General features: G+C 35.9%; 38 protein-coding genes, 1 non-coding gene and 1 pseudogene across 55 annotated transcripts in view; 15 read left to right on the forward strand and 25 right to left on the reverse strand.

Annotated features, from left to right (window-relative positions):
• Nucleotides 1-4,067, reverse strand: part of LOC123312034 (glycosyltransferase 25 family member) — a 4,417-nt gene extending 350 nt beyond the window's left edge. Inside the window, exons 1-7 of the mRNA XM_044896211.1 lie at nucleotides 3,726-4,067; nucleotides 3,441-3,669; nucleotides 2,015-2,667; nucleotides 1,655-1,723; nucleotides 929-986; nucleotides 749-873; nucleotides 1-591 (exon numbers count right to left, since the gene is read on the reverse strand). The exon at nucleotides 1-591 is cut by the window's left edge and continues 350 nt beyond it. Coding sequence (XP_044752146.1) covers nucleotides 231-591; nucleotides 749-873; nucleotides 929-986; nucleotides 1,655-1,723; nucleotides 2,015-2,667; nucleotides 3,441-3,669; nucleotides 3,726-3,898 — 1,668 coding nt within the window. The 5' untranslated portion in view covers nucleotides 3,899-4,067 and the 3' untranslated portion in view covers nucleotides 1-230. The remainder of the gene's footprint in view (nucleotides 592-748; nucleotides 874-928; nucleotides 987-1,654; nucleotides 1,724-2,014; nucleotides 2,668-3,440; nucleotides 3,670-3,725) is intronic.
• A 190-nt stretch (nucleotides 4,068-4,257) lies between these two features.
• Nucleotides 4,258-21,127, reverse strand: LOC123312023 (unconventional myosin-IXa). Its single transcript, XM_044896200.1, has 6 exons — nucleotides 20,895-21,127; nucleotides 9,247-9,575; nucleotides 8,443-8,614; nucleotides 8,089-8,261; nucleotides 6,962-7,212; nucleotides 4,258-6,904 (listed from the first exon to the last, which is right to left on the reverse strand). Exons 1-6 carry the CDS (start codon nucleotides 20,983-20,985, stop codon nucleotides 4,870-4,872), a joined length of 3,051 nt encoding a protein of 1,016 aa, XP_044752135.1. The 5' UTR covers nucleotides 20,986-21,127; the 3' UTR covers nucleotides 4,258-4,869.
• A 4,030-nt stretch (nucleotides 21,128-25,157) lies between these two features.
• On the reverse strand, nucleotides 25,158-37,329 carry LOC123313912 (transcription initiation factor TFIID subunit 4). 3 transcript variants are annotated; one of them, XM_044899029.1, is made up of 10 exons: nucleotides 36,654-37,329; nucleotides 36,504-36,605; nucleotides 34,342-34,527; nucleotides 33,717-33,812; nucleotides 33,442-33,654; nucleotides 31,082-31,469; nucleotides 30,694-30,909; nucleotides 30,282-30,542; nucleotides 26,480-26,745; nucleotides 25,158-26,192 (listed from the first exon to the last, which is right to left on the reverse strand). In XM_044899029.1, the coding sequence occupies exons 1-10, from the start codon at nucleotides 37,302-37,304 to the stop codon at nucleotides 26,043-26,045; spliced, it is 2,529 nt and encodes an 842-aa protein (XP_044754964.1). In that variant the 5' UTR covers nucleotides 37,305-37,329; the 3' UTR covers nucleotides 25,158-26,042. The 3 variants fall into 3 exon arrangements, with proteins under 3 accessions (XP_044754964.1, XP_044754967.1, XP_044754956.1); XM_044899032.1 differs by lacking the exon at nucleotides 36,504-36,605; XM_044899021.1 differs by having other exon boundaries at nucleotides 36,504-37,329.
• A 2,064-nt stretch (nucleotides 37,330-39,393) lies between these two features.
• On the forward strand, nucleotides 39,394-53,009 carry LOC123309896 (JNK-interacting protein 3). 2 transcript variants are annotated; one of them, XM_044893199.1, is made up of 17 exons: nucleotides 39,394-39,922; nucleotides 40,189-40,315; nucleotides 40,705-41,089; nucleotides 41,144-41,354; nucleotides 41,413-41,446; nucleotides 42,050-42,085; nucleotides 42,172-42,189; nucleotides 43,733-43,790; nucleotides 43,848-44,127; nucleotides 44,367-44,604; nucleotides 47,160-47,839; nucleotides 47,891-48,198; nucleotides 49,316-49,568; nucleotides 49,627-49,762; nucleotides 49,828-50,124; nucleotides 50,199-50,312; nucleotides 51,246-53,009. In XM_044893199.1, the coding sequence occupies exons 1-17, from the start codon at nucleotides 39,701-39,703 to the stop codon at nucleotides 51,353-51,355; spliced, it is 3,507 nt and encodes a 1,168-aa protein (XP_044749134.1). In that variant the 5' UTR covers nucleotides 39,394-39,700; the 3' UTR covers nucleotides 51,356-53,009. The 2 variants fall into 2 exon arrangements, with proteins under 2 accessions (XP_044749134.1, XP_044749141.1); XM_044893206.1 differs by lacking the exon at nucleotides 42,172-42,189.
• LOC123309911 (phospholipase A2-like) lies at nucleotides 52,723-54,336 on the reverse strand. Its single transcript, XM_044893219.1, has 4 exons — nucleotides 54,176-54,336; nucleotides 53,915-54,074; nucleotides 53,286-53,444; nucleotides 52,723-53,187 (listed from the first exon to the last, which is right to left on the reverse strand). The coding sequence occupies exons 1-4, from the start codon at nucleotides 54,306-54,308 to the stop codon at nucleotides 53,109-53,111; spliced, it is 531 nt and encodes a 176-aa protein (XP_044749154.1). The 5' UTR covers nucleotides 54,309-54,336; the 3' UTR covers nucleotides 52,723-53,108.
• A 1,176-nt stretch (nucleotides 54,337-55,512) lies between these two features.
• On the reverse strand, nucleotides 55,513-55,584 carry Trnaa-ugc. Its single transcript has one exon. It is a non-coding gene; the product is annotated as a tRNA-Ala (tRNA).
• A 3,586-nt stretch (nucleotides 55,585-59,170) lies between these two features.
• On the forward strand, nucleotides 59,171-72,517 carry LOC123313333 (circadian locomoter output cycles protein kaput). Of its 3 annotated transcripts, none has more exons than XM_044898184.1 (10): nucleotides 59,171-59,558; nucleotides 64,367-64,408; nucleotides 64,469-64,614; nucleotides 64,835-65,016; nucleotides 67,863-68,046; nucleotides 68,915-68,981; nucleotides 69,044-69,430; nucleotides 69,579-69,765; nucleotides 71,162-71,383; nucleotides 72,218-72,517. In XM_044898184.1, the coding sequence occupies exons 1-10, from the start codon at nucleotides 59,506-59,508 to the stop codon at nucleotides 72,407-72,409; spliced, it is 1,662 nt and encodes a 553-aa protein (XP_044754119.1). In that variant the 5' UTR covers nucleotides 59,171-59,505; the 3' UTR covers nucleotides 72,410-72,517. The 3 variants fall into 3 exon arrangements, with proteins under 3 accessions (XP_044754119.1, XP_044754128.1, XP_044754134.1); XM_044898193.1 differs by lacking the exon at nucleotides 59,171-59,558 and adding an exon at nucleotides 62,309-62,379; XM_044898199.1 differs by lacking the exon at nucleotides 59,171-59,558 and adding an exon at nucleotides 62,839-62,949.
• Nucleotides 72,518-76,207: 3,690 nt separating this feature from the next.
• On the reverse strand, nucleotides 76,208-87,424 carry LOC123319749 (insulin-like growth factor-binding protein complex acid labile subunit). Its single transcript, XM_044906665.1, has 2 exons — nucleotides 87,215-87,424; nucleotides 76,208-77,826 (listed from the first exon to the last, which is right to left on the reverse strand). Exons 1-2 carry the CDS (start codon nucleotides 87,221-87,223, stop codon nucleotides 76,300-76,302), a joined length of 1,536 nt encoding a protein of 511 aa, XP_044762600.1. The 5' UTR covers nucleotides 87,224-87,424; the 3' UTR covers nucleotides 76,208-76,299.
• Nucleotides 87,425-88,954: 1,530 nt separating this feature from the next.
• LOC123315377 (E3 ubiquitin-protein ligase CBL) lies at nucleotides 88,955-93,737 on the forward strand. Its single transcript, XM_044901045.1, has 5 exons — nucleotides 88,955-89,739; nucleotides 89,823-89,969; nucleotides 90,089-90,358; nucleotides 90,447-90,669; nucleotides 91,358-93,737. Exons 1-5 carry the CDS (start codon nucleotides 89,195-89,197, stop codon nucleotides 91,568-91,570), a joined length of 1,398 nt encoding a protein of 465 aa, XP_044756980.1. The 5' UTR covers nucleotides 88,955-89,194; the 3' UTR covers nucleotides 91,571-93,737.
• Nucleotides 93,738-96,318: 2,581 nt separating this feature from the next.
• LOC123319277 (low-density lipoprotein receptor-related protein 2) lies at nucleotides 96,319-158,889 on the forward strand. Its single transcript, XM_044906153.1, has 36 exons — nucleotides 96,319-96,737; nucleotides 126,034-126,165; nucleotides 127,096-127,227; nucleotides 130,403-130,648; nucleotides 132,228-132,482; nucleotides 133,874-134,274; nucleotides 134,368-134,881; nucleotides 136,623-136,920; nucleotides 136,979-137,723; nucleotides 138,819-139,137; nucleotides 139,221-139,442; nucleotides 140,059-140,310; nucleotides 140,368-140,561; nucleotides 140,623-140,883; nucleotides 140,939-141,125; nucleotides 141,187-141,574; nucleotides 141,646-141,971; nucleotides 142,027-142,415; nucleotides 142,772-145,565; nucleotides 145,627-145,808; nucleotides 148,828-149,084; nucleotides 149,246-149,436; nucleotides 149,512-149,723; nucleotides 149,779-149,962; nucleotides 150,049-150,274; nucleotides 150,326-150,873; nucleotides 151,022-151,673; nucleotides 151,732-151,962; nucleotides 152,022-152,230; nucleotides 152,291-152,558; nucleotides 153,608-154,009; nucleotides 156,049-157,034; nucleotides 157,218-157,502; nucleotides 157,568-157,985; nucleotides 158,149-158,366; nucleotides 158,485-158,889. The coding sequence occupies exons 1-36, from the start codon at nucleotides 96,611-96,613 to the stop codon at nucleotides 158,676-158,678; spliced, it is 13,845 nt and encodes a 4,614-aa protein (XP_044762088.1). The 5' UTR covers nucleotides 96,319-96,610; the 3' UTR covers nucleotides 158,679-158,889.
• Nucleotides 158,890-159,774: 885 nt separating this feature from the next.
• LOC123313062 (plastin-2) lies at nucleotides 159,775-184,262 on the reverse strand. Its single transcript, XM_044897759.1, has 6 exons — nucleotides 183,885-184,262; nucleotides 167,539-167,969; nucleotides 164,359-164,827; nucleotides 161,755-161,965; nucleotides 161,157-161,692; nucleotides 159,775-161,084 (listed from the first exon to the last, which is right to left on the reverse strand). The coding sequence occupies exons 1-6, from the start codon at nucleotides 183,936-183,938 to the stop codon at nucleotides 160,905-160,907; spliced, it is 1,881 nt and encodes a 626-aa protein (XP_044753694.1). The 5' UTR covers nucleotides 183,939-184,262; the 3' UTR covers nucleotides 159,775-160,904.
• Nucleotides 184,263-184,926: 664 nt separating this feature from the next.
• On the forward strand, nucleotides 184,927-189,922 carry LOC123313051 (protein disulfide-isomerase). Its single transcript, XM_044897747.1, has 6 exons — nucleotides 184,927-185,249; nucleotides 187,571-187,768; nucleotides 187,827-188,098; nucleotides 188,435-188,726; nucleotides 188,839-189,149; nucleotides 189,372-189,922. The coding sequence occupies exons 1-6, from the start codon at nucleotides 185,096-185,098 to the stop codon at nucleotides 189,639-189,641; spliced, it is 1,497 nt and encodes a 498-aa protein (XP_044753682.1). The 5' UTR covers nucleotides 184,927-185,095; the 3' UTR covers nucleotides 189,642-189,922.
• A 1,192-nt stretch (nucleotides 189,923-191,114) lies between these two features.
• LOC123322661 (transcriptional regulator ERG homolog) lies at nucleotides 191,115-283,228 on the reverse strand. Its single transcript, XM_044910636.1, has 6 exons — nucleotides 283,016-283,228; nucleotides 270,226-270,297; nucleotides 264,912-264,959; nucleotides 261,130-261,319; nucleotides 200,314-200,525; nucleotides 191,115-191,874 (listed from the first exon to the last, which is right to left on the reverse strand). The coding sequence occupies exons 1-6, from the start codon at nucleotides 283,089-283,091 to the stop codon at nucleotides 191,729-191,731; spliced, it is 744 nt and encodes a 247-aa protein (XP_044766571.1). The 5' UTR covers nucleotides 283,092-283,228; the 3' UTR covers nucleotides 191,115-191,728.
• A 14,725-nt stretch (nucleotides 283,229-297,953) lies between these two features.
• LOC123307460 (protein cycle) lies at nucleotides 297,954-308,998 on the reverse strand. Its single transcript, XM_044889790.1, has 11 exons — nucleotides 308,955-308,998; nucleotides 308,092-308,301; nucleotides 305,960-306,088; nucleotides 304,072-304,309; nucleotides 301,960-302,052; nucleotides 301,781-301,898; nucleotides 301,557-301,679; nucleotides 301,143-301,392; nucleotides 300,817-301,071; nucleotides 300,627-300,700; nucleotides 297,954-298,208 (listed from the first exon to the last, which is right to left on the reverse strand). Exons 1-11 carry the CDS (start codon nucleotides 308,996-308,998, stop codon nucleotides 298,006-298,008), a joined length of 1,737 nt encoding a protein of 578 aa, XP_044745725.1. The 3' UTR covers nucleotides 297,954-298,005.
• A 4,177-nt stretch (nucleotides 308,999-313,175) lies between these two features.
• On the reverse strand, nucleotides 313,176-334,976 carry LOC123308581 (fatty acid synthase-like). The gene is made up of 8 exons (XM_044891311.1): nucleotides 334,896-334,976; nucleotides 324,743-326,540; nucleotides 321,137-322,044; nucleotides 319,295-320,895; nucleotides 318,856-319,150; nucleotides 314,120-316,279; nucleotides 313,696-313,935; nucleotides 313,176-313,641 (listed from the first exon to the last, which is right to left on the reverse strand). Exons 2-8 carry the CDS (start codon nucleotides 326,538-326,540, stop codon nucleotides 313,537-313,539), a joined length of 7,107 nt encoding a protein of 2,368 aa, XP_044747246.1. The 5' UTR covers nucleotides 334,896-334,976; the 3' UTR covers nucleotides 313,176-313,536.
• A 4,200-nt stretch (nucleotides 334,977-339,176) lies between these two features.
• On the reverse strand, nucleotides 339,177-360,206 carry LOC123322789 (fatty acid synthase-like). Its single transcript, XM_044910807.1, has 8 exons — nucleotides 360,027-360,206; nucleotides 345,585-347,394; nucleotides 344,616-345,523; nucleotides 342,923-344,559; nucleotides 342,571-342,868; nucleotides 340,333-342,486; nucleotides 339,633-339,872; nucleotides 339,177-339,574 (listed from the first exon to the last, which is right to left on the reverse strand). Exons 2-8 carry the CDS (start codon nucleotides 347,380-347,382, stop codon nucleotides 339,467-339,469), a joined length of 7,143 nt encoding a protein of 2,380 aa, XP_044766742.1. The 5' UTR covers nucleotides 347,383-347,394; nucleotides 360,027-360,206; the 3' UTR covers nucleotides 339,177-339,466.
• Nucleotides 360,207-371,000: 10,794 nt separating this feature from the next.
• LOC123315383 (keratin, type I cytoskeletal 10-like) lies at nucleotides 371,001-376,081 on the reverse strand. Of its 2 annotated transcripts, XM_044901056.1 has the most exons (3): nucleotides 375,808-376,081; nucleotides 371,357-372,110; nucleotides 371,001-371,326 (listed from the first exon to the last, which is right to left on the reverse strand). In XM_044901056.1, exons 1-3 carry the CDS (start codon nucleotides 375,823-375,825, stop codon nucleotides 371,127-371,129), a joined length of 972 nt encoding a protein of 323 aa, XP_044756991.1. In that variant the 5' UTR covers nucleotides 375,826-376,081; the 3' UTR covers nucleotides 371,001-371,126. The 2 variants fall into 2 exon arrangements, with proteins under 2 accessions (XP_044756991.1, XP_044756988.1); XM_044901053.1 differs by having other exon boundaries at nucleotides 371,001-372,110.
• Nucleotides 376,082-384,007: 7,926 nt separating this feature from the next.
• On the reverse strand, nucleotides 384,008-401,099 carry LOC123314709 (tryptophan 5-hydroxylase 1). The gene is made up of 8 exons (XM_044900021.1): nucleotides 400,844-401,099; nucleotides 396,097-396,430; nucleotides 393,941-394,106; nucleotides 393,480-393,530; nucleotides 391,364-391,645; nucleotides 391,180-391,306; nucleotides 388,726-388,955; nucleotides 384,008-384,270 (listed from the first exon to the last, which is right to left on the reverse strand). The coding sequence occupies exons 1-8, from the start codon at nucleotides 400,943-400,945 to the stop codon at nucleotides 384,021-384,023; spliced, it is 1,542 nt and encodes a 513-aa protein (XP_044755956.1). The 5' UTR covers nucleotides 400,946-401,099; the 3' UTR covers nucleotides 384,008-384,020.
• Nucleotides 401,100-404,079: 2,980 nt separating this feature from the next.
• On the reverse strand, nucleotides 404,080-416,081 carry LOC123315116 (JNK-interacting protein 1). Its single transcript, XM_044900691.1, has 6 exons — nucleotides 415,965-416,081; nucleotides 414,492-414,691; nucleotides 410,642-411,052; nucleotides 407,554-407,834; nucleotides 405,468-405,643; nucleotides 404,080-404,597 (listed from the first exon to the last, which is right to left on the reverse strand). The coding sequence occupies exons 1-6, from the start codon at nucleotides 416,045-416,047 to the stop codon at nucleotides 404,525-404,527; spliced, it is 1,224 nt and encodes a 407-aa protein (XP_044756626.1). The 5' UTR covers nucleotides 416,048-416,081; the 3' UTR covers nucleotides 404,080-404,524.
• Nucleotides 416,082-417,211: 1,130 nt separating this feature from the next.
• On the reverse strand, nucleotides 417,212-430,407 carry LOC123307471 (serine/threonine-protein kinase dyf-5-like). The gene is made up of 7 exons (XM_044889800.1): nucleotides 430,164-430,407; nucleotides 425,593-425,760; nucleotides 423,623-423,961; nucleotides 421,254-421,445; nucleotides 420,126-420,643; nucleotides 418,155-418,372; nucleotides 417,212-417,351 (listed from the first exon to the last, which is right to left on the reverse strand). Exons 1-7 carry the CDS (start codon nucleotides 430,317-430,319, stop codon nucleotides 417,338-417,340), a joined length of 1,605 nt encoding a protein of 534 aa, XP_044745735.1. The 5' UTR covers nucleotides 430,320-430,407; the 3' UTR covers nucleotides 417,212-417,337.
• A 2,926-nt stretch (nucleotides 430,408-433,333) lies between these two features.
• LOC123322818 (RNA-binding region-containing protein 3) lies at nucleotides 433,334-435,135 on the reverse strand. The gene has a single exon (XM_044910844.1). The coding sequence runs from the start codon at nucleotides 434,834-434,836 to the stop codon at nucleotides 433,556-433,558; it is 1,281 nt and encodes a 426-aa protein (XP_044766779.1). The 5' UTR covers nucleotides 434,837-435,135; the 3' UTR covers nucleotides 433,334-433,555.
• A 136-nt stretch (nucleotides 435,136-435,271) lies between these two features.
• On the forward strand, nucleotides 435,272-436,740 carry LOC123322819 (mitochondrial thiamine pyrophosphate carrier). The gene is made up of 2 exons (XM_044910845.1): nucleotides 435,272-435,868; nucleotides 435,936-436,740. The coding sequence occupies exons 1-2, from the start codon at nucleotides 435,490-435,492 to the stop codon at nucleotides 436,493-436,495; spliced, it is 939 nt and encodes a 312-aa protein (XP_044766780.1). The 5' UTR covers nucleotides 435,272-435,489; the 3' UTR covers nucleotides 436,496-436,740.
• Nucleotides 436,741-436,862: 122 nt separating this feature from the next.
• LOC123322820 lies at nucleotides 436,863-453,830 on the reverse strand. Of its 3 annotated transcripts, XM_044910847.1 has the most exons (5): nucleotides 451,148-451,681; nucleotides 445,140-445,392; nucleotides 441,056-441,268; nucleotides 437,278-437,616; nucleotides 436,863-437,219 (listed from the first exon to the last, which is right to left on the reverse strand). In XM_044910847.1, the coding sequence occupies exons 1-4, from the start codon at nucleotides 451,254-451,256 to the stop codon at nucleotides 437,322-437,324; spliced, it is 870 nt and encodes a 289-aa protein (XP_044766782.1). In that variant the 5' UTR covers nucleotides 451,257-451,681; the 3' UTR covers nucleotides 436,863-437,219; nucleotides 437,278-437,321. The 3 variants fall into 3 exon arrangements, with proteins under 3 accessions (XP_044766782.1, XP_044766783.1, XP_044766781.1); XM_044910848.1 differs by lacking the exon at nucleotides 451,148-451,681 and adding an exon at nucleotides 453,694-453,830 and having other exon boundaries at nucleotides 436,863-437,616; XM_044910846.1 differs by having other exon boundaries at nucleotides 436,863-437,616; nucleotides 451,148-451,680.
• Nucleotides 453,831-454,001: 171 nt separating this feature from the next.
• Nucleotides 454,002-459,285, forward strand: LOC123322821 (COP9 signalosome complex subunit 9). The gene is made up of 2 exons (XM_044910849.1): nucleotides 454,002-454,141; nucleotides 458,859-459,285. Exon 2 carries the CDS (start codon nucleotides 458,970-458,972, stop codon nucleotides 459,147-459,149), a length of 180 nt encoding a protein of 59 aa, XP_044766784.1. The 5' UTR covers nucleotides 454,002-454,141; nucleotides 458,859-458,969; the 3' UTR covers nucleotides 459,150-459,285.
• A 190-nt stretch (nucleotides 459,286-459,475) lies between these two features.
• On the reverse strand, nucleotides 459,476-471,370 carry LOC123322817 (zinc finger protein ubi-d4 B). 2 transcript variants are annotated; one of them, XM_044910841.1, is made up of 8 exons: nucleotides 471,230-471,370; nucleotides 470,741-471,116; nucleotides 470,561-470,683; nucleotides 470,341-470,473; nucleotides 467,461-467,796; nucleotides 464,328-464,711; nucleotides 459,977-460,089; nucleotides 459,476-459,883 (listed from the first exon to the last, which is right to left on the reverse strand). In XM_044910841.1, exons 1-8 carry the CDS (start codon nucleotides 471,313-471,315, stop codon nucleotides 459,758-459,760), a joined length of 1,677 nt encoding a protein of 558 aa, XP_044766776.1. In that variant the 5' UTR covers nucleotides 471,316-471,370; the 3' UTR covers nucleotides 459,476-459,757. The 2 variants fall into 2 exon arrangements, with proteins under 2 accessions (XP_044766776.1, XP_044766778.1); XM_044910843.1 differs by lacking the exon at nucleotides 467,461-467,796.
• A 235-nt stretch (nucleotides 471,371-471,605) lies between these two features.
• Nucleotides 471,606-473,893, forward strand: LOC123308251. The gene has a single exon (XM_044890842.1). It carries the CDS (start codon nucleotides 471,699-471,701, stop codon nucleotides 473,331-473,333), a length of 1,635 nt encoding a protein of 544 aa, XP_044746777.1. The 5' UTR covers nucleotides 471,606-471,698; the 3' UTR covers nucleotides 473,334-473,893.
• LOC123308245 (exosome complex exonuclease RRP44) lies at nucleotides 473,884-478,518 on the reverse strand. The gene is made up of 13 exons (XM_044890834.1): nucleotides 478,385-478,518; nucleotides 478,172-478,336; nucleotides 477,748-477,905; nucleotides 477,520-477,695; nucleotides 477,211-477,434; nucleotides 476,431-476,844; nucleotides 476,120-476,266; nucleotides 475,826-476,056; nucleotides 475,490-475,755; nucleotides 475,190-475,433; nucleotides 474,440-474,829; nucleotides 474,229-474,381; nucleotides 473,884-474,174 (listed from the first exon to the last, which is right to left on the reverse strand). Exons 1-13 carry the CDS (start codon nucleotides 478,436-478,438, stop codon nucleotides 473,917-473,919), a joined length of 2,880 nt encoding a protein of 959 aa, XP_044746769.1. The 5' UTR covers nucleotides 478,439-478,518; the 3' UTR covers nucleotides 473,884-473,916.
• Nucleotides 478,519-478,609: 91 nt separating this feature from the next.
• Nucleotides 478,610-480,198, forward strand: LOC123308269 (transcription initiation protein SPT3 homolog). The gene has a single exon (XM_044890861.1). The coding sequence runs from the start codon at nucleotides 478,875-478,877 to the stop codon at nucleotides 479,766-479,768; it is 894 nt and encodes a 297-aa protein (XP_044746796.1). The 5' UTR covers nucleotides 478,610-478,874; the 3' UTR covers nucleotides 479,769-480,198.
• LOC123308261 (zinc transporter ZIP1) lies at nucleotides 480,137-482,746 on the reverse strand. The gene is made up of 4 exons (XM_044890850.1): nucleotides 481,921-482,746; nucleotides 480,551-480,757; nucleotides 480,310-480,472; nucleotides 480,137-480,255 (listed from the first exon to the last, which is right to left on the reverse strand). Exons 1-4 carry the CDS (start codon nucleotides 482,563-482,565, stop codon nucleotides 480,245-480,247), a joined length of 1,026 nt encoding a protein of 341 aa, XP_044746785.1. The 5' UTR covers nucleotides 482,566-482,746; the 3' UTR covers nucleotides 480,137-480,244.
• Nucleotides 482,747-483,530: 784 nt separating this feature from the next.
• On the reverse strand, nucleotides 483,531-485,160 carry LOC123312506 (methylosome protein 50-like). The gene is made up of 5 exons (XM_044896972.1): nucleotides 484,950-485,160; nucleotides 484,714-484,868; nucleotides 484,435-484,634; nucleotides 484,254-484,378; nucleotides 483,531-483,992 (listed from the first exon to the last, which is right to left on the reverse strand). The coding sequence occupies exons 1-5, from the start codon at nucleotides 485,074-485,076 to the stop codon at nucleotides 483,625-483,627; spliced, it is 975 nt and encodes a 324-aa protein (XP_044752907.1). The 5' UTR covers nucleotides 485,077-485,160; the 3' UTR covers nucleotides 483,531-483,624.
• Nucleotides 485,161-486,892: 1,732 nt separating this feature from the next.
• On the forward strand, nucleotides 486,893-496,508 carry LOC123314149 (F-box/WD repeat-containing protein 7). Its single transcript, XM_044899272.1, has 11 exons — nucleotides 486,893-487,136; nucleotides 487,835-487,974; nucleotides 488,083-488,255; nucleotides 488,363-488,467; nucleotides 488,696-489,015; nucleotides 491,360-491,633; nucleotides 491,728-491,907; nucleotides 492,059-492,240; nucleotides 492,320-492,545; nucleotides 494,036-494,246; nucleotides 494,937-496,508. The coding sequence occupies exons 2-11, from the start codon at nucleotides 487,851-487,853 to the stop codon at nucleotides 495,239-495,241; spliced, it is 2,100 nt and encodes a 699-aa protein (XP_044755207.1). The 5' UTR covers nucleotides 486,893-487,136; nucleotides 487,835-487,850; the 3' UTR covers nucleotides 495,242-496,508.
• A 386-nt stretch (nucleotides 496,509-496,894) lies between these two features.
• On the reverse strand, nucleotides 496,895-501,867 carry LOC123313300 (ribose-phosphate pyrophosphokinase 1). 2 transcript variants are annotated; one of them, XM_044898129.1, is made up of 6 exons: nucleotides 501,603-501,867; nucleotides 501,284-501,467; nucleotides 500,900-500,959; nucleotides 499,079-499,457; nucleotides 497,310-497,488; nucleotides 496,895-497,251 (listed from the first exon to the last, which is right to left on the reverse strand). In XM_044898129.1, the coding sequence occupies exons 1-6, from the start codon at nucleotides 501,848-501,850 to the stop codon at nucleotides 497,159-497,161; spliced, it is 1,143 nt and encodes a 380-aa protein (XP_044754064.1). In that variant the 5' UTR covers nucleotides 501,851-501,867; the 3' UTR covers nucleotides 496,895-497,158. The 2 variants fall into 2 exon arrangements, with proteins under 2 accessions (XP_044754064.1, XP_044754072.1); XM_044898137.1 differs by lacking the exon at nucleotides 500,900-500,959.
• Nucleotides 501,868-502,019: 152 nt separating this feature from the next.
• LOC123313313 (ubiquitin-conjugating enzyme E2-22 kDa) lies at nucleotides 502,020-503,587 on the forward strand. Its single transcript, XM_044898150.1, has 5 exons — nucleotides 502,020-502,343; nucleotides 502,527-502,679; nucleotides 502,739-502,821; nucleotides 502,914-503,077; nucleotides 503,244-503,587. The coding sequence occupies exons 1-5, from the start codon at nucleotides 502,275-502,277 to the stop codon at nucleotides 503,378-503,380; spliced, it is 606 nt and encodes a 201-aa protein (XP_044754085.1). The 5' UTR covers nucleotides 502,020-502,274; the 3' UTR covers nucleotides 503,381-503,587.
• Nucleotides 503,588-503,764: 177 nt separating this feature from the next.
• LOC123321052 (E3 ubiquitin-protein ligase RFWD3-like) lies at nucleotides 503,765-505,808 on the reverse strand. The gene is made up of 2 exons (XM_044908560.1): nucleotides 505,638-505,808; nucleotides 503,765-505,565 (listed from the first exon to the last, which is right to left on the reverse strand). Exons 1-2 carry the CDS (start codon nucleotides 505,663-505,665, stop codon nucleotides 503,830-503,832), a joined length of 1,764 nt encoding a protein of 587 aa, XP_044764495.1. The 5' UTR covers nucleotides 505,666-505,808; the 3' UTR covers nucleotides 503,765-503,829.
• A 285-nt stretch (nucleotides 505,809-506,093) lies between these two features.
• LOC123318587 (endoplasmic reticulum mannosyl-oligosaccharide 1,2-alpha-mannosidase) lies at nucleotides 506,094-510,435 on the forward strand. Its single transcript, XM_044905261.1, has 9 exons — nucleotides 506,094-506,313; nucleotides 506,370-506,661; nucleotides 506,715-506,900; nucleotides 507,224-507,372; nucleotides 507,463-507,651; nucleotides 507,747-507,934; nucleotides 508,603-508,894; nucleotides 508,950-509,090; nucleotides 510,057-510,435. The coding sequence occupies exons 1-9, from the start codon at nucleotides 506,227-506,229 to the stop codon at nucleotides 510,273-510,275; spliced, it is 1,743 nt and encodes a 580-aa protein (XP_044761196.1). The 5' UTR covers nucleotides 506,094-506,226; the 3' UTR covers nucleotides 510,276-510,435.
• A 965-nt stretch (nucleotides 510,436-511,400) lies between these two features.
• On the reverse strand, nucleotides 511,401-520,194 carry LOC123318000. 7 transcript variants are annotated; one of them, XM_044904650.1, is made up of 4 exons: nucleotides 514,307-514,646; nucleotides 512,906-513,138; nucleotides 512,269-512,549; nucleotides 511,401-512,125 (listed from the first exon to the last, which is right to left on the reverse strand). In XM_044904650.1, exons 2-4 carry the CDS (start codon nucleotides 513,037-513,039, stop codon nucleotides 511,962-511,964), a joined length of 579 nt encoding a protein of 192 aa, XP_044760585.1. In that variant the 5' UTR covers nucleotides 513,040-513,138; nucleotides 514,307-514,646; the 3' UTR covers nucleotides 511,401-511,961. The 7 variants fall into 7 exon arrangements, with proteins under 7 accessions (XP_044760585.1, XP_044760631.1, XP_044760622.1 ...); XM_044904696.1 differs by lacking the exons at nucleotides 512,906-513,138; nucleotides 514,307-514,646 and adding an exon at nucleotides 519,672-520,194; XM_044904687.1 differs by lacking the exons at nucleotides 512,906-513,138; nucleotides 514,307-514,646 and adding an exon at nucleotides 517,824-517,965.
• An 868-nt stretch (nucleotides 520,195-521,062) lies between these two features.
• On the forward strand, nucleotides 521,063-527,713 carry LOC123322550 (juvenile hormone epoxide hydrolase 1-like). The gene is made up of 5 exons (XM_044910495.1): nucleotides 521,063-521,278; nucleotides 521,381-521,756; nucleotides 521,814-522,179; nucleotides 524,526-524,760; nucleotides 527,486-527,713. Exons 1-5 carry the CDS (start codon nucleotides 521,093-521,095, stop codon nucleotides 527,694-527,696), a joined length of 1,374 nt encoding a protein of 457 aa, XP_044766430.1. The 5' UTR covers nucleotides 521,063-521,092; the 3' UTR covers nucleotides 527,697-527,713.
• A 3,676-nt stretch (nucleotides 527,714-531,389) lies between these two features.
• Nucleotides 531,390-534,614, forward strand: LOC123311081 (annotated as a pseudogene).
• A 4,424-nt stretch (nucleotides 534,615-539,038) lies between these two features.
• LOC123311078 (juvenile hormone epoxide hydrolase 2-like) lies at nucleotides 539,039-548,084 on the forward strand. Its single transcript, XM_044894847.1, has 5 exons — nucleotides 539,039-539,347; nucleotides 541,160-541,535; nucleotides 544,641-545,006; nucleotides 546,661-546,895; nucleotides 547,346-548,084. Exons 1-5 carry the CDS (start codon nucleotides 539,159-539,161, stop codon nucleotides 547,557-547,559), a joined length of 1,380 nt encoding a protein of 459 aa, XP_044750782.1. The 5' UTR covers nucleotides 539,039-539,158; the 3' UTR covers nucleotides 547,560-548,084.
• Nucleotides 548,085-553,595: 5,511 nt separating this feature from the next.
• LOC123322571 (juvenile hormone epoxide hydrolase 1-like) lies at nucleotides 553,596-561,618 on the reverse strand. The gene is made up of 5 exons (XM_044910515.1): nucleotides 561,383-561,618; nucleotides 560,798-561,173; nucleotides 558,428-558,793; nucleotides 555,721-555,955; nucleotides 553,596-553,851 (listed from the first exon to the last, which is right to left on the reverse strand). The coding sequence occupies exons 1-5, from the start codon at nucleotides 561,566-561,568 to the stop codon at nucleotides 553,632-553,634; spliced, it is 1,383 nt and encodes a 460-aa protein (XP_044766450.1). The 5' UTR covers nucleotides 561,569-561,618; the 3' UTR covers nucleotides 553,596-553,631.
• Between the last annotated feature and the right edge of the window lie 15,098 nt (nucleotides 561,619-576,716).

Genomic DNA, 576,716 nt, shown 5'->3' on the forward strand with positions numbered 1-576,716 from the left:
TTCAATAGGTATATAGCTTCCTCATTGATGTAAAAAACGAACTAGAAATATTGCAAAAGGAATTCTACCTACAGAGTACAGAATTATAAAAAAGAATTGTACAGTGAAACTCACATAGTAATTGCACACTAAGAAATTCTTATCCAGAAAGAATTTCAAGTTAAAATCAGATTCAAATTTGTAAAGCGTATAGTTTTCGTTCAGAAGTACCAATTAAAATGAGAACGACTCTATAATTCCTCTCTCCCTGGCCTCTTGATGATTTTCGAATCTTCTGTATCGCTTATATAGCCATCTTCCCCAGTGTAGTGGGTTGGATACAGCAACAATGGAGCTACAGAAAATGCAACAAGATTTCTCTGTGGAAAATATTTTTTATAGTTTGTTTGTGGGTGCTTATCGAACAAAATGGGAAGGTACTCATCAACTGGTACCAATCGCGACAAAGGGTCTGCATCCAGCAGTTTTTTAGCTCCCCTCAAGCTCAGGGCATATCCTAGGGTCCAATAGGAGTATCCAGCTTGAACTAGAAAATATGAACCTTCCACCCAAGGTTCGTCGTTTTCTTGCAGACGTTTTCTCCCAAAGTAGCTGTGAATTTGAAATAAAAATCATCATCAGACCACAAAACAGCTTCCCAAGTACCTATTTAGTTCCCAAAATAAGATTTCGTTTTGGACATTCAGAAATCACTGATAATTTGTAACCGCTTTGTTTAATAATTAAAAAAAAACATGAATATACTTACATCAAATCCCAATCAGGTCTAACATTTATTTCATTCATGAGATTCCTCACTTTCAATCGAAAATATGGCTCAAATCTAATATCATCCTCTAACACTAATGTCTTTTCATATTTGTTAGCTACAATCTAAAATCGATTCGGTGATATTAAATTGATTTTTAAACATAAATGTCCATTTTACCTCTTTCCAAATATTGAAATGACTCAAAAAGCATCCTATTTCCCCTAAGGTCATTGGTCTGAAAAATTCATGAATTTAGGCTTTAAACTTTTCAATATTGCGATGATTTATTAATACAAGGATTTAGAAATCTTTTATTGATGATGTTTAACCACTCACAATAAGTCTAGTTTAACTCAATACAAACAGGTTTGTTTTTATTCTATTTGAGAAAAGGTACAGACTTGAGACTAGTATGCAAATATAAAAAATATGGAAACTGTAAATGGGATTGAACATTGGATGGACCCAACCTTAATAAAAAAAAAAAATAGGCTGATGATAACCCCTAAGACCTAGAGGCCAAAAAGTATGTAAATGTGTAATTCATTGAGAAATTGGCTTTCAATATGAAGCTAGGAAAAAAATTAAATATAAGTATGGAAAATAACCAAGTTTTCTAAACATTATATTGTAAGAGATATATATTATAGTGGAATAAAAAACTATTTCTTTCGTGATTTTTTGTTCGATGATCTCAACTTGTAGAGATAAATTCAAAATGTAAGATAATTTTCATTGATTTTGTATGTGAAAATTCTAGAAAGTCCCCATCAGAATTGAACCACCTCAACAAATAATGAAAAATTTGAGCGTCTTGATCTTGAAATCGGTTTGTTTTCAATGGCAAAAAGTTCCATTTCATTTATGGCGATTGGTATAAGTAGACATACTAATGTAACTCACCTTTTATGATAAGGATCTATAAAATCAGGCATAAATGAAATGCTCTTCAATGTGGTGTCATTCAGTTCCCTGGAAAAATGTAAAATATAATGGTTTTCGTATTTATTACAAGGGGAATGCTTCTCCTTCAAGCCTTGATTTTGATCAAAACCGTCAAGACCGAAAAAACTTCCAATGAATGATTTCAGACTAATGCAATAACTAAAAACTCCCAAGTTTGAGTTACCTATTGTATTCTCTAAATGGAAAGCGAATATAGTAATGAAAATCACTTGAATGCACTTAATGAATTTATCATTCTCATTTACAATATGATATTAAATCATTATCAAGTACTGACTGGTAAATTTTTCACCTCACCTTCCATCAACTGCATCAATAATAGTCACATCCAACCCTAACTCATTGAAACACTTCATCATTCTTCTCCTCCTCTCAGGCCTCCTCAGCAAATTTATCATGAATATTCTGTCAAATCCCATTAAATCCTTCTTAGGATCTCTAATAAACTTTTTCAGTACTTCTGACACAATTAGATTTTCCTCATATATTAGTATTTCTAACTTTATATTAGTTACTTGTTCTCTATCAACATTAACATCATCCTCCTTCTCTATGGGAGTTGTAATGAAACCAAAAATCTCTTCATTACATAATTTTAAAGGTATATTACTGCGATTCGCACTAATTGCAAACGCTATTATATCATCAGTGGGCCCATCAAATCTAGGAACTTTGCTTGGTACATAGGTTAAATAGTCCGATTTTGTTTTTTTCAAATTGATAAGGACACAAGAATGTACCATGGGAACATCAAAACAACCTTTGTTTTCTCTGTATAGGATGGGTTTGTACTCTTCGGTTCTATAATAGTAATAATCGCTCGTCATACCATGCCAGAAGTTTGAATATAATTCCGCAGATCTTAACATAGGTGCGGCAACTATGAATTCTTTCGAGATAAGGTAATTCAAAGTCTCAGGATTGGTCAAAAACACATCGCAATCTAATGTCTGAAAAAAATCATATATTCTCGAAACATTTCAGATTTCATTTTGTGTTCAAAACATAATTTTTACATCAATTAAAAATATGTAGTAATTATAAATTAAGATGCATGTGTAGAAGGAATTCGTAACGGCAAAAGCTTATGTTTACTTTCTCCTGAGAATATCAATATTTTATAGTGAATGACTATAATTGTACATTTGTAAGCTTCGTTCCATTTGAAAATTCGAACATTTGAACGTTTGTTGCGCCATCTATTTGTTTGCTGTCATACTAACAAGAATTTTATAGGTATCTGTACTCTGTCTAACCATTCTAACCAAATCACAATTTTTTTACTCAGAGCTACAGTGACTGTATAAAACAGTTTGATACAGTTGTACTTAAAGCGACCCTAAATTAATTACTATTATAACTTTCAACAATTAATTCATGTAATGAGCAAACCTCAAAATCTCAGACAAACCCTTTATGATAAATAATAGTGGAACAAGTTTAATTGTATTTCCATATGCAAACCATACTATGTAATGGCATCGAGTAGATATATGCTCATATGGATTAATACTCTTTAATTATAGTAAGTTATTATAAGAGGGAGGTAATATTCATAGTAGGTAACACTATGCGATTGCTCTGATGGTCAGAGCTATGTGAGCAACTCTTGAAAGAATTATATTGATCAGGAGAAACTTGAGAACCTATTCAGAAAACCAGAACTAATTTGAGAAGCAACATGCACAAAATACATGCCTAGAAGTTGTTCACAACAGCTCACCAAATAATAATCAGCCCAAATATTTCTAGCATACTGTAGTGCAGATTCCCTCAAAGAAATTATATGCTGAAACCGTTCCTCAGTCCAATGAGCAAAACCTATCTCCCCCTCATAGCGGTTAGGACTTGCGACAAAATCTTTTTTTATCAAGTGATAACTGTTTTCGACAGATGAAATCCAAGTTTCCAATATCTCAATTGTTTCATCATTATTATGATCGCTCTGAATCCTTGAAAGACAAGTTCATCAATAGTTCAAAATGCTCATATCATCTCCACAACTTACCACAGTGATAACCGATCTTTTGGGTAATTCAAGTTCTCTAGGTAACCTAAGAAATACGGCAGCGTATGAGCTTTATTTCTTGCTAATATGGATATAAGAATGGTAGGTCTTTTATTTTCAGCAAATATCACAGTCGCTGTGGATAATAGTAAAAACAACTTCACAAGAAACATAGTTCTAGTATATTAACAAGCTATTAACTGAATAAAATGTGAAAATTTAACATAATAATGAAATTAATCATTCAGTAACATAAATGAGAAAAACAGTCGCAGAATGCAGCGTATTTTGGTAACGTAATCAAATTTTTGTTTGGGTTTGAAAAACTTAGGTTAGAGTATCTTGTCACTGTGACAGCTTGGCAAAACTATAGAAAAATAAAAACAGTTGTCTTCTTCGAAACATGTCCATAAATGTTTTTAATCAGCCAGAAGCCAAAAAAAACTGGGAATTTAAGATTTATTTCTTCTTTGCGCAAATTCTATTCAACCAAATGAATAGGGACAATATTCAAAATAGAAATATGCAGCAATTTAGAGTTAAAAGGATATATTCATCTCTTCTCTTAAAAAATATAATTTGTACAAAATGAGTAAATCATTAATAACTTACGGGTATAATGAATTCTGGCAAGGATCTACATTTATTATAGTAGAGTAATAAATATTTAAGAACTACATTAAAATTTTCTCTGGCGGAAATGGTTAAGCGGAAAATGGGGCTGTTTTTTTTTCCAATTTCGATATCGGTTATTTTATTTTCGACGAAATGATGAAAATTTTGGAGCAGTGAAAAGTTCATCATGTGGGAGATGATCACAATACTTGATTACTTTGTTTTCATTGAAGACTATATTGGCACCACACAAGATTGGTTCCATTGACTTTTGATGTATAAAAATCACCACCTATTGCTGGGAATAAACACTGTGATGCAAAAATTAACTTTAACTGGTTTATGTCTTGTCCCAATCGTATTTTCAACCTAGTCGCAGGATCATCTCCCTCAATATAATTTTGATAAAATCGGAAACTGGAAAAATGATCGAGTGGCCCCAAATTCGATAAAAAAATTTGATTCCGCCAGAGTTTGGCACCTTGACGATAGGAATAACGATAAAAAAAGCTGAATTCGATACAATGAATCAAATATTAACGCTCTGTTTCAACTCCAAAAACTGAAAAGGAACGTGCAGTGTAGTGTTGTCATGTTCCACTATGAGGTGGCCCCTCCTATGAGAAGCACCCACAACTAATACTGTGTCGCCTTTTGCCAGTATAACACCACTGCTGCTGTTATTTTCAGGAAAAGACATTTTCATTATGCGCGTTTGGGGGTAACCTAGCTTGGTGTTTCCAGCCACTGTGTAAGACCGACTAGGCGGAACAGGGGGTGGTCTCTCCAAATCCAACCCGAACAGTGTACACGTTTGCTGGATGATTTTTGCGTCACACTTGTCGTTCATGTCCGGTGGAGGTGTTCCAGCTATGGGCTGCGGTCTTGGACGTATTGTGCCGTTATTCGTTGATCTATTTATGGCTTTTTTATTGTTCTCGTTGTTTTTATGGCGTTTTGTCGTCGCTAATCTCACTCTGCACTTGTAACCCCTCCAAACGGCTTGTATGAGGTAAGCTGCCTTCTGACGAGTTTCCGTACGGAGGTTTTCAAGGTACTGCCTCAAACCCTCGCTCAAGAAGATATGGCGTTTGCCCATAGCCCAACTGGTGGATATAAGCTGGGGTTTGCCCATGACGTCGATCACGTGTTGCAAAATGACGTTACAATCTTCAATTATCTTATCTTCGGTTCTGTGCATCCTGGTGAATGGAGCCAACAGTCTGTATCTGGCACAGAACGCTTTGAAACGCATCCGATGAGGGTAACCACCAGCCATTAGATTGACAGTTTCTAAAACTTGTAACGACCGCACTTGTCGTACGACCATGATTCTATCGAACCTGTTTGGTATTTCTTGAGGGTTACTCCTGATGCACCTCACGAAATGAGGCCTGGCGTGGACTAGGGTCCTTAGTAAGTTGTCCAGACGCGTGTGGAAATCTTGGGTTAAAGTCGACACTGGTTCATCGCCATTCAGTAGATCGGTATGGGAAGTTGGGGATATCCTAAAACTGACGCCCCTAGGCACATTCTCCGTGGCGTACAAAGCCTTCAACTCACTCCCGAACAAATGGGTGGCAAACCCAAAGTTGCAACTGTGCTTGTAGAAAACGGCAACCAAATCGTCCGGCACGACATCCTTGTTGGTATCCAGAAAGAGGGAAGCGTCGTAAACCACCCGATTGGCGAAGTGCTGGATGCCAAACAAACGGGAACTCTTCGGATCGAACAGTCTGGTGTTCTGTTTGTGTTGTACTTTGATCTTCGATACGTAAGACTCCGCCGTGCCTCTGATAGAACACTCGACGTCCAACATGCTCAAGAGACCGGTGCGTAACGAAGATATCAGATCGATGCAAGGTACGTTGTCGATATAATCGACTTCTATTTCACAGTTGATGCCTTCGTCTCGGCAAGATTCTATGCTAGACTTAAAGATATGAGTATTGTAGAAGTGTTGCATTGTTTCGGCGCACAGGTTGATGCACAGATGCTCCAGTTGGCTGGGTTCGGAGTCCTCGAATCCGAACATGTCCAGGATGCCGATGAAACCGTCAGTTGCGTGTCGCACCGCGTTGTTCAGGGCTGCCATGGATTTGGAACCGGCGTTGGTGCTTCCCCCAGACGTCGAGGCGTGTTGGCTCGTGACTTCGGCTTGGTTGTGCACTGATTCGTTGGAGTCCGAACTTAGGGTGCCTAGTGTTGATCCAAGTTTCTTCAAGCTGTTCGCCCTTCTCACAATCGTGGCTACGGTGCGGCAATACAGGGCTTTCGCCAATGAATCCCTGGTCATATTTGACATGTTCGCGTCACAAACAGATTTGACCAGTTGCCCTCTAGCGTTGTGCGTTCTCGTCGTCAGTCCCTTGAAGAAAGTTGCTCCAGAAACTCCAAGAAGGCCGGCCACAGCGTTAAGCTCCGATTCTCCTTTGACGTCGACTTCCAATCCTTTACTATCGATAAATTGCACGTTACCAAGCAGCAAAACCGCCGCCAGCACTCTGACCACGTCCAAAAACGGGATTCCCAAGATGCCAAGACAAGTTTTCCAAGCTTGAAATCTGAAAAAAAGGGATATAAATAATCGAATTGTTTTTTGATCAATAATTCCTATTTACCTGGAAGCATCTTCGGCTAAATCTTGACGGGTGTCACCACTCATCAGATATTTGAGGGTGGAAGGTTTGTGACCCTCCAAGTTTAGTTTGGCTCTCTCCTCATTAGAAAGTCCGGCTAACATTTGGTAAAATATATGGTAATTCTTCTCGCCCGCAAGGGGTTTGATGACGCGGGTTTGATCCAGAAAATAACAATGGATCTTAGTTCTATATAGAGCACCATCGGTTACTTGTACTTCTATAAACTGGCCCTGAAAGACAAGAATTTACATAAATATACAGTGTGGCCAATGAAAACTTAACACCTAAAAAAATGTGGAAAATCACTCGGACTCTTCAATTTCCGATTCTAGGGGATCAACTTTTCCGCTCTTTGCATCCCCGTAACATGGGTGAGCACAACCCCATGTTCAAGATCTTGAGATTGTTGTGCGTGAGACACACGATACATCGGACAATTTCCTAGACTAAAGGGCGGATCCATTGCTACATGACCTAGACAGCCACGTCCCTCGCTTCGTCTCTTTCAGGCACCCTCTTTTTGTATCCGACTGAACTGGTAGAGTCAGTTATTTTTAAAAATTTCATCATTTTCACCCTTTCTTCTACGAAACACACCATTTTAAGTCTACTACAAATTTACAATTTACGTTCTAAAAATTCAGGATAGACTAAGGTAAATCAAAAAGATAGTCCGTCTACTTTTTGGATAAAAAATGAATACTTTTTTGAATAAAAAAATTAACAATATAAGTACACTGAATACCTTTGAAATGTGACAAATACGAATAATATAATATTTTCGCTGTTATTTCATTATCGATTGATATTTTGAAGAGAAATTTTAGGGACAGATAGTACTCGATACGATCTTCAAAATTAGTTATTGCAACACCCCTCATCCCCATTCAAAATCCAGGGGTTGTGCTCAACCCCGTAGGTGTTGAAGTCACGGAGATGAAAAAAGCAGAAATTTGTTCCCCCTCGAATCAGAAATTGACAGATCCGAGCGATTTTCCACATTTTCATTTCAAAGTCGGAAAATCGAGTTGTTAAGTGTTCGTTGGACCACCCTGTATGTTGGCAGATGAATTATTATCATCTTCCTTTAAATGTGGGCAACTTACAATTCGACTCGATTCTGAATTTGACCTGGTCTTTGCAGAACCTAAGGAACGTAATACTGTGAAGGCGGCAGCTAAATGTTTGAAAGCATCCGTTTCTGGTCCTCCTCCTGCGACCTCAAATAGCTGTCGCAGAAGCAGCATAGATGCGTGAGTTTTTCCTGAACCACTGGTACCTAAACAAAGGAACATAATGATTAGTATCAACTAGTTTCAAATTATGCGAACAATATACAAGATCTCGTTCCAAACAAATTAGTCTCTTCCCATGCATAAATTCCCTTTGTTATCTATCATAATTCATATTGTTAAAGATTGAAAGATGAAGTGATTGTTGATATCGCAATTTTTACTCACCAGAAAGTATAATGGCTTGTGGGTACCCTGTTTCAGATTGTTGACGTATGGCTTCTTGAACTACACTACTGAGTTGAGCGCTTAGCGCTAACCCTCTGGTACTGCTCAAGGTCAATGGGTTACCGACATCTCGGTACGGGTTGATACACAGAAGAATGGGTCCAACGTTCGTCTGAAAATAGGGGTGAAATCAAGAAACTACGAATTTATTGATTGCTATATCTACTTATTTCGTAGATCAACCAAAATTGTTTCTATATGCACCAAATTCCAAAAGAAATACTATTGAATATGGTGCACAGTTGGTTCTAGAATCACGACAGGGCTTGGTAAGAGCTGACCCCAGTTGCTGACCATCGCTAGGCAGCTTCCCAAGCGTCTTTCATGCAGAAAAATTTGCAATGATCTTAGGAGTATCTAGATCTTAGCATGAACATGCTACACCCCCTAAGTGGATCTCTTAGAGGGCATTACCACTTTAGGAAGCATCATAATGAAGTGCCTGGTTATGGAATACCTAGCCATTGCAAGCCCAAGCAAAATATGCCTTGTTGGACAAGACACTTGTGGGTGCAAAACTCCCAGATATTGGAGTTCATTAGAACTCTAAAACTGGACGATGAGCTGTAAACGACATAGTGGAGAGGACAGCTCTGATGGGGACACAAAAGATGTTAAGGTCCCTCTTGAAATCTATATCGTAGATACCTCCTGAACGATCTCAGCAAAATCAGCATTGAAAAAGGGCCCAGACTCAACCGCATCGCCTGTGACAATTCCATGAATAATTTCCGAAATACTCACATAGAAATTGGACATCCCAAACCTCGCCTGAAGACATTTCATGACAGCATCCTCGGTCAGTGGACCCTGAAGGTGTATCAAGTCCTCCAGGTCTGATCCCACATTCGGCACATGATCCCTGAGCTCTGGTATGGACGAGAACAAGGGTGTGGCCAAACGCGATGGAATTATCGGCTGGGAAGCTGTCAGAGGTGGTGTAGGCTTCAAGGTGGTTGGTGTGGGGGTGGTGGATCCCTGAACATGTAGGCGGTTTCTGAGGGTCAACAGTTCCGTGCTGAGACTCTGCAGACGCTGTTGCAAATGAACGGCTTCGTTGGAGGAAGAAGCATCTGGCAAAAAATGATAGTTGTTAATAATAATCATAAATGGTTAACGCCTTCAGGAGTAAGGCAGGTGAATAAAAAACGATAATAATTCAGCTGCATAACACCCGTTTATAAATCAACAAATGTTTCGATCCAAATCGAACTAAAAAAGGGGCCGCCAATTTCCATTTTCGTCGGGGTATGTGCGTTGTGTTGTTCTGACGAGGTCGGATAGACTGAAACCGTGGCCCGCGCTACTATTTCTCGACGAAATTGTATTTCTGTTAATACATCGAGTGATGGTTGCTTTGTTAGTTCGATTTAGATCCTAACATTTGTTGATTTAATATCAGCAGGTGATATACATCTGAAGTAATTTTGTTTGTTAATGATAATCTTTATTTTTGCTTTAAGAAAATATAAATTTGTGAAGGATAAGTCAACATGAGTAGACTGTAGAAACGAAGGATTGATATGGTTTGGTTTTTATATGATCGAACTGAAACATGCCATTGATGTTGCCTTGATTTCAGTGGTCACCCACTCGAATATGTACTGCATTTGACTAGGCTCAGAAAGAAACAAAGTTTTTCCCAAAATTTTCAATTATAGAGATATCCTATCAAAGTGAAAACAAGTAAAAGAAGCTAAAAACTGAGGTACATGATTTTCTATTTAACCACTACACGTGTTTCTATTTCACAATTGCATCTTCAGGTGCGTGAGGGTATAATAAGGTTAGATAGATCATCGGCGATTCTTTTTCTATTTTAATTATGGACTTTAATCAAATATGATTAAATACATATATAAATTTGAATTTCTATTCAATTGGATCAGTATTTTTTGGATATTGAAAAATAAATTCGGACCCCTGAAAATTCCAAGTCCGCAGCTCTTATCTTTCTAGAGGTTCAGTGTTTGTTGTCGTTAGAATTGAAATCTACCTTCGTTTGTGACCATTTTCAGCTCGAAATTCGAAAAAAAATTTGTCAAATCGATAACTTTCTAGTTCTTAGGACTTTGCATCATTTTTTGGGAAATCATCGAATTTCACCATTGGCTCCAAAGAAAAAACATATTACTCAAATACGTACCTATGTATTTCCAAAAAAAAAAAGAGATCCTTTCATGTTGAAAACTAGTTTGTACCTATCTACTTGGCATTTAAGTAACGTTTTAAAGGTTCTCACAAAGTGAGATACAAAAGTTTTCGTTTTATTTATTATCTCTACGTCAGTAAAAAGTCTTTAGGTCTTTAGGTACTTTACCTTTACCTAGTTTAAATTCAATTGACTTGCTAGTTCTTGAATAATGAAAAAACTTTCAGCCAATCAGGGGCGTAGCTACCGCGGTATCAGCGGTATCAGTGATACGGGGCCCCCAGGCTTTAGGGGCCCCTGAATGTCTGTAGGCAAAAAATTCCTAAAAATGTTATCCAAAACCTCTTACAGGTTTTACAATAGCATTTTTGAGAATGACTGCTAAGATAACCATTCATTTCAAAATCCCGTTCATTACACCGAATCCATCATTCCGATAGATACGAATACTTGAAATCTGAAATTCAGAAAATTCGTGCCATCAAAGAACTTTCAAAATTAGTCCTGATGAAATTCAATAGCATCCAGTTTTCCGGACGTTATTACTGTATGCCTTTTATTTTATAACTGCAACCGCTGAAAGGAGTTTTTCAAAATTAAAACTCATAAAAAATTATCTGAGGACTTCTATGGGACAAGAACGACTTTCAAACATGTCGTTATTGTCAATAGAGTGGGAACAACTTAAAAAACTGAAATCGTCATCAGCTATGGCTGATTTGATAAATAGATTTGGTGAAATAATTGTTAGAAAAGTGTATCTTTAATTTTTTGTATTGTTTGTTTATTATTTGTTTGTTTATTATCATTTTATGTTGTTTGTATGTTATTCGTTTGTATATTATTTCGCTCCCAGCACAAGTATGAGTTAGAACTTTTAATTATAGGTACATATAATCATTTCGATACTAATCTACTAGGGCCCCTCAACACATTTTGATACAGGGCCCCTCTAAGGCAAGCTACGCCACTGCAGCCAATTCAGAAAAGAAATCCAAGTTGTACCTGGATGAAAAGAGCTGCTGTCCTCATTTTTTTATTGGTTATTATTACCTCGAATTCAAAAGAACGAATATTGAAGAATTCGCGTACATATGCCGTTTCTTCCGCTAAATCCTTTCCTGAGTATATCTGAGAATATATTCGGTTTGGAAGAAGGAACCATTGACCAACGAGAGGTTGAATCGACAAACACTATGATGATAATTAATATGAACGGATAAGCGTTGGACAGGACAAACCGTTAAATGAAATCATCAATAAATTAGGTCGGACAGTCGTTAATGGAATTCGGATTAGGTTCGAATTGAACGGATATAGGAACACGCATACACAAAAATTAAAGATTATATGGGAATATTCAGAAGATGTCGTAATAGTTTGGAAAGAGACATGCTAGTTTGGAATTATTAACGGCATGTCGTTTGTACGATTGCATCGTTTTAATTTATTTGAAAATTTGGATATGATGTATGTATAAAACATCCTCATATTATTTACACTAACTCACACACAGTATGAGTCTGAATAAGACCGACAGTCCAAGTATTTGATGGAGTCAGTCGATTGTAGATCTCATCCAGGTGGATCGTATAACTCCGATGAGGGCCGAATTAGTCCGAAACCACGGTCAGCTTCTATCCATTTTTGAAGAGAATTGTCTTTCCATTAATTACTCCGAATGAGTAGCCTTGGCTAAAACCACAAGATTTCGAGTATTTTCGACTCATGTGGAAGAAATGCAAAATATTTACACGTTGAGTACTTTCATGGGTTTAAGGTCCAAAGATTAAACTAGAAAAACTAAAACGTGAAGAAATTCCCACTCATTGTTGCTCGTTAACCGTGTAGATGTCCAGTGTACTTTTTTCTTACTTGTTTGAATTCCTATAATATGTTTGTGTATTTTGCAATATTTATAAAGGGTGAGACTTTGACTCATACAGATATTTTAACAGAAGATTTTTGGAGTCAAAAGAAACACTTTTTTCCCTTACCATTTTTTTAGAATCGGCTCGGTTTAAAAGATACAGGCTGTTGAAATACCATAAAAAAATGTTATTTCAAGTTTTATCTCACAAACGGCTTTATCGAATGGAATGAATTTCGAAATATAGTTTTTCATTCATTTGTTCTCGAATACGAGATATCACCCACGTCTTCCAGTTTTTTCATTATAACCATTACGTGCCATAAAAATACCAAAAATCGAGCCAAAAATTTAAAAAACCCCACACTTAAAACTAATTTGGATGCTATCTAATGAATATTTGAAAGTTGTTTAAAATTAAGGTATTTCTCACATTTTCTTGTATAATGCGCTGTTTTTTAGTAATTTGATGTTCAAAAATAAAAATATCTTTAAAATTCGAAAAATTGGGTACTTTGACCGAATGCAACTCATTTTAAAAGATCCACTCATGTGTAACTAGTGTCATAGATTTAGCTAGTTATTCTGAAGGTAATTTTGTTTTTCCAGGGGTGGCACAGCTCATTGTGAAAACTTAAAATGATATTATCTTTTTATCACGGCTGAATCGTAAAAAATGGTATAGGAAAAAAGTGTTTCTTTTGAATTCAAGAACCTACTGTTGAAATATTTGTACCAGTCAAAGACAAAGGGTGATGCCAGAACTATCAATATTGTGTACATCTTATTTCAGAACCCTTATGATGATTTTTTGGACCTTAATCCCATAAAATTACTTTTCGTGTACATGGGCCACCATAAATCATAATCCTGAATCATATATAGATGCAAAATATTCGCTTCTAGTCTCAATTTGGCTCAAAGAATGATATCTTTTTTCCCCTTTTGTTGATACTCGGTTCAATAATGCTGTCGTAAGAAAATCAACATTAACTGCATGAAAATTTATATTTCTTGCTGCCTAGGTTCTTCTTTTACCTTGATGAGACTATAAATTATAATCAACCGAACATATCCTCGATAACACGTGTAGGAATTCTTAGGAATCACTTGTGAGTAATAAATAAGTATATTTTCCATAATAATAGTTGAGATGATATATTTCTTCCACTAAAGCCGCCAACAATTAGGTACTGCAAAACAACCTGAGGTAGTTTCGCGTGTCAAGAAGCATCCTATTAATTTGTAACTATCTAGCAGTCCAGGAAATATTCGCATGTGAAACCGCATACCTTAAGGCAAGTTTGAAATTCAGGTTGAATATGAATATAGCAATGTGGATAGATTAACTGCCATAACAATTTCAGACTTGAAGACTAAATTCCAGCATCTGCAGTATGGAAAACCCTAGCGAAGGACACGCTTTAATTATACAGAAGGAAAAATGAGAGCAATTCTGCCCCAAGCAACCAGAGTGTCTTTCGCAGGCTGAAAATCTACTTTCTACGAGGATATATTGAAAAAATTCTCAGCCTACTATAGAACCAAACAAAATTTCAATGTCAAAATATTTTATTTCTCAACATATTCTCCTCTTAATTGGATACATTTATTACAGCGAAACTGCAACGTCTCTAGACCTTTCAAAAAAAAATGTTTCTTCTTGCTCTGCAATCCAGACCTCAACAGCTTTTATTACCTCCTCGTTGGAAGAAAATTCACTACCTTTTAAACTTTTTTTCAGTTGAGGAAAAAGAAGATAGTCGGATGTTGCCAAATCTGGTGAATATGGGGGGTGTTCTAGTAATTCAAACCCTAACTCACGAATTTTTGCATGACAACATCAGATTTGTGTGCAGGGGCGTTGTCCTGCAAAAACAAAACACCTTTGGATAGCTTTCCTTTTCTCTTCAATTTTTTCCCGTAGTATGGTCAGTAATGTCGAATAGTAATCTCCGGTAGTTGTTCTACCCTTATCCAAAAAATCAATCATGATTACTTCATGGCAATCCATCCAAAAAACTGAAGCAAGAACTTTTCCAGCAGATTTTTGGACACGAAACCTTTTAGGTCTTATAGAACCAGAGTGTCGCCATTCCATCGATTGTTGATTTGTTTCTGGATCGTAGAAATATACCCAAGTCTCATACATAGTAAAAATTCGGTTTTAGAAGTCCACCTCGTTTTCAAACGCGATGCTTCTACCCTTGCACGCTTTTGGTCAACATTCAAACATATGGTGATCCATTTTGCAGCAATTTTTCTCATGTCCAAATTGACGTGAACCATATGATGAATGCGTTCGTATGAAATATTCAGTGCTTCAGATATCCGTTTTAGCCCAATTCGACGGTCTGATAAAATCATGTCATGAACTGCATCGATATTTTTGGGGACTGACACAGAAACTGGCCTTCCCGATCGGTCATCATCTTCAATGGAAAATTTACCTTTTTTGAAGCTTGCAGTCCAATTTTTCAAGGTCGCATATGAAGGGCATTAATCACCAAGGGTATTACGCATATCTTCGTAAATTTGCTTACCTCTTAACCCTTTTAAATACAAGTACTTGATGATGGCTCGATACTCCAATTTTTCGATTTTCACAATTTCGGTGGACATCTTCTTTCTCTTATTCATTGCGAAACTCTGGTTTACTTCTTTGACCTCAAACTTCACACTGACACTTCTAATGAGTTGTTGTTGCTATGGTTACGCACTATTTTTTTGATGCATGGACTGGTCTAGGCTAACTAGATATCAATACATCCTCGTAATCACCAGATTAAAATTCAATTCAATTTTTCTGATCCTCAAAGAAAATTCCTTCGTTTGAAAGATCCATATCGGTCCAATCAAAACTTAGAATTGATTTCCAACCATTTATTTGATTAATTCAACAGTGTGTCGGATCTGGGAATTTCGAATTCAACTTATCAAATAGCAGAAATCCATGAAAACACTTAAATAAAACGATGAGAGTTTTTCATAATGGCTCATTGATGGTTTCTCAGCTATCTTCACGAGATATCTATTCAGAATTTACCTAATTAGTTTCGAAATATATCGAATAACGGTGCAAGTCCTCTGTTTAGATCTGACGAACGATTTGTGGTGCTAGCAAATAATTTACCTACATCATGTTTGTTGATCTCTCTATAGTGCTTCCACAAATCGAATTCCCGGAAACAGTTTTTCGTTTCTTGAATCTCGAGATTAGGTTCCAATTTGTGGTTTTTACTCCTACAGATGCTTGATTTGAATATATTCTTCTTTCTGGTAACAAGGAGGACTCGGCAGTACTCTAGTAGTACTCGAGGCACCCTTAGCATAAAATGGAACTCTTTGAGTGATTCAGGCCACAATGAATTTGTTAAAGAATAACATTTTAGGCACAAATACTGAAAGAAGATAATGGGGAAAAAATCAGGCAAATTGGTCAAGTAAAAGCCGATTAGAAGGTGACAAAAACAGACAAAACATCCAACTTTCGAACTAAACATGAAAACACTTCAAATTTTACTTAAAACGACAAGTCGGAGGAAATGTGCAATATAAATGAATAGGTAACTGTAAATTATATATTGAATTGCATGGGTTAATGGTTAATCTCAAAAGCTGCACAATTGTTGAGCGTTGAGCCGCGCATTGAATTTATTGTCTACAATTAAGCATAGATACACTGCATCTAATTTTACAGTGATTGTATCATGGTTTTGTTATAGGATATCGAGATATAAATTTAAACATGATAGATTATCTGAAAAAGCAACCTTTTTAGTGATAAATCTCGACATTTCATCCATCCAGGCGCAACTGTCCGGTCTTGAGGAACTCTTAACTGACCCCATCTTTTTGGAAATTTATCGTAGATCTAAATGTGATACATATTCTAAAAGAGCAACTCTTCTAGTCATAAATCTGAGAACTTCATCCATTTCGGCGCAACCGTTCGGTCTTGAGGAATTTTTAACTGAACCCATCTTTTTCAGGATTTTTCGAAGGTCAGTTGTCGACTCGTTTATCTCTCAATAAAAGTAACCGTAGATGGAAATGTGATACATATTCTGAAAGAGCAACTCTTCTAGTAATGAATCTGAAAATTTCATCCATTTCGGCGCACCCGTTCGGTCTTGAGGCATTTTAACTGAGCCTATCTCTTTGGGAATTTTACGAAGGTCAACTTGCGAGTAGTTTTTCTTCCAGGAAAATTATCGTAGATTTAAATGTGATACATATTCTGAAAGAGCAACTCTTCTAGTAATAAATCTGAGAATTTCATCCATTTCGGTACCACCGTTCGGTCTTGACGAATTCTCAAGTGAAATTCGCAATTTTTGAAAATGCCATTTACTAGATGAAAATCCCAACGAAGGGAGATAGGCTTTCGAAATTGCGAGCAATTGATTCACCGTGTTCGAAAACCTATATTTTCATACCAAAATTTCAAATATCTGGCCCTGTTTAGGAGAAAATAATTTTTTTTTTGTTTTTCCACTTTTCATTTTCGAGTTGACTTCGAAGAGCTCTCTGGAGTGCAAAAACAAATTCTATGCACTCAGGAGTATGTTTGTCAAAAGTCATTTCGAAAGGAAATTTTCCACCTTATTTATAAGGTGGATAATAATGACTCATCCATTTTTACCAAAACTAGTTCAAATATCTCGAGCCGTTTCGAAAATATTGAAACGGAGCATTGTCGAACTCCAAAAAACTCAGAGAACAATATCTTGAATTTGCTCGCAATATTTATAAAACACAAGTATACGTTCTTCGTGGAATAGGTCTATTCAACAGACTAGAGTTTCAGAAATGAAGATTACTTCGCTATGAGTAAGATAATACTAATCAGCTAATCAGCTATTTCAAATGTTCGTCATGTTTCGTTGGCACTTTGATGGCCATTATTTTGACCTCCCTTAAAAATTCAGTTCAATGAAAGGTTTCATTCCAGATGTTCCTAACCAATTTTTTTTTTTTGCACGTAATATGCTGGTCTTTCATTTCCAAAGGACCACTCTGTATAATGTACGAGAAACTTTTTAAATTAGAGATCCCCCGTGAACCTCCTCTACAACCGGTTCTCTATAGGTACATTTCTCATTCAACCACAATCAGATAGAAGCATATCATTTAGATGTTATCCAGCACCTCAGCTTGTCACCGAAGTTTTGAATTTCTAGAAACTATCTTAATCTCCCTTGGTAATTTGCTCTGGGTATTGACTCGAAGGAGTGCCTGTATAGAAAGTCTACTAGAAATATTCTCCTGATTTCAACGTGAAATATTCTTTTTGAAATAAGGAAAATAGATCACCGTGTATTTCATACGAGTACTGAAAGTGTATAAAAATTTAGGTGGTGTTCCACACATGTTCTCGTCTTGTAAAGGTGCGCAAAATCAAAATGAGGCTTTCAAAAATTTATCAACGCTATTTGGCATGAAAATCTTATTAAAGCTACATCCACAATATAGGTGTGGTTCACATGAAACGATATACCAACAACAACAGGAGTGAAATATGCCTTTACTGGTTTAGTTTCTCGCCTACAACTACCAACGTATATTTTGATCTCACTTTGGCGTGGTTGATACAGATACGTATGGTACGTTACAAATATTATAAATGTGAAAGTCTGTTAGTTTGTTTTTCTATGGATATAATGCAAACTGTTCTTGTTCAACCATAGACATAGAGACATGTCTATGTGTTCAACTGCTTGTGATTCTACTTCCGAATGCATTTCGAATTGCAATGAAGTACTTTCTGGGAAAAAAGTAACATATACCTAGTACCATAGGCAATATTGAGTCATCTCCATCCAATCGGTTCGACTATAATTGCCAAATATAAAAATTAAGATGGAGAGTGGAAATTAAAAAGTCAGTTTGTTTTTCTATGGATATCTACAATGAAAACTGTTCTTGTTTAATTGCAAAGAGTGGTTACTCTTTGTTTAATTGATTGTGATTTGGTAATGAAAAGATATTCCATTTCGAATAATATACGAAAAAGTACTTTTAGTCATAAAGTAACATCTTATACAGGGTGTCTTATAGTGAATACTTCTTCTGAAGATTAGGGTACTAGGATTTAACCTTCTGATCTATCTAACAATAATAATTATTATAAATTTTTTCACTTTTGTATTCTCATCTGAGTATGTTTTTCTAGTTCTCTTGTACTTCCCTATCCCTAGTCCTGATACTTTCCGTAGATATTAATTTTCCACAAAAAATTGCCAAAACGTGGATCGAATGAAAATTTGCATAGAAAAAGCATTTCAAATTTTAGAAAGCTCAAATTTAAAAAGTAGGCCACTGAGATCCTGACGATGAGTTATTTCATGTAGAAAAACCTTGATTATGATATACAGGATGTCTTATAGTGGATGCTTCTTCTGAGAATTAGGGTACTCTAGGGTTTTCGCTTCTGATCTTTCTAACAATTGTTATTATAACTTTTTGGCTTTTCTAATCTCATCCGAGAATGTTTTTCCCTATCTACTTTCCGTAGATATTAATTGTCCACAAAAAATTTCCAAAACGTGGATCCAATGAAAATTGGCATAGAAAAAGCATTGCAAATTTTAGAAAGCTGAAATTTAAAAAGTAAGCCACTGAGATCCTGCCGATAAGTAAGATGAGTTATTTCGTGTAGAAAAACCTCGATTATGATATACAGGGTGTAAAATTCTTCGCCTTGTCACTCGATACAAAAACGGCTACAAGTTGATTATTTTCAAACGGAACACCCTCTACTTCATCTGATGGTTTCAGAAAAAATTAAAATACCTACGCATCTTATTATGTATCATGTTCCTATACCTCATGGTTTCGAAAATAGAAAATTTCTGTGTTTTTTGGTGATGTTTCCCCCCAACAAATCAACCTTCTTGATTCATTTTTACACAAGATAATAAGAGGATAACGAACAAGTTTTAGGCTACCTTTGATCCTCATTTCATGTGAGGGAGAGTGGTGAATTTTGTAGTGTATAGTTGAAGCTGTAGGATTATTAGATTCTATCAATAGTGTCAGGTTGAGCACCAAACAGAAACTACTTGATGAATTCTTGGTTTTGGAAATCGGAGATCTTATTTTATACGATACGAAATTTCATAATACTATTGATGATTAATTGAAGTTAGTTATGCCAATTTCAGATTTTTGACCTACAAATTCATTGACCACGAAGGTCAACTTTTTGTGAAAAACGACCAAATGCGTATAATGAACAACAAGTAATTATTCATGGTGTCCCCAAAACCTCAGTGAATCCATTGACTTCAAGTACCTCCTCTTTATCGGTAATTCATACATAGTTTCGCCTTCCTTAGGGTTCCATTCTGTACCACTTTCGCATAGAATAGGATGTCGAAAGAAAACAAGGCAGCAGGTAGTATTATTTCACAGTTCTTGGAATCTTCATTCACCTCCACCATATAGGTGAAATATATCAGCGGCCCAACCTTGTTTCATCATGAAGTCCTTGACAAGGGATGCCTTCTTGATGTCTTTCGGCTGATACAATTCTCCAGTTTGGATTTATTAAGACCGTTGAGGCAGACATTGCGAATAACAAGTAATAAAACGTGTGTGGTTCAGAAAATATGAGGAAAATGGTAAAAACAGGTATTTTTACCATTCTTATCTCTATTCCACTTTTCACGCATGTTCATTTGTTTTGATTTATAATTTTTTAGAACGCCCAAATATTTTTCAATATATAAAGGTAGGTACTAGAGTTAGGCATATAGCCCAGCAGATCTTCTTGGATAGCTATATATCTTTGCCAATCCATTCCTTATTTCTTTTATTAATCGTTTTGTCAACATTCATATAACATTTTTCATATTCTGTTTGCGAGACTCATACTCGGACTCATACCTCATTTCAAGGTTGTTTCCTCAAAATTTGTAACGGTATTCATATAGTTTGTTGACAAGTTTTTTACGAGACCTCAGAATCAGCTGATAAAAATTTCATATTTCCATGAATTCAAAAGGGGCAGGGTTTCACTTAATTTTTTAATGGTACTTTTCAAGCCTTTTGATACAGTCTATGCATATAATTCAAATTTTTCAGTTTCGATTATTCGCTTAGGCTTAGATGTTCATATAGTCTCCTTCTTGTGTCGTTTCTCCGACAGTTCCTGCAAGAATGTAGCCCAACCAAAGCAGACAGTGTAAATGATTCGACAACAACTTGAAAAAAGTAGATTCGCTTAGCGAAGACATAGATTAAGCCGATTTGGCTTCGTATACAGTGGTCAAGCGATGCTGTCATCTTCATAATCACCCTACTTAGCATATACTGACTAGACTTAAGAACACGGCCGAGATGGCAGTATAAACAAAGTAAACCAACCTTGCAGCTTCTTCTCCGTTTCCCAGAACTTCTGGAGTTCCGTAAAGTACTTGTCTAATATGAATACTTTACTCAATCCTAAGGTAGCCATATTACTCAATCAGGGCTGAATAGAAACACACACCGCCATATTTCAGACATAGTCCACTTGGAACTAGACAAACACAGAAACAACACCGTGGTAGTCCAACAGGTACTACCTGCAACCAATCGACGTGACTCTCTATGCCCTTCGCCGCTCACCTGTGCCGTTGCACTCTCAAATCTCAACACCTGCATACTTTAGATGAGCATTCGGTAACTAGCGCTCATCGCCCAAAAAAAACAGGTAATTAGAATAGGGGAGCTTCTCAACTGGACGCTCGGACAGGCGCGTGCTTGAAACACGCGTCCAAAGGAATGTATCTTTCAATTCCTGTATGCTAACACGTGTAACTCGTACACCCTTCCGGTATGAGCTCCACCCAATGAAAAATTGCCACCGAGCCAGTCAGCAAGAATTTCTCCCATTGAAGATTTTTTTGAAGTAGTTGCTAAAGAACCATTAGACATCCATCTAGTCAATGTTATCCCTAAGTATCCCTGTATTGGCCACAAGTTTTCATCGGAATATATGAAACGTATAGCTACACTGGAGATCTACCTACTATTGTGAATTGGCTTGAAAAGTAGATCAGCGATTCATCTCATCAGCGGAGCTACCCAGTGATAAATGATCAAAAAAGTAAATTTTGAGAAAAATTTGAATATGATGATATTATTTAAAAGAGAAGAATGTGAAAGGAAATACACTACCGAAAATTTCAAAGAAAGAACCATAACATGGTACGCAGTTGGTTCAAAAACCAAGATAGGAGCTTGCGCTTACGCAGAAGTACGGGGCAAGCATCAAGTACGCATACTATCATTAGGATCCTGCTCGAGTCTCGAGTGTCTTTCAGGAAGAAATACTTGCAATCGAAAGATGTGCAGATATAATCCTGGACAGAAGGATGATGGTCAAGCTGCAATCAAATCATTCAGCTTGTCATTATCATAGACTTATTACCATGGTCTATGGTCATTATCAAGGCTGGTATATGGGGAGTGCTGAAAACTCAACAAAATAGGCAAGAACAACCTATAGTCTGGGTCCCCAGTCACTACTCGGGAGTCAATGGCAACGAAGAAACCAATCAGTTGCCAGAAAGGTAGCATAAACGCCACTTACTGGCCCAGTTAATGGAGAAGCAGGAAGCCAAGAGAGAAATTCTCTAGCGGGATCACTTAAAAGGTTCCTTCGAAATTTAAAATTGCAAGATCCAAATAGTATCTGGATCTTTGTCTTTTCACTCTATCTTTCTTTCAACATCTGATGAGACTGGGTTCTTCAGAAACTGACGAGTAGATTCTGTGGGGATTAAGAGGTGGCAACTCCTACATATCTGGCTACAGGGTGTCTCGCCATTGCAATCAAACGTAAATAAAGCTTCGGACAAGGAAATGGAAGGAACAGTGATGACTTGGCTTCCTTGAGTTCATTATTAGACTATTAGGGCTCTGGAGCTGTAGGGCGAGCTGTATATATGCCGCAGTGGTGAAAACAAGTTTGATTACATGAGCGCAGATTAGGTAAAGGCCAGAGTGGGTAGGAAACTCCCCACCCTAGGGTTGCGTTCACAAACTTACTCTGAGCAAGGTCTGAGTAAGCTTTAATTACTCGAAGCGTTCACAAACGTACTTTTAGTTTCTCAGAGTATGCTCCCTGAGCATGGCCATACTCGTACTCTACTCTCGGAGTAAGTTTGTGAACGCAACCTAGTATTCTCAGGCACTGAAATTTACGAAATTTTCATGCAAGCAAGCATAAAATTACATCGAGCTTCTGATGTGGGGCACAAAATACCTTAAGGTCGCAGTGCATTGAAAAGGTACCACTTTTAATATCTCGACCCCCATGAAAAATCAGAAAAAAATGTTTAACTTTGGTTGGTTGGATGACATTTTATACGGTTGGTTCCAATCCTTTTATATCAACCCTGTAAGTGTGATGACAGCAACCCCTAAAATCTTAAATGAAAAGCTGGGTTGAGTTGAGCCTTGTTTTAAGTTGCCATTTCAAATGTACCATGCACTCGACCTTTTTTGTCAGTACCTTCGAAAAAACAAAAGAGTAGAATAGTTAAAAAAGTTTCAATGACACATGAAAATAATGAAGAATTTCTACTATAACAGATTCTCAAAATGTTGTCCACAGTGAACTCTACAAGGTCTTTTAGAGTTCACTGGTTGTCTATTATTTTGTGGACAAAAATATAACCTATTTCCAAATTCCGCCCTTACGCTTTAGGGTATGTTCACAAACTTACTCCAAGAGTAGAGTATGAGTATGGCCATGGCCATACTCAGAGAGCATACTCTGAGGAACTAAAAGTACGTTTGTGAACGCTTCAAGTAATCAGAGCTTATTCAGATTTTGCTCAGAGTAAGTTTGTGAACGCAAGCTTAAAAACTTCTCCTTGAATTTACTTTAAGAGCTGTGTTTTGAAAAATCTAACGGTGTCAAGTCTGGGGATCGTGCTGAAAATTTAATTGGCGCTCTTCTACAATCCATTTCTCTTGAACGAGGTGGTTGTAGATCCGTTACTAACAGGGTTGTAGATCCATTAATAACAGGGTCAATTGAATGGCCATCACGCTCCTCAGACGTGTCACCTTTAGATTTTTTCCTCTTGAGACATTCATAGTCGGTTGTGTGAAAAACCAGCCCCAAGATGTATAAGAATATGCACATCATCCGGCGAATTTTCATGAACGAACGTCAAATGGAACATATTCTGATCTCAAACATAAATCCATTCACTTTTAGATTGAATTTTAGTGGTAATGCAGTTATTATCTCTTGTTCCTGCTCAAATTTATATAACACAACAACCAACATCACAAATTATATCATCATCGATGTATATAATCAGAAAACCCTACTATGAAATAATAATAACTGTTCTTTAATGGCCATCGACCGAAGTCCTTCCGCCTTTCATGAAATAAAACACATAAATATTAACAAAAATTATATTCGATGTTTTTTAATTAATAGCAATACAATTATATACATATATACATTCTATTTAATATATACAAACAACATTATATACATCGAATAATTCAATAATTCTCGTACTAAAGTACACAAAATTTTCAGCCTCTCAAAATGAACCTATCGCACATCTTTTAAAATACAATTTACAAGGTATAGATTTACGTATAAGAAATTAAAAATAACAGAAGAGATAAACATATACTTTGTCATCGATGGCCCCCATAATAACAAGAAAATAACGGTTAAACGCAAAGAATCCTGAATTTCAACAATTCCAAGTACTCGCTCAGTTAGGCTTCCCCCTCATGGTAAGCTAATTGAGTTTTTAATTTTTCATCCCAAATTTAAGTCGTTATCATAATGTCAGATTTTAAAAATATTTAATGAATTATTCATTCTGAAGAAATACATTGATTAAACATTCATTCTTTTTGAGGGCATGAAGACAAAAGGTAGAGAATTGGGTTGGAGATTAGGAATAATAGAAAGTGAAACATATAATTAAGTAAAAAAATATAAAAATTTGTGTAAAAATAATGTTTCCCGTTATTGTTGACAATCTTGTGTAACCCTTTTTTGCTACAATGATTCTTCAATCATTGAAAACTTTGGCTCTATCGTTCTGCACTTAAATTAAAGCTACCCTGGATAAATAACAATTAGTCGAACGATAAACTTCATCAATTTTTTCATCACAAATGTACCCCCTACTTTGTGAATTGGCAAAAAATTATGAAAATATTAAATAATGATAATTGCGACAACATGACTTTAATCCCAAATTCAATTTTCTACCTTATGGAACCTTTTCCAGTTATACTAGGTTCCCATTAGAAGATTATGGGGGAAAATATTTTGGATCTATTTGAAATTTTGTACGAAGATATAAGATTAACTTTCCTCTTGATGATATTAATGTTTTTTTATAGGTGACATTAGGTTCAAATTAAATTTTCGAACTTGGATTTCAGAAAAGGACAATAAGCCGATTTTTCCAATGTTTCAACACCTTGTTTCAATTAGGAACAAAAAAGAAAGAGACATTGAAATCCAGGTTTAAAACATACTGTTTGAATTTTAAAAAAATCTACTTATTGCTTTTTCCTGAAATCCAACTTTGACAGTTGGACAATTTGAGCCTCCTGTAGAAACCAATGCCACCTACAATGTAACCAATTTCATGAAATAGATCTGAGGTTATGAATTGGGCCCCTAATGATGAAGCGGTCATTGTTTTCAGAAAACGGTGAATAACTAGAAAGATACTCAACATAGCTAAACGAAATTAATAAATTTGAAAATACATTCGTCAAATTAGCTAGTTGATACCTTGGAATCTAAAAAAAAACTCCATTTGCCTCATTTCCTTGTACAAAATTTCACACTGATTCAAAATGTAGCTCTCCGTAAACTTCAAATAGGCAGTACCGGTGGGACACCTGTATTTACTTCGGGAAAAATGACCATTGTTAAAATTTCGAAAAAGTGGTTCAGAAAGCAATTGCCGAATTTTTCTTTCAGGAATACACAGCTGGTTGAAATATCGTCGAATGCTCCTACGCAACATTTCAAACACAAATCAATTATAGCAAAAATGGTATCAAAAATAAAGTGACAATGCTATACGCATCTACTCAATTCCTCATATTGAAATGTCGGTGAAATGTTTCCTCACAATATTTCTAGCTGATCATCGGAACAACACAGATTGAGTGACTTATAGTTAATTTCCGAGAACATAGTTTCCAAGTACTGAGGATGGCTATGGAACTGTTCATATTTAGAATTTGAGACGTTTCATAACAAAACAAAAAAAAAAAAACTGGTTTCTAACGAAATCCGGTTGTTTTTTCGGCTTTCAAACTGCACGACGAAATCCTCAAAATGACATCTACGTAAGTTTTTGATGAGCACGATATTTGGATGACCCGAATTTCGAATTCGACGTGAGGGAAATACGGTGAGGATCCAAAATCATGCTCTGGAAGTCGTCCCGTTGTCCGGACAAATCTGATTTTCCAAAGGTTTTTAATGTTCTTCAACATCGCAAAGTTGTAGAGCCGACATCACTTGAGATACGACTTGAAGAGTAACTTACTTCTACACAGTTCTTTCTCGGTTTCGAATAGAAATTGTACGTCTCTCAATGCGATCTTTTTCATTCTCTGCCTTAACGGTTGTCCAGCCCTGAAGTTACTGCCACCGTTCAAGTTGTTCTACAATAAAAAACGAATTAGTGAGAAAATTTACTCAATTTTGAGCCGATTCACCGTGATGGAAAGTTTGTCATAATTTTGTGCTGAAAATTTGCAAACTGGAGATTTCAACAATGAACTTCTGAGTATACCGCAAAATAGCCTACAACAGAGGTCTAAGGGAAAAGTTTCGTTGTCAAAAACCCCAACATGCAAATTTTCACCTCAAAATTGTGATAATTTCTTTATTAAATATACGGATCATCGCGTCACCCTGTATTTTTTCCATATAAATTTGGAAGACATACCTGCAGTCCGTTCTGTTGGGAATCTGTATCCAGTCTGGGTTTTTTCCTTGGACCTATCGCTTTTAGGGCAGTAGCGTTAGCCTCCCTCTGCCTCATTTCCTCCATTTCGACCCTTTGCATCTCTTTCGCTTTGGCTTTCAATTTCGCCTGTTCGGGATCCTCCGTTTTTGATCGGCTCTTCGCTGCTCTCAAGAGCATTTCTCTCTCTAATTCTTCGTGCCTTTTCCTTTCCGCCCTATCGACTTCTTCCAGAAACTTCAATTGTCCTAGAAAAAATAAAATTTCATATGAAGTCAGTCACGTATAATAGGAAGGATTCCTGAAAGGAGCTATATCCTGTTGTTCTACATTGAAGACTGAAATGGGATGAAGTATTGAACCAGGTAAATACACTGCTCAACAACTGATAAGGCTCATTGATCTTCCTCCATCAATTTATTTCAGGAATATTCGTTTCAAGACCTGAGTTTAATGGATATTCTTGTTTTTTCAGAAAAGAATGAGGAGTTTCATAGAGAAAGAATTAAATGAAGAGAAGATTGAAAATTTCGGTAAAAATTGCTTAGTCCCCCATGAGCTTGTCTCAAGGCATACTTTCGAGCAAAAACCTGTACAAGTTTATCACGGAACTTCAATATTCTGACGACTGCCCACTTATTGCTAGCAGCTCAGAGGATCTACAGATAATGTTGGACACCTATAAACATATATACGAAGCTTTAGGCCTTAGACTCAATATCGACAAAACCAAAATCCTGGTAAGTCCGCCAGAAAGCCTTCAAACAGATATCAGCCTGGAGGATGAAACTCTAGAACAGGTAGAGCAGTTCAAGTACTTGGGAAGCTTCATAAATACTAGGGCTAACCTAGACACGGAAATACACAACCGTATCGATTCGGCATCACGGGCATTCTGGAAGCTAAAGGACAGAGTATTTTAAAATCACGACCTCAGTCTGAAGACCAAGAGAGCTGTTTACAAAGCAGTCGTCCTCCCAACGCTTCTTTACGGAAGCGTAAGCTGGACGCCCTACAGGCGACATATTAAACAGCTTGAACAAACGCAACAACGTAATCTAAGACAGATAATGCACATCCGATGGTTCCACAAAGTTTCGAATGCAGAAGTCTTGCAACGCGCGAGTTGTACAACAATTTAGACTCAAGTAACGAGGGCCCGACTCAGGTGGAGCGGCCACATTCTAAGGATGCAAGACACAAGACTCCCCAAAATAGCTCTGTATGGCGAATTCACAGAGGGACCTCGGAAACCAGGAGGCCAGTATAAGCGGTTTAAGGATATACTGCATCAATCCCTAAAATCAGTTAATGCCAATCATAACTACTGGGAACAAATAGTGTTAGACAGATCACAGTGGAAGTCTTTGGTCCACAGTTATAATGGAGACTCGAGAAGAATTCAGCGGCGGCCAGTGACGGTGGTTGGTATCCATGCCTGGGGTTGCAAGGATCTGTAGGTCACGGTTGGGTCTCTTCAGTCACAGGAGAGGGCACACAGTCGCAATTAGCCTTAAGAAATTATAAGTCTGATCGCACCGATGGTTCCTTTTTTTTTTGAGTCTTTTTGTAGATTTATTCTCGGTAATGGGATACAGCAATGAATGAATGAACTTTCGATGAGACAATTTATGAAATTTTGGGACAACTTGGTACGAATATCCAGTAAAGCTTTAAAAAAGCTGCTCCAGATTGTTGATCTGTTTCTCTAGAGAGAAGAGTTGTCTAAACACCTCTGCCCAGACATGCTCTATGCAATTCATGTCTGGACAGCGAACTGGCCAGTCCATCCTTTCAATAGCGCTTCAATAATCAGTTGACTACGATTATTTCGGTCCAATGAGGGCTACCGTTTTTGTGCTCACCAGTTGGCGCCTCTGTAGAGTGAGGTCCTAAACATAGACAAACTAATGCAAGATTTGTTTGTCTACGATGTCGGGGACTTGCCATTTCACAGATCATAATATTGAAGAAATTGAATATAGAAATATTTGGTTGCTCATCAAGATCTTGTTCGTCATTTTTCAATTTTTAGTTCGCTCATGTGTGCAAGTCCCTTTCTGACAACGATTTGGCTTCACTTCATATATAGCATAAAACACGTAATATGTATTATAGTATTATAGATATAAGAAGACCATAAACTTAATATTAATATTATAGTTAAGTCTATGATGTGGACCTTACGCTACACTAGCACATCTAGCGGCGAATTCAGTAGCCCCCCATTATCATATCATGACATCTTTGGCCGGTCATATTAGCGTTCTGCAAAACAAACAACTCTGTGCGTCGGTTCAAACACATGCCACCCCATATACATATGGAACCTATTTCCAAAGCAGTTGATCAAATTAAATCTGGAATAATCTGTAAATTAACACAGATTCCAATCTTCAACTGTCCAATTGCGGTTGTCCTCGACCCATTAACACTCTGTGCTCCCTATGCAAACTGTGATGCTGTGTCCGCCTTCGTGCTCTTGAACCACGAACGTGAAGTCAGCTTCTTACCGTCTGATTAACAATTAGAACTTCTGTTGCAACCCTCAGTGATCTATAAGGCCGAGAAGCCGGATGTGTGGGATTCCTCCTAGCATTGATGATCAAACGACGATCTTGAGAAGCTGTGGTACTTCGCTACTGACCTCCTCCGACTGCCACTACCAAGTTGCTTCAGATGAACCTATTCCAAGCCCGCCTTACAACACTCAATGTGAAAAATTCAACCGCTGGGATACTTCCCGCTGGGAAAACCCTTTCCTGTATACATCGTGTGATTTGATCAAGTTGCAGAAGAGCCAAACATCTTCTCAGTATGATTTATGCATAATTTCTTCAGTTATGCCCAATTGAAATCGAATGCATGCATTCAAACAAGAAAAAAACCACAATTAATCAATTTCAGAGGGCAAGAACTTGATAAAATAAAAAAATAATATGATAAAAATAACTTAAAATATACCAGTTTTCTCTAAAAGACCACCTGTGCGAGAGATGTTCAGGTAACTTAACAAAAGCCACGACTTTATACAGCGCGAGTCTTCGACTCGTACAAATATTTTAACAGTAGATTCTTGAGGTCAAAAGAAACACTTTTTCCTATATCATTTTTTCCGATTCGGCCCTGATAAAAAGATATAACCATTATTAGTTTCCATAATGAGCTCTGTCACCCCTGAAGAAACAAAATTACCTCCAAAATAACTAGCTAAATCTGTGACACTGCAGATTTGTGGATCCTTCAAACAGAGTTGTATGCAGCCAAACTACCTAATTTTTCAAATTTCACAATTACATTTTAATTTTTGAACATCAAATTACTCAGTGGCGCAGTATAGGAGAAAATATGAAGAATTATTTTACTTTACAAAACGTTAAAATATTTATTAGATAGCGTCCAACTTAGTTTCAAGAATTGGGTTCTTTGAATTTCTGGTATTTTTATGGTACGTAATGGTCTTAATGAGAAAACTGGTAGACGTGGGTCATATCTTGTGTTCGAAAGAGAAATCAGATAAATGAAAAACTATGTTCCCAAATTCCTTCCATTCAATATCAATTTCCAGAACTAAAAATAACATTCTTCATGGTTTTTCAACAGCCTGTATTTTTTAAACCATGCCGATTCCGAAAAATGGTAAAGGAAAAAAGTGTTTCTTTCGACTTCAAGAATCTAGTGTTAAAATATTTGTACAAGTCAAAGACTCACCCTATATGTGATCCCCATCAATTTTGTTGAGCAGTGTACCTAAATTAATCCAAGATATCTTGGCAATTCTTACCTTTTATGTCATTCGAGGCTTCATACCTCCTTTCAGTTTTGATGATATCTGCTCGATGCTCTGATACGATGGCCAATTTTTCCAACAGGTTTTTCAACTTTTCTTGCGCCGCGTGCGAAATGCAGGCCGCCACATCGGTATTTGGTTCTTCCAAGCCGTGTCTCATCATCACTTGCTTGATTTTCTGCTGCAAAGGACCCATCGAGCACATGAGCTCTTCTTTGCAGGATCTTATCTGGGTTCCAACGAATTCTGTTGAACCTACGATAAAAAAAATTAATATTAGGAGAATTACATGATTGAACATTAAGAATATTTCAATCTTAATCTCTCAATTTACAAGAATATCTCATCTCTGAACAAATATTAACTACGTTCACTTGATTTGATCTATGCATCAACGCTTACATACCTAATATTTTTTGAGTTTCTTCGGCCAAATTCACGCCACCCATAGCAGCTACATCATTGATATCATCATCTCCGGCATACGTTGAAAATGAATTTTTTTCCTTATCTTTCGTCGTAGGTCGTGAACTCATGGAAGGCACTGATGGTTTTATGCCCTGCATCTTATTCGCAGGTACGGCAGTACGAACAGTTATCGGCTGTCTGATTGTGGAAACACCTAGGCAAAATGAAAAACGCTTATTGACTGACGATTCATTTCAACTGTGACACTTTTGGTTGGAATAAATACATAGAACTCTTGAAAATTTGATGAAATAAAATTAGGCTAAAGAAAATGAGTAAAAAGAAGAAAATAAACTTCAACATTTTCGTAAGAATTCCAAACTCACCGATTTTTTGTAGAGGCTGCCTGACTACAGCTGGCCTGAGTTGTGCATTATTCGGATACACGGGATGAAGAGCGGGTGGTTGAGAGTTCGTCACTATGACGTTATTGGATGCAGACGGCTGTCTTATGGCAGTAACCATCCTTGTGGCAGTTTGACCTCTAATCGGAGTAACCAACCGCGGCTGTAGAACTTGGTTCGCTCCGCGGACCACTGTCGTACCAGGAGCGACTATTCTTACTGGATTAGATGCAATGCCAGGTCGAATTTGGGTCTGGACCGTTCCCGTTGCATTACTCACGGAGTACACCAAGTTTGATGGCGGGGGCCGAATACCTTCTATCGATAATTCTTTTGTAGCCAGAGAATGCCGCAGTAATGGTAAACTTTTCTGTGAAAAAATGAGGAAAACATTTCCGTGATATAAGCCACCAATGTAAATATAAAATCAAGAGTTTTTAGTACGCTTAATAACCATAGCATTATGAAATTAAAACTGGTAGATGAAATTCCATCAACCAAAAGTGTGAAAATAAAAGCTTGAAAACAAGATTAAAAGTAGATCTAGCTTCAAGTGGAGCAGAAGATCGGTGTATTCAATACAATGCCTTCGATCCAGAGGATTTATAAGCACCAGAATAAAACACTAAAAATATTTTCTGTTTCTCGATGTAAACAAACAACTCTCATTACAAAATTAGCACACTGTGAAGTAATTTAAATAAACGAAATCAACCTATTTGAGCTTCTTCTAAAATGATTCTACTGAAGAAATGTCGATTTTTTTCGTGGAAGACGAACTTCCAATGATAGGTTTGTTCGTAGAGTGGTTTGCAACAGTTGTGAACTGCAAAGAGCAAGCGCAATTCCATTTTAAGGTAGCTAAAATCCATTTGCGCTTGCTCTGTACAGGGTGGGCAAAATTGGTGATACCTAAATTACAACTTTTTCAACCCAACGAGATAGAGGAAAATGCATGGCACATTACGGTCGTCTTTTTTCGAGAAACTAATAATGCCATCAACTGCATTACTTGTATCTTCTTTTGTTTTCGAGTTATAGGTCAAAATTAAAATTTTTACTTTGGTTATCTCCGTTTCTGTTTAAGCTAGGATGTTGAAACGAAAACATTATACAGACACTTTTTTGATAGCAATCCAGTGGCGTACTATGATTTTGTCCGACAGGTATATTTGCTGAGCTATAACATAAAGATGTATTTTTTCTTATGAAAACAGTAGTTTAAAATGACTTAGAAAGACTGAGGGTGATGTATAATATATTTCTGAAAGGGTAAAAAAATGGCGATTCTTTCTAAGTCATTTTAAATTACTGTTTTCATAAGAAAAAACACAAATTTATGTTATTGCTCAGCAAATAAACCTGTAGGAAAAAATCATAGAATGCCACTGAATTGCTACCAAAAAAGTGTCTGTATAATGTCTTCATTTCAACATCCTAGCACAAACAGAAACGAAGATAATGACCAAAGTTGAAATCACCCAAATTTGAATTTTGGCCTATAACTCAAAATCAAAAGAAGATGGAGAAATGCAGTTGATGGCATTATTAGTTTCTCGAAAAAAGACGACATGAATGCTACATTCATTTTTCTCTATCTCGTAGGGTTAAAAAGTTGTAGTTCAGGTGTCACCAATTTTGCCCACCCTTTACAGTTCACAACCGTTGTGAACCACTCTACGAACAAGCCTAATATTAGATATAGCTAATTCACAAAAAGAACATTTCCTCTTCTCTGAATGGCCAACTTTTTCAAAAATATGCGCCACTTCTGCAGATCTCAAAATGGTACAATCCTACATCATAACTCGAGTAAATACGAAGTTATAACTATTAGAAAGGAGAAGAGATAGATTTTACCAACAAAATATTCAGAATTCGATGGTTTATGCTCTTAATTTGTATCTGACAATAACGTTCTCACTGAAGAGAGATGGATATTGCAACATGCACAACCTATAAACTTCGAATCCTCATTTGTCGTGGGTTTATGCAGATTTCCTGAGAACTAACAGGGCAATTGAAAGGGATTATTCAGAAATCCTTCAAAATTTAATGCCAACTTTTATTGGAAGAGATGCCTGATTGGAAGAAAACGATTGGTTCCAAATAGATGAATGTCCTGCACACCATGCAACTTTATGCGTACTTGAACGCCATCTACCAAGATAAATAGATCTGTTTAAAACCGTGATGAGCAGAATAGTAACGAAGGCAATAGATTTTTTGATATTTTTTTGAGCACCCAACAGCCCTTCTATGAGGTGTATAGTAATAGTTTGCAGATATTAACTTTTTTCCACAAAATCCTTCACATGCAACTGTTTCTTGAATCAACCTACCTTCAGAAATCCTATAAGACATGGCTGAGGAGAGGCATTTAGCAACCTCTCTAGTTTGTCACAAAAATCCTCTGGTTCAACCTTCATATCTATAAGTTCCTGAATCAGTGTTCTAACGTTCCGTTCAACAGCTTTCGGCTCTCTACTCGATAATTCCAGTAGATTTGCTAGGAACTTTCGACATTTCTCTTTGGTATTGTCATTCGCCGTTCTCTGTTATAAAAAAAAATGGGTTAGTCGAAAAATGCGGCCATTGTTTCAGATGACAAACTTACTTGTACAGTTTGCACTGCGATTTGTCCAGTTGAGGTCACCGTGATGGTACCAGGCGCCTGCTGGTTAGGAGTTGTAGCTACTGTTGTTGTCGCTGCCTGTAAATCGTTACAAATCTCTCATTTTTGAACTGGGAAATCTCGTATAGAGTTGCCAAAAAGCAAAATAATTTATTTCAAATATCTGGATTTATTCAAGTATCCTGGTTTTAATTCAGAAGGCGCTCTTGACAAAATTTGATATAGACTATTCGACAAATACTGTCAAAATCAGGTTCAATTTTACCCGAATTTATGTAAGACCTGCTGGAAAAAATGTGTGAAAATGAACATACGGAACAATATGTTTTGATAACTCCTTTTATAACAATAACAGATAAAATCAACACTTTTTTTTCATTATAATTAAGATTGCATTCTGTATTAACTTCATTTGAATTTGTAGCAATTCTTCAAATTGAGAGAAGTGATAATGAATGATTCTGTAAACTTTGCTCAATAGAGTAAATCTCTCAATTTTTATATCATTATGAATGATTATGAAAATTTGGGAAAAAGAGCACATGTTAGCCAAATTTTAAAAGTTTCCATGTAAGCACGCAATTCACAATCCAATAAAGGTCCTCACCGGTTGTGCAACTGTCTGCATGCGAAAAGTGACAGGTTGTCCACCAGGTGTAGAATTTCCGGCAATATTGGCAGAAGCTGGGGCAGGTCCCACCCTGAGCAACTGATACTGCCCATTCTCAGTCTTTAGCAGTAAATGTCCTTGTTGGCCAGGTTGTAATCCATGGAATGACTGCAGTGTAATTTGCTAAAAAAAATTACAATGTAGCTTTTGACAGTATTCAGTGTTGAAAGCAATTTCTCTACTTCACAAAATAATAATAAATAATAATTCTAATTATTTCTCATACCAGCAGCTCAGTACCTCTGAAAATATTCACTACCAATTTTTTCCAAAGAAAAACAAAAAATAAAGATAAATTTTCCAACTCTACCAAAACATCTATCAAACATGTTGATAAAGAAAACCCCGGGTAAGAAAATACACACCATTCAACCTGAATTGAAAGAAAAGACTAAGAAAAAAATTCAAATCAAATGAATTCATCCTCTCAAGAAACCTCTTTGCAATTTGAAAAATAACTCCTAAAGAGTGATAAGGGAATTTATCGTCTATGAGCCTTTTTTCCTTTATATGTTATTTATTCCGCTGGCTGAAAGATTTGCAAACTAAGATAATGAAAACAACTAGAGACAATATCAAAGAACAAAATAACCCTAAATGTTGAATTTCCAAATATCAACAATCGAAAAGTTAATACCACAGTTGCTGTATGGCTTTTTCCTATCTTTTAAAAACCAATTCCTTTTCCTTGGCTGATTGCTGATTTAGAGCTAAGTATTTAATTTTTTTAATATTTAACAAGATACTTAACTGCAGCAAGTTATTTATTTGTATAGTTCGAATGTCCAATTGAAGACTCTAGGTGCAGGGAGTGATACTGGAGTGAAGAAGTAGCGAAAAGAGTAACAATCAGGGAAAAGCGACTGACTAAGAGATGAATAGCATCCGAAAGCATTAAACAAATGCTTAAATATTAAAGGTTTTAAAGTGAAAACAATCTAATTACGAAACGAATAGAACAAAATCTGTTTATAGATAAACTGAGTAAAAAATAAACCCCAACACTCATAATCCTAGTGTTACATTCACTGAAATGAGTATGATGTGTTTACTAAGATATACTCATATATATTGATCTGTTTCAAATTCTGAAATCTAATGAGCATGAAATAATTACTGAATACACTCAAAAGCTTAAGCAATAAGCAGTACTGAATTGCAATAATGAAACATTTTGCATTTCTGGATTCAAAATTGGATTTTTGAAGCATAAGCAGAAAAGTAAGAACTGGATACAAGTCAGTGCAAAGAGTTGGTGAAAAATTTCACTGAATCAGGTCAAATGCCGATTTGTGCATAGCTCCAGTGCAAATAATTGAAAACTTAATATTTTGAAAATAAATGTTAGTTTTCAGCTCCAGCATAAACATGTGGGATGAAGTAGCATTCTCTAATAACACTGAAATATACTTCAGATTCCAATGAACATACATTGTATTCTTGAAAGTATATTAGAGGGGATGGATGTGTTCAAATAAATAATATTTGAGTTGCAAGATTACACATACATTCCACTGTAGCAATAAAGCAATCCACTGGTCAAATCCTTTGAGAATGTGGTAAACAATACCATTTGTATCTGAAAATCTAACCTCAAACTGTTCAATGTTTGTTCCCAGAATAAACTTCCAATTATCCAGACTGAAATTTGGTATGGAGAAATTCTATATTACAGTACTCATTACAACTATGACTCTACTCTTTGGTAAATTTCTACGAGATTTATACACCTGAATATAGCTCAACTAGAAATTGACTGGTACATAATCTTGTATGAAAGCTATCATAGCCTTTCAAAATGTTTTACCTCACAATATAAAAAAAAGATGATAACTAAAACATTGTTTGGACTACTCTATTACCCCAAAAGAACGACTAATAATGATTCCATCGAAACTGTTAAATCAGAAATCAATACATTGAGAAACATAAATAAGATATTGCCCCAAATTAAAAACAGTAAACAATGCTAGAAGCAGAACAATCAGACCTACTAGGACAAGGAACTATACATGCACACAACTGAACGTCTATACCTTGCCTTCAAATGCAAGGAAAGTATAGAGAAGCTTCCCATTCTAACTTTTTTCCTCACTTACTGCAGGTCCGGGCCGAGGCCCTACAATTTGAGGTGAACTGAGCACCACACGAGCTGGTTGTCCTTTCTGTGCAGTAGAAACACCCGGTCGAACATTAACAACCTGAAGATTCGATAAGACATTTGGAGATTGAGTGCTTGGGCTACCTACATTATTTGCCTGTGGAACTGAAGAAGTAACATTCATAGGCACAGTCACTAAACCAGGGGTACCAACAGGGGCTCCACTTGTTTTTATCACTAAGGTAGGTTGTTTATTTTGTAGAGTCTGGATATTCGAGGAAGTTTGAAGCACCTGATGAGGTGAGATGCCAATAGTTCCATTGGGCAATGATTGCCCCGACACAGCAACTCTGTTCGTCATAATGGCACCAGCACTAGATATTGTTTGGTTTCCTTGACTATAAACTACCCTGACACCTTCATTACACTTATTTGTAGTGTCTATAGAATTGGGATTTTGTTGAATATAATTTGTTGTCACTGTGCCTCCAACAGATTGTACTTGGCCACTACTCATTTGCATTGCATTATTAATCACTTGATCATTTGTGTCTGTAGAAACCACATCCATAGAATCATCGTTGGCACTAGTACCGAGTTTCTGTCGGACAACCGTTCCACCGTTGGATATACCACTGTTTAAATGATTATGATTAATCACTATAGATGAACCACTTTGACTCGAAACATGAGGTGCTGAAGTAACTAACTGAGTTTCTAGAGAGCCTACAATAGCACTTACAACAGATTCATCAACGTCTGTACTCAGAGCTTCCTCAAGAAACTTAGCAGACGCCATTTTTGTGATTCCACAGAATGCGCAAGCGTTTCATAACAATGTAGACAAAAATTCTATGCTCATAAGATGAAGACGATAATACTTTTGTTTTTCTTCTTTCAGCTGCCTCAGCCTATTGTCGTCACTGCCGTTTTCGCGAATCCAAAAATCTAAACGCTCCCTAGAGGCCAAATCACTAACCTCTAACCCCTTATTTAAATAACATTGAGTATTAATTATTATTATTAATACTCAAGGAAAATATCAAAGATGAGAATATGTTATGATTTTTTTCTTGTACGAAAATATCATATGATTGAACTAGATTCTGAGAACAGTAATCAGAGACAACCTGTCTCTGACAGTAATATTGGACACTTTTCAAAAGTATCCTCGAAAAACTGTGAAAAAATTTGACAACAGAGACAGAGGCATGAAAACAGGAAAAATCTGGGCTCCTGTTTACTTTAGCGCCCACCTCGGATTTCATCGCCAGAGGTGGGCACTAAAGTAAACTTTTACCAAAATCTGTTTAATTTTGACTGAAATTTCAAATATGAAAAAGCAAATTAAAATTTGTATTCTGAGACAAATCGATTACCGGTTATTTCTCAAAATGTTCACATCGGAATGTCTACAACTCATCCTAATTAATCATTAATTATACTGAAGAGAGGACAGTGATCAACATCGTTATCATCCATTCGCAGTTAATATGCAATTTATTATATTTTTTCTCATTTTCCTTCAGTTTTATCATACATTTTTTTCTATTGATTCAATCTGTTCAGAAATTGAGCTATATGGAAATTTCAGGAGTTAAAAAAATTTAAAATTTTGACTCGAAAGGGAGTTGGAGAACCATATATAGAAATAATAAGTATACAGAGTGACCCTCAAAAGATTTTGAAGTATGAACTTCAATGATACTAAGGGGATCTTTCCTATGATTTTTTATTCAATGAATATAATAGCTTTCATTTGGCTTTACGGTTCATCACGGTAACTTTGTGGACTGTTTATTTTCTTTCCATACGGGAGCAATCGCAGTGCGTTGAAAGCAAGAAAGATTCATTAAGTGAGACATTTTGTACAAGAAGTAAAGGATCAGTTCTATATAGAGTTTTTTTGATGGAGGCAAAATTGCGAAGTACGAAAGAAGTTGGATTTACCGGCCAGACTAAATTAGCCAAAGAGTCTGAGATATCCTTAAAATCTGAAATTTTCAGGTTTTTAGACTATCCCGAAAGTGAATTCCTACCATTTCAGGTATTAAAGCGTAACCGTCCAGCATAAACCAGGTCTTCGTCTTAATGGCTGATAAACTGGAAATCTGGTCAAGAGCCAAAGCTGAAAGTGAATACTGATCTTAAATAAGAATTGTTACGAAATCGGTTTTTATAAAAAGAAAACGGGTCTTTACATTCTGTGAATTCCATTTCAATGGAGGACTTCCCTACATGTTTGCCAACCTAGAAAAAGGTCTAAAAGGTCTACCATCAGGGAATGATTGCTTTCTAACGAAACCTACTTCATTCTTTCCGAAATGATCAAATATATTAATGAAATTCTATCGAGCTTTCTAGAGTTTACTGTTAAAAAGAAAAAAAGATTTTCATAACCTCGATTGCTGATTGGTTGAAATTTATGTTGGTATTACTACTTCTTGTGACAATTGACATGTTTCGTTGGCAAATGTCAAGAAGAAAAAAGTAATCTGTTAGGTTATGGGCAAAGTTTTGGTTATGTGCACAATCTTTGCTTGAACGCATTCTTGTTTTCTTGTATTTTGTAAGCTATACAGCAGACAATATTAATATTATATATATCAGTAAAAATGACATTTGCCAATGAAATATGTCGATTGTCACAAGAAGTAGTAATACCAACATAAATTTCAACCAATCAGCAATCGAGGTTATGAAAATCTTTTTTCTTTTTAACAGTAAACTCTAGAAAGCTCGATAGAATTTCATGAATATATTAGATCATTGCGGAAAGAATGAAGTAGGTTTCGTTAGAAAGCAATCATTCCCTGATGGTAGACCTTTTAGACCTTTTTCTAGGTTGGCAAACATGTAGGGAAGTCCTCCATTGGATTGACAGCAATGACAGCTGCTGTTCTGTCAGAACTCTCAACATTTGTTGTTAATTTTTGTTCAAGAAAAATGTTATGTTCTGATGAATAAAGTTGAAGGTGGATTTTCAAATACTTTTCCTGATAATTTATGTTTCACCTTTCGTAATTATTTTAGACCAGTATTTTTGGTATTGACTTCTGAGTTTTTGATGGTACTCAGTAGTTTCAAATTTGTTCATTTATCATGTTGATCAAATGGGCAATTGTATAAACATTTCAATCAGTAGGATCAATCTTCTTGATTTGTTTTATCGTTGAAATCAATCAAAATCTCAGAATGGAACTAGGTGACACTGGGTGTGTGGGCCCCGAAACTGTTTATGTAACACAGGAAGATTCCCCATTAGTTATGTCTGAAAAAGTTCAGTCATTAGCTGGTAGTATATACCAGGAATTTGAAAAAATGATTGCCAGATATGATGAGGATGTTGTTAAATCATTGATGCCTTTGTTGGTTAATGTGTTGGAGTGTTTGGATGCAGCCTATCAACAAAATCAGGTAGGTATTTAAAATTTTCAATACCCAAATTTGGAAGCGACTAGTTCTTCTATTCAGAGTGTAAATATATTTATGTATAATATTAAGGGAGTATTTCATATGTGAATAAATCGGTATCTTGAATGCAATATAGTATGATTCACATCAATATCTTTTGTTTACATTAAGTAAATAAATATAGTCATTTTCTTTTTTATCTTTTTGTAGTGTCACAAATTTTTTACATGGATTGAATGGTTCAAATATTTTCTGAATTGTTTTTGTAGGAACATGATGTTGAACTAGAATTACTACGAGAAGATAATGAACAATTGGTTACTCAATATGAAAGAGAAAAATCTGCAAGAAAGGCTGCTGAGCAAAAACTATTGGAATTTGAAGATGCTGCAGAAGGTGTGTTTAATTTTAATATTCAGATTCAATTTAGGAGTACCTATTGCACTGACTTGTTAAACAGCAGTAGATTCCCAAAGCTGTCTGTGTGTATGTAATCAATTGTTGTGGACATGTTCCAAGTCTCGAGTTGGAAGCTATCAAGCTCAATTTCGGCAGGATTATGCAGATTAATTATGTTAACTCCATTGATTTTGGTGGAAATCTGAAAAACTGTACTCTACCAACTCAATGGAACTTCTGCATATACGAGTAGTTCATTGTAATCATGATATTAATTGTTATATATATACATTTTGTAGAATGTCTATTTCAATAATCACTTTGACAGTTCTGTCACAATTCAACATAATATCTTTCAATTCTCTGAAACAAACACATTTTTTCAGGAGAAAGGAAAGATCTCACAACACGATTAGAATCATTGGAAAGTATTGTACGAATGCTGGAATTGAAACATAAGAATTCATTGGAGCACGCTGGCCGCTTAGAGGAGAGAGAGGGAGATTTGAAAAAGGAATTCTCCAAGCTGCATGAAAGATACACTGAATTGTTCAAAACACACGTAGATTATATGGAGCGTACCAAAATATTACTTTCGGGACAACAACTTGCCAATGAAAAAGCTGAGATCAATAGACTAAATAGTAATAGGCTCAATATTGTTGGGCGAAGCTCAGGTCCAATGTCGTTTGGATTTGCTTCGCTTGAAAACGCAGAAATTGTAGATAGTGTTCCATCCTCTCCAATAAGTAGCACCCAGTCATCGCCAAGGTAGGGTTTGAATATTCCAACGTCTTCAAAATATCATATGTGTTTTTTTTTTAGTTTGCATAGTGAAGCTGAAGTTCCGCCAAAAGATACAATTCAGGTGGATGAACCTAGCAGTAATCAATTATCACCTGAGGCCAAAAGTACAGTTACCTCACCAACTAGTCCGGAATGTCCTCCTCCTCCTATAAACAATGTTCCGTCTCGAATTCATACAAAGAAGGAACATCGGAGCGGTAACACACTATATGAAGAGCTCACTTTTCAGGTGAATATAATGTTGGCAAATAGAATTCTTTCCAATTTTTGGTTTTGATTTTTTATAGGATGCTGATGCAGAAGAAGATTCTGAGATTACTGGTGAGTTTCAAATAATCCCAATAATCAATGATTAGTGCTATTTGTTTCTCTTTTGAAATGAAGTATGAAATAATAATTATTTGTTTTTAGTTTTTAAACTTCTGAAATATACAGGTTGTTTTACGTAAAGTGTCCATCAGACATATCTGAGAGCCAAATGACATTTTTTCCTGAAATTTTGTGAGTCCTAATGAATAACCGGATCTATAAACTAAACTATTTTGGTCTAGGAAGTAATAATATTACCAGAAGTGAAAGCAAACTTTGTTATTTCAATGGAACATCCTATATTTCATCACATTTTTGGTTTCTTCATTGAATTATTTGAATTTCCCTTCACCCAAACCTCAAGGTTGTCCCAAATGAAACGAAAAAATCTCTAGTTCAAATAACGAAGTTAAAATGTTACTAGCAATCCAGAAATGTGAGTTTCATTTGAAATAACAGTTTGGCTCAACTTCTGGTTCAATTGGAAATTTCTTAGTTGAATAGGTGCTGGTTATTCAAAACAATTCACAAATTTTCAGAAAAAATTGAATCAGGTTCTTGAGAGCTAATGCTGTATATCAAATTGTTGAAAATCTGATATATTTTTTTTGGCAGGTGGCTGGGTCCATCCAGGTGATTATGCATCGTCAGGTAAAAAATAAACAGTTCTTTAATCTGCCAATAACATACTAACTTGTTTTTTGTTTCTTTCATTCATTCATCTGCTAATGCCGCAGTCAACGATAATTTTTATGGTAAGCTTCTTGCATTTGCATATGTAGATTGTAATGGAATTTTCTTTCTATTCATTGTTTAATGAATTCAGGTGGAGTTTCCAATAGAGACATAAATATTCCGGTTCCTATTTCCAAAAGGTTTTTGTCATTATCTCAGATTTGATCGGCTGGACGGCAACCACCTGAACGCCATCTGCGAATGAGATTGTTTATTTGTTATTTATTTCATTGCAAGTATAGATTTGCATGGGCAACTTGCAAATTAACCTTTTTTAGTTATGCATGATCTGTTTTGCAAAAATTGTATGTAGTTTTCTGAAAATATTGTTTTCATACTGCATTGAAAATATGCTTGCGCAAATCATTCTTGTTCACAAACATACAGGGTCAGGGTGTAACTTCTAAATGCGGAATTCTCCTCAATTTGGTTTATCACAGCATATGAAAGTTTAAACTGAATAATTATGAGTTTCATTCATGAATTTTTCAAATTCACCACGCAAACTATTCAAAATCAATTTTCAAATATGGGGTCTTAAAATTTAAATCGCTTTGTTTCAAGTTAACTTTTTGGCAACAGTGCCTACTGGAAAATAAAAAGAACAATGTCCCATAAAATTTTACGACCTTCCTCGTTCGTCGCGGCATCTTTGTCTATCTCATCAAGATAATGTATTTGATGTCCTTTATTATCAACGCATATTTTAGTCGACGTTGCCAGCTTGTGCAATTGACACAAAACGCTTTAAATTTTAAACACCCATTTTTATTTTTCATTTTTGAGTACTTCAAATAATTTTTTTGGGAAACGGTTGAAATGGTTATTTCAAAATGTTACTTTTTAAAGATATTAAATCATCAAATATCATCATTTTTGTCAGAAGTAGTATTCCCTATTCTTCACTTCTCTACTCTAGTATGTTCTATTCTTCCTCTACTTCACTCCATTCGACTTTTCTTTGCTCTATCCTACTGTACCCTACCGTATTCTACTCTACTCTAATCTACTTTACCCAACTCGACTCTGCTGTCAAAACCTTCCTCTTTCCAACTTTCAATGTCCTGAGAAAATCGGGTAATTAGGTTTATCTCAAAAAATTTAGAAGGTTATAGAGGGAAACTCCCAATTTTTTTCATTAGTATAGATTATGTATTTTCATAAAGAATTGTTCTTAGTGTATTTTAATTTTTTTCTGTCATTAATTCATCAGAAGTTTGATATTTTTTTACTTTATATTATTACTTCAGTATGAATTCTCGTCCTTGTAAGAAAAAGTATTTTCTGACTATGAAATGAAGGATAAATTGAAATTGTTTGTGCTATCAAAAGAAGCTTAATCTTAACGTCAATAACATACGGTATTTCTCAGCAAACCTCATTAGTAAATCCCATAAGCCTTAGTGCAGGCCATCAAATATGAATTTTTCCTAGCAAACTATACCAAGGAGTTTAATACCGAATCCCAAGTAACCAAAACTCAATTAATATCACTTTTTTTCTTTGAATGTAAAAACGAATACAAAATTAAAAAGTAGGTTAAGAAAATTTTCTCTGTTGAAGGTATGGGAAAGGAAGTCGAAAATCTCATAATGGAAAATAATGAATTGCTAGCAACCAAGTAAGTTTAATAATTCTTGAAGGTGTATCGGCTTAATTCTAACTTTAATTCTTCTAGAAACGCTTTGAACGTTGTCAAAGATGATTTGATCGCTAAAGTTGACGAATTGACCGGCGAACAAGAAATGTTGAGGGAGGAAATATTATCTTTGAAAATATCAAGGACAAAATTGAAAGAAAGAGTCAGTGAATTGGAGGACGAACTGAAAAAAGTAAGAGAGGCTAATGAGGCTAGAATTGAGGCTGGAGAAGATAATTCCGATGTACCTATGGCTCAAAGAAAGAGATTTACGAGGGTAGAAATGGCAAGGGTGTTGATGGAGCGCAATCAATACAAGGTACATATGATTTTAGCAACTTTGATTGTTGCTCTTTATTTATACAGGCTGGGTCATTATTTCTTAACTTCACCCAAAATGAAACGGAAAATCTGGAATCTTTTCACATTTTTGTCACTTCTTGAAATGAATTGATGGAAGGTCAGTGATTCCCTTATCGATTGTTGAGCAGAGTATTTCAAATTTTCTTGTCATCCTGATAAAAGCCTGAAAATTAATTCACCACTTTTCATCTGTAGGAAAGATTCATGGAACTTCAAGACGCCCTTCGATGGACCGAAATGATAAGGGCTCAAAAAGGCGAGGCATACGACAAGAAACAGAGCCCAGGCATCTGGAGGTTCTTCAACAAATTATTCAATGGTTCTGATCGACCAACAAGAGCAAACTTACGATACCAAACTACATCGACTGAAGCATCACCTAGCATACGAGCATTGCCCAGAGCAGGACAAGATTCAATCGAAACTGAAATGGGTATGGAATTAACTGAATAATACTCATTAGATTTTTAGAATGAGGGAAATATTATACAAAGCATTCAGTTCTTTTGGTTGGGTTATCTGAGAAGTGAAGCAGTTTGCTACATAACGTGTGATAATTCAAAATTATAGATACATCTGTAATAAAACTACAATATTTTGAGGGTATCGTAAATATGTTTGTCACATTTCTTATGCTGTGGAAGTTAATGACAAACGATTAAATCATAATCCCTTGGATATTGAAGACATTTAAATTGTTCTTTTATTGTTGCATACTTGTTGAATCTTTTCTATTTGTTTCTCAATAATAATATAACTTGAAATAATGAACTACTTTTGGATCAATGGGTCCAAAACTTTCAGATTTATTTTGGCTAGGAATACTTTTTAAAAATTACTTGATTTATTAAAAATTTCAAACCGTTCAGTTTTTAAAATGAATTGGAATTTTAACCTAAGAATAACTTTTTATTTAAAGATGTGCACTTAAAAATATTTCACAAGCTGAAAAGTTCAGGACTGTTTTATAGAAACAAGGGAAATAAAATGGTATTGAGTTTTGACTAGGTAAAAACATTTTTGGCTCCTCTTTCAAATATTCATAATTAGAGGTGCTATTTTGTTCGAATGAATTTTTATATATAACTGAAATAAACGAAGGACTAATACTCACTAGATATAAGTAGGCATTTCAGTCACCTGACAACTGAAAGGAATGAAGAGCTTAGGCTTATTTATTTTCAGTTTCAATTAATTTATGTTACCTATTCTAGTCGTTCCTTAGTGAATACCATGAATGATTTGTTTATATTTTATTTTTATAATTTGTTAATTATTGACTATTGGCTGTGAATACCTCAAATAGAAATAAAGTACCTGTTTATTCAAAGTCATATTCACTTTGACATAAATTTCCTTGATATTTCATCATTGAAATAACAAAAGGGAAGGGAGGATTAAAAAACCTTTTTAAGGACATTAGTTTTGAGAATAATGGCTCTTTTTCTAAGTAAGAATGAAAATTCAATCTCACAAGTGTTCTCTACAACTTTTTGAAGTTTTCATCAGCTGAACCTTAGTTGAATTCCCTTAGATTTGGAGATTTTTATTATTTTGGCTTGCACGATTCTTAATTTTTGCATCCGTAATCTTCTAATGGGGACTCAAAGTGATACATTTTGTATAATTGATGATAGGAAAACAAAATCTAACTAATAAAGATGAATTTATTAGAACTTATGGAGTTTAAGCGGTATTTTCATGAAAAAAAGTGTTTCACGAATCAATGATAGGCTGAACGAGTTCATTTCTAATGCCACTTCATCGGAATGACAAGTCAAAGATATCTTCACAGAGCAGTCACTCTGTGCTATTCAGAGCAGTAGTAAAATCATAATTATTCAGTGATATGAAATATGTGTAAAATAGAAAATCATAAGATTTATTGGTCAGGTAAATATTAGTTTGATTGAACAATTCATAAATATTAGGTTGTTACCAGATTGTGCATTTTATATTTTAAAAATACAGGATCTTTGTTAATTATTGTAACATCGCAGTTGGCGTCGAAATATTCACTTTTTGCGAAAATGGACTAAAGAGATCGAGAACTGCAGGAATCGTCCTGTCGAGAAAATAGCACGTGGAAAGGTTTCTGGCTTATTTGCCATCATCAGTACCTGCTACTCTTTCCATCAATGACAGCATGTTACCTGCAGTTCACTTTTCAATTCAAATTTACAAGAGTCCATTTTCGTTGCTATCATTACATGTGATGTGTATGTTATCTCTTCACAGATTATTCATTTTTAATGATTATCAACAGTTCTCTTTGTACGAAATGAAGATGGATTTAACACACTCAATTGATCTATAACACAGAAAATTATTTTTCACTAGTTTCAATAAAGATTCGGTATTGAAAATAACTAATTGTTGATATATACAGGATATCCTCGCCATGAGGCAGCGGTCAATTATTCTAATTCTATTAACTTCACAAAAAAAGAGTTTGAATAAAACTTTCCTCTTTTGAGTAGAGCATTTCCTAAAATTATTTAGAACTATACAAAGTGTTCCGTTTCTTCTGCACAGCTATCAACTTCGTTATTTTAAATGGAACACCCTATATATTTTTATATTTTTGAATTCCTTGTCAAATTTGAATATAAGTTTGATAGCACAACTATGCCTGAATTCTCAACACTTTTCGAGAAATTTGACTTTTCATTAATATTTTGACAGTTTGAGGTACTTAAATTTAACAAGGAATCCAAAAATGTAAAGATATATCCGGTGTTCCATTTAAAATAACGCAGTTGAAAGTTGTGCAGAAGAAACGAAACACTTTGTATAGTTTTAAATAATTTCAGAAGATGCTCTAATTAAAAAGAGGAAAGTTTTATTTCAAACTTTTTTTTGTAAAGTTAATAGAATTAGAGTAATCGACCGCTACCCCATGGCGCGGACACCCTGTATAAGCTACTTTAACTTCTGAATAAATCTTACTTTCACTGAACCATAAGTAAATCAGGATTATTTTGATAGGTTCAATTTCCGATAAACTGATGATGAAAAGGGTAATAGACAAGCGAGATCAATACAGAAATTTAAAGGCTCACGTTAGGAAGGAGGACGGAAGGATGCATGCCTACGGATGGAGTTTACCTGGAAAAACCACACCAGCCACAAAAGGCAGCGTCACAGGTGTTCCCGTTCCCATACCAGTTTACTGCAGACCCTTGACCGAATCGAGTCCAGAAATGAACGTTTGGTGCGCCGCTGGCGTTACTTCCATGGAAGGATATCTCAATAATTCCAACGATCTCGACAAGGAAGAATTAGATTCGGCCAGAGAGGCTAGCGATGAAAGTTACGAGGAACAGTTGAAGAGGGACGAACAGAAGGTGCCACTGTCCTCTCAAGTGTGGATATGTAGTTTCACGCACACAGCCAGTATAGTTACCATAATCGATGCCAATAACCCAGCAGAAATATTAGACAGTTTTGGCGTGTGTACATCCAGAATTTTGTGCATAGCCAGCGTTCCGTCTTCTAGCCCAACGGACATCGTTAGTGACACCCCTCTAACTTGCAGCAATTTAAGCTCCCCAATCAAGGAAGTCTCGAAAACGGAACCGGATGATTTTGTTTCTATTCCAACGATTGTCACTGAAGGAGCCAAACAAATCGACAAAGATGCTGAACTACAAGAAGAAAAGAAATATGTAGGTTCGGCATCTTTCAAGTTTTAACGACCTTAACTGTTTTATTTTCAGCTTGGTAAAATTTATTATATCGAAAATGAACCTAGTATAAGTAGACGCAGGAATTCTACAGTCTCTGAGGAACCAATGAATACTGGTGAACAAACGGAAACTGAAGAATCGAAACCAGTTGAAGAGAATGCGGAAGCAGAACCTGTGGTGGAGAGTGAACCAGAACCTCAGCAGGATGTAGTTTCGAGTAAATCGACAACTATGTGGATTGGTACTGAAAATGGTTCACTTTATGTCCACTCTGCAGTAGCTCAATGTAGACGATGCTTACATTCTGTTAGGTTGCGGGATACCATCATGAGTATTGTGTAAGTTATTCTAATTTTGAATTGATTCATGCTCTGTAGGGCAACTCTTTGCCTGCTCCACAGTAACCAATGACAACCAACGATTTTGACAATCCCAGTGCCCTGTACAGTGCCCTGTACATGGTTGGCAAAATTGGTGATACCTGAACTACAACTTTTTAACCCAACGAGATAGAGAAAAATGAATGGCACATTAAGGTCGTAATATTTCTCCATCAACTGCATTCCTCTATCTTCTTTTGTTTTCGAGTTATAGGCCAAAATTTAAATTTGGGTGATTTCAACTTTGGTCGTTATCTTCGTTTCTGTTTGTGCTAGGATGTTGAAATAAAAACATTATACAGACACATTTTTATAGCAATCCTGTGGCGTACTATGATTTTTCTCTACAGGTTTATTTGCTGAGCTGTAACACAAAGTTGTGTTTTTACTTATGAAAATGGTAGTTCAAAATGACTTAGAAAGAATCGCCATTTTTTTACTGTTTCAGAAAAATATCATACATCGCCCTCAGTCTTCTTAAGTGATTTTGAACTACTGTTAAGAAAAAACACATCTTTATGTTATAGCTCAGCAAATATACCTGTTGGAAAAAATCATAGTACGTCACTGTATTGCTCTCAAAAGAGGGTATGTATAATGTTTTCATTTCAACATTCTAGCTCAAACAGAAACGAAGATAATGACCAAAGTTGAAATTTTAATTTTGACCTATAACTCGAAAACAAAAGAATATAGAGGAATGAAGTTGATAGAGAGAGAGAGAGAGAGAGAGAGAGAGAGAGAAAATTTATTGCTATAGCAAATGGCTAACGACTTGCGTCTTACTGCCAGTATTAGGTACATTTCATTGTATATTACAATTCATTCTGAACCTTAATACAATTATACACTGTTTAGTAAAAAAAAAAAAAAAAATGACGACCATAATGTGCCATGCATTTTCCTCTATCTCGTTGAGTTGAAAAAAAAGTAGTTCAGGTAGCACCAATTTTGCCCACCCTGTACAAAGTTCGTACTTTAGGTTAGATTAGGTTATTCACAGAGCATTTGAAAGATGTCCAACACAAAGATTTGTAGTTTTTCTTGCAGCCTGCATAAATTATTAAAATTACAGACACATCAAAGGCCAAGTTGTGGTAGCCCTAGCTTGTGGAATGATGGCGGTATTTAAGAGAAACAAAGAGGGGGAGTGGGACTTGTCAAATTATTATCTAGTCCAAGTTGGCTTACCCCAACAGCCTATCAGGTGTCTGCAAGTTGTGGACGAAACGGTTTGGTGTGGATATAGAAACAAAATACATGTCCTTCAACCGAACGGCTTGAAGATCATTCACAGCATAGAAGCACATCCAAGGACTGAAAGTCTAGTAAGCAAAAATTTTTTGGCCAATTTATTCTCATCTTGATTGTTGCAAATAATTTTAGGTGAGACATATGGCGTGTTTGGGAGTTGGAGTGTGGGTTTCAATACGATTAGATTCTACGCTTAGATTGTACCATGCGGAAACGTATCAGCATTTGCAAGATGTTGATATTGAACCGTATGTCAGCAAAATGTTAGGTGAGTGATTTTCGAAGGTGATCTCTGCCCTCAGGCGGTTTTTCGCATAATTCTATATTCTCTAGGAACAGGAAAGCTGGGTTTCACATTTGTTCGAATCACCTGTTTGCTGGTATCGTCCTACAGGCTGTGGATAGGAACATCGAATGGAGTCATAATATCCGTTCCCTTATCCGGGGAGTATCCCAATGAAAAAATCGTTCACTCTACCGATTTGCCTAATGCGTCTGGAGAGTGGGAATGTGTACCGCCTGTACCAACAACTGGCTTCGTTCCCTACTGTTCTTTGTCGCATGCTCAGCTGAGTTTCCACGGACACAAGACGAATGTGAAATTTTTCGTGGCTGTGCCTGGTAATGTCGGTGGGTAGAATCAAAATACGATTGTTTCTGGGTATACCTGACATATTTGTTTATTTGAACACAAATATTTTCAGGCTCAAGTCCGTCATCGAATCCTTCCTCACCTTCTGGTTCGCCTGTGTCGACAAAGAACACCAATGCAATGCTCGTAATGTCTGGAGGGGAAGGATACATAGATTTCAGGATAGGTGAGTACAAATCTAATTATTAAGTTGTATGTGGAATGAATTGAGCCCTCAATAACCATCCTATAACTAAGACATACAGAGGGATTAAAAAGTAACACACCAAATTCATAACTTCTGTATTTACTATCTCGTTCTCAACCTCGATACAATGTATGATTTCCACATGCCTGATATTTTCTTTGCAAGCTAGATCTAGAATATGGGGTATCAAGCTCAGTTGACAGAACTGCGTTTTTTATCAAAACCTCAACTCCTCAATTATACAATACAATACCGAATTCTGTTTTTTCCTTTTTCTCACTCTGTACAGGGTAGGCAACCCAACGATACAATGGAAAATGCATGGCACATTACGGTCGACCGTCTTTGTCTAGAAACTAATAATGCCATCAACTGCATTCTTATACCTTCTTTTGTCTTCAGGTATATTTGCTGAGCTATAACATAAAGATGTGTTATTTCTTATGAGAAGAGTAGTTTAAAATGACTCAACAAAACTAAGGGCGATGTATATTTTTGAAACGAAAAAATAATGGCGATTCTTTCTAAGTCATTTTGAACTACTGTTTTCATACGAAAAAACACAACTTTATGATATAGCTCAGAAAATAAACCTATTGGAAAAATCATAGTAGACCACTGGATTGCTATCAAAAAGGTGTCTCCATGTTTTTATTTCAACATCCTAGCACAAGCAAAAACGGAGATAATAACCAAAGTTGAAATCGCCCAAATTTAATTTTTTGCCTATAACTCAAAAACAAAAGAAAATAGAGGAATGCAGTTGATGGCATTATTAGTTTCTCGAAAAAAGACGCCATAAATGGCACATTCATTTTCTTCTATCTCGTTGGGTTAAAAAGTTGTAGTTCATGTATCACCAGCTTTGCCCACCCTGTACAAAGTTAATTTTAACTTGTTTATTTCTTTCAGGTGATGAAGATTCTGACGTTTCAACCAAAAATGAAGTTTTATCGCAAGAGGAAAACTCATCATTGATGAGTCATTTAATTGTGTGGCAAGTATCAACTTCTAAACTTTGAGGAGGTTAGGGTTCTTTCACAGACATACAGTATAAACTGATCTCTAACAATACTGACCATTATGCAGGGAATAAGATTGTTATTGTTCTGGGTGAAATTGAGCTACCAAGTATTTACCAATGAAAGCTTTTGAGCTGTCTTCAGGGCCGGGAAGACAAATTTTGCTCAAAACACCAATTAATTGGTTTTATCGACAGTTTTAACCTTAGCAATACGTTTGGTGTTTTGAATTTATTTACTATGATTACCATTGACTGTCCAAGCAATATTGGTCTGTGATTTTTATTTTTACATTTTTGTTGATTGTTTCGTGAACATTGCGCTCATTATTATATCAATTCTGGGATAAACTGCAGTTTATCATTTGAGGTTGATTAGTTTACTTACAGCCATTCGCTACTCACTTATGGTTAAATACGTTGTGAAGTATATTTCTTTTCTGCAATTTTTACGGAATATTGAATATTATATTCACACAGATTTTTCTGTTACATGCAGAGAACCGACAATCATTAAATGTTCTCAAAAATTCAATACTTAATGTAGCTATCAATATTATCCTGCAGGTGCCAAATTTCAGTACATATTTTATATTATTTGACGCATTTAATTTAGAAACAAAAAATTTGAGAATTTTTTAGTAATTTTTAAATGATAGTATGAATATACTATATACAGGGTATTTCACCATAAACTTGGCAAACAAATATAGTCGTTTTAATGAGATCGGGACAAACATTAATGCTCAAGGTCATTTATCCGCAATATTTAGTCACAAATATGGCGTGGAATTTTGGAAAAAAATTAAAATGGCTATACTCGACCATATATTGCTGAAAAATGACCTTAAACACACTGTATCTCACTTATGCCTCGAAAACGAGACACATATATGATGTGCTTCTCCGGATCTCATATAGACAACTATGAATGTTTGTCCAGTTCATGGTGAATCGCCCTGTATAGATTTTTTCGCATAGGAAAATTGATCCATATTTATAAAGCGGGAATAAAATAATCGAGAACTAGTCAGTGAAGGAATAACTGAAATTCAATTTTGTAGGTATTCATCTTTTGAAAATTCTATGATAGTATGATGAATATCTTCTATTCGTTCACCATTTTTCAGTCTGAATCGATTTTATCGTGAATAAGCCTTTCACAAGAATAAGTGTTTTCAATACAAATTATTATTTGAGAATCAGTGCATGAATTTTTTTTCAATATTTCCAACCAAAGAACAATATCGACCTTATTCTTCTCCTTTGTGAGAGAGCGTAGATTTTTCTAAATTTGTAACTTAGTATCACTTGACATAAAGGCCCAGTATTGTTGTTGAGAGAATGAAGGTGAGAATAATGAACAAATTCTGCAACAAATTTTATATTATTATAGATACAGGCAGATGAAACCTAGTTCTTATAAATAAATCACACTTTTTAACTCCTTGAAGGCTAGAAATTAATTTCCTCAATTCATGTTAACAATTGAATTGTGCTTTTGTAAATTTTGTTGTTTTTAGATGTTTTAATATATAGGAACAATATACAGCTATAATAAAGTGATATTTATTGAATTGTATGCCGATTTTTAGTATGTATTATATCGAATTGAGTGTAAATATTGTTATAAAACGATTAAATAACGAAAAGTACGTAATTAGTTTTAATTTAAGGTCAGATTGAAACAATTAATCTTATTACAGAACTTTTTATTTTTCTATTTTCATGAATACACACCACATTGAAGTGATTTAAAATTTCGGTACGTCGAAGAATTGGTAGACCTTCCCTTTACTTTCATCCAATTCGTATTCCTTGCATTTCCTTCGCCTACAAAAAACATAAATGGAAAATTTGGGGGTTTACTGAAGAATACATAAATTTTGAACATCAAGGAAGATGCCTATTTCGTATCTATAAAAACTTACGGAACATAAATGTGTTTGAGACAGCGTTTTATCGGAAATTCACGTTTGTAGCATTGTGTACTTAGTAGATTGAAGTAAATGAAGCCAATTTCTTGGGATATTGCGCTATCAGCCTCTTTCAGACAGTTGTAGAATTTCGTGTCACAATCGCAGGATAAACTGAAAACGAAAAAATGTGTTCTAAAAAACTAAATATTGCTTTTTGTTGGAAATCTTAACGAAATGAATTGATACCACGAAAAATTACTCATTTTGAACAAACCCAAGGTGGCTCATGTACATGAATAATAATCTACCGACCCATGATGAATATTCACAAGCCACCACTGCTTGAAATACAAAAAAAAATCGAATTCACTTCATCCCTATAATGAAAAGGTTTGGTGAAATCTATACTTGTTCGAGCATTTTTCTACAAAATGGTGAATATCGAAGATAAAGTGATTTTGTGCGTTACCTTTTTATACCACATCTATTTTTCTTTAAAAAATGCATAGTTAAAAGTGAGTATAAGGTGTAAATCTAGCAAGTGCATTGTATTCTTCACATAATATTTTCACCAAATCTGTGACATCTATTTCGTTACTGATTTGAATTAAAAATCATTTTTAGAAAAAAAAAATACTTGCCGGGTGAAAAAGCTGGGATTGGTCAGGTTGTATTTTGTCTCACGGCCTGCCATAATATCAGGACAGTTATCGTGGGTCCTGCAACATGCATCAGTCTTCTTGAAGACTCCAAGATCCTCTTCGCTTTTCGATATATTTCCTGATCCACACCATTTAGTACCTTTGTTATAAAAGAGGGACCATTAATCATTTAGAGAAAAATTTCGTGTAAATCAAATAATTTCATTATTGGAGGTTTCACTAATGACTATAAAAAATTACCAGGAAAAATTATGTGGATTCTGTCTTCCCTCAGTTCATCCATTGCTTGCCCCTCAAACTTCTGTTCTAATGAATTAATTACTGAATGAGCGACTACTAGCGTAGCGCATAGCATGATTATCACTAGTCTCATTTTGACAGTTTGAACATAATTATTCGAGTATTTACTGCTGCTTATATAGAAAAACATTTTATGATCACATAACTTTTTATCATTTTTGAAATTTTTTCTGGATTCTTTTCAGTTTATTCGAATTTTCCATCGACGAATGTGAATAATCTGTTGAAAAATGTTACATTGTGATAATTCACTCATTCAATACTATGTCTTTGTTTGAAATATTCGGAATAATCATAAATTGATCTTATTCCATGCTGAAAATGATAATGAAAGAATTTTTTACCTTCTGCCTCTTCCATTTACATCTGTTTGTCAAAAAATACATGAATATATAAGCGAACATTTCTACATGCCTACGTGCAAAAATGAGAGCTTGTTCAAATTTTTTACCACAGTGCCGAGTGGTTACCCATCCTGATATTGAACTTACCCAAAGCTACTTTTTTAGCTACGAAAAAAAATGTTTAGTCGATATTTCCAAAAATATAGACCCCCCAGTGGGTTGAAAACAAATAATTCGATGTAATATATATTTTCAGAGCCTTATGTGGCTAGTTTTTGAGTTATACAATTTTTATTATTTTCTTTCTAGTGATACAATGCCTACAAAATTTCGCTTAGGCCGGTCTTTATCGGTAATTTAGATCGTCTAATAACTGTGTTTCAATTCAATCGGATCTGTACTTCAATTATCAGTTACCACTAAGCGTCTAAACTGCAAAATCTTATAGAGGACAGATATTTAATTGATTTTGACCAAGAAATCTTAAGACGTCAAGGTCTCTATAAGCATTGTAAACCTTTTTATACCCAATTGCAATAAACTTAATTATTTGAGGCAGTTTTCGGCTCGAAATTCGAAATTTACAGGCATTTTGAGCCAATTTCATAATCCTCCCGTTCTTAGGAAGTGCGCAAAAAATAATGATTATGTATGTTAATTATCTCCCTGAAAATTTCAGATTAGGCTCGTTTCGAGTTTCGAGACACTTAAACTTTGAAGAATGAATGAATAACGCTGCAATTTGTATCTGGTCTTTGACTATTCGCTACTTTAAATTATCTGGTTCATTTTTTCCTAGGCTCCCCCTATAATAATTACTGTTCCTCTTATTTAAGTCAAGGTTTTATCTACCGTACAAGACAAATTAATAAAATTTTAACGCTAGGTACTGGACTGATTTTATTTTGATTTATAAACTAAGTAAAAAGTTTCTGGAGATGCCGGGGATCGAACCCGGGGCCTTTCACATGCAAAGCGAACGCTCTACCACTGAGCTACATCCCCTTCGCGAAAGTTGGTGGAACAAACTCATTGATATCTTGAATTTTCGTTATTTTCTAAGATGCTCCCAACTCACACCTCTTTCAACTCATGCTGCTCTGATCCTAAAGTAGTCCTTGCGTGCTGCTGAAATAGACGCAAATGAGTTTTGGCGACAATTTTTATTGTTTTCAAAGGTACAATCGCCGACGTTTTCCAAAGTTTTGAAACAATTCCTTGGGGTTCCAAAATGATTGTCACGGTTTTTCCTCACGTCCATCTGGAGCTCCAAATTAATAAAGTTTTGAAAGAGTCTTTCTTTCTCATCTTATGGAGAGTAATATAAATTACGTGTTTTTTGTGGATTTGAAAGTGTGGAAATTAATAACGATTGAACGTTTGGATATATTGAGATTTCTACGTTTGTGATGTTGGATCACGTGTTTTTGTGGAAAATTTTTCAAGAGTGCCCCCTGTTGATTATTGACATCGTCAAGACGCATTCATTTTGAATCAGCATCAGACGAAATTAGAGCTGTGTCGATGGTCTTAGTTACCCAGTACATATAAAAGATAGTGAATGAATGAATGAATAAAACAGTTCCTTTCCTGAGCGCTTCAGGAGTGGCCAGAAGGCCTTCCGATAATCATCACAAAGTGCAATTTTTGATGAGAATAGGTATCGCAGTTTGAATTTCATTGAATTCATTCTCCTATATTCATTATCGCCTATATTTACCAAGATGGTGATGGTGGGATGTTGTCGATGTTGAAGAGTAAGATAGTCTTTCTTGGAGAATACCAAAGATTATAATCTTTGGAGAGTACCTACTCCTTCCAACACTCAAAGTCCCGTCAAAATCGGTTGGTCAATCCGTAGATTTTACCCTGGATAAAGAGAAAGACAGACCAATTTTTTTTTTAATGACTTGATTAGGTTCAGATAATGTGCAAATAACCCAAAAACCTTAACAAAATTTGGATATTCAAAAGTTATATAGGTACTCTGAAATTTTATTTATTAGAAGATATAGATGTAGATGATCTCAGACATCGTTATATTTATACACGGTGAGCCTTTATGACTCGTACAAATATTTTAGCAGTAGATTCTTGAGGTCAAAAGAAACACTCTTTTCCTATACCATTTTTTCCGATTCATCCCTGATAAAAAGATATAGCCATATTTTAAATTTTCATAATGAGGTCTGCCACCCCTGGAAAAACAAAATTACCTTCAGAATAACAGAGTTGTATTCTGCCCAAGTAACCAATTTTTCAAATTTCACAGATACTTTTTAATTTTTGAAAATCAAACTATTCGAAAACGGCGCATTATACGAGAAAATATGAAGAATACTTTTATTTTACAAAACGTTCAAATATTCATCAGATAGCGTCCAACTTAGTTTCAAGAGTTGGGTTCTTCGAATTTATTGTATTTTTATGGTACGTATTGGTAATAATGAGAAAACTGGAAGACGTGGGTGATATCTTGTGTTCGAAAAAGAGTCATCAAATAAATGAAAAACTAAATTAGGAAATTCAGTTCATTCGATAAAACCGTTTGTGAGATTGAACTAAAAAATAACATTTTTTTATGTTTTTTCAACATCCTGTATCTTTTAAGCCGAGCCGATTTGGAAAAAATGGTAAAGGAAAAAAGTATTTCTTTTGATCTAAAGAATCTACTGTTAAAATATTCGTACGAGTTAAGGACTCGCCCTGTTTATAGCATTGAGTACTGAGTACCCAGATTAGCTGATCACTTTTTCAACTTTTTTTTATTTAATGTTCATGTTACCATGGTATAATATAATAAGACTTTATTTCCAACAAGTCAAACAACCCAATTACAGGAAAGTATACATAAAATATTGAGAGCAATGAAAAAAAAAAACTTATTCTAATAATTGGTTGACATTACCAATCCCCTCCATAAATGCAGCCACTATAGAGCGGGGAGAGTCATTATATAAATCACATTTGCCAGCTATGGAATTGAATAGGTTACACATAAAATTAATTGGTGATCTGAGACTGGCGTTTGTTCTGCCCGCCCTACAGTAAAATACAGCATCACTCCTAGAGCCCAATCGTGGCACCAAAAAGGGAAGATGCTCAATCAAATCACTACAATCTATTAGGTTATTCACAATCTTAAAAATAAACAATAGTGCTTTTACTTTGACCCTTTGTTCTATGGGCTCAGCTCCAAATCTACCAAGTAACATATCATTGCAACAACCTATATTTGGATAGACACCATCTTCTCTCCAAACTAGATACTTATAGAACTTTCTCTGTACTGATTCAATTCGTTTTTTATGACAACTATATATGGGCCTCCAAATGATGCTACAATATTCTAATTTGCTACGAATAAAACTATTAAATAAAATTATCAACGTGGTATGGTAACATGAAGGCGGACAAATAAAACAGTCCACCGAAATATACATAGGTAAGTATGTATATGTTTTTCTGGATTTAGAAAGATGGATTTCATAGTTGGAAGGATCGTTGGAAGGTGAATGGGGTTACTGTGGTCTTGGTTGGGTTAACGCTGAGCCCCACTGACATTACAGTGACATAGCTCAATGGTGGCTGAAGCCTTCTGCATTGAATCGCATAAGCTCTCAAATTATCCTCTTACTGTTAGATCTATATACCTCTCATAACCTGAACATTCATAACTAATCTTCTTAAGCTTTTTGGTCATCTCAACCACTACTATAGGCTCCACTGAAGGGGAGATGGGAGATATTACTCCCCTTTGAGGGGAATGGCTTTAACAAAGGTGGTTTGGTAACCCACCTGTGTCTCAGCTTATTCATCTCGTCGTTAACATCTCTTACATGCATTTGACAATGATTTTGTTCACTCCTCGCCTTGTCAGCGCCTTTTTACCGACAAGTGTGTTGTGTTATCAAATGGCCCAGATATGTCCAGGAAGGCACATATCACGGTTTCTTTGATATATTAGGTGTAGGTAGGTACTATGGATGACTTCGGTCAGCTGATAGTTGATACAGACCAGTCTCTGTTGATCAAACCGCATGCTGGTAGTTATTATTCGGTGAAAATCAGAACAGTGTACATCGTCAGCAACCTGCAGGCAGACAGAGTCATCCCTAGGATGTAAGCTTATTGAGGAGAACAGCATCCTACATCTGATCGAAGAACATATCTAGGCAATTTTTAGCCTAAAAGAACTAGAAGTTTTGTTTTAAAGCGGACGTTTATATTTATTGGTAGTTGGAAGATGAGGGGATCTAACGGGTCAAACTGTTTACCAATTCTGATTGGTGAAATTTGCGATATATTCGCCGAAAATTTCCAGCGTTTCAAAATAGACGCAATAGGCGAAAATAAGATTAACAGCCGACAGCCGACCGAGAACCGCCCGCCCTATTCAAGAAACTCATACTCTTGATGCGGGGCGAATTGAGTGAGCAGCGCTAGTATAGGGGATGTTGCGTTGCCTGGGTAGAGACCACAAAACAATGCCAATTATTGACTAGTTACATCTTTATTACAGCATCGATTGAAAACAAAGAAAACGTTAACCTGACGCTTGCGCCGCAGCATCGCCAATTCGTGGTGTGCAGGATATTCTCACTTATTGAAATGGACTCAATAGACGACGAATCCTTGAAAGTAATTAGCTCTTTGACGGAAAGACGCCATCGACGCCATACGGTGCAACAGGTCGACTCGCGTCCACACAAAACAGGCGGCGGTATTGTTGCGTAGCGGGCTTGTTTTTCCATAGAAATGGCTTCGGATTTTTCCCTACATTTCGCGAAATCCTCTTTTTTCCGATCCGATGAGAAACCGCATCCTCCGAAAATTGGCCGGCAGTATGTGCAGTGAAGCCTCGTTTTTCGGTAAATTGAGACAATTCGCCGCTTTGAGTGGGTATCGATGAATCCAGTTTGAATTATGCCGATCGACCAATCGACCAATGACGAATGGCGACATGCAGTAGGAGAGAGGTAAAACAAAATCGGACGTAGGAATTTTCCATTGCGAAAAAACCGAATATTGCATTACGATTTGTCCAGCCATAGAAATACCATCTATATTAAATGTTAATCAGCGGAAATGGATGGTTACTCTGATTCACGTTCGGCTTTTCCAATTTACTCAAGATATTTCCTGCACTGTCCATTCTTTGATTATCCTGAAATCCTAAAAATTACATAATGACGCTGTTGGTGACCGTGAATTTCTGGATTCACGGTTTACAGTAATGAAAGCGAAACGAGAGTGGAGTACTAACCCCAACAAAGTTTTCATTAAGTATTTTTTAACAAACACTTTTAATATAATGCTCTAAATGGGATTAATAAAATATATAAGATGCTACAGAATATCGACAAGTCAACAATTCATAAACGAAGATTTTTAATGAATATACAGGGTGAGTCTTTGACTCGTACAAATATTTTAACAGTACATTCTTGAGGTTTAAAAGAAACACTTTTTTATTTTAGCTTTCTTTCCGAATAAGATCGGTTCAAAAGATACAGAGTGTTGAAAACTACACAAACGGTTTTATCGATGAAATGACTTTGGGAAAATATTTTCTCCATTATTTGATTAATCTTTTTCGAACACAAGATATCGCCCACGTCTTCCAGTTTTCTCATTATGACCGTTACGTACCACAAAAATACCAAAAATTCAAAGAACCCAACTCTGGAATCTTAGTTGGACGCTATCTGATGAATATTTGAACGTTTCGTAAAATGAAAGCATTTTTACGAAGGCGTAGAAGGGCCACATAATATTTTAAAAATATTTTTCCTTAAATTCCGACTTTGAAGTCGGAATTTAGTTAAATTCCGAGTTCAAAGTCGGAATTTAACAACATTCCGAGTTCAAAGTCGGAATTTAACTAAATTCCGAGTTCAAAGTCGGAATTTAACTAAATTCCGAGTTCAAAGTCGGAATTTAGTAAATTCCGACTTTGAAGTCGGAATTTTATTTACTTCGAAACCGATATAGGCTAGATGCACAGGGTGTTGTTCTATACCTTCTATATTTCTCCATATATACAGAGGGGGGGGGGCTGGGAGCTCAATGTTATTGTAAGGTTACTATTTCAGTACTGGGGTGGGGGGAGATTGTGCCCAACCTTACCTCTACCTGTTTACGACCATAATTTCATAATTATTCAAAAACATGTACCTAATGACAATTTTCTATAATAAAATTCATCAAGATCAATATTTATTAAAGACCAACGTGTTTATTTTGTGAAACCTGAATCCTCCCATGAATATCTCAGCATAGTAAATGAACCAATTCATAGAGCAGCCTATATTTAAGAAACATCAAAGCACACCAGGTGTACCTCGGGGTGTACTGATTTCTCGTCCATTGAGATAGCCTCACGAGTACATATGAGAAGGAAATTTTTTCATAAAATATCCGTAATATACCTAAAAAACAGTTATGTCTGAAAAAATATTCATGTCATGTCATTTCATGTCTGTAAAAGGTTGTCATATCATTGTTATGACCTCTCATATAAGAAAACAAATAATAATGTGCACCCTGTGTATATAATTATTCATATCATAAATGTGGAAATACCTAGTATTATATGAATTTGAATATTTGTAGAAAAGCAAACTGTAATTCAGGAACAAATTTACGTCGTCGTAGAACACCCTGTATAAGTTCGGAACTGAATAAAATTCCGAGTTTGAAGTCGGAATTTAGTAAATTCCGACTTTGAACTCGGAATTTAGTAAATTCCGACTTTGAAGTCGGAATTTAACAAAATTCCGACTTTGAACTCGGAATTTAGTTAAATTCCGACTTCAAAGTCGGAATTTAAGGAAAAATATTTTTAAAATATTATGTGGCCCTTCTACGCCTTCGTACATTTTCATATTTCCTCGTGTGATGCGCCGTTTTCGAGTAATTTGTTGTTCTAAAATCAAAAAGCATTTGTAAAATTTGGTACTTTGGCTGAATACAACTCTGTTTAAAAAATCCACAGATGTGTAGTGTCACAGATTCAGCTGGTTATTCTGAAGGTATTTTTTTTTCCAGGGGTGGCGCAGCTCATTATGAAAACTTAAAATGGCTATATCTTTTTATCAGGGCCGAATCGGCAAAATGTTATAGGAAAAAAGTGTTTTTGACCTCAAGAATCTACTGTTAAAATATTTTTACGAGTTGAAGACTCACCCTGTATAATGCTCCACAAAATTAAAGTTCAGAAATTCCGATTTCAAAAATTTCCATTTTTACACCAATTATGAGAAATTTGAATGTTTACAAACTCACCCATTCGTTTAACCATTCCTTTATAATTTTCACAGTTTCAGGTGAAAATTTATTTTCAGTATTAGTTGTACAAAATCAGTTCACGCAAAAATTGGTAAATAAAGTCAATTCCTCTCTAGGGTTGGGGTAAAAGGTAAAAGTCTTCTGAGTGTATGTGGAGGTGGTTGATGAGAATCCAAAGCTCTTTATAGCGGATCCCAAGCGTGTTCAATGGGATTGAGGTCTGGCAACTGAGGGGGCAGGGCCAAATGCGGAATACCATGAATTTTCAGAGCTAGATCGACAATTCTAGCACCATAAGTGGCGCCAAATATGGCCAAGCCCACCCAATGTTATCACATTATTGACGACACAATTTACACAATTGACGACATTCAAATGAAATATTGTTCGGATAATTTGATCGTTTCCAATCAGAGTTTCAAAACAGATGCACGACCATAATATTTTGTAATGTATCTCGATCCATATTACTTACTTAAAAACTTTAAGAGGTATAGCATTGTATACAGGGTAAGTCTTTGACACGTACAAATATTTTAGAAGCATATTCTTGAGGTCAAAAGAAATACGTTTTTCCAATACCATTTTTTTCCGATTCGGACCTTATAAAAAGATACAGCCATATTAAGTCTTCATAATGAGCGGTGCTACCCCTGGAAGAACAAAATTACCCTCAGAATAACTAGTTAAATATGTGAGAGGTCATATCCGTGGATCTTTCAAACAGAGTTGTATTTTTAATTTTTGAACATCAAATTACTCGAAAACAGCGCATGATACTAGAAAAGATGAAGAATACTTTTACATATTTCCCAAAACGTTCAAATATTCATTAGATAGCGTCCAACTTACTTTCAATTTGAATTTTTGCTATTTTTATGGTACGTATCTAATGGTTATAATGAGAAAACTGGAAAACGTGGGTAATATCTTGTGTTTGAAAAAAAATAATCAAATAAATGAAAAACTATATTCCGAAATTCATTTCATTCTATGAAACCGTTTGTACAAGTCAAAGACTCACCCTGTATACCTCATATCATAACCAAACCAGTGTACCTACTTCAAAACAAAAATTAGGTGGGTTTGAAGACGCAGGGGCATTGTATAGTAAAGAATACTACTTTTCTTTATTGTATGGTTGAGGTGTCGAGAATAAATTGTTCAATAAGTTATAAAGGGTGGCTGCTTCATCGTATGAGGGCATTATCGTATTATAGTTGACACCAAATGAAAACCAAATATACCTACCTACATAGAATTATTATTTGAAAAACATTTTTCATAGTTTTCTTTACGTTACGTCAGAATTCATCGTTGAATTTTTCAATCTAAAAAACTCTTTCAGCTTAAACGTTGGTAGCTACTTGTAGCTACAACTTTGAATCTAAAAATGGATATTTTTGAAAAAAACTTTTGTTCATCAAAAATAGCAAAATTATTGTACCTGACATGTATCAAACAGCGATTAACTGCAAAGTTTCCATTTTTCCAAAAATAGAGCTTAGTTACTATCGATATTCCGACAGTTTCAAATTTTTGTTTATCTTAGTTCTACGAGTAATTTTCATTGGGGTTTAATTATCGAACAAAAAACTAATGGTTTTCAGATTTTAAGCCGCCTACTTTTCGTTTTTCCATCCAAATGTCATGTAAAGATAATATTGTTTCTTTATCACATTGGTTTTGTTTCTTGAAATTTTAATTGGAAGTGAAAGTGGGACAAGCATTAAAATAAATTATTATCATTTTCCCTTTTCTATGCGAAGGATCCGAACTATTCTATCTATTGACTCTTTCTCCAAAAAAAAAAACAATTTTCGGAAGGTTTAGATTCAAAAAAGACAGGTTGTCTGATATCTCGAGAAGTTTTTTACGTATACATATAATTTCATATGCAAATTTGTTTGATGCTATCTGAACGTATAATGATGCATGCATATTCGAAAAATATCCGAATAATTTTGAGGATTTGCTGTACTCCATGTCCAAATTCTTTTCCAAGAAACATATTTCATAGTTTCATTTAGTCAAGGGAGCTTCGTAATTTTCATACTTTCCAAAATATTCCACTCTATTTTTCAATCTCCTCGAACACTTTAGAGGAAGTCCCAAGTTTTATTTTTATATTTCTGTCGGTCCAGTTTAATTTCATGTGGAAAGATAGAAACGCGATAAAAAAATTCAAAGAGTTTTTCCAAACGTATAAAAGACAAAAATCGAAGTTGTTGCGTCAGATTTTCGTTTTACTCTTTTCAGGAGGCCTTTGGCATCACTTTCACTTCCAATACATATCTCAGTGCCTATGTCAGATCCAGTTTCTCCTTTTCAAAAACTTTATATTGTTTATATTGTCAATTATTTTCTTCATTATAAAAAAAATTATTTTTTTTATGATAAATAGAATTAGGTATAACTTTAATAATGATGATTATTGTTGTTTGCACGATTGAAGCATTGGATAAATTGAAAATAATTTGTTGTGATCAATTTCCAGTGATATCATGGATGACGGATCTGACGATAAAGACTCCAAAAGGTACAGATCTTTTTGAGCAACATTTTAAACGATTTACAAATGCAACGTTTTTTTCCATAGAAAATCTAGAAATTTGAGCGAGAAAAAAAGACGTGATCAATTCAATACCTTGGTGAACGAACTAAACACTATGGTGTCCCCTGGTAGAAAAATGGACAAATCTACTGTCCTCAAAACAGCCATAGCTCTGTTGAAAAAGCACAATGGTAAGTTGGCAATTACACAAGAAAGGTAGTGTAGGCCATTTTAAAATAATAAGTGACTTATTCGAGTATTTTCTACGAAATATTAAATACCAAAGATATGAATTTTGTGCAAAAAGTAGTAAAGTACCAGAACGTTGTGATACAAGTTTGCGAATAATAGAAATCATTGTCATTGTCATTATTCTTTGAAAGAGAGTCTAATATCTATTTGTTGTTCCAGATATGACTATGAAATCTAAAGTGACTGAAATCGAAGAAAATTGGAAGCCGGCATTCTTAACGAATGAAGAATTCATTTACCTTCAGTTGGAAGCCATAGATGGTTTCATAATTATGTTTTCAACGTCAGGGCAAATTTTTTATATTTCCGAGAGTGTTATCTCTCTTTTAGGATATTTACCTGTGAGTACCTTTTTCTAAAATGATGAATATCGAACGGTTATCCCTTCATATTATCCAAATAATAAAAGGTCCGTTTTGTCTAAGAAGGAAATGAATTTTGGATATAAATATAAACAAATTTCCTTGTTTCTCCAATAATTGGGGAGCCGACGATGCTAAATCGGGATTTACTTGAGCGTCGTGAAGACCTAGTGGATTTTGAAGACTAGATGATAGAAAGAAAACAAGGTACTATGATGTATGCACTTTCAGAGGTGGGGAAAGCGTCTGCAGGTTCTCAAAGATCTAAAAAAGAATCGAGCGTGTCAGATTAAGACACTGTATATGCCCTACGTGTCTCTGATAATAAATTCAATTTAATCTGACAGTTTGCGTGGCGGGGCTGGCCGTACGGAAGAGTTGAAAATGGTAAAAAAATTTTTTTCGTGCGTGTCAGATTTTTGGAGGTCACAGCGGTCCTTTGAAAATGCAAAAAAAAAATCGTTACTTGTACATACTCGAACATGTCAGATTTTCATACAGATGGTTAATCTCGGTGTTGCAGACATGTTCACCCATTAATCTGACATTAATCAGGGGGGGGTTTCTTAATCTGACAGTTTGAAGATAATAAAAAGGAATTTTTTTGAAATATCTCCCTTCCTGTAGCTCTAATCGTTTCTGTATTCATAATGAAAGTTGTAGATAGTAAAATTCTATACAACTCTCGTCTGAAGCAGTTTTACATACTCTCAACTGTTTTCGAATTAAATGGCGATAAGGGCGAAGAGCTTAGCCACACATGCGGAAGGCCAAGGTCAATGTAGAAACCCAGTCTAATGTACATTCATCGCCATATATCTCACAAACGTTTAAAAGTATAAAAAATTGCTTCAGACAAAATTAGTAGAAAATGTAATGCTCTACAACTTTTATAATAAATACGAAAACAATTTGCAGCTCAGGAGAGGAGATAATTCACAAAAAAACGATTTTTGTGATCTTTATGGCCAATTTTTAATGTTGCGGTTTGCTGAAACTGTCAGAATATATTTTTTTCGTTATTCTTGAGTCATTAGCTTCAAAATAAGAAAAAACTCCGCTGTGCTCGAGAATGTACACGTGACTTTTTTTTGCAAGTTTGACACCCTCCCACACATTTTTGTCACGCTTAAATTGTCAGATTAAGAGAATATAGATATACTTTTCAACATGTCATTAAACACATAATATCTTAATCTGTCACGTTCGAGTATGTACAATGATGTTTTTTTTTCACTATTCTGACAGGCTGTCCTAGACAATGGGCAAGTTTCCTAAAACTCCAAAACCGAATTTGAGATTATTTATGGAAAGCCTTTTCTACTAGTTATCCAACACGTAAAAGATTCGCTTCAAAATTCAGACATTTCAGAAATACACCCTTCGAAACTTCGACTATGTGAAAGCTTGTGACGTAAAATGCCTTTATTGAAGTATAGTAATTTTTGTTAATTCGACAACACTGGAACCGATCAAGAAGATATCCACAGATTACAAAAAATTATTTCTGTAATCTGTGTCTTTACCTTCTTAAAACCGATGACATTTTGTGTGTTTTTCTTGTCAAATGTGATCATCAAACTTGATATTTATTTTAGCCATATTTTCGCGATTAAGACGCGTGAAGCGTCTAGCGGTGCTATTCGAGCGAATAAATCATGACGTCAGTCTTTAAGACGCTTTAAGCGGAACCTGGCGGTCTGTGGAGAGCGCCTGTGTCATAGAGTCATCTTGTCTCTGGCCTGTGTCGTCTTAAGCGGAAAATGGTAATATAAAGAAGAAGGGAGAATATGTTGTTTATTTCGAATTTGATTTGAATTCCTACTAGGGAAGAGTGCTTTTATTGCCAATAATGCAGTTTCTGCATTATCATTTAGAATGAATAAATATTTTTCAAATAATAGCCAAAGAACAGAAATTGAAAAATTCACAATTCGATTCTCTGTCTAATGACAACGACAGATGACTCAACCGTCAGCGATATTCTATTTTTGCGACAACAAAATTAATGACGTCACGCTTAAAGACGCTTTAAGACATCGATTAAGACGCTAAATCGCCAAAATATGGCTTACGTCTATGGTGATCAGAAAACTTTCATGACCATTACTGACACAAATAGGCGTTGCCGGATTGTAAAAATGACATAGAATGTTCACAAGAGCACTTCTGAAATCAGAATTTTCGTAATCGAATACAGACAAAATGCAATATGTTAAAATTCGAAAAAAATATATTCCGAGATATTTGAGTTATAAGGATTTTTATGGCATATATTTTGAAAATTAGGAAAATACCCCATTCCCCCTACATACAGATCTAATTTTTGGTAGAGGTACTCTACAGGGTCCAAGGTATCTTCTTTTGATTAATCTGATACGCTCGAGTAAATCCCGAATGTCCCGATTGGCCTCCCCAACGACAACTATTTTATACAATGCGGAATTGCTTTTTAGTCACTTCTTCTTGATTTTGTCATAATAAACTCGTCTTCCAGATTTTCATTACATTCTCTGTCTTTCACGTATAACGCTGTTATAAGCTTTTGAATAAACTCACGGCTTATCACACTTGAATAATTTCAACCGTTGCACCTCAGATTTTTTCATCAAAAAGCGAATAAAGAGTTCCAGCAAGTTCCAGTTATTTTTATTAAATGTGATCATAACCTTCGAGAGGAGTCATCTTTTTAAAGGGCTTTATACTTATTTTTTTCATGGCAGAAAAATTTCAATATGCAACATAAATTATACGGTCAACTGAATTATTGGAAAATTTGATTTCAAGATGTATTGCCGTGAAAATTCTGAATGATAATTTTTCAGGAGAAATTAATCAAAATGACAATATATGAAATAGCACACGAGGCAGAGAGGCCTAACTTGTATAATATTTTAATGAATCCTCCTAAAGAAGAAGAGCAAGTTTCTTTTTCGTGCTATATCCGCAGAAGAGGATCTGATAGTAACCACACTTCTCACGAATTAATCAATTTCATTGGCAATTTCCGTGAGTAGAACAATAATGACATGAATTAGTACAGGGTGCTGCAGTGCAGAGTTTCAAAGGCCTATAAATAAATAATAAAAGTTGGAAAAAAAAACGGTTTCCTTTATTCGAATAGGAAATGTAGTTTTTGTAATAAATTCTTGAAAATGATATCTCTGAGATGGCGGACCTCAGCAGCGATACACTGATGTTTAAAGACCTAATCTTTAAAGTAGCCCCATAGAAATAAGTCGCAGATGGTCAGATCAGGTGTGCGCGCTGGCTACCAAAACAACTAATGAAATTCGAGCTATGTGGGCTGTAGCACCATTGTGCTGGAACCAGATGTCACCCAGATCGTGCCCTTTGCAATTTTTTTCCGATTCAGGCTGTAAGAAAGTTTCCAACATCGAAAACATAACGTTGGGAAGTTACTGTAAGGGTGACATTTTATTCTTCGAAAAAATCCTTATTTTTTCGAGGTAGTTCGAGGAGTGGTCTTTCATGGAGTTGACGAGGATAAATTGCAATCCTGTCCTGTCCGGATATTTTGTTTATTCACCCTCCCTCAAAAGTGAAAATGTTTTATTTTCGTAAAACCTACTACCGGTCCAAATCATGGATTAAAAACTACCTACCCTAAGGAACACATAGAGCCCTTCAGCACCTACCAGCTCACACCACAGCCCGAGTAATGACACTTCGAAACTCGTCAATAGGTTCTGCCGCACCCTGTATTAGGCTAGTTTGGTTTAATCGTTATATAATTATATGACGCAATTACAGAGTAGTATACTTTCACTTTCTGGATTTCCCTTTCGTTTTGAATCACCTTGTTTAATTTTATACTCTATAAAGGGCAGAATCATCTTATACGATAATTCTTCAGGTCCAGAGAGGAACAGAATCACGAACGACAACGAATACAAGGACTCATCCTGCGAGAATAACTCGAGGTGCGTTCAAAAGATTACATAATCAATTTTCCACAAGCTGGTTAGTAACTCACCAATTACAGGTTGATTTTTATGGGTACAGGCAGGATACAGACCCCTCAACTCATCAAAGAAACAGCCCTGGTCGATTCTACCAAAGCAGAGTTCATATCAAGGCACAGCCTGGAGTGGAAGTTCTTGTTCCTAGACCATAGGGCCCCACCCATCATTGGATACCTACCTTTCGAGCTGTTGGGCACTTCTGGCTACGACTACTACCATGTCGACGATCTGGACGAGGTGCTCAAGTGCCACCAGCTGCTGATGCAGAGGGGAGAGGGTACGTCCTGTTTTTACAGGTTCTTGACCAAGGGGCAACAGTGGATTTGGCTGCAGACCAGATTTTATATAACGTATCACCAGTGGAATTCCAAACCTGAATTCATTGTCTGTTCGCATAGGGTTGTCAGGTACGAGACTTGAAATTGAATATACAGTGCCAGCCAGAAATGTTGAATAAAATCCAAGACGAAGTTGTTTCTATGCGAAATAGGAAGAAATGTTATTTTTCGAAAGGGTCTAGGGTGCTTTGGGCTTAGTTTTTATGGAATTTTTCAGTTATTTGGACGTTATGAGTTGCTATACAGGAAAGGATGATGAGATTCTGAATGAGGATAGTTCCCCGTCTATGCCTTGGTACAAATCTAGTAAAAGAAGTCCGCAGAAGGTGGCAGTCTCCGACTGTACATCGATGTCAGCAGATTCTCCAGGATCAAGGCATTCTGTCATCACCCAAAATTCAGTGGTAAATATTTACAGAGAATATAGTTCTTTCACTGATTATTACACTAGTTCGTTAACAAAACTTTGTGATTATAATATTGTCTTTCATATTCAGCAGTGAAACTATTGTCCGGTTTCATAATCAAATTTAAAGTCACTTTAAGCTTAAAGCTTCCTTTAATGTCATTTTTAGTAGGGTTAAAGGAAGCTTTAAAATTAAAGGGACTTTAGGTTTGATTATGAAACCGGCCGTTAGTCACTTAAATAGATATTTGACAATTTCTCAATAGACCACATAGCATAGATCAAAAAGTTCCTAGCTAGGTCCCATTTTTCGATGTTCCTATAATATATCTGTTGATAGAGGGTAATTTAGAATCATTTTGTTGAAATACACTACTCAAAAATTTAAGTGGATACTCAAGAGGAAATTCTCTTTTTGCAGTTGAATCAAAAGTATTGCTATACATACCCTGTGGATAGGCGTATGTTTTTGTATTGAACACGCTCAAAAATGGTCCCCCATGAGATTTGATTAATTGAAAAAAATTATAACGTATGAGCGATAATGGACTATTTCAACTCATCTGGTATTGTGAAGTATCAATTGTGGATTGATTGTCCCGAATTTATTTAATTTAGAAGCCTTCCAATTTGAATAAACGGAGTCTTAACTCAACAAGAAGTTGTTAACCATCCCTAGGTTTCGTAAAGTGTAGTCAGTAGAGCGTGGAATCGCTATAGTACTAGTAGAAGTGCTGCATATAATCATAGGGGTCGAAGAGCAAGATCTACAACCGTCGCACAAGACCAGCTAATGAATCTCGAAATTTCATAGACCTCTGTGCAACCGTTCGGTCTTGACGAACTTTCAAGTGACCTCATATCTTTTTTGGGAAATTTTCGAAAGTAGGCTGTCAACGCTCGTATCTTTCAAGAAGATCATCGTAAATCTTATTGCGATACATATTTTGAAAGAGTAACTCTTCTAGTGATAAATCTCGAAATTTCATTCACCTCGGTGCAACCGTTCGGTCTTGACGAATTTATAACTGACCCCATCTTTATGGGATTTTTTCGAAGGTCGATCTTCAACTCGCGTATCTACCATAAAAATTTTCGTAGAGCTTTAATGTTATACATATTCTGAAAGATCAACTCTTCTATAATCAGCGTTGCAAAGGCTTTTACCCTAGCACAAAAAATTAAGACAGACAAACGTAAAAAAAATTGGTAAACTGACGATGTACAGAAACTGCTTTGAAGGTTGATGATAGATAAAGATTTTTCCTGCAATGTTTCATTTATATAAGTTTACCATTCTGTTGAAAATGAAGCCTCGACTCATTTTTTCGGTTTTATGTTTTCTTACTCCGTACACTGTTTTTTCATGCCTGCTAATGTTTTTCATCAAATAGTCTGGAGAGAGCTTCGATGGTTTTTATGGTAAGACACGTCGTCCGCAATCACGCATACAAACTCCCCAACAAGTGCAATTCAGCTACCAGGAACAACAGTTGAATCAACAAGTTATACAAATTGCTTCAAAGCCTCAGCCCATTCTGGAACCTAAACATTACGTGGCAGCAATTCCTGTAACTCCAGTCATTGCCAGTTTTCCTGCTCCAACAGTTTTGACTGTAAGTAAAAACACTCTGGTAAAAACTACTAAACATTTCATTCTTCGCGCGACTACAGAGAGATATATATCCCCCCTAAACAAAATCGAAAGTAAACGTTAGTAAGGCGCCATGGAAAATGATTCTAGTAGTACTATGTTCCAAGGAAAAAAGAATGCGAATCCTCATATATTGTTCCTCTAATTTACGTCCATTTTGGTCGATATCAAAGAGTTTTACCTCCTTCAATCAGGCAGAAAAGTACACCTCATCATGTTGAACCAAGAGGCAAAAAGCCTTTTCTTCAAGATAAACGATATCAGAAGTTAGAGGCAATATTATACAGGGCTACAATATCCAGATTTGAGGCAACAGGCATCTCTGTAGTGCAGACAACAGGAGCCTTGCTGAAGGCAACAGCACCTAGGCAAAGGGCAAAAATATCCTAGCTGAAGGCAGTCGTACATGTACTGAAGCCAATAATATCTGGACTGAAGGCAACAATATGCAGGCATATCAGTCATATTTCATTTATAACAAACTAATATTTCGATAAACAGTTCTCAGATTATTACTACAGTAATTCATTATGAAAATAAGATGTTATAAAAATACAGATAAGAAATCAAGGATTAAATGGGTAATTTAACAATGTACATATATGTACCAATTCATTCATGCGTTTCACTTCGAATTGCAGCAAGGCCAAGGCTTAATCTGCGATAATTCTTCCTATGAAACTGTATCATAAAAAAAACCATTCCTCTTTTATCTCATTCCTCAAGGTCACATCTAAATTATCTCTCACATAAGCCATAACACAAATATATACTGACCATAGTTTCTTTCCGACAGATTGGAGACAACGTTATGATGTCAGCCCCTGCACAAACCCAAATACAGACAGACTTACAGAGAAAACACGCCGAATTACAGGCTTCAATCGAACAGAAACAAGCTGAGTTGAGACGTATTTCCGAACAGCTTGTGATGGCCAGGCTTGGCATCCTTCCTAGTCAACCTGACCACCAGTCCAATAGTGAGTGAAAAGTTGAGGAACCTTAGTGCTTCGAGTACATTTTTGAGTGTAAGATTCGTACCAGAGATAAAGATGTTATTTATTTTGATTGTACAAATAAATTCTTGAATTTCTTAGATTTTTTGTATGTTTGTACCTAGATGATAGAATGGTTTCAATAAAGAAGGCTTGTGACCTGGGAGATTATAGAGTTTGAATCTTGAACACAACCAAAGTTCGGCCAATCCATTGAATATACAGGGTGAGTCTTCGATTCGTAAAGATATTTTAACAGTAGGTAGGTCAAAAGAAACTATTTTTTTCTATACCATTTTTTCCGATTCAGCCCTGATAAAAACAATAGTCATTTCAAGTTTTTATAATGAGCTATACCACCTCTGTTGGAACAAAATTCCCTTCAGAATAACAAGCTAAATCTATAACACATCTATGGACACAAAGTTGCATTCAGCAGCCAAAGTACCTAATTTTCCTGATATAATAGATATTTTTTATTTTTGAACATCAAATTACTCGAAAAAGGCGCATTATACGAGAAAATATAAAGAATACTTTTTTTTATAAAACGTTCAAATATTCATTTGACGTTCAACAGCCTGTATCTTTTAAACCGAGCGTATTCGGAAAAAATGGCAAAGCAAAAAAGTGTTTCTTTTGACCCCAAGAATCTACTGTTAAAAAACTTGTACGAGTCAAAGACTCACCCTGTATTATCCATAGAATGTCTACTCAATTTGATTTCTAACAGTTCCCTGGTTCAATTCAAAATTGCTTTTCACTTTTCAGATGCCATCTCTCTGTATGGAACACATATTTTGTCGCGAGCATCAATTGAATTAAACATGAACATCGCCGTCAAAGCAAAATGTATGCAAAAAACCAAAGATTATTTCATTAATCTTAACAAAAAACGCAAAACTTCTCTAATTCAGTACCCTTACTCCGGGTTTCATCATGCTTGATCGAAGAATCAACGCTTGATTGGCGAATATACGTTTTCAATCGATAATTCAGTCATGATCATTCAGAATATCATTTTCGCATCAAATTATGATGTTTATACGTCCATTCAATTATTCTCAATTGCTACTTCTTCAATATATTCAGAAATGAAAAGGTTTCAGTGATTTCGTTTTATAATTAGAGTGACCGATCAAATCGTTGATCGGGCAATCAAAGTTTTATCAAGCCTGCTGTTTAAGTTTGAACTTATCATCAAAAACGATTAGGCATCCACGAATGTTCAAAAAACCTCTTCTTCTTCTTCTTCTTCTTAGTCAGCCTTCCGTTATCCACTGCTGGACATAGGCCTCCCTCATGCTTCTCCATACTGATCTGTCCTGCGCTATCTGAAACCACCTCCTACCCGCATATTGCTTGATGTCATCTAGCCATCTTCTCTGTGGTCTTCCTAAGCTACGCTTTGTCAGTCTTGGTCTCCAGTGTACGAGCTTGTATGTCCATCTCGACTGATCTTGTCGTGCGACATGACCCACCCATTGCCACTTCATGTCTGCAATACGGGCTATAATATCTACGACCTTAGTTCTTCGTCGGATTTCTTCATTTCTTATTCTGTCCCTTAGACTAATGTTGAGCATTATTCTTTCCATGGCTCGTTGCATTACCCTCAGTTGATTAGTTGTGGTTTTTGTCATCGCCATTGTTTCCAGGCCATAAGTCGCTACTGGCAGTATGCATGTCTCGAAAACTCTTCTTTTTAGGTTTATAGGAATTTCGCTGTTTCTAAATATATATTTCAGTTTTCCGAAGGCTATCCAAGTTAGTCTTATCCTTCTCTTAATCTCTGCTGTTTGGTTTTCTTTTCCTATTCTCATTGCGTGTCCCAAGTATATATATTCCTCCACATTCTCGAGTTTTTCACCGTCTATATATATTTGTTCTGTTGTGTTGTTATTTAAGGTTTTGGTCTTCGAAATGTTTATTTTCAGCCCGATCTTTTTAGAGGCATGATTTAGTTGATTTATCATCTCCCTCAGCTCCTGTATGCTGCTACTTATAATGACGATGTCATCGGCGAAACGTAGGTGACTCAAGCGCGATCCATCTATATTTATGCCTTTAGTTTTCCACTCCAATGATCTAAATACATTCTCTAGCGCTAGTGTGAACAGTTTTGGAGATATGGTATCTCCCTGTCGAATTCCCCTATTTATTTTAATTTTTTCTGTCTTTGTATCCTCGTTGATTCTTACATGGAGTGAGGCATTTTCATATATATTTTTCAGTAAGTTGGTGTAACGAGAATCTATTCTGGCATCGTCCATTGCCTGTGTAAATGCCCACGTTTCAATGGAATCAAACGCCTTATGGAAATCTATGAATGCCATATACAGTGGTACATTGTACTCGGTTGATTTTTCTATTAGTGTTCTCATAGTTTGTAGGTGGTCAATGGTGCTGAACCCTCTGCGAAACCCCGCCTGCTCCACCGGCTGATACTCATCGAATTTGTTACTAAGCCTATTGGTAATAATCTTGGTGAGTAACTTGTACATGTGCGACAGAAGGCTGATGGGCCGGTAATTCTCAATATTACCACTGTCCCCCTTTTTGAAAAGAAGAATAACCTCTGCATTCTGCCACCCATCTGGGATTTGGCCCTCTTGAAGACATTTGTTCAGAAGAATCTGTAGAGGCCTTTCGATTACTGCATCCCCTAACTTAAGCATTTCACAAGTGATTCTGTCTTCACCCGGGCTCTTTCGGTTTTTCATCATCTTTAGAGCAGCCTTTATTTCTTGACGGGTTATTTCTGGAATATCCTCAGATCCCACATTGCACACAGTTACACTTTTCGTTGCTGAAGCAGGTCGAATGGAAGTATAAAGGGTTGTATAGAATTTTTGGATGTGGTCAGCAATACTCCGGTTGTCCGACACTACATTACCATGTTGGTCATTCATTTTCGTGATCTTGCGAGTGCCTGGGGATAGTTTCGATCTTAAAACCCTCATATTTGCGTTATTCTCAATAGTGGCCTCGATAATTTTGGTGTTATATACTCGGATGTCTTTCCTAACCTCTTTATGTATCCTTTTGTTTAATTCATTATAATCCGGTGTACTCCTAGGAGTGTTTCTTCTTTGTTCCATGAGCCTCAAAGTGTCTGGGCTCAACTTGGGATCACTCTTTTTCTTGGGTTTCGAGCAAATCTTTTTGACTGAGGAGTAGATGTCATTCGTTATTTTGTGATTCAGTTCATTGATATCCATTTGATCATAGGTATTGACTGATCCCAATCTCCTTGCCAGCTCAGTCTGATATTCCTCCTTTCTTTGTTCAAGTTCTTCTGCTGCAGAAAATTTACCTCTATGAATAAGCTTGTTCCTTTCGATTTTTAGCCTGAACCTAAGAGTCGCCCTCACCAACCTGTGATCGCTCCCCGTGTCAAACCGGCTTAGCACTGAGACGTCTGTGCATATTTTTTGTTTGTCTGCGAGAATGTAATCGATCTCGTTTTTCGTTTTGCCGTCGGGGCTTTTCCAAGTCCACTTCCTATGTGGAGGTTTCTTGAAATGAGTGTTAAGGCAGTATAAACGTTCCCTACCTAAGAAATCGACCAACATTTCTCCTCTGTGATTTCTCGTACCCAAACCAAAAGTTCCGATGTTATCAGAGTCAGTTGTGCTTTTTTGCCCGATCTTACTGTTGAAATCGCCACTTATGACCGTGTAGTGGGTTTTGCATGCGTCAATCAAAAAACCTGGCGCCTCTGATATCAAATGTTTGAAAGCGCCATAACTGATTCGGAGTAGATACGGAGGTAATAGAATACACAAATCTAGAATATAATACTTCTAATCAAAAATACACTCAATCGAATAAACAAATCTCACAATGGATTGAAAAATATCACGAATAAATAGATTAATCATTACTTAGGAAAATCACTGTCGTCATCGCGAATTTCCGACTGAAACAGCTTGACTTCAGATTGAGTCCTCCTCCTCCTGAGCAAAGGGTTGAAGCGCAGCTCCCTCGAGATCTGGTACTGGCCGTAACTGAGCAGTATCACGGCGAAAGCTAAGAAGATCAAACCGAAAATAACCGGTAGCTGAGAAGTAGCCGCGCTTTGTTCTGCCACCACTGAGCTTTCCCCAACAGATAGCGCCTGGAACACGTGATTCTTCTTCGGGATGCTGTCATTGCATTTGACGCTTCCGTTCTTCTTGTCGAAAAGTTGGAATTTGAAATTCTCCCCGTTGAAGTACTTCTCCATATCCGATTCTAAGTCGCAACGCCAGTCGTTACCCTGTAGGGACAGGTACGAAACTCTGGGCATTCTATGGAGAAGACTCACGTAGTCAAGATCAGTCAGGTTGTTTCTTGATAGGTCCAGAGTGTGCAGGTCGTGTAGAGGGAAGATGCCGGACACGTCGATGTCTTCTATCTTATTGTTGGACAAATCTAGAATCCTCAGTTTTGGCAGACCTGCGAATCTCCTCACTTGGAACACTGTGAAACGATTACCTGTCAGATTCAGGTTGACTAGGCCGTGTAGACTGGTGAAGGATTTTTCTCGAATACTGGTCAGTTGATTGTTGCCCAAATCCAGCGTCTCCAGCATGGTCAAACCGTCGAACGCTTGAGACTCATAACTTGACAACAAGTTGGAGGACAGTCCCAAGAGTTCCAACTGAAGCATTCCGAAGAACTCCAAGGATGGGATGGATTTAATCTTGTTCTTGTCCAGTCTCAGCTCCAACAGCGAAGTGAGGTTGGTGAATTCGCTACCTTTCAAGGCGCTGATGCGGTTATCTGAAAGATCTAAATGTTCCAGCGTTGTCAAGTTTTGGAAAACGACGGATATGTTGTTGATTCGATTGCTGTCGAGTTTCAGATATTTAATACTTTTCAGTCCGCGGAAGGCGAAAGGCTCGATATCCCCGATTTTGTTCTGGCTCAGGGTAAGGGTGACCAAATTCGCCAATTCACCAAAACCGTCGTTCGAGAGTAACGCCAACGAGTTGTTCTTGAGATTGATCGATTCTATCTTCTTAATCCCGGCGAATGTTCCCGAACTGATCATCCTGATGCTGTTGCTGGACAGGTCCACGTCCAAGACGAACACCAGCCCGACGAAGGCCCTCTGGTGCAGCTCCCCGATGCCGCTGTTTCTCAGGATGAGGTGCTTGATTTGGTTCCCGGAGATGTCGAAGGAGTTGGGTTCGATGCTCCTGAGGGAGCAGTTCAGGCATTGGAGGGTTTCGTCCAGGTGGTCGAACCTATACGGCGTGCTCTTGAAAAAAGATGGCGTGTCTATATTTTCGCATGTAGCTGTCAGTGATCCTCGTTCTCCATACGCGCATCTCTTTGAGGTTCTTTCTATGTACAGCCGGTACGAGTCTGCGAAGTAGATCTGGCTCAAGATGAATATCGCCCAATATGTACATGATTTTATCTGTAAGAAAATTTTGTTTCATTTTTGTTTCCTGTGGTACTTACGAGGGTGAAGTTTATCTATTTTGAAGTTCGCTATATCGGGTTCACTAAATTATTATTCTCTTTACGTAAACAAGATATGTTGTGATTTTCAATATGTTGAGAGTCTTTCATTATTCTACAGAGGAGAAAGATGATATGTCTACTGCGTGTAGCTTATATTGAACTGCGAATACTAAAAGATCTCAAAGATTTTTGAACAAACACTCCAAGGTTTCAGAGAATGGGGTTTTTGGCTGTAAATTTGCATCTTGCGAGAAATGAGGGTGGTTTTAAGGGGTGGTGACCTCTAAAAACCACACCTAAACCAAGAAGATGTAGAAAAGGAGGCGCAATAGGAGATCGGAAGTCATTAGGGGTCTACAAAACAAGAATTCTTGTTTTAATGACAAAATTCTTGTCTTGACTTGAGAAAAAGTCGAAAAATTAAAAAAAACCTTGTCATCACCCTTCCAATCGGCTTTGAACTGAATTGCAGCTTCTTTCTATACCTACTCTTGATTATCATAAAGTGGTAGTCTTATTTTACCATAAGCGACATCAGTAAACAGAACTTCTGCTGAGCCATTTAGCTGACTCAGAATATTAACAAACAAGCAATGGAGAGAAACGTAAGTTTTAGTACAAATATAGAATGACCAGTGAAACTAAAACGATTTCAACTAATGCTAGTGAAATTGATAAATCTGAATTGGAAACCGTAGCTGCGAAAGCGGCAGTAAAAAGAAAAAGCAGCATTCACCAATGCAAAATAGTAGTAGGTACTAATGGCAATACTGACACAAAGAATTTTTGTTATTCTCTCGAAATTCAGGTGGACACAAGTAGTAACGGCGAATATATTAAATAGGCCAAAATTATACCATGTTTATAAACAAAACAAAAGTGTAGGTATGCCTGAACGTAAAAATTTCAAATCTAGATTCCAATTGGAGTTTCAACAATATCATCATTAATTATTTTCAATTTAAATTTTTTTAGCAAAAAATGAGTGCCGTGAATAGAAATAGGTATTTTATGTTAAAATATGTTTTCTTTTTCACAAATAAACACGCTTTAGAGATGTAGCTTGGATATTCCAAGATTTCTTGTTTTCTTGACAAGAAACCTTAGTACTGACATAATATTTCTTGTCTTGTATTGAAATTCTAAAAATACTTCTTGTTTTGATCTTGAAATTTTCATGAACTTGGCTACCAGGAAGGGTCGCACTTCGGATACACTCTACGTCACAATCTTGCGCATTGGCGTTGCTCTGAAATTATTGTAACTAATTTAATAATTCAACTGAGTTCTGTCAATTGACCTTGACCATGCCACTTTCTACGTCATCACGCTTCCAATCGTATTTGAACTGAATTGCGCCCGCTTTCTATCTTCTTAACTTTAATTCTTAATTTAGAGTCATATCGAAAATTTTAACGAATTATCTCTTGCCCTTTCAAATTAATCAATGAGGAACAAGGAATCACCTCTTCTGCATTTTTGGCTCATCTTCAGAAAGGACCCTGTAGGTTTGCAAGCAAGAGCATTTAATTAATTACTGTCTATGTCTACACAGATTTCAAGTGGCGGACGCTAACACAGAGTCAATAAAATATGCTGCAATATCCATAAAGGTTCTTTTTTCCAAAATTATCGAAATATATTAGTAATATCACTTTCCAGGTCCAAAAAAAGTTAGACCCAAACGAGACTCCAACCTGCCAATGTCATTATTCAAAAACTACTCAAGCTAGACTCATACAGTGAAAAGTGTTATATCTATAAAGAATCATTTCGGCAATACTTCAAATTTCAAGAGTTTGATATCAAGACAGTCCAGAATATGATCGTTTCAAGTTCATTCCTCAATTTATCACCTTCAAAATGAATCAATGTAGCGAAAAGCTGGGAGGAGCCTTGTCGGCTGGTAATCGATTTTTGTACTAGATTTAATCGAAATTGGGAAAAATCATTAAACTGTGGAAATCTGAAGGAGCTTATTATGATTATTTTTCCTGATCTTATGGAAACTTTGAATGACAAACTAAAACGTTGCAGACAAAGATTATAGAGTAGAAAGATAGGAAACGAAGCGACTACAGTGATGTGAGCGCCATCTGTGTTTCAAATGTGTTTTTAAGACCTTAGACTGGTTGAAATATCAATTCGAGGGACATATGAAATTTTACGAGATGTCAGAGTCATATGGCCATTTTGATCGAACAGGTTTTGAATGTTTTGATTCTCGTATCCATAGACAACCTCGTATCGCCTTTTGTTTTTCAAGCCGGTTCTAGTTGCTGATGATTGAAATTTTTTTCTAATTTCTTGGCGAAAACCTCAGAATTTTGTACGAAAATTGTATGGTGAAGAACTGTGGATCAGATGAAACGAATTTTACTAAGGAAAATGTAAATGTAAGTATTACAACTGGTAACATGTGACTCGGTCATTAATTGATTTTTGTTTTCAGTGCTACGAAGTGGATAAAATTATCAGGGCGTAAAGGCCTGCAAACACTACTGACTACACCATGTGCAATGAACATTTTACTGCAAGTCGATTGAGAACTGTTCATCCACGTAAATTGTTGTATGCAGGAAGCATCCCTTACATGAAGGGCTCATTTAGGGGAAATTATGACTTCTACACGTCCATGCAAAGATTCTCGATTGCCTTCAAAATATATTCAGAAATACAAAAGTTTTATGGATTTCGATTTGCGAATCGGGTGACTGTCAAATTGTTGTTTGGAAAGTCAAAGTTTTATGAAACCTTCTGTGAGTGTTCATTCGTCAATCAATTTGTATATTGTGTCATAAAGAGACCATACCATGAAGAAATCATGAAAAAGTATGAAGAAATTATACTGACTGGCTTGAATACAAGGCTTGTATACCTCTGTGAGGTTTTTTTCAATTGTGGTTCTGAAAATTTTGTAAATAATATGATAGTAACGGAAATGTGTATCCTATGATGGTAAATTGCATATTGGTTCATATCAGTTTCTGCTATAAATTGTAAAAATTCAACTCAGTTTATTAATTCGACACGTTTTCATAGAAAAAACACCTTTGACGTAACTATAGCAGATAACCATGTACTCTTGTATCTCAGTCAAAGCTCTATTCGTTGTCTATAATTTCAAATTTTTGTAAATTTCTTATAGATTGCAAATACAAATTTATCAAATCCAACAGCGTATTTCATTGATACCAATCGATTCCAAACAATGTTCAGATGAAAACTAACATCCTGGTCACAAAACAAAATCATCCTTTTGTTTTGTCGCTCAGGATGTTTGTTTTCTGCTCTCAACAAGGTAAATATTGAAATTGGATACAAGTAATAGAATTCGAATTTCGCGCCCCTCAATTATAAAAAAGAAAACTGTTATTAAACAGTTTTTCTGTATTGATGATTCGTTTTCAGCGCCATCTCATTGTCAAATGTGTTTTCACTGGCCAAAATGTAGTCGGTTTTTAGTACTAGCGATATGAGGGCGTTTCCTATCTTTCTACTCTATAATCTTTGGTTGCAGATTTCAGACTCCTACAACCTACAACGTACTTCCTGGATCCTCCCAGCAACAAAACATAAGCTAGTATGATATTCGATGCGGTAGTGAATATATGTATATGTACCTATGAATCATATCGAATGAACTTCCTTGTGACATAACAAACAGTTAAAAAAGCGCAAGGCCCGAAAAAAGTTTCAAAAAATTTTCCATACTTAAAAAATGTACTTCCTTAGATGAGGAAATTACTCAACATTCATCAATAAAGGAAACAAGTAAAATGAAATTCCATCACATACAGGGTGTCCCGTAAAGACCACGTCAAACGAAAACGGAAAGTAGATCAGAATGTGCTCTACCTGATGTGAAAAAATCGTTCATATATAAAAGTCTCACAGTTTTCGAGTTATTTGATGTTTTATGAAAATGTTGAATTTTTTCGCTTAAAATGCTTTCTCTCTTGCGGAAGCTACAATTTAATACTTTTCGAATCAGTTTTTTTCCGTAAATTTTGTTGAATGATTACTTCAATTCATCCAATAAAAAATACCACAAAATATTATGCAGGGATTCTGAAAAAAAAAATTAAAATTCATGTTCTGAAGGAAGTGTTTTTTTGTGCTGAATTCTATCTGACGTGGTATAAAAAAAAGACACTAGATCTTTTCTGCACATTACGTTGAAAAGTTGCCCATTTTGTAAGAATTCCGAAAAGGTAAAATATAGGTGATAACCTTCTTCACGAAAAAAGATATTTGAATGTTTATCGAAAATGGAGCAAATTTGTGAAAAACTGATTTTGTCACCCTTTCTACAAATTCTTTCATTTTGCAGATTCTGCTGTAACATATTGAATAATTACTTAAATTACTTATAAAATGAAATTATTCATTAATTGCAATGATATAATATAATAACGCACAAGACCTTCAACATCAACAAATCTATTGTGAAGAAACTTTATAAAAATATCAATAATAGAAATTCAGAATTCTTATGAGAGTAAAGGCTCAAAATGGCCCCCCTCTTCGCTAATACATGCCCTGCCTCTATTGAGAAATGCCCTTTTCAAACCACTTTACGGTGAATTTATGGACTGGAATATTCGATGAAAAAATATTCGGTCCGACAGAATTGCTGCAATCATTAAACAGCACCAACTATTTGAATTTTCTAAGGAACAGTGTACCCTTACTCTTAGGAGATATACCACTGGAAATGCGACTATGGTTTCGGGTCCGTGAAGTTAGCGAAAAGTTGAAAGCACTAATTCTGAAACTATGTTAAATATTTAGTGCTTAATTAGTGCCTATTAGTGCCGTATGAATCTTTGACAGCACCATTGTAGTTTTTGAGAAATTGATAATTCAAGTTCTTGGTGCTGACTTCACGCTCAGCACCAACATTTTCAAATTATCATGAAATTATTATACTAATATTTAGTGCTTAATTAGTGCCTATTAGTGCTTTTGGAACCAATGGAAAAAAATGAACGGTTTTCAAAATATCACAGATTATTTCCTTTGGTGCTGACTTCACGCCCAGCACCAACATATTGAAATTTCGTGAAAATTTTTGTTGCATTAATTAGTGCTTAATTAGTGCATATTAGTGCTTTTGAAACGGATGCGATATCATTTTTGGTTTTACAGTAATTACCTGATGCTTTACGAACTAGCGTGAAGTTAGCGAAAAGTTGGAAGCACTAATTCTGAAATTATGTCAAATATTTAGTGCTTCATTAGTGCAAATTAGTGCCGTATAAATCTCTGACAGCACCCTTGTAGTTTTTGAGTTACACGAAAAAATCTGTTTTGATACCGCGTAGCCATCTATGGAGAGGTATGCGAGTCATTCTCTCCAATAGATTCGTCGTCAGTGCGTCATTTTATTATCACCTAAAGCGGCTCACACATATACGACTTGGGGCGCCAATCTTGATATCGAAGAATAATTGTACTATTGATTTAAGGGGACACAAAACTATTTTCTGAATTATTCAAATAATGTTTATATGAAGTAAAGGTTCTTTTTCTCAGACACTGCCTAAACTCTTTTTTCTTTTGTAATAATAATAATACTTTTTGGGTCATCGAGATGAAAAAAGAATATAGAGTGTATTATATGCTCAGAAAGAATATCAGAAGAACTGTATTATTTTTCAATATGGAAGTACGAAAATTCTAACAGAAAAATGTATAGTGCTATGAAAATAGACATATTATCCCCTATAATGGGGATAATAGTAAAATATATTTTTATGTATATCTAACCAGACATATGAAAATAAAAATGTCTCAATACGTAGGTACATAACGAAACATAATAGCAATATTTTGACGAAAAAATTCTCAAACATAAACGATGCAACAACAAACTCGAAAAAACGCAAAATTTTCAATATGTAATACAACAAAAAATTGATGACGAGAAGGCAGAATCATATATCCATTTGAAAAGCAGTTTACAAAAATTTCAGCTTCATTCAAATAATGAATTTGTGTAATTTCATGCTACATCATCTTTTATCATATATCCATTTGAAAAGCAGTCTACAAAAATTTCAGCTTCATTCAAATAATGAATTTGTGTAATTTCATGCTACATCAATCTTTTAATAGGTCTCCCTATATATATTCTTCCCATTGACCATTGACCCTAATATTTCCTCTAAAATTAGCTGTCTCGTAAAATATGAGTTTCATTATGAATGATTAAGATAATTTCGATTCCATAAATATAAATAAATAAATCTTTCTATCACAGTCGATAAATGAAGAGTATGTATATTTTTGGAGTTTCGATTAATGTGATAATCGTGAGCTGAGTTTCCTCTTCATTTTCTCGTTTGCTTCATTTGATCAAGTGTCCTTGAATATTGAAGGTTAAAGATCACGCAAATCAGTTTGTTTTTTCTACTTTTCCGTACCTATCTCGAACACTTTTCTGCAGTTGATATTGATATTGAAGTAATATATCATTACCAACTGAAGAACAAGAAAATGAAGAAAATATTGAATTCCCGGAAAGACTATCTATTTCACCTCTCACCATCTCTTATATTCGGAAGTGAGTAAAATTTTGCGTACTGATTAAAATGAGAATATCAAACAGAAACTCCTGCTTAGGTATGGTTTTTTCGCATGGTCGCATGGGCAGCTAAAACTTTTCACAAAGCTTATTATTTTAACGTTTGTAGATCGACATTGTTCGATATAAGATTACAGAACTCAAGAAAATCCAGATTGACCTGGTGGTCATAATATAATACGATCTTAGACAGACTAGACAAATTCGATACGAATATTTTGTTAAGTCTGTGGAAGACTTTAGATTCAATAGATTGGCATTTGCGTCGGATCTCGGCTCTACCCAATCGTAATGTTGAGAACAGCGTTGTCAAACTTCCGAACTCGGTAGAAACGACTGCGCAAAATCGGCAGATTTGGAAATCGGTTAAAGAATAATATTTTCATGAATTTCAATTTCTTGAATAAAACATATAAAAAAGGGAACATATTCTCTGAGAAAGATCAGGGTAGTAAAGCACATTATTTAATTCCTTAGATCCATACATAGACGATAATAAACATTTTTTGGTGGGGGGACGCCTAAGGGAGGTCTGAGGTGACCTCAGGTGAAGATGTTGAGTGGGGAAGATATACGAAAAATCTAGAAATAGCTAAAAACAACGAAAAACCTCTTACTCGTCCCTTTTTCGTTGTAGTTGCCCTTTTTCGTTGTAGAGCCGATATTTGACGCAAATGCCAATCTATTGAATCTAAAGTCTTCCACAGACTCAACAAAATATTCGTATCGAATTTGTCTAGTCTGTCTAAGATCGTATTATATTATGACCACTGATTTGCGTGATCTTTAACCTTCAATATTCAAGGACACTTGATCATATTAAGCAAACGAGAAAATGAAGAGGAAACTCAGCTCACGATTATCACATTAATCGAAACTCCAAAAATATACATACTCTTCATTTATCGACTGTGATAGAAAGATTTATTCATTTATCTTTATGGAATCGAAATTATCTTAATCATTCATAATGAAACTCATAGTTTACGAGACAGCTAATTTTAGAGAAAATATTAGGGTCAATGGTCAATGGGAAGAATATATTATATAGGTATACCTATTAAAATATTGATATGTAGCATGAAATTACACAAATTCATTATTTGAATGAAGCTGAAATTTTTGTAAACTGCTTTTCAAATGGATATATGATTCTGCCTTCTCCTCATCAATTTTTTGTTGTATTACATATAGAAAATTTTGCGTTTTTTCGAGTTTGTTGTTGCATCGTTTATGTTTGAGAATTTTTTTGTCAAAATATTGCTATTATGTTTCGTTATGTACCTACGTATTAAGACATTTTTATTTTCACATGTCTGGTTAGATATACATAAAAATATATTTTACTATTATCCCCATTATAGGGGATAATATGTCTATTTTCATAGCACTATACATTTTTCTGTTAGAATTTTCGTACTTCCATATTGAAAAATAATACAGTTCTTCTGATATTCTTTCTGAGCATATAATACACTCTATATTCTTTTTTCATCTCGATGACCCAAAAAGTATTATTATTATTACAAAAGAAAAAAGAGTTTAGGCAGTGTCTGAGAAAAAGAACCTTTACTTCATATAAACATTATTTGAATAATTCAGAAAATAGTTTTGTGTCCCCTTAAATCAATAGTACAATTATTCTTCGATATCAAGATTGGCGCCCCAAGTCGTATATGTGTGAGCCGCTTTAGGTGATAATAAAATGACGCACTGACGACGAATCTATTGCAGAGAATGACTCGCATACCTCTCCATAGATGGCTACGCGGTATCAAAACAGATTTTTTCGTGTAACTCAAAAACTACAAGGGTGCTGTCAAAGATTTATACGGCACTAATTTGCACTAATGAAGCACTAAATATTTGACATAATTTCAGAATTAGTGCTTCCACTTCCAACTTTTCGCTAACTTCACGCTAGTTCGAAAAGCATCTGGCAATTACTGTAAAACTAAAAATGATATCGCATCCGTTTTAAAAGCACTAATATGCACTAATTAAGCACTAATTATTGCAACAAAAATTTTCACGAAATTTCAATATGTTGGTGCTGGGCGTGAAGTCAGCACCAAAGGAAATAATCTGTGATATTTCGAAAACCGTTCTTTTTTTTCCATTGGTTCCAAAAGCACTAATAGGCACTAATTAAGCACTAAATATTAGTATAATAATTTCATGGTTATTTGAAAATGTTGGTGCTGAGCGTGAAGTCAGCACCAAGAACTTGAATTATCAATTTCTCAAAAACTACAATGGTGCTGTCAAAGATTTATACGGCACTAATAGGCACTAATTAAGCACTAATTATTTAACATAGTTTCAGAATTAGTGCTTTCAACTTTTCGCTAACTTCACGGACCCTATGGTTTCAACACGACGGGTGCCCAGCACACTACACTCGTCATGTTAGGGAATATTTACACCAAACATATCCTCCCCGTTCACCAGACTTAAATCCTCTGGAGTTTTTTTACTGGGGTTTTTTAAAAAATTAAATTTATTCGAATCCCATAAAAGATGAAACACAAGTTAGGGACCGCATTCGTATTTCAGCAGCCAAAATAGCGGGAGAAGTTTGTATGGTTTGAAAATGTTATTTCTCAATAGATGCAGGGCATGTATTAGTGAAGGAAGTGGTTATTTTGAGCATTTGCTCTAATAATAATCCTGAATTTTTATTATTGATATTTTTATAAGGTTTCTTCACAATAGATTTGTTGATGTTGCATTTTTTTTTAAATTTACTTACTGTGAACATTTTCCCTTATCCTAGAACCTTCAAACGGAAACAAACGAATAGTTGAGAATATAATCCATTAGCAGAAGAGGACACTGACTGAATCACTCTTATTATCAACTAAAACAAGATCATTTCTTGTGACACTCTACACACACAACAGGAAGAAAGAATAGATAAAAGATGACAGTGCCTCATCGACGAGTTTCTAATCAGAGAAACTGATTGGAACCCAAATATTTCAGAGTGCTGCAAATAATTAGTTCATATTTTCCTGGCGATAAATCAACATGAAATGTCGATGAAGTTGGTACCCCAAACATTCTTCTTAGAAATAGATCTAATCCCTATAAACTTTCCACAGCTATTTTATCTTGGACGCTCAATGAGTAATTTTGGGTTTATCTTTTCAATAATACAATTATAATGAATTCTTGAGGGGAGTATCAGGAAATTGTTTGGGCGAATGTTGTTTAAGTTTGTATGTTTTTCGCAATGCGAGAATTTTGTATTTATATATGAGCAACCTAAAACTTTATTTTGGAACTTCTCAATTTTTTTTTTTGGAAGTATCGCATTTAATGTTATGTGGAATATCTCATACATAGGAAAGGGAATTTTTTGATTCACACTTCTATTTCTGGAAATGATCATTCCCTAATATATGGAGAAGAGGATACGCAGAAACATTATACGTATATCAGAAACATGGTTAAACATTACAGTTAATATATTATTCATAAGAATTACAAAATTTCAATCATCCATATTAATCCTTGAAGTCGAAATTTGACGAAATAAATTTTTGAAACCAGCGGACCTCGGAATCACATTTTTGAGGGTGATCATTGGTTCAGCGAGATTGGCATGCAGAATTTAATTTCATTAAGAGTATAGGTACCTACTACAAATATAAATTTTTATCACTCAAAAGCTGATTGAGCTGTCTGGGAACATGCATTGCCACAAATGTAGCAGTTCTGTTTAAAAACGATAAATCAAAATACCTACTGCAACAATCCAATGTTTCCAAATTTTCTCCCGTGTAAGCGTTATTGAGGAGAAGTGAAGTGCAATTCCATACGTGACCTCAAATTTCATCCTGATAATGAGAAAAATGTAGCAAATTTTGCGAACAATTCTCGTAGGTTGTTATTTATTCGTGAACATTTTTTTTCTCCATTACGAATGTTTATTATTGAAAATTATAAATTAGGACGCAGTAAATTTCAAATAATATTTTATCAATTCTAAAGAGATGTCTTATTCATCAATTTTATATCAATTAGTATGATTTATTTTACGATATTGCTTCAGTTCAATTTGTTTCTGAAGAATGGAAGGCTCTTTCGCAGTGGCGGTTCCAGGAGTAATTTTAGGAGGGGTTGGGCAGTTGGGCATAATTTTATATTTTAAATTCTGTAAGATGTTTGTTGATATAAAATAGGAATACCTTTATTATTGTAATATAAGCTTTATGTTTGAAAGAAAACTACTTTGAAATTTCTTACTTAAAGAGTATTTCTGCTGCCGATTTCAACAAAAAAATTTTCAGCAAAATATACCTGTCATAAAAACCCATTATATGAGCTATGGTGAGAAATTCACAATCATTTTGATAGATAAAATTAAATTTGGTTTTCTAGTAATATAAAGTGTTTATTTCTTCTCTTATAGGGAATCTCAAATTATTCAGTTGGTGACACTGAGTAAGACCCATTGGTGACACTGGGGATTTGACATCTGTATTTGTGTTCTGTGGTCCTGTCTAGAAAGAAAATGAAATCTGAAATCTTGAAGCTTGGCAGAAGCAAAATTAAATTTCTTGACGTAAATTCTAACCTCCTGATATTCAACTGAATGATTTTTTCTTGATATACGAAGCAAAAATTATCTAATTTTCATCTACTACATTCATTTTCGTATCAATCATTGATATTTTAATGTAACTGGAATTTCATACTGTTGTTATTATTTGGTTCAGTATTTCCTATGATGGCTGGTAGAAATCGCCAAGTACCCCACAAAAATCTAACAACGATCTTTTGGAAACTTCAGGGAGCATTTTCGGATGTTGTCAGTCATCCTAAATATGTAACTGATAAGCAATCATTGGACAAAACCTGGAAATTGATGGATAGAGTGGTGAAACTGTGTCAACATCCCAAGATGAAATTAAAAAACTCGCCCCCGTTTATTTTGGATATTCTACCCGATACCTACCAGAGATTGAGACTAATATACTCGAAATATGAGGATAATATAAGCGCATTACATAATATAGAGTATTTCAATATATTCATTATAAATTTGATCAGAAAATGTAAACAAGCAATTAAGTTGTTCAAAGAGGGTAAGGAGAAGATGTTTGATGAGAACTCCCATTACCGAAGAAATCTCACAAAATTGAGCCTTGTATTTAGCCATATGTTGAGTGAACTGAAAGCTTTGTTTCCTAATGGTGTGTTTGCGGGGGACCAATTCCGTATCACTAAATCTGATGCTGCAGAGTTTTGGAGAAGTAGATTCAATAACAGGTGAATAATAACATTATTATTCTAAATGTTATGTTTATAACCAATTCCATGACCTAGTAAAATAATTTATTTTTATTTTGCAGCACTCTTGTACCATGGAAAGTATTCAAACAAGAACTACACAGTGTTCATCCAATTCGTTCAGGACTGGAAGCAATGGCACTAAAATCGACAATAGATTTGACCTGTAATGATTTTATATCAAATTTTGAGTTTGATGTTTTTACAAGGTGAGAATTCAAGTTAATTGAAGTTGGTCCTTGTGAAAAAATAGATTGAAAGAGATCGATATATGTAGATACGGAAAATATCAGTGTGAAATGCCGGTTTAATAATGATATGTTTACAGGCTCTTTCAACCATGGAGTACTCTACTGAGCAACTGGCAAGTGCTAGCTGTAACTCATCCAGGCTACGTTGCATTCCTGACTTACGATGAAGTAAAGGCAAGACTGAAAAAATACATAGGAAAAGCAGGGAGCTACGTTTTTAGACTATCTTGTACAAGACTGGGTCAATGGGCCATCGGTTACGTAACTCCCGAGGGTGATATACTCCAAACGATACCTCAAAACAAAAGTTTGATACAAGCACTGAGGGATGGTTACAAAGAAAGATTGTATGTATCCATTACTTGTATATTATTATTGGTTTTTATTCAGTACTGGTAGTATTAATTTTATGTAATATCTGACATTGTTTTTCAGTTATTTGTATCCAGATGGTAGACCTGTAAATCCAGACCTGTCGTTCGCAGTTCAACCAACACCGGAAGACCACATTGCTGTCACTCAAGAACAATATGAGCTTTACTGTGAGATGGGTAGCACATTCCAACTTTGCAAAATTTGTGCTGAAAATGACAAGGATATTAGAATAGAACCTTGCGGGCATTTGCTGTGTACTCCATGTCTCACCTCTTGGCAAATAGTAAGTACCCCTTGTTTTCCATCAACAGTTTTGTTATGCCCAAGTAGACCAATTTTTATTAGTATGATATTAGGAACTTTTGATTCAACAGTAATTAATACATAATCCATAAGTTTCTTTTGTCGATTTTATATTATTACTTGTATTTCAAGGTGGAATGAAATGAATATTACACAAATGGGTTGAGCAAATATGCAGAAAAAATATTGTTATTGCCAGTTCAAACAGACAATTATACAAAGTAATTGCCAGTTCAAATTGACAATTATAAATAATTATCAATTCTAACTGACAATTATACATAATTGTCATTTCAAACTGACAATTATACATAACTGTCATTTCAAACTGACAATTATACATAATAATAAATTTAAACTGACAGTTTTACATAATTGTCAATTCAAACTGTCAAATATACATAAGTTTTTCTAGTTTGTGTCAATTGTGGTCAATTATTATACATAAGTTATTGCCAATCAATCTGAAAATCATGTATAATTGCCAGCTCAAACTGGCAATTACAATACAATTTGTTTCTGCATGTCAGCTCAACATTTTTGTAATATCGTAACTGTTTATTCAAAAGTTTGATTTAAGTAAGTAAAATTTTCACTTGTTAGATTGTGACAAATGTTTGGTGCCATTGGCCTTTTTAAGGATTTTCAATATCATACCTTTTTTACAGGATTCAGAAGGCCAAGGTTGTCCGTTTTGTAGGGCCGAAATCAAAGGTACAGAACAAATCGTGGTTGACCCTTTTGATCCGAAAAAATCCCACAACATTCAAAGGATTCCACAAAATGCCAATAATGTGTGTATACTTGACGAGGAGGACATGGAAATGGAAATGTCGAATGATCATAATATCCACAACAGTGCTCATAGTTACGTTGAATGACTTGGAGTACTATCACAGGACCTACATGTACTCTTGGCAAGGGCCAATTTTAAATTCTTCATTAAATGGGGCCTTAGACAGGTAATGGTAACTTTCTCTGAGGGAAACCGGATTATTTCATTCATATATGTACAAAATGGTTGGTTTGGTTTGAACGTGACTGCTTAGACGAAGGAGTTTATATCGGTAGATAGCTGATTCCTAAGGGTTCATTTAGGTATTAAGAAAGGTATATGTTGAGCATTTCGTTGGATTGATACAAAGTACAAACTTCATTTTTTTCTTTATCACTTCTTAACTGCCATCGTGATACATCTGTCCCATTAGCTTCTTTTGATTCTCACATTATATGACTATCAAAAATAAGGGCTGAAACCAGTTTCTTTCATAGAAATTGTCTGTTCAGGAGTTACACATAATTTACACCCACACATTCAATTATTGTATCAAAGCAACCCTCATTTCATTTTTTTACAGTTCGCCCACATGGGTGTCTTGTTATAGTTTACATATCTTTTACAACTTTGGTTTGAAAAGGATTTTATATTTCTGCAGCACAGACAGATGAGGGGAAATACTCTCTTTTTTATTTGAATATACTGAAATAACTCCTGAAAATTTATCATCAATAGAAAACAAGTATTCTAATATTCATTGGATTACTTTTGTTTCTTTTAATGAATTGATTTTTTAAATGTTAAATTTTTTTTTATATAATTGTGTTTATACTTTAAAACTTCGAACATTTGGCGCCTTTGATATTTTTTGAGCCATCAATTTTTTTTGTTAGTTTAAACATCGGTTCTTCAGAATATTCATATTATAAATATTATTATTAAAGTTAAACATCAAAATGCATACTTCTTCAAAGACTTCTGTTAAGAGATTAGGTTTTATGTCAAAATATACAGGAATCCTTCACTTATTGACAAAAATTCTATATCCAAAAAAATGTAGTAGTAATTTTGAATGATAGAATTATTTATTTCGCAAAATTGCGTATTTTTTGAGCTTATTGAAAAAATTCACGGGAAATGATCATATCAATGAAAATCTTCATCAGCTTTGATGCAATAAAGGGAATGGACATATCAGTATTCAGAAATTATATATTATTGGATTTAATGTTGATCAACTTTATTATACTTGTTTTAACCTTAAAAGTAATTGGGTATATGAATTTCATAGATAGCTTTATGTATTGAATGTAATATGAGTCTTTGAAGAAATATATGAATGAATTTGATTTTCTTATCACTACAGCAATGAAAATTTTCGAATTAATTTTCTAAATTTTCACCTTAACTTGCAATTCATTCACTTAATTAATTGCACATATAAAATTTCGTTCACCTAATTTTCAGGGTATTTTCAACAAAACAAAATGTTCATTTCATATGTTTTCAATAGCTGACAAAAACTAATGAAAGCTAATAGTATAAGAACATAAAAAAGTTATTAAATCAAATTATACAAATGTGCCATTACTTAAAACATTTTCAAAGAGAATGCCCTTCAGGTAAGGTGTTTTTAATAAATGTTTCTTTAGAAACTGGGCGTGATAAAATTCTTAGTGCAATAATTCTGTCCAACGATATGTTAATTCATATATGATATTTTCCAAAAAAATTGTAATTTGAAGATATCAGTTCGGGATATATTTTATTACACATTTTTCAAATATTTATTGGTTATAGTTCGTCATTTTATATAAATGATTTTTCTTTGGGAAAAGGTTGAATATTCTTTGTATTAAGTAGAGTATGTACCTTATAGTATCCTATCCGAGGCCAGAATTGAATGGGTTTCAACTCTTCAATGTTCATGGGAATATGCAATTTCGCATTTATTCTCACCTATAATGCTTTAATTTTGATATTCTTTTTTTCCTAGGATTACAGCTCGACAAGACCAGAAAGAAATAAATTGAATTTGAACGCTGTTTTGATAGATCTTTGCATATTTCTTTCGTTTTTGTTGTAATTCGGTCGCCATAGATGTGAATTTTTTTCTTTCTGATCTTTCCGTTTGCGAGCTAGGTAATTACGAAATAATATAGGTACTGATATTTATTATGCAACAAATCATTAATTTATTTTAATCTCCTGAACACTGTATCTATATTTTATCATTATTATCATTCGTTAATAAATCATCAAGAAAATTAGTTGGACATTTTTCTTTCCTAAACTCTTTTTGAGTGGAAATTATCCATTAGTTTTTTGCAGTTACGATCTGAGTTGTATCTGCATTATACGAACGATTTTAAGATGAAAACTTTCACGGCCGGTTACTACATATACAGGGCGAGTCTTTGACTCGTACAAATATTTTAAGGTCGAAAGAAACACTATTTTCTTATAACGTTTTTTCCGATTCGGCCCTGATGAAAAGATATGCTTTTTTGAGTTTTCAAAATGAGCTATGCCACCCCTGTAAAAAATTACCTTCAGAATAACTAGCTAAATCTGTGACACTACACATCTGTGGATCACTTAAACAGAGTTGTAAACAGCCCAAGTACCCAATTTTTCAAATTTCACAGATACTTTTTAATTTTTGAACATAAAATCACTCGAAAATGGCGCATTATACGAGAAAATATGACTATGAGGAATACTTTTGTTTTACAGAACGTCCAAATATACATTAGATAGCATTCCACTTAGTTTCAAGAGTTGGGTTCTTTGAATTTTTTGTATTTTAATGGTACGTAATGGTCATAATTAGAAAACTGGAAGACGTGGGTGATATCTTGTGTTCTAAAAAGATTCATCAAATAAATGAAAAACTATATTCCGAAATGTATTTCATTCGATTAAACCGTTTGTGAGATAGAACTAAAAATAACATATTTTATGGTTTTTCAACAGCCTGTGATTTAAACAGAGCAGATTCGAAAAAAATGGTAAGGGAAAAAAGTGTTTCTTTTGACCTCAAGAATCTACTATTAAAATATTTGTACGAGTCAAAGACTCACCCTGCATATTCAAAATTTCAGGCCTTTTGAATGCGGTGTTTTAGGTATTTCGTCTGACGTTTCGTTTCTCAACTGCGGTAGACATCTTCAGAGCAATCTTCGACTAGATTGTATCCAGAGATATAGATTCTATATCTGTGATTGTATCTCAAAGTTTGAAATATGCGTGGAAAGTGTCAAAATTTTAACTTTGAGTAAGTAAGCACGGTTTTTCGCAATTTGAAAATTGACTAACGCCTTTTTCTAAAATCAAATTTTGGCAGTTTTGATGGAACGCTCTGTATATCAGCGCCTTATGTCACCTACAACAAAACATTGAATATTTCATTGCCACATGGTCCCAAAACAAATCTGATGTTGTTACTCTGGAGTTTCTCTGTATAGACCTTCAATTGGAAATTTTTTCAAGAGATATGGCGAATAACTCGAGAATTATTCAAGAGAGTTTATGAACCAAATAAACTTATGTGAAAAAAACATCTGGATATGCTTAAAATACAAGGTGTTCTATTTGAAATGAGCTGGTAAGAATTAAGACCTTGAAATTGGCATTTGACTTGCTCAAAAGAAGCTGGGCTGCATGACAATCAAATTATTCTATGAAAACATTCGAAATCCGCAATCCAACAGATCATATTTTAGTTTAAAGTTCAAGATACAAGCGTGCTTCTTGAAGACCATGCAACTATTCAAAAGCGGACGCTATACTTTTTGACCCATTTCAAAAAAAAACTTGAGATATCGGGTGCGATGAAGTTCTGTACTACTGTAGTCTTCAATGAAGTAATGTGGATTTCCTGAAGAGCAAAAAAAGATATTATTTCAGCCAGTGTCTTGTTCGTCTTTTGTGTTAACAGTAACTTCATTTATTTTTTTAATTATAGGGGTTTTAGAGAAACGTTGTTTTTTTACAATTTTTCTATATGGCTATAACAGAGTAAGTTTACAAATTCAATCAATTAACGCTGTAGATTTGCAGCAGTTGGTCCACAAGATCGAAACATGGATTTGGAAGAAACGCTCATCAGTTCTCCAAGAAATTTGTAAATGCCTACGCTGCTGCAACCATAGGGAAATGGGAAATTGTAAAAATTCAAAGTTTTCCTAAACCCTTATTGTATCCTCTACAAAAATTAAGCTATAGTGATGAATAAAGAAAGAAATTGTTGATAAAAGATGTTTCTTCATAATAAGGAAGCGAACATAATTGGAATATTCCACAGAGATGGCTTTATAATTCTACATTTTGTAAAGAAGGTTTTAGCGGCATGCAGACAGGTATATTCTACATTTTGATTCATCCAATTTGGTTATAAGGAATGAAGTACGATTAATATTCTTCGAATTCAAAACAAGCGCTAGATCTCATATAAATATACCTCTCTACCATTAAAAAATAGTCGAATGGAAATTAAATAAAATAACAAATTTGTTAATGAACAAACTTCGTACATTTTTGCGTGGATCTATTATTTTTCCGGTTAGTGTATGATAGTGAAAACTATCAACTAGATTATGTTTTCCGCGATTCCGAAAGAAACAATCATTGGGAATATGAACCCGCCGATATAGACCGATTCAAGGAGCCGACAAAAGACCCTCCACCGCCCCTAAAATCGCCAAATTACCTGACCGGAGATATCCCTCTCGGCCCACCGGTAAACCTCCAATTACCGACGTACTACCCACAGGTGAGTCCGGAACAGTACCCACCTGATCAGAGCTACGGGGCAAGCGCGACGAAGAAATGCATAACGGGATTTCAACCAGCAGCATCGCACACACCAGCAGTTCGTGGATGCCGGTCTTAAGGTTGTAAAGGTCCCCAGAACGTCAGCACAATTGCCGTGGCCAAACGCGTTTCTTATAAATTAATACGCGAATAAAAGTTGACGCCAAAAAAAAATCCACCGAGACCGCACCAAGAACAACGTCCCAAGATGGTACAGTGCTTACGCGACAACTCCTGGTGACGTTCCTCAAGATGTGAAGACGTGAAGAACTGATGTGTTGATCTCGACGATTTTTCAAACTTCACAACCAACCTGACGGTTTTCACTATGTGGCTAACTGTAGGGAAGCCCCCTGTTATTAGTGTCTTAACTTTTGTGATATATTCCCATTGGACTCTTCTGGCTATCGCCCAGAATTCATCCAGGATCTCCGAACCCCTCCTATCTGGATACAGTAAGTACCTACATCAAGGGAATCCGAGAATTCCTCTTACTCTAACTGAACTCGTTGAGGAAAAAGTGCGGAAACTGGGTCACCTGCAGCAAGAACATCGCTGGTCATAGTTGACCAAACATGTATAGCTGCATGTCTTAATTGTGAACTAAATTAGGTCTAAACATTTCCTTCCTCCTCCTGTCTTCTTCGAGACTTATTTCCCGATGAAAGTACGCTCCTAATCGAAAATGGTAACATAGCTGTAAAAACAGTCAAAACACATTACGATGTGTCGCTTGACCTCTATTATTCTTGTAGATACCCGCAGTTTTACGAGTCATACGAAGTACCGTTTGAGCAGGTAATAGTACCTTATTATAATCGAAAAGTCAGAAGAAGCCTTGCACAATATTTGGAAACTGGCGTCTGCGAATCTTTCGAGAAACTGTCTTTCTGAAATCTGCGAAGTTCATTCCCCCCAATGCATTAATTTTCAGTAATTTTCACCGCCCTAATCTTCTCGAGTTTTCTAGAAATTTTCCGGAGAAATAGCAGATTTTCAATTATAACATGAGATTTTACTAGGTCATCAGTCAATATTTGTTCAGGCAGGTGAGATTAATCTCAATGCATTCAACTCTTTTTTTCCAGATTCCCATTATCCGATCTTTATTTATTATTTTCTCTACGGAAAAAATGCATGTATTTTTTTAGCTTTTGGTAGTCTTCACTTTACGTAACTGACTAAAAAGTCTAATTTATGATTTCGCGAGTTCGTGAAAACTGATTTGGAAATGGAGAAATAATCATTAATTTTTTTGGTTGAAACTCTTAAGCAAATAATATCTTAGGTTTCTAAAAAAAATCTGCAACATTTGCTCAAAGTATTAGTATTCAAGATTCATTCAAATGGTGTCAAATATTGCTATGAAATTTTCAAAAAAATTTTATTCGTTGAATTTCATTATACAGTTATGATTTTCATGAGAATTTTTTTTCTTGAAGTGATACCGAAAATTCTCAATACCTAACTCGAGAAAACTAGGTTTTCCTACGCGTTGAAGCTCTTCTAACTGATTAAATTACAATAACTCAAAATTTTCGTAGTTTTCTCTATTGTATTCTTTTTCAACCAGTCCTATGAAAATGTTAGCAGATATGAAGTGGGGACGAACATTTTCTTACTTAATTTCTCGATTAAATGAGTTGGTTAACTATTTATACTGATTGATTTTTACCAGCAGCTAACTTGTTCAATTGTGCAATAGAAAAAAATTAATTCAATGGTCAAATATCTACCTTCTCCTAGACAAATATTATGCATTTAATATAATAATATTTTAGCCAGGGACTTTTATCTCCGATTCAATCTTATTCCAAGTTTCAGACTGATTTTTTTTTGAACGGCCCCGGTAACCTAAACAGGTAGAATTCCACGTTGTAGGTTTATGTTGGAACGATGCGTTCTAAACAGAATTATATATTATTGTTTGATACCTATGAAAACAAAGTATCTGCTGCAATTTTACAATGTAAACAATCTTCAATCTCAATTTTTTTTTGCTGAATTGTTATTTCGTGTTTATTCTGAGGGGAAACAATTGGAGAGCGATTAATATATATATGATTCTGGCAAGGAAATTCATCTTGAGCCTCATCGAAAATGTGGTTAAAATAGAGATCGTTGCTCTGAAATGAAATTGATTATTAAAAATGATATTCCAAAAAAATTCTTGCGATTATTATCTTCATAAAGAAAAAGAACACATATGTGGTCATTATTCAAATAAACATCAAAATCAAGTTAATGTAAATTTGATATTGTATAATTATCCAGAATACTTCGTTAACGAGGCTATTTTTGCACTTCATAATAACTCAACTGGTAACTGCCGTTATAAGCTCTCCATTCAAGAATATACTTGAAGGTAAGTATTTCAATTAGTATCAAGTACCTGCCGGCAGAGTGGATGTTAAGATATGAAAATAAAGTAGATGAACAGTAAGCAGATAATTTCGCATCTCTTTGAATTCTTCACTAGCGTCCTAGTAAAGAAATTTATTCATAACAGACTCTCAGTTTAGTGAAATTTTTGGATGGCGAAATGTTTTATCAATATTCATCAGATGTGTTGCAAAAATATCGCGACTAATATAAATTTTCCTTTATCGACCTGGACTCCATAAATGTTATACCTTATTGACCATTCTCTTCTATTCATGAAAGGTTAGATCTCAGATACTTAGAGGTAGTGATTATTGTTGGTTAGATAGACAGTTGAAGCACGAAACTCCTTCGAAGCTTAAGATCAAAGGTGAAAATTTTCTCAATAGGAGGCTGATGTTTTATGTCGAGTTTTATGTAGTCATACAGTGCGAGCCCAATCTGTGGAATAAGATTATATTTTGCATCGTGTTCAGACCTCAGGTGTTTTGTACCATCATGGGTATTTTTTATTTCATTTCCTTAGGATTTCTTGGGTATGATCTTTCCTCCCAAAAGAATCTTTTACTGGATAATGAGACGGTGTATGGTATCTATTATTTCCTTTTTTAACCATCTTTTTTCCGAAGAGATTTAACCGGCCAGCTCTTCAACATCTAAAGGATTTTTGTGCTCTTATATGACCTTTGTGGGGTAGTAAGTGATGAATTGTGCGAAATTAAAATCACAATTATAAAAATAAATGAATGAGTATGTAATTAGCAGGAAACTCAAATTGACGTCATGATATTGAAGTTCCTGATCGACTCATCAGAATTTCCAGATACCGAAACCAGTAGTATCTACTAAGCGAAAACAGAAAATTTCCATAATTCACCCAATTTTACCCAATCGTCAATGTTACATTATTATAATATCATATCATGATAAAAGCATGACTCCCGACAAGGTCATCCAATTAATTGATATAGAGTGTACCTTTCGGTACCTGGTCTCACGAAACGGACTATGTATGATAATGTACCGGCAGTTCTTGTAGAAATGTTATGTAATTCGAACTTAATTTCAGTTTAGGAACCGATCATTAACTGATCATCTCCGATGCCCATGGCAACGAATCACGTGTCCGTTTTCGGGTTGACTGGGTTGGAATTTCCTTCTCGACAAATTGGTGATTGGTCTAGGGTAACGGAATATATTTTAAATTATAACACGATTAAATTTGCAACATCGATTTTCTATACATTAGTCTTTGATCTAATCGAATTGGCATCAATCCTAATTATGATAATTATAATAATGAATCGAGTATAATTAATAGGCTCCTGTATACAGGGCGTCCCAACTAAAAAACGCAAGTGAATAACTAGTTACAAATAAAATGGATTTATTCCAGAAGTTTTTTATTCTTCCTTCAATTGGTGTCAATTTTTCATAATATAGTTAAAGAATCGAACATGGAATTTTTTTTTATTTAGGCAAGAATTTCGTTGTTTTTCACAAGTTCATAGTTGAATACTTATGAGGTTTCCTAAGTAATCTACTAATACAAGATGTAACTGAATAGTTGCTAAAAAATTAAGAGGTGATTCCTTGTCATATAGTGTGGTTCTCTCATTTTCAACGAGAACCGATTGCTAGTATTTATTTTAATCCCTCATCAAAGTTGCTGGAGATTGCGAAGATATTCTGCGTGGCGTTGAAAACGAACCAATGGGAGCAGCAAATTGGTAGGGTCTTTCAGCAGGACGAGGCAGAAGTGCAAAATTTCATTACCATTGAGGAACCGTTGTTTAAAATATATTCTAGACCGGTTTGGTCTCTCTTCTCACGAATTGAGAAGGTTATTTCTGTCATCTAACGGTCTATTAGCACGTGAAAATGATATTCCCAATACCGAAGACGAATGATCTGATACAATTCCGAAACATTCTTGTATTTGAACCATGAGACGCACTATTGAATACTAGATTTAGGTTTGATGGGTATGAATTCTGGAAGAGATGTTTTTGCTTGGTTCTGGTACAATATACAGGGTGAGTCTTTGACTCTTATACAAATATTTTAACAGAAGATTTTTGAGGTCAAAAGAAACACTTTTTTCTATACGGCCCTGATAAAAAGATATAGTCATTTTAAGTTTTCATAATGAGCTGTGCCAGCCCTGGAAAAACAACGTTACCCTTAGAATAAGTAGTTAACTCTGTGTCACAATACATCTGTGGATCTTTTAAACACAGTTGTATTCAGCCAAAGTACCCATTTTTCAAATTTAAATTCAATTTTTGAACATCAAATTACTCGAAAATGGCGCATTATACGAGAAAATATGAGGAATACTTTTATTTTACAAAACGTTCAAATATTCATTAGATAGCGTCCAATTTAGTTTCAAGAGTTGGGTTCTTTGAATTTTTGGCATTTTTATGGTACGTAATGGTCATAATGAAAAAACTGGAAGAAGTGGGTGATATCTTGTGTTCGATAAAGATTCATCAAATAAATGAAATATATTCCGAAATTCATTTCATTCGACGAAACCGTTTGTGAGATAGAACTGAAAATAACATTTTTTTGTGGTTTTTCAACAGCCTGTATCTTTTAAACCGAGTCGATTCGTGAAAAATGGTAAGGAAAAAAGTGTTTCTTTTCACCTCAAGCATCTACTGTTGAAATATTTGTACGAGTCCAAAGACTCACCTTGTATACATTTGGAATCATCCTTTGCTGAAAATTCGTGGCATGGATATTAACAGAAAAAAAACTGCGAATTTCACAAAATTGTCTAATTGTTCGGAATATTCTAACTTTATATTCCAAATGGGGATATTTGTTTGGAAAATCTTATTTTTTGATTGAAATTATTGACAACATAACGAGTAAATAGTTATTTAAGTATCAAGGATGGAAAACTGTCTATTACAGTCAAGCCTTCAAATTGATAGCTGAGGCGCAGCCGAGGATAGCAAGCAGGCGAGACAATATAGACAGTTTTTTGCCGAGCTGCTTATCACATTTTTTCTTGCATTTTTTCGTCGACCTCACATACCTTTATGAAAGCAAGAAGTTACCCGTTTTATGGCCTCATCTAGGTATCCTTAATTGCCAATTCCCTGAGTTCTGGTGAAGTGTTACTGTTATCCATATCGCTTACACTATCCATTCATTATTACACTGAACATTCAGACCAGGTACCTAATTCACTGGTAAAATCTAGTCGATTTCGTGAAGAATTAATTTGACAACATCAAATGACAGTTATTGTCACAGGAGCTTATGTTTTCATCTAATTGTGTATTCACAAAATTGATTCAATCGCCCGGGATCCAGTTTACTGCTTAGTGACTAAAGCCGGACGAAAAGTAAATCAGTACGAAAAGTGAATCAGGACGAAAAGTACTCGCCATCAAAAACAGTCGACTTTTCGTTTGGGAATTAGTACGTAAAATGTCATTTTTTGTTCAGGTCGACAAAAAAATCCTTTCACAGAATTGTTTTCCATACTACCAGTGTGAAGAGTTTCGTCATAATCTTCTGCTAATTTTGGCGAATACTTGTCTTAGGAGTGCCATCAGTATTGAAATATTTAAAATTTTTCTTTGATGATTCTTCTGTTCTTCCGTTACAGAATCCTTTCATCCTGGGGAATCATTTCTGATAGATATAATAGCGGTTATTATCCTTTGAAAAAATTATAACACTTCTGACACTATATTACGAAAGCGCTGGCGGGCCACACAAAAAAAATCAAATGTATAATTCCGACTTGCTAAGTAAGAATTCTGAGTTACAAGTCGGAATTCCGAATTGCAAGTCAGATTTCTGAGTTACAAGTCGGGATTCTGAGATACAAGTCGGAATTCCGACTTGCAAGTCGGAATTCTGAGATACAAGTCGGAATTCTGAGTTACGAGTCGAAATTCTGAGTTACAAGTCGGAATTCTGAGATACAAGACAGTATGGGGCTAGAATTGGTCGAATGATTCGTTGCATTCGATTGTTGCCGAATCATGTGAGCAAAATGCCCTCTGTAGAGTAGATTTGTCTAATTCAAAGCATGTATAGACACATTTGGACCCTTACGCCTACTCTTTCACTTTTCTTTCAAATGTTATTGATTCTGACAAGCTCAAAGAGATTCTGAGGGGTTCGTCGTACTAAGGTCTAACGGCCAGTTTCATAATCAAACTCAAAGCCCCTTCGATTTTAAAGCTTTTCTTTAACCCTACCGAAACTGACACTAAACGAAACTTAAAGTAACTTTGAAATTGATTATGAAACTGGGTGTAGGAATTTCGATAAAGTGCTTGAATCACTAAGCACTAAGAAAGGTTTTGAAATATTCCCAGGAGCATAATTCTCGGGAGTACGAAAATACTCCAAGTGCTTTCACAAGCACTGAGCACGAAGCTTTGGGACAGCTCAGCTATGGTGCAACCGAAGAGAAGATTAGAATATCATTTCATTCATCCAAAATTCCTCCAAGCCAAAAACACATTCACGGATCAAATTGAAAAAAACAAAAGTCATTAGACCTATTTTAGCCCTTCTCCTGCCTTGCATCTCAAAATTCCGACTCACAAGTCGGAATTCCGACTTGTATATCAGAATTCCGACTTTTATCTCAGAATTCTGACTTGTATTTCAGAATTCCGACTTTTATCTCAGAATTCCGACTTTTATCTCAGAATTCCGAATTGTATCTCAGAATTCCGACTTGTATCTCAGAATTCCGACTTGTATCTCAGAATTCGGAGTTGCAAGTCAGAATTCTAACTTGCAAGTCGGAATTGTACATTTGGATGCGCTTTCGTACTATATTGACAAATATAGTAGATACACTACTCTAATTTATCGTTCAGGGTGGGTTCATACAGTTAATAGTTGAAAAACCATCATTCAAGAACGCAGAAGGACGATACAAAATATAATATTCTGAAGTATCAATTTAGACTATAGACGATAATCAATTCGCGCCACACTAACGAAAGCACCGGTAAATCCAAAAAATAATTGCAGTGAAACCTGAGGCAACAATTAAACCATCTGATTACCGCTGTTGAAATAACTTGGGAGGAAACGAGATCATTATCGATACCGCAGAGCACAAACGAATCTGCAACAGCCGGAAATTTGATCAATTTGGTGACCTTAACATTGCAAAAATCGACATTGTCTAGTTGAACCGTGGAATTAGCGTCTTCTCTCGCCTCGAGATGTACCTGTTCCGCCAATCAATATTGATTACTCCTGCCTTAATGTTTGGGTTTTCAATGAGCGGCAAACAAGTTGGGATTGTTACGTAACTTGAGCAGTTAAGCGAATTAGTTAGAACGGATGATTTAACACTGTTTTAGGTGAGACTTCCACTGTAGAGAGGTCGTTTTGGGATGGTTTTTGCCCATTTTCTAGGAAGCTTTTAGTATTAGGGACAAAGTCTGGGAATTTGGTGGCAAGGGCTAAATCTGTACCTACGATTGAAGATATACGAGGATTTATTGAAAAATTCTTATTCTACAAACAAAAAACAAAATTTCGATGTCAAAATATTTTATTACTCAACATATTCTTCTCTTAATTTATTACATTACATTTATTACAGCGAACCTGCAACGTCTCTAGACCTTTAAAAAAAATGACCTCTACAGCTTTTATTGCCTTTTCGTTGCAAGAAAATTTAGGACCTTTTTTTTCAGTTGAGGAAAGATATGATGGTCGGATGGAGCCAAATCCGGGGAATAAGGGAGGTGTTCTAATAATTCAAATCCTAAATCACGAATTTTTTGCATGGCAACATGAGATTTGTGTGCAGGGGCGTCCTGTAAAAACAAAACACCTTTGGATAGCTTTCCGCGTCTTTTCTCTTTAATTTGTTTCCGTAGAGTGGTGAATAATAATCTCCGGTTATTGTTCTACTCTTATTTAAAAAATCAATCATGATTACTCCATAGCAATCCCAAAAAACTGAAGCAAGAACTTTTCCAGCAGTTTTTTTGGACACGAAACTTCTTAGGTCTTGCAGAAGCAGATGTGGCCATTCCATCGATTGTTGCTTTGTTTCTGGATCGTAGAAATGTATCCAAGTCTCATCCATAGTAACAATTCGGTTTAAGAAGTCTACATTTTCGTTTTCAAATCGAGCACAGATCGAACGCGATGCTTCTACCCTTGCACGCTTTTGGTCAACATTCAAACATTTGGGGATCCATTTTGCAGCAATTTTTCTCATGCCTCAATTGACGTTCATATGAAATACTCAGTGCTTCAGATATCCGTTTTAGCCCAATTCGTCTGATAAAATCATGTCATGAACTGCATCGATATTTTCGGGGACTGACACAGTAACTGGCCTTCCCTATCGGTCATCATCTTCAATGGAAAATTTACCTGTTTTGAAGCTTGCAGACCAATTTTTCACATACACACATACACTTCGCATACGTAGGTCATTGATCACCAAGAGTATTAAGCATATCTTCGTAAATCTGCTTACCTCTTAACCCTTTTAAATACAGGTACTTGATGATGGCTCGATACTCAAATTTTTCGATTTTCACAATTTCTGTGGATTTCTTTTAATTTATTGCGTAACTCTGGTTTACTTTTTTGACCTCAAACTTCACACTGACACTTCTAATGAGTTATTGTTCGTTGCTATGATAACTTTAATCTCGTCACTGGAAAGATTCGCTGATGGAATTTACTTGGTTAGTCGTTGGGGTGTCCACGATGCTGAATCGGGATTTACTCGAGCGTCATGGAGACCTAGTGGATTTTGAAGATCAGATGGTAGAATGAAAAAAAAGTTCTACGATGTATGCACTTTCAGTGGTGAGCAAAGCGTCTGCAGGTTCTTAAAGATGTGAAAAAAATGGTCAGATTGATACTGTATATATGCCCCACTTGTGTCTTTGTCTCTGATGACAGTTTGCGTGGTGGGGCTGGCAGTATGGAAGAGTTGAAACTGATGAAAGCATAATTTTTTTTAACGTATCAGATTGCATTTCACCTAAGGAGCGCTGCTTTTCAAGAGACTGACAATTCGGACGTGACTCGGGGTCACGGTCCTTTAAAAATGGAAAAAAATCGTTACTTTTACATACATACAGATGGCTAACTCGATGGTTAATCTGTTGTAGACGTGTTGACCCATTAGTCTTACTCTAATCAGGGGGGTTTTCTTAATCTGACAGTTTAAAGATGATAACAATGCATTTTTTTGAAATATCTCCCTTCCTGTACCTGTAACCTGTAATAGTTTTAATGTAGGCGAGGAGATAAGCCATACACGCGAAAGGACAAGGTCAATGTAGAATCCCAGTCGCATATCCCAAAAACGTCTGAAGGTAAAAAAAATTGCTTCGAACGAAATTTTTGGAAAATGTTATGCTCTACAACTTTTATACTGCAAGAGAAAACGATTTGAAGCCCAGCAGAGGAGATAATTAAAAAAAACTTATTTTTGTTCCTTTATGACCAATTTTCATGGTTTATATTTTTCCGTTATTCTTGAATCATTAGCTTTAAAATAAGAAAAAGAGCCACCGTGTTCAAGAATTCACACTTGATTGTTTTTTGAAAGTTTGGCGCCCTCCCACACATTTTCCTTACGCTTAAATGGGCAGATTAAGAGGATGAACACTTTTCATCATGTAATTAACCACATAAATCTTAATCTCACACGCTCGAGTATTTAAAATGATCGTTTTTTCTTTAAATTCTGACAGACTGTCCTAGACAATTTCCCCTTTATACGGGTCTGATTTTTGGTAGAGGTACTCTAAAGGGTCCAAGGTATATCCCCTTATACATATTAATCTGACACGCTCGAGTGAATCCCTCTAGGATAATATGAAATATAAAAAAATAAGAATACCCGGGTTCTACTATTCCTAATTTTCTCATCATCCGTACCTTTCCTGGATATTCAAAGAATGGCTATCGTCTATCTATGAAGAAGTGCTGAGTTAGGTAGACGATTGATTGGTCTTATCCATTGTTTTTCTTAATTCTTGAAACTTTTTGAAAGATAATCACAGTGGATCAAAAAAGAGGAGATGAAAACACATAAGTAAGGAGCTTCTAACTGCTCGTTCATTCATTCATAATCAGAATGGTCACCTATTCAAGTAATGAACTCTCTGAACGCTGCTTTATTTTTCATTTTACCACTATTTCCAGAAATGAAGACTTCCTTGATTCGAATTGAAAGGTGATCTGCCGAACAATTTAAGAAATACAGAATTTAGTTCTAGATTGTATTTTCCACTTGTTATTGCGATACCATTTATTTTAGTTTCCTTCAGAAATTAGAGTGGTTTTGTCCGGACACAATTAATTCAACAACGAATCCGAGTGAATTTTGTGCAAGATAATCCTCCTCCCTCTTCAAAGGGCTCTAAAATGAATTCGCTCTGAAACGAAAATCCAGCGGAGCATAGTTTCCACTGTTTCACCAGACTTTCTCTGTTTCCGGCACAGGTCGACCTTAATAGAGTAACGTGAATATAGTGATATTGTAATGAGGATACTGGCAACATCTCTTCGTAAGGTTTCCAAGCACTACGTTCTTACATATAAATTGCTTTAATTCCACTTATACTAGTTAATGAGTCCACGACAGGAAGCGGGATATTCGCTTGACAGTCCAAGTGCGTCTTCGCTGAAAAATTATTGAAATTTTAATTTGTATGAGCCTCATGCGGCTCACCCTCACTAAAGGGTGTCTGGCTCAGAAATATGAGCAATATTCTTACAGTGTTTGAACTAAGAACGCCCAGTTTTATTTAGAATATTTCAATATTTTTTGGTTAGGTTAGGTAAACGATAAAAATCCATGCAGTTGAATCCAAGATTAAGAGCAGGTTTCACAAATCCTTGATTGTTCCATAATCGATTTGACAGTCGTTCGATTTCCAGAATAAAATCACTAAAACCTTTTCATTCCTATAATGAAATCCAATTGACTCATTGGATGGACTTGTAGGTATAGATCATAATTTGATGAAAGAATGATATTCAGAATAACCTAATAGTTGGAGAGCCCAAGAGGTAGAGCACCTCTACCAAAAATTAAACCTGTATATGGGGGAAATGTCTAGGACAGCCTATTAGAATAAAAAAAAAAATCATTTTACATGCACGAGTGTGTCAGATTGGATATACAGGATGTTTCCTAATTGAATGTCAATACTTATGGGAGTGATTTTTGGGCCCATTTTAAAAAGAAAACTTTATATGAACATATGTCCTAAACGTCTTACCTTTTGAGATACAGGGTGGTATTATTTAGACATTCAGTGGCACGCCACTGACTGTATTCAACTATGAGCAAATTTGATCTCTTGAAATGTTTCAGTCCGACTCACGGGTTTCACCTAAAAAATAAAATTTACGTATGTCTCTGCATGATGATATTGTCATATGTATGTATTAAGCATATTGTTATGATCACGCAGAGAAACGGTTTTTATTTTATTAAGCGGAAACTCTGAATCGGATTGAAAAAAGTCAAGTGATCAATTTTGGTAATGAATGATTGGGAATTTCAAAAATAATTTTTATTTCATTAAAAATCTGTGGCGTACCATCAATGTCTGCCAAAATAGGAAGGTCAAATTACGTACAAACGTCACTTGTGGAAATTAAGAAAAAAGTGATACATTAAAAAATGACTCTTGATTCATAGTATACATGTATGACAAATTTCATTGAAATATTTGAAGTGGTATTGTAGACATTGATAATAAATGATTCATTTTTGAAAACTTTACCGCCCTGTATCTCAAAAGATAAGACGTTTAAGACATATGTTCATATGAAGTTTTTTTCTTAAAATGTGCCCAAAAATCACCCCCATAAATATTGACATTCAATTAGAAAACACCCTGTATGTGGTTAATAACATGTTAAAAAGTATAAATTCTCTTAATCTGACAATTTAAGCGTGACGAAAATGTGCGGCAGGGCGCCAAACTTGTAAAACAAAAACGTTAGGTGTATGTACTTGAGCGCGGTGACTCTTTTTCTAATTTTGTAGCTAATGATTCAAGAATAACTGAAAAAATATAACCTGGCAGTTTCAGCATGCCGAAAAAATTAAAATTGGTCATTAAGGTCACAAAAATAAGTTTTTTTTTCAATTATCTCCTCCCCTGGGTTCAAATCGTTTTCGCATTCATTATAAAAGTTTTAGAGCATACCATTTTGTACAAATTTTGTCCGAAGCAATATTTGCTACTTCCAAAGGTTTTTGAGATATATAGTGATGAATGTACATAAGACTGGGTCCGCCTGGCATTGACCTTGGCCTTTCGCATTTATGGCTAGGCCATTCGTCCTCATGTCCCTATAGCTCAAAAACGGTTGAGTGTATGTAAAATTGCTTTAGATAAAAGTTGTATAGAATTTTATTATCTGCAACTTTTATGATGAATGCAAAAACGATTGGAGATACAGGAAGGGAGATGTTTGAAAAAAATTCATTGTATCATCTTGAAACTATTAGATTAAGAAACCCTTCCCTGATTAGTGTCAGATAAATGGATCAACACTTCTGCAACACCGAGATTAACCATCTGTATGAAAATCTGACACGCTCGAGTATGTACAAATAACAATTTTATTTGCATTTTCAAAGGACCGCTGTGACCTTGTATCACGTCCGAATTGGCAGTCTCTTGGAACGTAGTTTTCTTTGAGACCAATTAACATATCCCCTGAAAATCTGACTTGTTTGAAAAAAAATATTTTCTCACCATTTTCAACCCTTCCGTAAGGCCAGATTAACATTAATTTATTATCAGAGACACGTAGGGCATAAACAGTGCAAACATATCATAAAACCTTTTTTTATACCATATCTAATCTTCAAAATCTACTTGAATGTATCTGCCCTTATATTAATCTGGCACGCTGGAGTAAATCCAGATTCACCATCATGGGCTCCCCAACTATAATACCCATGACTGAACCTTTCATAGTTTCAGGATACCAATTTCTAATTAGTAGATCCGTTTCACCCAGAGGTAGCATTCTAGGCTATCTATTCCTCATGATGAAGGTGCAAATGGTATAACTGAGTTACATTCCTGCTACCAATAATATTCCAGGAGTGCCCAATTGAAATGCCGCTAGTCGATTAGTTAATATTCTACGAATACTTCATATTCTACGATAAATATCTATAGGATTCTTATGTTCTACAAGGAACTTGTATCGCCTCCATATGCATCAATTTCCGAAGTTTCAGAAATTGTTTTTCTGACACTGTCTTGGTATATTTGACAACTACCACTATCCGATGATCATAGACACAGAACATAAACATCAAATCATAGATAACCTCGTTTACATTTAGGTTGAAACGTCAGACCAAATTTGTTGCAAAAATATAATGGCCTATTTGATCTACTCAGCGGAAAGAGTTAACTTTGTATCCGCATAAAACCGAGCATAAAACATTTTCATGGATATATGAAATTCTTGTCCACTTATGGAATATACGTTATAGAAAGAACATTTGTCTGAAAAAGTCTCCTTCATTACGAAAAATATTCCACGGCGACACATTTCGTGATGAAAATTTATCATGAAAGCGTTTATCAAAAAACCTTCATACCCATTCGAACCTGGTAGATATTCTAGAACATTCTTAAGAGTTTCATGTACCTAGATAACTTCCTCCTTTTACACCTTCGTAGATGAAGGTGAAGCGCAAGTAATATTCAATTCAGTTTAAGGTTATCGCGGACGTTTAGAATATTTATTGTGATGAATATCAATATAACAAAACGAAAGTTTTGTTTGAACCTACCATTTTTGGTATGTTTCGAATAATACGAATTGTTATTATCGATCGTCCTCATTATTTTAGTAAAGTGTACTGACCTCACGAAGTGAAAATTGATATTGATTCCACACAAGAAAGAATCGTGAAACTATGGCGTTTTTCAGAATTTGTAATTCTTTCCTGATTGCTGTTTCCATATAAAACATAAAGGCTGGACAACAGTCGTTGTCTACTGAGTGGGTTTCGAGAACTATGAGAACTAGAAAAAAACGGATGACACATTCTCGAGCTCTTTTTTCCTAACTAATCCAAATCTGAAAACAGAATCGGTCAACATTTCTAGATTTTGAGTTATGAACAAAAATGAAGAAGTTGCCATTTTAAATAGTGCTGAATTACCAACTCGCTTGTTTTAACTCTTACTCGAAAATCATTTTGACATTCTACCAGGATATATTGAGAAATTCTTAGCCTACCATAGAACCAAACAAAATTTCAATGTCAAAATATTTTATTACTCAACATGGTCTCCTCTTAATTGGATACATTTATTACAGCAAACGTGCAACGTCTCCAGACCTTTCAAAAAAAAAGTTTCTTCTTGCTCTGCAAACCAGACCTCCACAGATTTTATTACCACCTCGTTGGAAGAAAATTTACTACCTTTTTTAGTAGTAGTTTAGGAAAGAGATGATAGTCGGATGGAGCCAAATCTGGTGAATAAGGGGGGTGTTCTAGTAATTCAATTATGAATCACGAATTTTTTGCATGGCAACCTGAGATATGTGTGCAGGGGCGTTGTCCTGCAAAAACAAAACACCTTTGGATAGCTTTCCGCTTCTTTTCTCTTCAATTTTTTCCCGTAGAGTGGTCAGTAATGTCGAATAGTAATCTCCGGTTATTGTTCTACCCTTATCCAAAAAATCAATCATGATCACTCCATGGCAATCCCAAAAAAACTGAAGCAAGAACTTTTCCAGCAGATTTTTGGACACGACACTTCTAGGGTCTTGGAGAACCAGAGTACCGCCATTCCATCGATTGTGGCTTTGTTTCTGGATCATAGAAATGTACCCAAGTCTCATCCATAGTAACAATTCGGTTCAAGAAGTCTACATCGTTTTCAAATCGAGCACAGATCGAACGCGATGCTTCTACCCTTGCACGCTTTTGGTCAACATTCAAACATTTGGGGATCCATTTTGTAGCAATTTTTCTCATGTCCAAATTGACGTGAACTATACGATGAAAGCGTTCGTATGAAATATTCGGTGCTTCAGATATCCGTTTTAGCCCAATTCGACTGTCTGATAAGAACCATGAACTGCATCGATATTTTCGGTAATCGACACAGAAACTGGCCTTCCCGATCGGTCATCATCTTCAATGGAAAATTTACCTCTTTTGAAGCTTGTAGTCCAATTTTTCACGGTCGCATACGAAGAACATTGATCACCAAGGGTATTAAGCATATCTTCGTAAATCTGCTTACATCTTAACCTTTTTAAATACAGGTACTTATTTAATGATGGCTCGTTACTCCAATTTTTCGATTTTCACAATTTCGGTGGACATCTTCGTTCTTTTTATTATTTTATTGCGTAACTCTGGTTTACTTTTTTGACCTCAAACTTCACACTGACACTTCTAATGAGTTATTGTTCGTTGCTATGGTAACGCAATATTTTTTTTATGCGAGGAACTGGTCTAGGCTAACTAGATATCAATACATTCTCGTACAGCAACTTTTTTATTAGTAATTCGAACATGATTTTATTAAATTTTTCGATCCAGCGATTTTCAAAATTCTGATTTTTTGAATGGAAACTCTAGTTGAAAGATTTATTTAATAATAATTCTTACTTATTATTAATTTAATGGACTGACTTGATTGTTCAGGGGTGCTGTGGGATAACTGGGTTTTTCAATTGGGGACCCTGTGCTGAATTTGGGAAGATATAAATCCCCCAAAATTCACAAACTCTTTTCAGTTCTTTGCTCATAACTTCTGAACTATGCTGTTTTCGCCCAACACGTTGAAGGTAATAAAGGTTGAGGAGCATTAAATTTGAATATCCCTACATCTCAGACTGGGTGCATATTCGACCCTATGTTTCTTCACGAAAACATCAATGTTTTCAGACAAGAAATCATTTCTACCGTATCTCTAGTAAACACAGAGTATACGAGTAACCATTGGTCTCATAACCAGTTGGTTAACCAACTGAGTTACAACCCACCCTAAGATATACGGCGAATATACAACTAATGATGCAACTCTTTCAACTGAAACCGTAAAAACTATATGGAACTTCTCGTACTTAATACCCATCCGTATTGAATTTCTCGTCGATAACACCAAAACAATTGAGGTAGGATTCTGTAGTATTCGCTTCCGTCAAAGACATAAATGGTACATAATGAATTTCTGCACCCAAAGAATGTTTTTCCGCCGACAGGTTCCAACAAGAAGAACGTGTGAACATAATGTACTTCTCACTACATTCTCCACATGAAGATTATAATTGCGAGTAGAGTTAATAACATTATTCTTCATTAATCATCGATAATCGAGTCTAAGAACAGGAAATCAGCATTCAGCGGCAATCAAACCTAGGTACATTCATTATTGATGCATCTTTTTAAACAATTCTTCGTCTGTTATTGAAAATGATTATTTCCTAAACTTATCATTCGAAATAACTATGAGATAGAAGATAGATATCGACATATGAATGGAAATAATATTCTGAAGAAGTGTAATATCCAAAAATTATCGAAAACATCAGTAATTGCAAGAAAAAGAAATTATCAGCACTCCTTGATCGAAAGAAACATTCAGAACATATACTTCCAGATTGAATATGAACGAACACTTCAATTCATTAAAGATTTAAGTAATGTGTAAGTGCTGATACCGAATTTGATGCCTCAAGTTCAATATCATCAACAACTTAATTTGACAAGATAGAACCTATTCATTCTTGGCTGCCGTGTCAATAAAACTTCCTGTGGTTTGGGCACCGTGCATTCCAAATTGCCTTGTATAGATAACTGTTGCCGAACCTATTGTGCGTCAGAAAAGAAGTGTGGAAAAGTCACTGACACTGAGATCACCATGATAGATCAATACGCTCATTACGAAAAATGTTGCTTTTCCCAACAGGTTGCACAGATAATTTTGAGAGGTTGACAGAAATACGTTTTGAGAGAAATTTTGTGTACGCCACTGACTAATTTTCAAACTCATTTCACGAAACAATTTATGCCTTGAATTCCAATCTAAATTATTAGATGTATGTAACTGAAAACCTTAAACAGGAAGATAATGAGTGGTTATATCTTGATGGAACATACAATAAGTGCGAATACAATGGGTAATTTTTTTCAACGAGCTATATTGCAAATTGTAATAATTAAATCGGTCGAAAGTCACGTTTCTATGGTGTTCTAAAGATTAGACGTTTTTTTATCCACAAATAATTGTAGGGTCAGTTGTTTATATTTAAGCTGAAGAGAATGAAACAGGGAGATGAGAGAACCAGAGCAGTTGAACCAACTTCTAATGTTGTTCCACTCTTCATAACCTTAAACGGTATGCTGACCCACTTTGAAGGTCGGCGATGAAGCCCATGCCGCTGATATGCCCAACAGAGAAAATGTTGTTACCATTGGTTCCATTTATGCTTCAAGAATCTCGAGAAAATTTTTTTGTTCATGCTCAACCCACAGAAAATGGAATCATATTGAGGCCAATATTATTCTTGAAAGTCTATTTAGCACGAACGATATTGTCGCCATTTTAAAGATTCATAGATATTAATAATATCTTTGGTTCGAAAAACCATTTAACTTAAAGTAAGGTGACGATACAAAATAAAGAGCGATTTCAGGTGATAAAATAATATGTCACGATAGGTCACTTCACCCCATTTGCTCTTCGAGAATCTTAAGCATTGAAATAAAAGTGTATACAGCGTGAGTCTTTGACTCGTACAAATATTTTAGCAGTAGATTGACCATCAAAAGAAACACGTTTTTCCTTCGTACACCATTTTTTCCGATTCTGCCCTGATAAAAAGTTATAGCCGTTTTAAGTTCTCATAATGAGCTATGCCACCTGGAAAAACAAAATTACCTTCAGAATAACTAGCTAAATCTATGACCCTCAACATCTGTGGATCTTTTAAAAAGACTTGTATTCAGCCAAAGTACCCAATTTTTCGAATTTCACAGATACTTTTTGAATATCAAATTATTCGAATACGGCGCATTATACGAGTAAATATGAAGAAAGCTTTTATTTTACAAAACGCTCAAATATTCATTAGATAGAGTCCAACATAGTTTAAACAGTAGGGTTCTTTGAATTATTGGTATTTCTATAGTACATAATGGTCCTAATGAGAAATCTGGAAGACGCGGGTGATATCTTGTGTTCGAAAAAGACGAAAAAGATTCATTGAATAAATGAAAAACTATTTTCTGAAAATCATTTCATTCGATAAAACCGTTTGTGAGATAGAACTAAAAATAAAAATTTTTTATGGTTTTTCAACAGCCTTTATCTTTCAAACCATAAACCAAGCCGATTCGGAAAAAATGATAAAGGAAAAAAGTGTTTCTCTTGACCTCAAGAATCTACTATTGAAATATTTGTACGAGTCAAAGACTCACTCTGTATATCTTGTTTTTCCCACAAATCTTCCTTCCACAGCAAATATTCTGAATGAAACCTGCATAAGTGTTAAATTTAGTGAGTAGTAAGAAAATTTAAGCTTAAATTCATTCAATTATTCCTATCTGTACAAAACAATATGAAAAATTCACCAACTCCAGAATAATGAGTTTTTTATCTTCATTTTCAATTCAGAACATTCCGTCATTTTTAATACTTCCTCGTAATTTAACAAAACTAATTCTATAGGTAATTAAAAGACCGTCACGATTCCATATAGATCTGTTTTCTTCGAATGTAAAAAAAATAAACTATTTCCTCGTGTCGCAGCCTCCAGCTACAGAATTAATTCAGTGAACCCTTCGTTAAGACCTACGAGACGAAATGGAAAAGTTTTGCGCAATATTTACAACAATCGCTCGAACAATAAGCAGTTTATTAATTCTCTAACGAGTATTCAAATTGACACGAACATCTCTTGAATAAATGCATATGGAATGAACGTTGGTAAGAATTCGAAAATTCCTAAGCAAAAACATGAATACACACAAACAAAAAGTAAAGGTGCGAGTAATTATTAGGATATTTTCCACTGACTTTGGTTTATTATCGCGAGTACGAAAATAGTATATTATTCAAGGACCATATTATGATGACTATTTTTCATGCAGAAGACGTTTACCAAGCTAGACGGAAAGTTCATTAAATCATCCAAATGGCTCATATATCCCAAGTGACTGATGAATGTTTGATGGACAATCAATGAATAATGGCTCATTAATCACAGAAGATAAGCACAACTTTCAAACTCAGGCTTCCATCTTTCATATCATGAAATTTCATTTGGAAACGAATTATTGTCTGTTTATTATGGATTATATTACCAATTATTATTGATACGCCAAATATTATGCTTTTTAAATGAATTATGTGAAAACTAGGATTTACACTTGATATTCAACATTTTCTTTTCCTGTTCCGTGATTTGTTGATTTGAAAGTTATTAGTCGGTCGCTAACTATGAGAGATAAAACCTAAAAATGTTACCTTTTTTTGAGTCGAATGCAGCTGCATAATACTTCCTGCTAGATTGCTTTGCTACTCAGGCTACCAACTATTTGTGTTGAAATTAAGTATGAAATGATTTTGAAGTGAATAATTCCCATCAACTATCATTATTCAGAAGCAACTTAAGATCGAGATCAAATGATTGAAGCAAATGCAAATTATTCCTATTTTTTTGCACTGAGCGCTTGAGAACTCAACCTACCTTCCTAAAAAGCTGCTTCGAGACCTGATTCATCCAAGTCATCAACAGTAGCTATGTACTCATGACAAAATGAATTCTCCCTTGAGATCATGTGGAGCTTGGTAATTTATATGAGAGAGAAGACTGAAATGGCTTTTTTTGTACGCATATTGAACAGATTTCTGAAATTTCAATTGTGAGGATCCGTTTGGTTGAATACAGGGTGTGCAGATTGAATGTTCGTATAGGTATTTTAGGATGTGTTTCGTTTTCCTCAAAAAGTGGAATTTGCTTTGTTTGTATCCATGTACTTATTCTGAAAATACAAAGAGGTTAGGTTATCCTACATTCTCCTCCTCGATTTGTTGTTTTTGGTTATCTCCCTATCAGGAAAACCAAACCACATATCACAGAAGCTTCCCTTTCTAGGGAATTTTAGCCAACAAGAGCTAAGCTCATCTCCCTGAAGTGGAAAACCTAGGATAGTATTTTTGGGTAAAATAAAATGATAAAACTTTGTTAAGACAGGTTCAACGATAACTTAAGTAAGCTTCAGCTATAGTTATTGCTCTAGAAATCAGTGAATCAAGTGATGCTTCACGTTGAGTGAACCTTAAATGAGTTGGTGCAATCAAGCATCAGAGAATCCCAATTTGACTGTTGACTATCAGTTGCAGACATGGTAGATCAAAATTTGTTGAAACTAATAAGTACCAAATATTGAAAACTTTAGAGAGGTCAAGGTCCCTTCCCCTAATCCGCCAGTTTGGCTCTATTCAAAGGTCCATTATTGGATGATGAACCAGAAAAGCGCCACTGGGATTGGTACCCATCTAGTTACCATGAGCATCTACCTTCCTAACCTCCAAACACCGGGTTCTCCGCTAAAAATCCCCCGCTACCACCACACGAAATACCAAGGTCGAATCAATGGTTCTCCATTGAGAACCATCGGCGAAATAATCATTCATTATCGCAAAGAACATTCCGCTATTATCGGGAATACCTGGAAGCTACTGATTACAGCGCTGGTACCACCAATCACCACAACATCCGTATCGGGGCCCATTCCAACAGAACCTAATGGTACCCAGCACTGTTACGTATTCGTGTGTTCATAGCATACAACAATAAACGGAGTTTTCAGTAGAGAAAGAGAGATAAACGCCGAGCAAGTGACAGTGGTACCGACGGGTACCACGGCCTGCCTATTCGAGAGAAGGGAACAAAGTCTAGCTTATTCACACAATCGCGTCAGGCGAGCTGAATTGAGCTATCGTTCCGGCTTCGTTGAGCGGCGTCAGGGACGTAAGGCGGGCCACACACGTCAAGATCTGTCTGGAGGATCGCGAAGAAGGTGCAAGACGGAGGGTGTATGTTAAGGGGCATTTTTTTATGTTTCTACACTTAGTACAAAGTGTACTAACTACTACAACTAATAATTGCATTTCAGGTGCCATTTAGGCAGTTTAACCTGAGCAGGAGCTGCTGATAGAAGATTATATGGAAGACTTACACTATTTTTTGACAATGAATCATTTACTATATAGAAGAGAAGTCCAGTAAATCCTGTTTGATGCCGTATGCACTGCGTAAATTCATTAACATCAATAAATTACAACAACGCAGTAAAATGAAATCATAGTTTTGATAAGTCTGATTAGAGGAAATGAAAGCTACAGCATTGTGGTGGGTGGGTGTTTATTCCTCTATTCATGAATTCATAACGTCTATGATCTGCTTAATTTTCTTAGAGGTGTAATAGCCGTTAGCTGAGGTTCCGTCTAATAAAGTCTGAAGTGTTTTGCGAAAGCTTGGCATCTTCTGATTTGATCATGCGAGATAGGATAACTTAGCCCATCTGCATAATACATTTCTCGATTCAAATCGAATCGAATTCGATTGACGCAAGTGACACAAAGGTTGCCTAGAAAAACTATTAATCTGAGGAGGTAATGAACTTGATTATTAATACCAAGAAGTTCATTAAAAAGATTATATACTCAAATTAATAATTTAAAATTGCATACACCCTTCAAAAGTTTATGTGGCAACTGAGTGGTATTTACAGTATTTTTAATAGCAAAAAAATTATTTTACTATCCAGTTGAAAAATAAGCACTACAAAGACAGACCCGTTTAGTTAAACTTTTGGAATTGTCGGTATTCTGTTGTTTCCTGTAATTTGGTACTGGTAGGACAGAATTTTCTGGCTCCTATTAAGCTATTTGTGAAGTATATACAGATTGAAAAAAGAGTTGAAGCAGTATTGTTCAGAAGATACACGAATTTGTTGAATTTTAGGTTACAAGGTATCTTAATCGAGTTTCTGATGATGTAGGTTTGATTGGCGACTAAAAACTTATAATTATTTGTAATTTAACCGCAAAATCATCAACAAGAGTATCGTAAAATGAACTAATTGCGTTAGTTTTTATACCAACAAATATAATTTTTATACAAAAAAATTTCAATAAACACTGAAAAACAATTTGATTGTTAGATTTTGATAACAGTTAGTCAATCAACTATCTCTCTGAAAATTACTTGATGAATTTGAATTTATTATTCTGATAGTTCGCTCAGTTCTAAAGGGCAAATTATGAATGGGCTAGAGGGGTAAATAAGTCTTATCCAGCTATGCAAAAATTCCTAATTGAATTTTTTTTTGATTCAATAAGTTAAAATTTCGATTCTAATAGGTTTGATACCTGCTATTAAAAAAAATTTCAATAAACTACTAGCTTTTGGTGACACTCAGTCAAATAACTTGTTCTATGAAAATTGTTTAATGAATGAAAGAGGGCAGCCTAGAATAGCAAATCCCTAGTGAATTCTCAATTGATTTGTTTTTCAATGCACTTAACTTTGAGAATTCCAAATACATTTTTTTGGTGCTCCACTTTAGTATTGGAAAAAATGGACCAAAAGAAAACCTTTCAAAGCTGATAAAAGCTAACAATTAACTACGTAAATTATCCAGACACCTAGAAAAGCCAACATTATCTGTTGTTTTTTCAATTTCACAGTTATAATAAGCACGAACTCAGTATCGGTAACGATACCTGAATCTTTGTGAAATTGAGAGTTGCGATTGACTGTGCATATAATAGCTAATAAGTATGTAGGTACCTGAACAATACCCATAGAAAATAAGTTAACATCATTCCCAAGACTATTTCACAATGAACTGATAACTTGAATGGATCATGACTCAAGTAAAATGCCTTTGAATGGCCGACTATACAGGGCGTTCCATTTGAAGGCGCCTTCAACCGTCCGTTTTTCCAAAACCTACGTTTCATCATGTAATCAGAGGTAATTTTCAGGTTTCGTATGCATAGAGGTATATTTGAATTATCTGAAAAAATTGCTCACTTATTATTTCATTTCTTCTTCTTCTTCTTCTACTTTACGAAAGCTTGCTAGCTTGTTTCACCCATTTTCCTCCTCTCGTTCTTGAGATATTGAGGTCCAGCTGTCCTTCCACCTTTTTGGGGGTCTCCCTACAGGTCTTTTGGATGCTGGTCTTCCGTTTCTCGCGATTTTCGCTATTCTGTCGCTTGACATACGTGAGACATGTTCATTCCAGAACCTTCTTCTCGCGCGGGTCCATCTAACTACGTCCTCCGTCTGGCATTCTTTTCTGATCTCGTCGCTTCTTCTCTGGTCTCTCAATGTGTTCCCTGTGATTGCCCTCAAAACTCGCATCTCGTTTGTTCGTGCCATTCTTTTAGTTTCAGCTGTTTCTGCTCTTGTTTCCGCCGCGTATGTCATTATGGGTCTGACACATGCTTTGTAAATTCTCACTTTACTGGTTGTTGTCATGCAATTGTTCTTCCAGATGATATTCCTTAGGGCCCCCGATATTCTGGCTGCCTTATTCATCTGATGTCTTACACTATCTTTTAAGCTTCCATATGGCGATATCGTTACGCCCAGATAGTTAAAGGAGAATACTTGTTCGATGATTTTGTTATTTATCTCCAGCTTACATCGGCGGGGTTCCCTGGCGATCACCATGCTCTTAGTTTTAGGGATTGATATTACCATATTGAGTTCTAGAGCCTCCCTGTAAAATGCCTGTATTAACCATTGCAGCCCGTCTTCACTATCTGCAAATAGTACTGCGTCATCTGCATAACACAAGATCTTCAATAGTTCGTTCCCCATTCTGTATCCTTGGTTCACCCTTCGTACTTTGTGTATTATCCTGTCCATTATCAGATTAAATAACAGTGGACTAAGACTATCTCCCTGTCTCACTCCTAGGTTGATCTTTACTTTATCGGTTGTGGTTGCTCTTGTCTTGACTGTGGTAGTGTTGCCTGTGTTTAGTTGTTTTATCGTCTCTACAATGTTTGGATGTATTCCTCTGTGCTTCAGTTCGTCCACAACATCCGTCAGTTGTATTCTGTCGAATGCCTTACTCAAGTCTATGAAGCACAAGTACGCAGGTTTGTCATATTCAATGGATTTCTCTATTACTTGTCTAACAACGAATACAGCGTCGACCGTGGAACGATTTTTGCGGAAGCCCTGTTGTTCTTCACATAGCTTGGTGTGTTGCAATATGTGTTGTCCCAGTATGCGAGTGAACAGTTTCATGGAGGTGTTCAACAATGATATTCCTCTGTAGTTTGCTGGATCTGATGTTTTTCCCTTTTTGAATAAAGGTATTGTTATGCTCTCTTTCCATTCGTCTGGTATTACTGCGCTCCCTAGAATCTTGTTGAATAGTTTGGTGAGCTGTTCAGCCAATCTTACTCCTCCTTGTTTCAACAGTTCATTAGGAATGTTGTCTGGACCGGGAGCTTTTCCGTTTTTGAGATGTTTCATCTCGTCCATCACTTCTTCTGTTGTAACCCGCTTGTCCTCTTCCAAGCTTATTGCATATTCTCGCCGCAGTTTTTGTCTCCTTTCTAGTGGCTGGTCATTATCCTGGGAGTGCAGATTTGTGAAGTACTCTTTCCATTTATCCGCGGTGATGTTATGTATTTGCACTGTCTCATTTACCTCTTTTTTCGCGGCTCTGAGCATCTTCCATATGCGTTTTTGAGTTCCATATAGGTCATTTTCCATCTCTCGACTAAAGTTCTCCCAGTGTTCTTTCTTTATCTCTCTAATTCTTTTATTGACTCTGTTCCTTCAATATCATCAATCATTAGCAGATTATAACGTTATGCATCTAGCACCCCCACAAGAAATGGAATAGAAAATTTAGTTCTTTCGCTCAATTGCAATATTAGAGAAGCACTGATTAGAGAGCGATCCTAAATTGAAGGAAAATATTGCTTAATTATTTCTTTACAATGTTAGTTCTGGTCAAAAGTAAAAACACTGGCATGGCCATACCTAGATGGAAAAAATCAGAAATGAAATCATTTGTATCTTATTTTACACCACTAACCACATGATTCCTGAATTGAAAAATGCAACTATAAACCTACTCTATATTCATAAAGTGAAATGAAGTTGGACATGTTTATCGTAGAGATGATATCTGAAGATATAAATCTTGAAATGAAATGAAATGAAGAAAAACTACAGGTTCAGCTTCTGGCAGGAAGCCATTCTACCTGCTGAAAAACAAACCTTTACAAAGGGTCGCAAACATAAGATTCTTATACTTCTTTGTCGGTATGTATTTCATGGTTATAAAATGTTTTGAACTTGTTGTGTGACTTTGGTTTATCTGGTGAAAAGGCCTAGGTACCCATATAAACTTTTTGTGATTTATAAGAAACAAATATCAACTTTTTCGAAATGTGCTAGAATTTTATTGAATCCGAAATTTTTTATAATTGAAAATCATATTGAACAGATTTCGTATTTTTTCTGCTATTCCTGTATATACACATATCAGTCTATATAATTCATCTTCACTTTGAATAGATCTAACTGGAAAAGAATTATTGATTTTTGTAATTTGCACACATCAAAATATGCAGTTTTTAATTCACCGGTGTTTGCTATATTTAAAGATGTAGTCAAATATTTCTACAATCATCTGACCTATGTAATCCTTCACAGTTTCGTTGATCATCTTGGTGATGTTTAATGCTGATGAATTATTCATTCTTCAGCTCCTCCGATTCCAAATGGAAAATTTATATCGTATTTCCTAGTATTTACAGAAATGAACAATGTTTGTTTTAGAACCTTTTTTGACTATTGATCATGGTATTTAGTGGTATTCTTTATATCGTAAAGGTCGAAAATTTGGAGATATCGAAATTTTTCGATAAAAACGACAAGATACCAAAATGACGCTATAAAATAAAACATATCTCGTTGTTCCAGTATGCAAATGTGTTCCCTAAAAAGGTACCTAACAACGAATTTGATGAGACATTTGGTTTTTCTCGATTTGCCATTATCGTTTGGAATGAATATACGTGTGTTCCTTTTCAGCATCATTCAATGGTTCATTTCATTTTATAATTTTTGATCGAGTGTTTAGCAATATTTTTATTCTTGGAAAATACCGCTGAAACAATCGTGATGTTATGGAATTGTACAAATACGGAACTATGTGGAAACGAGCTGACAATTAAGAAGATTTATATCTATTTTCAGTAATCTCGAATGGTTTCACAGGTACATGACCAATTATCATTGAAAGTTATTGCCGATTTTAATTAAAACTGATAGAATTGTTTCAATATTCTTACAATCAAAGATGCGGAATAAATGTATTCTGCTATTTGCGGAGCTTAAATAATGTGACAATAAATATAAAAAAGTGAGATAAATATTGATCATATCAAATGTTTGATTTTTCACGATAACTCACCCATACCCTAAGCGTAGAAAAAGAACCATTCTGCTGATTTAACCATTACACGTGTTTCGTAATTACAATAACATCCTCAGGTGAAGGTATACCTAATATACCCCCTGGTTCAATTTTCATGCATGTTGCTACCTCTAAAATTATCGTAAGTATAGCAATTTCTCAATTCTTGTAAAGAAACTCTCAAACTTTATTGTATCTCGTTAACTAGCAACACTTAATAAATCTTCTTCAGCTTCATCGTTATATAATTACACGTTTCAAAACCTTCTGTTGGCACTTGAATCAAAATTTCAGTACCTATTGCTGTACATAACATGTGGAGAGATATATGTTTGCGTATCACACACAAAATATGGTCCTTATGACACAAAGGGCCAATTTCACCTAAGGGTGATAAACTTCGCTTGCTTAAACTCAGATTAAATTTCAAACAAACTCCTTCTACCATTGATATCTGCTTTGTCTATGGTGTGAAGTAAGGAGGGTAAAGAAACCACAAAACACAGGTTCAACCCATAGACATAACCTATGGTTCTATGGTTCAACCCAATATGAAAATGCTAACCGTACCCGCAAAGTGCAGTTAATAGATCGTGGAATCGCTATCGTAATAGTGCAGCATATGCTCATGGGGTTGGTAGAGCAAGAGCTACAACCTGCGCACAAGATCGGCTAATACGGTTAACTGTAAGGTAACGAAATTACAGTTTCAAACAATCTGGAATAGGTTGCACTGCTTCAATTTGAGGGCAAATAGATTCGCAGCCGCGACTGAGTAGGGAGCTTTTTTCAAGCTACTTTGTTCTATTATTGTGTCACCCTAAAGAAGTATTGCTTCCTGTTTTCATTTCAGGCAGGTTGTTATCCGTATGTAGATACCTAACTTAATTGACATCAGTACATATATACAAATTGGTTATTTATTTCATAATACTGTACATATTTACGAAAATCATTTCTCATAGAATAGCTGAATTCGGAATATGTAAGTGCCTATATACATGACTGTTAAAATATTTCGAAACAATAGTGTCGACAGAAATCACCTAGGTATTAAGATTTCAAAATTTGTGGAACTCGTGAAATCTTAGCATCTCTTATGAAATACCACCTATTACAGTGATATTCTCCTTTCTGCATTCAGAAACTTGCTCAAGTTGTGCAAATAATAGTTCGATTATGGATCATCCAACTCTTGGTTCGATTAGGTAGAATTATACAGCAACTGGTTAATTATGAGATACTATGACCTCTCTGACTCGGAGAGGATATAATTTAGGTTTTTTGTAGCTTCATGCTCAATCATTCCATCTCAATGGAATGTTCGAATTTATTCCATATTCATGGAGCATCTTCACGTAAAAATAATTTTCAGATGAGATTTTTCTATCACTTGTGAGGTTATACTAGTGAAAAATAGACGTGCCATCTGTCTACAAATCTGATCTCTTTCGACTCACTTGCTAAGTGGTGATAGAGGACATCAAACTGCATGAGAATTTGGGTTTCAAATCTCCCATAAGGATATTCGTTTCGGGGATATAGACTGATTTATGAAAAAATGCTAACGGCCGGTTTCATAATCAAACCTAAAGTCCCTTTAACTTTAAAGCTTCCTTTAACCCTACTAAAAATGACAGTAAAGGAAGCTTTAAGCTTAAAGTGACGTTAAATTCGATTATGAAACTGGACGTAAATCTATAAACTCTCATGTCTTCGTTGATATTGAAAGATTGGATTATCGAGCCATCATCAAGTACCTGTATTTAAAAGGGTTAAGAGATAAGCAGATGTACGAAGATATGCTTAATACATGACAAAATTTGCTGCAAAATGGATCCACAAATGTTTGAATGTTGATAAAAAGCGTGCAAGGGTAGAAGCATCGCGTTCGATCTGTGCTCGATTTGAAAACGATGTAGACTTATTAAACCGAATTGTTACTATGGATGAGACTTGGGTACATTTCTACGATCCAGAAACAGAGCAACAATCGATGGAATGGCAACACTCTGGTTCTCCAAGACCTAAGAAGTTTCTTATCCAAAAATCTGCTGGAAAAGTTCTTGCTTCAGTTTTTGGGATTGCCATGGGGTAATCATGATTGATTTTTTGGATAAGGTTAGAACAATAACCGGAGATTACTATTCGACATTACTGACCACTCTACGGGAAAAAATTTATGAGAAAAGACGCGGAAAGCTATCCAAAGGACCAAAGGTGTTTTGTTTTTGCAGGACAACGCCCCTGCATACAAATCTCATGTTGTGATTTAGGTTTCGAATTACTAGAATTCACCAGATTTGGCTTCACCGACTATCATCTTTTTCCTCAACTGAAAAAATGTTTAAAAGCTCGTGAATTTTATTCCAACGAGGAGGTAATAAAAACAGTGGAGGTCTGGTTTGCCGAGCAAGAAGAAAATTTTTTTTTAAAGGTCTAGAGACGTTGTAGGTTCGCTGTAATAAATGTATCCAATTAAGAGGAGAATATGTTGAGTAATAAAATATTTTTACATTGAAATTTTGTTTGGTTCTATAGTAGGCTAAGAATTTTTCAATATATTCTCGTTCACTCAAATTTCGCGCGAGTACGTAGAGAACAGTTGTGTCAATTTGGCAACAAAAAAGAATATTTTTGAGCAGGCTTTGGAAGTTATTTCTTGATGATATGAGCTTCTTGTAAGATGAATAAATGAAAGTGTTCCTGATGAATATTTTGCTGGGTTATTAGTAATAATAACAACGACCTACTCTTGTATCTTACTACTCAAAATCCAAATAAGCGTTCACAATTAATTTAGATTAACGCCATATATGTGCATGTCTAATAACCCTGTTTTTTTTTTGCAGGAATAGATCCAGCGTCAGTAGTTTGTCCCTCTGATAAATTCAAATGTCCGGAAGGGAAATGCATTTCCCAGCAACTAGTATGCAATTATCAAAAAGACTGCGAGAAAGGAGAAGATGAGTTTCAATCGTGTCGTGAGTATTTACATGTTGTCTGGTTTCACATCCGCTAATATAGTCGGTTTGGTACCGTTATTTTGACGTTGAAATCGCCTACATATCACTGAACTATAATAATGTATAGTTCAGTGATACATAATATGGACACTTTGGATCCAAAAATTCATCCTCATGTGATTGAGCTTGAATACTGTTGTTGTTGGAGCTAAAAACTGAATATAACGTTTATCTGTTTAAATAAAAAGAGGCTTTCGCAAGAAATAATCCACTTGGATGTTGAGTGTACAATGAACTGCGTACACTAATACTGCTGATGATAATATTTAATTATAGATAAGACATGTTTTTTTCAGACCATAATCCCCAAGAGTAAACCACCTGGGTCCATAAATTGCTCAGTGAAATTATATCAGGTGTAAAGTGGGAAGATAAGCAATGTTTGATTGAAAAAAGTTCTCTTTCGCGTTTTTTTAGTAGGCAAAAATCTCAAATTAGTATTTTAGCAGCTTTTATTGAAACATGTACTTTTAATATCTAAGTACTATATCATCCAATTAAACTTTTGCGAGCAAGGTAGTGCTTGTCAAATGAACTCATCTATCTTTACACTTGAATTACTCGAAAACTGTTGATTATTAGTGGATGAATCAATAGTACCATTTTTCTTCTAGAAAAAGGCAAAAAGCTGCAAAGAAGTTTTGTGGGAAAACTGATTATCGTTATTTAATAGTTGTAAAACCTCCAATAAGCGGTTTCTGACATAAATTCATTAGAGAAAGATCACTTATTTTTTGGAGTTCATCATCTCTCGAAACATTCTTTGTTACTGGCCCAATTGAAAGACAGCAGTAGAAATAGTTGGTCCAAAGTCGTCAGAATATCTTTGAACCTGAGTGGGATCGAACAGGATGAGCTTTTTAACTCCTTTGTTCTACTTTTTTCCAGCTCCACCAGAGTGTGAACAGGGCCAAATAACGTGTCGGCAGTATATATGGAATAAAACATACTGCATACCGCCATATTATCGCTGTGACAAAACCGTTGATTGTATAGATGGAACTGACGAAGTCGAATGTAGTAAGTATCAACCTTTTCACAGAAAACTTGAAATTCTTGAAAGAAAAAACTTAAATGGTAAATCAAGAAGAAAAAAGTGTCGATAATTGTTGAAAAATATGGGAAGTTAGTAGTTAATTTCATGTTGCAGAGAGAGTTAACCAATAGAATAGTTTTTTGGTCGAATTTCCCATTGAAGCGTAGTTGACTGAACGTTTAGCGGTCTACTTTCATGAGTCCGCTAATTCTATGCATTTATGCACTTGATATGAAGTCATACCTCGATAGAACTAATAGTTTATTATAACCAAATATAGTGTGATAAAAAAGTTACGCACTAAATTCATATCTTCGGTATTTACGTACTATTTTACAGAAAAAAAAAGCAATTTTTTGTTTCCGTTTCAAATTAGACAACTTCCCAAATATTGAGGAGTTCTCAATGGACCATTTTCAAAGGGTGGTGGAATTTTTTTAAATAGCAAACGAAACTTTTTGTGTCACAAATAGTACCTTAGTCGCTGAGGATGATTTGGTCATTGACTGGAGTTTTTATAAATGCTTTTTTCATTATAGGGATGAAATGGTACAAATTATTAAATTCGAATTTTTATTCTTTCAAGTATTTTGAGGTCAATGACATACACTTTAAAGCAGTGACTGATGTATCCATTTCTGGCACAAAAATTAGGGTTGCCATGCCAAAACTACTTTCCATCCCTCGCAATAGGTGCAATTATACATGAGAAATCGGGTAATGTGAAGTAAAAATTGACCTTTTTTCCTTTGAAAAAGTTTCTACAACTGAATTCCTTGAGCTTCTGTTACTAAGGATATCAAACCCAAAAGACCAAGAAAATCCTTTTGTTAGCTTCACTCTTACTCTTTTTCTCGAGGAGATATGGATAAAACGAAAAAATATTCATTCTGATAGTTTTTTAAAACGTAAAATGTTGTTGAATCCACTGGTACCTCAAAAAACATGTTAATGTTTCGCAGAACAATGAATTTCGCTAGGTAATAGGGGAAAATCCACAAAATTCGAACAATGTAAATGAATTGGACTCTATTGTGATTTATCACATGTTGAAATTGGCCTAATTGTCGAAAGTTGACATTAATATCGTATTGTTCTCTCCTACTTGAGATAACTCTTCATTATGCAAGAAAGTTGTAGTTAAAAGCCGATTTTCTTGTATTATGTTGGATACTTTCGGTTCGTATTCCATCAATTACGCGAGATAGTCGAAATATGGCTATGATGGTGGAAAATTTTCACTTAGATTGATTTCTTAAATGGGCCTCAAGATATGGTTTTCATAACTTCAGTACAGGGTGGCCTGTTTAAAATTTCCTATCCCCTTATCTGTGAAAGTATAATAGCTACTAAAAAAATTTCATATAAAAGTTGTTCATGCTCTTTTGAACTTTATTTTTTTGATAAATTTTGAAAAGAAAATCATATATACTGGGTGGTGGCAAAAAGTTATGTTATAGAGCTTGAAAAGACATGATTTTTTGTTTTTGACTTATGAGCATTCATTTGTCGAAAAGTATCCAACTTCAAAAGCCTGTAAAATATATTCTATTGAACCTAGAAAGTTCTACGTGGTATCAAAAAATTTGTAATTTAGTCTTCCACTTACTAATGCTTTCAAATTTTGAATACTACCAACAAGTAATCAGTGGTGCCAAAATTTGTACATTATGGTTTTTCTCAATTTTTTTTTACATTTTCATATAGAGAATTTCAAGAGCTATTCGATAATGTATCATATCATAGGTCTCCTAGTCTTAATTCAAGAGCTACTAATCAATTTATGTTGAAAAAATTTCAATTTGATTCTTATAATGGATTATTATACAGAAAGCGTTGCTATAACAACAAAAATTATCTCCATAATCTAAAGCTGACATTTCTAACTTTGGCACATATTTTTGTTTATAATGATAAATTCAGATGCATACCACCCCCCGATATGAATATCAACTAGTGGATGGCGCTCTGAGTAAATGTATAGTACCCAGTAGCGCTTGCCAATATTGAATAAGGGTCCATCAAGTCCAAACGTTCTCCATCGGAGAAAAATGCTATGTTGCCCTGATGAGGTCAAATGAGACCGAAACCATGGTCAGCATCTGCTTTTCTTCGATAGGGCGTACTTAATTTGGAGCCTTGACGATGGCAAATTGGCTAGTTCAATTCAGATCGTAACACTTGTTGATATTCATATCGGCGGGTGGTATGCATCTGAATTTATCATTATTATTGTATTCATTGCCTTTAGGCGTGATCATTCTATTATAATTTTTGTTTATGTTGCTATGGATACGATTTTACTCATTCATTACCTACTCAATTATACCAATATTCTAGATTTACCAAAGTAAATTATTTGTAACTCTTAAGCTATGACCAGGAAACCCATGATATGCTATATCATCAAATAGCTCTTGGAACGCTTTACGCGAAAATGTATTAAAATATAGGGTGTTCCATTTAAAAAAAAATGGGGAAAACTACAATTTTCAAATGTTGGCAACACTGATTACTTGTTTGTAAATTTCAAAGTTTAAAAGTATCAATAAGAAGAAGACTAAATTACAATTTTCTTGACACCATGTAGTACTTCCTAGGTTCCATAGAATATATTTTACAGGCCTCTGAAGTTGGACACTTTTTCACAGATAAATGCTTATGACTTATTTAAGTCAAAAATCAAAAACAAAAAATCGTAGACCCTCTTTGACCTATGTTTTCGAGAATATCTTTTCAAGTACTATTCAAATTACTAATCAGATACAGGGTGTTCCATTTAACAAAAAGTAACTTCTTGTTACCACCCGTCTGTAATTGATTTTTTTAATTTTTTTTAATCAAAAAAGTAAAGTTCGAAAGAGCAACTATTTTTTGTAGCTATTACAATTTCTCAGATAAGGGAATAGGGAATTTTAAACGGGCCATCCTGTACAAAAACTATATTTCCTACTGATTCAAAAAAATAAAACCGTTTTTCTCCATTTTTTACCATTTTTTTCATAGCCCTTTGAAACTGGTCAATCGACTCTGTATTACAGATATAATATTTCATGATTTCTGAATGACATAACGTTTTTTTTTCCTTTTTCTTGAACTTGAAGAAAAATTGATCTTTATTACTGCCAATTAACTGATTGAATATTTACTTCCCCACAGCATATAGACAATGCCAAGTAGACGACTTCCACTGCGGCTCCAAACTTTCCGATCCATGTATACCAAAGGAAAAAAAATGCGACGGTTACTTAGACTGCAGGTCGGGTAAGGACGAAGAAGGATGTCCTGGAGTCGCCTGCCTTCCTGACCAATATAGATGTGCCAATGGTCTGAAATGTATCCCGTCTTCGATGAAGTGCGATCATAAAGACGACTGCGGGGATAAATCAGATGAATTGGGATGTCGTAAGTTCATTTCCGTATTTATTGAACAGGTGCTTTCATCAGAATTTCGTCCCTTATTTCGGTCAACCATCCAAATGGTTTTCACGTCCGGCACTTCTGGATATTATGATCTATATGCATATTAAAAAATATGCATACCCAATCCTGTTTTATACATTTATTGTATCGATAACCTTGCGAAATAATTGAGATTCACACTTTTCCATCTCATATATAATTGTATAATATCGGCAATAAATTTTTTGGACCTTGGTAGTTGTCGTAACCTTAACACGTTTTGAGTATTGTGAAAAGTTTTTTGGCTTGAAATGTCACAAGGTTCAAATAGGATTCTCCTTCAGATGACATGCTCCTATACTTATGCTTACAGCGAACCTGCAACGTATCTAGACCTTTCAAAAAAAATGTCTCTGCAAATCAGACCTCCACAGCTTTTATTACCTCCTCGTTGGAAGAAAATTTACGACCTTTTAAACTTTTTTCAGTTGAGGAAAGAGATAATGGTCGAATGGAGCCAAATCTGGTGAATGAGGGGGGTGTTCTAGTAATTCAAACCGTAAATCACAATTTTTTTGCATGGCAACATCAGATTTGTGTGCAGGGGCGTTGTCCTGTAAAAACAAAAAACACCTTTGTATAGATTTCCGCGTCTTTTCTCTTTAATTTTTTCCCGTAGAGTGGTCAGTATTGTCGAATAGTAATCTCCGGTTATTGTTCTACCCTTATCCAAAAAAATCAATCATGATGGCACCAAAAAACTGAAGCAAGAACTTTTAAAGCAGATTTTTAAACACGAAACTTCTTGGGTCTTGGAGAACCAGAGTGTCGCCATTCCATCGATTGTTGCTTTGTTTCTGGATCGTAGAAATGTACCTACCGAAGTCTCATCCATAGTAACAATTCGGTTTAAGAAGTCTTCATCGTTCTCAAATCGAGCACAGATCGAACGCGATGCTTCTACCCTTGCACGCTTTTGGTCAACATTCAAACATTTGGGGATCCATTTTGCAGCAATTTTTCTCATGTCCAAATTGGCGTGAACCATATGATGAACGCGTTCGTTTGAAATATTCAGTGCTTCAGATATCTGTTTTAGCCCAATCCGACGGTCTGATAAAATCATGTTATGAACTGCATCGATATTACGATATTTTCGGGGACTGACACAGAAATTGGCCTTCCCGATCGGTCATCATCTTCAATGGAAAATTTACCTCTTTTGAAGCTTGCAGTCCAATTTTTCACGGTCGCATACGAAGGACATTGATCAACAAGGGTATCAAGCGTATCTTTGTATATCTGCTTACCCCTTAACCCTTTCAAATACTGGTACTCGATGATGGCTCGATACTCCAATTTTTCGATTTTCACAATTTCGGTGGACATCTTTCTTTCAATTTATTTCATCTCTGGTTTACTTTTTTGTCCTCAAACTTCACACTGACACTTCTAATGAATTATTGTTCGTTGCTATGGTAACGCAATATTTTTTTATGAATGGAACTGGTCTAGGCTAACTAGATATCAATACATCCTCGTACAATTTTTTTCCTTCTATTGATATATTCCATTTTTTTAGATTTTCCACTCTGTAATAGCGGACAGTTCCGATGTGATAACGGATTGTGCATACCTGTAAGTTTTCACTGTGATGGTCTCAACGATTGTGCGGACATGTCCGACGAAAAAAATTGTACTTCGATTTCCTGTGCACCGGATCATTTTCTTTGTCCGAAAGGTGGCATCAACGGTGGCGGAAAATGCATATCCAAAACGAAGCTGTGCGATGGTAAAAGAGACTGTGAAGATGGTGCTGATGAAAAGACTGCCTGTTGTGAGTAGATTTATATGACTGTATTATTTATTTATGATCTCCCTTTACTTGACACGAACTACTTCTTCCATTCCTATTTTTTCTTAGGAATAATGATGTGTTATAGTTAGTATTAGCATTGAGTATTAAGAGCAGTTTATACCACGGCCCACGGGACTTCCTCGCAATCCGTATAAGGCGTAAAGAATGTGGGATGTTGCCAGAACACTTGACGACTTGACCGATAAGTAGAAGTTACGAATATAACAATAGTTTCCACTTTCATCGAAAAGATGGCAGCACTTAACGAACGTCTGTTTTCATTTTCACCAGGATACGAATTGTGGTCAATCGCGAGACTTTTCGAGAAATTTTTTCATCTGAAAGTTCATAGAAGATATAATTTCACCTCGGAAAGTTAATAACATGAATGAATATTTTTTCTTCAATGAAAAAATTTTTTTTTCCGTTTGACGGATAAAAAAATTTCTGACTTTCCGAGATGACGAACTGATTGAATTGAATTATAATGAAACCTCATATAAATTAGTAGTGTCTGACGTAAGATATTCATTTTCTCTTTTTGAACTGATTACTAAAACGTTGTAGACACCTCTTAAATCACTTGATACCGAATAGTTTTGTGAATAAATGAGATATTATTCAATAGAACTGGAACAAAGAGGTGCAGGTAGATTATTAGAATAATACTAATAAAACTGATGACATGTTCAGGTTTTTTTACGATAAGGATTTAAATTTCGTTCATGACCAACAAATGACTCGGAAAAATACTTAATGAATTATGTATATGAAATTTGCAGATAAAGATTTGGATGAGGTGTTTAAGTAAGGTTTTATTGTTCATATAAATTGACTGTTTCCAGTTTAATGATTCATTAAGGCGTTTAATAGTTTTTATCAATAAGGAAAGCTAATCAGTCTTGTTGCTTTTTATTTGTTTGATGTTTTCTTTTCAAATTGAAAATTCAACGAACGAAAAAATGACCGACTTTCCTTCACTTTCCATCTGAAGACATCAAAGTGTGTTTGGTAAAATTGGCATTGACTATTTTTCTTCACTAACAAAATCAATAATTTTTCCTGTAACTACCCTACATATAGTACATACCTACGAATAGGACTTAACTCGGGACTTACTTCAATTTCATATTCATTTTGAGAAAATGGTTGAATAAACCGGCCTCAAATGCTATAATAACCCGTAACTATTTTCATCATTTTTTTTTGGCACATTTTGAAGAATTTCCTTATCACAATTATAACTTGAAATAGTGAGAGGATATTGAAAATCGAACAATGTCAAGGCCATTCGTAGTGTTCTTTCAGGTTATTGTCATCACTCGTATGGAACTATTTTTGTATTCTATAAAATTTCGATATTTTTCTAGCGAGCGCTTCTTGCGCAGCCCTCCAATGCCAGTACAAATGCAGGGCGTCACCAAACGGTGGCATTTGCTATTGCAAAGATGGCGAAAAATTGGCGCCCGATAACACCACCTGCATCGACAGAGACGAATGTTTGGAGTGGGGGCACTGCGAGCAGCTGTGCACAAATACGCCCAGCGGGTACACCTGCGCGTGTGCTACAGGCTTCACTCTAGCCAACAGGACGAAATGCAGCGCGCAAGACGCTGAGTATCTGAAGATTATGTTCATCCACGAGAAGTCCATCATAAGTTTGAATTCTGCAGGTTCTAGCACCGTCATCACCAATACGACAAGCGGAAGCGGTTTGGATTACCATTTCGATGAGAACATCCTGTTTTGGTCGGATGTAAAAACTAAAAGGGTGAGTTTTACTCATGTCCTTCCATTCTTTCTTAGGTTTAATACTTTAATAAGCTTTGGTATGCGATCATTATACATTCTTATCCTTCTTCAGATTCATTCCCAGCAGTTGAGAGAAACCGGCACCAGTATAGTCCACGTCAGTGACGTCGACATCACCCTCCCTAGTTTTTGGATGCCCGTAGCCTTGGCCGTGGATTGGGTCGGGGACAAACTCTACGTAGTGGACGCCATTGGGCTCAAAATCGATGTTTTCGAGCTACACGGCAGATGGCACGCTGTGGCCTTGGGTTCTAACCTCACAAATCCGGCCGACATAGCCCTGGATCCGTCCATTGGTTACATGTTCATCGCTGACAGCTCGCAGATACTCAGGGCCAACATGGACGGTACCAATCCACGTGCGATAGTGGCAGAAGCCGCCTACAAAGCCGTGGGGGTGACTGTGGATATAATAACGAAGAGGGTGTTCTGGTGCGACAGTCTGTTGGATTATATTGAGACGGTTGATTACAACGGCGAAAGGCGGTTTTTGGTGATCAGAGGACAGCCGGTGCCAAGTCCAGCCCGCTTGACGCTTTTCGAGAACAGGATATATTGGACAGATGGTAAGCCAACACTGAAATACTCGAATTAGGAGCGCCGGTAGTAGTAAACCAAAGTTGGTTTACTACTCAGGTTTTGATATAACCTCAGAATTTGATTGTTCACTTCGCGCTCTATTATGTGGTACTCGATCGTTGTGTTTACCATGAGCCCCCCCAGATGTTATACACTGCCCAAAAAAATTAACGCACATTCTGAAAATCTCAATTTTAATGAAAGTTAACTCTACATTGACTTTATAACTTATTTTTTATGTTTTCTCGGGAAGGTTTTGAACGAAACAAGACACATTAAATGGAAGAAAAATTCAGGATTTCACCGAATCTTATGTGAAAGAAGAGAAATGAACAATTTTCAAAATACTGAAATGCTGATAAGTGATTTAATACTTGGTATTTCCACCCCTTGCGTTAATTACAGCTCGGCAACGACGGTTCATACTCAAAATGAGTGATCTTAAAATGTTCTGATCTAATCCTTCCCGGATTTCTCCGAATTGGATTCCTAAGTCATTAAGAGTAGCTGGATGATTTTCTGAGCATGATATTGAGGTTGTCACAAACCTGCTCAATCGAATTGAGATCTGGACTTCTTGCTGGCCATTCCATTCGAGAGACTTCAACCTCTTCAAGGTACCTACTCCCGAACGATGCGCGCACGATGGGGTCTGGCATTAGCATGCATAAGAATGAAAGTTTCATCAATATAAGGGGCAAATGGCACTATATGCTCTTCGAGAATGTTCCTTATATACTTATTAGCATTCATAGCTCCATTATCAACGACCAATAGGTCTGTGCGAGCAGTCAAAGATATTCCACCCCATACCATAATCGATCCTCCCCCGAAACCAGTAGTATTCAGGAAATTGCACTGACCATATTTTTCATGTGGACGTCTGTATACAAGGGAACGTCGATCACAATGGTATAGGCAGAATCTAGACTCATCTGTGAAGAGAACTCTTTCCCAATCGGCCTCTTCCCAATGGATATGCTCTCTCGTAAAATCCAAACGCACCCTTCGATGGGTGGGGTAAGAGCTGGGCCTCTTGCCGCAACACGAGGCCTTAAATCATATTCTCTGAGGCGATTTCTCATTGTCTGAGTGCTAATTTGCACCTCATGAGTTTGCTCAAGCTGAATTTGAAGGAGGCGAGCGGTTGCAAACCGATGTCTCAACGAAGAAACTCTCAAGTAACGTTCTTGAATGGCAGTTGTTACCCATGGTCTACCCTGTCCTGGTCTTCGGACATTCATACCTGTCTTCCTGAATCGCTGCAACATTCTGGACACACTTGTATTGGAAACTCCAAACCTTTCTGCAATTCTTGTGTATGTCCACCCTTCTTCTCGCAAAACTACCGCTTGGGCATATTCCTCTTGAGTCAAATTGCGTGTTTCGCGTTGCATAGCGATCGAGTGAAGAAAATCAAACGAAAGAAAAACTATTGATCACTAGAATTGATCGAGAACAACTGATTTTAGAATGGAGCCAATACATTAAAAATCTGTTATCATCTTTTTTTATTCCTGCTGGGAAAAAACATCTGTATTGAAGAAAACCGTTGAAAGTGGACATATGCATGCATAATTCTGATAAAAATAATTATCATTGAGAACACCTTTAGTTGTAGAATAAATTTCAGATTTCCATAATATGCGTTAATTTTTTTGCGCAGTGTATTTTCTAGAGTATTTTCTATTATCTTCACATTTTAACGATCATTTTCCACCCATTTAGGAACTAAACAAGGCATAATGTCCGTGGATAAGTACGGAGGAACCTCAAGTATCCAACCATTCTTCAAAACGAAGGACGTGAGAGACCCTAAGGCGGTTAAAGCTGTCCATCCCCTCGTTCAGCCGTTCATAACCAGCCCTTGTGGTCACACAAACGGTTTCTGCCAACACATGTGCATCGTAACAAACGCTGGCGCAGAATTGGGATACCGATGCGCTTGCAACATAGGATGGCGATTGGCTGAAGATGAGAGGAATTGTGAGCTCGTTTCAGAGTTCTTGATGTTCTCACAACATAGGTGAGCCAACCATTATCTGATATACCCAGCAGAATTGTTACATGTTTTCGAATTTCAGATTTATCAAGGGAAGAGTACTGAACCCGGTTGTTGAAGGATTCAGCGACGCCATCTTACCGGTGGTGTCCCGCAGGGCGCGATTCGTCGGTCTAGATTTCGACGCGAGGGACGAGCACATCTACTATTCAGACGTCCTTCAAGACGTCATATATAGAGTCCACAGAAACGGTAGTTCTAAAGAGATCATCTTAGCTTCCCAAAACGAAGGAGTTGAAGGGCTTGCCGTCGACTGGGCAGCTAAAAACTTATACTACATAGACAGCAGGAAAGGTACACTGAACGTGTTGTCGACAAGGAACATAACGTACCGTAGGACCTTGCTGAAGAACCTAAAACGTCCAAGAGCTATTGTCGTACATCCAAATAGGGGTTTCGTGTTCTTTTCCGAATGGGACAGACCGGCGAATATTTCTAGATCATACACCGACGGTACTAACCTCACTGTCTTCAGGAATTTAACTTTGGGATGGCCTAACGGTCTATCGATCGATTTCGAAACGGACAGACTTTATTGGTGCGACGCCTTGCTGGATCACGTCCAACATTCGAAACTGGACGGTACTGATCTGAAGACCATAAACTCCAGGCTCATCAGGCATCCGTTCAGTATTGTCGTATTCAGGGACTATATGTATATTACGGATTGGAGATTAGACGCCATCATTAAACTACACAAGTTGACCGGAGAGGGAGAGGAAACGCTTGTTAAAGAATCGCAGACGAACAGACTTTACGGAGTTAAGGCAAGTAGAACATCATTAATTACTAAGTGTATCGTTTCCTCAGAAGCGCCATGACCTACACATGCTTGTATATTTCTATGTAAATGTAAGGCATGTCTCATGATGTCTGGGATATTCCGCTCTACTCCAACTGCAGCCATGAAGATACTACCAGACCTTTATGATATTCACATTGTGCGAGGAAAGCAAGACTAGCAACTCACAGACACTACAATTTAATTCTGAACGATCCAGACAGTTCCCGTGCTTGACCAGCTCCTAACCGAATTGCAGACTGATCTGTTCATAACAAGGATCAGCCTGTACAGAACTTTTACCTTCCTGCTCCCCAGCAGCTATGACTAGTTCTGCTACAAGGTTACTAACAGGAACCTCGCCGGTTTATTGACTATTCCAGAGTCAAAAATGGATCCTGAGCTAGGCTCTACGGTAGTAGGGTCCTCACGGAGCTTAGTGGCTAGTAGGCTAGCCTCAGCATTTCAGAAAAAATCGCCATTAATCTTTGCGTCAGTCACCATTTCGACATGGGCTGGACACGAAGGTAAATAAATATCCTGACGGATGGTCAAGCTATCATTAGATCTCACTGGAAGGCAGATCTACCCTACCCTCTTTCATTTAGGAGGGTGTATCAGATTGAAACTCTTTTAGATACCTGGATACTGAGGCTTCAGTGGAAACGAGTTATCGGATGCCCAACTATTCGCTAGAATTCTCTCTGGAACTAAACTGATATCTATCATGGCTGTCTCTACAGGACATTACCGATTCAGAGCACAACTTCTTAAACTTGGCATCATCTACGAAACCCTCTGTGGATCGTCTGAAGGAGGGCGAAACAGTTGTGCATATCTCTTGTGACTGCTTGGCGGCAGATATAATCAGCCTAGAAACCCTTGGTTCTCTCAAGCTGACTCTAGAGGAGCTCAGGAACCATTCCACCACTAACATAATCTCTTCTCTCAAGAATATGGGACTTGAGGGGAAGGTTAAGCTCTATGAGCTTGTTTGTGTGCCACAATAGACCGTACTGGTCACGATGGCAGATAATTAGGTGTTTAAATATTGATGTCACTCAATATATTCCAATTTTAGATATTCAGCGAAGCTGAGCAGAGAATCAGCAGCTCACATCCTTGCTGGAACTTCAACGGTGGCTGTCAGAAGTTATGCTTCGCTGTACCTCTAAATGGCGGTCAATCGCTAGTTGCCAGATGTGGTTGTCCGTACGGGGAAAAACTTATGGATGATCAGAAGAGTTGTCAACCTGATTCAAGCTCTGAACCACCCGTACAAGCGTGTCCTAACAACTGGGACTTCACCTGTAATAATCAGAGATGCATACCGAAATCATGGGTTTGCGATGGAGACGATGATTGTTTGGATAATAGTGATGAAGAACAAAACTGCACAAGTGAGTATACCTCTTTTCATTTTCTTACATAGATTTCTCCTTATCTGCATCGAGTTTCACATTCTTATACCTACGATTTTCAGAACCAACGTGTCGTACTAACGAATTCCAGTGTAAATCTGGAAGATGCATTCCGATGAACTTCAAATGTGATGGGGAGAACGATTGTGGCGATTACAGTGACGAAACTGGATGTGGCAACGTTACTTGTGGATCTACACAGTTCAAATGTGAGAATGACAGATGTATACCTAGCAGTTGGAAGTGCGATTCGGAAAACGATTGTGGAGATGGTTCAGATGAAGGTAGGAATATTATTTTCTTATTAAGCTTCCACTTAGTTTAGGTTAGGTTAGGTTTTCAGTTTTCATCCTTCGGGAAGAGTGGGAACATTTCTCAATTACCAGAGCTGGTATACCATAGAGTCTAGCAACCTTATTGGTATTGAGTGACTGAAGGATCTTGTGCACCTTCTTCATATTCATTGAACTTCATGTCGCCTAGTTTATGTCTAACCACAGGCAAAGTTGGCAAAAGCAGAGCCCTCCAAAGTGTTAAGACGGCTGTGGCAAAAGTCTTGGAAAAAAGTTCATTATGAAGTCATCATCTGCTGCTGGAGGGAAAGAACTTGATGTTGTTCACGTGCTTAGGGAGTATCCTGATGGAACCAGATACATTTGTACACGTCGTAACTTTATTTATCATAGGAGCAGTCGAATTCCTTCCTTGCTTCCTCAACGGTCCTGTTGTATTTAGATGTTTCGGACATTTTTTATAGATATCATTCATTCACCAAATTCAAATTTCGCGATATTATTATGTTTTATGACCTCAGGTGACCGGTATACAGGGGCACACCAGGAAGTTGATGCTAACGATCATATTTCAAAATCTAGTGTTCATTATCATTTTTCGTTTCAGGTGATTCTTGCGCAGAGAAAACTTGTGCTTACTACCAATTCACATGTCCTAGAACCGGGCATTGCATACCACAAAATTGGGTGTGCGATGGCGATGATGATTGCTTCGACAAACAAGACGAACAGGACTGCCCTCCTATTGTTTGCCAATCGAACCAATTCAAATGCACTGATCAGAAGCAGTGTGTCCAAGAAAATTACAAGTGCGACGGAATACCCGACTGTAACGATGGAAGTGATGAATTGGGATGTCGTAAGTAGAGCTCATATCTATCAATGGGATGTCGAAAACCATCTTTTTTAATTGCAGCATCCATTCCACCAAACCAATGCAACCCTGACAAACAATTCCAATGTCAATCATCTGGAATATGTCTGCCAAAAGCCTGGTATTGTGATGGAACTCCAGACTGCGAAGATAAATCCGATGAACCAGAATCTTGTGGACAAGTCGACTGTCCCATCAACTTTTACAAGTGCAACAATTCCAACTGCGTTTTCAAGGTACAGCTATTAACATTCAACCTCAATTCCAATTTCTATGGGATGTTTTTCAATGTTTCAGGCTTATATTTGTGATGGAAGGGATGATTGTCTAGATGGCTCTGATGAAAGTTACATTCACGGCTGCGTCAAGCCACCATTCAGATGCCCAGATGGCCAATGGCTGTGTCCTGATGTGACAGAGAGATGTGTTAATTTAACCAATGTTTGCGATGGAACTCCCCACTGTCCAAACGGCGCAGATGAGGGAGAAGGCTGTGATTTGAATGAATGTAAACATCAAAACGGACTATGTTCCAATGGGTGTAAACAAACTCCATCGGTATGTCTTGAATTCGTAACACTTGAAGAACTTATATTTATGAGGATTGTTTCAGGGACCGTTATGTTTATGTCCGAAAGGGGAAGTACTCAGCAAAGACGGTTTCACTTGTGAAGACGTTAACGAATGCGAACCACCTGGATTATGTTCACAGACGTGTACCAACCTTAAAAGAGGCTACATGTGCAGTTGTGTAGCTGGGTATACTTTGGAACCAGACAAACACTCCTGTAAAGCTTTCAGTGAGTTTTTAACATTTTAAAAGCAGAAAATATGGATTTTAACCGGTTCTTCTACTTCCAGATCATTCAGCAGCCTTCCTCATCATTTCTAACAGACACTCCATTCTTATTGCTGATCTCAAAGAACAAGGGTTAGAGAGGGTGCCAATAATAGTGGAAAATGTTGTGGCAACTGCTTCAAACATGCATTCCGGTACCATATTCTGGTCTGATATGAAATTGAGGAAGATCTCAAGATTGGATAGGGGCCAAGAAACTGTGGATATAATTTCCAATGGCTTGGATTTGGTTGAAGGTTTAGCTTACGATTGGATTGCCGGTAACTTATATTGGCTGGACTCGAAACTTAACACTATTGAAGTTGCTAAAGAGAATGGATCGAACAGGATTGTGTTGGTCAAGGAGAATATTACACAGCCTAGGGGAATGTGCCTGGATCCTAGTCCAGGGTATGTAGATGTTTGACAAATCGATTCTGATTTGATTTTTGATGGATTCCTAACGTTATCTTTTTTTTTAGAACTAGGTGGCTTTTCTGGACAGATTGGGGAGAAAATCCAAGAATTGAGAGGATAGGAATGGACGGTACCAACAGGTCTGTCATAATCAACACAAAAATCTATTGGCCAAATGGTTTAACATTAGACACCACGACTCAAAGGGTATATTTCGCCGATTCTAAATTGGACTTCATAGATTTCTGTTATTATAACGGCAGTGGTCGACAACAAGTACTTGCTGGAAGTCACTATTTATTACATCCGCATTCACTAACCCTATTCGAAGAAACGCTCTTCTGGACAGACCGTCAATTGAACAGAGTTTTGTCCACAAACAAATTCAGAGGTAAGCATTATAGTTTATCTCGGAGAAAAAATCTGTTATTTCCCTTTCTTTTTAGGTACAAACCAAACTGTTGTTAGTCACTTGATTTCACAACCGCTGAGTATACATGTTTATCATCCTTCACTTCAACCTATCTCTGAAAACCCGTGCAAGGATTCGCCTTGTCAACATATATGTCTACTCTCGCCAACATCCGCATCTGGGTTCACGTGTAAATGCAAAACTGGCTTCAAAATAACCCCTGAAGGTAAATGCGTCGAAGAGGACACGTCATACCTGATGGTTATCAAAGGCTCCCAATTGTTGGACGTTTCTCTTGTACCGGGAGATTCCACTTCAGGTTTCATTTCTTCGATTGTAGGCGTGGACAATGGAGTACAAATTGATTATGACAGGAAGAGCAATATGATCTATTGGATTGAAGATAAAGATGGTGATAATAATGTGAGTTATTATAATTAAAATCACTATTTTTCTTATTGGCATAGCTAATCCAAACTAATCCAAACACCAGAATGGTTTTTAAGAAACGGGATTCTCTTAGAGGAAGTTTCTCGCTTCGCTCGCGACAGCCGGCGCCCTGCGGGCGCACGATATCGCGAATCCATCTACCATTTTTCAACTATTCCATTTTTTTTTAATATATTAAATAATTGCGTCAAAATATTAAGTTAAGTTCGTTTGGTACCGAAAATTTCCAGTTTCCTTTTTAATACATTTAACCGATTCGTAGTTATCATGAAAACAAGTCAAAATTGATCGGGAAACCCAATGTACTTATACCTCGACTTTTTTTTCAGTACACTGTGTTCACCGCGCCTTTTGGAGGCGGTAAAAAGACCCAACTTTTCGGACCGGACTCTGGAATTGTCGGATCCCCGTCAACAATAGCATTCGACTGGTTAGGAAGAAACCTTTATATCGGCAACCAGATAGCCAACAATATCGAAGTAGTGAGGGTTGACAGCAAGATCAAACAGCGAAAAATAATATTAGCGAATGATGGTAACAGATCCTCTGTCGCTAAACCAAGAGCGATTTGTCTGGACCCCTTTGATGGAAAATTATACTGGGCTGATGAGGGAGGTTACGGGGTTCCTCAAAAAATTGGAAAGGCCAATATGGATGGGTCTTCATCTATAATTTTAGTGGATAATGTTGAAAGGCCTGAAGCATTAGCCATCGATATCGAAAACAAAATGTTGTACTACAGCACTCAGTTTCCACCATTGGTAGTCGCTATAGACGTATTCGGTAATGGAAGAAAGAATATCCTGGAGACGAAAGATAATATAGCCTTCCCAAAGGCTTTGGGCGTTTTGGCAAGTCGCTTATATTATTTGGATCCTCAATATGAAAAGTTAGTCAGAGTGGATCTGCCCTCAGGTCAAAATCCTAAAATGATCTTAGAAAATGAACCCGAGCTCAAGACGTTCACTATATTCAAAAAGCGCCCTCTAGTAAATCACCCCTGCTTACAAAACAACGGAGGATGTGCCCATATATGTATCCCGGCTGAAGGGGGAACCAAAGTATGTGCTTGTGGTATTGGTTATAAGAAAGAACAAAATGGGTGTATCCCGTACAAAACATTTGCTGTTGTCTCTCAACTCGATACAACGAGAGGATACAGTTTGAAAGATAGCTCAGAGGCTATGGTACCAATTAGTGGCCCAGGTCATCACATCCTACACGTCGATGTTCACTACGCACAGAGTTGGATTTACTGGGTAGAATTCAACAGAGGCATGTGGAATGGAATATTTAGAATCAGACCGAATGGTACAGAAATTCAACACATAATCAAGGAAGGCATAGGAAGCAATGGTATACGAGGACTTACCATCGACTGGATATCAAATTACTTGTATTTCACCAATGTATACCCCCACGAAAATTACTTGGAAGTCTGCAAACTAGATGGAAGTTATCGGAAAGTTCTTGTGAAGACAACCGTGGATGCTCCAAGGGAAATTGCTGTTAATCCAATCAAGAGATACATCTATTGGATAGATTATGGACAGTATCCAAGAATAGGTAGATGTAACCTAGATGGTTCGAATTGGAAGTCCTTAATCACTTCTGGCATAAGCAATCCTCGAGATATCACAATCGATATGAGCAACCACGACGTATACTGGGTGGACTCGAAATTGGACATAATCCAAAAAATTTCTTACAAAGGCTCAGAGAGGGTGATAATCAGAAGGAACTTACCGAACCCTATGGGTATAGCTGTTCACAAATCAGACGTATACTGGGTCGACAGAAACCTACAGACGATTTTCAAAGCTCCCAAAGTCGCTAACACCGTCGGTCTTCCAACGATGTTGAGAACAAACTTACCAAAACTGAGGGACATCGTGATTTTCGATGCGTCGAATCAGCCCGACGACGAAATGAACATGTGCAAGGAATCGAATGGAGGTTGCGAACAGTTGTGCTTCTCATTCAATACAGAGGAAAATCCGTATAGTTACAGGTGCGACTGCGCAACTGGACAACCTGATATCAACAATCAAAACAAGACTTGCACTTTCGTTGATGAATACTTGGTGTTCTCCACCCGCACAGAGATCAGAGTAATCAATCTAGATCTGAAATCGACAAGTATTCCCTTCAAACCGTTAACCAACTTGACCAATGTCGTAGGTATTGATTTCGATTACAAGGATGAGAAAATATTGTTCACTCAGATACGTCCAGCAGCCCGTATAGCCTGGATGCCTTCCTCTAATCCTACCATAGAAAGCATCAAGACTATCATAAATAAAACAATAAATCCAGAAGGCATAGCGTACGACTGGACCCAGAAGAAAGTATATTGGACTGATTCCTCAAACCACAGTATATACGCCATGAACTTAGACGGCTCGGATTTGATAATGATAACAAGAGTTGAGAGACCAAGAGCAATTGTTATAAATCCATGCAATGGAACATTATTCTACACCGATTGGGGAAAATTTGGCACTTCTGGTAAAATTATGAGAACCACGATGGCAGGCTCTTTGAAAACAGTCATTATCGACAAAAATTTGGCTCAGCCATCTGGTTTAGCGATCGATTACGACGATCAAATGCTCTACTGGACTGACGCTGTTAGGGAAAAAATCGAAAGGTCAGATTTGAACGGGAAAAATCGGGAAGTACTCATATCTGCCACTATTTATCCTTTCTCAATAACAATATACGGCAAATACATGTACTGGACCGACTTGCAACTCAGAGGCGTGTATAGAGCTGAGAAACACACAGGTGCCAACATGATTGAGATGGTGAAGAAACTGGAGGACAGTCCTAGAGATATTCAAGTATTTTCACCGATGAGGCAGCGATGCAGTGTCAATCCTTGTCAAATCAATAACGGTGGATGTGCCCAAAGCTGCCATCCTGGAATAAATGGACAAGCGGAATGTAGATGTGCCGATAACACTAAACTAGTCAACGAGGGAAGGATGTGCGTTGCCAAGAATTTGAGTTGTGACTCCAGCAAATTCTATTGTAGAAATGGAAGGTGCATTTCTAGAATGTGGGCTTGTGATGGGGAGGATGACTGTGGCGACTCCAGTGATGAAGACGAGAAATATTGTTGTAAGTATACATCATTTATCCAAAAACTCCATGAATTTGATCAAATGATACCTCCTTTCAGCTTTCCACTCATGTTCTACTAATGAATTCCGCTGTGATAATGGCAGATGCATATTCAAATCTTGGAAATGTGATTATGAAAACGATTGCAAAGATGGCTCCGATGAGAGAGACTGTACATATGCACCTTGTGCAGATGGCGAATTTACATGCGCAAATCATAGATGCATACCCATGTCACAGGTCAGTTGATTTCTTTTGTTAAAACTGAACATTTCAGTGTGGTTATGAGAGCATTAGAGTACGAGGATATATTGAAAAATTCGTAGCCTACTATGGAACCAAACGAAATTTCAATCTCAATATATTTTATTACTCAACATATTCTCCTCTTAATTGGATTCATTTATTAGAGCAACCTGCAATGTCTCCAGACCTTAAAAAAAAATGTTTCTTCTTGCTTTGCAAACCAGACCTCCACAGCTTTTATTACCTCCTCGTTGGAAGAAAAGTTACGACCTTTTAAACTTTTTTCAGTTGAGGATAGGGATGATAGGCTGAAGGACTTTGGTCGATGGCCTTTTGAGATAATAAAGTACGGTATTATTATTATTATTATTATTTTATAGGGATGATAGTCGGATGGAGCCAAATCTGGTGATTCAAACCCTAAATCGCGAATTTTTTGCATGGCAACATGAGATTTGTGTGCAGGGGCGTTGTCTTGCAAAAACAAAACACCTTCGGATAGCTTTCCGCGTCTTTTCTCTTTAATTTTTTCCCGTAGAGTGGTCAGTAATGTCGAATAGTAATCTCCGGTTATTGTTCTACCCTTATCCAAAAAATCAATCATGATTACTCCATGGCAATCCCCAAAAACTGAAACAAAAACTTTTTTCAAGAAGATTTTTGGACACGAAACTTCTTAGGTCTTGGAGAACCAGAGTGTCGCCATTCCATCAATTGTTGCTTTGTTTCTAGATCGTAGAAATGTACCCAAGTCTCATCCATAGTAACAATTCGGTTTAAGAAGTCTACATCATTTTCAAATCTAGCACAGATCGAACGTGATGCTTCTACCCTTGCACGCTTTTGGTCAACATTCAAACATTTGGGGATCCACTTTGCAGCAATTTTTCTCATGTCCAAATTGACGTGAACTATATGATGAACGCGTTCGTATGAAATATTCAGTGCTTCAGATATCCAGGCCCGGATCTACGATTTTTTCTGACCGGAGCAAAAATTCATGATGGCGCCCCCCCCCCCCCCCCTTCTAAGGTTCGTAGGAAAAATCTAATTGCATATTCGTCATCGCTTTCAACCCGAGTTATTTTTTTCACTAGTTCGAGGTCGTATAGATTATGCAATTAGATTTTTCCTAAGATGAGTACTTTGGGAAAAAAATCACTCTTATTTTTTTCCCATTGTTCCAACAAAAGATATTTTTTCTCATTCATTATTCCTTTAAAAGTTATTCTTTTCCCAAAATACTCCCAAAAATTGCATATTCGTAATCTACGACCTCGAATTAGTAAAAAAAAATGACTCGGGTTGCCATCGTTCGAAAAATAAAAAAGTTTGTATTTACAAGAATGTCGTTTGCAACCCGCCCTCGTCTATCGTTTTTACCCGCGCTTCATGAACGAAATTATTCCGAACAAAAATTTATTTTTTTAGCTACATATGTCGACCCGGATCATTTTACATATTAATTCAAGGTCGAAGATCACGAATATGCAATTAGATTTTTGGAGGATCAGTATTTTGAGAAATAAATCACTCTTAGTGCAAAATTTCGGAAATATTGGTCAAATTTGAGGAGCTGTAGCAGCTAGAAAAAAAGGCACTAGTCATATGCTGTTTTTTTGGTGATGAATTGGTTCTTTGCAAATATAAAAAACCACACTTCATTCATCTATCACGAACAGTTCAGATTTTATGAATTTTTCCGCGAAGGTCCAAAATGTCCGATTTTCCATCGACCATAACTTGAAAAATGATTTTTTTTTAAATACTTGTTTGCATATTCGTGTTCTACGCCCTCGAATTAGTGTACCTACAGAATGAATTCGGTTTTGATCGGAGACCAAAAATATTCTTCAAAAAATCGCCCACTCTGTATATATTTCATTTTGTGAAAACATTTTAAAACACTCAATTTCGTGAAACTTTTGTATAAGACATTTTTTTGTACCTCTCTTAGTAGGGACGCTCATATCATGGTGAAAAACTCGGTACATCTATGGAGAATTTGAAGAAATTTCAATCTTACCGATTTCCACCAAAATTGGTGTTTTTACTAAGGCATAGATTACGAATATGCAAACAGAATTATGCTGAAAGGATTAGTTTTTAAGTTATGGTCTATAGAAAATCGGAAATTTTGGCCCTTAGTTCCAGATGAGAAGGGATGAGTAGGCAGGCAAAGAAATTACTGCTTGCGACGCAGTGTGAACATATCAGATCTTTCAACCTATTTCACCCAAGTGTGGCGGTCATTCGTAGATGACTGAATAATATGCAGTTAATTGATCCCTCATTGATTTTAAAGATTTTAGGCATAGTGATGGTTTATCATGTTTCCATTCTACACTTTCCATTTTAGAACTAGGAAATTAATTTTTTCCGAGAAAATCAAAAGTAAAAAAATTTTCACCTCTGGTTGATTTTGGCGCCCCCTTGAGCTGGCGCCCGGGGCAAGCGCCCCGCTTGCCCCCCCCTAGATCCGGGCCTGCAGATATCCGTTTTAGTCCAATTCGACGGTCTCATAAAACCATGTCATGAACTGCATCGATATTTTTGGGGACTGACACAGAAACTGGCCTTCCCCATCTGTCATTAACTTCAATGGAAAATTTACCTCTTTTAAAGCTTGCAGTCCAATTTTTCACGCTCGCATACAAAGGACATTGATCACTAAGGGTATCAAGCATATCCTCGTATATCTGCTTACCTCTTAACCCTTTTAAATACAGGTACTTGATGATGGCTCGATACTCCAATTTTTAGATTTTCACAATTTCGGTGGACATCTTCTTTCTTTTACATCCTCAAACTTCACACTGACACTTTTAATGAGTTTTTGTTCCTATAATTTTTTTATGCATGGACCTTGTCTAGGCTAACTAGATATCAATACACCCTCGTAGCATGGCATAACTTCCACAGGAATTATACATTAGAAATTAGAACTTACTACTTAATTAGTGGAATACTTTATATGTCTTGGATCTCCGAATCATCCCATAAATATTTCCAGGTATGCAATGGCGTGAACGACTGCAAGGACAACATAACATCTGACGAAACTCATGAAAGGTGTCCTACCAACACAACATGCCCGCCTAACCACCTCAAATGTGAAAAAACGAACATTTGCGTTGAACCATATTGGCTCTGCGATGGCGACAACGATTGTGGAGATAATTCCGATGAAAATCCAGTACACTGTGCCCAGAGGGAATGTTCTCAGAATAGTTTTAGATGTCCGAACCACAGATGTATCCCAGCGGCATGGTGAGTAGTAGATTGAGGGAAAAATCCATTCTTCATGACCTAAGTCGACATGATTTGGATTGTCCAAATTAGGTCGGATGAATCGTTTTGTTCCACAATTTGTTGCTGACAAAGATGAATTTCTTGTTTCCTAATCTCATATAAAATCCTTTTTTCAAAAGGTATTGTGACGGAGATGACGATTGTGGTGATAAAGCAGATGAACCACCGGAATATTGTAAAAGCGAAGGAAGAACTTGCTTCGGCGATCTGTTCACTTGTGATAATGGTAACTGTGTACCAAGGATTTATATATGTGATGGGGATAACGATTGTCTTGATAACAGTGACGAAGATAGCCGACATCAATGCAGTAAGTTTTCTCAGGAGATTACACGTTTATTCCAATTGTTGTCTAATTAAAATCTAACTCTGAAATATTTTGTAGACGATAGAAAATGCGATGAAGACACTGAATTCACCTGTGAAGCAAATAAATCCTGGGGTAGGGTTCAGTGTATCCCCAAAAAGTGGCTGTGTGATGGCGATCCAGACTGTGTAGATGGCGCTGATGAAAATTCGACTCTATACCATTGCGCCACACCGCAACCTTGTAGCGATGATCTCTTCACTTGCGGAAACGGACGTTGTATCAACAAAGTGAGTGTTGTTAACGAGTTCATTAGTTCATATTTATATTGATATATCGTTACAGGGTTGGCTTTGTGACCACGATAATGACTGCGGTGATGGAACCGACGAAGGAAGGGAATGTAATTTGAAATACAAGACTTGTTCGAGTAATGAATTCACATGCCAAAATTTCAAGTGTATAAGAAGTCAGTATAGGTGTGATGGAGAAGATGATTGCGGTGATCATTCAGATGAAGTCAATTGTGGTATGTTTTTCTTATGTTTCCATCTTTTATGTTTTTTTTTAAATGATTAATTCTTTCAATGAATTTTTGTTCTTTTTCAAATATAGTCAAAGAAAACAGTACGTGTGCCAATTCGAGTCAGTTCAGATGTAATAATGGACAATGCATCGATTATCATCTTGTGTGTAATAAAGTAGCAGATTGTGCGGATGAATCTGACGAGCCCCTGCATTGTAACGTTGATGAATGTGCCAAAGTTGAGATAAATCAATGTGGACACAAGTGCGTTGATACGCTCACCGGATTTTACTGTGAATGCAACCAGGGCTACAAGTGAGTTGATTAAAATGTTCAGAAATTTGTAGTAATACCCTTTCATTACAGATTATTAGAAGACGGCAAGGCATGTGCAGATCTGGACGAATGTACAGAAAAACCAGGCATTTGTTCACAATACTGTTCGAACACCCCAGGCAGCTACTACTGTAAATGTAACGATGTTTATTACGAAAGAGAACTAGACGAACACAGCTGCAAGCGCAAGGACAACATCAAGCCGTGGCTGATATTCAGCAACAAGTACTACGTCAGAAACATGTCCGTCGATGCTACGGTCTACAGTTTGGTCCATCAGGACCTATTGAACGTTGTAGCTTTGGACTTCGACTATGTCGAGCAATACATGTACTTCTGCGACGTCACTGCCAAGACAATTTACAGGGCGAAATTCGGTACTACAGTGAAGGAACCTGTCATCAGGCATGACTCGCACGGTCTGGAAGGAATTTCGATAGATTGGGTCGGTAGGAAGATTTATTGGCTGGACCGACATTCTAAGAATCTTGACGTTGCCGAACTTGATGGTACCAAGAGGAAAACTCTGAAATCTGGTATACCCGATCCAAGGGCGATAATCGTCCATCCAGGAACAGGTAGGATTATCTATCCCTATCCTATTTACAGGGTGTTTGACGCAAAAAAAAATTCTTCTTGAAAATGAGACACCCTGGATGATTGTTTGAAAACATAAATTCTTTCATCTGAAAATTAAATTGGTACTCAATGTGCTGTTAATTTCAGGTTATTTATACTTTACATCTTGGCACTTACAAGCATACATTGGGAAGATTGGCATGGACGGTTCAAATTTCACGATGATTCTGAATTGGAACGATGATATCGCCTGGCCTAATGCCATCACCATAGACTTTTTCGCCGACAAACTCTATTGGGCGGACGCTCATTTGGATTACATCGCTTACTCCGATCTAGAAGGCCATAACAGACACATTGTCCTATCCGGATCCAAGGTTCCACATGTATTCGCTTTGAGTTTGTTCGACGATTACATTTATTGGACCGATTGGAATCTGAAAGCGATCAGTAGGGCCAACAAACATACGGGAGCTGATTTGAGGGTGCTACGTAACACAACGCACAAGCCCTATGATATCCACATCGTACATCCCTTGAGACAAATTAAATACAGCAATCCATGTGGGACAAACAACGGAGGATGTTCACACCTTTGTCTCATTGCTCCGCCCCATATATCTTCTTATTTGAACATCGATAGCTACGGGGAGGAAGGCAACACTAATACGACTTACAAATGCGCATGTCCCAACCAGTTTTATTTGGCTAGCGATAAGAAGACGTGTGTTGCCAACTGTACCGCTGGACAATGGCAGTGCAAGGGCGCAGATGAAAAATGTATTCCATGGTTTTGGAAGTATGTTTATCTACGTGAATGTTTAATTCAGGAAGAGATTTATTACCAACTTTTTTAGGTGCGACGGAGAGAAGGATTGCAGAGATGGTTCGGACGAACCAGAATCCTGTCCAGCGCGACAGTGTCGTAGTGGAACCTTCCAATGTCAAAATGGTTTCTGCACAGCTTCATCAACGATCTGCGATGGAACTGACGACTGTGGCGATGGATCGGACGAACAGAAATGTGACTTACCTTGTCCTGAGTTGGAATTCAAGTGCAAATCGAATGGTCGTTGCATTTTGGACAGGTTTGTGCGATTTGATAATATCTAAAAAGGGTAGGTACTATTCGAATAAATTGTTTCAGTTGGAAGTGCGATGGGGACATCGACTGTAAGGATGGATCAGACGAGGCCTTGGAGATATGCCACAACAGGACATGTGATCCCGACACCGAATTCACGTGTAAAAATGGAAGATGCATACAGAAGCTGTGGGTTTGCGACTTCGACAACGATTGCGGTGATGATTCAGATGAACCGGCTTATATGTGCAGACAGAGGAATTGTACCACTGGTAAGATCACATTCGAACAAGTCCCTCATGTGAACTATTGATTCGACTTTTGATTTTCAGGATGGCAGCGTTGTCCTGGTAGATCTAATTATCGTTGCATCCCTCAATGGTTGTTCTGCGACGGTAAGGATGACTGCAGAGACGGTTCAGATGAGCTACCGGAGAACTGCCCAGCTTGCGACCCTGAAACTGAGATGAAGTGCAAGAATAACAGGTGTATACCGAAGGGCTGGAAATGCGATTATTCTGATGATTGCGGTGATGGTTCTGACGAGGCCAAAGAACTTTGTCAGAACGTTTTCAGAGAATGCTCTGAATCCGAATTCAGGTGAGTAACAACCCACTTGTTCAGGCAGTCAGGCACAAATTGCTGTTATAAATTCATTTACACTGGTCAAAATGAATCTTTTCACCAAAAATCACCTATACAACACTTTCGAAATGACAAAGTTGAAAAAAATTTCGAAAATGATTACTGAAATAGATCCTAATACGACCATTTGTTGGCTGAATTATCGGAAAGCAGTGGGAAAAAATTTATCTCCCGATTCAACCATGCGGTTTCGTTTAGGATATTGGCTCGTTCGAGATTTACGTGTTAATGAAAATGGAAACTTAGGATTGCCGAATTGTTCTCTTTATTTTTTATTAACTTACACGATTTCATGAAATGGCTCATTTCGATACTAACTGACTGAAGAGACTTAGGACACAAGTGTAAAAAGTAGAATAATACTTCAAATTCTCACCAATAAAATTCGTCTAAATTATTCACAATTTTTTTCACAACAGGCATCACAATCTTCTTGTTCGAACATTCCAACAATCGTCGTAAAAAACGGGATGAAATGGGGAAACATCATAGCACTTTTTCAACATAACTAACATAAACACTTTCAAGAAACTGCCTCGATTTTCTACATTTTTTTTCACCCTAAATTGCACGATACAACAATTATGATTCTCTCAAAAGCGACCTGATGCATCTAATCCGAAGAACTTGGTACTGAACCATTCATTGTCCAGCCATATGTTTATGTTTTGTTTCGTTTTTGCGACGCCGGAGTCACCTTCGACAGTCCCGTACTTGAAATTCAATGAAATTTTGTCGAACTTCTAAGTTGTATCTCAGATATCTTGGATATTTTATATAGACAATTTTTGGTGAAACGGCTTTTTTTGATGAGTTCGACCTTCTGTCAAAAAAAGCCTCACCTTTGAAAATACCCTGTATATACATGGCCATCGAAAATCACATAAGTAGCATTGCTGAGTTCACCTTATGAAGAGCCTATACTTTTTGGCATCCGATCAGTTTAATCTATAATAAATTGATTGGAATCCGAAGAAACCACGACCACATGTCAATTTTTCCAGGTGTAATAACGGAAAATGCATATCCACGAGATGGCGCTGCGATCACGAGAACGACTGCGGCGACAATTCGGACGAAATGGATTGTACCGGGTTCCAGTGCAAGAACAACACCTTCCAATGTTACTCGGGTCACTGCATCGCCTCCTATTACCGATGCGATGGAGAGAGGGATTGCAGAGATATGTCTGATGAGAAAGGCTGTCCACCCAAGTACCCAGGTGGACGATACTGCCCTGAGTTCAAGTTCCAGTGCAACAACAACCTGTGCATCAGCCAAAGTGATATCTGCGATGGTACAGACGACTGCGGTGATGGATCCGATGAGTCGCCCTCTATTTGTAGCAACTTCAACTGCGACGTCCTGAGGAGATTCCAGTGCAATAACAGGAAGTGCATACCCAGGTAAATGATTTTTATATAACATTCTATTTCGGCAAAAAAATTCAAATTTAATAGTTGGGGAGCCCAAGCGGGAAATTTATATAATATAAGGGGAGATACCTTGGACCCTGTAGAGTACCTCAACCTATATATAAGGGGAATTGTTTAGGACAGCCTGTCAAAATAGTAGGAAAAAACGATCATTGTACATACTCGAGCGTGTCAGATTATTAAGACAAATGTGGTTAATTACATGTTGTAAAGAATACATTCTCTTGATCTGACAATTTAAGCGTGACGAAAATGTGTTGGGGGGTGCCAAAATGGTGAAAAAAACGTCACGTGTGCATTCTCGAGCGCGGTGGCTTTTTTTCTTATTCTGAAGCTAACGATTCAAGAATAACGGAAAAATATAATCTGACAGCAAGCCGAAACAATAAAAATTGGCCATGAAGGTCACAAAAATCAGTTTTTTTTTAATTATCTCCTGTCCTGGGATTCAAATTGTTCTCGCATTCATTATGGAAGTTCTAGTGCATAACATTTTCTACAAAATTTGTCCGAAGAAATTTTTTCTACGTTTGAACATTTTTGAGATATATGGCGATGAATGTACATCAGACTGGGTGTATACATTGACCTTGGCATTTCGCATGTGTGGCTAAGCTCCTCGCTCTTATAACACTCTAGCTCGAAAACGGGGATATGAAAAATTGCTTCAGATAAAATATATAATTTCATTATCAAAAACTTTTATTATGAAGACAGAAACGATTGGAGCTACAGGAAGGTAGATATTTAAAAAAAAATGCCTTGTCTGCCTTCAAACTGTCTGATTAAGAAAACCCCCCTGATTAGTGTCAGATTAATGGGTCATCTGTATGAAAATCTGACAAGCTCGAGTATGTACAAGTAACTTGCATTCTCAAAGAACTGCTGAACCTTGCGTCACTTCCGAATAGCTTCCTTTGGGTCCAATTAACATATCCTCTAAAAATCTGCTCCACCACGCAAACTGTCAGATTAACATGAATGTATTATCAGACACGAAGGGCATATACAGAATCTTAATCTGTCACGCTTGAGTATGTACACCTGACGATTTTTTTTACATCTTTGAAAACCTGCAGACGCTTTCCCCACCGATGAAGTGCATAAATCATAGAAAATTTTTTCTTCCTACCATCTAATCGTAATCCACTAGGTCTCCAAGACGCTTGATTAAATCCCGATTTAGCATCGTCGGCTCCCCAACTACTAGCACTATAGGTCGTACCTAAGTACAAGCTCCGACACCTCAAGCGTTGATCCACCCCTATCAGCCCTAGGGATTCTAGGTATAGGGTAGAACCACGACAGTTCTAGGGATAAACGCTCTGTGTTGCAACGTTTACTCACAGTTGAACTGCAGTACCTGGTCAATTGTTTGATCATTCACTACGAGTTTGCATCTTATCGGCCCTAATAACGTCTGTCAGACGTACCCTGTCAAATGTTTGCTTCAGATCTACTAAGTATAAGAACAGTGGTTTGTTGAACTCTATGAATTTTCCAACCATCTGACGCAGTACGAAAATGACGTCCGTAGTTGATCTATTTGGTCTAGAGCCTTGTTGCTCTTTGCTCATACTTATTTGTTCCTCGTGTTTCTTCGTTAGTATTTCGGTCAGCAATTTAGCCAATGAACACAATGAACAGCAGCGTTATTCCCCTGTAGTTTGAAGGGTCGTTCTTTTTTCCTCTTTTACATATGGGGATAGTTATACTCGTTTTCCACTCAGTCGGTATCTTCCCATGTTTTTTAAAATCTTCAGAAAGAGTTTCAAGGCCTCATGAACAATTACCGACCCCCATACTTGATCACTTCGTTTGGAATGTTAGCAATGTCTGCAGATTTTCTGTTCTTTGATTAATTCAAGCCTTGTCTGACAGAGACCTCTGTGATGTTTTCGATTTCCTGAAGTTCGAGCTCTGGGCTGATGCTATAATGAGATGATTCAATCCTCCTAAAACCGAAAGTTTCAACTCACAAATTATCCTAATCCAACGTTCTGCTTCAGATATCAACTCTGCGACGGAATAGACAACTGCGGCGACGGTTCCGACGAGAACAACATGACCTTGTGCGCTACGAAAGTAAAACCTTGCAACGTCTTAACCGAGTTCAAATGCGCCAACAGGAAATGCATAGACCGCGCCCAAATGTGCGATTTCGCTGATGACTGCGGCGACAGCTCAGACGAGCTCGGCTGTCACCACAACAGCGATTGCCTGGATTCCACCAGAGGCGGCTGCGAGCACCAGTGCACCAACATAACGGGAAGCGGCTACATCTGCACCTGCTTCAGCGGATTCATCGTTTCCAAGGAGAACCGAAAGAAATGCCTCGACGTGGACGAGTGCGCCACTGGAATACACCACTGCTCGCAAATTTGTACGAATATCAACGGATCTTACGAGTGCTCTTGCGAGGATGGCTTCGAACTATCAGACAGCCTTTCCGGCGTTTGCAGGCTCCTACAAGGAGAGGTCAACTTAGTGTTTTCAAGCGGTCCGGAGATCAGATCCCTATATCTCGAAAGAAACGAAGAAGTGAACGTTATTTCCGATGAAAAACGAATCGAAGCAGTGGATTACGATCCTAAATCTGAAATTATCTATTGGGCGGACAGTTACGACAAGGCCATCAAGCGTTCTTACATGATCAATGCGTCGGAAGGGGAGGTCAAAGTGGGCTATGCTCAAGATCTGGATATGAAAGGAAACGCTAAGCCGACCGCGCTAGCTGTCGACTGGGTGGGAGATAACTTATACTGGACGGAGATCGATCGAGTAGGTTCAATATCGAAGCCCAAAGGCAAAGTTATGGTTGCCAAGACAGATGGTAGATATCGAAGAGCGATTGTTAGTGTCGGGTTGGAAAATCCAACGTCTATCGCTGTTGATCCACAACTTGGAAAGATGTACTGGACAGACGCTGGATCGGCTCCTAAGTTGGAAGTATCGTGGATGGATGGATCAAAGAGAAGACCCGTCATAACAGAAGGTAAAGCTCAAAACTGAGAATTCCTTAATAATTTCCATCTGCAAGAAAATTTCCTCCTAAACACCTCTTCTCTTCACAATACACATGTTGTTTCCACGCTCAGGAATTATTTTATGAATCCCATTATGCCCTCAAATGTTTTTGATCCATACAGCACTCAAAATACTTCTATTCTTCTCCTAGGTATTCGTCAGCCGGCAGGTTTAACCATAGACTATTCACAAGATCACACAGTCTATTGGGTGGATATAAAATTGAACACTATAGAAAATATTAAGTACGATGGAACCAACAGAAAAGTTATTCTGAGGGGAGAAAAACTGAAGCATCCGATATCGCTGGATGTTTTCGAATCCAACCTCTACTGGGTTACCAAAGATACAGGGGAAATTTTACGTCAGGATAAATTTGGAAGGGGTGTGCCCACCAGCATTAAGACTGATTTATTGAATCCGTTGAGTGTTAAAGGTAAGATTTCACGAATCTCGTTTTTGTTGTCTATAAATCCATATTAAATTGAATTTTTTCTCCAGTTTACAATAGACTTCGTTACAACACATCAATAACAAACCACTGCAGTCACAACGCATGTTCCCATCTCTGTCTTTTGGTACCTGGAGGCAGGAGATGCGCATGCCCCGACCTCATCTACAGTACTCAAACACACAGAGGTAAGGGAGAGAGGATATGTGACGCTGCCATTGAAATGGCACGGGTGCTACCTCAGAAGTGTTTGTGCCAGAACGGAGGAGTGTGTAAGAAAGACGATAAGGGCTTGGTGTGTGAATGCCAAAATGAAAACTTCCAAGGCGAACACTGTGAGCTTAATACAGCGCACAGTAGATTAGGAATGGGCGATAAGCCAGGAACTATTATTTTACCGATTTTGGCTATCCTGTTGGTGTTGGGAGCAATAACGGCAGCTTGGTTCGTTGTTAAGAGGAGGCCATTGTAAGTATTTATTTAATTCATACAGGGACGAAATTCAGGGGGTTGTAACTCCAAAAGAGGGAACTTCCTGACAAAAATCCCCTGATTTGGTCTAGATAATCTGTGACCAAATTTATTGCATTAATATCGGGGCACTCTGTATATATGACATTGTTATTTTCAGTGGAAAGACCACCCTTGGCAGCAGTCAAACGGTTGCTTTCAGACAGGGTAGCAATGTGGAATTTGGTTCAAGTTCCTTCGTTGGAGGTAACAGTGTAGAGCCCATGGATATATCTTACACTTTGGACCCAGTCAACACCAAAACAAGAGATTTCCATAACCCTATGTATGACGCGGTACAGAATCAAAGTAGTGAAGCTCTTGCGAACGGCAATGGTGGTAAGTTAACACAATACATATAATAATAATTTAATATAGATTATTATCTACAGTTGAATAAGCCCACTATTCTTTTTTTTTCACATAAAAATATAACACTATTTGTGATTTTTTTCAGATGCTGCTTTGTACGAAGTTCCTGTAACGAGTAAAATGAAAAGTGAAATTTTCACAGAACCCCCAAGTGCTGTGATAGCACCATCCAGTGTAACGCACAGATCCTCGAATGTGCACATCAAGCAACGAGAGCTTGAACCTGCGTCATCGGATACGGGCAAAGATACTCAAAAATTAGTAGAAGAAGACCCTTGAGAGACTATTCCCACTGTTGGAAATTTGTTTTTATTATGAGCAATATGAAGAAAGAGTCATCTTTGAAGAAGCTGACTGATGATTTGTAAATTATTTATATAGATGTTATACATTTTATAAGTCAAGAATCCAGATCAAATATTATTTTACGAAATTTTACATATTTTATTGAAGTTTTAATTGAGAGTGAAATAAATGACGGTTTTCGGTATTTTGCATTTGTGAATTAAATGAATTGACCTTGTCATATATAGGGTGAGTGAGCCTTTGACTCGTACGAATATTTCAACAGTAAAAAAAAACACTTTTTTCCTATACCATTTTGCCGAATTTGCTCAATTTAAAAGATACAGGCTGTTGAAAAACCATACAATATTATTATTTTAGGTTCTATCTCCCTAAAGGTTTTATCGAATGTAATTAATTTCGGAGTATAGTTTTTCATTTATTTGATGAATCTTTTTCAAACAAAAGATATCACCCACGTCTTCCAGATTTCTCATTATGACGATTACGTACCATAACAATACCAAAAATTCAAGAACACAACTCTTGAAACTAAGTTGCACGCTATCTATTGAATATTTGAACGTTTTGTAAAATAAAAGTATTCTTCATATTTTCTCGTATAATGCGCCGTTCTCGAGTAATTTGATGTTCAAAAATTAAAAAATATCTGTGACATTTGAAAAATTGGGTACTTTGGCTGAATACAACTCTGTTTTAAAGATCCAGAGAGTTTAGTGTCACAGATTTAGCTAGTTATTCTGATGGTAATTTTGTTTTTTCAGGGGTGGTACAGTTCATTATAAAAACTTAAAATGGGTATATCTTTTCATCAGTGCCGAATAGGAAAAAATGGTAGAGAAAAAAAGTGTCTCTTTTGACCTCAAGAATCTACTGTTGAAATATTTGTATGAGTTAAAGATTCACCCTGTATAGTTGTAGTAGCGCAATACATTCTTACGGTAAGTTTTTTGCCACCGCAATTTTTTTTGGGGAGCGGGATGGTAAGCTGAATGCAGCTTTATTTCTGCTTGGTCGAAAATTTGGTTGATCTTAATATCTGGGGGAAGGGAAAACAAAAAAGGAGTGATAAGTTTTCAGCATTTTATTGCACTGGTTAACCCAATTAACATGTATAAAAAAATTTACAATACAATAAAAAACGCGGTATCGTTTTCATAAGTACACTTTTTACTTAGAAAAGTTTAAAAAAACTTTAATAAATCACATCTGCTATAAATACAATTACAAACTGATTATACATTTTCAAAGCTACCTCAAGCTATAGCAATTCAAACCTACTAAGAAATTAGAATCACACTCAATATCCATTATTAATAACTAATGGAATTATGAAATAATTACAGCAATATTTATATATGTAATAGGAATTAAAGGTAATCAATCATCTTGCCTTAGTAAATAATTTTTAAGATATAAATCTGGGAAATTAATAACTATCAACGTATCAATTTTCTGGAAGCAAATCCATTTCGAAAGGGAAATACGAAATGACACCAAGATATCTGAAAGCATATTAGCCTTGGCTCATTATCGAGTTCTGAATTTAACAATTAACAGCATCATTAGAAAAGTCTTAATATTACTTTTTTCATCTTATATCTACAATCAAATACTAAATACTTGTTGGTAGTCAGTGTAAAATTTTAGTGTATACATCGATAAATTGGAACAGTTTTAAATTGACATCAGTTCCGCTTAGAATATTGATATTTCATAAATAATATATGGATTGTGCATTTGTGTACTCAATTCAAATCATATATATGCAACTGAAATTGCGCAACGGCTAACAAATAACAAAATTTCGAATTTACTATGATAATATGGCAACAAATAATTACATCTAACGAACATTCAGACCCTATCTACTGTTCAAATCACAAAAACTCCTGCGGTACACTTTGTTCCCATCAATCCCACCACCAAATGAAGAATTCAATCAAATTTCTAAAACCTTTTCGGATCCGAACAGTAATCTTTCGAATAAAACCTTCCACGTTCTGTAAACCGGGTGCTCCTAAATGTTCCAACTAAATACTTACGTATTCTTTTCGTCTCCAAAAAATAAAATAAAATTCAAAGTGTAAGACAGATATGTAGGTCCAGAATAAAAACAGGCAAAATGCCCTTCCTAAACGTTTCTATTTGGCACTTAGTCAATACGTTAATTGATTTAATTAGAAGCACTAAGGACTATCAGTGGGAGTTTGATTCTGAATTCGAATCTTTAGGAATATAATCTAGCGCCATAAGACAAGCAAAAACTGTCATGACCATTTTTGGCTTCACTTCGGCGATGTCTTCGGGTAAAGCGTAAACCCTAGCCCCCGCTTTTCTTGCCATCGAGATGGCATATTTTGCGTTGGCTAATTTTTCCTGAAAGAAATTATTACCCTTATACATTGCCCAGCACTCAAATATTAATGATTAGAATGATGGATATCTCACCTCATCGTCTGCGCCAGGTTTCACAAGGTCATAGTTAATAGCACCAGGTTTGATGGCATCTATTAAATCCAGGACCACTTTTCCATCTGATATTGTACTATCTTGAAAACTCCTAATGGAGGAAGTTTTGCCAGCTGAAGCAAGTTTCTCGTTTACCCAAGTAACAATTTCTTTTTCTACTATTGGATTTCCAGTCTCAGCCAACCTTGACAAAACCGACAAGGTGTAGGCCCTCATCAATTGCCAAATAAGAGCTAGAGTTAAGGTAACATTTCCCTCATTGATATCCTGTCCACCAATACCAACCAGGGAGAATTTTATATCTTTTCCTATATCCACCGCATAATTGCAATTTTCTAGTTTTTCTATGAACTTCTTTCTTGGGTTCGTGAATTTACTGTGTACTTTGTTCCAATCTACCTTTCCAGGTTTAATTATGTCGTATAATTGGAATATAATCAAACCATCAGCTAAGTCTGAATATAACCAGTTGATGTGTGGAGACACCCCCATTGAATTTATCCAATTTCTATAAGCTGTAAGGAAAGAAAATAGTGTCAATGTTGGGAAATGAACTGCAAGTTTAAACAGTACTTACTTTTTTCTTCCCTAGTTTCCTCAATAGTTTCGCCCTCGAATGCATTAGAAGTTTGCTCTAATCCAGGGTAGTTGTTGAAGAGATTGGCAACGAACGCCAAATTCAATTTGTACACTCCGTTCACAACATCCTGCGGTGTCACAAACGATCTACATCTGAGTTTCTCCGCTTGTTGCAACATAATCTCGGCCCTAGCCAAATAATCCTTTTCCTGAAATAAATCAACTTTCATGTCAGTAACAATTTCGATTGATCTGTTTGCTGCTGTTTGTAATTATTTGCTTGTTTTTTTTTAACTGAATTGCGGAAGGTTGTGATAGAGATACAAGCGATTTGCATTGATGAAGCATTTCGTTATATTATAGAATAAAAACGCAAGGTGAAGAACAGCCAAGGATAATCAGAAAAACGTTAATATTCATTATTGATTAATTAACACAAAGTAATTTAGCCGTTGCAACATCTTAAAAAATGACAATGATATTTTTTAAATTTTACCACGAAAGAAACACTCAATTTTCTTCATGCACAAAACAACTACTTACTCTTCTTATAATTTCATACAACAAGAACTTCTTGCCAAACCTGCAGATATCATGATACATATGTGAATACAAACATAAATTCATGCAAATGAAACATGTAAAAATTAAAATTAAACTTTTGAAAAAGTTCTCAATATTTTTAATATTCTGAAAATTTTGAATGTTACCGTTATCAACAAGCGCCAACTTCTGCAGGGCTTATAGGCACTTGTTATGTGCCTCCTTACATTACGAGAGAAATTTTTTCGGGAAGAATCATCACGAAATCCGTAAAAAAAATTGTTCTGCCTGCATATGTGAGTGTAATTTTTTGTGGACACGCTAAAAGTCGCAATTTTGAAGCCATCAAGCTTAATGTCTATTGACCAATGCCTATTAATTTTAACGGTTTTAGAGTTACCGTAGATCCGGGTGACTTGGGACGATTGTTGAATTCAACTTGTCATATTTTCAAAACGGTGACCTATTTTTATCTGAAACAGAGGTTCGAATATGCATAATGTCTCAGACTACTGATTAGGATATATACCATGCTTCAGAATCCGGATATAAATTAAAAATATACTTGTCCCAAGTCACCCACCGATTTGGGAGGCATGAGACACAAGTTAAAATCTATTAATTTCTCAACTCTCAAATGAAATTGGTGACTTGGGAGGGTGTATAGTTTTGAAAAATCAGAATTTGTGATTATATAGTTGAAATTCGGTAAGGAAATTAAATGATAAACCCCTATTACAGCGAAAGCAAATATATTGCAACTTAAATGGAAAAAAACTAAACAAAACAAGGGATCTTTGATTTCTTTCATTCTTTGATGATTTCTTTGTGGAAATAACTTAAAGAATAATATCCTGCGAAAAATCGGCATATTTCCTGCTGCCAATGCGCCGCTTGTACCTATTCGGCATTGTCCCAAGTCACCCTATGAAACAACAATATAAATGAATGAGAATGTTGCCGTTTGATTTGTAAACAACTTTGTTTCATGACATATCTAATATCCCAATATCCCACGTATCCAGAAAAAAAAATTACACATGCACAAAGTATAACACATGTACAGGACACTAGAAAGTATAAGGGCCATAAAAAAAACGCACTTTTACTCTCCAAAATTCGTTCATTTTTCCTGTCAATCCAAACGCTCCGGTCACGGCAAACTCAACAGGAATTAATTGTTAAACTAACCGAAAAGACGCTACACAATCTAATAAGTTTGTCCCTTCACTTATAAATGGTAAGAAACAAAGAAATCTGCAAGGGGGTAATTGTCCCAAGTTACAGGACTGACCCAAGTTACCCAAATCTACCGGTATTTAAATTTTTCAGAAAAAATTGTTGTTGGGACACTACAGCGCGAAATTTCAAATCTATCCATGACAAAATTTGCACGATGGTGATTATCTGAAGCGTGACGAAGCTTATTAAGTTAGGTTGGCACTCATGAAATGCCGTTAATGTCATAACTACGTTGCCACAACTAATATTACTACAAAAATGCCGAAATTGTTTGAAAAAGAGAGAAGGCAGACTATCAAGAAGTGCTATTTAGAATTTAGGGCGACTCATTCTAAAATCTGGCTCGAATCCCTTCAATCAGTTTGTTGTTAACGTTAATTATGTTCATCGCAAGTGAATTAATTTTTTTTTCTGAAGTGAATTCACATTGTGAGAAATACGTAATTACTGAGATTTTCACGGAGAACAGACAATATACCGCTGAATTGGGATCAAAAATGTTTTGACAGGCGTCATAACCTCACATTTTTATACTACACAGTGTGGAATATGCCAAATTTCCATGGCCAACCGAGTGCTTTTGTTTGCGATGTTTGTTTGCATCGAGAAACGGAAAAGATGTTTGGTCTTTCAATAAGAGGTCTCTTAGTGCAGCTTCTGGCGTTCGTATATCCTCTGGGTCAAAGCCAGTGTATAAAATATACCTATCTTTTGATCTACTTTGAAGATCAGGACAAATTTAGACATGCATAAAAAAATGTGTCCAAAATGAAAGCCCCTATCTGAAATATCTGCATAAATAAAATTCCAAACTTACATGCAACGCCATAGTATCCACGCCACTGTCGATCGGTGCAATTTGTTTCAACAAATAGGTATAAGCCTCCGAATCCACAATGTCCGATTGGAAATTGTTAACCCTCTTGCTGGTGCCGGCCCTTTCTAGATGATAATTGACCCATCTCAACAGAATTCCTTCCGGTGACAATTTCATCAGGTCCTCGATCTTTTCCTCTTCGGACAACAGAGAGGTCAGTCCAGGACAATGTTCAAGGGTGATCTGATTGAACAGCCCGATTCTGATGATTTGCCACAAGAGTCCAAGGACCAGGTGAGGTGTGCCTTTCGATAAATTATGCGCGTCTATGTTTATCACATTGCAACCTATGGCTTGAGCGGAAGAGAGTGCCAGGGTCAGATTTTCCAATTTCGTGTAGAGCGTGAGGTTTTTCTTGTTTATGGCCCTCTCGTCAATGGTGTCTGGACACGAGTGATTTATAACTTTGCTGAAAACAAAGTTATTGATTCTATCAGAAACAGATCGGTATATGAGAGTTGAAAATTTTAATCAGATATTGAATCTACAGGTGACCTAGAATAAGTGTCCACCGTATTCTACTACAAAAATATTGAGGAAAGTTCAAACAATTCTTTTCGAAAAAATGTTTCTCGATGGAGCTGCACCCTTTAAACGTACCACCCTTAAGATTTTATTCATTTTCTCCAAAACTACCAAGAATAAAATCATGAAAGGTGTGACCCTTGTTATCTAGGAGATAAAATTTAAACTTTGATCATACTATGAAAATTTCAACCAGATGGGTCTCAAACTTTTTCGTACCTCAGTATTTTTTTATTTTGATGCACCTGATTGAAATTTTCCTATTATCTCCACAGTAGTGGTTTGATCACTCAAGTAACAAGAGTGGTTCATGGTTTAGATTGCGGTATTCAATAAATAAAATCAATCCAGAAGGATTGTACCTCACGCTGTAGCTAGAGAAACATTTTTCGAAAAAAAAAATGTATTTGAACTTTCCCCAATTATTTTTTGCTCGTAGAATACTGACCACTATTTATGGAGCGGCCAGTATAAGTATGACTATTTTTGTATCATATCCATATTTCTTCTCTCCAATTGTGTTGCTAAGACAAATTTTAACGGATAAATTCCAAAATCGATAATTGGTTGGACCTTCTTTTGATATAGATTATTAGAGATGAAAAAATTAAAATGACCATGTTAAAATCGAAGTTTTAAATAGAATTCGGACGAACAAAAGATGAGAACATCTGTAACAAACAGTTGAAACACCTGTTCGATAGCAATAAAGTCGTTTAATTCCATTGTATTGATGCAGATTTAAAAATAGTAGGTTAAATTCATGGACATGACAAGATGTTGAAGGGCGATGTTGAGTATTAGTATCAATTAAAATTCATGAATGCATCCCATTATCTTGTTGAATGATGCATTGTTCTGTTCTTCAGATCAAACTACTACAAGGTTCAGTTAATATGTTATTTGGATTAATATTAAGATGTAACTTAATTTTTTCAAACCAGGATGGTATAATTTTTTTTTGAACAGCAGTTGCTTAGATACAGCTCCCTAAAGATTGCATCTGATATGCAAATTTAAATTTTTTCATCTTAGTATTAGAAACCAGAAGACTGGCAGGAATGAAATCGAGCACACATTTTATGGGTGCGAGAAAGCAATAAAAAAATTTTTTTGGTGGTATTTTACAGGGGTTAGAAAAAAGCTATCCCTAAAATTTGCTACGCAAGAAACTTTGTGCTTTATTCATATTATACCATTCTCTCTTGTAATTAAGTAACGGTTTTTAAGGAAAAAAATCATTAAAAGGTATGTAGAGAACTTAAATTTACCCAGTAGGCAGGCAGGCTGACATGACAATACAGAGTGTTTCTAAATTGGTAGTACAAACGAAGAGGGGAGATTCCTCAAGTAATTTTAAGAAAAAAAGTCCCATAATCATGGGATCGTAAAGGTCTAGTCTAGTATTCGTGATACAGGGTGTTGAAGTTTTTGGATTGCTATCAGAACAAGTTGTGAAAACACATTCATTATTCTTTCGTCATGAAAGATCCTATCTGGAAAATTTAGGTTTTAAGAAAATCCGGGGTTTTTGTTTCTTTTCACTGTATAACACATAGTATTTCAAAAACTCTTCATGTTTTATTTTATATATTACTAGCTGACCCGGCAAACCTAGTTTTGCTATTTAAATTATTTCTAGGGTAGATAATAATATCTAACTCATCGTGATTGCTCGATTGGTCGTAAGAAAAAGGAATGCCTTTTTTTCTGTTCTGTACAATTTTTTTTGGGAATATTTTGTTATATAAACCTTGCCCTAACAATCATAAACGCAACAAAAAAAGAATTGTCCAATTTGGTGCGATCGTTTGAACAATAAAGCATTTTGAAGTAAACCATAGATCCTCTTTTATTAATATATAGATAGATGTCGAAAAATAGAACTTCATTGCAAAACACAATTTTTATTTATCTCTTCCCGGTTAGTAGATTTTTGATTATATTATATTATAGTCATCACATTTTGAAGATAGGGCCTTTCTTGTTAGCAAGGCAGTATTAGAAATACCGAGTTGAATTTGATGTGTCAAAACTAACAATGAATTTATTCACCACAGCTTACTGACTGAATTTTCATGACAACTTGGATATTTCTGAGGATTTCGAGAGAATCGTGTAAAAAATTTTTCTCGAAATCGTTAGCAGATACGACAAAACTACAAGAGACCATAAAGTTTAGTCTAACAACAAAGATTCGAAATTTTTTCAAATAAACACTGGCTCACCAAAAAAAAGTTTTGGGGAAAAACAGGGGACAGTGTTCCTGAAAAAATATCATTTGCTATCGAAATTGGCATGTCACATGGTGTAAACTATCAATTATAATATTTATGCCAAACATCAATTGAATATCTTGTGAAGTGTAGATACTGTAAGAGAAAAACTTGAGATTGAGAAATATTCTAACTTGTATCTCAAAAACGAATCATTTGTGGTCCCATGTCTATGAGACATTTTTTTCTCAAAATTACTCAAGGAATCTTCTCTTCTTGTTGGTACCTTCTACATAGAGGAACACTACCAAAATTTTTTCATTGCTTTCTGGCTCCCATAGAAAAGTTGCATCATTTTTTTTTAGCTGCCAAGACTCACCACAGAAGTATGCCGTCCTTAATCTTCTCGTACAAATTCGTACCCTCCGGATCTATGGGCAGCAAGTTCTTCAGGTCGGCATCGTTCCTCAAATTCGAATTTATCCAGTCGGAGAAGGCGAACTGCTCCTCCACCCTCACCGAATGCGTGGTACCTTCGTTGGAAGCCTCCGAGGTACCGCCCAGATGCTGCAGGTTCTCCCTCTTGGTGACGGCCAGTTTGAACGTGTTCCCGATCTCGTTGGACTTGAGGTCGCCGCACAGCTTGCAGAATTCCTCGAAGGTCAGTTTGCCCGGCATCTGCACCTTGTTGAACTGCTTGAACTCGTTCTCCATCTCCCGGACCTTGTAGCCCGGTATCTTGAAGCCGCACACGTTGAGGGCATCCCTGAGCTCCTTCAGGTCTATGAAACCGTCGCCATTCTTGTCGATCTGAAAGAGCAGAAAGATCGTAAGAGTAAGTATAAGTCGTGAGGGGTGAAAGACTCAGATACCAGAATGTGGGATGCTGCCAGTACACTAGAACGATGAGTAGAAGTTACGAATCAAAGATTAGAGAGTAGAGAGATAGGAAACGAAGCAACTGAAGTGATGTGAGCGCCATCTGTGTTTCCAATGTGTTTTTAGGACCCTTACATTGGTTAAAATATTGATTCGAGGGCCATTCGCAGAAACATAGGAAATTTTGTAAGATTTCAGATGGCCATTTTGATCAAAGAGGTTTTGAATGTTTTGGTTCTCGTACCGTATTTTGTTCATCTAGCTCGTTCTAGTGATTATTGAATTTTTTTGTCTAATTTCTTGGTGAAAATCTCTAAATATCGTTTTAGAATAATTGCATGGTGGAGAACTGTGAATCAAATAAAATGGATTTTCCGAAATTAAGTTTTTTACTTCACTGAGGAAAATGGATATGCAAGTAGGACTAAAACTGGTAACATATGACCCGGTCATTTATTGATTTTTATTTTCAGTGCTCCGAAATGGATAAAATTTCATCATTGCGTAAAGACAATGAATTCTGCAGACACTAACGACAACACCATGTACAGGGTGGGCAAAATTCGTTGTCTACTGAGAGGATCTCGAAAACTATAGCAGCTTGAAGAAAACGGATAACACATTCCATAGCTCTTTTTCGAAGAAACAAAGAATGGTGAAAACCGTAGCCTCCTTCGATACTTCGTTTTTGAGTTCGACAATTTCCTAAAGTTCGTATAACTTTTTTGTCTTTGAAGTTACAAATCTGAAACTTGAACCTTCTGCAGGCACTTTTTTACGTAGAATCCACTGATGAGCTCGAAAAATTATTAGGTGAACTTTAATTTTTTTAAATGCAAACTTTTATTGAATTTGTTACTTTTGAATTGAGAAAAAATCTTTTGTCAGTAGATCCTACGTATGAAAGTACCTAAGAAGGTTCAAGTTTCAGATCTGTAACTTCAAAGACAAAAAAGTTATGAGAACTTTTCGGAATCGTCAAAATCTAAAGTTTTGTTTATAACTCGAAATCTAAATATGATAGGCCGATTCTGTTTTCAGATTAGGATTAGTCATGAAAAAAAAAAAGCTACAGAATGTGTCATCCGTTTTCTTCTAGCTGCTCTAGTTCTCGAGATCCCCTCAGTAGACAACGAATTTTGCTTACCCTGTACAGTGAACATTTTACTGTTGAGGACTGTTCATCCACGTGAATTATTGTATGCAGGAAGTATTCCTTGCATTTAGGGGAATTTATGACTTTTAAACGTCCATTCAAAGATTCTCAATTGCTGATCTTTCAATATATTCAAAAATGCAAAGGTTTTATTGATTTCGATTTGGGAATCTAGTAACTGTCAAATTGTTGTTTGGAAAGTCAAAGTTTTATGAAACTTGCTGTGAGTCTTTGTTCACTCATTAATCAATTTGTATATTGTTATAAAGAGACCATACTATAAAGACATCATAAAAAAGCATAAAGAAACTATACTGGCGGGCTATCATACAGGTCTTGTATACCTCTGTGAGGTTTTTTTAATTGTAGTTCTGAAAATTCAGTAAATAATTTGTAAGTAACCTAAATGTGTATGCTATGATGGTATATTGAATATTGATTCATATTATTTTCTGATATAAATTGTACAAGTTTTGAATTCAAAAAAACGTATTGCACAGAAATGACTTGCAATATGATATGATCTGCTATACTTTGACGTATAGCAGATCACCATTAAGATGTCTAAAAACATTTTTAGACATCTTAATCACCATATACTCTTGTGTCCTTGTCGAAGCTTTATTCGTTGTCCATAATTTGAAATTTTTAATAAATTGCAAATAAAAATACAGCACATCCGACAGTGCATTCCATTGATATCAATTGATTCCAAACAATGTTCAGATGAAAACTAACATCCTGATCACAAAACAAAACCATACTTTTGTTTTGTCGCTCAGGATGTTTACTTTCTGGTCTCAACAAAATCGATATTGAAATTCAATACGAGGAATAGAATTAGAATTTCGCGCCCCCCAATTATAAAACTGATATCAAACCGTTTTTCTGTATTAACAGTACGTTTTCAGCGCCATCTCATTGTCAAATGTGTTTTCACTGTCTTAAATATAGTCGGTTTTTAGTACTAGAGATATGAGGGCGTTTACTATCTTTCTACTCAATAATTTTTGCTACGAATATTACAATAGTTTTCACTATCGTCGAAAAGATGGCAGCACTTTTCGAGAAATTTTTTATGCGGAAATTCATTGACAAAAATCATTTCACCTCGGAAAGTGAATAATATGGACATTTGTTCTTCAATCAAAAAATTTTTCTTTTCTTCTTCCGTTTGACAAATAGAAATATTCCTGACTTTCGGAGCTGACGAACTGATTTAAATAAATTATAATGGAAACCCCATATAAATGAGTGGTTTCTGACGCAAGATATACCTTTTCGCTTTTTGCACTGACCTCTGAAACGTGTAGATCCCTTTTAAATGTTGATCTTTTCTGATTTTCGCAGAATCCAATGTGGACATTAATAATTCATTGATTCACAACGCCGTTTCCCAAGAGCTTCTAGAGTTAAGTGCTTTGATAGCAGCTTGATCCATTCTGATAGTCAAGAGTGTCAAGCTAGTATCGAAGCATTGAAAGACATTAAGCTCTAGTCCGATTTGTTTCTGTCTCAAAATGTTCCAGAAACTGTCAAGGGGGTGGGTCCAAATTTATTATACAGGGTGATTCCGGAGGGTGACTAGTTTACACTAGTCAAGACAGCTTCGAAACAATGTTCGATTTATAGCTGGGGGCCTCTAGTGAGACTCTTAATTTTTGTTTTTGTCGAGGGGAATAAAATAAATACGTCAATTTAAAAAAAAATTATGACATGTACTAAGTGACCAAAGAACACCATAAATTTAAGATTCTTGTGGCGTTTGCCGTACCGCTTAGGGAATGACCCTGGATTTTATGTGGACCTGTACATTGTTGGTAAACTGATTTTTTCAAAAATATTTTACGCGTATATAATTGGTTTTTGGCAACTAAATGCAACAAATTCATGCTCCATACGCCTCCATACAATTTCAACTAAATGAACACCTGTTCGAAAAAACTTGACGGAGATCTTCAATGGCCTACGGGAACAAGAAAAGATATCATTAGCACATTCTTTCATTCCGTGTGATGCTAACATATTTCGTATAAATGGTCAATAAAATATGTTTGACCCCAAAAAAAATGTAAATTCCGAAAATTGTGGTTTTACTGAAATAACTGTTATCACTGTTTCGTAATTCTTGTGAAATATCTCGTGGGAAACCGAAGGCACTCGACTTATATTCCGACTTCGTGATACAATCTCAAAATACTCTTAACTATTTGAATATGAGATTCCGGAGCATAAGTGGAGTTTGTTTGTTGTGGAAAAAGATTTAATGAAACATCGAATTTCATGCCATCGCTTCAGTTATGGTAGAGAACAACATATTTTATATCCTCATGCTATATGAATTATGTAACTGAATTAATGAAATTTTACAGCAATTTTTTTCTTGGATGAAACGCATTGAATACCTTCCAAGAATTCTCCCTCGTAAATAAATCTTTACATTTTGGTCCAATCCCAAATGCATAAGAATAGGCAACTGAACCAAGACGATTGGGTAGGATAAAACACCAAAGAAGCCGTTCTGTTCTTACTGAACTATTTGAACCTTTTCAGAAGGAAATTTTTTTGGCACATTCTGATTTGCTGAGCGTAGTCCATCGAATTTTTCCTGTGAAAACGTTTATGAAAAACAACTAATCACAATTTTGTGCTGAAAATTTGCATGTGGAAGTTTTTGACCCCTAAATACCCAAATATTCTCCCTAAAATATTTTCAGACCTCTGAAACTTCCGGTTATACCGGAAACAGCCCACCACTTCCTTATTTCAACAGTATATCTTTAATGTAAATTTCAACAGTATGTCATACCTTAGGCAAAAACTCAATGGTTTACGAGTCATTAAGATTCTTATGAAAAATTGAATATTTCTACAGGGGGCTTTCAAATTTTTTTTTATCATTTTCAATTTTACTTTTCTGTAATAGAATAACGCTGTACAGGGTGGGCAAAATCCGTTGTCGACTAAGGGGATCTCGAGAAATACAACAGCTAGAAGAAAACGGATGATACATTCTCGAGCTCTTTTTTCCCAAAGAATCCAAACCTGGAAACAAAATCGGCCTATCATTTCTAGATTTTAAGTTATCAACAAAACTTAAGATTTTGACGATATCGAAAAGTTCTCATAACTATTTTGTCTTTGAAGTTACAGATCTGAAACTTGAACCTTTAACACGTATAACCTTCTGACAAAAGATTTTTTTATTCAAAAATAACAAATTCAATAAGTTTGCATTTAAACATCGATAGTTCGCCTTATAATTCGAAATGAAAAAATATTTTGAGCTCGTCAGTGGATCCTATGTTTCAGATCTGTTACTTCAAAGACAAAAAAGTTATGAGAACTTTTCGAAATCGTCAATTTCTCATTTTTTGCTAATAATTAAAAAACGAAGAATCGTAGGAGGCTACGATATTCAACATTCTTTGTTTCTCTGAAAAAGAGCTAGGAAATTTTTCATCAGTTTTCTTCAAGCTGCTATACTCGCTGCTATAGTTTTCGAGGTCCCCCTCGGTCCCCCTAGTAGACAACGAATTTTGTAGATCCTGTAAGCTGTTTGGACCAGAAATTTTCAAGATAAACTTGTTTGGACAAATCGAATTCATCAAAACTGAAGATTCTCGAATTACATTTTATACGTTTTATTGTTTCAGTGAAATTAGGGGGAGGGTATTTTCTTTTTATAAGTAGAATCGACTGAAACAATAAAAAAATTAGGTTATAATTTGAAAAAATCGAGTTCTGATGAATTCGACTTGTTCAACTTGATCATATTCTCATGAACACCCTGTACGTTTCTGGTCCAAACATCAAATAGCTTTATAATACTACAGAATCGCAAAATTGAAAATGGTAAAAAAAAATTGAAAAAACCTCCGATGTAGAAATACCACGAAAAGTGTGGCTACCTATTTTCACCGTTTTTGTCATAAGAATCCGAATAACTCATAAACTATTGAGTTCTTGCCCAAGATACTGTTGAAATTGCCAAGAAATCAGCTTCCCAACGATGCAAAGATATACTAGGTCTATGATAGACTTGTGATTAGTGATACAAAAAGGGTCTCTGTTATTTTGATCGTGAAAAGTTCAATAAAACATTGACATTGATGTGAATAACACACGTGGTAGCACTGAAGACTCCCGCAATCAAAACACAAAATCCCTCGTCGCTAATAAACCAATGTGTGTCTACTCATTTGAATTACCGAGTAAACAATGTTTATTCAATCTGTTCGGTTATCTCGGTTACAAGAATGACTCATCCAACAAAGCGGTTATCCCCTGATTTCCATTCATCGAATAAACACTCGGAATCCGCGAAAATTCGTCACATAGCGGTGAGGAAATCGTACGCAAACCCAAGTTGACAACCTTCGTCCAATAAAATGTACATTTATCGGAATCTCGCTTATTAGTATGCAGCTAGTAGCGTGGCGTCACCAATAATTCGCGATGATTCATTCGAAAAGTTGTTTTCCACCACGTCCGATCAGTCATGTCTGAGAAATTTCCGCAAGGAACCGATTTCTATAGGCTGTTTTGACCCACAAGATGGGTCGTGTCATGGGAAAATAAAACAAACGGGTCTAATGCAGGGTAATTTTATCTCACGCTCATTGCCAATGTTCTTCGTAGCTTGAAGGAACAATTAAAAGCGTGGATTTTTATCGTTGGTTCATTACTTGACGGCTCCTCTATTTTATCGAGATTAAACTACAGAGAGGTACATTGCAAACAGTACAGCAGCTCTGTAGGTCGACAGAATCGAATTATGCAATCTTCCCTATTCCATATATGGGGTTTGTTTTCCAATTGAGATATAGCTCACCTCTTTCCCCTATTAAGAATTTAGGGGTGAGAACTCCTACACCTAAGATTGAGGAGATTTTAGCTTACAATTTTGGTAGAAGCATTTCCCCCTCCGAATAAAAATTGACCTGTTTCAGCATTTTCTCTGAAAACATCCTTGTCGAGACATAATGGGGAAGTCTCCTCAATTTGGGTTATCACTGCATATGCAAGTTTACTGAATAATTATGAGTTTCATTCATGATTTTTTCAAATTCATCGCGGAAACTATTTAAAATCATCCTTCAAATATGGGGTTTTAAAATTTGAACAGCTTTATGCGGAGTTTACGATTTGGCAACAGCGCATACAAGACATAGAAAAGAACAATGTCCGATCAGCTTGTTTATAGGCGAATCCAACTACCGATGAGGGCGCTGCGACTTGTCAACAAATATGGCGGAAAATGAGTAATCATCGTGAAAACTCTATTGTGAAAGCAATGTTATCGTAGATTTTATTCGATTAAAGAGATATTTGTGAAGGTAGTGAATAATTATGGGGTTATTGATTGTGCTCGGGTTCCTCCAAAACTTTCCTGAACATGTTGGTGTCGTTTGATGAAGATTTTACAAGAACTTATATCCAGAAAATTTCATTCTATCATCACACTCACATGAATTATGTAATTTGTGGAAATAAATCAATGTAAATATTTGAGATAATTCATTTGGATGAAAACATATTATGCAGTCCAAAATGCCAACACAGAAATTATTTTCCAGCAATTACAACCAACTCAACAAGACAAGACCGCCTGAAAATTAATTCTACAGTTGTAATTTCATTAACGAAATTTGAAATTTTTGTCGAACGGTTTAATTATTGATCACTTTCAACTGCTTGCAAAATTCCAAGTCAAATCACCACTTTTCATTTGAAATGTTCCCAACATATCATCTCTTGAAGATTGCAAGTCCAGTAATGCATGTACAACTTCAGTTATGTCAGAAATTTTATCTCATATACTTTCTTCTGCTCAGGTTTCTTGGCACTATTAAAATCATGGAAATGAAAATGCGCATTGCCTTTTTAATCGTCCAACACTAGAAAATTCATCTAGAACAAAGATATCTCCTAACCTAAAATTGTAGTGAAAATTTGTAAATAGTTTCTCAACTGAATGACACTGATATAAATACTCACAAAATTTTTTTAATACCTATTTTTCTAGTCAGACATCGAAAAAATTTTGTTAATATAGTTCACTGGTAACCGAATATGTAATGAAAATATCTAACCCAAAGAAGTTAAACTCAAGTTATTACTCACTTTCTAGGTTAGTGATTTGGCCGCTAGGCGGCGTTTAGATTTTTGGATTCGCCAATAAAATAACAGCTGTTGATCTACAGGCGCGTACTTACTGGCGAGCTTCAACTGCAACCGGCCATAAAAATCCCATAAAATTTTACGACCTTCCTCGTTCGTCGCAGACTTCATAGACAGCCATCTTTGTCTCATCAAGATAATGCATTTGTTGTCCTTTATTATCATTGAACTCTATAAGAACTGGAGGGGCCTCTTGGGTACCGAAATACGACGAAAAGTGTATCCAGCTGAGACGGAAGATGTAGTGCAACCCATCTCTTTCTAATGGTTCGCAACCAATCGAATAACCGCATCAGACGTCGGACGCAGCAGTCGTCTCACTTCAACGCCCCTAGTTTTTTTGTTTACATCGTTATAAACCAATTGACAGAGCGCAGAGAGAAATAGATTGCTCTACATCTTCCCTTTCAGTCTTCCTCAGTTTGCCTGCATCGAGATGTCATTCCAGTTCTTATAGAGTTCAATGTTTATTATCTATGCATATTTCAGTCGATGTTGCCAGCTTGTGCAATTCTCACAAAACGCTTTAAACTCTATAAGTAATACTAGTATTATGTAGAGGGACACTTCCCATTCAGGTTTAGCTCACCCTCTATTCTCTATAAAGAATTTAGGGGTGATAGCCCCTACACCTAGGTTTGAGGAGATTTCGGCTTACAATTTTGCTCAAAATATGTCCCCCTCCCTTTAAAAATTGACCTATTCCGGCTTTTTCACTGGAAACATCCTTGTCGAGACATAATTGGCATGGCAAGTTTTCAAATTGTCAGCCGCTGTAACTACTTCAAGGACTCAATAGAAATTTACAAACCATAGTATTCTTGTAGAGGGTCAGGTGATCTTCCAATTGAGGTATAACTCACCCCCTATTCCCTATTGAGAATTTAGGGGTGATAGCTCCTACACCTAGGGTTGAGGAGATTTCGGCTTACAATTCTGCTCAAAACATGTCCCCCTACGAATAGAAATTGACCTGTTCCGGCATTTTCTTTGAGAACATCCTTGTCGCGACATAATTGGAAGTTTTTAAATTATCACCCTGTATACAGAATAACCACTAATATGTGATATGAAATATCCACCTGTTGACTGGAGGATGAAGTAAATATGAATTCTATTGCACACTTTTGGCTCATGCTGTATAGAAAGCTTAACATTCAAAAAAATCTATGTCCAATAACTAGAAAATCAAACTACATATATTACAACAATGGCTTGATACGTCATCTCCAAAACCGAGATGAACAAAGTTTTAACTTTCACCATTTTTTCACCACCGTACTCTTCAAATACATTTTTCTAGCCAAATGTTCTAGTTTTTTTCACAAAACAGGCCAAGCCACATATCTTGATTGAGGAGTCAGGGTGTGTAGAGTCATGGTGTGTAGAGTCAGCTTGACTCTAGTCCAGTCTATATAACTATACTAGACGCCAATTGAATATTATCTTATCATTAAGGGAATTCATGGAACGTGCCTAACCACTAACTGATATCCAAAAATAAAAACACATCTCCCTACGCACTATGCATGGAAGATGGATAATCTAGAAAGTGTACAATTCACTGTATTCCTATCGCACAATATTATCTCAATAGGCATTTCCCGTGAATGGGAAAGCATCATATTGCATATCATCCATCGTACCCTTTATTCATCATGAAAACTGATTGGAAGAAGAACACAGGTGATTTGACGACGTGAAATGAAAATGCAAACAGGAATAAATTCTTTGGAATGTTGTTACGTTTCTGTGCTATTTATGAAACAAATAATCTCGAATAATGGGTTGGAAGAACCAGGAATTTGCGAATTCGAAACCATTGTTGGAGAAGATGCAATTATTAGATGTTTTAATGATTATAATAGTAATTGTTGAAATAATTTAGTAATTGTTGAAATAAATGCAGGAAATTTGGCAAATTGAAATTGCGCAATGTTCCTTTCATGAAATAATTACAGAGTGCGTCAGTCCGTACGTTTTCTGCAGTTTTATTTCTTTGCATTCATCACATCCGCACCTAGGTTAGGCGAGTGTGACAGGAAGAAAAAACGAATTGCTGCCCTTGAATGGCAAGATCATGATATCCAATATTTTTCAACTCAACCCACGTTAATTTTTTTCAGGATTTTCCAAATACTGAAATGAAAGGTTGCGAAAAAATTTGAGTGATTTCTTGTCAAAATATAGTGTGGCTCTTCCATATATACTCTATTCACATTTGTTTTAGCAGTCGGTTGGCCATGAAATATTTTTCTCGAGGATTTGTAACTAGAACGGAGTAAGTATGACACTCATGAACTGTCGTTGATGTCATAACGCCGTTGCCACAACTAATATCAATTTTTATCACGAAAATGCCGAAAGTGATTGAAAAAAGAAACAGGGTTTCAGGAAGTGCTATTTAGAATTCAGGTCAGCTCATTCAAATAGGTATACCCTGATATTCTAAAATCCACAATACGTCAGACGGTAGCGAACATATTCAATGTAAGTGAATTTTTATAATGTTTCATCTGAATCTAAACGACTTATATTTCAGCCGCATATTTCCCAAATCAGAAAGATTGTGAATGAAGAGGATGACGAAGAATTTCCTTCTATTGGGAGACCAAAAAAAGTGGTGGCATTTGAGAATTTTATGTTTGAATTAATGTGAAAAGTTTAGGATTTTCGATGAATGTCATCGTAGAATAAGTTTCCGAAAATTGACTATTCTATTTTATATTTGACTTTTCCTATACATTGTAAATGCCTTAAGGTACCAATAAATACCTAATTATTATTATTATATCAATGCATTAAGATGAATAGCCACAAATACGCGCAAGTTTCCCTGTTACTTGTTTATTCATGTGAAATTTTTGTTCAAAGGTGAAGTTCATCTCGACCTGAAAATTCCTTTAATTTCTTTTACTTATATTGATGCAGGATGATTTTTGTTCAAGAATTTAACATTCTTGTAATTATCTGCTAATTCCTTCGGGAGATACCCATTCACAACCACTGCATCATATGCATTTCATCTTCGGGTTAATATTTTTGAAATCTACAACTTATGTAACGTATTCAAACTTTAGCCAAAGAAGATAACGAACATTAACTCTCCTCAAGCAAGTGCATATTATGATATTATACGGATCTCATGCAAATAACTGGATGTGGTATGCCTCCAATCAGTTTGTATAAACGTAAATTATGTTCTTCACATATTTTCCGAAGAGATTCGACAATGTGAAAAAATTCGTAAAAACAGAAACTTTTACGTAGAACGGGCAACATAGCGTTGATTTAAAACCCAAAAATGTTTTGACAAGCGTCATAACCCCACATTTTCGTACTATACAGAGTGAAATGTGTCAAATTTCCATGGCCAACCGCGTGCTAAAATAAAAGTGAATGAAGTATATGTGTATAAAATTGTTTGAGCACCCAAAAAAAATTTTTGATTTATTTCTTAGATTCATACTGACATTGTAGGGGAATACCGCCAAATTTTTTTTTATTGTCTTCTGCTCGGTCTTCTTGCTCCTGTAGAATGTCTGCTCCTTTTCATTTCTGTCAGTTTTCAGGCTTCTATGAAGAAAAGAATTGCCTTTCAGGTGCCATCTTTAGGGGGCTGTATCTAAGTAGGGTCCCCTCATAGAAAAAAAATTATATGAAACTGCAGACATGACTGTGCATACCAACCCGTATTATATGAATAACCCACGTATATCTACTTCCATCCCACCTGTCCTGGAATAAGAATTCAGATAAAACTCGCTTTCTGATGTCTCACTATGTGTTGAATTTCATTGCGGTCAATTTAGGATGGAATATTTGAGTTAAACCCATGAGAAGAATCCAAGGTATTCAGAATATCCAAATTTTTCACGATAACCCAACTAAAACACGCAACTATTTTGGGCTAGTCGTATGATTGACTTTGATGGAGCCCTGGTGAAATGTGAGTCGAGTGACATTATTTCAAAGTTCTTCTCGATCTGAGTATTGTCGTGCAAGTGTTCCAACACATTATTTGCTCCTATTCTGATACAGAAATCTATGATATGTCTTCAAGGAAATATCCCAAACCGATTCTCTGATATCATTAGAAAGAAATTCCTTTTCCTTTTATTAACAATAAAGTTATTGTTGTTGTTCCACCAGAGATCAGTCGATTAAATACGCACTACACTACTATCTGATAACAATCCGTTTCGTATTGCTCTTCCACATTACATGATTCATAGTTGTCCAAGTCCAGACGAGGAAAATGGAACCCAATCCCACATCCACATATATTATCGCCATTAACCAACAAAAATATAACAAAATCCAGTCCGGTGATAAAGAATCCTACGCATTTATACAAGAGAGAACGTTTACCGGACGTGAAGAATCGACGAATATCTCGACATCGCAACAAAGTTTTCCTTAGAAAAAGATAAACAATGGTTCATTATTCTTCGTTTGCAGCAAGTCTTACCCCACAATAATTTATTTACATTCTTCAGCTAACTGGTCGTGGATAGACATCGGATAAAATATCAGGGAAACACTTTCGTATCAAAGAATTCATGAATATCTCTATTGGGTTATCAAACTGCATTGAAACTGATCTTCATGATTTTTTAACTGACCTCTCCTTTTTGGGAATTTTTCGAAGGTCAACTTTCGACACGCGTATCTCAGAAAAAAATTATCGTACATCTGAATGTGATACATATTCTAAAAGAGCAACTCTTCTAGTAATAAATTTCGAAATCTCATCGAGCTAGAATGTAGACATCAGTACATAAACAGAACCTTTTTTCAATTTCCTTCTATACTTTTGAGCAGTGTAGGTAATGAAATTTAATAAACTCAATATTTTATTATTGGACGAGTTTCGTTGAACTTTTTACGGTACTTATAAGTTGATCGGAATGCAATTCATATAAACAATCAGATGAATTTTCCGCTTCATAAACATTTTTTTCCATTCACACTTTCCTTTCCCATTCAATTGTTACCTTCGATACAATAAGCGTTAAATTGTACCTTCTTATCATCCATATCCAAGTTCTCTCTTTCAAAACAGATCACAATTTCCACGATCTAAGAAGGGAAACTCTTGATGAATTAGCATATCGACAAAGTGCAAAATTACGTTTTCTCAGGAATTCCAAATTGCAAAATGCGACTGACCTCAATTGAGCAACATGGGAGTTGAGTAAGGTAACAGTCTTCGAAAACTGGAATTTTCCGAACAAATAAACTTCCAAGTGTCATGTTACTCAGGCAATATACTAGCCTGTAGCTAGGTTATCAGTTTTTCATTATCTCGAATAATACTCGTAAACAAAAGTGCATAATATTCTATGATTATTTATCCTTCGCAAGCGTTTTCGCAACTTTGTCACAGGTTTTTATTGCGTTTTTTCAAGGAGCTTCCCAAAAATGATCATTATTTTTGATAAATACTCGGATAAATATATCACCGAGTATATATCACCCTGTAGGTTCGCAATCGAAATTAAGTATCTAGTCACATGATATATAAACTCTAAATTTTAATATCTGTGCCAAATTTCAGTTGGTCATCTTGTAAAATGCCTAGACATACTATGGCAAAAATCTGAACTGCAAAAACTAATAATTTGCAGGCTTGTGTTCATAGGACTTTTTGTCTTGTTTTCTACTTTAGTTTCTACGTTCAATTGTTCAGAGCCAGCCTTGATAGCATCTTACATACACATTTAAATTATGTGAAAACTAATTATGTCGAAAAGGTTCGAAATTGACATTATTAAACTTGTAGGGTTGAGCTATAGGTAGAATAATATAAATTCTTAGTTAATAGCATATGGAAATATTTAGATTCCAGTTATTCATTTAGAAATCTATAATAGAACATAATAGTGCCTAATGTAATTTGTCACAATACCTACTTTCGAATACCAATTAATGGCATAATAAAGACCTCATATCTTGTGACAATCAGATATTTTTACACTTCTTACCAAACTTCTTTCTTCTGCCTGCGCTTGCTCAAGAGTGTATCATTGAAAATAATAATCATCTATTAGAAAAAAGTTTACGTGAGAGAGTTTCAAACTCAGAAATCGAAAAACTACCAAAGTAAATGGAATAAAGCCAGGGCTTTCAGTTTCATGATCAATTTAAATGTCTCTTTAAGACTATACATATACAATACGCTCTGAAATGATCTCTCAGACCAAATTTGTCTCTTGTTAGATTCAGTAGGTCCTTTGTTGAACATTAAAAACCTATGTGGCATATGGCAGATATGTAAGCAGCACAAAGAAATTCCTACATCACTTGAACCATAAAACATTAAATATAATGGAAATGTAACGATATATATCACGTTTGTCCTTTTCGAGATCGACCTGAATTTATTACAATGTCGAACGTCATTCAATGGTCCGTTTTTAATTCAAACGATCTTATCGAAAAATCCAGTATTCGCCGTGAGCAAAATGCAATGGTCCGCACTAGTCCGCAGTTTCCTTGACAAATGTCGCTTTCGTTGAATGAATCATCTAGTACTACCATATAAGCGAGTCGTAAATTCTACGTAAACTACATTACTATTTATTTCCTGAGAAATTACTTCATTTTCCTCATTCCGAGAGTCATAGTAAATTCATCCTTGATTATCTCATTGACGTTGAAACACATAGAATAGAATGAACAAGTATTGTTTTGCGAATGTGAATATAAAATATGGAAGAATTCATAAAGAGCTGCAAATTCGGTAACAAACCAAAACCCAGAATTTGTCGGAACTCTTATCATGAATGTCTTCGAACCATCAATTCCTCAGACCTGTCTGTTAATCCTCTCAAGTCCCCTAGCTAGATAAAACCAATTCTTGAATCATAAATCCCCAATTCCCTAACCGGTCTCAAACTTCCAGTACTTGACCTGAAACCACCCACACTTGAAAAGCACTTTGAATGAAGTCCTTTTCGGTCTGAATATAGATATTCATCGCCCTGTGTGGTGCAAGGTGTGCTTCATGCTCCATATGGTATGAAATACGTTGATAAGTGCGTCTGACTGTCCGTCCAGGGGGTTGCTTATAAAAGCAAAACCAAGAGACACACGCCTGTCCTGCATATTGTTTTTATTTGTGTTGTTACATTACGATTCATGAACGGAAGCTATGTGAAAATCAAGTCGAATACACTGTAATAAAAATTCGAATTTCCATTACTAGTTCATTCAAACTCGTGCATTAAAAAATATCCCACATAAATAACGTATTATTATATGAGTAGCAAGTAGTAATTAATGCGTGTTTAAAGTCCAGCTCCTTCCCTATCGGCAATATGTACATAGCATTTTTTTCTTCCTTGTTTCTATTTAAATTTTCAAACCTCTGAAAAATGGGAGGATGGTTATCGGTTGATCGTACTCGTAGACATAGAAAAGCTAACATAGAGTCTCTGTGTCTATGATCGTACTTTACGTTTCTGTCAAAATTCATCTAGTGTCCGCCTGTAGTTTCCAAGATAAAAAGGGAATCCGGAAAACCGAATATTTGTTTATTCGGATTCCTATTTTATGGATAGGGAACATTTTGGCATTTACCTAACTCAATATTCAAAGCATTCAGTTATTCTTGATTGAGCCAAACCTCAAGGTAGCCTGTGTACAATTCACTAAACAACAGTTCTTTATCTGAAAAAAGCCTACGTCAAATCGAAAGTAGACGAATCTTATATCAAAAAAAGAAACGAGCATTGTGAACTCGAGACTACTACAATTTTGTATAAAATATAACTTGAAGGTAAGTACATAATTCCAACAGCTTTAGATTTTCAATCATTCCGAGAATCATTCAGTTCATCTCATGAAACGAAATAATTTTGTAATATTTTTATCCTCGCAATGAGAAATTCAACTGAATTAAAAAGATTGTATAATGAAGATTCGACGATAAGCAGGAGTAAAATCGATTGTTTCCATGATCATGAGGGACTATAACGTTATCTATCAATTCTATCCGAACCAGATAATAAATTGTGGAGCTAATCCAAGAATTTTTCTAAATAATGGTTTTGAGTTTTGAGCTGACTGGACAGTAGGACGATATTTCTAGAATTATGAATGAATGAGGAACTTTGATTCATGAAATCAGAATTGTAATGAAGATCAATCTTACAGAAGTTCTAAATTGGTTTGTTTATTGATTAAACAGTTTAAATGTCAAATAATCCAATCGATTATCGAATTACCAATGTGAATCGAACGATGATATGAAAATTTTTGAATCCATTAATTGAATTATTCCGGCTTACAAAATAATAATCCTAAACAAGGTTTGTTTATGTGGTAAACCTTTGTTTAAATACCTAATCGATTCATTTTCTGCAAATTAAGGACAAAAGCTTCCACACAACAAATGTATCATTGCGAAATGTTCAACGTTTATCTAATTTGCTATTTCAACTATCAAGAATTCAAAATTTCGGTATCAAAACCAAAAGTTTATTTTAGGTTAGTCCACATACCTGTTGGAAATTTTCTCTTAGATCTTCTAATTCTAGGGCCACTTTAGTATCCATTTCTCAGTCTACTAGATCAACTTGAATTTTTTATTTGTAAATAATTTTTCCACGTAATTCACACTGAAAAAATTCACCGCCAAGGGTCTGAATCGGCACTGTGCAATAAAACCGTACAAAAGCCGGATTCAATCAAATCGTCCAATTACTACGCTTGTCCTCAAGTTAAAAGTATTTCAATTATTTATATGCACAAAACACTACTAAAGAGTTCCTCACTTTAAAGGAACTTATCTACTTCTGCGTAATTGGATATATGGATAGGAAGAATGAATGATGATTCATTATTTTGAAGGAGCGCCCAGCCCATCCAGTGTTGTCACTGGCGCAGAGGAGGGATAATAGAGGTTATGGTAGATGACAGCATTCTGACAGCCGAATATTACAGGAAAATCGCTTAGCTGTGCTTCTGTTGAATAGATGTCGCCACCCATTCAACGGAAAATGTTAATGGAAAACTCGGCCAAAACAGATCAATAAAATTTCTTGTTTGATGAAATATTTATTAGAAAAAGGTGCAGACTAGACTAAATACAAGTTATCTTTGCCTCAGTTGAGAAGTCAACTCCATTATCTATCGCAACATATATTTTTGGAAATCACATTTAGAATTTCCCATAGAGGAGGAATTTTCCAAAATTCCGGATTTTCGGATTTTATGTATGATAGTATGAAATTCTTTTTCCGTACTCAAGTCTTAAGTAAATCAAGCAAACAAAAGGAAAATTAAACTCTGAATCAAATTCAGGGGTTTTCAGACTTGAAAAAAAATTGAGGGAAAACAAATGATAGGTCATAGAGTTTCCTTCATCTATGTTGAGATTTCCCGATAGTTGCTGATTTTAGATTTGAAGGATTAAAGTCAGCATTTGGTAAAAATATAATTCCTGGCGGAAATTTCCTTTTTCGTGTATCTACTTGACCTTGGAAGAACCAATAAGAAGCTCCCACGATTTAAGCCACGTTACGACGTAAACGTCAAATCTGTTTTAAGCCACGTTGTGGGTTGTTGTGAAAAGCGGCACCAGGATTCGAAGTCTTTCCATCGGTGGTCTCGCCTGTTGACGTACGCTTTTTATTTTCTAACATTGCAGTGTACTTCGATTCCTCTGAAAGTTTGATCTTATTATCAGAACAGTTCATAGTAAGAAGCAACAATGAAGATATTTTTTAGTGCGATTCTTTTTTCACTAGCATCACTATCATACATCTCCTGTGAAGATATTGCATCTGAAGAAGGGGTTTTGGTGTTGAAGAAAACAAATTTCGAGAAGGCTGTAACGGAAAATGAGTTCATCCTGGTTGAATTTTGTAAGTATTTCCAGTAGAAATTCTTTTTCGCATTTTCATCAGCTTAAATTTGCTAGGTTATGGTAAGATGTCAAACGTAAAACGTAGGTTTTTCCCTTTTGATCCTCGATTTTCATCAAATTTTATTGCCAGTTAATGATTCGTTCTCGCTAATGATATCCATTATTATTATCATCATGATCGTCATAATTTTCTTAATTACAAGATAATGACTTTTGCCCCGAATTGGTTTTCATACAAGTATCCTAATGATGATTTCAAGTAACGGTAAAACCGGCATATTGTATAAGGATCGGATTGAAAATATGCAAATTCACGTTTGATTTATCTCGGTTACATTTCTTTGTCCAATAATATAACGTTTCGAATTCATTTCCATTCGACAACAAAAAAAAGGTGTGGAAAAACCTAACATGTTCTCGAGATGTTTTCATTTTTTGCCAGTGAAGAATTCGACGTGTCCTTTCATCTTTGAAGAAGGTCGTTGTTACGATTACTTGTCTCTGGTAATACTACTTGATTGAACCATTCAACTTCGAATTATATATTAGATATTTTGATAAGGTTTGACCGAATTTACAATATTTTTCATTGGTGTATTCAGCTACGTGTATTCAGAGAGGCTAGATTTTTTAAAGTCAGACATACCATATTTACTTGTGAATGTCTATAGAGTTACATTAATCTCAGCAGCTTCAAAGTATATTTCAAGATGTTAACATTAGAACAGATGTTCGCGATTCAAAAATATTTTTGTAAGGAATACGACCATATTAATACACAGCTCCTCAGACTTCAGTAATATAATTTGTATGTGGGAACTATCAACAAAGAATAAAGTGTTAAATTACACATGAACCACTAATTTCTAGGACAGTTCATTCAACCAAATGAGATAATGATCTGTCGAGACAATTTTTGAGTTATTGCATGTTGTACAGTGGTACAGATTTGGTAGGTAGAGAATAACTATATAGTAATGTTTATTTACGTAGAAAATTCAGAAAAGCAACTGCTGAATATCTTAATTCTTCAGTTTTGAATGATGTTCAGTTTCTTAGGCATTTAAAGGATTTATCACAATTTTTCTTGCAGTTATGTCTATGAAATTTTACGCATCTTTCATGTGATAAATCACATTTTCCTCAAATACATGATTCATATGAAAAGAGTCGATATTTTTCTCAAGAAAATTCAAATAATCTAGCGCGTTACATTGGAGTACAAAAACTGTGTCTCGACATCGACTGTTTACCATGTTCCATTCTTTCATCGACCCTCCAACATAATAACATAAAACCTAGTAAAACATAAAAAAAACACAGTTTAGGCCGTCTAAGCTTTTTACCCCCTGGAGTGGTTTCTCAGCCGGAAGCTTGGGGTATATTTACACCAAAGAATTTTATCAGCTTGAAAGGGTTAAATATCTTTGATGTTCCATTGAAACTTTTCACACCCTCTATTTCCGTAACGGAGGATATTTGGAAAAAAAGCTTTCATTTAGAGTCGTTCGGTGTTCGTTTGTTCAATTTATTTAATGAATTTATTTAATTTTAGTTTCCGACGAATACAGGGTGTGAAGGAATAGTGTGGGTCTTTCATATTATCATTACCTATTGTTCATCATTTGAATAATTGAATATTTTTTAAGTTAATAATTTCGAAAATTTTCATAATTCAATCGATATAAAGCAATGTCAAATTCTCGTATTTTGATATTTTGGTTTTTTATTGTGATTTTTGTAGAACACGTGAAATTCGAACGAAAAAGACCTTTCTTTTTCCACTTACATCCTGACCTTGCGACCAAGGTTTACTAGGCATAATTAGTTTCAAAAAGTATCCTTTTGAAGTAGTTATAATTACCACAAAACTCCCATGGCTTGGACCTGCGATTTCGTTATTTTGTGGATGATTATACTGTATTTTCTTATCTATTAGATAACGAAATGATACTGGATTACTTACTTACTTCTTTGAGGTCAACTAATTTCATGCAAATTGATACTGCAATTTGCAGTATTTGAACTAATATTTTGCATATTCACCCACTGTATAAACATAACTTCCCTTCTGATAAGTAAGTTCGTCATTAACATTTCAAATTTCGTATTAGAAACATTTTTAATTTGATGTGTGATAACACATTTTGATTTTTAGACTCCCATTTACTCCTTAATTCGATAATGTCTATATACCAAGGTCCAATGTTCCAAAAAAGATTCTGTAATCACCACCTATCCCCACGAAAATTTACTTTTGAGATGTAAATAATCAGATGGACTTCAGGCAATGTTAATTATTTTCTCCATCTTCTATAGATGCACCATGGTGTGGACATTGCAAAGCTCTAGCGCCAGAATACGTAAAGGCGGCCAAGGCCTTGGCCGATAAGGAATCTACCATCAAACTCGCGAAAGTTGATGCTACTGAAGAATCCGAATTAGCTGAAAAACATGGCGTGCGAGGATATCCAACCCTCAAGTTCTTCAGGAAGGGAACACCAATGGATTACAATGGTACACAGCTCCCTTAAACATCATCAAGCTTTAGGGTTATAACTGTTCGATTTTGTAGGTGGAAGACAGGCAGAAGACATCGTCAATTGGCTACTGAAGAAAACCGGACCTCCAGCCAAAGAACTCAAGACTGTAGAGGAAGCCAAGGATCTGATTGAAAACAACAATGTTCTCATTATTGGTTTCTTCAAAGATCAATCTACCGCCAAGGCCAAGGCATTCTTGGAAGTTGCCGCTTCTGTAGATGACCATCCATTTGCCATCACTTCCGAAGATGCTCTGTATGAAGAATATGGCGTCAAATGCGGTAGCATCCTGTTGTTCAAGAAGGTAAATTATCGATGTGCATTAGTATTTTTTCAGTTTACTAGGTATCTTTCAAAAAGCAAAAATTTGTCTTGAAATAACAGGCTTTTGTGGATTTGAATTGCTTGTCAAATCTTAAGGATATGGGTGTTTAAAAGATGCATATTTTTTCACTTAGCTATCCTTTAAATTTTTTTTCAAATGCATAAACTTTTAACGTTATAGAAACGTCTTCTGATTAATTGTGAACAAGTTTGAAAAGTTACTTTACGTATACATATTTCAAAAGGAAATTAACTTTTGACAAGCAGGTTTTATGAGTATCTGAAAGTTTACAAAGATTAATTGTAATTGTTTCAGTTCGATGAAGGAAAAGTTGAATATGATGGAGATGACACTGAAGCGCAAATTAAGAAGTTCATCGTCACAAATTCCCTCCCTCTCGTTGTCGAGTTCAACCACGAAACTGCACAAAAGATATTCGGCGGAGAGATCAAGAGTCATCTCATCTTGTTCCTCAACAAGGAGGAAGAACACTTCCAGAAAGTTAGCGAAGCAGCTCGTTCTGTAGCCAAACCTTTCCGTGACCAAGTTTTGTTTGTAACCATCGATGCCAACGAGGAAGATCATCAAAGGATTCTGGAATTCTTTGGTAAGATATTTGTTTAGAACTTCTCTGTATTCATGGCTTGAAAAGTTTCAAGTTCTTGATTCTCTTGTTAGTATTGATTGAACTTGTTCGAACTGTTTATTTTCCTATTCAGGAATGAAGAAAGAAGAGGTACCTGCCGCTCGTATCATCAAATTGGAAGAAGACATGGCAAAATACAAGCCCGAATCCGATGACCTGTCTGCTGAATCCATCAAGAAGTTCGTCGAGGAGTTCTTGGCTGGAAAATTGAAGCAACACTTACTCAGTCAGGACATCCCAGAAGACTGGGACAAGGAACCTGTCAAAACTTTAGTTGCTCACAATTTCGACCAAGTAGCACTGGATGCTGAAAAAGATGTACTCGTTGAGTTCTATGCTCCATGGTGCGGCCACTGCAAACAATTGGCACCAATTTACGACAAAGTTAGTACAAATAGATATTATCTATACCATAATCATGAAGTTATTCTTATTTGCCTATAGAATTTTGTAAGATGAATATTTGTTATATTTTTCTGTCATTTTACTCATGACATGTAGAGGACTTCCTAACCAAAATAGGTTAGGTCCATAGAAAATTGTCAAACTTTTATTTGGGCTGTTTTTCTTTATGCCAGAACTTTCTTCATTTTTTTCAATTTCCAGGTTGGTGAGCATTTCAAGGATAACAGCGACATTGTGATCGCCAAGATGGACGCCACTGCCAACGAATTAGAGCACACCAAAGTCAGTAGCTTCCCCACCTTGAAGCTATACGCTAAGGGCTCCAACGATGTCATTGAGTACAACGGACCAAGAACCTTCGAAGGTCTAGTTAAGTTCGTTGAGTCCGGAGGAAAGGACGGTGCTAGCATAGAAGAACCCGTTGAGGAAGTGACTGAAGACGATGATACGCCTAGGAAGGATGAACTTTAAATATGTAGTGATAAAAATTTTTGTAAAATTTAATCAAAGATAAGGTATAGCTTTATAACTTTACTCGAGAAGTTTAAAGGTTGTTTTTATTGAATGTGTTTTTTAGAGACTTTTTTTTTATGTGTCGCTGTGTTTCTTCCAAAACAAACTTAGATCGTATATTAACATTCCTATCGATACTTATTTATTTTTTAATATCTTTGGATGAATGTACAGAAACGTGAAATTCTGAAAATTTTTAATGGATTGTAAGATCTAAGTACAAATAAATATTAAAGTTACACTTGTTTTTATTCACCATAACTATCTTGATATTCCACAAATCTTGATTTATTTGATGGATTTTCTGTATATTAGAAATATTTTTAAACCCTTGGTTAGAATCTGAGATCAACAGCAAAAGAATAATCAGAAAAGTATCATTTACTACCCGATTTACTGTCACTTGAGTAAAAAATTGAACTCAGCAGGTCTTTTTTTATGTGTATTGAAGAATAGTAAATGAAAACCCTATGAATGACCATCCTCAGCAACAAAAGCTATAAATATATATATGTATTTATTTTTGGCACAAAAAGTTAGGGTTTCTATTTGAAAAACTTCCACCCCTCATATAGGGTGCATAAAAACTGCTCAATTATACATGAAAAATTGCATAACTTGAATATATAAAAGAATGTGGCCATTTTGTTAGCTACACCATTTAGATCCAAATCCGCTTTCCTTTTTGTTGGAAAAAAAATTGGTTTTGAAGAAAACTCATTCCGTCATTTATTCCGATAAGGCCACTAGATGGCGCAGTATACATTGAGCTCAGTTGACACAATAATTATAGATTATCAAAATATCTCTACAGTCTACAGTACATATATATTTTAACTGTAGATTCTTGAGGTCGAAAGAACTTTTTTCCTATACCATTTTTTCCGATTCAGCCACCCCTGGAAAAACAAAATTACAGCTTGTTTCTTTTAAACCGAGCCGATACGAAAAAAAATGGTAAAGGAAAAAAGTGTTCTTTTTGATCTCAAGTATCTACTGTTGAAATATTTGTACGAGTTAAAGACTCACCCTGTATATATACTATTTATTTTGGAGTTGCGAACTTTTACAGTAAGATTTAGGGGCTTTAGGGCTCTTTCATAATGACCATGAAGGTATACCCAACCAAACCAAAACCAAATTGTTTACTTTCTCCCTGAAGATGCTACACTGTGATATATAGGATATAGCAAAACACCTGTCGTAGTTAAACAACTATTTACTTAATTCAGTTTCAAGTTTGGGAAAATCAACGAACTTCGCTCAGTCAGATAGTTTAAAATAAAAATTGACCTGTTCGACGATTATCTACAAAAAAGTTAATATCGAAAGTTTTGAATTTCATGCGTTATTTTTCAGTCACTCTGTATAATTACTAACACGAGCATTTTAATTATCATTGATCTAATCTTCAGTTAAAACTTCAGTAGCTGAAAGGTCCAATTCTTTTATTCTGTCATCGAATTAGATACATTTATTTGAAATCAGTAGAAAGGAACATACTTATACAATATTAAATAAGAAAATATATGCACAAAATCAATAGGAACAAATAACACATCAAATGTATAATAACAAAGGACATCCAGAACTATTGCTACTTTTATTGTACGCATTTTTACAGGCAAATCTATAGCGTTATACAATACAAACCAAATAGGTATATATTCAATTAACCCAAAACTATACGATATTTATCGTAGATTTGGGGAGGTAACAAAAGTGTTAACGATGAAGCAACGTAAAGATTCTCATTTGCGCATTTCCCTTTAAAAATCACAGGAAAAAGCTCTACATTTATATAATACAAAACAGATATACTCTATACCGAGAAACCTTCCTTTATCGATTTCTGAAGTTTCACAACTTGATCATGATCTTTCCATGAAGAAATAAGCATCTCAAATAATATACATGTATTCTAGATTGCTCCTTTCCATAAGAAAATCTACTAATACATTTTCTGATCTGATTCAATGTTGGATGAAACATTGTTATATGGACATTTTCCTCATCCATTCAGTTCTCGACGGTGGGGGGGACTGTCAGGCATAGCTGGGGTAGGATCCTAGTGCGGAACTTCCTAAATGATGGCCAGCATGATGGCTTATAGAGTGTGAACTTGCTATATTCGAGTAGAGATTTGCTGTTGGGTTACTCCAGTATGACCCCGGTGATGGAAATAGAGAAGCTGTAATTTAGAAAAGTTGTGTGTTTAAATACTGAAAGAAGATGATGAAAAAATATTTCCTCCAGATAAGACTTAGCCTTACCTACAACCAAGAGGCTAAGCAGGTATGTGGAGGAAATTGAGCGCTACATTAGAGATTCAGCTAACAGCTTCGTTTTTCGAATGCCTTGCCCAATAAATAAGTACATTTTTGGATATCCAACGGAATTTCGATGTTATTTCGATCATTAGCTATCTGATATTCTAGCTGTATTCTCTATTAGGGATAATTCCCAGCGAGCACAAAAACATCTCAGAGATGTTAAAAGTAAGAGATTTCGAGACATTAAACATCCACTGCGATGTTCTGTTTATACATGAATAGAACTTTTATAGAACAGCCAATGTCCGCCGCAGGCGGCTATTATATGGATGTCCCTGGGATGACACAAAAAGAACTTATTAAATAAATCAATCAGGAGTACTACGGTGTGAAATTTATTTATGTCAAAAACCAAGCGCTTTCGGTCTAAAACAAGACCATCATCAGGGTTTTCCTAGAAGGGTGAAAGAGGTTGTATAATACAAACAAATACATAGATATAGTAGTTACCCGTCTAGGAAACTATCGCAATTGTCGGCGAGTAAGTAAAGGCATCGCAACAATAGATCAGGTACACTCAAAATGGTAAAACTAAAACTTCAGAAATATATAAAAATCATATCAACGACGCAATTAAGGGGATCATAAACAATCATAAGAATGACATAAATGTAGTAATGACATGAATATCATAACCTCGAGAAACCCCGAGAAAGACAGGAAAGACACATCTCAACTATCAACATATTGTTAAATATGCTGACCGTAGGGTGACCTGAAATAAATATGGTCATAGGCGTAGTGGTCAAGGGGAATCTCGAAATCATTACAAATTAAAATTAAAAATTAAATATTAAATTTTTTCTTTTTCAAATCAATTACATTACATTAAAATTGGGACACAATGCGGAAACGAACACCCAAAAGGACACCCACATGACAAGGACCTCAAGAGTTACATCAAACTCTTAAATAAAGGAGTGAAACTATTATTCAAATTTAAGTTCACCTGAGTGTTTACACAATTCGTATTTGAACTCAACTCACGTAATATCTCGATATCTTCTAGTAGGTTCATCTTAATGCTATATCTATTTGTTGTAAGTCTATGGAGGATCTTGGAGTTATGGTTGGGGCTGAATGAATGGCCCGTGAAATTTAGATGGTGACCAAATGCCGATGACTGAGGCCTATTTAAGTGCTCTTTTATTCTAACTTCCAATCTTCTTCTTGTCTGTCCAACGTATGAAACATCACACTCGTTACATCCCAACCTATATATGCCGCTACAATGCAAACTTTTCACTCTATCTTTGGAATTGCATAGAATATTTCCCAGGAAGGAGGAATTAGAAAAGGAGATCTTCACCCCATCACAAGAAGCCTCAAGTATGCGTGAAATGGCGTTAGAAAAATGTCCTAAGTAGGGAAGAGAGAAGTATCTCCGATTCAAGTCAAGAGGCCTAGAACAATAGGCCCAATCTTGTCTTTTTCTGGACAATATGTTGTTACGGAGCCGATCCACTAAATCTGGGTTGTAACCATTATTATAGGCTATTTGTTCAATTATGTTGAATTCTTTTAATAGGTTTTCTTCAGAGAGGGGCACATTGAGGGCTCTGTGGATGTAGCAACGTAAAGACGCCAATTTATGACTATTAGGATGATGGGAATGTGCCGGAATGATGTGGTCTGTTTGTGTGGGCTTCCTGTATATTTCAAAATCGAGAAAACCGCTATTTGGTCTGGAGATAGAGAGGTCCAGAAAATTGATCTTCTTGTCAACTTCCAATTCAAGGGTGAAATTAATGTTGGGGTGAATGTCATTAATGAAGTTGAGTAAAGTGTGGGCATCATCAGGGGAACCATCCAGTATGACAAAGATATCATCGACGTATCTGTACCAGCGGACTATACGTGTCCATCTGCTTAGGATAATTGTCTCAAATTTTCTCTCAAGAAAACGGTCAGCTAAAAAGGGGGATAGAGGACAGCCCATGGCTAATCCTTCAATTTGTCTGTATACTGTTTCGTTGAAGACGAAAAAATCCTGGGACAGAGCAAACTTCAGCAAGGTAAGTATGTCAGTCAGATCAGATTCAGGGACATTGAATTCACGGAGAAGCTCAGCGACGAGAGGAACACAATCGTTCCTTGGGACAGAAGTGAACAAGTTACAAACATCAAAGTAAAGTAGGATGTAACTATCCTTCATCTCAACATTGCATAACTTATTGGCAAAGTCAACTGAGTTCAGGACAGAATATTTAGGTTTATAATTAGTTAATCTCTTTATAAGGCCATTCAGAATGGAAGACAGGTCGTACGTCGGGGTATTGGAGAAGGAGACTACTGGTCTGATTGGTATGTCAGCTTTGTGGATCTTAGGTAATCCGTATAGCCTAGGCATAGCTGGGTTACAGGGTAAAATGTTTCTTTTGTTGTGTTGAGTGAGAAAATTCTCACATAGGCGGACATATGTTTTAGCATAGTAGTCATTACTACATTTATGTCATTCTTATGATTGTTTATGATCCCCTTAATTGCGTCGTTGATATGATTTTTATATATTTCTGAAGTTTTAGTTTTACCATTTTGAGTGTACCTGATCTATTGTTGCGATGCCTTTACTTACTCGCCGACAATTGCGATAGTTTCCTAGACGGGTAACTACTATATCTATGTATTTGTTTGTATTATACAACCTCTTTCACCCTTCTAGGAAAACCCTGATGATGGTCTTGTTTTAGACCGAAAGCGCTTGGTTTTTGACATAAATAAATTTCACACCGTAGTACTCCTGATTGATTTATTTAATAATTTATCCTCTGGTGAGCACAGCCATCCCCATAGTACAAAAACAACTACTCAGAAGTTTTTTTGATAGCCTTTTCATGTACACAATAGAACATTTCTAAAGCGCTTTGCGCACACGAAATCGCTGTTTGTAAGACTTTATATGGAATTTTTTTGTGAGGCCTTTTTTCTTTCATTTGAATGTTTGAGTATACCACATTCTATTTTAAATGAACTACAAAGTTTTTAAATGAAATACAGAATAAGAATAAAAATATTTTAATGATACTTCAACAGTTACAAAAGGAAAAGAAATCACATTTCACATAAAAATTTGAACAACAAAAAACAATTGATAAATATTATACTACAGAAAGGGAGAATAAACAAAAAATATATCACATTCAATAAAACAAACATAAATAACCAAAAAGAAATATCACATTCAACATAAAAAAACAGAAATAATAGAAAACAAACTGATTATAATATTAGATGTACCGAAAGGGAAAATGAAAAAAAATATATGAAAAATTTATTTTCCCTTCATTTTATCGTCCCTCCTCGTCTGCCTAATATGCCTAAACCAATCTTTGGCATAGAGTTCGAATACTTTCCTAGTGATTTGGAATTTTTTATGGATCACATCTACAAAATAAAAACAATTCAAACAATTAATTCACAAAATATATGAAGGTTAAGATGATTTTTTCCAATTAAAATAACAGAGAAAATAGCTGCATGAAAGGATCTGGAAGATTTGATTGTATATAGCTCCTGACCAGGTTGATTTGCGAAACGATTTTATTTATTTAATTATTTGTACTGGTATTTAAAGATGGAACAATTTAAAGGAGTTTTCAAAAACAAGAACTTTTCTGGGACAATTTGAATTATTTTGTGATTCACAAGTGATGAATGATTATTATCATCGTCGGAAGGGTAATCTTACAAAATATTCTGGGAATTATCAACGGCAGAGATAGATTATCGAAATATGTTGAAATCCTCGATGATATGGCTGTAAACTTTATAAAGTTATTTCTTGAATAATTATAATAACCCTCCATATACCATTCGATTATTCCAACCAAAATACAATGATCTCTTATACCTAGTCCCAAATACACAAATAATATTAACCACGCAGCGTGGATTCTTTTCAGGTTATATGTATGTTTCTGGACATTATACTATACATTTAATTCATGTTATACTTACTTATTAATTGTATTTGGTTACTATGAAGAGATCGATCCTAAATTCACAATCAAAACCAACACAGAAGTAGTTAATATTATACAAATCACCAATCAACTTTCAACTCCGAACAGTCCACAGTCTAAACTACGAAGAAAGTGGAAATGGCGGCAAAATGAAATAGGTGAATTGTATATTGTTTATTTGGAATAAACCTCCCAAGGCAAACTATGCGACGCCAAGAGAAGATATCCACACGTTTACATTATTTTCAACACGACAGTACCTCTCACTAGGTAGACGAAGAAATGCCACAGATGGCACAAATCAGAACAAATAAAGATTTCCAATAGCCTTTGGAGACCTCTTTGGGAAGTGCATATTACGTTTCAAAGAAACATCCTCATGCCAACATTTTCGAAACATTCCAAAACATCCCAGGGATGTTTGTGCTCGCTGGGTTACAAAGTAGGTATTTACTTATGGATCAATATATACGAGGATATATTGAAAAATTCTTAGCCTACTATAGAACCAAACAAAATTTCAATGTCAAAATATTTTATTATTCAACATATTCTCCCCTTAATTGGATATATTTATTACAGCGAACCTGCAATGTCTCTAGATCTTTCAAAATAAATGTTTCTTCTTGCTCTGCAAACCAGACCTCCACAGCTTTTATTGCCTCCTCGTTGGAAGAAAATTTACGACCTTTTAAACTTTTTTTCAGTTGAGGAAAAAGATGACAGTCGGATGGAGCCAAATCTGGTGAATAAGGAGGGTGTTCTAGTAATTCAAACCCTGAATCACGAATTTTTTGCATATCAATATCAGATTTGTGTGCAGGGGCGTTGTCCTTCAAAAACAAAACATAGCTTTCCGCGTCTTTTCTATTTGATTTTCTCCCGTAGAATGATCAGTAATGTCGAATAGTAATTTCCGGTTATTATTCTACCCTTATGCAAAAAATCAATCATGATTACTCCATGGCAATCCCAAAAAACTTAAGCAAGAACTTTTCCAGCAGATTTTTGGACACGAAACTTCTTAGTCTTGCAGAAACAGAATGTCGCCATTCCATCGATTGTTGCTTTGTTTCTGGATCGTAGAAATATACCCAAGTCTCATCCATAGTAACAATTCGGTTTAAGAAGTCTACATCGTTTTAAAATCGAGCACAGATCGAACGCGATGCTTCTACCCTTGCACGATTTTGGTCAACACACAAACATTTGGGGATCCATTTTGCAGCAATTTTTCTCATGTCGAAATTGACATACGCGTTCGTATGAAATATTCAGTGCTTCATATATCCGTTTTAGCCTAATTCGACGGTCTGATAAAATCATGTCATGAACTGCATCGATATTTTGGGGGACTGACACAGAAACTGGCCTTCCCGATCGGTCATCATCTTCAATGGAAAATTTACCTCTTTTGAAGCTTGCAGTCCAATTTTTCACGGTCGCTACGAAGGACATTGATCACCAAGGGTATTACGCATATCTTCGTAAATCTGCTTACCTCTTAACCCTTTTAAAGACAGCTATGTACTTGATGATGGCTCGACACTCCAATTTTTCGATTTGCACAATTTCGGTGGACATCTTCATTCTTTAAATTTATTGCATAACTATGGTTTACTTTTTCGACCTCAAACTTCACACTGACACTTCTAATGAGTTATTGTTCGTTGCTATGGTAACGCAATATTTTTTTATGCATGGAACTGGTCTAGGCTAACTAGATATCAATGTACATCCTCGTACAATCTGGTGCTTTCCCGGTATTTATTCTTTTTGGAGGAATTCAAAATGCACTCCTTACCCTGTTTAGTTGAGTCAGGTTAATATTATCAAGAAAATATAGAAATCTCGGTAGGAGATCAAAAATACTCGGCTCCCTTTGGTATCTCCACACCCCACGTCACACAAGCGCGCATTGGCGTAACTATCCGATAATCAGGCAGTGCAATTTAAATAATAACCACGTTTTGGCACAAATGTTAAGTAATTTTAAATTATCTTCTTTTAAACTTGACTGCTAAAAGAAGATAATAAAAAATTACCTAACTTTTGTGCTAAAACGTTGTTTTTATTTAAATTGCACTGACTGATTATAGGATAGTCACGCCAATGTCACTTTTTAAGGTAAAATATAACTACCACTTTGTGATAATCAAGAGTGAGTATAGAAAGGAGTTGATATTCAGTTCAAAGTAGATTGGGTGATGACGTAGAAGGTGGCAAACCTTTCATGTATTTCATGTTAAAATATGTTATCTTTTTCACTAATGAACACATGGTTGAACAAGATATTTCAGGATTTCTTGTTTTCTTGACAATATATTAAAAAAAATACCGAATAAATACCTACAATGAATTTATCTTTAGTAGTGCTGAGCAGTCCGTATAGTTTCGAGTGAGAATCACCCTGTATAATTGTACTTATTGGGCTTTCAGTTACAGAAGGTACGTATATGACAAATTATGCTATTTCATTCATTGATCTGGAGTGTCGAGTTCTTTCAAAGAGCTTAAAATCTCAATCAATAGGTTTGCAGCATCCCCGGAGGGGTATGGCATGGTATGCTCCAAACGAGAGCAGTCCTCAAGAGTAATTCATTCCCTCAATTAGAGTCCGTCTATACGCCACTTCCATGAATACGTTATTGTATTTTTTCAAATTCAATCTTTAACTGGTGTTTGAAGGAGTGGAAATAACACTTTCATCCCCCTAATGGCGTAATGCCTTGATTGTGCATTGTTTCGCCCCCTTCGCAAAGAACTCTACCCGTCATTTCACGGGCCCCTCCCTCAAATAAGGATATTGTTAACAAACTGCCCTAATGGATGTTGCTCCTCGTATGCGATGTTGACCAGATGAGTCACGGGAAATATGGAATATTCGATCTCTTCTTCTGGAGATGTTTGATTCCCAAAGAAATCTTGGATTCATAGAACAGAGATGTCCATGAATAGGATTAAGTATAGGTACCTATAATATATACACACTGTACTTCGATAAAACCTGATATGGAATTCGGTGAATGGAACTTTTACTGAGGAGAGCAGGATGCATACCTGGTCGAAGACCTTTAGCCCCTGTTTCATTATACTATCTCACTTCACTCTCAACATTTGTTGAAAGATTAAAATTTTCTGAGATCATAAATGTAGCATGTGATGGTACATTTAGGCCCGTTTGCACCAATCCCCCTTAAAATGAGTACTTAACTGAGCGTAGTTTAAAGTTAATGGACGCTTAATTTTAATGTCAGTTGCACGACTGCGGCTTAACAGAATCTGAAAAAAGGGGCCCTTAAGTTTTCATATCTAGTGATATTTCAGTTTTTTATTTTGGTGCAACCTCATTCTAGTCCAATAAAGCCTTTTCATTGGTTGGCCGGTTGCAGATGATCGTTGTCATTTCATTAACCTAATAAACCTCACTTTATTGTCCTGTCAGTCAGTGTCAAGTAAATTATTATATTATTATAAAAGAGTGACAACTTTTTGTTGCTGAATTAGCATTATTATTGATAATGAAATGAATTGTCAAATAAAAGGTACTTGACGTTATTAGAAAAACCACAGCAGTTCTGCAGCCAGTTTATGAGTTCAACAAATTATTTTAGGTGAGAATCCCGCCCTTAAATACCTAAGTGGTCATTACAGGAGCGCTTAAGTTTGAGGCTAGCTTTAGCCATTTAAATGTCACTTAACAGTTGGTGCAACGTAATTTAAGTTAAGCGTTCATTTTAAGGGACACTTAACACTAAGTGCGTTTGGTGCAAACGGGTCTTAGACAGTTAAAAACCGGAATACTCTCTTGGACTAAAAAAATCGGACAAACAAAATTTTCAGCAAATTCATTTTAGTATAACTCTTTAAAGTTTGCATAGATTTTGATAATTTTGTTGTCTATTTTTAGCCCATTTCATCTACATCGTCACCTGATGTCGAGACTGCAGGAATTTCTATTGAATTTGATGGTATACAGGGTAGAACTTTCAGTTCTACAATTCCAATTTCCCCTGAATTTCTGAACACTCTGTGGAGGTAATTAGTGACTCCATGATGGGCCTTTAAATGAGTTTTTGAAGCCGGATTCTTTTTTAATTCACGTCAATACGATTTACATTTTCCAAACGAAACTATGCAATTTATAACATTAACGATAACACATCAATAATATACAGATGAAATTATGAAAAATAGACACATTCTTATATTCTAATATTCAGTATTGAATTCACGTGCTCTTATATCACTGTTATGTTAGGGGTAGAAAAACTTCTGAAAAAGTTCTAAATACATTTTCCTAATGTTATCTCAGGATGATTTACAATCTCTCACCTGCCGAACTCGGTATAGTCCCATGGGAACTCATGAATCCTCCCAATTTGGCGCTCTGATGGTATGAACTCATGAACAATTCAGTCTGGTACTTATAACTATTAGGATCATTGTTTGCAGGCTGGGTTGCTGTCGCCAATCCTTGAAAATCGAATTTGTAGGCGTACCTCTTCCCGTGGACCTTTGTCATTATGTTCTTGTCGTAGTAATACCTGAAAAAACGGTAGTACAGAGGTCAGGAATGCTATTGAACGATTAGTACTACAGCTCAGAGACCTTACGCTTTTTGTATGATTTTCAATACTGAAGCGGACTCTCGAAAATAATAATATATTATTTCACATTAAAAATTGGCCATAAAGGTCAGAAGAATAACTTTTTCCAATTATTTTCTCTCTTGGACTTCAAATTGTTTTCGAATTCATTATAAAAGTTGTAGAGCATAACATTTTCTACAAATTTTGGGAAATATGGCGATGAATGTACATTATACTGGGTTTCTACATTGACCTCGGTCATTCGCATGTGTGGCTAAGCTCATCGCTCTTATCACTCTCTAGCTCGAAAACAGTTGAGGGTATAAAAAATTGCTTCAGACAAAAGTTGTATAGAATTTTATTATCCACAACTTTCATAATGAATACAGAAACGATTAGAGGTACAGGAAGAGAGATATCTCAAAGAATTGCCTTGTTATCGTCTTCAAACTGTCAGATTAAGAAAACCCCCCCCTTATGAATGTCAAATTAATGAGTCAACACGTCTGATGATTCATAGGATGAAAGGTAACCATCATATTTCGAGTAATTTCAAGTTTGTATTTTGATCACGTGGTTGTTTCAGATTGTTTTATTATTCCGAATAGCTGGTGCTTGCAGAAGTTACGAAATGGTGAAAATGAAAGCTACCGATATCGAGGACAAGGGAAATATGATAATAGTCGATATTTCTGATAGTAAAACGAGAAAAGTTCGAACATCACAGTTATTAGGGAGAATAATCTGAATATTTATTCATTGCATTCAGTGCAATTATCAATTACTATGACAACGCTTGACAACTTCATTCCAAATAAATTTGAAAAAGTCAAGTTTTGGCAATGCGAATGTTCAAAGTATAAATGAGCTAATCAAAGAAAAAATTCCCAGAAATACAATGTACAGTCATAAATATATTTGGGGAATATTTAAGGAATTTTGCCGCGAACGAAAATATGAATTGAATGAACATAGAAGCTTAGAAGAATTGTCGTTGATACTTAAAGATTAAAGGCGGTCAATATGAGAAAGAAAAGTACTATAATGACTGAAATATCATGATTGACCTATTTAAAAATAGAGTATTCAAACCAGCCCGAGATGCTCGCGATTTAATCAGGAAGAAACTACAAGCTGATCCAAGTAAACGTAAGTCCAGTTCAGTTTCGTTAAATTTGTCTGAAATTACCAAAATAATATTGCTATGGGATGAAAATACTCTTGAGGGTCTTATGCGTAAATTTTACCATATTGCTGCTGTAGAATTGGCCTGGCGAGGAGGAGAGGCAGTTGCTTGTCAGGTTGATTTTTTTCAAATCGAGAAACATAACGATGACTCTCTAACACATCGCATTGAATACAATCCGGTGTTCAGTAAAACGTGCCAAGGTGGTTCTAAAAGCTGTACAAGTAGTACATGGTTGGTTTCCAATAGTGAAAAACAAAGCTGCCCTGTACGTCTTAAACTAATATCAAAACGAGGCGACAATATTACCTCACCACGACTGTTCTTAAAACCAAATCGACTCTGGGAAAATGAAACTGGCAAATGGTACGATAATGTACCTGTTGGAAGAAATACTATAAATGGATGGACTAAATCTGCTGCTGAGGCAATTGGCTTGAATGTAAAGGACAAAAAAATAACAAATCACTCGAATAGATCAACTGCTGTTAGCGAAATGGCGAAAAGTGGTGTAAAAGAACAACAATTGTTGAAAATTACTGGTCATAGCAATCAAAATTCTATAAAACCTTACTTAAATCTCGATAAGGAACACCACAACAAGATCATAAATATTATGCGTGGTAATAGATCTTCTATAGTAGAGAATAACAACGAATCTAATGTTGAGTTAAATTTTAATAATTGCACTTTCACTAACTGTACTTTCAATAAATAAATAAATGTTTTGTTTTGTTGAGTTATGAATTTTTCAGTCAAAAAATTTTCCGCCGAATATTCCTGGGACATTAACAAATGCCTCATAATTTTCTGACAAATTTCTCAAGTTCGTTGCTTGGTCGAGCTTTCAATTGTCATAAAATTATCTCGTCTATTTATCAATGTCCTAGGGATATTACTACTGAAAATTGATAGGAATAGATGTTACATATGGGTAGTGTTCCAAGAAAGGTTGCCACTTTCTTGCAATTGAATTATCCAAAGGAATACACAGGTCATTTATTGAGGCGTACTTCTGCAACACTACTGATAGATGGAGAAGCCAACATTCAGCCTTTTAAACGACACGGCGGTAGGAAGTCAAGTAGAGTAGCATAAGGCTACATCTAGGATTCGCTACGAAATAAGAATGAGATTGCTTGTAGAATATTGAGCGTCAACGATTTCCCTGGAACCAACAACTCAGATTACTCTATTGAGGCATCAGCTTATGAACAGAATCCGAGACAGTATCCTACCAATTCATTATTACATGCTTTTAATTTTCAAAATGCAACATTGACCAGTTGTACATTCAACCAAGGAGATATATCTCCTTGCATTCAACGTAACATTAATGAATAAAAATGACGTTTGAATCTTCTGCATGGTAACGCTTTACTTGTCGCCCACAGGAAAAGTTTTGCATAGCAACACTTCTCCCTGACGGAGAAATAAAACTTTTCGATGATCCTCCCAATCGAGAAATGACGAATGACGTTATTATTGTACGTTTAAAAATGGAAAAGATTATTTGCCATCGATCTTATTGTTTCCATCATTATTTAGAACAGTCTGGACTGGACCTGTACACCATCTGACTTCTTTTCTACACCAGCTCCGCCCTTCATCCTCCTACAAAGGAAAATTAGCCAACCTCGGAAAACGGATAATCCTCGTTATGATGAGCAGCTAGAAGGAAGGAGGGTAGCCAACATCGCGTCGGCGTTGGTTTTTGAACGGATTGGATTCAGGGGGGCCAGTAAACCCAACCATAAACACTAAACAGGCATAAGAAACCGGACGTGATATGTTCATGTTTTTGTAATGATGGGAAGTTGTGCACCGCCAAATCTAGGCCCCAATCTTGCTCTCGTGTCCACATTGATTCGGTTTTCAAACCTTTTTGAAAAAGTATTATAACATACAGATACGAAAATTTATCGCCGACCAAAAACACCACCATGAGAAGGAGGATAACTGTAATGAGGCAATAAATAGCCGTAGAAAAGTTAGTATCCATAAACTCAATATGATCAATAAAATTGTTCAGAATTATTCACAGAAGTCGTTTTGGGGGTCGTGTTAAGTGCAGAACTATTCGACCTCTTCGGTGAATTTTTCGATATTTTCGGAAAAATGTAAGATTTAAGATTTTAAGATTTCGAAATAGTTATACTGAAAAATTTAAGGTATTGTTTGAAGATACCGCATATTCATATACAAAGGTGAGGGTTCTTCTTGACAGAAGGTGGGATTCATCAAAATGAGTCGTTTAAGCAAAAATGTTCTATATAAAATATCCAATATGGCTGAGATACAACCACAAGAATATCGAAAAAATTTCATTGTACTTCAAGTACGGGACAGTAGAAGGTGACTACGGCATCGGAGAAATGAAACAAAACATAAACATCTGGCTGGTTCAGTACCAAGTTCATCGGATTAGATGCATCAGGTCACTTTCGAGAGAATCATAACTGTTGTATCCTGCAATTTAGGGTGAAAAAAAATGTAGAAAATCGAGGCAGTTTCTTGAAATTGCTTATGTTAGTTATGTTGAAAAAGTGCTATGATGTATCCCCATTTCATACTATTTTTATGACGATTGTTGGAATGTTCGAACAAAAAGGTTGTGATGCCCATTGTGAAAAAATTTGTGAATAATTTAGACGAATATTTTATAGGTGAGATTTTGAAGTATTATTCTATTTTTCACATTCGTGTCCTAAGTCCCTTCTGACAGTTGGTATCGAAATGAGCCATCTCATAAAATCCTGTGAGTTACTAAAAAATAATGACAACAATTCGGCAATTCTTTTCCTTTTCTTTTTGGTTTTTTCCCTTTTTTCGTCTTTTTGTAGATTCATTCCTAGCAACGGGATACAGCAATGAATGAATGAATGAATGAATGAATTCCATTTTCATTACCACGTAAATTACCACTAGTCGAATCACTTTTTTGAGATTTTTGTTGAAACGCTTCATTTTGACCAAGCGGAGTACGGAGTATGGACGCTTTTATTGCCTCGTCCACTCAGGTCGTGTTGAGTGCGAAATTCATAGTTTTTTTTTTGGAATTTTCCTGTTATCGGGAAAGTGTAAGATTTTATTGAAATTTCGGATTTAGTAGTGAAAAATACTCTATTGTTTGAAAATACCGTATTTTTCAATACATTCAAATCGGAAATTTCCACAAATCATCGATATAATCACCCACCGTATATTCGTCATCGAATTACATAATGCATTATTCATTCGATCGAGTTGTATAAGTCGTCCGGTCAGTTTTGAATTAGAATTCGCGGAGAACGGACGTTTAAATTTTCCATCGTTCACTCGGTTCGTATTAAGTGCAGATATATTCGATTTTTTCGGGAGTTTTCCGACATATTCGGGAAATTATAAGATTTTGTTGAAATTTCGGATTTAGTAGTGAAAAATACTCTATTGTTTGAAAATACCGTATTTTTCAATACATTCAAATCGGAAATTTCCACAAATCATCGATATAATCCCCCACCGTATATTCGTCATCGAATTACATAATGCATTATTCATTCGATCGAGTTGTATAAGTCGTCCGGTCAGTTTTGAATTAGAATTCACGGAGAACGGACGTTTAAATTTTCCCTCGTTTACTCGGTTCGTATTAAGTGCAGAATTATTCGATTTTTTCGGGAATTTTCCGACATATTCGGGAAATTGTAAGATTTTGTTGAAATTTCGGATTTAGTAGTGAAAAATACTCTATTGTTTGAAAATACCGTATTTTTCAATACATTCAAATCGGAAATTTCCACAAATCATCGATATAATCCCCCACCGTATATTCGTCATCGAATTACATAATGCATTATTCATTCGATCGAGTTGTATAAGTCGTCCGGTCAGTTTTGAATTAGAATTCACGGAGAACGGACGTTTAAATTTTCCCTCGTTTACTCGGTTCGTATTAAGTGCAGAATTATTCGATTTTTTCGGGAATTTTCCGACATATTCGGGAAATTGTAAGATTTTGTTGAAATTTCGGATTTAGTAGTGAAAAATACTCTATTGTTTGAAAATACCGTATTTTTCAATACATTCAAATCGGAAATTTCCACAAATCATCGATATAATCCCCCACCGTATATTCGTCATCGAATTACATAATGCATTATTCATTCGATCGAGTTGTATAAGTCGTCCGGTCAGTTTTGAATTAGAATTCACGGAGAACGGACGTTTAAATTTTCCCTCGTTTACTCGGTTCGTATTAAGTGCAGAATTATTCGATTTTTTCGGGAATTTTCCGACATATTCGGGAAATTGTAAGATTTTGTTGAAATTTCGGATTTAGTAGTGAAAAATACTCTATTGTTTGAAAATACCGTATTTTTCAATACATTCAAATCGGAAATTTCCACAAATCATCGATATAATCCCCCACCGTATATTCGTCATCGAATTACATAATGCATTATTCATTCGATCGAGTTGTATAAGTCGTCCGGTCAGTTTTGAATTAGAATTCGCGGAGAACGGACGTTTAAATTTTCCATCGTTCACTCGGTTCGTATTAAGTGCAGATATATTCGATTTTTTCGGGAGTTTTCCGACATATTCGGGAAATTATAAGATTTTGTTGAAATTTCGGATTTAGTAGTGAAAAATACTCTATTGTTTGAAAATACCGTATTTTTCAATACATTCAAATCGGAAATTTCCACAAATCATCGATATAATCCCCCACCGTATATTCGTCATCGAATTACATAATGCATTATTCATTCGATCGAGTTGTATAAGTCGTCCGGTCAGTTTTGAATTAGAATTCACGGAGAACGGACGTTTAAATTTTCCCTCGTTTACTCGGTTCGTATTAAGTGCAGAATTATTCGATTTTTTCGGGAATTTTCCGACATATTCGGGAAATTGTAAGATTTTGTTGAAATTTCGGATTTAGTAGTGAAAAATACTCTATTGTTTGAAAATACCGTATTTTTCAATACATTCAAATCGGAAATTTCCACAAATCATCGATATAATCCCCCACCGTATATTCGTCATCGAATTACATAATGCATTATTCATTCGATCGAGTTGTATAAGTCGTCCGGTCAGTTTTGAATTAGAATTCACGGAGAACGGACGTTTAAATTTTCCCTCGTTTACTCGGTTCGTATTAAGTGCAGAATTATTCGATTTTTTCGGGAATTTTCCGACATATTCGGGAAATTGTAAGATTTTGTTGAAATTTCGGATTTAGTAGTGGAAAATACTCTATTGTTTGAAAATACCGTATTTTTCAATACATTCAAATCGGAAATTTCCACAAATCATCGATATAATCCCCCACCGTATATTCGTCATCGAATTACATAATGCATTATTCATTCGATCGAGTTTTATAAGTCGTCCGGTCAGTTTTGAATTAGAATTCACGGAGAACGGACGTTTAAATTTTCCCTCGTTTACTCGGTTCGTATTAAGTGCAGAATTATTCGATTTTTTCGGGAATTTTCCGACATATTCGGGAAATTGTAAGATTTTGTTGAAATTTCGGATTTAGTAGTGAAAAATAGTCTATTGTTTGAAAATACCGTATTTTTCAATACATTCAAATCGGAAATTTCCACAAATCATCGATATAATCCCCCACTGTATATTCGTCATCGAATTACATAATGCATTATTCATTCGATCGAGTTGTATAAGTCGTCCGGTCAGTTTTGAATTAGAATTCACGGAGAACGGACGTTTAAATTTTCCCTCGTTCACTCGGTTCGTATTAAGTGCAGAATTGTTCGATTTTTTCGGGAATTTTCCGACATATTCGGGAAATTGTAAGATTTTGTTGAAATTTCGGATTCAGTAGTGAAAAATACTCTATTGTTTGAAAATACCGTATTTTTCAATACATTCAAATCGGAAATTTCCATAAATCATCGATATAATCCCCCACCGTATATTCGTCATCGAATTACATAATGCATTATTCATTCGATCGAGTTGTATAAGTCGTCCGGTCAGTTTTGAATTAGAATTCACGGAGAACGGACGTTTGAATTTTCCCTCGTTCACTCGGTTCGTATTAAGTGCAGAATTATTCGATTTTTCGGGAATTTTCCGACATATTCGGGAAATTGTAAGATTTTGTTGAAATTTCGGATTTAGTAGTGAAAAATACTCTATTGTTTGAAAATACCGTATTTTTCAATACATTCAAATCGGAAATTTCCACAAATCATCGATATAATCCCCCACCGTATATTCGTCATCGAATTACATAATGCATTATTCATTCGATCGAGTTGTATAAGTCGTCCGGTCAGTTTTGAATTAGAATTCACGGAGAACGGACGTTTAAATTTTCCCTCGTTCACTCGGTTCGTATTAAGTGCAGAATTATTCGATTTTTTCGGGAATTTTCCGACATATTCGGGAAATTGTAAGATTTTGTTGAAATTTCGGATTTAGTAGTGAAAAATACTCTATTGTTTGAAAATAACGTATTTTACTTTATGAAGTGTAACTGAAAAAACCTTCTGGTGGAAAAAAACAAAAAGAATATATGAAGAAGACTGGTAAAGTTTTCAGAAAGTTTGAATAGGCAACAAAAATGAAGAATGAAGGATAATTGAAAAAAAAACATTTTCATGCAAAAAGATTTCATAGAATACACATATCACCACTCAAATCAATATATAATAATGACAATAAAAAAGTATAAACCCGCCAAAGCCTGTCCTAAGCCAGGTTGGAAATGGGTGAAGGGGAGGAGTAATAACCTCGTAAAAAAACCAGGGTTCATCTGACCCGGATGATAGCACCCTGTAAGGGACCCTAGCCACGGAACGGCTAACTAAATGATTCATTGAAGGACTTATTTTTGTTCGGAAAAACGCGAGATCGGGAAACAAGAAAGAAAAAAGGAAACATGTCAGAGGGTGGGCTTAGTGTAGTCTTCGACCATCGATCGATTAACATTCCGAAATGTGGGGAAGTTGTGAGTTTTGAACTCCAACTCGGGAAACGATTCGGTTCGGGAAAATAAATCGGTTAATACGCGAATTCGGGAAACGAGACAAACAATAGAAACATGTTGAAGGGTGGGCTTGATGCATTGTTGTGCATCATCGATCGAATGACTGGTGTAGTCTTCCACCATCGGTTGATAATATAATCATTCCGAAATTCGAGGAAGTTGTGAGTTTTGAACTCCAACTCGGTAAATACGCCAATTCGGGGAACGAGACAAACAATAAAAACATGTTAAAGGGTGGACTTGATGTATCGATCTCGACGGTTATTCGATATCATAGAAGATAATGGTGCTTCAAGAGGTACCTTAGTAGTAGTTTATTCCTTATTTCATGGTTCTTATAGAGAGGTAACTTCTAGAAACTCTTGTATGAGCGCACAAGAATGAGGCATTCATGCACCTCTTTCCAAGCAGTAAATCCTGAGGCTGCATCCATATTTTGCCTTTATGTACCGAGCGGTCTTGCCAATCAGCTCACAAAGGCATAATGTGGATGCAGCGTAAGAACCATGAAAATGGTGGTTTTATATAGTATTCCTAGAAACTCGGCCAATGTAATGGAAGAAACAGAGATTCGCCTGTCTGACAGATGACGAATCCCCGTTACTTCCAAATTTTCGGCCACAGTTGTAGAGAATTCCTTATCAACCCATCATAACTCTTATGAGTCACGAGTACCAGTATAAGGATTTATTTATTTATTTATTTATTTAAGACAAATAGGAATACAAACAGGTAATAACACCCAATACAGCATTCACAGTTTAACAATATATATATCATACAAAATAACAAATCATTGAAATGAAAATTTACACTATTCTATAAACTAAAAACGAAACATAATATGAATCCAAAAAGATGAGAAAACTAAGAAACGTAGGGCAACTTTAACTTCAGAAATTTCTTCAATTGATGGAGTTTTATATTGAAAATATCAACACCACAGGAATATGAGTTAAATGTTGATAACATTCTACAGAGTGGAGAATTTTGAGTGATATTAATTCTACGGTATGGAATAGCGAACAATTCACGGGACCTTAGCCTCCTCTCGGGAACTCTAAAATCGATAGATTCGAGAATTTTCGGGACATAAAGCAAACCATTAACTATTTTGAAAAGCATACACATATCGTTTAATCTTCTTCGATTTTCCAAGCTCAATATTCCAAAGCTTTGTTGAATTTCGGTGTAATCATGATCAACAATTTGAATTCTACTTCTGAAAGACAAGAACCTCAGAAACTTATGCTGTACACTTTCTAATCTGTTCACATAACATCTATACTTTGGACTCCATATTGACGTTGCAAAGTTAAGCCTATTGAAAACAAATGAATAATAAAGGGTTAGTAGAGTTTCATTTTTCCTGAACAACTTTCCATGTCTAAGAGTAAACCCGAGCATTTTATTCGATGACTCGATAACTCCGTTAATATGTACGTCAAATGTTAACTTCGAGTCCAGATGTACTCCCAGATCTTTAACAACATCCACTTGCTTTACAATCACCTGATCAAAAGTGTAATCGAATGCAAAGGTATTAACGTTCCTAGTGAAAGATATTTTGAAACATTTCTCGAAATTTAAATATAAAAAGTTTTGACAGCAGTATTCATAAACCCTGTCTAAATCCTCCTGAAGCTTAATGCAGTCTTCGAATCTCCTTATACTCAGAAATATTTTGAGATCATCGGCGTATAATAGGAACTTAGCATAGCGAAAGCAGTAAGAAATATTGTTTAAGTAAATTATGAATAACAAGGGTCCCAGATGAGATCCCTGAGGAACACCTGATCCATTCGGAAAAATTCTCGACTTTTGCTCATTCACGCAGACAAATTGGGATCTATTCAGAACATAGGACTGTATCCACCTTAACAAGCTTCCACATATGCCCACCTCCGCCAGTCGTCGCAGTAAAATGCCATGATTTATTTTGTCAAAAGCCTTTTTAAAGTCTGTGTAGATGACATCTATCTGACACTGGTTTTCAAAGCCATCATGAAGGTTTTCAAGGAAATTCAATAAATTTGTTTCAAGATTGCGACCTTTGATGAACCCATGTTGATTTTCCACTATGATATGCTTTACATGATTAGAAACGAAATCGTACACTAGTGACTCGAATAGCTTAGGAATAGCTGACAGTATGGAAATTGGACGATAGTTCTTGATAATATTTTTTGCGCCACCTTTGTGAATAGGTACTATTTTCGACAGTTTCCATCTATGGGGGAAAATGCCCGAATGTAAGGACAAATTGAAAATCATTGTGAGTGGCTTCACCATGTTTATGCTACACTTTTTCAACAACAATGGTGGAATATCATCTGGGCCGGGACCTTTATCTGGATTAAGAGCGTCTAGAGCCTCTTTCACTGCCGTCTCTGTCAAAGTGATCTCGGATAAATACACACTATTATAAAGATTTTGGACCTCATTCGAAACATTATGGATATTCGCAGATGATTCGAAAGCACTGCTGAAAAATTGAGCAAAGAGATTGGCTATATCCTCAGATGAAGAAGCCTCAACATTATCGCTTTTCATTCGTGAGGGAAATTTACCATGCTTTTTCCTATGAGATATGAACTTGAAAAACTCGGTGGAATCCCTTGAGAGCTTTTGTTCAACCTGATCTAAATAATTATGAAAATCTCTCACCATTAAGTGTTTAGAAAGTGTCCTGAGATGTTTGAAATGATCATAATCGGATTTATTCTTATAGATCTTAAATTTTTTATGTACCTTGATTTTGCTCCTGATAGTATTAATAAGCTCTTTCGAATAAAATATAGGAAATTTTTTTTTACATCTAATTCTAGGTACATGCTTCCGTACAAGGGTGTCTACGATATCATAAAAGATGTCCACCTGAGACTCCACATCTGAGCTTGAAAAAAGGGAACTCCAATCGACCCCCGATAAGTGGCTATTGATTGCCTGGAAATCAGCCCTTTTAAAATTGAGCCGATATTCAGTAGATTCCTTCAAATAGTTATAACTATCTAGATCAAACAAAAATTCGAGAGCTGGATGATGGTCATCCTCATTAACAATAGGGTGACAAGACTTGGTTAGCTCTTTCACCCTGAATTTGTTACACAATATTAAATCCAAAATTCTATTATTTACATTGCAAACTTTATTGAACTGCTTGAGTTCAAGGAAATTGAAAGTGTCAATTATACCTGTCCATTTACTGTCCATCCCTATCGCACTCATATTTTCATCCACTGGTTGGCACTCCCACCTCACCGTAGAACAGTTGAAATCACCACATACCAGTACCAAGTCCTTATCACTCATTTTTTCCATAATTCTCTCCAACTTCGCGATGAATGATGCAGATGCAGATTCATTTCCTGGTGGTAGGTATACGCAACATATATAAACAGTTTTATTATTCACATTCATCACCACCCAAATATCCTCCGTGTTGTCCTCAAACTCCGGAACATGTCTAGCGTTCAGATGATCCCGAACAACCACAAAAACACCACCGCCATCTTTTTTGTTCGAATTTTTTGCACAGCGATCGTTACGAAAGATGGTGTAACCAGCACTGATCAGTTCCGCATCATAAACACCGTCGTTCAGCCAGGATTCCGTAATCAACACCATATCAAAGGAACTGGAGAGCAAATTCAATTTGAAAGTGGATAATTTAGTACGTAAACCACGTACATTTTGGTACAATACGTGGATAGCCATTGTCCTTCTTGTTATTATATCTTGAATTGTTTATTTGAGAGTTATTGGAGCTTGGCCAAGTCTGACTCACTCTGTATATGTATGATCTTGGATGTTTCATTCATCCTCATGAGGATGTTTCCATTTTGAGTCCAGACGTACTTATAATTTTTTTCCCTGGCTGTGATACGGGCAGATCGAAATATGCTTTTCTTTTTCGTTGTAAGGTGCTCATTAACATAAAATTTATTAGACAGGCCGTCCAAGCTGAAACCATTCCTTCCGCCATTCGTGCCGCGCTTATTCTTGATAGCCGATAAAAATTCGTCTCTTTTAGATTTAGAAACGAATTTCGCTATGATATTTTTTGGTCTATTTTCTACCCTAGTGGGTACACGTACGACAGAGGATAAAGAAGCAGACTCAATGATCATGCCTGAGAACTCTCCCACCCTTTTCACGATCTCTATCAAATTTTCATTTTGCTTCTCCGGAATATTAACTATTTCCACATTATGCTCACGAGCGTTTTGTTCTAAATTGTCCAGTCTATACTGCAAACTCGATACCTCCTTTTTCAAGCAGTCATTTTCGGCCTTCAAGTGATTCGCCAGCTTGAATACTTCACTCAGTTTGGCGAGCTTCCCCTCGAAATCGGAAAATTTATCTGAACAGAAAGATACAGATTCCTTAAGTTCCCTGATTTCGCTCCTCATTGCGCCGAGTTCCGATCTCAAGGCGTCCATAAAACGGGCAGTGTCAGCATCCGCGTGATCAACATCTCCGCCGGAATCCGCACACGGCGGCACGAAAGAACGACCCGAAATCGGCGGAACATGAGTCACCGTCGGGGTCGCGGCACTGAGGTTTCCCCCATCGCGGCAGCCCGCACAAATCCACCTTCCTCCTGGCATATTTCTTATCAAAGGAACTTGGTTTTTAGTCACCTCGGAACATCTGCCATTTGCATGAAGAAATGTATTACATTTATTGCATTGTATTCCTGGCGACCTTGATGACAAAGAATTTGTACAAATTCCACAGGAAGGCATCATGAATGAGCCAAACTATCAAAACAGTCACCAACACCGAAAACTCAGCCACAGATTGGTACCAGTTTCACCAAAAAATTACTACTTAGCGTATGATATATTCGTCAAAACTTGAGAGCAAATATTCGACGTTCCAACACGTTGGATGCTCGAATATGCACAATGATGAGGATGTCGAATAGACCCACGACCTACTTCTGATATAGTGATTTCTGGACTGCCTGGCATCCATACCTATTCAGTGTGGATGCAGTGGGCTGTCATCCGCCGCTAGGTATACTTATATGTATTTTACAGGAATTTTTGCATGCTATGATTTCAAATAACAGTCTGGTGTAGTCTTCCACCATAGATTGATATATATTCCGAAATGTGAGGAGGAAGTTGTGAGTTTTTTGGCAGTTTTGAACTCCAACTCGGGAAACCATTCGGTTCGTGAAAATTAATCGGTAAATACGCGAATAATTCGGGAAACGAGACAAACAATAGAAACATTTTAAAGGGTGGGCTTGATGCATCGCTGCATCATCGATCGAATAACTGGTGTAGTATTCCACCATCGATCGATAAAATCATTCCGAAATTTGGGGAATTTGTGAGCTTTGAACTCCAACTCGGGAAACGATTCGGTTCGGGAAAATTAATCGGTAAATACGCGAATTCGTGAAACAACACAAACAATAGAAACATGTTAAAGGGTGGGCTTGATGCATTGTTGCATCATCGATCGAATAACTGGTGTAGTCTTCCACCATCGATCGATAAACATTCCGAAATGTGGAGAAGTTGTGAGTTTTGAACTCCAACTCTGTTAACGTTTCGGTTCGGGAAAATATATCGGGAAACAAGTTAGACAATAGTAATCGATAAATTTCGGGCCGCGGAACTCCGCCTCTGGTAATGCTGCCAGTAGCATTAATTTCCAGTGCCGGTCCCAAGCCCGGATAAAGGAGGAGGGTGCAGCAATGAAATATAACATTTTGAAAATTTTGTATTATTGGTTGTTTCAAACATACTCATTCGGTAGAACTGTAATATTTCCGAAATTACCAAACATTTACTCATTCAGATGATAATGGTAAATACGTACCTTTGAATCAAATAAGTATTCGCTCCTCATACAGACTAATTGTTATTGAAAATTGAAAATCTGAGAACCTGTATTTGCAAAATATTGTATTTATTCGATATTCACTCGGGTCGTGTTAAGTGCAGAATTATTTAATTTTTTTGAGAGTTTTCCGATATATACCGTATTTTTTGTAATATCCAAATCCGAAATCCGAATTTTAATAACGATGTGTAAAGTGTAATGTGTATATAAACCCGCCAAAGCCTGTCCTAAGCCAGGTTGGAAAAGGGTGAAGGGGAGGAGTAATAACCTCGTAAAAAAACCAGGGTTCATCTGACCCGGATGATAGCACCCTGTGAGGGTCCCTAGCCAGGGAACGGCAAACCTAATGATTCCTTGTAAGACTTATTTTTGTTCGGGGGAATACACACCTGACTCGCGAGATCGGAAAACAAGACAGACAATAGAAATATTTCAAAGGGTGGGCTTGATTAATTGTTGCATGATCGATCGAATAAAAGTCTGGTGTAGTCTTCCACCATCGATCGATAAACATTCCGAAATGTGGGGAAGTTGTGAATTTTGAACCCCAACTTTGTTAACGATTCGGTTCGGGAAAATGAATCGGTTAACACGCGAGTCGGGAAACAAGTAAGATAATAAAGACATGTCAAAGGGTGGGCTTGATGTATTGTTGCATCATCGATCGAAAAACGTATTCGTTCGGGAAAATGAAACGGTTAACACGCGAGTCGGGAAACAAGTCAGATAATAAAGACATGTCGAAGGGTGGGCTTGATGTATTGTTGCATCATCGATCGAAAAACATATTCGTTCGGGAAAATGAAACGGTTAACACGCGAGTCGGGAAACAAGTCAGATAATAAAGACATGTCAAAGGGTGGGCTTGATGTATTGTTGCATCATCGATCGAAAAACGTATCCGTTCGGGAAAATGAATCGGTTAACACGCGAATCGGGAAACAAGTCAGATAATAAAGACATGTCAAAGGGTGGGCTTGATGTATTGTTGCATCATCGATAGAAAAACGTATTCGTTCGGGAAAATGAAACGGTTAACACGCGAGTCGGGAAACAAGTCAGATAATAAAGACATGTCAAAGGGTGGGCTTGATGTATTGTTGCATCATCGATCGAAAAACGTATTCGTTCGGGAAAATGAATCGGTTAACACGCGAATCGGGAAACAAGTCAGATAATAAAGACATGTCAGAGGGTGGGCTTGATGCATTGTTGCATTATCGATCGAAAAACGTATTCGTTCGGGAAAATGAAACGGTTAACACGCGAATCGGGAAACAAGTCAGATAATAAAGACATGTCAAAGGGTGGGCTTGATGTATTGTTGCATCATCGATAGAAAAACGTATTCGTTCGGGAAAATGAAACGGTTAACACGAGAGTCGGGAAACAAGTCAGATAATAAAGACATGTCAAAGGGTGGGCTTGATGTATTGTTGCATCATCGATCGAAAAACGTATTCGTTCGGGAAAATGAAACGGTTAACACGCGAATCGGGAAACAAGTCAGATAATAAAGACATGTAAAAGGGTGGGCTTGATGTATTGTTGCATCATCGATCGAAAAACGTATTCGTTCGGGAAAATGAATCGGTTAACACGCGAATCGGGAAACAAGTCAGATAATAAAGACATGTCAAAGGGTGGGCTTGATGCATTGTTGCATCATCGATCGAAAAACGTATTCGTTCGGGAAAATGAAACGGTTAACAAGCGAATCGGAAACAACTCAGATAATAAAGACATGTCAAAGGGTGGTCTTGATGTATTGTTGCATCATCGATCGAAAAACGTATTCGTTCGGGAAAATGAATCGGTTAACACGCGAATCGCGAAACAAGTCAGATAATAAAGACATGTCAGAGGGTGGGCTTGATGCATTGTTGCATCATCGATCGAAAAACGTATTCGTTCGGGAAAATGAAACGGTTAACACGCGAATCGGGAAACAAGTCAGATAATGAAGACATGTCAAAGGGTGGGCTTGATGTATTGTTGCATCATCGATCGAAAAACGTATTCGTTCGGGAAAATGAATCGGTTAACACGCGAATCGCGAAACAAGTCAGATAATAAAGACATGTCAGAGGGTGGGCTTGATGCATTGTTGCATCATCGATCGAAAAACGTATTCGTTCGGGAAAATGAAACGGTTAACACGCGAATCGGGAAACAAGTCAGATAATAAAGACATGTCAAAGGGTGGGCTTGATGTATTGTTGCATCATCGATCGAAAAACGTATTCGTTCGGGAAAATGAATCGGTTAACACGCGAATCGGGAAACAAGTCAGATAATGAAGACATGTCAAAGGGTGGGCTTGATGTATTGTTGCATCATCGATCGAAAAACGTATTCGTTCGGGAAAATGAATCGGTTAACACGCCAATCGCGAAACAAGTCAGATAATAAAGACATGTCAGAGGGTGGGCTTGATGCATTGTTGCATCATCGATCGAAAAACGTATTCGTTCGGGAAAATGAAACGGTTAACACGCGAATCGGGAAACAAGTCAGATAATGAAGACATGTCAAAGGGTGGGCTTGATGTATTGTTGCATCATCGATCGAAAAACGTATTCGTTCTGGAAAATGAAACGGTTAACACGCGAATCGGGAAACAAGTCAGATAATAAAGACATGTCAAAGGGTGGGCTTGATGTATTGTTGCATCATCGATCGAAAAACGTATCCGTTCGGGAAAATGAATCGGTTGACACGCGAATCGGGAAACAAGTCAGATAATAAAGACATGTCAGAGGGTGGGCTTGATGCATTGTTGCATCATCGATCGAAAAACGTATTCGTTCGGGAAAATGAAACGGTTTACACGCGAATCGGGAAACAAGTCAGATAATAAAGACATGTCAAAGGGTGGGCTTGATGTATTGTGGCATCATCGATAGAAAAACGTATTCGTTCGGGAAAATGAAACGGTTAACACGCGAGTCGGGAAACAAGTCAGATAATAAAGACATGTCAAAGGGTGGGCTTGATGTATTGTTGCATCATCGATCGAAAAACGTATTCGTTCGGGAAAATGAATCGGTTAACACGCGAATCGGGAAACAAGTCAGATAATAAAGACATGTCAAAGGGTGGGCTTGATGCATTGTTGCATCATCGATCGAAAAACGTATTCGTTCGGAAAAATGAAACGGTTAACACGCGAATCGGAAACAAGTCAGATAATAAAGACATGTCGAAGAGTGGTCCTGATGTATTGTTGCATCATCGATCGAAAAACTTATTCGTTCGGGAAAATGAAACGGTTAACACGCGAATCGGGAAACAAGTCAGATAAAAAAGACATGTCAAAGGGTGGGCTTGATGTATTGTTGCATCATCGATCGAAAAACGTATTCGTTCGGGAAAATGAATCGGTTAACACGCGAATCGGGAAACAAGTCAGATAATAAAGACATGTCAGAGGGTGGGCTTGATGCATTGTTGCATCATCGATCGAAAAACGTATTCGTTCGAGAAAATAAAACGGTTAACACGCGAATCGGGAAACAAGTCAGATAATGAAGACATGTCAAAGGGTGGGCTTGATGTATTGTTACATCATCGATCGAAAAACGTATTCGTTCGGGAAAATGAAACGGTTAACACGCGAATCGGGAAACAAGTCAGATAATAAAGTCATGTCAAAGGGTGGGCTTGATGTATTGTTGCATCATCGATCGAAAAACGTATTCGTTCGGGAAAATGATACGGTTAACACGCGAATCGGGAAACAAGTCAGATAATAAAGACATGTCAAAGGGTGGGCTTGATGTATTGTTGCATCAACGATCGAAAAACGTATTCGTTCGGGAAAATGAATCGGTTAACACGCGAATCGGGAAACAAGTCAGATAATAAAGACATGTCAAAGGGTGGGCTTGATGTATTGTTGCATCATCGATCGAAAAACTCATTCGTTCGGGAAAATGAAACGGTTAACACGCGAATCGGGAAACAAGTCAGATAATAAAGACATGTCAAAGGGTGGGCTTGATGTATTGTTGCATCATCGATCGAAAAACTCATTCGTTCGGGAAAATGAAACGGTTAACACGCGAATCGGGAAACAAGTCAGATAATAAAGACATGTCAAAGGGTGGGCTTGATGTATTGTTGCATCATCGATCGAAAAACGTATCCGTTCGGGAAAATGAATCAGTTAACACACGAATCGGGAAACAAGTCAGATAATAAAGACATGTCAAAGGGTGGGCTTGATGTATTGTTGCATCATTGATCGAAAAACGTATCCGTTCGGGAAAATGAATCGGTTAACACGCGAATCGGGAAACAAGTCAGATAATAAAGACATGTCAAAGGGTGGGCTTGATGTATTGTTGCATCATCGATCGAAAAACGTATCCGTTCGGAAAAATGAAACGGTTAACACGCGAATCGGGAAACAAGTCAGACAATAGAGACATGTCAAAGGGTGGGCTTGATGTATTGATCTCGACAGTTATTCGAAAGCATTGAAGAGAATGGTGTGTTGAGCAGTAACTTTAAGTTAATTCCTTATTTCTTGGTTCTTATATAGGGTCAATTTCTAGAAATTCTTGTATGAGCGTTCAAGAATGATGCATTCATTCAATTATTTCCAAGCAGTAAATCCTAAAGCTGCATCCACGTTATGCCTTTGTGTACCGAGCGGTCTCTATAATCGCCAAACCCATATTTTTCTGCTTGTTAGTATACATTCATTCATTTTTCACTTCACCCGCAAAATCCTTGCACTCCCTTCTCTTTCAATAAAAACAATTTATTGGTATTTTAAATAGGAATTCCATATTTTTATTCTTATCTTTGTTATCATTTAAACGAGTCTCATAGAATGGGATTATCCCGATATGGGTCAATCATATTCACAACCTATCCATTTGTCCATATCCTGATTATCACAGGTGTACACAGTCTAAATTGAATCTGAAATCGCTAGAGGCCAGTGGTCGACAAGTCCTCAATATATATTTCAATCAGTCTCCTTTAATTGAGACCGACAATTGATCGATTTTTCATTGGCACACGGCAGTATTTTGGCCGACGGTGCATCCACATAAGCTTTGCAGAGCGGCCTTGCCGGTCAGCTCACAGAGGAATTCTGTGGATGCAGCGTAAGAACCATGAAAATGGTGGTTTCATACAGCATTCCATGAAACTCAGGTCAATGTGAAATACTAACAGAGATTCGCCCAACTGGCGGATGGCAAATCTCCGTTAGTTCCTAATTTTTGGCCACAGTTGTAGAGAATTCTTGATCAGGCCATCATAACTCTTACGAGTTACGAGTACCAGTATGAGGATGTCGGTTAGACCCACCACCTACTGATATTAGGTTAAGTGGATTGCCTGTCATTCCACACCTATTGAAAGTGGGCTCAGTGGGCTGTCATCCGGGGCTAGGTATATATGTATTTTAGAGGAATTTTTGCATGCTGTGCTTTCGAATAACAGTCTGGTGTAGTCTTCCACCATCGATCGATAAACATTCTGAAATGTGGGGAAGTTGTGAGTTTTTAACTCCATGTATTGTTGCATCATCGATCGAAAAACGTATTCGTTCGGGAAAATGAATCGGTTAACACGCGAATCGGGAAACAAGTCAGATAATAGAGACATGTCAAAGGGTGGGCTTGATGTATTGTTGCATCATCGATCGAAAAACGTATTCGTTCGGGAAAATGAATCGGTTAACACGCGAATCGGGAAACAAGTCAGATAATAGAGACATGTCAAAGGGTGGGCTTGATGTATTGTTGCATCATCGATCGAAAAACGTATCCGTTCGGGAATATGAATCGGTTAACACGCGAATCGGGAAACAAGTCAGATAATAGAGACATGTCAAAGGGTGGGCTTGATGTATTGTTGCATCATCGATCGAAAAACGTATCCGTTCGGGAATATGAATCGGTTAACACGCGAATCGGGAAACAAGTCAGATAATAGAGACATGTCAAAGGGTGGGCTTGATGTATTGTTGCATCATCGATCTAAAAACGTATCCGTTCGGGAATATGAATCGGTTAACACGCGAATCGGGAAACAAGTCAGATAATAGAGACATGTCAAAGGGTGGGCTTGATGTATTGTTGCATCATCGATCGAAAAACGTATTCGTTCGGGAAAATGAATCGGTTAACACGCGAATCGGGAAACAAGTCAGATAATAAAGACATGTCAAAGGGTGGGCTTGATGTATTGTTGCATCATCGATCGAAAAACGTATTCGTTCGGGAAAATGAATCGGTTAACACGCGAATCGGGAAACAAGTCAGATAATAGAGACATGTCAAAGGGTGGGCTTGATGTATTGTTGCATCATCGATCGAAAAACGTATCCGTTCGGGAATATGAATCGGTTAACACGCGAATCGGGAAACAAGTCAGATAATAGAGACATGTCAAAGGGTGGGCTTGATGTATTGTTGCATCATCGATCGAAAAACGTATCCGTTCGGGAAAATGAATCGGTTAACGCGCGAATCGGGAAACAAGTCAGATAATAGAGACATGTCAAAGGGTGGGCTTGATGTATTGTTGCATCATCGATCGAAAAACGTATCCGTTCGGGAATATGAATCGGTTAACACGCGAATCGGGAAACAAGTCAGATAATAGAGACATGTCAAAGGGTGGGCTTGATGTATTGTTGCATCATCGATCTAAAAACGTATCCGTTCGGGAATATGAATCGGTTAACACGCGAATCGGGAAACAAGTCAGATAATAGAGACATGTCAAAGGGTGGGCTTGATGTATTGTTGCATCATCGATCGAAAAACGTATTCGTTCGGGAAAATGAATCGGTTAACACGCGAATCGGGAAACAAGTCAGATAATAAAGACATGTCAAAGGGTGGGCTTGATGTATTGTTGCATCATCGATCGAAAAACGTATTCGTTCGGGAAAATGAATCGGTTAACACGCGAATCGGGAAACAAGTCAGATAATAGAGACATGTCAAAGGGTGGGCTTGATGTATTGTTGCATCATCGATCGAAAAACGTATCCGTTCGGGAATATGAATCGGTTAACACGCGAATCGGGAAACAAGTCAGATAATAAAGACATGTCAAAGGGTGGGCTTGATGTATTGTTGCATCATCGATCGAAAAACGTATCCGTTCGGGAATATGAATCGGTTAACACGCGAATCGGGAAACAAGTCAGATAATAGAGACATGTCAAAGGGTGGGCTTGATGTATTGTTGCATCATCGATCTAAAAACGTATCCGTTCGGGAATATGAATCGGTTAACACGCGAATCGGGAAACAAGTCAGATAATAGAGACATGTCAAAGGGTGGGCTTGATGTATTGTTGCATCATCGATCGAAAAACGTATCCGTTCGGGAAAATGAATCGGTTAACACGCGAATCGGGAAACAAGTCAGATAATAGAGACATGTCAAAGGGTGGGCATGATGTATTGTTGCATGATCGATCGAAAAACGTATCCGTTCGGGAAAATGAATCGGTTAACACGCGAATCGGGAAACAAGTCAGATAATAGAGACATGTCAAAGGGTGGGCTTGATGTATTGTTGCATCATCGATCGAAAAACGTATCCGTTCGGGAATATGAATCGGTTAACACGCGAATCGGGAAACAAGTCAGATAATAGAGACATGTCAAAGGGTGGGCTTGATGTATTGTTGCATCATCGATCTAAAAACGTATCCGTTCGGGAATATGAATCGGTTAACACGCGAATCGGGAAACAAGTCAGATAATAGAGACATGTCAAAGGGTGGGCTTGATGTATTGTTGCATCATCGATCGAAAAACGTATCCGTTCGGGAAAATGAATCGGTTAACACGCGAATCGGGAAACAAGTCAGATAATAAAGACATGTCAAAGGGTGGGCTTGATGTATTGTTGCATCATCGATCGAAAAACGTATTCGTTCGGGAAAATGAATCGGTTAACACGCGAATCGGGAAACAAGTCAGATAATAGAGACATGTCAAAGGGTGGGCTTGATGTATTGTTGCATCATCGATCGAAAAACGTATCCGTTCGGGAATATGAATCGGTTAACACGCGAATCGGGAAACAAGTCAGATAATAGAGACATGTCAAAGGGTGGGCTTGATGTATTGTTGCATCATCGATCGAAAAACGTATTCGTTCGGGAATATGAATCGGTTAACACGCGAATCGGGAAACAAGTCAGATAATAGAGACATGTCAAAGGGTGGGCTTGATGTATTGTTGCATCATCGATCGAAAAACGTATCCGTTCGGGAATATGAATCGGTTAACACGCGAATCGGGAAACAAGTCAGATAATGGAGACATGTCAAAGGGTGGGCTTGATGTATTGTTGCATCATCGATCGAAAAACGTATCCGTTCGGGAATATGAATCGGTTAACACGCGAATCGGGAAACAAGTCAGATAATAGAGACATGTCAAAGGGTGGGCTTGATGTATTGTTGCATCATCGATCGAAAAACGTATCCGTTCGGGAAAATAAATCGGTTAACACGCGAATCGGGAAACAAGTCAGATAATAAAGACATGTCAAAGGGTGGGCTTGATGTATTGTTGCATCATCGATCGATAAACGTATCCGTTCGGGAAAATGAATCGGTTAACACGCGAATCGGGAAACAAGTCAGATAATAAAGACATGTCAAAGGGTGGGCTTGATGTATTGTTGCATCATCGATCGAAAAACTCATTCGTTCGGGAAAATGAAACGGTTAACACGCGAATCGGGAAACAAGTCAGATAATAAAGACATGTCAAAGGGTGGGCTTGATGTATTGTTGCATCATCGATCGAAAAACTCATTCGTTCGGGAAAATGAAACGGTTAACACGCGAATCGGGAAACAAGTCAGATAATAAAGACATGTCAAAGGGTGGGCTTGATGTATTGTTGCATCATCGATCGAAAAACGTATCCGTTCGGGAAAATGAATCAGTTAACACACGAATCGGGAAACAAGTCAGATAATAAAGACATGTCAAAGGGTGGGCTTGATGTATTGTTGCATCATCGATCGAAAAACTCATTCGTTCGGGAAAATGAAACGGTTAACACGCGAATCGGGAAACAAGTCAGATAATAAAGACATGTCAAAGGGTGGGCTTGATGTATTGTTGCATCATCGATCGAAAAACGTATTCGTTCGGGAAAATGAATCGGTTAACACGCGAATCGGGAAACAAGTCAGATAATAGAGACATGTCAAAGGGTGGGCTTGATGTATTGTTGCATCATCGATCGAAAAACGTATCCGTTCGGGAATATGAATCGGTTAACACGCGAATCGGGAAACAAGTCAGATAATAGAGACATGTCAAAGGGTGGGCTTGATGTATTGTTGCATCATCGATCGAAAAACGTATTCGTTCGGGAATATGAATCGGTTAACACGCGAATCGGGAAACAAGTCAGATAATAGAGACATGTCAAAGGGTGGGCTTGATGTATTGTTGCATCATCGATCGAAAAACGTATCCGTTCGGGAATATGAATCGGTTAACACGCGAATCGGGAAACAAGTCAGATAATAGAGACATGTCAAAGGGTGGGCTTGATGTATTGTTGCATCATCGATCGAAAAACGTATCCGTTCGGGAATATGAATCGGTTAACACGCGAATCGGGAAACAAGTCAGATAATAGAGACATGTCAAAGGGTGGGCTTGATGTATTGTTGCATCATCGATCGAAAAACGTATTCGTTCGGGAAAATGAATCGGTTAACACGCGAATCGTTAAACAAGTCAGATAATAGAGACATGTCAAAGGGTGGGCTTGATGTATTGTTGCATCATCGATCGAAAAACGTATCCGTTCGGGAAAATGAAACGGTTAACACGCGAATCGGGAAACAAGTCAGACAATAGAGACATGTCAAAGGGTGGGCTTGATGTATTGATCTCGACAGTTATTCGAAAGCATTGAAGAGAATGGTGTGTTGAGCAGTAACTTTAAGTTAATTCCTTATTTCTTGGTTCTTATATAGGGTCAATTTCTAGAAATTCTTGTATGAGCGTTCAAGAATGATGCATTCATTCAATTATTTCCAAGCAGTAAATCCTAAAGCTGCATCCACGTTATGCCTTTGTGTACCGAGCGGTCTCTATAATCGCCAAACCCATATTTTTCTGCTTGTTAGTATACATTCATTCATTTTTCACTTCACCCGCAAAATCCTTGCAATCCCTTCTCTTTCAATAAAAACAATTTATTGGTATTTTAAATAGGAATTCCATATTTTTATTCTTATCTTTGTTATCATTTAAACGAGTCTCATAGAATGGGATTATCCCGATATGGGTCAATCATATTCACAACCTATCCATTTGTCCATATCCTGATTATCACAGGTGTACACAGTCTAAATTGAATCTGAAATCGCTAGAGGCCAGTGGTCGACAAGTCCTCAATATATATTTCAATCAGTCTCCTTTAATTGAGACCGACAATTGATCGATTTTTCATTGGCACACGGCAGTATTTTGGCCGACGGTGCATCCACATAAGCTTTGCAGAGCGGCCTTGCCGGTCAGCTCACAGAGGCATTCTGTGGATGCAGCGTAAGAACCATGAAAATGGTGGTTTCATACAGCATTCCATGAAACTCAGGTCAATGTGAAATACTAACAGAGATTCGCCCAACTGGCGGATGGCAAATCTCCGTTAGTTCCTAATTTTTGGCCACAGTTGTAGAGAATTCTTGATCAGGCCATCATAACTCTTACGAGTTACGAGTACCAGTATGAGGATGTCGGTTAGACCCACCACCTACTGATATTAGGTTAAGTGGATTGCCTGTCATTCCACACCTATTGAAAGTGGGCTCAGTGGGCTGTCATCCGGGGCTAGGTATATATGTATTTTAGAGGAATTTTTGCATGCTGTGCTTTCGAATAACAGTCTGGTGTAGTCTTCCACCATCGATCGATAAACATTCTGAAATGTGGGGAAGTTGTGAGTTTTTAACTCCATGTATTGTTGCATCATCGATCGAAAAACGTATTCGTTCGGGAAAATGAATCGGTTAACACGCGAATCGGGAAACAAGTCAGATAATAGAGACATGTCAAAGGGTGGGCTTGATGTATTGTTGCATCATCGATCGAAAAACGTATTCGTTCGGGAAAATGAATCGGTTAACACGCGAATCGGGAAACAAGTCAGATAATAGAGACATGTCAAAGGGTGGGCTTGATGTATTGTTGCATCATCGATCGAAAAACGTATCCGTTCGGGAATATGAATCGGTTAACACGCGAATCGGGAAACAAGTCAGATAATAAAGACATGTCAAAGGGTGGGCTTGATGTATTGTTGCATCATCGATCGAAAAACGTATTCGTTCGGGAATATGAATCGGTTAACACGCGAATCGGGAAACAAGTCAGATAATAGAGACATGTCAAAGGGTGGGCTTGATGTATTGTTGCATCATCGATCGAAAAACGTATCCGTTCGGGAATATGAATCGGTTAACACGCGAATCGGGAAACAAGTCAGATAATAGAGACATGTCAAAGGGTGGGCTTGATGTATTGTTGCATCATCGATCGAAAAACGTATCCGTTCGGGAATATGAATCGGTTAACACGCGAATCGGGAAACAAGTCAGATAATAGAGACATGTCAAAGGGTGGGCTTGATGTATTGTTGCATCATCGATCGAAAAACGTATCCGTTCGGGAAAATGAATCGGTTAACACGCGAATCGGGAAACAAGTCAGATAATAAAGACATGTCAAAGGGTGGGCTTGATGTATTGTTGCATCATCGATCGAAAAACTCATTCGTTCGGGAAAATGAAACGGTTAACACGCGAATCGGGAAACAAGTCAGATAATAAAGACATGTCAAAGGGTGGGCTTGATGTATTGTTGCATCATCGATCGAAAAACTCATTCGTTCGGGAAAATGAAACGGTTAACACGCGAATCGGGAAACAAGTCAGATAATAAAGACATGTCAAAGGGTGGGCTTGATGTATTGTTGCATCATCGATCGAAAAACTCATTTGTTCGGGAAAATGAAACGGTTAACACGCGAATCGGGAAACAAGTCAGATAATAAAGACATGTCAAAGGGTGGGCTTGATGTATTGTTGCATCATCGATCGAAAAACGTATCCGTTCGGGAAAATGAATCAGTTAACACACGAATCGGGAAACAAGTCAGATAATAAAGACATGTCAAAGGGTGGGCTTGATGTATTGTTGCATCATTGATCGAAAAACGTATCCGTTCGGGAAAATGAATCGGTTAACACGCGAATCGGGAAACAAGTCAGATAATAAAGACATGTCAAAGGGTGGGCTTGATGTATTGTTGCATCAACGATCGAAAAACGTATTCGTTCGGGAAAATGAATCGGTTAACACGCGAATCGGGAAACAAGTCAGATAATAAAGACATGTCAAAGGGTGGGCTTGATGTATTGTTGCATCATCGATCGAAAAACTCATTCGTTCGGGAAAATGAAACGGTTAACACGCGAATCGGGAAACAAGTCAGATAATAAAGACATGTCAAAGGGTGGGCTTGATGTATTGTTGCATCATCGATCGAAAAACTCATTCGTTCGGGAAAATGAAACGGTTAACACGCGAATCGGGAAACAAGTCAGATAATAAAGACATGTCAAAGGGTGGGCTTGATGTATTGTTGCATCATCGATCGAAAAACGTATCCGTTCGGGAAAATGAATCAGTTAACACACGAATCGGGAAACAAGTCAGATAATAAAGACATGTCAAAGGGTGGGCTTGATGTATTGTTGCATCATTGATCGAAAAACGTATCCGTTCGGGAAAATGAATCGGTTAACACGCGAATCGGGAAACAAGTCAGATAATAAAGACATGTCAAAGGGTGGGCTTGATGTATTGTTGCATCATCGATCGAAAAACGTATCCGTTCGGAAAAATGAAACGGTTAACACGCGAATCGGGAAACAAGTCAGACAATAGAGACATGTCAAAGGGTGGGCTTGATGTATTGATCTCGACAGTTATTCGAAAGCATTGAAGAGAATGGTGTGTTGAGCAGTAACTTTAAGTTAATTCCTTATTTCTTGGTTCTTATATAGGGTCAATTTCTAGAAATTCTTGTATGAGCGTTCAAGAATGATGCATTCATTCAATTATTTCCAAGCAGTAAATCCTAAAGCTGCATCCACGTTATGCCTTTGTGTACCGAGCGGTCTCTATAATCGCCAAACCCATATTTTTCTGCTTGTTAGTATACATTCATTCATTTTTCACTTCACCCGCAAAATCCTTGCACTCCCTTCTCTTTCAATAAAAACAATTTATTGGTATTTTAAATAGGAATTCCATATTTTTATTCTTATCTTTGTTATCATTTAAACGAGTCTCATAGAATGGGATTATCCCGATATGGGTCAATCATATTCACAACCTATCCATTTGTCCATATCCTGATTATCACAGGTGTACACAGTCTAAATTGAATCTGAAATCGCTAGAGGCCAGTGGTCGACAAGTCCTCAATATATATTTCAATCAGTCTCCTTTAATTGAGACCGACAATTGATCGATTTTTCATTGGCACACGGCAGTATTTTGGCCGACGGTGCATCCACATAAGCTTTGCAGAGCGGCCTTGCCGGTCAGCTCACAGAGGAATTCTGTGGATGCAGCGTAAGAACCATGAAAATGGTGGTTTCATACAGCATTCCATGAAACTCAGGTCAATGTGAAATACTAACAGAGATTCGCCCAACTGGCGGATGGCAAATCTCCGTTAGTTCCTAATTTTTGGCCACAGTTGTAGAGAATTCTTGATCAGGCCATCATAACTCTTACGAGTTACGAGTACCAGTATGAGGATGTCGGTTAGACCCACCACCTACTGATATTAGGTTAAGTGGATTGCCTGTCATTCCACACCTATTGAAAGTGGGCTCAGTGGGCTGTCATCCGGGGCTAGGTATATATGTATTTTAGAGGAATTTTTGCATGCTGTGCTTTCGAATAACAGTCTGGTGTAGTCTTCCACCATCGATCGATAAACATTCTGAAATGTGGGGAAGTTGTGAGTTTTTAACTCCATGTATTGTTGCATCATCGATCGAAAAACGTATTCGTTCGGGAAAATGAATCGGTTAACACGCGAATCGGGAAACAAGTCAGATAATAAAGACATGTCAAAGGGTGGGCTTGATGTATTGTTGCATCATCGATCGAAAAACGTATTCGTTCGGGAAAATGAATCGGTTAACACGCGAATCGGGAAACAAGTCAGATAATAGAGACATGTCAAAGGGTGGGCTTGATGTATTGTTGCATCATCGATCGAAAAACGTATCCGTTCGGGAATATGAATCGGTTAACACGCGAATCGGGAAACAAGTCAGATAATAGAGACATGTCAAAGGGTGGGCTTGATGTATTGTTGCATCATCGATCGAAAAACGTATCCGTTCGGGAATATGAATCGGTTAACACGCGAATCGGGAAACAAGTCAGATAATAGAGACATGTCAAAGGGTGGGCTTGATGTATTGTTGCATCATCGATCTAAAAACGTATCCGTTCGGGAATATGAATCGGTTAACACGCGAATCGGGAAACAAGTCAGATAATAGAGACATGTCAAAGGGTGGGCATGATGTATTGTTGCATGATCGATCGAAAAACGTATCCGTTCGGGAAAATGAATCGGTTAACACGCGAATCGGGAAACAAGTCAGATAATAGAGACATGTCAAAGGGTGGGCTTGATGTATTGTTGCATCATCGATCGAAAAACGTATCCGTTCGGGAATATGAATCGGTTAACACGCGAATCGGGAAACAAGTCAGATAATAGAGACATGTCAAAGGGTGGGCTTGATGTATTGTTGCATCATCGATCTAAAAACGTATCCGTTCGGGAATATGAATCGGTTAACACGCGAATCGGGAAACAAGTCAGATAATAGAGACATGTCAAAGGGTGGGCTTGATGTATTGTTGCATCATCGATCGAAAAACGTATCCGTTCGGGAAAATGAATCGGTTAACACGCGAATCGGGAAACAAGTCAGATAATAGAGACATGTCAAAGGGTGGGCATGATGTATTGTTGCATGATCGATCGAAAAACGTATCCGTTCGGGAAAATGAATCGGTTAACACGCGAATCGGGAAACAAGTCAGATAATAGAGACATGTCAAAGGGTGGGCTTGATGTATTGTTGCATCATCGATCGAAAAACGTATCCGTTCGGGAATATGAATCGGTTAACACGCGAATCGGGAAACAAGTCAGATAATAAAGACATGTCAAAGGGTGGGCTTGATGTATTGTTGCATCATCGATCTAAAAACGTATCCGTTCGGGAATATGAATCGGTTAACACGCGAATCGGGAAACAAGTCAGATAATAGAGACATGTCAAAGGGTGGGCTTGATGTATTGTTGCATCATCGATCGAAAAACGTATCCGTTCGGGAAAATGAATCGGTTAACACGCGAATCGGGAAACAAGTCAGATAATAAAGACATGTCAAAGGGTGGGCTTGATGTATTGTTGCATCATCGATCGAAAAACTCATTCGTTCGGGAAAATGAAACGGTTAACACGCGAATCGGGAAACAAGTCAGATAATAAAGACATGTCAAAGGGTGGGCTTGATGTATTGTTGCATCATCGATCGAAAAACTCATTCGTTCGGGAAAATGAAACGGTTAACACGCGAATCGGGAAACAAGTCAGATAATAAAGACATGTCAAAGGGTGGGCTTGATGTATTGTTGCATCATCGATCGAAAAACGTATCCGTTCGGGAAAATGAATCAGTTAACACACGAATCGGGAAACAAGTCAGATAATAAAGACATGTCAAAGGGTGGGCTTGATGTATTGTTGCATCATCGATCGAAAAACGTATTCGTTCGGGAAAATGAAACGGTTAACACGCGAATCGGGAAACAAGTCAGATAATAAAGACATGTCAAAGGGTGGGCTTGATGTATTGTTGCATCATCGATCGAAAAACTCATTCGTTCGGGAAAATGAAACGGTTAACACGCGAATCGGGAAACAAGTCAGATAATAAAGACATGTCAAAGGGTGGGCTTGATGTATTGTTGCATCATCGATCGAAAAACTCATTCGTTCGGGAAAATGAAACGGTTAACACGCGAATCGGGAAACAAGTCAGATAATAAAGACATGTCAAAGGGTGGGCTTGATGTATTGTTGCATCATCGATCGAAAAACGTATCCGTTCGGGAAAATGAATCAGTTAACACACGAATCGGGAAACAAGTCAGATAATAAAGACATGTCAAAGGGTGGGCTTGATGTATTGTTGCATCATTGATCGAAAAACGTATCCGTTCGGGAAAATGAATCGGTTAACACGCGAATCGGGAAACAAGTCAGATAATAAAGACATGTCAAAGGGTGGGCTTGATGTATTGTTGCATCATCGATCGAAAAACGTATCCGTTCGGGAAAATGAATCGGTTAACACGCGAATCGGGAAACAAGTCAGATAATAGAGACATGTCAAAGGGTGGGCTTGATGTATTGTTGCATCATCGATCGAAAAACGTATCCGTTCGGGAATATGAATCGGTTAACACGCGAATCGGGAAACAAGTCAGATAATAAAGACATGTCAAAGGGTGGGCTTGATGTATTGTTGCATCATCGATCGAAAAACGTATTCGTTCGGGAATATGAATCGGTTAACACGCGAATCGGGAAACAAGTCAGATAATAGAGACATGTCAAAGGGTGGGCTTGATGTATTGTTGCATCATCGATCGAAAAACGTATCCGTTCGGGAATATGAATCGGTTAACACGCGAATCGGGAAACAAGTCAGATAATAGAGACATGTCAAAGGGTGGGCTTGATGTATTGTTGCATCATCGATCGAAAAACGTATCCGTTCGGGAATATGAATCGGTTAACACGCGAATCGGGAAACAAGTCAGATAATAGAGACATGTCAAAGGGTGGGCTTGATGTATTGTTGCATCATCGATCGAAAAACGTATTCGTTCGGGAAAATGAATCGGTTAACACGCGAATCGTTAAACAAGTCAGATAATAGAGACATGTCAAAGGGTGGGCTTGATGTATTGTTGCATCATCGATCGAAAAACGTATCCGTTCGGGAAAATGAAACGGTTAACACGCGAATCGGGAAACAAGTCAGACAATAGAGACATGTCAAAGGGTGGGCTTGATGTATTGATCTCGACAGTTATTCGAAAGCATTGAAGAGAATGGTGTGTTGAGCAGTAACTTTAAGTTAATTCCTTATTTCTTGGTTCTTATATAGGGTCAATTTCTAGAAATTCTTGTATGAGCGTTCAAGAATGATGCATTCATGCAATTATTTCCAAGCAGTAAATCCTAAAGCTGCATCCACGTTATGCCTTTGTGTACCGAGCGGTCTCTATAATCGCCAAACCCATATTTTTCTGCTTGTTAGTATACATTCATTCATTTTTCACTTCACCCGCAAAATCCTTGCAATCCCTTCTCTTTCAATAAAAACAATTTATTGGTATTTTAAATAGGAATTCCATATTTTTATTCTTATCTTTGTTATCATTTAAACGAGTCTCATAGAATGGGATTATCCCGATATGGGTCAATCATATTCACAACCTATCCATTTGTCCATATCCTGATTATCACAGGTGTACACAGTCTAAATTGAATCTGAAATCGCTAGAGGCCAGTGGTCGACAAGTCCTCAATATATATTTCAATCAGTCTCCTTTAATTGAGACCGACAATTGATCGATTTTTCATTGGCACACGGCAGTATTTTGGCCGACGGTGCATCCACATAAGCTTTGCAGAGCGGCCTTGCCGGTCAGCTCACAGAGGCATTCTGTGGATGCAGCGTAAGAACCATGAAAATGGTGGTTTCATACAGCATTCCATGAAACTCAGGTCAATGTGAAATACTAACAGAGATTCGCCCAACTGGCGGATGGCAAATCTCCGTTAGTTCCTAATTTTTGGCCACAGTTGTAGAGAATTCTTGATCAGGCCATCATAACTCTTACGAGTTACGAGTACCAGTATGAGGATGTCGGTTAGACCCACCACCTACTGATATTAGGTTAAGTGGATTGCCTGTCATTCCACACCTATTGAAAGTGGGCTCAGTGGGCTGTTATCCGGGGCTAGGTATATATGTATTTTAGAGGAATTTTTGCATGCTGTGCTTTCGAATAACAGTCTGGTGTAGTCTTCCACCATCGATCGATAAACATTCTGAAATGTGGGGAAGTTGTGAGTTTTTAACTCCATGTATTGTTGCATCATCGATCGAAAAACGTATTCGTTCGGGAAAATGAATCGGTTAACACGCGAATCGGGAAACAAGTCAGATAATAAAGACATGTCAAAGGGTGGGCTTGATGTATTGTTGCATCATCGATCGAAAAACGTATTCGTTCGGGAAAATGAATCGGTTAACACGCGAATCGGGAAACAAGTCAGATAATAGAGACATGTCAAAGGGTGGGCTTGATGTATTGTTGCATCATCGATCGAAAAACGTATCCGTTCGGGAATATGAATCGGTTAACACGCGAATCGGGAAACAAGTCAGATAATAGAGACATGTCAAAGGGTGGGCTTGATGTATTGTTGCATCATCGATCGAAAAACGTATTCGTTCGGGAATATGAATCGGTTAACACGCGAATCGGGAAACAAGTCAGATAATAGAGACATGTCAAAGGGTGGGCTTGATGTATTGTTGCATCATCGATCGAAAAACGTATCCGTTCGGGAATATGAATCGGTTAACACGCGAATCGGGAAACAAGTCAGATAATGGAGACATGTCAAAGGGTGGGCTTGATGTATTGTTGCATCATCGATCGAAAAACGTATCCGTTCGGGAATATGAATCGGTTAACACGCGAATCGGGAAACAAGTCAGATAATAGAGACATGTCAAAGGGTGGGCTTGATGTATTGTTGCATCATCGATCGAAAAACGTATCCGTTCGGGAAAATGAATCGGTTAACACGCGAATCGGGAAACAAGTCAGATAATAAAGACATGTCAAAGGGTGGGCTTGATGTATTGTTGCATCATCGATCGAAAAACGTATCCGTTCGGGAAAATGAATCGGTTAACACGCGAATCGGGAAACAAGTCAGATAATAAAGACATGTCAAAGGGTGGGCTTGATGTATTGTTGCATCATCGATCGAAAAACTCATTCGTTCGGGAAAATGAAACGGTTAACACGCGAATCGGGAAACAAGTCAGATAATAAAGACATGTCAAAGGGTGGGCTTGATGTATTGTTGCATCATCGATCGAAAAACTCATTCGTTCGGGAAAATGAAACGGTTAACACGCGAATCGGGAAACAAGTCAGATAATAAAGACATGTCAAAGGGTGGGCTTGATGTATTGTTGCATCATCGATCGAAAAACGTATCCGTTCGGGAAAATGAATCAGTTAACACACGAATCGGGAAACAAGTCAGATAATAAAGACATGTCAAAGGGTGGGCTTGATGTATTGTTGCATCATCGATCGAAAAACTCATTCGTTCGGGAAAATGAAACGGTTAACACGCGAATCGGGAAACAAGTCAGATAATAAAGACATGTCAAAGGGTGGGCTTGATGTATTGTTGCATCATCGATCGAAAAACGTATTCGTTCGGGAAAATGAATCGGTTAACACGCGAATCGGGAAACAAGTCAGATAATAGAGACATGTCAAAGGGTGGGCTTGATGTATTGTTGCATCATCGATCGAAAAACGTATCCGTTCGGGAATATGAATCGGTTAACACGCGAATCGGGAAACAAGTCAGATAATAGAGACATGTCAAAGGGTGGGCTTGATGTATTGTTGCATCATCGATCGAAAAACGTATTCGTTCGGGAATATGAATCGGTTAACACGCGAATCGGGAAACAAGTCAGATAATAGAGACATGTCAAAGGGTGGGCTTGATGTATTGTTGCATCATCGATCGAAAAACGTATCCGTTCGGGAATATGAATCGGTTAACACGCGAATCGGGAAACAAGTCAGATAATAGAGACATGTCAAAGGGTGGGCTTGATGTATTGTTGCATCATCGATCGAAAAACGTATTCGTTCGGGAAAATGAATCGGTTAACACGCGAATCGTTAAACAAGTCAGATAATAGAGACATGTCAAAGGGTGGGCTTGATGTATTGTTGCATCATCGATCGAAAAACGTATCCGTTCGGGAATATGAATCGGTTAACACGCGAATCGGGAAACAAGTCAGATAATAGAGACATGTCAAAGGGTGGGCTTGATGTATTGTTGCATCATCGATCGAAAAACGTATTCGTTCGGGAAAATGAATCGGTTAACACGCGAATCGTTAAACAAGTCAGATAATAGAGACATGTCAAAGGGTGGGCTTGATGTATTGTTGCATCATCGATCGAAAAACGTATCCGTTCGGGAAAATGAAACGGTTAACACGCAAATCGGGAAACAAGTCAGACAATAGAGACATGTCAAAGGGTGGGCTTGATGTATTGATCTCGACAGTTATTCGAAAGCATTGAAGAGAATGGTGTGTTGAGCAGTAACTTTAAGTTAATTCCTTATTTCTTGGTTCTTATATAGGGTCAATTTTTAGAAATTCTTGTATGAGCGTTCAAGAATGATGCATTCATGCAATTATTTCCAAGCAGTAAATCCTAAAGCTGCATCCACGTTATGCCTTTGTGTACCGAGCGGTCTCTATAATCGCCAAACCCATATTTTTCTGCTTGTTAGTATACATTCATTCATTTTTCACTTCACCCGCAAAATCCTTGCAATCCCTTCTCTTTCAATAAAAACAATTTATTGGTATTTTAAATAGGAATTCCATATTTTTATTCTTATCTTTGTTATCATTTAAACGAGTCTCATAGAATGGGATTATCCCGATATGGGTCAATCATATTCACAACCTATCCATTTGTCCATATCCTGATTATCACAGGTGTACACAGTCTAAATTGAATCTGAAATCGCTAGAGGCCAGTGGTCGACAAGTCCTCAATATATATTTCAATCAGTCTCCTTTAATTGAGACCGACAATTGATCGATTTTTCATTGGCACACGGCAGTATTTTGGCCGACGGTGCATCCACATAAGCTTTGCAGAGCGGCCTTGCCGGTCAGCTCACAGAGGCATTCTGTGGATGCAGCGTAAGAACCATGAAAATGGTGGTTTCATACAGCATTCCATGAAACTCAGGTCAATGTGAAATACTAACAGAGATTCGCCCAACTGGCGGATGGCAAATCTCCGTTAGTTCCTAATTTTTGGCCACAGTTGTAGAGAATTCTTGATCAGGCCATCATAACTCTTACGAGTTACGAGTACCAGTATGAGGATGTCGGTTAGACCCACCACCTACTGATATTAGGTTAAGTGGATTGCCTGTCATTCCACACCTATTGAAAGTGGGCTCAGTGGGCTGTCATCCGGGGCTAGGTATATATGTATTTTAGAGGAATTTTTGCATGCTGTGCTTTCGAATAACAGTCTGGTGTAGTCTTCCACCATCGATCGATAAACATTCTGAAATGTGGGGAAGTTGTGAGTTTTTAACTCCATGTATTGTTGCATCATCGATCGAAAAACGTATTCGTTCGGGAAAATGAATCGGTTAACACGCGAATCGGGAAACAAGTCAGATAATAAAGACATGTCAAAGGGTGGGCTTGATGTATTGTTGCATCATCGATCGAAAAACGTATTCGTTCGGGAAAATGAATCGGTTAACACGCGAATCGGGAAACAAGTCAGATAATAGAGACATGTCAAAGGGTGGGCTTGATGTATTGTTGCATCATCGATCGAAAAACGTATCCGTTCGGGAATATGAATCGGTTAACACGCGAATCGGGAAACAAGTCAGATAATAGAGACATGTCAAAGGGTGGGCTTGATGTATTGTTGCATCATCGATCGAAAAACGTATTCGTTCGGGAATATGAATCGGTTAACACGCGAATCGGGAAACAAGTCAGATAATAGAGACATGTCAAAGGGTGGGCTTGATGTATTGTTGCATCATCGATCGAAAAACGTATCCGTTCGGGAATATGAATCGGTTAACACGCGAATCGGGAAACAAGTCAGATAATAGAGACATGTCAAAGGGTGGGCTTGATGTATTGTTGCATCATCGATCGAAAAACGTATCCGTTCGGGAATATGAATCGGTTAACACGCGAATCGGGAAACAAGTCAGATAATAAAGACATGTCAAAGGGTGGGCTTGATGTATTGTTGCATCATCGATCGAAAAACGTATTCGTTCGGGAAAATGAATCGGTTAACACGCGAATCGGGAAACAAGTCAGATAATAAAGACATGTCAAAGGGTGGGCTTGATGTATTGTTGCATCATCGATCGAAAAACTCATTCGTTCGGGAAAATGAAACGGTTAACACGCGAATCGGGAAACAAGTCAGATAATAAAGACATGTCAAAGGGTGGGCTTGATGTATTGTTGCATCATCGATCGAAAAACTCATTCGTTCGGGAAAATGAAACGGTTAACACGCGAATCGGGAAACAAGTCAGATAATAAAGACATGTCAAAGGGTGGGCTTGATGTATTGTTGCATCATCGATCGAAAAACGTATCCGTTCGGGAAAATGAATCAGTTAACACACGAATCGGGAAACAAGTCAGATAATAAAGACATGTCAAAGGGTGGGCTTGATGTATTGTTGCATCATCGATCGAAAAACTCATTCGTTCGGGAAAATGAATCGGTTAACACGCGAATCGGGAAACAAGTCAGATAATAAAGACATGTCAAAGGGTGGGCTTGATGTATTGTTGCATCATCGATCGAAAAACTCATTCGTTCGGGAAAATGAAACGGTTAACACGCGAATCGGGAAACAAGTCAGATAATAAAGACATGTCAAAGGGTGGGCTTGATGTATTGTTGCATCATCGATCGAAAAACTCATTTGTTCGGGAAAATGAAACGGTTAACACGCGAATCGGGAAACAAGTCAGATAATAAAGACATGTCAAAGGGTGGGCTTGATGTATTGTTGCATCATCGATCGAAAAACGTATCCGTTCGGGAAAATGAATCAGTTAACACACGAATCGGGAAACAAGTCAGATAATAAAGACATGTCAAAGGGTGGGCTTGATGTATTGTTGCATCATTGATCGAAAAACGTATCCGTTCGGGAAAATGAATCGGTTAACACGCGAATCGGGAAACAAGTCAGATAATAAAGACATGTCAAAGGGTGGGCTTGATGTATTGTTGCATCATCGATCGAAAAACGTATTCGTTCGGGAAAATGAATCGGTTAACACGCGAATCGGGAAACAAGTCAGATAATAGAGACATGTCAAAGGGTGGGCTTGATGTATTGTTGCATCATCGATCGAAAAACGTATTCGTTCGGGAATATGAATCGGTTAACACGCGAATCGGGAAACAAGTCAGATAATAGAGACATGTCAAAGGGTGGGCTTGATGTATTGTTGCATCATCGATCGAAAAACGTATCCGTTCGGGAATATGAATCGGTTAACACGCGAATCGGGAAACAAGTCAGATAATAGAGACATGTCAAAGGGTGGGCTTGATGTATTGTTGCATCATCGATCGAAAAACGTATCCGTTCGGGAATATGAATCGGTTAACACGCGAATCGGGAAACAAGTCAGATAATAGAGACATGTCAAAGGGTGGGCTTGATGTATTGTTGCATCATCGATCGAAAAACGTATTCGTTCGGGAAAATGAATCGGTTAACACGCGAATCGTTAAACAAGTCAGATAATAGAGACATGTCAAAGGGTGGGCTTGATGTATTGTTGCATCATCGATCGAAAAACGTATTCGTTCGGGAAAATGAATCGGTTAACACGCGAATCGGGAAACAAGTCAGATAATAGAGATATGTCAAAGGGTGGGCTTGATGTATTGTTGCATCATCGATCGAAAAATGTATCTGTTCGGGAATATGAATCGGTTAACACGCGAATCGGGTAACAAGTCAGATAATAGAGTCATGTCAAAGGGTGGGCTTGATGTATTGTTGCATCATCGATCGAAAAACGTATTCGTTCGGGAAAATGAATCGGTTAACACGCGAATCGGGAAACAAGTCAGATAATAAAGACATGTCAAAGGGTGGGCTTGATGTATTGTTGCATCATCGATCGAAAAACTCATTCGTTCGGGAAAATGAAACGGTTAACACGCGAATCGGGAAACAAGTCAGATAATAAAGACATGTCAAAGGGTGTGCTTGATGTATTGTTGCATCATCGATCGAAAAACTCATTCGTTCGGGAAAATGAAACGGTTAACACGCGAATTGGGAAACAAGTCAGATAATAAAGACATGTCAAAGGGTGGGCTTGATGTATTGTTGCATCATCGATCGAAAAACGTATCCGTTCGGGAAAATGAATCAGTTAACACACGAATCGGGAAACAAGTCAGATAATAAAGACATGTCAAAGGGTGGGCTTGATGTATTGTTGCATCATCGATCGAAAAACTCATTCGTTCGGGAAAATGAAACGGTTAACACGCGAATCGGGAAACAAGTCAGATAATAAAGACATGTCAAAGGGTGGGCTTGATGTATTGTTGCATCATCGATCGAAAAACGTATCCGTTCGGGAAAATGAATCGGTTAACACGCGAAACGGGAAACAAGTCAGATAATAGAGACATGTCAAAGGGTGGGCTTGATGTATTGTTGCATCATCGATCGAAAAACGTATTCGTTCGGGAAAATGAATCGGTTAACACGCGAATCGGGAAACAAGTCAGATACTAGAGACATGTCAAAGGGTGGGCTTGATGTATTGTTGCATCATCGATCGAAAAACGTATTCGTTCGGGAAAATGAATCGGTTAACACGCGAATCGGGAAACAAGTCAGATAATAGAGACATGTCAAAGGGTGGGCTTGATGTATTGTTGCATCATCGATCGAAAAACGTATCCGTTCGGGAATATGAATCGGTTAACACGCGAATCGGGAAACAAGTCAGATAATAGAGACATGTCAAAGGGTGGGCTTGATGTATTGTTGCATCATCGATCGAAAAACGTATTCGTTCGGGAATATGAATCGGTTAACACGCGAATCGGGAAACAAGTCAGATAATAGAGACATGTCAAAGGGTGGGCTTGATGTATTGTTGCATCATCGATCGAAAAACGTATCCGTTCGGGAATATGAATCGGTTAACACGCGAATCGGGAAACAAGTCAGATAATAGAGACATGTCAAAGGGTGGGCTTGATGTATTGTTGCATCATCGATCGAAAAACGTATCCGTTCGGGAATATGAATCGGTTAACACGCGAATCGGGAAACAAGTCAGATAATAGAGACATGTCAAAGGGTGGGCTTGATGTATTGTTGCATCATCGATCGAAAAACGTATTCGTTCGGGAAAATGAATCGGTTAACACGCGAATCTCTAAACAAGTCAGATAATAGAGACATGTCAAAGGGTGGGCTTGATGTATTGTTGCATCATCGATCGAAAAACGTATTCGTTCGGGAAAATGAATCGGTTAACACGCGAATCGGGAAACAAGTCAGATAATAGAGACATGTCAAAGGGTGGGCTTGATGTATTGTTGCATCATCGATCGAAAAAGTATCCGTTCGGGAATATGAATCGGTTAACACGCGAATCGGGTAACAAGTCAGATAATAGTGACATGTCAAAGGGTGGGCTTGATGTATTGTTGCATCATCGATCGAAAAACGTATTCGTTCGGGAAAATGAATCGGTTAACACGCGAATCGGGAAACAAGTCAGATAATAAAGACATGTCAAAGGGTGGGCTTGATGTATTGTTGCATCATGGATCGAAAAACGTATCCGTTCGGGAAAATGAATCGGTTAACACGCGAATCGGGAAACAAGTCAGATAATAAAGACATGTCAAAGGGTGGGCTTGATGTATTGTTGCATCATCGATCGAAAAACTCATTCGTTCGGGAAAATGAAACGGTTAACACGCGAATCCGGAAACAAGTCAGATAATAAAGACATGTCAAAGGGTGGGCTTGATGTATTGTTGCATCATCGATCGAAAAACGTATCCGTTCGGGAAAATGAATCAGTTAACACACGAATCGGGAAACAAGTCAGATAATAAAGACATGTCAAAGGGTGGGCTTGATGTATTGTTGCATCATCGATCGAAAAACTCATTCGTTCGGGAAAATGAAACGGTTAACACGCGAATCGGGAAACAAGTCAGATAATAAAGACATGTCAAAGGGTGGGCTTGATGTATTGTTGCATCATCGATCGAAAAACTCATTCGTTCGGGAAAATGAAACGTTTAACACGCGAATCGGGAAACAAGTCAGATAATAAAGACATGTCAAAGGGTGGGCTTGATGTATTGTTGCATCATCGATCGAAAAACTCATTCGTTCGGGAAAATGAAACGGTTAACACACGAATCGGGAAACAAGTCAGATAATAAAGACATGTCAAAGGGTGGGCTTGATGTATTGTTGCATCATTGATCGAAAAACGTATCCGTTCGGGAAAATGAATCGGTTAACACGCGAATCGGGAAACAAGTCAGATAATAAAGACATGTCAAAGGGTGGGCTTGATGTATTGTTGCATCATCGATCGAAAAACGTATCCGTTCGGAAAAATGAAACGGTTAACACGCGAATCGGGAAACAAATCAGACAATAGAGACATGTCAAAGGGTGGGCTTGATGTATTGATCTCGACAGTTATTCGAAAGCATTGAAGAGAATGGTGTGTTGAGCAGTAACTTTAAGTTAATTCCTTATTTCTTGGTTCTTATATAGGGTCAATTTCTAGAAATTCTTGTATGAGCGTTCAAGAATGATGCATTCATTCAATTATTTCCAAGCAGTAAATCCTAAAGCTGCATCCACGTTATGCCTTTGTGTACCGAGCGGTCTCTATAATCGCCAAACCCATATTTTTCTGCTTGTTAGTATACATTCATTCATTTTTCACTTCACCCGCAAAATCCTTGCACTCCCTTCTCTTTCAATAAAAACAATTTATTGGTATTTTAAATAGGAATTCCATATTTTTATTCTTATCTTTGTTATCATTTAAACGAGTCTCATAGAATGGGATTATCCCGATATGGGTCAATCATATTCACAACCTATCCATTTGTCCATATCCTGATTATCACAGGTGTACACAGTCTAAATTGAATCTGAAATCGCTAGAGGCCAGTGGTCGACAAGTCCTCAATATATATTTCAATCAGTCTCCTTTAATTGAGACCGACAATTGATCGATTTTTCATTGGCACACGGCAGTATTTTGGCCGACGGTGCATCCACATAAGCTTTGCAGAGCGGCCTTGCCGGTCAGCTCACAGAGGCATTCTGTGGATGCAGCGTAAGAACCATGAAAATGGTGGTTTCATACAGCATTCCATGAAACTCAGGTCAATGTGAAATACTAACAGAGATTCGCCCAACTGGCGGATGGCAAATCTCCGTTAGTTCCTAATTTTTGGCCACAGTTGTAGAGAATTCTTGATCAGGCCATCATAACTCTTACGAGTTACGAGTACCAGTATGAGGATGTCGGTTAGACCCACCACCTACTGATATTAGGTTAAGTGGATTGCCTGTCATTCCACACCTATTGAAAGTGGGCTCAGTGGGCTGTCATCCGGGGCTAGGTATATATGTATTTTAGAGGAATTTTTGCATGCTGTGCTTTCGAATAACAGTCTGGTGTAGTCTTCCACCATCGATCGATAAACATTCTGAAATGTGGGGAAGTTGTGAGTTTTTAACTCCATGTATTGTTGCATCATCGATCGAAAAACGTATTCGTTCGGGAAAATGAATCGGTTAACACGCGAATCGGGAAACAAGTCAGATAATAAAGACATGTCAAAGGGTGGGCTTGATGTATTGTTGCATCATCGATCGAAAAACGTATTCGTTCGGGAAAATGAATCGGTTAACACGCGAATCGGGAAACAAGTCAGATAATAGAGACATGTCAAAGGGTGGGCTTGATGTATTGTTGCATCATCGATCGAAAAACGTATCCGTTCGGGAATATGAATCGGTTAACACGCGAATCGGGAAACAAGTCAGATAATAGAGACATGTCAAAGGGTGGGCTTGATGTATTGTTGCATCATCGATCGAAAAACGTATCCGTTCGGGAATATGAATCGGTTAACACGCGAATCGGGAAACAAGTCAGATAATAGAGACATGTCAAAGGGTGGGCTTGATGTATTGTTGCATCATCGATCTAAAAACGTATCCGTTCGGGAATATGAATCGGTTAACACGCGAATCGGGAAACAAGTCAGATAATAGAGACATGTCAAAGGGTGGGCATGATGTATTGTTGCATGATCGATCGAAAAACGTATCCGTTCGGGAATATGAATCGGTTAACACGCGAATCGGGAAACAAGTCAGATAATAGAGACATGTCAAAGGGTGGGCTTGATGTATTGTTGCATCATCGATCGAAAAACGTATCCGTTCGGGAAAATGAATCGGTTAACACGCGAATCGGGAAACAAGTCAGATAATAGAGACATGTCAAAGGGTGGGCATGATGTATTGTTGCATGATCGATCGAAAAACGTATCCGTTCGGGAAAATGAATCGGTTAACACGCGAATCGGGAAACAAGTCAGATAATAGAGACATGTCAAAGGGTGGGCTTGATGTATTGTTGCATCATCGATCGAAAAACGTATCCGTTCGGGAATATGAATCGGTTAACACGCGAATCGGGAAACAAGTCAGATAATAGAGACATGTCAAAGGGTGGGCTTGATGTATTGTTGCATCATCGATCTAAAAACGTATCCGTTCGGGAATATGAATCGGTTAACACGCGAATCGGGAAACAAGTCAGATAATAGAGACATGTCAAAGGGTGGGCTTGATGTATTGTTGCATCATCGATCGAAAAACGTATCCGTTCGGGAAAATGAATCGGTTAACACGCGAATCGGGAAACAAGTCAGATAATAAAGACATGTCAAAGGGTGGGCTTGATGTATTGTTGCATCATCGATCGAAAAACTCATTCGTTCGGGAAAATGAAACGGTTAACACGCGAATCGGGAAACAAGTCAGATAATAAAGACATGTCAAAGGGTGGGCTTGATGTATTGTTGCATCATCGATCGAAAAACTCATTCGTTCGGGAAAATGAAACGGTTAACACGCGAATCGGGAAACAAGTCAGATAATAAAGACATGTCAAAGGGTGGGCTTGATGTATTGTTGCATCATCGATCGAAAAACGTATCCGTTCGGGAAAATGAATCAGTTAACACACGAATCGGGAAACAAGTCAGATAATAAAGACATGTCAAAGGGTGGGCTTGATGTATTGTTGCATCATCGATCGAAAAACTCATTCGTTCGGGAAAATGAAACGGTTAACACGCGAATCGGGAAACAAGTCAGATAATAAAGACATGTCAAAGGGTGGGCTTGATGTATTGTTGCATCATCGATCGAAAAACTCATTCGTTCGGGAAAATGAAACGGTTAACACGCGAATCGGGAAACAAGTCAGATAATAAAGACATGTCAAAGGGTGGGCTTGATGTATTGCTGCATCATCGATCGAAAAACTCATTCGTTCGGGAAAATGAAACGGTTAACACGCGAATCGGGAAACAAGTCAGATAATAAAGACATGTCAAAGGGTGGGCTTGATGTATTGTTGCATCATCGATCGAAAAACGTATCCGTTCGGGAAAATGAATCAGTTAACACACGAATCGGGAAACAAGTCAGATAATAAAGACATGTCAAAGGGTGGGCTTGATGTATTGTTGCATCATCGATCGAAAAACGTATCCGTTCGGGAAAATGAATCGGTTAACACGCGAATCGGGAAACAAGTCAGATAATAAAGACATGTCAAAGGGTGGGCTTGATGTATTGTTGCATCATCGATCGAAAAACGTATTCGTTCGGGAAAATGAATCGGTTAACACGCGAATCGGGAAACAAGTCAGATAATAGAGACATGTCAAAGGGTGGGCTTGATGTATTGTTGCATCATCGATCGAAAAACGTATCCGTTCGGGAATATGAATCGGTTAACACGCGAATCGGGAAACAAGTCAGATAATAGAGACATGTCAAAGGGTGGGCTTGATGTATTGTTGCATCATCGATCGAAAAACGTATTCGTTCGGGAATATGAATCGGTTAACACGCGAATCGGGAAACAAGTCAGATAATAGAGACATGTCAAAGGGTGGGCTTGATGTATTGTTGCATCATCGATCGAAAAACGTATCCGTTCGGGAATATGAATCGGTTAACACGCGAATCGGGAAACAAGTCAGATAATAGAGACATGTCAAAGGGTGGGCTTGATGTATTGTTGCATCATCGATCGAAAAACGTATCCGTTCGGGAAAATGAATCGGTTAACACGCGAATCGGGAAACAAGTCAGATAATAGAGACATGTCAAAGGGTGGGCTTGATGTATTGTTGCATCATCGATCGAAAAACGTATTCGTTCGGGAAAATGAATCGGTTAACACGCGAATCGTTAAACAAGTCAGATAATAGAGACATGTCAAAGGGTGGGCTTGATGTATTGTTGCATCATCGATCGAAAAACGTATCCGTTCGGGAAAATGAAACGGTTAACACGCGAATCGGGAAACAAGTCAGACAATAGAGACATGTCAAAGGGTGGGCTTGATGTATTGATCTCGACAGTTATTCGAAAGCATTGAAGAGAATGGTGTGTTGAGCAGTAACTTTAAGTTAATTCCTTATTTCTTGGTTCTTATATAGGGTCAATTTCTAGAAATTCTTGTATGAGCGTTCAAGAATGATGCATTCATGCAATTATTTCCAAGCAGTAAATCCTAAAGCTGCATCCACGTTATGCCTTTGTGTACCGAGCGGTCTCTATAATCGCCAAACCCATATTTTTCTGCTTGTTAGTATACATTCATTCATTTTTCACTTCACCCGCAAAATCCTTGCAATCCCCTCTCTTTCAATAAAAACAATTTATTGGTATTTTAAATAGGAATTCCATATTTTTATTCTTATCTTTGTTATCATTTAAACGAGTCTCATAGAATGGGATTATCCCGATATGGGTCAATCATATTCACAACCTATCCATTTGTCCATATCCTGATTATCACAGGTGTACACAGTCTAAATTGAATCTGAAATCGCTAGAGGCCAGTGGTCGACAAGTCCTCAATATATATTTCAATCAGTCTCCTTTAATTGAGACCGACAATTGATCGATTTTTCATTGGCACACGGCAGTATTTTGGCCGACGGTGCATCCACATAAGCTTTGCAGAGCGGCCTTGCCGGTCAGCTCACAGAGGCATTCTGTGGATGCAGCGTAAGAACCATGAAAATGGTGGTTTCATACAGCATTCCATGAAACTCAGGTCAATGTGAAATACTAACAGAGATTCGCCCAACTGGCGGATGGCAAATCTCCGTTAGTTCCTAATTTTTGGCCACAGTTGTAGAGAATTCTTGATCAGGCCATCATAACTCTTACGAGTTACGAGTACCAGTATGAGGATGTCGGTTAGACCCACCACCTACTGATATTAGGTTAAGTGGATTGCCTGTCATTCCACACCTATTGAAAGTGGGCTCAGTGGGCTGTCATCCGGGGCTAGGTATATATGTATTTTAGAGGAATTTTTGCATGCTGTGCTTTCGAATAACAGTCTGGTGTAGTCTTCCACCATCGATCGATAAACATTCTGAAATGTGGGGAAGTTGTGAGTTTTTAACTCCATGTATTGTTGCATCATCGATCGAAAAACGTATTCGTTCGGGAAAATGAATCGGTTAACACGCGAATCGGGAAACAAGTCAGATAATAAAGACATGTCAAAGGGTGGGCTTGATGTATTGTTGCATCATCGATCGAAAAACGTATTCGTTCGGGAAAATGAATCGGTTAACACGCGAATCGGGAAACAAGTCAGATAATAGAGACATGTCAAAGGGTGGGCTTGATGTATTGTTGCATCATCGATCGAAAAACGTATCCGTTCGGGAATATGAATCGGTTAACACGCGAATCGGGAAACAAGTCAGATAATAGAGACATGTCAAAGGGTGGGCTTGATGTATTGTTGCATCATCGATCGAAAAACGTATTCGTTCGGGAATATGAATCGGTTAACACGCGAATCGGGAAACAAGTCAGATAATAGAGACATGTCAAAGGGTGGGCTTGATGTATTGTTGCATCATCGATCGAAAAACGTATCCGTTCGGGAATATGAATCGGTTAACACGCGAATCGGGAAACAAGTCAGATAATAGAGACATGTCAAAGGGTGGGCTTGATGTATTGTTGCATCATCGATCGAAAAACGTATCCGTTCGGGAAAATGAATCGGTTAACACGCGAATCGGGAAACAAGTCAGATAATAGAGACATGTCAAAGGGTGGGCTTGATGTATTGTTGCATCATCGATCGAAAAACGTATCCGTTCGGGAAAATGAATCGGTTAACACGCGAATCGGGAAACAAGTCAGATAATAAAGACATGTCAAAGGGTGGGCTTGATGTATTGTTGCATCATCGATCGAAAAACTCATTCGTTCGGGAAAATGAAACGGTTAACACGCGAATCGGGAAACAAGTCAGATAATAAAGACATGTCAAAGGGTGGGCTTGATGTATTGTTGCATCATCGATCGAAAAACTCATTCGTTCGGGAAAATGAAACGGTTAACACGCGAATCGGGAAACAAGTCAGATAATAAAGACATGTCAAAGGGTGGGCTTGATGTATTGTTGCATCATCGATCGAAAAACGTATCCGTTCGGGAAAATGAATCAGTTAACACACGAATCGGGAAACAAGTCAGATAATAAAGACATGTCAAAGGGTGGGCTTGATGTATTGTTGCATCATCGATCGAAAAACTCATTCGTTCGGGAAAATGAAACGGTTAACACGCGAATCGGGAAACAAGTCAGATAATAAAGACATGTCAAAGGGTGGGCTTGATGTATTGTTGCATCATCGATCGAAAAACTCATTCGTTCGGGAAAATGAAACGGTTAACACGCGAATCGGGAAACAAGTCAGATAATAAAGACATGTCAAAGGGTGGGCTTGATGTATTGTTGCATCATCGATCGAAAAACTCATTCGTTCGGGAAAATGAAACGGTTAACACGCGAATCGGGAAACAAGTCAGATAATAAAGACATGTCAAAGGGTGGGCTTGATGTATTGTTGCATCATCGATCGAAAAACGTATTCGTTCGGGAAAATGAATCGGTTAACACGCGAATCGTTAAACAAGTCAGATAATAGAGACATGTCAAAGGGTGGGCTTGATGTATTGTTGCATCATCGATCGAAAAACGTATTCGTTCGGGAAAATGAATCGGTTAACACGCAAATCGGGAAACAAGTCAGTTAATAGAGACATGTCAAAGGGTGGGCTTGATGTATTGTTGCATCATCGATCGAAAAATGTATCCGTTCGGGAATATGAATCGGTTAACACGCGAATCGGGTAACAAGTCAGATAATAGAGACATGTCAAAGGGTGGGCTTGATGTATTGTTGCATCATCGATCGAAAGACGTATTCGTTCGGGAAAATGAATCGGTTAACACGCGAATCGGGAAACAAGTCAGATAATAAAGACATGTCAAAGGGTGGGCTTGTTGTATTGTTGCATCATTGATCGAAAAACGTATCCGTTCGGGAAAATGAATCGGTTAACACGCGAATCGGGAAACAAGTCAGATAATAAAGACATGTCAAAGGGTGGGCTTGATGTATTGTTGCATCATCGATCGAAAAACTCATTCGTTCGGGAAAATGAAACGGTTAACACGCGAATCGGGAAACAAGTCAGATAATAAAGACATGTCAAAGGGTGGGCTTGATGTATTGTTGCATCATCGATCGAAAAACTCATTCGTTCGGGAAAATGAAACGGTTAACACGCGAATCGGGAAACAAGTCAGATAATAAAGACATGTCAAAGGGTGGGCTTGATGTATTGTTGCATCATCGATCGAAAAACGTATCCGTTCGGGAAAATGAATCAGTTAACACACGAATCGGGAAACAAGTCAGATAATAAAGACATGTCAAAGGGTGGGCTTGATGTATTGTTGCATCATCGATCGAAAAACTCATTCGTTCGGGAAAATGAAACGGTTAACACGCGAATCGGGAAACAAGTCAGATAATAAAGACATGTCAAAGGGTGGGCTTGATGTATTGTTGCATCATCGATCGAAAAACTCATTCGTTCGGGAAAATGAAACGGTTAACACGCGAATCGGGAAACAAGTCAGATAATAAAGACATGTCAAAGGGTGGGCTTGATGTATTGTTGCATCATCGATCGAAAAACTCATTCGTTCGGGAAAATGAAACGGTTAACACGCGAATCGGGAAACAAGTCAGATAATAAAGACATGTCAAAGGGTGGGCTTGATGTATTGTTGCATCATCGATCGAAAAACGTATCCGTTCGGGAAAATGAATCAGTTAACACACGAATCGGGAAACAAGTCAGATAATAAAGACATGTCAAAGGGTGGGCTTGATGTATTGTTGCATCATTGATCGAAAAACGTATCCGTTCGGGAAAATGAATCGGTTAACACGCGAATCGGGAAACAAGTCAGATAATAAAGACATGTCAAAGGGTGGGCTTGATGTATTGTTGCATCATCGATCGAAAAACGTATCCGTTCGGGAAAATGAAACGGTTAACACGCGAATCGGGAAACAAGTCAGACAATAGAGACATGTCAAAGGGTGGGCTTGATGTATTGATCTCGACAGTTATTCGAAAGCATTGAAGAGAATGGTGTGTTGAGCAGTAACTTTAAGTTAATTCCTTATTTCTTGGTTCTTATATATGGTCAATTTCTAGAAATTCTTGTATGAGCGTTCAAGAATGATGCATTCATGCAATTATTTCCAAGCAGTAAATCCTAAAGCTGCATCCACGTTATGCCTTTGTGTACCGAGCGGTCTCTATAATCGCCAAACCCATATTTTTCTGCTTGTTAGTATACATTCATTCATTTTTCACTTCACCCGCAAAATCCTTGCACTCCCTTCTCTTTCAATAAAAACAATTTATTGGTATTTTAAATAGGAATTCGATATTTTTATTCTTATCTTTGTTATCATTTAAACGAGTCTCATAGAATGGGATTATCCCGATATGGGTCAATCATATTCACAACCTATCCATTTGTCCATATCCTGATTATCACAGGTGTACACAGTCTAAATTGAATCTGAAATCGCTAGAGGCCAGTGGTCGACAAGTCCTCAATATATATTTCAATCAGTCTCCTTTAATTGAGACCGACAATTGATCGATTTTTCATTGGCACACGGCAGTATTTTGGCCGACGGTGCATCCACATAAGCTTTGCAGAGCGGCCTTGCCGGTCAGCTCACAGAGGCATTCTGTGGATGCAGCGTAAGAACCATGAAAATGGTGGTTTCATACAGCATTCCATGAAACTCAGGTCAATGTGAAATACTAACAGAGATTCGCCCAACTGGCGGATGGCAAATCTCCGTTAGTTCCTAATTTTTGGCCACAGTTGTAGAGAATTCTTGATCAAGCCATCATAACTCTTACGAGTTACGAGTACCAGTATGAGGATGTCGGTTAGACCCACCACCTACTGATATTAGGTTAAGTGGATTGCCTGTCATTCCACACCTATTGAAAGTGGGCTCAGTGGGCTGTCATCCGGGGCTAGGTATATATGTATTTTAGAGGAATTTTTGCATGCTGTGCTTTCGAATAACAGTCTGGTGTAGTCTTCCACCATCGATCGATAAACATTCTGAAATGTGGGGAAGTTGTGAGTTTTTAACTCCATGTATTGTTGCATCATCGATCGAAAAACGTATTCGTTCGGGAAAATGAATCGGTTAACACGCGAATCGGGAAACAAGTCAGATAATAAAGACATGTCAAAGGGTGGGCTTGATGTATTGTTGCATCATCGATCGAAAAACGTATTCGTTCGGGAAAATGAATCGGTTAACACGCGAATCGGGAAACAAGTCAGATAATAAAGACATGTCAAAGGGTGGGCTTGATGTATTGTTGCATCATTGATCGAAAAACGTATCCGTTCGGGAAAATGAATCGGTTAACACGCGAATCGGGAATCAAGTCAGATAATAAAGACATGTCAAAGGGTGGGCTTGATGTATTGTTGCATCATTGATCGAAAAACGTATCCGTTCGGGAAAACGAATCGGTTAACACGGGAATCGGGAAACAAGTCAGATTATAGAGACATGTCAAAGGGTGGGCGTGATGTATTGTTGCATCATTGATCGAAAAACGTATCCGTTCGGGAAAATGAATCGGTTTACACGCGAATCGGGAAACAGGATCAGATAATAGAGACATGTCAAAGGGTGGGCTTGATGTATTGTTGCATCATCGATCGAGAAACGTATCCGTTCGGGAAAATGAATCGGTTAACACGCGAATCGGGAGACAGATCAAATAATAGAGACATGTCAAAGAAAGGGCTTGATGTATTGCTGCATCATCGATCGAAAAACTCATTCGTTCGGGAAAATGAAACGGTTAACACGCGAATCGGGAAACAAGTCAGATAATAAAGACATGTCAAAGGGTGGGCTTGATGTATTGTTGCATCATCGATCGAAAAACTCATTCGTTCGGGAAAATGAAACGGTTAACACGCGAATCGGGAAACAAGTCAGATAATAAAGACATGTCAAAGGGTGGGCTTGATGTATTGTTGCATCATCGATCGAAAAACGTATCCGTTCGGGAAAATGAATCGGTTAACACGCGAAACGGGAAACAAGTCAGATAATAGAGACATGTCAAAGGGTGGGCTTGATGTATTGTTGCATCATCGATCGAAAAACGTATCCGTTCGGGAAAATGAATCGGTTAACACGCGAAACGGGAAACAAGTCAGATAATAGAGACATGTCAAAGGGTGGGCTTGATGTATTGTTGCATCATCGATCGAAAAACGTATCCGTTCGGGAAAATGAATCGGTTAACACGCGAATCGGGAAACAAGTCAGATAATAGAGACATGTCAAAGGGTGGGCTTGATGTATTGTTGCATCATCGATCGAGAAACGTATTCGTTCGGGAAAATGAATCGGTTAACACGCGAATCGGGAAACAGATCAAATAATAGAGACATGTCAAAGAGTGGGCTTGATGTATTGTTAATTTCAGAAAATTCAAAAGAATCCCTGATATAAAAACTGTTATTGCTTCTGTCATGAGAAATGGACAAAATGTCAGCAACAAACTTTGAAAGCTTGGAATTGGGAGAATCAATGCAGGCAACGATAGGTCTAACAGATAATGTGGGCTTGTGGATTTTAGGGTGAGAATATAGTTTTGGTGCCACAGAGTTATATGTGGTCAACCTTCTAGAAAGATTCACATCAATTTTATTTTCTTTTTTTTAATTTTAATATGAAACGATTGATCTTATTCTGAAACTTCTCAGTTGGGTCACTATCCAATTCAACGTATGAATTATGGTCCTCTAGAAGTTCGAGAGATTTTTCAACATAAGTACTCTTAGACATAAGAACACTTAAATTACCTTTGTCTGACCTAGTTAAAACTAGGTCAGGATGTTGGTTCAAAAAGGATTGGGAGGCTTTGACATCTTTTATGAGTATTGGTTTGATGTATGTGTGGTGGTGCAAAAGGAAATTGGTCAGATAATAAAGACATGTCAAAGTGTGGGCATGATGTATTGTTGCATCATCGATCGAAAAACGTATCCGTTCGGGAAAATGAATCGGTTAACACGCGAATCGGGAAACAAGTCAGATAATAAAGACATGTCAAAGGGTGGGCATGATGTATTGTTGCATCATCGATCGAAAAACGTATCCGTTCGGGAAAATGAATCGGTTAACACGCGAATCGGGAAACAAGTCAGATAATAAAGACATGTCAAAGGGTGGGCATGATGTATTGTTGCATCATCGATCGAAAAACGTATCCGTTCGGGAAAATGAATCGGTTAACACGCGAATCGGGAAACAAGTCAGATAATAAAGACATGTCAAAGGGTGGGCATGATGTATTGTTGCATCATCGATCGAAAAACGTATCCGTTCGGGAAAATGAATCGGTTAACACGCAAATCGGGAAACAAGTCAGATAATAGAGACATGTCAAAGGGTGGGCATGATGTATTGTTGCATCATCGATCGAAAAACGTATCCGTTCGGGAAAATGAATCGGTTAACACGCGAATCGGGAAACAAGTCAGATAATAAAGACATGTCAAAGGGTGGGCATGATGTATTGTTGCATCATCGATCGAAAAACGTATCCGTTCGGGAAAATGAATCGGTTAACACGCGAATCGGGAAACAAGTCAGATAATAAAGACATGTCAAAGGGTGGGCTTGATGTATTGTTGCATCATCGATCGAAAAACGTATCCGTTCGGGAAAATGAATCGGTTAACACACGAATCGGGAAACAAGTCAGATAATAAAGACATGTCAAAGGGTGGGCATGATGTATTGTTGCATCATCGATCGAAAAACGTATCCGTTCGGGAAAATGAATCGGTTAACACGCGAATCGGGAAACAAGTCAGATAATAAAGACATGTCAAAGGGTGGGCATGATGTATTGTTGCATCATCGATCGAAAAACGTATCCGTTCGGGAAAATGAATCGGTTAACACGCGAATCGGGAAACAAGTCAGATAATAAAGACATGTCAAAGTGTGGGCATCATGTATTGTTGCATCATCGATCGAAAAACGTATCCGTTCGGGAAAATGAATCGGTTAACACGCGAATCGGGAAACAAGTCAGATAATAAAGACATGTCAAAGGGTGGGCATGATGTATTGTTGCATCATCGATCGAAAAACGTATCCGTTCGGGAAAATGAATCGGTTAACACGCGAATCGGGAAACAAGTCAGATAATAAAGACATGGCAAAGGGTGGGCATGATGTATTGTTGCATCATCGATCGAAAAACGTATCCGTTCGGGAAAATGAATCGGTTAACACGCGAATCGGGAAACAAGTCAGATAATAAAGACATGTCAAAGGGTGGGCTTGATGTATTGTTGCATCATCGATCGAAAAACGTATCCGTTCGGGAAAATGAATCGGTTAACACACGAATCGGGAAACAAGTCAGATAATAAAGACATGTCAAAGGGTGGGCATGATGTATTGTTGCATCATCGATCGAAAAACGTATCCGTTCGGGAAAATGAATCGGTTAACACGCGAATCGGGAAACAAGTCAGATAATAAAGACATGTCAAAGGTAGGGCATGATGTATTGTTGCATCATCGATCGAAAAACGTATCCGTTCGGGAAAATGAATCGGTTAACACGCGAATCGGGAAAAAAGTCAGATAATAAAGACATGTCAAAGGGTGGGCATGATGTATTGTTGCATCATCGATCGAAAAACGTATCCGTTCGGGAAAATGAATCGGTTAACACGCGAATCGGGAAACAAGTCAGATAATAAAGACATGTCAAAGGGTGGGCATGATGTATTGTTGCATCATCGATCGAAAAACGTATCCGTTCGGGAAAATGAATCGGTTAACACGCGAATCGGGAAACAAGTCAGATAATAGAGACATGTCAAAGGGTGGGCATGATGTATTGTTGCATCATCGATCGAAAAACGTATCCGTTCGGGAAAATGAATCGGTTAACACGCGAATCGGGAAACAAGTCAGATAATAAAGACATGTCAAAGGTTGGGCTTGATGTATTGTTGCATCATCGATCGAAAAACGTATTCGTTCGGGAAAATGAATCGGTTAACACGCGAATCGGGAAACAAGTCAGATAATAAAGACATGTCAAAGGGTGGGCATGATGTATTGTTGCATCATCGATCGAAAAACGTATCCGTTCGGGAAAATGAATCGGTTAACACGCGAATCGGGAAACAAGTCAGATAATAAAGACATGTCAAAGGGTGGGCATGATGTATTGTTGCATCATCGATCGAAAAACGTATCCGTTCGGGAAAATGAATCGGTTAACACGCGAATCGGGAAACAAGTCAGATAATAGAGACATGTCAAAGGGTGGGCATGATGTATTGTTGCATCATCGATCGAAAAACGTATCCGTTCGGGAAAATGAATCGGTTAACACGCGAATCGGGAAACAAGTCAGATAATAAAGACATGTCAAAGGTTGGGCTTGATGTATTGTTGCATCATCGATCGAAAAACGTATTCGTTCGGGAAAATGAATCGGTTAACACGCGAATCGGGAAACAAGTCAGATAATAAAGACATGTCAAAGGGTGGGCATGATGTATTGTTGCATCATCGATCGAAAAACGTATCCGTTCGGGAAAATGAATCGGTTAACACGCGAATCGGGAAACAAGTCAGATAATAAAGACATGTCAAAGGGTGGGCATGATGTATTGTTGCATCATCGATCGAAAAACGTATCCGTTCGGGAAAATGAATCGGTTAACACGTGAATCGGGAAACAAGTCAGATAATAAAGACATGTCAAAGGGTGGGCTTGATGTATTGTTGCATCATCGATCGAAAAACGTATCCGTTCGGGAAAATGAATCGGTTAACACGCGAATCGGGAAACAAGTCAGATAATAAAGACATGTCAAAGGTTGGGCTTGATGTATTGTTGCATCATCGATCGAAAAACGTATTCGTTCGGGAAAATGAATCGGTTAACACGCGAATCGGAAAACAAGTCAGATAATAAAGACATGTCAAAGGGTGGGCTTGATGCATTGTTGCATCATCGATCGAAAAACGTATTCTTTCGGGAAAATAACTCGGTTAACACGCGTGTTCGGAAATCGGGACATATAATAGAAACAAGAAAGAGGGTGGGATTGATGTATTTTCACATCAAAGAGCGTATAATAATCCGAAATGTAGGGAAGGTTTGAGTTTCGTACTCCAAATCGTAAAATTCGGGCCGCGTAACTCCGCCTCTGGTATTGCTGATGAGTGTAGCATTAATTGCCAGTGCTGGTCCCAAGCCCGGATGAAGGAGGAGGGGGCAGCTATAAAAAAATATGTATGTATATGAATAAAAAAATAATAATTTTATTCGTAATAATGGATGAATAAAATGATTGTTTTTCAAAATGTGTAGTATTATTCTTTGTTTCAAACATATTCTCTTCAACTGGAACCTTTTCGAAATTACGAAGTTATCAGTAAAAAAGGTTTTTTTTTAACACACCGTCAATATTCAGAATTTGAATTTAAAACGTTGGAGAAATTCAATTTTGTTGGTCGGGAATTCAAAGTTTTGTTGAATAAACCTTTTCAGTTAACTGAAATTTTTTATGGGTTTTAGGGGTTCAAACACCTCCTCTGAAATAAAGTAGGTAAATAATATCAGTTTCAAAGAGTCTCACTTTATAAGTCGAAATCAGAAAAATTTCACTTCATACCCCCTCGATCGAAAAACGTATTCGTTCGGGAAAATGAATCGGTTAACACACGAATCGGGAAACAAGTCAGATAATAAAGACATGTCAAAGGGTGGGCATGATGTATTGTTGCATCATCGATCGAAAAACGTATCCGTTCGGGAAAATGAATCGGTTAACACGCGAATCGGGAAACAAGTCAGATAATAAAGACATGTCAAAGGTAGGGCATGATGTATTGTTGCATCATCGATCGAAAAACGTATCCGTTCGGGAAAATGAATCGGTTAACACGCGAATCGGGAAACAAGTCAGATAATAAAGACATGTCAAAGGGTGGGCATGATGTATTGTTGCATCATCGATCGAAAAACGTATCCGTTCGGGAAAATGAATCGGTTAACACGCGAATCGGGAAACAAGTCAGATAATAAAGACATGTCAAAGGGTGGGCATGATGTATTGTTGCATCATCGATCGAAAAACGTATCCGTTCGGGAAAATGAATCGGTTAACACGCGAATCGGAAAACAAGTCAGATAATAAAGACATGTCAAAGGGTGGGCATGATGTATTGTTGCATCATCGATCGAAAAACGTATCCGTTCGGGAAAATGAATCGGTTAACACGCGAATCGGGAAACAAGTCAGATAATAGAGACATGTCAAAGGGTGGGCATGATGTATTGTTGCATCATCGATCGAAAAACGTATCCGTTCGGGAAAATGAATCGGTTAACACGCGAATCGGGAAACAAGTCAGATAATAAAGACATGTCAAAGGTTGGGCTTGATGTATTGTTGCATCATCGATCGAAAAACGTATTCGTTCGGGAAAATGAATCGGTTAACACGCGAATCGGGAAACAAGTCAGATAATAAAGACATGTCAAAGGGTGGGCATGATGTATTGTTGCATCATCGATCGAAAAACGTATCCGTTCGGGAAAATGAATCGGTTAACACGCGAATCGGGAAACAAGTCAGATAATAAAGACATGTCAAAGGGTGGGCATGATGTATTGTTGCATCATCGATCGAAAAACGTATCCGTTCGGGAAAATGAATCGGTTAACACGCGAATCGGGAAACAAGTCAGATAATAAAGACATGTCAAAGGGTGGGCTTGATGTATTGTTGCATCATCGATCGAAAAACGTATCCGTTCGGGAAAATGAATCGGTTAACACGCGAATCGGGAAACAAGTCAGATAATAAAGACATGTCAAAGGTTGGGCTTGATGTATTGTTGCATCATCGATCGAAAAACGTATTCGTTCGGGAAAATGAATCGGTTAACACGCGAATCGGAAAACAAGTCAGATAATAAAGACATGTCAAAGGGTGGGCATGATGTATTGTTGCATCATCGATCGAAAAACGTATCCGTTCGGGAAAATGAATCGGTTAACACGCGAATCGGGAAACAAGTCAGATAATAAAGACATGTCAAAGGGTGGGCTTGATGCATTGTTGCATCATCGATCGAAAAACGTATTCTTTCGGGAAAATAACTCGGTTAACACGCGTGTTCGGAAATCGGGACATATAATAGAAACAAGAAAGAGGGTGGGATTGATGTATTTTCACATCAAAGAGCGTATAATAATCCGAAATGTAGGGAAGGTTTGAGTTTCGTACTCCAAATCGTAAAATTCGGGCCGCGTAACTCCGCCTCTGGTATTGCTGATGAGTGTAGCATTAATTGCCAGTGCTGGTCCCAAGCCCGGATGAAGGAGGAGGGGGCAGCTATAAAAAAATATGTATGTATATGAATAAAAAAATAATAATTTTATTCGTAATAATGGATGAATAAAATGATTGTTTTTCAAAATGTGTAGTATTATTCTTTGTTTCAAACATATTCTCTTCAACTGGAACCTTTTCGAAATTACGAAGTTATCAGTAAAAAAGGTTTTTTTTTAACACACCGTCAATATTCAGAATTTGAATTTAAAACGTTGGAGAAATTCAATTTTGTTGGTCGGGAATTCAAAGTTTTGTTGAATAAACCTTTTCAGTTAACTGAAATTTTTTATGGGTTTTAGGGGTTCAAACACCTCCTCTGAAATAAAGTAGGTAAATAATATCAGTTTCAAAGAGTCTCACTTTATAAGTCGAAATCAGAAAAATTTCACTTCATACCCCCTCGATCGAAAAACGTATTCGTTCGGGAAAATGAATCGGTTAACACATGAATCGGGAAACAAGTCAGATAATAAAGACATGTCAAAGGGTGGGCTTGATGTATTGTTGCATCATCGATCGAAAAACTCATTCGTTCGGGAAAATGAATCGGTTAACACGCGAATCGGGAAACAAGTCAGATAATAGAGACATGTCAAAGGGTGGGCATGATGTATTGTTGCATCATCGATCGAAAAACGTATTCTTTCGGGAAAATGAATCGGTTAACACGCGAATCGGGAAACAAGTCAGATAATAAAGACATGTCAAAGGGTGGGCATGATGTATTGTTGCATCATCGATCGAAAAACGTATCCGTTCGGGAAAATGAATCGGTTAACACGCGAATCGGGAAACAAGTCAGATAATAGAGACATGTCAAAGGGTGGGCATGATGTATTGTTGCATCATCGATCGAAAAACGTATTCTTTCGGGAAAATAACTCGGTTAACACGCGTGTTCGGAAATCGGGACATATAATAGAAACTAGAAAGAGGGTGGGATTGATGTATTTTCGCATCAAAGAGCGTATAATAATCCGAAATGTAGGGAAGGTTTGAGTTTCGTACTCCAAATCGTAAAATTCGGGCCGCGTAACTCCGCCTCTGGTATTGCTGATGAGTGTAGCATTAATTGCCAGTGCCGGTCCCAAGCCCGGATGAAGGAGGAGGGGGCAGCTATAAAAAATATATATATGTATATGAATAAAAAAATAATAATTTGATTCGTAATAATGAATGAGAAATGATTGTTTTTCAAAATGTGTAGTATTATTCTTTGTTTCAAACATATTCTCTTCAACTGGAACCTTTTCGAAATTACGAAGTTATCAGTAAAAAAGGTTTTTTTTTAACACACCGTCAATATTCAGAATTTGAATTTAAAACGTTGGAGTAATTTAATTTTGGAAACCGAATGGCTCTCAAAACGTTGGTCGTTTTGTTGAATCAACCTTTTCAGTTAACTGAAATTTTTTATGGGTTTTAGGGGTTCAAACCCCTCCTCTTAAATGAAATAGGTAAATGATATCTGTTTCAAAGATCACTTTATAAGTCGAAATCAGAAAAATTTCATTTCATACCCCCTCCGAAACTGAACCCTGGCTACGATATTTGCCATATTGTAAATGCTACTCATCTCAAAACAAAAGCAGTGGAAATTCAAGCTACGCAGGTATAAATATTTCCGATATGGAACATTGGATAATTTCTTATATCGATATTGTCTGGCAATGCGTGACCATAGCATGAAAAAATCTTTTGGCGATGAAAATTCCCAGAATGATGAGAAAATTGAAAATCAATAGACAAGAGGAATCAGAACTTTCACCATTCTTGGTGTCCACAGCGAACCATTAGTCATATTTGATTGGAAGAACCGTATCTGTCCTACAATGGGCATCACAAAAACGAATAGATAAAATTTGAGTTCATTTTAAATTATCTATTTCAATAGAGTCTTGTCAAACGGTTAATAATGATATGGTTTTTAAATTATCATTCGCTCTTGGGAGAGTTTCATTTCGTGAAAGGAAAAAGATTATTTCTGCAAGTTCGAAGTTTCTTCGAAGGGGGTCACAATGGCGACTTCCGGTTTGAGATCCACAATCACAGTCCTTGCCGAGAAACAACGGTCTAATCTAAAAGACGTTTCTCGAATTCAATCGGTCGTAAATTAACTACCTATCGATTTCGAGTGGTGCTTCCCTTGATTGAGTCCAAGGGTCCTTTTTCTCCCTATTAGTCATTTGATTTTTGGGGGTTCATCTGAAGAGAAAGAGAGAGAGAGATAGTGAAGGCATTTCGAGGGGAATATACTGAATGAATATGGCGACTATCAGATGAAATTTGTAGCAAAAATGTCATCACCCACGAGATTTTGTTTCTTCAGGGGGGGCATAGTTCATTATGAGACTTAAAATGTCTATATCTTTTTATCAGGGCCGAATTGAAAAAATGGAATAGCTTTCGTTGGATGTGAATCTATGAGTAGTGCTGGGCAAAATTCATTGTCCACTGAGGGGATCTCCAGAACTACACGAGCTAGAAGAAAAGGGATGATATATTTCCTAGCTCTTCTTCAGAGGAACAAAGAATGGTGAAAACCGTAACCTCCTACGATTCTTCGTTTTTGAGTTAAAAAAAAATTGGATTTTAGCGAAAAGTAATCATAACTTTTTTGTCTGTGAAGTTACAGATCTTAGACACTTTTATACGTACCTAAAATCTACTGACGAAAGATTTTCTATCAATTCAAAAATAACAAATTCATTTAAAGTTTGCATAAAAAAATAGTTCAAGCTCGTCAGTGGATTCTACGTAAAAAAGTGAAGTAGAAGGTTCAAATTTCAGATCTGTAACTTCAAAGGCAAAAAAATAGAGAACTTTTCGAAATCGTCAAAATCTCATTTCTTGCTAATAACTCGAATACGAAAGATTGTAGGAGGTTACGATTTTCACCTTTTTTTCGATATCAAACCTTGATTTCAAGGTGTTTGTACCAATAGAAACCTGTTTTGAGTCGTCAGTTACCACCAGGTAGTTATAATCAAAGATATTCCTTATACCACATGTGTGTAATATCTTTGGTTATAATGTTCATTTCTCTACTATGTTGTCGCTCTAACGCAGTCATGCCATTTTAACCGTATGTAGACTCCTAACTTAATACATATGCAAATCTTTTTTATTCTGTATTTTCCTTTATATATTATTGCATGTACGTAAACTATCAACTTGAATTTTTGAGCAGTGTTCGCTGTACAAGTTTCAATCCATATCCAAAAATAACAATCAACAAACCTTAATGCTCTGGAGAGTTTGTCGTAATTCATATTAGGTTTCGATTTCCTTTCGCCCCATCTTCTTGCTACCTCGTCAGGATCTGTCAGCTTAAACTCCCCGTTTGTTCCTTCCCAGGTGATGCATGCTGCATTTGTTGAATCACTCAATAGCTCTAACAAGAATTGCCACAACTGAATTTGTCCAGATCCTAGAATTGAAAAATGTATGGAAAAAGCCAAAGTGTGAAACGAAAATCAGGGTGGGTATGTGATATGAAAATTTTTGATAAACCTATATACCCCCAGAAACGTTACACCCTTCCGAAGGTTAACAAAAAAAATTGCTTCTCCTCTTCATTTTCCATGTATATTGAGCTATAGACACGAAACTTGGTAAATATCATTTGTCAATGAAATTACACTTGTTGGAATTTTTTCAAGACTGAAGTATGCTCAGAAAAAATTGAAATAATAAAACTCTAAGATATTTTTCATAGATGAAAATTTTCCTTTATAAAAAATGTCCGAAAAGCCCAATTTATATACTTTTTCATCTCCAACAAGTTTGTTGACAACTTAACCATCTATGAGAAAAAATGCGAAGCATTTTCAAAAAGATGAGCTAAGGCTCATAAAAACAATAGTACCGATACCAGAATCGTGCCCTCTCATTTAGCTTGATATACAGGGAAAATAAATAAACTTTGTCTTCTCCTTTTTTCAATCACTGTCACAATCGGCATTTTTGTAATATCAATTGATATTAGTTGTGGCAATGGCGTTATGACATCAACGACATTAATTATTTAGAATTTCATTGATGCAAGATGATGTTGTTGAAGAATTTAACATCCTTTTAATTATCCGTTAATTCCTTCGAGAGATACCCATTCCCTACCACCTCATCAGATGCATTTCATCATCGTGCTAATTTTTTTGGAATCTACAACTGATGTAACGTCTTCAACATTTAGCCAAAGAAGATAACCAACATTGTCGACTCAACCCCTCAAGGTACTGCATGTTATGTGTCAATAATTCAATTTTCTTCCATAGCAAAAATTAACATATTTAAAAACCGCTCCCTTGTATTTTCTATGTTGATAACTGGATTTGGTATGCCTTCAATCAGTTTGTATAAACGTCAATTATGTTCGTCACATATTTTCGACTTCATATTTTCCGAGGTGATTCGACATTGTCATAAAATATGTAATTACTGAGACTTTTACGTAAAACGGACGACATCGCGCTAATTTAAAATCAAAAAATATTTGGAAAAGCGTCCCAACCCCACATTTTCATACTATACAGAGTGGAATGTGTCAAATTTCCATGGCCAACCGAGGGTAAAATCAAAGTGCACGGAGTATACTGTTTTCCGTAATAGTAATCGCTAAACCGGTTGTATCTCCCTTTTTCCCAAAAAAAATCCGTCATCAATCGGCCAGTAAGGCGTGACCCGTATTACTCACAGCACAGCGGCGGTCTAGGGGCATAATCTACGTCTGCCGAGGTGGCGTGCCCTTACAGCACGTGGCTCACCTGGTGTATGATTACCATCAGTCATCAATTTGATTTCTTGCATGCATTAAGGCCCGCAATTATTCCTGTTCATTTCTTACGTGAAATCTTCTGGGGGCGAGTTAATGACAAAGTCAGATTCTGATGGGAAAAACGTCGGTGGAAGGAAAAGGGAGCGGTTTTTCCTCCGTTTATTTGTATCTGATTGCGCAATTTAGCTTCGAATCCGAAGGGTTGTTCTGACGCCGTGTATGAGTGTTGATAAAAGGGGGTTTTTTCAATGAAGATTGATTGATTCTTTCGTTGTCTTTTTCATATAGTCTCGAGATATCAGGATTCTACGGAAGGATCAGCTATACAGGGTGAGTCTTTGCCTCGTACGGATATTTCAACAGTAAATTGAGGTAAAAACAACACTTTTTACTTTACAATTTTTTCCGAATCGGCTCGGTTCAAAGGATGTAGGCTGTTGAAAAATCATAAGGAAAATTATATTTTTGGTTCTATCTGACAAACGGTTTTATCGAATGGAGTGAATTTCGGAAGATGGTTTTCCATTTATTTGATGAATCTTTTTTGAACACAAGATATCCAGTTTTCTAATTATGACCATTACGTACCATAAAAATACCGAAAATTCCAAGAACCCAACTCCTGAAACTTAGTTGGACGCTATCTAACAAATTTTTAAGCGTTTCGTGAAATAAAAGTATTATATTTTCTCGTATAATGCGCCGTTTTCAAGTGGTTCAATGTCAGAAATAAAAATATCTGTGATATTCGGAAAATTGGGTACTTTGGCTGAATGAAACTCTGTTTAACAGATCCACAGCTGTTTAGAGTCATATGTTATTCTGAAGGAAATTTTTTTCGCTAGGGGTGGCAAAGCTCATTTTGGAAACCTGAAATGGTTATGTCTTTTTATCAGGGCAGAATCAGGAAAAATGTTATAGAAAAAAAAGTGTTTCTTTTAACCTAAAGAATCTACTTTATACGTGTCAAAGACTCACCCAGTATATTATACACGGTGATTCAAGAAGTGAACACATCGTACGATTCTAGGTAGGTGGAAATGCTTCATGATCGAAATTTGGCAGATACAATATTCCTCATCAGTAATTGAGAATGTTTAGTTTTGAACTTAATATGATGAAAATTTATTTTACAATAAAGCAATATAGATACCAACAGGCTTTCAACCGTTCAGCTCAATCTCATTTACTTAAAAACATGTTTGTTATATCGTATGGTTTCGTTTCAATAAAAAAATGATCTTTAAGCAAGGTTATACCGAAAAACACCCTTCACTTTTCTCAAAAAAAAAGGACTGGCCAAATATTCCTGAAAGTTTGTTCATTATACGAGCCAGCAAGCAAAAAGTGTCAATATCAATTCTATCTATTATAGTTTTTTAGAAGTTAGGAGGGATTTTTTAATTACGAGCTTTATTAGGTCCTTCATCCATGCTTCAGTAATTACATTGAAAATTAGGTTAAATTACTATTTATTGAAATATTTATATTCGCAGAGTGATGACTGTAGCCAAATCTACGAAGTATTCTCCTTAATATATTTTGACCACAAAATATAGTACATATAGGATGTTCCAAACAGAACATTCAACAATTTTTTTCATCGATTAATCCCTGGATTAAATTTTAGGAAAAATATTACTAATCACATATGTCTGTTTTCAATCCACAAAATTTTGAGTGAATGAACAACCTATATTCTAAAATTAGAAAATTACTCAATTACACACAATAGTTTATAAAATACAGGGCGTTGCAAGTTGGAAGTGAAGAATTAAGGACTTTTTTTTATTTAATTTGAAGAGCTGAATCAGTTTTATGTTACCCATATACAGGGTGGAAATGAACTGTTCCGAAAAAATCTGAGGGGTGATTCATTGTCAAAAAATAGTGTGAGACTTTCATATATCATCTCTTTCGCAGCCCCTGCTTAAAGACAGCTCCCTGAAGATTGCACCTGAAAGATAATTTTTAATATAAGGAAGGTTTTTAACGGCATTCAGACAGGAATTGAATTCTGAAATGCCGTCTGAATGCCGTTAAAAACCTTCCTTATATTATATTTCCAGACGTTAAAACTATCATTGATAATTTTTAATTTTCTCCTTAGAAATCAGAAAACTAACAGAAATGGAATGGAGCAGATATTCTATGGAAGCGAGAAGCCAATAGAAAAATGTTGATGGAATGTTGATAACGCACAACTCAAAAAACTCTTCAAAATGATTATATCAGAAGTACATACCCGAATTTGCTAGACGGCTACTGGTAGGGCCCAAAATCTGATATGGATCTGAAAATTGAAATTATTACTGAGTCACTTGAATCATTAAAACTCTACAAATTCTACACAATGTTTCATATAGTAATAAGAATTAATTCAGATGCATACCACCAGCGGATATGAATAATATCAACAAGTGTTACGACCTGAATTGAACTAGCCAATCTGCCATCGTCAGAAAAACTAAATGGAGAACGTTCCACTGAGGAAGAGCAGATGCTGATGACCATGATTTCGACCTCATTCGGCCTCGTCAGAGCAACACAACTCTTTCTCCGATGGAAAATCGTTTGGAATTGATGGACCCTAATAAAATACAGGTAGTCAATTCCTTCAATCCATCAAATTCCAAACGTCTTTCCATCGGAGAAGGAGTTCTGTGTTGTTCTGAAGATTTCAAATGATACCGAAACCATAGTCAGCATCTGCTCTTCTTAGGTGGAGCGTTCTGCATTTAGTTGTCCTGACGATGGCAAGTTGGCTATATCGCCAATTCAGATCGTAACACTTGTTATTAATATTCATATCGGCGAGTAGTATGTATCTGAATTAATTCTTATTATTGAATTCATTGCCTCGCTGTTAAGGCGTTATCATTGTTTAATTTTGTTTTTTTGGCAAATAATCCCAGTAAGTAAAATAGGGTTTTTTTCTGCCGGTGATTCTTTCAGAATGCTTTGATTTAGTTTGGATTGATTTAAGGAGATTTGTCAGAATTTTGAATATTCTGATTGTTGTCAAGTAGGTATAATTCCAATAAGGAAGTAAAAAAGGACGAGGAGCACAGGATATAATATTGCCGTAACCAGGAATTTTTGTGTGGGAAGGTTGAAAAACTCAGTTTTATGATTGCTCGAACTTCATGTTGTCTGTCTGGCATGGAAAGACACCGGTAGTTATGTGGGGACGCGTTTACCCTGACCCACACCTGCCTACGCCTATGCAGCTGAACCACAGAATTCGATAGATAGATTCAGATTATGTCTTTGAGGAACTACATCACTTCTACAGAAGTCGGAATGGAGTTTCGAATGAGAATTTCCTCCAGAACAAATCTGGAAGAAATCAGCCTCTAGTCCTCCTATGATTAATCCATTATCCCCATCGAATTCCCTCATATTTTTTCGGTCAACTGAACGGCAATCTCGCCGTAGACTCATCGAGAAAATATAATATTTTTCCCTCATAAATCGCAAAGAGGGAGAGAGAGGAGAAGATCGTAGATGGAACAGTCCGCACATATGAAACAGTATATTCATTTGCCTTCTCTATTTGCTCACATATCCTTCTGTTTGACTCGAGTCGGAGGGTAGTGGCCTAATGCACGACTTCGCTGTGCAAACATGTCCAATTTAACGTCAACGTGGATACTGCCCCTTTGTGTTTATTACGCCTTCATCCCCCAGATCACCTTTTATCGTCAGCTCTCAATTTGGGGATGAGAATCTTGAACGGTCTCTCGACAAGAAGATAAAGTTGGGATTTACTGCAAACTTTCTTTTCGATGCCTGCTACCACGCTTTCCTCAAAGTTGGAAAAACCAAACAAAATTTGGTATTTTCAAACTACCAAACATCAAACTCCTCTGTATAAATAACACAAAGATCTTTTATGTCCAAAATTTTTTCAATTATTTCAGAAGAATATTTTTTTGACAGGTAGGTATTCTTCAATTTTGAACATCGCTGAGTTTTTTTAAAACTACCAAAAGTAGTCTTTTTCCATATGCCCTCCGTACCCCAATTCCTACAGCTTGGTGAGCATGCTTTTCCATAAAAAATTGAGGATCTTGTCTTCAACCACGACACCTTCTCACCCTTGCACGGCCATTATGCAGGCAGGCCCAAGCAAAATCTGGATTCATATCACTTAAGACAATGTTGTTGCATCTTGCATCCAAGGCTCCAGTTAAGTCGTTTTTTGCACCACCAAGCCAGTTAATCACTTTGGTGCCTATAGTTGGGGAGCCCAAGAGGGAAATTCAGGATTTGCTCGGGTGTGTCAGATTAATATAAGGGGAGATACCTTGGAATTGTCTGAGACGGCCTGTCAGAATACAAAAAAAAAGATCATTGTACAGGGTGGGCAAAATTTGTGATGCCTGAACTATAACTTTTTAACCCAACGAGATAGAGGAAAATGAATGTATCATTCATGGCGTCTTTTTTCGAGAAACTAATAATGCCATCAACTGCATTCCTCTATCTACAAGTTTTATAGGCCAAAATTTAAATTTGGGCGATTTCAACTTTGGTCATTATCTCCGTTTCTATTTGTGCTAGGATGTTGAAATGAAGACATTATAGAGACACTTTTTTATAGCAATCCAGTGGCGTACTATGATTTTTTCCTACAGGTTTATTTGCTGAGGTATGACATAAAGTTGTGTTTGATAACTGTTGAGAGGGTCCTTGTTGGTCTGGGTTATACTCTCTCTATATTTATATATATGTAACCAAGTTGTTAATTTGAAATGACTCAGAAAGAATCGTCGTTTTTTACCGTTTCAGAAATATATCATACATCGCCTTTAGTATTTATGAGTAATTTTAAACTAATGTTTTCATAAGAAAAAATACATCTAAAGCTCAGCAAATATACCTGTTGGAAAAAATCATAGTATGCCACTGGACTGCCATAAAAAAGTGTCTGTATAATATTTTCATCTCAACATCCTAGCTTGAACAGAAACGGAGATAACGACCAAATTTTAATTTTGACCTATAATTCGAAAACAAAAGAAGAAAGAGTAATGCAGTTGTTGGCATTATTAGTTTCTCGAAAAAAGACGACCGTAATGTGCCATGCATTTTCCTCTATCTTGTTGGGTTGAAAAATTTGTGAATTCAGGTATCACCAATTTTGCCCGCCCTGTACATACCCAAGAGTGTTAGATTATGATATATATGGTTAATTACATGTTGAAAAGTAAACATTCTCTTAATCAGACAATTTGAGCGTGACGAAAATGAATGGGAGGGCGCCAAACTTGCAAAAAAAAAATGTCACGTGTTTATTTCCGTGCGCGGTGGCGTATTTTCTTATTTTGAAGTTAATTATTCAAGCATAACGTAGAAAATATAATCTGGCAGTTTCAGCAAGCCGAAACCATGAAAATTGACCATAAAGGTCACAAAAATAAGTTTTCTTAATTATCTCCCCTTCTGGACCTGAAATCATTTTCGAATTCGTCATACAAGTTGTAGAGCAAAACATATTCTACAAATTTTCTCCGAAGAAATTTTTCCTACCTTCAACCGTTTCCGAGATATATGGCGATGAATGTACATTTGACTGCGATTCTACATTGACCTTGCCCTTTCGCCATATTGTATGGCTTAATTCCTCGTCCTGATCACCCTCTAGCTCGGAAACGGTTGAGAGTATATAAAAATACTTCAGGTAAAAGATGTATAGAATTTTATTATCTACAACTTCCATAATGAGTGCAAAAACGATTGAAGGTACTGAAAAGGAGATATTTAAAAAAATGTATTGTTATCATCTTCAAACTGCCAGATTAAGAAGACCCGCCCTAATCAGTGTTACATAGATTAATGGGTCAACATGTCTGCAATACCGAGATTAACCATCTATATGAAAATCTGACAAGCTCGAGTATGTACAAGTAACGATTTTATTGGTTGCAATTCCGAAGGACCGCTGTGACCTTGCGTCACGTCCGAATCGTCAGTCTCTTGAAAAGTAGCTTCCATTGGGCCCAATTAACATATTTCCTGAAAATCTGCCTCGTTGTAAAAAGTCTAAGGCAGCGATCTTGATTTCAAGTCGTTCTTTTGATAGCTCCTTATCTTTTTGTGCAACAAGCGTTGAAAATTTTCTCGCCTTGTCACTCTAGGCCTCGTTAGTACTCAGTACGGAGTGTTCTGTTTTCTATTACCCTTATGAATAAAATTGATTAGGTTATTTAAATTTTCTTTCTTTGATTCAGTATTTTCAATGAAGAACAACAAACAAAGAATTATAAGCCTCTGAATTTTCAATTCATGTCTATTTTAGAAACAACTCTTTTTGTTCTCATCGTGTAGTTACTAAAGGTTTCTATTGGCAATAATTAACTTCATTGATATTTTTCTTCTTTTTTTTAGCTTTGGAATCGAATCCAGTCATGCGTTGGTTATCACATAGTAAGGCACCCCATCCAAGAACAATATTTGGTTAAAAACGACAAAACCCCCACAGAATAGGGACAGACAGGACGAGGGCTAGACACCCCATCTCAAATAATTCGGCGATCAAAGCCAGATTCAATAATTACCTGATTACGCCCCCTGGCAATGATTCAATAACTGTCACATTATTCGGAACATTGGCCCCTTGTGGCGTATCGGACCGCGTATGGACAATCAAAGACGAGCAATTACGCAGGAATCACTGTTCGGGAGATCATTACTGGACATAAATCGAATCTGCAACGAAAAGACTGGGAGTCTGTTGATTGGGAGATTAGATTTCGATTGAGGAATCGGTGAAAAGTCTGTACGGTACATAGATTAATTGTTTCCGATTGTTTTGCTTTGAGTTCTAGGTATATCTACCAGAAAATGAAACATGGGAAATGATGGGAAAGTTTATAAGTTATAAGTTTGGATATATTCACTAGATACACTGGGACAATGTCTGAAATCTCGTCAGAAAAGGCAAATTGAACGCTTGTGTGGTTCAGAATATGGAGTGCGATTCTCTAACGTAGAATAAATTCAGAAACTCAAAACCTGCTCCATTCGATGTAAGAAAATGTAATACAGCATATCCCAAATTTGAGATATGACGTTATAGATAATTTTTTTGCAGGGCAATCCTATCAATTTCAGGATGGGCAAATTTCCTTGTCTACTGAGGAGAGAGCTATAGCAGTTACAAGAATAGATGCATAAAAAAAGTGAATAGAGAAAAGGAGAACGATCGCTGCTTGCAGGCCACAGATTTTTGTTGTCATCATGTACCAGTAGACAATTAATTCATTTTTTATCCAATAGTTGGAGGATTTCAAATTTACATGGAAATCGTGGGTAAAAGAAAGAAGATATAAGCAATTTCAAAATATCATAGGTATATTTTCGATTTCTCATTATGAATCTAAAACGAAAGAAGATAATAAGAGTTGAAGGACTTGGAAAGGCAGAACTTTTTGTCAATGAACGGATTTTTTATCTGGTATAGTTCGGAAAATATTATATCCTATCTAATCATGTTTTAATGGGTTCGTATCTACTTTTAATTTGTTGAATGAATAAATAAATGAATTACTTACCAGGTTGTCTTATATGTCCATGTGGATCAATAGAAGTTTCCGCCCTTACTGATAAAGAATTTGAACGATTACCTGGAAAAAAAATCGATTTCAATTCAGCCAAACTAATCTTCGATTTTATATATTTATCTTGAACGAAATGATGGTAGTTAAAAGTTGTACCTGAAGAGATTTAAAAAGTTTCAAATAGATAAGGCCCGGTACTTTCACCTTCGAATAAATTTTATTCACTGTCAATAAGTATCCGTCAAATAATTTCCTATCTGAAGGATCAAGGAGATATATCGTCGTTAAAACCCGAAAAATGTGTAACTCCCAATTTAATCAAAAAAGAGATTTTGATGCCATCCCTTAGCGGTTTTCAACATCTACATGCTCAGCAATTTGAGTAGTACCATCGAACAGTTAATTATTTTTCCCGCGCAAAATAGAATAATGTGTATCTCCGTGCTTGAAATTGTTTAAAAGAAATACGTGTACCTTCCTTACACTAGCACGGCGTCAGTGCATATATCCACATCGCATCAGTGGATAACATAAGAAGTAGTAGAAAAATAGTGCTGCTTTGTTGTGAAAACAAAGGTAAATATTAAGGGAGTACGGGTAATAGTAAAAAGTTTTTTGCCTCTCCTGTAAAATCAGCTAAAATGGAGTTACACATTTTTCGGGTTTTAACGACGATATCTCCTTGCTGAAGGATACCTTATTTCGGTGCTTTCAGATGAAATTATTTGACGAATAACAATTCTATGAAAACACGGTATACTACTTTTCACTGATTAATGTAAAATAAGACACCGCATTGTAGAAATTGCCATAATTCCAACTAGAAAGCAAATATTTCGTGAAAATCACAAAAAGAATAACCATATATCAAGAATCTAAAAAATTCAACCAATAATGACGTACCGACATTCGATCTATGACAAATAAACTCTTTTAATTAAGTTTCAATCACAGATTTATTCCATGAATAACACTATTTGAAACTGAAAAGACTGCATTTTTACTTATCCTTAGGCCCGGTACTTTCACGTGCAAATAACTAAATTTATTCGATAGATAAGTCTTATTCTTAGGCCCGGTACTTTCACCTTCGATTTTCGGTGCTTTCAGATGAAATTATTTGACGAATAACAATTCTATGAAAGCACGGTATACAACTTTTCACTGATTAATGTTAAATAAGACACCGCAAGTAAAAATGCAGTCTTTTCAGTTCAGATAGTGTTATTCATCTAATAAATCTGTCATTGAAACTTAATAATAAGATTTTATTTGTCATAGATCGAATGTCGGTACGTCATTATTGTTTGAATTTTTTAGATTCTTGATGTATGGGTTATTCTTTGTGTGATTTTTACGAAATATTTGCTTTCTAGTTCGAATTATGACAATTTCTACAATGCGGTGTCTTATTTAACATTAATCAGTGAAAAGTTGTATACCGTGCTTTCATAGAATTGTTATTCGTCAAATAATTTCATCTGAAAGCACCGAAAATCGAAGGTGAGAGTACCGGGCCTAAGAATAAGACTTATCTATCGAATAAATTTAGTTATTCGCACGTGAAAGTACCGGGCCTTATAGAAATAACATCATCGGCCTACTGTTTGTTTAAATGGTATTTTTGTGGGTCTTAATTTTGAGTTATTGGTTGAGAAACAATTGATTTAATTTTTTTTTTGAGAGACTTTTGTGTTTCTTCTGAAAACCACAAAATATAAAAAACAACGAAGATTATGTTGGGAAAATATTAATTTTATTGTCAGGATAATTAGCGTCCTCCATATTATGAATAATACAATCAGATAGCAGAAAATAGTACAAGGAAAAAATGAAAAGATGTTGCTGGCCTGCTGCTGTTTTTTTTTCCAGAATTCTGAATGTTACTGATGTTCTGAATGCTATTCATCCTGGCTTGCTATTATTTGATTTTATTCGATTTTATTCGATAAGTTGTTTTTGGTAAGTTTTTTCAACGATTTTTGTGAACTGTGTACAGGGTGGGTAAAATTCGTTGTCTACTGAGGGGATCTCGATAACTATAAGAGCTAGAAGAAAACGGATGACACATTCTCTAGCTCTTTTTCAGAGAAACAAAGAATGGTGAAAATCGTAGCCTTCTATGATTCTTCGTTTTTGAGTTATTAGCAACAAAAATGATTTTAACGATTTCGAAAAGTTTTTTTGTCTTTGAAGTTACAGATGTGAAATTTGAACCTTCTTTGGCACTTTTATACGTAGAATCTACTGACAAATTTTTTTTTCCAATTCTAAACTAACAAATTCAACAAAAGTTTGCCTTTAAAAAAACGAATTCGAAATGAAGAAAAATTTTGAGCTCTCAGTGGATTCTACGTGAAAAATTGCCTGTAGAAGGTTCAAGTTTCAGATCTGTAACTTCAAAGACGAAAAAGTTATTATTTTCGAAATCGACAAAATATTCTTTTTTGCTAATAACTCAAAAACGAAGAATCGTAGGAGGCTATAGTTTTCACTCTTCTTCTTTTCTCTGAAAAAGAGCTAAGAAATGTGTCATCCGTTTTCTTCTAGCTCTTATAGTTCTCGAGATCAGTAGACAACGAATTTTGCCTACCCTGTACAGTTCTGTCTGAATAAATTTGTATGCCTGAAGAAGGAAAGGGTCGCTTTTGCGAAACGTCGCTACGAATGTGAGAAACATGCAATATCTTTTCATTTTTTCCTAGTCCTATTTCCTGCTATCTGTAATTCAGTTTTTGTACACCACTGTCGACTGTCGCTTATTCAAATTCTCGAGAACTAGATGTCAGATGAAATTTGTAGCAAAAATGACATCATCTACGAGAAGTTCAGCCCTAGTATCGATAGATATACAGGGTGGGTCTTTGACACGTCTTCCAGTTTTCTCATTGTGACCTTTACGTACCATAAGAATACCAAAATTCAAAGAACCCAACTGAAAACTGAGTTGGACGCTTTGTAGTGAATATTTGAACGTTTTGTAAAATAGAAGTATTCCTCATATTTTCTCGTATAATGCCCCGTTTTCGAGTAATTTGAGGTTCAAAAATTAAAAAGTATCTGTGAAATTTGAAAAATTGGGTACCTTGGCTGAATACAACTCTTTTTCAAAGATCCACAGATGTGAAGTGTATAACTAGACTTATAAGTCTATGAGTGTAACAGATTCAGCCTAGTTATTCTGCAGGTAATTTTGTTTTTCCAGGTCTGGCACAGCTCATTATGAAAACTTCAAATGGCTATATCTTTTTATAAGGGCTGAATCGGAAAAAATGGTATAGGAAAAAAGTGTTTCTTTTGACCTCAAGAATCTACTGATAAAATATTTGTACGAGTCAAAGACTCACCCTGTATATGCAATTCCGATGCAAGTTTCAGAAAGATTATTTTTCATAAATTCACTCGTGTGAAATCGGTTTCCATTATTCCGTATATTTCAAACTCTATGCAATATACCAAATAGCACCATAACCAGATTCAAGCGTCAAGTTTCAAACATTCGAGGTTGAAAATCAAGATATCGAGCCTGTGCGCTGTATCCCTCGAGATGAATAGCAGGACAGATTTCAATTATTCCCTATATTTCCATTGTCACGGGCCCGATTCCAAAACTTATGCACATTTCACTTTTTCTACCCGAACTGCTGTTTCTGATACAGAATCGCAGATAGTGTTGAATTCCATTAAGCGGCGCATTCAGACTGTGAATTTTCATTTGGGCACAATGAATAGATACGTCAATCATACCATGAAGAGCGTGTGGCTTCCCCCAAATCTTAACCCGCGCCACCCTTGTACTACACTGCATTTGAGTTTGTAAATATGGGATTGGTGAAATCGAACGAGTGAATAAAAGGTAATGGCATGATTTTGTGTCGGTGTTAATCAGAAGCAGGCATTTAACGGGTATGTTATTGACATTGGTCAGACTCAACACCATCAGTGACCTAGAGAGTTCGTAGGTGAATCATTATCACTTTCAAATGCAAAGATAATCCGTTAATAATCCCTTGGCAATATGGAAGAAAACACTGAAATGTAATATTGATATAGGTATATGAATTTTCTTTAAGAATGGAGCCACAAAAAGATGGAAAGATGGAATCACTTGAATAATCGTCAAGACCGAACGGCTACATCGATCTTGATAAAATTTTTAGATTTATAAATAGTAGAGTTGGTCTTTCAGAATATTTATCACTATGAACTATCGAAAAATTTCCAAAAAGATGGAATCAATTAAATAATCGTCAAGACCGCTGAACGGCAGCATCGAGTTCGATGAAATTTTCAGATTTATAACTAGGAGAGTTGCCCTTTCAGAACATGTAGTACATTTGCCTCTACGATTAATTTTATTGAGAGAAAAACTACGCGAACCGAAAAATTTTCAAAAAGATGGTATCACTTAAATACAGTGCCAGATATTCCGAATTTCAGTATGGAAATATGGGTTTTCGGACACGCTGAATCCATTGCTGGCAATTTCTAAAGCCTATCTCCCTTCCTTTAGATTTTCATCTTGGAAATGGCATTTTCCAAAAATTGCAATTTTCAATCTGCGATATCTCCTGTTATATTCGTCTGATCCAATTGGGGTTTCCGGTTATATAATCAGCATTGCCAAGGTTTCCACCCTAGCACAAAAACTCGATTTCGAAAATCTCGATTTTTTGGGTCAAAAATGAGCAAGGGGCTAGACCCCCCTAAAATGACCTATTTGCTACTCTGTCTGAAAATCAGAATGTTCCAGTACTATCCTAGGATATGGAGTGCATAGAATTTGTTCCGAAGATTGTAAAAAACCAAACAGTTGATGCTTCAATAGAGAATTCCTCTCCAGGGAGCTCTTCGAAGTCAACTCGAAAATGAAAAATGGAAAAACAAAAAAAAAAATATTTTCTTCTAAACAGGGCCAGATATTTGAAATTTGGTATGAAAATATAGGTTTTCGAACACGCTGAATCTATTACTAGCAATTTCGAAAGCCGGTTTCCCTTCGTTCAGATCTTCATCTTGGAAATGGCATTTTTCGAAAATTGCAATTTTCAGTCTGCGATATCTCTTGTTATATTCGTCTGATCCAATTGGGATTTCCGGTTATATAATAAGCGTAGCCTAGGCTTTCATCCTAGCACAAAAACTCGATTTCGAAAATCTCGATTTTTTGGGTCAAAAATGAGCAAGGGGTTAGACCCCCCTAAAATGACCTATTTGCTAATCTGTCTGAAAATCAGAATGTTCCATTACTATCCTAGGATATGGAGTGCATAGAATTTGTTCCGAAGATTGTAAAAAACCAAACAGTTGATGCTTCAATAGTGAATGCTCTCCAGAGAGCTCTTCGAAGTCAACTCGAAAATGAAAAGTGGAAAAACAAAAAAAATTATTTTCTTCTAAACAGGGCCAGATATTTGAAATGTTGGTATGAAAATATAGGTTTTCGAACACGCTGAATCCATTGCGAACAATTTCGAGAGCTTATCTCCCTTCGTTTAGATTTTAATCTCGGAAATGGCAATTTTTCAAAAATTGCAAATTTCAATCTGCATTACCTCCTATTATATTCGTCTGATCCAATTGAGATTTGGGGTTATATAATCAGCATTGCCAAGGCTTCTACCCTAGCACAAAAACTCGATTTCGAAAATCTCGATTTTTTGGGTCAAAAATGAGCAAGGGGTTAGACCCCCCTAAAATGACCTATTTGGTACTCTGTCTGAAAATCAGAATGTTCCATTACTATCCTACGATATGGAGTGCATAGAATTTGTTCCGAAGATTGTAAAAAACCAAACAGTTGAAGCTTCAATAGAGAATTGCACTCCAGAGAGCTCTTCGAAGTCAACTCGAAAATGAAAAGTGGAAAAACAAAAAAAATTATTTTCTTCTAAACAGGGCCAGATATTTGAAATGTTGGTATGAAAATATAGGTTTTCGAACACGCTGAATCCATTGCGAACAATTTCGAGAGCTTATCTCCCTTCGTTTAGATTTTAATCTCGGAAATGGCAATTTTTCAAAAATTGCAATTTTCAATCTGCGATATCTCCTGTTATATTCGTCTGATCCAATTGGGGTTTCCGGTTATATAATCAGCATTGCCAAGGTTTCCACCCTAGCACAAAAACTCGCTTTCGAAAATCTCGATTTTTTGGGTCAAAAATGAGCAAGGGGCTAGACCCCCCTAAAATGACCTATTTGCTACTCTGTCTGAAAATCAGAATGTTCCATTACTATCCTAGGATATGGAGTGCATAGAATTTGTTCCGAAGATTGTAAAAAACCAAACAGTTGATGCTTCAATAGAGAATTGCTCTCCAGAGAGCTCTTCGAAGTCAACTCGAAAATGAAAAGTGGAAAATCAAAAAAAATTATTTTCTTCTAAACAGGGCCAGATATTTGGAATGTTGGTATGAAAATATAGGTTTTCGAACACACTGAATCTATTGCGAGCAATTTCGAGAGCCTGTCTCTCTTCGTTTAGATTTTCATCTTGGAAATGGCATTTTTCAAAAATTTCAATTTTCAATCTGCGATATCTCCTCTTATGTTCGTCTGATCCAATTGGGATTTCCGGTTATATAATCAGCGTTGCCTAGGCTTCCACCCTAGCACAAAAACACGATTTCGAAAATTTCGATTTTTTAGGTCAAAAATGAGCAAGCAGTTAGACCCTTCTAAAATGACCTATTTGCTACTCTGTCTGAAAATCAGGATGTTCTATTACTATCTTAGGGTATGGAGTGCATTGAATTTGTTCCGAAGATTCTGGAAAACCAAACAGTTGATGCTTCAATAGAGAATTGCACTCCAGAGAGCTCTTCGAAGTCAACTCGAAAATGAAAAGTGGAAAAACAAAAAAAAATATTTTCTCCTAAACATGGCCAGATATTTGAAATTTTGGTGTAAAAATATAGGTTTTCGAACACGATGAATCTATTGCAAGAAATTTCGAAAGCCTATCTCCGTTCGTTTAGATTTTCACCTTGGAAATGGCATTTTTCAAAAATTGCAAATTTCAGTCTGCGATATCACTTGTTATATTCGTTTGATCCAATTGGGATTTCCGGTTATATAATTAGCGTAGCCTAGGCTTCCACCCTAGCATAAAAACTCGATTTCGAAATTCTCGATTTTTTGGGTCAAAAATGAGCAAGGGGTTAGACCCCCCTAAAATGACCTATTTGCTACTCTGTCTGAAAATCAGGATATTCTATTACTATCCTAGGATATGGAGTGCATAGAATTTGTTCCGAAGAATCTAGAAAATAAAACAGTTGATGCTTCAACAGAGAAGTGCACTCCAGAGAGCTCTTCGAAGTCAACTCGAAAATGGAAAGTGGAAAAATAAAAAAAAATTATTTTCTTTTAAACAGGGCCAGATGTTTGAAATTTTGGTATGAAAATATAGGTTTTCGAACACGCTGAATCTATGGCGAGCAATTTCGAAAGCTCGTCTCCCTTCGTTTAGATTTTCATTTTGGAAATGGCATTTTTCAAAAATTGCAATTTTCAATCTGCGATATCTCCTGTTATATTCGTCTGCTCCAATTTGGATTTCCGGTTTTATGATCAGCCTTGCCAAGGCTTCCACCCAAGCTTAAAGAATCGAGATCTTGGAAGGGAGGTTGATTTCGAAAAAAATTTATAGGAAAAATGAAAATAAGTAGGGGTACTACTTATTTTCATCGAGGAATCATCGCCCTAAGTCCTTCACATTTGTTTACAGACACCCTGTATAATCAATATTTGATTACAAAGGACTGATTTATCATAGCAATTCTCCGCATAGCTCTTTAGTCCTTTTATTTTCCATCGCAGAATCCTAATGCTATCGAAAGAATGGAGGATTGCCATTTGAAAAAATCCAGTTGCACAATTTTAAAGATAACAAGTCTGCTTCACTCATTTTTCGAAACGAATTCAAGAACAAAAAGAAAAAGTATTATTTGGACATATCCTAAATATTTTTTGTTAGAGTCACAAGGAAAAATAAGAAATTTCGAAATTTTTGTAACTTTGACGAATGAAGCCTAGGTTTTTTCTTCGATCATTATTGCGAATAATGTTCAAAAAGTGGAGGTATCATCCACAATTCTCCCCGCATAACTTCCCCTGCACAATCCAGCATAATATTTGCCCAACGTTCATGGATATACATCAGAGGGGGAACACAGTCATTTCCTGGTGCCGAAACTAACACGTTACACCGCGGCACAGATTCAACACCTCCAGGCGTTCAATATTCATCCTGCGAGTCCTGCCGAGTGTTCTGTCGCCATTATACAGAGTCCCGGAGGCGAGTATCCAGTGATGTCACTCGCTCAAGCGTGAGACAGTCTCAAATTTCCAGCCACCGCAAAGCTTTGACTGCATTATTGAATTTGGGTAACAAGTTAAACGCCACAGGCGTTGGACACTGGAGGAGCTCTATATTTTAAGGCTTAGAGGAAACCTCTAGCTACAACAAATACCGGGAAATCAAAGGGAATAGTGTTTCAATCCTTCGCGATGAAACTAATAATCACATAGCTATACTCCAACTTGGGTGTCGTCGAAAAAGGATAGCAAACATTGAAGTTATTCTCATTATTCGGTATACACTGCAGATAAAACAAACATTAGATAAGCATCCAACTTTCCATTAATCCAAAACTTATATTGAAAACGGCAGCTTCTCAATTTTTGTTCATAATTCAAAATGATAGGCCGATTCTGTTTTCACATTTGGATTAGTCAGGAAAAAAGAGCTCGACAATGTGTCGTCCGTTTACTTCCAGCTCTCATAGTTTTTGAGATCCCCTCAGTAGACAGACAACGACTTTGGCCCATCCTGCACATTAAAAGCGGAGGTCTGAAGGACCTCAGGGCGATGGCCATTAAAATAAACTTTTTCTCTCTCTAAAAGCGGAACATCATTACTGAATTCACTGAAATTAATTTCTAATTTACAGGGTGAGGCTTTTTTGACAGAAGGTAGAACACATCAAAATAAGCAGTTTAACCAAAAATTGTCTATATAAAATGTCCAAGATGGCTGAGATACAACCCCTAGAAGTTCGACAAAATTTCATTGAATGTGGAACGTGACTCCGACATCATAAAAACGAAACAAAACATAAACATATGGCTGGACAATGAATGGTTCAGTATCAATTTCATCGGATTAGATGCATCAGGTAGCTTTTGAGAGAATCATAATTGTTGTATCGTGCAATTTAGGGTCGAAACAAAATTTAGAAAATCGAGGCAGTTTCTTGAAAGTGCTTATGTCAGTTAGGTTGAAAAAGTGCTTTGATGTTTCCCCATTTCATCCCATTTTTACGACGATTTTTGGAATGTTCGAACAAGAAGATTGTGATGCCTGTTGTGAAAAAATTCGTGAATAATTTAGACGAATTTTATTGGTGAGATTTTGAAGTATTATTCAATTTTTTACACTTGTCTCTGAGTTTCTTCTGTCAGTTGGTATCGAAATGAGCCATTTCATGAAATCTTGTAAGTTGCTAAAAAATAATGAGAACAATTCGTTTCCATTTTCATTACCACGTAAATATCGAACAAACCAATATCCTAAACGATACCACTTGGTCGAATCAGGAGATAAGTCTAGGGTCGTATAAGGATTTTTTTATTCAACTTTGTCATTTTGACAGTTTTGTATAGGTGTTTTTTGGTGAAACGCTTCATTTTGAACAGAATTCTGCTCAGAAAAAAAAAGCCTCACCTTCAAATACACCCTGTATTTTTTCAAGCTCATCTACAGATCGATTATTGTGTTATCGTCTGTACACACAAAAAAGTAAGTAAAAGTGTTTCCTAGCTACAATTCTCAGTTGATCCTAATATTCTAGTTACTAATTCTTCAAAGGACAAACTACCCTCGCTTAAATTAGCGGTCGATCAAACTTGCTAAGCTGGTGGAAATGCTCTTCAAAATGCAATAAATGTACGACGATCGAAGCAGAATTGTAGCTATAGGAAACACACTTACTTTTTTTGTGGAAAGAAGCGATAACATAAGAACCATTCTGTAGATATGGTTGAAAAACTGATCGTTTCTCATCCTGACCATCAAAATCATATTCCAAAAAATTCTCTCTAATGAATTTATTAATACTAGACGTTGTGTTTTTTTGTCTATCCCACTTAGTATATCTATATCTTCTAGATTTGAACATGTTAGTTACAGATTTTCCCCAACAGACCGAAGAACAGACAGTCCTTGACTGAAGCGTGATGACCATAATGGAGTCAGAAGTCACGAAAAGAGATTTCAGAGAAAAAATTTCACCAAACTAAAAATAATCAAAACAGTTGAATATTACAATAAGTCAGACATTAACGTTTGTGTGGCCTCGCTATCTCTGCATTCGAAAATAGCACTGGGTAGAAAGACCTTGATGAACTAAAAGATTCTTTCAGAGTAAAGAAAATAGTGGTATGAAGTTGTAGCAAGAGCAAGATAAAACAATGATGAGATTTAAAGATTATTAATGTCTTGATTGCTACTATCAGATTCGAAGAAACGTAGAGATCTGAAGCGTACTAAGGATGAAGAAGATATGTAGCTTCATGCATGACTTTTTCTGTGATATAAGTAGGTATTCAAAGGTGATTCATTGGTAAATGGGATGAAGCTAAGGGTATATAGATACTGACACTGAGGTGAGTCAAAATAACCCATATTCGAAGGATCAATCTCTCTTTATAACCAATATACAGAGTGTTTTACTAATTTTGCCAATTTCTTCAATCATCCCAAACTTTCAAACCACCCTAAACATGATATTCGGTAGGTTCACTCTACGCAACAACTAGTTCATACTGACATAGTAACTGATTTTTTTTCAGGCCCAGCCTAGGAATAACTGATAAATAAGTTGGAACCTAAAATAACACCCTGTATATCAAATGTTTTTCTTTATTTGATATGATTTCCGAGAAGAGGGAACAAGGTACTTCTCGTACTTTTATATGCGATTTTTACCTATACTCAATAAACCTAGTCAAATCTGAATTTTCAGACAACACTAACCAAAATTTTTAAAGACACAATTTTATGCAGTATTCAATAATTCTCCTAATTTAATCGAATTTTCAGACTCTCATCAGACCCGATTTTTTAGATAACAAACTTGAAACAAAAGAAATGAACAGATTTCTATCAATCTGTGATAATTTCAGATAAAATTTCACTGAAAACGATAATATTTATTTATTAGGCATAAGACTCAAGACCTCTGCTTTCGTAGTATTTCAAGTTCATAACCCTAAAAATGCAATAAAATTAGTGAAATTAATTAATGCCATTAGCGTCCGCCCATTTACTAATGAATCACCTTTTATATTTCTTTATTATTTCTTCCCTTGGTTTAAATCTCCTTCGTTTGAGCTCCCTTGTTTGAAATTTTCCCATCTAGTTGTATTTTGTGTCTCTTTCAATCAAGCAATTTTCCAGTTTTTTTCCAGTATCTTGAAAGGTAAACAGGGGGATGTTCAGATTCATGATTTACAAGCTACCTCCAACGGAAAATGAATATACAGGGGTGGCAAATTCGTTGTCTACTGAGAGGATCTCGAGAATTATTGCAGCTAGAAAAACGGATGAAACATTTCCGAGCTCATTTTCGGAGAAACAAAGAATGGTGAAAACCACAGCCTCCTACGATACTTCGTTTTTGAGTTTGACAATTTCGTAAAGGCACTTTTTTACGTAGAATCCACTGATGAGCTCAAAATATTTTTTCGTTTCGAATCATTAGGTGAACTTTAATTTTTTCAAATGCAAACTTTTATTGAATTTTTTATTTTTGAATTGGAGAAAAAATCTTTTGTCAGTAGATTCTACGTATAAAAGTGCCTAAGAAGGTTTGAGTCTCGGATCTGTGACTTGAAAGACAAAAAAGTTATAAGAATCGTCAAAATCTCAATTTTTGTTTCTAACTCGAAATCTAACAATGATCGGCCGATTCTGCTCAGATTTCGATTAGTCAGGAGAAAAGAGCTAGAGAATGTGTCATCCGTTTTCTTCTAGCTGCTATAGTTCTCGAGATCCCCTCAGTAGACAACGAATTTTGCCCACCCTGTACAGGGTGAATCTTTTACTCGTAAAAATATTTTAACAGTAGGTTCTTGAGGGTGAAAGAAACACTTTTTTTCTGTACCATTTTTCCGAATAGGCTCGGTTTGAAAGATAAAGGCTGTTGAAAAACAAACAAGAAATTTTGTTTTCATTTCTCACAAACGGTTTTAACTTTGAGTACAAGATATCACTCACGTCTTCCAGTTTTTTCATTATAACCGTTACGTACGGATATTTGAACGTTTTTTAAAAAGTAATCCTCATATTTCCTCGTATAATGCGCTGTTTTCGAGTAATTTGATGTTCAAAAATTAAAAATTATCTGTGAAATTCGAGAAATTGGGTACCTACTTTGGCTGAATACAACTCTTTTCAGAAGATCCACAGATATGTAGTGTCATAGATTTAGTTTGTTATTCTGAAGGGAATTCTGTATCTCCAGGGGTGGCATAGCTCATTATGTGGACTTAAAAGGGCTATATCTTTGTATCAGGGCCGAATCGGAAAAAAATGGTATAGAAAAAAAGTGTTTCTTTTGACCTCAAGAATCTACTGTTGAAATAATTGTACGAGTCGAACACTCACCCTGTAGAGGAAAATGTTATAACCAAATTAAGGGTTTTCCATGACTTTCCAAAACTCCTTAAGAAGCAATTATTCTTTAGAATATCTTTGGTTTCACGAGCTCTTTCTTACCAGCAAATAGCATGGAAAAATTCCCGAAGGTGGTACTTCTGCTCAGGTAGTCGGCCGCAGGCTCAATGTCCAACATCGCAAGTCAAAGGCAGGCCGGAAAATCCTACGCACCCTCCGTCAAAATAGCACTTAAAAAATGTTGTTCACAGTACCGATCGTAGGACGCAGCTCAGGTGTCTCGGAAAAAGCATCGCGAACTCACGAAAATTTCACCGTCGCCCCAAAATTCGATGAAACTATGCCGTCACGTCGATTACCACGACCGCGACACCCCCGGGGGGTGGAGTTTGAAAGGGGCGCGACGGCCAATGAAGGATCTTTCCTGTAGGGGTCTTATTGCGTCATAAACAAACCACTCCTCCGATCGGAGTTTCCGCGAGGTAGGGGTGAAGCGTTTTCCGAGCGGGGATTGTTATCTGGAGATTTTTCCGCCTTTTTTCCTGTTATTTGCCAGCGGAACAATATTTTGGCCGATGAGTGCTGCAGATAGCCGGCAGAGGAGTTGATTAATTTGAATTCTATCGCTGATAGAATCCGCCGGTGCATTTCGCTGAATTATAACGCGGTGGAAAACCTTTTCACGGCTCTTCGCATGGATCCAAAATGGCCTCTTTCAGTGGAAAGCGGGGCTTAATTGAAAATCGACGGGGAAGACGACTGGCGAAACTCTTTCGTAATGGCGAATTTCCAGATTTGAACACGTTAATCTGCTTTATGTTCCGGTTTTTCCGGGAATGCCCGGGTATCTTTCATTTCAATCTGGAGAAGGTGGATACATCGTTATCCCCCCCTAAAAAGACAGAAAAAGTTTTCTGCGTTCATAATTTCAATTCAATGTATCAATGGATTTCTTGGTTGGGGTGGTACACAAAGTTGAATTTTATTTCTATTGTAATTATGACATTTTACGTACGTAATTTCCAAACAAAAAGTCGACTATTCTTGAAGGCGAGTACTTTTCGTACTGATTTACTTTTCATCCGGCTTATGTCACTTACCACAATATGAGGGTTGTCTGTAAACAAATGCGAAGGACTTAGGGAGATGATTCCTCGATGAAAATAAGCAGGGGTAGTTCCTATAAATTTTTTTCGAAATCGACCTCCCTTCCAAGATACAGCCTTTGGAAGGCGATGACGAGTTGACACTTTTTAATTTTTTTTACGGGTTCTAAAGAACACTGAGTCATGAAACTATACGTAACATGAAGCACTTAGTAGATGTTACACACACAATTTTTTTTAGATTCCTTAAGTTTATTATTAGGGGTTGAAAATATCAACCCCTTATGATTTTCCTTCAAGAATTGTTTTCGTGGGATAGATTTTCGAAAAATAAAATTTTCCTATGGTTTCCCATTCAATTTTGGAGAAAAAAAGTCTCTTGCAAAATTTCGATACAGTCGATACTTTTCTCGGAATAAATGAAAACTCACAAGCAGTTCTGATCACTGTTCATTCCATATTTAATCGTATAAGTGTTCCATAGAATGACTACCTTCCGCTAAAACACATGCATCAACTCTGTGCCTCATAGACCTTTGTATTCTGTTTGTATGTTTTTATTTAATCCGATAAAAGTATCGAAATTTTGCAAGAGACTTTTTTTCTCCAGAATTGAGTAGGAAACCATAAGAGAATTTTATTTTTCGAAATCTATCCCACAAAAACAATTTTTGAATTAAAATCATAAGGGGTTGTTATTTTCAACCCGAAATAGTACATTTCAACAGTAGATTCTTGAGGTCAAAAGAAACACTCGTTTATTTTACTTTGGTTCAATACAACTCTGATTAAGAGATCCACAGATGTGTAGTGTCACAGATTCAGCTATACCCCATTCACTTTTATTTTAGCAGTCGGTTGGCCATGGAAATTTGACACATTTCACTCTGTAAAGTACGAAAATGTGGGGTTATGATGCTTGTCAAAACATTTTTGGGTTTTAAATCAACGCTATGTTGCCCGTTCTACGTAAATGTTTCTGTTATTACGTATTTTATCACAATGTCGAATCCCTTCAGAAAATATGTGACGAACATAATTGAAGTTTATACAAACTGATTGAAGGCATACCAAATCCTCTTATTTGCATGGAAAATACAAGAGATCAGTATAATATCATAATATGCACTAGCTTTAGGAGAGTTAATGTTCGTTATCTTCTTTGGCTGAAGTTTGAATAAGTTACATCAGTTGTAGATTTCAAAAATATTAACCCGAAGATGAAATGTATATGATGCAGTGGTTGGGAATGGGTATCTCCCGAAGAAATTAACAGATAATTAGAAGAATGTTAAATTCTTCAACAAAAATCATCTTGCATCAATATAAGTAAAAGAAATTGAAGGAAGTGTCAAGTCAACATGAACTTCAGCTTTGAACAAAAATTTCACATGAATAACCAATCAACAGGACAACTAACGCGTATTTGTGGCTGTTCATCATTGATATAATAATAATAATTAGGTATTTATTGTTACCTTAAGACATTTACAATGTATAGGACAAGTCAAATGAGAAATAGAAAAATCAATTTTCGTGAACTCATTCTACGATAACATTCATCGAAAATACTGTAGTAAACTTTTCGCATTAATTCAATCAAACATAAAATTCTCCAATGCCACCACTTTTTTGGGTCTCCCAATAGAAGCAAATTCTTTGTCATCCTGTACATTCACAATCTTTCTGATTGTGGAAATATTCAGCTGATATATAAGTCGTTTAGATTCAGATGAAACATTATATAGGTAAATTCTCTTACATTGAATATGTTCGCTACCGTCTGACGTATTGTGGATTTTAGAATATCAGGGTATAACTATTTGAATGAGCGGACCTGAATTCTAAATAGCACTTTCTGAAACCCTGTCTCTTTTTTCAATCACTTTTGACTCGTTTGGTATTTCTATGTTTGACATTTTTGTAGTATTAATTTACATCAGTTGCGGCAACGGCGTTATGACATTAACGACATTTCATGAGTGCCAACCTTACTCCGTTCTAGTTACAAAAACTTGAGAAAATTATTTCATGGCCAACCGACTGCTAAAACAAATGTGAATGCAGTATAGTTATTCGGAAGGTAATTTTGTTTTTCCAGGGGTGGCACAACTCATTATGAAAACTTTAAGTTGCTATATCTTTTTATCAGGGTCGAATCGGAACAAATTGTATAGGAAAGTGTTTCTTTTAACCTCAAGAATCCACTTTTTAAATATTTGTACGAGTCAAAAACCCACTCTGTGCAATGAAGAGCTGACGAAAAATATAGATTTTTTTTACATGAATCGTGCATGAAACTGTTTATTTCAGGCTTTCATGTCCGACTCTGGGTGAACAATAAGAGATAGAGTAAAATGTTCAAGTTCAATTTTGTAGATTTCCAAAAGTTTTATGAGAAAGTACGCTAAGGCATATTTCTATAACTTTGAAGGATAATTGACGATATCCAATTTCAAGATTATCAATTCAATCCAAAATATGAATGCCTTTTGAAGATGGTCTTCACATAACTCCACAACCAGATGTCCGATTTTGATGGGAATTTAACTATAGTGTGAAAAATTTATTCGACTAGGTTTTTTATGAAACTCAATCCTATAAGATGAAGAAATGACTATTTTTATCTTAAACAAATCGTGAATGAAGCAGTTGATTTCACCAGTTCAACACTTAATTAGTGTAGCTGTAGACACGTTGAATTATCCTTATCAAATATTCAGATATGCACCCGCAAAATTCAAATTTCAATGTTATCACCTGTGTTGTACCCTGAATGCAGCTGCAAATATGGGTCGAGTGGCATGACTAATATATCGAGTGTATCTTTGGAGTAATAATAATGAATAAAAAGATTTTAATCTTTTAATGGAGCACGATGAAGAATGATACGAACATTACCAAAGCAAATAAGTATGTACAGAGGGTGGTGCAGAGCTGATTCACGATGTTTCAGAGGGCTATAAAAAATGGTTAAATTTGGAGAAAAACGGTTTTCTTTATTCGAATCATGCAGTGGAAAATATGGTTTTGAAGACGATATCGCAAAGATGACGGCCGTCAGCAGCGATACACTGATGTAGTCGATTTAGGAAGTGATGACAACCTGATCAATGGCACTCATTAATCGTTAATTGGCTATGCCTTACCCTATACAGGGTGTATTTGAAGGTGAGGATTTTTTTTAAACAGAAGGTAGAACTGGTCAAAATGAAGCGTTTCACTAAAAATCACTTATACAATACTTTCAAGATGACAAAGTTGAAAAAAAATTAAAATGATTACTCAAATAGATCCTAATACGACCTTAGACCGTTTGTCAGCTGAATTATCGCAAAGCAGTGGGAAAAAACTGATCTCCTGATTCGACCAGGTGGTTTCGTTTAGGATATAGGCTCGTTCGATATTTACAAGGTAATGAAAATGGAAACTAAGGATTGCCAAATTGTTATTATTTTTTAGTAACTTAGAAGATATTATGAAATGGCTCATTTCGATACCAACTGAGAGAAGAGACTTAGGACACAAGTGTAAAAAATTGAATAATACTTCGAAATCTCACCAATAAAATTTGTCTAAATTATTCACAATAGGCATCACAATCTTCTTCTTAGAACATTCCAACAATAGTCGTAAAAATGGGATGAAATGGGAAAATATCATAGCACTTTTTCAACATAACTAACATAAGCACTTTCAAGAAACTGTCTCGATTTTCTACATTTTTTTCACCCTGAATTTCACGATACAACAATTATGATTCTCCCAAAAGTGACCTGATGCATCTAATCCGATAAACTTGGTACTGAACCATTCATTGTCCAGCCATATGTTTATGTTTTGTTTCGTTTTTGCGATGCCGGAGTCACCTTCCACAGTCCCGTACTTGAAATTCAATGAAATTTTGTCGAGCTTTTAGGGTTGTATCTCAGCCATCTTGAATATTTTATATAGACAATTTTTAGTTAAACGACTTATTTTGTTGAGTTCTACCTTCTGTCAAAAAAAAAGAGTCACCTTTGAAAAAATAAGTCTTGTTTACACTGTGCTACTTATTTAGGCTCGGTGCTTTCAGCTCCGAATAAATTTCTACTATACAGGGTAAGTCTTTGACTCCATACAAATATTATGACAGTAGATTCTTGATGTCAAAAGAACCAAAGGTAGAACTCTTGATCTAATGTCCTGAACACAACCATTTCTAAAAAACATCCTGGGAGAGTAGAAAAACTGACCCATTTTCAAAAATTTCTGTGATATTTTGGTAGTTTTTGTACAGGGTGGGCAAAATTCGTTGTCTACTGAGAGGATTTCAGGTACTATAGCAGCTAGAAGAAAACGGATGACACATTTCTGAGCTCATTTTCGGAGAAACAAAGAAGGGTGAAAACCGCAGTCTCCTACGATACTTCGTTTTTGAGTTTAACAATTTCGTAAAGTTCTTATAACTTTTTTGTTTTTGAAGTTACAAACTTGAAACTTGAACCTTCTAAAGGCGCCCTTTTGAGTAGAATCTACTGATGATCACAAAATATTTTTTTATGTCGAAACATTAGGTGAACTTTCATTTTTTTAAATGCAAACTTTTATTGAATTTGTTAATTTTGAATTGGAAAAAATATTTTGTCAGTAGATCCCACGTATGAAAGTGCCTAAGAAGGTTTAATATTCAGATCTGTAAATTCAAAGACAAAAAAGTTATGAGAACTTTTCGGAATCGTCAAGATCTAAATTTTTGTTTATAACCGGAAATCTGAAAATGATTGGCTGATTCTGTTTTCAGATTTAAATTAGTCATGAAAAAAGAGCTAGAATGTGTCATCCGTTTTCTTCTATCTGTTGTAGTTCTCGAGATCCCCTCAGTAGACAATGACTTTTGCCCACCCTGTACACTACACCCCATATCTCAGAGGAGGTGCATAATTTGAGCCCATGTTTCTTCACGAATCATTAATGTTTTCGTACAAGGAATCACCTCGTATCTGGACTGAACACCCTGAATTGAACATTTGTGCGATTTTCTATATTCCTGAAAAAATATTTTCGATCTTACTTGAAGTAGTTAGATCGTTAACCTGAAATCTTCCCTTCTTAACCTCTGACCTACAACCCCGGGTATAATTAACCGAAATCCATCCTCGATCGTGTAATTACAAAGCGCTAGGAGTGTTACTCGGAAGGATGACGATATATTGCCGGTTCAGAATCTATTCCGAAGAACGCCCAGGCACGACATAAGGGCATAACTCATAGGATCCTCATTTAGACGCGTGTCTAACGAGAAACATTCATTCCTAGACCAGCAGCGGCCTAGGCCACCGTCCATCGGCGGCAACCTGGGGTAGGGAAATTTACATCCTCGGCGAGAGAATAATAATGATTTATTAAAATTAAATCAGCATATACCCCCACCCAGAAACAGATTGAATCATTCAAATTGGAAATTTATGGTAATATGATTAGATATAGGTGTTCTGGAGCATGAAACATATGTTTCTGGCCATTTAACGAATTAGGGCACGACACCCCCGACATTATAAAGTCAATCAGGACCGTATGTAGGGTGGGCTCACTTCCCACGGGTATGGGATGCGTGTCAACAACCACTAACTAAACAAATCACGGGGATGGAAAGGTTGATTGTTGAGTAACGTGGACAATTCGAGGGGCCAGAATATATTGTCATGCTATGTCGTGTGTCGGGCATATTATTTCACTTTATCGCCGTCTCTATTCGTAATTTTGTATTCATTGTCTCTTGGACTGAAATAGCACCGGTTCGTTTTCGTTTTGAGTGTTGCGAAACACTTCTGGATTTCGAGGTGAATGAGACAGATGACCTTCGGTTATTTGGAGTACCACCGTTACAATAATAATGATTGGACCACCACCGATTTAGCAGCCCTACATAGAAGAATAAGAACAATGCTGACGAAACATCTTGAAAATCACCCTAAAAGCTCATTAGAAGAGACAGAGCTGCTACGTCATCTTGGGGGTCGAGGAACTGTTGACTCGTCCAAATGACCTCAAGAATATTTCCTGAACAATAGGCAGAGTCCTTTTCACTATGAAGCCACTTAAGTAGTTGTAACTGTAAATGGTAGCAACTATTTTTTTGCCTGAAGATATCATGCCCAAATAGGTAACGATAGATAATAGTTGAGTGATGATGAGATGAACATTTTGAATACAGCAATTCTTATTTTAGGAACCGAAAAGTGGCTCATGTCTCCCTAGCCTATTGGAGCGTTGAACAGGGGGCTACAGAGACTTGACCATAAGTTTGTTTATCGGGAAAAACATTGAAAGAAAACAATTTCCAATGACCAACGATTGTCTATGTCAAGGTTTCCATTATCAGATGTATCAGCGTATGAAATACATATTTTCTATTTCAAAGTCACTCTCACTCATTTCCGAGGTCTTTTTTACTTTTTTGAATCTTTGTTGTTTTTTTATATTTATATCTATTATTCGATTTTTTTTGAAGCAAACTATCATCTAAGCTCAGTGCGGGAAACTTGGACCTCTGATTATGTCTCCCGACCATAGTATGGGTCAAGTCTCCCGTACTCCCATTTGGTCTATTCAACAGATGTCTTCTTGAAACATTTATAACTATTATTAAAAAAGCTTATCGTTTGTAAAACAATATTAATCAATGAAAAAAATAAAACTAAACACCACCCACCTATCAAGCTTTTCAGACAGTGTAACAAACAAAAATTATTCAATTTATTACTTCCTAACAGCAAAATCACGTTCAACCCTCTCACTCCCGAACTGTTCTGATGGCGGTCAAAATGGAGCCGCCACTAGTCGTGCCTTGTTACGAGTATGTCGCAAGCTATTGACGATACAGGTGGCGCGAAATTTGAATTGAAATATTTGAGGTGGTTCAAGTCTCCTACCTGGGCAAGTCTCCCGGACTCCCCCTACTGTTTCATCAAAACTTCATGGAGTAGTTTGTGATGCTGATAATTCTACTCCATTCAAGCTGCAACAGGCACTCTTAGAAATCGTCGAACAATCTTTAGAGAGCCAAATGCAGAAACTGATTGGCAAATTTTGACATGGGAGACACTAGAACGAGGTCAACCATGATTACGTCGACATATCTGCGTCGAACTACTGGTTTACTTCCCAAGATAGATGGCTTCCAACAAGGAACTGCAAAAAATATATCGCCAAGGATACCTCAGTGGCGGACCATAGCTGTCGTTATGGCTGTGCCACACAAGAAACCATCGAGAACATCAGCGGGGGATGCCAGAAGTTCGCAGGCACGGAGTACAGAAAAAACAAGAATAAACATGGTGCTCTTTCCAAGATTTCTAAGTTTTTACACCCAGAAGTGGCAATGAAATGCCAACCACTGAGCTCAAAGATGGTTTGACCCACATTCTGTGATGGAAAATGATCATCACAAGCTCTTTATACACAACAGTGGTGACAAGTGACAACAGTCGATTTCGACTGTTAATGCCGGATATTTGTTTACATTTTTATTTGAAGGTCATTTCATTTAACTCGATCTGGAATGTTCTGTTTGGAGGAAGATCTTAAACCAATTTAAAATGTTTTATATATTCTGTTAAAAGGTAGATTTTATTTTCTCACATTTCTGAAAAATAATCTACAGCAGCAGTAATCTGGAAAATCTTTAAGTTGTTCATATAAACTATGTGTTTGGACTGTTGTTTCCATCAAGTTATTCATCCAAGGAAGGATATAAAGGAGCATGGTGAGTATAAAAACGAGCATATTATATATTAACATAAAAATGAAATGAACTTACGAGTATAGGTATATTTGTTTCATATTTCAGGTCTATTAATTTTCACACTTAGATAAGGGAAAAGGTGAGGGAGGATGTAAAAAAAGTTTAAGGTGAATGCAGTGCCTAACATTTTTATTTCTACCAGAGATGTGTCGAAACATGAAGGTACTGCTTTGAGGGTGAGTCCTACGAAATCAAATTCCACTAGAAAACTCAGCTCCTTGTTCATCTGGTTGCTGGTATACCTCGCCTTTTGTTGGTACCTCGAGCATTACCTTAGACTGTGCTTTAGAAAAGACTTCACAGAAGACATATATCTTAATATACATTCCTAATGATATATCTACTGAAAAATCAAGTGTGGATATACAGGGTGATTCATAACTATTGGGACATAGGCTAAGGGCAGATTGTTTGGACCAAAATATGGCGATAGGACCAAATATACCTCAATAAAATATTGCTGTGGAAAAAGATAGAGGGCGTTAAAGTTGAATTTTTTATAAGAGGACAGAATAATATTTTCTTGGAAGTTCGAAAGTCCTTTATTGAAAGAATTAGAAAAGGCATAGAAGTCGGAGGAGGCCACGTAGAACATTTAATTTAAGTTTATTCTTTTTATAAAACATTGTTTTCTATTATGCTTTATCGTCGAAATAAATAAATAAAATAAATAAATCGTTACTTCAAATCCCCTTCCGATGCTCTGAACTGTTCAATTGTGTTTTTCTTAAAAACTGATGAAAAAATATACAGTGAAATTATTAACAAAAAACGAGAAAAAAATTAAATTTAGCGCCCTCTATCTTTTTCCACAGCAATATTTTATTGAGGTATATTTGGTCCTATCGCCATATTTTGGTCCAAACAATCTGCCCTTAGCCTATGTTCCAATAGTTATGAATCACCATGTACAATTTCTCAAGCATATATAATTTTTGAGAAAAAGATTAGAATGAAACAGGTGGAAACGTACAATAAAGGTATGGTAATATGATCATGAGTTAGAACATGTTCTTTTATCCGTGAAGTGTCCATTTAGTAAGATTGTATTGGACAACTCCTGTTCAAAATTGTGAACATTTCTTTTCTTTCAACTTCGAAACTAACAATCATTAATTTTGATGAAATGTTTAGCGGTTTTCATAAACTGTCCGAGTGTCATTCATTTGATGACCGTCTCACGCTGATGAGGTCAAGGAAGTCCGAAACAGTTTATGATTATTAAGCGTGGAAAGATCTTTTTTGAATATACAATGAAATGGAGACAGGTGTTAGATTCAGTAAGTATAAATACTCATAGTTGCATGTTTCAAGTACTTTTTGTGCAGCTCAACTTGCTTCTTTTTTACTCCTTTACTCCAAAATAAGGTACATATATTCTCCTGAGAAGTTATTATTATTATTATTATTAAGAATATACAGAAGAGTTGAGATCGTAATCTATAAACTCATATAAAAAAAATAAAATTAATACGAGTTGACATTGTGAAAAAGAAAAACAAGAGATGCATGAAATGTACACAACACACACATACAATTTCACAGTAGTCTCACGAAGAAACACTGGCGAACCATCTGTCCATAGCACTCTTGAAGCCATTCACAGAGCGGGCGTTCACTGCTGCTGTCGGAAGGCTGTTCCAGGAATTAAAAACCCTGTTGGGGAGGAAGAACTCTCTGCTGGTGGACCGGAACCTCTCCTTCGTCAGCTTGAAGTTGTGGCCACGCAGACGAGTGTCAGCATTAAGGCAAAAGAGATGGGACACATCAACGTTGAACAAGCCGTGAAGGGCTCTATAAGTTGTGATCAGGTCACCCCTCAGACGACGGTTAGCAAATGGCGTGAGGTGCATTAAAGAAAGTCTTTCCTCGTAAGTGGGCCTTCTCCTACCATAGGGAATCCTAGTAAATCTTCGTTGGTTGTATTCCAGATGATTCACATCACGGGCCAGCACCGGGGCCCAAACTGGACCAGCATATTCGAGGATGGGCCGAATATATGTGGTGTAGAGTACGCTGCAAGTGCGAGGATCACAACGGCCAAAAGTCTTCTGTAGGAGAAACGACATTCTCTTGGCTTTGTTGGAGACAGCAGCTATATGCTCAGACCAGGACAGATCCTCAGTGACAATGACCCCCAGATCTGACTGAGATGCAACAGATCTAATAGCATGGTGGGATAAGTAGTAGGAGTGTTTCGGATTATGTTTTCCCATATGAAGGACTGTGCATTTATCCAAATTGAGTGGGAGCTGCCAAGTGATGGACCACCTCCATACAGCATCCAGATCACCTTGCAATATTGATCCCAATAATGGATTGCCATAAATTTTCACGTCATCGGCAAAAAGAGCGCAAGATGACTTTACCTTAGCAGGCAGATCTGACGTGAAAAGCAAAAAGAGAAGCGGCCCAAGGACAGAACCCTGGGGCACACCGCTAGACACCCCTCTAGCAGATGATATCGAGTCACCTACGCGAACCTGAAAAACTCTATCAGACAAAAAGGCTTCGAGCCACAACAGGAGGTCACCACGAATGCCGAGTTGTATCGTCACTTGATTTTTCAGTAGATTTTCAGTAGTGATGCCTCGTGATGTGCTTATGGAAGAAGCAGCCTATGGTAATTTTCAAGGTACCAACAGAAGGCAAGGCACATGAGTAACCAGACATACTAGAACCTGAGTCTGCCAGTGAAGTTGAGGCAATTGATTTTTTGGGATTCTTTCTTAAAGCAGGACAAGCAGGTCCTTTACATTTCGATACATCCTTAGAAACTGCATAAACATCTAACTCCTTTTCCAGCCTTCTTCATTTTTTCAACATCTTTCAAATGTATAACGAATAAATATATACTTATAGGTTTATTTATATTTTCATATATCAATGTGAAAAACGGCCCAAATACACAATTCATATATTCATAAACAACTTAGAGATTTTTGGCAAATTATCAGTATAGATTATTCTTCAGAAATGTGAAAGAGAACAATTTAGCTAATTACAGAATCAAGTACAAAATTTCACGACAAAAATCAATTGATTTTGTTCCAGAGATTGGCAGTGAAAACCCTTAAAAGTTTTAGGAAATGCAGACTCCTTCCAGAAGAATTTCAATCGATACCTGAAAGAATAAAGTTGTTTATTTATTTATTTTTAAATCACCTCTACATGTTTCGCATCATCGGCATCATCAGGAGTTCCAGAAAGATAAAATTTTGCATTATAAGTACACACACTCGAACAAAAAACATTAAAACTTACTTGTCAAAAGTTATTTAATCTAGTAAACAGTTTTTATTTCTAAAATTGACCACTGGCAGTCCTCCTAGAACTCCTGATGATGCCGATGAGGCGAAACATGTCGAGGTGATTTTAAAATAAAAAACAATAGATGAGTACAACCTTATTCTTTATTCTATATTTACAGAATGTTTCAAATTAGATCGAGACGATAATTTGTCCAAACGAAATACGAATGTAAACATTGTCCGCCATTAACGGTCGAGAACGGTCCAACCAATAAAAGAAGGCCTATTGACGCTACTGTATTATATAAAGTAGCTGTAAGAAAAACTAGACCGAGACGGAATTCCAGGCACAAAAAAAATTACGCCTAAAGCTGCATTCACAATCAATTCGCGGGCCGAAGTGCACTTCGGCACGAAATTTACCATTCGCAATAATCTTGGAACCAAATACTCAAATGAATCAAAAATGTAACTGATCAAAACATAAGCATCAGCATCATCTATAGCCGGCACGAAATTCCTTGCCGAAGTGATAGTTTGCAACTTGCAAGAAATTTTGTCTTGAATTTCATTGTGAATGGTAACGGAGAACGCCATCTGCTAAGCTTCCGTGCCGAAGTGCACTTCGGCCCGTGAATTGATTGTGAATGTAGCTTGATCCACGATATTTTTTCGAGCATGAAAACAGTACAGTTTTGAACGATAATTAGAACGATCATCAAGAAAATCCCTAAATAACACGCAGTGATTGCTTAAGCCCAGGTAGTAATTAAACCTTTCGAGTTTCAACTTCTAGCAGTAAATCGAATCAGGGTAAAAATTAATGTCCATTCCTAAGTGAAGAATAAAACTCATTTGGCGCAGGGGAAATGTCATGCTGAGACCGGAAACACCATAAAAAAGTCGTTAGTGTGAAATAAATTGACCTGTAGGAGGACTTGTTCAGTCTGAAACGGTCACAAATTAGCAGGGGGTGACTCTATATCCATAACGCATTATTGTAGGAGCCATATATTGTGTGTGCGTACTGCATGCCCTGATTTTTCCGCTTCATCAGAAATTCAGGGTTGAATTATGTAATTTGTCAATTTCCTGACTCAGCTGGCATTCTGACGGATATTTTTGCACAATATACTGTGTAAAGATCAGTTATTATCACTTTTAACCTGTCTCTAAAAAAATATTTATACGACAACCAAAAAGTCAGGAAAAAAGAAGAGAGGAGAAACAAATATAAGAAAAAATTGTTAGCTTAGTCTGAATTGTACATAGACATATAGACATGGACTGTGCCTTCCCTTTATATCTATGCATGAAATACGGTCAAAAAAGTGACAGAGAGAAACGCACGTCGGGCATGGAGTTGTCTTTTTCTAGAATTTTGATTGGTCCGCACTCACCTCTATGTGAACAAAAAAGAGACAGGTAAATGCCCGACGATCATTTCTCTCTTTCTATAAAAAAGACATTTTCATGCTGACATTGCTCAATCCATGTCTCTATGTCTATGGAATTGTATTGCCTATGTTAAAAATTATGAAAAACTTGACAACTCTGTCAAGGTATCCAACTCCAAGAAGCTGTGCTAACTAGGGGTCCAAAAACCTCAAAATTTTCGGACTTTTCTCGGTTTTTCTGTCAGAACTTCTAAAGTAATGGTTTGCCTATTGAAACGTCAAAATTATAAGGATTTCTGAAAATGTTATAACCGAAAAATCGAGAAAAAGTCAAAAATATTGAAGTTTTTTGCCTTTGTGATGTGGTGTGTACAGAAAACTTATAAAATTCAAGCTTTTTCGAAACGGTTTCCTTTATGTGGTACTTTTTATGCGGCATGACAGTCGACTAAGATGTTATGGTCACTAAAGAGCAGGTATTTTTTACATCCAAATCCTTCTGAAAATCCTTCATTTTCAAGAAAGTGGAAATGGTTATAAGTAATATTTTAAACAGTTGAAAATGCATTCGCTCCAAATTCTCCCATTACATTTATTTCGATTTCGTAGGGGATGATTTACTGAAGTTTGAGTTCAGAGTGATATAGGAGATCAAAAATTGTCATCCCAAGGCATGCAAGATCTGAGCAATCTTTCTACAAAAAATCACAATCTTTTCACTTTGGAAAAAATATCTATATCTTAACTCTTATTGAGTTCTATTTTTTGGTGTTTCAGTTTTGAAAGAAGTAGGTACGAAAATTACGAAATATAATATACACACTTTCTGTAGTATAATCTACAAGCCAATTTTTCTTAAATGTTGTAGTTTGATAAAATTTAGAATACAAAGAAAAATCAGACTAATGTGGTTTTTATATATCGAGTGTTTATGGTATATCGTGGTTTCGCAAAGAAAGACTGCTAAACGCTAAACCAAACCACCAATCAGATTTTCTAAATGAAAATGAACGTTGGCTGAAAGCACTGTATATTATACGAGGAAATATTATGTCCCTAGAAGAATAAATTTAATTGAGGGTGTGGTTCCCTATCGATCTCATAAGGGTGAAGAACAGTTACGCCATCTGGTCTAGGAATGAAAAACTGAAGGTTTTCCTCGATGCTTTCTGGAACACCGACAGTTCTGAAGTTTTACCGTAGATGGCTATGTGACAGAAATTAATTTTTTACCTACTATTGAAAAAAATCTCAGAACATATTCTAAGGAAAAAACAGGGAAGAAGGAAACAAATTGTATCATTTGATCTTCCTTTATTCCGTTCGAGTAGTTGAAATAATTTGTTATTAAACTTTGTGACTCTACAGTTCTCTTTCTCTTCAGATAGATAGGATAGGCTTATTCCTAGTACGCCATTATTTGCGAATTTGTTGATAAATTTCAAGAAACGAACGTTGAGAGAAGTACACAAGCCAAATAAAATCAATACCCTTGGTTTTGTTTCAACATATTTATATTTCCCAGTTATTTCCATATATATTATAATTCTTTTTAAGGTAACGGCCAAGGAAGTCCAGAGAAATCGACAGGTCCTCCTAAACCAGCATCCACCTCTAGTAAACTCATAATTATGGCCATGGCAGCTTCATCATTTCCATCGGATTGCTGTTTGATATTCGGTGGTTTTTTTGTCACGTCCTCCATCAACTTGATTATTCCCTCATCGGTATTTTCTGCTTGTGGGAGCTGGTTCCCTGGGAAAAATACGATCGTTTTAAGTGCCTCAATATTGACCAGCAGATATCATTAGGAAATATACAGAATGAGTCTTTGACTCGTACAAATATTTTCACAGTAGATTCTTGAGGTCGAAAGAAACACTGTTTTCCTTTACCATTTCTTCCGATTCGGCCCTGATAAAAAGATAGAGCCATTTTAAGTTTTTGTAATGACCTGTGCCAACCCTAGTAAAACAAAATTACCTTAAGAATAAATAGTCAATTATGTGACACTACACATCTGTGGATCTTTTAAACACAGTTGTATTCAGCCAAAATATCCAATTTCTCAAATTAAAATACTTTTTTCATTTTTGAACATCAAATTACTCGAAAACGGAGCATTATACGAGAAAATATGAAGAATACTTTTATTTTCAAAACGATCAAATATTCATTAGATTGTGTCCAATTTAGATTCAGGGGTTGGGTTTTTTGAATTTTTGGAATTTTTATTGTTAGTTATGGTCATAATAAGAAAACTGGAAGATGTGGATGATATCTTGTGTTCGAAAAAGATTCATCAGATGAATGAAAAACTGTATTCATTTAAAAAAAAAATAAAAAAAAAAAAAATTCGATAAAATAATTTGTGAGATAAAACTAAAAATTATACTTTTTCAAGCTATTTCAACTGTTTCTTTTAAACCGAGCCGATTCGGAAAAAATGGTAGAGGAAAAAAAGTGTTTCTTTTAACCTCAAGAATCTACTGTTAAAATATTTGTATGACTCAAAGACTCACCTTGTAGAGTTTGAAGGGTAATGAAATGGCAAAATAAGCTGAGATATTCTCTCCTTGAATATTAACGAGTGATAGTTCAGTTTTTTTAAATGGCGATCCTAATTTTTCGTGCCAGAATTTATTATAGCAGAGGCGTTTTTACTATATGGAAGCTGAGAATTCTGAAAGAGCAACTCTTCTAGTAATAAATCTGAGAACTTCATCCATCTCGGCGCAACCGTTCGGTCTTGACGAATTTTTAACTGAACTCAGCTTTTTCATGGTTTTTCGAAGGTCAGCTTTCGAGTCGTTTATCTATCAATAAAAGTAACCGTAGTTGGAAATTAAGATACATATTCTTAAAGAGCAACTCTTTAAATAATAAATCTGAAAAATTCATCCATCGGGCGCAACCGTTCGGTCTTTACGAATTTTTAACTGAATTTTTAACTGAACCCCTTTTCAGGATTTTTCGAAGGTCAGCTTTCGAGTCGTTTATCTCCCGATAAAAGTAACCGTAGTTGGAAATGTGATACATATTCTGAAAGAGCAACTCTTCTAGTAATAAATGTGAGAACTTCATCCATCTCGGCGCAACCGTTCGGTATTGACGAATTTTTAACTGAACTCAGCTTTTTCATGATTTTTCGAAGGTCAGCTTTCGAGTCGTTTATCTATCAATTAAAGTAACCGTAGTTGGAAACGTGATACAAATTCTGAAAGAGCCTTCTAGTAATAAATCTGAGAACTTCATCCATCTCGGCGCAACCGTTCGGTCTTGACGTATTTTTAACTGAACTCAGCTTTTTCATGGTTTTTCGAAGGTCAGCTTTCGAGTCGTTTATCTATCAATAAAAGTAACCGTAGTTGAAAATTGTTATACATATTCTGAAAGAGCAACTCTTTAAGTAATAAATCTGAAAATTTCATCCATCTCGGCGCAACTGTTCGGTCTTGACGAATTTTTAACTGATTCCATCTTTTTCAGCATTTCACGAAGGTCAGCTTTCGAGTCGTTCATCTCTCAATAGAAGTAACCGTAGATAGAAATGTGATACATATTCTGAAAGAGCAACTCTTCTAGTAATAAATCTGAGAATTTCATCCATTAGGTCTTGACGAATTTTTAACTGAACCCAGCTTTTTCAGGATTTTTCGAAGTGGTTTTACTTGCCTTCGGATTTTATTCCGGTCAATAACATACACGATAAAAGTGATGTTTCTGAAGTTTATCAAGACATTTGATGGAAAATAATAGTTATTTATACAACAAGTGAGTTAAATGAATAAACATTTTTGACTCACGTGTTGTATACAAAATTTTATTCCATTTCGATTAGGATTCGAATGATAACACTTTACAGAGAATTATCTAATTTATGAAATGACATGAAAGGTATCGCTTCAATTGATTGTTGCTAGGGCATTATTCAATCCATAGCGATAAGATCAATATTTTTCTAATGAACCCCTTCATTAGCAATATATGTTCGAATATTACTTATTTTCAATTTGTTATTAATTTTTATTCAGAAAGCACTCGTGTAAGATGTCAGAATTATGTATTGTTTAAAGGTATTGCAATGATCATGGAATTACACAGATCAGATTTAGTTAACAGAGGATAAACTCCATATCTTGAATATATTCCATGATCTAGAAATCCACTCACTTTCATTCATGAAATCCAAATCATCCACTGGTTGGGTTCTTGGTCCATTTATTTCGATTTTCTCCCAGTCAATTCTGGAAGAGAAACTTCTTGTAAATCCTAGTTTGGAAATCGAGACTCATGGAGAAGAAGTGTTCGATTTACGATACGAATTTGTTCCCAATGACAATGTATATATGCCTATACTCACACAAGATTGTTCTTAGAAATCAAATATTCGATCTCTTTGGTCCAGGGATTCTTGAAAGCTCTCCATTCACTTTGAATGTCTACAAAACCCCCATCTTTCGTTTTGAATCTGTACGGTTTGGTGTAGAATCGCTCAGTTGATTGAAGTACGGTTTCATGGGTCTCTGCCAAGACAGGGATGTCCTCGGGATGGAAGTATTCGTATATACTACATCCTAGAAGTTCCTGAGGCAAGAAACCAAGCACGAGCGTCACTCTGCAACGTTTTGATTATAATTTTTGGGATTCGGTAAAGTTTGTGCATATAAAATTTTTTCTCGAACTCACCTCTGATCGACAAAATGGAACTTGCCGTCCAAGGTATGCTTGGAGATGAACTGGATGGGTTTGGTGTTGATCCTTTGTTGGGAGGCTGTCGCCGTGGTAGCAATGTTGTTTATTATGTGACCTACTGCAATCAAACATGAGACATTGTAGGAGTCTCCATCTACGTCATTATCCTGTTCGTCTATACCAATTGTTGACGGATGCCAAGATTTCAGGTAGCCGGTACAATGTATCACGGCATACTTTCTTCCTACAAAAAAAATTTCCTCAGATACCTACTCAAAATACAAAATGGAAAATATTGGTGGAAATATGTGAGTAAAAAGTAATCTGCAAAGCGACATATTTTTTTGGTCCTTCACATGATTTTCAATTCAACTCTCCTAGAAATGATAACAGAGAGAAGATTCTAACCTGTTATTTGATTATCTTCCTCTTTGTCATCGCCGCCCATATTAAATTTATCTTGAATTTGAGATATGTTTCGTTTCATCCTGCAGAAAAAGGATCTTCGTGCACCAGGACACAATCTGGAAACTAGGGAGAAAATTATATTGTAAAATACCGACAAACGCCAATATAGCCTTGAAACAAGAAAAACAAAACAATGTTCGAACATCTTGAGGGTTTAAACATACTTCTACTCCCCATGAATTTTTCTCGTGGGTTATGCTCAGATGATGAGAGCTGTTCTTTAACCTTCGCAACATCTTTTGGATGGACAATATCGAATAAACTCTGACGGAGAAGATCATTCTGGAAAATAGTGAAAAATCAAGTCAATATACGAAAGTGTAAAATAGTAAAGTTAACTAACCTGAGAGAAATGAAGAACTTTGGAGACAGATTCTGAGATATATAGTATTTTTCCTCTGTCACAACCAACTACAAAAAGGAAACCTTCAGCTACCTAGAAAAACATCGGTAAAGAATCAGATCTTAATCTATTAAACAGAAAACTCCATTACAGATAAACAAAAAGCAAAAGTTTGTCCCTGACATTATCCATCAGGAGGATTTTCTCCTTTGTTTCGAATTTAGTTATCCAACGTGTAATAAGTAGATTTAGTAGGTGTTAATTATAAAAACTGTTTCTTGATATAAAATAAATAGGTATATCTTTATAAATATAATATATGCTGTATGTTTGAAAGAAAACTACTTTGAAACTCATTCATATTTGAAGAGGGAAATAAAATCATTTATCGACCGAGGGATAATGGTAATTTGCTACATAGGATGGGCGGTAAATCGAGAATATCCCTTTATTCACGAGTTAAGGAAGATAATGTTCCAACATTTAATTTTCAAGCATACGAGGATGTATTGATATCTAGTTAGCCTAGACCAGTTCCATGCATAAAAAAATATTGCGTTACCATAGCAACGAACAATAACTCCTTAGAAGTGTCAGTGTGAAGTTTGAGGTCCAAAAATTAAGCCAGAGTTACGCAATAAATTAGAAGAAAGAAGATGTTCACCGACGTTGTGAAAATCGAAAAATTGGAGTATCGAGCCATCATCAAGTACCTACCTGTATTTAAAATGGTTAAGAGGTAAGTAGATTTGCGAAGATATGCCTAACAACCTTGGTGATCTTTCGTATACGACCGTGAAAAATTGGACATAAATTTTCCATTCAAGATGATGACTGATCGGGAAGGCCAGTTTCTGTGTCAGTTCCCGAAAATATCGATGCAGTTCATGACATGATTTTATCAGACCGTCGAATTAGGCTAAAACGGATATCTGAAGCACTGAATATTTCATACGAACGCATTCATCATATGGTTCACGTCAATTTGGATATGAGAAAAATGGCTCAAAATGGATCCCCAAATGTTTGAATGTTGACCAATAGCGTGCAAGGGTAGAAGCATCGCGTTCGATCTATGCCCGATTTGCAAACGATGTAGACTAAAGCCAAAGAGTAACTGGTTACTCTTTGCTAAAGCTACATTCACAATCAATTCACGGGCCGAAGTGCACTTCGGCACGGAAGCTTAGCAGATGGCGTTCTCCGTTACCATTCACAATGAAATTCAAGACAAAATTTCTTGCAAGTTGCAAACTATCACTTCGGCAAGGAATTTCGTGCCGGCTATAGATGATGCTGATGCTTATGTTTTGATCAGTTACATTTTTGATTCATTTGAGTATTTGGTTCCAAGATTATTGCGAATGGTAAATTTCGTGCCGAAGTGCACTTCGGCCCGCGAATTGATTGTGAATGCAGCTTTAAACCGAATTGTTACTATGGATGAGACTTGGGGATATTTCTACGATCCGGAAACAAAGCAACAATCGATGGAATGGCGACACTCTGGTTCTCCAAGACCTAAGAAGTTTCGTGTCCAAAAATCTGCTGGAAAAGTTCTTGCATCAGTTTTTTGGGATTGCCATGGAGTACCTAATCATGATTGATTTTTTGGATAAGGTTAGAACAATAACCGGAAATTACTATACGACATCACTAAACAATACGGGAACAAATTAAAGAGAAAAGACATGGAAAGCTATCCAAAGGTGTTTTGTTTTTGCAGGACAACGCCCCTGCACACAAATTTCATGTTGCTATGCAAAAAATTCTTGGTTTAGGGTTTGAATTAATAGAACACCCCCCTTATTCGCCAGATTTGGCTCCATACGACTATTATCTCTTTCCTCAACTGAAAACAGCTTAAATGGTGGTAAATTTTCTTCCAACGAGGAGGTAATAAAAGCTATGGAGGTCTGGTTTGCAGAGTAAGAAGAAACATTTTTTTTTAAAGGTCTGGAGACGTTGCAGGTTCCCTGTAATAAATGTATCCATTCAAGAGGAGAATATGTTGAACAATAAAATATTTTGACATTGAAATTTTGTTGGTTCTATAGTAGGCTAAGAATTTTTCAATATATCCTCGTAAGATCGACATTGAAGATCATTCACCTGCAATATTAGATGTTTGAGTTCTTGGTCCGTAATGTATGGCGGCTTATAATGCGTTTCGGTGTAAGAATGAGCTGGTCCACGAATCGTTTTGAGATATTCCACAGCCATCCTGAGAACAGTGATCTTATCCACTTTCCTAGATATCGAACTGCACATCGGTATCATAGATGATAGCTCGGTAATGTAAGTGTTCATTTTGTCTCTTCTGCGTTTTTCAATTTCGCTGTGGTTTTGTCTGAAATTCAGAATAATGGCAGTTTTGGGGAGGAGACCCAGCAAAATTTAAAGTTCTTTCGAATGTCTTTTGAAGATATTCTAATATACAGAGGTAGGGAAATTTTTTTTCTTCACCTGTCCGGAATTAATTCAGAAACCGTACATGTTCTGACTCAAGGGATAAAACAAGGAAAATTATTGAAAGAATTCGAACAAATTCCCCAACTTTCTCCGCAAATTCTTCAGAGAAACAAATTGAAAACATTTTCCTGATTAAGAATATGAATGATTGGGTATTGTTTTGTTGTGGGTTGTTTGACGTCAAACTTATTCAATACAAATCATAGTGTTTGAAAGGTTCAGTTATTCGGAAACAACAGTTTCGTTTATTACCTGTTTCTTTGAAACAATACGTTATGTTGATTAATTAATTTCCACACATCAATTTCAGCTAACCTATATGACTTGCTTCATGATTGAGTTAATTTTGTTTGGCTTCATCAATTAATATATATAGTGCTTATTCTTCAGGATGAAAAGACTTCGGATTGCATACGTTACCTCATGTTAAGGGGTTGTCGATCCATTATTTATACGAATCTGTTTGATAGAAACCTCTCAACCGCTCAACTATTTATACTTGTAATTTTTTTTCACTTTAATGCAATATTTCCATTTCGTAAAAATATTATTCTAGGTAGTATTTCTTTGTAATTTGAATCTTTCAAGTAGTTATCTAGTTCAGCAGTTTTTAGCGATTTCGAATGAGGAAACATCAAGTAGCTATGAGATGAAAATATAAAGTTTTATTGTGACTAATTTTTTGATCTTTTTTCATCTACTTGGGAAATGAACTTCTCGACTTTCAATCCACGTTTTCCAATAAGTCGTCTTTCCAGAGAAAAATATCGTTTGACATTCTCTTGTTTCACCTTACTTCTCCATTGGCGGATTTAACGGGATGCTGGGTTTTGTTTTTCGTTCAATGGTTCAATTATGTTGATTTAGCTTGTTATACCTATACAATATTATTTGTATTTAACACTGCTTTGGGATTTTTCATTATTATTGCTTATATTGCTGAGGTTGAGACAGAAAACTAATAACAATTCAAAAAAACCTTGAAAATGTAAATGGATGAAGATCAGGGGTTGTTAAATATTAAAGTACTTGAAACAGTACATGAAACAGTAGGTACTTATTTAGAAAAATTATCTCCTACAGCCTCTTTGGAAGCGGATATTTCAGATCAATTAAAAAGTGATTGTTGGAAAACGTCGGCTTCATTTACTATATTTTTCTAAACAACAAAATGATATATCCGAAATGGGGTAGCAACTCACTATTTGAGTAACTGACAAACTAATCAGATTTTCAATGACACCTGTAGGCTTTCAGTAATCGATACAGAACAGATTCTTACGTAGATAACCCAGAAATAATCCAGATAAATGAAAGGGAAGGTCTTGACTTTAATAAACCTGCGAGAACAAATGTTTTTTCCCGAAATATGGTTATTATGTTACTCAAAGTAACCCCAAAATCTTTCATGAGTCGGAAAACTGTTATTTTGATATATTCGAGATTTAAAGCTACCAATATCGGAAAACCATGGTTGGATTAATTCTGTATATTTCAATTATGAGAAAAACGGGTTTTTAGAACTCACTTAATTGAAGCCTTCCTTTTTCTACTTCCACAGCTTACAGTCGTATCTACTTCATGCAGATCTGAACCATCCAAGGGTTGGTTGGCATCTGTTATGTCTGTTTTGTACAAGCCAGAAGAACATGGATTCCTGCAACAATTTGATTTTTTCATATCGTTGAAACTCACGAATTTCCTGGCTATTAGTTTTTCTCAATCCTCTCTTTGTTTGAATTTGTGTGGAGTTTTATCACGCAAACTTCCATAGTTTCGGAAATGATATTTTCTTATATCTTATTCCTCAATATTCAACCTTTATAATCTGTTCAATAAATGCGAGCTGAGAGGATCGCTCTTATATGAAACTTAATTCATCGGGTGGTTCAAAAAGCGAAATGAATATATTTAAAATTCATATAAATACATTGAGTATACAAAATTCTTCATAAATTATGATGATTCACTCAAACTTTAGAGCTGAAAAGGAAAAAATTCCACCCTAATATTTTTTTTTATTAGGAAAGAAAGAATATATTGGGAGTGTTGGACACTGTTTATTATCTATTGTTCACTGTGTAACAATGCCGACGTTTCGAAACAAATCGTTTCTTTTTGAAGGCTGTAAATAAATACAAAAAGTATACTATAAGATACACAATATGACATAACATGAAAATAAATTACCTAGTTACGAGAACAATATTGTACGCTTTTTAAAAAACATTAGGATTTAACAAAGAAATCAAAATCTCCTGGAGAGCAGACATACAATCCCATCACTTTATCAGTTTCTATATTTATGATAATGACATCAACATAAGGTTACAAAATATTGATCAGGAATGGTCTTAACACTATTGACGAGGCCAGCCATTACTTATTACTTATTACTTTCTAAGTATATTATTATAGATCGTGCTTAGGTGTTGCACATCTTCTCTATGATTGACGGTATAATTTCTTTTTATGTGTATCATCTCGCTTATATTACGTCTATAACCAACCTCTTCTCTATCAAGAATTTTTACATCTTCAAAATTAAATTTATGGCCCATAGTCATTTGATGTAAAGTTAAAGCAGTTTTGTTAAAATTTGCAATATTTTCACTATCATATTTATGTTGTTTCATCCTATCGCGTAAATACTGTTTTGTTTGGCCAATGTAACACTTGTTACAATTAGCACAGGGTATCTTATATACTACTCCTGATTCTAAATTATAAGGTGTTTTAAATTTCAAAAGTTTATCTAATTTTGAAATTTAAAACACCTTATAATTATAATATTATAATAGTAACCAAGTTACTATTTTTTTTTATAAACTTACCAATAATTCCATTGATTGCTTCAGAGAGTGGAGTTTAATTTACCAATCACATGTCTCTAAAGCCTTATTCATGCTAGTCTAGCAGTTTAGTCGAGTAGAGAGTAATTTAGTATTTAAAACACTATTGCCCTACTACACTTAACTCTTGTGTTCAGACTCTAAATCACTTGCTACTTGATTAAACTACTAGCTCAGTCTGAACAAGGTTTAAGACATCGTTTTTCTCGGCATTGTTGACAAATATTGATATTCCACATTGAAGGGAACTCAGAAAGCTACTAATTATTTAGCAATAAAATTATATAATAAACTTCCGGAAGAAATAAAACGGACGAACGGTTTCAAAAAACGTCTCAGGATTCTTTAGACGTCTAAATCTTACTACTCGTTTGAGGAATTCATGTTAGATGATTTCGGGTAGTGAAAATTCATAATTAGCTAGATATTTCTTGTTACTCTTTTCCTTTTTCTATTCTATTATATGACTATTATTGTTACCATTTGTTTGTAATAATTTGTAGAATAAATTTGATTTGATTTGATTTTGAAAATTAGGATAAGTCTAGATCAAATGAAGCCAATGTCATCAAGTAAGAATGTAACTTTTTATAATGGTAAAAGAAACTCTCAAACTTACAACCTTAAACTCTTTATAATGTTATGTTAATGAATAATAATAAGGAACATCATATATCCTAAACTATTCAAAACTGAGGGAAAAAGACTAGTGACAGGGAATATCTCCAACTCCAAGGCATTTTTAAACTTATGATGCAGCGATGTCTTGAAATTTCGATTTAAAAAACAAGAAAAATCGGATACTCACTGCAAGCAAGAAGAATCATAGAAAGACTCATAGCTCTGGTCGAAACTGGAGTGTTTCACAGGTCTCAGCTCCTCGAAAGTTATCAAATCACCGTCTGCATCAGGTATTTGCAGAAGGGTCTCGTAAGACTGATCTTGCATCGGAAAATTTTGCTCGCCTTCAATACAACTATCTACCTCGGATTGAAATATCTCATATATGAATTGCACTCTTCAAGAACTGATTGAAAGTTGTTGATGAGGGGTATCAATCTGCACTCAGGTGCTCTATGGGGAGGAAAACGAATTTCTACGTTTGAAAATTATCGGACGCATGCTCCTTATGGTTCTAATTGGAGCAAATTGAGAGCGCACAGGTGGGTAAACCGATATCGGCCGGTATTTCTTGGGGTGATTCGGAAAGAAATGAGAAGAGATTGAAATATCTGGTTTCATGTCGGGCATGGGATCACACCCTTAGGAACTGATTATGCTTTTAAATTGATCTTCGTTTTTATGGAAAGAGCACCCAGATTGGTGGGAAATATGAAATTTAGTCCTTTCTAATTTTTCCATTCTGTGGCATTTCACTTCTATTTGTATGACTTTTTTTTTTGTAAAAATAAATTTCTGTTTCTTTCAATAAAAACTCTAAAATACTGAAATATCTCGAACTCTACAAACTAATGTACGAGGATGTATTGATATCTAGGTAGCCTGGACCAGTTCCATGCATAAAAAATATTGCGTTACCATAGCAACGAACTATAATTCATTATCAATTTGAAGTTTGAGGTCCAAAAAGCAAACCAGAGTTTATTTTTTTATTTTTATTTACTGAACATAGGAATACAAACAGGCATCTCAGTCCAACAAAGTACTCACACAATGTTATTTAAAATTTTATAAAGAAGACACATATCATTCATTTTCCTGCGGATCTCCAAGCTGAGCACATTGAATGTATTCTGAGCTTCTGTGTAATCATGATTCAATATCTTGACATTATTTTTATAGGACAGGTACCTCAGAATCTCAGAAACCCGTGTTGCACGCTTTCTATGCGTTTTATGTAGCACTTATAATTTGGGTTCCACACTGGTGAGGCAAAATTCAACCTGCTGAAAACAAAGGAATAATATAACGTTAGGAGTGCTTTATTACTTTTAAGTAGTTTTCCATGACGTAATGTGAAACCAAGCATCTTATTTGAAGATGAGATGACGACGAGTTACGCAATAAATTAAAAGAAATATGTCCACGGAAATTGTGAAAATCGAAAAATTGGAGTATCGCGCCCTCATCAAGTACCTGTATTTAAAAGGGTTAAGAGGTAAGCAGACTTACGACGATATGCTTAATACCCTTGGTGATCAATGTCCTTCGTATGCGACCGTGAAAAATTGGACTGCAAGCTTCAAAAGAGATAAATTTTCCATTGAAGATGATGACCGATCGGGAAGGGCCAGTTTCTGTGTCAGTCCCCGAAAATATCGATGCAGTTCATGACATGATTTTATCAGACCGTCGAATTGGGCTAAAACGGATATCTGAAGCACTGAATATTTCATATGAACGCGTTCATATAGTTCAGGTCAATTTGGACATGAGAAAAATTGCTGCAAAATGGATCCCAAAATGTTTGAATGTTGAACAAAAGCGTATATCTAAGGGTAGAAGCATCGCGTTCGATCTGTGCTCGATTTGAAAACGATGTAGACTTCATAAACCGAATTGTTACTATTGATGAGACTTGGGTACATTTCTACGATCCAGAAACAAAGCAACAGTCGATGGAATGGCGACACTCTGGTTCTCCGAGACCTAAGAAGTTTCGTGTCCAAATATCTGCTGGAAAAGTTCTTACTTCAGTTTTTTGTGATTGCCATGGAGTAATCATGATAGATTTTTTGGATAAGGGTAGAACAATAACTGGAGATGACTATTCGACATTACTGACTACTCTACGGGAAAAAATCAAAGAGAAAAGACGCGGAGAGCTATCCAAAGGTGTTTTGTTTTTGCAGAACAACGCCCCTGCACTCAAATCTTATGTTACCATGCAAAAAATTCGTGATTTATGGTTTGAATTACTAAAACACCCTCCTTATTCACCATATTTGGCTCCATCCGACTATCACCTCTTTCCTCAACGAGGAGGATATTGAAGCTGTGGATGTCTGGTTTGCAGAGCAAGAAGAAACTTTTTTTAAAAGGTCTAGAGACGTTGCAGGTTCGCTGTAATGAATGTATCCAATTAAGAGGAGAATATGTTGAGTAATAAAATATTTTGACATTGAAATTTTGTTTGGTTCTATAGTAGGCTAAGAATTTTTCAATATATCCTCGTATGACAGTTTTAAAGAATGAAATGTGTCCTATGGCTCTCAGGTCCATTTTCATGCATTCCGAACACTCAATCGGCAAACAGTGTTTATGCTTGGTACTCTTGGCAGGTTCTTTTGTAAACTGAAATTTCTAAGTAGACCAAAGTCAGTATACAGGATCCGATGTAGAGTGGTTTGTAAAATGGGTAATTCTGAAGAAAGGCCCTTTTTTTTCATATAACAATAGCAGATATCGTTCAAACTGCATCAAGGATATCTTATTGAAATGATCAAATGCATTGGCATGCACAAAGGGACTTATGATAAAAAAATTCAACTTAATTTTAAGTAACATTTTCCACAGTTTTTCAGAGTGTCAATTTTGTTTTTGTGGGCGAAAAGGCGTTGCTTTATCGAGCATAATTAGTGCACAAATAACGTCACAAGCAAAATCCTTTAATCGTGGAGAAATCAAACGCATTGAATACATTAAGTCGGAGTTTTTCCTAAAGGAATAACTGCCAGAAACTCTCAGGTCAAATCTTATAGAAATAAAGGGAAAATGCTATTTCCACTAAACTCCAATTTATACAGGCTGTCCCACTAGTGCCTAAAAATATTTTCGAATATATCGGGTGTGTCATAAATAAGAAATAAAGGGCGGCTTTGATTCTTCAAATGGAACTCACTATATTCAGTAGTGTTTTCAATGCTCTGGAACTTCCTGCATGCTCCTGTATACTCTTCACGTATTTTCCTTCAACAGTTTTCGAAATATTTGTTATTTTGCCAAAAAATGATACTTGTAGAGGCTATGATATTTAATTATAATTCACGAACCCTTGCTCATACCAATAACAGCTTTACATGGATTGAAAGACAAGATTTCAAAGAAACATAACCAGCTATAATAAAGCATCTCCAGCATATGAAGTGTCCAAAAAAGGACTATCAACATGACGAAATTCAAATGGATTTATCTTCATTTTTTTAAATGCAATGCCAAGTTCCAGAGAATTGAAAAACGCTACTGAATATAGTGTGTCTCATTTGAAGAATCAAAGTCACTCTTTATTTCTCTTTTGTGGGACACCCGATATATTCGAAAATACTTTTAGGTTCATGGAGTAATAAAAGTTTGCATAAAAAAATTTTGCATCTTTGACGGTTACGCTTATATCATCCGCTGCGCAACTAGTGGGACACCCCGTATAGGCATATAGGCAAAGGATAAGGCTTTGCATCTCGGGGTGTAAGTCCAACAACATCATAGTAATGTTGAAGTTATAGCTTGTCAAATTTTTAGGTTACCCACTTCATTTGCATATAGGGAACTCTAACGATTTGTCAAAATCAGCTGAGCATTCGCTGTCGTGGGGCACACAAGCTTTTCCCTCCATTCATTTGCATGCTGTTTTGGTTGAGTATTGTGTTTTGTGCATGTTTTTGAAAAAAATGTTCTTCCCTACGTTTGATTAGAGTGATTAGACTATAACTTTCTAAGAAATGCCTCTTTACACTGATAATAAAAAGCTTTGTGTGCCCCACGGCAATGAAGGGTCAGCTGATTTTGACAAATCGTTAGAGTACCCTATTTTATCTAAGGAAAATTTGATCTTTTTCGAAGTGAATTTCTCCAGTTACTGAACTAATGGTTGTATTCTGCTTTTCATCTGTAAGTTACAAATCTGTAGCGTACGATAGATCTGTCAGTGTCCGATTCACAGATTCGTAAATAATGCAATTCTGGAAATGTTCCTTTAAGTATCTTCTTTACAGTGTTATTTTCGAACTACTTATCGTAAATAGTTACGGATTCCTGAAATCTATACATATCAATAAAAACGTCAAGAATTGCAATTTTCCTGTAAGCTTATGAAAAGTTACAGATTGGCTTACAGATGAAAGCAGAACACCACCATAAATTTTTCTCCTTTATTTATCTCAAATGTCAAGTAGTTTCCGGCAAACCGTTGGACTTCAATTCTTTTCTGAATCTTTGCTCCAAAAGACACACATTGAAGATTTCAAGGGCATTATAATTTCTCATCGAGAATTGAACCAGAAGTTTCATTAATGAAAATAAAAACCATCTGCGCGACAGACTTCAATCACAGGTTTATAACGATGAATCTATCATAATCAGTTCAGATTTCACGCACTCAAATGATGTGGGTGGACTTGTCACGAGCAGGAATAACCCCAATAAATAACAATTCAGCTCTTACATTAATGTAAACAGCATAGAAACTCCCTCAATGTCAGGAACATAATATGAAGAGATTCCAATTGAATAGGTTGAAAACTCTGCAATTCCGTTCGACTGCTAGTTCAGATGCGTTCATGAAATTAATAATATGCATTCTTCAATTCCTATCTGAACTTATTCAAGAATTTCTTAAGTTGCCACTTGAAAAAAATTCCGAAATCACTGCGAAACGTTTGGAGAATATTTTTCTATCGAAAACTAAGACAAATGGTGTAGCTAATTTGAATAGGATATAATATCTGTTGAGGGCAAAAATCGAGATAGAAATTGTTGTAGGTGGTGTTGATACAAAAAAGGTCCTTATATACACTTTATTCTGAGATAATGACATTAACAAAAAGTCGGGCAATTCCTTTATTCATGTTGTACATTATTCAATGCGAGAACAATTAACACAATATCCGATAGGAAATTTTTAACTCAAATATTTCAATAATCATTAATAATAAAAATTATCGATATATCGGTATAAATTCATTATGAACAATGAATGTCATCAAGGTATCTCGATCTAATATTCACCAAGAGAAAGATGTCGGATATTTTGGATTCAAATAAATAATATCTAATGGTCTTATGCATTTTTTTCATAGATATGATGATCCAAAATGATACTCATTGGTCAATTATTAAGACCAATTCGATCAATAGGGTCATTTTCAGACCATCACATCGTCGGATATCTTTCTTATGAACAGATAGTCTAAAACTGTAAAGATGAATGAGAGTTTTCTGTTCTCCGCTCTGGAACCCGTTTCTATCAGTCGATTATCCAAAACAGAAATGATAATAAATAAATAAAAAATCCAGAAAAAATTAATGGTCCTTCGATTCAAGGAAAAATCCCTTCTCTTCTTTCTGATATCAGCTACTACTTCGGTTGCAGTATATTGGCAAGCTTCTCCGCTGTGCTTCCAGTCAAGATGGACGTATGGTTCCCTTCCAGGGTATATATTTTCACCATTTGTTGACAAATCTACAAAAGAAGTTAGCAGTGATACAAAAAAAAAACTGGATCAATGATTGTCACCTCTGATAACCCATAGTCCCTGTCCAACTTCAGATCATTGTCCGTAGCTTTTAACAAGCAAACTTCTCCTCGGATTTTTGTGGATGGCTTGTATTTATCGGCAGCTTGAATTTTATGGAAGAAACTCGAAGCAGCTAACGCAAGTTCACTTGCTGGAAGTGAAGTCATTGCAGATAAGGTCTTCATACTTGAAGACAGTCTCTCTTGCCATGAGGGTAACTCCATGAGTTCAGCAACTATCTGAAAGATATCTAGATATAATGAGAGCAAGTAAACGTTTTTCTAAAAGAATGAAAACATAAGTGGTTTTACTCAAAATTATGACTACCCAGAGAGGGCAGCCTTGAAGAAGTTTCTTTTATTTCAATTACACATGCTCTGAAATCTTAATTTGAACTAAACATATCCATCTCTATCTCCCTACCTTTTCCTCATCTACATCCCTGAATTGTGTCATGAAGAAAACCAAAGCTTCACTCTGCTCCTCGTCCGTATTAGCCTCTATCGATTTATTTGCTCTTTCTCTCACCAAGTGAACAGACACATAAGATGGTGAGCCATCAATAAACCAGAGTTTGACCTCTTGTCCTTCTTTCTCGAGCTGAAGACCCATTTCGAAAGCAACACAGGCTCCAAACGAGTAACCCACTATCGTGTAAGGACCATGGGGTTGCACCGTTTTGACATGTTCCAAGTAAAATTTGGCCAATGTCTCGATATCTTCTAATGGGGCATCCGCTGTACATTGTAGACCATAAACAGGAGCTTTTATCCTTCTGGCCATTCCAGCTAACGCATCTACTTTTCCTTCGATGGGATGTATGATGAACAATGGGGATTTGCTGCAACTAACGTCTTCCTTTGACATCTTTACTAAAGTTCTTTTAGGCATCACTTCTATGTTTCGAACAACCAATTGTTGATTTTCCTTATTGGACGACTTGAGCGTAGAATCGTCAGTAGATCTTAAGTTTGACTCATACGTCGTTAATTTATCTAGAGTCAATGCTCTGATTTCGGCAGAATTCAAGATGATATCGAAATTACGCTCCAGGGTGTGCTTTATCTCAGCTGTCATCAGCGAATCCATTCCGAGCTCAGAAAGCGTTGAGTTCTTCGGCCAATTGTTCTTATCTTTCAGTCCAAGGATGTTAGCGATGGTATCGATCAAATCGACTTTATTCTTGGCGTTTACGGAGGCTTGATTGTCCGCCAGAACCAAACTTGAAACGATGGGGTTGCTCTGTTCCAGGAAAACATCCAGTGTGTTCAAACAAGATGATATTCGTTGAGGTAAAGTACCCGCCAGTTCCATATCGTTCGTACCTAGCAATTCCATAGCTAGACCAACATCACCAACAGCTCCCCATTGTATGGCCAATCCTGGCAGGCCTGCTTCTCGACGATCTTCGCAGATTCGTTCCATCACAGAGTTGGCGAAGGCATAGTTTGATTGACCAATATTACCCCTGCCGCACGTCACTGAGGAGAAGATCACAAAATAATCCAAATCCTTTGTGGTTTCTCGCGAAACCTTATCAAGATGCATTGTGACTGTTACTTTGGGAAGACAGCAGATACTGAAGGTCTCTTCGGTCTGGTTTTTCAAGGTTTTATCCCTCAATACTGCTGCCAAATTGAATATACCTCCAACAGGACCATGGGTTTTTGCATGTTGGATCAAACGCCTGACACCAGTCTCAGTTGTGACATCCTCGGTTGAAATGATAACTGTTACCCCCTTCTCCCTCCATTTCCTCACGCAGAGAGATTGGTATCCCGTTTTGATTCCAAATCTTGAGGATAACAGGACTTTTGTAGCCCCCCTATTCACCAACCAGTTAGTTAGTTCTAATCCTAAACCTCCTAGTCCACCAACAAGAATGTAAATTTTTTCGGGGTTCATGTAAGCTCGTGGAATGGCCGATACCAGTTTTGGTATCGGTTTGACGCGAGTTTGTGGTTCCTCGTCGCGGATTTTGATAACTACTTTTCCAATGTGTTGACCTGTTGCCATGTATCTGAAGGCTTCTTCTACTTGGCCTTCGCTGAACACCGTTGCTGGTAGAGGTCTTACTGCCCCATTATCAATTCCTTCACTGACCAACTTCACCAATTCGGTTTGGACTTTAGCCATTGCAGGGTCGTGAAGGGCATCGACTAGAATTCCATGGAATGATATATTCTTAAGGAACACGTTCATGCCTAGCGGAGAATCGTTGGAAAGGTCCACTTTCCCTATCTCCAAGAATCTACCGTTGTTTGCCAAGCATCGTACGGAAGCGTAGAGCTGGTCTGCTGCCAATGAGTTCAGAACAACATCAACACCTCTACCGCGTGTTTCAGACAGTATGAACTGTTCGAAGGAAGTGTCCCTCGAGTAGCCTATGTTTTTGTCCGATAATTCTGGGAATGTTTTTTTGAGAAATTCGCGTTTGGGTCTGCTGCCAACGGTGGTGAACACTTGACATCCCATATGAAGAGCAAGTGAGATTGAAGCAATGCCAACTCCTCCACTTCCTGCATGAATCAATACAGATTCACCTGGTTGTAGATTTCCTCTTTGTATTAGTGAGTAGTAGGCCTGAAAACAATGATCCATCTGAGTTGAATAATTTCCATAAATTGTGCAAAATGAGCTGATATTGGCTTTTCTGATTATGCGATTCTGCATTAGTTGGGGAGCCGACGATGCTAAATCGGGATTTACTCGAGCGTCGTGGAGACCTAGTGGATTTTGAAGATCAGATGGTAGAAAGAAAAAAAGGTTCTATGATGTAATGGTAAAAAAAAAGTTTCCAGCGGGTCAGATTTTTGGAGGATATGTTAATTGCACCCAAAGGAAGCTACTTTTCAAGGGACTGACAATTTGGACGTGACGCAAGGTCACAGCGGTCCTTTGAAAATGTAAAAAAAAATCGTTACTTGTACATACTCGAGCGTGTCAGATTTTCATACAGATGGTTAATCTCTGTGTCGTAAACGTGTTGACCAGGGGAGGTCTTCTTAATCTGACACTTTGAAAATGACAAATATTCTTTTTTTTTTCAAATATTTTCCTGCCTGTACCTCTAATCGTTTTTGTATTCATTATGAAAGTTGTAGATGATACATTTCTACACAACTTTTGTCTGAAGCAATTTTACATACTCCTAACCGTTCTCGTGTTAGAGGGCGATAAGGGCAAGGAGCTTAGCCACACATGCGAAAGGGCAAGGTCAATGTAGAATCCCGGTCTAATCTACATTCATCCAATTGTCAAAATGACAAGGTATTTCTATGAAGACAATTTCGAAATTAGTTACGAAAATTTTAGTGTTGTCTGTGACTGTACCTTAGAATGTACTATTCTCCAACGAGTGAATTTTCGCTTCAGCATGTATCGCTAAACACCTCGCATTAATCGCCATATATCTCAAAAACGTTTGAACGTAGAAAAAATTGCTTAGGACAAAATTTGTGGAAATGTTATGCTTTACAACTTTCAAGATGAATGCGAAAAAGATTTGAAGCCCAGGGAAGGAGATAATTCAAAAAAACTGATTTTTGTGACCTTTATGGCAAATTTTTATTGTTTCGGCTTTCTTAAACTGTCAGATTATATTTTTTCCGTTATTCTTGAATCATTAGCTTCAAAATAAGAAAAAACGCCACCAGGCTCGAGAATGTACACGTGACGTTTTTTTTTGCAACTTTGGCGCCCTCCCACACATTTTCGACACGCTTAAAATGTCAGATTAAGAGAATATATACTTTTCAACATGTAATTTACCAAATATATCTTGATCTGACACGCTCGAGTATGTGCAATGATCGTTTTTTTTTTACTATTCTGACAGGCTGTGCTAGACTATTCCCCCTATATACAGGTCTAATTTTTGGTAGAGGTACTCTACAGGGTCCAAGGTATGTCCCCTTACATTAATCTGACACGCTCGAGTAAATCCCGAATTTCCGTCTTCGGCTCCCTAACTACATACTACTTGAAATATTAATGGAAACAACAAAAATTCAAGTGCAACTGTAGACCGGTTTCGGGATCATTTTCCCTCGTCAGTACAGTATAGCACTGAATCTCTCGATCGGAAGATGGTGGTCTTATGCGATCTTGGGACGTCGCTTTGAGATATTCTCATCACGATACGCCACCTGTCTCGCAAAGACTGAACCAAACCTCACTTTCTCTGCAGACTCCTACAACAGTTCATGGTTCCCAAGTTCAACTACTTCCCGCAGTCATCGAATGTACAAACATTCATCAAGGACCACGGGCGAATTGAGGGGGTTGGCCACTACTCTGTAATCTGTGGGGTTGGCTCCAACCCCCTCAATTCGCCCGTGGTCCTTGATGAATGTTTGCACATTCGATGACTGCGAGAAGTAGTTGAACTTGGGAGCCATGAACTGTTGTAGGAGTCTGCAGAGAAAGTGAGGTTTGGTTCAGTCTTTGCGAGACAGGTGGCGTATCGTGATGAGATATCTCAAAGCGACGTCCCAAGATCGCATAAGACCACCATCCTCCACTCGAGAGATTCAGTGCTATACTGTACTGACGAGGGAAAATGATCCCGAAACCGGTCTACAGTTGCACTTGAATTTTTCGACTTCTCTGGGACTTCTTATGATAGTTCATGACTAACTCACATTATTGGAACGACAATTCCTTCGGATTCGGAATTGTTGTTTCCATTAATATTTCATTCTTCCGATGCGTCCGGTTAGGCGCTTGGAGTACTGTATACTATACAGTATTCCTTCTTTTTCTTTTTGTATGATACATACTACATGTTTCGAACCTTTCTGACAATAATGATAAATGACATAGTTACAACAAGAACAGTGGATGAAAATTTCAAGGAAACCTGGAACCAATTTCTAGGAGGTGCCAAATGATTAAAATTTGAAGTACTGCAGGACATGATTTTACCCTCAAAAAATTGAACAAAAGGGACAACAACAAATAACAAAACAAATGAGTCACTGGTCTCGCATGTTCACATTTGTACCATCTTTTGGTGTAGTGTTATCTCAGTACATATGATGTAAATTGGCCTCATTTAGACTCATCGATAAATTCAAGCAGTTACTTCATATTTGAAGAGCACCAGGTATATTATTGCTTTTCTAATATCAAGTTCTTTGTTACGAATCTCAACTCACAGTACAGTACGCCACTGGAATCGTTGCTGCCTCCTCCAAGCTCCATTTTTCGGGCACCTTCCAGTAGAACTGGTTGTCAAGCATAACAGTCGTTGCCAAACTTCTCGATTCTACCAGACCCATCAAACGATCCCCATTGGAATCTCTACCAGCGAATTCCAATCCTAGTATGTTATCCTTACCAGCTAACTTACCAGGTAGGGCGTCAGGAGGCAGCCTACCTGTTGCAAGCATGATGTCGCGGAAATTCAATGAGGCATAGTAGACGTTGCAGAGTTCAATACCCTTATGATTACTGAAAAAGAAAACATTGAAGTGGGTTGAATCAGGAAAAAAATTACTGAGATTCATATACAGATGGTAAAAAAGTACACTGCTAGTAAAGTAAAACCTAGTTACAGTTGACAATAAATTATGAAAAGAACTGAATGGTCCTTACTTGGATAGAGGACTCTCAATCCATCTCAAACTGGACAAGTCTCCTCTGGTAAGTGTGTTAATGATGGCATGAGGCACCAATTTTCTGTTGGACTCCTCGATGTTTTCCAGCATCAAATGTCTATAGCACCCCCACACTCCTTCCTTAAAAATATTATGAACTAAATCTCCTTTCAGCTGGTCTGAACAATTGTCAATGGAAAAGGGCTTCGAAGTTTGGTCCTGGATGAAAATGCACCTCAAATTTGATCCACCAGTCTCTTTTCTCAAAGCATTAACCATTCCCATAACCCCATTCAGTTTTTCCTCCGAGTAAAGGTATACTTTGTTTCCTTTCGCATCGCTTTCCATCACAGCTTTTTTCAAGGGTTCCACCCATGAGAAATCAGCATTGGATATTTTGATCATAACGCTGTTTGAATGTTCATGAGGTTGTTTTCTTAGGAGGAAATAGTTGTTTTTCGATGTCTTTATACTGCTGATCATTTGAAGACCGATGGTGGTGAAATCTAGGTGAGCAGGGGTGGTTTTAGATTCCTCAAGTAGAATAAACCCCTTTTTCCTAATTGCATTAACAATGGTTTTGAAGGTTTCAATATCATTCGAGGTGAGTAAATCATGGCACACTGAAAAATCTACATTCTCGTTCAAAGCTTGAGAATGCTTTATCCCACATTCATTCAACAACGTCGTGTCAACAGGTTGGAATGTCACCACAGTTGAGTCCACAGAAACCGAAGGTTCACTTTCAAGAATTTTTTTCAGAAGTGGAGACAAAGAAGATTCTACTGGGCCCTTAAGAATAACCTCGTTCATTTTCAGCTTCGTACCACTGGAACTATTCTCAAGTACGATTTGCGAAAGGATTGTCAGTAATTCGGTTTTGCTCAAGTTTGTAGCTCTTCCATGATTTTCTGTTAGATGGTAAGGGATAAACTTATATTTCTCCAGTTTTGGATGCCTGTGGTTTAACCTCTTAGGGGCCAGAGAAGCTTTCAGACCTCTTCCTTCAACACCTCCACATTTTATTATTCCCAAATCTCTGTTGAATTCCACAGGAAGAACCCCAGAGTTCTTCCACAAAGCTTCTTTCTGTACTATTGGATCTATTATTAGTTTCTGTAATTTGGTTGGTATCACTAAATCTTGGGTGTTCTTAGAGATTACTGTGAATTGTAGAACGAAATCTACGAAACATATCCAATTATTATTCCAAAGTATGTCGCCTTGATGGCCTATATTATCAGATTTCACTATGCCTTTGAAGGAATCAGAGTATTCGTATCCTCTTAGTAGCAAATCCTTGTAAATATCTTCTTTCGATAAGGGTAAATGGTCATCCTTGGCAGGCGACTCAAACTTCGACATTTCCACAGTTTCTTTATTTATATCCTCAGGAACTCTTATTTTACCAGATACCACTAGGGAACCGCCTTCCCGAAGCTCAAATGCACCCGTTCCCATTAATATGTTAATGAAGAATTTCACAGTTTCTTCTTTCGATAGGATAGTGGCTCTGTGTAGGTGAATGTCTTCCAGTACGACTGGCATTTTCTCGAAGTCTTGGTTTTTGAGTTTGGCGAAGGTCTTCCAAATAAGGATCTGAAAATGAACGAAAGAAATGATTGCATATTTCGTTGATCTACTGATATGTAACATATCTAACAAAAAGTTCAGACACTCCAATGCAGTGGGATGCCTGAGGAAGAGAAAGAATTTCGAATGGTCCCATATGGAAGAAACTAATGGTGTACAATAAAAACCCTATTGACTTGAAAATTGAATATTAACAGAATGCAGTCTATTATTCTTTTGAAAAAAGTTTTGTCGAAATAATACACACCAAATATCCAGCTCCTGGATATAAAACTCGCCCGTCTATTTTGTGGTCCAACAAATATTTGTTTTCCTCTTTTGTCATATCTACTTCAACAAGGCACTCGCCAGATTGTTGTGTCTCATCGACGAAAGAAGCTACTGCCCATTCGGTACTATGGTCCCACTTTACATGGGGAGAGATCATGCCTGTTCCTCTTCCTACTGGAAAACTGGGCTTTCCATACAGACCGCTCAGGCATGGTTGGGCACCAGCCGCGTACATCTTCCCAATAGCTGACATGAAGAAACTAACGTTATCACTTTGACCCCTTTTCGATAGACTGACAGTTGAGCATTCACCACCAACTGATCTCTTGAGTAAGCTCTGGAATAGGGCTGTGGGTGCAATTTCAACTATTAACGCATTTTTTGGGATATGGTTCGTTGCTTCTCTAAACAAGACAGGGCTTAGTAAGTTATTGACGAAGTACTCAGGTGAACAGAGGTTGGCTGAGGGTTTGTTCCAGGACGATTCAGGTACTGAGGTAGACACCCAACGGGCAGAACGTGTTTTTGGATTTGGTATTACGTTCTCGAGGGATTTTTGAAGCAGGGGTGCAGCTTTGGAGATGTGCCTGCAGTGGAATGCGAATCCAGCACTTTTCACTTCTCTCGCGAACACATCTTCTGAAGCCAAGGTCATTATGAATTTGCTTAGTTCTTTTCGGTCTCCTGAAATTGTCACGTTATTTTCACTATTGTGGCATGCGGGGTAGACTAAGGGGGGACATCTTTCTTTGGCTTCTTTCCAAGTGAGGCCAACCGAAGCCATAGATCCAGGCGGGCAATTGCTTCTGGTGATTGCTAAACCTCTTTCCAACGTACAAAGTATAGCCTGTTCCGCCGTTAAGCACCCATCTGCGTATGCGCAACCTGAAAATTTCATCCAAATTCACAACAGTTTTTACTATCGAATGGTTATGAGTGCCAAAAAAAGGAATCGAACTGAAAAATGAATGACCTGATTTTCACTAGCAATAGTTCTTCAACCACTTTACGTGTTCCGCTATTAAAATGGTATCTTCATGTGGTATACTGCAGTATACCTGAAGATGATATTGTAATAGCGAAACACGTGTCGTGCTTAAATTGCGCTTCTTATTGGAAATCAGGAAATTCAGTTTTAAGTTTAATTATGTATTTTCATCAGCTATCATGAATACAATAAAATTGAAACAAAGAAATTGTTATACAGGGTGAGTCTTTGGCTCGTACAAATATTTTAACAGTAGAATCTTGAGGTCAGAGGAAACACTTTTCTCCTTTACTATTTTTTTCGAATCCGGTTGGTTTGAAAGATACAGGCTGTTTATAAACCATAAAACAAGATATTTTCAGCTCCATCTCACGAAAGGTTTTATCAAATGAAATGAATTTCGGAATATAGGTTTTCATTCATTTGACGAATCTTTTTCGAACACAAGATATCACTCACGTGTTCCAGTTTTCTCATTATGACCGTCCGTTACGTACCATGAAAATACCAAAAATTCAACGAACCCAATTCCTGAAACTATGTTGGACGCTGTCTGATGAATATTTTAACGTTTTGTAATAATAAAAGTATTCTTCATGTTTTCCCGTATAACGCGCCGTTTTCTAGCAATCTGATATTCAAAAATAAAAAATTAAAAACCTCTTTTTAAAGGGTCCACAGATGTGTAATGTCATAGATTTAGTTATTCTGAAAGTAATTCTGTTTTTCCAGGGATGGCACAGCTCATTATGAAAAATTAAATTGGCTATATCTTTTAATCAGGACCGAATCTGAAAAAATGGTATAGGAAAAAAGTGTTTCTTTTGACCTCAGGAACTACAGTTGAAATATTTGTACGAGTCAAAGACCCACCTGTAGAGTGAGCGGATGTTTATTGGCAATAAGACCTCTGCCACAATTTTATGTTTTTATGGTAGAGTATCAGTCCAATAAACTTCCGCTCAAAAAGGTGTTGAAGATTTTTATAGAAAATTACAGTACAGGGTGTAATGTATGATATGTGTTAAATAAACTTCAATGAAAATAAGTAGGTATTTTATGAACCGAAATCGATAGGTGAAGTAAATCAATATCCTCAAAACATACTATGTTACTGTGATACCTCAACTTAACTTAACCCTCCAGACTTGCAACTCTTCAAAACATCCTATTCAATTCAACCAGTATCAAACAAAATTGTGTACAATATTTAAACCATAAAAAGTGGAGAAAAACCCAAACCAACCTATAAAAAACATGATATTTCCGAGTATTAGGAGGTAAATTAACATTCGAATGTTTATATCAAGATTTTACACGAAATATAAAAAATTAATTATTTTATCGGAGTGAGTAATGATCTTGGCATTGAGAGAGAATGTTCATGCTGGAGTGTGCTGTGCATTCTCAAGAGTACCTATAATAATCGTGGGAATATTTAAATATTCGGATGCTTTCTAAGAACTGTTTAATTTATTCGAAACTATATCGGATGATGCTTATTACTTTTCGTTGTTGTGAAATTGGGAAAAAATCATGAAAAGCACTGGCGTGAGTCAGGAAGCTTTAGAGATTCCCAAGGCGGTCGACCTTTGACCATCGTAAAATTAATTCACTTCCCAGAAAATAAACGAAATTGCAAAAAAGGCTGACAAACATAAATGAATCCGGTTCACTTCTTGATTATGCTAAACTACCGACTATTTCATTCATACCCGATCTAAATTTTCCGAACAATCATTTAAAATATTCACACCTACATGTAAACATTTCAAAAATATTTTTTGGTGACAAGATGCATTTCCTAACATCCAACAAATCCAGGAGAGCCATTGTTTGCAGATAAAAGTAAACTATGCAACAGCAATATTGTAAATATACTGATAGATCAAGCTTTCAGATAAATCCTAATCATTTTTCAAAAGTAATACTGACTAAAATGTCAGAGTTTTTATAAATCCCCACATTGGTATCTTTGTTTTCTTGTTTTTCCCAAAATATATAATAATCATAATGGGTGAAACTCACGTTTCAGCCAGGGGTCAGGGGTGAGTATTTAGAAGGTCAAAATAATATTCAATCCACCAAATTTGATCAATTCGATATTCAGAGTTGAAGAGAGTCGAAAATTGGGTTGAAATTTCAATTGAAAAGCAAAACAAACTTTATAATTTGGAGAATTGCAATTTCCTATTCCCCCATACCTTGCAGATGATACAGGGGGAAGAAAATTACTCCGAAAACTTCTCTCATCCCTTTTCTTCCTATTCTCAAAAAATTAAGAGAATCCGTTGTTTCAAATAGTAGTTATAAATAGTCCAAACACACAAATAAACATCCTGATATTCAAATTTATACAGGATATCTTTGAATAAACGCTGTAACTTCGAAGGGTGTTGCTGGATAACTGGATAGATCGATACCATTAACAGATTAAGATAATATAAGCGTGTTTAAATATAAATCATTTGACAGTTTTATACGCAGGATCTTGAAAGAATCTGCTTCCTCCCTATAAAATCAATTTGAGCACTCATCATGGTATACTCTATTCAACAAATCATTTTCAAACTGTAGAAATCTAATCAGACTCACCTACTTCTCCGAACGAATGACCAATAACACCTTCAGGTTCAATTCCCAACAATCTGAGCATATCAGTTAAAGCTATCTGTATCGCAGTTATGGCAACATAAGCATTCACAACGTTTTCGAAAGTTTCTTCGTTCCCGTTTACGATCAAATCTTCTAAATCTATCCCGTGAGGCTTCAAAACCGCTGCAGTTTTCTGGATGGACCTTCTGAATGGTCCAACCTTCATGAAGTCCCTACCCATCGCAGGCCACTGGGTTCCCATTCCTGGATAAACGTACCAAATTGGTCTTCTATCTGAAGCTACTGGATGTATTTCACTAGGGAATGAACCTTCCAGAAGGGCGTATCCTCTAAATTTGTGTCCCGGTATGTGAGAGCTGTGAATTTGGTCTAAAAGCGATAGGAATTCAGAGTCATCTTTGTTTTTTATGGATACATCCAGGAGTTCTTTCACTGCCTCTTCTGTTCTTCCTGAAACTCCAATAAGTCGAGGAATATTTATGGATTTTGGTGTTATTTTGGGTTTGACGTTGGAACGGAGAATCACATGGGCATTAGCTCCTCCAAAACCGAAGGAGTTGATACCAACAGTGCCACCTCTCCACGGAATATTCTCTGTGACCACCTTCAGTCGACCGTCAGATAAAGAAGGTATCTCTGGATTTGGGTTCTTAAAATGCAGATTTTTGGGTATGATCCCCGTTTCCATGGCTATGACTACCTTGGCGATGGAGCAAACGCCAGAAGCGCCTTCTGAATGACCCATATTGCTCTTCACGGAACCGATCATTAAAGGATCGTTTCGGTTCTTACAGAAGAATTCTGCAACTGCGTTTAGTTCTTGGGGATCGCCAACTTTTGTACCTGTACCGTGGGCTTCCAGATAATCAATCTGAGTGGGATCTACGCCGGTTTCTGCGTAAATCTCCTGGATCAACCTTAGCTGGATCTCACCGGATGGGTAGGTGATTCCCAAGTCTTTGTAACCGTCACTGTTGGTCTTGGCGCCTAGGACTGAAGCGTAAACTCTTCGAGCCACGCCTGATTTCTGCAGCAGTATAGCGGCTACCGATTCAGCCCTGACGTAACCGTTGGCTGAGCTGTCGAACGATTTGCAGGCTCCTTCCGGGCTCACCATTCCCAAACGAAGAAAGTGAAGACAAGCGTTAGGCTTCAAGAGCAAATTCGCACCTCCAACTATCGCAGAATCGCACTCGCCAGACTGTATGGCTTTGATGGCTTGGGAGAAAGCGTAAAGGCTGCTCGAGCACGCAGTGTCGACCGTAAAACTTGGTCCTTTGAAGTCGAAGGCGTACGATATCCGGTTCGCGAACATGGATCGTGAACATCCAGTCAGACCGTAGCCGTTGATCTCATCCGCGTCCCTTTCCCAGTATTCCAGCGATTCGCTGGCGCAGATGCCCATGAAGACTCCACATTTGGTGCCTCTGAGTTCGTTGGGGTTGTAGCCGGCATCTAGGATTGCCTCGTGAGTGACCTCGAGCAACAGGCGGACCTGCGGGTCCATCTGTTCGGCTTGCTTGGCGTGCACCCCGAAGTGTTGGGCGTCGAAGTGGGTCAGGTTCTTCAGTTTGCCGAATCTCTCGGGTAGGCCGTGGAGACCAGAGGGCCATCTTCTGGGGTCGCTGGTTATCATGTCGATTCCGTCGAGCAGCTGCTGTTTGAATTCCTCGATGTTGTCGCTTTCCGGGAAACGACCGGATAGTCCGGTTATGGCGATTTGGACCTGGGGTGGTTCGGGTGAACCGTTCATTTTTTCCGATGAGGCCCGCGCCATCTGCAACAAAAAACAAAGTTTGAGGCTCGACTATAAAAACTATAGTCGTTGCAACTCGAACGTAACTTTCAAAATCTGGTCGTATTTTTAGGTTATTTGAAGTTGAACAGTTATTTTCTTTTCTTACCACACTTCAAGTTTTGAATCCACAAAAATTCATACCTAATTCATGTTTAAACATGATATAATATTTGACAGTACATGAAATTTTGACATTTCGTAAGGAAAAGTTACGTTTGCATTGCAAAGTACGTACATTGCGTTTATGACAACTTGACGGCTTACGTAGATTGGGAATGGGCACTAAGAATCAAGACCAAAGATTAAAAACTTACAAAGATTTACTCTTTATTAATAGATGGTGGGCAATTTTCAAAATAATTGATCTTGTGTTCCAAAAAGAAGTAGGTATACTTCATTCTCTTTTATTTTAGCATTCGGTTGGCCATAAAATAATATTCTGAAGATTTTAGGTCCTTTCGTTTGCATAGGAAGTGTAGCACTTTTCTACACTAGGTGTAATTTACACTAGATTTTAGTATTCGTTTGCTGATTGGATTTACACCAGTGTAGAGGAGGGGTAGTTTATCCACACCTAGTCAGAAGGAGGTGTAATATTAGTGAGAAAGAGAGAAGACATGGTTTCTGGAAGTGCTTTTTAGAATTCAGGTCCGCTCATTCAAATAGTAACCCTGATATTCTAAAATGTACAATATATCAGATAGCGAACATCTTCAATGTAAGTGAACTTATATAATGTTTCATCTGAATCAAAACGACTCGTATTTTAGCTAAATGTTTCCACAATCAGAAAGATTGTGAATGAAGAGAACGACAAAGAATTTCCATCTATTGAGAGACCCAAAAAAGTGGTGGCATTTGAGAATTCTATTTTGGTGTGAACAAATGCGAAAAGGCACTACAGAATTTTCGATTGTCTTCGTAGAATAAGTTCAATAAATATATAATTATTATTATTATTATATCAAAGTATTAAAAGTTCCTCTTGGCTTCCTTTAATTCTTTCGGCTTCCATCGATGCGAGATGATTTTTGTTGAAGAATTTAACATTCTTGTAATTAGCCGTTTATTCCTTCGAGAGATACCCATTTCAACCACAGCAAAATATGCATTTCATCTTCGGATTGATTTTTTCGAAATCTACAACTGATGTAACCGTAACCTATTCAACCTTCAGCCAAATAAGATAACATTAACTCTCCTCAAGCTACTGCATATTATGTGTCAATAAATCAATTTTCTTCCATAGCAAAAATAAATATATTCAAAAACTGATATCTTGTATTTTCCATGCAAATAACTAGATTTGGTATGCCTTCAATAAGTTTGTACAAACATCAATTATGTTCGTCACATATTTTCGACTTCATATTTTTCGAAGTGATTCGACATTGTGGTAAAACATGTAATTACTGAGACTTACAGCGGATTTCATAAAACTTTGATTGTCCGATCAACGGTTTGACAGTCACTAGATTAATAAAACGAAATCACTGAAACCTTTTTATTTCCGAATATATTGAAGAAGTAGGAATTGAGAATAATTGAATGGTCGTATAAACATCATAATTTGATGCGAGAATGATATTCTGAATGATCATGACTGAATTATCGATTGAAAACAAATTGACGTCTATTCGTTAATCGAGCGTTGATTCCATGATCAAGCTTTATGAAACCTGGGGTTAGAATTACTTAGAACGGACAACATAGTGCTGATTTAAAATTAAAACCCAAAAATGTTTTGACAAAGCATCATAACACCACATTTTCGTACTATAGAGAGTGGAATGTGTCAAATTTCCATGGCCAACCGGGTGCTGAAATAAAAGTGAATGCAGTATACTTAGAGAATTTTAGATTACCAAAAATATTATTGGTTTGATGATTTTCTAAAAATTGAAAAAATTGAGGGACAACAAATTTTTTCGTAGACTTTGACGGATATACGGACAATTTAATTTTTGAACAATTTGGAAATGGTGTACGATATAGCTAGTAAACTATTCAGTTATTTCATATTCAGGTAAAGGAGTTTCAACGAATATTATACAATTTGCATACCTACTTCTAGAATCAGCGATGAGAACAATGTCTATTCATCATCCATTCATCGTACTTCGAGAATCAAATGAGTATTTAGTTTTTTATAGTATTTTTTTGTTACTTAATCTCAGAAAACCATTATTGGTAGAGGAAGAAATCTTAATGAATCATTTTCTGGGAATATTTCCCGAAAATACCATATTTTAATCCGCAATCAAATAAAAATGAATACAAAGAAATTATATTCGCTAATAATTGTTTTCACTAAGCCACACACGTGTTGGAGCAAGACATTGAGACGGAAATCTCTATTGACAAAGTTTCTAGAGTATTAAATTTGTGTATTACTCGATACTCGATGACCAAACTCAACAACCTTTGTATATCCATGGACCATGACTCATGGGATCGTCTGAATTGGCCACAAAATGTTGTTTCATGAAATATAACATACTTTCTTAAAGTGTGGCAATATTTTTTTCGCCTTGCATTCTGAGCGACATTTGTTGAAGGCTACAGAGTGTTCTACGTATGCGGGTCATTGAATTTTCTAACTTATTCATTGAAGAAATTTGAAAAGCAAACCATCAACTATAGTTTTTTTTTCAGGGGCAATCTAAACATGCTATCGGAAAAAATATCAAGGAAAGTTATCATGGAAAGACCTTTTTTATAATATTATTGGTTTTTTTTGCACAATATATTTCGAAAATTTTCAAAAATTCAATTTGAATGTATAAACATAAAGATAATTCTAAATTTATTTCGATACTTTTGATTCAACATTGCGCTGAGGAAATAAAATCAACATTCGGACTTTCAACTTTTCAGTTTGGCTCAATGAATAAGTCACAAAATCCAATGGCTTACGTAAAACACACTGTACAGGGTGGGCAAATTTCGATGTTTTAGCACTACAGCTTTCAAACCAGAGGAGAAAGACAAAATCTGATACCCCATTCTCGTTCTCTTTTTCTGAGAAACTTACAATAGTAGTAGTGATTTTTGACCACTTTCTTTTGTTTTCGAGTTATAAGCAAAAGTTGGAAAAATGGCGATATCGAAATAAATTTATATCTCCGCTAATACTGATGATAGAGGTCTGAAATTGAAACATTATACAGGCACTTTTTTACGTAGAATCCAGTGGCGTGCTCGTCTTTTTAGCAGGATTTTTAATTACGAAGCTATGACCCAAAGTTATGTTTTTTTAAATGGGAACACTAGTTTTCTGTGCAATTTTTTGAAAGCTTAATTTTTATTGATTTCAAAAATATATAGCATCATATGGTTTGTATCAATATAAATAATAGAAAATGGTCAAAAACACTTTTTCTCAATATTTCTATGGTTTCAACTTTTGACGAGCACAGAAAAATAGAGTTTGCTATAACAAAAGCAGTCTCCTTCCGGCAATGTCATTCTTTCTATGCTTTTTACCAGTTTTCACAAAATTTGAATCAAGATATATTTCATAAATTTTCATAATGATGAAAGGACTTATAGAAAGAGACATTGGTAATCATACGATACTATATTTTTCTATGCTCATCAAAAGTTGAAACTATAGAAATATAGAGAAAAAAGGTTTTTGACCATTTTCTATTATTTATATTGATACAAACCATATGATGTTATATATTTTTGAAATCAGTAAAAATTAAGCTTTCAAAAAATTGCACAGAAAACTAGTGTTGCCATTTAAAAAAACATAACTTTGGGTCATAGCTTCGTAATTAAAAATCCTGCTAAAAAGGCCAGCACGCCACTGGATTCTACGTAAAAAAGTGCCTGTATACTGTTTCAATTTCAGACCTCTATCATCAGTATTAGCGGAGATATAAATTTATTTCGATATCGCCATTTTTCCACTTTTTGCTTATAACTCGAAAACAAAAGAAAGTGGCCAAAAATGACTACTACTATTGTTAGTTTCCCAGAAAAAGAGAACGAGAATGGGGTATCAGATTTTGTGTATCTCGTCTGGTTTAAAAACTGTAGTGCTAAAACATCGAAATTTGCCCACCCTGTACATCGTGGAATGTAAAATTCGCAGAAAATTTCACTTGTCTTGAATCTCATCATCTTGTTCAAGTAATTTCTCGATAATGAAAATATTTTAGGAACCTATAAGATTGATTCTCACGAAATAGTCACTTACATTACCTTCAATAGAGGGTCCTAAAAATTCACTAACAGACACCATTTAACACTTGGTCAGTTTCTGAATGTTCAGTCAGGATATGTCCGTTGTAAAGGATTGTTTCATCGACCTTAAGATATAATCTTTATTTGAACCATATTCTAATTGATTAATTAAAAAAATTAACAAACCGAATGGTTGGAATGAAATATTAGCACCTATTGTCTTAAAGATCTCACGAATGAAAAGAAGCAATCTTCATAACATGCATATAAATTCTAATGGTGACAGGTTATTATGTGCAGTAGTCGATAATTAACTGAAAAAAATTGTTTTGCCTGGAGCAAACAAAAAAAATCGAGTCATGCTAAGAAATTTTTCCAACACCATGAATAATATTGTTGAACCCCAAGAGAGCATATTATGGGATTCCCCAGATAATTATGTTTCGAGATCCAGAATCTATTCGGAACAGAATTCTTTAAACCTGAGAAGGGAGTTCAACTAAAAAAAACCGGAAAAAAATATTTCGAGATCGGAAAAATTCTACAAGCCAGAAATAATATTTTTCGAGAGGGATAAAAAATCGGTCCCTGTGAAGAATATTCCTTGTGTTGTCCGTCAATAATAATATGTAGTTGAGTTCCGATATTTTACGTATATCATCAGAAAAAATTTTTGCATTCAAGAAAAGTAATTTCCGTCCTAAATAATTATTAATTCATGCTCGATTTCGAAGGTTATTATTGGAAAAAATGACTGCTGCCAATCGATTGAACGATTTCAACTATTTATTCAGCAGATCGACGACACACAGCAAATAAAATTTTTACATTCTAGTAATACTCGAGTTTTATCTGCAATAAATGCAGTTTTTGTTACTTTTGTTGTATACATGACGATATTACGAATAATACAGCCATGTAACATTACCACAGCAATGTCTTCCTATGTTTTCATTGATCTTTATAGCGATATTCGAAGAACTTTTTCGTTGTCACCGTTTTATTACGAACCTTTCAAAGGTTTACATGAAAACCCCTCCTATATATGGAGAAAGAAATAAAAATACGACGAATTTGTCGAAAATATTCAAGAAACTAATTCGTTTGGCTTTCCATTTTATACAGGATGTAAAAATATTTTAAAAGTTGATTCTTGAGGTGAAAAGAAACACTTTTTTCCTTTACCATTTTTTCCGAATCGGCTGGGTTTAAAAAATACAGAATGTTGAAAAACCATAAAAAAATTTATTTTCAGGTTAGCACCCACGTCTTCCAGTTTTCTCATTATGACCATTACGTACCAGAAAAATAGCAAAAATTCAAAGAACCCACTTACGTTTTTAAAATAAAAGTATTCTTCATATTTTTTCGTATAATGCGACGTTTTCGAGTAATTTGATGTTCAAAAATAAATAATATCTGTCAAATTCGAAAAATAGGATACTTGATCGAATGCAACTCTTCAAAATATCCACAGAAGTGTACTGTCACAGATTTAGCTAGTTATTCTGAAGGTAATTTTGTTTTTCCAGGGGTAGTACCCCTGATTTTTATCCAAGACAAATCGGAAAAAATGGTGAAGGAAAAAGTATTTCTTGTGTCCTCAAAAAAAACTCATTTTGGTTTATAACTCAGGAATGATTCGAGTGCAACAATTTCCGTAATAGATAACACAAATTCGGATTCTTATAAATCTGAAAACAGCAAGTATGTCAGATTTATGCAAACCGAAGAAATTTTGAAAAATTGTTTGCAAATATCCATCGAGAAAAAAATTTCCCAAAATTTGTCATCAGCTAGTAATCAGAAGCTAGTTGAACTCAAATCTGAAGTCAGAATATTCTATCGCCTCTCAAAAAATTTGTGAATTTTTTTCAATTTTTACTTTTCCTTCGCTTTTTTCAAGAATAAGGCATGTTCTAAGGTGCGAAACTTCTGTGTCTTTGAAATCTGCAATCCGGAGTATTGCAATGGTTAAGAACGTCGCTGAGTTTGTTTTTATTGAAGAGATTATTATTATTATTTCTCTTGGGTAATTTTCCAGTGTCAAGATTGTTAACCTTGTTCAACATGAAAAATTCTTATAATGGTTGAAAACGGGCCCCGAAAATTCTACTGCCTAGGGGCCCCCACATGCTTAATCCGGCAACAACAAAGTGAAATAAGATCCGTCTAAAAAGCCTGAATAATTCAAGACGTAAATCGAAAACTACTGGCGCTAGTTTTCTGAAAACTTACCTACCTACACCGAGGATTTCAATTTCAACTACCTTATCTCAAATAATAGAAGCCTGTTTACACAACGCATTTTTGGATTCTACTATCTTTATAACGTGATTATAATAGGTATGTCGAAAGTGTGAATTTTTATTCTTTAAATTTTCAACAAAAAATTGAATCTCGATTCAACAATTTTGAATAAGGTCGGGGTGAATGAAACATCACCCACCAAATAAATTAATTCGCCAATTAATATTTCGTTGAAAAATACAAATTTATAGACCTTATATTTAAGAGTGATTTGCTTATTGATGGGGTTTTTATCAACCATTTCTTAGAGGAATGAAATGGTTCAACTGATTGATTTCAAATTTTCTTCTTTTGATGTTCTAGATGTATTATCGATTATATGCCCCTTTGGTAGAGTTATAAATGATGAAAGACTGAAAAACGTATCAATTACGTATATCTATCTATTTTTGTCTCTGTGATTTTCATCTCAGATAATTCATGAATTACTTCCCTATGAAGAAAGCACCTCAAATACATCACTACTGAGGCGTAGGTACATAATGAAAATTCGAATTAAATAAGTCCATGTCATTCCTTTTAAGAACATGGTTGATAAGAAACCCATAAATGACCAAATCATCCTCAGCAACATAAGGTCTACTAATTTCTGGCACAAAAAGTTAGAGTTGCCATTTAAAATCAGAAGAAAGATGAGGGCGATTTTTGGACTGGCTGTCCTGATCTCAAAGAAGGGAAAAGAAAGAAAAAGAATTTGTTTCTTGGTTTTTGTTTTTTTGTTTGCTTTTTTTAAGAAAATATAGGTATTTATGACAATATTGATGAGATACTGTTAATCTTGTTGAACGGTAGATATTTCTTGTGAACTTTTTTTTATTTTTCATCTGCTTTTTTTGGGTACAATGTTTGTTATTTGTTGTGAATACTGTAGTGGGCGTACGCCTGTTTGTATTCTTATGTATAAATAAAAAAATAAAAAGAAAAACTACCTCCCCTTCCTAAAGGGTACATGACAACTTCTTCGACTGAGTGAAAACTTGAGTATATAATTCAAAATAAAATTGACCCTTTTTCAACGAAATACTGAAGATACTCTCTCCTTATAGCTCGCCATATCTTGAAGCATTTCGAAGAATTGGAACAGAGTACTTGGGAATTGGACTGTTTCTAGAACTCTGCAACTTTATTTTCACAATTATTTGTGAAATGTTATCATTAGTGTCCTCTTTTTTCTCGAGACGAAGACTTTGAGCCAAAGAAGTGAATTTATATAATTTTTGGATAAAACAGTCCAATATAATCGAATATTGGACAAATAATAACGCAATGGAAAAAGTTCTCAAGCATCTATCAATGTCGTTCAAATTATATTATCAAATGAGCACGATTATATTAATACCCATGCACATGCTTCTCTTTAAAAAAGCCTAAGCTCATATTTTCGTTGATCGGGTTATGAACTGGTATCAACATTGTACTAACCACTAAAGATTTATCATCTCGCGAATGGTCGTAGAAAAAAATTGAATAGAAAAGTTAAGCATTGAATTTAGTTTTTTTCGAAGATTTTTTATTTAATTCCCGATTCACTTCAAAATATGACTCAGTTGTATTTTATTGGATGTAGAATATTTTTCCAAATTTTTTTGAATGCCTAACATTTCATGAAAAAGGTTTCAGCCAATTTGCATTTCAAGTTTAAGAATGAATGCGTCAAAAACTACCCAAGAAATATTCTTCGGAATATTTTCGTATCACCCTATTCCCTAAGATTTCTGACTGTACCCCTTAATTTTTTTCATAATTCTAGGATAAATAGAAAACGAGAATTTCGAATAGACTTAAAAGAGCAATCGCTTAAAAATTTTAAAAATATTTTTCAGAACTCACCTCACCGAACAAAAACTGAACTATCACTAAAAGTCTGAATGTCACTCGTCGAGAATTTCACCTTCTGAGTATGGAAAACGAAAAGACAGTTTCCAGTTGGGAAAGAAAATGCCTGGGTTCACATTATGAGCAAATATTTATTTCGTTTGCTTCGGGATTTAATGATATGTACGGCCAATCATGGGCGTACTTGATTTCGGCTATTTCATGCGAGAAAAAGAAGCGAAAACATCGTACTGATACTATCGTCTGATGCTGATTGGCTGGGTTTGTAAAACTTTCTTCTGTTCTGTCTGATTTGCATAGACTGTTGTACTTGTGTGAAAATGAAGTAAATATATGTATATTTTATTATTTATCGTCGGAATTCATACTAATATTTGTTTGAAAGAATGATGAGAGCCTTACTTTATGGACTAACTAATATCCAGGATATAGAGTTGTTTGAAATTTGGCGTGTTTCACAGGATTGCGATTATACAAGTTGTAAATGAATAGTTGCGAAAAAATTTAAGGGGTGATTCCTAGCCAGAAAATAGTTTGTATCTTCTATATTACTTTTTTTTAACAGCTTAGATACAACTCGCTCAAGATGACACCTGAATAACCTGAATGGCAATTTTTTCTCTTAGACTAGTATTAAGACTAGTCCTTATAATATTTATATAAAACTGAATATGAAACAATTTCTCATCATCGATAGCTTCAATTGAACTTTTTTCAGTTATATGGGTCTTATAGGCTTTGGTCTGAACCGGAAATTGGAGAAGTCCAGTACTACATTACAAATACAGGGTGAGTCTTTTGAAGTGTACATTTTTCTCTCTACCATTTTTTCCATGTCGGCTCGGTTGAAAAGATACAGGCTGTTGAAAATCCATTAAAAAAAATTATTTTGAGTTACCTATATCTTTCGAACGATTTTATCGAATGGAATGTTTTGCGGAATCTACTGTTTCATTGATGTGAGAAATCTTCTCCGAACACAAAATTACACCCTCATCTTTCAGTTTCTTCATTATTACCATAACATTCCATAAAAATACCAGAAATTCGAAGAACTCAACGTTTAAAGATAAGCTGAACGCTCATCACTCATGAATACTTGACGACAATTTTGATAATAAAAGTATTCATCATATTATAATGCGCCGTTCTCGATTTATTTGATATTCTAAAATAGAGAATATTCGTCAAATTCGTAAAATTGGCTGAATGCAACTCTGTTCAAAAGATCTACAGATGTGTAGTAGGTATCATAGATATTCTGAAGGGAATTTTGTTTTCCCAGGGGTGCCATATAGCTCATTATTATTATCTTTTTATCGAGATCGAATTGGCAAAAAGAGTTTCTTCTGACCTCAAGAATTTATAGTGTTAAAATATATGTATGAGCCATCCTGTGGATGAAAAGGAAAGTTTCAGGATTTTCTGAGATCGCTGCATTTTTTCAAGAGGTACTCTTATCTCCATATAACAGCAATGTGTTACATAGATACTTTTTTATTGAACTTATTGCTGTTTTTAGAACTAAACTCTATATATGGATCATAACATATTATTATCTCGAATATCTGATGATTTGTCGAACCAAATAAATCACTTTCATCACTCGGTTTCAGGAATATGGAATTAATTAGTTGATCGTCGTATGGTAAAAATCCTTTTAAATAATGATTTCCATACCGATGATTATCGTTCCGAGAAATTACACGAAAAAGTAATCGAGCAATACCTAAGTTTATTGATTTTCCATGGAAGTTGCCTTGTGCTAGTTTATAGCTGAACTTCAATGAGACAGTTTTTTAAAAACCAATATAATAAATTTTGAGAAATAATTTCTTTTTTTTCCAGAAAGACTAATGATATAATTGACATCTTTATTAGAATAAAAAAATCTTTAACAAATTCAGAGAAAACAAATATGCATATACCTACCTTGTAATGACATATTTTTTCTTCCAAATCATATAAGTATTACATATAGTCAATTTATGACATTGAAAGAAGGTTCTCGAACTAGACTTTAAATGTACATATTGCCTCAATGATACTCAATAAAATATTTTCTATTGCATGGGCTATGGTGAAGAATGGAAGAAATAGGGTTCCAAATAGTTTTGGAGAATATCGAGTACCTAGGTAACCTCTTTTTTTCATGTTATGAAATCTCAAGGTATTATAAAGGGAGGTGGAGAAAAATTATTTACTGAACCTACTCACAACAACAGGAAAAATTCATGTTGAAACAACCTAATCTATGTTAATGGACTACAATAACAACATCAAAAATTTTCATGTTTGAACATCATTCATATTCAAGCTTATCTCCAAAAAGATTTTTTATGGAAATTCCAACAATGCATATTATAGTAGCAGACATAAATTTTTCACGAATATAGAAAATGTAAGGATTTCGATTCTTGATCAAGTTTCGTGGTACTCGCTGTTTGACAATTATTACCGTAATTTTCAACCTCAGTAATATATGATAATTTCATAATATCGAATAAATATGTGATTAACCAGTTAACGAAGGAGAAATTAAACCTTTGTTAAACAAATTAATCTGATTGTACCGAAGAATGTCTATCGAAGATAAGATTCATGATATATTTTGTTCCAATTATGTATGTGTAGCTTCGAGTGCATTCAGTAGCGTAGGATGAGTATGGTATAAAACTCGGTATAAAATAAAATCCTGATATTTTTAGGCAAGAAGTATTTTCAAGAAATTTTCTGAGTAGATAGCTAACTAGAATAAGTAGAAAAAATAATACAAGTTTCATAAAAGGCTCTCCATTACTGAATTAGTATTGTTGAATTCTAGCAGTTCGTTAATGAGGAAGGTACTACGAAATTATGAATTTTGGTAGAAATTTTGGAATCTGTGGATATTTTCCCAGGATACTGCTGTATGATTCAATTCAGCATAAGAATTTCGATGCTAAATGAACAGTTGAAAAAATAGTGTGGACCTGAGAAACTAGAAATCAATATACTACGTGATTCATTGGTGAATGGGCGGAAGCTATGGGTAGATATAGAGGACACTGAGGTGAGTTACCTATTTTAAAGGGTCTACCGGTAGATTCGGGTGACTTGGGACAGTCCCGTAACTTGGGACAATTACAATTATTAGTTTGTCTATGACAATTACCCCCTTGCAGATTTATTTGTTTCTTACCGTTTATAAGTGAAGGGACAAACTTATAAGATTGTGTAGCGTCTTTTCGGTTAGTTAAATAATTAATTCCTTTTGAGTTTGCTATGACCAGAGCTTTTGAATTGACAGGAAAAATTAACGACTTCAGGAGAGTAAAAGCACGTTTTTTTATGGCCCTTATACTTTCTAGTGCCCTGTACATTTTGTGCATGTGTAATTTTTTTTCTGGATACGTGGGATATTGGTATATTAGATATGTCATGAAACAAGGTTGTTTACAAATCAAACGGCAACACGGATCTCATTCATTTATTCTGTTGTTTCATAGGGTGACTTGGGACAATGCCGAATAGATACAAGCAGCACATCGGCAGCAGGAAATATGCCGATTTTTCGCAGGATATTATTATTTACGTTATTTCCACAAAGAAATCACCAAAGAATTAAAGAAATCAAATTTCTCTTGTTTTGTTTAGTTTTTTTACATTTGAGTTGCAATATATTTACTTACGGTGTAATATGGGTTTATCATTTGATTTCCTTACCGAATTTCAAATATTTCAAATAACATAATCACAAATTCTCATTTTTCAAAACTATGCACCGTCCCATGTCACTTATTCCATTTGAGTATTGAGAAATCAGTTCAACTTGTTTCCCAAGCCTCCCAACTCGGTGGGTGACTTTGGACAAGTATATTTTATTTTTTTTTAAATTTATGTCCGAATTCTGAAGCATGGTATATATCCTAATCAATAGTCTGAGTCATTAAGCATATTCGAACTTCTTTTTCAGATAAAAATAAGTCACCGTTTTGAAAATATGGCAAGTTGAATTCAACAATCGTCCCAATCACCCAAATCTACGGTACGTCATTTTGGATGTCGAGGAACTGTTGACTTGTCCAAATGACTTCAAGAATATTACCTGAACAATATGTTGAGTCCGGGAGAGTTGAACCCCTTTTAACTCTGAAGCCACTTGAGTTGTCTCTGTAAATGGAAGCAACTCATTTTTATATATGCGTGAAGATATCATGCTCAAATAGGTAAGGATAGATAAATAGTAGAGTAATGGTGAGATGAACATATAGGGTCTATACAAACAAAATTAGGTTTATTTGAAAATTTTATTCCATCTTAGAAGTAAATATGTACACATACAGTTTTCAAGGAACATTTTATATTCTAATCAATTGTGCTTCGAACTACTGAAACACCCTACCAATAAGGCATTGAACTATCAGTTCAATTTGAATAAATAAATTTTTACACCTTTTGAATGTGAGTCTTATCTATTATCACTATCAATCACAATAAATTACAAAAATAAATTTCTAAAAAAATGACAAAAAATAATGAGTGATGAATTCTATGAAATGTGAGTCATGACACATTTACAAAATCTACAAGACCGGTTGTAGAATATTTGCGATTTTCTCAGCAGTTGGTCCCAGCAGAATGGATCTATGGCTGCCTTCTAAAGAATCTATTCTTACTTTCTGCTTGCACACCTATAAAAGAAAAGAATATTAAATTCAATACAGCTTTTATATAGAAGCTTATATTTACCTCTGATAAACCATAATCTTCTCCAAGTTGGACGTAGTTATCTGTGGCTTTCAACAAGGTAACTTGTCCAGTGAATTTAGATTTTGGTTTATATTTATCAGCAGCAACTAATTTATTGAAGAAGCTAGAAGCAGCCGAAGAAAGTTCCTCTTCTGAGAAAGGAGTGGATCCAGCCAAAATTTTCGTAATTCTTGCTAACCGCTCTTCCCAAGACTTTAATTGCATCAATTCTGCCACAGTCTGAAACGAAACAAAAACTTTAGTATACCAAAATCGAAATGAAAGGAAGCTACTCTGTAACAAGCGTGTTTTATAAAGGATAAAGAGAAAAGAGATATAAGAATAAGAACAGCTTTTGTGTACTACATATTATTTTCTCAAAATTTCAAAACAAGGAACAATTCAGATCAACTTGAAAACTAGAATTCAGATTCAAAATAACCTTCTGGAACTTTACAAATCTGAGCAAACCCACTAAAAAAATTTGTTTCCTCCTCTTTTTCAGAAGTTATGCAGTATTTATGGACGGACATAATTCAATTCGAACTGAAATTATTCATCAATCAGTGAAATTTATTTTTAGGCAAAATATAACGCCCTTAATCCTAGGAACAATAGCGGAAAAAAACTGTCTTCTTGTAAGAAATCAAACCGAAAACATTCAAATGTAGAATGAACAAAAAAATCTGAAATCACAAACCTTTTGTTGATCAATGTCCTTGAATTGCATTATGAAATAAACCAACGCTTCGCTCTCTTCCGCAGTGGCATTTCCTCTCAACGATTTGGTATCTCTAGCCTTCCCAGTGTGTATAGCCACATATGCTGGGGAACCATCAATTAACCATAGCTTAACCTTTTGTCCATCATTTTCCAATTGTGTTCCAATTTCAAAAGCTACGCAGGCTCCAAACGAATAACCTACAATTGAGTACGGCCCCTTCGGTTGAACAGACTTGATTTGTTTTATGTAGTAAGCCGATAAAGCCTCTATGCTACTCAGAGGAGCATCTCTAGTGCACTGTAAGCCATAAACAGGAACTTTGATAAGCTTAGCGAACGATTCCAAGGCGTTAACACTTCCTTCGATAGGATGGACCATGAATACTGGAAGTTTGTTCTTATCCACATTTTTATCAGACATAGACACCAATGTCTTAGTTGGCATTAATTCTATCGCACCATATTGGACCTGTTCATCTTTTTTCGCTGTTTTATCACTTCCGGTTTCAGACATCTTGGCACCTCCTTCAAGTTCGGCCAGTTTACCAAAGGTGAGAGTTCTTATTTCTTGGGCACTCATAACGATGTCATGGTTTCGCTCTAAGGTTTGTTTGATTTCAGCTCCCATTAATGAGTCCATTCCAAGTTCAGCTAAGGTAGTTCCAGTTGGGACATTTGAAGTATCTTTTAGTCCCAGAATATTTGCAATAGAATCTATTAAGCTTACTTTGCTGCCATCACCTTTGGACTTATGTTTCTCTGCTAGCACCATACTAGCCACAACTGGATTGGGTTGTTGCAAGAAGATATCCATGGTTGCCAAGCACGATGACATCCTCTGTGGCAACGTACCACCTACTTCCGTATCATTTCCGCCCATGGTATCCAGAATCAAACCCACATCACCGATGGCTCCCCATTGAATAGCAACAGCTGGTAGTCCAAGTTCTTGTCTTATTTCGCAAATACGTTCCATAGCCGAATTGGCTAGGCCATAATTGGCCTGGCCCGCATTACCACGACCACAAGAGACGGATGAGAAGTTAACGAAAAAATCTAATTGGGGAGCCATATTCCTTGAGACAATATCTAATTGTTTGCTGCCTTCCACTTTCGGTTTAAAAACAGTCTTGAAATCAGCCTCCGTTTGGTTCTCCATCATGGCGTCTCTCAAAACAGCAGCTAAGTTGAAGATTCCTCCAACAGGACCAAGTGAGTTTGCTTGTTCCATCAATTTCTTAGCTCCTTGTTCCGTAGAAGCATCTTCTGTTGATACAAGAACGTTGACGCCCTTCTCTTTCCATCTCCTGATACACAAAGACTGATAACCTGTTTTAAGGCCGCTTCTCGAGGTGAGAACGATATTTGTAGCTCCTCTATTCACCAACCAATTCGCTAATTCTAGACCGAAACCACCCAAACCACCAACAAGGACATAAGTCTTTTCAGGGTTCATATAAGTTCTCGGTATAGCCGGCACCGTTCTTGGCTTTGGTATCAATGTTTGGCGGCACTCTTCATCTCTGATTTTCAAGACAACTTTACCAATATGTTTACCAGACGCCATATACCTGAAGGCTTGTTCTATTTGATTGTCATTGTACACTGTCGACGGTAAAGGACGGACAGCTCCGTTTGCAATACCTTCAGAGAGCAATCTCTTGACTTCTCTCTTGTCCTCGGTGTCAAAATCGAAAAGGGCATCCAATAAAATACCATGAACTGCAGTGTTCTTCAACAGAATGCTCATCCCCAATGGGGAATTGTTGGACAGGTCAACTTTTCCTATTTCTAAGAACCTTCCATTCTTGGCTAAGCATCGAACGGAAGCTTGCAACAAGTCTCCCGCGAGGGAGTTCAGGACAACATCGACTCCCCTGCCATCTGTTTCAGAAAGAACCAACTGTTCAAATGTAGAATCTCTGGAATTACCAATATTCCTGTCTGTTAGTTGCGGGAATGTTTTCTTCAAAAAATCTCGTTTTGCTTGACTTCCGACTGTGGTGAAGACTTTACACCCCATATGCAAAGCAATAGCGATTGAGGCTTGTCCTACACCACCTGTACCAGCGTGGATTAGCACGGATTCACCAGGTTTGAGGTTACCTCTCACAATCAAGGCATAGTAGCTCTGGAAATCAAAATATAGAGTGAATACTAGTATAAAACTGGAGAATGATCGAAAAACTGATTTCAATTCTGGTTAATAACTTACAGTTCCATACACGATTGGAATGGTGGAAGCTTCTTCGAGACTCCACTTTTCAGGAACTTCCCACAAGAACATTTGATCAGACAGCACAGTTGTTGCCAAACCCTTAGCGTCAACCATACCCATAACACGTTTCCCTTTGGAGTTACGTCCGGAAAATTCTAAACCTAGAATACATTCTTGTCCCGCAAGATTACCAGGAAGAGCATCTGGTGGTAGTTTCCCCGTAGCCAACATAATATCTCGGAAGTTGAGAGGCGCGTAGTAGACATGGCACATTTCTGTTTTTGAATCGTCTCCCCTATAAAAAAAAAATTATGAGATGTCGTCAATTTTTTACTGGTATCAAACTTACTTGTGGAATGAGAGTTCACTTTCGATCCATCTCAAACTTGCCAAATCACCACGTGTTAGAGTGTTGATATACGCATGGGTAACTTGAAGATTCTGCGTTTCATTAACATGGTCCAATGCTATATGTCTATAACAACCCCAAACGCCTCTCTTCAGTACATTATGAATCAGATCTTTCTGCAATTGCTTGCTGTAATCATTCAAAGAGAAAGGTGCGGCATTCTTGTCTTGAATGAAGATTGATCTTAAGTTTCCACCGCCTGGTTCTTGTTTTAAACAATTAACCATACCAATCAAACCGGTTGTTTCTTCACCCTGTGCGAATAGATATATCCTGGTACCTTCAGCTTCGCTCTTTTTCATTGCATCTTTTAGTGGTTCTACCCAGGAGAAGTTCGATTCAGTTACTTTTATCACAAGAGCATCCTTAGGAACTTGAGTTGTTTTCCTGAGGAGAATATACAACTTGGTATCAGTTAACTGAGTGCTTATAACTTGGAGGTCCATCGAAGTCAATTTTTTAATATTCAGCTGCATCTTCGGTTCTTCAAGAAGTATAAATCCTCCTTCTTTAAGGGCACTTACAGCGTTTTCTAAAACTTTGTAGTTGTTATGTGTTAATAAGTCACTACTTATAACCACATGGACATTCTGATCAACTGGGTCGACCAGGATGTCTTTCTGGACATGTTTGATATCATTCTCTTCTAGTACAGTTGTGTCAACTGGACCAACGGTTACGACGGTTGCTTCAACTGCTATCAAAGGTTCTTTTTCCAAAATATTCTTGATCATCGGTGCTAAAACTGATTCTACCGGACGATCAACAACTGCCTCAGTCAATTTAATTTTCATTGCACCTGAAGAATTTTCCAAAATAGTTTCTGCTAAAACTGTAAGTACATCTTTCTTGACTCTTTCCTGATTGTCGGTCAACATCTGGTTATTTTCATAAGGCACGAACATATACTTCTCTAACTTCGGATCTTCTTGTACTTGTCTCCTTGGAGCCAAACTAGCTTTCATGCCTCTCAGTTCAATACCACCAGCTTTTATTATGCCAATGTTTCTGTACATATGAACTGGAGTGCTCTTTTCGTCTTCTGATAACGATTTAATCATTTCCAAATGTTTTTTAGGGTTGATAATTGCTCTTTGCAATCTAGTGGGAAGGTATAACTCTCTAGTATTCAAACCAAGAATTGAGAATTGCAACATTGTGTCAATATAGCTTATCCAATTTTCTTTCCACAATAATTCACCAACAACTCCGTAATTATCGGATTCCTTGATGCCTTTGAATAAACCTTCATAATCATAACCACGAAGTCGCAATTCCTTATAAATGTCTTTCATCTCAAGTGGAAGAGCTGTTTTGTCACCTTTCATTTCGGGTTTGGGCAAGTCAAGCATTTCTTTGTCCATATCTTCTGGAACTCTTATCTTTCCAGAAACAGCCACCGAACCTCCTTCGCACAGTTCGAAAGCGCCAGAACCTTCGAAAATATTTATCAAGAACTTCACGCTTCCTTCCTTTGGCATAATGGTCGCTCTGTGGAAGTTTACATCTTCTAGTACAACTGCCATCTGTTCGAAGTCTTCGTTTCTAAGTTTGGCGAACGTTTTCCAAACTAATGTCTGAAAAGTTTTTGTGATTATATAATACATTAAAGACTCATCGAAATAAAACTTACCAAGTATCCAGTGGCAGGAAATAGGACTCTTCCATCAATGGTGTGACCAGCTAAGAATTGGTCGGTATCTTTGCTCAAATCAATATCCACCACCAACTCTCCAGATTTCGAACCTCTGCCAGAGAAATTTGCCACAGCCCATTCAGTGGAATGGTCCCATTTGACGTGCGATGAAAGCATCGGTGTGCCTCTACCAACTGGAAAACTAGGCGACTGATATACTTCACTAAAATTTGGTTGAGCCCCTGCAGCGTAAATTTTTCCTATGGCTGACAAGAGGAAATTAACATTATCCTTGTGACCTCTTTTAACTAAACTGATGTTGACACTTTTGGGTCCTAGAGATCTCTTCAAAATAGCTTGCAGCAAACCAGTTGGGGCGATTTCTATAACTAAAGCGTTTTCTGGAATATGTTTCAATCCCTCGTAGAAGAGTACGGGAGACAGCAAGTTATTGACATGGTAAGCAGCCGAGCTCTGCTGTGCCAGAGGTGTATTCCAGCCCGATTCAGGAATTGAAGTAGAAATCCATCTAGAAGTACGAGTTTTTGGGTTTGGGATGAGCTGATCAAGGGCTGCGCGCAGTTTGGGTCCCGCCTCTGCTATGTATTTACTATGGAAAGCAGTTCCTGAACTGTTCACTTCTTTGGCGAAAATATTTTCAGAAGTGAGAGTAGCAACAAACTTTCTTATCTCTTCTGGAGGTCCGGATATGGTGACACTGTCTTCACTATTATGACACGCAGGGTAGATTGAAGGAGGACATCTTTTTTTAGCTTCTTCCCACGTCAAACCAACGGCAGCCATAGCGCCTGGTGCTAATTTGCTGTCTAAGATAGCTCTACCCCTAGCTAACGCACAAAGTACTGCCTGCTCAGCTGTAAATGTTCCATCAGCGTATGCACATCCTGGAATTGATAATAATCATAAGTACACAGTTTCCGCAATCATTAAACAAAGAAAACTTACCTACTTCACCCACAGAATGACCCAATATACCATCAGGTTCTATTTTGAGTGCTTTAAGTATTTCCGTAAGTGCAATTTGGACAGCAGCAATAGAAACAAAGGAATTGAGGACGTTGTTGAATGTGGCTTCCGTACCATTGGTTAGGAGATCATCCAAATTGATACCATGAGGTTTCAAGAGGTCGGCACTCCTATTGATTGAATTCCTGAATACGTCGATCTTCATTAGGTCCTTAGCCATGCCTGGCCACTGTGAACCCATCCCAGAGAATACGAACCATATGGGTCTTTTATCTGAAGATACTTGGTTCACCTCTCTGGTTCCAGATCCATCCAATACGGCATAACCTCTATAATTGTGACCAGCGATGTTCATTCTATGGATGTGATCGACTAGTGCCAAGAACTCTTCGTCGTCTTTGTGCTTTTCAGTTAAATCTAACAGTTCTGTGACTGCTTCTTCGCTCCTTCCCGATACCCCTACTACCCTTGGAACACTAGCAGCAGGCCACTTTGTTTTTGGCTTTGGATTAGAGCGGAGAATGACGTGAGCATTTGCACCGCCGAAACCAAAGGAATTAACTGCTACAATTCCGCCTTTCCAGGGTTGGGCTTTGGAGACAACCTTCAAACGTCCATCTGTTAGACCGGGAATGTCTGGATTGGGATTTTGGAAATGTAAGTTGGCGGGAATGATACCAGCTTCCATCGCTATTAAAATTTTGGCGATAGAACATAGAGCAGATGCACCTTCAGAATGCCCCATGTTACTTTTTACCGAGCCTATGAGTAGTGGCTCTTTGCGATTCTTACAGAAGAAATCTGCAATCGAATTAACTTCTTGGGGATCTCCTACTTTGGTTCCTGTTCCGTGGGCTTCTATATAGTTTACGTCCAAAGGATTGACGCCAGTTTCTGCGTAAACTTCGCTGATGAGTTTCTGTTGCATTTTACCGGAGGGGAATGTGATTCCTTGTTCTTTGTAACCGTCCATGTTCGTTTTAGCGCCTAGAACTGTCGCGTAAACTCTTCTAGCCGCGCTGGCTTTTTGTAGGAGGATAGCAACGACTGCCTCAGACCTCACGTATCCATTTCCCGATGAATCGAAAGCCTTGCACATACCCTGTGGACTTAACATACTCAGTCTGTGGAACTGTAGGGATCCATTTGGTTTCAACAATAAATTAGCGCCACCTACAATGGCGGAATCGCATTCTCCAGACCTAATAGCACCGATAGCCTGTGAGAGAGCGTATAAACTACTAGAACAAGCAGTGTCGACCGCGTAACTTGGTCCTTTGAAGTCGAAAGTGTAAGAGATTCTGTTCGCGAACATGGCCCTACAGCAACCGGTTAGACCGTAACCGTTGATCTTGTCAGGGTCTTGGCCCCAATATTCTTCTGATTCGCTGGCGCAAATCCCCAAGTAAACGCCACATTTTGATCCCCTCATCTCAGCTGGATTGAGTCCGGCATCTACAAGGGCTTCGTGTGTGAGTTCTAGTAAGATCCGTAGTTGGGGGTCCATTTGTTCTGCCTGTTTGGCGTGCACGCCGAAATATTGGGCGTCAAAGTGCGCCAAGTCCTTCAGCTTTCCTGTTCTGGTCGGGAGACCGTGCAAGCCGGCAGGCCATCTTCGCTCGTCATCTGTTATCATGTCCACGCCGTCGAATAGTTGCTGCCTGAATTCTTCGACGTTGTTGCTTTCCGGGAATCGTCCTGATAAACCGGATATGACGATGTCTTCGGCGTAGGAATGGCTGTAGCCATTGGTTGCGTCTGGTTCTCTAGCAGGCATGTTGAAGGTTTCCTGTGGGAGAAAGTATTGGTCACTCATTTTTCCTATGCAACAGGGGACAAGTAGGGACAGTGGGGAAGATATAAATCCTTATTTCTGGTGCAGCAGAATGCTGCATCATCGATATAGGTTATGTTGGACGTCGAAGAGTTCGAAAAAATTATAGTTGAAAAGTATATTTATTGCATTCTAGATTGCAAGAATGTTTGAATTAATGGAAATTCCATTCATTTACGTGTGAAAGGAAATTGTCAATCGGTTTGTCGGGGAATATGATACGTCATAGTTCAGAGCAAGATTATAATTATATTTGTATTGAATTTGCATGGTCAATTTGAAACGTCCAATAAGGCCTATCAGTGAATCAGTATGTCAACAGTACAATAGAGAAAATTAATATTATCAAACAACAGAGCTGTCCGGCTTATTCGTATATTGTGATTACAGATTAGCAACTGGGTGTTACTCTTGATTTTGACAAAGAAAAATTACCAATCTGTCTTGAAAGAAAAATGTCTACTAGCTCTAGCGCTATTATGCAGGGCTACCCCGAAACTAGGTGATAGAATAATAGGATATTTTACATCCTTCTTTCAAAATAATGCAGAATTTTTGCACAGGGCGATCCTAAACTAGTGTTCAAATAGAAAACTTTGGATTTTTTCATTTTTGCCAATTTCCTAGTAACAGTTTCAACTACGTAGCGAACTTTTGTACAGGGTGGGCAAAATTGGCGATACCTAACTACAACTTTTTCAACCGAACGAAATAGAGGAATATGCATGGCACATTACGGTGGTCCTTTTTCGAAAAACTAATAATGCCATCAACTGCATTCTCCTATATTCTTTTGTTTTCGAGTTATAGGCCAAAATTAAAATTTCTGGTCAATATCTTCGTTTCTGTTTGAGCATGTTGAAATGAAAACATTATACAGACACTTTTTTGATGTCAATCCAGTGGCGTACTACGATTTTTTCCAATAGGTATGTTTGCTGAGCTATAACATAAAGATGTAATTTTTCTCATGAAAACAGTAGTTTAAAATGACTTAGAAAGACTGAGGACGATGTATGATATATTTCTGAAACGGTAAAAAATGGCAAATGATTCAAAGTATGTAATTTTAAACTACTGTTTCCATACGAAAAACCAACTTTATGTTATAGCTCAGCAAATAAAACTGTTGGAAAAATTCATAGTACGCACTGGATTGCTATAAGAAAAATGTGTCCATAATGTTTTTATTTCAACACAATATTCTAGCACAAACAGAAACGGAGATAATGACCAAAGTTGAAATCGCCGAAATTTCAATTTTAGCCTATAATTCGAAAACAAAAGATAGTAGAATGCAGTTGATGGCATCATACGTTTCTCGAAAAAAGACGAAGGTAATGTGTCATTCATTTTCCTCTATCTCGTTAGGTTAAAAAGTTGTAATAGTTCAGGTATTATTAGTTTTGCCCACCCTGTAGACAGATAGGTACTTTTTGACACTCTATTCGAATTCATTAGACGGGCCATTTGAAAATAAAATGGGTTAAGTTGTTGCTCCTTCAAGGCCCTTCACACGTTAACATGTTCTGTTGGTAAAGTTCGCACTTATTCAGGAACACCAGGAGGTGATCCAAAAATGCAACCCTAATAGGGTGATACAACCCTTCAAAAGGGGCGATCTGGAGAGGTTTTTGGCCTAAATTGCCAAAACTTTTCGATCTCAATCTGAATGAATCCTTTGAAGATTCTCTTAAAGATTAAGGGTGGCTTAGATTGGGTAGGGGTTGAAAAAACATCCAGATTTTTTTTCGATTTTGATGAGAAATTATCGAAACGTTTCGGAATTAGATTATCATCAGGTATAAACTTTTTTCATTGTTTCTGAACTGCTTTTTTCCTCTTATTACTGATGGACATGCTGAAGACGTGTTGGAAGTTAGAAAACCAATTTTTAGGTACTCTAGTGCCCATATACTTTCAGACTATTCATATTTTATACTTGAACACTAAAATTTGAAATAAAAATTACTTACAGTTCATATATCTTCTAGGCATTCATAGAGAAAAAAATATTCATGTAACACGTATTGAAATTCGTCGTTTTGTCCCAAAAACTGATACCAGGTAGATTATAAGCGAGTATATGTCATCGACTAGTTTGTTTTGTTTTGTCCCATCGATTTTTCACCCTCGACTTTAGTCAGACGCTTCATGTCTCGCTTTTATACGACGTTGAAACTAGGGATGTGTCGTTCACGAACGAACGAATCAAAAGACCCGGTTCGTTAGAACCAATGGTTCGTTCAGTTCTTCACCCGAAAAATGACCCGTTCGTTCAACTGGGTCGAATGAGCCAAACGGCTCCATGCGACCCACAAAATCGATAAGGGATCTGGAGATCGGAAGAACTGGAATCGAAAGAATGATTCATCCGTCTCTCCATTACCCAGGTACCCGAATAGTTAGACGGGTTTCAGACTGACCCAAAAGAAATAGATGGTAGTCGTAATAAAATGAACTTATATTACTTGCATTTCGCAAGTGAATCAACGGCTCCTTGTTGAAGAAAGTATGATAGATTTAGGAACTAGGACTAGTAGAAATTACAAGTTTATATTTCTGTTATTATGGCTATATTATATATTGATGAAAGTAAATTTTAAGTGATTGGTCAATTCTACAACTTTTTTTCAGATTAATTTGAGGAAAATATTTGGATTCGCAGCAATAACATAATCTTGATTTCAAAAATTTCAGTTTTTGACGAAATTAATGAGACTAGATCTCACGAACTTCGAACCTGTAAATCAATGATTGACGTCTCCATTTCAAAATTTGAATCGTCCGATATCCATTTCCTTTCGAAAGACTTTTGGTTTTTGAATTTTTTCTACACTGGGGTCAATATTTCTCTCGGTTCTCTCACGAATTTGACCTCAACTAACTATTTTCAGCCGATCAAAAATATTATGGCCCACAAAACACAGCTGTTTGCAATTAAAGAAGCATCCATATTCCATTCTATCAAAACTCAATTCAACTGAACTAAACTGAAGTGAAATTCCTAACAGAACAGTGAACCGATCGAGACGGGACTACGGATCCGAATTCGAACCATGCGCAATGTTTGGATCACAACCCAAAACCCAACTACCTAAAAGAACCAATGGGTCAATTGAACGGGTCTTTTGAACCGGGTCTTCTCAGCAATGGATCTAGATCGATCTGGTTCCTCGAAATTGAACGAACTACACATCCCTAGTTGAAACGAACTGACCTCATTGAAGCTCTACTTTTAAATCGATAAACTACAGGCTGACTTCACTTCCGATTGCCGACTTGTCGACTAACTTCAGACCCAACTCGTGAATAGCAATGTTTTTGACCAGCACCGATGCAGGACTACAGGACAATTAAACCGTTTGAAAAATTTCACAGTGGAAACTCACGATGCCGACGTTAAATAAATAACGTTGTTTTCGAACGTGGTGTCATTCTCCTGTAGACGTAGGAAAGGCGCAATTGTCATTATAATTCGCTTCATTGATACAGTTAGCGAAAACTATTGTGTGCTATCATCTATAGTAATTTTAAGCTTTGGCGTGAAATTGCTCCAATTGTTGATACCAAGGTCAACCACCCGGTACCTTTGTGATATTTTATGTGGTGACACGTATGTTCGAAATGGGAGAAATACAGAGCGAATATTCAACATGTCCATATACAGAGGGAGCAAAAATTTACGAAAAAAATTCATATCTTTGATATTTATTATTTTTGTAGAAAAATGCTGCAGCTTGTCAATTTTTATTTAGAAGTATGCAACTTATCCTCTTAAATTGAGTAGTTTCTCAACCTTCTAGGGGGGTTTGGTCATTGAAGAGGTTTCCTATCAACCCTTTTTTATTCTAGGGATGAAATGGTAAAATGATACACCCTACTTTAAAAGTGGTTGATTTATGTGAATATCGAAGATATGAATTTTGTGAGTCACTTTTTCCTCCTTCTTTATTGCAGTACCAGTTTCCTTCCCTCGGAATATGTTGAAATTTTTTGAATGAGATGTCATAATATGCAAAACATATGAAAGTGGAATGTTCCTGGATTGGAGTTACAAACGAAAAAAAAAATGCCTTGAATAATATTCAGAAAAAAAGTCTCATGAACATGGAACCGCAAACGATTCGTTTTCAAGATACAGGGTGTTAAAGTTTGAATTTTTCTCAAGATTTTCTCTTATAATATCCACACTTCACAAGATATTCAACTGAAATTTGGCATAAATATTATAATCGAAAGTTTACACTATGTGACATGCCAATTTCGATAGTAAATGTACAGGGTGATATTTTTTCTCGAACACTGTCCCCTGTTTTCGTTGTTAGTTTTGACACATCAAATTAAACTCGGTTTTTTTAATAATGAATGTGTTTTCACAACTTGTTTCGATAGCAATCCAAAAATTTAAACTTTAACACCCTGTACCTCGAAAACGAAATTTTCACAATAATATGGAGGACTGCTAGTTATTAGCAAAAAAAAAACAATAATAGGGATTGTTTGAGAGCGGAAAACAGTTAATATATTTCTAAATTTAATAGAATTTTTTGCAAATATTTATCTTCAAATATCAAAGGAAATTACTTATTCTCTTGGGAAGAAAAAGATTTAAATATCAGATTTGACTTCGAGTGTCAATCAACTACTAAGCTTGTGGTTAAGTCATGAATTTTTTGACACCTCAATTCTCAACATTTATCACATCGAATAATGAACCATTCTGTCGACATAATGAATTATTCCCAACAATAAAAGTTTTATTATTGGGAATATTTCCCCAGTCAAAGAAAATATGAGACACGCTATCGCAAAATTTTCAAGAAAAAATATTATCGGCCATTTCATAATAAGAATGATATGCCATTACTTCTTTCCTGATAACAGCAAAGGAAAACTAAAAAGTGAATCAACTGTTCTTTGAATGAAACAATAATTTCAATGCAATCAATTTTAAGAGCGTCATTGTTTTCAATGAAAAACAAACGAAATTCGGTTTCAACACGTATAAGAAAAGTTTCTCGAATGTAAATATTATTCATTCGATATTGTTTTGAGAAGTCAAATCGTGAATCACGAGAATTTTTACATATTTGCTGTACACGTGAATTGGGGAAAGGTAGTGAATAAATTCACCCCGATTTAAATCGAATTGAAAGGTGAAATATTTGATGGTGGGTAAATATAGGAATATTTAGGTTGTTTAAATTCTGAATCACGATACCGATATCCTTGGCGATCCCACCATCATCACCGGCAATATAGCTAAATTATATTATGGTCGAATAAACTTCACGTTGCATAATTGATGATAATATTTAAAACAGTCCTAATTATGGGCTTAAACTACAAATATTATGTCGAATTCATTCCGTATTCAGAACCGCAATGAATAATAAATGAACAAGAAGTTTTTTGAGTACCCAAACGATTTTCGTTTCGGTTAAATATTTCCAGCAAACTTTTACAATCTGGTATGAACATGCAACGATTTTGACAGCTAAATGTAGGAACTTTGAAAGTTCACAAACCATAACATGGTGCTCACATTTCTCGTTAATCATTTTATTTCATTTCCATTATTCGGTCTAGTTTTGTTCGAATATTATTAATTCTGGACTTAATAATTTTTATCTTTGGACAACATGCACAAGATCACATATTATAGATTCGATTTTTTGTTCGCAGAAATTTTATATCTATGCTCCATTTACTTTTATAAAAGCACTGTGTTGGCCATGAAGTGATTTTTCAAAGAATAACCTCACATTTTCGTGCTATACAGTGTGGAATGTACCAAATTTTCATGGCCAACTGAGTGCTTTTATAGAATGGAGTATGCAATTTCAATGATGAATTGTCCAAAGAATGTGTGTTTTTTCTTGAAACTCAGAAGTCTTAGTTTGAGTGTGAAGAAATAATATATTTCGATAGCATTATGCAGTTGTAATGTGAACTTGTAATTATTGAAATACAAATACAAATAATTCGTATTTGTAAACTGTCACCTGAGGTGAATTGAACCATATACAAGGTGAGTCTTTGACTCTTACAGATATTTTAACTGTATATCAGTAGATCCTTGAAATAGAAACACTTTTTTCTTATCCCATTTTTTCCGATTCGGCCCTGATAAAAACATATAGCCATTTTAAGTTTTCATAAGGATTTTCCATCCCTGGAGAAACAAAATTCCCTCCAGAATAACAAGCTAAATCTATGACACTACACATCTGTGGATCTTTCAAACATAGTTGCATTCAGCCAAAGTACCCAATTTTACGAATATCCCAGATATTTTCTATTTTTTTTGAACATCAAATTAGTCGAAAACAGCGCATTATACGAGAAAAAAAAGAAAACTTTTATTTTACCAAACGTTCAAATATTCATTAGATACAACTTAGTTTCAATGGTTGGGTTCTTTGAATTTTTAGTATTTTAACGTATCTACGTAATGGTCATAATGAGAAAACTAGAAGACGTGGGTGATATCTTGTATTCGAAAAAAATTAATGAAATAAATGAAAAACTATTCAAAATTCACTTCATTCGATAACACCGTTTGTGAGGTAGAACAAAAAAAAAACTTATAACATTTTTTTATGGTTTTTCAACAGCCAATATCTTTCAAACCGAGCCGATTCGGAGAAAGTGGTATAGGAAAAAAGTGTTTCTTTTAACCTCAAGAATCTACTGTTAAAATATTCGTATGAGTCAAAGACTCAGTCTGTATATTATTGGCGTCATACAATTGGTTGCCAAAAAGCATCACAACTGATGGCATATTGCAAAAAAACTGCCTAGGGGTAGCACTAATAGCATTAAAGATGACTAATTTATTGTTTTTGTGAACGCAGACAATTGTGTTTCCCTATCTTCCTCTTTCTCTGTCTCTATATTCAATTTTACATACAATGTGTCCCACCTTTCATTGGAATTTTTCTCTAATCATAAAAATATCCCTTTCGGTAGATATTGTGCCCACATAATAAGAGCTTTATGAGACCGTCTATATTGATCGAACATCCAATTTCCGGTTGGAAACGAAAAGTAATCATTGAATAATTTAGTATCTATCAAAGATGCAACAGTTTCATAGAGCTCTACCTCCATGAACAACGAAGGAGAGACATTTCAAAAATTGAGTTCTAAGACACGAATTTGTACATTCGAATTTTCTTTATTAAGTTTGTTGTACACTAAACACTTTCACACTATAGGAGAAGAAAAAGATTCTCCTCTGTGATTTTTTATGTCACTCAGCAGGAAGGAATTAAACGAACCTCCTATCACAGCCATCCTTGAATTTATGCCGTATTATTTTTTGTGTGTCACTCAGAATACAAGAAAGGCATCTTAACATAATGGACATTCTCATTTATCAAATAATAATTCCCTAATAATGCAGTTCCGTTCGTTCCTACACGACAATCGTTGGATTAAAGAATTGGTACGTACCTAACAATTATTTAAAAGTTCCTTTTGAAAATTGAAAGAATTGCGTTCAACCACTAAAGTCTGATGTCAAGTTAAAACTCAGCATGTTTAGCTATCTATTTTACGATACGAATGAAAAATTATACTGAATTTCCTTCGACCTCGGTATTCCATGTATGATACAATACGTGTATGTTGGGTGAAAAGGTAATATTGTTCCTCAAATAATGGAGAATTATGCAATTAGGATGATTTAACACAGAACAGGAAAACTTAAGTACTTGACTAAAATAAATTTGCGACGGTTGAAGTCGTGACGTAAGACGTGATTTTTCTTACGAACAAGATGTGACAAACGTGTGTAGAGGAAACCAAGAAAATGACCGACCTTCACAAGGATGTAATTTTAAATGTGCATTGGTATCGGAATGACCCAATTAATATACAAGGTGTTTATACAGGGTAAGAACTATTTAGAGGGGGACCACAGGGATATCGAAAACCGTTAGAAATACAGGGTAGCTTAAATTACGAAAAAGTTGCGTTATTCAAGGATGAGTGAGTGGGTGTAAAAAGTTCCCAAATATCTCTGATGGTTCCTGAGATATCTCGAAAAAACTGAAAATCACGATTATCATTTTTTCTTCATTACTCATTTGTTTTTGGAGATGACTACACGAAATTCGGTGTGTAGTCATAATCTTATATAGCGATTATACTGGTGTACTACTATTACTTTTGTAATTTAAGCCACCCTTTATTTTTAACGGTTTTCGATATTCCTATAGTCAGCCTCTAAATAGTTCTAACCCTGTATAATGACTATTTGAGTGATTTTTTGTCAAAAAAAGTGTGGTTCTTTCATATCTTTTTTTTTGAGAAGCCCCTGCTTAGATACAGCACCCTAAAATTTGTTTCGCAAGATACTTCTTTCCTCATTCATATTATACCACTGAAAAATTAATTTTCGATAGTTTGGTTCATTTTGAACAAATAAGGTATCTTATAATTTCTTGCTAGAAGTGACAGTTTTTGAGGAAAAAAATTACCAACGGGTACGTACAGTAAGTCATATAGGGTGGAATTATCTACGAAATAACTTAAATTCAGCAAGTAGGCTGACATAAGGGAATGCCAACCAATTTTTTTTATTCCCAATTCTGCTCCCAAAGAATGTCTGCTCAATTTTATTTCTCTCAGTTTTTTGTTTTCAAGAAAAAAAGAACTTTTCAAGTGCCATCTCTAGGGGGCTGTTTCTAAGTAGGGGCTGTTAAAAAAAATTGTGAGAGACCTCACCCAATTTCTGACAAGGGATCAACCCTCAAATTTTTTCGCAACTATTTATTTACACCTTGCAATTTGAGGAAATTGTTGAGTTGCTGAATGGATTTATATACAGGGTGAGTCTTTGACTCGTACAAATATTCTAAAAGTATAGATTCTTGAGGTCAAAATAAACACTTTTCAACATCATTATTTCTGATTTGTCCCTGATAAAAAGATATGGATAAATTACCTTCAGAATAACTAGCTAAATCTGTGGCACTACTCATCTGTGGATCTTTTAAACAGAGTTGTATTCAGACCAATTTTTCAAATCAAATTTCATAGCTACTTTTCAATTTTTGAACATCAAATTACTCGAAAACGGCGCATTATAAAAATATGAAGAATTCCTTTATTTTACAAAACGTTCAAATATTCATTAGATAGCGCCCAACTTGGTTTCAAGAGTTAGGTTCCTTGAATTTTTGGTGTTTTTATGGTACGTCATGGTCATAATGAGAAAACTGGAAGACGTGGGTGATATCTTGTGTTCGAAAAAAAATCAATCAAATAAATGAAAAACTATAGAGTCATTCGGGGTAACTGAGCCCAGTGGGTAAGTGTGCGCAGTGCGTATATCTCGACTATGCAATGTATGAAAGAGGGGTTCATTTGGGTGAAGCAAGGGCGCAGAATCGCCATATTAGTTTTTCATAGGAGTGCGCCGTGCCACGTTTCTTTAACTTTTTATTTGCAATCAATCAAATTCACTAGTTTTTTGTTAATTTTTAGCATCTCTGCACATTCTGCCAGGTCCGAGTTCCGAGTCCCTCAGTGTTAAACAATATTTTATTCGATCATGGGCATATTAATCTAAATATATAATAAAAAATTTTAGGTTCTCTTAGCTGCTCAACTCTATAAGAACGTCAATTCAAATTTTGTCTTACTGGGGAAAGTGTGCGCGGGTCAGTGTGCGCATAGATTCATTATATGGGCATTAGCTTACTGAGGAATAAATTATGACATTATTGATTTTCTTGGTTGGGACTCGATCAATATTGTCCTATTTGTTCAAAAAAATATGAAGAGCCACCAACAGGGGAATGTATCAAGTGTTGTGTTCACCAAGAATTGTGGCACGAACAATAATGCACTGCTTGTAAAAAGGCGCTTCTGTATTGACAATAAACAGCATTTCTCTAATATTGTAACATTTTGATGACATTATTTTGTAATTTGTTTTGATTGTGTGGTTCACTAAGCACTGCGTTCACTTACTCCGTGAGGGTGCGCACACTTACCCGCAATACGGGGCATGTGAACGCACTTCGACTTTCTCTATTAAATTCTTTTTTGCGGAAAGAAAACATTTTTGTTTGTTTGCTTTTTGATGTTTTCTTATAGATTAGAAAATTCTCTATCTTATGAATATGTTTTAATTTTCCTAGCTTCAACATTTGAAATAGGGTATGGCTTGAAAGGCAAAAGTGCGCACAGTTGCCCCGAATGACTCTATTCCGAAATTAATTTCATTTGAATGAACCGTTTGTGAGATAGAACTAAAAATAACATTTTTTTATGATTTTTCAACACCCTGTATCTTTTAAACCGAGCCGATTCGGAAAAAATGGTAAAGGAAAAAAGTGTTTCTTTTAACCTCAAGAATCTACTGTTAAAATATTTTTACGAGTCAAAGACTCACCCTGTATACAGGTCCTCATAACCAACCATCATTCAAGTTATTTTGCTAGAATCAAATCAAAGAGGAAGAATCTTTAATGGTATCTATATGTTCTACATGTTAATTACGGTATATCAAATATTCAAACAACGCATTCAATTCCACATTGAATAACCCATTAGTTATAAACAAGATATCGAAAATAATAGGTAATCTGAGGTGGCAAAACCTGATAATCCAGAGAACCATTCGAAAAGTCGATTACTATTGCGGTAAAATTTTGGAATATGTTAAATAACATGGAATATTCCTTCCGCATTTATTTTCAATAGGACGAGGTCAGCTTGTAGTGTTTCAGTATTTCGTCAATAGCATAATTTCAACTTTTTGTCGATAGATATATCCCAATGACTAATTCGACTGTTTACGAGCGTTTGAATTGAATTAATCTTAGAAAATTTCGAGTTTAATTCCATTGTACGACGAATCAAATATATTAACGTATTAGCAGAATTAGCAATTAGAATTATTGCGACTGGTTCCACAGAAACAATAGCTCATTAACCGACTATGTATATCATACTCGAACACAAAAATTATTTTCATGATATTCTGATAAAAATTAATCGAAAATTTTAATTTTTTATACGATTTTTCAGAATTAGCCATTTCTGGTTGAAAATTTTACTCATGTTTCTATGGAATTCCATGAATAATTAAAATGAAACGAGCAAATTCAATCTAATAATACGCAAGTTTGAAATCACCAATCCGTTATACTATATATTATTATAATTTCCTACCACTCATCATAACTGCACTAATAACTGAAATTCAAAATGTGCAATTATTGTATAAAGTATCATGAATTCATCCCCAATATTTCTACGTATGAGTACATGAATAAAAAATTTTATGTTCACGAAAATCGGTAACGTAAACGGTAAACAAAAAATCACTCAACAACGCCATTCAAATTTTTGTGAATTTGAGACATAGAATCAGTCTATGATTGAGTATTACCAATTGTATTTTTTCAACTGAACATTTCCATACATAAAAACACAAGAAAACATGATTTCAATTGATTACACAGTTTAATTAATGAAGCATTTGAAATTTTTGATTGTATATTATTTACTTGTCATAGTAAGTTGTTATAATCAAATAAAAGGCATTAATAGTGTAAACGATCGATTTCACAATTTTTTTTCGTGCAGGTACAATAAACAAATAATCATAGAAATTTGACAAAATACATAATTTTTCAATGTTAACATGAAAATCAAATTCCCAATATATTTTATTTCCTATGAACTGACAACCAATAGAAGTTCCTATCGAATTGGTGTCGGAAAAACCATCGAATGGTCAACATAAACATTACAACGTGCCCAGTTATATTTATTTTCCTACAAAAATCTAGAGCACACCGCATGTGCAATCAGCAGACGCAAGTGTGATATTATGTAAAATATAAACAAAATAAAATGTCGAAGCACTCTACAGAACGTATTTTGGGAAGGCTCTCGCAGTTATCGTCTAGTTTTTCCCTCTTAAAAAGACAAGAAACAATAATAGAAGAAAACATTTTCCCACCGTAGATACTCCAGAAAACATATACTGCTCTGGAATAAAATTATTGAAAAAAATAATATCTGCATAAATTATTTATTGACGTGAGGGCTCTTATTTTCAATAAAAACATAAATTCTACTTTTCAAAATCAGCGCTCACCTTGGATTTAACTTTATAGTTTGGAGATAATATTTTATTAGAATATTTCATGGATAATCAATTTCTATTTTTGCAAAATAATATCAATGAATGAAGAACTAAGTAATGTGGTTTGATCAAGTTTAATAATGTTTCATCTGAGCGGCCATAAAATTATTTATTATGGTCATTTACGAACCACAGAATATGAAGAAATATTTTAAGAGTCGAGTATTTCTAATTTTATAAGAGAACTAATTTCTCACCTTCCGATTCTAAATTCAGAATAACTAAAGCAAAATATCACCGTTCGATCGAACCGCTATATACACTTCCTTTGAATTCTATCCAACCATAGAATGCAAATAAGCGGAGTACAGGTGCAATGTTGTTAAACAATACCCAATAGAAAACAATAACAAAAAATCATTAAATGCCAGTGGGTAATTTGCACCGAAATAAATTAACATAGCGCACTCACCTACGCGAATCCACTACAATCCAAACAGCGATAAAACTTTTAATCCTTCTTGAACACACACAACTTAACGTCAACTATAGAATTGAAAATGTGCGAAAACTCTGATTTATTCCTTTTCAATGGTCAGTGCAGCTTGCCGCTAGATTGATGGATGTAACAACAGTCAACACACAGAGGAGGTTGAATTTATTCGTCGCGGGATATGGCCCTATGTCAGACCACGAGTCGCAGCCAATGAGCGACCAGCGTGTTTCGCTCGTGCTTCTTCAACGGAGCACGAACATATTTCGCGATCTCGGTCGATACAAGATGAGGCGAAAGACGGTGGCAGTTTTGTTCTCAAAGCTAATTTGAGGTTATACTCCTTCCTATCTATGTAATGTTTCTATGATAAGGTGAATCACTGGGAATTCTATCAACTTTGGCGATTGTCGGTAACGGGTATATTGAAATAGCATCATTTCTAACATAGATTATGTGGAAAACTATCCTGAGAATACAATTTTTTTCAACGACATTCAACAATATGTTTTACCGCACAACACACAAATCTCTAATAACGTATCTGTAAATTGGCCACCACGTCTTCCAGACTTGAATCCTCTAGTGTTTATTTTGGTAGTGTAGAAGGGCGTTAAAATATATGCATGTATTTTATGACAAATCGAAAAAAGGAGAAAAGAAAGAAAGATGCTCAATTTTAAAAGATTCGAAATGACATAGCCACAGATATTCGAATCTAATGAATCTTCCTCGCCTACCTACATGATATAGTACACTGAGAAAAATGTTCATTGACCATTAATAAAAACTGAATAACTGTCATTAAAATATTCAATACTATATGGGACAGGTAAAAAGTTTAATAACTGCAATTAAACCATTTCCCTGAAAACGCTCTCCTGCTATAAAGAGATGAGGTCAGTTAAAAATTCGTCAAGACCAAACGGTTGCTTCGAGATCACTAGAGTGCTCAGGTTTATTACTAGAAGAATTGCTTCTTCGGAATGTGCATCACTTTCCGATCTGTGATGATTTTTTTGGGAGATACGCGACTCGAAAAGAGACCTTTGGAAATTTTCCAAAAAGATGGGGTGGGGTCATTTAAAAATTCGTCAGGACCGAACGGTTGCTTCGAGATCGCTGTAGTTCTCAGCTCAGATTTATAACTAGAAGAATTGCTTCTTCGGAATGTGCATCACTTTCCGATCTGTGATGATTTTTTTGGGAGATACGCGACTCGAAAAGAGACCTTTGGAAATTTTCCAAAAAGATGGGGTGGGGTCATTTAAAAATTCGTCAGGACCGAACGGTTGCTTCGAGATCGCTGTAGTTCTCAGCTCAGATTTATAACTAGAAGAATTGCTTCTTCGGAATGTGCATCCGAAAAAACATGAAACATGAAAAAGTGTTTTGTTTGATCTCAGGAAACTTTTCTGTTGAAATGTAGGTACAAGTCAAAGACTCGCCCTATATTCCGATTTTTTATGTTGAGTCTATCTGATATACCTAAGTTGGAAGTGAGTATCGAGTTTGTTAGCTCCCACCCTGTATTTCGATATTGTGACCAATCTTATAATATTCATGGCAAAACAAAACTGACCATTGTTTGATAATCGATTGTTTCCGAATTTTGTCAACTCGATGAGAATATTCAAAATAAATTATTAAACTCTTTGTTTTTATAAGTAGGTTGAGTACGTTCACCTGTATTTTTGCTCAAATTTGAAAATATGTGATACCTAGCTAATATACTTGCCATACCTCTTTTAAGCCCCAAATTCAATAGGTACATATTAATATTTGCGAAAATCCCATTTGCTCTTAAACCTTCCTCTGTTTCCTTCTTTTTTTTGAGTCATAATCGTATACAAGCAAATTTCCCATTCGGATACCTGTTACGATATTTATCAATGGGAAGTCCAGTCCAATTTCTCAACACCCATGATTCAAACCACGCACTCAGATTTTTCTTATCGTGAACGCATCCAAAATCTAGTCTGTCAAGGTTATGGTCACGTTTACGCAAGAAGTTTTATTCTTCAACTCCCAATTGATGAATCTTGATTGTGGATGACGACGCTCACAAATACCGATAAAAATTACTTACACATACCTTGTTTGTTATCAAAATCAACCAAATTTGGCTACCATTTTGGGAATTTTTCGCCATTTACTTATGCATTTGATTCGCTTGCCACCATTAATTGATTTTTCTGAGGATCAGGGAGTGAGTCTTTAACTCGTACAAATATTTTAAACGTAGGTTCTTGAGGTCGAAATAAATACATTCTTCTTCAAGTATTTTATCGGCCCTGATAAAAAGATATAGCCATTTTAAGTTTTCATTATAAGCTGGTGCCACCCTGGAAAAACCAAATTACTTTCAGAATATCTAGCTCAATCTTTGACAATACACATCTATGGATCTTTTAAACAGAGTTTGTATTCAGCCAAAGTATCCAATTTTTCAAATTTCACAGATACTTTCCAATTTTTGAACATCAAATTACTCGACAATGGCTCATTATACGAAAAAATATGAAGAATACTTTTATTTTACAAAACGTTCAAATATTCATCAGATCTCCTCCAACTTAATTTCAACATTTGGGTTCTTTGAATTGTTGGTATTTTTATGGGTAATGGTTTAGTAATGGTCATAATGAAAAATCTGGAAAACGTGACTCATATCTTGTGTTTGAAAAAGATTAATCAAATAAATGAAAAACTATATTCCGAAATTCATTTCATTCGATATAATGGTTTGTGAGATAGAACTGAAAATAACATTTTTTAATGGTTTTTCAACAGCCTGTATCTTTTAAATCCAGACTTTTCGGAAAAAATGGTAGAGAAAAAAGGGTTTTTTTTTGGCCTTAAGAATCTACTGTTGAAATATTTGTACGCGTCAAAGACTCAACCTATATACTAAAAAAGGGTTATTAAAAAATAAAAACACATCAATGTATAGATGTAAAAAGTGCATGGCAAACTCCCCATGCATAAAAAGCTACGCAATTCAAAATAAAAACTGGTACATTCGAGCATTTGTCTACAAATAAATAATATTTGATATTAAAATACGAATTTTGTGCGTAACTTTTCACCCACTCTGTATATCTACATATCATCTAAGTAAACTTAGATTTAGATGGAAAAAGAATTCAAAGAAATTGGTTTTCAAGCCTGGAAACCAGCTCGATGTTTACTGGAATCCTATTTTCTCAAGGATGGAGTATAAATTTTTTCATATTGAAAGGATATCACACCGGTTATGAAAATGATAGAATTGTATAATCAATTCGCATCACAATATGAATTATTTTCTTCCCCATTCTGATGTTTGCACCAAAACAAATCAATATCCATCTAATCAGAACCTTTCCGTCATTTTACCCCTACATGATTGTGTGCATGTTCGAAGAGTGTTTTTTTTTGTCATGTAGCTTTCTGCGTCTGGGTGAAGATGAATCGTGAAGTTTCTATTGACTATGTGTTCATGATGTAAACAAATGCCGAAAACACGTTTGTGATTGTGGGTTGTGGGTAGAACACAAATTTACGAAATGGAGATGTAATCTTATCTTGACCTTCCTGAAATTTCCGACTACTCCAGAAATCAGCAGCGTGCAATTCAATAATCTGAACATGCGGTATTCATTCTGCACTTCAGTGATACCATTATTCAGAACGGTAATAAAAAAAGCATTAAAAATGTTATCGCAGCTCTTTAGAGTGTTGATGGGAAGGTGATGATGGATACCCGAGTAAAAATTCTTAGTTCTATTATACAAGGTGAATCGGATATGACTAGCGATATTTCTAGGACAGAACATCAAAAAATAAGGGCTGTTTTTCTAATGTAACAAACGCTTTTCATCTTGGTAACCTCAAATAATACCCAACAGTTGAATTGGAGGTAAAAATGAAAAGGGGAGATTCCTTAAGTAATAAAAAAAGTCCCATAAACATGAGATCGAAAATGTTTCGTTTTCGAGATACAGTGATACAGGGTGTTGAAGTTTGAATTTTTCAATTTGTATTAAAAAAAGTTGTGAAAACATATTCATTATTAGAAATACCTACCGAGTTTGATTTGAAATGTCAAAACTAACAATGAATTAATTCACCACAGCTTACTAACTGAAATTTTATTACAATTTGGATTGTTCTGAGGACATGTTACATGGTGTGAACTATCAAATTAAGGTATGCCAAATTTCAGTTGCATATCTTAAGAAGTGTAGATACTATAAGAGAAAAATTTTAACTAACTTTAACACCCTGTATCTCGAAAACAAATCGTTTCCGGTCCCATGTTCATGAGATTTTGTTTTCTTCAAATTACTAAAAGAATCTTTAGGAACACCCTGTATTATGTTACCCATTCCAAAAGTTATGTAGGCCCTTCGCAGGGCTTGTAGCTCTCCCTTAACGTTTCACCTTGTATACAATGCGAGAGAGTATTAATGTTTTAAATCAATAAATAGATTTTTAGGGATAAGAAACTGATCTTGATGCCTATCGAAATAAAAAATTTATAGAATTTGAACATAGGTGATTTTTTTAAATGCATAAAATATGGGGATGATTCACTTTTGAATGCTATATGCATTTTCCGCATTCAGCCAACTTTTCTTCCTATAAAATACAATAAATGTCATCCATTGTTGTGTTCTGATTCCATTCTCCTGTTCAACCTCAGTGTTGCGTGTCAAGTTCATTCACTCTAAGAGGTGAAGGTAAAACTTCTTGGAAAATTGTAGCTGATTCTCAAGTTCAAGACAGATAATTGAGAAATTCGTTATGTTCAACACCCAAACAGAAGCCGCTCTGGTCAACTCTTTTCTGATTGAGCTGGTAGATTATGGAGATCCAACCTTAAAAATTTATATATAGAGATTTTATTAGAGAGAGTTTATTTTAGAATGCCGTCCGATTGTATTTTGGCAATTATTGTGTTTCACGTAAGCAGGTTACTGGATTTTGTGCATGATTTAGGTATTCATTGAGTCAATGGTCAAAAATAGTCTCTATATCATTTGCCAAATTGAGTTTTTCGAAAATCTTTTTTCCGCAATAACTTTTCCATGTCCATGTTCGATAACATATCTGGAAAATACTAACTCATTGACAGTTCACTTCTTAATTTGCCAAAGAATAAAGTGCGCTTCTTACTTGAAACACACTGTACCTACATCACCCAAAGTCTCAAATGTGGCGTCTCATCAGCATCAATTAATCAAACTCCTCAACTAAGATTAGGAAAGATTTTATGTGGATAAAATGTTCGATAAGTTGCAGCATCAAATTGACCCTTTAGATAAAAATATTTGTGAAAAAAAACACAAAAAGTGATTTCGACAATGCATGATTTTCACGAAGTTAAACCGTGGATGGAAATTTTTTCAATCTTTTGGCGGTCCTCTCAAAATAAATCTAGACAACAGAAAATTTCGCTGAAAAGAAAATATTTGGATTACAAATATCCCAAATATGACGTCTCCTGTTATATTTTGATCTTTCTGATATGTAAGCACCATCCAAAACGTTATCATAATCAATTTAATTTGACGATTACGTGAACGACTGATTGATGATTGGCCCCCTGTAAACAGAAGCAGTGTATTTCGAAAGGAGAATCGATATTTGTCCTTTTTGACATTGTAAATTATTTCTCCATCAAAGTTATGATATAGTTTCTTAGGGAATAAACCAACACATTACATTATGTTCTTGTCTTTCGAGCATGCGAGAAACGCATGCATGGGCAGCCTTTATTAGATAAAAATAAAACATGATTTTGATCATGCATTAACTTGGTGGTTTTTTAGGACATATTTGGAACATACGGGTGGGTTTTCAAAAAAAAAATCAACCATTGTAATATCTACAAAGTTGTGAGAGGTATGAAAATTGAAAAATGATAAAACATTTAAAACAAAATAAGAAATTCAAATGGAAACCCGCTTATTGTAAAACATTTATTTTTAAGAAGCAATTATATAGAATGCTTCAAAATTATAGGGAAACCAGGAAAAGCTAGGAAAATGTATATATACGCGGTTATTTCAATCAAAATTGAATAGGTACTATTCTGTTTGAGATAGTACCTATTGATTGAAAATAACCGCGTATATATACATTTTCCTACCTTTGGGTAGATCCCATTCCTTCTAAACAACCTTTGATCAGAACCACCTTCCAGGCTTTATGCCCTGGGTATAGATCATATCTCTGAATTTTTCCTGTTCTTGTTCTTCCTTTACAACCACCGGTAGAGGAAGAAAATTCGATGAAAAAAAAATCGTTGATCTTTTTGTCTGGAAGAACTTTATCTCGTTTTATTGAGTAGATCAATCATGTCATTCTCAACAAGGTACATTTGACAGCTCTGGTTCCTTGTATATACGAGGATGTATTGAAATCTAGTTAGCCTTGGCCAGTTCCATGCATAAATTTTTTTTTGCATTACCATAGCAACGAACAATAACTCACTAGAAGCGTCAGAGTGAGGTTTGAGGTCAAAAAAGTAAACCAGAGTTACGCAATAAATTAAAAGAAAGTTGATGACCACCAACATTTTGAAAATCGAAAAATTGGAGTATCGAGCCATCAACATGTATCTACCTGTATTTAAAAGGGTTAAGGGGTAAGCAGATTTACGAAGATATGCTTAATACCCTTGGTGATCAATGTCCTTCATATGCGTCCGTGAAAAATTGTACTGCAAGCTTCAAAAGAGGTAAATTTTCCATTGATAATGATAGATAATGACCGATCGGGAAGGCCAGTTTCTGTGTCAGTCCCCGAAAATATCGATGCAGTTCATGACATGATTTTATCAGACCGTCGAATTGGGCTAAAACGGATATCTGAAATACTGAATATTTCATACGAACGTGTTCATCACATAGTTCTCGTCAATTCGGACATGAGAAAAATTGCTGTCAAATGGATGGCCAAATGTTTGAGTGTTGACCAAAAGCGTGCAAGGGTAGAAGCATCGCGTTCGATCTGTGCTCGATTTGAAAACGATGTAGACTTTTTAAACCGAATTGATACTATGGATGAGACTTGGGTACATTTCTACGATCCAGAAACAAAGCAACAATCGATGGAATGGCGACACTCTGGTTCTCCAAGAACTCAAAAGTTTCGTGTCCAAAAATCTGCTGGAAAAGTTCTTGCTTCAGTTTTTTGGAATTGCCATGGAGTAATCATGATTGATTTTTTGAATTAGGGTAGAACAATAACCGGAGATTACTATTCGACATTACTGACCACTCTACGTGAAGAAATTAAAGAGAAAAGACGCGGAAAGCTATCCAAAGGTGTTTTGTTTTTGCAGGACAACGCCCCTAAACTCAAATCTCATGTTGCCATGCAAAAAATTCGTGATTTAGGGTTTGAATTACTAGAACACCTCCCTTATTCACCAGATTTGGCTCCATCCGACTATCATCTCTTTCCTCAACTGAAAAAAAGTTTTAAAGGTCGTAAGTTTTCTTCCAACGACGAGGTGATAAAAGCTGTGGAGGTCTGGTTTGCAGAATAAGAAGAAACATTTTTTTGAAAGGTCTAGAGACGTTGCAGGTTCGCTGTAATAGGTGTATCCAATTAAGAGCAGAATATGTTGAGTAATAAAATATTTGACATTTAAATTTTCTATAGTTCTATAGTAGGCTAAGAATTTTTCAATATATCCTCGTATCATAAACTTCTCTCAGATGGATGTAGAGAATTCGAAGTGCCACTTTGTGTTTCTCTCTAATTGACCATGGTCTCTAAGAAGGCAGGATTCAATTTCATAATACTGTTTTTATACTATATACTTATCACATCTTGACAAACCATTTCAGATCTCTCCTTTTCCGACTATAGCTCAGCCGACAAAAAGGCAAAGGATAATTTTTTCGATATAAGCCATGGTTTTTCAAACTCTGGAAATATCAGTAGTTTTTCGGTTTTTCTTGTCTTATTTGTCTTCTGCTATCGTGATATAGGCGGATATTTTGCAAATTGAACAATATTTTAATTCGATACAAGTATGCAAAACTGGTTCTATAAAAGTAAAAAACTTTTTTTTATAAATGTAATGAATTTCAATCAACAACACTCTACAATAGTAGTGAAAATCGAAAACTCATGTGGATGACACTTTTTTACTAGTACTACTTTATTTTACATTTTATGTAACAAATTAACAAGAAAATACTGAAATTTCCATTGTATATGTTTACTTATTCCACTTGTAATACCTATACCTTATTCGGAGTTTCAAAAAGCTTTCCCAAGTTGAAAATTTCCGTAATCTAAACGTAAGCTGGTTCAAATCTGAAATATCAATGTTTAATCATTTTCCATGTTTCGCAAATCTGATTACATTTAATGGCATTATGCTGTTCCATGCCATGACTACCATCATTAGAATCGAGTAGTTTTGTCAATTATATTTCGTGATGTTTATGTTTATATTTTCCGTGTTATGGGAAAATAGACATTTGGGTGTTTTTATGAATAGGTGCAATTAGTATGGATATTCATGAAAAAATTTCGTTTGGAATTGGTTGAAAATGCTTCAAATTTTAAATTAGGCTTCAGCAATTGATTCTAGAGGAGTTTAGAGCTTTAGTATAGGGCATTCGTTTGTTTTCATGGTGGAAAAGGAAAATCCTCCTCTGATTACTTCTGCTTATAATTGAGTTTTATGTATTAGATATATTTTCGCAAATTCCTATAACAACCGCTGCCAATAGAATCAAACAAAACAAAAGATAGACTAAATTCGAATATAAACATAAAATTTGTTTTTAACTATTAGAGGCAGATTCTAATTATATCTTATCTCGAAATATGACGGAGGAAATTTTGATTTGGTTGGTTAAATATTATTGTTTATCGTTCTCCTACAAATGTACCTATCTACATGAACTCAGAATTTTTTTTCGATCCACACATCGGTTATCGGCATTTTGTCCTTTCTTCCACTCTAGCTAATTCGGAAATGACTTTGATTTTCAAGGGTACCGAGTCACTAAAGGATAAATCATGGGAATTGAAAAAACATTACAAATATTCTTCATATTCAGAAATCCCTTCCAATAAAAAACACATAGTAATGAAATGTATGCTAATACCTAAGTAGGAGTGATTCTGCATGAAATAATAATGACTAGTTATACAGGGTGCGCCATCCATAACATTCCACCCCGAATTTTGAGCTTTGGGATGGAATAACGAAAAAACGCTCAGTCAGGTCAAATTTTGTTGAATGAGGGACAAATAAGGGTGTTTAAATGAGTTTGATATCACTACCCCTATAGCTGCAACCCCTAACAGCTCTCATTTGAACAGGGAAAAGGGGTCGAGCAGCATCTTGTTGGAAAGGCAATACAATTTCCTGCATGAGTGTATTGATTTATTATTACAATCCGCTAATAGGGCTATCGGAATGCTACAGGGTGGCCTAACTCAGGTTGTTGTAGCGGAAAGGCTCCAAGTCAGCCAAAGTGTAATATGTCGGCTTAGAAATAGGTTCAGGGAGACAGATTCCGTGTTGGAAAGACCAAGGCTTGGTGGGCGACGAAAAACAACACCTGCTCAGGATCGTTTCATCACCGTTTCGGCGAGAAGAAACCCTACATCTACGTGTAGAATGCTACGGAATGGGAAGATGGGTTCCAAGTTTCCATCGAAACCATCAGACGACGGTTGAGAGAGGTGAATCTAGGTTCTAGACATCCATTAATAGGAGTTCCATTAACAAGTGACCATAAGCGTCAAAGACTGGAATGGGCAAGGCAATATATCAATTGGAACGAATAATGGCGTAGTGTCCTTTTCACTGATGAATCCAGATATGGACGATTTTCAGATTCTCGAAGAATAAGAGTATGGACAATCCCACGCATACCCCGTAATCGTCGCTATGTCCAAGAAGTCCATCCATTCCGAGGGGGTAGTGTTATGGTATGGGCCGAGATATGTTTCAACGGGCGCACAGATCTGCACATTTGTCCTGCATGGGAATATAACCGCCTTACACTATAGGGAGTATGTCATTGGCAATGTTGTGCCAAATTTTCACGCTGCTCTTGGTGAAACTTTTCAATTTCTAGACGATAACGCTAGACCGCACCGTGCAGCCATAGTTGAGAATGCGCGCGAGGAGCTTGGTGCCACATTTACCAATACCTCCGCACTCACCGGATTTGAATTGCATAGAACATGCATGGGATATGCTCCAAAGAGGATTAGATAATCATCAACCTACCCCAGAATCCTTAAATGATCTAAGAGAGCTTCTGCCCCGTTTATGGAACCAAATTCCTCAAGAAATGTTCAACAACCTCTTGTGTAGTATGCAAAGAAGATGTCAAGCTGTTATTGATGCCCGTGGAGGCCATACATTGTTTGATAGTCTTAAAACGCTCGAATTCTCTGGGAATAAAATTCTGTTATTTTACTCGATTTTTCTTAACCACCGTGTATACGCTGCGGATCTACAGGCTAAAATTGATTTGCAACTTGAAATCATATTAATATGAATTTTCATCACAAAAATCTTATTTTTACTATATTTTTTCTGCAATTTAAGTCAATATCCCTAACTCATGTGGAGCAGTTTAGTTTCTATGAGGCAACCTGAAATACATATCAGCTCGAATATGGTAATTGCTTGTTGCGGAATGCTTAAACGTTGAAGGCGGTTACAAAGCTCACTGGGATAAGGTTCAATATTTTATACAGGATAGAACAAAAAAATGATTGAAACTTGAAACTGAGCGTAGTTCTCAAGAGTATTGTGTCTAATTGATTACTTCACCATGGGGTTGGTGAAACAGTCCATCCCTTTTCGACAACTTCTGAATATGTCAAGAGTACTTACTTTTTATTATTAGGTACCTATTTCAAAATTCTGTGCGAAATTTAAGTGATTCTCGAAGAAGGTTGAAAAAAATACAGAAATGAAAAAATACGAATTTAATATCATTTGTCACCATAAATTTTCTTATGCATCTAGTCAATATTACGTATAAAAATATACATCTGTGGGTTTATTTACAATAGGCTATAAATTCACAAAATCTCATCCTAGTAAGGTCCGCTGTGTCCAGGTGGTCCATAACTCGTCGATGGTCTGCCACCACCAATACTTCCACTTCCTGTCGAGATGCCTATTGAGCCACCTCCAATAGAGCCTCCTCCAATAGATCCTCCTCCAATTATGCCACCTCCAATGGAACCTCCACCAATTGAACCACCTCCAATCGAGCCTCCTCCAATTGAACCACCTCCAATCGAGCCTCCTCCGATGGAACCACCTCCAATTGAACCACCTCCAATTGAACCACCGCCAATAGCACCACCTCCAGTGGTTTCCTTCTGGGTCTTGTAACGGATGAAGTATACTTCTGGTTTTGAGGGTTGGGTTGGGGCGGCAGTTGGGATGCTGATTTCTGGAGCTTCTTCTGGTTTCTTGACCAAGACGTATACAAGGGTCTTCTCCTCGTTCTGTTGTTGGAGGGCGATGGATGCAGCGGTTGGAGTGGGTGGAGTTGGTGCCTTGATGAAGATAATCTTGTAGTGTTTGGTGGCTTGTCCAACAGAAATTGGCCTTTGTGGTCTGAATTCCTCAGGCTCTGGTGGGGCTACGTGGACGTAAATGTGTTTTTGCACGAGGACGCCGCCACCTCCAATGGCGCCTCCTCCAATGGAACCTCCTCCAATGGATCCACCTCCAATGCTTCCTCCACCGATGGAACCTCCTCCGCCGATGAGACCACCTCCAATGCTGCCACCACCGAACGAACCTCCTCCACTGATGAAACCTCCGCCGGTGCTGCCACCTCCGAAACTTCCCCCACCGATGCTTCCTCCTCCAAAGCTACCACCTCCAATGCTACCACCTCCAATTGAACCTCCTATGAATCCACCTCCAGTGGATCCTCCAATGAAGCCACCTCCTGTACTTCCTCCCGGTACACCATAGCTACCACTTGGTGTTTGTGGTCGCTGCGGTGCTGGGTAGTTGTACTGTGGCTTACCATGGGCAAAAGCCAAAAGAGTTGTGGTTATCTGGAAGAAAATGATACATTATTGCAAAGATTATTTTACGTTTGAAGTTGTGTACATAAAGTAATGTAACTTGCTAATACTTCTATTTCTGTTAGGTTCACAAATAGAAATGATGAATGAAAGTTCTTTTAAATGATTCAGGCAATCTGCATAAGTAGATAGTACATAGTATACAGGGTGCACCGTTACTCCAAAATAACTTATAAACATATTTTTTTAAATGGTTCACTCTGTATATTGTTATCCATTAAATTAGTGTATCGATGGGGCAGTTTCCCTAATATTCATTGCTATGTCTTTTTAAGTCAGCATTTCGTATTCACTTAGCATTTTCCTGTTCAAAACACTGAAAATTAGAAATCGATATACCCACAAATTCATTAGATTCATGTCACACAACTAGACTTTCGTGCTGTGTCTAATTAATGACTTGAAGTTGCGACACGTTATTTCATAGGTGATTTGTGATAGATGGAGACGATATTCATTAGTTGGGGGTCTTGAAGTTCAAAGTTAACAACCGACAGAATAATCACTTTCTCCGTCAGATTAACACCGATACTGGTTAGGCAAGTGCATTTGCAATACTGCCAATCATCGTCTGAAAGATTTACTCCTGAGGAGGCGTACCTATCAATCGATATGTTGCAATGCTTCCAAACAAAATTTCTCATTGAAAGTTATGAAAGGGTAATTTAACCAATTGTTCATTTCCAATATCCTTAATTGACCGAAATAGTCGTTTTGAGTTTTCATAAATGAGCTATGCCACCACTAAAAAAATAAAATTCCCTTCAGAATAAAAAAGCTAAATCTATGATACTACACATCTATGGATCTTTTAAACAGATAAATTACTCAAAAACGGAGCAATAGATGAGAAAATATGAGGAATGCTTTTATTTCACAAAGCGTTCAAATATTCATTACATAGCGTCCAACTTAGTTTCAAGAGTTACGTACTTTGAATTTTTATTATTTTTATGGTACGTAATGTCATAATGGGAAAACTGAAAGACATAGGTGATATCTTGTGTTCGAAAAATATTCATCTAATAAATGAAAAACTATATTCCGAAATTCATTTCATTCGATGAAACCATTTTTGAGAAAGATCTGAAAATACATAACATGGTTTTTCAACAGCCTGTATCTTTTAAACCGAGCCGATTCGGAAAAAATTGTAAGGGAAAAAAGTGTTACTTTCGACCTCTAAAATCTACTGTTGAAATATTTGAACGGTACAAGACTCGCCCAGTACAGGTGCTGTTATTTGAAAATAACTACATACATAAAAACGGAATACCTATACCTGGGAAATTTGAAAGAATTCCAGCAAAAGCTTGAATAATACTTCGCAGAGTGAGTAAGGAGTATCGTAAAAAATTCACCATCTTGAGCATTTACTATTTTGTAGAAAAATGCTGGAAAGGTTGAATTTTCAACTCGAATTACGCAACTGTTCACGTATATCTAAAGAGTTTATGATGCACCCTCTACGAGGAGTGGAGAGTAGTTGAGTTTTTTATGGCATCTATAATTTTATGTGTCAGAAAAGACCTTTTCTTGCTGAGGATGATTCGGTCATTGACTGGGTTTTTTATGAACCCTTTTTATTATTAAGGGATGTTTTCAATGACACTTCAGGAGAATATATGACATTGAAGATTAGAATTCAATAAGTGTAACCATTTTTATCTATGATAAAAAAAGATTGAAAAAAACTCTTCAGTGACTCAACCAAGCAGTAAAAAATCTGTTCATTTTTGGAGCAAAATGTGATAATAAAATAAAAAATGGAATTGTTCGTGCACACCGAGGATATAAATTTTATGTGTTACTTTTAACTCACTCTGTATGTAAATATAATGTGAATTATGTGAATGAAAAAGTAGATTCCATACAAGTTTATAAAATATTCCTTTTTTTCGTATGGTTAATGATGGAGTGATGAGATCAAATCTCAGGCAGCAATGAGCACAACAAAAAATCAGGAAGATTTATTGTTCTTGAATCGAGATTAAAGATAAGTCAAGATGACGACCGACTGTCTACAGGAAATCAAACAATTGTGAAATTGCACAAGCCTCGCAACAATTTATGCATCTAAATGCAACTCTGAAAGTGAATATAATCAAAAACAGCGCTTGATGGAGGCGGTTGAAAATATGTATAATATTTCGAACGATCAACACTGTGATTACCCTTGAATGCTTCCCAGTTCGGAATCAGTCGACTAGACAAAAAATGAGCGGTGAACATGAAGAACATTTATGAAGATTACACGGATGCTAGTGGAGATGATAATGACCATTAGAATTGATTACTTTTTTCGGTGTTCGATGATTGAGTAATTTCAATCTTTCACCGATCCTGGACTATTTATCACAATAAGTGGAATCGAAAACCATAAAAATTATAATTCCCTGAAATTTTCACTGAAGATTTTGAAGATACATATTGAATTTTCGTGAAAATGAAGCTGTTATAATCTCTACACAATATAAGATGTAGATTTCGATGATTCCATGAAAAATCCTGAATTTTCTCTAGAGATAAATTGAGATAATTTCAAACTACTGATCCTCACTGCAGAAAATTGGGGCGTGAAATACAGGGTGAGTGTTTGACTCGTACAAATATTTCAACAGTAGATTCTTGAGGTCAAAAAAAACATTTTTAAGTTTTCATAATGAGCTGTGCCTCCCCTGGAAAAACAAAATTACCTTCAGGATAACTAGCTAAATCTGTGACACTACATATCTGTAGATATCTCAAAAAGTATTGCATTCGGTCAAAGTACCCAATTTTTCTAATTTCACAGATACTTTTTACTTTTTGAACATCAAATTACTCGAAAACGGCGCATTATACGAGAAAATATTAAGAATACTTATTTTACAAAACGTTCAAATATTCATCAGACAGCGTCCAACTTAGTTTCAAGAGTTGGGCTCTTTGAATTTTTGGTATTTTTATGGTACGTAATGGTCATAATGAGAAAACTGGAAAACGTGGGTGATATCTTGTGTTCGAAAAAGATTAATCAAACAAATGAAAAACCGAAATTCGTTTCATTCGATAAAACCGTTTATGAAATAGAACTGAAAATAATTTTTTTTATAGTTTTTCAATATCCTGCCTGTATCTATTAAACCGAGACGATTCTGAAAAAATGGTAAAGGGAAAAAGAGCTTCTTTTTACCTCAAGAATCTACTGTTGAAATATTTGTACGAATCAAAGACTCACCCTTTATAAAAATATGAAAATTCAGAAAAGGGCAAGACTGATGAAAGGAATAAAAACTGATCTGCATCAACCGCGTTTTTTCCGGATACTAAGGAAGATAATTTGACAAAAATTGGTAAAAATACATACGGAAAAGATAGTGAGATACAATTTTTTTTTTGAAGTACACGAAAACGTTGAATTTTCCCTTATCAGCAAATATTTCCTTCGAATATTGAAATATAACCAAGAACAATGAGAGAATTTAACATCTATAGAGAATACATCTTCCGAAATATTTTTTTATCTCAATCCACCACAATAAGATGAGATCTATAAATTGCTACGTAAAAAATCGCACATAAACTGCACTTGTTCTTTTCACACACTGCTGACCGTCCTTTCATATCCACTTCGATCGACTGATCTGAACTTATACTAAATCAACTTTAAGGAGGAGTTACTCACCACCACGATATACTTCATGTTGGTAAGACAATTGGAGAGTGTATGAAGAGACTGAGCTTAAAATCTTCTTTTATAGTACGGTCTTCTTCTTCGGCTATGTAATCAGTTCCCCCAAATAAAAGACATCTTCCTAGATGTGCATGAACGTTTGTATATTTAACATTTAAGAGAAATTCGGGTCACAACCTCTCACCGCCATTGTAAATAAATTTGCGAGGGGACTAGTATATGTGTTCCTTCGTATTTACCCTAGGGGTGCTTAATTTGATCCCGGTCCTCCCTACAAAAAGAAAAAATTCCAAATTTCACACAAAGACTAGTAATAACCAAAGATTATATCATATAAATTCAAATTTTTTTTTAAGCCAATCGATTTTTAGTTGTGAAAAATCAGTTCCATCCATCTAGGCTCCACTAGTAGAACACTATCTATCAGACTACAAAAGACTTTGAAGGGAATATAATCTACCACGTATAATTTTTCTTAAGCTAAACTCATGAGTATGTTAAAATGCTTGAAATTTCAACCAATTTCAATGCCCTCAGAATTCTAGAATAGATTTTGCTCTATTCTCTCCTTAATTTCCAACAAACCACATCATCACATTATTTATTTTCACCTTTTACAAACTTATTTCATGCTGGATATCAAGGTTTCTCTTTGAAAATAGTGGACTAAAATTAAATTGAAATGATTTTTGGAAAGCTGGTATTCTCGAAAACATTTTGTTGAAGTATATTTCACAACATTGGCTCTTGATTGGCAAATAGACTACTGTAATAATTGATTGCCAATCTTCTACAATATTTGGAAAAAATTATGAGCAGGGTTATTGAAACATATCATCACTGTCCCCTGATATTTCTCATAGTACCTATAATGATGATTAGCTAAATTTTATGTACCTAATACGTTACATATTTTACGGTACCGAAATGTTTCAAAAAAGCAACCCCCTACATGAAGGCCCTACATTCACATGAATTTGAATAGGGTGGACATTTAATGTACCTAATCTTTTATTTTGTGGATTTTCATTTCAGATCCCCCTCAAATTCTTAAGATGTTCCAAATATTTTTCGAATTTTCATTGTAGAAAACAATGCAGAAGGATGGGGTGGTATATAATTTTTTGTGAGATTCATTATTGGAGATAATGATCCATAAATAAGATAATGCAAGTTTTGATTGGTTTGCGAATCGTTCAAGAAAAAGTTTCAAAAATTTGCACACTATAAACTATAATATCTTTCACCAATTAATCTTCCATTCTTCCCTAACGAGTAAATACTTTATGAAATTCTATTCGCTCAATGCAAATAGTTATGCCTTCATGTGAATAATTGTTCAAACAATTATATTTGCACCATCAAATAAGGCATAAGGTGAAGATTGTTTCATCTCGCACGTATTTGAAAGTTGGAATAATTGAAGTATACCCAGAGCGCATCTTCGAGTACAAAGAATCATTGTGAATGGTGGTATCGAATTGAGATTGCTCAATTTCTTATGTGGGGGACCCGTTGATGTTTTTATGGTACGAGTTGAATTGTTCTCATAATTTGATATTGGCGTGAAATAAAGAATGTAGTAGCTGGCAATAGCTGGCATATATCTGCGAGGTATTAGTGAAATACGATTTGATCGAGTGTTAATTAAATTATCAGCACAGATGGTTGTTGCATAACATCCCATTGCCAAATGTTCCTTCCCTAGTTACTAGTGCAAATGCAGCAAATTTGAGCTTACAAAGACTACTCAATGTTAAATTTCTTCAGCGTTCGTTTTGATACAACAGGAAAAGTGAGATGGAAATTGGAACAGCATGAAAAGGTTGGAGTTTTTTCACATTTCACATTTGAGACTTGAGAATGAAAAGGATTAATCCTCAAAGGCGATCAGTGGAACATTTTAATGTGTAATAATGGGATTGCATTTCTAAATGTATTTGAATGTCATTAAATATTTGACAAGTCATGTAAAATGTTGATGACGTTTTAAATATTCTATACTATACGAGAATGTATTGATATCTAGTTAGCCTAGACCAGTTCCATGCATAAAAAAAAATATTTCGTTACCATAGCAACGAATAATAACTCATTAGAAGTGTCAGTATGAAGTTTGAGGTCAAAAAAGTAAACCAGAGCTACGCAATGAATTGAAAGAAAGAAGATGTCCGCCGAAATTGTGAAAATCGATAAAAAATTTAAAAGGGTTAAGACTGCGAGGTAAATTTTCCATTGAAGATGATGATTACTATGGACTATGGATGAGATTTGGGTACATTTCTACGATCCAGAAACAAAGCAACAATCGTTAGAATGGCGACCTCTGGTTCTCCAAGACCTAAGAAGTTATGTCTCCAAAAATCTGCTGGAAAAGTTCTTGCTTCAGTTTTTTGGGATTGCCAATCATGATTTGATTTTCGGATAAGGGTAGAACAATAAACGGAGATTACTATTCGACATTACTGACGTACGGGAAAAAATTAAAGAGAAAAGACGCTGAAAGCTATCCAAAGGTGTTTTGTTTTTGCAGGACAACGCCCCTGCACACAAATCTCATGTTGCCGTGCAAAAAATTCGTGATTTGGTGTTCGAATTACTAGAATACCCCTATTATTCACCAGATTTGGCACCATCCGACTATCATCCCTTTCCTCAACTGAAAAAATGTTTAAAAGGTCGTTAATTTGCTTCCAACAAGGAGGTAATGAAAGCTGTGGATGTCTGGTTTGCAGAGCAAGAGGAAACATTTTTTTTGAAAGGTCTAGAGACCTTGCAGGTTCGCTGTAATAAATGTAACCAATTAAGAGGAGAATATGTTGAGTAATAAAATATTCTGACCTAGAAATTTTGTTTGGTTCTATAGTAGGCTAAGAATTTTTCAATATATCCTCGTACTACATACTATTAAAAAAAAGCTCATACTATTATTCAATAAAAGCAAATCATTATCTTAATATTTGGCAATTTTTCGATTTTGTGAAAAAATGTTTCCACCCTGTATCTCGAAAATATTTTTTTCGTCGACCTGAACAAAAAATGACATTTTACGCACCAATTTCCAAATGAAAAGTCTACTATTTTTGAAAGCGAGTACTTTTCGTACTGATTCACTTTTCGTACTGATTTACATTTCGTCCGGCTTTCGTCACTAAGCAATATATTAGATCCCGGGGCGATTTATTCAATTAATTCTTTACGAAATAGGCTAGATTTACCAGTGAATTAGGTACGTAGTCTGAATGTTAATGTTCAGTATAATCAAGAATGGAGAATGATAGGGATATGGATAATAGTAACACTACACCAGAGCTCAGAGAATTGGCCATTACGGACACCTAGATGAGGCCATAACTTCTTACTTTAATAAAGATATGTGAGGTCGACGAAAAAATGTGATGTGCACCTCAGCGAAAAACTTTCTGTAGTGTCCTGCCTGCTTGCTGTCCTCTGCTGCGCCTCGGCTATCAATTTGCAGACTCGACTGTAATAGACAGTTTTTCGTTCTTGGTACATAAATAACTATTATAAGTCTTGCTCAGCTCAATCATAATATAATTCTTTCTGAATTTCCCTTCCTTTTGGACTCTCCCTGTATATGCCCACTACCTCACTTTACGTAATAGGTAGTGTAGTTGTAAATTTTCACCTGTCTACTAACACAATGATACCCTTTTTTCCTCGAAAAACACACTGGTCAGCTCATAAGAATCCCCTCACATTATCCACGCTAAAACACCTATTATACCGCTCATTATCTGCAGGTGGTTCATCATTTGCGAGGACAACTAGCCCTCGGGCGATGAGACGTCGAGAGAAGTGAAATTGGATAAATACGACATACGTTGTAATTCATAATAATCGAAACGGACCATCCCAAAGAATACGCCGCTCAAACTGGATACATACCATATAAGTAACGCATAAAGAGATCTACGATTAATGAGTCATTTTCATATTTAGTACCGGCTGGGTGTAGAAAGTGAAATTCGGCAGGGATCGAATTTAAAGATTCCTGCGATTTTTTCGTTGTCGGCATCGATTTCACCGGGTACTTAAATGTCATCTCCCAGGAAAACACCTAGTTAACGGCGTGCCTGCGAGGAAGTTGAAGGTTGTAATATGTTCACGGCAAACTCGCAGGTTCAACTTTATCGTTCTGTGGTTGGAACTATAGAAAGTGTTGGTTGTCTTTGTGGCCAGATATCAAGCATCCATAGACATAGAATCTCTATGTCTATACAAGCATCATAAGATATCATAACTGGGATGTCAATAAGTCTTGAATGGACTATATGTCCATCATTTCTGATATTAATCATGGACTGCTTAACTACTTTGGTACGAACACATATCTAATGCGTGAGAAACACAGTCTAGAACAATATGTGACAGATTGGTAACAAGTGGCAGCAAGTATGGAGGGCATGCAAAGGAAGAAAATCGAATCTTCGACAAAATTCTTGCGCAACATTGTTACGAAATTCTGTGCATGTCTATCTATGCCCTGTTTTTCGAAACCCATTAATATGGAGAGTAGAGAGAAGGAGAACGATCGCTGCTTTGAGACCACAGATTTTTTGTCCCCTAAAATATGTACCAATAGGGTACATTTTTGTTTTGCCAACAGGCGCGCTGGCCATCACGAGAGTGCGAAATTTTGATTTACACAAAACAAATTGTAGTTGGCTCGTTGGCTGAGTGAACTGTTTCCCTGGTGACAGATGATAGGAATATTATTATTTTCGATTTTTGATAAGAGAACAACATATGACCATGGTGAAATGTTGAAGCGTGCGCTAGTATAAGAGTGTTTTGACATCGGAAAGAAAACGAGAAGACATAAAATTTCCGAGAGCATTTTTGAGAGAAAATTGGAAAAAACCTTATCTCAAGAATCGACTCCGAATCAATTTGTGTGTCAAGAGCACTTTTGCGATGAAAATATCAAAAAGATGATGGATTCATAATAAACGAAATCGAAATTGTCATCCCTCGTGAGAAGTTGACTCTTCTGAATAAGAATATCTAACCAATAAAACTACATGGTTCAGAAGAAAATATTCTTGAAGAATTTTGTTGGCATAACATAATATATGGTTTATATCGGTTTTCAGCTGAGTATTGGCAACAGAATCTACTCTAATACCTAAGTGATAAATCTGAGACTGCTACCTTTTGTTGTCTTGATGTGTACTACTCCTCACTACGGATTTATATAATTTTGAAGATTACGGTAAACCAACTAACATAGCTGCTTTCAATAAACAATGATAAACAAAAGTAGGTACAATTTTTTTGATCAGTGATTTCTTTTGAATTTCATTGATTTCGACTTGCATTTTATTGCATATAATTCAGAGAACTCATATTTAATATAGATTTGAAGAAAGGTATTTGAAAAATCATCAGAAAAACCACGATGACACATAACCTAAAATAAAACGAAGGCTGTTCATTTCAAACTGACGCTTGAATCCCCACCCCTTATCGATACCCGCTGCAATCGCAGCGACACCTATCCTACGTTTCCCGTTTTCGGGGACACATTTTTAGTACGTCGATCGTTCTCCTTCTCTCTACTCTCCATACCCATTAATCAGATCTTTCTGAAAGCAACTCTTGAATTACTGCAGTTTATTTATTCAATGGTTTGAGAAATCACATCAAAAAAGATCAATAAAAAAAAACTGAAAAATATCTGCATTATTTGGAATTATTGAATGACAGGGTAGGTTTTCATAGAAACTATGGCAGATATTTGTGAAATAATGGTATGAATTATTGACAGACAAAACTAAGTTCCATAACTTGCACTAAGCTATCAATGAATCTTCAATTTCCTTCCTTGTAGTAATCTCATATTCTCATATCTCTTCACAAAATTCTCAACTATGACATTAAAGTACCACAATGTGCGTGAAGAAAGTTTTCAAAATCAGCTGAAATTAACCAAGAAACATGGGTGATTAATCTTCACAATAACATAATACAACAAGGTATCTTTCAACTTGGCAGCATCTTTTGTTCAAATCTTGTTAATGAAAGGAAATGATTGGCTATTATTCTTTGTAAAGGTTGAGCTCTGTTGGGAAAAAGAAACACTGCATGTTTCGTCATATACTGGGTCATTCTTCATCAAATATACAGAGTGAGTCTTTGACTCTTAAAAATATTTTAACAGTAGATTAATGAGGTCAAAAGAAACACTTTATCTTAAGCCATTTTTCCAATTCGGCCCTAATAAATAGATATAGACATTTCAAGTTTAAATAATGAGCTGTGCAACCCCTAAAAAACAAATTTACCTTCAGAATAACTAGCTAAATTTGTGACACTACACATCTGTGGATCTTTTAAACAAAGTTGTATTCAGCCAAAGTGCCCAATTTTTCAAATTTTACAAATACTTTTTGATTTTTGAACATCAAATTACTCGAAAACGGCACATTATACGAGAAAATATAAAGAATACTATTATAGTATTTTACAAAACGTTCAAATATTCATTAGATAACGTTCCACTTAGTTTCAAGAGTTGAGTTCTTTAAATTTTCGTATTTTAATGGTATACGTAATGGTCATAAAGAGAAAACTGGAAGTCGTGGGTGATATCTTGTGTTCGAAAAAGATTCATCAAATAAATGAAAAACTATATTCCGAAATTCATTTCATTGGATGAAACTGTTTGTGAGATAGAAATAAAAATAACATTTTTTATGGTTTTTCAACAGCCTGTATCTTTTAAACCGAGCCGATTCGGGAAAAATGCTGAAGGAAAAAGTGTTTCTTTTGACCTCAAGAATCTATTGTTGAAATATTTGTAAGAATCAGAGAAGGATCTCTTCCTCATGAAAAAATAAGTGCTCCAGAGTGAGTGTTAAGTGTTAATCTTTATTAATGGATTTGATCTGGCTCTCAGATTGAACCACAGCTTAAGAGAAGAAATTTTCCGTGAAAATTCACTACTTAATGATTTCTTTCAGTTGCTCTTCAAATTATCTCATCGTTTTATTTTGACCACAAATGTTTTTCCATATTTTCGTATTTCAAATTCAATTCAGATATATCCTGATTAAGAAGGTCGTTTGATTTTAAAAATTTATTATTTGAACTATAATAATGACTAAAAACTACCCGAGAATTAGATCAATGAGTAAAATATCTTATTTCCCTTCCCACAGATTGTTGAGTTTGTTGTCGAAACTATGAATAGATATAAAGTGAGATACATCAGTGAGGTACATCAGCTCTTGGGTCAATATTTTGTCATTGAACGCTTTTGTGTTTAGTTGAGGATGGGGAAATAAATAATTTCATCGTATCATTGCTCTCAAAATTTTATTCACATCTGACATAAAAGTAGGATGGATCACATGCTAACAATTCAATGCATAATTAATCCTTCTTAATTTTGACATGATTGCAGTCTAATTTAGGCAAGAATAAGCAAGCAAGTTCTTTCCCACAAGATTACAAGAAGCTACTACTTTTTCGACCGACCAAATTCAATAATAAAACAACAATAAAATTTTACATATTTCCCTGTTGTAGCAAAATTCTATTATTGGGACTTTTTCAGAACGTCAACTTAACCAAAATTATAAACATTTCAAGCTCTGCATTAATAGATTTTCCCAAACAAAATATAATCTTTCAATGAGTTATTAAATGTCGAAATTGAATAAACAAAACTGTCTATTGTTGGTATTTTGGGAGAATCCTGAAATGGGATTCCCTTAACAGGGAATGACCTGAAATGTTCACAACCCAAAACTCTTGGTTGAGTGGACCTTCAGAGAAGTCTAATCTATCTGATAATTTCAAGAGTATATACAAGTGTCCTACGCTCGCCTTAAGGACCTATACGTTTTTCAAGAATCGAGTAAGTATGTATTCTGAAAATTCTCTCTTTCATCTCATTCTATTTGCTTTGAAAGATTTTATCCTATGATTTTCGGAAAAAAGATAGCTTTAGTTCTACGTTTTCAAACTTATGTTTCTGACAACTTGAGAAACCAAATGCTCAGATTCAAAAAGCAATTATTGGATGAAATTAGTGGGAATCAAGATTCATTTGAAGAAATAAATTAGTCTTTGACGATTGTAGATTGAGAATTGCAATACATTTTGATATTGGTATATCCTTTAAATGTTTAGTGTGTAGTTTATGAAGCATATTTTCCTTTAGTTTTTAGACATTGTTATTGGTGGTCATTGTCTCCTCCATTCTCCACCTGTAGACCCTTACGCAGAAGTTCTTCGAAACGATGAATATCCAAGTTGCCATCTCGTTCGCTGATCTTTTTCAAGGCGCTGTTGACAATGCACAAATCACCCCGTAGCTCGGATACGACAGCCTCAATTTTTTGCTCGTTGCTCAAAACTTCAACGCTTTGGGTGTATGGATTGAAACGGACACCAAAGGGGCGGTGAATCTTCTCTGCAAAGGCCCTAAGAAATTTTTGTTTTAGTTTTAAGCGCTTAAGATTTACCAGTTCAATTAAATCATCGAGGCATACATTTTTTGTGAATCTCTAGGTGCTCCATATCGACCATGAAATAAATAAAATCTGAATTTCCTGATCTCACTTCGGTATGACACGAGTCATACTACATTCCTGGACAAACAAAATGTTCCCCGAATTCATTTCAAAATAACTTTCGAGGGTGTGCATCGATTTTGATAATTTTGCTGTGTATTGGTAGCCTACTTCGTCTAGTTCATCATCTGATGTCGAGTCTGCAAGAATTTCAAAAGAATTTGATGGTATACAGGATAGAACTGAAATATGCAATTTCCTCTTAACTCCTGAACATCCAATGGAGGTAATTAGTGACGCAATGATGGGCCTTCGAATGAGTTTTTGAAGCCTGATCTTCTCTAACATTTTCTAGTTCAATTCACGTCAATCGCTCTTTCCTGATAGAAAAAACGATTTTTCATATGAAACTGTGCAATTTATAACATTAAGGATAAAACAAGAATATACACATGAAATGCTGAAAAATAAATACATATACAAATACTAGATCAAATGGGCTACAAATCGATGCACACATTGAAAAGTTATTTCAAAATGAATTCGGTGAAAATTTTTCTGTCCGGTTTTTTTGTCCAGGGAGTGTAAATGTCTCAAATTACATAACATCAAGAGAAAAACAGATATCGAATGGTCCAATTATTGAGAAACATATTTCCCACATTCCACATCATTACCTGCACTATTCTGAATAGAAATCGAAAATTCTTTGGACTGAATATCTGGTTTAATGTTCTAATGCAAATATCAACGACGATTTACTGTCTACCGGACAGTTCACTTTACCATCTAATTGAAATAATTATCTAGAAACGAAGCACCATTTCAATGATCTCATATTCTCACTTATCTCTAGAAGACTATAAGTGTGTAATGTCTAAGAGTGCCACTTTTCAAAGGTTAAAGCAAGCAAGATTTCTGTACATAACGATAATGAAACTAACGACAATTGGGCAATAGTGTCTTCTACGTATGCGTTTATCGTTAGGAACATTCTCATACTCATATTTTCGGCAATTGCATGAGTAAAGATGGGCGTCATAATTATTGTTCATATCACAGATTCACCGCATCAATATTTTTTTCGCAATCTTACACTTTCACCGTGAAATACCAATTGGATGCGGCCTCATGTTTGTCGTTAGAATTATCTGAATGAATGTTGCCGGAGGCGGGATGGCGGTTTTATCTAAGTGTTTCTTTTATTTCTGACTTGATTGAAGGAGGTACGGACCCATTGATTTTTCATGAGTGTTGTGAAAGCAACACTCTGCGTTGATTGCCGCCTAAAAGGATGTTTATCAGGGGATGTGGAGAAAGGGGAGTTGAATAAAACTTCGGGGAGGGTTGATCAAGGCATGGATTATGTATCTTTTCATCCTTCAGGTACTTTTTTTTTACCACTTTTACGTTTTTGGGCTTGACCACAATACTTCTATGAAATGAAATAATCGAAGTAGATTAAAATGTGGCAGTTCCAAATAAAATGTTCAATATTTTCAACTTCTCGGATCTAGCACAAAAAATGAATTATATCCCACTCAGTGGCGGCTCGTGAGGTTCAGGTGCGGTAATGCGATATATTGACTAACTCATGTAAATATCCGGGGAAAATTTTAAACTTTACTGCCTTTTCAAATGCTCTTGCATCTCTGAATCACACTTAAAATAATAGATTGAAAGTTTCTTAGAAAAAAAAAGTAGCAGTCTACGAAAAGACAGTTCTTGTTCTGTTAAATGGCAAATTACGTCAATCAAGTAAATAAACCAATCGATTCTTCCTAACATCTTCATTATATAATTCCAATTATATTATACAGACATTTTCAGAGCGTCTTGTGTAGATATCCCCCTGAAATTTTGTCAGTCCCTGGTTAGATTTGATCATTTGATGGGTTTGAATTAAACATCATTTCAAGAATAAACACTGCTCAACATTTGATAGGGATCCCGTACAAATTTCTCTTTTCAACTCAAGTTAAGTTATCTGAATTATCCGTTTATGTATTCTTTTGGAGAAAACTGCTGACCAACTTAGTTTCAGAACTTCAATACTATACAGGGTGAGTCTTTGACTTTGATTTCTTTGACTCGTACAAATATTTCAACACTAGATTGTTGAGGTCAAAAAAAGGCTCTTGAAAAACCATAAAAAAATTTTATTTTTAGTTATGCCTCACGAACGTTTTTATCGAATGAAATGAATTTCGGAATATAGTTCTTCATTTTAATTGAAAAGTATTTGTGAAACTCGAAAAATTGGGTTCTTTGACCGAATTTTTTTTAAGAGATCCACAGAAGTATATTATTACAGATTTAGCTATTTGTCCTAAAGGTAATTTCGTTTTTCCAGGGGTGGCATAGATCATTATGAAAACCTAAAATGGCCTTATTTTTTTATCAGGGCTGAATCCGAAAGAATGGTATAAGAAAGTGTTTATTATGACCTCAAGAATCTACTGTTAAAATATTTGTACGAGTCGCAGACTCACCATGTATAGATATCAAATTCAGCTAGGCATGCATAGATAAGTATTTTCTTGTGTAACAAAAATATACGCTTTATTCATTCATGTTCAAGAAATTTACAGGATGTATTTGAAGGTGAACTGATCAAAATGAAGCGTTTCGCCAAAAATCAGCTATATAAAACTTTCAAAATGACAAAGTTGGAAAAAAATTGAAAATGATTACTGAAATAGATCCTAATACGACCCTAGACCGTTTTTTAGCTGAATTATCGCAAAGCAGTGGGAAAAAACTTATCTCTTGATTCGACGATGTGGTTTCGTTTAGGAAATTGGCATGTTCGCGATATTTACGTGGTAATGAAAATGGAAACTTAGGTTTGTCCTCATTATTTTTTAGTAACTAACACGATTTTTTGATATGGCTCATTTCGATACCAACTGATAGAGGAGACTTAGGACACAAGTGTAAAAAATAGGATAATACTTCAAAATCTCACCAATAAAATTCGTCTAAATTATTCACGAATTTTTTCACAATGAGCATAACAATCTTCTTGTTCGAACAGTCGAACAATCGTTGTAAAAATGGAATGAAATGGGGAAACATCATAGCACTTTTTCAACATAACTTACATAAGCACTTTCAAGAAACTGCCTCGATTTTTTACAATTTTTTTCACCCTAAATTGCACGATACAAAAATTATGATTCTCTCAAAAAAAACTTGATGCATCTAATCCGATGAACTTGGTACTGAACCATTCATTGTCTAGTCATATGTGTATGTTTTGTTTCGTTTTTGCGATGCCGGATGAAATTTTGTCGAACTTCTGGGGGTTGTCTCTCAGCCATCTTGGATATTTTATGTAGACAATTTTTGGTGAAACGACATATTTTGATGAGTTCTAACTTCTGTCAAAAAAAGCCTCACCTTTGAAAACATCATACCATTTAAATAAGTCGATTTAAAGACAAAGTGAATTGGAGATGAACATTTTTCGTAAATCATTAATTTGATACTACGTGTCAATTGTGAACATTTCAGTTGAGGTATTGAAAACATATGTTTATATCGTCAACAAAGAAACTATAAGCTGAGGCTTTCACATGAGCATGGGCGTAGCCAGTTATTTTTTTTGAGTGGAACGCTCCATGTTGTTTTATGCTTGCTCGTTCTAAATTTTAGTCGATTTCAGTACCTGGCATGGGGAGCACCGAGAACTCTAGAGAGGGCCGTGCCCACCTTGGCCCCTATCTTTCTACGCCCATGCACATGAAACTAGCGACGAGACAAGACTAGAACCAACGAGATAAGACCAGGAACTATACGAGTTGAGACAAGACTTCAGGTCACATCTTCGAGAAGATATGGCACGCCATGAACTCTCGTCGGGACTACGAAAGCCTCGTCGAGAATCCAAAAGCTTCGTCGAGACTATAAAAGTCTCATCGAAACTACGGAAGCCTCGTCGGAACCACGAAAGTCTCGTCGATAGTATGAAAGTATCGTTGAGAATATGAAAGTCTCGTCGAGAGTAGGGAAGTCTCGTCGAGAATCCGAAAGCTTCGTCGAGACTATAAAAGTTACATCAAAATTACGAAAGTCTCGTTGGAACCACCAAAGTCTCGTCGATAATATGAAAGCTTCGTCGAGACTATAAAAATCACATCAAAATTAGGAAAGTCTCGTATAGACTAGGAAAGCCTCTTCGAGATAACAAGCTTCTCGACGAGGCTATAAAATTCCCGTCGGGACTACGAAACTATCATCGAGCCTAAGGAAATCTCATTTCATTGATCTCTTGATTGTGGCCGACATTATCACAGAAAACAACCGTTTGATTTGAATACTTTATGGTCATTATTATTTCCAGATTCGAAGGTTCCCGACTCACCTCATCTTCTCTTTGGCCTCCTCGAAGGAATCGGTGTACCAATAGCCGTGCTGGTAGGACGTGATGATGCATTCCTGCTTGCAGGTCTCGTTCGGGTCGAATCTTCTTATTTTGTCCGTATGAGTTATGGCGTGCGTCAGTTCGGCCACAGAGCTGAGCAGGCCGGCACCGTAAACTTTCATTTCTCCGTTTTGTTTGCACAACCCAAATTCTATTGTGAAAAAGTACAACTGCAACAAGGATATAATTCACGTCGGTGGGCATAAATCGGAGAGAAATCGGCAGGGAAGATTTTGGGTGCGGGCAGTCTGATCGTACGATGATAATTGTTCGCGGAAACACCTGGAAATGACCGACATACGGTTTTGGGACTCCTGCGGTGATTCACCGCATCGGTAATTTGAACTTGATTCATAATTAATACGTCTAGTGTCTATCGTAGGTATCTGTTTTAATATGTGCTTTCGGTTTCTCATTGTTTTGATTTGGTATTTATAACTAGCGTTCCAAAAAAGTTGTCGTCAAGTGGGCTATGGAATTATAAGGTTGATGTACAGGGTGAGTCTTTGACTCATAGTAGATTCTTGAGGTCAAAAGAAACACTTTTTTCCTATATCTACCATTTCTTCCGAATCAGCTCGGTTTAAAAGATACAGGCTGTTGAGAAACCATAAAAAAATGTTATTTTTAGTTCTATCTCACAAACAGTGTTATCGAATGAAATTAATTTCGGAATATAGTTTTTCATTTATTTGATGAATCTTTTTCGAACACAAGAAATCACCCACGTTTTCCAGTTTTCTCATTATGACCATTACTACCATATATGTACCTAAATACCAAAAACTCAAAGAAACCAACTCAAGTTGGACGTTTTCTAATGAATATTTGAACGTTTTGTAATATAAAAGTATTCTTCATATTTTCTCGTATAATGCGCCGTTTTCGTGTAATTTGATGTTCAAAAATAAAAAATATCTGTGGAATTCGAAAAATTGGGTACTCTGACTCAATGCAACTCTGTTTAAAAGATGCACAGATATGTAGTGTCATAGATTGCTCATTATTCTGAAGGGAATTTTGTTTCTCCAGGGGTGGATTGGGTCATTATAAAAATTTAAAATGGCTATATCTTTTTATCAGGGTCAAATCGGAAAAAATGATTAGGAAGAAAGTGTTTCTTTTTACCTGGAATATTCGTACGTGTCAAAAAGACTCACCCTGTAGAGAAAGAGAGAGCTAGCCAAAAATAGCAAAATATAGAGGGTGTTTGAAAAATTGAACATCCTAAGATATGTAGTGTCATAGATTCAGCTTGATTATTTGAAAGGAATTTTGTTTTTCTAGGGGTGGCTTAGCTCATTATGAAAACTTAATGAATGAATGAAAACTCAATATATCTTTTTATCAGGGCCGAATCGAAAAAAAATGGTATGGGAATAAAGTATTTCTTTTTACCTCAAGAATCTACTGTTGAAATATTCGTACGTCTCAAAGACTCACCCTGTATATTCGTGGTCAGTAGATAAAAAGCTAGCCAAGAATAGAAAAATATATTTGAACATTTGAACAAATGAAGATTCGCAGATATGTAGTGCCATAGATATAGATTGTTATTTTGAAGGGAATTTTGTTTCTTCCAGAATGAAAGATTATGAAAACTTAAAATGGCTATATCTTTCCATCAGGGCCGAATCGGAAAAAATGGTATAGGAATAAAGTGTTTCTTTTCACCTCAAAAATCTACTGTTAAAATATTCGTAAGTGTCAAACTCTCACCCCATATATTCGTGGTCAGTGGAGAAAGAGCTAGCAAAAAATTGAAAGATATAAAGGATGTTTCATTAAAAAAAAATGAAGTTGCCTTCGATCTGTACTTTACAATCACTTGATTTCGTATAGCTCTTGTGGAAAACATATTTTCGTATAATGAAAATGATAACGCCTTAAAAGGAAGGCAGTTAATAATAATAAGAATAAAAGGAAATATGGGACATATGCTATTGTCTTGGTCTGGGTTCCAAACTGGAGGGGATTGAATCGGTTCACTTTTCAAACTGAGTGTCGCTCTGAGTTACTGCCGTTACTGGATAGTACTCAGTACCACGTGCCAGTATTGAATAAGGGTCCGTCAATTCCAGACGTTACTCCATCGAAAAATAAGCTATTATGTTGCTCTGACGAGGTCAAACGATACCGAAACCATGGTCAGCATCTGCTTATCTTCGATGGCCCTGACGATGGCAAATTGGCTAGCTCATTCAGATCATAACACCTGTCGATATTCATATCGGCGGGTGGTATGCATCTGAATTAATTATAAATATTTTTGTATCTCTATTTGTAACAAAGATGAAGAGAGAGTCAAATCATACAGAAAAACCCGGTACCACAACGCTAATCTTTCTCGGGCTGCAGATTGCACAGGCGTAAACTCGAAATTTTCCTACTCACCGTCGCCAATTTGTTAACATCCTCCTCAGAAGCCCCAAGTGTTGCCAGTCCCAATTCTTGAGAGAACTGTGCAAAGCTGGGATTTGCTAACAGCGGCATATGCCCTAGAAGTTCATGGCAGCAATCCCTGAAGAACGTTGTTCGATAAATAGTGACATTCCCATCGCTTCGATCAAATACTCACGGTTCCGGTGTATAAAATGGATCAGAGGAATGACGGATGTACTGGGTGCAGTGGAACAGCCTGAAAGCCAGACCAGACAGGAAGTCCCTTGGACTGAGATAGCCAGCTACGGGCCTCAGCTGAAAACCCGTCTTCCTCTTTAAGAAGTTGTTGACGTCTTGAAGCTGAGGGATATTATCTTCCCTGTAACCGCAATACTTGACCAGTTGGGGCCAGTTTTCCAAGTATTCCTTGCAGGCGTGCTTGAGATAGAGCTTGTGAAGCTCCCTGAAGACAGTGCCCCTACCAAGGATGGCGAGATATGAGAGGTTATCAGGTTACAAGTGCTAAGTATTTGTCATTTGATGAATTCCGCCAAAGTGGATCAAAAACAAATTGAAGCCCTTTTCAAAGTAAAATTCCCCATATTAATGGCTTCACGAGAATGTATTGATATCTAGTTAACCTAGACCAGTTCCATGCATAAAAAAAATCTTGTGTTACCATAGTAACGAACAATAACTCATTAGAAGTGTCAGTGTGAAGTTTGAGGTCAAAAAAGTGAACCAGAGTTACGCAATAAATTAAAAGAAAGAAGATGTCCACCGAAATTGTATTTAAAAGGGTTAAGAGGTAAGCAGACTCACGAAGATATGCTTAATACCCTTGGTGATCAATGTCCTTCGTTTGCGACTGTGAAAAATTGTACTGCAAGCTTCAAAAGAGGTAAATTTTCCATTGAAGATGATGACTGATCGGGAAGGCCAGTTTCTGTGTGAGTCCCCGAAAATATCGATGCAGTTCATGACATAATTTTATCAGAATGTCGAATTGGGCTGAAACGGATATCTGAAGCACTGAATATTTCATACGAACGCGCTCATCATATAGGTAGTTCACGTCAATTTGGACATGAGAAAAATTGCTGCAAAATGGATCACCAAGTGTTTGAATCGCGTTCGATCTGTGCTCGATTTGAAAACGATGTAGACTTCTTAAACCGAATTGTTACTATGGATGAGAGTTGGGTACATTTCTATGATCCAGAAATAAAGCAACAATCGATGGAATGGCGACACTCTGGTTTTCCAAGACCTAAGAAGTTTCATTTCTAAAAATCTGCTGGAAAAGTTCTTGCTTCAGTTTTTTGGGATTGCCATGGAGTAATCATGATTGATTTTTTGGATGAAGGTAGAACAATAACTGGAATTTACTATTCGACATTACTGACCACTCTTCGGGAAAAAATTAAAGAGAAAAGACGCGGAAAGCTATCCGAAGGTGTTTTGTTTTTGCAGGACAACGCCCCTGCACACAAATCTCATGTTGCCATGCAAAAAATTCGTGATTTAGGGTTTGAAATACTAGAACACCCCCCTTGTTCACCATATTTGGCTCCATCCGACTATCATCTCTTTCCTCAACTGAAAAAAAGTTTAAAAGGTCGTAAATTTTCTTCCAACGAGGGGGTAATAAAAGCTGTGGAGGTCTGGTTTGCAGAGCAAGAAGAAACATTTTTTTTTAAAGGTCCACAGACGTTGCAGGTTCTCTGTAATAAATGTATTCAATTAAGAGGAGAATATGTTGAGTAATGAAATATTTTGACATTGAAATTTTGTTTGGTTCCATAGTAATCTAAGAATTTTTCAATATATCCTCGTAGCTATGCTCCGTTTGAAGAAGATACATTGCCCGTTTTAGCAGCGTTATCGACTAATCGAGATGACATTATGAACCTATTTAGACCTTCTTCATGAAAAGTTTACCGATGCGTTGCGTGTCTGACACTTCATAAATCACTATAAAAAAATAAAATATCAATTAAAGTGGATAAACCTTGTGTTCGAAAGTATCCATAACTTGGAGTGGGCATCCAAATGAATTCAACGCCTCTTGCCAATCATTATAGCAATAAATATATGAGGCTACTAAGTGATTCTCTTTATGGATTCTCGATTTATAGACCGACCAAGTTTCCAGCCAATGTTTATTGCTGCTATTTACGATTTCGAGATATTACTCAATTTTTAAGTATGATTGACAATACTTAAATGATTCAAGTTGAGTGAAAACAAGATATATCTCAATTGTTCGAAAAAATATGAGAAATGTATTAAATTGATTTTATTATACTTACCATGTTTTTATTTCCTCATCCGTATATTTGACTGTAGGAATTGGCTGTCCACTTTGAGACAAAATTAGATTAAAATTTTTCTTGGGTAAAAGAGTTTCAAAAAATGTGTAAGATCTGACGAGCAAATAAATTCTGTAGGAAAATTTTAGGAATAGTTACTCTGAATTCCACTAGTTTTACTTCACCCACTTGATGATGTTTTTTTTTTTCGAGCGAAACATCAAAAAAATCAGATTTTCTCATCTTTCATAAGAAGAAATATACAGGGTGAGTCTTTGAGTCGTACAAATATTTCAACACTAGGTTCTTGAGGTCAAAAGAAATACTCACCCTATATATCTATGCTCTCTTAGAAATTTGTCTCTCCCAACCTTGTTGAATTCAATCATTTTCTGTTATGGCTATGCGTTTATGCTCAACTGTTCTTTGATTATTTCAGATCTTTCGAAAATTTAACTTACTATTTATGATTGTTCGCTATTCTGGCAAAGTGCTCCCTACGTTCTCTATACACTGGGTCCTTGAAACCAGGATGATCCGCATCTAAAGCTGATCCATATCTCAAAACATTCTGTGCTAGATCCAAATCTTGAATTCGTTTTGGAAACCATGGTACGTCTTCGAAATCTGCAGGAAATGTAAACAGTGTGACACAGGAACAGAATTGGTCATAACAAGTATAGGATGGAATAGGGATTAATAATAATTGATAGAGATATTATGAATGTAATATATGAGAAGTAGCTCAAAAAGAAAGGTACAGTTTTCCACATCAAAAGTTTGATGAGCATGTAACGAAAACCCCTACCAAAGAAGAACACTGAAAATAAATTCCAATCATAGAAAGATCCGGATAACCTATTTCCTTGATTCAGCTACGGCCTACTATGTTATCACGATTCTAGTCCAAACATCTTCATAATATGGAAATGAATCTAACACGAGATACGAGAATCTATTTGAATAAATTCTTCACACTATAGTGAAATTCCTAACAAAATCGGACATCTGGTTTCGAAGTTATGTAGAGACAAAGAATCAAAAAAACAAACTAACTGCACATTTATAATATTAAGGATCTCAAGGCCATCCTATATAGTTGGGGAGCCCAAGAGGAAAATCCGGAATTTACTCGAGCTTGTCAGATTACTATAAGGGCAGATAACTTGGACCATGTAGAGTAAATCTACCAAAAATTAGACCTGTATATAGGGGGAATTGTCTAGGACAGCCTGTCAGAAAAGTGAAAAAAACGATCATTGTACAAACTCGAGCCTGTCAGATTAAGATATATGTGTTTAATGGAAAGTATACATTCTTTTAATCTGACAATTTGAGAGTGACGAAAATGTGTAGAGGGCCAAACTTGCAAAAAAAACGTCATCTTGAAGCTAATGATTCAAGAATAACGGAAAAAATATAATCTGACAGTTTCAGCAACCCGAAACAATAAAAATTGGCCATAAAGGTCACAAAAATCAGTTTCTTCGACTTATCTCCACTCCTGGGCTTCAAATTTTTTTCGAAGTCATCATAAAAGTTGTAGGTCATAACATTTTCTATAAATTTTGTCCGAAGTAATTTTTTATACGTTTGAACGTTTTCGAGATATATGTCGATGAATGTATATTAGACTAGGTTTCTACATTGACCTTGGTCTTTTGCATGTGTGGCTAAGCTCGTCGGCCTTATCGCCCTCTAACTCGAAAACGGTAAAGAGTATGTGAAATTGCTTCAGATAAAAGTTATATAAAATTTTATTATCTACCACTTTCTTACTGAATACATAAACGAGTAGAGGTACATGAAGGGAGATATTTAAAAAAATGACTTGTTATCATCTTCAAACTATATGATTAAGAAAACCCCCCTGATTAATGTGAGATTAATGGGTCAACACGTTTCTTTTTGCATTTTCAAAGGACCGCTGTGACCTTGCATTACGTCCGAATTGTCAGTCTCTTGAAAAGTTGCTTCCTTTGGGTCCAATTAACATTATTCTCTAAAAATCTGACACGCTCGAAGAAATTTTTTTTTTTACCACTTCCAACACTTCCGTACGGCCAGACCCACCACGCAAACTGTCAGATTAACATGAATTCATTATCAGAGACCCGTAGGGCATAATATACAGTATCTTAATCTGACACGCTCGAGTATGTACACCTGACGATTTTTTTTTTAAATCTTTGAAAACCTGCAAACGCTTTCCCCACCACTGAAAATGCATACATCGTAGAACTTTTTTTTTCCTTCTACCATCTAATCTTCAAAATCCACGACGCTCGAGTATATCCCGATTTAGCATCGTTAACTCCCAACTGATATTGCAGAAAAAACAGGTTACACGACTGGATAGATCTATTGAGGGGACTATAAACTGTCACTATCACTGCGTTCAACATTATCCCAAAGGAGGCATTTCTAAGAGGAAAAACTTTAATTGAACAGTTTCATGATCACGCCTCCTATTTATAAATGAGTATTAAATATCGATCAGCATTCATCTCGACGATCACAAATGGAATCATTGAACCACGTCTGAAACCAGGAATAAGATGAAAAAGTTTCTCCGAAGGATTTCACGAGGCTATCCTAATTCAACGTATAAATTTACCGAAACTTGCGGTTGCCGATAGCGGGATAGGGGGCGAGAACTCGTTCTCCCTCTTCTGATAAGACCCTATCACCATAGTCTGGACCTCTCTCCGCAGAAGGACGCCAACCTGTTGCAGCTGATGCATATCGCATTCGATATCCACGAAGAAATCGGACTCATTCTCGGTGGTGTTGGAAGGACGGGACTCGATATGGAGTAGGTTGATTCCCAGGTCCTGGAACGCTTGAAGTGCTCTCACCAGTCCGCCCACTTGATTTTTCAGAGAGAATATAATGGATATTCTTTCTAGCTCCTTGGACGTCTGTTTGGTTTTCTCCTCCTTAAGAGGGTCCTGGAAGGGAATTGGGGCATTGAATTACGGGATATATTGGCGAATCTGTTCTATGAATTAGGGATTGGTTTGGAACTAAGTGAATTTCTGGGTTCTACAATGAAAGCGTTGGAGAAGTACGGGTGGGCAAAATTTGATGGGATTGAATGGCAGTTCTGTGTCGTAAAAGCTAGGCAAAAATGGATGGCACGTTTCCGACACGATTTCAAAAGATGGATAATGGCAAAAACCGCATCCATCTATCTTCTTTCGTTTTCAAGTTGTTATAAGTGAAAACTCATGTTTAGGCTCTTTGAATTGGTGTCACTGTTTCGTAAAGTTTCAGTGATATCGAAAAACAAATGTTAAATGCAGTGGCGTAGTCAAAGATTTTGTTCAGTCCGCCATTTCAGTGATATAGTGGTAACTTCATTTTTTGAATATAAACCCTATGTTATTTTTACACATACCAGTCCCATATTTTTTCTGATTCAGAATATATAATATACGTCGTGTTTCTAATTGTTCTTTCATTAAAAAAAACTCAATTACTAATTCGGTCAAGTTGGCCGGTCATTTTTATTGATAATATGATAATGAACTATGCGTTTAAGTTGTGTCAGGTTGTGGGAGACTTCGAAGATCAATTTCATTCCGGATATTCGAGAAGATGCTTGGAAAATGAGGAACTTACGAGAATTTTGATGACTACTTCATATTTACCTATACCAGGACTAGCACAGTCTTCTTTATTTGTGAAGGTGTTCGAAAAGGCTGTGGTTCTAGCATTAAGATCTATGTAATAGTTGAAAAGGTTTCGGAATATATTCATTCGAATACAGGTTTACAAAATTTCCTGACAGAGATGAATTCCATATTGGAAAATTTTTCATCCTCTTAAATATCGGGAATGAAAGTGATCTTCAAAGTCTCCCATATTACTAATAATATTGAGGCTTATTCTTTGAAATCTACAAGGTTGTTACAATAATAATATCTGAATAGTAAACCTAATGAAATCCACCACCAACAGAGGCCTGTGTGTGGTGACGTTTATTATATTCCGAATAATATTTATTTATGAATTATTATTATTTATATATTTATATTTAAAAAAAAAAATGAAAGTTGCCAAAAAAGATTATAATCTTTGGTTACCACTATATCGTTGAAGTGGCAGACTGAAAAATCTTTGACTAAGCCACTGCATTCTACATGAAAAATTGTCTCTAGAGTCTAGAACTACAACGTAACATTTGTTTTTCGATATCAGTGAAACTTCATGGAATAGATGCACCAATTCAATGAGTTTTCACTTATCACTCGAAAACAAAAGAAGATAGAGGGATGCGGATGTGGCCATTACCCCCATCTTTTCAAAATCGAGGAGGGAAACGTGAAATCCATTTTCTCTTAGCTCTTATACGGTTACAGAGCTTCCATTTAATCCCATTGAATTTTGCCCACCCTGTACATGGTTGTTTGAGATTGTGCGAGAAGAGTTTTGAAAGGAAAAGGTCACTCAAAATTTTCCCACTTCTGTTTCCTTACAGCATCCTAAACCCTTCAGATTCAAGCTTTTTCTTGATTCTAAAACTAAATAATGATCATGAACAGCTGAGATGTCATTAATTCCATACTACATATCAGCACCTGTATTTTCACAAAATTGTTTCAAAAGTATTCTTCGATTTCCTTACTCAAATTTCAATGAAAAAAATTGGATTTTCAATGTTGTATTACCTAAAGTTTTCATACAGTTCTTGTACATCTGAAAATATGTTTTCGCATTCACCATTTTGCAACTGTTGAGTGTGGATATGTGATTATATACCCCACATTCCAGTACATTCCACGGAATTTCTCGCACCAAAATTCGAGCTGGGAAATAAATTTACCCTTCGGTATGAAGCTTTGTAAAGGAAGCGGTATATTTGAGCGATATAATTGTAAGAAATCTTCGAGGAAAAGAAGGAGAGCGAAAGAAAATTGCCTTAGTATAACAGAAATCATGTGCAAGGTAGTGAAACTTATATTCTCAGAATCCTCCAGACAAATAAACGACGCTAATCATATTACTATATAGGGAAGTTTTTTGTTTCATTATTCGTTATTCGAAATTTTCATAATTGTCATTCTATTCGACAACAGTTCTGTTTTTCAGATCAGTAAAATATGAAATATCAATCTCCTCACTAACACCCATCAAGGTATTTGAAATTTTAAAAAGTTTGCACCTTAAGAAAACTCTTTCAGTAGACATTTGTCAACAAATTGAAATTCTTGATCTTTTATTGTTGCAATGCAAAATCCTTGCATTCTAGTTGTTAAAATTCTGGGTCAACAAAAAATAGGAATTTTGATCAGGAATAGATAGACTCATTTTCGAAAAGGTTTTCTCAAAAAATATATGCAAATTTTTTTTCCTATTTTTCAATATTTTTTTCGATGCAAACCTTCTCCTAACATTTGTTCTCGAATTTGTACTATCCCTCATGAAATGCTCATCAATAAAGTTCATTTGTAAAATATATAAAAATCTCTATAGAGAAAGCCAATAAAGCCATATCAGATCCAACTGATAATTTTCAATGGAATATAGAAATTTGTTGGCTATGATTTGCATTTGTATCAGTTTCTTTTCAAAACCTATTCAATAACTTTTTTTGATGAATATATTTCATTTATCATGAAATACTGTTCTGTCATATATGAAGTATGTTATTTGGAGCTAGGTAAATACTTAGTTTGGACAACGAATTCCATAATTACCAGAGTGTCTCATAGTGACAGAAATCAAATTAAATTTGTTCGATAAATACAATAATGATCAATCAATGGGTTGCAATTTATTTGATTCAATACATTGCGTGTTACGTGTAAAAATTCCTAAATTTATCACTAATTTTCTGAAGAATCCTTCTTTTAGGTTTTTTTTTTCTATCTGTTAATAATGTGTTTCGAATTAATAAATATTCGAAATCTATCAGAAACCTTACCATTCGCATTTTATAATTTTTTTTCATTTAGAATTACAGTTCTTAGCACAGCCTATGCGAAAATTATTTGAAATGGCAAAATCCAACGAGCAATAAATGTGAAGAGACTATGATTAAAAGCCAATAATTCCTAATAATTCCCCATAGGGATTAAAGCTTTCAAACGAATAGTTTTTATAATAGAGATTCACAAAAATACAAATCCGTACATAATTGAGCTATGCAAGTATCGCTAACTTTGGATTTTTCTTTCTTTTTCTTACCAAATTCTTTCAAAATAATAGAAATACAGGATGTAAACGAATTGTTGCGAAAAAAAATTAAGGAATGTTGTCCAAAATGATGTGGGTCTTTCATATGATTTTATTTTGAGCATTCCCTGATTAAGCTCGTCAAAGATGGAACTAGCAGCAACTAGATCAACTAGAGCAGGAACTAGAAAGCAATTTTTAATTTTTTTTCCTAGAAACCGGAAAACTGACAGAACAAAAAAAATACTAGGTCCTTACGTTTGCATAAAAAGTATAGCACTTTTCTATACTCGATTTGATTTATACCAGTGAAGAGGAATTGTAGTTTATCTACACATAGTCAAAAGGAGATGAAGATAAACTACACCTCCTCGTAACTGGTGTAAATTCAATCAGCAAACGAATACAAAAATCTAGTGTAGAAAAGTGCTACACTTTTTATGCAAACGAAAGGACCTAATTTCACGGTAAGCAAAAGCCACCCCTAAATATTGTTTGTACAGAAACATTTTTCCTATTCTTAATATACCAATGAAAAATAAATTTTTGATAGATCGACAGGCGAATAAAATCTCTTGTAGACGGTTTTCGAGAAAAAATATGTAATTTATCAACAGGAATGTAGCGTCAGTTGATCTTAAATATACATAAATAATAGGCGGATATCATACTGATATTATAGGGGAAAACCACCACAATTTTTTTAGTGCCGTTTCGTTCTAATAGAATTTTTGTTCAATTGCATTTTGTATATTGGTTATCTGGTTTGTAAGAAAAAAAATTGCTTTTTAGGCGCCTCTCTAGGGAGCTGTATCGAAGCAGGGGTTGCTCAACCTACACTATTTTTTGACAAGCAATCACCCCTAAAATTTTTTCGCAACCATTCCTATACACCCTGTATAACCACACTAACTTTTCAAAGTGTTTTCGATCACTCAAAAAATCAAAAGAAAATATAGAACTCGATCTTAAATAAGTCAGCTTCAAATTTGAGCAAAAAATTTTCAGTAAATTAAGTGCCAATCTGAGTCATCTACAGCTATGATTATTACAGAGCACCACAGGTGCTGAGTGAAAAATTTTTCCAACTTCTTACAAACCGAAAAAAAGTTCTTAAAAGTTTAAAATTTTCGAGAAAAGTATCCATGATGCATAAAGTAGATGAGAAACTTAGAGGTACTCACCTGATCGAGCGCCTTTTGGATGGGAACTTCGTTCTTGGTGTCCCAATTCTCACCGCTTCTGTAGAGCCAGAGTCCCAGCAGGGGTTTTCCTGAAGCGCTCATCCTTTAATGTTGCTAACGTTAGACTAACAGGTCTGTAGAGAGTTACTCAAGCGGTTCTTTCTTTTGTAGACCAGCATCCCTTGCGCAGGCACTAGGTCTGATTGGCAGAATCAGGGATTTATAGCAGATTCATGAATTTATCCCACGTTCTACTGGTTTCGGGACATTAAATCTATTGAAACTCTGAACGGAGGCAGTAACGCTTTCTATACAGAGAGAGATTATGTTGGCGATGATGAGGAAATTCTATTTCGAGACACTAAATAACCGATTGTTGAGCGTTCCCGCTGCATATCCGGAAAATTCGATTAGCCAAAGTTTCCCATCCCGCCGAATTTTATTTCATTAGTTTTTGATGCTCCGCTCTGGGTTCCTTTCGGATGAGAGTGAAGCTGATTCTGCTTGTATTAGTGAGCACCATGTAGGGATTCACAATAGGGAAGGGAAATGCGAAAGAAATTTTCCTGTGCGAATTTTCAGTCAATTAATCATTTCATTATCAGAACGTATTCTGTAGAAAATTTGTTGGAAAAAAGTGGACTAGTCCCGAAGTTGTCTATCGGAGCTACTCTGGACCCAATGAGTGGCTTCGATTCGACGTTTGGCGAAACAAAGTTCTTCATTGAAAACGACAGCGGCTCTGTTCGGCAGAACCGAATTATGTGTACAGGGTGAGTCTTGGAATCGTACAAATATTTTAACAGTAGATTCTTGAGGTCAAAAGAAACACTTTTTTTCTTTACCATTTTTCCCGAATTGGCTCGATTTCAAAGATACAGGCTGTTGAAGAACCATAAAAAATGTTATTTTCAGTTCTATCTCATAAACAGTTTTATTGAATTAAATGAACTTCGGAATATAGTTTTTCGTTTATTTGATGAATCTTTATCCAACACAAGATATCACCCACGTTTTCCAGTTTTCTCATTATGACTATCACGTACCATAAAAATACCAAAAATTCAAAGAACCCAACTCTTGAAACCAAGTTGGACGCTATCTAATGAATATTTGAACGTTTTGTACACTTAAAGTCTTGCACATATAATCTTATGAATATTTGAACGTTTCGTAATTGTATTCATAATATTTTCTCGTATAATGCGTCGTTTTCGAGTAATTTGATTTTCAAAAATTGAAAATATCTATGATATTCGGAAAATTAGGTACTTTGGCTCAATGCAACTCTATTTTAAAGATGTGTAGTGTCATAAATTTAGCTTGTTATTCTGAAGGGAATTTTGTTACTCCAGGGGTGGCATAGCTCATTATCGGGGACGAATTAGGAAAAATGGTATAGGAAAAAAATGTTTTTTTTTTACCTAAATAATCTACTATTAAAATACAGGATGTTTTCAAAAGTGAGACTGTTTTTGACAGAAGGTAGAACTCATCAAAATATGTAGGTAAGTCGTTTAACCAAAAATTGTCTATATAAAATATCCTAGATGGCTGAGATACAACCCCTACAAAATTTCAATGAATTTCAAGTACGGGACTGTGGAAGGTGACTCCAGCATCGCAAAAAGATATCAAAACATAAACATATATGACTGTACAATGGTTCAGTACCAAGTTCATCGGGTTAGATGCATCAGGTCACTTTTAAGAGAATCATAATAGTTGTATCGTGCAATTTAGGGTGAAAAAAAAATGTAGAAAATCGAGGCAGTTTCTTGAAAGTGCTTATGTTAGTTATATTGAAAGAGTGCTATGATGTTCCCCCGTTTCATTCCATTTTTACGACGATTGTTGAAATGTTCGAACTAGAAGATTGTGATGCCCATTGTGAAAAAATTCGTGAATAATTTAGACGAATTTTATTGGTGAGATTTTGAAGTATTATTCTATTTTTTACACCTCCTAAGTCTCTTCTGTCAGTTGGTATCGAAATGAGCCATTTCATAAAACCATGTAAGTTACTAAAAAATAATTACACAATTCGGCAATCCTAAGTTTCCATTTTCATTACCACGTAAATATCGAACGAGCCAATATATGCTAAGCGAAACCGCATTCAGGAGATAAGTTTTTTCAGACTGCCTTGAGATAATTCAGCTAACAAACGGTCTAGGGTCGTATTAGGATCTATTTCAGTAATCATTTCAAATTTTTTCATGTTTTGTCATTTTGAAAGTTTTTATAGGTGATTTCCGGTGAAACGCTTCATTTTAACCAGTTCTACCTTCTGCTGAAAAAAAGCCCCACCTTCAAATACACCCTGTATATGTAGGCATCAAAGACTCACCCTGTATAAAAAGCTCCGACACGTCGATTTTTAATTCCAAGGGGATAACTTCTAAGATCAAATTCAAAACCGCATCGCTTCAACCCTGACAGCGGGTTTCATAAAACTTTGATTGTCCGATCAACGATTTGACAGTCACTCGATTTCCAAAGCAAAATCACTGAAACCTTTTGATTTCTGAATATATCGAAGAAATAGTAGTAGAGAATAATTGAATGGACGTATGAAAATAATAATTTGATGCGAGAATGATATTCTGAATGATCATGACTGAATTATCGCTTGAAAAAAAATTGAAGTCTATTCGTCAATCAAGTGTTGATTCCCCGATCAAGCTTCATGAAACCCGGGGTAAGTGTTACAACCACAGAACACAGAACACTAACATAAGTTACAACCTCAACCTCCATATTTTGAATATATTTTTCATTCAATCCATTCGTTTTTGAGATATTCAAATTTAATTTTCTGTATAGAGTTGGTCATTTAGTTAAGCATGCTTTGTGAATCAATCGAATTTTCACTAGTTCATTCTATGGTTTCGACGATAGTCGTTATAACTGCCATACACGAGTCATCAAAATATTACTGTTTGTGTCTTTTATTCTTTTATCAATATTTAAGGTGATATTATAATATTTCCACTTCTCATCACGATGCGTTACCTGTTCAGCAAAGACTGAACCAAACCTCAATTTCTCTGCAGACTCCTACTCAAATACATGGCTCTCAGATTTAACTACTACCTGCAGTAACGAATGCACAACAATTCGTCAAGCGACTGCAGGTGAGTCAAAATTCAACACCATATTCAACAAAGAATTTTATTGCATTTATGTCAATACAACTGAGAATAATTAATTATGCAATTCAGTACAACATCCAATCCAAAAAATTACGTATTGTCAACACTACTTCCATCGTTTACAACGGTTAGAAAAATATAACTGTTTCAAATAATCAGTAAAAAATTGTTTGAAAGTAAATTTTATTGTTTCGATTACATTCAAAATATTTACAAGTTCAAAAGGAGGTGGAATAACTTGGTTATTCCGTAGAGTTTCCATTTAATCATTGAAGTGTTGAAGTGAGATCATTTCTGATTTTAGAAAGGGGATCTTCGTATTCCATTTTCAATCATCCATCTAACAGATACTATAAAATAATTGCATTTGCCTCTATAGGTTTAGTGCAGAGGACTTCTTGATATTGGAATTTTTCAGTTGTTAAAGAATTCGCTCCACGATCTTATATCAAAAATCTTCGTTTTCTGGCTGGTTGAACAGTCCTCGAATGAGCATTATTCGATTGAATTATAACCTAATAGGTACTTATTCTATGTAGATATCCTCCACTGGATAAGCAGTCTCCATGAATTTCTGGTAGAACCTTTGGAAAGCACGCCTGAAATTAACAGAAAACAAAAAATATAGCCAATCATATTCAAAAATTGTTTCCTTATGAACGTTCAAAACTCCGTGAAACTATAAACTGAAAATTTTGTAAGGTTTTGAATGTTTTTTTGAACGAAATTCAAAAAAGGTGAATCGACCTCCCTGTAACATTTTCATCACCATTCTCGACATCAAGTTGTTTCATTCTAGTTAGTTTAGGAGATGTTTAATGAAAATTTCCAGTTGATACCATCGCCCTTATACAAAGATCATGATATCAATCAACTGGATCAACCCCATAAATTCATACGGGTTTGAGAAGATATAATTGGAATCTAGGCATGACTTAGATATGATGATAATCATACACAGACATCTCCCATGCTCAGAACATTTTCTCTGGAGAAATTAATTGACTGATATCTCTGAAGATATCTCTTTCATCTTTTATCATTCGGCATCATGCTCAGGCTCTTTGAAAGGTCCCTGATGGATTTCTCAAGCAAAAAGTTTATCTTTGCCTCATAGCTCTAAGCTTGATCTTCTTAACCCTTCGAACATATGAAATCACCCTGGAAAATTCATGTTTTTTTCACGCCATAATTTCTTTTTTTCCATTTCATTGGCATACCTATTTGGTTAACGTTAGAGTCGCAGAGTTTTTCCTATATTTCGAAGACTAGTTAAAGATCTTAAATGAGAAAAAAATTAGAATAAGTTGGGAGTTTTCAGAAAAATAAAAAAAAATTTTTGACAACAGGTTACCTACATGTAAGAATCAAGAATTTGTATAAAGAGAAATTTGATATTAGGTGTAGAAATATCTCTACTTGATAGAGACAAATTTCTGATTTTTTTCAGCAAGATGTTGGGTACTCACCCTACTGCCTCTGCTACGGGTCTTGTTGACTCAGTCCCTCTAAAAACGTGACAGGCGAACCTCTGAAGCGTGGGGTGCTTCGTTATAAAGCCAAGATATCGATGATCTCTCGGATGAAATGCACAAAATGATACGTTTTTGAGAGAGTAGAAGTAGTCCATGCAAGTGTCGTTGAGCTGTAAGAAATCACAGATAGGGAAAAAGAGAGAAAACTGGGCGAAAACCACCATTCAAAGTGTTTCGAATGAGAATAGAATACACATACTTTGTTTGGATTAAACGTTTAACCTTTAACGAACTAAAAGTCATTTTGGGTCCCTGGGACGTTTTAATTGTTGATCGTATCTTTAGATGAAAGCTGTAGACCCTTCATCGCCGAAATTGTGTACATAGTTTGAAAGTTTAACTGACAAAAATAGTTCCATTCTCACAAGAATTTTTCGATTAAATCTACGTGATGACTTCTCTAAGTTAATAGATGAATGTGTACAAATCGTGAATGGCATTATTTGAAGGAAAAGACAACTGAAGATATAATTTATGCGAACAAAACGTGATTTTCATGGAATTTGTATTCTGCCATCACATCGCTCTCCTTTGTGGAGTAAAGTACTTTCTCTATCAATTTCGCATACTGAGAAGTTGACATATCATGTTTGCCGCATAATGAATGAGGAATTCCCATATTCCTGTTTGAAATAAGTGAGAAAGTGAAAAATTATCCACAGAATTAGATGCACAATATAACAATATTCTATCATTTATTTTTGAAACTCGTTACAACATTTCGCTAAATATTTCCTGTTTGCCTGTGAGGAATGATTGAAAGCAAAACCATAGAGTAACAACTCTTTGGCAAAACCGCACTGAAAGTCACGGTTTACTAAGTAAGTGACATAGAAACACAGGTCACAGTAACAAGTTTCTGTGATCTGTGCATAGAAAATAGAACAACCAGTATCAATGAATTTATTCCAAAAAATTTTTAGGATTATTATGTATTTTTAAGTTTTTCCACCAAATCTACAGAGTCGTGGTGTCAGCTCTCACAAAAAATAAGGTAAGTATGGCGTTAATGGTGTTTTCTGCTACAATTCCAATTTCCCTGTCTTACAATACGTTGTCAACAGCTGCTTCAATTTGTTTTTCATATCTTAAGTAAGAATGGGAACTCTCATTTCATTAAATGTATTCCTCGAAGTGTTTTTAACTACATATGGCATTGTAGAGGTCCACCACTTAATCAATTTGTTCCTTTTTTCGGTCAGGTTTTCTCAAATTTTAAACGATATACTTACCCTGACACAAATATACATTGTGACTCTTTGACTCGTACAAATATTTCAACAGTAGATTCTTGAGGTCGAAAGAAACACTTTTTTTACCATTTTTTCCGAATCGGCTCGGTTTAAAAGATACAGGCTGTTGAAAAACCAGAAAGAAATGTTCTTTTGAGATGTATCTCACAAACGGTTTCATCGAATGAAATGAATTTGAGAATGTAGTTTTTCATTCATTCGATTAATCTTTTTCAAACACAAGATATTACCCACGTCTTTTAGCTTCCTTATTATGACCATTACGTACCATAAAAATAGCAAAACTTCAAAGAACCCAACTCTTGAAACTAAGTTGGACACTATCTAATGAATATTTGAATGTTTGGTGAAATAAAAGTATTCTTCATATTTTCTAGTATAATTTGATGTTCAAAAATCGAAAAGTAGTTATGAAATTTGAAAAATGGGGTACTTTGGCTGAATACAACTCTATTTGAAAGATCCACAGATGTGTAGTGTCACAGATTTAGCTAGTTATCATCAGGGCCGAATCGTAAAAAATGGTATGGAAAATAAGTGTTTTTTTTGACCTCAATAATCAACTGTTAAAATATTTGTACCAGTCAAAGACTCACCCTGTATATCAAATTTTTTATTGTTAATTCATCAATACTGGGAATCTGTTTTTTATGTCACTTAGGTTATATAATTGTAACATTTGAGAGGGAGTTTTTCCGGTAAGGAATGCGGATATGAAAGTCATCTAAACATAATTATAACGCCAGTCGATAAATGAGGAAACTTACAATTTGATTCTTCCGATCAACCATTCGCAGCCCCTGATCGGATATTTCCAATATACAAGGATGTGTTTCCGGCTCATTTCCGGTGTTTCCAAGGACCCTCCTCACAGCTTGGCACACCACCGATGTCCCCTTGTGGGCGAGCGTTTCTACAGATCCTAAATATCCCAACACATACCTCTCCCTTCTGCCGTGCTCGCAAGAAGAGTCCCAATCACTATAATCACAGTCTACCGCATAGGCCGATGGAAAAACGCCCATCCTTCCAGTTCTTAAATTAACACCTGAAAAAAGGGAGGTTTATATCTCAAAAGTGGTATCATAATGGCTCTTATAGAGGAGAGATGATGAAGCGACATGAAAATGGATAGACCAACGATATTCAACAGATGTTTTGTTGAAACTTTTGCAACTATTACTAAAAAAACTCATCGTTTTAAAACAATATAAATCAATTAGAGCAATAAAATTAAATAACAGCACGCACATATTAAACTTTTCAGACATGGTAAGAAAAAAAAATTATTCAATTTTCTACTTCCTAACAATAAAATCACGTTCAACCCTCTCACTCTCGAACTGTTCTGATGGTGATCAAAATGGAGCCGCCACTAGTTGTTCCTTGTTACGAATATGTCGCATCGAGACACTGGTCGTTTACGTATGCGCTCAGGAGTGTCTTAAAATGAATCTCAAAAAAGCGCATATATCACCACGGACAGCCAGGCCACGCTGAGGTCCCTAGAATCAAACTGTCAGAGATCTCTGCTGACATGGGATTGCCGGAATACCATTAAGCAACTGGCGAGAGACAACAAAGTGACTGTGGTGTTGAAGGAAACGAGAAAGCCGATGAACTTGCAAAAAGAGCATCAAGGTTAATACCTGCTGGACCTGAGCCTTTCTCTGGGCTTGGAAAATAACAATACAAGGCAGCAGTCCAACAAAGGAAGTTGAACAACAGATTAACTCTCTGAAGAAACACTCCTGGACTTACTCAGTCAAAGAAATTCGTGATGATTTCACCGACCTACACCAGAAAACTGCTAAAGCTGTAACGAGCTGAGCTTCGGGTGATGGTGGGACTGCTGACAGGGCACTGTCGGTACAAATCATTTGTACCGTATGGGAAAGTCAGCGGATGAGATTTGTAGACCCTGTGTATCAGAAGCAGAAACAGCTAAACATATAGTATGCAAGTATGGGGAAACCGGTCCTGGATACTCACGAGGTAACGGCTAAGGCCCCTAAGGATTTTGTCAGTTTCATCAACACCATTGACGACCTCCTTGGGTTCCTATGAATGAGTACGGTAGAGAACAAAAGAGCTGCAAGGTCGCAGTTCTCGAAAGGCTAATAGAGCCGAAACGATCCCGGTTCAAATAATAATAATACCACCACCGATTTAGCAGCCTCTCAGAGAAAAATAAGGACGATGCTGACTGAACACAATAAACATCACCCCAAAAGCTCAATAGATCGGACCGAGCTGCCACGACATCTTAGGGTTAGAGTAATCGTTGATTTGTCCAACCGTATATCCTAAGAAATTGAAGGACTTCGAAATATTTCCTGAGCAAGGCTGCTTCATCAGAACACTATCAAGTAGTTTGTGTTGCTGATAGTTCTACACCGTTACAGCTACAGCAGGACCACTTGGAAACCGTCGAACACTCTGCAGAAAGTAAAATGGAGAAACTGATTCGCAAACCTTTGCATGGAAGGCACCAGAATGAGGTCAACCATGATTACGTCGACATATATGCGTTGAACTACTGGTTGATTTTCGGTAGATTGTTTTCTGAGACAGAGGGCATGGAGAACAAAAATGGACATGATGCCGTTGCCAAGATTCCTCAGCAAGAATTGGCACTAAAACACCTTCAACTTCTAAGTTCGAAAAAGGTTCCTTTTTACAATTACCATCCAGATGCTGTATTGGAAAATGAACATCACAAGCTCTACTGGGATCGCACGGTTCTCATAGACCGGAAAATAACCCACAATAGACCAGACCTCATATTGCTTAATAAGGATGAGGACAGAGCACTATTCATCGACGTGGCGAATCCAAACAATAACAAATTTCTAGTAGGGCACACTGAAAAATTTCAAAGTACAGAGATCTCGAGGAACAAACCAAGAGACAATGGAAGCCGAAAGATATCAAGAACATCCCTATTGTCATATCATCTACAGGCCTGATACCGAAGAAACTACCAGAGAACTTGAGGAAACTTCAGTTGGACGAAAATATCTATAGAGTCATGCAGAAGGCGGTACTGCTGGGAACGGCGAGAACTGTACGCAAGTACATGGCGAATGCAGAGGAACACCGTCTGCTCCGACAGGAAGTGCAGGTGGAGCAGGAATCCAACAGACGGCAGGGAGCCGAGGAGCGACCCGGACCCGACCACCACCACGAGCCCGAAAACCTGGAAAGGGCTCCAACAGAGCTTAATCCTTTTGATATCTGAGATATCTGGGATAAGTGAATTTTCCTCTGCAGAGGAGTGTGAAAGCCGCAAGGCTAAAGTCATAACCGAACCACCACCACGAGCCCGAAAACCTGGAAAGGGCTCTAACAGAGCTTTATCCTTTTGATATCTGAGATATCTGGGATAAGTGAATTTTCCTCTGGAGAGGAGTGTGAAAGCCTCAAGGCTAAAGTCATAATACGAGTATGTCGTAAGCTATTTACGATATTGGTAGCGCGAAACTAAAATTTAAATATTTGAGGTGGTTCAAATCTCCTACCTGAACAAGTCTCCTGGACTCCCCTTACTTAAAAGAGGACCAGGCTCTCTCACTTTCAATTCTCTCATAACCAATACCAAGCGCATTGGAAACAATAGCAGAAGATTCACTATCGTGAATCTACTACCTCGTTATCACGAGGTAGTATCACGAGGTATGTCCTCCACGAAGCTGCAAGCTTCTACCGCACTAGATTGTTTTCAAACTCTTTACCTCCTCTTGGGTCTTGTACTTGCGTGCCTTTCATCATATTTATTATATTCTAGGTCCTCTAACCCGGCATCTACTAAAGTAGGAACTAAAAAATAACCTTCCGACCCCAAACACCTCTTACCTTCACTCCACAAGTCATCCGCTTCCTTCTGTACATACAGAGGATCCCCAATCTCGATTTCTATCTCGTCATCGTGTCTGGGAACGAACTTGTGAAGACCCCGGTGTGTCGATTCCAGCATTTCGGTGTCGCTGAACATCATACCTCTCAGGAACGTGGGAGACATCGACGGTAACGGCGACATGGATTTAGGCCCGTCAGTTCCAGACGGTGAATGGGCCGTGCTGTGACCGCTGTCGACGTCTGTCAGAACCCGGTCGGAGTCTGGGGAATCGCTCTGCCAGATGTGGCCGCATTTTAGGACCAGAATGGAGTTTCGTCCGGAACCGCACGATTCAATGCTCTCTTCGGCCTGCGACAGCTCCCTGGACAATTGCTGATGTTGTGCGTTGTACATCGTCAGAGCAGCGGCTGAAATTGATAAAAAAATTTATATCAACTCAGGAAGGATGTCACAAAAAAGTTTGGAGAGCGCCGAAGAGGGTAATGAAGATGCCTACCGCAGATGTAGACGAAACGTGGAATACACCACTCCAAGTCAAGTGCCAACCGAACACTAATGCGAACTAGTCTAGAATGACTAGTTGTCCCTCATTAGTACACTGTAGCGTTTAAATATTCCAACCGAAGGATGGGGTTTTAAACGAACGCCCTGGTCAACGCCAACGAATTGGACGAGAAAAGTAGCAAAAATACCCATGAAACGATTCCAGATACTACATACCAGATACTGGAGTTAATTGGAAACCTGGAACTGAACATAGAGGCGAAACAGCTAAATGGAACTTGAGGTCGCAATGTAACGCAACCGCCTTATAAATCTGACCCTTTTTCATTGAAAGGATCAAATCATTAAACTGAACTAAGCAGCAAATGAAGTCGGACAGCCTATTTCTGTTAACTTCAACATCACTTAGGTATGAGTATATAGGGAAGTGAAATTTTTCCGTTTTTTTTTTGGCTCAGAATTCAGGAATAGTGAAGGCTATTCAACGAAAATTTTCGGTTGTCTTATATTTACACCCTGTATAGCAAGGGGGGTTGAAGAACGGATAATGCTTTGTATACCGGTGTGAAAATCCAACATCACCAGAGTAATGTCAAGTTATGACTAGTCAAACTAGGCAATTTTTATCTTCCCCTTTTTGTTTGCTACTAGTTAAGTTGAATTCGAGTTTTTATTCTTTTCCTTTATTTTTTGAATGATATACACTTTAGAAGTGATTAATTTTTTTGAAGTGTTATCGAAAACATACCTTTCTGGTAGATTAGTAATTGATGAAAAATAGATGGACTTATCAATTACATGTTCATTCTTTTGTAAGTGTGATTTTTTTTTCAGATAGTTAATCAATTACCACCCTACGATAAAGGCATGTTTTTCCATGGCAAAAATATCAATAACTCCTAAAGTGCATGTCATTTATCTTAAACTCCTACCTAAAGTACATGTCATTGATTGACCGAAATATACAGGGTGAGTCTTTGACTCGCACAAATATTTTAACAGTATACTTTTGAGGTCAAAAGAAAAACTTTTTTCCTTGCCATTTTTTCCGATTTGGCCCTGATAAGAAGACAGAGCCATTTAAAGTTTTCATAGTGAGCTGTGCCATCCCTGGAAAAACAAAATTACCTTCAGAATAACTAGCTAATGGTGGTATTCTGCTTTCATCTGTAAGACAATCTGCAACTTTTCATAAGCCTACAGGAAAATTGCAATTCTTGACGTTTTTAGTGATCTGTAGGTTACAGGAATCCGTAGACCGTAACTATTTACGATAAGTAGTTCAAAAGTAACACTGTAAAAAGGATAATTACAGAAACATTTCCAGAATTGCATTATTTACGAATCTGTGAATCGGACACTGACAGATCGATCGTACGCTACAGATTTGTAACCTACAGATGAAAAGCAGAATACAACCATAAAATGTGACATGTAGTGTCACAACCTGTGACACTACACATCTGTAGATCTTTTAAACAGAGTTGTACTCAGACGGAGTACCCAATTTTTCAAATGTCCCAGATACTTTTCAATTTTTGAACATCCAATTACTCGAAAACGACGCATTGAACGAGAAAATATACAGAATACTTTTTTTTACACAACGTTCAAATATTCATTAGATAGATATATTAACAACTTAGTTTTAAGAGTTGGGTTTTTTAAATTTTTGGTAATTTTATGGTACGTAATGGTCATCATGAGAAAATTGGAAGACGTGGGGGATATCTTTTGTTCGAAAAAGATTCATCAAATAAATAAAAAACTATATTCCGAAATTCATTTCATTCCATAAAACCGTTTGTGAGATAGAACTAAAAATTTGTTATGGTGTTTCAACAGCCTGTATCTTTCAGCAGAGCCGATCCAGAAAAAATGGAAAAGGAAAAAAATACAACTTTTGACCTCAAGTATCTACTGTTGAAATATTTGAACGAGTCAAAGACTCACGCTGTAAACATTAAAAAGAAGAAATTCGAATTCGAAATAACTATTTCTTACCCATAATTAGGAAAGGGTTGATAAAAAAAACACCAAATATTCAACAGCAACAAAAAGTCTGTCCATTTCTAGCATATCCTCCGTATGAAGAAGTCCTACGGGAAAAGTTGCTTAATTTGAAATGAAAATTGACCTGTTCGGCCATTTTTCTACAAAATATTAAGAAGATGTGAATTTTGACCGTTACTTCTTACTTATTCCGTATAAGATCTACTTCTGTGAGTTTGTGAGGCTTCAAAAATAATCAGACGACAAGATATGCCTCAGTATAACATTTTTTTTGCGTGACCTTCACTTCTCTTGAAGATGACAATACGAAGATCTTTTAAAGAACGTGTCACTAGTCCTATCAAAAAGTTTAAGGGGGTAGTTCTGGAAGCTAGGGGGATGAATTCAAGGAATAAATTTCATTTAGAAATGAAAAGTCAAAGGCCATTTTGCATAATTTCGAAAACTCAAGATTAAAGGATTATAAAATAGATATGGCAAGGATGAAACAGTTCGGATCAATTTTTATAAGAATCAAGGTCCACCTCAGTAAAAAAAGCCTTGCAGAAGCTTTTTCACAAATGGGTAATACAGAATTCTTCTATCAGAATCAATTGCCCGGTTTTTCACCGACACTTTGAAAAATTAGAAAAAGAAACGTAAAAATCACCAAGTATTGATGAATCCCTAAAGATCAAAAACTTACCATGTATGATAATTCTTAAATTTTAATATTTCTGAAGGGGAAGATACCACCAAAGAGGATACTACCTTGTAGATTATTAACGGATTTTAATTGATTGAAGGTTATACGTCACAAACGGAAGAAAGCCTCCAGTAGACTTTCTCGATTACCCAATGAAAAATGATCACAAACAATGCGCAGATGCTTTCCTGAATGGAAAACTCGTAATGTTTGCTAAATGTCAGCTGATGAAATTCTATCCGGTCGGAAAGGTCGTAAACAACACCGTACATTAAATGCTGATTGATTTCCCCTTCCGTACATACTTCCACAGGAAAAATTCTTAAGTCCTTCCCACCAATCATAAAAAGCTATCTACGCCACTTGATCACATGAGTCAAGGGTTACTTGTGGGTGCCTATATTTTGAAACCGATGTAATTTGCCAGAATACTGTACCTAGATACAAAATTAAAAATACGATTACTTGAAAATTAGTTGAGCCAGTTCTGCATCAACACTCATAAAAATGTAGGTATTTAATAATCAGGAAATTGTATCAAAAAGCTAGAAGAAATATTTCTGGATGGTAAAATCAGCGAAAAATAATAAAACCGCTGTTATGTTATATCATATCATTTTTATACATTGGTATTCTTTACTCACGTTTCCTATTCTTCGGTATTTCTGGAAGCTTTCGTCTCCTTCTTCCCACAGGTGGCCAAACTGGGGATGGTACCATTTCTTGCTCGGGTCTATCCTGCATAGAGCTGAATCCAGCATCACCATCGATATCACAGCCATTTTCAGAATCGCTCTTGGAAGATGTTAGTTGGTCTTCTTCGCCAGAAATATCGTGTACTAAACTGAAAAATGATTCTCATCTCTATCAATTGCATCTTCGTCAGCAAATGCTGAAAACAGCTCAATAAAAGAGAAAAAACCATTTTAGTTTATATTATATTGTACAAATTGATTTCAAGAGAAATCTTCATTTGATTGAAGCAATCATTTCATTCGTCACATGAGTCTATTCAGCTTTTATTCAATCTTGAATATTCGATGAAAAAATATCGCATTGGTCTATCAATTACTAGGCTACGAAAAAGGGATGTTTTCGATAGAATTATAAAAAATTAATCATCCCTAAAGTAAAGTGTAAGTCATTGCCTTCCAAAGGCTGTATCTTGGAAGGGAGGTCGATTTCGAAAAAAATTTATTGAACTACCCCTGCTTATTTCAACCGAGGAATCATATCTCCCTAAGTCCTTCGCATTTGTTTACAGACACCCTGCATAATAAAAAGGGTTGGTAAAATGACCAAATCCTCAACAAAGATGGTACACATATCCATTTCTGGCTCAAATATTTATGGTTGACTTTCAAAAAACTCAACTACCCTCCATCCCTGCTCGTAGAGGGTGCATGATAAAATCGTCAATGATGTATGAAAAGTTGCGTAATCATTAATGAATATTCCTCATCAAAATTAGTCAAATGAATAATATTCAGTTTTTTAAATATTCGTTTTATTGTTGAATAAAAAAACAAATCAAATTCTCGTAAATTCCATATCATCGACAACTATAATGTATCTGGGAAAATCCCATTATGAAATAAGTTCATCATAAGAATTAAGGTTCAGCAACCTTTTAACTAATGGAAAGATTAACGGAGAAAATCAGAAATGAAATGTCAATTCAGAAATAATAATATTAAAAAAACCAATCAAGTGAGAAATATTTCAGGTTGAAATAAGTAAAATAAAACTGGTATCATTTCATTAAACGGTATACATTGTAATCTTAGGTAATCTTATGACCAGTTATAAGATTGCCAATGAGAATCAGGTCAGCAAGTCAAAAATCGCATCTCATCGAGACTCGATATCATGCAGCTTTTATGGACAAAAATTAACGAAAGATAAAGCTCCTATTGGGAGCAACAAGCAATGCCAGCTAGTAATGTATATGCAAATCAACATAGCGAAAGTTACAAATTATCCTGACAATGCACAAAAATCGCTGACAGGTTGCGGAAAATTCCTCAGACATGCATCACAGATAAATGCACCTTTTGCATCCAATTTTCTCTGGGATCGTTAAGGAAATAATGTAATTTCGAGAGAGATTTACTCACGAGTAGAATGCGTTCGATGAACTAGCGGGCCATGTGGATCTTTCGAAATTTTTCCTGAATTCCTCGAACTCCTTATCAGCCATGTTTATTTTCCGACCCCTAACCCCAACTACTGTCATTGTATTGATCATAGGGGCGAACCCGCGTGGTTTTCCGGATTCGGCGCGGGCGGCTTCACAACGGCGCAGGGTGGTGAAAATGTCATGAAAATTCCACGCGCGATTTTTGATATATAGATAGGTTATCTGCATTGCCGACACTATCCTGGATAGGAAGAAAAATTTGAGCGAAATTCCCCTGTATTGAAATGTAATATGAAATTGGGGAAGCCCTGAAAAATTCAGAGCGGTTTCCCATCCAGGTGCTGGTCTCGCTTATCGCTGCTTTTTCACAAAAAAAAATTGATTTTCACATTATTTTCATTGAAACAAATCACATCGAGATGGAAATGACGTTCTTAGATTCCTTTGGAGAACAGTTCCTATAAGGTGCAGAAAGAAAAGTGAGTTTAAGTAAAATAAATTCAGTAATGTGAAGTAAAGTAAAGTATAGTATAGTAAAGTGAAATATAGCAAAGTAGAGTAAAGAAAAGTCAAGTCGAGAGAAGTTAAGTAAGGTTAAGTCAAGTCAAGTTAAGTTAATGAAAGTTAAGCAAACTTGAGTAGAGTGAATGAAGTAAGGAAGAGTAGAGTGAAGCAGTTTAGAGAGGAATGATGTGAAGTCAGGTGAAAGTTGAGTAAAGTAAAGTGAAATAAGAAAGTATATTCAGAACATTCTTCCTGTGAAGCATGCGAGTACATCAAGACATCCATGTAATAAACTCCCTTCTGTATTTTCTTCATAAATCGAAATATTCCTTTATTTTTGGGAGCTTTCACTGAATCTTAACTTTAATTTGATTTGATTGTTGAATATTTTTAGAGATAAAGTTAATAATTTGAATCAAAAACTCACTTTCATCTTTTCTTTCCAATTTCACTGTTAAATATACTGTTATAGGATTTCCTGAACTCTTGAAACGTAAACTATCAAAACTTCAAGGGTGGTTTCAATTTCTTCTGCCTTTTATTCCAACTTTTTAAATTTTTTTAGTTCTCCATGTCACTTCTCAAATTCTTTTCATTCAAATTTCCATTGATAACAATATTAATGAGAGGTCAAATAAATAAAACTCCAAACATTTGCAACTGACATATATTCTGTGATAATAAATTCACCCACAGCCTGTATAATTTTTGCATTATATTTTTCATTATTGAATCGCATAATAAACCATAAAAATCATGTATAACTAATACATAGGAAGTTTGACGCAACGCATCAAATCTTTGGTGCCACCAGTGATACAATCTCCTAGATGTTTTCTGCAAAACTCACTCCAACCATTCTGAAACGGAAAATAAAAATGAACTTCTGAAAACTGTGGAGATGTTACAGTGAAAAATTTTCCCTTTTAAATTTTTAAGGATTAGTTCGCCAGCCAGGACCAAGGTTCACACTGAGTGTACAGAAATACGGCGATTCACCTCTGAGCGGTTTCTGTTCCCCCTGGGATTCCACACCAGCAGAGATTCGCGCTAACAATAGAGATGGACACTGGCAAATAACGAAAAAAAAAGAAAAGGCATGTCTGCCCTGAGTACGTTCTACTTCCCCCGGGTTTTCACACCAGCTACTAACAGTTGGGGTAGAACACAATTTGTGGCAAAGAATGGGTAAAGGTGGAGGCTGAGGTTCCCAGATAATAATACGGAGTGTCTCAGATGCCCAAAATCGATAAAATTCCCGTCGATGAAAATGTCTTGACTTTGGCTCATCGGTAGTAGCGAGCAAAAGCTTGGTTATCTCCCAATTCAGAATGTTTTTCACGGTGTGACATTGTTTTCCAGAATTGAAAAAGGAATAAAAACGGTACGAAATGTTTACGGTTTCGAAAGAATTCTTTCGCAAGAATTCTTTCGCAAGAATTCTTTCGAAAGCTTTTGCTCGCTACTACTCGGGAATCCTGAATTGAAATTAAAAGTATGCGAATTAAAAATTGTTCTCAAATGAGGGTGTATTTACATTCTGTAAATTTGAATAGGACTAAGAGGCTTTGAAACCAAGAGGGTCTTTAAAATTGATTATGAAACTGGCTGTAAATCTCAGGAACTGTCATTTACATTACATGTATAATCACATGTTACTTACTTGGTAACCCAACCAAATCTTTTCTTTTCACGGTTGGAAATTCTTTAGAATCTCCCCTGAGGTCAGTAGGTGCTCCTGAAATATAACGCGATAAACTCAAATATTGATTCTTCGTGTTATTCCCAGAAGGTGGTTTCCGGTTCTTTATGTTAGTATCCTCCCATGGGAATTTTATGTTTTCCAATTCGTTCCTAGTGTTTCCATTCATTTTTAGGGTCCTGGAAAAATGTACTTATAAGCACCAGAAAATGTTCTAAAAAACGAAAATCTCATTTCTGGAAGTGTTGAAGAAAGTCATGAAATTCCAAAAATACCGGGTGAGTCTTTGACTCGTACGAATATTTTAACGGTAGATTCTTGAAGTCAAAAGAAAAACTTTTTTCTCATACCATTTTTTCCGATTCAGCCCTGATAAAAAGATATAGCCATTTTAAATTTTCATAATGTGCTATGTAGAATAACTAGCTAAATCTGTGACAATACACATCTGTGAATCTTTCAAACAGAGTTGTTTTCAACCAAAGTACCCAATTTTAAAATTGCACAGATACTTTTTAACTTTTGAACATCAAATTACTGGAAATTTTTGATATTTTTATGGTACGTAGGTAATGGTCATAAAGAGAAAACTAGAAGACGTGGAAGACGAACACAAGATGTGTTCGAAAAGATTAATTAAATAAATGAAAAATCATATTCCCAAAATTCATTTCATTCGATAGAAACAGTTTGTGAGAATCTACCGTTAAAATAATTTTACGAGTCAAAGAGTCACCCTGTACAGGGTGGGCAAAATTCGTTGTCTACTGAGGGGATCTCGAGAACTATAGCAGCCAGAAGAAAACGGATGACACATTTCCTTTTTTCATGACTAATCCAAATCTGAAAACAGAATAGGTCTATTATTTTTAGATTTCGAGTTATAAACAAAAATTGAGATTTTGACGATTCCGAAAAGGTCTCATAACTTTTTTGTCTCTGAAGTTACAGATATGAAACTTGAACCTTCTTAGGCACTTTCATACGTAGAATCTACTTTCAAAAGATTTTTTTCCAATTCAAAAATAAAAATTCAATAAAAGTTTGCATTCAAAAAAAGTAATGTTCACCTAATGATTCGAAACGAAAAAATATTTTGAGCTCATCAGTAGATTCTACTTAAAAAAGTGCCTGTAGAAGGTTTAAGTTTCAGATTTGTAACTTCAAAGACAAAAAAGTTATGAGAACTTTACGAAATTGTCAAACTCAAAAACGCAGTATCATAGGAGGCTGCGGTTTTCACCATTCTTTGTTTCTCCGAAAAAGAGCTCGGAAATGTGTCATCCGTTTTCTAGTAGCTGCTATAGGTCTCCAGATTCTCTCAGTAGACAACGAAGTTTGCCCACCCTGTACATTCGTGGTCAGGAGAGAAAGAGCTAGCAAGAAATAGAAAAATACCCTTTATACTGTCTTTTTTATGATTCAGGCTCTATAAGTCAATTTGTTACTTATTGAGTCTGAATCATACAATAAAAAGTAAGTATATATGATATTTTTCTATTTTTGGAAAAAATGGGAATTTCAATCTGTTCTTTTTGTCTGTCTTGCGTTTTTTCATGAAAATTAATTATTTATATTCTATATGGTAGCGAGCAAATTCACACGAACATGCCGTCAATGATCTGATGAGTGTGAAATATAATCAAGAAAGAACAATTTTAGCCCTTCTATTATCAGAGGCTATAAGTCCACAGCTACAAGAATCTTGTTCGTCGCTAATGAAAACAACAGGAGAATAAGGAATAATGTAAAAAAAAATTGTGACACTCTAGCTATTGAAAAGGTATGTGGATTTGTTCGTGATACTGTTGCTACCGTACTTTAACCTATTTTAAAGCGGGGCAAGACTGTAGATACATCAAACTACGTTAATATTTGAAAATGAGACATGAAAACGCATTGATTTTCTTTTCCCTCCTGCTTTCCTCCTACCTAGTAATACCAGCGAAGTACACATCATCCAACTCCTCATCCTCCCTCCCCCAGTTGAGACTCTTGTGGATCGGGGCAGATCTGTTGTTGATTTTCGAGAAAAGCTTGTTGTTGAACGTCGGCTGGCCAAACGTGTACACGATAGAAGTAGACATGGGCTCGGCCTCCTCCATTTTCTTGATCAAGGACTCAATGTTTATCTTCACAGCCGGTTTCTGAATGCTGGGATACTCCATATCGGGGGGAACCTGGGAGTTTCTCCTGGAGAATCCCCCGGCCGGAGGTAAAGCTAGGATGTTGTCCAACAGGGATTTTTCCGATCGCGCTGGTGTAGGCTGCTGCATTTGCTTCTGCTGTTGCGGCTGTAGAAGGGACAGGTTGGTTTCGGTGAGGTTGAGTTGGACGCCATTGTCGCTCCTTCGTATGCTGCTATATCTTTGACCTACCTGTATATGGAGTGAGTCACTGAAGGTTAGAAAAGGATGAGGTGGGGCTTGGGTGTTTTGAAAATAACCTTGCTATACAGGGTGAGTCTTTGATTCGAACAAATATTTCAACAGTAGATTCTTGAGCTCAAAAAAAACACTCTGTTCCTTTGCCATTTCTTCCGATTCGTCCCTGATAAAAAGATATGGCATTTTAAGTTCTCACATTGAGCTATGCCACCCCTAGAGAAACAAAATTCTTTTCAGAATAACAAGCTAAATCTATGACACTTTACATCTGTGGATCTTTTGAACAGAGTTGCATTCAGCCAAAGTACCCAATTTTCGAAATATCACGGATATTTTTTTTGTTGAACATCAAATTACTCGAAAACGGCGCATTATACGAGAAACTATGAAGAATATTTTTATTTTACAAGACATAGGTGATATCTTGTGTTCGAAAAAGATTCATCAAATAAATGAAGAACTATATTCCGAAATCCATTTCATTCGATAAAACCGTTTGTGAAGTAATACTAAAAATATCATTTTTTATGGTTTTTCAACAGCCTGTATCTTTCAAACCGAGCCGATTCGGACAAATTGATAAAGACCTCAACAATCTAGTGTTGAAATATTTGTACGAGTCAAAGACTCACCCTGTATTTCATGATTTTTCCTAATCCAACTAACTAAATACCTGAAAGTATTGATGTTTCAACGCCGCTTGAGCTGTGGGTCGGTCTAAAGGGTTCCAGTCAAGTAGAATGTCTAACAGATTGATCAAAACTGCGGAGGCTTGTGGGACAACGTCCGATAGATTGGTTTTAACGAAGTATGGAAATTTGTACCCCACTGCACCTGCTAACTGGTAACCTTCCGGCCATTTTTTCTGGAAATGTTATGAATAAGTCGCAAAAGTAATTGACAATTAAGACGGTATAAAGTTCGCGTTTCATCTTTTTGTGAATTTGTAGAAAACCTTAAACTCTTTTTGGCGTAAAACGGTCTTTATAAATTATTCATCCAGTTTTTCTGTTTTGTACAGTCCTTTTTCTAGGTGCACTTTCTTAATGACCATTGATGAAGGGTGGCGTGTTTGAGTTTGAACGCTTTGTATATTGATAGAATATCACCACAGGCCAAGCGCCGTTCCTGTGAAGGGGAGCATGGGGACCATTGTGCCCCCACCCCAAAATCATTCCGGGAACCGCGATTTTACTGCACCTAGCTAGATGAAATTCTGAGATTTATTACTTTAGAAGAGTTGCTTTATGTATCACATTTAGATGATTTATCTGGGAGATACGCTTCTCGAAAGTTGACCCAGCTCGATGAAATTTTGAGAATTCTCACCAGAAGAGTTGCTCCTTCGACTCCAGATCTGGGAAGAAGTCAGTGAAACGATAAAGGGTAATCAAAACTACATGTTCGATATCTGTTTTTCGGACTAGTGTTCATTTTATCTTAACGGCATTGTACATTTGTACACCGGCATAACTGTAGTTATTGGTCAAATGGAAATCCAAGATTATTTCGTGAGGTGCATACTCAGCTTTCCCAAAAATTAAATGTTTTGGCGGGTATTTCTGGAAATCACATAATCGGCATTTTTTAATAACCGGTAATTACACTGGCCATATTTATTCAGACATATTAGAGAACGCTATCTATCCAGCCCTTGAGCAATTATTGGAGAATGCAGAAGACCATCAGACGATCATTTTCCAACAAGATGGAGCACCACCTCATTTCGTTCAACCGGTGTGTTAGTTCTTAGCTGACAATTTTCCTCACGCCTGGATTGGAAGAAAAGGACCAATAGAATGGCCATCCAGATCACCTGGTCTGGCTCCACTGGACTTTTTTCTATGAGGTCACCTGAAATCCCAGATTTACGCTACCCAGCCTGAGTCACTGGAGGATTTGCGAATTCCGATCATTGAATGCCGTAAAATTACACCAAAAATCTTGAGTTATGTACGTGAACGTTTTCAGCAAAACTTATATTACTGCATGGAAGTGAATGGTGCCCATTTCCAGCATTTAATGAACTAATCGCAAAAGTAAGTACTCTTCCACTATTATTTTACCTGTCATTTCGTTACGGATGGAAACTTCGAAGCGAAATTTCAGTATCAGATAGTACTCGATAAGATCTTCAACATGAGGTATCGCAACACCCCTCATCTTCCCAATCAAGGGGTTGTGCTCACCCCGTAAGGGGGTTTCAGTTACGGGAATGCAAAGAGCGGAAAACTTGTTCCCCTTGAATCAAAAATTGACGGTTCCTAGCGATTTTCCAGATTTTCATTTTGAATCCGGAAAAACGAAGTGTTAAGTTTAAGTTGGACCACACTGTACCCAATTATTTCGGGGTACAACAACCTATCTAAAAGAAAATTTAATGCTCTTTCCAACAATTTTTTCGAATCCCAATTTTATGTGCAATAAACAGGATTCCTATAACGTAATAAAAAAAATAAATTACATGACATATTTTATAACAAATTAGTTATACAGCGTTATTGAATCAACTGCTATTAGTTGATCAAGCTTAAGAGGAGTTTATACCACGAAACTTTCTCGCCATCCATATAAGGCGTAAAGGGAGAAAGACTACCAGAATGTGGGGTGTCGCCGGAACACTTGAACGATAAGTAGAAGTTACGAATATTGCAATAGTTTCCACTATCGTCGAAAAGATGGCAGCACTTAACGGACGTCTTTTTTCAATTTCACCAGGATACGAATTGTAGCCAATGGCGGGACTTTTCGAGAAATTTTTTCATGTGGAGATTCGTAGAGGAGATAATTGCACCTCAGAAAGTTAATAACATGAATGAATATTTGTTTTTCAATGAAAAAAATTCTTATTTTTTTTCCATTTGTCGAATTGGATTTTAGTGAAAACCCCATATAAATTAGTGGTTTCTGACGTAAGATATTCATTTTCTTTTTTTTTAAATGACCACTAAAACGGTGTAGACCCCTCTTAAGCGTGGATACCCTGTTTATATCAAGCTGTGTACAAATAAATAAAAATGAAAAAGAATTTTCCGAACTCACTTTATTAGGACAACCCATTATCGCGCATATCTTATACAGCTGATCCGTTTCCGTGCTACCCGGAAAGAGAGGCCTGTATGTGCATATTTCGGCAGCTATACAACCAACGGCCCACATATCGATGGGGCTGCTGTAGGTCGTGGAATGAAGGAGCACCTCAGGGGCACGATACCATCTCGTCGAGACGTAGTCCGTGTAGGGGGGCCTCGACCTGATCTCCCTAACCAAACCGAAATCGGCTATCTTGACTAGCTCGGGACCCGAACAGAGGATGTTTTCCGGCTTCAGGTCTCTGTGGAAAAAACCGTGCCTGTGAATGAACGCGAGGCCCTGGAGAATCTGGAAAACAAAGAGAGATCCAGCTAAAAATCTTATTGGTGAACATACAACTTCATCTTTGAGAAATTGGGGAAATATTTTTTCGAATATACAGGGTTTCTGTAAACAAATGCGAAAGACTTAGAGAGATTCCTCGATGAAAATAAGCAGGGGTAGTTCCTATAATTTTTTTTCGAAATCAACCTCCCTTCCAAGATATATAGCCTCTGGAAGGGGATGACGAGTTGGCAGTTTTAAATTTTTTTTACGGGTTCTAAAAAACACTGAATCATAAAACTATACATTATATGAGCACTAACGTTCAGTTTCATAACCAAATTTAAAGTCACTTTAAGCTTAAAGCTTCCTTTAATGTCATTTTTAGTAGGGTTAAAGGAGGCTTTAAAATTAAAGGGACTTCAGGTTTGATTTTGAAACCGGCCCTAAGTAGATGTTTTAATTTTTTTTTTAATTTCATAACTTTATTATTAGGGGTTGAAAACAACAACGCCTTATGATTTTCCTTCAAAAATTGTTATCGTGAGATAGATTTTCGAAAAATAAAATCCTCTTATGGTTTCCCATTCAATTCTCTTGCGAAATTTCTCTTATCTTATTCAATTCTGGAGAAAAAAAGTCTCTTGCAAAATTTCGATACAGTCGATACTTTTCTCGGAATAAATAAAAACTTACAAGCAGTATACGAAGGTTTGTGAGGCTGAGAGTTGATGCATGTATTTTAGCGGGAGGTAGTCATTCTATGGAATATGGAACACTTATACGATGAAATAGAATGAACAGTGATCAGAACTGCTTGTAAGTTTTTATTTATTCCGAAAAAAATATCGACTGTATCGAAATTTCGCAAGAGAATTGAATGGGAAACCATAAGAGGATTTTATTTTTCGAAAATCTTTCCCACGAAAACAATTTTCGAAGGTAAATCATAAGGGGATGATATTTTCAACACCTAATAATGAAGTTAGGAGATCAAAAAAAAATTCTGTGAGTAACATCTACTTAGAGCCTCATTTTATGAATAGTTTTATGACTCAGTGTTTTTTAGAACCCTTAAAAAAATTCCAACTCGCCATCGCCTTTCAAAGGCTGTATTTCGGAAAGGAGGTCGATTTCGAAAAAATTTATAGGAACTACCCCTGCTTATTTTCATCGAAGAATCATTTCCCTGAGTCCTTCGCATTTGTTCACAGACACCTGTAGGTATAGTGCATTCAAAGACTGTCGAGCTGTGGTGGAAGATTTGACTCAACGTTGGAGAAATAACTGTGATGTATCTTCAGTTAGAGGCCCAGTTTTCAGTCGATTGAAGGCATGAAAAAGGATTCATTGATTGTACCAAAGCAGATTTACTAATTCCAAAAATATCTTGTAAAGCACCTACAATATAACGGTCAAATGCTCTTGGGGACGTGCCATTTTTATTGAGGCAATTATCATTTCCATCTGCACATCGGTTAATTACTCAAAAGGCATTTTCTTCAAATTTTTTGAAAACAGTGCTCAAATAATTGAAAATTTTTACAAATCGAACATTTCCTATCAGAGAAATATAAAACAATATTGTTTCATTAACAAGATATTTTTTATATTAATTTTATCGTGTGCATATACATATAAAATTTAGAAAGTACCTGGTATAGCATATTTCTGACGACTGCTTCAGGAAAAGGAACTTTCCTATCTTTGATGAGCTGATAGAGATTCTCCTGCATGTATTCAAATACAAAGTAGAGGACATCATTCTCACGTATCACTTCCTTGAGTTTCACCACATTTGAATGATGCAACTTCTTCAACGACTGGAAACAAACAGGATAATCGATTTGTTATAGGAATTTCATGTTTGATAATTGGTAAAAAGAAGCTCATTGTTCATTATTTCCGATTGGTCCTTGAGAAACGAAAAGGGGAAACACTTTCTCATTATTGTGGATGGTTTTTTTTTTCGACAGTGCTATATACATAAATTAAGATGATATATTTGTGGATCAAGAATTATTTATTCAATACCTTGAAAATCGATAGGTATTCAGCTCATAAAAAGGGGCTGGAGCAAGTCGAACTTGCCTGAATGAGGGCTCCATTATTGTAACAATGTAACGAAGTCGAACAAACTCTTAGGAAAAGTTTCGCTTGACATTTGATTTGGAGAATTTTTTCGAAACCTACTTTTGAATATGGAATTTCACGTGAAATATATATATGTAGTAAAAAAGCCTCCCAAAAAAGACCCCCTACCATTTATACAGGGTCCTGCAATAGAGCGTTAGGCTTCCATAGCTGCCAAATCACACGTTTTAGGAAAAAAATACAGGGTTTTACATATGAAAAAATCGAGAAAAAACAATTTGAAAATCTTCATATTTGTACATTTATTACGGACACCTTGTATAAGAGAGGTTGATCATTTAGGAACGATGAATAGGCAAATTCTTAAGTTAAAAGAAATCCAGATCAAATTCTTGTTTCTATCGCTTCTGAAAATCGATGAAGGACTTTTTTCTTCGAAATCTTACAGCTTTTTCTGAATAAGATCCGTACCGTTGGAGAAATGTCCCTAATATTTTGCATCATGGTAGAGGTATTGAAGAGCATTGAAAATATGCAAAACAGTATTTTCACTAACATGAGTTATTTCCACAACGAATGTAGTTTTTACCTGCTGATGGCAAAACACTGTGGTTAAATAACTCATATATGTTAGTGTAAATCATGTAAATCCAGTTTCTAGTTTAATTTGAAAAAAACGCTGATCTTTCATGCATCATAATTTTTCGTTTTTATGCTCTACGAAGGGTGACTCCTCGTCAAAAAATAGTGTCTTTCATGTATAATTTTTTTCTCGGCAACCCCTACTTAGATACAGAGCCCTTTAAAGATGGCACCTGAAAAGAAATCATCAATTTTTTCTTAGAAACCAGAAAACTGACCGAAATGAGATCAATCTATTTCTATAGAAGAAGAAAGCAAACAGAAAAAAAAATGTTGGTGGTATTCCCTTATATAAGGGGTAGAATAAGCCGCCCTTATACAGACTGATTCAATTCAATTTAACGCCCTCTAGCTTTTTCCACAGCAATATTTTATTGAGGTATATTTGGTCCTATCGCCATATTTTGGTCCAAACAATCTGCCCTTAGCCTATGTCCCAATATGTTGTTATGAATCACCCTGTATAATTTGTTCCACAAGAAACTTTTTCCTTATTCAAATTGTGCCAACGAAAAATTTATTTTTGATAGCTTGATTCATTCTGAACAAGTAAGGTCACTTGCTAAATGTAACGGTTTTTGGAAAAAAATAATTTATCAACAGGTATATACATATATGTATATATACAGGGTGATTCCGGAGGAGACCGTCAGATTTTAGGTGAAGTATACACTAGTTAAGGCAGTTTCGAAACAATGTTTGGTTTATGGTTGGGGGCCTTTAATGAGAGTCTACAGGGTGATTTGTCCGATTCGAACGATTTTTCTTTTATTCATAACTTTGGTGTGGCTTGATCAATCTTGATGAAATTTTCAGTGTAGAACAATATGATTGTCTTCTTTCAATAATTCCAACACGTTCCCAAAAATACAGGGTGGGAATTATGATAAGTTCAGATTAAGTTTGCAGGTTGAAAAAACACCCTGTACATTCCGTTTTCAAAAATTTTCTACATGCTTCAGATTCTATCATAAGTTTACATTACTGGAGCGTTTTTAATTTTTTTGGCACACATCCAGTTTTTCTAGAAAAATTTTTCAAGGATGAACAATATCGTTATTTCGCTCCAAGGCATTGAGAATATTCTGAACTAGAATGTAAACCGGTGTCGTCCAATGATACAAAGCTCTTCCTGATTTCTAAAGTAGTTCTTTCAAATTCGAAATTCATATTTAATCACTCATATTCTGAGGTATAAAATCATTTAATCCAGAAAATATCTGTATACCTACCTACTTATACCAAAAAATCTACAACTTATACAGAATAAACATTCGAAACACATCATGAACGGCAAAACTAAGGAATAACACAAAATTTACATAGAATGTTCGAAATGATTTCCCCTTTTTTGAATACATATTCGAGACCTTTTTATTAAATTTCCAATTGACCTTCTAATGAGGGATTGATTTTGCTTCAAGATATTACATTCCTCGGAAATCCTTTTAACTAGGTGTTCTCTACTTCTAATTTCAACCTTATAAACTCTTGTTTTCAGATATCCCCACACAAAATAGTCTAAAGGGTTCAAATCAGGCGATCTTTGTGGCCAAGCAATAGGGCCTCCACGACCAATCCATCTGTTCGGATAATTTACATCCAGGTGATTTCTCACATTCAATGCAAAGTGAGGTGGTGCTCCGTTATGCTGAAAGTACATAGAGCGGATATGTACATTTTCCAATAAATTTGATAAAATATTTTCCGAAAAATCTAGGTAAATTTCACCATTTAATCTTTCCGCAAAAATGTGAGGGCCAACTAATGTTCCGTCTATTGTTCCAAGCCAAATATTGGCAGAAAATCTGTGTTGTGTATTATGACTCTTCTTCAAATGCGGGTTGTCTCTTGCCCATTCGTGGGAATTGTGGATATTAAAAATTCCATTCTTAGTGAACATAGCCTCGTCGCTGAACAGAATACGAAAAATAGTTCGTTGGTGACTAATAACCCAGCGACAAAATTGTAATCGTTGGGGCAGATCTTGCACCTTTTGGTAGTGGTATGGGTGGAATTGTTCTTTCTTCAAAGTCTTGCTCACTTTGCTCTGCGAAATTCCTAATTCGGTACTAATTTGACGTACGTATAAAGAAATTTTTTGAATTAAATGATTTTATACACCTGAATATGAGCGATCAAAAATGAATTTCGAATTTGGAAAATTTATTTTAGGACTCAGGAAGAGCTTTGTATTATTGGACGATACAGCTTTACCATCTAGTTCAGAATATTCTCAATGCCTTGGAGCGAAAAAACGATATTGTTCATCTTTGAAAAATTTTTCTAGGAAAAATGGACGTGTGCCAAATAAAATGAAAACGCTCCAGTAATGTAAACTTATGGTAGAATCTGAAGCAAGTAGAAAATTTCTGAAAACGGAATGTACAGGGTGTTTTTTCAACCTGCAAACTTAATCTGAACTTATCATAATTCCCACCCTGTATTTTTGAACAAGTGTTGGAATTATTGAAAGAAGATAATCATATTGTTCTACACTGAAAATTTCATCATGATTGATCAAGCCATACCAAAGTTATGAATAAAAGAAAAATCGGTCGAATCGGACAAATCACCCTGTAGACTCTCAATGAAGGCCCCCAACCATAAACCAATCATTGTTTCGAAACTGCCTTAACTAGTGTATACTTCACCTAAAATCTGACGGTCTCCTCCGGAATCACCCTGTATATATAAGTAAGTAGCATGGGGTGAAATTATCTTCGAACTAAAATTTACTCAGCCAAAATTTTTTTATTGCTTGCTCGCTCTCAAGGAATGTCTTCCCAATTCCATTTTTGTCAGTTATAAAGAAAAAACATTGATTTTCACTATTTTCAGGTGCCATTTTTAGGGAGGCTATATATAAGTAGAAGCTGCTCGAATAAATAAATTGTATAAAAGACCGACACTATCAAGAAGTGTCCTCTTCATTTACATTCTGTATAGGAGTTTTGTCAAAGGTTCTGATCCAATTAAATGCTTCACTTTTCATCTTTGACACCCTGTATCTCGAAAACTAGTCGAACAATTTCAACATATCTACCGAAAGTTAAAAACATTTAACCGAAAGCCATTTTCCATACAGAGAGAGGGTCTTTTTTGATGACATTACCTACTACATTTATTCCAATAGGTAAAAGTCTTTTTCTGCAATGGTTAATTATATGGATTCGAATTGATGGATAATTGTTTATGATCTAGAAGCAAAAATTTCAATATCGAATCTACGTTCGGTTGTCACGGTTTACAGCATTACCATCATGAATATACCATGAGCACTCATATTTATTCATGAATGGTCTCAGATATACCAAGCCATTCTTCGAATCATCACGAAAATCAATCTTGAATATTTTACAGCACCTAAACAGGCACCTGGAATCGATAACTACAAAAGTCACCTTTGTTGCAAGTGATCATTAGACAGAATGATCTGAATCGTGGCAAAATTAAGCCATTCACCCACTCACTGGGGTAAACTACTCACTTTCACTTCTCTCAAGCTCATAGCTTCGTCCCAAGAGTAATATTTCCTCTTCATCCTCTTGATGGCAACCTTCTCGCCGGTATCCTTCCTCTGGCCCAGGACCACGGAACCATAAGTACCGTCGCCAAGCTGATGCAGGGTGATGTAGCGGTTCATTTTCACAGCAGAACAAACATACGAAACTTCAAACGAAGGAGTCACTCATGACATTTTCGATGCCTAGAAATCGACTGGGAGTGATGGTGGTTTCCACCGAACTGACTTAATATAAACAGCTTTGGCCGTTTCTATGATGAATCACGTGGATATTTTATCGATTATTTCGTGAACACCTTGTGGATAAGGGGTTAGTGGGTCCTTTTTCTTCGTATGACGGGGGTGGACATGCGATTTAAGGAGTCTGGCGAATTTTGGTTTAAGATCATTCGCAATAGGTACCTAGATGTATGCATCGATTGACTTTATTTTAGTATAGGTACAGAGTGTCTACTTAAAACGGCCATACTTTAATGAAGGGGAGATCATACAGGTGATTTGCAATGAAAATTTTCAAATAACAAGTCGAAATGTTGACGGTTATTCTTCAATTCAACATATCTTGATTTCACGAAATATATATACACAGGGTTTTAGAACTATTTAGAAGTGTACTACAGGGATATCGAAAACCGTTAGAAATACAGGGTAGCTTAAATTACAAAAAAGTTGCGTTATTTGAGGATTAGTGGGTTGGTGCAAACAGTTCCAAAATATCTCTGATGGTTCCTGAGATATCTCGATAAAACTGAAAATCAAGATCATCATTTTTTTTCTTCATAACTCATTTGTTTTTGGAGATAACTAGTCGAAATTCGGTGTGTAGCGATATAGCAATCATACTATGGTATACTACTTTTTTGTAATTTAAGCCACCCTTTATTTTTAACGGTTTTCGATATTCCTATAGTCAGCCTCTAAATAGTTTTAACCCTGTATACACTGCTCAACAATTGATAGGGATCACACTGACCTTCCTCAATTCATTTAAGGAATATTTGCTTCAAGATGTTCATTTTGATCGGATACCAGAGTAGGTATGTTTAGTGTATATAGATACCTGTTTTTATTTTTTGGAAAAGAATGAAGGGAAGCCACGTTTCATATAAAAAATGTTTAATTTAAAATATGAGAGGTTTGATTAACAGAGAAAAAAAAATCAATGAAGAGAAAATTGAAACTCTGAGTATATTTTTCCGAATATATTCGATCTCTCTATTCCCTCATCCAAACAAAAGGGTGCGTACATCGGAGTTGACCTATGAGTTGACCAAACAAGTCTAAACTCATTTGTAAATAAACACCGGCTCCCTATTCAAACTTGGATGCTGTTCCCACCTACGTTATTTTTCTAATAGCTTTTATCGATGCAGAATTATTAATTATAAAAGAACTTGTTCTCATTTCAGCAAAAAATATCCCATTTGGGTTCACCCATTTGTAGAAATGCCAATTATAATTTCCATTTTCTATCAACCCGTGTATATAACACCCGTTTTGAAGGATTTAGAACTTTAATGAACCATTAAATCCTTATTTAACGTTTCTGCAACTTTGTGTTAAGTGGGGCTATCGAATGACATCATCACAGATTACAGAGTAGAATGAATGACATATCAATTTTTGTGCTAGCTGCTTGTTTACTGCCTTGGCTATAATAATCTCTGCTATACATGGTGGATTTTTGACTGGTACGAATATTTTAGCTGTAGATTCTTGAGGTCAAAATGAACACTTTTTTCCTGTATCTACCATTTTTTTTGAATCGGCCCTGATAAAAAGATATAGCCATATTAAGTTTTTATAATGAGCTGTGCCACCCCTGGAAAAACATAGTACCTTCAGAATAATAACTAGCCACATCTGTGACACTACACATCTGTGGATCTTTTAAACACACGAATTAACCCAAAGTAGGTAACCAATTTTTCAAATTTCACAGATTCGCTTTAATTTTTGAACATCAAATTTACTCGAAAACGGCGCATTATACGAGAAAATATGAAGAATACGCTTATTTTACGTCAAAACGTCCCAATATTCATTATAGCTATATCGCCAACTTAGTTTCAAGGATTGGGTTCACTGAATTTTTGGTATTTTTATGGTACCTTTATACGTAATGGTCATAATGAGAAAACTGGAAGACGTGTAATATCTTTGTGTTCTAGAAGATTCATCAAATGAATGAAAAACTATATTCCGAAATGCAGTTTATTCGATTAAACCGTTTGTGAGATTGAACTAAAAATAACATTTTTTATGTTCATTCAACAGGCTGTATCTTTTAAACCGCCGAGCCGATTCGGCAAAAATGGTAAAGAAAAAAGTGTTTCTTTTGTCCTCAAGAATCCACTGTTAAAATATTTGTACGAGTTAAAGACTCACCCTGTATAATTGTTCAGTTTTGAAACTCTTTGTGAATTATCGCCCCCGTCAAGTTAACTGTGTACCATATATAGGAAACGCCTATGCCGTTATAGTAAATATACACCGTTGCAGAGACAACCGTTGCACCGTTGCGTGTAGATATTTTTTCTCTCATTTATAGAATATATAAGCGCGTAGGTAGGTAAAATAAACAAATTTGGAGCGATACCCTGAGGAAGTATGATAACATTTCGAAAAAATACATTATATAGTTAGGAACTCAGATCAAAAATGAGTTTTCCCAACACGTAGAAGGTTGAATGACCTCATACAGATATGTTAATGCGATATAAATGTTGCATGTTTTTCCGTAGAATGAGGGCATAATCAGCTTTTCCTGATATTATCAGGGAGCTTATTCAAAGTAAAAGAGAAATCTTTCCGCGAGTATAATGTGTATATATTTCGATTATTTGCGACTCTACTTTAATCAAACAGAAATAGACCTTCCCATTCTCGATTTCTTCAATAAAAAACATCACAAAAATAGCGCCACTGTTATTGAGGTTTTAACTTAGGATGAGTCTTCATACTCAAAAAAAGGATAAATTCAAATTTTGATTTTAATGCATAAACGAAAAATATGTACAACTAAAATATCTTATTGAATCACAGATAGTTTGCTTCTTCAAAATGAAAAGGACCTAAAAATTTGAAGCCATTGAAATTATTTGTTTGAGGAAAAATAAGGAATTACCAAATTAATGTTAAAACACAATCAAATTTACTCAAATACACTCAGAAATAGAAAATAATCAATATATTTTGGTCTTATTTTCATTCATATTGTGGAATGAAATTTTTATGAATCAGGTTCTTGGAATATTGAAAGATTGAGTTCATAATAAATATATAAAACTACTACATAACTAGGATAAGGCACCACTACATTATTAAACTCAAAGTCACATTGCTATCTCAAACTATCAACTTTTTGGTTTTTGTGCTGCATTTCTTCCATAAACAACCACAAGAGGTTTGTCTTTCAGAATGAATCCATTTGTCTCTTCAACAGCTTTCTGTGCAATCTGTACACTATCTAAGGTCACAAAAGCTTGTCCTTTCATTCGACCTTCCTGCATCAACTTAATTTCAAACAAAGAAGCTTGGTCTCCAGTTGGTTCACTTTTATATCTCTCGAAAATGTATGCTAAATCTTCAGTTGTAACATTTTTAGCAATATTCTTTATGTAAAGTCTATTACTCGGAACACCAGGGTGATAATCTTTGAAAACAGCTAATACACTTAAATTATCGGAAGGAATTTGATTACTTTTCAGCTCTTCATCGCTTATTACAGTTCCTTTCTCCTTGATATCAGGTGTTTCTTCAACCACTTCATCATTTACTGAAGATATTTTGTCATTCTCTACATTTCTCTCTGGCATTTGTCCTGAAACTTTTACTTCAATTTTCTTCTGAACAGATATGTCAACTTGATCGAAAACTTCTTCACTTTTCAATCTCTTGCTGGCAATGACCTGTTTTGCATTTGGTTTGATGAATTTTGGACGTTTTATTGTTTTCTTTACTGCAGACTGTTTCTGAGGAATAACATCTCTTGTTTTCGTTTCACCATCACTCTCAATTTCTGATTCTGAAGAACTTTTATTTTCAACATCTGGTTGTGTCACAGGAACTGGTTTAGGTTGTACTACATTCACTGGTGGTTTCATGTGCTTTAAAGGAGGATTTTCAATAACAAAAGGTGGAGGGAGATTCATTCTGTTCATCAAATGTAAAACTTGTACATAAAACTTTGGAACTGTAGCTAGTACATGAGCAATATTATTAACAGTAGGCCTATTTGCCTTAGGATACTCGTACCTCAAGTGGGGTGGTGGTGGTTGATGGAAGCCTACAGAGTGGTTAAAAGAATGCATTTTAACAATGAAATTTTTGAAGCATTTCTTCTGGAAATTGTCATCTTCTTCTATCTTCTTTAATTTAATTTTGCGATCACCTATATCGTTTTCTGCATAAACAACGTTCAATCTAGAACTCAAAACGGCAAGTTGGTGTAATCTGAACATAGCAGCCTTAGCAACTTCTGCATTTTCAAATTTTGCAAAAGCAATCACATCTTCCTTTTTATAATTGACGATTTTCACTTGAATGGCACCAAAGTGTTGTAAAAATTCTTCCTTTTCCTCTTCAGACAATTCCTTTGGGAGGTGTTTGATCCGCAGGATATTTTCATAAACCATTTTTTTGCCTTCCGTATTATGATTCCAAGATTTATTAAATGTTTCAATATTATTATTATCAGCACTTATCTCAAATTATCAGATTATTTTAGTTTTAAATTTTGTTATTTATATTTAGCACAGAACACGAATATACAGATATTTAGGTTATACACTAGTCACAGAACACTATGAAGCATTTTTTATCTGTGCACACGCAAATAGAACAATTCTCGTAGAAGGTAACCGATGATTTTTTTGCACAGCTTCATCTCTAATTATTACTTCATTCTTTCATATTTTTCGTTATTATCATCGTCGAAATAATTCATCTCATAAATGAAAAGAATTCGCAAAATTCTGTCAAATGTCAAATGTCTTTGACATTTACCTAACCTACCTAACCTCCGACTAAAAATAAACAAAAACAAACGTTTTTGAGTCAGGTGATTGGTGATTCCCCATTTGCAAATATAGATTTGTCTTTGTTTCCAAACAGACTTGTTATTGTTATTTATCTCTATTTTTACTCAGAAAAAGCCTGGAAACGGTGAATTACCAATGAGTCAGCGAAAAGTGATATCAAATGAGAATTACCAATGCATATCCCGCATCCGTTTGTACCACATACGAATTCATAAAATGTGAGCTGCCTAGATTCAGATTCTTCCAAAATGGTCGGTTATGATCCTAAGAAAAAGTTATCAGAGTTAGATTTTATGTTTGCCGGTTCTGCATCAGGTGTTATCACAAGACTGCTTTGTCAGCCCTTAGATGTGTTGAAAATCCGATTTCAATTACAAGTGGAACCTATTGAAAGAAATGTAATTCTCAATTCTAAATACAGAACCATTATTCAAGCAACAAAGTTGATTTTTCGGGAAGAAGGAGCAAAAGCATTGTGGAAAGGTCATGTACCTGGTCAATTACTTTCTATTAGCTATGGCTTGGCACAATTCACCACATTTGAAGTTTTAACTAAGGAATCTGCAAAACTAGGCATCACGAAGAAATGGGATATAATTGTCCATTTTATGTGTGGTTTAGTTTCTGGTGAGTTTATTTGAACATTTACAATTCTCTAGAGCAATAATGTATTGAGTACAAAATTTGTCTGTAGGTTGCACTGCAACTTTCGTATCTTTTCCGTTTGATGTTGTAAGAACCAGACTTGTTGCTCAAAGTGAGGGAAACAAGATATACAAGGGAGTGCCCAATGCATTTTATCAGATTGTTAAGCAGGAAGGACCTCTTGTCCTGTATCGAGGTATGTTACCTACTTTCATGCAGGTTGGGCCCCATGCTGGAGCACAGTTCATGTTTTATAAAATATTCGATAATCTGTATAAGAACACTGTTGACTCAGATAAAACAACATTAGCAAGTAGTACAGTTTCTGGCAGTTTGGCTGGCTTTTTTGCTAAAATCGTTGTTTATCCTTTCGACTTGATTAAGAAAAGGTTGCAAATACAAGGTTTCAATAGAGGAGATATGTTTGGTGAAAACTTTGTTTGTAATGGAATGATTAATTGTATGTCTCGAATATATGAGAGGGAAGGTTATAGAGGTTATTTCAAAGGATTAAATGCTAGTTTACTCAAAGCAGTAGCTACTTCAGCATTGTATTTTTCGAGCTATGAAATGGTTTGTGAGGCCATTCAAGTTTATCGAACTGCATGAATCTTTTCTTTGTGATATGAATTTGAGTATAATTCATACTTTGTGATATAGTGGCCAAAATGTAAATGGATTGGTTGAATTTGAATTTTATTTTGAGATGTAAAGTTTCTGAAGTTATGTTATTGTAGATTAGATATTATACAAAAAGTATATAGTGCATTAGTGCATAAATTATCAGAAGAATATTTTTATTTGCATTATATGTTTTTCATTATTTCAGCAAAAATACATTTATTAATGTCAAACTCCTTCAATTTTTAACCTAGTGAATTCCCAATGTTATCAAAAATGTTTTCCATAAGATGGAGTTACAAGGCATTTCCTTTTATTTGCGAATAACTTTCTGGCACATTGAAAAAGACATCGATTCCAAAAAAAAATTTATTCCAATTGGAGCTATATACATTTTATGAAATATTATTTTTATACATTTTTACAAAATAAATAGATTACATTATGTTAGGACTCCGCCAACAAACAAGTTAAACCTTATCACTTTGAACACAGTGTGATCTAACTGTTGTTAGGAGAGCATGTTGGTGCATTTGAATATACTCATTGAAAGTTTACGAATGCATTTGAAGGAATTATTTTTGCATTGAACTTAAACATTTCATGTCTGTCTAACACTTTTAATATTAGATTATTCAGAACAAAAAAGAGCAGGTTTAATTCCATGACATACATAATTGAAATTGTGAAAATGGAGTTACAAACCGAAAGAGTAGCAGACAGACCAGACTAACAAGTCTGCCTGCCACTCTTTCGATCAATGTTTTATTGTAGTCCATGTCTTAATTGGATTTTCAACAGTCCATTCGTATCATCATCCATATGAAACAGTGTAACCCATATTTTTCATCAAAGTCTCTTTGATGGCTGGTTGCAATTCTTTCTGCATATAGGATGTCAACAAGGACCTAATGCCTTTCAGAAATATATCTTCCATTTCTCTTGATAGTTCGTCTTCTTCCTCCTCTCTCAGATCTTTACTGTAGGCTCTGAATTTTGTTGGCTCGCACTCATAAGCGTAAACACTTATAAAACCTGGTTCCAAGAAATGGGAGTCTGTTCTAACATTGAAATGGCCCCTTTCTCTTCGTATCGGTTCTGTGTAAAACCTGAAATTCATATTGTAATGATTCGATAATTGCATTTTTTGATTCTTCATATAAAGTACAATTGACAATTCACACCCAGTGCTTTTTTCAGGGGTTACACCCCTTAAAACCACCCTGTCATCACGTCAGATACAAATTTGCCTTATGGCCCTTATGCTCTAAACCTGTGGTCCCCTAGAATTAGTAGTGCAGTCAATACAAACTTGCTGAAAAATTTGAGAAAGTCGCAAATATATTCATTTTTGAAGATAACCTTCGAGCTTTTATTTGCAAACTTTAATTGTGATTATACGTGAAAATTTCCAAAAATATGGAATCAATTAAGTAATCGTCAAGACCGAACGGTTGCATCGAGCTCCATAAAATTTTCAGATTTATTACTAGAAGAGTTGCTCTTTCAGAATATGTCTCACATTTCCATCTACGGATATTTTTATTTAGAGATAATCCACTCGAAAGGTGACTATCGAAAAATTTCAAAAAAGATGGAATCAATTAAATAATCGTCAAGACCGATTGGCTGTATCGAGCTCCATAAAATTTTCAGATTTATAACTAGAAGAGTTGCTCTTTCAGAATTTGTATCACAATTTCATATATGGTTATTGTTATTGAGAGATAATCCACTCGAAAGGTGACTATCGATAAATTTCCAAAAAGATGGAATCAATTAAATAATAAAAAATTTTATTACAGTTGGTCCCTGCTAACAAGAATAATATAAAAAAGGTCCCTGGCCAAGAAAAAGTTGGGAACCCCTGCTCTAAACTCAATCGTTTCCAAGGGAAAGGGTTTAAAAAATTAGATAACACAGGCGACCTTTTAAATATTTTTATAGTTTGGTGTTTATCGTAGTGTAGTAAGCTGTACTTTGATTCAGACTACATTTATTTTGAAATTTTGGTCATTAAATATATAAGACTATTAATACACTGCGCAAAAAATTAACGCACATTCTGAAAATCTCAATTTTAATGAAAGTTAACTCTACATTGACTTTATAACTTATTTTTTATGTTCTCCCGGGAAGGTTTTGAACGAAACAAGACACATTAAATGGAAGAAAAATTCAGGATTTTACCGAAACTTATGTGAAAGAAGAAAAATGAACAATTTTCAAAATACTGAAATGCTAATAAGTGATTTAATACTTGGTATTTCCACCCCTTGCGTTAATTACAGCTCGGCAACGACGGTTCCTACTCAAAATGAGTGATCTTAAAATGTTCTGATCTAATCCTTCCCAGATTTCTCCGAGTTGGATTCCTAAGTCATTAAGAGTAGCTGGATAATTCTTGAACTTCTCAGCCTTCTATTGAGGTTGTCCCAAACCTGCTCAATCGGATTGAGATCTGGACTTCTTGCTGGCCATTCCATTCGAGAGACTTCAACCTCTTCAAGGTACTCCTGAACGATGCGCGCACGATGGGGTCTGGCATTATCGTCCATAAAAATGATATTTCCACCAATGTATGGGGCAAATGGCACTACATGCTCTTAAAGAATGTTCCTTATATACTTATCACCATTCATAGCTCCATTATCAACGACCACTAGGTCTGTGCGAACAGTCAAAGATATTCCACCCCATACCATAATCGATCCTCCCCCGAAATCAGTAGTATTCAGGAAATTGCACTGAGCATATCTTTCATGTGGACGTCTGTATATAAGGGAACGTCGATCACAAAGGTAGAGGCAGAATCTAGACTCATCTGTGAAGAGAACTCTTTCCCAATCGGCCTCTTCCCAATGGATATGCTCTCTCGCAAAATCCAAACGCGCCCTTCGATGGGCTGGGGTAAGAGCTGGTCCTCTTGCCGCGACACGAGGCCTTGAATCATATTCTCTGAGGCGATTTCTTATTGTCTGAGTGCTAATTTGCACCTCATGAGTTGGCTCAAGCTGAATTTGAAGGAGGCGAGCGGTTGCAAACCGTTGTATCAACGAAGAAACTCTCAAGTAACGTTGTTGAATGGCAGTTGTTACCCGTGGTCTACCCTGTCCTGGTCTTCGGACATTCATACCTATCTTCCTGAATCGCTGCAACATTCTGGACACACTTGTATGGGAAACTCCAAACCTTTCTGCAATTCTTGTGTATGTCCACCCTTCTTCTCGCAAAACTACCGCTTGGGCACATTCCTCTTGGGTCAAACTGCGTGTTTCGCGTTGCATAGCGATCGAGTGTAAAAAATCAAACGAAAAAAAACTATTGATCACTAGAATTGATCGAGAACAAATGATTTTAGAATGGAGCCAATACATTCAAAATCTGATAATATCAACTTTTTTATATTCCTGCTGGGAAAAAACATCTGTATTGAACAAAACCGTTGAAAGTGGATAAAAATAATTATCATTGAGAATACCTTCAGTTGTAGAAAAAATTTGAGATTTCCATAGTGTGCGTTAATTTTTTTCGCAATGTATATGTAAATTTCCAACAAATTATCTCTTGCTTTTTCAACGGAAACGTGAAAGAAGTTCCTATTTTCCATAAGAAATATGAATCATTTCGGACAAAAAATGACCTCCTTCATTTTTAATGAACACCCTGTATACTCTAATTCAGCAACTGCAAAAGACGGAACTTCCTGGCCATAGACAAAAGAAGTCTTCGTTCTCTATGCTCAAATCAAAAACTGGGGTGTCTAGACAAATAGTTTCGAGAATCTGGGACTAAATTTTGTTTCATTAATAATTTCCTTTTTGGTTTTTGTTTGGTTTGGAGCTAATGTAATATCAAAGAGTTGCTCTTTGTATGTGTTATCCACCGAGTGGGAGACATTGAACTCTATGGGAACTGCCATAGAGTTCAATGGTGAGAGATCACGGACAGGGGTGGGTGGTACCCACAGAACACTAATATATCGTTTCAACTCATCGTTAACGAAGATTAGAGTATTTATGAAATTGATTTTCGCGCAAATTGGCCTGATAAGGTGGATCTAATGGCCTGCTTGATGGAAATTGAAACCAGAGTGCACTTTAGCAAGACTCTCTTGAACATTGTTCTACGATATACGTGATTAATTCTTTTGTTTCCGATACCACGTTAAAAATTATAATACGAATAGCACATAAACAACTTATTTCAATCAGATGAATTGTTGGAATCAGCTTGAAATGAGAAAATTAATCACATACACGCTCGAGCGGCTCGTAACGGAAATCCATTGTCTTACAACCAAACAATCGATAAAAGCTTAATTGAAGGAAATACCAACAATTGCGACTTGACAAGATATCATTAATACCTGCTTTTTTTTCCAATCATTCTTCGTCCAGAAACAAAGGAAGAGCCTACTTACCCAAATGCGAAATATCCTCAGGACGTTTTGAAACTTACGTTTTTGCGCTCAAAGAAAGAGACATTCGTTGCCAAATTAACTTTCATAATTCAGGGATTTTCAACGGATAAATTCGACCTACTCACCCTATTCCAGCTCTTCTTAGTCTGAGGATCATGTTGCAACTGTTGTCGGTGTCTAAAGCGTGGCCTTCTTGTCTTTGAATGTCGTCTCCGTTGAAGAGGTTGACTCTGCCGCTTATTGTTAGATCGTTGAATAGGAGTCTCGTTTCCAGGCTGGTATTCCTTGGGTCAAATCGACATCTGTCCACTCTTACCCAGCTAGAGGAGCTGGGCAATCTATAAGAAAAACACAACTAACTTTTTCTGAGCATACGTATTTGGTTTTGTTGGTAGTTTTTTTGTTGGAAATCATTATTAAATCATTTGGAATAATTGACCGATGGAATCGTGATATTTGACACCTTTTGGAGAGTCTGATGTGGCTGTGCAGACAAGGTGGGGTTTTATCAGCTCTGTTGTGGGGCTAATGGTGGGTTAACGCATCTAGTCACCCCTTAATGCTAAACTCTTTACATGGCCAACTTTCATGTGTGCATGCAAAAGACTCTTTGGAGGGTCCCAGGGGTTAAAACCAGACATGGTTCCATATTGTAGCGATTGTGAGCTAAAGGTCATACTTAATAGGCCCTCTTATGTCAAGAAATGGAGCCTGCGAGATGCTTGCAAAATCTTCTCAAGCAGAAAAGTGAAAACTGTGGGTGACATAATAATATGGGGTATCTAAACCAACAGACTCAAACCTTTTGGCAAAACCTTTTGAGGCAATGCCGAGCATATTTGATTTCGAAACCTTTTGCAACTTGCAACATAAATTTGTGGGCAGCAAAGTAAGTCGTCCATATGATATACTGATAGATCAAAATCTATAGAGAGCGTAGGCCAAAATTTAGCATCTGTAGGACTTGAAACCTCCGTCTAAGCAGCAGAAATAATTGTAGTCTATACGAGGATGTAATGATATCTAGTTAGCCTAGACCAGTTCCGGGCATAAAAAAATATTGCGTTACCATAGCAACGAACAATAACTCACTGTGAAGTTTGAGGTAAAAAAAGTAAACCAGACTTACGCAATAAATTCAAAGAAAGAAGATGTCCACCGAAATGGTGTAAATCGAAAAATTTTAGTATCGAGCCATCATCAAGGGTTAAGAGGTAGGCAGATTAACGAAGATATGCTTAATAACCTTGGTGATCAATGTCCTCCGAATGCGACCGAGAAAAATTGGACTGCAAGCTTCAAAAGAGGTAAATTTTTCATTGAAGATGATGATCGATCTGAGAGGCCAGTTTCTGTGTCAGTTCCTGAAAATATCGATGCAGTTCATGACATGATTTTATCAGACCGTCGAATTGGGCTAAAACGAATATCCATAGACCTATAAAACACATGGACGCGCCCTTTCAGTGAGTTTCAATAGCCACGAGTGCGGCCAACATGAGATGGAGCTAGTATGGGCAAGATGGTATTAATTTCCGAGCTATATTTACATATATATTGGCGCCCGTTAGAGATAAAAACAAGTACCCATAATCGAATATAAAAAATTGAACGAATATTAGTGTCATTTAGATTGCGTTTAATGATCCAATTAGAACTAAAGAGCACAATTTTTGCTTTCGGCAACTATTCCTCCGAAAATACAACAGATAAGTTCATGAAAAGTTTGTAAATAAATTGATTTGAATAAAAACAATTGAGCACATTTTTAGCCAACACAATATTCTGATTTTTTTTGTTCAATATCTGAAAAAATATTTCATTGCTCAATATTGAAAAATAGACATTACAATCAGCATACTAATTTTCTCTTCTAATCTCAAGTGCTTCTTGAGTATTATTTTAGCTAGATGAGAACAGAATTGACATACATTTATTGATTTGAAATGAATAATTCAACTATGATATAATAAATCGATTAATACATTCGAAGTTACTATACCTGTGAAATTTCACTTTATCTGTCTTTTCAACTCATTTCGTACTATTAATTGCACTCTACGAGGACACCATTATTACTTTCATAATAGAAAATGATACGACATTCAAAGTTGATCTAAAATTGATGAGAAAATTATGAAAATTTCGATAAATACAAAGTTCAAACGAATGTTTTGCCCATACTAGCTCTATCTTATTTCGGCCGCACCCCCTCTCTCTCTACGCCGCGTCCATGTGTTTAATATGTCTATGCGAATATCTGAAGCACTGAATATTTCATACGAACACAGTGGTCTCGAACCTACCGATTTTTCGGTAGATCTACCGATTTGAGGCTTTTGCTACCGATATACCGAAATAGAAAGATTTTTTCACGATTTTTGTGAATCGGCGAATCTCCTGAATTTTTACCAGTTTTACACATTTCCAGCCTTATTGCCGCTGTGGATTACATTTATCTTTCGAAGAATAGATATAACCAGCCACTTGTTGTGTTAGAATTTGGTAATTTCATTTATGAATCATCATTATTTTCATTGATCTCGTCGGCAAAATTCAAAATGAAGTACAAGTGAGGGACAGTTCAGGTATTTCTCTAATAACGGAATCCAGAAGTACCCATCGAAACAACACCGCAGCTGGTCGGCCTTTAAAAATATCATTACCACAGCCACAGGCCACAGTCGGTAGTAGAAAGGACAGAAATTACTTTATTTGTTATAGTACTTTCAGAAACTTTTTGTCGATTTCCCAAAATTTTTATGTTAGATACCTTGCCAAATTAATTTGTTGTGTTGGTTCTGTATTTAAATGTTTTTAAAACTAATGTACGCTATGAAATTAATTTTTAATTATGTATAATATCCTCTGTATTTTAAATATTTCGAAATAAAGAAATTATGTTGGGCATCGTTGAAATATTGAGAATAATTTACCTCCCAATTAAAATTATGTTCTTTATTGTATGAAATATAGATATCCTTAATTTTTATTTCCATGCATCACAATTCGCCAACTCGGCTCTCATACCAAAGAGTAACAGTTAAGTTACTCTTTGCTCATACTCTCAGAAAAAATTTCGTTATTATCGACAACACTCTGGCGTATCTACCGAATTTCGAGCGAATATACCGATTTTTTTTGGTCACCCCTACCGATATCGCAGTTTGACGTTCGAGACCACTGTACGAACACGTTCATCATATAGTTCACGTCAATTTGGACATGAGAAAAATTGCTGCAAAATGGATCCCCAAATCTTTGAATGTTGACCAAAAGCGTGCATGGGTAGAAGCATCGCGTTCGATCTGTGCTCGATTTGATAACGATGTAGACTTCTTAAACCGAATTGTTACTACGGATGAGACTTGAGTACATTTCTACGATCCAGAAACAAAGCAACAATCGATGGAATGGCGACACTCTGGTTCTCCAAGACCTAAGAAGTTTCGTGTCCAAAAATCTGCTGGAAAAGTTCTTGCTTCAGTTTTTTGGGATTGCCATGGAGTAATCATGATTAATTTTTTGGATAAGGGTGGAACAATAACCGGAGATTACTATTCGACATTACTGACCACTCTACAGGAAAAAATTAAAGAGAAAAGACGCGGAAAGCTATTCAAATGTGTTTTGTTTTTGCAGGACAACGCCCCTGCACACAAATCTCATGTTGCCATAAAAAAAATTCGTGATTGAGGGTTTGCATTACTAGCAGATTTGACTCCATCAGACTATCATCTCATTCCTCAACTGAAAAAAAGTTTAAGGTCGTAAATTTTCTTCCAACGAGGAGATAATAAAAGCTGTAGAGGTCTGGTTTGCAGAGCAAGAAGAAACATTTTTTTTAAAGGTCTAGAGACGTTGCAGGTTCGCTGTAATAAATGTATACAATTAAAAAGAAAATATTTTGAGCAACAAAATATTTTGACATTGAAATTTTGTTTGGTTCTATAGTAGGCTAAGAATTTTTCGATATATCCTAGTATGTGAGCCAAAGTGTGCTTGAATGCAATCAACAGCTACAGAAAGCCAAGCCACACAAGAACTCTGGAATTCAACTGCTTGAACTCTCTGCTGATCTGCTCTAACACCATTAAGCTAGAGAAAGTAAAAGTTACTCTTCTTTGTGCCGTTATTCAAAAAATCAAAGAAGAAATTTATTTCTTTATCAACGAAATAGATGTGAAAAAGAGGATAGGTTGTACTCACCTCACTCTCATATCTGTGACATACATATCGTAAGGTGCACTCCTCAACTGCTGATGCAGAGAATAACCATTCAGATGCAGCGTCTTCTGTTTAGCCACCTGCCTCCTCCTGATCAGCTCCAGAGCGTTTTCTAAACGTTCTGTACATCTTGGGGAAAATTCAGCGTATCTGTCGTCGTAAATATTGTTTCCGTTGCCCTTAACATAGGGGTAGGCCTCGTTGGAAAACTTGTCATTTTGTCTATTTGGAGGATCTGTAAACGATTTCCAATCATTATTAAGAAGAAGAATGTGAAGGTATTCACCGAGCATCTGCCACATCTATTCAATACTAGCTGACTTAGCAAACGTTGTCCTGCCACAGTGAGGAAAATGTAATTAGTAATTGGAAGTTCAATGAGAGAAAAAAATATGAAAATTGAAAAAACATATGTATTATGTACTTTTTTATTTAAAGTGGACGTCGACTTTTTCATTGCGTTGTCTCTTTTTAAACAACCTTTTTTTTCCTGATTCATATTATTTTCTTATATTATATTCTTCAACAGTAGAATCTTCAGGTCCAAAGGAACGCTTTTTTTTCTATACCATTTTTTCCGATTCGGTCCTGATAAAATATATGCCCATTTGAAGTTTTCAAAATGAAAACTAATCCTGGAAAAACCAAATTACCTCCAGAATAACTAGCTAAAACTGTGACACTACACATACGCGGATCTTTCAAACAGAGTTGTATATGCAACCAAAGTACCCAATTTTTCAAATTTCATGGATACTTTTCATCTTTGAACATCAAATTATTCAAAAACGGAGCATTATACGAGAAAATGTGATGAATAAGTATTTTTATTTTACGAAACGTTCAATTATTCATTAGATAGCATCCAACTTCGTTTCAAGAGTTGGTTTCTTTGAATTTTTGATATTTATCCCAATAAACACAGATACGTGGAAGTAACGTTGAGTTCTTCACGTAACGCTACGTTGAGAAACCGGCAAAATGTCGTTAGGAAATACGTTTCCTTCTAGTGGTACAGTAACGTAGCGGACAATCTTTTTGGAATGGAAATTCTACGAGAATATAACGTTGCCATTCGATTGAAGTTGCTATAATACGAAATTCAAATGTTGATTCTAAAATAAATATTTATTTGTTTTTCTGCCCACCACCCACTAGTCTTGTAATTGTTCCCATCATCCAACATTATCCCCCGGTTTCATAAAGCTCGATCGGGGAATCAACGCTTGATTGACAGATAAACGTCAATTTGTTTTCAATCAATAATTCAGTCATAAGAATTCGGAATTCAATTCTCGAATCAAATTATGATCTATATACATCTATTTAATGATTCTAAAATGCTTCTTGTTCAATATATGTAGGAATGAAAAAGTTTTAGCGATTTCGTTTTTGAAATCCAGTGACTGTCAAATCGTTGATCGGGCAGTAAGAGTTTTATGAAACCCGCTGTTAATCTCTCACCACACTAGGTTCATCGAGACTACCGCAAACATCCATCACCGCCGGGATTCGAACCTGCTACCTCTGGCGTCCTACCCTACATCGCTGCCAACGAGACCGCTGCACCCTATAGTTTTTATTGTAGTAGTAGCGAATATCCCATTATCTTAAAGCTACAAAGTTCATAACATCATATTTACAATATATCTACATCAGCATTCATCCGCTCAATATCTATTATTAATATTACCATCACCAGTCTCTTGAATTGATTCAAATTATAAGAGCAGATCTCATAACTAATGGTAACTGGTAGAACATACTCAATCAATTGTGAAAATGTGATCGCTTTTGCTCTTACAATGCCACATACAGGACACTCATTCTTTTTCGATAGATTCTAATCCCTTAGACTCACAATAATCAATAAACTGATAATGAAAATGCTAAACTTAGAGAACGTTAGATCAATATCCAGATCGTGTAGCAAGTGTGAACCACTTGGGTATATGTACTACCCAACATACACTTGCGCGCGAAATTTAAATTTCGGTTAGTTTTCCAGGTTCCCAGGCAACTTCTCCAAATTTTTCTTCCGTTGAAACCTTCTACGAAATATGAGGAAGGTTTCAAAGAAAAAACTAATAAAATCAGTTCAGCCTTTGTTCGTAATGCTATGACAATGCAAAACAAGGCTTCGTTTTTATTTATGAAGATTTCAATGGAATAAAATTATGTAGCAGTAAATTTTAACATTTTCTCACATCAACACATTTTTATTTTACAAAAAACTTTAATTGACTGAATTTATTTCAAGGTAGAGTCTCGAAATATGTGTTTTTGTTTTACATATTCTTTCGGATCTCATTAAACCCAATAAAATGGCCAAGAAATTGTGTCCGTGGGAACGGAGAATTGGATGTCATTGGCAATTGCAAAGCCATTTTGTGACAAGGAAAAAATTCCTCTACCTCGCTGACGCAATAGTGTAGTAAACGAACAAAAAAAACCGTTAATTAGCAAAACCAGTGACTCTGTTATAAGATGAAAATAACAGTGCGTATCAGGCGACATGGATCTATAAACATGATACTATTTGCATGATTCGAGTGTCATAATAGGAGCGGAATTTTTATTTTCCCATTGTTTCAGGATCTGAAGCATGGAACAAAGACACTTTTCATTTAATTCGGTATAACAATTGAATCTACAATTTTTCAATTAGGAAGAATAGATATTACGTTGACGAGGCACGGGGCAAAATATTTTACTATAATTTGAGTGAAAATGGAAAGAGCAGACGTTTTGTATGTACAATGATGTTACATTATATTATGCAGTGTTATTTCACATTGAATGACGAGACCATTTTCTTTATTCGAAACTTAAAAGTTATCTTTTTATAGTCCCAGAGAAATATCATGTCAGTTATAGAGCTAATTTATTTCGGGAATCATATACTTTCTCGAAAAATCAATTGAAAATTTTCATTAGAATTCCAATTAACGAGCACCAAATGATGAGCTGAGTACTAAAATCAAGCATAGAACTTTTTGAAAACTTTTCATTAAAATCTGTGGTCTGGTCAGGGGTGGATAAATCGATAGACGAGGAATTCGTGAAAGACAGATCTATCCATGCAGGTTAATACGTCTGCATAACTTCATAGGCGAATGTCCCAAATGTCTTACTTATTTCAAATGCATCTGTCGAAAATTCACTAATGATGGTTTAAAATGAAAGTGTGCGAAAAAAAAGAAATTGATGTGTTAGAGTTTCTGTGCACCGTAAGTTATTCCAAACCCGCATTGTAATTTGACTTATTTTTCCCACCGAATCAGAATATAATGGCGTTTAGTTTCGAAGTAGAATAGATGATTTGCCATACGGATTCGCTGTTCTGGAGGTGGGTAATGTTTATCAATACAATATGGAGAAACTTTGTGAAAACAGAACACTAGAAGTTCATACTGAAAGGAATGAATAGCCATCACTTTCAGGGTTATGAGAGGTGTATAGTTTTTACTATTAAACGGAAGTTGTTCTTTAATCTCAACTGCATTACGCATACGTATACAAAAACATTATCAGAAGCACACAAAATTTGAATTTGTTGAATGATCTCGGAAATGTATTACACTAACCATATGAAATAAGCTACAAAAAATAATTCAGGGACTATTAAAAATAGATTTTTCATAAATACCGACGCCAAAAACACTACTCTTCGTTATAGATGAGTTGAATCGGTACTACCCACCCCTATGCTGACCTCCCTTTTGTCAGAATTGTCAAACTGACAACTGACGTGGATTCGTTTACATCAAACGTAAAAAATATCGAAATTCTGACGCGTTTTTTTTCTTATTTCCTATCTGGCTCCTGGGTCGAGTATATTTGCTGGGCACGCTCCGGATATTTGTCTTTCGTTTGGCTTTTTGCGCGGCCCTCAAGATGCAGCGGTTCACTCATAGATAACGATTTCCCAATCCTCTTAATAAGCTAATTTTACCATCTTACCTTTTCTACTCAGTGCTTACGAAATTGGTATATACCGACGAGTTGAAATCTAGTATTTGGTTCGAAATGCGGAAATTACGGACATTTGAACAAAATGAAAATCTTCTTGGTCCTAAGAACATAACTCGCAATAATATAATATGGTAGACACCGAAGTGTCTGGTAGAATTGAGTGACATTTGTCCGAAATCGGTTGATTTAAACTACGAAAAAACATGGATATTCATGTAACTTTGAAGGCAAATACAATGATATCTATACAGGGTGTTTCCTAATTGAAAGTCAATATTTATGGGGGTGATTTTTGGGCCCATTTTAAGAAAAAAACTTCATATGAACATATGCCCTAAACGTCTTACCTTTTGAGATACAGGGTCGTATTATTTAGAGAGTCAGTGGCACGCCACTGACTGTATTCAACTATGAGCAAAATTGATCTCTTGAATTTTTAGTCCGACCCACGGGTTTCATCTAAAAAAATAAAATCTACGTATGTCTCTGCATGGTGATATTGTCATATGTATGTATTGAGGATATTGTTATGATCATGCAGAGACACGGTTTTTATTTTTTTAAGCGGAAACCGTGAATCGGATTGGAAAAAAGTCAAGTGATCAACTTCGGTAAGAAATTATTGGGAATTACAAAAATAATTTTTATTTCAGGAATAATCTGTGGCGTAACATCAATGTCTGCTAAAATAGGTAGGTCAAATTACGTACCAACGCCACTGGTGGAAATTAAGAAAGAAGTGATACATTAAAAAATGCCTCTTGATTTATAGTATACATGTAGGACAAATTTCATTAAAATATTTGAAATGGTATTGTAGATATTGATAATAAATGATTTATTTTTGAAAATATTACCACCCTGTATCTCAAAAGGTAAGACGTTTAGGACATATGTTCATATGAAGTTTTTTTCTAAAAATGGGCCCAAAAATCATCCCCATAAGTATTGACATTCAATTAGGAAACACCCTGTATACGCATCTATTAACATATTTTTTGTTACTACTTTAGTTCCGGTTTTTCCGGAAATACCCTCGAAAGTTTTAATTTGAAGAGGTGGCCCAGTATTTTTTGTCGATTTTCAAAGGCTTGTTATGGTTAGTTTATGCAGAGTCACTAAGATCTAAGTAAGGGGCAAATGGCAAATACATTAACGCCATCGCCAATTAGATATTGGTAGCTTTCTTGGGTATTAGTTCTTAGTAACGCTGTGAGAACAGACCCTTATGGTGAGTTTATACAGAGTTGCTAAGAACTAATACCTAAGAAAAGGACCAATCTCATGCATGGGCAGATGTCAAACTCGTGTACGCCAACTGCCAATTAGATTGGTCCCTTTCGTAGGTATTAGTTCTTAGTAACTCTGTATAAACTCACCATTTTTTCGAATTTGCACCAACTAAGATTAGTGGAAATTGGAAAACGATAAATAAATCATTTTACAGTTGAAAAATAAGTAACATTTATTCATTTATTTTGGAGTAATGTCAGTAATGCGAATAGGAACGTGACGATGTATTTTTAGATGATACTTTGTATCAAAACAATGTACAAAGAAATAGAAGAGTACTATCTTCATAATACACAACTGCTGCCAAAATAATTGAGAAATAAACTGAACGAATAAGAATGGTTCATTAAAGTAAAAAGGATGGAATTGAAATATTGATAACGGTCGTTTATGGTGATCGCATTAGAACACAGAAGAAGAGGATAATATTTTTAATGATTTGCATTTTAAAAGAAACACCCTATCACGTTCAACGGTCGCTAAAACATTGGAACGTTTCAATGCAACTGTCAAAAATTTGCTAAGAAAAGACAACAGACTGGCAACAAACAAAGCTATTATTCTAAACATTCAGATTTAGAGGAATCACCTCAAACAATACTACCCCCCTTTTAAATCTGTTAAGTTTATTTTTTTTTTCGGTCCAGATGATAGATAATACTATTCTTCTATTCAATACCAAATATTTCATTTTCGTAACGAAACAGAGAAAACTCACTCACCGAAATCATCTTCTCTCAAGATAGCTGTATCTTCTGCCAAAATAGCACCGCAGAGGCAGTCGGTTAAGCTGAGAGCCCACAAAAACAACATCCACATTTGCAAGTACATAATACACGCGATTCACTCACTACTCTTAGTATTCGAATGATGAAGAACAAAAGGTCGAGTCTATCTTTCCCATTCATCTGATTTCAGAAAGAGTATGGGAGTAACCATCCACTACTACTCTCACTTTGCTCTTTCTCTGCCGTCCAATACAGAGGTAAAAAGTTGGATTAAATTCGCGTGGCATCGAAAGATTTTTGGGTATGGAACAGAAAAGCATGATGCATTTATAAGCGGTCAATAAACAGATCGAAGACTGACTACTGACACATCTATTTCTGAACTCCCATAGTTAAAAAATAGTTAAACACAGGTATCATTGATATCTTCATCGCCGAAATATTCTTCCACGTTATAAACCGACTCTAGTCCTAATTTTTAGGCGTTATTCAACAGGCTGTAACTAGAAGAAAAATTGTCGAACAGCAAATTTGAAGTCGGGAAATTGTGACACCAAGAGTCCAGTTTTTGGATCTAAACTTTAATTTTTTGAGCGTCAACTGTTTGTACGTAGTCTTGAGAACAAAACAGACAAAAAAATTTTTGAAATTGTCATTGTTCATCATAGGGAAACACTAGCAATTTTTTAAATTTCCATTAACCCTTACCTCACATTTTGGAATCCTTGAGATTTCAAATAATTTTCGAACTACCTTAAATTTTTTGCCAAATAATTAATTTGAATTAATTTGATCCAAATTTAGACCTAACTTATTGGTTTTTATGTTTATCTAGGTACTTATTAAAGAATAAGCACGTAAAGGTTGAGTCATAAACTGCTAGACATGAGTTAGGGATTGACTTAAATTGCAAAAAAATATATTTAAAATAAGATTTTTGAGATGAAATTTCATATTAATTTGATTTCAAATTGCAAATTAATTTTAGCCTGTAGGTCTGCAGCGTATACAGGGTGGTTAAGAAAAATCGAGTAAAATAACGAAATTTTATTCCCAGAGAATTCAAGCATTTTAAGACTATCAATACAATGTATGGCCTCCACGGGCATCAATAACAGCTTGACATCTTTTTTGCATACTCAGCACGAGGTTGTTGAACATTTCTTGAGGAATTTGGTTCCATAAACGGGGTAGAAGCTCTCTCAGATCATTCAAGGATTCTGGGGTAGGTTGATGATTATCTAATCTTCTTTGGAGCATATCCCATGCATGTTCTATGCAATTCAAATCTGGTGAGTGCGGAGGTATTGGTGAATGTGGAATACCAAGCTCCTCTCGCGCATTCTTAACTATGGCTGCACGGTGCGGTCTAGCGTTATCGTCTAGAAATTGAAAAGTTTCACCAACAGCAATGTGAAAATTTGGCACAACATTGTCAATGACATGCTCCTTATAGTGTAAGGCGGTCATATTCCCAGGACAAATGTGTAGATCTGTGCGCCCTTTGAAATATACCCCGGCCCATACCATAGCACTGCCCCCTCGGAATGGATGGACTTCTTGGACATAGCGATGATTACGGGGTATGCGTGAGATTGTCCATACCCTTATTCTTCGAGAATCTGAAAATCGTCCATATCTGGATTCATCAGTGAAAAGGACACTACGCCATTGATCGTTCCAATTGATATGTTGCATGTTTCCTTGCCCATTCCAGTCTTTGACGCTTATGGTCACGTGTTAATGGAACTCCTCTTAATGGACGTCTTTAACCTAGATTCACCTCTCTCAAACGTCGTCTGATGGTTTCGATGGAAACTTGGACTCCATCTGCATTTTGAAGAGTATTCCGTAGCATTCTACACGTAGATGTAGGGTTTCTTCTCGCCGAAACGGTGATGAAACGATCCTGAGCAGGTGTTGTTTTTCGTCGCCTACTATAAGCCTTGGTCTTTCCAACACGGAACCTGTCTACCTGAACCTATTCCAAAGTCGAGGTATGACACTTTGGCTGACTTGGAGCCTTTCCGCTACAACAACCTGAGTTAGGCCACCCTGTAGCATTCCGATAGCCCTCTTATTAGCCTCAGCGTTTGTTAATTTACGTCTTGGCAATTTCAGAAAACTCGTTTCAAATCGAAGCCGTTGATAAACTGACTTCATTTCAAAATAAGAACATTCATGAAGCATATGCAAAGAACCAAACTTCAGAAAAAAAGGCGACCAGATTGACGAAATGTCTCGTAATGATTTTTATTGGATCGATTCAAGTTGTTATTGAGTTTTGAATGATTTTACAGCGATTTTCTCGAAGATTACATACTTTTAAAAACGATTGAATACGATATCCCTAACTATTGTGGATCAGTTTATTTGTTTTCTTGAAATCTATTGAATTTCGATAAAAATCACATTTAAGTACTGGTAAAACATTTTCCATAAAAATGTGGGCTTCGGCATTTTTAGACTACTGCTCGAACAAATGAAAAATTAAATGATCTGATGAATTGATTTATTGTAAGTCAGAAATGAATAGGTACCTTTGATTCGTGCAATAAGTGATTGCCCTGGTGATACATCTGGAACTACACATGTAGATTGATTCTTCATATAGTAACCATTATGTTGAAAGTTAACCTTCTTTTTGTTCACAACGCAACCAAGTAGTCATGCATTCTCTACGAAAAATCAAGAAATCCCTCAACAGAAGAATACAACTTATGTTAGATAGACACAACAGGCAAATAAGCGAGATGGACTCGATACTATACGATGACGAGTTCGAAGATCCTCCGGTGACTGAAACAAGAAACCAAAACGTCCAAAACAATGTTTATTACAACCCAGCAACAAGTCCAAAAAGATTGGAACGAATAACAAAATCGAAGTTGGTCACATTTCATGAAGATTTTTTCAATGATTTCGGAGATCTCTTCGATGATGATGACGAAATATGTTCTAGCGAATAGAAGCAATATTATTATACATGTACGTACATATTCCAAATCACTTTGTCAGAATCTTTATTTTTCTACGCTGTTAAATTTGTACCTTTTTATATTCTTATTTGCATCTACAATTTTTCTTATCGTGGTTTAATAATAATTATAAATCATTATTATTCTTTTCATTCTTGAAAATTAGGTGTTTTTCCTCATAGATATCTATAGATATAATAACATTCATCAGTCAAGAGTAGGTATGTACTAAAGAAATGATTTTTTTTTCGGTTTCGAAATTATTGAGACTTTTCAATAGTACCACCAATAAATATAAAAAAAACAAAAAACGTTGATGTCCATAATAAGGAAAAATAAAAGTAAGGGTGGGCAAAATTCGTTGTCTACTGAGAGAACTCGAGAACTAAAGCAGCTAGAAGAAAACGGATGACATATTTCCGATCTCTTTTTCGGAAAAACAAAGAATGGTGAATACCGAAGCCTCCTACGATACTTCGTTTTTGAGTTTGACAATTTCGTAAAGTTCTCATAACTTTTTTGTCTTTGAAGTTACAAATCTAAAACTTGAACCTTCTACAGTCCAGTGACGGCTCGTGCCCATAAGGTGTGGGTCGGCCAGACCCAGGATATACAGGGGAATATCCTGAAATAAAATTAATATCTATTTTTTCAACCAATAACTGAAAATGAAAACGCGGAATCCCACCATAATCTCTGTTTTTCTAAAATTAAATATTGATATATTTTTGTCGATTAAGTTTCTGAAGATCAGTCGGATAGGGTTGCGGCTAAGGGATGGAAAAAAATATTCAATTTTATTTCCCAAAAATAAATGCAATCAGAAATGACATGTTTTTCAGCATCTTGATGTTAAGTTATTGGTTGAGAAACTACTCATTGATAGAAAAAGAAGGTAATTGAAAAGCAATTGGTGGGTTTCAGTGTCTTCATTTTGAGTGGTTGATTAATATTGAAGAAATATTAATTTTATTCCAGACTTATGCCCCATCCTGTTGATATAGTCTGATTTATTTTTATACAACAGTGTATATAAGTTTCGTTTTTAATGCGATATAACGGCTTGTTTTTGGAGAAAGAATGTACTATACTTCTTTGTTTTTGCCCAGCTTTTGAATAATAGTTTTATTCTTCTTCGGTGTCTCTCTGTAAATACCGATAACAAATTTATTACAACACAAAACGTCAATACGAATCAAAATTTTAAGTTCACTGAAACACATCTACAATTTTGATTTTAAGTGAAAATGTACTAATTTTTCCTTTCTTTATTTCACCATTCTTCCTTCTACTGTCACATGATCTTGTGACAGGATGCAAAGTTTGTTTCGATTTGCTACTACTCCAATTATTCAACAATTAAAGAAATTTAGAACCACTCAGATTGTCAAAATTTACGAAATGAATCGAAGAAAACTGATAAACATGTGCACCCCTTTCTCTTATTCTACGACGCTGACCTAATTCAATTCATAATATGGGAACAGCGATGCGGATGCGATTCTTATATCCCCACTCCGAGGCTCGGCCGGCCGGCCTACGCGTATTCAAGAAGCTTCGAAATCACCGTGCCCTAATAAATTCACTAGGAATTACGAATTTTTATGGTCAAAAAATCACTAAACTACTCTTATACGGTCGGAATACCCTTTTTCAAAAATTAACTATTCATTTAATAATAAAAAAATCTAACTATAATTAGGGATATATTATATTTTCATTGACTAAAACTATTCTTAAAAGGTGCGAATACGCTCTTTTCTAAAATAGACATAATATTTATTGATTAACTATTCATTTGATAATATAATATCTTAGAATAGACAATGAGGAAATCTAGAAATATGGCAACTAAACGACCAAACCATAGCAAGGTAGGCCCAACTCGTGCTGGCCGACCGTGTATGTATCTAGCAGCGACGTAATACGATGTTCAACTTGGTGATAACTGCGTGCGACGTAGGTGCTGTATAGTACAATAACTTGAAGCGTTTCGCTAGGCTACTGCCGGCTGGCCGACCTAGCGTGTAGCGTGTTTATCGTAAGGAAAGAGAACTTCGAAATAAACTAACGCAGGGCGACAGGGGCGTCACGTTGATCGAAATAAGTTGTCGTACGTATTACTAGGGAATTAATCGAGAATTTAATATCGAAATTAATCATTTGGAATAAGTTTTGAAGAATAAAATAATTATAATTATTTTCCATTTCTCGATTATTTTTGGGTCGGCCCGGCCGACCCTGCATACCCGGACGAGCCGTCATTGCTACAGTCACTTTTTTACATAGAATCCAATTATGAGCTCAAAATATTTTTACATTTCGAAACATTAGGTGAACTTTAATTTTTTTAAATGCAAACTTTTATTGAATTTGATATTTTTGATTTGGAAAAAATCTTTTGTTAGTAGATTCTACGTATGAAATTGCTTAAGAAGGTACAAGTTTCAGATCTGTAACTTCAAACAAAAAAGTTTTGAGAACTTTTCGGAATCGTCAAAATCTCAATTTTTGTTTATAACTCTAAATCTAAAATTGATAGGCCGATTCTGTTCTCAGATTTGGATTAGTCATGAAAAAAGAGTTAGAGAATGTGTCATCCGTTTTCTTCTAGCTGCTATAATTCTCGAGATCCCCTCAGTAGACAACGAATTTTGCCCACCCTGTATATTATACAGGGCGAGTCTTCGACTCGTACAAATATTTCAATAGTAGATTCTTGAGGTCTAAAGAAACACTTTATTCCTATACGAATTTTTCCAATTCGGCCCTGATAAAAAGATAAAGCCATTTAAAGTTTTCTCAATGAGCAGTGCCACCCCTGGAAAAACAAAATTACTTTCAGAATAACTATCTTAATCTGTGACCTGTGACACTACACATATCTGTGGATCTTTTAAAAAGAGTTGTATTCAGCCAAAGTACCTAAGATACTTTTTAATTTTTGAACATCAAATTACTCGAAAACGGCGCATTATAAGGGAAAATATGTAGAACACACTTCCATTTTAAAAAACTTTCTTATATTCCTTTGATAGCGTCCAATTTAGTTTCAAGAGTTTGGTTCTTTGAATTTTTGGTATTTTTATGGTACGTAATGGTTTTAATGAGAAAACTGGAAGATGTGGGTGATATTTTGTGTTCGAAAAAGATTCATCAAATAAATGAAAAACCTTGTTCCGAAATTCATTTCATTCTATAAAACCGTTTGTGAGATAGAACTAAAAATAATATTTTTTCTATGGCTTTTTAACAGCCTGTATCTTTCAAACCGAGCCGATTCGCATAAGCTGGTAAAAGAAAAAAGAATTTCTTTTGACCTCAAAAATATATTGTTCAAATATTTGTACGAGTCAAAGACCCACCCTGTATAAAAACGCTCGAACACGTCAATTTTTTATTCCAGGGGTACAACTTTTAAGATCAAATTCAGAACCGTATCGCTTCAACCTTTAGTGCTACAACCCAACCCCTATATTTTGAAAAGGTAGATTTGGTAATCCATACCTCATTTGAAAGAAGCTGCGTAATAAAATAAAAATTAACCTGGTCGAGCATTTTTCTAATAAATAAATGAATTTTCTTCTTGATCAAAACCAAGTAAGCTAAGTGTATATGAATTTGAAGTAGAGCTCAGAAACAAATCATTTCTTTTTCCATTCATAATTACGTTTGTATAGAATATGTGTAATTACCAACAAAAATCTCGATTCTGGGGAATATTTTTTCGATTTCTCGCGAAAATATGACATGAGCAAGTAATTCATATGTAGTTGAATTTATTACTTTCCTCACTCTCTTCCATAATGGTCAATCGAAAATTGTGCTCGAAGAACATGAACTCGTTTTCTTTTCCAAAATGATAGGGCTTATACACGAATCTGGCAAAATCAGGTCGATGAATTTGCCGTTGCCTTTGTTATTGTCTGAGTAGAAATCTGAGCGGATTCGGTGAAATGCAGGAAAAAGAAGCGTGTCCCCTCGATTGTAACGTACCATAACAACAGTTCAAGATTCGAGGTATGTCAACATTGATAGTGATTCATTTGCTTAATTGTTGCTTCTTTTAATTCGTCTTAGTCCACGACTCGTTGACTTCCTTGCACTGGGTGCATGTATTCAGTCAATAGTCGTAAATATTGTAAAATTCATCAGCCTTATAGGGTTAAATAAGTCGAATAAAAAACCGAAAGGGGTTTCTTTCACAGTAAGCAGACGAAAACCCTGTTGTCGTCCCCCAGCAAAATCGGTTCGTGGGTTTTTTGAGTTTGTATTATCAGAAATCAACTTTTTTCTGTTTTTTTTCCGAAACTCACTCACTAGCTGTGTAACGTATCGATATAAGACTTGGGCAAAATCTCGACAGGATCTCATTTCAAGAAAAAATAATTTTTCGTAGTTCCGAAACTATCCGTCAGATGGCGTTTAAATTTTTCTATCTACGAATTTTACATCTAATTTGAAACTAATTGATGTTGATCGACGAACTGATCACGGCAAACCGAGAATATCGGCTAAAAATCAGCCAAAATATATTTTGTACCCTCATGTTGGCACCTATAGAAAGTAGTATCTATTCTTTATGTTGGCATTATCGTCAGTTGACATGCCAACTAGAGAACTCTAAATACTGTAACCAAGAAAAATAATATCTGTGGGTACAAAATTTGTACATCTCTATGATACTGACACTTCATTTAATAGGTTATCTTATTTGTTTACTGCAGTCAGTGAAGTGAACTAAATAAAAAAGTGTTCTGAGAGCAGACAGCTTCACCAAAAGCTTAAACAACTCAGCTGTTATATTTCTTCAAACAAATTCTCCATAAATACAAAGTATGAAGCCTGCTGTAGTTGCTGATGAGATGTTTCCTGAGGGGGCAGGACCCTACATGGATCTTGAAGAAGGTGGTAGTGCAAGTGGAATGTTAATGGATCTGGCAGCAAATGAAAAATGCGTCCATGGGGATTTCTTCAACGATTTCGACGATCTGTACGATGAGGAAGACCTAAAATAGGTTCTTGACTGACGTAATGATGATTGTTTTAAAATCTGAGTTTTTCGTTTGTATATATGTGAAACTTTTTTAAATAAGGAAGAATTTCCTTTTGTATGAGTTAAATTTCGTTCTGATATATATTTGACGATTTAAAGAATGCATTTTAGTTTTCCTCCGAATTCCTCTGAGTGGGTTTCCTAATAAATATAGATCTCTAATAAATAATGATTTATTTCCACACAACTAGCCTTATTTACATCATATGAACTTGCCAAGTAATTATCCTTGAAGTACTGTTTACTTTTTAAATCTCCACGAAGCAGTTCTTGAAATGAAATTGAACATAACAAAAGTATTTCTTTTTATTCAAAATTACATCATGTCTTTTCCTTTTACATGTTTTCTCTCCCAATTCATGCACCAAACTGAACCTCAAAATGTTAGCAATAAAATAATTTGTGTTAGCTTAAGTATCAAAATCAACATTTTTATTAAAAAATTAAATTTCTTAAGTATTTAATTTGTTCTTTTTTTGAACTGAGAAACCTAGCATTTAATATCAACAGAATTTCAATGTTTACACAAAAGATACTTAATTTCTATGTGAATTCAAACTATCATACATTTCACTTGTGGAATATGTTGACACAAACTTTGCAAGACCAAGATCCTTCTGGCGGGTTTTCTAATGGTGGCGTTAAGCAATACATGTGGTATCCCCTATCGCAATCATCACAAAACAATAACTGGTCCTGAAATTTTAAATTCAAAATGAGGTAAGTGATGATTTCATGCATTAAAGTCACTAAAACCATGATATTCCTTCTGGTAATAAAAACACTTACATCGTTATCAGAGTTTCCACAAACGGAGCAACATTTGCATTCGATACACTGCCATCTATATTTCTTTACTGATATCATCATGTTTGGGGTGAATTGAAGGCAACTTGGATGACCTGAAGCAAATGCATAAAATGTTTAATGAAGGAATTCTTCAGTATTTTAAGTAATCGTTCATTCAGAAAAAATGAAAATACATCCTCATTGATTTGGAAATGCATTTCATCAATGCATTCTTTTCGATGGTTTAAAATTCCTTTATGGTTTCAGTATTTTTTCTAATTTGCATAATTCATATGTTGTAGCATTTCCTAGATGTGGTAGATTATCCGGTGAAATATTTTCTTCTCATTGCAACATCTTACATTTCTGCTGAATATTGAAAAAAGCATGTCAGACTGAACACTTTTCACTTCATCATCAAAATTCTAATATTTATTAATAGCCACTCTTTGTGACTTTCTGTAAAACCTCTCATGAAAAATGATGTTTGATTTTTGAGGGAAAAAATGGATGTTTTCAAGGAAAGAGTGCAGAAGAACAGTGACTTTCCAAGTTACGTAATTTTTCTTTGGAACAAGTTAGCAACTTCATTGAAATAAATGGAAAGACTTGAAAAAACTTACATAAATTGAAGTGCACTTATCTTCAGCACTGAAAAAATAACAATACTTTCTCTGTTGGCAACGTTTTATTGCACCAATATTTGTATCTACACATATTTGCCTTGGAAAATAACTGTTCTTGAGAACCCATCATGTTAATCAATAACTAACTGAAAATTTTTCAGTTACACTCAACAAGAGCATTCTCAAAGTATTGTGAAGCTACTTAAGGATATTAATGTTGGGCGAATATTATAATTACACAATGAAAATCAGACTAACTTATAAAATAATGTTTTACATTGTATGCTAACACCAAAAAATTTGTATAATTTGGGATAGCAGTCTTAGAAAGAGTTGAAACCAAAATTGTCTAAAGTGTACAATTCATTTTTAAAATATGAAATTACTGAAAAAAGCAAATCCTGAAAGTTATACTTAACATTCAGCTGTATAATAGTTGAATTATGTAAAACAAGCTATATTGACAAAAAATATCACAATAATTTATGAAAGCACCCAAAGATTAATAAATTATCGGGTGAAACAAATGTACAGCAATATAGTCTTTGACTCAACATATATGGAATAACATCAGAAAAAGCAAAAGAAGTAATTCTACAGGGTGTTTCACGCAAACTGTTGTTTAGACGTATCGAGAAAACCGAATGAGATTGTTTTGACAACATTTTAACTAGAACTCAAAACAGAATTTATGATAAAATTTTTAGAAATAACACAGTTTGACTCAACTCCTCGGAGACCAAAATATTTTAGTTGAATTCATTACAATTCACAAGTTTTTAGATACAAATCTTATACGTTTTCCTAGATAGGTCTAATGGACAATGCTTAAAACCCTGAATATTGCAGTCCAGTGCAATAACCAAAGTGAATTAAGAATCTGAATTATTCGGTCAACTCAATCTTTTTTCGAAAATCAAATGATCAAAGGCTATGATTATCACAAAACTTGAGATTATAACCTCCAACAGATTTAATTTGAATTGAAAAATCATAAATACTCTACTACTCTGAATGCGATATCTCCGTTATGAAAAAACGGAATGATCATGAGAACACTTATGAATGTTAACAATCGACAGTTCTTTAAAATTTACCTACTATCACACAATGACATTTTTATAATGATTAAGAAAAAAAAAGCATTTGCCTAATAGAAGTAATTTGTACATATTTTGGCAGCTATGAAACAAGTATATCACTTCAAAAATTTGTCCTTCACTGGTCCACCTATTTATTATTTGATACCTTAACAACTAAAATCATTCAAGAAATGCAACGTCTAGAAATTCCACAACTCATAAGCAAATGAACTGCTACAACCCTTCATAGTAATAATTACTGATAAGAACTCAATAGGTAGATTGCAAAGGAAACATGCTTAACGCTGCATTCTAGACACTGCACTTCGCATTACTCGGATATGTAAACGATACATTGAAATACACAGTGTTCAGAATGGACATTCTGGATCTATTTCAATGAAGAAATATCATGTTGAACATTTCCTCAGGTGAACTCTTGCGATCAGATAAATAATCAAAATATTTCACGTAATAACTTTCAGTTAGTATAAACTGAATCTTAAAATATCATATATCAACTAAAAATTCAATATAGTACTGAATAATAAATAAATCTTTGGATTCATAAGAATTATATAAAATCTAATGTAAATTTTGTAACAACTCAAATTTCGTCAATTCCTTGAGGTTGCTGTATGTATTTTTCAACATTCCATTGCATGCTACAGGATATTTATAACACAAGAAATGAGTCTGCCTGGGTGTATAATATATTGTGAACAAGCTAAAAGTTGCCACTTTTGAAGCTATCGACTTTGGTGGAAAATAGAAAACGTAATTTGAGTGTATATCCTCGGCGAAAAACACTATATTTCTTTGGTAGCTATCTTCATTGCTGAAGAATTTGAAAAAATCTACCAATGCACTGGCAACTAATAAAATAAAAATTGTCATTTCTATCAAACAGATAGCATACAATGGATGTGAGAAATACTAGTCTCTTATTGCCATATCCTTAAAAGAAGATCAAATTGTTAAACCATGTTCAAGCATAGAAATTCTATGAAATAAAAATGGTTTAAGGATTCAATCTTTGTTTAATGAAACGGTGCATACGACCATGATCAAGCAGAACCTTTGATGACAAGATTCTACTATGAAACTTAACCGATAACAATGAAGAAATATTCATCAATCTACATAATGGTGCAAAACAACACATAATTTTCTGATCAGATATCGATTGAAATTTATTTTGGGAGGATTTTGCATCTCTTCACAAACCTTTTAGGGCTTTCACTCCCAATCTCTGAAACAAAATCAATTAAAAATGAAATCAACGATTTGCTCCTGCGTGAATTCTTGCACTAATTTGTCAGGAGCAAATTAACTAGAAAAAATTGTTGCCTGACAATGAACTCAAAATAAATAACGTTGAAACTATAATTCTTCGTAACGTTTCGGAGTCTATATCAGACTCCTTCATCAGACGAAAAAATCTACTTTTGAAAATCTTCTGGAATTGTCGCTTTTTGTCTGACATTAATTGTCAGATTTTGTTTCAGAGATTGGGAGTGAAAGCCCTAAAAGGTTTGTGAAGAGATTCTGATCAGATAGTTCGATGAATATCTTGTCAGTTCTTGAAGGAATTAATGAAACAACGACTAGCATAGCCTTATAAAGACAAACAATGTGCATTTCAGGAGAACCATGAAACTGCAGCGTAGAAAATGCCCGTCAAAAGTTCAAAAACAATAAAAACAGTAACAGAAGAGGAAGCCATCATATCATAATTAAACATATAACTCCATTCACTTTTATGAAAGCAGTCAGTTGGCCATGAAATAATTTTTTATAACTAGAAAGAATTAAGTCGTGAAATGTCGTTAATGTCAAAACGACGTTACCACAACTATTTACTAAAGAGTTACGGCTTGCCAAAGAGACAAGACAGAGTATAAGTGTAATTTAGAATTATACTGATCTCTGGTACTTTCCATCCAAATAACTAAATAAATGATCCCTTCAATCAGTTTGAATAAACGTTAATTGAAGGGTACAGGGAAAAAACCATCGATGTCAATTTTACTTTCAGCTGAGAAAAACGCGATTTCAACTTCAAAATCCGTTCATATTATTTGAAATATGACAAATTAAACATTATTGTTCTAGGCATGATCATTATTAATGTTATTATACATAAAATGAGTGCATTACATGAAATGACGACTTCGATTTTTTTTCCGTGTATTAATAGACATCGTTAGTTTTTTTCCTGTACGGTAAATCTTCGGCAGCGATTTAACGTATGACTAAACTAGTTTCATGCCTGTTTTAATATACCATAAGATACTACTCTGCATTCTGAATTGAATTGTGTGTCTAACTCATTTTCGGACAAAAATTGACATTGATGGTTTTTTCCCTGTACCCTTCAATTATGTTCATCACATATTTTCGAATCAATTTATTTTCTGACGTAAATTCACATTGTGAGAAATACGAAACTATCAAGACTTTTATGTAGAACTGACAACATAGCATCCAGTCAGTGTGGAATGTGTCAAATTTCATGGCCAGCCGACTGCTCTCATAAAAGTCATTGCAGTAAACTGACATAGTGAAAGACGCATAGAAATGTCTACTTTTTTCTACGCCCCCTTTTCGTCGCCTCCAACGTATCGACCGCCCCGTTCTTACCTGATCTTCCGCAATCGGAGCATGAAACCAGTTCCTCCGGACACCCTGTCTTCTTGTTCTCCCTACTGTCGCCCAGGCAGAAGTCGCAGTAGGGGCTGGGGCCCGCCTTGGGCGGCCCCCCCTCTTTGGGAGGAGGGCCTTCTGCCGGCACTGGGGGCGGGGGTTCGACGGGGTTTTCCGGCGGAAGCACCGGCATCTGGGGTTCTTCGGATGACATGTTCGGCGGCGGGTGCTGCGGCATGGATGGCATCGGGGGCTGAGAGGGGGGTAGATTCGGGGGGAGCGGGGCCGCCTGCGGCATGGACATCGGGGGTGGCTGAATGCCCGGAGGGGCGCCTATTGGTGGGCCCTGGCCCGCGCGGTTACGGGCCCTTGGTTGGGAACCTAAGGAAGGCATAAAAATGAGTTATACAGTCGAGGGTTGGACAAAAGTGGATATCACGATGAATACTTAGGGCTTTCTTGGCTCAAAAATACTTCTTATCTTTGAAAATACTAATAAAGTTTTTTATTTTTATGGAAAAATCGCTTCATACAGTCTTGGAAAAGTTTATACATTATTCCTACAAAACTAGAATATAGATTGACTTTTTTGAAGTGGTTTGGATAAGTCTGGAGTAATATTAACATTTCTTTAACCAATAACTCCAAATGCAGTTGTTTTTTCATTACCCTAATTTGCTGGCAACAAAATTGGGTGTTTTTCTTCAACCCCTTAGCCGCAAGTCCATCCAACTTTTTCAAATGCAAACATACACCACAGCTCATAGGAAAGCTCAGGGAAATAGAATCTCTCAATCACCTTTTTTTTTTTTAATTTTGTGTTTATCGGAAGAAACCCTATGCCCAACCCCTTCTAAGCTATACTTTATCCACCATTATGAAGAAAAATTATTTCTAAAGTATCTCACTTCCGTTTCAATATTAAAGTATTCATTTCTATACCTCAATATTGGCTAAGGCAACTTCTGACATTTCAATATTGCAATTTCTCTATGTTGAGGACCTCTGTCTGTGACTCTAAGCATGAAGTTTGATACACCGGTGAATAATGTCCCATAAATCACAAGAGATCAATCAATGTTTGATAGACAATTCGTAAATAATCATAATTGTCATGATGCTCAAAAAAATTGATAGATTATGATAATTTTTTCATCGATGGTGGATAAAAGTTAACAGAAACCTTCTCCATGTTGGAATGTCATAATATAAAAAATTTATTAATCTAAATATTTCCTAAAATTTCACAAAAGGAAGAAAACCAAAATCAGTATAACATTTTTCGTGATATCCACGAGTGTCTTAAGTCAAAATGAACTATGTATGAATTTCTATTCATTACTGTTGAGAAAACATGAATGCATCGTAACAATTCAACGGCGCCATAATTCTTGTTGAATTCATCTACTAATTTTGTTTATTCTACCTGTTAGATTGGAGGTAATTCAATTTTCGGATAATATATTTATTCAAATGTCAAACTGAATAAACTGATTTTCCTCAACTATTGGCCACATCAATTCAATAATTCAACTGTATTGGCAGCCTTTCTTCATTTGAAAGGTGAAAACGAAACGAATCTGACGATATACGAAATTTATGTTGGTCAACAAAAAACCTCGAATGCATGCTGATTGGAACTACTGTAAATAACATTTTCCTACCAACAAAATTGTGATGATCTACACTATACTCAACATTTTTCAATTCTACTCATCAAATTGAATACAAGTAATAATACCATTTCATTTGATCATGTCATCTGTAAGTAGGTTCATTATGAATTTTCCAATAATTCTCATGTTTTTTCAATTAATTAGCCTGAATATTATACAGGGTGAATCTTTGACTAATACAAAATATTTTAACAGTAGATTCTTGAGGTAAAAAAAACTTTTGTTTTTTACCATTTCTTGCGAATCGTCTCGGTTGAAAACCATAAAAAAATTTATATTTTTCCAGTTCTATTTCACAAACGTTTTTACGAATGAAATGAATTTTGGAATATAGTTTGTCATTTATTCGATGAATCTTTTTCGGACACAAGATATCACCCACGTCTTCCAGTTTTCTCATTGTGACCATTACGTACCATAAAAATACCAAAAATTGAAAGAACCCAATTCTTGAAACTAAGTTATATGCTATCTAATGAATATTTGAACGTTTTGTTGTACTCTTCATATTTTCTCCTATAATGTCTTCCAGTTTTCTTATTATGACCATTACGTACCATAAAAATACCCAAAATTCAAAGAACCCAACTCTTGAAACTGATGAATATTTGAACGTTTTGTAAAATAGAAGTATTCTTCATATTTTCTCGTATAATGCTCCGTTTTCGAGTTATTGGTTGTTTCAAAAAGTATCTGTGAAATTTGAAAAATTGGGTAATTTGGCTGAATACAACTCTTTTTAAAAGATCCACAGATGTGTAGTGTCACAGATTTAGCTAGTTATTCTGAAGGTAATATTGTTTTTCCAGGGGTGGCACAGCTCATTATAAAAACTTAAAATGGCTATATCTTTTTATCAGGGCCGAATCGGAAAAAATGGAATGGGAAAAAAGTGTTTCTTTTGACCTCAAGAATCTACTGTTAAAATCTTTGTACTAGTCAAAGACTCACACTGTATAAAGTGGGTTCCGATAAAGGAGGATTTTTTTTATAGATTATAATTTGATACAAGGAAAATATTCTGAATCATCAATAGAAAACGAGTCAATATGATCCTCTAATCAAGCGCTGACTATCCAATCAAACTCTGTCAAACCGGACAATGAAGTATAAAGTTTTTGCCGAATTAACTGAAAGAGCGAGTTTCATTTGCATAACACACATTGTTAACATTCAATAACATTCATGGGTCTCCTCATTGGTATAGTCACTAAACTACACTGAATTGTTCAAATAACTGGAATCATCTCTAAACAAAGAAAAAGCTTGCCCATGCTCACAACACGACAGAAACAGAGATAAAAAATTAATAGTTGGGAAAAATAAAGCTAAAGACAAAAAAGTATGAGAACAACATTACTACCATGCAAGCAAAATACTCCAAATTAAACTAAAATACCTTTTGATAATCAAAGAAAATAAAATTAGAAATATCATAAGGTTAAATTTAGTACCGGGTGTCTGGTTCAGAAAGGAAACATAACTATCTTGATAGACCTGTCCTGGATTCGGCTGCCCCCCATGCGTCGGCACTGGCGACGCCACCTCCCCCATCCCTCCCATACTATTGCCCCCCACAACGCCTTGCATGGGTTGCACACCCTGACCAGGAACGCCTGAAAAGGGAACAGGCAAGCCCGATGGGCCAGGTGCTGGTGGCATAGCCACGTTCATCGGAGTCAGGGTAGAGGCATTACTGTCGCGCGAGTTATCGTCGCTAGCGCCCTCTTTGTGAGAATGTCCGTAGTGGTACGTCAACCCCGGCCTCGTCTTGTAACGCGCTCCACACACTGAAATTTTTTCAAACAAAAGAAGAAACTAAAAGGAAATGCCTACTCATTTTTATCTGAAGTTTTTATTCTTCGACGATCATATCGTCATATTCTTCATCAGTTAGCCATAATATTGGTGATTTCCAATTTTGAATGAAAAACACAATGAAGCAATCGATTATTTAAATTTTCCAGGTTTTCACAAATAATGAATACACATGTAAAAAAATCTTTACATTATTTGATACCGAAGAATGATCAATTGAATTTTTTATTATGTATAGACTGTATTTAAATGTCGATTGAAGAACACAAAGTTGAATTAATGTGTTTCAACAGCACAATTCACTATTTGTTGAATTAATTCAGTAAAGTTAACTACATTGAAGCAATATAGTGGCTAACCAGAATTTGAAGGCTGATCAATGATAATCTTCTGAATTTCTCGATGGTCCTGTAACAAATACTTTCACGATACCACGATAAACCCTTCTTGACAGGTTCAAGAGTTTACTGACCCTACAAATGTATCTACAAGTCTTCAGTGTATCAGAATTAATTGAGAGTTAGTAAAAAAGCGATGAAATTGTTAAGCAATAGATTGTTCCACTAATTCTGTGCAGATTACCAAACGAAATAATTCAGAAGATTGTCATAAGATCAATTTCAGGGACCAGAACCGAACGAAAGAAAAAACAAGTAATTGAAAGGAAGAAACAAAGCATTTGAACAACAATCAGATCCAAACATACAAACAGCCCAATGCTGTGAACCCGAACCGAAATCATTTCATTTTACTGCTTTTTGATATATGGAGATCTCCCAAATGGAATTGAAATCCTTCAGAGAGCAAAATATAAAAGTTTAAATTATTTTGAAGTGAACACACTATCTTTGCAACAAACAGTCTATTGTGGCTCTCATTTCAGCTAGATCATGTGTTCAGTAGAGTAATAGGATGAGATTCTGACTATATTTTAGAAGAAGTATATATATATCTTTAAATTATATAAAATTTTCTGATACTTTTGATGGGTAATCATTTGAAATAGAGTAAGTTGAATGCCAAAATTCAATTTCATCAAAAATTGGAAATCTGCCAGATTTTCAGAAAAATATGTTAGATTGAAAATTAAAGAACCTAACCAAACTGCTATAAACAATTATTGTATTAAAAGTCTACAACAGACGCATGCAGAAAGTAAGCAGTGAGCCTCATATTCTCTTCTCCAGAACAACAATATCGTGAAGGAAAAACTACCACCCACTACTTACACCAAAAGAAATATTTTACAAATTGAATGTTCATTTTACAATTACAAATTAAAGGTTCATTTTTGGGAATCAAAATATTACAACCCACTGTTTATCTTCATATCCTCCTCCTAGCGTGGAAATAACTGAGAAAAAGCCAATTATTTTCCACATTTGTTCAACTATGTACTGCAAAACTGAAATTAATTTCGGTTCTTTTTAACCCCATTTTTCATTACCATTTTTTTTTCGGTTCGAGTCCCTGTCTATAAACAATTCAAGGAAGCTCTCTGTACTAAGCAGCAAGCTCTTACTAAGAGGTACAATCAAATCCATGAATGATCATGGTTCATCAGGAAATTTATTCATTGTGAATAACAAACCAGAAATAGGTGAATAAGAAAACTGGTAATCTCTGGTTTGATAAACATTCTGACATGCTCAAGCAGAGAAACCTTTGAAAGAAACAAGAGAATGACATTTTTTCGCAAGTTTAGAAAATAAGGCAATAATCTTGGTAAACAATGGGATAGATGAGAAAAATTACATTGTTACTACACTTTGAAGAGGAATTCCTAGGTAAAATTTTGCCTATTTTTCACATTACATTTTCTCAAAATGCATGTAGATGACCAAAAATGTCTTGTGGGTAAAACTATTAAAAATAGCGAATTTCGATAATAAAATAAAACTAAATAAGGGTAGGAGCATATAAATTTTCTACAGTTGGAAGATATTACCTCGATTTCTAAGCTTTATCTCCAAAATTCATTACTGGGTTCAATCCCTATATGCCAACATGAAAACTTCCAGATTGAAATAAACCTCATAAAATTGAGGACTAGAAGAGTAGAAAACATGGTTTTAATATAACTTGAATGCTTAATATACCAATCATCAAAAACTATCAGTCTGATGATAAATAAAAACATTTGATCCATCATTTCCACATTCATATTCGAAAAATTGAGACTACTATAATCTTAATTGAATAAAACTGCAACTTGTTAATTATTTAATTCACTCATCATAATTTAATGATCCCTTAAATTGTAATCCCTGTGTAAACAGGACATACACACCATTTAATAGAGGATTAAAATTTTTACGGACCATTAAATTATAATTGACGTTCTAGCAACAGTGTGTGAGTCACTTATTATACTTGAATAAATGAAAATCCTACAAGAAGATTCATGTTGTATATGAGACGAGAGCAGAAATAATTCTTCATCATTTGTAAGGTTTCTCATGCTTTCAAACAATCCAAGTAAGTACTTAATTAATTACCAAATATTGATAACTTACGTTCACAAGCAAATGGCTTATCTGGATCTCCAGGAGTAGGTTCAAAACTATGACCACCTTTTTTTCTTCCTCTACCTGCATTTGCTGAACTTTTTTTACGTCCAGGTGTACTAGGAGAGTCTGTACCCCTCCCCTGTGAAATGGGAGATTCAAATTTGTCAAAATAATTTTCAACCACATAGTATTTGAACAAATTGATATTAAGTATATATTTAATTACCCTGCCTGTGCCTTTCTTCTTCCTTCCTTTTTTATAAGTTTCTTCATAATCTAAATCTGAGTCAGGATCTGGTTCATCATAAGCTTCCATTTCTAGCATATCTTGCTCATCATAATACCATTCCTAAAATGAAAATAGAATGATGATTACAGTATTCTCCAAATTTTGAAATCATTGTACCTTTGGCACCTCATCTTTCAATAATTGACTATCTTTACTATCGGTATCTAGAAGAGCTGGATTTTCTACTTGGGAAATGCTATGTACTTCTCCTTCATCTAATATTGAATCTGCTGTTCTAGCAAATGCTCTAGAATTCATAGTAAGATATTGTCTCCGTTTTTTTCTCCATCTAGGTCTAGGATAAGAATATATTTGACCAGGCAACAATCCTGGAATTCTCTGTCTAGGGTGCATGAATAAGGATGAATGGTTTTGTGCAACCCCAGTTTGTGTATCTATAAATGGTAGGCGCATCCTTCGTTCTATACATAGTCGAGTATTGTAATTTGCTGAGCTTTCCAGAACTTCTTTATATTGGGGATCGTTCAAAAAACTGAAAAAAATTCAACATCAAGATATTGATTCATGGGGACGCCTCGTATTGAATAAATGACTGATTTAATAAGGCGAAAAAGGTGAATTATAAATCAACCATCAATTATATACCTTTCTATTTTATCCAAATTCGATTTATTTATTATATTATCCATTTTAATATCAACATTATTAGCATTCACCACCGCCAAAGCCATTCTTTACGGATCAAACATCATCATCAAACATCAACCATCAAGGCAACCACAGAACACAAAAAAAACTACAAAAGACGAAGCGAAATGTCATACAGCATAACCACAGAGTTCTCTTTGACAAAACCTAGCTACAGATCAAATAATTACATAATTAAGAAAAGATTCCTTTCAGCATTTTAATTCGAGAAATTGCATAGAGATTTCTAATCAAATTCTATCAAGAAATCAGCAAAATATGAAAAATATGCGAACAAAGTGTCTCTCCTATAACGCGCATAGAACTGTTATTGATGTTTAATCGAATTTTGAAATTTCTATGCACCGTCAAAGTAAATAAATAAAATCAATTTAATTATAAATTATATTACTTGTTATTATTTATAATGTCTAGCATATCTGGTTTGTATTCACCTTTACCCCAATCAATAAGTGATTCTGATTCAGAGAGAGAATTTCACATGGATTCTTTATGCCCCCCTAATACTCGTTTCAATGAGAATGTATCAGATCGTAAAGGTTATTCTAAACACGGTCCCTATAACAAACAATCTCAGGACCAGTTACCCAATATGATGGAAGCTAAAGTAATCAAACCACAAATGAGTACCACTAGAAAACTAACTTTTATAATGTCCATTATACTTTGTTTCTTGCCGATCGTTATATTCTTGTGGGTTCTTCCTTGTGATGCTGATACTTGTCCAGTTAAAGTACTGAATTGGGAAACCCAGCAAGAAGACGTTGAAATGAAGGGCAAAATCAACCTATTCTTCGAAAGATTTAAGAAACATTTCAATTTGGCAGTACAGTACAAAGGAGATTCTAACTCGCAGGAAATTTTGAAGCATGGTGTCATATCTCTTCTAGGAAATAATGGTGAAGTGAACTGGTATTTCAGACAACCTACCATTCCACAGAACTTGGACTGTAGTTTAATTGATGTTGATTCAGATGGTATAAGAGACTGCTTGTTGCTAGATGAGAAAGGATTGAAAGCAGTGGAAGTAGTCTCAGGTCAAACAGTTTGGCATGTTCATAGCCACGAAGAGAGAACATTAGTTGAAAACCTTCAATTTCCTGCTGTTTTGAAAGACTTCAATCATGATGGAGTAGACGAACTAATGAGTATTTACCAACAAAAGTATTTTATGATAATATGTGGTAGAACTGGTAAAGCTTTATGTAATATAATTGTAAATGAATGTAATCAGGTTGAAGAACTGCAAACTACTGGAGATTATGTTGGTTTTCATTGTGTGAATGATACCGTTACTTACTTGCAAATTCAAATTTCTGAGATAAAAAGAAAATATTTCAATAGCTCGCATATGCTTAATTTTGTAAAATTCAATTTGAGTACTTCGGATACAAATATATTTCGATTAGATCAATATAAGCTGAATATAGAGAACTTTGGGACATGTCCCGATTGTCATTCTTACTTAAAATTGTTGAGTGATCATGATAAGGTAATCTACACGAAAGTATACAATAAGTCTCACATCATAAATCCCTCCAAATTCAAATTCGGAGTGAATGCCTTTTCAGCAAAAAAACATATCAAAGGTTTCATAGTTAAAGTTTGGCAGTGGCATTATAAGTTCAGTCCCAAATATAGTTCAAATGATCTATTCACTTCCAGAAAAGATGTCTTGAACAACACCAATTATGGTAATTATATTACGGAAAGGATCATTTTAATTACACTAAACGATACAGATTATAATGTAGTTGAAGCCAGTACTACTAACATAACACAGTTATGTTTTCACACCGAAAGTGATTTTGTGAGTTGCCAACCGGACTTCAAAAATCAAGAGTACTCAATATTGATAGCAGATTTAGATAGAGATGGATCGCAAGAGTTGATTTATTACTCCAGTTCTTTCTATTTACGGGAAAATGTTATTGGTAATCCTTGGCAGTTAATATCAACCATTAAACTTCTGAAACTAGAATCTGAGTTGCCTAAATTGTATAATTCTAAGGAAACTTTTGGGATGTATCCCAACTATTGAAGAAATATTCATATGGTATTTCATTAACAATTGATGTGTGATTTCAATTCCGACTGATATTATTTTCACTTTTAAACAATTATTTTCATTCATTGTAGACTTATTTATTTTCATAATTCTTGTGATATCAATTATTTCCCCAACACGTTTTATTGTTGAAACTATCTAGTCATATTTTTCAGCTTTAACCTTTGATTAGAATTATGGATTTGTTGTTATTGTTATTTTGACCTTTAAATTTTTCGTTTTCCTAATGTTCTTTTGATTTTGAACATAGATATCTTATACCTTGTTGTATTGTTATTTATTTTTGATCTTTGAGAATTGAACGGTTTTTCCCATTAAAAAAGCTATTTTCACATTTATGTGTAATTAAAAACTTTTTTTATGTATTATGCTATGCACAGTAACATGTTAATGTAAAGAAAGTTATAGATAGCTAAACAATTTTTTATTTTTTTAATATTAATTTATTCATTTATCTTTGAAGGATAAAAAACTATTTGTCAACTTGTACTGTACCTGTTTATGTTAGAGAAATAAAAGATCATTCAAATGAATCCTTTTATTAATGTTAATTCCACTATTTGTGTTTCTTCTTCAATTTCTTTTTATGCTTAACTTCACTATCTATTTTCCTCTTCTCTCCTAATGAGGGTTCAGTTTCAGTATTTAATTTTCCTGTTTCATTCAGAGGTTGAACACTAAACTCTTCAATATATGGTTTTACTAATTGAAGCACAAATTTCTCGTGTTGAATGTTTTTGGAATCTAAACAAACCCTGACCACAACTGGATCAAAAGCGTGAAAAACAACATCACCAGCCCTTTGAGTTTGTTCCTGAAAAATTTCCAATTAAACTCGAATTATAAGAAAACAATTAAAGGAACTTACATCTTCATCATAGGTAAATACAGATTTTCCATCTTTTGTCGATAAATATAATGGGCATTCCAGGCCGTATCTTGGAAGAAGAATCTGGAGGGCATTTTTTCTCACAAACAAAACGTAACCTTCATCATCTTGCATTTTCCCTCTGAAAAATAGCTGAAAGGGTTGAATTAGTAATTACAATCAAATTATTCAAAAGAAAATGAAATCTTACATGGGTGTTGAATGCTACGGAAGCCCTTCCTGCATATTGTGCCATTCTATTTCTATAGTTCAGATTTTGACACAACTGACTAGTCTTTTGCTTATCTAACAAGTCCGGATAAGTCGAGTCTGCGCCGCAGGAGACTGCTAGCAATCTGTGCACAATGATATCTGCATATCTTCTGATTGGAGAAGTGAAATGAGTATAAAGTGGAACCGCTAATCCATAATGGTAGAAATCTTCTTTTTGGAGTGTACCGCTGGGGAAGTAAACTGCTTGAAGCATGCAACGGGTGGCTAGAATTCTCAACATAGTGTTCAAGTATGGATTAGTTGTACTGACGGCTTTATCCAGAGATTCAGCGAGACTTTTTCCTGTTTCAATCTGAATGTCGAAACCCTGCAAAAAATATCGAATGATAAGTGAGGAAAATCATTGTAAGACATAGGTGGAAGAATAATTTGAGGATTTCTAGCATAAAACATTTACTACGATGCTTGTAGTAAGGAAAATTGGAAAAATTCCCTTATTGGTTAAACTCGGTTGATTATTTTGAAATTTTAAGTAATTGATGATAGCAAACTCCAATGATTTCATCACATGACCTGTTTTGTAGATTAGGTTTTGTGAAGAATCAGACCTGATTTTAATTGAACATTCAATATATTTCATTTTGTATAAATAGTATCAGTATAATGTTGAAAGTCTGGAATGATTCCGAATAGACCCATTTTCATCGAAAATATGTATTGTACTTACAAGATGTTTTCCAGCTTTCACCAAAGGATCAAAGTTAGTGCTAGGTGGAGTAGGATGTCTTCGCAACATGGCACAATCAGGGAAATCTTTCAAGATTTTCTGAGCCACACTTATATTAGCCAACAACATGAACTCCTCCACCATCGAGTTAGTCTCAAAGAGCTTCTTAACTTCCACATCTAGGGGTTCCATAGTCTCAGAATCCATCATAATTTTAACTTCAGGCGACGCCAAAACTAGAGCCCTAAAAATTCAATAAAATCACCTGGTGTTCATCACTTTCATACAAATGAGACGCACCCATTCTCCAATCTTCTTGCCTTCAAAATTTTAGCCAACCTATTCAGTCCTCTCAAGCCGTTGGCCAATTCGTCATTTTTAGACTGGTCATTGATTGTGACCTGGGCTTCTTCGTAAGTCATGGCTCGTTTGGATTTTATTATGCTCTTGTGGAATCTTGTACTCAAAATATTGGCATCCTTGTCCATTTCCCATATGCAGGAGAAGGCAAATCTTTCTTCACCGCCTCTCAGAGAGCATAGGTTTGAACTTAAAAGTTCTGGAACCTACAGAATAGAAAGATATTTTATGAATCCAACTAGATATGTTGAAGATTATAATAATTAGAAATTGTACCATGTCAATCCTCTTGTTTACGAGATAAACAGTTGTAGCTCTGGAAGCAGCTTCCAAGTCAATCGCAGTTCCAGGTCTAATAAAGTGAGAGACATCAGCTATATGAACGCCAACTTCTAATTTTCCATCACCTATATCTCTACAATGAAGGGCGTCGTCGATATCTGTACACCCTGGTGGATCTACTGAACATATGGTTATATCTCTAAGATCTACCCTTTTTTTCACATCCTAAAATATAATTCATGTTTTAAAAAAATCTGATATTGTTGAATGTGCAATGATGAAACTCACTTCATCGGTAATAATCCAAGGGACCTTAGGTAAGCAATTTAGAACTTCTTCAGAAAACTGACTGTGTGGTACATCATGTTCTAACAGAACAACTTCGTTTTCAGTGTCTTGATTGCCAATTTTTCCTAGAGCTCTCACAAAATGACCCTACATAAGAAATAAATGCTTCATACACTGTCCAAAGGGAGAAACAAGATGAAAATTAAAATAAAGTAACTGTAGTAAAAATGTATCCATCTATAGGTTTATAGCAAACAGACAGACAGAAGAGGTAGTGGATTTTGTTTTTTAATATGTACTGATAGACTCACATGAGGATACCTCGAATTCTGCGGCCAAGAGTCTATTGTCACTATCAATTTTTGCGTTTTCAAAAATTCCGCCTGTCTGGTCTCTATTCTGATCTTGGGAATGCTTCTGTTGGATGGCACAAAAAGGTGATATACTCCTTCTACTCCACCTTCTAGGATACCACAATACTGCTTCCATTTCCTTCTTATCACTCCTACTACTTTACCAGTAGGCCTTATTTCATCTTTCTTTTTATGAGCCATTTTTATCTCCTTTTCTTTCTCGATCAAGTCGTCAATAATTTCTTCCACTTGGCCCTCATCCTCTATAACTAACTCAGTAGGAGAGGTCCAATCTTCTTTTTTGAACAATTCTACTGCTACAATATCTCCATCTACAGCTCTGTTTAACCCCTCTCTACCTTGCACAATTACCTAGCAGAAAAAAAAAGTGTGTGAAGTTGGCGCCAACCTTTTTTCAAAGACAATATTTTTTCTGGAGTTCTAGATAGATTGGAAAAAGTTCTGGAGTTCCTGATACAAATTTTGAATAGTTCTTGGAAGTAGCATTTTTTTTCCATTAGAATCCAGGATGTTCCTGAACTATTCAAAATTTTTATAATAAATGCTGGGAACTCTTTCAAATCTACCCAGAACTAAAAAAAAATTGTTTTTGATAAAAGTAGGCAACAACTTCACATGAGTGGAGACACCATAGTGCAATATTTAACAATAATAATTAAATATGCAACAAGTGAATATTAATTCCAACAGAATATTTAGAAATATTATAAGACTTACAGGGTCATCTAACCCATCCACAGTCACATATCCCTCAAGATAATTTTCCCTAGATGCTCTAAACGTTCCTTGGTACAATTTTCCAGTCTTAATTTTGCCCAAAAGTTCAGCAACTGCCATATGAGGAGGATAAACATCTTTTCCAGATGCATAGTTCGTGAAATGCTTAGCTAGTTTATCTTCCACTACATGATGGTCTTTAAGGTTTTGTACATAATCCTTAACTGAAATCAAAGGTGAACATTACGTCTGCACAAGGATGAAATAAGAATCAAATGTTCATCTAAACTGAACTGATTCATGATATACCTGAAAATGTCTTGATATTATCTTCTATAGCTAGTCTTTTGTTTTCAGCATCTTCTGTTAAGAAGACAAATATTTCAAAAGGCAAATGTTTTTGGTACCAAGTGCAGGCTCTTCTGATGCATCTGTCATTATAATCATTAACCAACTCCTTCTCATTTTGAACTAAATATGTATCCCTACAAATATAGTATCAAACATATCTGAATCTTTCACAATAATAATGCTTACTTATGGTGGTCATTTGTAAATACGTAGAAGTGCCTACTGGGATTGTCAATGATATTCATAAGTCTCTTGAATATTGGTAAACTTCTGTGTTTTACTTCATTAAGAACAGTGTGTAAAATTATAACATTACCAAAAACTGTTTCATCAATAACATCAATCTATAAAATTATGGGTTCTGAATAACTTATCCATATATCAATGGTACACTCTCACTTATATGCCACAACAAATCCAACACTTATGGATGTACTTATAAATATGTATAATTGAGATAGGCAGTAGATCAGCACACTCAAAATGTGGCAGAGATTAAGCATGACCTATAGAATCATGCCATTTGAATTCAGAGTTGAAACGAAGAAATATAGTTGAAGGATATCTAGTGGCAGATTGGTGAGAGAGTATGCTATTCACAACATTTTACCTGATTCAAAATAACGTTGGTATCCAATATTAAGTAATGATTTCCATTTATCAGTTCACATTCATTTATATGAGAATTACTGAGATTTGTCGGAACCGGGAGGCAATTTTCACATGTAAGAAATCCACAAGATATATCATCTCGGATATAATGTTCCCTGACATTCTGTAAAAAAAGGTTTCAACAAACAGAAGCATTTGGTGGAATATATACCTTGAGGAAATTTCCAATTTTATTTTTTTTTATGAATATTTTCGTCGTGAACATTTTTTAGGTTGTTTTTTTGAGTTTTAAGGTTAATTTGGATTGACAACTTTACACAGAATATTTTTACAAAAACACAGACTCTTGATAGACTTCGTAACTACAGATTAAAGATTCTTGTGATCTGTGGCCATAACACAGACAGGAAGATTTGACATAGATGACAGATGTCACATTGTTATCTGTGATAAGGTCACAGAACATCAAAGAATTTAAAAGGCAAGGTTAACGATTTTGAATTTTATAATTAATCTGATAAATCAAGAAATATGAAATAATTAGTTATTCCGTTTTGAATATATTAGCCCTTTATGTTGTCCTGTAGCAGAGTTTGTCACTGCCTCTAGCGAATTGACTGTATTTCGTCTACGTTACAAATATAATTCTGAAAACGAAGTCCAACCGAAATAATCAACAAATAACCACTGATTCCTTAATTATGGAGCAGCAGAAACCAAAAGTAACGTTTACTAATGAGATATCTAGAATGATGTTTGGATTTGGTGATAGTTGCAGTCCAAATCCAGAAACGGTTCAACTGGTAGAAAATATAACTCTGGACCAACTTCGCACTATAGTTCGAGAAGCATTAAAGTATTCTGCAGATGGAAAAACTTTGAAAGGTGAAGAATTAATTTTTTTGATGAGACATGATAAGTACAAAATGAGAAGATTCGTGAAATATTTGCACAATAAAGTTTTAAAAAATATTCAAACAAGCAATCTGGCAGAGATAGACTTGGATGTGAAACCCAAAGGATATTTGATGGAATTCATTCAAAAAATAGATGAAACTGGAGAATTCACAGATCTGACTGAAATGGATGAAGTTAAACATCAAAGAGATTTAAGAGCTGATAGAATTTCACAAGCATTAGATGAAGAACAATATTTAGAGTTCTGTAAGGCACGCACCACATCTTTTTGTAGTAAACATATCACTATGAGGAACTTGGAGAGGCTGAAAAACTGGATTGACTCTGATCCTAATAGTCAAATTGTGTTTCGACTTGAGGCTTTGGAAGTCCTTGCCTATTTGGCTTATCAAACTGTGGCTGAAATAGTGGATTATGCTTTGCTGGTGAGAATGGACGCAAATGGTGGTCATGACCCATTAAAACATATAGCTGGTTCATATTATTCTGCAACAATGTTTAGTTATGCTCACAAATTTGGAGCATCAAACTTTGACCATAGCAGAGTATATAGTGGTCAAGCAGCAATTACAGTTAATGAAATAAAAGAAGTTATGAGAAGAGTTCGATCACCTCAAGCAGGTGTTTTAAACTTTGGTGGAAAACCTCCTGAAACTCGTTACTGTTTTGCACTATAGATAAAATTGCCATCTGAAGCTTTTCATTCATATAATAAGTATTTTGTAAATATTTTTATATACTGTATTATCATTCTGTGTAAAATGACTGCCCTAAGAAATGAACACTTTTTTGCGATTTTATTTTATGGACACCACAAATTAGGACTGAATAATTCATAAGAAACAAAGCTCATTTTCTTCTTGCATTCTTCTCATTCACAAAACATAAATATTTTTTCATAAAAAATAATTTTTTTTTATTTAAAATTTCTTTCATATATTATGTAGCCCTCATATATCTAGGAGCTGTTTATTTACATTATAGGGGAAGTTTTTTGCAGATAGGGAAATTTGTCATGAGTTTTTTATTGTAAGAGACTTGGTTGTGTTCTGTTTTTTTGTAGTTTACTATACTAGAAATATCAAAATATACAATTTGTAGCTCAAATGTTTTCTGTCCTATCTATACTGGGAAGTCTTAGATCACTTTTCACTTAGTCGGCATCTGAGAAAAAGAATTTTTTTTACATTAAAGCAGGACATGAAAAATATATACTACCTAGATAATGAGCTAAAATAGTCATCATTGTAAATCCCAACCCAATACATGAAAGTTGGTATAATCCAGCACCCCTTTTTTGATGCTCTTGGTGCCACCTTGCTCTTTCTCTAGGAATGATTTCACTCAGAGTTACATAAAGAAGGGTACCTCCTGCTAAACCCTAAAAAATATTTCAAATGAACAGAATATCAATCCTGATCACTATGAAAATACCAAAGTATAACATTTAGATTCTTACTTGTAAAACTGCCATCAATTTATCAGATAAAGTATCCTGAATATTTGAAATAAATGTTCCTGCAATAATTCCAGCAACAGATCCAACAGAAAAAACCAATATTCCTAATAGGTGGCGGCATGTTGTTGTGTTGGCGGCTAATTCTAGACCTAAGCAGAAACCAACCACTAGCTTGTGAGAAGAAATAGCTCCAAGCAAAAGTAAAACCTATTTGAAACAGATATAATTTTTTATTGAAAATATGAATGAAAAATAGAGCGTTATTTTTCGTTGACTATTTTAGTTCATTGTTTATTCTCAAACTAGGAAGATCTTTTCTGAATTACGTTCAGAATAAAATTGTTACACTACACATCTGTGAGGATCTTTTAAAAAGAGTTGAAATCGGTCAAAGTTCCCAATTTTTCGAATTTCTCAGATATTTTTTATTTCAGAACATCAAATTACTCGTAAACGGCGCATCATACGAGAAAATGTGAAGAATACTTTTATTTTACAAAACGTTCAAATATTCATGAGATAGCATCCAACTGAGTTTCAAGAGTTGGGTTCTTTGGATTTTTGGTATTTTTATGGTACGTAATGCGTATGACCATGGTCATAATAAGAAAACTGAAAGACGTGGGTGATATCTTGTCTTCGAAAAATATTCATCACATGAATGAAAAACAATATTCCGAAACTCATTACATTCGATAAAACCGTTATTTGAGAGATAAAACAAAATTTTTTTTTTTTATGGTTTGTCAACAGCCTGTATCTTTTAAACTTAAACCGAGCCGATTCGGCAAAAATGGTATAGGAAAAAAGTGTTTCTTTTGACCTACAGATTTTTTTAAAAACTGATTTCACATTATGTAAATGCTCGAAAAACAGAAAAATTACATTTAAATTTCACTTTCTCATTTAATCTCACTTATCTGTCAATATCAATATTTCTCCAAACAGTGGAATATTTTTTTTATCATGATGAAATGAGATGAGTCTATTGACTGAGAGCATCAACCTTTTGTTGCTTCATAATCCCAGTTGGATCAACATTTAATTAGTCAATGCAAACATACATACATATGAGATCCATGGAAATGATGGAAAAAATTTACGCACTCCGAAATCATTCACTTTACCAAAACACACAGCTCAAAATTAAGAGACCATAGTTTGCGCGTATTTAATAATATATAGAGTGTATTTGTAGTCGGAAAGATCCCTTTTGTCCGGAAATGTTTTGTTTCCTAGATACAGGGCGTACTAAATACACAAATAACAAATTCCAGGATATTTTCGAAACATCTTGAGACAGAATTTTACTCCTAATTTTTGAAGCGCACCCTGTATACAAAAGAACACAAGTAAAGGTAACTACTCACTTTAGTTGAAGTACCTTCTAATCCTACGACTAGACCTTCCAAAAAAGAATGAAGAGTCAAAGCTATCACCAATCCGAAATTTATGGCTGGTGCAGAAGATTCGCAAGGTTCTTGATGTCCCACGTGACACAGCTGAGATGGAGTGTCTTCCTCATTGTGTGTGGAATTACAGAGGTGCGAAGGCTGATGGGCGCCTCCATCGTAACCAGAGGAAGTTATCCTTCTGCTGAACGCAGGATTATAAGGGGGTTGAGGCTTGATTGGGGTGTTTTCCGTAGCACCGTAAGCTACGCTTAAATTATTCGTTCTCTCCTTAACAGAGCAACGTTTGCTCAAAATAGAGTGGCTGTGCGCACCACCGTATATAAAATGCACAATTTCGTCAACTATGTAAAGTAGAAAAAATCCCATGCAGAAAATGATTTCCGCGTACTGTTCATATCCTTTCATTTTTACCCGATTTTCCGGCAACATGTGCGTCAAAGAAGTGGACAACAAAACTCCGCCACCGTAACATAACAAACAAGACAGAAACAACGAATTTTGGTTGCGGCTATTTGTTAGACAAAGGGGCAAAAAACCGAATATGACACTTCCAAGTCCTAGGATTACAGATGCTAAAATCTTCGTTTCTATCAATTCCATCCTGATTCACTACACCTACAAACTATGTTTCACATGTTTCAAATTAGCACAATTGATTGAGAACGGAATTTTGAATCTTATCTGAGAAAGAAAGTCTGTTATCTTTTGATAAGGAAGATCGCTTTTTCAGCCTCGGACGATCATTATTCATTTATTCTTTCTGTACGCTTTGAATAATATGATGAATCATTTATTGAAGAGAGGGAACTGGTTTGCAATGCGCGTGTATTTCTTGCATACAATGCAAATTAGTAATTTCGATTTGTGTTATGCACACATGATACTTTTATAACAAGCCTAATGTGAACAGATTAAAGTGCTTTTTATTTCAGTTGAAATATATCAATTATAGTTTATTTGAACTTCCCCCAACCTCAAGAGGTTCCATATGGAGATCAATTCATTTGTCTTAAATTAGATGTAAAGATAGTCTTGAAATAATTGTTACAATTTTTCGAAAATCTTCAGATTTAGGGTGTATTGTTAAATAGAGATTTTTGAGTCCCATCTAATGATCTATTAAAATATAGGGTCTTCTATTTCAGAAAATAAACTTTTTAGAGTTCAACTACCACTCTTTGCGAGTTCATTTTGAACTTCCCTGATTAACTGGGACAAGTAGAATCTAGAGAGTATTCTCTGAGGATAGTATAATTTTAACTATACAATTTTTGTCAGAACTTCAAATTATTCATTCAAGGCTATCTTTACATCATTTTTTAAAGCACGTAAGGTGTAAGGGAAGCAGATCAAGTATTACCTAAAGGGATAATTTGGGAGTTGTATAAAAAGCTGTGCTAGCCATGCATAGAGGACAATGGGGCATACTACTGCCAAAGAGAAAAAACTGTTCTTACTCTTTGCTACAGCTGTGTAGCCTAAAGTTTTGAAAGTGATTTGGCGCCCAGAGCTTCCTTGTAATGTGAGGGCAAATGCATTGGCTAAGTATGTAAGATCAAGAGGTGTTTAACTTTTTAAAACATTTATTATTACTCAGTTGGCTCAATTTCAAATTAGGTGATCAGATGAGAACAGAAATCAAACTTCCATTGTTTTTAGTCAGATAATATGTTTACAGACCTTAGTACCAAAGCCACAAGAATACAATACGTCTTTATTCCAACATAATCCCCTGACCATACCCTTTTGTTCTTTGTTTTTATAAACCTTGGACAGGCCTCCTACTTCCATATTAAAAACAATTACTTCATTTGTATCCCCACAAACTGCCAACTGCGAAGAATTTGGGTTGAAAGAAAGTCTATGAATTCTATTTTCGAAACAGTGATGTACATCTAGAAAACTATTTGGTTCTCTCTTGTCCACAAGGTATACAGCACCACCCTCTGTCCCACAAACTATGTAATCATCGTTTGATGGATTCCATGCTACGCTAGTCAGTGCAGCAAATTCATTTGTATAGAGAACTGAAAGAATGAAATGAGCTTGATACACTATCCTTGCATCCCATTATTTATATATGGGTTGTTTAATTGCATGTTTTTCAACATGAGACTTTGACTGAGATAAATCTCTCAAAAAATCCGAATTTGGAGAAGAAATAAATTTAATGTTGTACATAATCATATGACCCAAGCTACCACATCAGTAGCTAAGCTGTATAAACCCTTCAAAAACTTGTAAAGAAATTGTTTTCCCCCGTTTTTTCAGGGTAAATATTCACTTACCTGATGCTGGATTATTATCCCGTCTGTCCCAAATCAAAACTTTTCTATCAGCACCACATGAAACAAAACAATTTCCATTTCCCTTTGATGAGTCTATTGAATAAATTAATTCTGTGTGATAGTCTCTGAAATCAATATATAATTAAAAGAACTAAAGCATAATGAATACAATATTACTTACGGAAAAAACAATTTTATGGAACTGCTAGTATCAACTAACATTATAGTTTTTTCAGAGCATGTTATGAATTTCGATGATTTGGACAATACTGCTACTTGTGGAACTCTACTGAAATGACGATGAAATAAATATGGTTCAATCCTTGATTTCGAATCAATATTCAAGATTTGGACATCACCAGTTTCTTCTGCTAGGACTATCTGAAAGATTGACAGTCAAATTCTACATATGATTTCAATAAGAACAATATTATTAATACTATACATTCGATCAACATACTTGGTCATGATCTAGAAATTTTGCGTCAGATACAGTGGGTCCTACATAGTAACCAGACCATTTTAAATCTTCCAAGTCTTGCTTGCTTCGAAAAAAAAAGGTTGTACCTTCCCATAGGGTTCCATTGATATTTGATGATCCGAGAATGGCATTGTCTGAAATTTCAGATTATTATAAGGTATTGACATTTTTATTTCGTGCATTATAACCGTCCTGTATCTACGATTATAACTTACCTCTCAAGGGATCAAAATCAATAAACATAAGAGACTTATGTACGGTTGGTACTTCTGAATAATTAAAGGTTCTCTCTAGAACTTTATTTGGGGGATATACGATAATGTTATCGTTATATTCCTGCATTCTTCTAAAATTTGAAAAATATTTCAAATTTCCAACTTCGAAATTAAATTGAGGTTGATTACCTCAAACCATAGATCTAGAGGTATGTACGATCCATAGACCTAATAATACATGGACAGGCCTTCACGTGGTTTTCCCGTTCACCGCATCGAGGAATACCCACGAGAGAGAGGGGGGTGGTAGAAAAGAGAGATAACAGCAGTCCCTGGTAGTAAACGTCAAGGTGGTAGCTGGTAGAGAATAAATCAACGTTGCCGCTTCAACCAAGTTATCGAGTAAACTCGGGAATTCTACCAGTCCGCTGATCCTCCGTGTTGCATTTTTGGGCGTTTGTCGGTAGATTTATAGATTTTCTATCAATTTGTAGCAATTTTTGTACTGAAATCAACTTCGAAAATGTTATCAAATCAACTATATTTTTCTCGTAAACTTTCAAGTGCTGATAAAATAATAGTTTCAGAGATTGAGAGTGAAAACCCTGAAAGGTTTATTAAAAAAAAAATACTACCTGAAATTTTTTTTCTTCTGATTTTTATTAATGTAGAAAAACTTGAGAGTTGTGTAAAACAACAATATTATATCATTCGCCAGGGCTTGATTTTATATACACTGAAATTACTCGTGATTTGGGAAGATAAAAGGACCCCTGCTTTGGGATCTGGCTACACAGAAAAATTAACCGTTGAAGTGAATTTTTTTAAGCATTTCACCTTCCTTGAGCAAAAACATGTGTGGTATAGAGAAAAGGGCTATAATTTTAAGTATGTTTATTGATACTTTCACAAATATAAAATTTCCTGCGGGGGAAATATTTATGATGATTAATCATTCACAATTTTTTTTTCAATTATTTTGATAGGTTCCCCATCAGGTGGTTTAGTTGCTCTTCTCTGGCATTCCTGGCATTAATACTTTACTGCTCCTGTTTCTTTATCGTGTGGCTTTACAGTGTTAGATTTCTGTGACACTGATCAACAGAAGATATTGAGTTTTGAGTTTGCCGATGTCACAAGGCTTACTGAATATCAACATGATTCACATCTCTTCTCTTTCTAATATTAAATCCAGATTGGAGTTTAGTATTTTCTTCGGACATGCCTTGAAATAGAATGTGATGGTAGATATGTAACTACTTCGTTTAGAACAACATTCTTCATAATATTCAATAATATATACTATCCCGAAAGTCACCTCTACAAATTCTTGCTGTGGCCTTATGAAATATAGGAAGTAGATTAGGTATATTCCTTGTGATTGTTTGTAAATTATGTCTTATATGTACATGAAATAACAAAGAAACTCCCTTATTGGTCTATTATTTCCAAAAATAAATCTCTTTCGCTCTATTACCATGTAGCAGTCGATTCTAAAAACCTAGTTTTCTGCTAAATTGCTTGTGAGGAGAATGAAATATCGATTGAAAACACAGTGGCTGAACAGTAAACAATAAACATATGATTTTGACGTTTTCTACCATATGTCCATCTCTTTCTAACGTACTACTCGTGACCTCTCTCTCTCAGGGCCTGTCCATATTTTATTAGGTCTATGGTACGATCAAAGAGGATACATAGACCCAGAGACAACCTTATGATATGAAAGATACGGAAGTGGTTAATAAAAATATTTCTTCTACAGCGTCAATTTGATAACCAAAATTAAAAATTCATTGAAGCTCACTGTAGCCTACCAAATTTTTCAAACAAATATGACTGTGGCTTGATCACAGACAGAGATCTGATCACAGACTACCCAGCACAGAACACAGATCGGATTGAATTTTTGAAATCATCCTAACCAATAAATTACTACTTGACGTTAATGTGACATTCGATATGACATGTTCAACTGCATTAGGTACTAAACGGGGTTTTTCAAATAATTTTTGTTGTAATTTCATGTGATAAGTAAATTATATCGTTTTGCCATAATTTATACAATTCAGAATTCAAAATTTCGTCATTTTTTGTACCATTTTAATTTAGGTACAATTATAAAAAATATAAATGGTGCTGGTCGGGTTGTGAACTTGAGAATGGCAGTAAGGATTTTATGAGAAGGTAAATTCAATTGGACTTACTTTTTTACTTTCGATAGAAAAAGTCTCCATTATCGAGGCAATAAATTCGTTTCATTTAACCGCAGGCTGAACACTGAAAAAAGCTCATTTCAAAAGCGCGTGGTTACCCCAAGTACTCGTTTTCTTTTTTCGGAAAAAAGTTATTTATTTTATATTTATGTCATCAATTCAAATTCAAGTATGATGTCCGAAACGCCCTAACTTTTATTATATCTGTATTAACTGGCTATACTGTTGTATAGAATTCATAAGGAGTCATCTAGAACTCTTCTTTATTATGTATAAACCATTCTGAAACTCAAAAGAGTTGGATTATGCTGGGCAGTAACTTATTCCCAACTCCTAACTTTTGCATTAAACATCAAATTTTCAGAGTTTTTGATGTAAAATTACAGTCATAAACCCGTATATAGAAGTTACAAGTTACAAGCGAGTTATAGCCAGTAGACTTCAAATCTGAATTCTGAAATTTTCGTCTCTTTATTGGTCAGAAACCTTTTAAGGAAAAGGGGAATAAGTTGCCATCTAGCTTAAACCAGGCTAAACACGCCTCATTTATCAAAGCACGACCATGTAACTACTTGGATCAAAGCTGCTTAATAGAAAAAGTTTTAAAATATTTTCCCTTCGAAAATTGTGAATATGAAGTGAATTTTCTCTCAACATGAAATTTTTCAGGGTGACTTGATTTAGAATGGATAAAACATGCCAAACAGAAGAACAGAACTGTTTAAATGAAAATTTGAATGAAGATACCGACACCTCTACACCAATCGACCCTGTCCAAGCGAGTAGGGACAATGTTAACCATCTGCCAAGTGAGATATTTTCATTAACAAGCATGATTCTTAAAATACTATTCATTTCACTATTATTTGCATATTATTATTACTGAATATGTGATATCTTCAATTTTTAATTTCTAGGTACTTCTCAAACTTGGGTAATTTTGAAGAGAAATCTACCTTTCAATTTATTCCAAAAATCACAAGAAATTGATTCTACAGACACTCTTGATGGAATTCAGCCGGAAGCAAATGAAATACTGAACTCTAATGATGGGGATACCAAGGACTCTGTATATATTACTAGCAGTGTGGTAATGAATATTATACTGACTCATACATGCTACTCCTTCAACAAATGCAATATAATAGCATTATAATCTCATATTTATTCCTGAATTGAAACCATCCTTTTTTTTAGGATAATGATGTTAGTATTTTGAATAGATCAAATGGACAACATCCTAGTACACCTAAAAGTTCTCTGAAAAGACCAAATTCTGAACCATCTACAGAGGAACATTGGGTAATTGTTTTAAAATTATCTAAGTCCATAAGATATTCTGCCACTCGACCTTTCCTGAAGAATACTGCTTCAATGATGAACCCTAACAATTTCATGATTTAGTAACATAAATTTTATGTTGACTGAGTTAATGATTTTAATCTAATCTTCTCTCTGACCATGAGGAAATTAAATTTGAAATAGAATAGGGATTCTTATAATCACTGCAATAATTGATTTTGATTTCAGTGCAAAAGGAAATATTCACCTGAATATGGACAAACCTGTAAGAAATTATTATCTGAAATTGATAAAATTTCAAATACCGAAGTTGATATTAATAACAAACTCAAAACAATGAAATTATTCGTCAAAAACGGTGAAGAATCGAAAGCAGATGTACATAAAAGTTCGCCTCAGGCTCCTTCCCCAATCGGTACACCTTCAAAGGGAAGATCGGTGATACCAACTAAGGATAACCCTCCACCTGAAATGGCAGATTGGCTCCTGCAGTTTCAGTGCTGGTCTAATGCCGAGAGAATTCTTGCCATAAATGAACTGATTGATAGGTGAGTTGCACTTTCCATACCAACAGAATCTTTATAAATGATTGCAACATCATAATGAGCATCAATTTTCAAATTCTGCGATTATTTAGAAAGGAGCAGCACATAATATATCAGCTAACTGTGATGATGCAATCATTTATAAAGACCCTGTATAATTTACTAGCTTCAAGAATTATTGGCATCTAGGGCGCAATTAGGTTGGTACATGGAGAATAACACTGACCTTCAGACCAATAACATTTCACTCCATGCACTGACTGAAGATATTTTGAATTTTGCGTTGTTGTTAAGAGGCGGAGCTTATAGGTTATGCTCCCCCTTACATACATAGATTCAAAACTTGCAAATAAAATTCTTTCTGTGTATGATTGTTGCGGACACGCTTAAAGTCGCTATCGAGCTAAATTTCGGCAGGATTATGCGAATCCTTGCTATCAGAAAGCCTATTGATTTTTGAAGAAATTCTGAAAAATGGTTTTCTGAATTTTCAAAAATTTTCACCGGTGCGCTAGAGTTCGCAATTTTCGAATCTCTCCACATTATTTGTGCTCATGAAACGCGACGGAGCCTAATGATTCTGGTCATAATCGATTCAGCCGTTTTCAGGTGTTTTGAAATAAACTGTTTCCAGTCCTTTCATAGAAATTTTTTGCCTGTCAGCGATGTAGGCACATTCTATACAGGGTGATGGCAAATTAGACGTGAACCTTATAGGAGGTGTTTGAGCCATATTTATTGAAAACTGAAAATCAACAGTTTCCGAGATATGAGTTTCTGTAATTTTTGAAAGATTTCTCACCTTAGTTTATTTTTCGTCATTTGTTTCTAAATTTACCGAGTTTTATTGTAATTTTGGGTCATTTTCATCATAAAAGATACGATTTTTATTTATTTAGTTTTGGAACACATACCCAAAAAATGTTATCGCAATTCTACAATGGTAAACAAGGGTGTATAAATTGCCTACCATATTAACTATACAGGTTGAGTCGTTGACTCATACAAATATTTAAACATTAGATTCTTGAGGTCAAAAGAAACCCTTTTTCCTTCACCATTTTTTTCGAGTCTGCTTGGTTTAAAAGATACAGGCTGTTGAAAAACCATAAAAAAAATTACTTTTAGTTCTATCTCACAAACGGTTTTATTGAATGAAATGTTGGATGCTAACTAATGAATATTTGAACGTTTTTGTAATAAAAAGCATTCCTCATATTTTCACGTATAATGAGCAGTTTTCGAGTAATTTCTAAAATGAAAAATATCTGTGAAATTTGGAAAATTTGGTACTTTGGCTGAATACAACTCTGTTTAAAAGATCCACAGATGTGCAGTGTCACAGATTTAGCTAGTTATTCTGAAGGTAATTTTGTTTTTCCGGGGGTGGCATAGCTCATTTAGAAAACTTAAAATGGCTATATCTTCATATCAGGGCCGAATAGGGAAAAAATGGTATAGGAAAAGTGTTTTGTTTTGACCTCAAAAATCTACTATTAAAATATTTGTACTAGTCAAAGACTCACCTTCTATACAATCCACTCAAATACAGTTCAACAAAATGTATGAAGAAAGAAAAACTATGCTGTATTAGATGTTGAGAAAAATTACTATGATTTGAAAGGAGACATATGAACCAAAGAAAAAAAAAATAACAAAATAACTATTTTATATGACAAAATCTGCTGAAACCAAACTAATCGATGCATATTTAGGGAATGAAGAAGGAATTTGACAAGTTTTTAAAATAATTTTTTTATTTTCATCATTCATTCATTCATTGCTGTATCCCATTACCGAGAATAAATCTACAAAAAGACTAAAAAAAAAATACAACAATTTTCAAATCATACATACATACTACATCTAATACAGCATAGTTTAGCTATTTTCCTACATTTCATATCTTTTTCTGATAAAAATAACCCCAGGATATAGTCAATGTGTAAAATTAATAACTGAAAATTTTCCATAGATTAACATGGAACAAGTCGAAATGTAACAATGAATACAAATGTTGCCGAATTTCATTCGTTTATGTTCGAAAATATATTGCAAAATCAATCAGACCTGATGCTTTTTGTTGTGGTTTTTTTTTTTTGGGCTGTTATCACAACAGATGTTGTCAATTCATAATTGAATGTTTGCAGGAGTCTCGTGTTTTCCGCGTTTCGATTCTGCTGACTAATTGTGGGTTCTTGAAATCAAAATTTGTGTTTTAATTGTCTTACCTTCATTGTGCTATTGGTTTAAGCAAGAAAGTCCCCACCAAAAGATATGAAGTTTTTGTAATAAAGTTCCGTAAAAGTAGCGAACGATCTGTATATAGATATTTTACATGTTTCAGATGTGAGCCTACGCAAGTGAGACATATGATGCAGGTGATTGAACCTCAATTTCAAAGGGATTTTATTTCTCTCTTACCAAGAGAGCTTGCCCTGAACGTTCTATCGTTCCTGGAACCGAAAGATCTCCTGAAAGCTTCTGAAACATGCAGAAGTTGGAGATATTTAGCAGAAGATAACCTGCTTTGGAAAGAAAAATGCAAAGAGGTTGGCATCACAGAACTGCCTAAAAGGAAGGGTTCCCCTAGAAGCCCAGGCTCTATATCCCCGTGGAAGGTAGACTGTCTTATACTTTAAAATTTGTGTCTAGATTTGGCTGATCCTAACTTAATTTTCGGATTCATTACACATTTCTGTAACATTATTGCAGGTTGCCTATATGAGACATCATATGATAGAAATGAACTGGAGGAGCAAACCAATCAAACCTCCGAAAATGCTGAAAGGTCACGATGATCATGTCATTACCTGTTTGCAATTTTGTGGCAGTCGTATTGTAAGTGGCTCCGATGATAACACTCTCAAAGTTTGGAGTGTCACAAGTGGTAAGGTAGGTTCTCTCGTTTCAAGTTTCCATTTTTTTCATTTTATGGATGAAAAAAATATTAAAAGATATGTTAGAATAAGCATGGTCAGGAAATATCGATATCTTTAACTTTTGTTAAGTTCATAATTCATGGTAATTACATTTCGGTTTTCAGTGCCTGAGGACGTTGGTGGGACATACCGGTGGAGTCTGGTCATCTCAAATGTCTGGGAATACCATAATCAGTGGTAGCACAGACAGAACACTGAAAGTCTGGGATATTGAAACTGGAGCTTGTAAACACACTCTTTTAGGACACACATCCACCGTTCGTTGTATGCACCTGCACGGCAATAAGTAAGAAGGATCAATACACATTTATATTGAAATGTTTTACTCTGAACCTGCTTTTTTTAATATAGTTGTGAATTTTTAGGGTAGTGAGTGGTTCTCGGGATGCCACCCTTAGAATTTGGAACATAGAATCAGGTGCCTGTTTGAATGTTTTGGTCGGTCATATGGCAGCAGTAAGATGCGTTCAATATGATGGGAAATTGGTGGTTTCAGGAGCTTACGACTACAGCGTAAAGGTTTGGAATCCAGACAAAGGTGAATGCTTGCACACGCTTCAAGGTCATACAAATCGGGTGTATTCCCTGCAGGTGAGATAATATGCATCACTGATTGTTTCACTTTTTTCCATAATTGTCTGTTTAAAACTAGGTCATATATAACTCATTTTATTTTTTCGCAATTTTCAATCTATCGATGTGAACTTTTTCCCGTTGTTGCTTATCTGGAGTGTGACGACTCGATTTTGGTTAGAATCGATCCAGTGGTTCTAGAGTTTTGTTGAAATGTACCAGAATTTTGAGTTCCATTTTAGATTTTTCGAAGGAGCTTCATTCCAGGTTATGCTCTTTTCGCAAAAAATTCGCGGCCAAAAATTGACATTTCTTCAGTTGATTTCTTCATTCCTGTAGATGCTCAAATAGGTGTATTCCTTTTATTGTTATTATTCGACGAAGCGCCACCTGTTGTCAATTTTTGTAGCTAGAGTTAGTACAGGATGGGCAAAATTCGTTGTCTACTGAGGAGATCTCAAGAACCACAGCAGCTAGAAGAAAACGGATGACACATTCTCTAGCTCTTTTTTCCTGACTAATCCAAATCTGCAAACAGAACCGGCCTTTCATTTCAAGATTTTGAGTTATAAACAAAAATTCAGATTTTGACGATTTCGAAAAGTTCTCATAACTTTTTTGTCTCTTAAGTTACAGATCTGAAACTTGAACCTTCTTAGGAACTTTTATTCGTAGAATCTACTGACAAAAGATTTTTTCCAATTCAAAAATAACAAATTCAATGAAAGTTAACATTTAAAAAAACTACTATGACTAATGAAAAAACATTTTCAGCTCGTCAGTGGATTCTACGTAAAAAAGTGCCTGTATAAGGTCCAAGATCCATAACTGCAAAGACAAAAAAGTTATAAGAACTGGTTTTCACCATTCTTTGTTGCTCTGAAAAAGAGCTAGGAAATGTGTCATCCATTTTCTTCTAGCTGCTATAGTTCTCGAGATCCCCTCAGTAGACAAAGAATTGTGCCCACCCTGTACTTGGTTGTTTGTTTATATTGAGAAACAGTGAAGGTTTTGAAAGTTTTCATGTACTCATGAAAACTTGCGTGTCTTAAAACTACCGATCATTTTGAATCTTGTTCAAAGATATCCCCACAATGTTACCTGACATAAAAATGTCAGTATCACTTTGTCAACAATGTCACAAGCACTACACTATTTCTACCCTGCCTCACACAGTACACCAATTTTTCAAACAAATGTCTTGATGACAGATAGTCTTGAATGTATGGAACTATTGTGAATTGTTCACTCATCTAACTTAAGGGGATGATAACTGCGTCACCTTTAAGAACACTCTGTGTAATAATTATGCTCTTCCTATGATTACTATGTAAAAGGTTTGAGATGTCTGTTGAATCCATTTATATGTCGATTCCAAAGCGTGAATCCATATATTTGTCGATTCCAACATCGAATGAAATCAAAATTGGATGAGGAAAAGCTTATTCTTGATCGAATGAAATTCGAATTTAAATTAATTGGTTTATCATCATTTATTGCGCTTTCAGTTTGATGGAGTATATGTCGTGAGTGGTTCGCTGGATACAAGTATAAGGGTTTGGGATGTCGAGTCGGGAGCTTGCAAGCACACACTTATGGGACATCAATCCCTAACTTCTGGTATGGAATTGCGCAACAATATTTTGGTATCAGGAAATGCAGATTCCACTGTCAAGGTGTGGAATACAGTGACTGGACAGTGCCTACAAACGTTATCAGGTAAATTGAAACCCATTTTCAACTTTCATTTTCAGCTTATAATGAATGAAGAAGCAGAGAATTCCAGTGATTACATAGTAAAAGGTTTGAGATGTCTGTCGAGTCTTAATTTGTTGATTCTTCAATTTGGATCCATTTAAAGATTCCAGCATCAGATGAAATCAAAATTGAATGAGGAATGCTGTTAGAATGTTGCAAGATAAAAATGAAAATTTGATAACATTCTAGATATAAGTTCCGTGTTATACAGACTCGTACAAATATTTTAACAGTAGATTCTTCATAAAAATACCAAAAATTCAAAGAACCCAACTTTTGAAACTGAATTGGAGGCTATCTTATGATTATTTGAACGTTTTCTAAAATAGAAGTATTCTTCATATTTTCTCGTATAATGCGCCGTTTTCGAGCTGAATACAACTCTGTTTAAAAAATCCACAGATGTGCAGTATCACAGATTTAGCTAGTTATTCTGAAGGTAATTTTGCTTTTCCAGGGCTGGCACAGCTCATTATGAAAACTTAAAATGGCTATATCAGGGCCGAATCGAAAAAAATGGTATGGGGAAAAAGTGTTTCCTTTGACCACAAGAATCTACTGTTAAAATATTTGTACGAGTCAAAGACTCACCCTGTATATGTCAATTTCACCCGATGTTTGCCGATTCGTTAATGAAAAATTCGCTTTAAGGGCCTTACAAACACCAATCTGCCGTCACCTGCCTTCAATTCAACAACCGTTTCGTCATTACCTCATCGGACGATGGAACGGTGAAGCTTTGGGATGTGAAAACTGGCGAATTCATCCGTAATCTAGTTGCCCTGGACAGTGGCGGTTCAGGTGGTGTGGTTTGGCGTATACGTGCAAGTGAAACAAAACTTGTGTGCGCAGTTGGCAGCAGAAATGGCACGGAGGAAACGAAACTACTTGTTTTGGACTTTGACATTGATCAGAATGTCAATGGGTACAAAGAAGTGGCGTCTCTCATGAGGTAGAGATCAGAAGACTCAAAAAATTGTGTGAATGACGGTCGAATGTTTCGAGTAATTCGTTGTATGTGTGTAGTATTAGCTTTTAGTCTTCTAAATGTTTTTTTGTAAATACTTTCCAATTGTATGGTGATTTTGAATGTTACGAGATTGGAGAAATCAGCAATAGAACTCTCAGATGTAATTTATACATATTTTAAATTATTCGAAACTTGAAACATGTTTATTGTACGAGTATGTTCAGGAATGTTCATATTCTTGATTTTTGTGACAATGTTATTTTTTGTAATTTATAGCCTTATAAATTGATCAAGCTTAGTAATTGGGTTGAGCAACTTTTTATCATCTATGACTAAGTTATCAAAAAATCTTGATAATATACATCACTTTATTTCTGGGTTGAGTTTTAATCCATTACCATGATGAGGTGAAGTTACTTGACCCTATCAAAAAAATTTTACCAAATAACAAATACAAATTTTTGTTAAATAATATTGTAGAATTGATTTTCATTAAAAAAGAGTCCTTTTAAGATTGAAATTGAGAATTTCCATTCTATACTCAAAAAAGGTAATATCACTTGGTCACATCGTGTTGATATAAAAAAAATTCAATTTGACCCTTTTTGGAAAAACAACTTACGTTTTTTAATTTCCTATACCTGAAGAAACCGAAAATAATGAAAGATTTAAAATTGGCTTATTCGAACCAAGAATCAAAACTCAACAGTGTTCAATCGTTTCTAAATATTGATTGAAAAGTAAGAGATTTTTTTTAGTCAGCAATTCTCAGGATTTCAAAAAGTTGCGGAGGTTTTCTGGGTAACTCGGCTGTATTCAGTATCGGAGATTTTCTGCTTTAATTTTTTCAACTTTTTATTTACTTTGTAATCAATATGTTTTCATAAGCAGGAAAATGATCGCTTTGGAAGTATTTAATTTATTAATTTGTTAGTGGCCAATTTTTGATGTTACGTCTTATCATTTCTTTAATTTTCAGAACTCTTTTTGAGTGTTGAAATGTTGATTTATTCCAGTTTTGTCTGTATGTCCTGTATACATGTTGTTTTCTATTTTTATTGAATAGGATATTTGTTTTACCAACTGTAATATATAAGACTGAAAATTGTTGAATATTTTATCCTTGATGATACAACTAATACAGATGTATATATTGAATTTTACCTTAATTTCTCATCCAAATGAAATTCAAATATACAAATCATATCGAGACAGTTTTATGATTATTTAAATATATGGATCGTAATAGGAGACTTGGTTATTTTATTGGGAAGTTTTCATTTTACTGAACTTCAGGAAGGCATTGCAGGACAGCTTATAGAGTGTAGATAAGTTTTATGATAATAATTTATCATAAAGTGAATATGGCCTTCAAAGTAAGGTCGGTGAATGCTGTTCCATTTTTTTTTATTATCTTCCACATCGCCGCTCAAAACCCACGTCAATTATAAAGAATGATTGAAACTTATCGAGCTCATATGCAATTCTACGATTGGTAACCCTAAACATGCTGTTCAAAATTGACGCAATTTGGAAAAAAAAGGGCACCTGGATCAAAAAAATTAACCTTCCAACGTTTATATATCAAAAAAAACCTTCAAATGAAACTAACAAAAGTAACGACAGTTATAAATTCATATATGTATACATTTTTTTAATGATGAAAATAACAATATGACACATATCTCAAATATACATATCTAATTTATGTGCAAGGTAAGAATTTCAATTCAATATATTTATGAGTAAAATACTTAAAATTCAATAGGAAGTAGAACAAAATTATGTTCTATACAATAAAAATATAATTTTTTAAAATCGTGTATGGTCAAAAATTAACTGCACTTTAAAATGATTGAAGAAAAAAAAAGAATTTCACTAGCTAGTCTCTCCAGGCTTAAAATTAATATGGAACATTTGAGAATAAGAACGACACAGATTCCCCGTTGTGTGTTCTTCGAACTGCTTCCGCAAATATCATCGATACATCTATACACTGCAAAGGAAAACACCTCAATTAAAAGATACCTTAAATGTGGAAAATTCGTTCATACCTGAATTCTGGGACAGTCTTTCATGTGTTCATCTTGGGGAATAGTATTTGTCACAACCACAGCTTCAAAGCATGCATTATTGATGTTTGTTATTGCAGGTCCCGAAAAGATACCATGGGTCAAAATGGCGTATACTTTGGTTGCACCAGCTTCCCTCAATTTTTCCGCAGCATGACAAACTGAAAAAAAAATTCAAAAGTAAATACTAGAGACAAATGCAGTGAAATAAACAAGGCATGTCTCACGCGATCTATATAAAAGGTGATTCTGATTGTACAAATATTATAGTAGTAGATTCTTGAGGACAAAAGAAACACTTTTTTCCTCTACCATTTTTTTCCGATTCGGCCCTGATAAAAAGGTATACCCTTCTTAAGATTTCATAATGAGCTGTGCCACCCTTGGAAAAACAGAATTATCTTCAGAATAACTAGCTAAATCTGTGACGCTACACATCTGTGGACCAAAGATTATACTATAATCTTTGCTGTGGACCTTTTAAACAGAATTGTATTCAGCCAAAATACCCAATTTTTCGAATTACACAATACTTTTTAATTTTTGAACATCAAATTACTCGAAAACGTTATATTATACAAGAAAATATGAAGGACTCTTTAATTTTACACACCGTTCAAATATTCATTAGATAGAATATTTGTTGAGTTGAGTTCTTTGATTTTTTGGTATTTTTATGGTACATAATGGTCATAATGCAAAAACTGGAAGACGTAGGTTATATCTTGTGTTCGAAGAAGGTAAATCAAATAAATGAAAAACTATATTCCGAAATTCATTTCATTCGATAAAACCGTTTGCGAGATAAAATAACATTTTTTTATGGTTCTTCAACAGCCTGTATCTTTCAAACCGGGCCGATTCCGAAAAAATGGTAAAGGAATAACGTGTTTCTTTTGACCTGTTAAAATATTTGTACGAGTCAAAGACTCGCCCTGTACAAAAAAGTGAAAAAAGCACATGTCTGGCAATAGTAATATTTCAAAAAAATATTGTAGAGATTATTTTTCTCGAAAAATAATTCGTTGGGTCTCCCTCTACTCTCTCGAGTCTACATATTCATATATACAGGGTGTATCTTGAAAAAACATTGAGGATGCTCTGATGTTGCTTGTTTTTTTACTCACTCTGCAGTTTCTGAAATGGCGATTTTTTTTACTTTCTAATGAAACAAAATCTTGCACAAAACAGGCCGAATGGAAATTAACTATGAATTCTTAATTAATAATTAAACCCAAATGAATTCACAAGTGTCTAAAAAACTAAGGTGCAAAATGAGGAAGACACTGACGTAAATTTTCCGCGATTGTTGAATTTCAATCAGCCAGCCACCCATCCAGATAGTGAACTCATCCTAAGCTGTTTGGCTCCGCGAAAAAAGATAATTTTCTCCAAAATACGGATTCAATCAAGTTAAATGCTAAAAATTGTTCGTACCACAATGTTTTGCAGGTTTGTGGAAAGTTTTGGCATCGCCTGGCTAATGGTTATCAAGATAGAGAATTTTTTAGTGCCTGGGCAGTTCACCTACAAAATTGAGTGTTACACACTGTAAGATCGTTATTCAATAATGATTGTAGCGCGCAACATATAACCTTCTGTTGTCTTAATTTCAATAATCGAGATGGAAAATATCTTGATTGAAAATCAAATGTTTTCTTCCTAATTTCTATAAAAATTTCCACGTAAATCTCCGTGATGGTGAAGCTTATTCTAGATCATTCCCGAAAATAAAATAACTTATTACTAACCTGTTCCACAGGTATCAGCCATGTCATCTACCAGAATAGCTACTCTATCTTTCACATCTCCCACAAGTACCATCGAGGCTACCTCATTGGCCTTCTTTCTCTCTTTGTGGATAAGAGCGAATTCAACGTTTAGCCTATCGGCGATAGATGTCACTCTCTTGGCTCCACCCGCATCAGGTGAGACTATTATACTGTTCCTCCATTCTGATATGTTCTCTCTGATCCATTTCAGCACAGCTGGTTCGGCGTAAAGGTTGTCTACGGGTATATCGAAGAAACCCTGAATTTGTGAAGCGTGCAAATCCATAGTCATGATGTGATCCGCACCGGCTACTGACAACATGTTCGCGACAAGCTTGGCGGATATGGGGGCTCGACTCTGCAATTAACACCAGAATCCAATACAGAATAATGAATTGGTGAAACGATGGGAGAACGACGCTAGATTTTAGGAAATAATGTTTTGGAGTATTTGTAACAAAGCGTCCAAACAACCAAGATTCATCACAACCTGCGATCATAGTGAAAACTCCCAAGCAAAGGCGTTGACCGTTAGTTAGTGGTACTTCCAGACAGAGCAATGATCTTAAAGATTCCTTGTGTTTCTCTTTTTGTTTTTTCCTTTACCTGAAACTTTCTTGTAGGTACATTTTCCTATATCACAGAAAGATTCAAGGCCAATGCAAGGAGCGACTGGGAACTCAGACTATATAGATCTTGTTATTCTTGCCTATTATGCGAGTTAATAAGCCCCCTAGTTTCCCTGATATGATTCCGTCCGATTTTTTCATATGCAAGCACCTCAACACCAAAGTTTTGGAACATCTTTGGTTCTCAGATAAACACCCATTTTTTTTGTTATGTGATGGGACAAAAAACACATGCTCATACAACCATAGTGGTGGCAACGAACTAGCCAACTGGAAATGGACCCTTTTATCCAATTCAGAGCCATTTTCACCAAATTAATATAGTCCATATTTCTTCAAAGTACTATAATAAATTTAATATTCATGATGAATGAGAAGCAACAGAGGACAAATAAAAAAAAATTGGCCATCAACTGTACTACTGAACTCAAAAATGGAAAAATTTCTGAAGGAATTTTCCATGGCAAAAATAAATAATTTTCAACTGCTAAAGAAGGCTATTTCGTAACAAATTGATTTGAGGTGTGTTGACGATTTAATTCCTAATCATGGAAGAAAATATTTTGTACTAAAATACTTGTTTACTTGATTTAAATACAGCAGATAACTGTTGACCTAATGAATTACCCCCCAAGGAAGAATTGACGCAATAATAGTTGTATTTCAGCATGGAAAAGAACAAAGAATTTATCTTATCATAGGATTATTTCAGAAGTGAAATTGTTTCCTTTCATAAATAAACCAGTTTTATCTTGGAAAGACTATTGAACATAATTCATAAGCTATTAATATGTCATGAAACTATTAACAGTAACCAAATTACTTTGAGAATGCAACTTACTTTCACTGTTACTGATCAAATATTTGGCCAGAATTAATGAACTGCACAAAAATAATATTTTTTGAATGAATAGAATACAAATTCAATTTCCTGATTCTGAATCTAACATTAAATTTCCCATTGTTAGTTAAATAACTTATGTGAGTATTAGTAGTGATTATACCCCTGATGTTTGGGCCCAAAACACACAAAAACCTGGAAATTGAACAAAACTTCAAGCAAATTTTAATTAAATTCATATGGAATATTCATTCTGCATGGATAACATGATTAATTTTATGACAGGATCAGACATAAGCAACCAACATTCAGCTGATTATAATATTTTACCCTGTATTTCCACTCAAGTTCTTTCCATTTTTCCACTTTGAGTTCTTTAGAGTTTGATGGCTAAAATAATCATGTGAAGAAGAATATTAGTATTTTCAAGTGTTTTTAGTTTATAACAGTTTTTCAAAGAAGTTCTTCCTTATTGGAATTTTTATATTTTGAATATGATGGGTATTAGTATGAGTAGAAAAAACTCATAGTTGTGAAAGAAGTCTCATCAACAAGAAACAATTCCTATTAATTATTTCACTCAAACACTGAAGAAATTCAAATAATATTTGATTATGTATTAAACAAAGGCTCACAACAAAACATATTCCAACAAAAATAAATAGAAATTATTCAATATCTTCAAATGAAATCAAGTATATTGATATCACATACCTTGTCTTTCTTATCTTGCCTTGCATAGGGAAAACATGGAATCACAGCAGTTACTCGGCTAGCTGAAGCAATTTTGCACGCATTTATCATAATCAGAAGTTCCATCAAGTTATCATTCACTTCTCCACAGCCAGATTGTACTATATAAACATCTTCTCCCCTCACAGACTCCCCAATTTCCACACTATGAAAATAAATTATCAGCAATCAATTTTCCTTTCAGAAGGAAATTTGATGTACATTGTTAATACGCTTTAATTTTCCCGCAACTGAAGAGTTGGCAAAAAAATAAGGTAAGTCTACAATCGGAGCAACTTACCAAGTTTCAGAATTACTAAATTTTTTTGTGACCACCTTGCCCAAATTGATTCCAAGCCGATCAACAATTCTTTGTGCAAGATCAGGGTGAGAAGTACCGCTGAATACCTTTATGTTCGGCATTCTTGGTTTTAGTGATAGGGACTTATCTAATATTTCTGGATATTCAAATTTTTTCGTATTCCTCAAGCGTGTTCTCGTGATAGCACACAGACAATTCGTAGGTTGTTTGGAAGATGAACCACTCATAACTGCAGAAAATCAGGCTGGGCAACTCAAATATAAATAGAAGGTTCAAATTTGGTTCAAATGTTATCCGTTCTTGATTGATAAATACTCTTATCGTGGAAGAGTTCGGTCACAACAATTTTCGAAATATTAGTCGTCAAATTGGTTGACTCATTCTATCACATTTGCAGTACAAAGATGAATCCTGAAAATTTCGATTTTCAAACGATAATTTTGAATTTATGACTGATTTCAATTTCTGCATGTTGGCAGTTGGTATTGTACATCTCTGATTTTGACGTTTGTTTGAGCACTAGCCTAATTTTGACTTAAAATTAAAAGTGGAAATTATTCCATACTACATATTTATCTTTCGTAACCGCAATATTCCCTGTTTTAAGTGTATTGTTATGATCCTTTTTCAATAGTATTTGATAATAAATTCATGGAAATGGCCAACATAGCTGCGCAAAGAATAAAACGAGAATTCAAAGAGGTTATCAAGAGTGAAGAGGTGAGATTGTAAAATTTTTTGCCTCAAATATGCTGATCTTCGATAACTTTTTGTGTCGTGAATTCTCAGTCCGAGGGTACTATACGTGAATGATAATAATGCAGTCAGTTGAGTTTAATTAATGTTTTTTTGGTTATAACAATGAATTTGCATTATTCTCAATATCAGATTATGATTTTTTAGGTTGCGAAATGCGCTATTAGAGTTGAGCTTTTGAATGACAGTTTCACTGAACTGAGAGGAGAAATTGCTGGCCCCCCAGACACCCCCTACGAAGGGGGTACATTTGTTTTAGAGATCAAAGTTCCTGAAACTTACCCATTCAATCCCCCTAAGGTAACTGAGAAAAGCTATTAACTTTTTTACTAGTAAATAGCATTTTGTGATTCCTATAGGTACGATTTGTAACTAAAATATGGCATCCCAATATATCTTCTGTAACAGGAGCAATATGTTTAGATATATTGAAAGACCAATGGTGAGTTTATCATTTGAAGTGAATGTAGATCACAAAAAATTTGTTATTGGTAATCTGTGTAAGTTTTAATTGAATGTATCTATGGTTAACAGGGCAGCTGCTATGACTTTACGGACAGTCTTACTATCTCTTCAAGCACTCTTGAGCGCTGCAGAGCCAGATGACCCACAAGATGCAGTAGTAGCTAAGCAGTATAAGGAAAATAATGAAATGTTTCAGATGACTGCCCGTCATTGGACAAATGTATATGCCGGAGGTATGCAATAATAAGCATTATTGATCAAGTCCAGTATAATCTCTTGATACAAATTATGGCTTGTTGACCAAAAATGTTTAGCTGTTATTTTATCCATGGTTTGTTTGTGATAAAAAAAATTTTTATAGTGAAACCCGTATTATTTCCAAATTATTTCCTTTTTCAGGTCCAAATGCAAATAAAGAGTGTGATGAGAAAATTCGTAGACTAGTAGATATGGGTGTAGAAGAGCATCAAGCTCGGGTTGCATTGTCATCTTATGATTGGGAATTGGAAAGAGCTACTGAACAGATCTTTAGTTAGTAAATTTCATTTTTAAATCAATTTTTCTGTGAATTTTTTTTATTATGTGAATCTCCATTCATGTCATACTTTTGAATAAATTTATTTGATTGCTGTAGCAATGTGTACATAAAGTTGGAATATTGATTATGAGGATTGTTTTGCATTTATTTAGTGTCATATCGTTTCTCGTTGAAAATAAATTATTGAAAGTTTCATGTACCTATATGAAGTAGTTTATCGAAATTTTCCTGTTCGAGTAAAAAAGCTTTCCCATTGTTCTGGAACACTCCCATGTTTCTGAAGAAAATTTGAGTTATTGCCAAGTTGGTAGAAAAAATAATCTGATTGTTCACCAAACAAATTTTTCGGAAAAATCCAATTTATTGTAAAGAATGAACCAGATTCAATCAAATAAGATTTATTACAACAACAGTAGAAAAATACAATAGAAATCACAATATACAACCTTATGAAAATTTATAAAACAACATTTTTTTATCTGTGAGTCCAACCAAGAGATTGTAATCAGTATTCACTATAGCACTCAAATCGAGGACAGGATCATGTGCAGTCACAGATGTTGCTTTTGTTCCATTATTGATATTCCATAAAGTGACAAGTTTGCTCGATTCCTCATGAACAGCGATATAATCTTGATCCCTCTTGATGAAACAGGACCTTGATAGATGCCTTTGAATTCCTGGGTTTTCGAAAGTGTGAACTGAATTAGACGTTACTTTATCTTCAACTTTACTTAATGTAGCTAGTGTATGTCTTGAATTAGGATTCCTCAGATTTGGCCTGGAAGATACTAAAATTTGTTTAGAGACATCATCAAACCTCATAGCATAAAACGGTCCATCTATTCCTAAAGGGTATCTTTTGTAATCCTCAGAGGTTTTTTCAAAAAACCATAATGAATTCAATTTGCAAGAAACTAAACCCTCTGGTGTCAAACTGTCTACATCATTTGGAATATGAGCAACACTAACTACTGGTGACATATCACCCGGAACTTCTAATATATTCACAGGGTGTCCCAAAGACCTCAAGTCATACTTGTGAATAGCGCCCATCTGAGTTCCAATATAGAAGACATTGTTATCTAAAGAATCCCAACAGCATGACCATAATGGTAAAGTCTGGACGAATGAACATACAGTAGAGTTATTGAGGGAATCTGTTATCTTGACCATTTTGTCAGTTGACACAGACAGCACGTTAACATTTTGAAAAGAAACGTCTCTAATTTGTGAAGTATGTAAGGGTAAAAATGCCAAAGTTCTATATTGGGATATACATATTTTTCTCAATCCAAATCCCGAAAACAGATTACTTGGAGACTTCACATTGACCATAATCAAATCTAAAGCAGGATTCACATCAAAGACACGGCAGGCTCCTGCAGGACATACTTCCAGAGATTTATCCATGTATAATTTAATTTTTGGTACGGAATTATTTGAAATGGCATCACTTCTGGAAGAGTTAGAGAACAAGAGTGGATTATTTTTTAATGTACGAAGCTGAGATTTCAGGAAAGTAATTTCTTGATTCAGAGCATGCTCACGGCAAATATACTTGCTCAATTCTAGCTGAATGTTATTTCTTTCATTGATAACACAATCTAATTTAACCTTCATTTCTTGTAATTCTGAATTATCTACAGCAATTAATTTCTTCGTATAAAGAAATCTAATATCTGATTTTAAAATTTTCTTTTTACAAGTCGGACATGATTTCTTCGTTTGTGATTGCATCCACCTTAGAATACAACTATGTCCAAATAAGTGTCCACATTTTAAGCAGCAAATCCTATGCTCTCCTGAGTTAGTCCAGTTATCTAAGCAAATGGGACAAATCTGTCCATCATCTTCATTTTCGTATTGGCTCCTAGAGCGTTTCCTCGAATTAGATTCTGTATCATCATCATCATTTTTGTCATTCTCCTCAGCTTCTTCTTTTTCAACTTCTTCAGGAACTGGTGTAGCTTCTCTACTTATTGTATTTTCAGACGAATTAGTAGAGCTACTAGAAACAATAGATATTACATCATCATCATTTTGATTTGCTCCAACAATTATTTCGGAAGCTAAATGAATATCATTCAGTAGTACAATTGGTTGTTGCACTTCTACCACGTGAGAATTACGTCTAACTAACGTATGGCCTCCTTCATCACTATCTGAATCCGGGTTGAAACCTACGATAACATAAAAGAATGAAATTTTTGAATAAAAACATTCTTTTAAATTCAATTGAAACTTTTTCCTACCAAGAAGTTGTATTGATGCTGCCATCATAAAATATTTTTCAATACAGATTTTTCACAATTCATGTCAAAATTTGAGCACCTTATGATTTTATAACGTTAAGGAAAATTCAATTTTAAGTTTCAGTTTATTTTATGTTTATAAAATTCTTTTTAGACATTCTAACCAAAAACAATCGCTTCTACCACAGAACAGGAATATAACGGCTTCCACCATATTTTTGAATAACTGATGTATTTATTGAGGGAAAACAGGAAAAAGTAATTTCATTACACTGGCAAATTATTAAAGAAGACATAACGAATAATCTGGAAAAAAATGAGTCATTATATGAAATGAAAAATGAATAATACACAAATAATGGAGAAATCACAATAAAGAACAAGAAATTTTATCAGTTATTTTTTCTTTTATGCTAGGCCTGTTGACATTTGTCTAACCTATATTCATTTAATATTTTCTCACTAGGATGACAGCGTTGAAGTAAATTAAAATATGGTTGGCTTGAAATTTTCATAAAATGATTTTAAATTAAAGTGTAAACGTTTCAAAACAAGAAAATGATACATTAGAGCTTCACTAATTTACGAAATGGTGGTTTATTCTGATCATGTAGCTCTAAATTTATCAACAAGTGATAATATTTATGACAAAAAAAGGACGAAGAGTTTGAAAAGGGTAATTTTGAAGTTTTGAAGCTATTTTGACCTCTATAGAATGTATCTTTTTTGTAGAAATGGCATCATCTCTCAAAACTGCAGAAGAACTGTATATACATTTTGACGGCCCTTATTTGTATAACTCTTTTTTATATATTGTCAAATACTCCAGATGCAACTGTATTTAATTCAGAGGTCGAAGAGCATCAAATTAAGCCTCATATTCCGATAGAAATAAAGTTCAATGAAAAAAATTTTGAAACTGATAACGATCATGAAAGAGTTTTGGATGATCCACAAGATGCTGAATTATTAAATAATGCAAATAAGGAAATTTCAAAAAATAAAAGAGCTTCTGAATTTTCTGGTAAAGGGCTAAGCTAATTTATAATGAAATATGTCTTAAAATTTTATTTTTAGGACCAACTACCCCTAGGCAAGTTGCAGTTATCAAAGCTTTCAAACATGCATGGAGAGGCTATAAACAATATGCTTGGGGCCACGACCATTTGAGACCTATTTCAAAAAGCCACCATGATTGGTTTGGCTTAGGTTTAACTATTGTTGATTCAATAGATACCATATATATAATGGGGCTTGATGAAGGTAACATTTCACTAAAATTATGGATATGGATTGAGTATTTAATTCATAATTACCGCAGTTATTGCTGGTTTTGACCTTGGTTATGTCCCCTAATCAATGATAACCAGTTACTGGCTTGAAATTGGTTTTTGTATTTTTTATTATATTAGAGCATTTTGATATCATTCCAGAATGCTTATACTGTGCTTACAATTTCACTTAAAAATTTAAATTGGCATCTTTAATTCCTTTTTTATTCTTACTCTTTAGGGAATATTCATAATGATCTATAAACTATTATACTCCAATATTCAAATTAATGCAAGGTTTTGGTAATTTTTCAGAATACTTGGAAGCTAGAGACTGGATTGAAAAACATTTACAGTTTGATATTAATAGAGATGTTAATTTATTTGAAGTAACTATTAGGGTTTTAGGAGGATTGCTCAGTATTTATCATTTAACTTTTGATAAAATGTATTTGGATAAATCAGTAAGTATTAAGTATTTTTCAGCCTAATTATGCCCCTATTATTAGATACAAACTATGAGACGGTGTGTAAAATCGATGATGAATTTTTAGGTTGATTTAGGTGATCGCCTCATGGCGTGTTTTCAATCAGGTTCAGGAATTCCTTTCTCAGATGTGAATTTGTTCACAAGGAAAGCTCATTCTCCGAAATGGTCTCCAGATAGTAGCACTTCTGAAGTTACTACTCTACAATTAGAATTTAGGGATCTTAGTAGAGCTACGGGTGATCCGAAATATGAAGTTAGTATTTTGTGTTTCTGAAAATGATTTGTGATATTTGCCTGAAACACCCTGTAGTAAATTTTTTTATTGATTATATTTTATATTTATTTTAGATGGCTGTTTCGAAGGTGTCTGAACTTATACATAAACTGGAAAAAACTGATGGCTTAGTTCCTATTTTCATCAATCCAAACACTGGTCAATTTAGATTTTCATCCACTATTACTTTGGGAGCTAGAGGTGATAGCTACTATGAATACTTGCTGAAGCAATGGCTTCAAACAGGAAAAACTATAGACTAGTAAGTATCAAGCTATGAATATGAAATTACTTCTTCAAGTATTCAAAACTTTTCTCAGTATTCATTACTTCTCTTAAAAATGAAATGTATGATATAAAAAATGCATTTCAGTGTTACCCATATGATACAATATTCTGATTCATTTCAGTTACAAGGGATGAACAACTGTTTAGCTTCCAGTTGATTGAATTTTTGTAGGTTTGTTTGTGTGAAGATGTGTGACCCTTTTTTATTTTGTTTTATTTCCACCCTCTTATTTTTTTTATTCAGAATATTCTTTTACCACATAAATATATGATTTTTCAAAATTTTTACAAACAACATTTTATGTTAGGATTGAAAATATACATATCAGCTGGGACCTTGAAAAGTGTTGTGGTGCATTGGTGTGGAAGGGGGAAGAAATGCGTCATCTAATTCTAAATATTAGAGAATTATTTTCTATTAGGAAAAATCAATATTGGTTACTTTTTATGATTATTAGTATGAACAATTCATTCTGTTTCTCTTCACTAAATGCTTACCTAGATTTCCATTTAGAAACTACCAAAATCATTTATCACACTAGAAAAAATGAATTTGGATCATTTTCGGTTGTAAAAGTGTTTCACCACTTCCTGGTGAATTTATCAGTTCTTTTTATTGGCAATTGGTAAATTGCTTTTCAGCTTGAAAGAGGACTATGTCACTGCCATTAGTGGAGTACAAGAACGTCTTGTGATGAAAACTGTCCCCAATGGATTTGTTTTTATTGGAGAACTTTTGAACGGTGGGAAAGATTTCAAACCAAAAATGGATCATCTCACTTGTTATTTACCGGGCACACTAGTCCTGGGTGTACACAATGGTCTTCCAGAGAGTCATAAGAAACTGGCCGAAGATTTATCTACAACATGTTACCAAACTTACGCACGGCATCCAACATTTTTAGCTCCGGAAATAACGTACTTCAATATCCAGGTTAACTTCGAGATTGTTTCTAATTCTGTGAAGTATACAGTGGAATTATTTTCAGGGAGAGAGTTCAAACGACTTTTACGTCAAGATAAACGATGCGCACAATCTTCTTCGACCAGAATTTGTTGAAAGTCTTTGGTATATGTACCAATTCAGCGGAAACTCAACATATCAAGATTGGGGATGGAACATTTTTCAGGTATTGTTTTGTTCATTTTTACTCTAGCTACAGCTTATACAGGGTGAGTCTTTGAATTTTAAAAATATTTTAACGGTAGATTCTAGAGGTAAAAAGAAACACCCCCATACCATTTTTTCTGAATCAGCTCGGTTTAAAAGTTACAGGATGTTGAAAAACCATAAAAAAATGTTATTTTTAGTTCTATCTCACAAATGGTTTTATCGAATGAAATGAATATCGGAATATAGTGTTTAATTTATTTGATGAAACTTTTTCGAACACAAGATATCACTCACGTCTTCCAGTTTTCTCTTTATCATCGTATTTATATGTACCATAAAAATACCAAAAATTCAAAGAACCCAACTCTTGAAAGTAAGTTGGACACTATCTAATTAATATTTAAATGTTTTGTAAAATGAAAGTATTCTTCATATTTTCTCTTGGATGTTAAATTAAAAAGTACATATCTGTGAAATTGGGTATTTTGGCTGAATGCAACTCTGTTTGAAAGATCCTCAGATGTGTAGTGTCACAGATTTAGCAAGCTATTCTGAAGGTAATTTTGTTTTTTCAGGGGTGGCACAGCTCATTATGAAAACTTAAAATGGCTAAATCTTTTTATCAGGGCCGAATCAGAAAAAATGTTATAAGAAAATAGTGTTTCTGTTGACCTCAAGAATCTACTATTAAAATATTTGTATGAGTCAAAGACTCACCCTGTATGGGCGCTCCTTATGCGCCTCCTTACCAAAGGTTTTTCAAAAAATTCGGATTCAGAATCTATAACAAAATTTTTTCATCTGTCTCTGTGAGTTTGTGTAATCTATTGTGGACAGGCTAGAAGTAGCAATTTTGAAAATATCAAGCTCAGTTTCGGGAAGATTATGGGAAACGATGAAACAAATACTTATTAATTCATTATTATTGATACATTCTTTAAAACCTCATATTTATCAAGTAAAATATAAATTTGCCTTCCAGGGATTTGAGAATTTCACAAAAGTTTCCAGTGGATACACATCAATAGGAAACGTGCGAAGTGCAACAGATGTACGTCCCAAAGACATGATGGAATCCTTCTTTTTGGCTGAAACTTTAAAATACTTTTACTTGCTATTCAGCGACGATCCGAAATTAATAGATTTGGATAAATATGTTGTGAATTCCGAGGCGCATATTCTGCCTATACATAATTCGTGATTCTAATGCGATGTTGTGACAATCTAGTCAGGTTAATTCGAAGATGCATTAATGGAGTTTTTTATGATTTTCGATTAATATGTTCTTGAATGAGAAGGTACACAAGAAACGAACGAATTTATTGAATGAGATTTTTCAATGTACGAAAAAATAAAAGTTCTTTTGAACTTTTATTTTTATATTTATATTTATTATATTATGTATATCATATTGGATAGCTATTTGAATGGAATTAGCTTTGAATGGGTTAACTTCAAAATCTTTTTTCTTTTTGGTTATTTCCAGTTTGACAGAAATAATGTTTTGAAAAGAAATACTTCTTTCTTTCTCATGGATCTTCCCTTGGTGATAAATGTTTGAGATATAAAATTTTTTTCATGAAGGAAAGTATTTTCATATTATTGACAATACACCTGCATTAATATTTCATTATTAATACTCTTTTTTTTTAAAGTTTGGGTTGAAACTCGCCCAATTGGTTTACTCGTTTTTGAATGTGTTGTATTCAACATGTTTGGTTGTTTGTTATCCAGTATTAGCTAGTATTTTTGGATATTTTTGTTAAAATGTACTGTTTCTAAAATAATATTTAATGGATGTCATTATTAGTGATTCTCTGTAGATGGAGACTCTAGACCATGTTGTTCTTTTTTGATTTCTTCTGATACATTCGAAAAAATGAAATTAACTTGAAAATGGTCTTTGCTGAAATTCTATTCTGACTCAATTACAAGAATTGTTTTTATTCAACGACAAGCTGGATAGTTTCAAGGTTCAAACAATTTATTTTTACTAACTTGTGATTTCTACATCGACATTGAGAATGAAGCCAAAAAATAAAATTTGTATCAAATATGTGTTTTTATTCAAGCTGCGAAGTCTTTAATGAATGAAGTGAAAATATATGAAACTGTAAATAATTCACCTTTTTGGGGGTGAATATACCCTGATGAAGCTCAAAATTTCCACACTAGAATCTAGATAGACTAAGTGTTCTTGAAGGTAAGTATTTTTTTAGCAACAGGAGAACTGTTCTAGTTGGACGAGAATGGAAAAATCTACTTTGGGTTTTGAGTTATTCAAATTGAAATTTTTTCGAATATGGGTGAAAAAATCAAACACTTCTTGAAATTTTATAAAAATATATATTCAGATGATAAAAAAGTGAGCTGCTTCGAAAAAACATTTTACAAAATACATTTCCATATTCACTTATATATAATGATTATCAATATTATGAGAATCCGAATGTTCTCATAATTAGTGGAACATGAGAACTACCTAATGATCAAAATGGATAAATAAGAATATTCGAAAAATGATCGAAGAACTAAATAAAAATTCATGTTGCACAAATAAAAAAGACCTACTTAAACTAGGCTGAAATATTGGATTTCCACTCTTATATTATTTTTAATCCATGGGAATAATTTTCAGAATAATACTGATAGCGAGTGATCGAGAACATATCCAACTAGGAGATACAAATAATTTTGTACATTTTTCGATTAGATTCAATCAAATCAAATTCAGAGAGTGTTTCATTTTGGATAAATATTCGATATAAAGTAATGGGGTCAATTTGGCACCTTGTTTGTTGCGTGGCATTTTCCTATCGTCACCTCTGTGACGAGTTCGATCATTAAAGGCACTAAAGTTCTATATCACAACTTTTGGGAATGCATTTCACATAATTGTACATTCACAACACTTCATGGACACATACAGACATTTCAGGCACAAGTCTTCTTCGTTTTCATTCTCTTTATCATCTTTTTGGGGCCAAGAATCATCGGGTTCATTTGTTTCGTCACTGAGTTTGGAGGAATTTTTTTGATCGTCTGAAGTTCCTGAGAATTGAATGAATTATCATCAAAATTCAGAGTTTACGTGTTCAATATGAATATAAATGAAAAAAAAACTATTTACACAACCCGGGTTTCCCCAAAAATTGCATAGGGAAGTTTTGAGCAAATAAATATATCATATTTACCTAAACTGTTAGGAATATCTTCGTTTTCAGCCAAGGGCACCTTGTCAGCGATACAGGGAAGAGTGCTGTCGATATACTTGAAATTATTGGTGTTGTGCAGTGCAGCAAATGTATTGTTCATGGGAACAGGAACACTATCTGTGGCGTCTACAAGGGCCGACCCTTTGAGGATGTTCTCGCTCTTGTCACATTCCTTGGAAGTCGAGGCAGGTGTGGAATGAGTTTCTTTAAACTCAAACATTTCCCGATTGGAATTTGGAGAATGACTGGACATCATTGACCTAGAACAAGAAGGAATATCTCATTTTTCTGACAGAAAAGAGAAGAACCAGTACTATTGAATTAATCAGAAAGATATATTTGTTGAAGACAGGATAAGAAACAATCGTTTTCTTCATCTGCAGAGTGGTTGAGAACATTTACGTTATGATGAACTGCTTCATTTGTTTATCGAGAAAAGTTCACGCCTTAGGCTTTTGGCTCAACGGGACCGCTTCACATCCATAAGGTCAATTGTCCTACGTTGTGCAACATTTTACATTGTGAATTTTTTACCGCTCTATCTTTAGCTCGTTTATTTTGTTTCCTGCGTATTAGAAATCCTTTAATTCCCTATTTAAGAAACTTATTTTCTCACCTGGTTTGCACCAAATTATGCATCATAAATCCAATAGTATTCTGTTTGGTTTGAAAGCCTGAAGAGTGTACAGGGAATGTTTTTTCAGAGTGGAAAACCTTATATTCAAATTCTTCATACGGTGGCAACTCCATTATTATTCTATATCTCTTTCGGTATACCAGAACGAACTTTATATATGATGAACAGAAGAACAACACTAATCAATGGAATGGTTCATGTGATATTATAACCTACAGGAAGAGGAATTGAATTATCATAGCTCCAGTTGATAACATATTTGTTTTCCATTCGCTCCTCCTGCGATGATTAGAATTATTTCTTTTTATTATGTCTGGCAGGAATGAATGAGTGAAGTTTTAATGTTGATTGTTATTGCAACCTTTTTTAGTTCTTTTAACAATGTTTTTTCATTTAAACATTATAAAACTTTAGGCAAAAGTCTGGAATAAAATTTCTTCAACCACTAACTCGAAACCCTGAAACGAGTGCATTGATTTTTAATTACCCTTATTTTCTGGTAACAAAATTTAGTGTTTTTCTTCAATCCCTTATTGCACCCCCATGCAACGTTTTCAAATTGAAACATAAACATAAACATGGAATCCCAACAAAATCTTTGTTTTTTATTTTGTGGTTATCAGAAGAAACAGAAAGTTTGAATTAATTAATAGTTTCCCAACCAATCCAAGACACTGAAACACGTTAACCACTTAGCCGCAACAATACCCGGTAACAGCATACTGAAGAACAAATCTTACCATAGTCTTTATTTTCATTATTATCAGGAACTTAAAATTGCGTTTAAAAACAAATAACATACACCAAATAAACTAAAAATAAGTTAGTAAATACCAAAGATATTAATTTTGTGGGGTATTTTTTACTTACTCACTTTATAGTATAGCGCTAACACTAAAAATTCTGCGGAAGAAAGAAACTCTAAATATTGTGAAGCAATTCTGAGAATCTTTCAGAAAAAATTTTAATAAAACTGAACCAATAATTCAATAATTTCCCACTATCCAACCGAACCTTTTTTTTAAATTCGATAGGAGGACTTTGGTGTAGCAAAAAGCACTGCAAATTTCAATCCAGAGATTTCATATCCTGTGAATATTAATCGACATCTCAATGTCTTCTCAGTAGCGATAATTCTGAACAGGCTTTATATTACCTATTAAATTGAGAAAATAAATAATCCATAACTAATATAATTGCCCTTCTCAATGAAAATAGCATCATAATGGGATTTGGTACTCCTAAGTACCATACATAAACATAACCTATCCATTCCAACACACTGGTATAAATTCTCTACATGCAATATGCAAATAATGTAAGAAATCTCAAAGATAACACATTTATAAATATCCAATCAATGTATTCACCTGTACTTACAAATTCAAAAAGGGGTTTGAACTATAATCACTGAACTGCTGCATGTGTATTTCGTTTTTCAGCACGATCTCTCGAAAGATTACCTACTGATGTTCTAGGAAATCTCGCATAGGCACATCCAAAACACGGCGATTCCCATCAACTTTTGCTGAGAAGGTTCTTTCACGGCTTATCGGAGTTGGGAGATATCAGATTTCAGCGTAGCAAGTGCGACAATTTCTTATTCATAAATTCGTGGCTTATCATACGTTACCAAAAGCAAAACCATCGGACAATGAATAGGTACATTGAATTTGCCATCAGAATAATCGCTTTATTCTTCTTGTGAAAATACCAGATAAGATTTCGAATCGATGTAGTCTTGAAATTATAGCATTATACACTAAGCAAAAAAATTAACGCACATTATGGAAATCTCAAATTTATTGTACAACTGAAGGTGTTCTCAATGATAATTATTTTTATCAGAATTATGCATGCATATGTTATCCACTTTCAACGGTTTTCTTCAATACAGATGTTTTTTCCCAGCAGGAATAAAAAAAGATGATATTATCCGATTTTGAATGTATTGGCTCCATTCTAAAATCAGTTGTTCTCGATCAATTCTAGTGATCAATAGTTTTTCTTTCGTTTGATTTTCTACACTCGATCGCTATGCAACGCGAAACACGCAATTTGACCAAAGAGGAATGTGCCCAAGCGGTAGTTTTGCGAGAAGAAGGATGGACATACACAAGAATTGCAGAAAGGTTTGGAGTTTCCCATACAAGTGTGTCCAGAATGTTGCAGCGATTCAGGGAGACAGGTATGAATGTCCGAAGACCAGGACAGGGTAGACCACGGGTAACAACTTCAAGAACGTTACTTGAGAGTATCTTCGTTGAGATAACGGTTTGCAACCGCTCGCCTCCATCAAATTCATCTTGAGCAAACTCATGAGGTGCAAATTAGCACTCAGACAATAAGAAATCGCCTGAGAGAATATATGATTTAAGGTCTCGTGTCGCGGCAAGAGGCCCAGCTCTTACCCAAGCCCATCGAAGGGCGCGTTTGGATTTTGCGACAGAGCATATCCATTGGGAAGAGGCCGATTGGGAAAGAGTTCTCTTCACATATGAGTCTAGATTCTGCCTCTACCATTGTGATCGACGTTCCCTTGTATACAGACGTCCACATGAAAGATATGCACAGTGCAATTTCCTGAATACCACTGGTTTCGGGGGAGGATCGATCATGGTATGGGGCGGAATATCTTTGACTGCTCGCACAGACCTAGTGGTCGTTGATAATAGAGCTATGAATGCTGATAAGTATATAAGGAACATTTGCCCCATACATTGGTGAAAATTTCATTTTTATGGACGATAATGCCAGACCCCATCGTGCGCGCATCGTTCAGGAGTACCTTGAAGAGGTTGAAGTCTCTCGAATGGAATGGCCAGCAAGAAGTCCAGATCTCAATCCGATTGAGCAGGTTTGGGACAACCTCAATAGAAGGCTGAGAAGTTCAGAAAATCATCCAGCTACTCTTAATGACTTGGGAATCCAACTCGGAGAAATCTGGGAAGGATTAGATCAGAACATTTTAAGATCACTCATTTTGAGTATGAACCGTCGTTGCCGAGCTGTAATTAACGCAGAGGGTGGAAATACCAAGTATTAAATCACTTATCAGCATTTCAGTATTTTGAAAATTGTTCATTTCTCTTCTTTCACCAAAGATTCGGTGAAATCCTAAATTTTTCTTCCATTTAATGTGTCTTGTTATAAAAAATAAGTTATAAAGTCAATGTAGAGTTAACATTCATTAAAATTGAGATTTTCAGAATGTGCGTTAATTTTTTTGCGCATTGTATTTGGTTGAAAAGGAAGAAATAACTCCTGGTTAGTTTAATTAGCGAGTCTCCCTAGCGGAAATAACAATTGACATCGGCCTCAGCACAAAATTTTTTGAAACTTACAGTATATACTGAAGAATGTAACAGAACACCATGTACTGGAACCAGACGATCGGTCCCAAAAATCCCATGGTACAAAGAGACGATAGTGGGACATGCACCATATATGAGAGCGAAATCGGTTGTTTTTTACATCGGAGAAAGTAATTGGTGCGGTTTCATTGCAGCAATGTGCATTTGGATTGAGTAATTCACCGGTACAAAACTGAACACAACAGCTCCTTCTGTAAAACTGAGTCTCATTGTCGTGCAATGAATGCTTCAATTAAATGGATCTATTGTATGATATTGGAAGTAGATTTTAGTAGACTCCAATAGGTAACAGCGTCCCAAGCGTGGGCTATTCATACAGGGAGTCCGGATTTATATATTCAAGGAAGTGATATATTCTCTCAATCTGACAATTTAAGAGTGACGAAAATGTGTGGGAGGGCGCCACGTGTCACGTGTAATTCAGCAGGACGAAACGATAAAAATAGGCCATACAGGTCACAAAAATCCCTCAATCTTTCTAAACCATTTGAAACTACTGTTTTCATAAGAATAAATATATCTTTATGTTATAGCTCAGCAAATATACCTGTTAGAAAAAACCAAAGTACGCCACTGGATTGCTATAAAAAAAGTGTCTCTATGTTTTCAATTCAACATCCTAGCTTAAACAGAAACGGATATAATGACCAGAGTTGAAATTTCAATTTTGACCTATAACTCGAAAACAAAAGAAGATAGAGTAATGCAGTTGATGGCATTATTAGTTTATCGAAAAAAGACGTAATGTGCCATGCGTTTTTCTCTATCTCGTTGGGTTGAAAAAGTAATTCAGGTATCACCAATTTTGCCCACCCTGTACAGGTAACGTTTTTTTTTTGGATTTTCAAAGGACCGCTGTGACCTTGCGTCACATCCGAATTGTCAATCTTTTGAAAAATAGCTTTTTTTGGGTCCTCTGAAAATCTGACTAGTTCGAAAACATTTTTTTTTGTACCATTTTCAACTCTTTCGTACGGCCAGCCCCACCACGCAAACTGTCAGATTAACATGAATTTATATTATTATTATTATCAGAGACACGTAGCCCCTATTATAGAATCTTAATCTGACACCCTAGAGTAAGTACAGCTGATGATTTTTTTTTACATCTTTGAAATCCTGCAGAAGCTTTTCCCACCTCCGGACGGTAAAAAAACAAACGAAAGTCGAATAATCGGACAGTGCCCTGGAGCCACATCCATTTCCATGAGATGGAAAAAGCATAAGATAATCGAGATTTTTTATTTTCACCAATCGCAAATGTGAACAATATGAACAACCGATTGACGTACTGAAATTAACGCTTAATGAAATGTGGGCACTACATATTTGCTCGAATAATATTAGTAGAATATGAATAGGTACTGCTAAAATCAAATCTCTCCGAAGGCAAAGAAGTAATTTCAACATATCATGGCGTTCCTATCGAACACAAAAGAAGTCGCCTTAAAATCAAGCATGACCTCATTTTCCCTAATGAATTCAATTCCACCCTCTCGATCCAGGAATTTACGATCACTCACCTATATTGAATTCGATAATATTGTCTCCTATCCATTTTGGTCTCGGATTGAGATGCAAATACGATATTGGAAGATGTAATTCACGGCACTGAATTTCTCGGTATTATAATGAGGAGATGCATAAGAAAGGATTCAGAATTGAGTTTCTGACCGTCGACGTCGAAATTCCCAAGATTCTTATAATAATCTGCTGATAGGAAGCGCAAATATTTGATTTATGATTTGATCAGAGACTCTGGATTTGATGTATCCATTGAAGTTAAAACGAGAATATTGAAAGCAGTTGTGGTGTTTATAGCTCGCTCATTAGACTCCCTTGCATATGGGATGTTTATCGAAAAGAGACGGATGCTAATTTTGCCAAAACGTTGTAATTGGCACTGGCCCTGTTGTTGAGTCCTCGATTCGAATGATGAAGAATTATACGTATATTTGCGAGGCGATCATGGAGAAGGATTTTGTTCAGTATAAAACATGGTGAGTAGGCAGATCAATTCATGTTTCTTTTGAGGGCACAGGACGTTCCAACGTTTCAGCTATGTATTTCGATTTAATGAAGCTCTGGAATCGAACACGCGAATCATAGCCTATTGATATCCTCACAGTTTAAGCTTCAGTGTAGGTAAACTGGGAATATTGAAAAATCGTCAGACCGATGCTAACCTGAGTATTTACGACGTTTTTCGAACAGATTCAAGTATATCCTGAAAAATCCTCGGAATCAGGGTAGTTATCGGAAAATTAGAATACTTAAATTTTTATTAAATTACACTCAAGTCACATGGGCGCACGAAGGCAGTGGTGGAGAATTTTTGTTGAGAAACATCTTAGGATTCTTGGAAAATATCTGTAGGATTTGTTCGTCTTCGGGTGTCATAAATTGTTTGCTTTTAACATTGGGTATTGAACCATGGTTTAATACTCAATACTTTGACTTTACAACGGTTTTAACAGTTTGTGTTTCCTCCTAATTTCTTCAGGTAGATATACCTCTGTTACTTCAATGAAAGAGGATAAGTCCCATGGCATGTTTGGCATATTACTCACAATGAAGAAAGTTTAATTACACAGTTTTCGATTCAACGTTTGTAAATTAACGTACAGCTTACGGTTAAATCCTGGGTTTTGATTAGAATCATGTTTTTTTTCGGGCTTATCTATAGCTTGTATGTGATTAGTACTTCGGACGTATTTATTTTTTCCATTCACGAATTCCAACGCAAAACACAATCTTTCATAAATGAGACTGGTGAGGTAGCAAGCAACGTATATAGATTCTGTTTGTAAATTACATCAGTAATATACGAACTTAGAAGCAGTCTTCGACGAAATGATTATACAAACAATAAGCCCCATTAACTTATCGGTTTATTTCATGATTGAACATTAGCTATTCCTGTCCTGTATTCTATGCGAACAAATTCCTGGTTTTAGCGATGTTACGCCACTGATGGATAATGATGATAGCAAATGCAATTACAGCATGTGAGGCATTTCCGAAAAAGAAAGTTCATCTACACCTACACAAAATACTGGCAATAAGTAAAATATCGCAGGAATTTGGACAGGTTGAAAAACAATCTCTTATGAATTCGGCAACGTTTCGGAACTATTTTGTTCCTTTCTCAAGGCTAAAAAGAAGGCATTTATCAATCATATACAAAACACAAAACAAATTATACCTCATCATACAACTAATAAAAGTAACACTTTAAAATTGACCATAGGAAGTTAAGGATAAATTAATAAACAGTCCGACATACTGGCAATATTCTTATGATTCTATCGAAAGGAAGATTTCGAGGAGAAAATAGAGAAGAAAATAAGTACAGAACAAAAATAAATTACCTGTTGTTTTTAGAGGCCTTTGGATGTCGGTCTTTTTCATAGTTATCGTTGAAATTCCTTGTTTTCTTGTTTTTATGTGCTTTATTAGTCGCCCAAAGTACCCCTAGGCCTGCGAGGCCCCCTTTGGAACCCTTTCCTGATTTAGAAGCCAGTTTTGTAGTTTATCGACTCCTTTACAAATAACCCACAAACAATACTTCGAACACACCAAGACAAAGCACAAACGTGAATACTTGAAATAAGTATATCAACAAAATGACACTCTTGAGCTTTATTATCTTTTAATTACGAGACAGAACTGGTTATTACGCAAAACAGTAGTCAATTGCCTATCGGGTCAAATTCTTTCCAGTACTTGAGGCCTTTTGTTTTGTATTAGAAGATATTATCAACATGTGAATAATAATCTTCCAAATAAGGAATTGAACACTGGAACTATCCTAAGAGAAATTACAAAAATAAAAGATCTGAGAATAATATTTTTAACGAAATACACAAAACTTTGACATTTCACAAGTAAACTTAACCTCAAACCAAACTAAATCCAAAACCAAAGATAGAAAAGGGAAGAAGAAAAAGAAAAAGAAGAAAGATCAACAAAACAGAGGCAATGTTGCCAACATAAGAAAAATTATGTGGTATATGATTTATGATTACATCTCGATAGAAGGCCTAATCTTGTAATCTTTTTTTATTGAGATTGATGATTACCTCCACAGCGTGAGAAATGAGCGGAAAGTTAAATCGAAACAAACATGTTGATCTTTTGTATGGAAATGAGTCATAATGAAATCACGCATGTGCAAATGAGTTAACTTAAATTTTAAAAATAATCAGTGAGCAGCTGCTGCTGCTGTTGAAATAAAGTATACTAACTTCATTGAAAGACTATCTTATTTTAAGAGTATTATCTCATAAGATTGGAAAAATTGATATTATCGTCCTCTGCATCTTTATTGAAATACATATACACCAGCGCATCCACCATATTCAAAGTACCAACAAAACAATTCAATCTTAAACTAAATACACTTACTTATTACTTAATTTACTATTCGCTAAGGTAGCCAATTTACAAAGGAGAGCTCAGAGTATGAATTTCGTACTTCTATGTCGCTATATCTTGATTTTCGAAAAACGAAAAAAAAATTTCCGTGGTTGAACGCGATCAAGAAGAAATAGCAACATATTCTTGGATTGTATTACCTAATTGGAGATGAGCCTAAAAGATAAGGAACATTTTCTTCCGTTCATCATTTGAAATTAATCCGGGATCTGAAAAAATATTTACTTAGTCCTTGAACCCAAAAAATGATATCAGGATGATTATTCCGACATTTGAACTCGCTAATTATCAGGGAATATTTTCGATACCTTCATCGACCTCCAAGCAGTTGTGAAAATTCACGAACAGGAACAGCATGGGGCATATACTGAAGGCAGCACTTTCTGTTGCTTTCCTGGCAATTGGTTTTGGCATTTTCAAAATTTCCTCTTTATTCCAAATTCCTGAAGTGCCCCATTTAGAGGAAACTTGGTGGGGAGAGGGTGTCCCTAGTGTAAATGATGATGCTGTTTATTCTTTTAAGATTAACGTATCCGATGAGGTTCGTATTCTTATTGTAATTCTGTCATATAAGAAAATGAGTATCTTTATTTACCTACTAATTTTTTTTTAATTATTCATTTCACTCGAAATTTTTCCCAAGGTTTTGCAAGATTTGAAATACAGATTGAAAAACACGAGAGCACTAGCCCCCGCACTGGAGGGAGTTCAACATGAATATGGCACAAACTCAAAATTCACCAAGAGCATTATTGACTTTTGGCTCAACAAGTATGATTGGAAACAGCGGGAAAAGTACATGAATCAGTATCCCCAGTATAAAACGAAAATTCAAGGACTAAACATACATTTTCTGCACGTGAAACCTGAAAGGGAAGCTGGAAAGAAAGTGATCCCCATTTTGATGATGCACGGTTGGCCAGGATCTGTAAGAGAGTTTTATGAAATCATTGGATTGCTCACAAGACAGCAAGAAAAACGAGATTTTGTTTTCGAAGTCATCGCCCCTTCTTTACCAGGTGAATTAAGGATGCATTGAAAACGTTGTTTCATCATCGTTGGTTTTCATTTCACAGGATTTGGGTTCTCTGATCCTGCACTTCGTCCCGGGCTGGGGAAGAGTCAAGTGGCCGTGGTAATGAAGAATCTGATGAAGAGGTTGAATCACCACAAGTTTTATGTGCACGGGGAAGATTTTGGTTCTATCATTGCCAATGATATGGCCATTTTGTTTCCTGAAAACGTGATAGCCATGCATTCGACCATGTGTGCATCATTGCAGCCAATATCAGCATTGAAGAGGGTATTGTACAGTTTGAAACCATCTTTGATCGTGGACGAAAAACACGAACATGTAGCTTATCCGTTGTCGAATTTAGTCATGGGCATTATGGAGGAATTTGGTGCTTTCCATATGCACTGCACCAAGCCTGATACTGTAGGTGAGTCAAACGCAATGAACTCAACATATAGAGTTGGTTGGTCAAAAATGTGAAAATAGTAGCATCTTCATGTGGGCGAAGGTAAACTGAATTATTTGGTAGAGGTACGGAACGAAAATATAATATATATGAACAAGCAGGGGCGTTTTACTTGGAACATAAATACATGGAATGGACATTGACATGCTATGAATGTATTTGTTGTGGTACTAACATTCGATGCTTCTCTGTCTAGCGCTACACTAAGGCAGTGGCGTGAAATAAATAAATTTGTATAGCTCCTACCTTTTCGTATGCAAAATTGACGTGACAATGATGTCAGATTCAACTATCTCAATTGTGATTGGCGACAATAAGCAACTATCTCACTCCAGTCTTTGGACAATAAACAACAGATGTTTATTTTCCATTTCTTGTATCTATGTTCCAAGGGCATTTTAAGGTTAGTGGGGCTGAGAGGGGTGATTCCAAAAAAGGAGAAATTAAAAAAGTTTTTTATTTAACAAATTCAAAAAAACTAAATGGAAATACCTATAAGCAACAAGAAATTCTTAGGGGGGGTAATTACCCTATTAACCGCCGCTGTGAACAAGCAATTAACTGTACAGGGTGATTAAATTCGTTGTCTACTGAGAGGACCTCGAAAACTATAACATCTAAGACTAACTTAGAAGAAAACGGATGACACATTCTCTAAGTCTTTTTTCCTGAGTAATCCAGATCTGAAAACAGAACCGGCGTATCATTTCTAGATTTCGAGTTATGAACAGAAATTTCAATACCATTTTCAATAATGGTAGAAGTAGAAATCTTAGAACATAAATATCTATGTTCCAAGGTAGAATAGATGCAGAGGAAAAATCGGTAATTCCGATCACAGAGTATTGACTCCACGAAAAATAAATGCATATTCAACAGTCGCTAAGGTAACCCCTACTTACTTACGAGGATATATTGAAAAATTTCTAGCCTACTATAGAACCAAACAAAATTTCAATGTCAAAATATTTTATTATTCAACATATTCTTCTCTTAATTGGATACATTTATTACAGCGAACCTGCAACGTCTCTAGAACTTTCAAAAAAAATGTTTCTTCTTGCTCTGCAAACCAAACCTCCACAGCTTTTATTACCTCCTTGTTTGAAGAAAATTTTCGATCTTTTCAACTTTTTTTCAGTTGAGGAAAGAGATGATAGTCGGATGGATCCAAATCTGGTGAATAAGGGGGGTGTTCTAGTGATTCAAACACTAAATCACGAATTTTCTGCATGGCAACATTAGATTTGTGTGCAGGGGCGTTGTCCTGCAAAAACAAAACTCCTTTGAATAGCTTTCCGCGTCTTTTCTCTTTAATTTTTTCCCGTAGAGTGGTCACTAATGTCCAATAGTAATCTCCGGTTATTTTTCTACCCTTATCCAAAAAATCAATCATGATTACTCCATGGCAATCTCAAAAAACTGAAGCAAGAACTTGTCCAGCAGATTTTTGGACACGAAACTTCTTAGGTCTTGGAGAACCAGAGTGTCGCCATTCCATCGATTGTTGCTTTGTTTCTGGATCGTAGAAAATGTACCCAAATCTCATCTATAGTAGCAATTCGGTTTAAGAAGCCTACATCGTTTTCAAATCGAGCACAGATCGAACGCGATGCTTCAAGCCTTGCACGCTTTTGGTCAACATTCAAACATTTGGGGATCCATTTTGCACCAATTTTTCTCATGTTCAAATTGACGTCAGCTATATGATGAACGCGTTCGTATGAAATATTCAGTGCTTCAGATATCCGTTTTAGCCCAATTCGACGGTCTGATAAAATCATGTCATGAACGGCATCGATATTTTCGGGGACTGACACAGAAACTGGCCTTCCGGATCGGTCATAATCTTCAATGGGAAATTTACCTCTTTTGAAGCTTGCAGTCCAATTTTTCAAGGTCCCATACGAAGGACATTGACCACCAAGAGTATTAAGCATATCTTCGTGAATCTGCTCACCTCTTAACCCTTTTAAATACAGGTACTTGATGATGGCTCGATACTACAATTTGGACATCTTCTTTCTTTTACTTTATTGCGTAACTCTGGTTTACTTTGTAGACCTCAAACTTCATACTGACACTTCTAATGAGTTATTATTCGTTGCTATGGTAACGCAATATTTTTTATGCCTGGTGGTCTAGGCTAACTAGATATCAATACATCCTCGTAATAAACTGTTGTGTGACTTATGTCTGTTGGCAGGAAGACCTAGGTCGTCAGCCCTTTGAAACATTGTTTCAATCAAGTTTATTACTACTTATGTCTGTGTCTGTATTTTCGCTCAAGTAACGATATTTTTCCAGGTGCAGCCCTGTCCGACTCACCTGCTGGACTGGCTGCTTATATATTGGAGAAATTTATTACTTGGACGAATCCAAATTGGCGAACATTGGAAGATGGGGGCTTAGCGCAAAAGTTCAAGATGGAAGATCTTCTCGATAATATAATGATTTATTGGATCTCCGATTCGATAGGCACATCACTGCGAATATACGCTGAAACGTACAACAAAGGGCTCTTAACATTGGGCCTGGAAGAGTGAGTTCAACTTTGATTCATTACTCGTAGGGAATGAAGTACCTAACAATTTTTTGCTAAATAGGTACCTACAATTGATGGAACTCGAAAAGAAGGAACGCAACGCGACAAATCTTTGCGTTTGAGCATAATACTCGTATACAGGTTGTATTTGAAAGTGAGGCTTTTTTTTCAACAGAAAGCAGAACTGGTCAAAATGAAGCGTTTCGCCAAAAATCACCTATAAAAAACATTACAAAGTTGGAAAAAAATTTAAAATAATTACTGAAATACACTGCGCAAAAAAATTAACGCACATTATGGAAATCTTCAATACAGATGTTTTTTCCCAGCAGGAATAAAAAAAGATGATATTATCAGATTTTGAATGTATTGGCTCCATTCTAAAATCAGTTGTTCTCGATCAATTCAAGTGATCAATAGTTTTTCTTTCGTTTGATTTTCTACACTCGATCGCTATGCAACGCGAAACAAGCAATTTGACCCAAGAGGAATGTGCCCAAGCGGTAGTTTTGCGAGAAGAAGGGTGGACATACACAAGAATTGCAGAAAGGTTTGGAGTTTCCCATACAAGTGTGTCCAGAATGTTGCAGCGATTCAGGGAGACAGGTATGAATGTCCGAAGACCAGGACAGGGTAGACCACGGGTAACGACTGCCATTCAAGAACGTTACTTGAGAGTTTCTTCGTTGAGACAACGGTTTGCAACCGCTAGCCTCCTTCAAATTCAGCTTGAGCAAACTCATGAGGTGCAAATTAGCACTCAGACAATAAGAAATCGCCTCAGAGAATATGATTTAAGGCCTCGTGTCGCGGCAAGAGGCCCATCCCATCGAAGAGCGCGTTTGGATTTTGCGAGAGAGCATATCCATTGGGAAGAGGCCGATTGGGAAAGAGTTCTCTTCACAGATGAGTCTAGATTCTGCCTCTACCATTGTGATCGACGTTTCCTTGTATACAGACGTCCACATGAAAGATATGCTCAGTGCAATTTCCTGAATACTACTGGTTTCGGGGGAGGATCGATTATGGTATGGGGTGGAATATCTTTGACTGCTCGCACACTAGTGGTCATTGATAATGGAGTTATGAATGCTGATAAGTATATAAGGAACATTCTTGAAGAGCATGTAGTACCATTTGCCCCATACAATGGTGAAAATTTCATTTTTATGGACGATAATGCCAGACCCCCATCGTGCGCGCATCGTTCAGGAGTACCTTGAAGAGGTTGACGTCTCTCGAATGGAATGGCCAGCAAGAAGTCCAGATCTCAATCCGATTGAGCAGGTTTGGGACAACCTCAATAGAAGGCTGAGAGGTTCAGAAAATCATCCAGCTACTCTTAATGACTTGGGAATCCAACTCGGAGAAATCTGGGAAGGATTAGATCAGAACATTTTAAGATCACTCATTTTGAGTATGAACCGTCGTTGCCGAGCTGTAATAAACGCAAGGGGTGGAAATACCAAGTATTAAATCACTTATCAGCATCTCAGTATTTTGAAAATTGTTCATTTCTCTTCTTTCACATAAGATTCGGTGAAATCCTGAATTTCTTCCATTCAATGGCTGTATTCGGGTTCGGCTTTCTGACAGTCCGAGAATTGTTCTAGGACTGCGCAAAACTGTTGCGCCCTAGTATTAAATCCTCTGCGCAGTTCTAGAACCATTCTCGGACCGTCCGAAAGCCGAACCCGAATACAGCTAATGTGTCTTATTTCGTTCAGAACCTTCCCGAGAGAACATAAAAAATAAGTTGAGCATCACAATCTGTTCGAACATTCCAACAATCGTCGTAAAAATGGGATGAAATGGGGAAACATCATAGCACTTTTTCAACATAACTAACATAAGCACTTTCAAGAAACTGCCTCGATATTCTAAATTTTTTCACCCTAAATTGCACGATATAACAATTATGATTCTCTCAAAAGTGACCTGATGCATCTAATCCGATGAACTTGGTACTGAACCATTCATTGCATGTCCAGCTATATGTTCATGTTTTTTTTCGTTTTTGCTATGCCGTAGTCACCTTCCACAGTCCCATACTTGAAATTCAATGAAATTTTGTCGAACTTCTAATGGTTATTCAGCCATCTTGCATATTTTATGTAGACAATTTTCGGTTAAACGACTCATTTTGATGAGTTCTACCTTCTGTCAAAAAAAAGCTTCCCCTTTGAAAACACCCTGTATTGAAAAACTCATTGTTACCATTGTGTATTGAAGTTTATAATACTCAATGTTGTTACTGAGTTCATGATTTTTTTTATTGAAAAATGTTCCTTGAGATTGATAAATGATGTAAAAGCTAAACTTCATGTTTAGGCACAGAACAGTAACCTTAAAAATTATCATTTCGACGAAGCAATTATAAGAGAAATATGATCTGTGGCGACGGAGTATATGAATTATAGTTTGGAACGTTTTGTTTAGACGTACATCCCACGTACGTGAAACTGATAAAAGAGCACTTTTGTCGAGGCTGCATGTCTATCAAGTTAGTCAGTCAATATTGATGTCATTTCAAAGAGCTCTTTGATGAATGGGACCTTATCTTGACTGAAACGATAACAAAACTTTCGTTCTCATAAATACAGGCCACGAAGTTATAATTTATAATAGAGTTTTCAATACCTACTCCATACGAGTTTCGAGAAATTCTCAGGGGTCTCTTGAGGGAACCACATAACGGACATTGGTAAATTTCTTTTTTCAGCATTCCCGTGCCAGTTCCTGCTGGATGTGCGAGATTCATCCACGACTACGAATGGAATCCCACTGCCTTAATAGAGGATAAATATCCCAAATTGATTCACGTGACCGATTATGACGGCGGACACTTCGCTGCTCTAGAAAACGCTGAAATTCTTGCCGAAGACATATTTGAATTTGTCAGTAAAGTTCAGAAGATGAATGTGTTGCAATAAATCTTATGTTTCTTATAGTTTTCATGGCTTATTTATAACCCGAATGGATTCGAAATCTCTTTGGGGAGGAATTGAGACAGAAGTGTCGATAACTTTTTTCCTCGGCAGGTTGGGGAATTATTTTTAGGAGCAATATACAGGGTGATTGAAGTAGATCGTCAACTATAGTGTAAACGATATTCAGTTTAGGAAATATTTTATTTAATAACTATACAGTTTGAAAGCTCGATATAGAATCAATTCCTAGACAATCTAAAAAGAATGGCATTCCTCGCTCAAAAAGGTTCTACGTCTTGCCCCTCGTCTAGGCATATCTCTCAACACCTTCATATTTCCCTGCATGCCCTCGTTGCTTCGTCATTGATACAGCGAGTCATACTTCAGGACTGTAGCATATTTGGGGTCTCGAAAGATGTGGAGTTCACAATAGGTTGGGTGAATATTGAGCAGGAAATTTGTACAGGGTGTTTACCGTTACTGGATTATTGGATTTTGTGATTTATTCATTGGGCAAATCTAAAGAGTGACAGTTTTTGTCTCGAGCTATCTAAATATGATATCGGAAAAAAATCGAACATAGACATGGAAAGTTATTACGAAAAAACTATGCAGGATGAATCTTTGAATCGTACAAATATTCTAACAGTAGATTCTTGAGGTAAAAAAAAATACTTTTTTTCCATACCATTTTTTCCGAATAGGTTCGGTTTGAAAGATGCAGGCTGTTGAAAAAACCATAAAAAAATGTTATTTTTATTTTTATTTTTATCTCACAAACGGTTTTATCGAATGAAATGAATTTCGGAATAGAGTTTTTCAATTATTTGATGAATCTTTTTCGAACACAAGGTATCACCCACGTCTTCCAGTTTTCCCATTTGAGATCATAACGTAACATGAAAATACCAAAAATTCAAAGAAACCAACTCTTGAATCTAAGTTGAACGATATCTAATGAATATTTGAACATTTTGTAAAATAAAAGTATTCTTTATATTTTCTCGCAAAATGCGCCCGTTTGCGAATAAATTGATCTTCGAAAATGAAAATGTATCTGTGAAATTTGAAAAATTGGGTGTACTGGCTGAATTCAACTCTATTTAAAAGATCCCCAGATTTGTAGTGTCACAGATTCAGCTTGTTATTCTGAAGGTTTTTTGGTTTTTTTAGGGGTGGGACAGCTCATTATGAACATTGAAAATGGCTATATCTTTTTATTAGGGGCGAATATGAAAGAAAGCTATAGAAAAAAGTGTTTCTTCTGACCCCAAGATTCTACTGTTAAAGTATTTGTACGATTCCAAGACCAACCTTGTATATGAAAAAATAGAGGGTGTCTTTCATATAATTTTATTTTCTGAGCAACCCCAGCTAAGATTAGTCCCCTATATGTTTTTTCCTAGAAACCAGATAAATTTCTGGTGGTGTTCCTCTATAATATCAGCATGATATCCTCCTACCAGGTAAATTCAGGTTCAAAGGTAATTTTTTTCTCGGAAACCATCACTTTTATCGAGAAATTCCAAGAGTGCATATTTATTCAAAATAAATCAAGCTCTCGAAAATTGAATTTTTAATGGTGTAATATGAAGTAAAAAAGTTTCTGGCTGAACGGTTTTTAGGACTGTTTTTCCACCACAATTTTTGATTGCCTTCTCATTCCTATAGAATGTCTGCTCAGTTCCACTTCTGTTAGTTTTCTGGTTCCTAAGAAAAAAATAAAAAATTGCTTTCCATGTGCCATCTTTAGGGAGCTGTATTTATAAGCAGGCGGGGTTGATAAAAAAAAATTACATGGAAGACCGACACTATTTTTGGACAAAATATTATAATCAATTAAGATACTACCTTTAGTCTCAAAATTTTCGACTCGATATTTGAAAAACCCTATGATGTTATTTCCCAAAATGAAAACGTGCACAGTATTTTCACCTCCAAATATTTGAAGAAGATTTAAAATTTATCAATTCGTGGTTTTCATTGGAACTGCAGAGCGATTTACGATGTTTCTTCTTTAGGAAACTTTTTTCAGGGACTTTTTATCCCTTTCATGTACTAGAATAAGGGAGCAAAAATTGGCTATTTGAAGAGATCATAATCCCTTCTCATTTTTGACCCCAAATTCGAAATTTTCAAATGATATTTTATAAATTTTATCATGTTAAAAGACTTTCTTTATCTAACGAAATCGTGACAAAATAAGATTCTAATTTGAGATACAAGATTTAAGGTAAATCAATTTTGGACACAATTATATTTGAGAGACCCTTTGATGTTATCTCCCGAATTGAAATGTTCCACGGTATTCCCTTGCACTTCTACTTGGAAAATTTCAAGAAAATTAATGCATATGATATTGAGAATATGAATATTTTCTTTCAGAATGGAAAAGCTATTTATTTTGTAAAAATTCAATATTCGACTTCCACGAACAGTTCTTCGTCATTTATTCCGCCATTGTTTTCACCAATTCAACCTTGATTAGAACAGCTTTCGTCTGCTGAATTCCCCGAGGTATATATAAGCTGCCACTGGCTGCTTAAAAGCACTTTTGAGCCGGGCCATTGCCGTGCATGAGCAGTGCGGATTAGTCACTTACAACGACAACAAGAAGAATTTTTCATCTTAAAAAAACTACAGTGGTAAAGTAATTATTTCTTTGCTGGTTCCTCGGTTTGGTGAAAATTTCTAGTATATTCAACACTCCTACTATCCCAAAGTTAGTAGAAACCTAGCGGGGCTAGGGGTCAGGAGGCAAAGGTGTAGGTGATGTCAGAATAAGACCTTTCAAATTCGCCGTTTTTGATCAGGTGAGAAATACTTAAATTTTTCTAGTTTTACATAATTTTATTCTTCAGTAAAATTTGGTTAGGATTTGATAATCTTACATATCTCTCAGTTTAGAATGCTTGTTGTCGATAAACTATAATTTGAGCATACAAAAACACTCGGTGGTTTTTCTAATGGATTGAACCTAGAGGCGTATTAGATATAGGTACTCAGTAAAAAATTTTTTTTTTTTCATTTTGACTGCCCTATAGAGCTCCAGTTCCAAGGATCAAAATGAACCGATAATGTGTCTAACATCGCAAGAGCATGTTCCTAGTTTTTTCCATAGTTTAAATTGTGGATCTGTCGTCCAAGAAAATTGATTTCCCTATGCACCCTTTCCATAAAATTTCTTGGAAGGTCATTTTAAACTTTCGAAAAAATTTGAGGACATGCGCTCCATCGTAGAAAGAATACCGGTTCATTTTGATCATAGGATTTGGGGATCTACGGCTGTCAGAATGAAACGATGATTATCTTCAGGAGGATCATACATTATACAGGGTGAGTCTTTGACAAGTACAAATATTTTAACAGTAGATTCTTGAGGTCAAAAGAAATACATTTTTCTCTTGCCATTTTTCTCGAATCAGCTCGGTTTAAAAGATACAGGCTGTTGAAAAACCTTAAAAAATGTTATTTTAGGTCCTAGCTCACAAAGGGTTTCATGGAATGAAATGAATTTCGGAATATAGTTTTTCAGTTATTTAATAAATCTTTTTGGAACACAAGATATGATCCAAGTCTAGTGTTCATTAGTTAGTTCATATTTAATAGGTGTAAACTGAATGTATTAATAGGATACAAAATAAAACTTGACCAAATTCTTGCAAAAATTATTTTATATTATCGTAAACTGAATTATTTCTGGTTATTTTAGATCTCAAAACCAGGTTGAAAAACACCAGAACCTCGATTCCATCTTTGAAAGATGCGAAACAATCTTATGGTATTTCATCAACCACCACGAAAAAAACGCTAGACTTTTCGCTGAACAAGTACGATTGGAAGAAAATAGAGCAACCACTACCCACAGTTCAAGACCAAGATACAAGGTCTTGATATCCATTTCCTGCACGTGGAACCGATAAAGATTAAAGGACTGAGAGTTTTTCCGCTATTGCTCATCCACGACTGGCCCGGCTCGGTCAGGGAATTTTATGAAATCATCTCCCTTCTGACAACACCTCAAAAGGATCGTCAATTCGTCTATGAAGTTATCATTCCTTCATTACCAGGTAATATGAACATTTCTTTTATACAGGTATAATACAAAACTGTTATTGTTTAACTGTGAATCATAATATACAGGGTATAGTGTTGGTGATATCGTAATCAAAACAAAAACTCAGAAACGGTCTTCTACATTGAAATTATTTTTTATCACTTTATCATAGTTTTAAATATTGAAATCAGACGATTCACATGTTTTGTTTTTTAGATGGCCCATTACTCCATTAAAAAAATGTCCAATTCGAATTGATAATCGATTTCCATAGCATTTTTCTTCTTCGCGAAACTTTTTTTGGGTTTTCATGTATCAGACTGATATCCTGGAACCTGCACGTAAAAAAAAATGATATAGTAATGTCTTGTCTTTCCTTCATCTTCGGTCTCTAATTTTTCTGGGTGTCTCAAATATAATAACCTTGCAAAATATCATCAAATCAAAATCGATTCAACAGTTTAGAAATTATAGGGGCTTGAATACAGAGGGACCATTTTTGACTTCTCATATGGTCCTCTATTACCTACCCGATAGATAATTGGTCAGAAATAATCCTGTATTAATGAATTTTAATTTTTTAGTGAGGTTAAAGTTGCCTCATTTTCATTACAAGCTTAGCGCTAAAGGAATATAAAGGTTTCAATTTGTAAAACCATAACCCAAATCACCATTTTAAGTTTTATATCTACCAACTGTATTTTTCTCTAAGAATTCGACCTTCTAGTATATTCCTGATCATTAATTTTATTTCGAACCGATGCAAGTTTATTATTATCCATTCAATATTTCACAACTGATGGTAATGTTGTAGATACGAGGGATCATTTAAATTTATCATAAAAAATATACATATTTTTACTATACTAATAGAGTCCATAAAGAGTATAACCAGTTTGGAGATCATTATTTCTCAAAAACAACTCCTGTAACAGATTTTTTTCCAAATTTATTTTCCTCAATCAAGAAATCTTCAATATGTTCAAGGTTTCCATACTTCATATTCAAATAGAGTTCAGGTACAAAGCATATTAATTCAAATAAGTAATAATGACGTTGTTCTTAACTTACGCCATAACTTCCACAGGTCAGTAAAAGGATAACATAATTTTTCAAAAACAACTTCGTTTCAGATTTCATTCAAACTTGTTTTTCCAGACTTTCTGCATTCAAACTTATTTATTATATGTAGTCATTAGGTCCTTCCGTTTGCATAAAAAGTGTAGCACTTTTCTACACTCGATTTGATTTACACCAGTGTAGAGGAAGTGTACTTTATCTACACATAGTCAAAAGGAGATGTAGATAAACTACACCTCCTTTACACTGGTGTAAATTCAATCAGCAAACGAATACTAAAATCGAGTATAGAAAAGTGCTACACTTTTTATGCAAACGAAAGGACCTATACTGTTACAAATTTGGATGATCCTTTCTGTTTCAGGTACAGCCTTAAACGACTCCCCAGTAGGGCTGGCTGCTTATATACTGGAAAAGTTTATAACCTGGACAAATATCAGCTTTAAAGAACGTGAGGATGGGGGTTTGACTGAAAAATATAAAATGGAGGATCTTCTGGATAATGGTATATTGGATAACTGGTACAATAACGTCATCCATAAGGTTATACTCAGAATCTTTTTAGTGCCAATACAGTTTGCAGCTCTCTAAGTAAGTACAATCATTCATTTTGATATTATTTTCAATAGTTTAAGGTGGAGATGTGCTCTTCTTGATACGACTTCAACGTAAGTAAGACAGAGTGGTGGGGAACAACAGTTGACAATTTTTCAAAAGAAAAAATTACATACCCCATGAACAATTCACCAGATGGGGCTCAAATTCTGCATGAATTTTCGAAATGTCATTTTATAGTTTTATACCAGTTTTTAATCAGATCGAATTTGTGTTTTTGGAGATATTTTGATATTTTTCTGGTACCAAGCGGCGTTGGACCAGTCAAGTACCTGGATGGGTTACCACTTTAGTTATGAACTTGAACAAGCGCTCAAAAGATCGTGACAATCACTATTTCAAACAAATCAGTATAGTGCTTTTGTTCACATAATTCACTTTGAAAATATATGAAGATTTATCCATTGAGTTACCCTTTTTTAGTTTCAGAATACCCGTGTCTGTACCATCTGGATGTTCGAGATTTGCACACGATATAGTGTATACACCTACTGCCCTGTTGAAGGATAAAATCCAGCTTTCCAAGTACCCAAGGATATTCACGACTGCACTGAGAAAGTTTCAACTTTTTTAACCAAGTTTTATCTCTGGAGGTAATGGGAAACGTTGTAGGATCGTTTCGATGAATTCTTCAGGAGAATTCGAACCAAATATCCGTTTAAAACTCGCCTGGCGAGTTTTCTGAATTCATTACATCCCCCTTCGGAGTGATTGTATCGTCCTAAAAAGTCTTATCAATTTGAAGAGTGATCCAACCAATTGCAAAAATCCAAAAAGCAAAACTACAGAAAGCAAACCTCCGCAATACATACGATCTACTCTGAAAAATTGAAAGACTTTTGGGGGTAGTGTCGGTAGAGCTTGTTCCTCTGCAGAGCTACCAATTTTTCGGCAACAAATCACCCCGTCTAGGTTGAAGTCCTTCCGAAACTACCGGATAACCAGCTACTGTATCCCAATACAATCATTTCGGAGGTGGACACAGAGGGGTAGCTCTGTGCAAGTTAATTTTTCGATTGATTGGCTGTAGTTTTGTAGTTCGAATTCTAGGTGTTTTAACATTGCATGATAAAAGGACAGGAATTCTTACTTCACTTCGTCGAAATGTGAATACAATGTTTTCTCAATGGGTTAATTTCAAAATATCAATAAAAAGAATTTCCTCCAAATGTGTTTTGATTACCATCCATGAAACTAATGAATTATACGTAATCGGACATATAGAAGTATTGCTGAGTATGCCTCTGTTGTGTGGTCGCCGTCGTACGTCACTCACATCGCCTGTCTCGAGAGAGTTCAGAATAGGTTTCTGCGTATGTGTGCATTCAAGTTGGGTCTCTCATTTCGGCACCTGGACTATGAAGCAGCGAGGTCCTCTCTACGCTTGCCCTCTTTGGAGTCGAGGAGGTTACTCCTGGATCTTTTGCTTGTCTACAAGTTGTTGAATGGCATGATTTATTGCCCTGAATAATTGTTGTATAAGTTTAATTTTTGTGTTCCGTCATTCAACACTAGGAGCATGAATATTTTTTACCAGGAGACACCCCATACAAACTACCGTAAACACTTTTTTTTACACCGCGTCACGGAGCGTTTTAATGTTATGTCTCCTCTTTTGAACTTGTTTGGGACCTCACTTGACCGTTTTAGATGTGAGGTGTTACTCGCTTTAGGCTAGAATATTGCCATTTTTGTGAATTTCATTGTTTTGTTTGTGATTTACTGATATATGCTTATTTTGTGATTGTAATTATTGTTCAATTTTTATTTTCAAATGGGTTGTACCGTTTAATGTACTGAGCAATGCTCATGTTCATAAATAAATGATTAAATGATTAAATACAGGGCGATTTCTGACCAATGACCAATGACCGCTTAAATTTTCTCGCAACTGTTCATTTACTTACAGTTTGTATATTATCATCATAGAATTGTTATGAAAATTTGGGTACTAGGGTTTCCGCTTCTGATTTATCTGACTAAAATCTTTCAAATATTGCGACGTTGTCGATTATACGAAAAAATATTACAAACTTCGTTATTTCACATCATATATCCTATTTATCATAACTCTTTTCGCTACTCTATACCCATCTGAAAATTTTGTCTATTTTGCTATTCCTTTTCCTGATACTTTTCGGTTTTCCACCAAAAATCGCCAAAAACGTGGATCTTATGAAATTATAGGCGTACAAAAGACATTTCATACTTTAGGAAGTTGAAATTTTGAAAATATGTCCCTGATATCCCGAGGATGAGTTAAGTTTAGAAAAAAAGATCTGGATTGTGGTACACACGGGGTGTTCCAAAATTATTCTTTGTTGATTTTTGCAAATGGAGCGGCCTACTCTAATCTGATATTTTCGGAGAAAATTACAATACTCATTGTATTGTATACGAAAACCTCATGATTTCGAAAATATAGTCAAATTTCTATAAAAGTGAGGGTTTCCAGAATCCCTTGCTAATTTCATCCAATGATCACAATTTCTTGTATGAATGAGATAAATACCGTCAGTCGATTTATCAATGATTTTTGAATCTAACGAAATTAACGTGGCAGAAATACTACACGATATCAACAGAAGTACGCTGAAAACCCTCACATTCATAGAAATTTTACTTCATTTCCAAAACCTTGAGGATTTCATGTAGGAGCATGATGCATCATTGGATGCGCGTATTTTGAGTTTCTCTGAAAATATCCGATAAAAAGTAGAGTGTTTGAAAAAATTAACTTTTTTCCGTTTTTGTATAGAGCGATCCTCAGGATCTCAGTGACATATAGATATTCTCAAAATTTCAGTTTCCTAAAATATTAAATGCCTATTTCATTGGGTCCATGTTTTTAGCGATTTTTCGTGAAAAACTGTTAGTATCTCCGAAAGTATCAGGAATAGGGGTAGAGGAAAATACTCAGCTGGGAATAGAAAAGCGAAAAAAGTTATAATAAAGAGAGTGTCCTATTTGAAATGACGAAGTTTGTAGTATTTTCTCATATAAGCGGCAGCGTTGTAACAGTGAAAATATTTTAGTCATATAGATCAGAAACGTAAGCCCTAGTGCCCAAATTTTCAGAACAATCTTATGATCCGTTCTCCGTAAACGTCTAATAGGCCACCCACCGCGGGAAACCATGTACAGGGTGAGCCTTTGACTCGTACAAATATTTTAACAGTACAGATTCCTGAGGACAAAATTTTTTCCGAATCAGCTCGGTTTAAAAGATACAGGCTATTGAAAAACCATAAGGAAATGTTATTTTTATTTCTAGCTCACAAACGGTTTCATCGAACGAAATGAATTTCGGAATATAGTTTTTCATCTATGTGATGAATCTTTTCGAACACAAGATATCACCCACGTCTTCCAGTTTTCTCATTATGACCTTTGCTTACCATTAAAATACCAAAAATTGAAAGAACCCAACTCTTGAAACTTAGTTTGACGCTATCTAATGAATATTTGAACGTTTTTTAAAATAAAATTTAAAAATAAAAAGTATTCATCATACTTTCTCGTATAATGCGCCGTTTTCGAGTAATTTGATGTTCAAAAATTGAAAAGTATCTCTGAAATTTGAAAAATTGGGTACTTCGGCTGAATGCAACTCTGTTTAAAAGATCCACATGTGTAGCATCAGAAATTTAGCTAGTTATTCTGAAAGTAATTTTGTTTTCCATGGGTGTAACAGTTCATTATGAAAAATTAAAATGGCTATATCTTTTTATCAGGGCCGAATCGGAAAAAATGGTATAGAAAAAAAGTGTTTCTTTTGACCTCAAGAAACTAATGTTGAAATATTTGTACGAGTCAAAGACTCACCCTGTATATTTGTGTCAGTTTGCTTCATTTTATATGGCTTATAGAAATTCTAAATACTTTATGTTATGTTACAAGTCAAATGAGAGACCCTTGTAGTTTAATTGTGAATATTGTGATAATCCGTTAAGATAAAGGCTATTATAATAATTATTATAATTACCTAGGGGAGAGTTGGACAAAACAGGATAGTTCGGTAAAAAGGGATATCGGGCAATATTCGAACATAAGCAAGGCCATTTGACGACTGGTAGTATAACTCGATGGGGATAAGGCACTTCAAATATAGCAGTTCATTATACAAATGAATTCTAAATCTGTAACGTGTGACAAGCTGCAATTCGTGAGTGTAGTGTTATACTATTTAGCTTTGCCGGTAGTTAATGGAGAATTTTTCAATTTGAATAACGAAAATAAATAACGATGAGTATTTCATATGAAAATTTGAATAATTGACTATATTTCGTGATATTTTCAGATATGAAAAAATATTTTTGCTCGTAAAAATCCTGAATAATATTTTAGAAGACGTTGTCGGGCAAAATGGGATACCATGAAGTCGGGTAAAACTGGATACTATCCCGTTTTGCCCAACCAAGAGATCTATTGGTTTCAACAAAGATTTTGAATTTAATTGTTCAACAAGTCTAAAGAAGGATGGGAAAATATGCGAGAGAAACGAATCGGCAGTAATGAACAAGAATAAAGAGAAGGTAAAAAATATAATATTTAACAAAAAGTCGACAAAAGAGAAGAGAGGAAGAAACAAAAATTGTAGTAGTTCAGAAGATGAAGAGGACCCCGATGTAACATACATTTATTGTTCAGAATTGAACTCTAAATCAAAGAGTGCTGACGGTTGGGTAATGTGCCAGGACTGTCGTATTTGGTCTTACGAAGCTTGTGCCGGGGTTGAGAATGATGTTGATCCGTCCTCGTGCTATTTTTGTCGTTGCTGAAGTCTTGATTTGTTTTTTGTTATAAGTATGCGATTACTAAGGTGTTCTGCTTTCAATTTCAATACATATATTTGACTCTGATAATCATTTTCATTCATACATCATCCCATTTTACCCGACTAGGAGGGCAAAACAGGATACTTTACCTTTTATCACAAATATTATTTTTTCTACATAATCATCAAACAATGAAGGAATGCTCGATATTCAATGTATAGAGAAGACACCAGAGAAGTTATTGTGCAGAAGATGAAGCAGTTATCAATAGCTTGTTTAGGGAGTTATGGGTTATATAACGTTAGCTATCCCGTTTTATCCAACTCTCCCCTATATATTACATGTAACTATTATGATACTGTAGTAGAAAAATACGTCTAGCTAGACGTTAAATAACTCATTCTAGTAAAAATCATGTAATTCAGTTTGTAATTTAATTATGGCCACATTGGTGCATTCCTATATACCTACTGTCAAAGATTATAGAGTTAACTCTATAATATTTGCCTACTGTTATGTTGTAATTAATTCTTTCTGTCTGACTGAAATTGCGGATGACGGTCAATCGTTTTTAATTTTTCTTAGTAAACGCCACCACGCTAGTTGACAATTTCTGAATGTTCAATTCAACTCTAAATCTCACTTCTCCAAATCTCAGCTGATCTTATTCGTATTGTAACTTTCAGCATATATTTTCATCGAGTCTCAGAGCAGTCTATAGAGACTTTAGAAGGCTGTGACTGTATTCATCAATTCAACCTTGATTGGATGCAGCATTCGTCTGGTAAATTCCCCGAGGTATATATAAGCTGCCACTGGCTGCTAAAAAACACTTTTGAGCCGGGCCATTGCTGTGCATGAGCAGTGCGGAATAGTAATTTACAACGACAACAAGTACTATTTATATCTTAAAAAAACCACGCGAAAAATCTGCAATGGGTAATGGTACAGTAATTATTTCTTTGTTAGTATTGACTGTGGGTGTTCCTCTCGGTTTGTTGAAAATTTCTGGTATATTCAACATTCCTCCTATCCCAAAATTCGAAGACACTTGGTGGGGCCCAGGGGGCAAAGGTGTAGACGATGTCACGATAAGACCTTTCAAAATCGCCGTTCCTGATGAGGTAAGAAATACATTTTTCTAGTTTTACGCAATTTGATTCTCCGGTCAAATCCACTTATTTATTTCCGTTTCATTTGGTTAGGATTTCATAACCTTCGAGGTATCTCTCAGTTTGAAGTGCATGTTGTCGATAAACTATAATTTGAGGAGACAAAAACACGATCACTGGCTGGTTTGTCTAATGGACTAAACTCAGTGGCGTAACAACGGCATCAACGGAAATATTAAGTAGAGTTTGGTGCGTCAATTTTCTGAAGCGATATATTTATAATCATAACAGAGTATGACCGTTTTCTTTGCGCTCTTATTCCTAGGGAAGATCTTCCCAAATTTTCGAGTTTTGTGAGGAATATGGAACTATTTGGTTGGACTAAATGATGAAAAATTCGTCAAGTTATTGTCTCAAGAAAAGAGCTACGGACTGGGAAATGAAATGAAAAAGATCCAGGGTACGAATGCGCCAATTAACAATGGGCAAAGTCCGGCATATACGAGGATATATTGAAAAATTCTTAGCCTACTATAGAACAAAATTACAATGTCAAAATATTTTATTACTCAACATATTATCCTCTTAATTGAATATATTTATTGCAGCGAACCTGCAACGTCTCTAGACCTTTCAAGAAAAATGTTTTTTCTTTCTCTGCAAACCAGACCTCCACAGCTTTTATTACCTTCTCGTTGGAAGAAAATTTACAACCAATAAAACTTTTTTTCAGTTGAGGAAAGAGAAGAGCCAAATCTGGTGAATAAGGGAGGTGTTCTAGTAATTCAAACCCTAAATCACGAATTTTTTGCATGGCAACATGAGATTTGTGTGCAGGGGCGATCCTGCAAAAACAATAAAACACCTTTGGAGAGCTTCCTGCGTCTTTTCTCTTCAATTTTTTCCCGTAGAGTGGTCAGTAATGTCGAATAGTAATCTCCGGTTATTGTTCTACCCTTATCCAAAACATCAATCATGATTACCATATGGCCATCCCAAAAAACTGAAGCAAGAACTTTTCCAGCAGATTTTTGGACACGAAACTTCTTAGGTCTTGGAGAACCAGAGTATCGCCATTCTATCGATTTTTGCTTTGTTTCTGGATCGTATAAATGTATCCAAGTCTCATCCATAGTAACAATTCGGTTTAAGAAGTCTACATCGTATTCAAATCGAGCACAGATCGAACGCGATGCTTCCACCCTTGCACGCTTTTGGTCAACATTCAAACATTTTGGGATCCATTTTGCAGCAATTTTTCTCATGTTCAAATTGAACTGAACTATACGATGAATGCGTCCGTATGAAATATTCAATGCTTCAGATATCCGTTTTAGTCCAATTCGACGGTCTGATAAAATCATGTCATGAACTGCATCGATATTTTCGGGGACTGACACAGAAACTGGCCTTCCCGATCGGTCATCATCTGCAATGGATAATGTATCTCTTTTGAAGCTTGCAGTTCAATTTTTCACGGTTGCATACGAAGGACATTGATCACCAGGGGTATAAAGCATATCTTCGTAAATTTGCTTACCTCTTAACGCTTTTAAATACAGGTACTTGATGATATCTCGATTCTTTCAATTTATTGCGTAACTCTGGTTTACTTTTTTGACCTCAAACTTCACACTGACACTTCTAATGAGTTATTGTTCGTTGCTATGGCAACGCAATTTCTTTTTATGCATGGAACTGGTCTAGGCTAACTAGATATCAATACATCCTTGTAGTTTTGGAGTTACAGGTTTTTCCGAATTGAAACTCCTTGAGCAGTGGTGATGTACCGTACTCGTACAAAATTTGACATTCTGTTTTCAGGTCATTCTAGATCTCAAAACCAGGCTGAAAAACACCAGAACACCGATTCCACCTTTGGAAGGTGCTAAACATACTTACGGTATTTCATCAACCGTCACGAAATCAGTGCTGGACTTTTGGCTGAACAAGTACGATTGGAAGAAGAGGGAGCAATTCCTCAACCAATACCCACAGTTCAAGACCAAGATACAAGGCCTTGACATCCATTTCCTGCACGTGAAACCGAAGAAGATTGAGGGACTCAGAGTTTTTCCGCTATTGCTCATCCACGGCTGGCCCGGCTCGGTCAGGGAATTTTATGAAATCATCCCCCTTCTGACAACACCTCAAAAGGATCGTCAATTCGTGTATGAAGTTATCGTTCCTTCATTACCAGGTAAAGCAAAAAGTTATTTTACTGCAGATGCAGTACTTTTATCATTAATATGTTATTATATGAGAGATATAAGAAAACTGTTGTTGAAACGAATATTACTATTCTTCTTTCTTCTGAAAAGTTTTTCATTCTTTGAGGACCTGTATTACGAGAACAGACTGTGCAAAATATTCTCATCTGGTCTCATTAGAAGCAGAATTAAATGCTTTATAACTTTCATATCTACCATATTTTCGAAATATTCAGTACCACAGGAGATATGATCGAAAAATCAAGATACCACCCCTCCTGAGGAAACATTTTGGCCACCTCTCCTAATGCAAAACTCCGCCGGGGGTAAAATCTAGGGTACTCATATTGGAACATACAGTCAAAAACAATATGTCGAAAATTGAAGAATATTTCAATGCCAATCAAGTTCATATACAGGTTGTTGCACAAGTGGTTGACCATAGGCTAGTTGTGAATGCAACTCATCTAGGCCTTTCTGGAAACTTGCTCCTTTTGTACTTTATACCATTATTTTCGGAGATACAGGGTGATTTATGGATTTTCGATATCTATAACGGGGGAAGTGTTGTGAGCTCGTTGACTTCCAATAACCCTTCAAGATGGCATATGCAATTTCAAGAAAATGAGGACAGTACCCAGAAAATTGAGATTTATCTTTCAAATACAAAAATCCATATTTTCTGCATCAGTTGAAAAACTGATATTTTGGATAGCAAGAGCCTTTCCTTCAATTATTTTACATTCTGAGACATCAATACACCAAGTGTTCAAATATATTTCAAAAATATATTTGAAAAATATATTATTGAACTATGAATTCTTTCGAAATTATCAAATAATAAGATAGAAAGACGGCTTGGTACAATCTAGGAAAATGTAGATATATATTTTAGGAGTGTGTTTGCTCTGCAATATAAAGTAGTACTTATTACTCAGAAAATATGGATGTTTCGTATATTAAATATTCATTATGTGAATTGATTTCGAAGAAAAATATCACCTGTCATTCTGCCTGAGATTTGATAACTTTGAAAGAATTCTTAGTTCAATAATGGGTACCTACATTTTTCAAATATAATTTTTAGGCAGCACACTTGAACACTGTGTGTTGATGATTCAGAATGATAAATAACTGAGAAGAGGGCATTTTTTATTCAAAATCTCGGCAGGTGGCATTGAAGATTATAACTAAATAATTGAAAACAGGACTGTATTCTCAAAAATGAACCTGAAATATGATTTCGTTCGTTCGTTTCTCATTTAGAACAAGTGTGCCATGCAAAGTGAGAATTGAATTTGATTGAAAAAAATATTCAATTCTGAAAAAAAAATTCTTCAACTGATCCAGAATATATAAATTTTGACATTTGAAAAATACTCAATATTTTGAGTTCTGTCCTGATAATCTGCGAACTGCCTGTGCCATCTCGAAGGGCTATTGGAAGTAAACGAGCCCACAAATTTTCATCAGAATCGGACTACTCGTTCTTACGTTATGGATATCGAAAATTTAAGCCTAACTAAATCCGTAAATCACCCCGTATCTCCGAATCTAAAGGCCTTTGGTTACAAAAAAAGCAACTTTTCTGAAAGGTGGGAAAGGCCTAGATGACCCTCATTCATCGTTAGGCTATGCCAACCGCTCGGGAAATACCTAGTAGCAACCAAAGATAATCTTTGGTAGTAACAATACATACCTATTACTTTTAATAAACTGAACAAGGCCTGTACCTATTGAAACAACGAATGCTTAATTTAGTTGCAATTTATTCCTAATTGAATGCTTATTGTACTGGGCTAATAATAGAAAGGCAATGAATGCAATAATGAGAATTACTTCAGACGCATATTACACGCTGATATGAATATCAACATGTGTTAGGGTCTGAACTACAATACAGGGTTGGGAATGATAAAGTTTGGAACCAAGTAAATATCTTTTGAACGAAAAGGACAAGGAAAAAGGACCAAAGCAATTATGTACGAATTCGAAATTCCAAGCTCTTTCAACAAAGATATACAGGAGGTCCCATATAAATTTTGGATTTTTCCTGTTCAACCGGAGGTATATTATCAACAAAAAAATGTCCATCAGATGCATTTTGCGCCTTTGTAGTAACCTGCGAAATTTCATAAAAATCGTCCTTTCCGTTCAAAAGATATTTATATATTTGGTTCCATTCGTTATCCCAACCCTGTATAGTGTATATACAGGAGAGTCTTTGACTCGTAAAAACAGTCAATTTTTGAGGTCCCTTACCATTTTTTCCGAATCGGCTCGGTTTAAAAGATGCAGGCTGTTGAAAAACAAAACACCAAAAATTATTTTTAGTTCTATTTCACAAGCGGTTCTATCTAATGAAATGACTTTCGGAATATGGTTCTTCATTTATTTCAAGAATCATTTTCGAACACAAGATATCATCCATGTCTTCCAGTTTTCTCATTATGACCATTACGTACCATAAAATACCAAAAATTCAAAGAACCCAACTCTTGAAACTAAGTTGGAAGCTATCTAATGTATACGTGAACGTTTTGTAAAATATGAGTATTCCTCATATTTTCTCGTATAATGCACCGTTTTCGAGTAATTTGATATTCAAAAATTAAAAAGTATCTGTAAAATTTTAAAAATTGGGTACTTTGGCTGAATACAACTCTGTTTAAAAGATCCACAGATGTGTAGTGTCACAGATTTAGCTAGTTATTCTGAAAGGTAAATTTGTTTTTCCAAAGCTCCTCAGCTCATTATGAAAATTTAAAATGGCTATATCTTCTTATCAGGGCCGAATCAGAAATGGTGTAGGAAAAAAGTGTTTCTTTTGATCTCAAGAATCTACTGTTACAATTTTTGTACGAGTCAAAGACTCACTCTGTATACAACTAAAGAAGGAAGAGAGATGAGATGGAACGTTCTTCCTGTCGGGGTCCGGTTGCTGACAAATTGGCTTGTTGCTGATACTTGTTGATATCATATTAGAGAGTGATGCATCTGAATTAATTCTTAAATGCAATAAATGCATCCTGTCTCCCCGGTCCCATCTAAGCCAGATTCCTAAGCAGTTAATAACCATTTTATCCCTTCCGAAGGTTATGGTTTTTCCGAGGCAGCAGTACGCCCAGGCCTAGGATCTGCACAAATGGCCGTTATATTCAAGAACTTGATGAACAGACTGAACATACAGAAATACTACGTTCAAGGGGGGGATTGGGGGTCGATGATTGCGAACTATATGGCTGTTTTATACCCTCAACAAGTCATCGGAATGCACTCGAACTTATGCTTCAGCGATATGCCCATAACGACTCTGAAGAAGATCGTTTACGCTTTGAAGCCTTCACTGATCGTGGACAAAAAGTATGAACACCTTGTATATCCGATGTCGAGTGTGTTCGCCACTATGATTTTGGAGTCTGGGTATTTACATCTACAGGCTACCAAACCAGATACTGTAGGTGAGTTGAAATCAAAAAGGAGATTAATTTTAAGTTTTGTATCTCTACTTTATCTACCAACTGTATTTTTTCTAAAAATTTGACATTTCTACTATATTCCTGATTATCATTCATTTTATTTCGAATGGATGAATAAGTATATTATTATCTATTCATAACTTCACAACTGGCGATGTTGGAGATGAGATCTGATATTTGAAATACAAAGTGGGAGTCTCTAACTTTCGGTGTAAATATCGTGCAGGTCGATAAGTGTACGAGGATATATTGAAAAATTCTACTACTATATAACCAACCAAAATTCATTTGTCGAATTATTTTATTACTCAACATATTTTCCTCTTAATTGGATACATTTATTACAGCGAACCTGCAACGTCTCTAGACCTTTAAAATAAAATGTTTCTTTTTGCTCTGCAACCCAGACCTCTACAGCTTTTTTTACCTCCTCGTTGGAAAAAAATTTACGACCTTTGAAATTTTTTGAGGTTGAGGAAAGAGTTGATAGTCGAATGGAGCCAAATCTGGTGAATAAGGGGGGTTTTCTAGTAATTCAGACCCTAAATCATGAATTTTTTGCATGGCAACATGAGATTTGTGTGCAAACAAAACACCTTTGGATAGCGTCTTTTCTATTTAATTTTTTCCCGTAGAGTGGTCAGTAATGACGAATAGTAATCTCCAGTTATTGTTTTACCCTTATCCAAAAAATCAATGATCAATGATTACTCCATGGCAACCCCAAAAAGCTGAAGCAGGAACTTTTCCAGCAGATTTTTGGACACGAAACTTCTTAGGTCTTGGATTGGAGAACCAGAGTGTCGCCATTCTATCGATTGTTGCTTTGTTTCTGTATCGTAGAAATGTATCCAAGTCTCATCCATAGTAACAATTCGGTTTAAGAAGTCTACATCGTTTTCAAATCGAGCACACATCGAACGCGATGCATCTACCCTTGCACGCTTTTGGTCAATATTCATACATTTGGGGATCCATTTTGCACCAATTTTTCTCATGTCCAAATTAACATGAACTATATGATGGACGCGTTCGTATGAAATATTCAGTGCTTCAGATTATCCGTTTTAGTCCAATTCGACGGTCTGATAAAATCATGTTATGAACTGCATCGATATTTTCGGGAACTGGCACAGAAACTGGCCTTTCCGATCGGTCATCATCTTATTCATCTTCAATGGAAAATTTACCTTTTTTGAAGCTTGCAGTCCTATTTTTCACGGTCGCATATACGAAGGACATTGATCACCAAGGGTATTAAGCATATCTTCGCAAATCTACTTACCTCTTAACCCTTTTAAATAGAGGTATTTGATGATAGCTCGATACTCAATTTTTCGATTTTCACAATTTCAGTGGACATCTTCTTTCTTTTAATTTATTGCGTAACTCTGGTTTACTTTTTTGACTTCAAACTTCACACTGACACTTCTTATGAGTTATTGTTCGTTGCTAAGGTAACGCAATTTTTTTTTATTCCTGGAACTGGTCTATGCTAACTATACATCCTCGTCATTTCTCAAAAACAATAACTTTGTTACAGATTTCAAACTTATTTTTTCAGACTTTCTGCAGTCAACCTTATTTATTTATGTAGTCATTCTGTAACAAATTTGGATGCTCCTTTCTGTTTCAGGTACAGCCTTAAACGACTCCCCAGTAGGCCTGGCTGCTTATATACTGGAAAAGTTTATAACTTGGACAAATCCCAGCTTTAAAGAACGCGAGGACGGGGGTTTGACTGAAAAATATAAAATGGAGGATCTTCTGGATAATGTAATGATATATTGGGTAACTGGTACAATAACGTCATCCATGAGGTTATACTCAGAATCTTTCAATAGTGCCCACTACAGTTTGCACCTTTCTAAGTGAGTACAATCATTCATTTTGGTATTATTTTCAATAATTAAAGGTGGAGATGTGCCCTTCCTGATATGACTTCAAGGTAAGTAAGACAGAATGGTCGGGACCAATTGTTGACAATTTTTCAAAAGAAAAAATTACATACCCCATGAACAATCCAGCAGATAGAGCTCAAATTCCGCATGAATCTTCAAAATGTCATTTTAAAGTCATATACCAGTTTCTAATCAGATGGGATCTGTGTTTTTAGAGATTTTGTAATTTTTCTGGTACCAAACGGCGTTGGACGAGCGAAGTACCCGGATGGGTGACCACTTTAGTTATGAACTTGAATAAGCGCTCAAAAAATCGTGACAATCACTATTTCGAACAAATTAGTATTGTGTTTTTGGTCACATAATTCACTTTGAAAATATATATGAAGTACCCATTGAGTTTCTCTTTTGTAATTTCAGAATACCTGTGACTGTACCATCTGGATGTTCGAGATTTGCACACGACATATTGTACTCACCTACCGCCCTGTTGGAGGATAAATTTCCCAATTTATTACACGTGACTGATCACGACGCAGGGCATTTCGCAGCTTTCGAAGTACCAGAAGTACTAGCCAAGGATATTTACGATTTCACTGAGAAAGTTCTAACCGCATCATCGCCGAAAAAATAATGCAGTTTTTATCTCTGGATGTAATGGGAAATAGTGTACGATCATTTCGATGAATACTTCAGGGGAATTCGAACCGAATATATGTTTAAGCCCACCTAACCAGTTTTCTAAATTCATAACGTCCCCCTTCGAAGTGATTGTATCGACCTAACCAAATTAAACCAAACAGAACCGCAAACAAACCGAACTCCCATAGGGGTAGTATCGTGAGAGCTTGTACCTCTGCAGAGCTACCAGTTTTTCGGAAAAAAATCATGCCTTCTAGGTTTAAGTCCTTCCGAAACTACTGGATATACCAAAGTAAAAACGGAATATCCCAATACAATCATTCCGGAGGTGGACACAGAGGGTTAGCTCTGTGCAAGTTAATTTTTCGATTGATTCGCTATAGTTTTGTAGTTCGAATTCTAAGTGTTTCACATTGATAAAAGGACAGTATTTCATACTTCACTACCTCGGAATGAGAATACAATATTGTCCCAATGGGTTAGTTTCACAAAATCAATAAAAAGAATTTCCTCCAAATGTATTTCAATTACCATCATACCATCCATGAAACGATTCAAATACGAGTATAATAGGTTGGGAAAAAAACAATATTATTTGTGAAATTTACATCTTTATTTGCACCCCTATTTTTCTATATAGGGTGAGTCTTTGACTCGTACAAATATTTCAACAGTAGATTCTTGAGAACGAAAGAAACACTTTTTTTTCTTACTACACTGCGCAAAAAAATTAACGCACATTCTGAAAATCTCAATTTTAATGAAAGTTAACTTTACATTGACTTTATAACTTATGTTCTCTCGGGAAGGTTTTGAACGAAACAAGACACATTAAATGGAAGAAAAATTCAGGATTTCACCGAATCTTAGGTGAAAGAAGAGAAATGAACAATTTTCAATATACTGAAATGCTGATAAGTGATTTAATACTTGGTATTTCCACCCCTTGCGTTAATTACAGCTCGCCAACGACGGTTCATACTCAGAATGAGTGATCTTAAAATGTTCTGATCCTTCCCAGATTTCTCCGAGTTGGATTCCCAAGTCATTAAGAGTAGCTGGATGATTTTCTGAACTTCTCAGCCTTCTATTGAGGTTGTGCCAAATCTGCTCAATCGTATTGAGATCTGGACTTCTTGCTTGCCATTCCATTCGAGAGACTTCAACCTCTTCAAGGTACTCCTGAACGATGCGCGCACGATGGGGTCTGGCATTATCGTCCATAAAAATGAAATTTTCACCAATGTATGGGGCAAATGGCACTACATGCTCTTCAAGAATGTTCCTTATATACTTATCAACTTATCAGCATTCATAGCTCCATTATTAACGACCACTAGGTCTGTGCGAGCAGTCGAAGATATTCCACCCCATACCATAATCGATCCTCCCCCGAAACCAGTAGTATTCAGGAAATTGCACTGAGCATATCATTCATGTGGACGTCTGTATAAAAAGGAACGTCGATCACAATGGTAGAGTCAGAATCTAGACTCATCTGTGAAGAGAACTCTTTCCCAAACGGCCTCTTCCCAATGGATATGCTCTCTCGCAAAATCCAAACGCGCTTTTCGATGGGCTGGGGTAAGAGCTGGGCCTCTTGCCGCGACACGAGGCCTTAAATCATATTCTCTGAGGCGATTTCTTATTGTCTGAGTGCTAATTTGCACCTCATGAGTTTGCTCAAGCTGAATTTGAAGGAGGCGAGCGGTTGCAAACCGTTGTCTCAACGAAGAAACTTTCAAGTAACGTTCTTGAATGGCAGTTGTTACCCGTGGTCTACCCTGTCCTGGTCTTCGGACATTCATACCTGTCTCCCTGAATCGCTGCAACATTCTGGACACACTTGTATGGGAAACTCCAAGCCTTCCTGCAATTCTTGTGTATATCCACCCTTCTTCTCGCAAAACTACCTCTTGGGCACATTCCTCTTGGGTCAAATTGCGTGTTTCGCGTTGCATAGCGATCGAGTGTAGAAAATGAAACGAAAGAAAAACTATCGATCACTAGAATTGATCGAGAACAACTAATTTTGGAATGGAGCCAATACATTCAAAATCTGATAATATCATCTTTTTTTATTCCTGCTAGGAAAAAACCTCTGTATTGAAGAAAACCGTTGAAAGTGGATAACATATGCATGCATAATTCTGATAAAAATAATTATCATTGAGAACACCTTCAGTTGTAGAATAAATTTGAGATTTCTATAATGTGCGTTAATTTTTTTCCGCAGTTATTATGTTATGCCAACAAAATTCTTCAAGAATATCAACTTCTGAACCATCTAGTTTTATTGGTTAGATATTCCTATTCAGGGATGACAATTTCAATTTCGTTTATAATGAATCTATCATCTTTTTTGATTTTAGCTAGTTATTCTGATGGTAATTTTGTTTTTCCAGGGGTGACACAGCTCATTATGAAAACTTAAAATGGCTATATCGTTTTATCAATGCCGACTGGGAAAACATTTTATAGGAAAAGAGGGCTCTTTTGACCTCAACAATCTACTGTTAAAATATTAGTACGAGTCAAAGACTCACCCTGTATTTATTGTCATTCGAAGGTAGCTCCATAATGCCGCTCTCATTGAAGTTTTGGTCCCCATTGGCAATCTTCTATTAACGCAAATTTCCACTAGGGAAGTTGCAATGCAGAAAGAACAAGGAAATCGCTTGGTACCAGGTCTGGACTACATATATGGTGGATGCATCCATCCAAGCTCCAGGGGTTTCACTATAGACGTTTGTGGTCTATCCTGATGGAAAACAACACCTCTGTTTTTTTGTTTTCGATTTCATTCCGTTTGACAGAGGTAAACAAATTCGATTCATTATGTTTATTGTGTCAATCGATGTTGCACCCAAACATTGACCTCTTTTTTGAATCCGGAATTGTGCAAATGACCTAAAAACGTTTAATGGTCGATCTTTAGCTCCCTGGCAACGCTACTACTGCCGCTGTCACTGCCAACAAGTGGAATGTGAAAGTTATTTCCCTATAAGTGGTTAAGTATCAAGTTCTCCATCAAATTGAATCAAGAGCGCCTATTTCGTGCCACCCATTTCAAAACAATTAAGTTTCTTAGTTGGGTCACTTTCGAAACTCAATGGAAAAGTGAGCTGTGATACAGGGTGGGCTTTTTAAAACGAAACAGACGAGATAACGGGTGGAATAAATTTATTTCGAAGAAATGCCCGGACACGTCGATTTTTGTTTCGAGGCGGACAACATTTAAAGTCAAATTCACAACTATATCGCTTCAACCCTTAGTGTTAGAACAACAACCCCTAAATTTTTAATAAGGAAGATGGGGTAAATTTCTCCTCGTTTAGAAGATCTTCTCATCCTGTGTTCAGCATATTGGTTTTTTCTTCATTTGATTCATTGATTCTTGAAATATTGACATTTGAATTTGTTTATTTTGTAGATTTGATGAAACTCCATAACTGCCATACACCAGACATCGAAATAATGGTCATTTCTCTCATCAACAATGAAAAATACAGAAATTATTTCAATTCTTTCTGCCAAAGAATAAACTATTTTCACCTTAATTGTTGAAGAAAGTAAGAACCCATAATAATTATTTCGTTGTCTAATGTTGACAATTAACGGTTACCATCGTAACCACAGAATGAATCACCTCGGGTTTCATGAAGCTTGATCAGGGAATCAATGCTTGATTGACCAACATACGTCAATTTGTTTTCAATCGATAATTCAGTTATTATCATTCATAATATCATTCTCGCATCAAATTATGATGTTTATACGTCCATTAAATTATTCTCAATTGCTACTTCTTCAATATATTCAGCAATGAAAAGGTGTCAGTGAGTTCATTTTAGAAATCAAGTGACTGTCAAATCGTTGATCGCACAATCAAAGTTTTATGAAACCCGCTGTTAGTCAAATAATAATAATAATAATAGACATGATGCTGTTGCCAAGATTCTTCACCAAGAATTGGCACAAAAAAACACCAACTTCCAACTTCGAAAAAGGTTCCTTATTACAATTACCATCCAGATGCTGTGCTGGAAAACGAACATCACAAGCTCTACTGGGATCGCACTGTTCTCACAGACCGGAAAATAACCCACAATAGACCAGACCTCATATTGCTCAATAAGGATGAGGACAGAGCACTATTCATCGACGTGGCAATTCCAAATAATAACAATCTTCTAGATAGACACACTGAAAAAATTTCAAAATACAGAGATCTCGAGGAACAAACCAGAAGACAGTGGAAGCTGAAAGATATAAGGACCATCCCTATTGTCATTTCATCTACAGGCCTGATACCGAAGAAACTACTAGAGAACTTGAGGAAACTTCAGTTGGACGAAAATATCATAGTCATAGTCAAGCAGAAGGCGGTACTGCTGGGTACGGCGAGAACTGTACGCAAGTACATGGGGAATGCAGAGGAACACCGTCTGCTCCGACAGGAAGTGCGGGTGGAGCAGGAATCCAACCTACAGCAGGGAGCCGAGGAGCGACCCGGACCCGACCACCACCACGAGCCCGAAAACCTGGAAAGGGCTCCAACAGAGCTTAATCCTTTTGATATCTGAGATATCTGGGATAAGTGAATGTTCCTCTGGAAAGGAGTGTGAAAGCCGCAAGGCTAAAGTCATAATTTTATTCAATCCCCTCCGACATTTGCATATGTATGGGCACGTCGATAAAGCAAACAAAACAATACAATACAAGTAATAAACATAAAGACAAAAGAAAAATTATCAAACCAATATAGAACAAATCTTTCTCAAATAATTGATGATTTCACATAGCATGGTTAGCGGAATGACTGGTACAGTACGAAATTCAAAATTGAATATCTCGAAAACGAATTAATTGAATGAGAAAAAAATTAATACGCTGAATTCAGCATAAAAAGGCCTTTCAAATGAGGTATCACTCACCCTATCTTTCCTATTCAAAATTTAGGGGTCTATTATTATTATTATTATTTGACTAACAGCGGGTTTCATAAAACTTTGATTGTGCGATCAACGATTTGACAGTCACTTGATTTCTAAAATGAACTCACTGACACCTTTTCATTGCTGAATATATTGAAGAAGTAGCAATTGAGAATAATTTAATGGACGTATAAACATCATAATTTGATGCGAGAATGATATTATGAATGATAATAACTGAATTATCGATTGAAAACAAATTGACGTATGTTGGTCAATCAAGCATTGATTCCCTGATCAAGCTTCATGAAACCCGAGGTGATTCATTCTGTGGTTACGATGGTAACCGTTAATTGTCAACATTAGACAACGAAATAATTATTATGGGTTCTTACTTTCTTCAACAATTAAGGTGAAAATAGTTTATTCTTTGGCAGAAAGAATTGAAATAATTTCTGTATTTTTCATTGTTGATGAGAGAAATGACCATTATTTCGATGTCTGGTGTATGGCAGTTATGGAGTTTCATCAAATCTACAAAATAAACAAATTCAAATGTCAATATTTCAAGAATCAATGAATCAAATGAAGAAAAAACCAATATGCTGAACACAGGATGAGAAGATCTTCTAAACGAGGAGAAATTTACCCCATCTTCCTTATTAAAAATTTAGGGGTTGCTGTTCTAACACTAAGGGTTGAAGCGATATAGTTGTGAATTTGACCTTAAAAGTGGTCCCCCTCAAAACAAAAATTGACGTGTCGGAGCATTTTTTCGAAATAAATTTATTCCGCCCGTTATCTTGTCTGTTTCGTTTTAAAAAGCCCACCCTGTATTTAAAAATGTCAAAACTCACGTCTGGTCTCATTTGACGCAAACTTGAATGCTTTTCATCTTTATTTCAACAATTTCTTTGAAATTTTTAATAACATAGGAGATACAATGGAAAAACGGAAACGGAAAAATCACCCTCTATGAGTGGCACATTCTTGCCTACAACTCAGCTTATGATAACACGTAACACGGCCTATTTTAGGTAATATTGAGATATCGCACGATTTTTCAAAGAACAAGGATCATGATGTAGGAATCATAAAGAAGTTGGTTTCTTATTCCTGTGAAACATTTAATGGTGAGGAACTTCATCCTTCATCGATGCCACCTTTTGAACAAAATCGAAAATGTCTCGGGCAAGAACGTTAGGTTTTTCGAAGGCAGCAAAGTGTCCTCCGTTGAAATCATTCACTTGGATCAATTTGGGAAATTTGTCCTCGATTAGAGCCTCAGGATTCCACTCTAAGTCATAGGCGAACCTTGCACACGCCGCTGGCACTGGTACCTGTTTCCTAAAACGAAATTTAATGAAAACTTCATTCTAGAGCCAGTTTCGAGTTTTCAAATTGATCTGATTAGTATTTTTGGGGATGTTAGGAAGATTATGTTTTTTAATGGAAGATTGAGGCATAATAGCAGGAAGGTCCATTGAGATTTAATGCCCAATAAAGTTTTAAACTGTCACTATTGAGAGGGGAAGTTATCGTAATTGAGTTTCTGCACTGCGCAAAAAAATTAACGCACATTATGGAAATCTCGAATTTATTCTACAACTGAAGGTGTTCTCAATGATAATTATTTTTATCAGAATTATGCATGCATATGTTATCCACTTTCAACGGTTTTCTTCAATACAGATGTTTTTTCCCAGCAGGAATAAAAAAAAGATGATATTATCAGATTTTGAATGTATTGGCTCTATTCTAAAATCAGTTGTTCTCGATACATTCTAGTGATCAATAGTTTTTCTTTCGTTTGATTTTCTACACTCGATCGCTATGCAACGCGAAACTCGCAATTTGACCTAAGAGGAATGTGCCCAAGCGATAGTTTTGCGAGAAGAAGGGTGGACATACACAAGAATTGCAGAAAGGTTTCCCATACAAGTGTGTCCAGAATGTTGCAGCGATTTAGGGAGACAGGTATGAATGTCCGAAGAACAGGACAGGGTAGACCACGGGTAACAACTGCCATTCAAGAAGTTACTTGAGAGTTTCTTCGTTGAGACAACGGTTGCAACCGCTCGCTTCCTTCAAATTCAGCTTGAGCAAACTCATGAGGTGCAAATTAGCACTCAGACAATAAGAAATCGCCTCAGAGAATATGATTTAAGGCTTTGTGTCGCGGCAAGAGGCCCAGCTCTTACCCCAGCCCATCGAAGGGCGCGTTTGGATTTTGCGAGAGAGCATATCCATTGGGAAGAGGCCGTTTGGGAAAGAGTTCTCTTCACAGATGAGTCTAGATTCTGCCTCTACCATTGTGATCGACGTTTCCTTGTATACAGACGTCCACATGAAAGATATGCTCAGTGCAATTTCCTGAATACTACTGGTTTCGGGGGAGGATCGATTATGGTATGGAGTGGAATATCTTTGAAAGCTCGCACAGACCTAGTGGTCGTTGATAATGGAGCTATGAATGCTGATAAGTATATAAGGAACATTCTTGAAGAGCATGTATTGCCATTTGCCCCGTACACTGGTGAAAATTTTGATTTTTATGGACGATAATGCCAGAACCCATCGTAAGCGCATCGTTCAGGAGTACCTTGAAGAGGTTGAAGTCTCTCGAATGGAATGGCCAGCAAGAAGTCCAGATCTCAATCCGATTGAGCAGGTTTGGGACAACCTCAATAGAAGGCTGAGAAGTTCAGAAAATCATCCAGCTACTCTTAATGACTAAATCCAACTCGGAGAAATCTGGGAAGGATTAGATCAGAACATTTTAATATCGCTCATTTTGAGTATGAACCGTCGTTGTCGAGCTGTAATTAACGCAAGGGGTGGAAATACCAAGTATTAAATCACTCATCAGCATTTCAGTATTTTGAAAATTGTTCATTTCTATTCTTTCACATAAGATTCGGTGAAATCCTGAATTCTTCTTCCATTTAATGTGTCTTGTTTCGTTCAAAACCTTCCCGAGAGAACATAAAAAATAAGTTATAAAGTCAATATAGAGTTAACTTTCATTAAAATTGAGATTTTCAGAATGTGCGTTAATTTTTTTGCGCAGTGTATTTGAATTGTTTCCAAATTGTTTTATTCCTACTGTTAGGTTGTTGTATTTTCTGTGTGGCTGATAATGCGTAAATTTCCTGAGTAAACGTCTCCACGCAAGTTGAAAATTTCTGAATGTACCTATTCAACTCTGAATCTCACCTCTCCAAATCCCAGGTGATCTTATTCGTATTGTAACTTTCAGCATATATCCTCATCGAGGTGGTTATCGAGTTTGTCACCCAGTAAATCATTATGTTGTCCAGTAGATCTTCCATTTTGTACTTTTCGGTGAGACCCCCATCCTCTAACAGTTTCCAATTTGGATTCGTCCAACTCACGAATTTTTCCAGGATGTAAGCTGCAAGACCCGAAGGAGAATCCGATAGAGCTGTACCTGATGAGAAAGAAATTTGGTAAGATACAGAATGGGTAATTCATGAGAATGATTCGATAATGCACTTCTTCAGAAAGATTATCGAATTAGTCCTGGACTCTATAAATGAAAGTGTAGAAATGATAGACTGCGAAAGTTTATTTTTCAGTGCTATGCGTATTTGAATAGTCGAATAGCAGATTCATAAAGAGGAACTTTATGTACAAGGTGCCCAAAAGGGTCGGTAGTGGGTATTTCTTTTACGAGTACTACTGAAAATAAAAATAATGGCTGATTATTTAACGGGTAATTCAAGTTATAAAAATTATGAGGATGTATTGACATCTAGTTAGTCTAGACCAGTTCCATGCATAAAAAAAAATTGCGTTACAATAGCAACGAACAATAACTTATTAGAAGTGAAGTTTGAGGTCAAAAAAGTAAACCAGAGTTATGCAATAAATTGAAAGAAAGAAGATGTCCACCGAAATTGTGAAACTCGAAAAATTGCAGTATCGAGCCATCATCAAATACCTGTATTTAAAAGGGTTAAGAGGTAAGCAGATTTACGAAGATATGCTTAATACCCTTGGTGATCAATGTCCTTTCTATGCGACCGTGAAAAATTGGACTGCAAGCTTCAAAAGAGGTAAATTTTCCATTGAAGATGATGACCGATCAGGAAGGCTAGTTTCTGTGTCAGTCCCCGAAAATATCGATGCAGTTCATGACATGATTTTATCAGACCGTCGAATTGGGCTAAAACGGATATCTGAAGCACTGAATATTTCATGCGAACGCGTTCATCATATAAGAGTTCACATCAATTTGGACATGAGAAAAATTGCTGCAAAATGGATCCCCAAATGTTTGAATGTTGACCAAAAGCGTGCAAGGGTAGAAGCATCGCGTTCGATCTGTGCTCGATTTGAATATGTAGACTTCTCAAACCGAATTTTTACTATGGATGAGACTTGGGTACATTTCTACGATCCATAAACAAAGCAACAATGGATGGAATGGTGACATTCTCGTTCTCCAAGAACTAAGAAGTTTCGTGTCCAAAAATCTGCTGACAAAGTTCTCGCTTCAGTTTTTTGGGATTGCCTTGGAGTAGGTAATCATGATTGACTTTTTGAATAAGGGTAGAACAATAACCGGAGATTAATATTCGACTGACCACTCTACGTGAATAAATTAAAGAGAAAAGACGCGGAAAGCTATCCAAAGGTGTTTTGTTTTTGCAGGACAACGCCCCTGCACAAAAACTCAACAAATTTGTGATTTAGGATGTGAATTACTAGAACACCCCCCTTATTCACCAGATTTGGTTCCATCCTACCTACTATCATCTCTTTCCTCAACTGAGAAAAAGTATAAAAGGTCGTAAATTTTCTTCCAACGAGGAGGTAATACAAGCTGTGGAGGTCTGGTTTGCAGAGCAAGAAGAAAAATTTTGTTTGAAAGGTCTAAAGACGTTGCAGGTTCGAATGTATCCAATTAAGAGGAGATTATGTTGAGTATTAAAATATTTTGTCATTGAAATTTTGTTCGCTTCTATAGTAGGCTAAGAATTTTTCAATATATCCTCGTACATTGTGTACAATGTGCACCCTCACGCTGCCGGCACTCCTCCAACTCCAAACAAATAAGACGTTAGAGAAGCATCTCTTTCACTCTTCAAATAATCATTCAAAATTTGGTTGAACATCTTGGAAAAAAATTTCTGGTGGTATTTCACCACATGCTACTGCTATTCGTTTTCAAAGTTAGTTAGCTTATATCCATAAAACTCTCAGAAAAATGTTTGATGATGTTGAATCTGAAAGAACTTAAGGGGTTCAGTGGTATTCTATACAGGGTGTTCCTAAATTTGAGGTACAAACGAAAAGAGTAGAGATTCCACGAATAAGTTTTTCTCTTACAGTTTCTACATTTCACAAGATGTTCAATTGAAATTCAGTATGAATACTGAAATAAATAGTCCACACTATGTGACATGCCAATTTCAGTAGCAAATCTACAGGGTGATATTTTTTCTAGAACACTCTCCCTTGTTTACTTACACAACTTTTTGGTGAGCCACTGTCAATTTGAAAAAATATGTAAAAAGAAGCTTTGTTGTCTCTTGTGGTTTTTTCGTATCAGCTACCGATTGCGAGAAAACAATTTTGAACGATTCTCCAGAAATCCTCTGAAAAATCCAAGTTGTCAAAAAAATTCAGAAAGATGTGTTGAATAAATTCAATGTTAGTTTTGACACATCCAATAAAACTGGGTATTTCTATCAATTAATGTGTTTTCACAACTTGTTCTGATACCAATCCAAAATTTCAAACTTTAACACCCTGTATCTCAAAAACGAAACGTTTGCGATCCCAGTTTATGGGACTTCTTTCCTTAATATCACTTAGGAAAGTACTTACTGAGACACACTACAGATCTCACACATATTCAACATACAATAAAATTTTTCAATCTTCAAATGCTCACCAATGGTATCGGGCTTCGTAGTTTGAATATGAAAATATCCCATCTCCTCGAGAAACCCTGCGAAATACCCGGATAGGGGATAAACCAAGTGTTCATATTCCTTTTTAACAATCAGCGACGGATACAGACTGTACAGCAATCTTTTCAGTATAGAAATGGGTCTGATGGACGCACACATATTTGAATGCATCCCAATCACGTTTTCCGGGAATAGAATGGATATATGGGGCGCCATTATTGCACCCCAATCTCCCCCTTGTACGAAGAATTTGTCGTGATTCAGACGCCCCATTAGGTTCTTCAGGATCACCCCCATCTGGACGACTCCAAGGCCTGGACGGATTGCCGAATCAGAAAATCCAAAACCTGGATGAAAAGTGATATTAGCTTGTATTCTACGAAATGATATTTACAGGGTTAGTTTTTGACTCTTACAAATATTTTAACAGTGGTTTATTGAGGTCAAGAGTCACACTTTTTTCCTTTACCATTTTTTCCGAATCGGCTTGGTTTAATAAATACAGGTTGTTGAAAATCTATAAAAAGTGTTATTTTTAGTTTTATATCACAAACGGTTTTATCTAATGAAATGAATTTCGGAATATAGTTTTAAGTTTTACATTCATTTGATGAATCTTTTTGGAACACAATATATCACCCAAGTCTTCCAGTTTTCCCATTATGCCCATGACCTACCACAAAAATACCAAAAATTGAAAAAAACAAATTCTTGAAACTAAGTTGGACGCCATCTACGAGGATTTATTGATATCTAGTTAGCCAAGACCAGTTCCATCCATAAAAAAATATTGCGTTACCATAGCAAAGAACAATAACTCATTAGAAGTGTCAGTGTGAAGTTTGAGGTCAAAAAAGTAAACCAGAGTTGCGCAATAAATTAAAAGAAAGAAGATGTCCACCGAAATTGTGAAAATCGAAAAATTGGAGTATCGAGCCATCATCAAGTACCTGTATTTAAAAGGGTTAAGAGGTAAGCAGATTTACGAAGATATGCTTAATACCCTTGGTGATCAATTCCTTCGTATGCGACCGTGAAAAATTGGACTGCAAGCTTCAAAAGAGGTAAATTTGTCATTGAAGATGATGACCGATCAGGATGGCCAGTTTCTGTGTCAGTCCCCGAAAATATCGATGCAGTTCATGACATGATTTTATCAGACCGTCGAATTGGGCTAAAACGGATATCTGAAGCACTGAATATTTCATACGCGTTCATCGTATAGTTCACGTCGATTTGGACATGAGAAAAATTGCTGCAAAATGGATCCCCAAAAGTTTGAATGTTGACCAAAAGCATGCAAGGGTAGAAGCATCGCGTTCGATCTATGCTCGATTCGAAAACGATGTAGACTTCTGACTTCTTAACCAGAAACGGTGCCTCGTACAGGAAAAAGTCAAGAGACCGAATTTGGTCCAAATTAAATAAGGATTTGGATAGTAATTTTTATTGTCGGAAAAACCAGTGGCGTATGATTTTTTCATCTGAAAATATTCAGTCTCGCTTCAGTACGGACGCCACTGGTAGAATAGAAAAGAAATGATATTATGCAAAAAGTGCCCCTTGACGCTCAAAACCTACGTCTCAAATTTCATAAAAATATTTCAAGCAGTATGAAAGTTATTAATAAAAAACATTTTTTTTTCTATAATTTTAACACTCCGTATCTCTGAGAGGAAACATTTCTCGGCATATGTTTATATAACAAACTAGGGCTTATTTTTGATGTAGAATACGTGGTTAAAATTTCTTGGTTACGAACTGGACCACCCGTTATATCCCCATAATGAATATTATGTAAAATAAATGTATTCTTCATATTTTGCGCCGTTCTCGACTAATTTGTTGTTCAAAAATTAAAAAGTATCTGTGAAATAGGAAAAATTGGGTACTTTGGCTGAATACAACCTTGTCAAAAGACCCACAGATGTGTAGAATCACAATTTAGCTAGTTATTCTGAAATTAATTTGCTTTCTCCAGGAGTGGCACAGCTCATCATGAAAACTTAAAATTACCATATCAGGGCCGAATTGAAAATAATGGTAGGTATAGGAAAAAAGTGTTTCCTTTGACCTCAAGAATCTACTTTCAAAATATTTGTACGAGTCAAAGACTCACACTGTATACACAGAGACGCAAAATTGACTTCAAAATGTAATGACAACTTTTTTAAATGTTTGCTTCATTTTTTCTTCCCAAATATTCGCAGAAGATTTTATGATTTAATAAATCACCCTTTGTTTCATCAGGTATCTGAAAGAAGGATGTGAGCAAGTAAAAGTTTATAGCTTTTTTGGAAATCAACTGAAAACTTTGGGGTGGATACGAGGATAAGTATAATTACACTAACCTGGCAATGATGGGGCAACAACTTCGAATACAAAATCTCTACCCTTCTGAGGCGTTGTGAGTAAAGGAATGATATCGTAAAATTCTCTGACCGATCCAGGCCAGCCATGAATCAGTAAAAGTGGGAAAACTTTCAATCCTACATGGTCCTTAGGTTTTACATGAAGATAGTGAATGTTTAATCCCTGGATGTTGGTTTTGTATTGGGGAAACTTATTGAGGAATTTCTCTCTTTTCCTCCAATCGTACTCATCCAACCAGAAATTTTTGAATTTAGATAGGAGTGCTGAGGAAGTTCCATAGGTTTGGAAAGTATTATGAAGCGTGGCGAAGGAACTTTTCGTATTCTTTAGTCTGATGCGAAGGTCCTCCAGTACCTAGAAGACGAAACTGGATCAAAATGATGTAGATATTAGGCAAAATACAGCAGACATAGCTTCGAGAAACATTTATGCCGAATAAGATGGTATCTATGGATGAGATGCTGATCAATATGTACAGAAGAAGTTGGCTACACATTTATATGTGCCAATAATCTTTTGGATGCACCATCATAAGCAGAAACATGAAACAATGATGAACCTACCGTATCTGAGATATTTATTCTGAACGGATATACATTCTCGTCAATTTTAGAATTGTATTCTCCCCACCATTCGTTTTTCACTTCAGGTAAAGGCGGTTCATATATCAGAATCGAGTAGATTCGAAAAATACCTAATCCAATTGTCAAGCATAATACCGAACTGAAAAAAATAGACAACTTTCCCATAGCTGAGTATCATTTGAAATAAATCATCAGCCACACTGTTCAATATATTTTTAGAATCATCATATACGAAGGTTCTAGGTTATCACTTATCTTGGCAAAGTTTTGGCCTCTAGTTGTAGGTGCTCGTCAAAATGTTGAAACATTGAGTTGGCCAGAAATTAATACCGTTCAGAGGGCCAGGGGGGCTTATGTTGAGACTGCCATTGATAAAATGATCTTTTATTATATACACTGCACAAAAAAATTAACGCACATTCTGAAAATCTCAATTTTAATGAAAGTTAACTCTACATTGAATTTATAACTTATTTTTTATGTTCTCTCGGGAAGGTTTTGAACGAAACAAGACACATTAAATGGAAGAAAAATTCAGGATTTCTCCGAATCTTATGTGAAAGAAGAGAAATGAACAATTTTCAAAATACTGAAATGCTGATAAGTGATTTAATACTTGGTATTTCCACCCCTTGCGTTAATTACAGCTCGGCAACGACGGTTCATACTTAAAATGAGTGATCTTAAAATGTTCTGATCTAATCCTTCCCAGATTTCTCCGTTAGATTCCTCAGTCATTAAGAGTAGCTGGATGATTTTCTGAACTTCTCAGCCTTCTATTGAGGTTGTCCCAAACCTGGGCACTACATGCTCTTCAAGAATGTTCCTTATATACTTATCGGCATTCATAGCTCCATTATCAACGACCACTAGGTCTGTGCGTGCAGTCAAAGATATTCCACCCCATACCATAATCGATTCTCCCCCGAAACCAGTAGTATTCAGGAAATTGCACTGAGCATATCTTTCATGTGGACGTCTGTATACAAGGGAACGTCGATCACAATGGTAGAGGCAGAATCTAGACTCATCTGTGGCCTCTTCCCAATGGATGTGCTCTCTCGCCAAATCCAAACGCGCCCTTCGATGGGCTGGGGTAAGAGCTGGGCCTCTTGCCGCGACACGAGGCCTTAAATCATATTCTCTGAGGCGATTTCTTATTGTCTGAGTGTTAATTTGCACCTCATGAGTTTGCTCAAGCTGAATTTGAAGGAGGCGAGCGGTTGCAAACCGTTGTCTCAACGAAGAAACTCTCAAGTAACTGTCTCCCTGAATCGCTGCATTATTCTGGACACACTTGTATGGGAAACTCCAAACCTTTCTGCAATTCTTGTGTATGTCCACCCTTCTTCTCGCAAAACTACCGCTTGGGCACATTCCTCTTGGGTCAAATTGCATGTTTCGCGTTGCATAGCGATCGAGTGTAGAAAATCAAACGAAAGAAAAACTATTGATCACTAGAATTGATCGAGAACAACTGATTTTAGAATGGAGCCAATACATTCTAAATCTTATAATATCATCTTTTTTTATTCCTGCTGGGAAAAAACATCTGTATTGAAGAAAACCGTTGAAAGTGGATAACATATGCATGTATAATTCTGATGAAAATAATTATCATTGAGAACGCCTTCAGTTGTAGAATAAATTTGAGATTTCCATAATGTGCGTTAATTTTTTTGCGCAGTGTACCGTCCAAGATTTTTCAAGTAGTAGATAATGGAAAGCCCATAAGTAAAACTCAACATATAAAAAATGATCTTGACCAAACAATATCATCTTATTGAATCTCTTCACAGCAACTGAAGAGCAATGAAGAGTTGAACGCTTGACTCGAATTTTTCCATTTCATCAGTAATGAAGAAAAGCCAATTAATGTATCGCATAAAAGAAATTGATTCTTCTAGTTCTCATAAAGTGGGTCGAACGTTTTCTTGTTGAAATAAAATTATTGCTTTTCCCGATCAAAGCAATATCAGATTAAGGAGTCACGCCTTCCAGATGCTGAAAGCGATTTGTATCCGCTTACTTAACTGTCGATATTTTATTTACCGCTTCATTTCGAGATGGAGTTGAAAATTTTAATTATTCCAGTATGACGCAGTCAAAGGAATCTCTGGTATTGGACACTTTGAAAAAAGTTCAAAGGCTGGAAAGCGATGATAAAGTGAAGGCAAAGTAAGAGGAATACCTTCTTATCCAACTAGGTAACTGGTGAGCGTTTTGACCATGGAAATTATAATATACAGGGTGAGTCTTTGACTCGTATAAATATTTTGAAAGTGGATTCCTGAAGTCAAAAGAAACACTTTTTTCTTCAACCATTTTTTCCGAATCGGATGGGTTCAAAAGATACAGGTTGTTGGAAAACCATGCAAAAATGTAATTTTTAGTTCTCACAAACGGTTTTATCGAATGAAATGAATTTCTGAATATAGATTCAGAATAAAATTCAAATAACCCAACTCTTGAAACTAAGTTGGCCGCTATCTAATGAATATTTGAACGTTTCGTAAAATGAAAGTATTCCTCACATTTTCTTATATAATGCGCCGTTTTCGAGTAATTTGATGTTCAAAAATAAAAAAAAATTGCCACTTTGGCTGAATACAACTCTGTTTAAAAGATTCACAGATGTGTAGTGTCACAGATTAAGCTAGTTATTCTGAAAGTAATTTTGTTTATCCAGTGCTGGCACAGCTCATTTTGAAAACTTATAAAGGCTATATCTTTTTATCAGGGCCGAATAGGAAAAAATGGTAGATATAGGAAAAAAGTATTTCTTTTGACCTCAAGAATCTACTGTTAAAATATTCGAACGATTCAAAGACTCCCCCTGTATATTCTTATATTAGTTAGTATATATTACAGTATTTTTTATCAGTTTTTTGGTGGTAGGTAATTTGAAAGCCTGTTAAAGGAAATTTCAATAACAGGGGGAACTTGTAGAAACAAACTCAAATATGACTCACTTCTCAGAAATATGAAATTATTAATTCACTAGGTTTTGGCTGAACCTGCTCTCTCTGAATTTGTGCCCTAGTTTCGCAACTAACTGTGAGGCAGTAATGCCCTTTTCAAACGAAGTGATTAAGTTTCAAACATGTGGAAAGTCAACATCATTAATTAATTATTTTCTAAGAATACAAGGACCTATTTTATATCAAGATTTTCCCCAATTTAGCACATTGACATTTGATCTAGCGGTAGGTATTAGAGATCAGAACATGAAAGAGAAAGCCTGAAAGAAAATAATGCTTCGTTTATCATGGAAACGAGATCGTAGAAACGAAAAACTGAGTGTGAAGTTTTTCCCCTGAACATATATTATATGTTCAGGGGAACTATCTGATAATTCGTTTCGTGCCAAAGGCATTCCAAAGCTAACTAACATTGAGATGACCAGCCACTAATTATTGAGGATAGTATCCCTCTTTGTTCCAATATTGGGAATACGATTACGAAGGACTGTTCAGATGTGGATTCATTGAATCCACAGCCGTCTTAAAGGGAGGCTGTGATTCAATGAACGTAATTCAATAAGTCCACAGTTCCACGAAGGCTGTGATGATTGAGGTAGGTATACCATTTCATTGATTGCAATTGCTTTGGATGGCCAATTGCATTAGATATCTATCTTAAAATTGCATCTATTTCACATTCTTTCGTAGACTTGTTTTTTTTGTAACAATATGAGCACACCCTGAAAATATTTCCTTCTATAATACTGGATGTCCGAAAATAAAATATACACGTAGGTTTTTTTTTACTAAATGGCAACCCCCATTCTTGTTACGTCTTTGGATTTGCCACTGAATTATTTATACAGGATGTTCCTAAATTGCAGGTACGAGGATGTATTGATATCTAGTTAGCCTAGACCAGTTCCACGCCTAAAAAAATATTGCGTTACCATAGCAACGAACAATAACTCATTAGGAGTCAGTGTGAAGATTGAGGTCAAAAAAGTAAACCAAATTTACGCAATAAATTAAAACAAAGAAGATGTTCACCGAAATTGTGAAAATCGAAAAATTGGAGTATCATCATGTACTTGTATTTAAATGGGTTAAGAGGTGAGCAGATTTACGAAGATATGCTTAATACCCTTGGTGATCAATATCCTTCGTATGCGACCGTGAAAAATTGGACTGCAAGCTGCAAGAGGTAAATTTTCCATTGAAAATGATGACCGATCAGGAAGGCCAGTTTCTGTGTGAGTCCCCGAAAATATCGATGCAGTTCATAACATGATTTTATCAGACCGTCGAATTGGGCTAAAACGGATGTCTGAAACACTGAATATTTCATACGAACGCGTTCATCATATAGCTCACGTCAATTTGGACATGAGGAAAATTGCTGCAAAATGGATACTCAAATGTTTGAATGTTGACCAATAGAGTGCAAGGAAAGGGTAGAACCATCTCGTTCGATCTGTGCTCGATTTAAAAACGATGTAGACTTCTTTAAACGAATTGTTACTATGGATGAGACTTAGGTACATTTCTACGATTCAGAAACAAAGTAGCAATCGATGAAATGGCTATATACACTCTGGTTCTCCAAGTTTCGTCCAAAAATCTGATGGAAAAGTTCTTGCTTCAGTTTTTTGGGATGGCCACGGAGTAATCATGATTGATTTTTTGGATAAGGGTAGAATAATAACCGGAGATTACTATTCGACATTACTGACCACTCTACGGGAAAAAATTAAAGGGAAAAGACGTGGAATGCGTGTTTTGTTTTCGAAAAAAAGTTGAAAAGGTCGTAAATTTTCTTCCAACGGGGAGGTAATAAAGGCTGTGGAGGTTTGCTTTGCAGAGCAAGAAAAAACATGTTTTTTGAAAGGTCCAGAGACTTTGCAGGTTCTCTGTAATAAATGTATCCAATTTAGAGGAGAATATGTTGAGTAATAAAATATTTTGACATTTTGAAATTTTGTTTGGTTCTATAGTAGGCTAAGAACTTTTCAATATATCCTCGTACAAACGAAGAGGGGAGATTCCTTAAGTAATTTTAAGAAAAAAGTTCCACGATCAATGGATTGGAAAAGTTTCGCTTTCGAAATACAGAGTGTTTAAGTTCATTATTAGAAATACCGAGTTGAATTTGATGTGTCAAAACTAACAATAAATTTATTAACCACAGCTGACTGACTTAATTTTTATGACAAATTGTATTTTTCTGAAGAATTCGAGTGAATCGTCCAGAAATTTTTTTCTCACGACAAAACTACAAAAGACCATAAAGTTTTGTATAACAACAAAGCATCTTTTACATTCAAATTAACAGTGGCTCACCAGAAGAATTGGCCTGTCACATGGTGTGAACTGTCAATAATAATATTTATTCCAAATTTCAATTGAATATTTTATGGAGTGTAGATACTATAAAAGAAAACTTAAAAATTGTTACCTTAACACCATGTATTTCGAAAACGAATCGTTTGCGTTGCGGTCCCAAGTTTATGAGACTCTTCTTTTTTCAAAATCACTCGAGGCATCTCCTCTTTATGTTTGTACTTCCAATTTAGGAACATCCTCTGTAACCTAGTTATTGAGCATGTATGCAGCATTTGCTGGATCCCCCTGTATTTAAAGCCTTTTTATCAGCTTTTTTCATATTTCTAGCATTCCTTCTAGCTTCGTTTCTAGGAAAAAAAATCTCTGTTACAAATTCTCTTCCAATCAGTATTTAGAATGATTGTATCCATTAAAGAGGGGTCTACATCTTTTCAGCGGTCAGTTCAAGAAGCGAAAAGGTATATCTTAGGTCAGAAAATTATAATTTATTTGGGGTTTTCATTTTAATTCAATTCAATCAGTTCACAATCACGGAAAGCCAAAAAAAATTTAATTCGTCAAACGGAAAGAAAAATATAAATTTTTTTTCATTGAAGAACAAATGATCACTCATGATATTCACTTTCCGAGGTGAAATCAATTTTTCAATGAATTTCCACATAGAAAAATTTCTCGAAAAGTCTCGCCATTGGCTACAATTCGAAATCTGCTGGAATTGAAAGTGTTGCCATCTTTTCGAAGAAAGTGGAAACTACTGTAATATTCGAAACTTCTACTGATCGTTCAAGTGTTCTGGAAAAAGCCCACATATCAATTGTATGCGATTTCCCTACCATTGGAGATGTATTATATGTAAAATCTGATGTAATGCTGTCGAATAAGAGACTGGGGAATTCATCACGTAGATATTACATCAAATAAGGACAAAACCAATATTGATCGATACCACATTAGATAAAGTTCAACACAAATGGACTAATCCGTCACGTTTGAACGCCGAAAGGATTTGTTGTGGTCATGATAGGATTTAATCAACTAGAAATTAGGGCTCCCGTAATTTCAGATAATGAATTGTCACTTGAATCCCCATCAGAAGATAATCCCATGTATTACGTTGTCCAAGTTCTATGTATATCGAACCAGTTGCAATATGTTCCATTCCTCAATTATTGGCAACCCTTGTAATTCCATCTCATCGTAGTTTTCGGGGAAAATCAGTACGCGAATCGGTCATCGAATGAATTCCTTTGAAACTATAATGAAATTTATATTTTCTGCAAAGGTTTACCAAGTGGTCTATAGTCAAAGAGTTCCCCTTCTTCTTCTTCTGCGTCACACTCACATCTTGGACAATCAACAGCATTCCACCTAAAGAGCATGCTATTATACCGACCATGGCCAGTCCTAAGTCGATTTAGCATACACTAAATGCTTCAAGGAAGATCAAATCCAGGGATTTTTTTTGAAGGATCAATAAATCAAACCTTTATCAAAGAGATTACACGAATTCCATTCTGATTGCTAAAATTCTCTATGACTATTATTCGAATAAAGAAAATCACTAGTCTCCATAAAGACTTACGAGATCTGGTAGTTCTAGAATCTGATATACAGGGTGAGTCTTTGACTGGTACAAATATTTCAACAGTAGATTCTTCAGGTCAAAAGAAACACTTTTTTTCCATACAATTTTGCAGATTCGGCCTTGATAAAAAAATATAGCCATTTTAAGTCTTCATAATGAGCTATGCCACCCCTGAAAAACAAAATTTCCTTCAGAACAACGAGCTTAATCTGTGACACTACCCATCTGTGGAGTTATATTACAATTTTTCGAATATCACAGATTTTTGATTTTTGAACATCAAATTACTCGAAATCTGTGCATTATACGAGAAAATATGAAGAGTACTTTTATTTCACAAAACGTTCAGATATTCATTGGATAGTGTCCAACTTAGTTTCAAGAGTTGAGTTCTTTGAATTTTTGTTATTTTATGGTACGTAATGGTCAAAATGAGAAAACTGAAGACGTGGGTGATATCTTGTTTTCGAAGAAGATTCATCAAATAAATTAAAAATTATATCTCGAAATTAATTTCATTCGATAAAACCGTTTTTGAGATAGAACTAAAAATAACATTTTTTTATTGCTTTTGAATAGCCTGTATCTTTTAAACCGAGCGGATTCGGAAAAAATGGTATGGGAAAATAGTGTTTCTTTTGACCTCAAGAATCTACTGTTAAAATATTTGTACGAGTCAAAAACTCACCCTGTACATGATGAAATTGGGAATAAATTTGGGAAGTACATAAGTAGTAGAATAATGCGCTGTTTTAGAGTAATTTGATGTTCAAAAATTGAAAAGTATCTGTGAAATTTGAAAAATTGGGCAATTTGGCTGAATACAACTCTGTTTAAAAGATCCACAGATGTATAGTATCACAGATTTAGGATTTAGCTAGTTATTCTGAAGGTAATTTTGTTTTCCAAGGGTGGCACAGCTCATTATGAAAATTTAAAATGGCTATATCTTTTTGTCAGGGCCGAATCGGAAAAAATGGTATGAGGAAAAAGTGTTTTTTTTTTACCCCAAGAATCTACTGTCAAAATATTCGCACGAGTCAAAGATTCATCCCGTATATTTAACCTTGATTTCTGCAGACAGTGCAGACTCCACCAGGTAGAGCTTTTATTTTTCCATTCTAAAGCAGTCTTGCAAACTGATGACATTGCAGGCAGGTTTACCATATGTAGACAACTAATTTATTACATCAGTACATATACAAAACCGTTTTTCATTTATGTTATCACATGTACGCTTGAAAGCAAATTATTCACTTCAATATTTGAGCTGTGTATAAAGCAGGGTCTGTAACTCATTGATATAATAGTACGCTCTGGTTATCTTGCGTCTCCCTTTGTAAATCAAGCGACATAAGCGAATCCAGAATTTGACTGAAAATTCCAATTTTGATTTTTCATTAACCTTGAAAAGAAATCTATTTTTGTTAGAACAAGTCGGGGGGCCCTTATCAAAGAGTTGATACTTTTTGCCCTTATCATTGATAGGGGTGATACGGTGTTAGCTACGCTCCTGTGTTCATATTTCATGTATCATTTTTCATTTATCTTCATCAAAACATTTTCAATCCTAATATTCTCATCCCAAACTGATCCAGCGTACAGGGAAACTCCCCATCAACCTGCAATTAATTTTGTGTGATTTAGGAAGTTTCTACCCCCTCTGCGTTGGAATTGAGGGTTTGCAAGTTCGGCCTGTTCGTTCATTAATTCCGAAAATAGTTAATGAGTTAAACGAATAGATCCCTCTGCTGCCGACGGGATTTTTGTTTAAGGTTCACTCGAGACCGAACTCAAACATTCTTTTCTAGCATTGCGGTATTCGGAAGAGAGTGGAGAATAGGCTTTCAATTGCAATTTTTTGCTGCAATGTAATTGACAAACCCCATTGAAACGGAGTTCTATAACCGTGTACACTAATCGAAGATTATAAAAAAAATCGCCATCCAAATTTGGAAACTTTCGTCTATCTATGTTTATGACAATGGATGTAATATAATAAAGTTATAGGATTGAAAAAAAATTTGTGACCAACATCTACTTAGTGCTTCATATTATGTGTAGTTTAATGACTCAGTATTTCTTAGATCCTGTACAAAAAATTAAAAACTGTCAACTCGTCATCGCCTTCCAAAGGCTGCATCTTGGAAGGGAGGTCGATTTCGAAAAAAACTTATAGGAACTACTCCTGCTTATTTTCATCGAGGAATCATCTCCCTAAGTCCTTCGCATTTGTTTATAGACACCCTGTATATTTTAATGATATTGAGTGCGTTTATCCTTCGCAACAACTAGTTCATACTGACATATACTCCATTCACATTTATTTCAGCAGTAAAGTTGGCACTCAAGAAATGTCGTTGATGTCATAACGCCGTTGCCACAACTAATATCAATTTTTATTACGAAAATGCCGAAAGTGATTGAAGAAAGTGACAGGGTGTCAGGATGTGCTATTTAGAATTCAGGTCCGCTCATTCAAATAGTTATACCCTGATATTCTGAAATCCACAATACGTTAGACGAACATATTCAATGTAATTTATAAAATGTTTCATCTGAATCTAAACGACTTATCTTTCAGCTGAATATTTCCACAATCAGAAAGATTGTGAATGAAGAGGATGACAAAGAATTTCCTTCTATTGGGAGACCCAAAAAAGTGGTGGCATTCGATAATTTTATGTTGAATTAATGCGAAAAGTTTACTACAGGATTTTCGATGAATGTCATCGTAGAATGAGTTCCCAAAAATTGATTTTTCTTTTTTTCATTTGACTTGTCCTATACATTGTAAATGTCCTAAGGTACCAATAAATACCTAATTATTATTATTATATCAATTTATTAAGATGAACAGCCACAAATACGCGCCAGTTGTCCTGTTAATTGTTTATTAATGTGAAATTTTTTTCAAAGGTGAAGTTCATCTTGACTTGAAACTTCCTCAAATTCCTTTTACTTATATTGATGCAGGATGATTGTTGTTGAAGAATTTAACATTCTTGTAATTATCTGTTAATTCCTTCGGGAGATACCTATTCCTAACCACTGCATCATATACATTCCATCTTCAGGTTAATATTATTGAAATCTACAACTGATGTAACTTTAGCCAAAGAAGATAACGAACATTAACTCTCCTGAAGCTAGTGCATATTATTATATTATACTGATCTCTTGTATTTTCCATGCAAATAACTGGATTTGGTATGCCCACATTTTCGTACAATACAGAGTGAAATGTGTCAAATTTCCATGGCCAACCGAGTGCTAAAATAAAAGTGAATGGAGTATAGTTACTGAATTTTTTCATATCGGTCCTAGAAAAAAATGATGAATAAGGTTCAACCCAAAAGAAACACTCTGTATGAAGAAATTCCTCAAAATTTATAGTATATTCAAGAAAAAGAGAAAAAAATAAAGGGAACAAGATGTTCTTCGTACTTCCGGATGCGATTTTAATGCTCAATAAACCTAGCCAAATCTGAATTTTCAGGCAACATAGTAGCCACAGCCGTCTATAGAATCTATAGAGTCCTTTAGAAGGCTGTGATAGTAAGCAAAATTAAAAAAAAAATAAATTTCATTGTATTTTTTGGGTCACAAATCTGAAACACTACGCAAGGAGAGGTCTGATATCTAATAAATAAATATTGTCGTTTTTCGTGGTAACATTACCTGAAATTATCACAGATTAATCCAAAAACAAATCTTTTCATTCCTTGTGTTTCATGTTTGTGACCCAGAAAACAAGAGCCTGATGAGAGCCTGAAGATTCAATTAAATCTGGAAAAATTACTGAATACCGCATAAAATGGTGTTTTATAAAATTTTGGTTACTGCATGTGTTGTCTGAAGATTCTTATTTGACTGGGTTTTTGGAGTATTAAAATCGCAAGCATGTACAAGAAATGCCTTGTTCCCTTTAGATTTTTCTTCTTTTTTCGAATATCATATCAGTCTTATTTATCAGTTTTTCCTAAGCCGGACCTGAAAAAAGAATCAGTTGCTATGACAGTAAGAACTAGTTGTTGCAGAGGATAAAATTACCAAATATCATCAAAATATATAGGGTAGTTCGAAAGTTATGAGTTATTGACTCACCTCAGTGCCCTCTATCTACTCTTAGCTTACGACCATTCATTACTAATGAATCACCTTGTATAATTTTTCTGAACTTACTCAGTAGCAGAGTAATTGATGTTTGGCTTCTGAAGTTTACTTATCGAAAGTCCATAATCAGATAATCTAAAGGGATCTAAAACCACTAAATCGCTGACAGCATCAACGGAAGTTGGAAGTTTAATCCATTCATTCAAGTTGTCGCATCGATAATCAACGAATGGACATGAAGCAAGCTCTGAAACAAAATTGAAGTTTTGTATTGATAGGTACGTGATTTTTCAATCTTTTCAGTTGGAATAAAATCATAAGGTTTTCGTCAGAGGGGTCACCCAAAACATGAATTGAGTCAGAGTGAGAAATAATTCCCATGTTTCTCCCCGTCCCAATTGGAGTTTTCACGCTTTTTATTTCCATTTCAATTAAATCACCGCTTTCACTGGTTTGATAAATGCCGGATCGTGAAGCGCGCTCTAATTTTCGGGATGCATTTGATGAAAGAATACAGCAGAGGGTGATTCAAAAAAGTCTTTCAAAATTTCGTCATATTTCACCTCTACTTTGAACGTTGGTATTTGAATAGTTGGTAAGGCAACTCATTATTTTTAAATTCTCTTCTTACTCTTTTCAATTTCTACAGATTATACAGGATGGGCCTGGAACTCTTTTGTGAAGGGAAACATTGAGAAACACTCTGGCGTAATCTTCTCAGGATGGATCATTTCAAAAAGTGCCTTTGGACTTAAAAAACCGCGAGATGTGAGAAGTTTCTGGATTTTAGCAAGAATAAGCTACACGTCCTAACAGTTGCTGTCTCAATTACGAGTTTTTGACTCGTACAAATATTTTAACAGCGGATTCTTGATGTCGAAAGAAACACTCTTTTCCTATACCATTTTTTGCGACTTGGCCTTGACAAAAAGATATAGCCATTTTAAGTTCTCATAATGAGCTGTGCCACCCCTATAAAAACAGCTAGCTGAATCTGTGACAGGTTCTATGAAGTATGCACTTTTAGCGGTGGGGAAAGCGTCTGCAGGGTCTCAAAGATGTAAAAAAAATCGTCAGGTGTACATACTCGAGCGTGTCAGATTAAGATACTTGTATATGCCCTACGTGTCTCTGATAAGGAATTTATGCTTATCTGACAGTTTACGCGGTGAGACTGGCCGTACGGAAGAGTTGAAAATGGTAAAAAAAAAAATTCCAGCGTGTCAGATTTTTGGAGGATATGTTAATTGGACCCAAAGGAGGCTACTTTTCAAGGGACTGACAATTTAGACGTGACGCAATGTCCTTTGAAAATGTAAATAAAAATCGTTACTTGTACATACTCGAGCATGTCAGATTTTCATACAGATGGTTTATCTCGGTGTTGTAAACGTGTTGACCCATTAATCTGATTCTAAACAGGGGGAGTTTTCTTAATCTGACACTGATTAATAAAAATGCTTCTTTTTCGAATATTTCCCTGCCTGTACCTCTGATCGTTTTTGTATTCATTATGTTAAGTTGTAGATGATAAAATTCTACACAACTTTTGTCTGAAGCAATTTTACATACTCTTAACCGTTCTCGAGTTAGAGGGCGATAAGGGCGAGAACACATGCGAATGAGCAAGGTCAATGTAGAATCCCAGTCTAATCTACATTCATCCAATTGTCAAAATGACAAAGCATTTCTATGATGACAATTTCGAAATTAGTCACGAAAATTTTAATGTTGTCTCTGACTGAACCTTAGAATGTACTATTTTCCGACGAGTGAATTTTCGCTTCAGCATGTATCACTAAACAGCTCGCATTAATCGCCATATATCTCAAAAACGTTTGAAAGTAGAAAAAATTGCTGAGAACAAAATTTGTAGAAAATGTTATGGTCTACAACTTTTATAATGAATGCGAAAAAGATTTGAAGCCCAGGGAAGGAGATAATTCAAAAAAACTGATTTTTGTGACTTTTATGGCCAATTTTTATTGTTTCGGCATGCTAAAACTGTCTGATTATATTTTTTTCGTGATTCTTGAATCTTTAGATTCAAATTAAAAAAAACGACACCGCGCTCGAGAATGTACACGTGAGGTTTTTTTTTGCAACTTTGGCGCCCTACCACACATTTTCGACACGCTTAAATTGTCAGATTAAGAGAATATATACTTTTCAACATGTAATTAACCTCATATATCTTAATCTGACACGCTCGAGTATGTACAATGATCGTTTTTTTTTTACTATTCTGACAGGCTGTCCCAGACAATACCCCCTATATAGAGTCATTCGGGGCAACTGTGCGCACTTTTGCCTTTCAAGCCATACCCTGTTTCGAATGTTGAAGCTAGGAAAATTAAAACATATTCATAAGATAGAGAATTTTCTAATCTATAAGAAAACATCAAAAAGCAAACAAACAAAAACGTTTTGTTTCCGCAAAAAAGAATTTAATAGAGAAAGTCGGAGTGCGTTCACATGCCCCGTATTGCGGGTAAGTGTGCGCACCCTCACGCGGTAAGTGAACGCAGTGCTTAGTGAACCACACAATCAAAACAAATTACAAAATAATGTCATCAAAATGTTACAATATTAGAGAAATGCTGTTTATTGTCAATACAGAAGCGACTTTTTACAAGCAGTGCATTATTGTTCGTGCCACAATTCTTGGTGAACACAACACTTGATACATTCCCCTGTTGGTGGCTCTTCATAGTTTTCTGAACAAATAGGACAATATTGATCGAGTCTTAACCAAGAAAATCAACAATGTCATAATTTATTCCTCACTGAACTAATGCCCATATAATGAATCTATGCGCACACTTACCCGCGCACACTTTCCCCAGTAAGCCAAAATTCGAATTGACGTTCTTATAGAGTTGAGCAGCTAAGAGAACCTAAAATTTTTTATTATATATTCAGATTAATATGCCCATGATCGAATAAAATATTGTTTAACACTGAGGGACTCGGAACTTGGACCTGGCAGAATTTGCAGAGATGCTAAAAATTAACAAGAAAACTAGTGAATTTGATTGATTGCAAATAAAAAGTTAAAGAAGCGTGGCACGGCGCACTCCTATGAAAAACTAATATGGCGATTCTGCGCCCTTGCTTCACCCAAATGAACCCCTCTTTCATACATTGCATAGTCGAGATATAAGCACTGCGCACACTTACCCACTGCGCTCAGTTACCCCGAATGACTCTACAGGTCTAATTTTTGGTAGAGGTACTCTACAGGGTCCAAGGTATGTCCCCTTATATTAATCTCGAGTAAATCCCGAATTTCCCTCTTCGGCTCCCCAACTCTTAATAGGCTCTAGGATTCGAGTTTCTTCAAACTTTCCCTTCAATCGAAAAAAATACAACATGGGAGAAATTGGAATAATGAAGAAAAGTGAAGAATCCACGTGAGCAATTTACGGCTATAAAAGTTAACAGTCGGATTTTCCCTTCTTATGAGTTCAAACCCCATTCTTTTGGGACCTTTTTTTTTCATATACTCCAGAGAGGACACGATTCACAATTTATCCGATACATTTTCACGCCGATATCTTTCCGGATAAATAATTCATGAGATACACATCGACGTAAGTTTGCGCATATCTCATCTTCACCCCCAATCGCAGATTCGATGAGGTTCATTTCCACGCAATTTTCCCAAAGTGGAGGATCGTTTACTGCTCTCGCGAATTCTGTGCGCCTTTCGACAGTTGTATCGTTGTTCTGTGATTTCCTGAAAGGTTCTTATTGCTGGCACACGTGTGAGGTTCGAGTGTGATTGAGGGAAAATTCGGTGAGTGTTGAGATGATTTTGTCGGAACTTTTTCTTGAGGAAAATTAGTTTGGAGAGTGAGGAAGATACGACAGCCAATGTCTTTCTATGGTGAATAATCATCACTAGAATTGCTCGAATATACACTCTATCCGAATTAGATCTTTGTCCATTCTACTTAAAATTGGGATAGGGACGAAAAATGACGAAAAATTTCCGTTCTCCATTCATTGTTTTTGGCTATTTGTCAGACACGTTTTCTCTTGGATGAACTGATGAAGGTCCTGAAATTTCAAAGCCTTAAGCTATACAAGTAAATGCATAGTTGCGAAAAAATTTAAGGGTTGACAACTTGTCAAAAGTTGTGGATTCCTACAACCTTCTAGAGATGATAGGCAATTTTTAAATTCCTTTCTGATACAAGAAAATCGATCAAAATTAAATTGAGCAAACATTTTATGCACTCGATTGAAATTCATCCTGGGAGGATTCTGCATTTTCTGAAACTTTTTAGGGTTTTCACTCCGA

This window comes from Coccinella septempunctata, chromosome 1, assembly GCF_907165205.1.
Source record: "Coccinella septempunctata chromosome 1, icCocSept1.1, whole genome shotgun sequence".
In the NCBI taxonomy this organism is placed as follows: Eukaryota; Metazoa; Arthropoda; class Insecta; order Coleoptera; family Coccinellidae; genus Coccinella; species Coccinella septempunctata.

Coding starts and splice junctions, on each gene's coding strand:
- LOC123312023 (XM_044896200.1), bottom strand. CDS start 20,985: ATGGCTACCTTAGGATTGAGTAAAGTATTCATATTAGACAAGTACTTT. Junction 8,615..9,246: donor TTGGGATGTCCAATTTCTAT/GTGAGTATTTCG, acceptor CCCTATTTTCAG/ACGAACGTTGGACCCATTCT. Junction 7,213..8,088: donor ATTCAGAATCGAGTCGAATT/GTAAGTTGCCCA, acceptor CTTGTCTTTCAG/GGCCAGTTTATAGAAGTACA.
- LOC123313912 (XM_044899021.1), bottom strand. CDS start 37,304: ATGGCGTCTGCTAAGTTTCTTGAGGAAGCTCTGAGTACAGACGTTGAT. Junction 34,528..36,503: donor GGCCTCGGCCCGGACCTGCA/GTAAGTGAGGAA, acceptor AATTTTTTTTAG/CAAATTACACTGCAGTCATT. Junction 31,470..33,441: donor GTCTTATAGGATTTCTGAAG/GTAGGTTGATTC, acceptor ATTTTTTCACAG/AAAAGTTTACCATTACTGCG.
- LOC123309896 (XM_044893199.1), top strand. CDS start 39,701: ATGGAACTAGGTGACACTGGGTGTGTGGGCCCCGAAACTGTTTATGTA. Junction 41,355..41,412: donor ATGAAGAGCTCACTTTTCAG/GTGAATATAATG, acceptor GATTTTTTATAG/GATGCTGATGCAGAAGAAGA. Junction 43,791..43,847: donor AATGAATTGCTAGCAACCAA/GTAAGTTTAATA, acceptor TAATTCTTCTAG/AAACGCTTTGAACGTTGTCA.
- LOC123309911 (XM_044893219.1), bottom strand. CDS start 54,308: ATGAGACTAGTGATAATCATGCTATGCGCTACGCTAGTAGTCGCTCAT. Junction 53,445..53,914: donor AATCCCAGCTTTTTCACCCG/GCAAGTATTTTT, acceptor TTTCGTTTTCAG/TTTATCCTGCGATTGTGACA. Junction 53,188..53,285: donor CTCAAACACATTTATGTTCC/GTAAGTTTTTAT, acceptor TGTTTTTTGTAG/GCGAAGGAAATGCAAGGAAT.
- LOC123313333 (XM_044898184.1), top strand. CDS start 59,506: ATGCCGATCGACCAATCGACCAATGACGAATGGCGACATGCAGTAGGA. Junction 59,559..64,366: donor CGACATGCAGTAGGAGAGAG/GTAAAACAAAAT, acceptor ATCAATTTCCAG/TGATATCATGGATGACGGAT. Junction 65,017..67,862: donor CTCTTTTAGGATATTTACCT/GTGAGTACCTTT, acceptor ATAATTTTTCAG/GAGAAATTAATCAAAATGAC.
- LOC123315377 (XM_044901045.1), top strand. CDS start 89,195: ATGATGGCTGGTAGAAATCGCCAAGTACCCCACAAAAATCTAACAACG. Junction 89,970..90,088: donor GAGTTTGATGTTTTTACAAG/GTGAGAATTCAA, acceptor ATATGTTTACAG/GCTCTTTCAACCATGGAGTA. Junction 90,359..90,446: donor GATGGTTACAAAGAAAGATT/GTATGTATCCAT, acceptor ATTGTTTTTCAG/TTATTTGTATCCAGATGGTA.
- LOC123319277 (XM_044906153.1), top strand. CDS start 96,611: ATGTGGCTAACTGTAGGGAAGCCCCCTGTTATTAGTGTCTTAACTTTT. Junction 139,443..140,058: donor TGGAGATGGTTCAGATGAAG/GTAGGAATATTA, acceptor TTTTCGTTTCAG/GTGATTCTTGCGCAGAGAAA. Junction 151,963..152,021: donor GGTCGTTGCATTTTGGACAG/GTTTGTGCGATT, acceptor AAATTGTTTCAG/TTGGAAGTGCGATGGGGACA.
- LOC123313062 (XM_044897759.1), bottom strand. CDS start 183,938: ATGGATACTAAAGTGGCCCTAGAATTAGAAGATCTAAGAGAAAATTTC. Junction 161,966..164,358: donor TGGATACTATGGCGTTGCAT/GTAAGTTTGGAA, acceptor GATTTATTTCAG/GAAAAGGATTATTTGGCTAG. Junction 161,085..161,156: donor AACCTGGCGCAGACGATGAG/GTGAGATATCCA, acceptor AATTTCTTTCAG/GAAAAATTAGCCAACGCAAA.
- LOC123313051 (XM_044897747.1), top strand. CDS start 185,096: ATGAAGATATTTTTTAGTGCGATTCTTTTTTCACTAGCATCACTATCA. Junction 185,250..187,570: donor GTTCATCCTGGTTGAATTTT/GTAAGTATTTCC, acceptor CATCTTCTATAG/ATGCACCATGGTGTGGACAT. Junction 187,769..187,826: donor AACACCAATGGATTACAATG/GTACACAGCTCC, acceptor TCGATTTTGTAG/GTGGAAGACAGGCAGAAGAC.
- LOC123322661 (XM_044910636.1), bottom strand. CDS start 283,091: ATGTTGGACATTGAGCCTGCGGCCGACTACCTGAGCAGAAGTACCACC. Junction 261,320..264,911: donor TAGCCGTCTAGCAAATTCGG/GTATGTACTTCT, acceptor TTTCAATTCTAG/GATCTGGACAAATTCAGTTG. Junction 200,526..261,129: donor AAACTCTCCAGAGCATTAAG/GTTTGTTGATTG, acceptor CCGTTTTTTCAG/GTATTACTACGACAAGAACA.
- LOC123307460 (XM_044889790.1), bottom strand. CDS start 308,998: ATGAATGATATGTGTCTTCTTTATAAAATTTTAAATAACATTGT. Junction 301,680..301,780: donor AAAATTCATGGGGAGTAGAA/GTATGTTTAAAC, acceptor TTTTCTCCCTAG/TTTCCAGATTGTGTCCTGGT. Junction 301,393..301,556: donor GGAAGATAATCAAATAACAG/GTTAGAATCTTC, acceptor TTTTTTTTGTAG/GAAGAAAGTATGCCGTGATA.
- LOC123308581 (XM_044891311.1), bottom strand. CDS start 326,540: ATGGCGCGGGCCTCATCGGAAAAAATGAACGGTTCACCCGAACCACCC. Junction 322,045..324,742: donor TCATTCGTTCGGAGAAGTAG/GTGAGTCTGATT, acceptor TGAAATTTTCAG/GTTGCGCATACGCAGATGGG. Junction 319,151..319,294: donor ATTGAGAGTCCTCTATCCAA/GTAAGGACCATT, acceptor TTTCTTTTTCAG/TAATCATAAGGGTATTGAAC.
- LOC123322789 (XM_044910807.1), bottom strand. CDS start 347,382: ATGCCTGCTAGAGAACCAGACGCAACCAATGGCTACAGCCATTCCTAC. Junction 345,524..345,584: donor TCATTCTGTGGGTGAAGTAG/GTAAGTTTTCTT, acceptor TATCAATTCCAG/GATGTGCATACGCTGATGGA. Junction 339,873..340,332: donor AGGACATTGATCAACAAAAG/GTTTGTGATTTC, acceptor GTTTCGTTTCAG/ACTGTGGCAGAATTGATGCA.
- LOC123314709 (XM_044900021.1), bottom strand. CDS start 400,945: ATGAGCGCTTCAGGAAAACCCCTGCTGGGACTCTGGCTCTACAGAAGC. Junction 391,646..393,479: donor GATGAGGAAATAAAAACATG/GTAAGTATAATA, acceptor CATCCTTGGTAG/GGGCACTGTCTTCAGGGAGC. Junction 388,956..391,179: donor ATGTTAACAAATTGGCGACG/GTGAGTAGGAAA, acceptor TCCTTGTTGCAG/TTGTACTTTTTCACAATAGA.
- LOC123315116 (XM_044900691.1), bottom strand. CDS start 416,047: ATGGCTGATAAGGAGTTCGAGGAATTCAGGAAAAATTTCGAAAGATCC. Junction 414,692..415,964: donor TCATCGAACGCATTCTACTC/GTGAGTAAATCT, acceptor ATCATTTTTCAG/TTTAGTACACGATATTTCTG. Junction 411,053..414,491: donor AATACCGAAGAATAGGAAAC/GTGAGTAAAGAA, acceptor TATCAATTTCAG/CCGCTGCTCTGACGATGTAC.
- LOC123307471 (XM_044889800.1), bottom strand. CDS start 430,319: ATGAACCGCTACATCACCCTGCATCAGCTTGGCGACGGTACTTATGGT. Junction 425,761..430,163: donor TGAGCTTGAGAGAAGTGAAA/GTGAGTAGTTTA, acceptor GTTTGTTTCCAG/TCGTTGAAGAAGTTGCATCA. Junction 420,644..421,253: donor TGAAACATCAATACTTTCAG/GTATTTAGTTAG, acceptor CACCCTGTATAG/CAAGGTTATTTTCAAAACAC.
- LOC123322818 (XM_044910844.1), bottom strand. CDS start 434,836: ATGGTTTATGAAAATATCCTGCGGATCAAACACCTCCCAAAGGAATTG.
- LOC123322819 (XM_044910845.1), top strand. CDS start 435,490: ATGGTCGGTTATGATCCTAAGAAAAAGTTATCAGAGTTAGATTTTATG. Junction 435,869..435,935: donor TATGTGTGGTTTAGTTTCTG/GTGAGTTTATTT, acceptor ATTTGTCTGTAG/GTTGCACTGCAACTTTCGTA.
- LOC123322820 (XM_044910847.1), bottom strand. CDS start 451,256: ATGTACTTGCAAATGTGGATGTTGTTTTTGTGGGCTCTCAGCTTAACC. Junction 445,393..451,147: donor CTTGAGAGAAGATGATTTCG/GTGAGTGAGTTT, acceptor AATCGTTTACAG/ATCCTCCAAATAGACAAAAT. Junction 437,617..441,055: donor CTAAGAAGAGCTGGAATAGG/GTGAGTAGGTCG, acceptor TATGAATTTCAG/GTTTTACACAGAACCGATAC.
- LOC123322821 (XM_044910849.1), top strand. CDS start 458,970: ATGAAGCCTGCTGTAGTTGCTGATGAGATGTTTCCTGAGGGGGCAGGA.
- LOC123322817 (XM_044910841.1), bottom strand. CDS start 471,315: ATGGCTTTGGCGGTGGTGAATGCTAATAATGTTGATATTAAAATGGAT. Junction 471,117..471,229: donor AATTTGGATAAAATAGAAAG/GTATATAATTGA, acceptor AATTTTTTTCAG/TTTTTTGAACGATCCCCAAT. Junction 467,797..470,340: donor TAAGCCATTTGCTTGTGAAC/GTAAGTTATCAA, acceptor AAAAAATTTCAG/TGTGTGGAGCGCGTTACAAG.
- LOC123308251 (XM_044890842.1), top strand. CDS start 471,699: ATGTCTAGCATATCTGGTTTGTATTCACCTTTACCCCAATCAATAAGT.
- LOC123308245 (XM_044890834.1), bottom strand. CDS start 478,438: ATGTTCACGACGAAAATATTCATAAAAAAAAATAAAATTGGAAATTTC. Junction 476,845..477,210: donor TGGATGGGTTAGATGACCCT/GTAAGTCTTATA, acceptor TTTTTCTGCTAG/GTAATTGTGCAAGGTAGAGA. Junction 474,382..474,439: donor CCGTAGCATTCAACACCCAT/GTAAGATTTCAT, acceptor CAACCCTTTCAG/CTATTTTTCAGAGGGAAAAT.
- LOC123308269 (XM_044890861.1), top strand. CDS start 478,875: ATGGAGCAGCAGAAACCAAAAGTAACGTTTACTAATGAGATATCTAGA.
- LOC123308261 (XM_044890850.1), bottom strand. CDS start 482,565: ATGGAATTGATAGAAACGAAGATTTTAGCATCTGTAATCCTAGGACTT. Junction 480,758..481,920: donor TAGAAGGTACTTCAACTAAA/GTGAGTAGTTAC, acceptor TGTTTCAAATAG/GTTTTACTTTTGCTTGGAGC. Junction 480,473..480,550: donor AATTGATGGCAGTTTTACAA/GTAAGAATCTAA, acceptor AATATTTTTTAG/GGTTTAGCAGGAGGTACCCT.
- LOC123312506 (XM_044896972.1), bottom strand. CDS start 485,076: ATGCAGGAATATAACGATAACATTATCGTATATCCCCCAAATAAAGTT. Junction 484,869..484,949: donor TGATTTTGATCCCTTGAGAG/GTAAGTTATAAT, acceptor CTGAAATTTCAG/ACAATGCCATTCTCGGATCA. Junction 483,993..484,253: donor GGATAATAATCCAGCATCAG/GTAAGTGAATAT, acceptor TCATTCTTTCAG/TTCTCTATACAAATGAATTT.
- LOC123314149 (XM_044899272.1), top strand. CDS start 487,851: ATGGATAAAACATGCCAAACAGAAGAACAGAACTGTTTAAATGAAAAT. Junction 487,975..488,082: donor CAATGTTAACCATCTGCCAA/GTGAGATATTTT, acceptor TTTAATTTCTAG/GTACTTCTCAAACTTGGGTA. Junction 492,241..492,319: donor ATGCACCTGCACGGCAATAA/GTAAGAAGGATC, acceptor GTGAATTTTTAG/GGTAGTGAGTGGTTCTCGGG.
- LOC123313300 (XM_044898129.1), bottom strand. CDS start 501,850: ATGAGTGGTTCATCTTCCAAACAACCTACGAATTGTCTGTGTGCTATC. Junction 499,458..500,899: donor AACTTGAGTGGAAATACAGG/GTAAAATATTAT, acceptor TGTTAATTGCAG/AGTCGAGCCCCCATATCCGC. Junction 497,489..499,078: donor GGCTGATACCTGTGGAACAG/GTTAGTAATAAG, acceptor TTTTTTTTTCAG/TTTGTCATGCTGCGGAAAAA.
- LOC123313313 (XM_044898150.1), top strand. CDS start 502,275: ATGGAAATGGCCAACATAGCTGCGCAAAGAATAAAACGAGAATTCAAA. Junction 502,344..502,526: donor AGGTTATCAAGAGTGAAGAG/GTGAGATTGTAA, acceptor ATGATTTTTTAG/GTTGCGAAATGCGCTATTAG. Junction 503,078..503,243: donor GACAAATGTATATGCCGGAG/GTATGCAATAAT, acceptor TTCCTTTTTCAG/GTCCAAATGCAAATAAAGAG.
- LOC123321052 (XM_044908560.1), bottom strand. CDS start 505,665: ATGATGGCAGCATCAATACAACTTCTTG. Junction 505,566..505,637: donor AGCATCAATACAACTTCTTG/GTAGGAAAAAGT, acceptor ATGTTATCGTAG/GTTTCAACCCGGATTCAGAT.
- LOC123318587 (XM_044905261.1), top strand. CDS start 506,227: ATGGTGGTTTATTCTGATCATGTAGCTCTAAATTTATCAACAAGTGAT. Junction 506,314..506,369: donor GGACGAAGAGTTTGAAAAGG/GTAATTTTGAAG, acceptor TCTTTTTTGTAG/AAATGGCATCATCTCTCAAA. Junction 506,901..507,223: donor TATAATGGGGCTTGATGAAG/GTAACATTTCAC, acceptor GTAATTTTTCAG/AATACTTGGAAGCTAGAGAC.
- LOC123318000 (XM_044904650.1), bottom strand. CDS start 513,039: ATGGAGTTGCCACCGTATGAAGAATTTGAATATAAGGTTTTCCACTCT. Junction 512,550..512,905: donor CATAATTTGGTGCAAACCAG/GTGAGAAAATAA, acceptor TTCTTGTTCTAG/GTCAATGATGTCCAGTCATT. Junction 512,126..512,268: donor AGATATTCCTAACAGTTTAG/GTAAATATGATA, acceptor TTCAATTCTCAG/GAACTTCAGACGATCAAAAA.
- LOC123322550 (XM_044910495.1), top strand. CDS start 521,093: ATGGGGCATATACTGAAGGCAGCACTTTCTGTTGCTTTCCTGGCAATT. Junction 521,279..521,380: donor AGATTAACGTATCCGATGAG/GTTCGTATTCTT, acceptor ATTTTTCCCAAG/GTTTTGCAAGATTTGAAATA. Junction 522,180..524,525: donor CACCAAGCCTGATACTGTAG/GTGAGTCAAACG, acceptor ATATTTTTCCAG/GTGCAGCCCTGTCCGACTCA.
- LOC123311078 (XM_044894847.1), top strand. CDS start 539,159: ATGGGTAATGGTACAGTAATTATTTCTTTGTTAGTATTGACTGTGGGT. Junction 539,348..541,159: donor AAATCGCCGTTCCTGATGAG/GTAAGAAATACA, acceptor TTCTGTTTTCAG/GTCATTCTAGATCTCAAAAC. Junction 541,536..544,640: donor TATCGTTCCTTCATTACCAG/GTAAAGCAAAAA, acceptor TCCCTTCCGAAG/GTTATGGTTTTTCCGAGGCA.
- LOC123322571 (XM_044910515.1), bottom strand. CDS start 561,568: ATGGGAAAGTTGTCTATTTTTTTCAGTTCGGTATTATGCTTGACAATT. Junction 558,794..560,797: donor TGTTGCCCCATCATTGCCAG/GTTAGTGTAATT, acceptor CTTTTCATCCAG/GTTTTGGATTTTCTGATTCG. Junction 553,852..555,720: donor ATCACCTGGGATTTGGAGAG/GTGAGATTCAGA, acceptor ATTTCGTTTTAG/GAAACAGGTACCAGTGCCAG.